Source organism: Caloenas nicobarica, chromosome 3, assembly GCF_036013445.1.
Source record: "Caloenas nicobarica isolate bCalNic1 chromosome 3, bCalNic1.hap1, whole genome shotgun sequence".
NCBI classification, from domain to species: domain Eukaryota; kingdom Metazoa; phylum Chordata; class Aves; order Columbiformes; family Columbidae; genus Caloenas; species Caloenas nicobarica.
The window spans coordinates 42,077,967-42,654,682 of record NC_088247.1 but is presented as its reverse complement, the minus strand read 5'-3'; the positions used below and the strand labels follow the sequence as shown (position 1 = coordinate 42,654,682).

The window sequence follows — 576,716 nt, the reverse complement described above, 5'->3', positions numbered from 1 at the left end:
CCTCATGGAAGAAATATCTCTGCTAAATCTGGTTTTCCTATTTTATTTCGTAAGGAATTAAAACTCATGATGTGTTTGCAGTTCAGATGCGGTGATACAGAAAGCTTCCACCTTTTCTCCCAGCCCTCCTGATTTGAAATATGACTTAACATAACATACTATACTCTTCATTATTATATCAGTTACACCAATTGAAACACAAACCCCCACAAAAATAACATTCCAGTAAGGTAGCATGATTTGGGAACTGTATTTTTAAATTGTTCAGCTTTGGGAACAGATTCATTGTGCAGATTATTTGTAACTAATAAGTGAATACTACAATGCCGAGTGCTTGGAGATCTTTGTCAAGCACCATGTTGTAAATAGAAATTGCAAAACAAGAGTAAATACTAGTGGAAGAACACACAATTAGAGAATTTGGGATCTGATATACAATTTGAAATATTTCTAGAGAAGAGAATACTTATTACTGAGTTAAAAGTGTGTCAAAAGGTCCAGTTTTTGACAGGTCACTGAATCAAAACAATTGACAAAGAGATCCAAATGTCTCCATCTGCATTTGCAATCAATGTCAATTGCCCATGTCAAAGACAAACGTCAGAAAATAACCCGATTACTGACAACAGCAGATTTTAATGCGTTTCATGTGCTCAATAATTTTCAGCTAGCTCAGATAAAAGACACCAACTATGAAACTACATTGCAAAAAATGTGAGTACTGTCCTTGTCTTCTGAGGGGGATATATTAAATCTGAAGATACCTGAAGAAAGTGTAAAGAATTTGCACTTTATCCAACTGTTGTCAATCTGAACTAACCCAGTTCCTGATAAAAACCAGATGGTTATAAAAATCTGGCAATGGAAAATAAGAGATCAGAAAGGATTTTAAATGCTAGTTTTAGGCCAGGAATTACAGCAGACCAAGGACCATTATCCGGCCCTATGGTTGACTTGCATCCATACAGCTTCTCTACCTTATCTCCACAATCAGACTGGCCACATGCAAACTACCTACTGAGAAAATTGCTCCTCACCCTTCTACAAATGAGGCAGAACTCTGGCAGAGACCATGCTCACCATTTAAGCATCGGAATACACAGAGGGTAGATGTCAGGTCTGTGCCCCAAGCCCATGTAGTTTACTAGGATAGATGTAGCAATAGATACGATTAGGAGGCCGGAATTAAGCCAATATCATAAGCAGAATGTGCCAAGCAGCAGGAATTACTCCCTCAAGAATCATGCGTATGGAAATGGACAATATCTTACAGTATAAATAAGATTGAAAATCCAGACTACAGAAAAGATACCTAAGGCATAATAGCACAAAATCAAAGCCACTTTGGAATAGACCACAGACTTGCAGAGGCTACGAAAAATAGTATGATATCTGTCAGATGAAAAAAAGATTAAAGTCATGCAGTGGTTCATATCAGTGCATGAAGTTTGCAGGCACCAGTCAAGTATGCACAGCACAGGCAGAGAGGCTAACTGTGGCATGACTTCCTTGGATGAATTTTTTGTGGCAGTATTGCCCATCCTTGCACCAGAAGATAAACAGACTGTCAACATGAAAGTAAATGGGACACTTATTAACTTTAAGCTGGGCATTAGAGCACAGAGTCAATGGGATGACAAACACAGTGTTAGTGGCATTAAAAGAAAAGAAAGAGGTAGCAAAATGCAATTAAAAATGCATGCAAAATAAAGGTGAAGGTAGACAATTGCCAAAGAAAAAAATTGCAGCAGAAATGTGCAGATACAAAGCCTTCTCTTCATCAAAAGCACGATATTACTGAAGAGTCAAGGAGTCAAAACAAACGGGAAAGTTTGAAGACTTCTTGGGTATTGAGAAAATCTGAAGAAGCATCAACAACTGAAATCACAACACGTCCACAGTTCAGGTTCCTCAAAAATTTCCACCTAGGCAGACGGAATGAGATCAGCTAAAAGAACAGCTTGCAAGTAATTTTCAGAAAACAAAGGAAGGTGCTTTTCCCTTAAATTTAAATATAAGAAATAGCAAAATGTCAACTCTAAGAGTAAAAAGATGCAAGGCATTCTTGTTTCTTTTCTTTTACCCTGTTTTTTTTAAATAGAACACCAGTTTCCTGAACCAAAATCCTAAACTCATTACCATGCAGAGGTGCAGACCTGAGGAAATACAGTATCAATGTGCAAAGATAAGTTGATTACAAATGGTTCAAAGGACCAAACTGGCAAAATTCTCCTAAAGCAATATGGTTGAAATTGTAAAGCAGTGCTTTACTCAGTCTGGCCACTGACAAAAGCTGAGTCCAGTGCAGACAAATTGGTTTTGTGTTTAGTCCATGATACAGAAGATTCATGTCTTTATTTATATAAGATCAGTATCAACTGTAAACAATGCAACACAGACACAAAATCAGCTAAGCAAGTACCACCTTGAAAGTATGGCAATTATTTTTAAATTACAAATCGATGATTTGCAAAGTGATTAGAAGCTGAGGGAAACTTGATGACTGCATGAAAATTCTCTATAGTATTTGATAAAACTTCGTCAGAATAAAATCCAAACCTAGAGTTACTATCAAACTGATTTTTAAACATTGTCCCGTTACAGAAAAAATGTAGGTTGTAGCAGTTCAGGATGAGAATATGACCATTCGTAGCACGGACTAGCTGGAACAGTGCATTTCAAGCTCTAAACTAAAATCAAGGCCTGAATTCATACGAGGGACTTAAAATTATCAGAATGGTGAGTTAACAATGTTACTGAAAAAGTATCTTAAAAAGGATAAATGAAAGATAAATCAAAGGACTGAAAAATCCAAGAGACAGACTAGACATGTTTGATATTGCTCCTGAATAGGGCCATTGGAGAATTTATCCAGGCTTTGTCATAGGTGCAAAAATACAGGCTCTATCAATCCAGAGAGACCTATGTGGTGGGACAGAATAAATTGTCCCCTGGAGTAAAGTCATCCTCAATTTACTTAAACTGACTAGGAAGATGTATATATTAATTCTAGACTATTATTTAAATTTTCCTGAGATAGCATTACTAGCTTGTACTGCAGTTAAACAGGTGATTATGCAAATGTATTTTTGCCAGACATAGAATATCTGACACAGTGTTTAACACTGCGCCATAGTTTACTAGGGAGGACTTGAAACAATTTGCAGTGAAGTATGTGTTTACCAATGTGATGATCTTTAAAAGGCTATTGTAAAACAATCTGGATCCAAAGAACATGGACATATTTAACTTAAGCCTTGTTAAGTCTGCCTATTTCCTTCAGTTTCTGTCATCTCAACAAAAAAATATTCATGGTTTCTTAAAAGAGTCAAGCATCCCTAGCCAGAATTTACCTTCTTGTGGAAAAGGTAAGCAAGCCAGCAGTCAATCCTTTGCTATGTTTCTTCATGAACCAAAGAAATACAGCTGGACCCTGACCACGGCAACTGACTATGCAATTTTTCTGCTGAAGACCACTGGACAAGAGACTGCTATTACTTATCAGTGCCCCTGTGGAAGAAACAGAATGACAGGGATGATATAGTGAATAGGCAGATTAATTAACAAAATTGCCCTATGTTATGGTTATCAGGGCAGCTACCTGCTTGTTCTCTTTCTGGCGTACTGGATTTTACTCCTTTGAGCATCTACCTGTTCTGGGGCTAGGTTCATAATTGTCTCACTTTTTAACTAGGTGTTGGGCTACAGAACCTCTGTAAAACTTGTATTAAAACAGTGGGTTAGGCTGAATTCTGGAAAGCTGTTCCTCTCTTAAGGTTCTGTGACCATTGTCACCAAATTACTTGACTAGCTTCTTTTTAAAACAAGATACAGTCTCATCTTTATGTTTAACCTACGTAAAGGCTTAGTTTCCCTTTAACACAGCAGAGGCAGATGAAATGTATTCGGTCATTTACCAAAGTTGTCTGTGTCAGCTTGGTTTCCCTAAGCAACTTTCTTTTGCAAAAGAGAATTCTTTTTATTTTTTAAAAGCTCCATGTTTCTTCTCACTTCAAACCACTTTACCTAGACACTAAACTAAGGTGTCAGAAGCCAGAAAGACAGGTGGGCTGTTGAAATATTTATCTGAAGTTCGGGCTTCCATAGTTGCTTAAGGAGGAGACCAAATAGGGCAGGCAATAGACAACCTCAGTTCAGAAGCCCCATGGCCATGTTAGTGCATCATTGTGCCCAAGCTTAAAATGCTGCGTGATGGCAGAACATGATATCACCCAACCTGCCAAGCAGCCTGTTAAACAGGACACCCTCCTGTGAGGTAAAATGTTTGAAACCTGTCAGCAGAAGAGGACAAAAACTAGGTCTCCTACTTCATGTGTACAAGTTCAAGGCATGAGGCTGTTATGAAAAAGGTGGGTAGCGACACTGCTACTGTCGTTCTTTCAAGTGGAAGTAGCCAAGCATTGCTCCCCATTTGTGTCTGCGCTTTGAACAGACCTATGAGATCTAACTCAGCAGAGAGGTTTAGTACTGAATTTTCACGATGCTTGGATCAGAAATATCTAAATACCTACCCTGCTGCTTATAGAGCAGCGAGAGTACGTTCACAGGAAAACAGACGTGCCTAAACTTTTTGTATTTGGCAGAAAAACTTAGAAAATGAATGAAGGATGAAAGCAAAGAAACACTTCCATTTGTACACTTGAGAACTATAGGGGCATAGCTATAACATTAAAGGCTTCATTATGCGTAGTCAGAAAAAGGGGCTTTTTTTTTCCTTTTAGAATTGCAGGATAAATAAACAATGGAAAATCTAATTTTGTTTTCACCAATGTAGATTCTTTTTCCAGCAAAACAGAAAATGCAAAATATTCAAACTTTGTCAAGACAAAAAATCAGTATTTTGCTCTGGGGTTACTTAGCCCTTTTGTTTAAGCTTCATTTTAAAAGAAGAATGCCTACTTGAAACAGAAAATGCGAGTGCTTTATTTTTAAATATCAGAAGTAGTTTTATTCTTGACATTCTCGACAACATTTTCACTGGAAAAATTTCAAAAATAAATATCTGATTTTCTAAACTGCTCATTTGTTTTCAGCTGAAGCTACGGGGCCTTTAAAAAAATCATTTAACTTGCCAAAAAAATTAAATTTTTGAGCAAATTACTAATTGTCAGGAGCCTTTTGCTGGGTTCTGCCACAGAAACAGAAACAGAATCAGTACCATTCCACTGCTACCACAGGATTGTCTTTGTGGTACTGTAGCTGCTCACAATAAAATTACTTTTTGTACTAAAAGTCTTAAGGGAGCTATTGCAATGAAGAACCAAAACAGCAGATGTTACTCAATATAAGTACTGGTAAGTATCAACTGAAAAATAACACACAAAAGATAATACAAGCACTTAAGCATTAGGAGATACAAATAAGCACAAAAGTGTATGCTATTTTCAAGAAAATATGGTACCCAGAGGCACTAATTGACTCTATGGACTAAATAATGTATTTAGCAGTGTAAAAACAAAACCTTTATCAACTTAGAGGAGTATCAAAGAGCTTCAAAACCCACTAGCTCTTTTTCCTTACCCTAAACGGCAAACTTGATTCAAAAACTATATTAAAAAAAAAAATTTAGACTTGATGCCACTCATGCTACAATTAAAAAATATAATTAGGGAAGGAAAGCGAGGAGAAATTTTAAATGAGAAAGATTTAATATTCCCTTTATGCTACTGAAAAAGTTTTATCACAATAACAGCCATATAGCAGTCACCTTTCATGGCTCCAAATTCATGCCCTAGTGACATTCTTGAAAAACTGCAAGACAAAACTCAAGATTGGGTTTGCATGTTTTTTAATAGAAAGTACTATTTCAGTGGATGTATTGCAAGAGGAATGCATACTGTAATGACACTTTCTTGTTACAGGAAGCACTTTTTATGAAAAAAAAAAGAAAAAAAAAAAGACGAATCTTAGGTTTATTTCAAATTTTAAGATGTGCTGCTTTCAGCAAAAGTTGATTATGACAAAAACCAGAAACCTAGAAGGTGGATCTTCTGCTGGCATATAACTGATACAGCTCCGTATACATCAGGTTGAATATTCTCCTACTAGCTGACCCTTGGTCAAGGAGAAGAAATATATGTAATGTATTTAGAATACTGCAGGGGCCCAGCAAAGACAAACAGGAGACTCTTTGTGTCAGAGAGGATGCAAACATCTGAAAGGAACTTCTAGGAACTATTTTGTGTCCTTGCCACAAAGTTCACACTGTAACTCAAGCTTTTTCACAGTAATTCTAGGTAGGTCACACTAAAATTAACCCATTTCCACAGTAATTCTAGGTAGCTTACTCACACTAAAATTAACCCATTATGCAAAGACTGTCCGAGGCCCAAGCTGAGAAATAGGTCCTGTTCTTTTCAATAATCCCTTACCAATGAGAATTTCTGCTCTGTGCGTGAGCGCTGGTGGATCGGTGGTTGCATATGAAGGAGCAGAGAGCAATATAACTTCCATAGTAGCAGAAAATAAAGTTTTTTTAAAGAAAACACAGAATACGGGGGAAGCGGAGGCAGGAGTAGAGGATTCACTTGTGTGGCTCTTCCTTTTGTTCCCTTCCTCCCAAAAGACAGCTACTTATGATGGCTTTGGAGTGTAGACTCAGAGCCGTGAACTGGTGGTGGGCAGTAAACAGCAGCTGATAATCAGAGCAGGCTGGTACTTGGATCGAGTACTGACTGAGAAGATCTGAACCTAACGGCTTAAGTGGGTCAAAGGGTTTAATAGAGGTCTTTCTCAGTGGACTGAATTTCACTCTTGTTGAATGTTATGAGCATAAGAATATAATACAAAGTCAAATGGAGAAACTGGAAGCAATTTCTTATGAACCGTGCTCAAACTTGGAGAAATGAACAGGATGCAAAAAAACGAGGGGGCTTGTTCCTTTTCTTCATATCTTTTTATTTCTTACCCCCTCCTCTACCTTAGGCACAATGGTGAGAACTGTGCTACAGGCCTGCATACACTTACCAAATAAGAGCTGTGGTATATGACAAAAAGTGAACAACAAATTAGGAATATGGGAAATCGAATAAATGAAGACTGGCCTTTTCTTCCATTTGCCTATTCAGTAATTCCCTATTTTAAATATACAATATTGAGTAACTCACAGGGGCTTCGGAGTACATATGAGAATGACTTTCCAACAGCGGCAGACAAGATTCAGAATGAAAAATTTCACTGCCAGGCAAGAAAAATTTGCAATAATTTTCTGTAATACAAGCAGACTTTTTTAGCACTTTTATTGCAGAAGCAATTCTAAATAACAGAGCTTGTCTTATAATAGCATTTCTATAATAATGGTGTTTTATAACAGAAGTGCTATTATTACAGAAATGGTATTATAATAGTAGCATTATTATTGTAGAATCTTTTCAATAACAGGACTGCTAAATAAGCCCGTTTGAATTATAGAAAATGATTGCAAACTTCTTCCATGGTGCTGAAAATTCCTAAGCCTTTACGTCTAATGTGATCCCGATTCGAAGAAGGTTCATAAAAGTCTGAAAAAATCTTTCAAAAGGAATCCATGCTGCAGACCAACAGAAAACCCTGGCTTGTCTCAGCGAATGGTGTATGTGTCACCAAATTTTAAAATCTAACTCGAACTCCAAACCAAAAATGCCAAAGTTAGCAGAATGTGTCTTTGGGAAGAGTAAAATATTATCAGTGATGGAATAAAGCACTAAAACGTTGGAATATCATTTGAAATGATAAAAAGATGTAATATTCAATAACAGTTATACAGCAAAAAAATGCTTTGGAAGAAATCTTATATCTGTATCAACTACATTAATATAAATTTCACTCATCATTCAATAAAGTATATATTGTTTTGCCAAATACTTAGGAAGCATTCATCTAAAGAATTTAACTGTATATATACGAAATGAATAAGTAAATTTTAGTTCATAAAAATCAACTTATTTTTATTAGAGTTATCTGATAATACTTCAGTGCTGAGATTCTAGTGCAGTATAGAAGACAGAAAGAATTTAAGTTCCAAAGCTACCGACCTTTTTAACATTAAAATAAAATCCTATATACTTCTAGGTTGATACAATCAGATTATACCATCTGGTTAGGATGGAGTCTATGAAACAGTAAAGTAAGAAAATTCAATAAACTCATATCCTCTGCAGGCATTTTTACATTTTTTAGACTGTCATGAAAGCTTTAGATGTGTGTTTGTATGAAATGACTTATTTTATTACTGATTTCAGGCAGAAAGGAGTTTCACTGGATCTTTTTTTGCAGCCTGCATTGCTAAAAAGAGTAGTTTTCTTTACAGTAATGGTCCTAGCTTATAATCATAAACAAAAATTTACATGAGCGATCTTTTTTTTTGAGATTGAAAAATAATGTACAACACAGAAAGACAGTTTAAAATGGATATTCAAGAAATAATTCTAACAAAATAAAAGTTTTTTTAAAGTTATTAATTAGATTTTTAAATTAAATTTCTGAAATACACATTCCAACATTTTATGTTCTTACAACCCATATATCAACAGAGATTATATATTCCTTCAAAAGATAATGGTAAAAGATTTGTAAAAATTATTTGTTAAAAACCCACAAAACTAACCCTAACTCTGCTTCCTCTGTGTTTATGATTATGATGTTTAATCACAGGAGCAAATATTCTTATGTGCAAATCCCTCGCCCCAACCAGGGTTTAGTTCTGCACACACCGAAGCTGAGGATCACTCAGCCACTCTGAAAGGTACATTGCAAATATTGTTCTTTCTCTAAAGCTCAGCAGAGTGTTTTCTCTCGCTACACTTGGATTTCTTTTTCTCTCTCTCTGATTTTTAATTCTTCCCACTCACTATTTAGTCAGGTTACCAGCAAAGTTTATCACACTCTGCTATTTCTTCTGTTGCTTCTGCCCACATTTTAGTTCACAGTCTGCTTTGTGTTTCAATACCAGTTTCAAAGTTAATACACCAGCCACTTAACTTCTCATTTGAATCACTGCAATTCCTGCCAGTTCTCCTATATCAAAATACCACTCGTGGTGCAGGATTAATGATTATGATGTTTTCAAAGAGAAAAGTTTTAATTGACACCAGGTATAGCTTTCCAGTGCATCTTGTTTCCCTGTTCCTTACATTATGTAGGCTCCTTGGGGCATGAAATGTCTATTTCTGTCTTTTTTGTAGGAAAGAACATACATTTATTTGTTAAGAACTGACAAAGAGAAATCAGGGCGAATACCAGAATGCCGCATTCTTCCTGAATAGCCTGTTGGCAGCACCTTCTGCAGGGAAGTTTCTGAAGTATTCTCTTGTGCCGTGCTCTCTCTTGCCAATTCTATCTTGCTCTCCACAGCACGAAAATCATTGGCATTCTTTTCAAGCATCTGTAGTTATCCTGCAAAATACTCTTCTCAAACATTTCATTTTGGTTTGGTAACTGTACATACATGCTACACTTGGCTGCTGCAAGTCCAGTCCACGAATAGCTTAAGCCTTTCTTTCATTATCTCCTAATTTCTTTTAAACTCTTGACACACAAATTTATAAATTAGGAAATGAAAGCACATGCCAACACTTTTTCACAGTCTGTTGAGGTAATACTAACTAGCGAAAAAATATCCTCTCCCTACCAGGCTTCCTACGCCCCATAAGCAAATCCAATTCAAAATGAGATCACAGTACAGTGACCTCATTCTGAATGTTACCTTATGCTTTTGGCAGCCCAGAAGAAAACACCCCTAGCTCCTGTGCTACGTTTCGATCTCTTTGAATTTCTCCAGGGGTTTGAATATCTGCTGAAAAGCTCTCTGCAGCTCTGAATGCACCAAAAGAGGAGAGGGAAGCAAATGTGGGGAGCGGAGGGAGGGAGAAGGGAGAGGTGTGAAAACTGGGGATTAGGTGATGAAAAAATGTCAAGCTGCCTGCAGTGGAGGCAAGAAGGGGTCGAGGGTAATAAAGCCAATTAGCAGAGCAGAGGATAAGAAGCCATATTTGAAATAAAGGAGTGATAATTTTAAGCAGCAAGGGAGAGATTAGAATACAGAAGTGCTAATGGTATGCAGTTTGGGAAGGAGACAGTAAAGTACTGGACTGAGAAAGACAAGATGAAACCAAATACAAACCCTAACATTTCTTCTAAATGTTTAAATTAATGCTCCTTTATTTCTGTACTAGCCTCCATGCTGAATGATGCATGGATTAGACAGATCTCCTGATTCCCTTGCTTGCAGTAGGATTCTTACACATGTAAATGTTTCTTCCTCATTTCCAAGCAACTTCTTTCCTTTGTCTTTTATAATAAAATGATTTACTAGAATTCCTCTTGACTAATCTCCTTCTATTTTGCATGATCTTACAAATATTCACTGTCAAGTACTACTTTAAAATAACCCTGTTTTCTATTTTGAAGTACATCCTATAGTTACTAAATTTATTTTGTAGGTTATTTGCTGACATATTACTAACTTCTTTCCATATTTTACAGAGCTTCCTACTTGACAATAACTGTGCAGAAAGGGCACAATGCTAAATTTAGGCTTAATTTAGATTCTGCTTTTTTTTTTTTTTAATACTTCAGTCACTGAATCCCCTGGCTTTGTTTTTTCAATTGTGTTAATGGTCTTAAAGAATAAATATATGCAAAACACCCCAGTCCTCACTGCTTTCTAAAGTAACTTTCACTCCCCACACTGCCAGTTTACATCAGGGGTACACCTGTAACATAGATATATGGCATTTAAATACTCAACAGCATTTTTTGTAGTTATTGGGATTTACTAACACATCTTGAAAAATATATTTGAAACTTAAATCAATTTGCATCTCATTTTGTTTTACTTCTATTCAGATATAACTAGCTTGAAAGTAAACAATCAAAGATACAAAGAATACAGTATTTGTTAGTGAATATACACCAACGCTGAATTCTGTATTCCTAAAATTAAAACTTCAGCAGGATCAGCATTCACTCCATCACACGTTCACTAGAGAAGCAAGCATAAAGTTCCTGTATCAGAGTAATTCTTTGCCAGGGAAAAGCCTAAAACATTATCTAAATTGAAATAATGTGAGAGATGTTTTGAGCAAATTGATTAGTTGGGTATTAAGGAATCACCATGAGTCAGAAATAAAAACCTATAGTTTTAAAAGAAATCACACATAAAATTTCTGGTCTATTAACTGTGGTATGTAAATCACCATTTAAATCTGCTTCGGTACAAGGAAAAGGGAGATGGTATATATAATAGCAAGTCACTAAAATGTCTCCAGAGGTGATCCAGGAACTAAAGACTAGAAAGTCTGACTTCTTTATCAAACAAATTGTTAAAAATTAAAATGATGAATACGTTAGTAAACACATGAAGCACCAGAAAGCAGAGCTTTTGTAAAGAAAATCGATGTTTCACAAATCTATTAGAGATTTTTGAGACATATCATACAGGTGATATCTTGGATATATATTCTTCATAAAAGGATTTAAAAAGCAAATGGCAATAATTGGGAGATAAAATAGAAGGTACTTTTAGGAATTCATTATTGATTAAAAGACAGCAAACACTATCCCAAATGAAGAGAGGCTATCTAATCTTAAATTAAATCTAATCTTAAAAATGGGGCAAATATTGAGGTGAAAAAGCAATGGGATGACCCGACATTATTCTACACACCGTATCTTCTGCTGACTATAAACAGTTACAGAAAGACTACAGAATTACAAAATAGTTTAGACTAGAGTCTCATACTTTCCCACTTAAAGCAGCATCATTTTGGAGTCAGATCCAGTCGTCTGGCTGAATTTTGAATATCTCCAAGGATGACAGTTACAAAACTTCTTTGCAATCTGTTCCAGCATTTGATCACCTTTGATGGAACAAAACCAAACCACATAATAAAATGACTTTTCACAGTCTAATTGGATTTTCCCTTTTCACACATCTGATCTTTTCACTATGTACCTCTGAGAAGAGTCTGGCTCTGTCTACTCTGTAAAGTCCTTCTGGTAGTTCAGGCTCTTTCCTACAAAGTTTATTTTTATGCTCTCAGTACCCAGCCAATTCACACCACTGAGTGACCAACTGATTAAATAGCAGATAGATTTCAAAGCAGTAGATACGAAGAACATAGGTGGAAAAGTCAAAATAGCTTTAAATAGACCTCTTGCTTGCCACTCAGGAAGGATTTTGAAGACAATGCAGATACTTCACAGAATGACAGAACTGTTTAGGTTCTTTTCTTGAGGTCAAACAACCCCAACTCTTTTGACCTTTTTGAGTTGTGTGAAAGGTGCCCCAATCCCTTAGTCATCCAGAACTGGGCCCAGCAGTCCAGATGTGTCTCACCAGTGATGAGCAGAGAGCAAGGATCACCTCCCCCAGCCTTCTGCCAATGGTGTACCTAAAGCAGCCCAAGACATTGTTGGCCTTCTTTGCTGTGAGAGTGCATTTCTTGTTCACAGTCAGTTTGCTGCCCACCAAGACCCCTAACGTCCTTTTCTGCTGAGCTGCTTTCCAGCTGGCCAGCCGCCAGTGTGTACTGGTGCCTAGGGTTATTGTTTCCCAGGGACAGGACGTGGCATTTCCCTTTGTCAAACTTCACGAGATTCATCTCAGACCCCTTTCTTCAGCCTGTCCACGTCCCTCTGAATGGCAGCACAGCTCTCAGTTTTGTACCACTGGCAAACTTCCTGAGGGCACACTCTGCCTCATCATTCAGGTCATTAATGAAAGTGTTCCACAGTATTGGCCCCACCCCCAACCTCCGATGAACACCACCAGGTACACCATTAGTGAATTGCTTCCAGCTGGACTTTCTGCCACTGATCACAATCCTCTGCACCCGTACTTTGCCCTTTTGTCTATGTGGAGACAATGTCAAAAGCCTTACTAAAGATAAACACCAATTGTTCTTCCCTCATCCACCAAACTAGTCAGGCAGTTCAGTTTCATGAACTGATTAGCAGTGGTCATAAAGAAGGTAGTAAAATAAGTAGTAAAATAAAAGAGAGAAATTTACAGTAAAGCAGAAAACATCACTGTGCACTATTCAAGAAATACATCTACTCTGTCAATACAGCATGTAACTCCGATTCTGCCTTTTAAAAGAAAAAATATAAGAATAGCAAGTTGAAAAAGGCAACAACAGTCAGAGGCACAGTAGTGCTTTCAAACTAGCAAAAACTTAAGAGACTAGGACCCAACACAGAGGTAATGACTGAGTGGTAACATGACAGAAATCCAAAGTCATAAAGAGAGGCAAAAAGAAGAGGCTGGAATAAGTCATTATGTCTCATAAAACTAAAACTATGAACCCTCAGTGACACCATCAAACAATAGACAAAAAAAAAATGTACTGGTTTTACAATGCACAATATGCTGTGGAACTGCAGTTTTTCTTTCTGAATCTCTAGAGGCCAAGACTGCAAATGGCTTCCAAGAAGGACTAGACTAGTTGATGGAGAACGGGTACATTGGCAGTTATTAAACACAACAGTCCAACTGCCACCTCTCACTCATGCAAGCTCTAAAGCACTGTTTGCTGAAAATTAGTACTAGAGTCAGAGCAATTCTGTATGTTCTTCTTGTCTTCCTTAAGTATCCATTACCCATCATCTTTATAAATGAGATGCTGGTCTACATATGCCTTTGCTATGACGTATTTCAAGCATTCTTATGTTATGATTATTCCATGTTAACTAGAACTATGAACTACACAGAAAAGTTACAATACCGCATATACAATACTGCAAATGTGGTTTAATGACTATAAATATTTGGTAAGGCTGTTTTGAGGGCTACTTGTCAGAATAAGATTGCCTTGCTTTCACACAGTGAGCCTAAAGGCATAGTCTGTGGTCTAGCCAGAACACTTAAACTATTATCATGCATGCCAGGCTCTCTGACAGTACGCCCTTCAGAGACCAGGTATATGCTGTCAGCAGATAACAGTTAGAAAAGGATGAGGAATGGGCACAGGAGTGGACCTTTCACAGTCATGGATCTGTGCCAAATAGAGCAGGAGTCCAGAGCAGAAAAAGAAAAAAAAACAGATTCTGTGGATATTTCTGTCTGTAGCTAAAACACTCTCTAATCTCCTTTCACTCACCCCTTACTTTCAGCTACTTAATGACCTAGCTTTAGAAGAGTTAAAACTTTGTTTTGCTTTGGACTCATGGACTGTGTTCAGACGTTGAAGCACCCCAAGCGTGTTCTCTGTATCTGTATCTTGCCTATCCTGATAATACTGTGTATTTTGTGGCTACAGACTCTGGGGTAGACAAACTAGGGGAAATGCAGTGCATATATAACAGAATGTCTCCCACCCATTCCAGGGGAATGTAGTTCCATACAGTTTAAACTCACACCTGAAATAACATTAAGCAAACATTAAAAATAAAATAAATTTTTAAAACCCCACAAACTACTGGACGAATGAGATGTTAGATAACTGAGATGTTTTTATCAAAATACTTGTTCCAAGATGCTAATATTGAGGAAAAAAAATCTGTATATCTAATAACTAAAAAAAGTAAAATGATAAGAGAGCACAAGGACAAACTTTAGCAGAAATTCTAAGAATTGGATGTTATACAGATTTCTCCTGACATAAAGAATAATGGTGGATTTTTCCTTGCTCCCATAAAATTGATTTATAATCCAAGATCCACATTTCATAGTTTGGCAGCTGGAAGATAGTTCATGGAAAAGATTTTCTTTGGGACTTTTTCCAGGGCACCTTATTCTAGTTGACCAGCAGACCCCAGCTATGTGAGACTGACTCTGCCTGGTTTTCGAGGGGATTTGTAGCACCTCCCTCAACCAGCTTTCCTTCAGGGATTACTCTGCTGTAGAGCTTCTTTACCTCATCTCCTAGGTGCAGTTCATGGTCTTTTCTCTATGGTTCATAGCCCCTTCCTCCCTTATTATGCAAACTAGCATTCTCATTTTCCCTCTCTTTATCACTTTATCTTCTATTTATGGCTAAGAAATTCACCAGGTATTTGACTTTTCTACTAAAAATTCTCTTCTGTTCTTCCATATGAGTTGGAGATGATGTGGTCTAGGAGTCAGCCAGCATGACAATCCCCTAGCTTTACTGAACAGACAACTCTGTACATCCTGCGTTAAGATGCCAAAAATTACTGAATGTATGTCAACAACTATGGATAAAACTGATGCAGTAAACTGGTCAATGGAATTGCTTAATGAATTGGAATGTCTAGTGGGCACCTTCCACTAGAGATATTAAGCATACTCACACACAAAAAAATTTTAAAACACAATTGCCCATTTTCTCTCCACCTGTAAAGTAAGCTGGTTCAGTTACTGCTGGGTGTGATTCCTCTCAAGGAAGTTATACTACTCAAACACTATAAAACTCCTTTGTGTCACATTTACTTATATGGTAATTTTTCCACAAATAATTTCTCACATCCTTCCAAAGTATATTTTTTAACCATGGACCTTCATTTTCATCATTAATTTTTATTTTATAGTAAGCTGCAACTTTGGAGTTGAAAAACAGATCTTTTTTTTTTCAGCCCATGTTTTCATTCAGCTTGGAAACCTAACAAAGAAACCGCTTCTTTCATATTTCTGATATGTTCATAAAGATAGTTTATTTTCATACATAGTTTCTTTTCACTATTGCCCCTTAGAAATTTAAATTTGAGTAAAGACACAAGCAGTTTAGGTATCATAGAAATTTTATGAAGACTTCAACCATAACAACTACATTGATGTTATCAGTTAGCAACTGCCGTTTATACTACATGTAGCATGGGTACATCAATTTGGTTTTTATTCATGTTTCATTTTTAAGATTCTTGTTATATGTGTTACCACAACTCCCTAGAAATTCCAGTAAGCTACTAGTGAAACATTGTCTTAATATTCTGTGATAACAAGGAGAGAAGAGGTGGCAGCTCTTTTTTCACACTTGGGACAACTGGGCTTCTTGTACCTAAATCCTCAGCAAAGTTTACCACATCTTAAGAAATGACACTTCCCTTGTCAAACTAGTGAGAAGGATTTTGTGCAAGAATGAGATCATTATTTCAGCATCTCTTATCCTACAAAGGAATCTTTTTACTGCCTGCATCTACGCATCCAGCCTATAGATTAGTCAGACAAAAGCATTCAGCTCCTTACTTTGCAGTACCTACTGCTCTGTCTTGTTAAAACACAAAAAATAAGGTCTAGAAAAGCAGCTGGGTCAACAAACTGCCCTATACACCTCATTCATAAATGTATCAAGTGTCATACTAGAACTATTTATTTCTGTCATTCATGTAGCCTATAATTCCTGAGCTGGTGTTCCAGAACTGTACCTCTAATAATCACAAAACTAATAGCTTCCATCTTAAGTTTATTCAAAAATAGAAAAAAAAGCATCTTCTAAATTTTTAAACTCAACTTTTATTACTAAGTTTACAAGGCTAACTAGTTATGTGAGCACACACGATACATTTATTGCCATATCTTACAATGCATGAAAATTAAAAGAGAATGAGGCTGTAAATGAAAATGCTGTTATAGATGGATGTCTTCTAAGTGATATATGTGATAGAAATGATTAGCATTAACTGATCTTCTTGAAGAATGTGCAAGTATAATTCATTATAATGGCTTAGAAGTGCAATTAGTGAACTATAGTGTAAATGACACTGCTGTTCATAGACCTACCCATAACAGTAATTATATTTTGAAAATTACTTAGTGAAAAATTGATTGAATGGGTCCTATGGGCATAGATAATTGAGATAAAAATATGTAAACAAATGCCCATTAATAAGTTTTACGGCAATTTTATATATTTACGTGTTTAGCTAGTCGGGAAATATACATAAGGAATTAGAATTTTCTGGCGTATAATTTTGAAGGCACGTTTAAATGAAAAAAATATTTATGCTTTTACAAACAATAGTATATGATTATTCTTACATTGCATAGAAAGACTGTCATTTTCCCTTCACTGTGGCATGACACTTAAAAAATAGTGAAGTTTAGAAAAAAAATAAAGAAATGAAAAAAACTTGACTATCCTCAATCATTTAACTTCAAGAAGCTTCTAGATGTGTAGCTTTAGCGTGGCAAATGCTAGGTCAGAACAAAACCTGCCTAATGGTGGTTGCAGGGATTCCTGGGGCAACAGGAGCTATATTTTTGGTACCATAGTAGTATAAACTATGTAACAAACATATTTTAAAAATTAGTAAGTTTTGACAGTGTCTCATTTAGTATGTATGTTCATTTGAGAACTTACTGCTAGTACCTTACTGGCCTAATTCTGTTTGATTAAAAAATATTAATTTCTTGTTCTTTTTGAGATGTCTAAAAGCCTTTATCTGATGCCGGCTTTTTGCTTAAAGACTGTGTATTTTCTGAAGACCTTAGTGAATTAATGTGCAAATATTTGCTTATTCTATAAATAAACATTTAATTGACTTTGCAAGCATAGCAAATACAGTATGGTGTACTTTTTCCCATAAAATGTATTTTTCTGATTATTAGAATGGCAGTATTTTCAGCTACGACTTCACTTACTTGATTATTTAACACAGGGACTACCATTTAAATGTATAACTTCAAGGGTTAATTCTGAGAACAAACTTGATGTGGAAAGATATGAGACTGATCAAGACAAAAATTAATGCTGGATAGCAGTGGCAAAATATTTCAGTTTTAGGCCCACAGGAGTCCCATGTGCAAAGTGTTCCTGTGAATCTAAACCCTTCATCAATCAGATGTAAATTACAGCATGCATGACTGGCTGCCTTTCCCATTCCAGAGTTCCCCACAGAGAACAAGAGAGCCAACTGCTACAGAGGCTCAACTAAACTGCAGTCTCTATTCTACTCCCTTGAGGATATATACCAACACATCAGAAGAGACAGCATTCACTTGTATTCCACATCAGGAGATCTTACAAAATCGTAGACAATGAGTCAAGCCAGCATCTTCTAGAAAAACTTATAACAAAAGGAACCAGGAAGGGGATCATGGGGGAGACATTTACTGATACAACACTAAAAGCTTTCCTACTAACGATACCTTTCTAACTACATGTCCAAACTTTCTTTGAATAACTGGCTCAGAGAAATCAAACACAAGAGTCTGGATACTCACAGAAGGATAAATTTTTTATAAAGAATAGGAGCATAAGACTTATTCCCACTGTTCACATGAAACTGGCTGTCATAGACTTCCATAAGCAATACGAGGGACAAAAGCAGATTGTAAGCAACAAATTAAAAATAGAGCTGTTGAACCACCTATGAGTGGATAGCTGAGCTACCATGCAGGAGAACACCACCATTAATTGAATTTCAGCCGCAGAGGGGAAAGCTGCAATTCTTGCTGTGCTTGCAATCTTCACTCACCTAATTACGGGCAGAGCTAATGTATGAACAGACCCTATGATCTGTAAAAGCAAACCACAAATGTCAAGCCTTGTGAAGTAAAATCAGAAGATGACTAGAATATTTGAGAAAAGGTGCAGCTTAATGTAGTATTTGTCAGACTTTCTAGAAAATCATGACCTCTTTTTGTCTCACCAGTCTCCATGACACTTTCTGAGTCAGCAGCAGCTCAATTTCTGCAGAGCAGAGGCTGCTAACGACCAGCTGAAAGTATTTACACTAACACACTGTCATAGAGCACTGGAGCTGCTGCTTAATTACAGGTAGTTAGCGGTTAGATAGCTGAGTAAACAGTTGCAACTTGTAATTATCTCACCTATTATCACCTCTCACTCCTAATACAGGAACTGTCATCTACTATTCTTTTAATACAGGGGGCAGTCAACATGGCTTCACCAAGGGGAAGTCATGCTTAACCAACCTCATAACCTTTTATGAGGACATAACCAGGTGGATAGATGATGGCAAAGCAGTAGATGTGGTCTATCTTGATTTCAGGAAAGCATTTGACACAGTTTCCCACACCATTCTCACAGCTAAACTGAGGAAGTGTGGACTGGACGATCGGGTAGTGAGGTGGACTGTGAACTGGCTGAAGGAGAGAAGCCAGAGGGTCGTGGTCAATGGGGCAGAGTCTGGTTGGAGGCCTGTATCTAGTGGAGTGCCTCAAGGGTCAGTACTGGGACCAGCACTATTCAATATATTAATCAACAACTTGGATGAGGGAATAGAGTGCACTGTCAGCAAGTTTGCTGATGACACCAAACTGGGAGGAGTGGCTGACACACCAGAAGGCTGTGCTGCCATCCAGAGACCTGGACAGGCTAGAGAGTTGGGCAGGGGAAAAATAAAATTAAATATAACAAGGGCAAGTGTAGAGTCTTGTATCTGGGCAGGAACAACCCCAGGTTCCACTATAAGTTGGGGAATGACCTGTTAGAGAGCAGTGTAGGGGAAAGGGACCTGGGGGTCCTGGTGGACAGCAGGATGACCATGAGCCAGCACTGTGCCCTTGCGGCCAAGAAGGCCAATGGCATCCTGGGGTGGATTAGAAGGGGGTGGTTAGTAGGTCGAGAGAGGTTCTCCTTCCCCTCTACTCTGCCCTGGTGAGACCTCATCTGGAATATTGTGTCCAGTTCTGGGCCCCTCAGTTCAAGGACAGGGAACTGCTGGAGAGAGTCTAGCGCAGGGCAACAAAGATGATTAAGGGAGCGGAGCATCTCCCTTATGAGGAAAGGCTGAGGGAGCTGGGGCTCTTTAGCTTGGAGAAGAGGAGACTGAGGGGTGACCTCATCAATGTTTATAAATATGTAAAGGGTGAGTGTCACGAGGATGGAGCCAGGCTCTTCTCGGTGACAACCAATGATAGGACAAGGGGCAAGGGGTATGAGCTGGAACACAGGAGGTTCCACTTAAATATGAGAAGAAACTTCTTCACAGTAAGGGTGACAGAATATTGGAACAGACTGCCCAGGGACGTTGTGGAGTCTCCTTCTCTGGAGACATTCAAAACCCGCCTGGATGCTTTCCTGTGTAACCTCATCTAGGTGTTCCTGCTCCAGGGAGGGGATTGGACTAGATGATTTTTTGAGGTCCCTTCCAATGTGGTTCTGTGATTCTGTGTGTCAAACTCATTTTCAGCAGAGGCCACAACAGCCTCGCGGTTGCCTTCAAAGGCCCGACTGTAATTTTAGGACTGTATAAATGTAACTACTCCTATGAAAATGAGTTTGACGCCTCTGCTTTAATAGGTACAGATCCAGACGTGGGAGATGGGCAAATTTACTGCTCCCATCCTACAGCCTATTATATTTGACCTTTCCATGTGTTTATTTCCTTCTCCACTCTTTCTTGGTCTTGCCTAGTTAAACAGTAAACTTTCACAGAAATTCTTATCTATGTTCCTATGATATGACACTAGCATCATTGTTTCTTGAAACACATTATTAGCACTAATAGGTTTTCAATAATGATGAGAATTAGTCTCTTCCTCAATTTCTCCTAAAATACTCTCCCCAAAGATTCTCTACAAAGGCTCAGACAGGATATGTAGAAATAGTTTATTGCGCTCAGAAAATGACTGTTATTCAGCTTTCCAACCACTCAGGACAAATATATTTGTATATATAGAGATATTTTTGTACTTTTTGCCATACTCCAATTAAATTCCTTTAAATTATTTTAAGATCCCAAATAAATCTCTTTTACTTTCTGTATTGCATACATTTTCAGAAACAGATCTATTACTCTCTACTTTCTAAACAACAGTTTTAATGATACTGTTGTCTCTGGGTACTGAGGAAAAGTCATTAATTCCTTCAACAATTTAGACTAAGAGATACTGTCTTTATGTTTGCCTCAACACCAGGGAAACTGTTACCTGTATGCCATGCTCATTTAGCTTATGAAATTGTCATCAAGTCTATGTATGACAGAAGTGGATACTCCCTTCTTTTTGTGAATAATGCAACCTTTAAAAATGGAAAGCACAAAACTCAATTCAGCAAAAATCTAAAGGAAATCTATACGATCTTTGAGCTCTGAGGTTTAAACGTCTCTATCTTTTCTTCTAAGGTTAGAAAAACAATAACTTTCTCCTAATTGTTCAAATGTTGTATATGTATTATGCTGACCCTGTTCAGGAAAACCTCTGTATGAGAATCACTCTTGAGGAAATCATGCTTATGTATTACAAAACCAGCATTTTCCACATGCAATTCCAGAGGTTTTTGCTTTTCAGCAGATTTGAAAATAGCTGGTAAATGACCACTTATTTTGCAAGGGTTGGTAACATTTTTAGTTTTAAATAGACTACGTGAATTAGGCAGGAAATGCAAAGAACATACAGCAAGTGACAATGCACATAAATAAGAGATTGTTAGATGAACTCCTTAATCATTGATGGTCCTACGTCGTTTCTTTTTCCCCCAGGACAAAGTGTATTTATTTCCCCAGAAAACTAGCAGAAGCCCCCAAATCGAGGCACAGTACTGCATCAACACCTCTGATTTTGGAACCATAATTTCTACTCTTGCAGATTTCACTCAGAAAAACTAGTTGTAACCACAAAGCTTTCAGAAATTACCTGAACTCTAGAGTTTTTATCAACAGTTGGAGAAAATTGGCTACTACTCAGTAGTGGCACTGTTACTGTATCTTTTCAATGATGCTCAAATGTTTCAGCAAACCATCTCTTTGCCAGCTCTTGACAAAGTAGCCAACTATATAACATGGTTTCATAAAGATAACTTCTGAACAGATTTGAAAGAAATCCCTTCAGGAGAAACAGCATCCACTAGATATGGGGTGTCAAACTCATTTTCTAACTACACCTACATTTATACAGTCTTAAAATTACATTCGGCCCTTTGAAGGCAACCGTGAGGCTGATGTGTTCCCGATGAAAATGAGTTTGATGCCCCTGCACTAGTTTATAGAGAAGATCAGCCGCAAGATCTGCCTTATGATGCATGCAGTCTAACCATGTTTCCATTATGGGGAGAGGGTTTGTTACCTTTTTTTTTTTTTTTTTTTTTTACTAGTACTTGGTTTGATGTGACTCAGATTTCAAGAATTTTGAAACTGTTTACCATTCATTGTTACAATATTTGCCTCTTAAAATTTCAGAAATCTTGCAATTACCAATTTATTCATACATTTTACCATAGACTCATTATATCTTAGAAAATTCTACTAATGGCTTCTGTTTATGACCCATTCTCAAAATGAACATTGCATTTTTGAAAGCCACTCCATTATGATCAACTTCTGTTTGCTCTTGATTTAACAGACTATTGCTCAGGATACCTACGATACTAAAGATACAAGCAACTATAAAAACATGGAAGAAAAATAGAAATGCATAGTTTTACATGAAAAAAGTTAATACTACATCTTTTTTTCATTTAAAAAGGTTATTAAGGTTATTTCTATTAAGGAGCAATGTAAGAAATCGCAGGTGTATTCATAACTGTGACACAATTTAAATAAAAACTTTGTGCGCAATTATCACGAACTACCAAAAATTGTCACACAAACACATTCCCTCACCTCTCTCCCACTCTACCTCTGCCGTGAGAGAAGCATCGACCCTGAAGCAAGTCCCAACCAAGAGTAGAGACCTGAAACCATGCAAGTACACTTTACTCAAGAAGTTGGACATAAGCCAACTCCTGTCTGGAAGCAATCTGAGCACGTTCATACAGTGTTGCGTGCAGATTTATAAGCCCTGCCTCTCCATGTTGATGTTCCCCATGATGTTCACTAGAGGCTTTGCTACTGTTATTTATTTTATTTGGAAGGCACTCAGGTGCAATGGTGATGAGCTGCAGTACAAAACCCTGTGAGAGAGAGTGAGAGAGTGTGAGACAGAGATGAGAATGAGACTAAAGACATTTTTATTTCGTTCGTCTTAGTTTGAAATTCATAATCCTGAAATTCTCTGAACAATGGACTTAAACTACAGTCAGCAATTCAAGAGGAACAGATTTCTCACATTAGCCTCTTGGTGTGTGATGCCAAAAGGTCAAAAACATTGAATACGATTTAAATGTGTAAGTTGAGATTCTGTACAGAAACCACACATCTTGAAGTGGTGTGAGAAATGACCACAAGCCCTTTTAACACTAGGTTCTGTCACAAAGCAAATCTTCTCTAACACCAATCTTCTGATTATATTTTGCTATTCCACTAGTTAAAAATGTAAGGGAGGAAACTGCATCCTCTTACAGCCTGAATATTCTCTGTTCTGCTCTCAAGGGACCTTTACATATTAGACTTTGGACATCTAATTTTGTTCCCTTATTTTGGGATGCTACAAAATTGAGAAATAAATCATAATATTGTTTATATTGTTGTGGAAAATGCTTTCTTAATCTATTTCTTTCGCACACATATATAAAGAATATACCCCACATTTACACTCTGTTTCTGTATGTGCATAAAATTGCCACAAATAAAATGAGAGTCACAGTTTATTCTTCACATCTGATAAGAAAAAAGTTTTAAGCCTTTTTATGGAGTGATAAAATAGAACACAAATTTTATAATTTATGGTTCACAGGATGCACCGATTGATATTATATAGAAATTTAATCAGTCTTGCAGAGCTCACAGACATATCACAGTAGGAGGTTCTTTTGACATTTCATGGAGAACTAGGCAAGATGAGGTACAATATGTGTGCATATTTCAGTATGTTATGTATTTTCTTAAGCTTTTATCCTTTCGGGAGTTGTCATCTTGAAGGAATCATTCCTTTAAAGGTTCTAAATACATTGAAAGATTGAGGCTTCAACTTTTAATTGAAGCAAAGCAGCTAGAAATACCTGCAGAGGTAGCCAATTTTTTTTCTGATATGGACTTCACAAAACTGAGAAACATCTTTAACACTCTTTCTGTAGCTCTCAAAATCTGTCAGGTATACAGCACCTGGCTGTAGTCACATAATCTGGCTACAACACTAATGTCATGTAGAGTTATGACTGGGAACATTTTGCCGCTAAGTCCATCAAGGGTATAGGATGAAAAAGTCAACTCAAAGCCACGGACCCTTACTTACCCACCCACACCTACTCCATTTCTAAATTCCCAACAATGAAGAACTGAGCCTGAGGAGGGGAATATAAAACTATTATTTCCATTCTATATTTTAATATTCTTATTTGCAGTATGTTGGTTTATGTAATGAACAGACAGTGCCATCATTTTACTTCATCTGGCAGCATTCCATTATTCTTAATTGAAACAATTTTGCCTCTGAAACAAGTTTACATCAGAGTTCTATAATTACATTTATGACTATTCAGTAAACTTACTTATACACTATTACAATATTAGTGCTTGTTGGACTGAACATCGAAGCCTCAGATGCTTTATCATAAACCTGTGATTGTGACTGTTATCTCAGAGCTTCTCATTAGGAATGTAGGCAGCAACTAAACCTTTTGATAAACGTTATCTGATATATTATTAAGCATTTTGTGCTGCTATTATCAAATTGATAACTTTGTTCGTTTTTCTCATTCTCTATAATTTTTTCTTATACCTTGAAGTTGTGGTTTAAATATACAACACACAGTACTCACTTTTTTGGTGGAATCAAATTCAATCTCTAAAGAGCTACCTTAGGAAACATCTTAAGGATAAATATAAAACAGCAGAAATAGTTCAAAATTATATATCTGGCCAGATAGCATGCAACCAGCTTAATACAATGTTCTACTATATTATTAGGTGACAATCTTTCTTGAAATTATGCAGCAGGAACAAGAATTACAGCCATAAATTTCTTTGGAGCTGGACTAAACATTTTTTTAAGATACCTTTTCCTGTAAAAATATGCAGCATTTATTTCTTTGTTTTACTTCAAGAGAAACCATGTTGTCTTAAATTACATGTAGAAAAAGTATCAACCCAGTAAAGAGTCCAACTACAGTAAACTGATGATTAATGAATGAGGATGGGTTACCACTGACTGATGGCTGGCTGGAGAGGTTTCCATTCTTATCTGCTCTGTCCCCATGGCAGGAAGGACAGTGATGTTCATGAAACATCTGGAGAACCTCCATAGTTTAAATAATGCCTTGGATATTAAGATAAACCCACACATCTTTTTTGTAAACAGAAGTAGCTGAGTAGCTATTCAATAAGTGATTTTCCCACATCTGGCGTAGAGACTAGACAGAGACAGGCAAACTGAACAGGTGGGAGCAAGAGATGAAAAGAATCACCCCAACATGAACTACCACCTCTGTGAGGCAGCAGCCTGAGATAATAAACTGGTAGCAAGGTAGCATATACAATTTCCTTATTCCATAACCTTCTGATCACTGAAGCTTGCTTTATAAAACCAAACCAACCAACAGCTATGTGGTAAAATTCTGGGTTAAGTAATAGAGAATAAGGAGTTAGTCTTGAGATTCCAAAAGTAAAGATATTGATGCTTCATTATGTTCATAGATTAGATAACTTGGTCCTTTTATATCCTGCCAAGTACTGTAAGCTTATTTGATTTTAGACAATCAAGAAAATTCCATTCCAAAATAATCCCCAATATGGTCAACAATTTTTCTTTTATGTTAACTTTTATTGTGTTTCAACGTAACCCAAAATTATGGTAGCAAACAACCTATTTAAAAAGCATAGAAACCAGTCATCTTAGGAGTCTGCAAACAAGAAAGGCTAATTCTTTTTGAGCTAACTTGTGCCATGGTAAGATATCAACTAATTTCAAAAGTTTTGTGTGGCCTATAGAATTCTATATATGACTTCCGTGAAAAATTTTTTATTTACCATTGTTAGACCTGGGAAGTTGCAATTTGGGTTTTCATGTCAGTATCCATCAGCAAAGCACAAAACTTTATCTGGAGATATAGAGCATGAAATCACTTTCTCACCCTGCTTCTGTGCATCATACACAACAACACTGAAACTTCAAATAAAAAATCCACACCACTACTAAAGTGGTGTAAAAATAAGTTGTCAGATTATTTTCTCAACTCAAAATCAAACCCAGAAGTAAACATGCTTCCGTTGACAGCTAGAAATTGGAACACTTCATTGCAATTGCTGCATTACCTCTACCTATTATTTTCCATAATTAAAAACAAAAGCTAAAAGAACTTCTAAAAATGATACTTACAATGCATGTTTAAATCCTATACAGTTACAATTACATAGTAATGAATAGAAAGAAATTTCAAATGTTTCAGGATGCATAGCTAATTATTAGTAAGAAACACTGCTTAACGTTGAAGACTTAAGTAAGTAAGAATACTATCTGGATTCTGAGAAAAGAGAGCTAAGCAAAACTAACAGTTTCGGAAGGTTTATGTAGGCTTCCAGAATAAGAATACAGTACTCCTCCTCTTTCTGTAACTTTAAAATCAGCAGAACGTCTTCAAACTAGACATCTTTCACTTCTTTTAGAACCTCACTTGTAATGGGGCACACCATAAGTGAGCAGATTATGAAAATGTGCTGTACATAACGCAGAAGTTTATTTATGAAAAGAGTTATTCATAAGGCTGTTGGTTTAAGATATCAGATATCGAAGAAAAGTTAAAAATGAAAAGTAATTTTTTTTACCAACTTGATTAAGCAGTTCAAAGACTGTTTCAGGTCTGAGGGGTTTTTTTACTTACCAAAACCCTGTTACAACTCATGATTCTTCATTTTCACTTGCATCTCAACCTAGGTCTCATCCTTCTCCATTTTTATTTCAGCCTCAACTCTCATTTCTAGTTTGGTCTCACCCTTGCATGGAAATAGAGACGCAAAAGTACTCTTCCTCTACCTAGGCTGTGAAACTTATCATCAACCTTTAGAGGATGTGAGACTGACATCCCCAAGGCATCCCTGATATTGGTCTGCAAGTAGAGGTGAGAGGTGCAAGTGAAGGGTGAATAGGAGTGACCTTGCTGATCTGGCAAGATGCAGGTGTACCAAGAGAAGGTCTATCTTAGCTTACTCCCATCTGTGAACATCACAATATATGGAAAAGTCACCATTCAATCTTACCTTGCTTCTGCTTCTTACTCAGGGCTTCAGATCAACTCCACGGTGTTGTGTTGAAAAACAAAACAAAAACCAAAACAAAAAACACAGCAACAACAAAACCTAACCAGTGAAGAAATCTCACTACTCAAAGAAATCTAGTGCACTTAAAGGAGATCTAAACTCTTACACAGTATAGAAGCTGCTTAAAGGTTTCCACAAATTTATGAAGTTGTTTTCACGCAAAGAGAAGGGAAAGTCTCAAACCAAGGCTCCAATCACCCTATTAGAAACAGGTATAATTAAAAGTATAAATTTAAATTACTAGGTGTGTGTCAGATAAGTAGAAACAAAAAAATCAGTTAAAGCTTCTTCATTTGTAGCTGCTTACTCAGGTCTTCTTTGGCTGGCGCAGTTGATTAAGATAATGATTTATCAGTCAAATGATAGCTCTGTTCTTGTCTGCTGCTTGCTGTTCAAGCTTCCTCTGTCCTGTCTTTATCCTTTAATCCTCTGCTTCTTTTCTGTTTACCCCCTTCTATCTTTTTTGTTGTTACTGAAGGGAAAAAAAGAGAAAGTAGGTTTTAATCTTTGCTCCATGTTTCCCCCTAGTTAGAGGGAAATGATCGTCAAAAAGGGAAAGCAACTGGATACTGTGGTTAGCTGAAAATTCTTGACATCTGCTCCAGAGATGGAGCCACAATTGTGACTGCCTATTGCCTAGAAGAGTATAAAATTGTGGGTCTTACTTCCCTGATGCCTTTGTCATTCCTGGACAGACTTCCTCAGTCACCAAGGTGCTCAGACCGGTCCTTTCCTGAATATCTAATCCATGTTTAAAGAGGGAAGCTCTCTCACAGTTGTAAACAGAGCTAACATTTTTGTGTGGATTTGAAAGTTAAAGTGTTCACACATTGCTGCAAATCCCTAACGTAACTTGGAAGTTGTACATTTCGAAGGAGATGAAAAGATGAACATAGGAGGAGTTGATAAGACAAAATTCAGGCTCTTTTCCTTGGATCATTAAGCACAATTAGTTGCACCACCCTTGTTACAATGCAATAAGAGTAAGCACTACAGATATAACAAAAGACAGTACATTGTTGATAACCAATCTATATTCAGCTTACTGCCACCTGTAAATGCAAGCAATATGTTTCTTTTTAACAGGCCTGGAAAGTGGCTCCCAGGATACCTTTAGGTAATGTGTACTTTTTGAACTAATTAATCACTGGATGTCACCACTGCTCCACTCCACTGCATATGAAACAGCAGTTCTCTGGCACTTAAACATCTTAGGCAGAAAGAGGTTCAAGTACAACAGTTTAAGAGAAATATAACTTCAGTGCAAGAGAGATTAGCAGGAGTTGATTCCAAACAAAAATGGGCAATTTATCAGTGTAGCTTTTGTATTATGGATGAGTTTCCTTCATTATTTGCATTATTTTCATACATATCAACTGAGAAGTTTTCCCTTTTTTTTCCCTTTTAGTAACACATTTAGTGAATGTTGTTTTGGGGAAAGTGGACCCGATAGACATGTATTGCAGGAATAAAGGCTATTTAAACTCTCTGCTGATGTACCTTGGCCCTGAGATCCTTGCTAATACTGTGGTTTATAGTGAAGAAAGGCAACATTTTTTTCCAAGCATGTGCCTTTTTTGTCATACGTACAAACAGAAGTAGGATACCAAAGTATGAATTTTCACTAGTGACCCTAAGGCAGAATATGAACCGAGGTCTCCAGAGGGGAAAGGCTAATGCACTAACCTACTGCACCACCAAGTCCCCTTCACTTTCCAATTATCACAGAACCTGTCCTACTGCTGTGACATTCTCCCTGCCACACAGGTCAGAAAGTGAGTTACTGTCAAAAGCGATTCATCTATCAGCTGGCTCAGGAATTCTATAGAATAAAATGACTGGGGCTTTTCCTGAGTATGGTTGCAATACTTCAGATTTACCTTCAGGTTTTTTATATCTGAAAACATGACTGCTTTTTCATTCATACAGTATCATGTCATATCAGATTTAGAAACATCTTGTAAGAGGGAAAAACCTCAGTGGTATATCTTTCATAATAAAGTTCAGGCTTATAGTTACCACAAAACAAAGACCTTTGCTCAAATAGCTTTATTTCTAATGCATAAAATGATGTCTGAGAGGTCTATTTTTAAATATGTAGGCACATTACAAATCTGATCCAAAGATACATGTTCTTTAGCATGCATTTTAATTATGAAAAGGTAAGCTGTTTATGAACTCAGAAAAATAACATCTACTTAAAACTCCAAATGCCATAATAGCTTTTTTTTCCTCCCTAACTTTCCTGTATCCTGCGCCTTATACAAATAGCTATTAAGTGACCCTATGCAATCGTTCACAAGAGTGGCTTATTGGTATAAAAGCCGCAACATTCATGCCCTGATTAAAACAATATTTTCAGATTTAGCAGATTTACTCTAATGTAGAAAAGTCCTTTCCCCAAATACTCTTTCAATAGTATGAGATTTCTCTTCCTTGAAGGATTTAATAATTTAGTACTGCAGATTAAACAACACTGAGTGGTTTCAACCTGTGAACCCTTTTTGCTCTCTTTTTAAGGTTATTAGCTTCATTTTGCCTCAAATTGTCACACCAGCTTACTAAAGATGCTATTAATAAATATTTATGAAGTTCTTGCCCTCAATGGTATGAATCAGTGAGTACAAAATTAGATATTTAACAGATTAATCAAAGTCTCCATTATATACCAACAGTTAGCTGCAGTTATTTTGGTGTTTAAAGACCATCCTTTCTCCTAAACTTCCAGACACTTTCCAGTTCCACTCTTGTTGTAAGCCCAGAAAACAAAACCAAAAAAACCCAAAACAAACCAACCAAACGAAAAACAACAACAAAAAAACCCAAGGCAAACAAACCAACCAACAAAACAAAGCAAACAAACACTTGCAGAATTTCAGAGTACTTTAATACAGTTGCTTATTCTGACTGTTTTGTAACTGAGGTCTCTAAGTCAGGATCCTCCACTAAAAATTCTCCTCTACCTTCAAAAAATTCCACCCAGGGCTCCGCCAGCTTCATTGATCCGACTGCAGTTCTATCAGTGCTGTGTCATCACTGCCCTGCCAATCCTTTGCATTTGCTTCATGCAGACATAGTGTGTATAAAACAACTGTCAGAAAAGTATTAAATTGCTTTTTTCCTAAATATGTGTTCAAAACCAAATCCTGCAAATTTGCCAGGTATTGGTCATATAGACCAATTTTACATTGTACAACTTTATAAGAGATTCTTAGAGTAAACCATTTGCTAATATCTGTTCTTCAGACGTCAAGCTAATAACTAATGAAATGTGGCTAAAACACGTAGCAGAATGCTTATGAATTTTTATTTCATTAAAAATCATAGCATATTACTGACTTTTAACAGATTTACTAGAAAAATTCTAATTAAAAAGTTTCAATAATGAAACAGAGAAGGAATTTCCCCTTCTTTATGGAAGCCATCCTTCAAAAATTGTGAATTAAATAAGCCTCTGAACAAAAGAAACAAGATCATAGCTTATTATTACTATCAGAGAATAAAAATAAATGCAGTTTCTCATATTCAATATATAATTTAGTACGAGAGTCTCGAGCAAAACCTGAGAATTTAGTTGCACTTTATAATAATTGCTCTTGAACCAAAATTATTCTTACATTATTATTCAATAGCATTTTCCAACACTCTCTATATAACTTTCAGCCTTTTACTTTTATTTAATGGCCTCATATTATGTAATGTTGGCACATCAATCTTTAAATTACGGTATTTTTAAGGAAACCCTAATTTTATGTATTATATGTATTGTTTACACATGTTAATCAAAACTTCCCTGCAAACACTGATTCACAACAGAAAGAACAGGAATGATTACATGGACTAAAATATCATAGCGAATACTTCAGATGCCATTTCCTTAAAAAGAATCCGCCACCTCTTGCTTTAAAGGAAGTAAAGCTAAGGTTTTGGTCTGTGAAAAAGTAATCTATAATTAGCCAGTAGCACATAGTAAAATTATTTTTTAAAGCAGTAAAATGATTTTTAAAGCAGTTCCAAAAGCTACTTTTTTTTTTAATCAGCTAAAATATGTAGATAATACGTTGTTTTGATTGCCTATAATATTTAGTCTTCATCAGCTGTGAAAAGATTTTCTGTGATTTAAAATATCTAGAATTTCACCTAACAACATGGAGTTTCTTTGGAAGAAGGAAAATATTTTAAAATAGCAATTACCACCATAATTGCAAATAGCTGAATGTTTTTGAATTTTTGATGGTCTGATTCTAGGCTTGATTTGCAACATCATTTTTGATTGCATTCCTCTGTGAATCTTCTTGTTGACATTCGGGTTTTTGCAGTGTTTCTTTTTTTTTTCTTATTATTATTGGCATTGGTAGAAACTCTCATCTAAAAACTGGGGAAACTAGGTTAAAAGAATCAAGAAAGGTGAAGGTAAAGATTAAGAATTAAAGGTGTTTGTGAGTCTTTCACATGGAAAACTCATCTTCTTTCAAATGTAATATGTATTATATTCCAAAGGGTTCTTCTAAGCAGGTGTGATAAAGGAGTTGCTCTATAAAATATTTTTAATTGGAATGAATTTATAAGAAAATATTAATAGTTGCACTAATAGATTCCTTTTAGCTGCTATTCTTTATTTCATTTCACTTCAGAAGCTAAACTACAAACCAACCAGACCACCAGCTCCGTCTCCCTCCTATCACCTTCTAATTCAACTGAACACAGTTCTTCCTCAGGCTGAAGCAAATATTCATAGTCCTAAATACACACTGTGTGCCCATACATAACTCTTCTTCAACCAGATTTTCAGAAAATCTAATTGCTTGGTACCATCAATCATATTGACAAGAACCACAGCGATTACAATTGGCAGAAGTGAGTCTATGAAAGGTTTCATACAATTTTGAAACTGCTTCTGTATCACTAGTGGCACACAGTTTGGAAAACTCCTTCTTACTTGATAGTACTTTGTGCATTTGTATTTTTATTTCTCAGAGAGGGTAACTATTGAGGGAGTGCGGTAGAATACATGACTACACACGGAAAAATCTTTAACTACAGTAGTCTAAATTGCTGCTTAATGCTGATACACACAGTCTAAAAGAAGCCATTTGAGAGAGGGCAGAAAAATGTGGATGACCAGGTGAATCATTTACTTCCATCTATCAGAATCATAAAGAATGGTGGACAACATAATGAGTACAATGAATACAATGAGTACAATTCATTATAAGTAAAACTATATAACAATTTAGCAAGAACAACTGACTATTCTGTGTTCATAATATGGATTATAAAATAATATCAATATACATATATCGTTTACACTATATTTTACAATATTTCAGTACTTAATAAACATGAAGAGACTGAGGAAAATCATAGAATAACTAGGGGCACGTCAAAGACAAAAGTGTTTTGAGATGCACAGTCTGATGAGTCATCTTTTATGACTGGCTAGATTCTAAAAAATTTCCTTTCACTCTCCTTTTTAAATTCTGGGTTTTTTTCAAGCACATTCACATTTGTATATATTTGCTCTTCAGACATTGTAGGATTGTTCGATGGAATAAGCGAGAAATGGCGCCTTCCAGAAAGTGAAGTTTCAGTGTCAATTTATGAATTATTTTCCTTCTTCCTTTTGTAAAATTTCATGTGAATGCAATTCAAAAAGTGAGGAAACTTTTATTTTTAATTGCCTCACCTTCAAATTTGTGGGTTGCCTGTGATGGATTGAAAATCAGTTATTTATTCACCTTCACCTGCAATGACAGGAACTTAGAATTTTTTAAGTCTGCATTCGTAAATTTGAAGAAATTTTTCTGCTTTCGGTTACATTTTGTAACTGTATTTAGTATTTTTCCAAAAGCCATAACCAGGAAAAAAACAAAGAGATGGAGAATATCCCACCTGTTTTGAAAGTAAGACCATTATGAGCTGGATATGGTAATTATTATCTTCAGGGTTATGAAATGTACTGAGCATATGGCAATTTACATTTACTTAATTACACGTAGACTTAATTAATAGGCAGGTTTACCTGTACATTTACTAACACTTGCTCTCCTTTAAAAAAAAAAAAAAAATAAAATAAACATGTTAAGTATTAGCATTAGACAATAGAAATATGTTCTTTGATAGGAAAAAATGCATTAAAAATCCTAGTAATGCATGCTTCGTACTACTACATATATTTCTAAAAATTCAAAGGAGCAGCTTAATAGTTTATCTAACTAAATAGTTTATCAACTGGCAGTGGATGTTTATGGAGGGGCTTTCAAGGATCAGACATTTTCTAAACTGTCACTCCTAAATGTCTGACAATAGGTATTTAAAAATTGGACTGATGTAAAATGCCCAGAACAGAGGCTCTTAGTGGAGTTTCCTGCCACTCACCAATTTATTTTGGCAGAAATAAAAGATCATTCACCAAAAGGTTGGCAGAAAAACAAACAAACAAACCAACCAACCAACCCCACCATTAAATATTCCTAAAGTCACAGGATTTATATATAAGTGGCAATCTTTCCAATAAGGAGCTTATATATTAGTACCAATTTCACCAGTTACAACTTCACAAAACAGGAGTAACAGAGGATGTTTAACGATCACTAAACTGGATAATTCTATACATGCTTATGAACAGATCACTACTTGCCTTTTTTTTTTTTTTTTTTTACGAAGTGAAAATAATAATGAAGTCACCTTTTTCCAGCAACAATTCTAGTAAACCCCAAATAAGATTTTCTTCTGCTTTATTAATTCATAAAAATCTCCTAAACTTTACTTGAAAGCACGCTGTAATCATACATGATTTGGCTTTTCTACCCCCCGTATCTACCTGGTTTTCAATCTTTTCCTCTTTTTTTCCTACATTTCTCTTTTTTTTTGTAAGTTTCTATAGGCCTACTATTGTATATATGAATATACAGTATCTAGTAAAATGGGGTCCAAATGGTAGTGCACAGTTCTTACTAGATAATAAAAAAGCAGTAACACCAGTAACACGTCAGAAGTCTAAACTGCTAATTCCTGCTTTCCTTGAAAAAGGTGCACTGTATCAACTCTAATAACTGAGAGATGCATTCCATCAGTAAATGCTCACCACAGACAACTATATACAATTAATTCACCAACCAATTACAAAACTGGGCAATTTTCCAACTTCTGTACCTGCAGAGCAAACCAGTGACACATTCTGCTTGGTTCTCTTCATGAAGCAGATATTTGCAACAACGTCTCGCAAGTGCTGTTAGGCAACGGAAATCCTTTAATTTTAATAACATCCAATCTGCCTGTCAAATCAAATTATTGTCTCAACGACAAGTAATAAAGACAGCTTGAACACACTGTGAGTCAGGAGTAATAATTGATCTTGAATATTTTTTCCCATGCTATGACCCTTGTGCTTCAAAGGAGCACATCCCAAATACTTCAGAAAGCTCAAGCACAGCCACTTCAAAGCCTGGTGAGGGTATTGTGGTCATGCTACAAGAAAGATCAGTTCATCTCAGTTTCCTCAGAATTCCACACCAATATACTTTATTAATGTGATTAAATCACATACTTTGCGATGCAAACGTGTAAGTGAATTTGCATTTAGGTTAATAACAGTTTCAGGAGGGTAGGCTTTCCTTCAAATAGGCCAAATGGGAAATGTTCACGCCATCTTTTGACCTCCCACAAAAATTTCCTTCTGTTCTTACAATGGGAATAATCATTCCATTTCAAAAATTTCATAGATGTTTGCATGCGTATTTTTACATGTCCATTTCAATAACGGAAATTTCATGTCTAAGCTTCTGAAAAAAATATTAGTCACTATACTCTTCTTTCATGTTTTCTTCCAGAAGTTGTTTCCTTTCCTGAAATTATTAAGCAGATCATGATGTAATTTGTAATTTTCTTCTATAAATTACATCTCTTCCCAGACATGAATGTGAAAGACACGGAAATTAGTATTCTTTATTACTGAGCTGTTTATTTCCATCACAGAAGGAGAAAGATCCATTGTTTGCCAAAAGCCAACATTAAAAATGGTTTAAATGTGAGCCCTATAGCAAGGAAAAAGCTTCCTGGCATGGTTTGCGAAAAAAAACCAAAACCAAACCAAAACCAAAACCAAACAAAACCAAAAACCAAACCAAACCAAAACAAAAACACAACCAAAAAAAAAACCCCAAACCCCAAAAAACCCCAAACAACTTCCTAGATGAACTATGTCTTTGCTGGACTTTAGCACAGAATAGTGCAGGTTCTGAACAGTGTTTCTGCATTGTCACTCCTTTCCTTCCCATATAAAAATGAGTCTGAGATAGATTATTATTATTATTATTATTATTATTATTATTATTATTATTATTATTATTATTATTATTATTATTATTATTATTATTTAATAGCTAGGAATAAGATGAACTTTGATAATGCCATGAAATCAAGGGGAGTTTGTAGTGGAACAGAATACAGTGCATCTTTCTTTAGGCAGGATTACAAATCAAACAAGAAAAGAGATTTTTCTACCTAAACAACAAACCAGACAACTCTCATCTCTATCACCTCTAGTGTGCACAGTAGACCATTCATAAGTAAAGCAGTCAAGATTGTTCTTATGCTAAATAAAAAAGTAATTTAAAGTGATAATTTATATCGGCAGGCATATTAGATAAAATAAAAAGGAAAGAGTAAGATTTACAAACCGAGTGAGGCATCTGAAGTGCGACTTTGATTGAATAGTGGTATGTAAATGGAAGACGTAAAAAGACACACATAAGCACATAAGCTTTTATCACTAATATTCCCAAGTTGCCTAGCATTCTGCTTCTGCACATGTCCAGAATTACTCCAGATAAATCAAGGCTGAAGGGCTCAATATCTAAATCTGACTGAGGTTCTCAGACTAAGCGGTTCCGTGGTTCATCTTCTCCAGAGCACACAAGCTCCCTCACCGCACATCACACAAGGAGCCTCGGCACCGGACCCGCTGTGAGACAGAGTCCCACTCAAGTTCTCCACATATTAAACTTGGCGTATGCAACACAGAGACTCACTCAATCTAAGTCCTTTCACAGCTCCACCTCCCTGAACAAATTCCTATATATACATATTCAAAACCACCTTAAAAGCTTTCAACATGGCCACCTTGGGAGATTTTCTTTAAAGTAGCAAACTGTGAGTTATAGTGTTTGCGTTTAACTCATTAATACCAGCTGTTAATTTCTAGATGTGTTTATTGATGTGCTATTATCAATATATCCTATATTCATAGACAAAATAGCATTCAAGTGTATTGGAAATGGCATATTTACAGGCTATAAATTAACTCTAGAGAAAAAAATACTATTGCTGACACAATATCCCAACACCACCTTGAAAGACACTATCAACTGGCATACATATGCAAACAAGTTCAAACAGATTTCACATTGCTAATATGGAACTCGTTTATCCCACAAATACACAGTGTCCCCTGCTGTGATGAAAGGAGACATGCCCAATATATTAAAGTTATGCTGAACAAAGAAAGAGATTTTAGGAAAAGACCCAATTGTTATAAAAGTACAATAACCAATATCTATTGATGAAAGCAATATAGCCTTATATTTAACTGCATCCTCAAACTTATATTGAAAAAAATGCAGAAGAAGAAGGAATCATTGTTTAAAATCGAAAATTATATTATCTGCTGATGAAGGTAATTATTTTAAGTCAAACAACCAGGATTTTCATCATCAGCTTCAGTCACTTTATAATACACAAATCTGCAATTTGGCTACAAGTATGTATCCCTGCCATACAAACAGAAATAACCTCAGCTCTTTCTGCTGAACTAAAGGCTGATGTAAACACTCATGAACACTGTGGTTAAGGAGATGTGTTGAAAGATCAGCTGACTGCGTAGATCAACCAAACATAACCAGGAAACATTTTATGGGCAGTCATAGGCAAAAAAGTAATTTTAGATTTCAAATTTTATCCTATCAAAATAATCAGAAAAGAAGTCTGACAATTTTAGAACACTCCAAACACTTTCATGTTGATTTTGCAATTTTTAGTACAAATTAACTAACAGCTACTACCAACATTTATTTAAAGCTAGACTTTAAAAAAAACCTTCACTTTTAAAAATTTCAATTATCTAATTGCAAAAATGGAAAGACTTCATTTTTTAAATTAAATTAGGGAACTTCTACTATTTGCCCAAATAAATGTCCCTTCCAGTTTCAAAGCATGAGCTACTTCTATTGAAAAATAATTCTGATGGAGAATTTCAAATCAAGTGCTACCTTCAGCTCTTCTGAGGTTAAGAATAAATTTTAATTGTAGAGCTCAATGTGTTAATATTGTCTTTCTTTTAAAAGTTATTAATTTTCATAGGAAAAGAAAAATACTGAGCCACAAACAGCTATCAATATTTTTCAAATTAAAAAATACCTATCCCGTGGCATTATTTCTCTTTTTTTCTATTTCAATTTAGAAAAAAATGTTGAAAAATCAGTGAATTTACCACCTCTGTAGAAATTCTAGATCTGTTAATTCATGCACACTAAACCTTTTGAAAGCAGCCAGCTCAAATCTTTCAACTTATTTATATCTGACTTTTTGCCCCTGTTTTTCCTATTCTCTGAAGCATTGGTGTTCTTTTGAAGAAGACAGTTGAAACTGGAGAATATGCTCTTTATTAAATACCCTACGCATTACATATCTGGTTACCTATACAGCATAAGAAGTCAAATCTCTAAGAAATTTTACAGAAACTATCCTTGAAAACAAATTAATCTAATGAATTAATTGGAGATAAGTCTCTACACAGATGTTCAAGAAGTTCAAGTAGTTAGAGGAGCATGACACGTAGAAACAATAGCTGTCTTCTTTCTCATCTTGCTTTCTTGGGGTTCGTGCTCTTGTTCTTCTTATTATTACTACTATTATTATACATTTCAGGATTGTGCAGTATTGCCAGTTTTGATAGTCATATCAGTTTTCCCATTTTGCCTCAGCAAAACCACTGCACCCATGAGTAATCCTCTTCCCCTGGTTCCCTACACAGGTCTGTATCTTGCTCCTTGGTGTCAGCGGTGGTAGCCTCGTTGCCTACGTCAGGTGAGGTGTCTGACTGTTCAGGCAGCACCTGCTGCTCAAGCAGCTGCTTCTATCTCCTCAGGGAAATGTCAGGAGGAGTATACTGATTCAGCTAATTCATTTTTAGGCTAGTAAATGATTTTAATGGAAGAAAGATTTGTCATGATATGCATGCTCAGTCTGATAGGGGAACGGATCAAGGCCAGGCTGCTTTCAAGGAAACCTCTTTTTTAAATGGCATGAACCAAACTCAAAGTTCAGAAAGTGTGGTTGACAAGGCTTTCCCTTTGCAAGAGCAAAGATTTCATTAGACTACCACTAACAGCTGTTTTCATGTGATCAAGAAAAGGAGACATTCGCAGCTTCGGAATATAACATAAACTAACTGCAAGAAGACAATGCCAGACTGAACCAATAGCTTTCTTTTAACAAGACGACTGATATGCTTGATGAAATATCTATTTGGATTTCTGCAAGGTATTTCATACAACACATGTGAAAAAGGTTAGTTAAAGTCAAAAATACACAGGCTAGCAGTGAAATTGAAAGGTGGATAAGGAATTGGCTAAAGGAGAAACAGCGATAAATTGTTCTGAAAGGCAAAATGTCATGCTGAAAGGCAGTTAATAACCAAGAGGCAATGAAAAAATTAGAATGGAAAAGTAAATAAGCTTCTAAAAGAAAGTCCAAGAAAATATTTCTATCAGAAAGAGCAAAAATTTCTAAGATGGAGTTTGTTAAGTTTATGATGACAATACAAGAAACTTGGAGACCAAGAAGGTCTCTGTTGGTCCTGGATTTCAAAATTTCTTATTCCTGATATTCTTTTATCAAATTCTGTTATCTTAACCACCAGTGTATCATCACATTCTGTACACAGCCCATCATTTCTTAAGGTACGTTTATCTCCTGGACTACCTGATTTGAATTACCCAAAACAATATTATTAGGACTTATCACTCATGACCTAAGCAATAAGGTCCGGCACACTCACAAAAGCCCATTTAAGCCATTTTCAGTGAAAAAGTAATCAATGCATTTCTTCTCTATCACTAGCTTTACTGTTGTGCCTTTTCTGCTTCTTTCATTCTTATTAGTTGCCTTTCTCAATCCTTCTCCATTTCCTTCTGCTTTTCTGTTTTTTTCTTAATATTCATTAACACTTGTTAACACTGTTTTCCCTAGCAAATATGAGGAACGCCAATAGCAATGATACATTCTTTTGCACACCTTGCCTGCCAGATTCACAGTTCAACTTTGCTTTTAGAATTATCTTATCTAAACCACGGATATCAACACTACAGATTTGGGAGACACTAAACAAATCCAAAATATATTTAAGCCTTTCTCCTTTGTCCTCACCAACTTGAAAAAATAAATGCACTAAAAATGTGGTGTAGGACAAAATTAGGGGGTAAGTATTTGGGGTTTATCTGAAGTTCCTCATGCCTTTTTCCGGACTTTCTGTGTGGATACGACATGCCTAATCTAGCCCTATACCAAATTTCTTTCCTGCTCTCTGTGCAGGCGTTCTGCAGGCAGCTGTTCTGCATGTGAACTAAAAATTAAAAAATATCCTTACCTTTTAGGTGGATCTGTGATAAGCTTCGCTCTGCTGGAAATCGCGCTCATACACATCATGCACAAGCCTCACAGGCTAAGAGACCAGTACCTAATAAAAAATTCCAAGTCACTGCACGTAATAGGTAATGAAGCGCTGGTTCTAGGCAGCAGCACAGGAACTTCAGGTGTTTGCTTAATATTCACTAAGCATATTCCTAAATAGTCCATGCACATTTTGTAAAATTTCTTTCACATAATGCTGCACTTTTTTAGATCCTATAAAAGACACTTGTTCAATAATAACCCTAAGTAGCTGGGCTTGGGAAAAAGGTATCATTTGCACAAAAGAATTAGAAATATATTTAGTAGAAAATGACATTTCTTTGAATACAGCATTCCAGTAAAATACTGTAAGAATTTAGGCAAAGCAACTTAATGTTTGCATTACTTGTATTTCATTAGCAAAAAAAAATTTGAATTAGTAATTGAAATACATTTAAAGCCTAAATAGCACAGACAGGAACACATTAACAGGTTAACATGTAATGATCATATACATACATCAAAAAATGTAGTGTAGTTAGTGAGCTTTTGAATTAGTAAAATAGCATGCATGAAAAAATAACACATACCTCTTGTTTTTAACAACTATTTTTTTTTCCTCTTCCCACATTTCTAGAGTCATTTATTTTTGACAAATGTTTGCCACTCAGCTTTTGTATAGAGTCAATGTCTAATGGATTGGTAAGTACAGAAAATTAAAATACAGGTGGAGAAAGAAGTAAAATTACATAATAGAAGAACTACCGTATGAAACAAATTGAGGTGTATGGAGATTACCAGCTCTCAAGATTAATAAAATCTCAATGTATGGCTCAAAATTTAAAAAGCCTTTAAAATGGTAATTCACTGTTCTAAAAATATACATTGTTTTGGCTTATAAAAAGAGACAGTCAACAGCAATTTTTACATAAACTAGATTGCTGACAAAATTATTTCAAAACACTAAAGATAGTATATAAAAATGTAGGCTGGATGTGTAATTCTAATTCCACAAGGACAGTCTCTTCCTTAGCAAGAAAGCCTCTAACATCAGTTAAGTCTCCTTAGCAGCCTGTAAACAATGTGGCAGAATGTAGCACGCAAATATCTTTAGAACAATGTGCAGTGTACACCTTCTTTCTTCATAATCCATACTAAAACGTACAGTAGAAACAGCCTTAGGCATTATTCTGTTCCCCTCACACAAAACTCTGAGCTCCAGGAACTATTTGCTTCCCCTCAAAACACACTGAACCTTCTTGTTGTTTTCTTGCCTTCTTCTATAAGCAATAAATTTAAGGAAATACGCAAATATGTGTGTGTGTGTGTGTATCTGTGTAAACCTCACCAGGGAGAAAATACTATAGCAAAGGAAGACAAAAGTGGAGTTGAATTGGCTTAAAAATATTCAGGCAACAGATTGACTGCTCTTAAACTCTTGGATTACTTTCCAATGTCCAGTGCTATTTCTCACTTCTTCTCAAGGGAGAGTGAAAGAATTGCCCATTTTTCATGAGAGGTAGGACCTTTAAAGACAGGTAATGGCCATTCTGCTGCAAAATCACATAACCACAGACTCTGCAAACTTGATATTTAAGCTGAGCAATAATTTCAGGGATGTGGATTTTGAAAAATGGTTATGTTTCTCCATCTTACTATGGCATCTTTCTGGGGTAAGATAAACCTGATGTACACACATGTAAGATTCATACAGAAGAAGTTCCATAAGTGAGAAAAATAGGAGAAAAGGCAACATCTCCATTAACAAGCAAACATAGGCCAGGTGCAAGAAATATACCTAAACCAGTTCAGATGCAGGTAGAGCACTATTGTAAGTCTATTTTTGCATGCCCGTTTAAATTCTGTAAGTCTCCATAAATGCAGTTATCATTACCATTGTTGCCTTATCATTCTCAGTGATTGCTCTCTTTCAGTCAAGTACAAAGGCAGACTGAATATAAATGTTTTGTCATAAAACTGCTATTCAAACAATAAAAAGGGTTATAATAGTACTAAAAAAATCACCCCCAGGGCTGCAGCACAGACTGGTAGTATGCATATTCAGGCAGCACAAAGCAGTTCTAGTCACATTCTTCTACCCATAGGACCCTTCCACCGCATCTGTACTTAATATCAGCATGTTGCCAAAAGTGATCCAGGTATTATCAGGTAGTCAAGACATACAGAACATTTTGGAATCTCACTCAATAAGAGGAACACAGCTTAATATTATTGTGTATTTGTTTTGAATTCAGCAAATATCAACAAATCTAGCTTAAGGATTTGTCTTTAATTTTTTAAAAAGAATACTGCTTCAATTATGTTTTCTGCCTTTATCCAAAATTGCTTTTGTTGGTCCCAGTTCTAGCCATGTAGTGCCACCCAGGGGCCAACTGCAACATGGTTCAACACTGCCATCTTGCCAAATAGCCTCAAAAAAGCATTATGCAATACATCCCAGACTGTCTTCTGCACAGGCTTGGGTATTCCTTTTAAAACTACTTAGAGGCTTTGGTATCCTTTTTTGTAGCATAGAGACAAGAGAGGTAGGGTCAGGTCAGGCAGGGAAAGGTGAAAGAACATGTAGCAAGCAAGGGACCACCAAAACAAAACAAACTAATTACTCCCATAGAGTGACAGGATGGTTATCTGATAAAAAAAAAAAATAGAAAAAAAGAAAACAGAAGAAAAAATAGGGAAAAAAATAAAAAGCACAGGTAGAATTTAAAACAAAAGGTTTATCAGCACCAAAAGCCCACTGCCCTGGGTAAATGTGCTTCCTTGCAACAATAAAGACAAATAAAGTACTAAAAAAGGATAAAGCAGGAGATTACAGACCTAGCTGTGGTTTGATAAATGGCACTCTACTCCACTCCGCTTATTGTGTACTTCATACCTCGCTCTTGAATATGGAAGAGAATTTTATTAAAGATTTAGCCACGGTGGTGGTGGTGACTGGCTCACAGTAATTTTCCTACAAAGTAGTTTAATCTATCACAGGGCAGACAGTGCACCTTCTTACCATGTATCATATCTGTCTATTGAGTAAGTGCTATCCAAATCCAATTTCTTTTCATTTTTGGAACCCGTGATGCATATTCAAGATACATTTTCTTTTTGTCTGTGGCCTAAATTAGGTGCTGTATAAAGAAAAAAAAAAAGAAAGAAAAAAAAAAGGTGAAGTAATAAAAAGACTGGACTCTGGAGGCTACATTTCTCAGTGGGCATTTTTTTTCTCCCCTAAAGATTCAGTACAGTACTAATGATGCAAAACAATGGGCATGTATGGTTGTCACTGCACTCACAACACTGCCAGTGCACAGACATACCTCCAAATCATTGCCCCAGCTCTTACAGGTGAAACTTATAAAATCACTGCAATAAAGCCTTAACTTTATTTAATATTTCAATGTTGTTTTCTGTATTTAATTAAAATAATGAGGAAAATCATTGTGCTTTATTTTACTGCATAATCTGAGGCTGGAAAAATTGTTGGTTTAGGCAATCAAAAATAGAGTCTAAGAACTTAGAAATTACAGAATGGTTCTCTTTTTTTGCCTAACTAAGCCTAAGATACAGCTTCTAACAATTCCTTCATTTTAACTGTAAATTACCCTATATGATTCAACAAGAATCTAAGAAATCAAGTACTTCTTGCATCTGATAATTTCTCATTTCTGATAAGTATTTCCTCCTAGTCCATGGCTTCTGGCTTAGGGACTGGGGGATTTTTCCATTTCTTTACTTCTGTATGTCTGCTGAGCATGTTCACCAAACTGAGAGAAAAACTCAAGATGTCTACTCTGAAACAGATTGTTACATCTAAAGGCCCCTTTCTTGGAAGCTACCTTTAATATAGAACATAGTAGTCATTCCAGATCATCAGATCATAAAATATACAGGTAGTTCAACAAACTTTTCAGGGACAACTAAAGGCGATGGACTTGGTCCTCTGTGGTTCGTATCCTCTGTGTATTAGAGTCTGATTCCATTCCCTTTGTTAAACCAGCACCTAAGATCAGTGTATGCATTTCAAGGTGCTAATCAGAACGTTTCATCTAATAGCATGGTTGAATTTATGCTGCTACACTATGGGTGATTATTGGATGTTAAATTTTCTGTGCCAAGAGAAAATAAAATGTATATATATATGAGCATTTTTTAAACTATAGTAGCTTCCAAAGGGCAATCTTGGAAATCTGAGAGTCAGCCTAGAAGAACTAGCTGATGTCATCAAACCTATTCCAGCTTCGGTCCTATGGAAGAATCTTTTTCAGGTTATATCAACAAGAATCTTCCTTTCAACTTGATCTTTTTTTGACATATGCAACGGGCTGAAAGAGTTACCTCTAAAATGTTTTTTTTTCACTTGGTATCCATGATATCATAGTTTTCTCTTGGACTTTCTTTTCCTAATCTCTGTCTTCTTATCACCATATTTTTCCTTAATAATTTAAACATTACCATCCCAGTGACTGCAGACATAATCCCATTCAGGTCTGAGACTTCAACAACAGCAGAGACTATAAAAAATGATGTCCACATGCTCAGTAGTAATGATTTTCATTAGTCTCTTCAAAATGTGTGCACAACTAACAATTTCAGTCCATATTACGGCTTGGACAAAGCTACCGAAAAAGCAAGTCAGGCTAGTGTACTCTGAGTTTGCTGAGGGCTTGTTACTCCCTAAAAGTTTTTCTCAGTCTTTCCTAATCAGTTCCCTGCCTCTACCTGGACAACACTTCGAGACAAGTTGAAAGGATTGCCATATTTTTCATTTTATCACAGGATTTCTTCCCTGATTCCATTACAGATCATATTTTTGTCTAGTGAATGATATAGACTGCTAACATACACTTTGAATGAAAAAGCATATAGATTAACCCTTTCATTTTCTGGTATTTCAGTTTTTCAAACAGTGTTAATATTACAGAAACCCATTATTTCTTTTGTTCAGACATAAATCACTCCATGTCATGTTTCTCCTAAGCTGACAGTTTAGTGATCTTTGACTGCAATGTCCACTACTGCTCCTGCAAAGGGTATTCTCTGAGGCAGCAGGGCCTGAAAATACTTTAAATGGAGTTGAAAATTGGTGGAGTTCAGTTATTGCAATTTTTCGTCAAAAGGCAGGGTTTTTCTGGACTTGTTATGTTTTCTGAGGTTACAGTTGTGGTACTTCTTTTGGTCTTCTAATGCCATCCTGCCTAATGTCTTTTTTGTAGCACTGCAGGTCCTCTGTCCTGTCCACAGCATCAGGGCACTGCCTACTCTCTCTGAGCATCTTTCTAGTCTTACTTTGCTCTTACTTAGCAAAGAAAGTGACATTTTAAACTTGAATAGGTCAGTATCAGCTTTCCAAAGATTTCTGTTCAAGGTCCCAGACTCATTCGAGTTTCAGAGAAAGGACTCAATTAGCTTCCCAATCTGCAATATGTAAATTTGCCTTTAAATAACTCCCAAACACTTTCAGAGCTCCACCTTTGCTGAGAAGATGTTTAGAAAAAGCATCTGGTTTATATTTGTATGGAATGGAATACTCTTCAGATTTCTCTAACACAACTAGTTTTCTTAGCTGATTTAACTGAGAACTACTGAAAACAATCAAGTGATTGTCATCCTACCAAAAGAAACAAGACCACCACTTTATGTCTTTATTCTGAGGTATCTATTTCTTGCAGTTACTTACTGGAAGTGCTGTTTAAACCTTATTCTGTTGTCCTACACATCTTCAGAGAACTTTTAATGGGTAGAGACTTAATAACTCCGTTTTTCCATCAAGGATATCTTCTCAGTTACTTGTGGTATTTTATCTCATGTTACTTGTGGTATTTCATTTTCTTGAGGAAACATTCTGATATATGGAGTTTGACAAAGGCTCGTATCATTATTATCTGAGTTGCAGTCATTCTCTACTACAGGCTACTTGATACTACAGATTGTACTAACCAAGTACAATTTGCCATAGGCTTTCATGGCTACAGTTTCCTGCAGATGGGACCAAAACCCTGTAGATGATATCAGAAACAAGATAATAAAAAAAAGACCTTACACAATCACTGTCAGTAAGGATACTATCCAGATAGGCAACAATATGAGCAAAGGTGAGCAAAACTAGACTTAAAGCTCTGCTTAGGTCAACTGTCACAGCACCAAGGAAGAAGGTTGCTCAGCTTCTATGCTGGAAGGAGAAACCTAAATGAAGTATGCCACCCACCTGGGAAAGAAGATAGTGGCCATTTGAAGAAGATACTTTGAACATGAATAGCAACTAATATTTAAGAACTAAATAAATGAGCATTCTGATTTCTATATTAAATAGCCTGGCCCATGTAATTTCAAGTATGAAAAAAGAAACTGAGGAGAAAATAACTTCAGGAGCACCTCAGGGCAATTGAAAGGTTCTGAAAATCTTTCACTTTGGATATGAGAAAAATGCAGTCATACATGAAAGTGATCTATCAGCTTAGATATATGTAGAAATAACTTGCTGTAGGAACAGAATTACGGGAATGTTTTAAGTCATAAACACTGACAGAAAGCACAGAGAAAAAAAATCACGACATATCTGTTAGAATTAGATATGCCTTTACTTGTCATCACATTCAGAATGTTAGGTTCATAACAACTTGGGACAATAGTTTGCATAGAAAAATTAGAAATCAATAATACAGTGAAGCAAAGTCTTAGTGTTCTTTAGAGTAGCTTGCAAACTGAATGATCAGAAAAACTGATTTAGCTACACTGTTATAGAATGAACCTTCGTATTGATCATGAACACTACATTTAACAGGCATCTGCTTTGTTGTCCAATAGTTTTGTTGATGAATTATGATAATATAATTACAATATATAATTTATAATATATAATAATAGAAACAATGTCACTCCTGAGGCAAATTAAAACTAAATCTTTCTTTTCATTCCATACAGAGGTTGGTCTTCTTCTGCAGACATCTGTATAAACTTAGAATTTTAACTTGCAATGGTAACCAAGCACTAATGCAGCTATTGCATACCCACACACCTCTGGCTGTTTATACCTTCACTTGTTTGATAAAAAAAAAATCTTGCTTGTGGACTAATACCTAAGTTCAGATCATGCTTTGACAAAATCTGGAAGTACTGTCCTAGAACATTACTTCAGGCTAGCTGCCATATTTTAGCAGGTAGATAGTATTTCTCTGAATTTTTGCATCCTTTGAGATGACAAAAAACTTCTCGAGCATTTACCCATTCACTTAGTTTACTAGTTAAAGATTTTGAAACCTAGGTTCCTTTTTGGAGTTTTTCACCATAGAGTTTTCAGAACCTCTCCTCTCCTCTCCTCTCCTCTCTCCTCTCCTCTCTTCTCCTCTCCTCTTTTATAGTGGCTTAAGCCACTATAGGGGTTTTGGTCCTGACTCTCAAATAGAACAGTAAACACTCCTCTCATTTTCAGTAAATGGGTCTAAAGAATAAGTTGCATTGCTTCTTACTTGACAGAGGACAACACGAATTAGAGCAATAAGAAACTATATTGCAGCAAGAAAGTAAGACTTAAGATGAAGGAATCTTAACATTACACATCAGCAATCAAAGATGATAAAAAATTCTTATTTTAAAACAATCTGTAATCAGCTATTAAACATTACTTCAAAATTCAGATTAAACTTTACAAACTCTAGATGCACTGAAATATGGATATACCGATACCATTTCAACATAAAACCAAATTTTCGTCATGGCATACATCCATAATACAATAACGTAAAATATGTATTACAACTTCAAATAAGATTAAACTTATTTGACTATTTCAGAAAGTATTTACAAGCAATAGACCAAACCCTGTAATTCTCCTAAATCAGAGCAGCTCTCTTGAAATTTAGGTAGCAGCATGGGTACTCTACATGGACCCTATCTGAGAAACTGACCAAGGAAAATTTTTTTTCTAAGTAAAAATTTATCTTGTTAATAAATTTGATTAATAGGAAATACTTGAAAATGTCTTTTTAAATTGTATTGCTTTCTCCACCTAAAGCAAAAATAATTTCTGTCAGAGATCTAATTTTGGCACAAGGACCAATGGATATGCCAGATATGTCCAAATAACTGGCATCACACTGTCCTCTCCCTTCTCAGCCACTTCTATCAAGACATACCCTGACATGTCCACAGCAAGCATGTACTTCTTTAGCCCCTCTGCAGGATTCGTTTCTCAGTCTGGACCAGAGACACCAAGTAGGCCAAGCAAGACATGCAACGTGCAACAGCTACACAGAGCATCCTGCTTTCAGGTGGGGAGTGTCCACCCTGCTCTCTAACTTGAATACCTCAAACTTTCAGTGAATGTTCAGAATATTTAGTAACCAGAGGCTCAGTATAGTTAAAGAAATAAAAAACAGTCATTAAACATCACACACAGCCATCACACATACTCAAATAGCATGTGTAATATACGTACTTGGTCCCTCTCTGTTTGGTGTGCAAGTTGGACTCTTGACCATTTGATTGAGATAGGAATTTTAAAACACAAATATGCTCGATGTTGCTTAGGTTCTTCAAAGGGTTGTTTTGTTTTGTTTCGTTTGAGAATTTTTAACATATATCTTTCCTCCTACAACAGAAACATCATTCACTTACACAGCAAGTAGGGTCAGCTGTTACGGTTGTATACGCAGTAAACAGAAACACGCACATACATTTATTCTTGTTAAAAGAGCTAATAAAATCTAGGAAATATTCAGAGATGCAGAAAGGTTCCTCTGTCCTCCTTGAGCTCATTAAGAAAGTGAATAAGGAAATTACCTCTTCTGCCTATGTATTCAATATCAGCTCTATCTAGCAACAGCATGGTTTCATTAGTAACTGTCACAACATTAGCATTATATTAGAAATAGCTTGAAGCCAATATCCCAGGTACAACAGTCCCAAACCCTGGGAAAGGCCAGATACAGGCTGTGCAACACACAGCACCTTTGTATCTTCTGAATGACGGTTTACTGCTGGAAAATTTCACTTTTCTTTCTTGGTCTCATCTATCTAGGACTTTTTCATATAACCCATGGCTAACAATGTGTTTTTCTAGGCTAAATTACTGAAGACATAATGATATTCAGAAAGTGAAAAAAAAAAAATCACTGAATTATATTATTGCTCAATATAAATATTTGCCCAGAAGTGTTTCTCTAATCAATATTTAAAGTGAGTCACGGAAGTTTAATAGCTAAATCTTGTGCTCATTACATGTCATCATCCTTTATCTGATATCTTCTGAAGCTATAGACCCCTCAGAGGTTGAGAGAAAGCAAACAATTAATTTCACAAAATTTTCATAAGAAAAAACTTCTCATTTGAAAAAATATAACAAAATTAGATTAACATTTTCATGCAGTCAGGATGGCACTAACACAATGCAATAATTTCTTTAGTAATGAAATACACTTTGATCCCATTATACGTTTCAGAAATAATTATATCCTGTCAAAGCACAAAAGAAAATGAAAATACAAATGGCTCACAAACAAAAATCATTGTAAATCACAAGCCATATAGGGATATCTATTTAAGACAAACACTGTACTTAGGGAGTGTGTGTATGTATGTGTGCACGCATGCTTATGCACATATTGTTGTGGTGCCTGCCAGAAATGACTCCTGATCTGGTGTCTGCTATTTCTGCCAATATGCCATTGTGACAGACCTGTGCTGAAATCCAAGTTAAATGTCTCTTTGAGCTACCATTTTCAGTGTACCAGCGAATAAAACATATTCCTGGTTTCATTCATTTATGAAGATATCTCCTGTTTCGTAAAAACCGCTACCAAACTCTCCCATACGAACATGATATCAAAACTTTTTGCAGCATGGTCACCGATGAGAATGAGCTTTGAAGAACTAGATGACGGACACTTAAAGTACTAAAACATTTCCTTACGGTGTACTTGTCTCTTATAACGTCAGCTCTGAACTGGGAAGCCAAAGCACCAGGTGCTACCCTAGACACTGACCCAGACAAAGGTCTCTGCCCCAAACTGCTTACTATGAAAGCACAAGACCAACAGAAACTCTTAGTACTGAGGGACAGGTAGGAAAGTCAAGGAAACAACCCTATCTATGGAATAGTCAGAAGTCTCTAAATACCAGCTAGGTTTATTAATTACAAATTATCCTGTGAACATGCTTTTTTGGGGCTCAAATGCTGAAAGTTGCCTAGGGGAATGAATGCTTAATTTCTGCAGGAGCTCTGTAGCCAAATCAAGTTTTCTAGATAATTTTCCATACATCAGCTGAGTTTCTGGGTAAAACAGAAATATTTTTTGAACCTGCGTAAATGCACAGACTGTGATTCACTTCACTCATTAGTAGATTGAGTGATTATATTTTTTTTTAATTTGATGCAAAGAAATTATCTGCATTACCTCCCCAAAGCTTAAATACATCTTTTAAGAAATGTTTAACACTTGAAAGTTCTAGTTAATGCAATATTTTCCATGTAAAGCTTGATTTGCTGTGGCAAATTATCAAAGGTGGCACAGACCGCTCAGATCAGCAAAAATCAAATGAGCATTCCTAGTCTCATGGTCTTTTGTTGCAACACTGGGCAAAATACATCGGCACGCAGGTACAATTACTCCACTGCTTTCTCTGCTGTCACACTTGTGCCTTGGATGCCTACAAGAGTAGTGACAAGCTTAGCACAAAGAATGAGACAATCAAGAGTCAGGGAAACAAAATAATTAGAAAAAAATCACCTGAACCAAAACTAAATGCAACAAAAGCCACAACATATCATCAATAAAGAGAATTTTATTCATGTGCTCTGTTCTTAGCATTGATTAATTATGGCAAGTGTGGTTTAGGAAAACATTTTAAGAAAATCTTTCAGAATCTTGAAGTAAATCATCTTACGGAAATAAGATAATGTAGAAGTGATAGTACTAGACTGGAAACCTGGTAGGACTGCTGCTGACCACTACTCATTTTCACTGTGTTAAAACAAACGTCATCTTGTATTTCTGAGTGAACGTAGTAGTTTTTACCTATGCCGTAGCAAAACAATGCACAAATTCATTCTTACCTATGACATGCTTTTAGACGGTCCCATAAAATGTACTTTGAAAATCTGGATTCAACACACTACTAGATTGCAGTGCCCAATGTTGCTTTACAGCCATCTGCCTTACGGCCAACATTGACCTCAGCATCTAATTTCTCATTGCTTAAATTTTTATCTGGCAATGGAGATAATACTTGCTTTCTCTATACTTATGTACTTCTTCTGTACATTACTGTAGTACTTCTGTACATCATTACATTGGCGGTTTGAAGAACCACAAGACTATGAGAATAGTTGTCACAAAGATACAGGTAAAAAGGCATCATTCATCCAGAGCTTCAGTTGTGTTAAAAGTGGATCCCTGTTGTGTTTTGTACTCCAGATAAAGGTGAGAAAAATCAATACTGAACTTAACTATCATGAAACAAGCATTCTCAACCTCTTCAAGCTAACACCACTTAAAAGTATATAAATTCACACATCAAATATATTAGTCATGTTTAACTGCTATCCAGCTTGCCTTTTGTTGATGTTTTCTGGTCAGACCACAGATGTCAAACACCAGAATAAGTTCAGCTGTCTGAAATTGGGATGCAAGGCACAGGGAAGAAAAGATTTCTCAAGAATACTGTTTTTGCAATATAGGGAAGGATTAATTGCTATATAATAACATAAATGTACTAATAATGCCAAGAACAGAGGTAGGAGAAGAAAGGTAAACTTGGATTTATAGCACCGTTTTTAAATTTGGATAAACTTCCAGAATCTTAACTCAGCACAGAGCAACCCCAAGAGTGAAGGAGGCACATCAGACAAGCCACAAAGAAACTCCAAGTAGCAGAGGGGCATAAAGGTGTCCCTGTGGCCTCAAACTATTAATTAGCAACTAGCAAAGCTGTACCACAGATTCACCGCTCCCGCATTCCTCCTCCAGCGGTTGCTGCTAGTCTGCCTCATTATCATCCGGATGGAAAACAACACTCTTTCCTGGGAGTTCTCTGCAACAGTCTTATTGATTAAGTTCCCACAGTGTTAAATCATTCTGTAGCTTTCGCTCCATTCTGCCCACCTTCCCACCCTTGAATAATAAAAGCTTTGGTGGATTTATGGGGGTGGTGCAGTAGAAGAGGAGCGTTTGATAAACACCACAGCATAACACAGTTTCTATTTATGCAACGCCCTTAGCTTCAGAACATTTCACATGCCAAGACAGTATTTTAAAAAGCAAAATTAAACTAATCTGACTTTGTTCTTGCTTGAATACTGCTTCTGTTACCCTTAGGAATCTCTGCCAAACAGATCCAGATGTGTCCTTTCCTGGCTGTAGTGAATTTGAAATAACAAGGAAAAAAAACCCAACAAAGTAGTAAGGCAATGATGGCTCTCTTTTCGTTGGCCTTCAAGTTGGAGTTACCCAACAACTTCAAAATACATTTCATGTTATTTTTTCACAGGCATATGTCTGACATATGCAAATCTATGTAACACAATTAAAAAAAAAAAAGGCAATAATGAAAATGTAATTTCTGCTAGAAATAAAACTGAATTATCTCTCATTGTGAAAGAACCTATCCAGAATCATGGATCCTTATGTCACTGGAACAACAATAAAGGCCTAGTTTAAGATTACTACAGTCTTGTCTATCTTATTTTGGAACTGGGGATAACTGGGGATTTTTTTTGAATGGGTCATGCATTAAGGAGACACTAAGTGTTAAGTTTCCTTAGAAGACCCAGGCAAGGGAAGATGTAACTTATCCAAATGGACTCTGAGCTATCCTGAGGGGAAACAGGCTGACAAAGAAACCTCAGGAAAGATGTTCTGAAAGTGTAAAACTAATGATTATTAGCCAGAAAAAAAAAAGTTTGAAAGTGACTGAAAGCACCACTTAAGAAAAGACCAAGATAACTGTATGTTAGAAAGGAGGAAAGGGGAAAATGAGGCTGAACCAGCTTTTTGGCAACATGACCAAGTGATAAATTTCAGTCAATATGGATTCTCAGTTGAAAATTGAATATTTCCCATTCAGCAATAACAAAAACCCCAAAATATCATGTCTGTTACAATATCCCATCACTATAGCACTTTAAAAATCCTACAAGAGGAATTCTTGTTATCCATAGAAATGTTTTCTTAAGTAAAACATTAACAAGATTTTATTTTTAACTCAAAATGCACCATTTTGAACTCAAAATCTGCATTTGTGAAATGCAGATTTCACAAATCTGTGTACAGGAAGGGACTAGAGTTCAAGACTTTTACTATCTGCTTCATATTACTGACCATTGGTGTAACCACCTCACTGATCAGCCTTTGTTCTGCCCGTGGTTGCACACCTTATGAGTTCCAGCACCTTACTGCCCGCAGCAAGTAGATTGACTCCCCCCAGACAAACAGCATGGCATCCTTTCTCTTTCCTACACCCATTTTTACACCAGCTAGATGTTGTCACACATGAGCTGTTCGGCACATTCAGCTCAGGGAGGTCTGTGCCCGCTGTTCCCCCAGGGGACTCTGCGCTGCTGTGGCGTCAGCAGGAGCTGAGTCTGCAGTGAGGACAGGCAGCTGCTTCTGTAACCAAAGGGATACTTTTGCTTTTTGCATTTCTTTCTGCCTGGATATACCGTTAATTCATTATTGAGAGGAGACATATTCCCAGAAAAAGAAGAAGAAAAATCACCAATACTCTAATGCTGATACTCTAAGCTCCTGCTGATACCAGGCACTTAAACTTTGATTCAACAGCTGAAGGATAGCACTGGAGGAAAGAAATTAAACAACTACACTGAAATGAGTTCAATACAAAAAATGGAACTCTCGGATCACCCACATGCTCTAAACACAGTAAAACCCATGGCAGGAACAAGTGTGCTATTTCTAATTTCTAATACTTCTTTTCAGTGGTGCTCAACGATAGGATGAGGGGCAATGGGCACAGACTGAAGCACAGGAGGTTCCATCTGAATATGAGAAGAAACTTCTTTACTTTGAGGGTGCCAGAACACTGGAACAGGCTGCCCAGAGAGGTTGTGGAGTCTCCTTCTCTGGAGACGTTCAAAACCCACCTGGACACATTCCTGTGTGATCTGCTCTGGGTGAACCTGCTTTAGCAGGGGGGTTGGACTAGATGATCTCCAGAGGTCCCTTCCAACCCCAACCATGCTGCGATTCTCTAATATCCCAGCTTATTCCCACTACAAATAATTACACCTTGCTACCTAATGATATGAGCAGGTTTATTTGATAATTTGAATTTTACTCCATTTTTACCCCCTTGAAATTCTTGTATCATGCCCACTTCATTAATTGTTAAATTTTAACCAAGATATAGAGATTTACATCTTGTTTGCCTCTTGGTATTGTTTATGAGGAGCATATTTTCTTAACTATGCTTACAGAAAGTACTAACTTATTCCACAGAAGTTCCCAATTATTTCAATCCAAATGCTCACAAAGTAAATAACTAAATAGAATTAGCGAAAGGCAAACTTTTGCATTAGTTTATGTATTTAGCTTTAAAAGGAAACCAAGCCAAACCAAAACAGAGGTATGCTCTTCGCTTCTTAGTCCTAAACATAGATATGCATTCCTCTAGCATTTACAAATACAAGTTGAAATGTATACACTGGAAATATTTCAAATATTTGAAGTCACTTCCTAGCAACCCAAGCATGTTCATATTCAGTCCTTTGCAAATTCTTCTTTATTTCATGAAGTAGTATTACTGGGAAGACAGTTCTCCAAGCTACAGCTGTAAGAGTGATGAAATATTTCTCATGGAGTATCTTTTTCCACTTCAGGATGTGGTCTCAAAGAGGAAGGGTCTCTGGATCAGAAACCATGATTCAGTATGGATTTGTCCCCGGAATCGTAATAAGGTTCAGCAAAAAGTTCTATAGCCCAAGCTGGAAGTTTCAGCTGAACATAATTACAACTTCTAATAAAAGATAGAATTTACCAGGGGACCATACAATAATTAAGATGTGGAAAAACGACCATAAGGGAGATACACTTTCCAGAATTCTATTCTAAGAATAAACATGAAACTGAAATGTTTCTATCACTCCACAGAACTGAAAATAATATTTAACATATTTGACCATTGTATTTTCTTAAACAATATTCTTCGAGTTCTCAAACAAATAAACCGGAAATGTAAAAACCCATTTCCAAATAACAAGCACGGGTTGATATTCATCCCATGTAATTTTATCCATCTAAAAGTTAAATCGTGTAAGATAAGTTTCCAAGACCTACCGAGCAGGCAATGAAGAGAAACGTGCCAGTGTATGAAGAGCCCACTATACAGTTTGTGCACTGCCTGTGGAATGTGACAATGATCTGTTACCAATGAGCTGTTTGCTCCTTCTGTTTTTCTCTTCTGGAGGAGTTACATGTGCAAAGACATTTTTGCTTTGGTTTTGTTTTTTGTTATTTATGTGCTTTATTTAAATTTTTATCTGCTTTTCCATTGGAGTTGGTGAGATGGATTGCCCTCTGAAGACGTCGCTCTCTCCATTGCCTGTTGCACGGCTTAGGTAAAAGGCTTACATTTGTATAAGTCACTTTCAGTTACTTTGAGTAACTAAAATTTAATAAATCTGACTCAATGACAGGTTCCAAAATGCAGCAGTTTCTTTATCAATATTTCAAATCATCAAATATTATCAAATTATCAATATGCGATGCTGGTTTTAGTAGATGCCAAAAAGAATAGTTGTTGGCCAAACATCACCATATTTTTAACAGTTATCATTTTTAGGAAGTTGAGTTATCAGAACACAGAGAGGTCAGTAGGATGATAAACACTGAGTTGAGTGCAACTGCTGCAAAGGATCACCTAGCTGAGTGGCCATAATCAGCAAAATGTAGGTATAAATATAGTTATTGATACAGTCTAATACAAGGAAATAGGGAACAGGGAGCAAAAACCCAAATATTTTTCTTTGAAAAGCAGCATTACAGGAAATTACAAATATCTATGTTAGTATAACTTCTTCATGCAATGTTGTGGTCCTAACAGTTAACAAAATTCTCATCTACCAAAAAAACAGAAGTGAGAAAGAGTTTTTCCCTATGCAAAATTTTGATGAGACCACTCTTATAACACTTATTCACACTGCAAAGAACGTGTGGAGAAAAAACTTAGCTATATAAGTGACGCAAGGTTACAAAAGAAAAAAAAATAGGGGACTGAAACTGCTCTAATCAGCTTATCAAAGGGAAGGTCAAAAGTGTGGGTATTTACAAATGGAAAAAATATATCAGAGAGAGAGCTTAAAATATACTTCATAGAAACTTTGGAGGACACTGTCATGCATAGGGAGTGAAAATGAATTCTTCAAGTGTGAGCAGACAGGCCACAGATGAAAAGTTAAAGAAAGGAAAGTTATCAGTGGTACGATTCATGTGCCCTAATGTGGGAATCTAAAACTGCAATCAAGTTTAGTTTCTCTTTAAAGTTAACAGAAAGGACCAAGCACCTTCAGAGGACAACTCATCTCATCCTAAACAGAAGCCTCAAATTACATAGAATCCATCTGGTCATACCCGTTTCCCTCCTCTCACTAGAACAGGAGCAAAAATGACTGGCTCAGACTGAGGTAACGGTGCTTTATATGTCCGAAGTTAGGTGAGATGTATCTCAGCATGTATCACTTTTTAGAGCCAGACTGTCTTCAGGACTTGCAGTGTTATCACCAGAAAACTGATCATCTGTATTTTTCTTTCTCTGGGGTGGAAAACTTATCCCCTTGCCTGAGTATGAGAGTGTAGAGAGAAAGAAAGAGGGAATCTTTCAGTAGCTTAGGGCACTAGTGCATAATCACTAGATTTTTCATTTCAGCTTTCAACTTTAAGTTACAGATCTAACTTCCATTTGTGCCTGCTATGACTGTACTGAGATTAGCATTTACCATATCACTTTCTACAGCTGGTATCAGTGAAAATATTTATGCACACAGTGAGAGGAGAAAAGTATCTGCCAAAACCTGTGGGTGCCACTAAAAACAACACTTCCTTCAAATCTGTGTTTTTGTAAAGTGCACAGCACAATTGCACTCTGCTTACAGTTGGAAATACCAAGCACTTCCATAATAATAGTTTTTTTTAAAAGTAAAAAAAATTATTTCCCTCTAGTGGTAATTATATCCAGAGCAAATTAGGCACTATAAGTACAACAGAGCATCAGTTATGTCACCTCAGTGGGGTGAGAGATGTTGACTTTCTAAAGAAGCCCCCCTGTAACAGATATAGCTGTAAAGTCTAGTGTAACTTTAAACTCTCCTTAGATTTTCAATAAACAGATATGGTGCACATGAAAATAAAACCAAGTAAAATATGAACATGCAGAGCTCCCTTAGGCTTAGCCTACGGATAGTAAACCAGTTTAGAGTTTCAAACACTATGATGGTAACAATCATTCTTAGGTACTTTATTCACTCAAGAGATGATGGGTTGCTACCAGAGCCAGACAACTAAAAACCAGATGGATTGTGAAGTCTGTGCCCGGTCTTCTCAATATAAATTGCTGAACGAACTGTTCCTTCTTACCAACATTTGGCAGAGAATACTTTGGGGGGTTTTAATTGCCATTGCTACAAACCATAGAAAGGTTTGTGTGACGGTGAAGGAATGCTGACCTCACTGAAGAAAGACCAGTTTTGCCTTAGTTAATGAATAATAGTTGCCATTTTCTGTAATTGTTCCCCTCCTCCCCACTTTACTGTCACAAATGGTCTTATGATAATAATCATACTATATAATCTGACACAAGTGCTCTTAAAGAAATTTCTGGTAAAGGACTGCAGCCTCTGTGGGAGGTAACTGTCAGAATTATCTTAAACCACTACCTGTCTTCCACTACAATAGAAAAGGCCTTTAATCGAAATAATCCTTTTTCAAACGAGCAACTTTTTTTTTTCTCTGCAATTCACTCATCTTAAAAAGAGCACTATAGCTTTTGTGCATAACTTAATTCATTCTTCAAGACAAGTACAAAATTTGTCACTGACATTTAGCGCCAGCCGTAGGCAATGGATAAAATGAACTAGTTAGCAATTTAACCTGTAAAAAAACCAGAGTGGGATGAACAATTTTCTGCCATCAAAGCAAATGGCTAACATTTAGCAAGATTTTATTTTTATTTTTCAGCCCATCCCATCCTCAAGAAGAAAGAAGTCAGGCTAACATTTTTTCTGGGTCCTAAATCTTCCTCTCAGCCTATTTCTTTAATGGTTTAAAGTAAATGACTATCCAGAGGATAATTAGGCACTGTGCTGTCGCATCGTGTCAGGTCACAGCTGGATTTAGTCAGCATTAACCTTTGGGGAGAATTGGAATATCAGTATCATTTAAAATTAAAGACGTGTAAGCAGGCATTTCTGGAGATGTTAGAAAAGTAATTGTCTGTAAATTGTTTGACCTTGAGATTTAATTGCATGCACAACACACATTCTAGCAAGAACCCTGGACTGTGTGTTCATTCTCTTTCACCTCCGTACCTCTCACTTTGCAGAACCCATTAAGCTACCTGTGGATTTTTTTGTAAAATATTAAAGATTGTTTTATATCGAGAACAAAAGCTTTTAAGCAAGACCTCTTGCAAACAAAACTGTTAAACAGCTGTAGTATAGACCTCACCTATTTGAATTTCAGGTTTTTTATACACTTAGAAATGTTTATATATATGTAGAAAATACTCCCAGTTAAAGAGCTATGCTTAATTTTTATTCTTTTTTTTTTTTTTTTTTTTTTTTTAACTAACAAGTTTGCATATTATGCCTCATTCCCTTTTTCCCTAATGAGACAGCTTATGCTTTCAAAGTCCCTCAAGCTAGGCAAATCTCTCCACTGCTTCCACTGTTAATAATGAAACTTCATAATTATACAAATCCAAGGTGGCCAATCAGCTTCTCGGGCTGAGCCTTTGGGTACCTCATGCATTATTTATGTGGCACTCGGGCCTGTGAACTCACTTGCTTATATTAGAAGCCTAATTAATATTTAATCACACGTAGAGAGGGCACACAAAGCTGCACTAGGCCCTGAAAGAAGTGCAAATAAAAGCGTACACAGGTGCTTGTTTGCTTGTGTGTGTGTTTGGACGTGTGTGCTTGCCAGAACATGCACACTCAGATACATGGATTAGAAATACTCCTCTCAGACTGCGAACAAGGCAAGTCTTTGAAGACGCTGACACATGCCAATAAAGATGGATTGTTTTGATCCTGACTGCAAACCGGCTTTCTCAGGTGATGCTGAAAACAGTTGAGACTCTCCAGGAAGATCTCAGCAGATGAAAACCAATTCAAAGGAGAACTGTTTAGGTTTCTTGGTTCAGGAATTACTTCCCACATGCCTACAGTGCCAGACTCTCCATTCACACTGGCACTAAGTCATCAGTTGCAAAGGAGTTCTTGTTTTTATGACAGCCCGTGAGAAAAAGTAATAATGCCTCCAAGTATCATCACCATCTCTTCCCTGGCTTGGGAATGATGAAAAATCCCAGCTGCTAGCTTCTATGGAGAAGAAAGCTGTTGAAACAACCTCGTTTATGATTATGATGATTATTTAAGTTGTAGAAGATGGCAATTAGTTACTCGATTTCTTTCTAGAAAATTTTCATATCAGTTGATGCAGAACGATTTTCATTCTCGCCTATCATTGCACTTCTACCTGGAAGATCCTCAGCTGTCTGTTGCTTCCTTTTTGTCTACACAGACAGATCACACTACAGTATGAAACCTTTTTGATGGGAAGGAAGAGAGATTCATACCTAGAAAGCTCTGTAAGTACACGTCAAAGCAGTAGAGAAAATGATCTGTCTTATTAATGCAAATTCTACTTAGCACCATGTTGTTCAATGTTAAACAAAACATTTCGTCACATTGATAGTACTATTATTTCAACCAACAGTTCCAAAGAAGCCAATGACTTTTCTGAGCTATTATCCCCTCAGATCATTGCAGTCATTCCCCACAATTGTACTATTGCTTTTAAGGTAGATGATTAAGGACTTTATTCAAATCTCCTCTTTAAAACACTGGTTTTATTTGTACGTTCACCACCATTCTCTCCCCATAAACAGTAGCAAATAGGACATGCGGACTTTATTCCTAAATCTACTAAAGCGTTAATGTAGCCTTGAAAATGATGGATCTTATCAATATATAAAATGGTTGTGATGATCAGAGCCTGAAAAAAACAACTCCGGTTTAGTAGTCAGAAGAGATTTAGGGTGAGGACTCTGGATAAGGATACTAGTGAGGCCATACCTGGAGTACTGTGTCCAGTTCCAGGCTCCCCAGTACAAGGGAGATGTGGAGCTACTGGAGAAAGTCCAGTGAGGGGCCACAAAGATGATGAAGGGACTAGACCACCTCTCCTATATGGAAAGGCTGAGAGAGCTGGGACTGTTCAGCCTGGAGAAGAGAAGCCTTAGGGGGAATCTTATCAATTTGTACAATTATCTGAAATGAGGGAACGGCAAAGAGGGAGCCAGGCTCTTTTTAGTGGTGCCCAGTGACAGGACCAGAGGCAATGGGCACAAACTGAAGCACAGGAGGGTCCCCCTGAACATCAGGAAACACTTTTATTACTGTGAGGGTGACCAAGCACTGGTACAGGTTGCACAGAGAGGTTGTGGAGTCTCCATCCTTGGAGACTTTCTAAAGCCATCTGGACATGGTTCTATTTTCTTTTTATTTTATTAATTTTAACTTTAAAATGTAAAGGCAAGAAGTTTGCACATTGAACGAAATATTAATTTTTGTTTTGCTGGGAGGTTTGCTTTTGAAGATAACACTATGTGAAGTTCCTACTCTGCTCCCAGCTTAGTTTTGGTTGAAACTATTATCTGAATGTAAATCAAAGATCTAAACATTTTTAGTTAGTTCAAAAATCCGCGTGAGTAAAATTTGTTGAATGATGTCTCACAGCTCTGGTAATACTGATCCAGGTTCAGAAACTTTGTGAAGCTTTAAACTAGTAAGGAATCTTTGCAGTCTTGAATGAAGTGTGCTACACAAAAAGTATTATAATTGTTAAACTATTAAGTGAAATACTATAAAACATTGCAACAATTGTTCAAGTGAACCAATCCTTCCTTCTCCTTCTAGTCTCACTTCTCTCTTACAATCCAGATTCGAGAACTTAAATCTGTCATTACATCAACTTACAAAGTAAAAAAGCCGATCGATGCACTCTCAAAACCAAGCTGGATTTCAGTGGTGCAAAATACTTCTTGTAAAACAACTTAAAAGATGCAGGAAACTGTTCAACTTCATATGTTTGACACTCAAGTTCTTCAAATCAAACTACTCTTAATAAACCATGAGCTGCCTCTTGAGGCATCACTTCCATTTGTTACAGAGGACCTTTCATAGTAAATTGATAGAAATGAGTTGGCCCACCATGCACTCCATACCATTCCATGTATGTAATACATGCACACACGACATATTGACATCAGTTTGCTAAACACCTCTGGCAATCATTGAAAAAATAGACATGCATATATTAGCTCAGTAATATGTTTTAAATTAAACCAAGTTCCAATTAATCTTTATTTCTTTTCTCCTTTCAGGAACAAAAGTAGTGAGGGATTAAACGTATGCCAGGAACCCTGTACCAAGCATCTGGCAAATTTATGGGGTTTTGCATCCATTTTCCAGTGCTACAGTCCCAGAGGTGTAAGAAATGAGAAGAAACATTTGTTGTAGTTCCAGGGAGAGTTTGCAATTTCATAACTCTTATTTAAGATATTTTCTTTTAAAAAAATAGAATACTTGTAACCACGTTTACACCATTTCCTTACAATGACAGGAATCCAGAATTTGAAATTAATACATTTAATAGGGGACATTCCTTCATTAAGAAGATCTAGATGAATCATGGTGATTCGGGTGAATTTTAAATTCACCTTTCTTTTACACTGTAGTTACTATATTAACACCAGACTAGTTAAGTGTAAGCATAGACAGAGTGGAGAATAATATCAGCAGCTGCAGAGGTAAAAATTTTTTTTTCAAAAGTAATTAAAAAATGAGTTGTTTTTGCAGCATTGTGCAAAAATATTTTCCAATATTTTTCCACATCGTGGTTGTTTGCTAAATGTACCATTATGCCACTAACTTCAAAGTTTAAACTCGATCTACTTAAGACTTGTCTACTCAACAGGACAATAGAGAGAAAAAAAATATTAAAAAACATCATCTAACATTACTAGCTTCCATTTTCCATTCCAGTTTCAATGCAGGATTGTTCTATTAACTGTATTCTCTAATGGTCTGGTCAGCCTACCATTATTCAAAGAAAGATGAGGGACCTGATTCTCAGCTGGCATATATCAGTATAGTTTCATTGATCTGAATAGGGCTGTACCAATTTATCTCTCCTGTGAATCATGCCCATCATTTCAATCAGAACAATTAAATGATTAGTTTCCTAGTATATTAGCATAAATTGGTAATAACTAAAGAGTGCTCATAATTCTCTGCCTTTTTGTAAAGCCCTTTTCAAGCATAGGAACATGCACCTGGTAGGAGGCAGAATATATAAGCTGTTGTCACACATGCACCTGAATAGTGTTACACAGCACTGCCAAAACCATGGGAAAGATGTAAAGTCCTTCTGAATCTACATCTCGCAATGCTCAAGAAAGGCAAGAGAATTTTTAGCTGAGCTTTGAAGAGCAGATGCTGCTATTTTACAGTACAATATAACAATACTGCAATATTCAATAAATGGCCTAAGATGGTAATAATTTTATGCTATAGAAAGACTTATGTGCCTTTCCTGGAAAAAAAACATGACTCCAGAAGCGGAATATTTGAAAATATCAGATTTAACAAAAATAGGATGAAACAGCAATTGCAGTACTGAAGAAAACTTCAGTTAAAATATTACATATGTAAAAAAAGAAAAAAAAAGGAAAACAGTGAAAGCTTTTACTGTAGTATGCCTTGCTAAAAATCTTGACAGTATTTTCAAATCGTCAAGTATTCACCTGCTCTGTTAACAAACTTGGCAGCACCGAAGGCGTGCTTTTCCCCAGCCATTAGTACTTTTAGGCTGTAGTGTGAAGAAGAGATTTTTCCTCTCTTTGCCTCCAGGGGAACACAATTTGGACACTTCAGTACCTTCACAGAATGGCAGAGAGGAGAAGGAAAACTAATAAAAGAAAACAAACAAATAACCACAAAAACAACAACAAAACCAACCAACCAAACAAGAAAAACAAACCAAACAAACAAACAAAACCCACAAACATATTTTCTTGTACATCAGTCCAAGGCACAGCAATAATCAAAATCCATCCACAACGTACACCCTTTTTTTTCCCCACTTAAAATGCTTGGTGTATCACTTAGTCTTCTGTAACAACCACATACTGCACAGGGAGAAAATCAATTTTAAAACAGTAATTTCAATGTAAGATATTTTTTCCAGATAAATAAAAGCAGTAGAATAGAAAACAAAATCACACAGGGACAAATGCTCATCCCAGAGTTTACTCTGCAGCAAATACAACACGCTAAATATGTGCTGTAAAACTTGAGAGGGAAATCATTGATTGAAAACACTTGTCCATAGAGTGAGGTGATGCAAGTTAGCCAACATTCTTGAATAGGATCTATTAAGCCCACGTCCAGCTCAGCAAGAGGCATTTCCATAGTTTCCTTCAATTTTGTGTACATCAGCATTTAAATGTACAATAATATTGAGGAGTTTTATCAAAAACTAAGAGTCGTAATACACTCAGAAACTTCAAGTTATATCTGCTCTGCTTACAGCTTGCAAAATATCTGAAGAAGCTTCATAAAAAAATACAGACTTTGGGAAACAGAAATGATCATGAAATCACTAAAAACTTCTCTGGACTGAAAAATGAATTTAAAAAAAAAGAGGGGAACAAAAGAGAGAATAAAAGAGAAAGGGCAAGAGAAAAAGAAGAGAACGAAAAACTAAGAGAAAAAGAGAGAAAGAATACGAAACGAACCTTACTCCCAGTCAAAATGTCATTCAGCAATCTTGTTTCCATTCCTAGAAAGTACCTGTATGAAACCCATTTTTATTAAAAGTGGGGTTTGCTGCCCAGCTTGACTTTACCTTCTAAATGCATACAGACATACAATCAATTTTTTATTCCTGATCAGAACCATTCATTTCAAATTCTCATTTCATTTTCTTTTAATCCAAGACCTGTCTGGCATTTCTATAAAAATTTAGGAATATCAAGACCTTGAACTTCACTGCAGGTGTTCCCAGTGGGCATTATCAAGAACAAATTCTTAGATATAACTCTCAAACACCATATACCTTTTATATAAAATTTTTCAAAGTTTTGCTGATGAAAAATAAATACCCGATAAAGCTAGGAAACTTTGTTGTAAATTAAATTTGTAAGGTACCTATATTTATACACTTGCATAAGTGCATATCAGGTGTGTGTGTCCAAGTATACACTCATATATGCATTATACTTATATGTATACATATATATATATGTGCAGGTATTTATCAAAATCTCCAAAACTGCTTCAGCAATTGAACAGGTTTTTTTCAGTAACTAATACATCAGTAATATAATTGTTGGTAAACTTGATTTCCTCCACTAACCAGCTTTCCCAGTTTCATTTTTAGATTCAAGTTCACCATTATGCAAAACTTTTATTAATGCAAATAAAAGATAAAAATAAAATCCACACAAAGAAAAACATGATGTGTTTCTTTTGTCTGACTTTTGTAAAACCATTGAAACTTGGTGCTCACTTTAAAATCTCATCTAAGCGAGCTGTCAATTAAAACTATTTGTGCAAGAATCTTCCTTCTTAAATGTATGGAGCATAAATTGATTTTAGGCATAGCTTCTCCAGTGTTTCTTCATGGTTTCATATCTGCTACACAGGAGCAAAATGCACAATAGGATACAAGAATTCACCCTTTGGAAGGCTGGGAGACCGAGATCAAATCTGCAATTTTTCACTCCGTTTTCCTATGAGTGTCTCACACAGTTTAAGTACTAGTACTATTTGCTACTGGGATACATTTACATATAAACATTTCTTCTGCTACACTCCGTTGAAAATCAATGGGAGGTTTTCTGTTGACTTCACTGAGGCAAGGATGAGGCACTATATAGCCAAAAAAAGACACTCTCTTGATGACCCACAGCTGGTGTGCCTACACTCGCTTTTCAAGTTTTACTCTTTTACCACCTCCCTCCATCTTAGACTAGAGTCTAAAGTCTGTATCTTTCCTACAACCTCTGTCTTAAATAGTGGGGAAGGGAACAAGAGAATGAAACTGAAGTGGCTGGCACTATATCCTCTATTCCTGCCACCTAGCAGTACAATAAAAAGTCCTTTTTGCAGTATAGAGCCAAGACTCACGTGCAGTCTACATTACAATAGTGATAAAAATAAAGGAAACGAGCTGACTCAAAATACAACTGTGTGATAGAATCCTAACATACATTTGATCCTAATGTGTACCTCTGATGTATAACTATATTTAATATCTGCTCTCTAATATTTATTGAGTGCAATGCTATCACCTAGAAATGCAAAACTAGAACCAAAGTAAGCATTTCTTTGCAAAATATTTTGGTTAAGTTAGAACTGGCAAAACTCTCATACATGCTGGGCATATCTTCACTGTATTTAATGAGTTTTAATTATAGAAACTTTAAGTCAGTGGTTTTAAGAGAAATCATAACAGTAAGTTTTAAAAGAACTTTCCCCCTACACTGTTTCTGTTGCTAAGTTAGCTGGTACAGAATGTGAAATGGAATAGTGTTGCAATCAATGTCAAGAGTTTAACATTTTGGATTTTAGACACTAAATGTCATTCAAGAGTTGCACTTTGAAGAAGTGCATTCCAGTTTGGTACCTAATTGGTAGCCCTTTCCATAGTTACAATTTTCCTGCTTTGCTGCGAAGCATCTGCATATTAATAAGTAACGACATTTAATGAGCAGAAGCACTCCAAAATAACACACTTAACTCACTGTCTTTATTCATGTATCATATAATAGCAAAAATGTACACTTACGCCAAGGGGAAGTTATGCCTTTAAACTGCAACTCTAAATTGCAACTAACATGCTGAAGCGAGGATGTCACAGTTGCACATAATTATGATTTCTACAGGAGCCTGTTTCCTGTGGTGACAGTAGCATATTTAAAAGACAGCATTTTCAGCCTTTGATGTCACTTTTCTCATACAAAACTGTTTTTTCACTAAAAATGCCATTCAGTTGCCCAGCCTTACCCAGTAAAGCACTTAAGCATATACCTAGATCCTATTTATTTCAAAGGAACTTAAGCACATTACTATGATTTTTTTTTCCTGAAAAAGGATTGAACTTTCAAATGCTTTGTCATATGGGAACCTAAAATAGGAGCACAACTCCTAACTGCAATACTATTATACTCCCAACTACCTGGGAATTTTAGTAACAACAAGTTTTATCACTAAAATGTGGTACATTTTTCCAAATACTGTTTTGGTATCACCTCATCTTATCACATAGCACATGCTCTAAGCTTATTACATGCCAACAAAAAGTTTGAAAAAACATTATGCTTAATCATATTTGAATCTTTAATACTTCACCAGTGCTCCTCGTGGCTTAAGGGCCAAAAGCTTTAAATATCACAGAAGCTGCTTTTTTTTTTTCATATTTGAAATTAGAATGCTAAGAAAGGCACCTGCTGTTTATACAACAGGTTGTAAACCAGAAATTCACAGAGAAGGTAGGGGAAAAACCCTTCCTATATTTCCCACATTTCTCTTTCCATCTTTTACTTTTTCTTATTCATAATCACTGTAATAAAAAAGGCGTTTTCTTGGATAAATATTACAGAACAGACAATACAGTGTGATTGGCTCTCTTATACCACCATTTTTTTTTCCAACAACCTAGCTATAAATAGTGCCAGATTGTACAGCAACAGAAACTGTCATCTGTTCCTCTTGTACAAAATACCTCTGTGCTACTCAAAACCTGAGGAAACCCCTTCTAAGCAACCGTGTCATCTAAGTCACCCTTTACAGAAATACTTAGTCTAATACCTCAGTGTTGGTTGTTGGGTTTTGTTTTTAATTAACACACACATTGCAATAGTTTGTAGTGGTTTTAATATTTATGCTCTAAGGGTATCACATTGGGAAGGCTCTGTCATCATCATTCTTCCAACAGGAACCGGGGAGCAGTTTTCCTCAGGGCCCTTCAGTGATTTTCATGACCAGGGTAAGACCACAGTGGCTGTTGAGGTACAGATAATGCATTGCCTCTTCTTCACAAGCCAACCACACTTTCTTTCTTAGGATTTCTTACAGCTAGAGCACGGAATTGAGAATTTAGAAATGTATTCTCTGTTTCTCACTGGGCCACAGACTTCCCGTGTGGAGCTTGAACAAATTGTTTTACTTACTCTACCTCTGCTTCTCATATCTGAAAAGTAGAGATAAAAGCAACAGGAGCACTTGAAGGCTTAATTCATTTAAATTGACAAAAAACTTTCAGGTCAATGAATGTAGGCTGCTACAGATTAACATATTAAAAGTTTCTAAAATGTATTTGTGATCTACTTTAACTGATGCAAGGTGTTTCTAAAATAGAAGCAACAGGAAAATTTAACACTATGTCACTGCTGTACATGTCCAGTTTACAGACCAGTAACTGTAACTGAAAGATATTAATGTGTGTCTTCTGTTTGGGCTGTGTGCCAGAGTACTAACATACACTTCAGGAATAACCTTCTTCTGATGGAAAGTTGAAATAAACCTAAATGCAATATAAATACATACTTTGTGTTTATACACACATACACAGTACACATGCAGAAAATATGTGCATGGAGATAGTAGTCCAAAGAAAGAAAAAGATTTTCCCTTGATTGTGTTACAAGGCCGTAATTCCTCAAGCTCAATGACAAATGTTGTAGAAATGCTCTGAAATAAAACGCCCGTAATTAACTAATATATTACTTTATATAAGATCCTTTGTTTAATATATGTCTTCATATTAATGCACCATGGTTAAAGGAAAATAAAATAGTTAGCAGAGGAAGAAAAGACATATTTGTATTTTTAAAAATAATAAAATCTGCTTTATTCCAATAGCATTTTTCCTCAGGATTTTTTCCTTTTAAAAATAAAAATTCCATTTTCCTGTCTGAATTCAAAATGATTGACTGGAGCACAATATTAAGTAATAAATAAAACAGTCCCAGTGCCTGAAAGACTCCTGAATAAAGAGAAAATTATTTTTGGATTTTCCTTCTGATCAGATATGAAATATTCTGAAACGCCACCTCTATAATTTGATAAAAAGCTTGATATCCCCAAATGAAAATAGGATTCAGCACTTTCATTTTTCTGTCTCTAAAGGAACCTCTAGGTAAACTGATTTTAAAAAAATGAAAATCTCAAGCATAAAGGTGGGAGTAATGAAGCAAGTTTAAATATGCGCTGACCTTTGAAATGAACTGCATTCCATGTTGTTTGGCCAAGAAGCTGGCTGTGTTGCTGTCTCCATCAATTTCCACAGCATAAAAGATGTGGGTTTTGGAGCTGCCCTGCTCTCTGGTGGATGTTGATAGGCATCGCCGCAAACACACCGGTGCTGATAGTAACAGCCATATGTTCATTGCTCTGAAATATAATATTAAAAAGAAAGCCACAAGGGAGGAAACTGTAAGCACCGTCTTTTGTTGTTGTTGTTGTTCACCGTAAGAATTTACCCAGAAGTGGCTCTATTTTATTTTCCCCTTCTTTGGTTAAAAAGTGAAATCCTACAGTGTTTTATTTAGTAGCAATATTAAGCTAAAAAGAAGAAAGCAAACCAAAACATTATTTTTGGAAACTATGAGTATTCTGCTGTTTGACAGTATCTAAAAGCAAAGTAATATATTATTTTATTCATATGAATTCAAACCCAAAAATATACACTATTTTGCAGCTTTAGTTATGTAATTATTTCTTTTTTTTCCACTACTCTATTATATGTTTATCGAGTTTTATTCAGTGATCTGCTAATCTCAAGCTCTTCACTAGACCTGGAGGTCAAATGACATTCTCTGAAAAATCTCAGTGTTTCATATAAAAATGGAAGATTGCCACTTGAATGTATACTAATTTAAATAATACCAACTAATCTAAATATCTGTATATCTGTTCTAAGTCCTTCTGTAATATATTTTACCAAATATCAGTTAAAAGATAAACTTATGTTCTACCATATGTCATAAAAATGAATGATAGAATGATGATAAAGTCAAGATTATACATATGAGAAGTACCACAGGTATCTTAATTAGGCAATATTCATATCTGGCCAAAAATCTACTCTGTACATGGCTACATCTTAGGCACTAGATCCTGGCTTTAAAAATGTGACAGTTGCAAGTAACAAAATAATCTTCAGTGACATTCTGATGTTTCATCTGTGATGAAACAACAAGAGCATCTTTTAAGTATTAATACATGTGCTATTAGGTACAAACAGTGGTAGAAATCCAACTAACTTTTCCACCTACATTCCCATTCTTTTATGTACCTGTTAAGATCTGCACAGTAACTGAATTTAAGAATTAATTCGAAATGGATGGGACAAGATAGTCTCGCATGTTATAGATGGTTATGTTCATTTGTATGCTTGCAATATTTGCAGCAATTATTATTCAAATAGTCTTTTAAAAGAGCAGTTAGATATAAATTATCAGTGAGACCATATAAATATGTAGAAATAAACCATCGTATCAATCCAATCTTTGAAGATATACATCCATCTTTCCTAAGCCATGTCTTTCAATTGCACCCTTCTTGGAAGTCCAAGAATTAACGCAAAGCAGCCCGTGACTGAATTCCACCCCCACAGCCAGTAGTGTAATAGCTCTTTTTAATACTAGGTGCAAATTAAGGTTCAACTGAAAAAAACAGTTTATCTCGTATCTTGCAGTCCGCAATAATATAAACCTACAATCTTTAATAAACACCGTCGGACTGAAAAAATATACTTAAGGTACCTGCTCAGTTAAAGATAAAAATCAGATCTTGAATGAGTTCCTATCAGCTAGATACTTCTGAAAAGGCCTAGTAAAGCCTATCATATGGAATCCCTGCTAATTACGTGAGGCTGTTTCTGGATTCTGATTGCTATCTGAAGCACAGACAGAGCCTCAGAGAGGTGGGGGATTTTTGTAGCCAGACATACGCAGTCTAAATTACTAAGTTCTTCATCAAATCTTAATTAAATATGTAGTAGGGACACTACTGGTTTTCTACATGGTGTTTTTTGGAACACCAAGGATTGAGGTAGTGGGAGCTGCAATTTATTTCTGTTGTCTGGCTAAGCAACCAGCTTACAGCCCTATGAAATGAAGCCTAGTAATCAATGGAAAGGAAGCCATGAAGATTATGGAAGATTAAGTTTCAGCTCCTACCTGTAAGAAGACGAAAATTTCATCAGGTATTGTCCAGGACAATACATGAGGCTAAAGGTTATTTGGTTTGGTGTTTCTTCTGCTAATGCAGGTCTCCTTTGTATGGACTATTTACTTATATGCTGATTGAGTCAGAAGCAAAAATAACGTTACAGCTCAGTCTGCTCTAACCATGATTCAGAATGAATGTCAACCAAGGTCTCGTCCTATCAATTCTAATGCAGTCTAGACCTATTTTGATTTCCACAGCTAGCTTAGGGCAATGTAGTTGGCCCACATTTAGAGTAAGCCAAAGGTTGAGTAGTGTACGGAGGAACTGGGGCTGCAAAAAAGGAGGGAAGGAGGGAAGGAGGGAAGGAGGGAAGGAAGGAAGGAAGGAAGGAAGGAAGGAAGGAGGGAAGGAGGGAGGGAAGGAAGGAGGGAAGGAAGGAGGGAAGGAAGGAGGGAAGGAAGGAGGGAAGGAAGGAGGGAAGGAGGGAAGGAAGGCAATGTAGACTCACCCTGTATAATTCACGCAGAATAAAACATTTCCAGAAGAAAAGATCAGTCTACTGAGAATGCTTGAGATCGTAAGAGAATTATTTTATGAAAACAAAAATATGGGTTAATCCCCCTGCAGAGAGATGTAACGGTAAAGCACCGTATTTTTCAGTAAGGGACTGACATCACTGCGGTATTGGTAAAAGTGTTTTGGAGATACTTCTCTCCTCTGATACTATATTCCTTGATATTCACTTTGCTGCTTTTCAAATCAAACTAACTTGCTGGTACTAAAGTAGTGATCTGCAGAATGTATTCATTTTTTCAAGCTGATAGGTTTGGCAAATTCGACCTGGCCTGAATGAAGCCACTCTGTGGATTAATTTTTTGGACTACCAATCAATTTTCTGGGGTAAAAAACAAACAAACAAAAACCCACAAACAAACAAATCCCACAAACACCAAAAAAAAACCCAAACCAAAAGCCCAAACAACAACCAAGCAAACAGAAAAACTCTAGAAAAAATTCTACAGACAACACAATGCAAACATGTCTGAGAGGCATTTCTTCCATACTGGTGGCTTATGCTAACTGTTACTAGAACTGGAAAACAAAATTCTGGGAGATTAAATGGGAAACAATATAAAAAGCAATAATCACTGAAAGCCTCTGCATACTCATATAAGTTTCAACCAACAGTATAAAATTAGCCATATGTGACATCAAGATGATACTTAAAAAAACACTTGATTGACAAACTGGAGGGAAAAAAAAACTACAATTAGTAAAATTTTAGATGTCTGCTTCTGAAAACAGATGGTAATCCTGCAAATGTATGTTTTCATAGAAGAGTTATACATTTAATACTTTTCCTTTACACAAAAATACCAATTAACTGGATTCTTGCTCTCCAATAAATTACAAATCCATCTTAAAAAGTGGAGTTGGTAAACCCACTCAAACATGCCTTCAAAAGCAAAGTCAACAATTTAAAGAATATTTCATAGGTACAAGTAATAACTGGACACCTTCACAATCATGACACTGAAGCAAACCAAACCAGATGTAGCTTCACCCCAACTATTAGCTCCTGAAAACAAAGTGGGTGGGGAAAACACATTATTTTACCTTCACAAAAATTCTACCTGCTTCTTCATGGAAACCTTTGGATCTCATCCATAATGTGGAAGAGGGATTTAAATTCAGCCTGAGATAAAGAGCTACCCAAACTTGGACAAGATAATGAACTATTCCACCTGCCCAAAGTAATCCCAATCTCAAGACTGAGCCTATATTTCTCTCATAATGCAGCTTTTCCCTATGTTCCAATCCACGTATTGGAAGAAGAAAGAGACTGTCTCACCTATACTCTCCAAAGGCAGTACTAAGGGAGGGTAAACTGGACAGAGGAGGATCTGTGTGGCAGTAGAATGGGAGGATGGACAGCAAGGGGCTGCTGTTGGGCATGAATGAAAGTGGTGATTTATGTTAGAAGCCTAAGATTGACTGATGAGGATGACTTGGACTGAGAACTGAGTGCCAGGGCAGCAGGTCTATTGCCTGAAAGCAAAAGAGGGTACCAGAGAACCACAGTACCAGGGACTGAGTGAGAGACTGAAATAAAGAAATTATTTGCATACCTGGACTCACTGGGACCTCAGTAGATATGAAAATAGTTTGTTCAAGGACTTGAAGTTAAACAGAAGTAGAAAAGAGTCAGGAATGATCGTGAGTCTGGAAAGGTCCAACATTAGATGAAGATACCTGAGTGATTTAGGGAGGGAGAGATTAGATAAGGGGAGAATTTAAAGAAATACAGAGTGCTGAGGAACAGCTGATTGCAGAGAAAGAAATGCAGCAAGGACCACCAGCCTGCAGCCAAGATTATCTGGGCAAAGAGACCTGGGGCAAGGATATTAGCTCTGAAAGACGAAAGGAGAAGAAACAACAAGTAACAAGGCAAACTTAACCAGGCTGTAGAGAACAAACCAGAAGATTATAACCTTCAGACTAGCTCTTTTCCACAGCCTGGAACCAAATCCTAACTTCTAAATCTTGCTGTTCCACTGAAGCTGGAAAACACAAAGGAACCAAGTGTCTTAATTTCACTTACTGAGCAACAGGGATAGTTAAAGCCTGGCACTTCATGGAGTATGAGTGTCTTCCTTCAAACAGCAATGTTCTCTGCTGTGGATGTAAGGATTCCGACCCCATTTATGCCTCCATGAGGATATTAGCAAGTTGCCAAAGGATGACATTTCTACTCTAATCACCCTGCTAAGAAAACTCCAGCACGAGTTAATCATACACACAACATCTTAAGAAAATTTTACTAAATCCAACATTTAAAAAAATAAAATTAAGACTATTGGTGTAAATCGATATTAAAATCAAGAGTCAATAGAGAGTGAAAGGTATTTTTAGAAGCTATGAAGAAGGGCACTTAAAAGCCTGAAAGTAGTCAGGATTCACAACTTATAACAATAAATTCACACATGGCTGACTGCATACAACACATCTTCTTCAGTATATGCCTTTATTCAACTTTCACAGTAAATATGATATATTCTAAAGTGGGCTCTTGAGGGCTAGTAACTAGTGACATATATGATTAATGTTATATGAGGGGACAGATCCTATATAGGTCAATGCTTCAACCTGTCCTAATCTTCTGTTTCTACAACAATGAATTTTGAAGAAAATGCTTTGTTTTCAACAGTAAAGATTAAACTTGATTTATATACACTGTAAAGCAATTTAATTTCAAAACACAGGATTTCACCTTACCTATCAAGAAAGCAGATTCATAATTTTATTAAATTATACCAGAGGGAGGAAAAGAACAGATTAAAGTTTTTCCTTTTGGTGTGACAAACACAGTAGTATTGTGCAACTGAAATTCCACAAAATTAAAACCTAGAAATTTTCTAAACTACACATACGGAAGAAAAAAATAGGCTTATTTTAAATAACATGATATAATTAAGATCAAATAAAAATATAAATTAAATATATGATATCAATTAAATACACAATTTATTGTAACGACCTCTCTGTCATCAGCTACTACAAAACAGCTGAAGTTATCCTACAGTGTACTGCAAACTGCACACTTGTTCCATTAGCTGGATTTAATTATAAAAGAAACAAACAAACAAAACAAAACAAAAAAACCCCAAAAAACAATGACAAAAAACTGTCTACCATTATTCTGGTTTTAAGTTAGGAGTACAAGACCCTATAATATCATTAAAAAAATATACACAGTTTATGTATTAATCAAAAGAGTAGAAGATTGATACTGGATTTGTAACAGGTCTTCACTCAGTAGATCAACCAGGACCAATGCTACGGCAGTAGCATTTCTGTCATTAAGTGCTTGTCACAACAAAGAGTATTTTGAAATATCACTGATTCTTTCCCATAGGGTCAGTAGCAGATGAGCATCATGTTTTACAATAACTAGTCTTGAGACTGTTCTGGGTTTGTTACATCAGAGATTTCAATTAAAATTCTAAATACCAGTAATAAATCCTACAACAAATTAGCAGCTTCCTGAAGTTATTACACAATGCACACTTATGTTTCTGAGTTGTAATTTTGCTAGGTAGGCTCATACACACCAAAAAAATATTATGGTGGTGTTTACAGTCACACAAATGAAAATACACAGATCCCAATTTAAATTTCTTAAAGTGATCTAAGCTAAATATGGTTCAATCATATTTAATAGCAAAAAACATTATCACCAGAACTATTTGCAAAAATGTTCAAAAAAACAATTACATGTGAAGCAATAGTAAATTTCCACTTTTCATCAGAAGTGTCTGCTGGTTTATAAAATAGGAAAATCTAACTAGAAAAAAAAATACTGAAGGTGTTTTGGTTTGGTTTGGTTTTTTTAAATGATAAGAATCAGCTTTCTTCTTGTATCATCTTCCACTGAGAATAAAATGATTCCTTAATTGTAGTGAGACATTCTTCAGTTTTTGAGGAAGAGCCAAAAAGCAGCTGAACTACACGCACCACTTTCTGAATAGTTTTCTTACAGGCTTTGTATCATATGCTGACCAAGCCCAGTTTTGCTCCAGTTTATGAAATGAGACAAGACCACAGTTAAAGTTGATCTATGCTGCAGGCTATTCATATTGTCTACTCAGATGGCAAGTCATAATGCCTTGAGTCCAGATACTGTACCTTCTTTGTTTTCTTTCATTTATTTTACTGAAGTTTTATAACAACAGAGACAGAGGCAAGAACTGAATTTATGGCATTGTTTCTCCCAGCTAAGAATAAGCACCAAACCATGAGGGTGTATTCAGAAGCCTCTCCTGTGATGTCCTAGACCTGCAGAGACAGTGAGTGCTGTTGATTTTGGTTTTTTCACTGAGTGATCACTGAAGTGACAAGCATGTAATAATGCACACATCCTTTTATTGCATTTTTTTCTGAGCAATATTTTTTTTGGTTTTAAAATGTATTGGTACTGGCAAACACTTTTTAAAGGATTCTCTTAGAAACTGTCAGCATTTCAGCATTTTCCAGCTTTATCAAAGCACTATCAACTGTACTAGAAACTGAACAGAGTTCAGTTACTGATTCAGCCTGGAGTTTACCAGACTTCCAGAGGACATCACTGAGCACCAAGGAACTTCAGAGATCAGCAAATTCTGTAGATACTGTTTAATCTTGAAAAACGGGTCATTTATGATCAAGTGGACTTTGTATCTTTAGTTGCTACAATTTTTGCTGGAAAATAAAACCAGGACAATTACACACCACTCTTCAGCTGGATTGATCTCAAAATGTTTTACAAGTCACATGTACAATAACATGAGAATAATAAATAGAAAATTACAATCTTCCAAGCTAAATAGAAATTGAGAACAATTGTTCTGATTTTAATTTAATCAAACTTGCAAATTCAATTAACTAAAAAATAAGATAGTTCATAAATATGAGGCAGATAAATATTAGAAAGGGAAAGACAATACATTTGTTTGCTCCTATGGGACAGAGAGAGAAAGAGCAAGAGAGACACAAGTAATTTATTGTTTGTGCAGCATGGAAAGGTTATCCTGGGGTGGCAAAAAATATAATGTGCCATAAAACCAATGTCTCTGTTGAGTCCATGGTTTTTAGTGCCCAGTAGAGTTATGAATTTTAGTTCCAGAATTATCTTTTGAAGGTATTTTGTATGTTTCCCTTGAGCAGCAGGGCTGAGAGGTCAGAAATGAACTGGCTGTTCTGGATTAAGGCAAATGTGACACAGCTATGCAAGCTGGAATACAAAATTCAATAAGGGTTGTATAGCTATTCTACTCAAGGTTCTCTTTAATTGCGAAGAGTGTTCACCACCAAAACCAAAACTAATGCAAAGCCCCCACTTAAGCCATTTTTAGCTGTTAGAATAGTGTGAAATAACCTTAAACCAGTATTAAATGATAACTGAAAATTATTTAACTATGATGGTGACAGGACCTTTATAGAAAATGGAAAACCTATACCTGGTATTAAGTACTTACTTCTCTCTGCTCTGACAAAATTGAGAGAAAACCCAGAAAAAGTCTTGAGACAACCTTTTACCCAACATAACTTTAATGAACTCCTGACCTTGTTCTAGAGCACTTCCAGAATCCATATTAACCTCGGAGTCATGAAAGATGAGGAATGGCTCAGAACTGTCGGTTTAGAAGAACATTTTCCCAGTGTATACAGAGGCATAACCACTTCAAACATGTTGAAACAACAGTTTGAGGGCTCCAAGATTTCTTTACTGAAATACCACAAACACCAGTTGTGCTCAGGAAGCACCCCAAGCTGAAGTCCTCCAAGAGATCCTTTGGGGTTTTTTTAGAGAGTAAATTCCAGCTGCCAAACCATATCTCAGATGTTATACTGTAGAGGTTTTACCACTCGCTAGGTGTTTATCTCGCACTTAAAATTGCCCAAATTACACTATCACTCAATGGATGATATAATAGATAAATCAAGTGTTCTAAATTACATAGGCTGACATGCTCACTTCTGTGTGCTTCATAGCTAGTCAGTAATAAGGCTGCAAAACTTCTTATGAAAAGGATACAGATATCTGAGAGTACCAAAGGGGAGAAAGAACAGCTTCTCCTCTGACTGTGCTCCTTCAAGAAATGAGAACAAGAAACAAAATTGAAAAAGGGGGTTCCAGACAAATTAATGTTACATGTTTAATATATGTAAAATATATCTAAAATTTTGTATATGTATGAAAAAAAGAAATAGAATAAAGAGGAGACATAGTGGAACTGTACAAACAAGGATTACATTAACAATGAGAAAACATTTAAATGACTGAGTCATGCGTTAAGTGTTTTTAAGTGGCTAGAATGAAACTTCATGAGAGACTTAACCATCACATCCAAAGGTACATTTTCATGAAGCCCAGTAGTCTTAATATCCCATCTAACATGAACAACTTAAGCACTTAGAACATAATCCTTTTACTATTAGACCAACAAACTCCTATCCAGCCCTCCAAACAGTGTGATCTAATCCAAAGCCTCTTTTAAGGTTTTGGCTTAAAGGTCAACCATGTATTTCTAGAATATCTTTCCCTTAGTGTCAACTGATATCTGGTCTTTCTCTATAGTAAAACTCAATAAACTCAGAGCCAGCTTAACTAGTTGGAGTTGCAAATGACTTTTAACACTTTTTTTTCTTTTTTTAAAAAACTCAGAAATACCTCTTTCATGTTAATGCTCCTGGTAGCATGATGCATAAGAGTAAGAGCAACAAATGATTTCTACATTTTAGTTTTGGGCATTCATTGTCACTGTCAAGCCACTTGTTGGCATTAAGTTTTATTAAAAGATAGTCCATCTATTATACAATTTTCTTCTGTTATGTGAAAACCAATAGACACTTCAATTAAAACCAAACCAGAACTTTCAAGAAGACTAACACAACAATATATTCCCACACAGCTACCCAATTAAAAATTCTGGAGCAGCTCTTAAAACATTTGTTTCTCTTTATTCCACCGCCAAGGTGAAAAGAATCAATCATTCCACACAGTTCTGTGTATAAGCCCCATGCCTGGAAACATTCAAGGCCAAGCTGAATGGGGCTCTGAGCAACCTAATCTAGTTGAAGATGTCCCTGCTCGTTGCAGGGGGTTGGACTAGATGAACTTTGAAGGTCCCTTCCAACCCAAACTATTCTATACCTTCCAGAAAACAGAGGCTGTGTGATATTGTAGAAATTGTGTTAAACTTCATAATTTATTGAGGAGCCTTTGCAGCATGCAAAAAGAATCAGTTATCATTTTGAGAATTTCTGAATTTATGTAAAGCAGAAAGCATTGATTGTTAGTTAAAAAACAAACAAACAAACCAACCAGTAAGAAAAACACCAAATTTACGGTAGCATCATCATCACTATGAGGAATGTCATCTCATTGGACACTCCATGGAAGACACTATTTTACATCTAATGAGCTATCCTAAGGCTAATAAAGAACCTGTTCTAACTAGTTGGTCGAAACCAAAGATATTTAAACATATTGCACTAAAGCATAACTCACATCTGTTCTGATCAATAAACAAGGATTCTATATATGAGATACTTGAAAATGGGATTGTAAAAGATCAGAAAGGTGAGGATCATCCTGAAGCTTCTGCAGGATATTAGGTGATTATTTCGTGCATAAACTTCATCATTTGTATCATAATTTACAATATGGACTACATGATATAATAAAAAAATCAGAATGTGAATAATGAAACATGGATGTAAACTCATTCTTCTTTCCACACAAAATGGAAGGGAAAAAAGTCTGTTAAAAATAAACTGCTCTTTTTTTGGAAAAGATTGTAAAACAGAATTAGTAGCTCAGAATGTTAGGCTGTCTGATACCCACTAGCAAATGGTTTGTCAAGCCCTTCTTCTCCTAATAGGTTTACTATTATTAAGTAGACAAGGGCCTAAGATTATTACAAATGGAAACTATCTGATATACAACTTTTTAGCACCTATTTAATTTATCGGAGCAAAGGAATTTTTTCTACAAAGTTTACTATCATGACAAAGAAAATTCTAGCCGGAGAAGAATTGGGTTTTTGTAACAATTAAAAAAAAGGAAAAACAGCTTTCATTTTCTTTATATAGATTCATTACTACAGATCATTCTCCTGAGAAATATTCTATACAGTCTCAAAGGATACCAAAATCTGAATCTTGCCTAAGAGTCAGGAAGAGCTGGAAGTGCTTCAAAATCACCTTTAGTTCAACAGTTATTTTTACAGTCAATTAAACAGTGGAATTGATGGACTCTGAGAATGCCATATGCTGCCCTCTGTTAAAAAGATGATCATCATGACTTGAGGTCTTAAGGCTGGAAGGACTGACAGAAGGGAAAAATAAGTGGAGGATCCTCTGATTTCAGGGACATGGATAATTCCTTTAGGGAGAACAGAAGATTAAAAGCTCACCTGGGTAAAGAAAAATTTCACAGAACATATGGTGTATATGTATAAATTATCTTGACAGGAACATGAAGTCAGCAAATTGGTTATTAGAAATAAAACTATTGAGAATTACATTGATTATATTCATAAATGACTTTAGAATGGCTACCTGTCAAGCAGTTTAGATCTAACGTGTAAGTTACTTTAAGGACATTGTCATATAATGAGGAAAGTCTTTCAGAGTGAAAAAAAAAAATTATCCTGTCCATACTGTGCTTATTGATTGGTACATATAAATGTAGATGTATATATTTCAAAGTCACTATGAGAAAGTTAGCAATAATGCTGCTGTTAAATAAATAATAAAGTGTTTACACTCACTTTGGAATACTTTTCACTTTCACAGAGTCCTACATCTCAAAAAAGAAAAAAAAAAAAAAAAAAGAAAAAAAATGACACATACTGGGCATTTTTCTAATGCTTACTGTATCATAACCCAAACAACAGATATATGAAAGGCAGCAAGCACTGAAAACACAGGTAGACTGTACGTTACATCAAATAAAATTATCTTTTTATATTTCATGGAGCAACAGTCTGAGAATGGTATAATTGAACTTATCAACTAATAGTCTATGGTTTAACTGAAAGAAAAGAGAAAGATGCTTAAATATAATTGCTTTAGTAATATTTTCTTCTAAGAAATAACACAGTCACCGTTCCTTCTAAGGTAACACAGTATTCCTGCACTACAGTACCATATAGCAACAATAACAAAATTAAATGGTATCTCGGTGACAGTACAATCACATTTCTACTTTTATCTGCAAAACAATATGTACTACTTAGAATAATGTATAAAAAATGAAGACTGAAGTACTGTTATAGACCGTGTTTCACAGGATTTTATAAAAACAGTTGTCCATTTAGCCTAGATTTCCCCTGCTAGACCACTTTGTTATTATGACTGTATACACAAACTTTTTTTCTGAACATTGTCATCTCACTGGCACCATACATACTCCATTGTATGGCACTGGAGGTATAACATAGAGCAGAAATTCACATGTATGTTGTTGTTCCCTGGGATGATTGCCATAGCAGAACGGTGCTGTGCATTTTGAAGTGAAGTAATAGAGTGTACAATGGTGAAATTTCTGTTTAAATGATACACTTGATGCCTATTTCCCACAGATGACAGGTGTTCACTATCAGCATTCTAGTATGTGATATCTCTTCACCCTATCCCTACTTTCATATATCCAACAGTATAGAAAGTGTTAGATTTCTATTAATGCTTTCTGATAAAATGTCATTTTCTGTTATGTTTTGATAATCAGGAATATTGTTTAATTTTCATGCATAATACTGTAATTTAAGAGGATTCTACTACATGACAATCAAGGAAAAAAAATGTTGATGGATTACCATCAGCCACGTTTGGAATACTGTCAGGTTTGATCATCCTCAGTGATATAGACTTGCTCAGACATAATGCTAATATCTATAACTAGGAGTTTTTACTTACATTATCAAGGGATGATACTTTTATATTAACCCAGAAACCAAGCTATTGTTGTTGGACAAGTTAATTGTAAAGAACAGTGCATATAAATGCAAGCTTTAGGGGCAGGAACGTCATCATAAATCATGCAACAGCAGGAACTACATAAGATATTCTGGGTATTGCCATGTTACCTATAACTATAAATATCTCAGTAGAGGGACGGAAATGAAATACGTGAAAGAAGATGGGTTTAAGCCATTTTTGTGCCCCACACCTGATGGCTCAAAAAAAATTTCCAGTATTCATTACAATAGCTGCATGACTGCCTTCATTTATAGACGGCTTCTCAGAAGTCAGGTGAAGCAGAGAATAACTATGGAGCTCCGATCTGCTCCAGCTTTGCAGAGGTTCAGGAAACCAAGGGATGGGCACTCATTTGTTCCAGAAAACTGCACACAAGGTGAGCTTTTGTTAATCAAAGAGCTCAAATGAGATTATCTATGCAAAACTTTATATAGCTAAAATTATCACAGTTTGGGCACTTATTTGGAACTGCATTTGCTCAAAATTTAAATTCTACCACAGTTCAACAAACAGCATCTATTGACAATCATCTGGTTTTTTGTTTACATACATTTTTATAGATAACTTACTCCCCACATTGAAAATGTGCTATCATATAACTAGGGAACTGTTGAAATAAAGGTTGTAAGATAAAAAGCGGGCTTCCTAAACTGAAATCTGAAGGCAGATTTTTTTTTTTTTTTTCTTAGTGGAAGGAATGGCATATTACAGTGAGGTTAAAACCAGCTTGCAGTTTGATAGTAAGTCTGTGACATCCAAAGGTGCCACGGGATGGCCTGGCTCTCAGGTGCAGGAGGACAGTGACCAGTCAGGGCCAATGCCAGCAAGAAGCCAGCGCTGGCAGGTTGAGAGACCCTCAGCGACAGAGAACAGTCCAAAGGGAAAACCTGCCATTCTGGGGGAAACTAAATACCAGAATCTTTCCCTGAGATCTTCTCAGTACCAGCTACTGGCTCAGGTGGAGTGGCAGTCTCCACACAGGCCTGAATAAATGACATCAGGAAGAAGGATGTTAAGAGCTGGTGGCAGACAGAACCTGTACAAGAGAACTTTGTCTAAAGGCAAAGCAGAATCAGACTGCTTGCACTTCAAAAACCTACTAGCTCCAGGAAAGTCAGCAAGGGTTGCATTCCTTGCAAGGGAAGCATCCAGGATAGTAGATCTTTTAAGATCTGTTTCATAAAAAACTCTGCATAATACTCCCTAAGTCTTCACAAAACCTCAAGATCTGAGGTAGAAGAGCAAAATCCAAATAAAACAGCGAAGAACAGTCACAGTACAGTAGAGAAAATATAAGTGAAATAATATCTGTGTTTCTACACAAATGCTGGAAGAGTAAAAATAAGGGATTTAAAACACTTAGATTCAAATAAGAAATTGACTTTATCACTATATCAGAAATTTTATGAGAGAAGATAAATCCATGAACACTACCACCAAAGTACATAGGAAAGACTGGTTGTGTTGGTGGGGTTTTATTAAATGTTACAGAAGTTTTAAACTTAAATCAGATAAACAAGTTATGTGAATCATGAATCCACACATGACCTGAGATTGAAAAGGTAGAAAATAATCATGGGAACACCTAATCTCCAGTAGATAATTGGCTGTTGCATTAGTGCATTAATATAACATTTAATTTTTAGTTCCTGTAAATGATTAGAGCATCTAGTGACAAAACCTCCAAAAGGTGAAGTAATTCTTGTCCTGACCATGACAGCACAAAGCATGGAGTACCCAGCATTATTTTCCAGGAGCTATGCTATGACACCAACCATCATATATTTAGTTTCCATAGTCTTGCAGAAACAAACATATGAGCAAAAAGTTACTCATTTCGAAACAGGAAACTATGTAAAAAATCAGGTTTATGGAAAGGAAAGGAAATGAGACATCAAGAAGGGTAGCATACATGCATTAAGGAAACTAAAGGCCTTGTACTTAAGTGTCAGAGCCAATGAATACCACTATCAAAATGATAAAAAAGACCAAGAAAAAGTTATGACTACTACAGCATAGTGAGGCAGACCAGTTGAATAACATAGGAAGTTATCTTTCAAAAAAAGTTTTTCTTCCTTTTCTCTTCCTTCCCCTGGAGAAGAAAAGGTAAGAGGGAACATCTGTCTACTGTTTAGCCACTGGTCCACGTCTAAATTGTAACACATGCCCAGACCAAAATCTGTACAAATTAGATCCAAAATGTACATCTTGAATACAGAACTATGGCTTGGTGACCCAAACATAGCCAGTGACATTTCAGACACCTAGGCTATCTGAGACCTGGCGCTGACAGATATGAGACTAGAGGAAATCTGAGTCCTCATGGAGTGACAGCTGGAGGCTAGGCTGAATGTGGTAGGGCATTTCAAACAGCACTAGACACCTATATTTTGGTTATTAAATCCTTCTTTTTATGTTGAAAAAGTTGGCTCAGGTCTATAGAGGCCCAAAAGTCAATTATACTCATTTCCATTTATAAGAATTTGGTAGCCAGTAAACACACTTATTTTTTATGTCAAAGAATGTTTGTTGGTGCCATAGTCAGTTGAAGAACATGAGGTAATCAATGATTATTGTCAAAGCCCTGCTTATCACCGAACTATAGCAGCTGATTTTTTATAATGATTACATCCAAATTACATCCACATTGGACCATCCAGTTCTGCTGTGTACCACTTACTATGCTTATTTTTTACATCCTGTTAGCATTTAATACTTTTCCAAAGTTTATGTTTAGAACAGAGAAGCAGTTATTTGCCACAGATGAACATTACAACTTCAGATATCACAGTTTCCTTGATAAATTAATAGAATGCTAGTGGGATTTCATAAAAAAACCATTCAAAACAGATTTATATCCACCGATCCACAAGTAATTCCGCCTCCCTGTACCTCTGAATAACAACACTGTGGTACTTCATGAACATCCACTATTCTTTCCCAGAAATCCAGACTCATTTAATGCTCAGGATGAATCTGCTCTGATAGGAAACCATGATTGTAAGTAGAATTTTTATTTCATTTGCTGCAGCACCTGGAAATTGTGTAATAAACAACTGCACAATTGAAAAGAAGGTATCATGATCAAAACAGGTGATAGCTTCCTTGGGAATCTTGGATTGCGTCCTCCTGCTGCATGCCTTAATAACATTGATAAGGCACTTAAACCAAGCTTTTCTGAGGCATCATTAACTGTGCCCCACATATCCTGTCCCAACTTATTTCTTAAATATCTTTTGCAGAAATGCTGATAACATAGCTGCAAACATAATCCATAGGAGCTCTGTTTTCAACATACAGAAGTTAATATACAGCAATGTTAAATATTCTAAAAAACTGGGTTCTATGCTTTTTCAGTTTGCATATCCTGAATTATTTTATATGGATAACACCATTTTCTTTCCTCCCTCATTTCTCTAGAAGACTGTAAAAGTAAAATAATTAAGATTATGAAGATTCAGATAGTGAGTGGCATGACAATCCAGTAATTCAGTCTTCGGAGCAAAAATGAGCAACACAGAAAGCAGAAGGTTACATGTCAAACAACAGGCCAACAAAGCTGAAATACAGTTGTAACCGAGACCTGTGTTTAATATGTATATATTTAAAATAAATTGCACAGATTGTGGTCTGGGAATAAGTACTGGAAATCACTTAACTGTCAGGGAGTGAAGAGTTCAAGCCTGTCTGGTCAAGGAAAGATGTAGTGGATGGACAGGAAAAGGAGTTTGGAAAGAACATTCTGACAAATAGGCAAAGGATGTGGAGAAACCTAAGACTAGCTGGGTAAACACTGGAAAAAAAATAAACTAAAGGATTGAGATAAACACTCATCCTATTTTAGTATTCATACTAGATCAGAAAGCTTCTGCCACATGGAGGGTAGAGAGGGAAATTTGCTGAGAGGTCAGAAGACAGTGAGACTGGACATAATTATGAATAAGACTGGGAACTGGGAGAGGTCTTCGTAGTAAGAACTGGAGTGGCTACACAGGAAATCTGGAACTGTGTATGTAAAGCAGAAAGGAGACTTGACTAAGACATGCACAAAGAGATCAGGTTTATGGGTCATGATGAGAAACAGGCCATAACGGGAAGCCATAGGAGTGCATGAGGGATACAAAAAGTCTGGATGACACTGGGACAAGCCATCTCAAACAAGATGATATGGGTGGAACAGGAGATGCCAGGAAAACTGAGATAGACTAGGCAGAAAAGTCCATGCCACGCTGATATACTTTCCTCCAAAGCCTGAAACTGAAACCAAGATTCTGGATGTTTTGTCCTCTGCTGTCCATAAGTATCTGTGAAACCCTACTGGAAAGCATGTTCCTCTCTCACTTCCATCTGTTCAGTGCATGCACAGGCAAATGAACCTCATCCCTCTCAGCAATCAGTGTCAGCTTCTCAGCCTAAAACCAACTTCCAAAAAGAGTCTTTTTCACAATTAATTTCAATTTCATCCTCCAATTTCCAGTCAGTTTCTCTCTCTCTCTCTCTTAAATCTCAGTCTCAGCAGACACTTTCAACCTCACGCCTACCCAAGCATTAGCAGCCAGGCTGGGGCTAGCAATGGCCCGACTGAAAGGAATTGCACTGCAACTCACAATTCCGATGCCCCATTGCTATTCTGGCTCAGAACTGCACCAAGAAGGAAATTTATTCTGAGTCTGGAGAATTTATTCTGAGTCTGGAGAATGCTCAGTAGCTTGGTAGGAACGGCACAGGTACTAGAAGTGATGAGACAACTGAACGTCTGCAGCTGATGCCAAAGCTCTTGTTAAATATAGGAGACACAAAGGGAGAAAGTGTATTCAGTCACCATCTGTTACAATAACAAACAATGAGAGGATCAAGCACGCTCAATGATGACAGAGTATTAGCAATTAAGTTCCAGGAAGTCACTGCTGACTATACACACACTGAGCACACAAACCACAGTTTTTCAAAGGCTCATAACTGTTGAAGAAGGGGAATGGGAAAGGAGGAACCAGGTGTGGAAGTTTTGGGCAGAGACCTTTTCACCTGGGCAACCAAGTCATATTCATGATGTAGAAGCTAGTCCCATATCAAAGCACAAGGGCAACGAACTATTTAAAAGGACGACAGCATCAACTTTTTTTTTTCTTTTTTTTTTTAAATTTCTTTCTCTCCATTTTCTGAAATGACCAGGCCTTTTTTAGCTGTAATGACCATAACAAGCTAGCTGAGGCAGACACCAGCATGTAAAATTTTGCTTCAAATTCACAAACTTAGGCAAATCATAACTAACTGAAAATACGCCCTTAATATTACTGACTCTATAAGCATACCTCTGACATTCTTCCTTGGGAAATATTGTTTCTTTGCAAAGACTGAACTATTTGTAATTGGCATATGATTCTGGCTTTTAGAAAGGTTTACTCACTACGTAATAGCTTTATCTTAAACACCATCCATCTTTTAACTTCACTTCAATGCCTGTGTGTACTATTGGCATAAGCTATAAGGAAAGTTCTCAGATATGGCATATTTGTACTTCAAAATAAGTTTAAAAGTCATTAAATCATAGTTTAAAATTATTAAAGGTCTACCTTTTTAAAACATGCTTAAATATTCACTGTTCACCAAGAGAAAGAACATAAATGTGAGAATATTTTTGAAGAAATAGGAAATTCTAGTTTTTTAAATAGTAATCAGGAAAACTGAAAGAAACTTGCATCATAATTATCTCGGTGGTCAAGACACTACAAAGAGAAGTGAGACTTCCTAGGTCAAAGTGATTCTTTGCCCTAGTTAAGATAAGGAGTAAAAGGAGATATTCTGAAGTACACTGCTGAACTCATACATATACTCAGCTTTACAAGAAACATTTAAATATTCATGCTGGCAGACAACAAAATCACTCTCTGTCCATGTGGTTAAACTATTCTCATGGAGAGTAGGAAATATAAGTTTGTCTTTCCAGAGACAAAGGAAGAAGGTCAGCTAAGATCTCCCACATCTGGGCTGAATGCTCTGATCACTGAACACTCGCACACAGAACGGATATGGCAACACAACTATCATTTCCATCATCAGACTAGGCTTTCCTCTTCTTCCTCATTTCTTCTATTTTTCCTGAAGGCTGCTGTTTGGATAAGCCAATCCCAAACAGTGATTTGCTTTAAGTAAACCAAAAGCAGAGACCCAAGACTGCATTTAAGTAAACCAAAAATGCAGTCTTAGTTCTCAGCTTTTTGAAAAGAAAACTTGTCCCAGAATTAGCGGCCTAAAAAGGACTAAGCACCAAGGAAGAACAGAACAATGCCCTCATCAAGACTTACTGTGTGTCTGATCTAGTCTCACCAGAGGTGACAACAGAGCTGCAAACTACAAACACCTAAAAGCTTACAATACAAGCTGGCAAGCAAAGAATGCCTTGCAGTTTTGGACCATCTGGATAGCTCCAAACTTTTCTCAGTCTCTGTCAAAAAAGGAATGTGAACATGGATGTATAAACAGTGGAATCTCAAGTAGGAAAAGAGACACTACTTAGCATTAGCTACTTCAGTATTTAAATAATGCACCCAATATCTGCATCCACAAGTCAAAAATAATGCTGGTAAGTAGCTAAGTACTCACAATATAACCATCAAAGTACTCAAAAGTATGATGTAAAGTGAGAGAATCAAGAAATTTCATCTCCTTGGTATAATGCATAACTAGATTACAGTCTATAAACATATACACAGGAAGATAAATTTCACTTCATTCTCACAGACAGCGGCATAACAAGACCCAGGGGCTAGAAACTGAAGACAGACAAACTTGGAATTAACAGCATAATTAGCAAGGAGGAGTACCTCACTGAAAACTGTGGTAGATACTCCCATCCTTGAAGTATGCTTTTTAAAAAGCAAGGTAGAGCGTTTTATCTTAGGAAAGACATGACCGAGTTCAAATGGGAAGAAACTAAGGCAGCCATGAGGTCTCTGTTGTACAGTATGCCAGGCTAGATGATCACAGTACTCCCTTCTGGCTTTTTAATCCATGAAACTGTGTACATTTCCATTTCAATGAAACTGCATCTTTCAATGAGCATTTTTTAAAGGAACAGCTTTCCAGTGAGGTCTAGTTATGCCTTGAAGGCATAGCACTGTTTTGGGAGAGGCTTGTGAAAAACTTCTGGGTAGCACAATATGGTGTTACTCTGAATGGGGAAAGCATTCAGTCCTTTCTGAGCCAAAGCTGGGACCAAGTACAGTGTGCAGTAGAATCTGTTTCGTTTAACATATTAATTAGAAAATTAACTCTTTGCAGCATCACCCAGAATCCATTTATGCACTCAGCCCCATTACGATTTCACTAATTTGACACTGGCTTGGCATGACCTAATTTTAACTTGTTTTTGTTTACCAGGTACTTTCTCTTAAATGACTAGAGAAAAGGGAGTCTAATGTGTAAAAGTGTTAGCCCTGGAACATGTTCGGATCAGGATTTCTGATTTAGTTTCCCTTAAAAGAAGTTTCGTTTTTGTGCATCCAACTACTTTGAGACCCAAACAAGCATAAAACAGACACCATTGGGCAATTCACATAAAATACTTCTCATTGCACCAAGACAAGTCAGGGTAGATGCAGCCTTCAGAGATCCTCTGGCTACAGCAATCTAACCAGTCCACTATTTTCCATCTGTGTTAAACCATCACTCCATAATATTAGACAAAGAGTAAAATATTTTTTAAAAATCCAACTCACGGTAGGATTTTTAAGTTTTGAAGTCACTGATATTGACAGTTAGCAATAAATTCAACCTAACATGTTTTCAGTATGGAGCACAGAATGTTACTTATTCATATCTGTTTCATTTTCTTACAGTAGTTCCATTTCATTAATATCTTCCTGTGATTTTTATTATCTTATTTCAGATGTGTAAGGAGTCAGTAAAAAAAAAAATTAAGATAATTCTGACTGCTGACACACAGAAGTAAAACTGTAGATCCTTTACATGAAATTAATTTTTCTGCAGGTAATACAATAAAATGGACAGACCTTCAAGTTCAATGACATAATATCAGCTTAAATGCAGGTTCCCAAGAAACATAAAGATTTAAAACACAAGCGTATCTTAAAGGTAGAGAGCATAATCAGAGTAGTATACCACGTTTTGAAAAGATCTCATTATTTTGTGATTTAATCTCTGTCTGCAATATGTATGTGTGTGTGCGCTATAATCACATTTAACCTTGAGAAAACCCTGCATCTGGTATATGCTTTCAGCAGGGAGTCCTTAGACTAGTAAATTTGAAAACCAGATCTGACTTTATACTTGCTGTGATGCCAACAATGGCTCATGCAATTATTTGTCTGCTTTTAGCTTAGTCTTTGTGAATAACTTCTTATACCAGCTATCAGTTGCTACCTTTTTGTTAATATTTTTCATCATCATGTCTGTAGAGGTCACTGTGATAGAAAGGGCAAATCATATAGAAAATATCTGTAGTCATGAATAAAGAGTTTGAAAATAATGCTGTTTCTTTTTCATTGTTTCATCCACAATGTTACCTTCCACAGTCTGACCTCCAATGTGCAACAATACCTGATGAGAGCATAAGAATAGCAACAACCACATGTTTCTCCATAATTGCTGTTTGTCGGTCATTTCTTCAGCATTAACAACATTCCAGACAACTCAAGGTCAACTATATCTTATGCTAAGGGACAAAGCCCTTCTCATCAAAAGAAATGGGCAAGCCAACAAAATCCATTGCCAAATTCCAGAGGAGTGCTTGATTCTAGCTGGGGTTTGTACCCATGACTACGGAAAGCAAAGCCACTGAGAATATCCTGGCAGTATAAACTGGCAATCAAAGCAACTGAAAATATCAATAGTAGTTTTTTCCCCTTTTATACATGCACAATCAACTCTGTGTATTTTAATACAGAGAGTTAACTAGTGCCCTGAGATGACCTTCCCTACAAACCTGACCTTAAAAGTGTTCTAGAGGATGTTTATATATAAACAATTCTCCATCTGTTTCTAGAGTGTATTAAAATGTATAAAATTACATGAAGCATATCACCAATTTTCCACCTTCAATCTTACTAAGTTCACCATTGAAACCAATAAGAATTATTAAGCTAAAAATTGATTAAATAAGGTAGTATTACATCTTTTGTGTAAGACACTTACTAAGCACACAAGAATTGAAGTAGGTATTCTCTTAGTAGATATGCATGCAAAAGAATCAGGAGGAAACCAATTTAGACACAGCTTTACAAAGAAAGTAACCAGATATCACCAACCACAAAGACAGCAATAATATATCTTAGGGATGTAAATGGGAATTAATGTTTGCCATTTCACCAAGTGCAGGAAATAAAGTATTCTATAGTTTGATTTCTCCTATAGGCATACAGGTAGAATATAGCTTTATTCAAAGACAAAAATGCCATTAAAAAAATCTTGATTGTTTTTCATGAGAAAAATTGTTTCATATTTAATACTGAACTATCCATCCTTACTGTATGTATCCCAATCTTTTGATGGAAGATTTTTAGAGAACTATGTAGAAGGGTCTAATGCCATGAAGCAATTGGCAAGAACATCAATTGACCTTATGCACCAATTGTTTCATCTCTTTTGGCACCAAAATTGTTTTTCTTCAGATCCACAATATGACCCCTGTCTCACTGCCAAAGTAGTCCTTGACATTAAGAAAAGAATTTCTGGTGGCAGCAGATTTTAGCGCATCAAAAATGACAGATTCAACATCATCAGCCTCAAGAGCAATGGACTATGCTGATGGAATTTTCCCCAAAAAATTGTTCAACATCAACCTACTGTTATTCATAAAAAATGAGCAATGTTGCTTCTCTGTTGCTAAATGCCATGCAGACTGATTAATTCTAAAACTTGCAAAAAGTCACTGTTTTTTCTTAGCCAAAGAACAATCAGTTGCAAAGATGCATTTCTCTAAAGGAAGACATCAACTAATGAAACCTGACATCATGCTAAACACACTATTATAAATATCCTATGAAGTTTTACAGAGAATGTTTAAGTGATAAGTGCTACAAGCTCTGTTCAGTCCAAGTTCCACATTTAGAATTATGATGTGCATTAACCAATATTGTTTGGACTCCATACAACAGGTTTTAAGTCTTGTCATGATAATAATTCACTCTCTAACTAACAACCAGATTAACTCAGCTCCCAGCCTCTTCCATGTATATTAAAAAAAAAAAAAAAAAAAGACATTCTGACGGGGGAACACCTAGGTGTCAAGGTATCATTATAACTTAATAATGTAGCACAGTAAACGTGTAACATAAAAAATGTTTGCTATACCTACCTACTGTTTAATTTATTGTGAAGTGACAGTCTGCCTAACAGAATCCCATTGTCCAGAGCTATTTGATCACATAATCACTAAAGGTCTTAGTGTTATGTATGAGGGAATACAGATGAACAGAAAATAGGAAGGATCAAAAAGATGACAAGACAAACAGGAGAGAAACAAGATTTACAGAGAACAAAGACTGAAACAACGTTACCTCTAAAATGTCTTGCTTGTATTAAATTGAATGCTTTGAAGTTTTATCTACATAGCACTCAGGGAAATACATGCCTATAACTCTACATATTTTGACTGTTTCTCATCTTTCTGTCACTTTTCTGCTTGGGTCCTCAGTTCACCGCAAACACATGCTTAATTTTAATGTGTATGCAGTTCCAATGAAGTCACAATGAGGTGTTTGGTATATAGGTGTTTTTTATACGTAGTCTGTCTGAATAAATCATTTCACATCTTCACACAAATATCTGCTACAGTAAAGTAGTGATTTAGTGCGGGACATGTGGGCACTTATATGCATATCTTCGATAGTTTAATAAATTAAACAACATGAGTAGTATATTTATGTTGCAGTGATAATTAGGTATAAAATTGAATACTTTCTCTAAAGGACAATTATTATGTTTTTCTATTAGAAAATTCCTTCAGGAACAGTTAACATAATGCCACTACACTAAAGTAAAAGGAGATACTTGCTCAGCAGGGTGTCAATACTGCAAGGAGAATATAGATTTCTCCACATTGTCTTTTTCATCATTTAGAAGTACATTATACAACTACCTGAGAGCATACACAGTCCATTCAATATTTTAAATGGGAGGAATAGACAAGTGGCCCCAAAAGTGTGATTGAGCCATGTGATGCAGGAGTGTGTATTGCACTAGTAAGTGCCAATAAGAAGTTTTAAAGTCCTTTCTAGTCTCCCTAGTAATTTGTTAAACACAGTAAGGATGAACCAGGATTCTTTGCTTAACTGCTCAGTCACAATTACAGCATTAATTTCAACACACCTAAACCTATAGGATTACATCTTTCATCTTCAAATGTTTTGCATTTAGAAATTTATTCTACATCTAGGCTAAGAGGCCACGTGAGAGATGTATAAATCATCACTAAAAACATCCTGATGCTTTTATTGTCTTGTATGTCAGCTGGGCACCAACAAAGAAGCCAACAATGAATTAAGTACTCATGCTTTTATTCATGATAGAATATTAAGTTGTGGTGTGCTTAGAATATGTACAGCTGTATACCTCTTATTATTTAAACAGGTGCCAGTGATTTTTTTGAGACACTGAATGAAAACAATGCAAAATTTTGGGTTCCCAGGTATGTATTCCGTTTATCACATTGAAATACAAGATAGTTCTTAGTCTATGCTTAAAATGGGGGAATGCTACAGAAGTAGCAATGAATTTAACCCCATCATGTGGTGACATCACAAATAAAGCTACACTGACTCATAGCAGTGATTAAATATTCTTGTTTTTACAGAAAATATGCGTTGGAATTAAACTGCACATTTAATTTTTTCTAAAATAAACCTTACCAGAAGTATGAAGCAGATTTACTGCTTCTACAAGATTATTTTCAAAACGGATGTGAAGAACTCAATTCTCTCAGCAATGCTCAGCTAAGACGGTAGGTAGAAAACAGATATATCTTGGAATACATCACATCAAACTTTTGGTATGTATGACATGAGCTAGTTTTCCTCTGCTCATTTGCTCCAAATGAAATATTAAAAGATGTTTCTTCTATAACCTAAACAACATTACATCACTACAAAAAAAAAAGTTACGTAGCCCTTTATTGCCAGTTCTTGTTATCCAAAATTATTCAGAAATATATGATCAGAAATAGTGAGTTAAACGGAACATGTATTAACTTCAGCAGAATTTACAGAATCACAGAATATTTCAGGTTGGAAGAGACCCCTGGAGGTCATCTGGTCCAACGCCCCTGCTCAAGCAAGGCCACCTAGAGCTGGTTGCCCAGGACCATGTCCAGATGAGTTTTGAATATATGGAGACTCCAATAGTCCCTGAGCAGCAGCCCCCTGGCTAACTTTCCCTCTAGTTTATACACCGACCATGCCTTCATATGGTGTGGAATATCTGTTGGTCAGCTGGGGTCAGCTGTCCCAACTGTGTACCCTAACAGCTTCTTGTACACCCCCAGCCTCCTTGCTGGCAGGGCAGCATGAGAAGCTGAGAAGTCCTTGACTTGGTATAAAGATTGCTCAGCAACAACTTAAACATCAGTGTGTTAGCAACATTATTCCCATCCTATTAATAAATACAAAACACAGCACTATACCAGCTTCTAGGAAGAAAGTTAAGTCTTTCTCAGCTGAAACCAGGACATCCTCACTTCAGATAATTATACACATTCATCCCTAGAAGAGCTCCATGCATTCCAGCTGTTTTCTCACACCAAGTGGAACTCCACCTCCTTATCTTCCCAGCCTCTTTCCTAAAGAGCCTGTATCCTTCCACTGCCGTCATGCAAGCCATTTCACCACATCTCAATGATCTCCACTAGATCACAGCCCTGCAACTGCACAGAGATCTCTTAACTTCTCATGTTTATTCTCCACACTAGAGTACAGACACATCAGAGAGGCACCCCAGAAAGGGTCTGGTTTTCGTTTGTGGGGTGTTTGGGTTTGTTTTGTTTTGTTTTGTTTTATTGTTTTGTTTTTTGGGTTTTTTTGGTGGGGTTTTTTTTTGGTTGTGGGTTGGTTTTTTTTTTTGGTGGGGGTTGTTTGGTTTTGGTTTTGGTTTGTTTCATTTTGGTTTTGTTTGTTTGTTTGTTTTTTCTATGATGGTGCCTAGCAGGCACTTCCTTGTTTACACAAAAATGCTTGAGATGACCCTGCTTAAGCCTTGGGTTTTTTTGTGTTCCCTTTCATTCACATCACCATAGGCATTTTGCTTTACAACCCTGACTATCACTCCCTTACAGGGTTGACGGTAACTCTTGCCCTCCTCCAGTGTGGGTAATTGAAAGCCCTCCTTACCAGGTCAGACATCAAACAAGTGTTGACATGTAGTATTCTTACAGCTCTCCCATTCCCCACAAGATTGAGAACAACACCTGGGCCCCCATATCCCTAACTACTGCCTCCAGACCTCTGCAGTCAGTTTTGATACTCTCCAGGTTGCCCTGGCAGTATCGTTGCTGCCCACATGGAAGAACAGCAGGAGGGAACAGTCACAGGTCTGACAAGCTTTGGCAGTCTCTCCATAATGTCCTCGATCTAGATCCCAAGCAAGCAGAAAACTTCCCAGACGACAGGTCAGGTTGGCAGATGGTTGCCTCCAACCCCTTCTCCACAGAGTCGCCCACCACTGTCCCTCATCAATTCCTCCTGATGGTTTTGCATAGCTCAGGGCATGATGGCCCAGATGCTTTGCTTGAAAGCACATCTGGCTCCTCCTCAGCTTTCAAGAATTTCTTTTTTTTTCTCCTGCCAACATCTGAGTGTTTTCTGTTGCTGGGTATTCAGTGTGCAACCAAATTCTTAACTCCAGAATTAATACATCTGACTTTCCAGATGCTCACTAGTTAATCTCCTATAGCAGGTACAAACCCCTGCGTTTTTCTTTCAGAGAAACTACACAGATTATGCACATAGAATATATTTAATTTTTAAACATTATTGATTAGCAAGGAGTTATTAGGACATTTCCTGTATTATGCTGACACTTCGATTTCCATTTATTATTATTTATTATTTTTATGACAAGGTTCAGTTACTAGACAGGCATTCATTATGAGGGTGTGAAAGTAGCTGAAATAAACAAAATACTTTTTGTATATCCGATATCACAAACTTTGTTTTGCACATTGAGTATTCTAAAGAATTAACGCTTGATATATGAGCCAATTAGATAAAAAGAACCATTCCATTCACTTTATAATAAATATATTTTACTCAAAGTGCCCTTGAAAGCAACTACACACATCCTGAGTGTTCCTTTCTATGTACCCTCCAATCTTTGCCAATTAAATTAGCCATTATTGATTTCCTAGCTGACTAACAAAGATGTCAAAATAGAATAGATAAATGAAAATAGTACTGACCTCAGTTTTGTACTTTCTGTTCTTCTTTACATATATGACAATTTTATTCATAAGGTCTTTTTTTTGTAATTTCATTTTCCTTTTAGAAGATCTGATCTGTCTAAGACAGAATTTAAAGCACATCAGGATCTTGCTATAGCTTCTAATATTACCCGCTGATGTTTGTCTTTCCTTAATTTAATGCAAAACGAGGTCATACAAAACTTTATCATACCCCACGGACCAGTGGGGGACCATCCTCCAAATTTTAGGCTTCTTCATCACAGGTACTTTCCACATCTCATCAGGCAATAGCAAGAGTAATCTGTATGGCAGCCATCTCCTCCGAAGCCAGAGAGAAAAACAAATAATGATTTCTAGAAGTAGCATGGCTATAGGAATACTGAACTTCTTCTGGCTTCCCTTGATGTGAGATGTCAAAGAAAGTTTTAAATATAGGAAGTCCTGGCACTGATTGAAATAATAAAGTTATAAGCAATAGAACTGGACTGAATTCATTGGTCTTGTGTGCAAAGAGCTCTGTATTTTGTGATCTCCCAATTCAGGGACTCAAATTCTTTTCTTTGGTGCCAGTTCCATTTTTCAATTGCACAGCAGAAGAAAACAAAACAAACAAACAAACCCTTCTTAATATTCATATTTCCCTTAAGTTCTTCTAAGAAAATCTGTGATTTGGTCCAGAGTTGCACTGTTTTGTTTGTGTACAATTTTGTGAATTTTAGAGATATACTTAAAGACAAAATAGTGAAGGAAATTCAGCAAATCTTTCTAATATAGCCTCTTCAGAATGCTTCCTCTTTTTTGTAACTTTTTAGTAAAAAGTAACAGGTTTTGTTCTAGACTTGCAGGTTGGCTCTCTGATTTTTCTTTAATTAAGAGAATTCTCCATTGATCAAGAAACTCATGAGATTATTTTAGATTTTACTTGTAGGTCATACATAATATTAAATACATGAGAAGAGCAAGTATCTATAAAAAATCTTGAATTACTTAATTTTTATTAGAATTATTATTAATTATTATTCATTTTATTAGAATTATTAATTCATGTCACAATTAGCTTAGAGTGCCTATCTTAAAATTTTTGAGAATTTGAGCATTTGAGAATGGAGAAAGAGGTGCAGATAACAATATGAAAAACACATGCCATTATAATATGAATTACAATCCTATCTTTGAAAATTTCTCTGATTTTTTGTCACCTGAACTCAAAAATGACAAAGTCAAGGTAAAAAAAAGAACAAGTAACAGACTGGACATATGTGAAAAAAATCTTACTTATTCATCTATTATGCAACTAAAAAATCTACCATTACTTAGAATGAAACACCAGACACAAAAATAGGTAAAACAACTAAATAAAATAATTGAATGAAAAACTAAACACTAAAAGGAGCCTTGAAAGGTCTTCTAGTTCCTCTCCTTACTTGTCACAACCAGACATCAATCAGAAGTTAAACACACTGATCACAAAAAAAAGAAAAAAAAATAAAATAAAGCTGTAGTTTTCCTGGCTTAAACCAAGGCAAACTTCTAAAAACTGAACCCAGATTAAACCCCATCAAATGTAATTATTCAGTGTTAACAAGATCCATACTTTTATTACGATACAATTCTATATTTCCATATCATTTAAAGAACAATTATAAATAAACTTTCACAAATGCATTTTCAAATTGTACTTCAGATCACATTCTTTGAGACACTTGTTCCATTATTCCAAAGTAGAGAGGAAGAAATCTACCATTGCACAGGGAGATATTACTCTTCTGTAAATATATTTTCCGCTTACTAAATAACACAATTCGGACTGATTGGTTGCAACAACTGTCATATTAGGAGGGAGTTTCTAGCATAACAAACAAATTAAAAACAAACAAACAAAAACACGATTGTAAGGATAAGTACTGCGGCTATGCCAGCCAGAGTATGAAAAAATAGTTTCACTCTGAATTTAAAATTAACCACTTCACCAAATAAAGTTCTAAGTTTTCATCTTTCAATTCCAGAGTATCTATGGCACAGAGTACTTCGGAAAGAAGAAATATGATGCAACCTCACTGGCATCAAACCTGAAACTCAAATACACGGTTTTAACAGATCTGAAAGAACGTGCGAATGGACGGAGCATTAACATCTATAAAACAGATTCTAAGGGGGAAAAAACCATGCTGTTGTATATGTAAAGCCAGTCAGTGTGTTTAAAATGGAAAGACAAAAAAGATAAAACATCTTTCAAATACTAAAACAAATGACAGTATCAAAACCTCCTAATGATATGCTAAAGAGAGACACCTAATGGATGAGGAAAAACCAGCCAAACTCCTAAGCTTGCCGGGAATTTTGAGAAACCATTTAATATCAGAAAATGGCATATTAGATATGACAGACTTTTCAGCCCCTTAGAACTTCTGATCTGAGAAAGGAAAGCCCCAAAATAGCCACCAATGCAATTAATAAAAAATGTGCAATACTCAGATTTCATATGGTAATTGTCTTGGGTACTACTCATTCTCCCCGCATGGATATGCACATCATTTTTAGTTTTTAGTATTTGCACAGGATACTGTATTTCTCATTCATTATCAGATAACAGACTACTACATCTGTTACATAAACAGCAAACAATATACCTGAGAAATATTTAGTACGTAAGTCATTTCTCCTAAAAGCTGAGGGATTGAGAACGAACAGCAACATATGATCAACAAGTTTTTCCTTGTTCACAAGATCATAACCTGAGAATCTTACGAAGCATTGAAAATAATACAATCAAAAGGAAAAAATATAAACTTATTATAGGTCCACTCAATGATTTTCAGAGAAAACATTTATTAGTCAATCACTTTCGCCACCAGAAGAAATACGAAAAGTGCTTTTCAAATGTACATTGGTCAAGAGCTTCAACTTTAATTATTTTGTTCTCTAACTAGAAAGATTACAGTCTTTTCTTTGTAGAATAAACAGAACTAGAGTAAAAGCTTCAGCCAAACACAACTGACAACAATCAGAAGAAAAGATATTGTAAGAATAATAACAGAAAATGCACAAGTAATTAAGAGTGCTATTTTTTTTCTTGGAAAATGAATTCCAACATATAGCATATAAAATACTTCCCCAAAACAATTTGTAACTGCCTGTGCTACTGTAAAGGGAACATTTGCTTAGGTGGCTTAGGTGAAGAATTCTAGAAAATGTGAAGAATCTGGAATATGAACAGGTCTCGTGTGTAAAGTTTTATTACTCACTATAAAATCTACACATGCACGTATCAGTGAATCCAATTTCAAATAAATTTTTCTGCCTGTTTTTCTAGGGCTACACTGTAGGCAGTGCCTGCATATTTACCCACATATTTACAGTTCTCTTTACCTCTGAACCATTAACTTCTATGTAAAACATAACAATACAAAATAATGCTCAACACTTAAAATACGTTTCTGCATTTGGATCTACTGAGATTTATTTCTGGATGTGTGGAGTCTTGTTCTCTTCGCTGGATCAGGACTGGTGTGTGAATTTCAATTCTAGGCAACTGGCACATTTCTCTACAAGGTTATCAGATTGGGGTATTTAAATTCAGCCAAAGCAGCAGATGTTTTGTGTTAGTTCAGTGGCTATTCATGAGCACACATAACAGGTACCAGAGGAGTTGTTATCAAAGATGATTCTAATAAAATCCTACTACCAACTGTCAACTTCTTACTATTTATTTATCACTTCATGTTCCTAGACTTATTCCAATTTGTTTTCTTTTCCTGGATTAAGAAAATTGATGACACGGAGATAATGTGAAAAGTCATAATTTTAACTGAAAATTCTGAAGATTTCTAAAGCATTAAGAAATAAACCTGATGCTTTTAAAGAGCACACAAAATGTCTACCTAGCAAATTTCTGATTTTTTTTTTTTGCATTGATTATGAAGTATTGTAGGAAAGGAATGGATTATTTTGATCTAGGAAAGTGAATAACCCATTGTAAAACAATCATTTGAGAAAAGGATAAAACAGTGAATACTAGAAACCATAAAATAATAGAGATATGAAGAACAGAGTAAGGACATAAGAACACAGGGTGTGCAGTGCGGTTTTCTGGGGTAAGAGTAGAGAGAAGCAGCAGGAATAGTTTTCCATCAGAAGTTGTGCCTCCTAGAAGCCTGGCACCTGACCTGATTCTACAGAATATGGACCAGATTTCTATGAATAAGAAATAATGAGCATATTTAAATGAGTTTAAATGAAAGAAACACCATATCTTTACTAAGACACCAAGCTTAGCAGCATTTTTGTAGACTCTGAGAGAACAAAAAGCTCCTTGGACCAAAGGCTATTGTACTTCTTTTTACATGGTTTCCTGAAAAATGAGTACTGTTGCCTTGCTCAGCTCCTCTTGATCACTTCCAGTAACCAATTCCATTTAAGTCCAATACATGGGAAAAGGTCTCAAAGATATAACATTCCTACAAACTTTATGAATAGCAGGCAGCTGGATAGGGTGTCTGCCATCGAAAAGAAAATGAAATGAACACAATTTTTACTTACCAGTAATCTAAATGGCAGAAGGCAGTCAAGGCCTCTCTTCCAAATTGATTCTCTCTTGTCTAATAAAGGTGTGTTTACATGGGAGCCTGAGTATTACTCAGTTAAAATATCAATTCCTAAATACAAACCCATAGGAAATAAGTATGCATTTAGTCTTAGAGAACTATTTCTTAAACCAAAACCCTGTAATTCAAAGTATATGAACACACCACTAGGCTGCTCCTTACCTCCCTCTGTCTCTCTAGCCGCTCTCTCGTATTCTGCTTCGCCCTGTGAATCTGGCATCCCTGCCTGCACAGTGGCTCAGGACCAAAAAGCCCAACACCCACTGGCTCCCCTTCTCCAATCATCCCCCTCAGACTATTGATCAGCCTGATAGTTAAAACCAGCTACAGGAAAAGAGAGATGTGACCACACTTAGGGATTCATGCAGTACTTAGTACTGCCCACATGCACTGAGAGTGTGCTGAGTACCTGTCCCAAAACATACCAGACACTTCCAAAGATGAAGGCAAACATTTCCATGCCACCCTTCAGATCTTAACAGATAGTAAAAAGCAAGGATGTGGTGGTCACACCGTGTAACTACATGCAGGAACCTAAATTTAAGTGACCATGGAAATTAGGAACATAGTTACATATATGTGCTGATATATGCACATTTAGGCAGCTGTGAGAGCACTGGTTTTCTGGGTAGTGTTTTTTGTTGTTGTTGTGGTGGTGGTTTTGTTTGTTTGGTTTTTTGTCTAGGATTTAGGCACCAAACTTCCATAAGTCTCATTTTAATCACCACGACAGGCAATCTAGTTCTGACTGCTCTTGATCATCAGGAATCACGCGCATAAACAACATTCGAAAGATGTTACAGAACTGAAGTATTTTATCCATCTTCTGCTCTTGCTAACAACATTCTGCCAAAAAGTGCTGCAAATAGCTAAAGAAATGTACAATGCGTAAGGAAATGTGCATTTTGCTACTATGCCACCCTGTTTTCTTTGTATTATGAAGTTAATTATCCTTTGGATATGTTAGATATAACCGACAGTTGCTTTAAGAACGTTTGAACAGGATCAAATCAGAGGTCCAACTGGTTCAATATCTTGCCAGTGACAGCATCTCTGACAGCAGTCCAAGGGAAAGAAAAGAACAGGGCAAGCATACCATAATTCTTTCCCTGACATATTCTCCCAGCAGCCAGTATTTTGTGTTTGTGCAAGTCTGAGACTGTGTTCATCACCTGAAGTTGAAGTCGTCTTCATAATATTTTTTGTAAGAGGCTTACGCTGCTGGCGACTCATATAGTGTCCAGAAAGGTAGCAGTTCTACACTTCTCCTTAAATAAGTGACCTCTCTGTACTATCCAAAGGAAAGAACAAGACAAGCAGATGCACCAAAACGTGTTCATGAACAAAGCTTTGTTAAGATGTTAACTACCACAGCCTTGAAAGAGGACACACAGAAGTCCAAGCTCAGGTATTAGAAAATAGGCCAGACATTTTTCAGTTTATTTCCCTGTAAGTTACATTTGTAGGTGGAAAAAAAAAATATCCTAAGTTAGACTTATCGGTATCTACATTTTACTGGATCTCTCTGGAAGACATTACACAGCACTGTATATAGGTTGAAAGCAGCAGTTGGAGAACACTGTCATTAAAAAGAGATGGATTGTATCACTTCTGTTATGACTGCAACTTAACAACACAGAATTTAAATGGAAAAAATCCTGTATCAGACTATTATATGATACTAAGTCTTGCATGACAATTTACTTAACTTTACTACCAATCCTTACATTCGAGCTGGAATAAGAGCAAGTTCATAAACAGTGTTAACACTAGTGAAATAGAAGACTACCTTGCCTTCCCAACTAATAACAGTTTGAGAAGCATTAACATTTTGAACCCTGAGTTTCCAAAATTGACTATTCAAAGCTAATATGGTGAGACCTGCAGTTCGTGTTTGCAGCAGAGTACTGGGAAGATATCCCACAAATTCGTTGCGATCAAGGTAGCTTCTGAAGCAGAAGTAGACAGCACAATTGCATCAGCACAAAGCTGTGTTCAACTTAACTGGTGCGCTACGATGCACAATATATCAGCTTGGACAAAACAATATGCTAATTCAGTGATATTATTATTTCAGACCCTAGCCAGTGTCTTTGCACTTCAAATATGACATAATCAGCTTGACTGACCCTCGTTTTAGGGTCAGGAAAATTCTTGTGGGTTAATTATCATACTGTTTACCTATAATGGATAGGTGGCTTTTGTGTAGCTATGATTAACTGGTATATCTAGCCGATTTCAATGCTAATAATAGCTTGCACTAAGAAGCATTAAGATACGGTATTGATTTCAAAAAGGCCATATCACTGTGCTAATGTGCAATAGATTCAATTAGTAAAGATGACTGGCAACATTCATTTAAAAATGCTTCCTGCCTTCCTGTGAATAAAGTATGACTTAGGTAAATACTAAAAATCAAGATCAAAATATTCAAAAGTGATCACAAATGTGAATTTTAAAACTTCTGAAACAAGAAACAATTTTCAAAGAATAAACGTTCAGAAAGCTTGGTCACTTTGAAATATCTCAAACTGCATATTCAAAACTTGAAGATAGAAAACCAAAATAAACAGCTGTTATTTTTTAAAACCTCTACAAGAAACCCATTTTAAAATAATTTGCTGGATTTTCACCATAAGTTCTACACATTCCATTTTACTAACTGGGTCAATTTTTGTGGGACATCTGCTTTCCTGAGCAGTATAAAGGTATTCTCTACTAGTAAATACCTAGAAAGTTGAATGACAGTTGAGTAGTGACATTTATTCTATTTTCCAAATCTCTCAATAAGTTTCCTGATAGCTTTAATTGTTTCTGCATGCTTTATGATATCCTACCTTCCATTTAAAACAAAACCAACCAACACAAAAAAAATCAGCTTAAATAGTCCTCCTTCATCTCCACCAGGTGATGTCTAAACAATTTTCATCATTTCAACCAACAATACTGCCTCTGATGTCCATTATGCTCAAATCAAAACCAGATCTCTTTTCTTTCTGTTACTGTAAGAAGAATCTACTCTCAAATATCAGATTATTAAAATGTCTGCTCCAGTGAGCAGCTTTCCCACTCACTGGAATAAAACTACATATTTTTGTAATGAATTTTACTGATCAGATTTTAGGGTTTCTTTGGGTTTTTTGCTGAGAACCATATTTGTGCATGTGCCAGGACAAGAGAAGAGGTTTTTCTCATTAAAGTGCAAGGGTGAGCCCTATATGCTCAGAGTTGCAAGGGTTACTTATAGTTCACCTCCTAGTGAAATACAAATACCATTCATTCAACGTACCTTTGAAAATGCATTATTCCCAAAAGCAACAATAATAAGAGAGGACCATTGCCTCAGTCCTTTCTCTAAGGGCTGCCACAATCTCCCAGAACACTCAGCTTGTATTTGCACTCAGTGTTGAAGTGGGAGAAGTTATTTTTCTAATTTAGTCCACAAAGGATAGCCGTATACCAAAAACCACGTCAATCTGATCAGGGGATAAATTAAAATATCTCTGGAGTGTTGTTTTACTGGATAAGGTTGACTAAAAGTGGTTAGCTCTAAGCATAATTATAGCACAATTTTACAGCTTTTATTAACCTCTTTAACATTATTGGATGTATTCTGTTATATAATACCATTGTAAAATTTTCATTTTTCAAAAATAACAGTTTCCATATTTTGGTAAGTACTGGTAAATCTATTGAAACATACAATGTGCAGTTAGATGTAACTCATTACTTATGTCCACTAGTTAATTTGAGACACACTTTCCAATACGGTTTTCATGATAATATATTTTCATTTCTGTAGTTTAAGCTTGATGTGAGACAGCTGCCAATTTATTCTCACTGCTCTTGACTTCCATTGTTCCAAGCTTAAACTTCACATGGCAGACTGGCAATAAGGAAAGTTTAATGCACTTCTAAGTCATATAAGCATGCCTGGCAAATTACAGTACAAAACTTTCATCAGGAAGCCTGAGAAATCTTTAAGAAAATTATAATTCCTTGCAGTGTCTGCGTATGTGCATGTTTACTAAAAATACTGTAGATGGAATGAAATATAAGGCATTTTATGAAGTGGAAAATTACTGCAGTGGCAGTCAGACAAACTTCCTCTTGTCTCTTGCCAGGAAGAAATTTGCCTCTGGAGATTTCAGATCCAGCCATCCAGCTCATAAAACCTTTCTCTGCAGAAAGGATAGTACAACTCATATTCAGATCATAGTATGGACATCTAGAGATACGATCATAACAGCAGCATTATTTTCAGTTATCATACAAACCTAGCCCTTTGAAGGCTCGATACCAGATACTGGGAACAAAATTCTTCCTTTTTTTCTCCATGACAGACACTTCAGAATAGTTTCTTTGTACAGGCACGTTAAAGTTTGCTATTACAAATTCTTCAGCCAGAATGTCTCTTTCAGCTATATTTATTTAAGTGGTTGCTGTCAAAACAAAGATTACATCATCTTACATGCATGTTTTACAAGTTAGGTAGCCAGGGCATCTGCCAAATGAAGGTTAAACTCATTTACTTTGGCAAAGGTTTTGAGATCAACTGATGGAAAATTGTATCTATATACAGTTGCCTTAATGTACTGGCTCATCTTCAGACAACCTGTACTGATTTCCACATACTTTTTAAAAAGCATTTGTTTTTACTGGTTCATATTAGGTTTATTATACAGTTGAGGAATGGAGATGCAAGGACAAACTGAGTTCCTGAAATCATACAGATAAGCTACGCAGAGTGAGAAACTGAATTTGAGCCATTCCCTTTATATCCTTTTTGATAATGACATCTCTGTTTTCTAAGTTGCTAAATGAGGACCTGAGATGTGCAGGGCACTTTTTTCTTTCATTATATAAATATTACTATAAAATTCAGAGAGGGGGGGGGGAAATAAAGATATTTTTTAATTCAAAATCTTTCAAGTCATGCTAAGTATCCAATAATTATCCAAAATTTTCTTTTTGTCAGGTTACATTGAGGCGAAGTGCACACAGCACCAAGAAAATGAAAAGGAAATATTACTGAGATGACACAAGAATGGACAACATAGTATACTTTTGGAAACCACGGATGAAGTTTATCGGAGATCCACTTTCCTGAATGATTATTGCAATTCTCAAATTACAGTGGTTGAAGTGTAATTGCTTTTTAGATACCCATTTGAAAATGCCATTTACACTCAGAGTGTCTTTGTGTGATGCCCACATTCATATCCACACAGATCATTTATATGTTTTCTAAATTTATAGCCTCTGGATAAGCCAGGAGAAAAAGAGATTTGCTGACTGGGCAGGAGCCCAGTCTTGTTTCCCAACACTAGAAAGTGTGAATCGGAGGGTGGTAGCTGGCCTCACAGAATTATACTATTTTCTAATTAGTTGCTTTCATTCAAATACTGTCAAGTACAAATCCATACAGTGGTGGTAAAGCAAATATTCTGGTTTTAAAAATTCTGCACCGAAAAGCTTGTGATATACTTTAGCCAGAGGTTCCTGCTAAACTTCATATAGGATCACAGAGTTGTGCCTTCCACTTCCCCAATCATCCCATCACATTTGATACTATACTACCAACACACAGTCCACCAAAATGCTGATAGCCAGAAATCCATCCTCCAACATCTAGAATATGTGTGTATCATAACATCTTAAAAGCACGGGTTCTTTCCAGGACTGTGCCATACCTTTTCCCCCTCACTCTTTGAACAAATTCCTCCTTGACATTGTGTAGTCTCTAGTCTTCTCTCAGCTTCACCTTGACTTTAAAGCCTGTGCACATTTACACTCAAGAGCTCAAAGCTCGTAGAGTCCTGTTTATTTCAGTCACATTTCTATGTCCCTCCTCATCCAGCAACCCTTTACGGATCTCCATGCCAGTCCCTGTGCCAACCCCTTTTTGCACCGTGGTACCCCCACCACAGCTTTATAATGTCTCTTTTTCACAGAAATTTTTTGCTCCACCACAGACACTCAGCCAAAGCTACTCCTTCTGGCAAAAACACCCTCAGTCTACAGCTGGATTGATACATTCTTTAGTCGTACCTAATCTATATTACTACTGTGTACCACACACCAGAAACAATTTACGTACCCAAGAGGCAAAAAGCTTTCAGCACGATTGTTACTGGACCTAGGGTCTTTTTGATGAACTATTACACAGGAGAAGCAAAGATAATAAACAGAGAGCACCGAACATAAATACTGTGAAGATAAGTTCTGCTTTGCTTGTTTTTTGGCCCCTTTCTTCCGCAGATTCCTACTGCCCTAACCTGTTAACTTCCCGGGATACAGATGGAATTCTTTCGCAAAGAAGTTCTTAGGAGTTGAAAAGTCTGTCTGTGTTACTAGGAATTAAAAGGGCAGCAGCTAAAATTATTAACTGTACACATTATTTTTATTACTACTGTTAGGATTATTCACTGTATTAAGACAGAGCCTAAAAATCCTCCGTTGTGCTCTCCCTACAAGCACAGGAAAAAAAAAACCAATAGTGTTTCCACCAGAGACCTTGCAATCTAAACATAAAGAGACAAGAAATGGGATACACGAGAAAACAATGAAAAAAGACAGTGTGACAGGAAGAGATCTCAAGGACATCAGCAGCCTAACTGTTATCAAATCATGGAGCAACAAAGGAGTTTGAAGGAGGGACGCTTTGGGAATAGTAAAAGTCTCCTGAGCTTCAAATCAAGCATGGGGAAAAGTTTAAAAAGAACGGCTGAAAAATTAGCAAGTGAGCAATGAATGCTGGAGTTCAATGAGGGTAAGAAATAGCTCCTCGTGTGAGAGTAGGTACAGGAAGTATGTCTAGATGACGAGACAGAAGAGAAGCCAGTTGGAAGCAGACGGATGCTTTTGTGCAGTATTAAGTATTCTTACTACTATTTTTTCTGGCCTACTATGGATGCAGATAAGAACTGCAAAGTCTTATGGATTTACATTTTAGAGAAGATTGAGTATGTTAACTCATCACACTATTTCTAGCTCGACATTGAAGAGAAGTCCAAACTGAATTTATGGTATGAATATTTATCACTATTCTACTTTAGATAATATATAAAGAGGTTTATATATAGGTTGGAATTCCTAATATCGAGTCAATTATATGCAATTTTACTGACTAGAATGCACATGATCTACTTGTGAAATATTTCCTGGAAAGCATTAGTGAATATGAATGCATTGGAGATTTCTATTAGATATTCTGATTACTGTTATTCCATTGACATATATCTTCCAGTGGAGAAACAGGTAAATCTGGAATTCAAAATATTATCAATGAGTCTCTTTCCACTCTCGATATTTGTTTCTTTTGGTTAACCTTACTCTTTGTCAATCAAGTTAAAATAAAGGGAGACACTGTGGCATTTGTATCCCTTATTCCTACATTGTAGTGTTCCCACTGGTTTTCATGGGAATTGTGCATATGAAAGCACTGAATTACTAGGCTAGATTAAGACATTTGGAAAGATTTAACTCATCATAACACTTAAGAATCTAATAGTTATAATGGTACTTGAGCAAGGAGCAATTTAAATAAAAGCATAAAATACTGCTGGAAATATACTGGAAGGATTTTTCTTAAATTTTTATTAGAGATATCACTAAAAATTGCACTGAGTTAAAACTATGTTCTTAGCTTTTTGGTATAAGAACAAATACAAGAATTTTCCTTGCAATATTCCTGAACACGAGAAGTTACAGCCCAGTAAGAGGACAGTAAAAGGATTACATGCCTAAGATATGAAATACGTGCCTGCATGATCACATAAAGGTCCTTAAAATTTTCTTTGGTAGCCACTATGCCTTCATTACCGGATTATATTAACCCTCATCCCTTGGAAACACCGCAAGTCATCAGATAGAGGACTCCTCCATTTTGGCTTCAGAAATGTTGCTCTCTTCTCATGCCATGACAACTCAAGGATATTATGAACTGTCTTCCTCTGACCTAGGAACAACAGTGGGCCCTTCTTTCCGCAGAGCTAAAAATGAATTGTCCTCCACTTTAACAGACTGGGTAGACAGCAATTTTCTCTTTCTCAGACGCACAGCTCAGATGTAGAATGAATCTGCTAAGCTAGTTAGAAAGGGCTAACTTTCTAACCCGCCTTTTTTTTTAAACTAAAACACACTGTTCGTAAAACATACTTTGCTGCAGTTAACCCTGGACCTTTTTTTCTGATTGTCACTAACACCCTTGCCACTTTCACAAAAAAGTTTTCTCACCTGACTGCTGTAGTGCCTCAAACTCAGATTGTGCCATGTGGCTGCGGTTATGTGGAAAAGTTCAGATTTTAACTTCTTCTGGCCACCCAATCTGCTTTACAACAGCGGCATAGGCTAAAATTCTGACGCTGATAGTCCTGCTACACCTTGAAACAATCCTCTGAGGACTGAACACTTCAGATATTCTTTTCAGTATGATGGCTCACACCTGGACATCACTAACCAGGTCAGCCATGGGTACTTACCATGAGAGTTAAGGCCACTGGATAATACGTCCATGAAGAACTCCTGCCAGAAGCACAAACCTTTGAATTAAACACCTATTCAAACATGTTGCATATTTTCCTGTTTTACTAGATTGTATCCTGGATTAACAGACGTCATTGTACCCACAAAGTGGAGGTCATATTGTTAAGATTTTCTTAAGAAAACAACAGAAGTGACAAACTACCTTTCACAAAGTGAAAATATAGAACTTATACAGCAATTGGAACATCATGGCTAAGTCTGCAGCAGTGCATTTTAAGAAAGAAGAAATAGGGAGAGGTCAAAGGTGAGCAACAAGAATTAATGATTTGAAGTACCAGGAAAAATAACCTCTTTTTTTCTATGAAGAAGAAAACAACACATGGGGATTAAGAGAAGACAGTGAAAACATGACTAAGAACCTCAAATATGTAAAAGTCTGCTACAAAGAGGAAAATTAATTCCCTGTAACCACTGTGCAAAAAGTAACAGGTTCAAGTAATCTGCTTTCGGCAAGTTAAGATCAGAAATCAGGAAAAACTTTCTAAAAGGAAGAGTAGTGAAATACTGGAATAGATTACTTGAGTAAGTAATCATAACAAAATTTTACCAAGGCAGACAAGTGTTCATTTAAAATGACAAATTTTATTGATCCTGGCTTTGAAAGCAGAGCAAGGGGGTGGGCATGATGCCTTCTTGGAGTCTTTTTCAACTATATGATTCTACACTGAAGTAAGCAACGCAGCTATGCAGTGATAGCGATACCATATGACAGTAACCACTTGCTGTGGCATCTTGATTTAGAACGGAAGTCATATTCTTCAAAAGACTCAAATCAATTTCTTCATGTAGACAGTCACTTGGATACTGATACAAAATTCTCCTATGGATCACCTACCTACATTGATCTAATTTGCAGTTTCTTTATTCAACCGTTTAACAATAATTACTTTCAGGACTGGACTATACAAAAACATAGTGTCTATTCCAGTCACAGTATATAGTACTTTGTTTGCTGAGAGAAATGGCTTAGTAACTTGTCCCATGGCCTTAAAGCAGGACAACACTAGCAGCAGCTGCTAATAACACTGAATTCCAGATGTAGTCTTTGGTGATTTTTTAAAAGGAATTAGCTTTAAAATATTTTGTTTCAAAAATCTAGATGTACTCAAAATTCTTAATCCCATATCTGTACCTGACTATTAAATTGGGATCTTCAGTGAGTTTTTCAAAACTTAAGCCTAAAACTTTTACTGGTAGATCATCTTTAATAATTAGAATCACCATCCTGTAAACAGTGCCCAAGAATATGTTTATTTCAGAGTGGTCTTTGTAGAGTTAACATGAAATAAGTAAATAACCTTCTCTAGTCAGATATTTTGTTTCCAGTAAAAATTTATGATTGTTCAAGACAAATGTACAGCTGCCAGTCTTACTAGTGACTAAGCATGGAAAAAGTAACATTTTCCTACTTCAATATTCTTGGCTTTTATTGTATAATAAGCAGCATACAGGTGTAGGAAAGATATACAACCACGCATATTCTCTACATTTAAATTACCTAAAGTAACAAGAAGTAAATGATCCAAGGAAAAAAGAACAAATCTGCATTATGATCCACGTTTTGGATGGTGAGAACTAAATTGCTAGAAAAATAACATGTTTTCTAAAATGTGTGTACAGTAAAGACCATGACAGCTGAAATAGGTACAAGAATAATATAGCAAGCATCAGGTGTTCTCAAAGTTTCTACATATAACAAAGTAGCTCCCATTCAAAACATCGTAATTTGACAAAGTTACAAACATCTGTGCTTCAGACAAAATCCTTTAAAATACATTTCTTTTCTCCTACTGATGATTGCTCTCTGATGGTGTGTACATCATTGCCCATTTCACAGCCTTGAAACAGAGGCACAAAACCTAACTCCACCTCCATCACCTGATCAGTAAAGTCGCCAAAAACACAGCTCCCAAGTGAAATGAGCCCCCGGTTTGCCCTCCTGGGCTGTCCGCAGCTACTCACCATGGTGGGCTGATTTTGGAGACTTTCTTTCCCTCCCCCTGCACCTACGCACAACGAGGGAGAATGGAGAGCAGTTTCAGCATTAAATTTGAACTTCCCTGCTTTTGTTAGCATGAGTCACCACCTTAACATTATCTCAACTGTAGACTTTTATCTGTGAATATCTAAGCCCTGTCTTGTGGAAAACTAATTACTGAGCCACTGAGAGGCTTCATAATGTCCTGCATTTAAGTCCTGAACATCATACATAATGCATAGGAAGCAGTCTCTGCACTCTGATTACAGAACACTGTCATTAAGAGAGCAAATTAAAGATGTGAATAATTCACTGGCTGAGCTTATTGTCAGTGCTGCATTGTGAAATTAGAATTTCTAATAAGTACTGCAATTTTTTTAACCCAATTAACACAGAGAACATCTTGAGTCTGATTAGTACAATAAAAATTATTACCTTATTGTTTTGCTTCACAACAGCCAAATTAAATACTGTACTTAATTATGCAGCATTCATCGCTTCTGTGCTAGAAATAACAATAATAATAAAAAAGCTCACTATTGCTTTAATAAGACTTCTAATATTTAGAGTGTAACCAAAAAACAGAGCATGAATCTCCAGCACAATTTCTTATTGCAAAGTTACTGGCTTTTTTTTTTAGGACTTTGAAAATCGATTTTAATATCAGCAGTCGACCATGATGTCACTGTTGAAGTCTCCTCTGGAAACAAAAACGTATTTGAAAAAAAAAAAGAAAACAAACAAACAAACAAACCCCACAAAAGCACAAAAGGACCCTTCCAAACAAGCTCTGAATATATATTGTGAATTAACTTTCTCTGGGTTGATGTGGAGACAGAAAAAAAAATTACCACTTACTGACTGGAAACAGAATACACAAATATACAAACATAGAAATATATAAATATACACATATAGATATATATAGGTTGTTTCAGAAAAGCTGCTTACAAAAAAAAACTATGAAAAAGCAGGAGCTGGATCAGCTCTCTTACCTCAGTTCCCTCTTGGCATGGGATAGATAACATCCTTTCATCCTAGAAAGGAGGAAAGTCCAATTCAACATCCAGGGTGTTGATTTCCCCCTCACGGTGTCTGCTGCCATGTTAAATAAAGAAAATGATCACTGAGGATGCAGCTTTTGTCTCCAAATATTTTAATACTGCCTTTTAGTGTCAAGGACCCCAGGACCTGCACATCTGGCAGCAGACACCACTGGCTGCAGCTGCTGCAATGGGATTTTTCCTCAACCTTATTTCATTTCCAGCTCCTTTTCCTTCCCCATCCTAGGCAAGTTTAATCACCGAGCATGGGTGAGGAAGAAAAAAAAAAAAACAAGGAAAAAAAAAACAAAGGTGGCATTGCAATCACGAGCTTTCTTGGTTTTGTCCTAGAGACAGGGACTGCAGCAACCACCTTGCATCTTTGTCTAGTTATTTTAGCTTGTGCGTGCAAGAGAGGAGGAAAAAAAAGGCTGAAAATTATTCAGGCATAATGCAATAGACATAAAGAGAGACAAAAAGAGAGAGAGGAAGAGAAAGAGAGGGGAAGAGGGAGAGAGAGGGAGGGAGAGAGGAAACAGACCAAGAGAGAGAGAGGGGGCTGTCAGTGCAGATAAATCTGCATATGGAAATCAGGGTTATCCTGGGTACAGTTTTATTTAACCATGATGTACTGGTTTTTTAATTAGTCAGGAATTTAAAGAAGGAAATGAGGGATTCTTAGAGACACAGGAGCAAACGAGGCATTTTTAATCGCAGGAGAGTTTTCAGACCAAGCTGTAGCAGCAAAAGCAAAACTTTTAATAGCAACTTTCTTGTTAGAAAAAAAAAGTTTCATACACTGCTGCTAATTTACATCCCCCCCCCCCAAAAAAAAAAAACCCAGGCAAAACTGGAAGAGGATTTTGAAACGAAATCCAACCAAGTCAATCCAAAATAACACAATAATTTTTTAAAAGCCGCAGAGGCTGCCAGGTGCACAGTAAGCATTTTAAGCTAAATTATGACAGGCACAGGTTTTAGGACTTTCTCCCTGGCACCTATTCAGTGGTGGCTGTTGCACCTAAAAAAGGCGATTCAGTAAATGAAAGGAGCGATACCCAGCTTGAATTTCAAATGTATTAAACACCACTTCCCATGCTTGATGAGCATTGCTCGTGTCTGGAGATGGGAGCAGACGTGGGAAGGCTGGATCACGGTCTGTGAGGCATCAGAAAAGCTCAGGAACCTCTCGCCCACCGCTGTGACGAGAGAACCAAGGCGGCTGAAGAGGGGAAGGAAAACGAGGTTCAGGCAGAGGCTGGACGAGAAGGAAACCAAGGAAAGGTTGTGGACAGTTGAAGTTCAGGATTAGAAAGCGGCAACCTGACCCGGGGCACTGACAAGCAGTGAGCAGATGCTGGCACTGAGGTGAGGGGTGGCCCTGCCCAACTTGTGTCAGCTGGCCGGGCCGGGGGCACGGGTGAAGCAGAGAGAACAGGGGTTTCGGCAGCTCTGAGGGGAGCTGCGGGAGCGCCAGGGAGGGCGAGCGGCTGCCACGGAGTCCCACCTAAATTCCAAGAAGCGGGCGAGTTAAGAAGCACCTCGGGAACTAAGAGCGACATGCGGCCGCAGCGCGAGTGAGAGGAGGGTGGGGGAGCAAGGGGCAGAACCCGCGGTCAGGCAGGAGCTCACGCCGACGGGAGCGCAGCGGGGCCTGCGCGCAGGCGGCCGCTCGGGACTCTCCGCGCCGGCCGCGGGGCTCCACAAGCGGCCGGCACAGGCCCAGCGGGGCCGGGGACACGCAGCACCATGGTGGGGCTGGCCCAGCGAGCGCCGCGGGGGACGCGCGGAGCTTCGCCCTGAGGCGGGCGGGCGGGCGGGAGCGGGGCGGGGCGACGGGGTCAGAAAGGGAGGGTGAAACCCGACCCAGGCCGCGGCGCGGAAACCAGCGGAGGGGCGGGCGCCTCCCGCCGAGGGTCAGAGGAGGGGCAAGCGGCCGCGGAAGGAGGAGCGGCCGCTGGCCAATGGGCGCCGCGGCGCCTGCGCAGTGCTGAGGTGACGCTGGGGCGCGGGACGTACGGAAAGGTGTCCGGAGGAGGAAGCGGAACGGCGAGCCCGGCAGCGAGCAGGTAAATCCCGCGTTTCCCTTGCCCCGGCCCGGCTCCCCGTTGCCCCCCCGCCCTGACCCCCCCCCCTTTTTTTTTTTTTTAAGTGAGATTATTAGTGTTTTTGTGATTGGGTGAAAAAGTCCAAGTTGGGGAGTGGCAAGGTGATTACTGATTCAGCCGGGGGGAAGCAAGCGGGCAGCCGTGGATTCTTTCTGTGTTGATGGACGTTAGTTCTGGTTGTGTAACATTGTGTTTTGATAGAAGGCTTCTCAGATAACGAATGATTACGGCTCTTAATATAAGCAGAAGCTGCTCCCCCATGGCCCCGCTGCAGGGAAGCGTCTGTGGGCCGCGGGTGGTACGGGAGTTGGTCGCGTCAGATCTCGGCAGGCGTGCCGTGTGGTGACCGTGTCCCTGTTCTCTGTTTGGGTGATGTTCCTGGCAGTTCTTTTTTCGTTTTGCACCTCCCGGCCGTTGGTTTGGAGCTGGGAAGTTTTTCTCAAGTTGGGCTTGTTTGGAAGGTTGTGGTGCTTTAAGTCAGTAACTCATTTTGTTTGCTTACGGGTGCAATAGATAAACACCAAACAGACGTAATGTCCATAAAGAGCCGCTCTTTTTCTACTTTTTTTTTTTTTTCTCCTAATGTTTTCTGTCATGAGGGGGATTTTTTTTAATATTCTAAACTGAACACAGTTTTCTTAGGAAGTCTTCTTATTCTCATTTAGGGCATGACTTTTATCTGCTTATTTCTGCCTTCCCATTTATGCCAACACACCTAAACACAGGGTTCTGCTCTAAAGTTGCGCACTTTCACTTATGAGTTGCCTCTACTGCTGCATAGTGAACTGCACTGCAGGAATTTGAATAGATGGGTTAATGTAGAACAGAACCTGTTTTTATTTTTTTCCTTGAGCTCATTTTTCAGTTCAGTGTATGCATTATCAACTTCTAGCCGTGATGTAAACTTTTTTTCAAGATGGTATCAAAAACTGCCAGTATTGAAATGGAAAACTTCATTTAGAGGTAATAGTTTTGATTACATTGTTTGCACAGTATTGTAGAGCTCTGTGGTACCTGTTGCTTAGTTCTACTCTTTCCATGTGTTGTATCATATATTAATTCACTAGTGTTAAGTATACAGTGAACTTCTTCTGGACATGATCTTCCTTTTCCCTTTACTTTTCTTTTTTTGATATTTCTGGCAAGTCAGACTTTTTAAATAGAAATTTCCAACTTGAGCAATGTCAGAATCATTTTCTGAGCTCTAAAACTGTGGCATTTTAGGGGTCTATAATTATCATGTAGGATGTATTTACTGCTTCTTAGAAGAGACTTGAGCTGTAATATTTAAGTCCTGCACAACTGGGAGCCTGTAATACATGAATTATTTTTATTGTGTAGCTACCCTTTTTGGTAAACAAAGTGTTGCTTGAAAGTAGCTCTCCCATGTCTTGAAATGCATTCCTGCCTCTTATTTTACCTTTGCGCTAGTCTTACCTCATGGTTAGTCAACTTAGAGAGATAAACCAGAAGAAAATGAACCTATTTTGGTTTTTTATAGTGTTAGCTTTTCACTGATGTAATTCCCTGAAGCTGTTGTGATGGAGAAAGATGAAGCTGCAGCAGAATTGTGTGACAGGGCATAAGACCATGAATGCCTTTCTTGGTGATATCATTGTTTGATGTTACAGTTAGTCAGATCTTTGTCCTTACTTGAGCTAAAGGATTATGGGGAGTTGCAGTGATGAAAAAACTATGTGAAGTAACATTATGAGTGTTTTTTAATTTATCTCTTTATTTTCCGGATCAGGTGGAAACAATGGATGATGACTTTGCGGCTTCCTCCACACCTCCATTTCTCACTGAGAGCTTGGAGATGGCAATGGAAGTGGAGAATGGGAACTCAAAGTTGTCTTGTTTTTCCTGTGCTTTTGACAACCAAAATATTGGGAGAAGCTTCTCTGCAGAGTCTTATTTAGCAAGTGGGTCTCTTAAGAGGTATGGGGTATTTTTGAGTTGCAAATATAATATGCTTCTAAGATGTGCTTTCCTCTGGTGTTCAGTGCCTCTGAATGCTGACACGGTTTCCAGATCAGTTTGTTCTTCAGTTCTTGTGATCCTGAGGTCAACCTGGTGGTGTGCCAAAGCGGGAAGGGCAACTGTGTTGATAAGCTGCTTTGAACAGTGTGCTGGGTCAAGTTCTGAGCTTTGTGAATTTACCTTAAGATATTGTAAAGGATCTATTACAGGCCTGGTAGGACACGCCAAAACTGGCCTGTTAGGCAACAGCATCCAAGACCTCTCAAATTTGAGGAGGATGTAGCACTGCTTTTTCCAGTTATATGCTCTATTTGATGCTGGCCCTTTCTCTCTTTTCCATGTGACAGAAATGAACTTACTCTGTCCAGGTTCCCCAGATTGCTGGGGCTGTTCTCTGTAGCTTCTTAAAGCTTCTTTCTCAAAGCTCTATGTTTTCATGCATTCTGGATTTAAGGTTCACGAGTTACATGTGTGACAAGTAAGTATTTTCCATGAGATTCTAAAATGTTACTTTGGTTTAGTTAATATCTCGTTTACTGTCTGTGGTCCATCCAGCTTAGTTTTCTGTGCCATTTGCTGATCCTGCAGGGGTTGTTTTGTTTTTTCTGCAAAAGCTTGATCTTTGTCTGTCCTCCTACCAAGCCTCATATTTTTTGGTTGTTACTTTGAGATTTTTTTTTTTTCACCTTCTGTGCTGGTTTGACTGAAAATGGGTTAATTTCCTTCATGCAGTTAGAAACCTTTCTTTTTCATAGCTAGCATACTCATTATTTGGACTTAGTTTGAGAACAAGCAGGTAACGCCCCAGTGCAGAGCTAATGTTTTTAATTGCTCTGATCTGAGAGCCAGGGACATTCTGAGTGCTCTGCCAATAGGTCTCCAGTAGAGATTAAAGAGAAATACAGTTACATATTTTCCAATTGGACGAGCCAATCTATAGAAAAGCTGATTAACGATACTTTTCCTTTTACGACAGATTACAGATGTTTTTGAGAGTTTTGAATATCCTTGGAGCTTTGTTGTTATTGTCAGGTTAGCTGAATGTGTGTCACTTTGTGCTAGTGATGAGAGAGATGAGGTTAAATAGGAGGATTGCAACTCTTGAGACGTTGCATCTGCTCAAGCCTCAGGAGCAGGCATGGCTGCCCGCCCCAAACAGGAGAAGGCAGCTCCAACTCCTACACGGAGCGAAGCTGCCAAGGTGGCTACCTCCCTGACTGCAGACACTGCTGTTTCTCCAGCCTCAAAGACTGACAAGGCAGCTACTGCACCCCCCACACTGGGCACTGCTGCTGCAACCACAACAGACGCTGTAATTATTCCAATGCCAGTGACAGTCATTTAGACTCTGGAAATAAATCGAGAGATGGAGAGCCCATGTCAACATCAGTTGCCAGTTGTAAGTCACAAGAAAGACTAGTTGTGCTGTAGGTGGTGGCCAAGGGGCATCATCAACACGAGGCATCTTCATCAAGACAAGGAGAAGAGGAAGTGACCACTTGATCCTTTTCTCCAAGTGAGCTTAGAGATATGCGAAAAGACTTGAGTTCGTCGTGAAGGCAAGAATGTTGTAATCTGGCTGCTACGATGCTGGGATAACAAAGCTGATGGTCTGGAACTAGAAGGCAGGGAAGCCAAGCAGCTGGGATCTCTGTCAAGGGATGCCACCCTTGATAAGGCAATTTCAAGAGAGAACGACCCCTCCACCCTCTGGAGTCGACTCCTGACAGCCATGAAGGCAAGATTTCCCTTCAAGGAAGATGTTATATGTAATCCAGAAAAATAATATACGATGGAGAGAGGTATCCAGTTTCTGAGAGAATTAGCTGTGTGGGATATCCTCTATTTTGAGCCAGACAGCCAAGAGAGGACAGATCCAGATAGAATCCTTTGTACATGACCTATGTGGCACAGGTTTGTACAAAGCACACCACCAGCATATGCTAAGTCATTGGCATCAATGACCTGGACAGCTGCAGCTCAACAAAACATTGCTGAAGTGATTAAGTAGCTTTGGGATTTTGAGAACAGCCTTGCTAACTCTCTACGGGCTTGTCTCTCGACAGTGGAGAATCTATGTGAAAAATCTGACAACCAGTTTGAAAAGATGTTGCAAGAAATCAAAGCACTCAGAGAAGACAGGTTCCATTTATGACCTATACGAAGCTATATTTCAGCTATTATGAGAAGGCATTTCCAATCTCAAGAGAGGAAACAGAATAAGTACACAAAGAGAGGCACACTGTGGTTTTTCCTGCGTGACCAGGGAGAAAACATGGGGAGATGGGATGGAAGACCTACCTCAGAACTTCAGGAACGAGTATGTGAGTTAAAAGGAAAAACTCCTAGGAAAATGGCTGCTCCAGTTTCCAGAAGGGATAGAAGAGATTCTGATCCTCTTGAAGGAACCTTTACTTCATACCCAGAGACCGTGCATTACACAAATTAGAGGGGCCCTGCCTCCAGCCAGGCAGAGGAAAGGAACAACACAGTTTACTGGACTGTGCAGATACGATGGCCTGGTACAACAGATCCCCAGGAGTACAAAGCTTTGGTGGACACTGGTACTCAATGCATGATAATCCTCTCAAACTATAAAGGAACACAATCCATCAGTATTTCTGGAGTGACTGGGGGATCCCAGGAACTGACTGTAGTAGAAGCTGAAATAAGCCTAACTGGAGCATCCCTTTGTGACTGCCCCAGATGCTCCTTGCATCCTTGGCTTAGACTACCTCAGGAGAGGGTATTTTAAGGACCCAAAAGGGTATTGGTGGGCATTTGGCATAGCAGCTGTGGACACTGAGAGTATTGAACAGTTATCTACTTTGTCTGGTCTCTCAGAGGACCCTTCTGTTGTAGGACTGCTGATGGTTGACGACCAGCGTGTGCCAGTTGCTACTGTGACGGTGCATCGCTGCCAATATCGCACCAACTGAGACTCTTTGATTCCTATCCAGAAGTTGATTCGTCAACTGGAGAGCCAGGGTGTGATCAGTAAGACTCGCTCACTGTTTAACAGCCCGATTTGGCCAGTGCGTAAGTCTAGCAAAGAGTGGAGACTAACAGTAGACTATCGTGGCCTGAATGAAGTTAAGCTACCATTGAGTGCTGCTGTGCCTAACATGTTAGAACTGCAATTTGAACTGGAGTCAAAGGCAGCCAAGTGGTATGCCACAATTGACATTGCTAGTGCATTTTTCTCTATTCCTTTAGCAGCAGAGTGCAAGCTGCAGTTTGCTTTCACCTGGAGGGGCATCCAGTACATGTGGAATCACTTGCCCCAGGGGTGGAAACACAGCCCTACTATCTGCTATGGACTGATCCAAACCACACTGGAACAAGGTAAAGCTCCAGAACACTTGCAATATATTGATGATATCATCATATGGGGCAACATTGTGAAAGAAGTCTTTGAGAAATGTCAGAGAATAATTCAGATTCTTTTGAATGCTAGTTTTGCCATAAAACAAAGCAGGGTCAAGGGACCTGCACGAGAGATCCAGTTCTTAGGAATAAAATGGCAAGATGGACGTCATCAGATCCCAATGGATGTGATCAACAAAATTGCAGCTATGTTTCCACCTACTAATAAAAAGGAGACACAGACTTTCTTGGGCATTCTAGGTTTTTGGAGAATGCATATTCCCGACTACAGCCAGGTTGTGAGCCCTCTCTATTGAGTGACTCGGAAAAGGAACCATTTTGAGTGGGGCCCTGAACAACCACAAGCCGTTGAACAAATTAAGTGTGAGAGAACTCAGGCGCAGTGGCCCTTGGGCCAGTTCGGACTGGACTAGATGTTAAAAATGTGCTCTACACTGCAGCTGGAGATAATGGCCCTACCTGGAGCCTCTGACAGAAAGCATCAGGAGAAACTTGAGGTCAGCCCTTAGGTTTTTGGAGTCAAGGATACAAAGGATCTGAGGCCAGCTATACTCCACCTGAAAAAGAAATACTAGCAGCATATGAAGGATATGAAGGAGTCCGAGCCGCTTCAGAAGTGATTGGTACTGAAGCACAGCTTCTCCTGGCACCTCAACTGCTGGTGCTGAGCTGGATGTTTAAAGGGAAGGTTCTCTCTACGCATCATGCAACTGATGCTACGTGGAGTAAGTGGATTGCACCGATCACACAATGAGCTCAAATAGGGAGTCCCAATCGCCCAGGGATCTTCGAAATGATTACAGGTTGGCCAGAAAGTAAAGACTTTGGGATGTTGCCAGATGAGGAGGAAGTAAGACGTGCTGAAGAAGCACCGCTGTATAATAAACTATCAGAGACTGAAAAGCAGCATGCACTGTTCACAGATGGATCCTGCTGTCTTGTAGGAAAACATCGAAGGTGGAAAGCTGCTGTGTGGAGTCCCACACAACGAGTCACAGAAGCCACTGAAGGACAAAGTGAATCAAGTCAATTTGCAGAAGTGAAAGCCATCCAGCTGGCCTTGGACATTGCTGAACAAGAGAAGTGGCCAGTACTATATCTCTACACTGACTCATGGATGGTGGCAAATGCCTTGTGGGGTGGTTACAACAATGGAAGAGAAGCAACTGGCAATGCAGAGGTAAACCCATTTGGGCTGCCACGCTGTGGTAAGACATTGCTGCTCGGCTAGAGAGCCTGCCTGTAAAAGTACATCATGTGGATGCTCATATGCCGTAAAGTCGAGCCACTGAGGAACATCAAAACAACCAGCAAGCAGGTCAGGCTGCTAAGATTAAAGTAGCTGAGGTGGACTTGGACTGGCAACATAAAGGTGAACTTCTCGGTTCGGTGGGCCCATGATGCTTCAGGCCATCAAGGAAAGGATGCAACATATAAATGGCCTTGTGATTGAGGGGTGTACTTGACTATGGACACTATTTCACAGGTTATTCATGAATGTGAAACATGCGCTGAAATCAAACAAGCCGAACGGTTAAAGTCTGTGTGGTATGGGGAGGGTGGTTAAAATATAAGTATGGAGAGGCTTGGCAGATTGGTTATATTAGCACTTACCTTGATGCATTTGTGGAAGTATATGTGCTTACAATGGTGGAATCAGCCACCGGATGGCTGGAAACGTATGTCGTAACCCGTGCTACAGCCCAGAATACGATCTTGGGCCTCGAAAAGCAAGTCTTTTAGTGACATGGCACGCCAGAAAGAATTGAATCAGACAATGTCATTCATTTCAGAAACAGTCTCATAGACAATTGGGCCAAAGAGCATGGTATTGAATGGGTATATCATATTCCATATCATGGACCAGCCTCTGGGAAAACTGAAAGGTACAGTGGTCTGTTAAAAACAGCACTAAAGGCAATGGGTGGTGGAACCTTTAAAAACTGGGATTCACACTTAGCAAAAGCCACTTGGTTGGTCAACACTAGAGGATCAGTCAATCAAGCTAGACCTGCCCAATCAGAAATTCTATGTACCACAGAAGGAGATTAAGTTCCTGTGGTACACGTGAAAAATATATTAGGAAAGGCAGTCTGGGTTACCCCTGCCTCAGGAAAGGATAAGCCCATTTGTGGGATTGTTTTTGCCTAAGGACCTGGCAGCACTTGGTGGGTAATGCTGGAGGATGGAGAAGTTTGATGTATACCTCAAGGGGATTTGATTTTAGGTGAGAATATTCAATATTGAACTGCATTATGTTAATTGTTACATGTACACAGGTTTCCCAGATCACTACAGCCATGATAATACTGTTCTCCCGTTGTTTGTTCACCTTGTCTACTTGGATTGTAAATTATTGGAAAAGCCTGCATGCAGGGATTCCTTTGTCTTCATTATCTAGAACTGGATTTAATTGCTAAAGGCTTCAAAAGAGACCAATATTTAGTCAGTTACCAGGTGAACTACAGATGTTGTAGGAGATTGAGCCAATTGTTCAGCAGATGCTCTTTTTGCCTCTGAGAACTGAATTGGTAATAGTGTATATAGTTCAAGAAGAACATGAATTTGGTGTGTAATATAATGAAAACTAATGCTTGCCCAGTATGGTTTTTTTTATTTTTAGAAATACCGATATTTCTAATTCCTTAGTGAATTCAGCTTCATCTATGCTGAAGTATTTTGTTAAAGTCTTTGGGAAAATTCTGAAATAATTTGTTTTGATGTCTTCATTATTATACAGCTTGTCGCGATTTTTTTTTTAAAAGCACATTAATGAAATATTTTTATATTTGCACAACTAGTAATATTTTAAACATCTATACAGATGTCTGATTTTCTCCACTTTGTGTAATATAAAAATTCTGATTTTTTAAAAATTTTTTTTTTTTTAGCCAGAGCAAAGGGTATTCATGAGCTAGTGTTAGTCAATATTATAATAACAAAGTTGCAGTTTTATGACCTTCATCAGTTTGCCTACCTAAAAGTGTGCTTTCATCAATGTGCTCTATATAATTATTATTAAATATATATAAAGGAGCGAATTTAGGTTCTCGCATTAGTTATTAGGTATGTAGTGTACCCTGAGACAGATTCCATACATACACTTGCAGTGGAGCATGTTATTGAATGTAGCAGCCTCTTCTGTTGAGGATAGTCTGTATGTTATGTCTCAGCCTCTTTATAAGGATGAAGATGCTGCAAGGTGGTGGCTTGTTAATTTTTATTTGTTTCTAAAATATAATGTGCCTTGTGACTATATAATGTTTTTATGCTCTTGAAGTTAAGAGTTGTCATATTTTATGTACTATATACTGCTATAAAAGGTAAAACCTTCTGTCTTTGGAGAGCAGTGCTACTCCTTCCTATCTATAGTACAAATGTTGCTGATATGTTGATAAAATATTAGTGATACATAAGGCAGCTGTAAATATTGTATTCTAGAAGTTTATTACTGGGGAATGAATGAATGTTGTTGGCTCTATTTTACAGGGTTTTGCTGAGACTAGATCCTTCTCCGAATGACTATGAAGAAGACGTAGTGGAAATGTTTGGCTTTCAGTGGGTTACTGAAATGGCATTAGTTGAATCCTGTGAATTTCTCTTTGGATTACTAAGGTATGATAGCATTAGTGTATTTTATAATTAACCCACTGCTGAAATTATACCCACATTAAGAATGTAACAAACTTTTCAAGTTTTTGACAGTAAAATCATAAAAGACTGTGGGCTATGCAATGCATCCAAAAAGATGGTTGTCTATCTAAAACTGGAGTAAGTGATGGATAAGACGCAGACAGAATTGTGGAAAAAAGTAAGTTTTGTGCCACAGATTTTTAATATTATACAACTTAAGTTTCTAAGCAGTGTGGTGCATATCTTAGCCATCACTAGATAAAAATTGATAAATATAGTTTTTACAACAGTGTTGTGATAAATTTCAGAGGCTTTAGGTTCAGAATATATGAATAAACTATATAAGATTTCCTTGAGTGACATTGTGCTACCCATATAATTAAGGTTGCCTTTTGAAGATTTTAAGACCTTTTTTTGTGTATAAAGAAAAGTGGAGGTTAAAAATCAAATACTGTAAATGCTGGATGTAGTACTTTGTTCAATTGTTTGGATTAGGGTAGCTTCAGCAATCTCTTCAGATACAGTTACTCAGTGTTTGACTAATTCAGTGTAGATGTTTAATCTGGTCAATGCAAATACACAGATCACCGATAATCCTCTTTGCTACTGATAATCCTCAGGATGTACAACACATACAGAGAGTGAATTGGAGAAGAGCTTTTGTATGATTCCACAAATATATGTGATATATTCCATCATTCCTTTGATTGTAGTGGATTTCTCCATCCCTTTAGGGTATGACCAAGGGCGTGATGTGAAACAGCATTAATAGCATCTGGCTTATTGAAACATGATGACATAGATGACAGGAAGTGTATTAAAACCAGTATTATTTAGCTTTGCTTGTTTGATGCAAGCTTTGACTTCACTATGATGAAAAAAAGAAATTTGATTATGAAGGAGATAGGAGAACTTGGTTAAAAGAAACACTGTATTCCTTTCAGCATTTAGTCTGTTCTGTTTAACTGTTTGTTAACATTAAATCACTGGGCAGTGAGACAATGATGTAGTTAATGTCTTGAATTAAATTTTTTTTTTTTCCTCTAATATAAACTGCACTGTAGTTGTATTAGAGACAAACATAAGGCATAATATATTGTATTGTGGTTTTTAAGTTATTCAAGCTATACATATTTTAAAACCTACTGAACTGTTAGGAATAATGGATCTCAGCTAACTCTTGGCTCTGAGAGTTTGGTTGCTAAGCTGTCTTTTGGTGTGACAAGTCCCTCTGCAAAGATATTCTCTCAGTCATAAAATGGATTGCTTTCATTTATAGAGCAGTTGACAACTGAAAGTAGGAAAGCTCCTTTTTCCATTATAGAAATCGCATGTGTTAAGTACAAGTTATAATGATTCTTGAGGACAAGGTGGCTGTAAATAGTTCAGTTTGTGAAGTACAGATAGTATCCATGTTTAAACGCATGCTTGCAGAAAACTAGAATTTTTAATGTGTCTGTAAAAAAGATTGTTATTTAAATTTTAAAATATTGTAATAAATAATAATATTATACAGCAGAATGGCAAGCTAAAAACATGAATTGAGAGTAAATGAATTCTTACCTGTGTGGGTTTTTTTAAAAGATTGAAGATATGAGAGTCAGTGAGAGCTATGTGACAATTTAAGTGGGTATATGAAAACAATAGACCTTTGATTAATTAATAAATAGAAGTAATAGTTTAACTGTCAAAATATTTATTTGCAAATCAAATGGTTTAATGATTAACAACCATGAGGATCAATCTTTGAGGCTGAAATTCATTTAAAATTGAAATTAAAATGACTTAGTTAACTGATAATATCTTTGCGCTTCTCATGTCCAGTTTGTGCTTTTATTTTATCACCTCACTATATTTTGTCTTTTGTCACTTCAGTGCAGAGTCTTTTTTTTTCTTCTTCTCTATGTGGCTGCTTTCTGACACTCTCTAACCTTCAGCCCTCTTTCATAAAGATCTCCTGCTTTAGACTTCCCTCCTTTCTACATGGTTGAAGTACTTGAAAAAATCATGCAAAAATTCACCTTTGATTTCAAAACAAAACAAACACACACCACAACCCACCTAAATGGCTGAAGGTAATTTTGGGTAGCTGACATGACTTTATCTGAGGAAGGAAGAGATAAGGGAGATAATTTGACTATGTACCTGCTCTTTAGTATTCAGGTTACAACCTGGGTTTTTGGATCCTTATGGGCACTTCCTCATTTTCAAATTTTTTTTTTTTTGTAAGAACATTTGACCTGGGTTGGATCCAAGTATCCTGTTTTTAAGTCCTTCAGTAGTTGCTGCTTTGAGTGTATATGAAATGAGGCAGAGAGCTCCTTCCTCTATTTATGCAGCATTTTCTTTCTGTGTCTGTCTTACACAGTTGTGCTTTTCACGTGTTCAGTTTGGTACCACATTGTCTCTGTGGAGACTATACTTGAAGACCACTTGACAAGAACAGTTGTTGCAGAATATGGCTGAGTACTTACCTGTGTTACAGCTTTTTAAAATTTTCATTTGCAGTGGCAGTTAGCAGCTGCTTTAAAAACGCTCTCTCTCCCCTTCAAGTTTTAACTTTTCTAGAGACACTTTCTCCTTTTATTTTACTGTATTTATAGCTGTTTATCTCTTGTGCTCAAGTTAAGCAGCAGACCACCCTAAGCAGGACATGGGAAAAGCTGCTGACAAAATTTGCCAGTGCTCGTTCACAAGTGAATCAACTTAGTGTATATAGAGTGTATGCCATGAGGACTAACTTATAGGTCTATTTTGTGGTCAAATATGAAGTTGAGTTATGCTTATGGAAAAATCGCTTACAGGAAATGGCTTTCAGGGTTTTTGTGTGTGTGTGTTTTTTTGTTTTGTTTTTGGTTTTTTTTCCCTCTCCTGACATGTAGCTAATTTTGTATTTGTTGTTTAATGTTTTAAAAACAAGCAAAAATTCTGTATTTCATCCCTTCACACTTGGATGTATCTGTTGCCTTCTGCTAATACTCTTTCCTAAGTTATGTTTCTGTAAGCTTTTTTTCAGAAATACAAACTAAGGAATACCCTTTACCTCTCTCTGTTCTATTTAGACCTTACTAAAATGTAGTTAAACAACTTTTACCTGTATAAATACAGATCTTTGTATTTCTTTAATTAGGCAACAGATATACAGGCTGGAAGACCTAGTACAAATGGGTTCATCTGATTTTGGTAAGTTTAACACATGTAATTTCACATTGGGATAGGTATCTTACTGCCTTTTCGTTATAGAAGAATATTATCACAGACCACACTGGTGCTTTGACTTTTGACCAAGAGTTCATGGAGTGTGCTGCAGAACAGTATATAACCAGCATAATCCTGCAGTAAGGGTACAAATGTAGGTAACCAAGTAATGTAAGGTAGTGTGAAAATAGATAACAGAAATGTTGTGAGTCAGTTTGGAACCAGATCTGGTGCACAGGGCAATCCTGACCTCACTGACCTTAGTGGGGAATTTCACATTAATTTGATTTGAGCTGAGATGTCACCCCTGAGGTAGAATTTAGCAAAACTATTAACTTGTTAAATAAAAAATAGGAAGTGGCATAAAAACTCCTAATAACTATTTTAGTTACAAAGGTAGTGGGTTGAGAATTTTTTCAGTGTTCTCTTGGCTTGCCTTTAAACAAGTTGGTTATATTTGCTTAGTTTAGAGTTATTTGCAAACTTAGTTTATCTTTTGCAGCAGGATCGATAAAAAGGGATCACTACAAAATGCTTTGTTTCAATTAAATACTAAGGCATGAGAAGCAGTATGTTTCTGAAGGATTATTGCAGCCTTGGGCTTATTGAAAGTCTGAAGGCTGAATTACTTAGCAGGTTGAGAAGTTCAGTAATTACTCAGAAATCAACTGTCTGTAGTATATTCTCATTACAGATAAATTGTTAGCATTCTAAGAGTATAAGTGAATATTTTTACACATTATTATTTTGGCTTGATATTGTCATGCTCTGCCATTTAAATCATTGGTATGAGTTGATCATCAAGCTTCTTTCATATGCTTTTGTTGATTATACCTTGAAAGTCTAATTTTGCTGGCATTTAATACATGAGTGGAAATAGCCTTATTTTTAATTACATTTGAACTTTTACATCATCGCTAGACACCAAGTAACTGATCTGTACTACTTTTTCCCTTAAAGCACCTGCTTGATTCTCTGTGTCTTGTTCTTTCTCTTGTCAAATAAGCTAGAAAAAAAAAAAACCGTTGAATTTTACGCCTTGTACCCATCTTTCTTTGTGACTTAGAGCAAGTCACTGGTAGATCCATGACTCAGTTCTCCCTTAATACAAGTAGACTAGTAGCAGAGGAGTGTCATGAGGATTAAAATATTTAAAATGATCAGGCAGTATGATGTTAGGTATTATTGATATCACACATAAACACACTATTGCCACTGTTTAAAACCCTAGTTTAGAGTTTTAGTTCAGTAAATATTTGTATATGCTTATATAGATATCAATATTGTACAGTTCATTTAATTTCCTGTCAGTCTCAATGAGCTTTGGAGACTTGGTACTGAGAACTGTAATGTGGAAGCCATAGAAAAATCTTTTTTTTATTCTGTTTTGTTTTGACTTCTTTTTTTAAATGCCTGATCTGTTCTTAGCACTGTACTGTTCCTGTTTTGTTCCACTTATTTAATTTATGAATGATTTATGATAGTGTGCAAAAGATTTTGTAGTGAAATACTGTAATATAAAGTTTTGCTTAAACAGAACTTGGGATAAATTATTTGTAATTGCTACAAAGCAGCAGTAATATCTATCCAATAGCTTTAGAACAGTGTAATATGAGCGTCTAAACCTGTGGTTCATTACCATGGCAGATCCTATGGGTTGTAATGTGTTGGGAGGAGGCTGTACACTAGAATATTATGGTACCAGTTGATTTGCTTCACTCAGTGAGTGTTGTTGCTCAAAAGATGTTGAGAGATGCTGATATGCATAAAACTTCATTTATGTGGCCCATAACAAGTGGTGTATGTGAACTTTAAGGTTACCTGGAAGGGATGGGGGAAACAAAAGGAACAGAGGGAGCAAGAGAAGGAAGGGGAAGACTCTCCAGTGGCCAGCTGGGGAGAGGAGCAGAGGCGACCGCCTTCTCCTGGGCGTGCAGTCCTGTGCAGCAGGTGACAGAGATTTTGCTCCGTGTCTCCTCTGGTGTAATACACTTTGACTGGGGCCGGCTCAACCTCCTCATTTGCTGTTCTCATTTATGATGCTCCTAACAATGGCATATCTTTAATCAGGTACAAATGCTGCAGGCTGATTGGTTGCTAAGCATTCGTGTATTTATATTATTGGTCAGTAGTTACTGGAGATTTAAATGTTTTTGTTTTGTTATGCACTAAGTTTCATCTTTCTTTAATATAAACTGAAAGCTACAAGGCAAGATGTGGGAAAAAATGAGTGATTCTCACACCAATGGCAATAGCTTCCAGTGAATCTCTGCTGTAATGATGGTGTTTGAGCTTGCAGGTGCAAGATAAGGAGGGTAACACCATGAGAACTACATCTTCAGAGAGCAAAGAAAAGGAGACACATAGCTGCAATAAGTGGCTGAAAGAATACAGAACTGCAAGTGAAAGGCAGGCTGCCGGATTGTGAATGGATGGCATTACACATAGTAAGGCACAATGCAACAATGTGATGCTTCCTAAGAAGAGAAGTTACAAAGCATGTTTGCAAATAAGTCCACCTGCTTAAGTCCCCCAAGAGCAAAGGATGCTGACAGATTGTTTCACATGCGTCTTTTCTGAAGGCGTCTTGGAAGCAGATAGGGAGCAGGGCAGTAGGGCTAAATTATTTCTTCTAGCACCGATTGCTTTCCTCTGCCACCTTCCCTGAGGGACTGGATGTCTTTTCCCTCTATATCTGGATATGTAACTGAGATAAGATAAAGAATGGATCCCTCTGGCAAGATGACATTTAGGAGTGGATGTTTGCCACCAGCCACCTCCCCAGTTGTCCTCAGAAAAGAGGGTGGCTTCCCAGTGGTCTGGTTTAATTACTGTGGAGAATGCATATGTCACATGAGTCACAGTGTGAGCACATCTGCTTTAAGCTATTGATCTCTTTTTACCTCAGGTCAAGCTGCAACCTTGCACTCTGAAGCGGAGAGCATCAGGCGTCAATGCATTGAGTTTTTGCATTACGTGAAAGTTTTCATCTTCAGGTGAGAGATACACACAATTTACTAACTTATGTACTGAGCTTTGTGTAGCTGCTTCTTTTCCATTTTCTGATTGTGTGTATGTGTGTTCAGGTATCTGGAACCCCCTAAATTGGAAAATGACGGAGTGCTCCATCCATATGAAGAACTAGAAGCGCAGTTACCATCAATGTTGGTGGAAGAGCTCTATGCTTTGACCATGCACGTTGGTCGCCTTTGTGAACTCCCTAGTAGTATCCTGGCAGCATTTACTATTCAACATCAGGCAAAGGTGGATGTCCTTTATAATTTCTTTTTTTGTGTGTGTGTAACAGTACGTATTCAACTTGATAAATTTTGGCTGAATAAAAATTAATCTTTCTTCAGGCTAAAATTGAAGTTATTATTTATATTTTGGTGGGTTTTTTTCCTGTATTAAGTAAGTGCTATCCCATACTTGGCAAACACAACTAATAAGCTTTGGATTTTCTGTTGTTGTTTTTATTTATCTACTTATGTTTATGTTTTAAAGCTTTTAGAATTCTGCCTGCACTATAAAATTGATAATACCAATTACAGGTAGAGAAATAGGCTTGAATTAACATAGTGCATTTAAAAAATCCCTCTGTGTTTGTCCTTAGTAATGGGTAGAATTCTGAGCTTCTTGATATGAGGGACACTTTTTAAAAAATACATTCTGAAATCTGACTCAGAATAGGAAAAGACCATGCATATAAAGAAGAAAAGTGCAGACATGAAAGTTGGTACTGCAACATTAAACACTAGTGTAGTATACACCATTAAGATTTGTGCATACATATAATAACGAATGCTTTCATATCTTTTGAGACTGAAATTACTGTTTTCTTTCTAAATGTGTAAGCTAGTATCTGGAGAGGAATGATCCACTGAGAAGCAGTATTTTGAATCTTTCTGTTCCTTTAGCTTGTCAGTAGGTCCACTGTTGAGCTGATGAAAGAAGCAGTTGTTTCAAGTAAACTTGAATGAAACTTGAAATTTTGGAAATCTTTAACAGCACACTCTACTTCAGCAGTTTGTGTGCTACCTAATGCTCCTCTGGAAAGGAAAATAAAACTAGAGGTGTTGTAATCTGTCGCGGGGCAGTGATTTAAGATTCTGCGTACTGCAAAAAAATGTTTAGATTTCTTGAAGAAAAGAGTGACTTGGAAAAGTTCGATGACAGGTTCACTTATTATTTACTGCATGGAGGAAATATGCCAAGCCGAATGCTGCTTCCCTTCTCTTCAGGAGCCTGATGCCCATTTGTGGAGCAAGCTTTCAGGCATCTTCTCTCCCTGATAACCATTCATGGTGCAAACTTTCAGTCGTTCCCTCCCTGATAACCGTTCATTCTGCAATCTATTCTAGAACTCCGGAGCCAAACTTTCAGGCAAAGCCTGTACCTGTTCACAGAGCAGACTTTCAGGGAACAAAATTCTCAGGGGGAAAAAAAAAAAAAATTAATGGCGTAGAATAGCAGGAGGGCTGGCTCAAGCTGGGTACCTGTGCAGAGGTCCAACCTGAGTATAGAAAACCATAGACTTTTATATCTTTACAAACCATTCATACAGTGATTTGGTCCAATAGCAGTATATCACTTTGGGGTCTTCTTGCTTCTCGTTGGATCTTTTTCACTGATCTCATATGTGCTTTTGTTTTGTTCAGCTGTAGACACTGTTTATGGTCTATAGCCTTGCAGGTACTGTTTTGTCTGAATAAATCTTTTTCTTCTTAACGAAGTGCAAAACAGGCCCCATTTCACAGATGTCTGTAATGTCTTCATTTTAGCCTCGTAATCGCTATTTTTTCCCCAGTCATTTCCATTCTCCCTAGCAAAGTGCAAACTAGACCTTATCTTGTGAGTGTAGCTTGTAGTTGCTTTTGGTAAATATGAGCAGAACTTTACAGCTTAAGACTTCAGGAAATCCAGCTTACTAAGTAATGTAAAGCAGAGAATATCTTAAAATCATACAACCTTATACTTCTAAATGATTTATTATATTTATTGTGCATTTACTTAAGCTAAATGATTAATATTAAACTCGACTCATCCACTGACCTGTGAGTAATAAAACCATTGCCATACAGCCCACTTATTTAGCAGTGAAAGCTCAAAGTAGGCTCACCCAGGCTGTCGTAGAATAAAGTGGTTGACTCGTAGTCAAATTACATACTGTGGGGAAGGTCTGCACGAGACTCCTTGCACCCACAACTTATTGGTGTTCAGTTGCCGTTCTGCTTCCTTGTGGGTTTTCCAGAAGGAGTTCTTGGCCTGGCTATGGCTCAGGCCTTTACCTCTGGAGCCTGGACCAAACTGCTGCTGGTTTGGCTTGGGAGAGGAGTCGAGTGCATCCGCCACAATCTGTCAAGCTCGAATCAAGGCATTGTGTTTAAATTGTAGTTTAGATCAGATTAAAGACTTCACGAACAGCCTCTACAGACAGAGTTAATTGTCATGAAGGTTTTCTGTTTATTTTCACTTTTTTCTTTAACTGAATGGTGTGTTTGTATGTTACAGTGTATTTGATCATAGATATCCATAATGTTCACTGCAGGCAAGATGTATGCCCATCTTCATGTGTCTTAATATGGTATCCAGAATTTGCTAAAGAAATGTTGTATAAATGTGTGTGTTTCTAATCACAGGTCTTTCCCCCATCATGGCATTTACTACACCTCCACTTGGATATTCATTGGCTAGTATTGGAAATTCTTCATGTAGTAGGTGAAAAAATGATGAGTAAGTATCTAGGTTTTTCTCCTGAACTTATTATTGTGCATATGAATTACCTAGATTTCTCACCTTAATTTGTCCAGAATCATTCACTACTTCTGGTAGAATTTAAGCGTTGCTATACTTAATTGAGTAAATTCAGATAAGGTGAAGACAGGTTCATTGTGAATCTTCGTGTAGCTCAAATTAAATGAAATAGTATTAGGAAATTGTTCTATCAAAACTTGACCAAGATTACAAAGTTTGTTCTCAACTTATGCTTGCAACATACTAAATATTTCATAATAATACACTTTGTGACATCACAAATAAAAATGCATTTGCAGAGATCCAGAATGCATCAAAGTGAACATCAATTTGATGAAAACAATGTAGGAAAAATCATCCAAGGATGGACCAGAACAGAGAATTGTTATTGTTAACTGTATGTGACACTAAGAAAATAGTGGGAAGAAGAAGCCTCAGTCAGAGGAGTTTGTAAGAATAGGGCAAGGCAGTACCTGCTTTTCATTTTGTTTGGGTTTTGTTTGTTTTAAAGGCTTTAAAAGGGCAGAAAGTAGATTGTAAAGAGTAAGTTCTTCACAAAAGCTAGATAAAATGGTCATGGAATGCAATTGAAGAACCCAACTTCAAAGGAGTCCAGTTTGCTGAAGAATTATTAAAATACAGAAGAGAACTTCATTTGCTGTATGAGAATTACGTTTATTGTTAATGTCCATGCTAGCAAAATAAATCACAAAAATGTATCTTCTATAATCATTGTGTTACTACAACCAAACCTTCCCCTTGTTATTATAAGTTATCAAGATAAGTTCCGTATAGGAATTATAACTGTTAGACTAACATTGAGTTCTAAAAAGAATACACTGTACACTTAGCCTAGGTAACTGGTACTGAAGCTGAGCTCTTGGGTTAGACTTTGTCTGCTCCGAGTGCTGTCACAGCGCAGCCTCGCTCGGATTAATGCATCTTCACTGTTTCTGCATGTCTGTGTTACTGGACAATGTGTGGGTTGGCTGTTTGTTCTAGAATTCTAAGTTTCTTTTGTGATCAGTTGTGGGATAACCTGTTTTCCTTTTTTTGGGGCCTTTTGGAGAAAGGATGGGAAAGCTGTTAGAGGTAATTTATTGTCCAGAGTTCTATATTTATTTCTAGATAAAGTTCTGAGTAATAATGCCATAATCCATTTTCATAAGAGAAAGCTCATGCTTTTTAACAACAGAATTTACTAGTCAAGGCAGTAGTATGTCTGCATATATTGTCTTGTATTCTTATGTGTCTTGTAGAATTTCTTAGGTTCTCATCTCGTTCTGTACAGTACACTGAGTGGAAACTTCACACTGCTGAGACCAATGGCAGGATAGTGGGTTCAGGGCTTCACCCTCTATTTCCAAGAATAAAATACAGGCTTGTTCTACATATTGATGTTCCACTGGTGTCAAGGGAGTTGTACTGTTGGAAAGCTTGTGGAATAAGATCTTACAGCCTCTTAACGTCACCATTTTATCTGTGTTAATGTCTACAAATGCTCAAGCTGGAATATGATTATGCCAGCTTTTTACTTCAACACATCCAAAGGAAAGTGTTAGACCTCTCCAGAATTGTTTGTCATCAACTTACATATCTGCAAAACGTGTCATGATTTCAGGACATGCGCACTTGTATGTGACAAAGAGGAACTTGCAGATAAATAAATCTTTATTCCACTGCAAAAACCATGCCAATAAAAGGCTGTAAAGTGCCAAACTATTTTACTGTCAACCAGAATAATACCAGACTTCAATGTATTAATGAAGGGACTACCTTCAACTTAAAATGGATGAATTTTCCCAAATGAGTTTATTTTTTTGTTTGTTTGGTTTTTGTTTTTTTTTAGGACAAGTTGTGTATGCTAACCATTTCATAAATCTAACCGGAGAGAATTTAACCAGTATCAGTTTGTTTGAAACACACTGTGGAAATCTCGTATCTGATTTAATAAGCTTATCCATCAACAAGTATATAAAGGTAACTTTTTTTCTTTATGTAGGTCATGGGCACTTAGATGCTTGTATTGGGTACCACATGAATTAGATCTTGCACTAATGCATAGAAGACTTCTTGCTGCTAAGTTTTAAATGTAATGTATGGCTTTGTAACTCCATGTTTTAAAGAGTGTTATTTGTTAGGAGCTCAAATTGTGTTATATTTATTCATGACCATCTGGCAGTTGAATGAGAGAGTAATATTGAAATGCACCGTGTACAGAGCAGAAGTGAGTGCCACATTTCCTAAGTTCAGTGTTCCAGGTTTAATGCCAAACATGGCACAGTCTAAAAGGTTTAGAGCTATAGATGCAAAAAAAAAAACCCAAACCTTTTCAAACTCTCTCAGCAGGAACAAAAAGAGAATAACTGTAGTCCTGGCAGTAAGCTTACTGGACAGGAACAGAATGTCATATTACAGTTTATTGTTGCACTGCTCCTATTTCTGCAAACTCATCTTTCTGTTACAGTGCTTTTACATTAGTCAGGGGAAAGCTTGTCCATCTCTTTTCTTTTTCTTTCCTTCCATAGCTGCAGTGGCTTTCTTACTTGTTTTGAGCACTCCGAAGCTAGAAAGTCATAATAGCTCCATATAGCAGCTAGTAAAAGAGCTGCGTAATCTTCTGTGTCATTGTCAAAACTGCTTTAGATGGGCATGTGTGATCCATGTGCGCAGGACTGAACTCTGAGAATAAGTGGCAGTGACCACTGTATAATTTATGTTTTCCTAACACAAAGACGTGAAAAATGGAATCCCCCATATTTTATATTACTGGTTTGGAGGTGGGAGGCAGGAAACGTCTGTAGGAGCATTTGATAACTGTTCTTTTAAACTCCCTTTCTATAGACAACCCTGTTACCTTTTAAAATCAGTTTTGATCTATTATCAGATAATACTGTAATCTCCTTCCCCATCAAAAGGCAAGAGATGAGTTATGTTTTTAAAGGAGGATTCAAATAGTATCTGACCATTGTGCTTGATGGTAGGCTTTGAAACATCAGATGTTAAAATGACAGATTCATCCTACTTCCACAGAGCCACATTACAAAGAGAGAAGATTGTTTTGCTACCGCTTTTTCTGCAGCTCTCCCTGGGCTTGGGCTGCACAGGTTGAACTAGTTCTATTTGAGATTAATTTCTTAAGCAGAGCTTGGCCTTGAGCTGGATCTTCAGTTGGCACCTCCTCTAGTATGCATTCATTGCTATAATCCAGTAATGGAAATAACAGCCCTCAAAATTGTTGAAAACATAACTTATACCTGTAATAGATAACACTGTCAGCTCATCCCTAAAACATGTCTGTTGCTTTTGGCTGAGAAATTTCACAAGGGCAGTTCTTAACATGTGTGGGTATCCTTGGAAGAAGGGACCTAATCTCTGATCCTCCACACTCTCATTTTCAGATCTATTTCTTGAGCAGCTCTGGTATCAAGACACTTGACTTGGATCATGTACTGAGCCCATTGTGCTCTGAGATACATTTGGCAGAGAATATATATCCTTGGATATCTTCTTTCTGTTTTCAGCAGCACATTTCTGGCACTAGAGCTCTGTTGCCCCAAAAGTACCACAGTTTGAGGTTATAGCCCTTCTTACCAAGAGATTGAGCTCAGGATATTGCAAGAGGAAATCCAGACCATCTCTGAAGAAAAGTATGTCTCAGTTATCCTTAGTCTAGCCAATATCTGTATGGTGTCTTGCTTTGATACTACTGGCCAAACTCTATCCTGTATAGATACCGCACACCTGCAGAAGAGATCCTGCTATCTTGTAGAAGAGCACAGTAGTAGAAGCAAGTAGTAGATGTAGAAACCTAGTTGCTGCAACAACTGGTACTCCATGTAAAAGGCCTGAAACTCTCACTTTTGAGGTAGTTTGTGTACCTAATACTTCTGTAAAATCCTACAGTGTTACAATGCACCTGTAATACGTAGACTGCCCCTTTCCGGCGGATCTGTTTTGCTCTTTGAGTCATAACCAGAGTATTTTTGAGGCAATTCAATTTTGGGAAATTAGTTAAATAATTATTTTTTCAATAGACTTTAGTAGTCACACTGATGTTTATTCTCAAGATAATATTTACATAAGATTAATTCAGGTTGTTGAGAGATTCCCATAATGGATCTTTAACTAGGAATATGAGGAAGCATAGGCACATGAAAAACTCTGAACAGCCTATGTGGAATGTGAATAACAGAATTATTTTAAATAGTTCAGTCTTGATCTCTTGATGTTCTTAAACTGATTGTCAGAGTCCAACCCGGCAATTTCATAGGGTAAGCAGGGTTCTTTACAGAGAGAGGAAAACAAATTATGTGTCACACTTATAAATACATATAAATTAATAATTAAGTGTTCAATATTTAAACCTGATTTGGACCTGCATGAAACAGCAGTTGTAAATGTATGATTCTAAAGGTGGATGATAAATAAAAAGTCTGTATCCACATAGAATATTATACAGATTTAAAACTATTTGTGATATGCTTGTTCTTCTAATTGTGAGTGGTTTTTACTAATTCACTCCCACTTCTGTAATGTGTCTTTCCCACAGCTACTGCTGTCTCTGGCATTTTGTATTTTGATTTTTGATTTACTCTGTTATGTTTCCAAATTCAGAAATTATTTTAAGTGCCCATGTGATTCGAGAATAGTCATGCATGAATGGATCAGGAAGAGCACGAGGACATAATTCAAGATTAGTCTTGTCGGATCTAGGTGTCTAGGAGCTATTTGGCTAAACTAGTCACCCAGTGTTCTTTTTATTCTCAAGAAATGATAGCAACGGTTCTTTCTTCCGCAGTGAGTTAGATTAATTAGTTTCCTTAGGTGCCCATTCCACTCTATTTGCTTTGGAGGGGTGTAGATTGATTATACAAACTTGGACTACTCATTGCTTAGGGATAAACTGAGTATGAGCTGCTTTTTCTTGCCTCTTTCTACATTTCTGCCATTGTGTCCTCGCTGAAAATAAAATGTGCTGAATTATGCTATTTAAGCAAAGCTTTTATCACTGGTTTTACCACTTCTGAATACAGTTCAGTGGATTCATAGGTCCTAAGATGGAGTAAGTATTGTCTATACTAAGATTACTTCAAACACAGTGCTGGTAGGTCTTTAAAAAAAAAAAAAATCTCGCTACACTTTAATGTTTTAATGTATTTGGCACTTCCTTTTGCTGTTTTGCTTATTTTGTTTCACAATTCAGGGAATGTAAAACTGAAAGATGAATCACAAGAAGACTATTTTACATTTGAAATACATCAGTTTGAGTGAATTTTGTTAAATGTGGAATAGTAATCAAATAACGTACATGACTTGAAATATACTGTTTTCTGCATATTAAAAGAATGCCTTGCAGTAAATTTACCGAAAAGCAGATTTTGAGAAATGTTATAGGAACATTAACATCCTCATGCCAACAAAAACATCTTTTACTAGCATTAAGGCTTGTCATCAAGGATTTTTCGGTTAAAAATAACAACAATAATAGCTTTTAAATCATTGGAAATCTTTTCCTTTTCTTCCTGAGAACATCAAGAAAACCTAATCAATCATTTTCTCTTTGCTCTACTGTCAGACAATGAATCAGTATTGCAATTCCTTTTCATTTAGGCCTCAGAAACACATTTTCACTTGATTAAATAATGTTGGAAAGTGTCTCCGAAGAAACTAAGAAACAGCACAACCTATAACTTATGTACAATTAGGAAACAGTCTGTTGTATGAGACATGTTTTTGATGTTAATGGAGTAATGTACTTTCCAATATGTAACTGTAGCTATATTATTTAACTGAAAAACCCCAAACAACCCAAACCAGAGGAAATATTAGTATGTACAGTGCAATTGCAAAAATAACATTTCTCTGAATAATTGTATTGCATGTTCTTTTTCAGGTGAGACCTTCTGAGGCTCTTACTAGTCACCATTATCCCTGTACCTGCATTAAAGAACTATGGATTCTGCTTATACAGCTGCTGGACCACAGAAGTAAAGGGTCGCACACAGAGGTAATGGAAGAATACTGTTACATATGCAATACAGCCGTCAAATGTTCCCACATTGCCATAGATGCACTAATTTGCATATCTGATGATACAACTGAATTTCATATTTGCTTTAGGAGGACTGCATACTAACTGATGCTTTAGGCCCTTGTCCTGAATGGGCATCAAGCCCATACTTGCAGTATACTGTTTGGTTATGACCTAGAGCACTGATAAGGAGTGTTCCTCGTGCTGAGGAAAGCAAAGCAAAGGAACAGAGGAAAACATCTTTACCTATTTTTAAAAATTTTATTATTATTTGCCCTTTATGTGTTACATCATGCAATGGTTCATCTCCAGGCATTAGAAACATGGGCACAGTCAGACCAGTGATCCGTCTAGCCCATGTGTCTGTCTTTGATACCCATACCTTAACAATGCAGCACTCCAGTTGTGGGAGTCATCCCACCATGTTTCTGTGATGGCAACTACATTGTGGTTTTTCTGCTTCATAATGGTTTCCAGCTATTCCAGCTTCTTCAGCTAGGCTAAGAGTCACTGTATTCAGTCATTCTTTTTACAGATGCCATTCTCTACCTGTGGTCATCTTTGTCAACCTTCTCTGAGCCTTTTTTCCATTCTACGATATCCTTTTTTCGAATGGCAGAGTACCAGGATTGCATGCAGTATTCAAAGTATGGGTTCGGTGGTGGCCATATGACTTTATACATTGCATAATGATGTTTTCTGTTTTGTTCTTCTCCTTCGCTGATATCGTCAAGTGTTTTGATTTTTCTTTCTTGACTGCTGATTAGAATTGAGCTGATGTTTCTCTGAATGAATATTAAGGAGTGTCAAAATCCTTTGAAAGCTTTCTGAAATAATCTTTATAAAAACCAAAGCTGCCATCTGTGCAATGAGTACCGTTCACTTAGTATAGACTGAAGTACTTCACAGTAGAGTGTTTGTACTGATAGCACTTTACTCATTCATGACAACAGATGTAAAGGTGGACCACACAAGTGAAACTGTTAGTGTTAAGTGTTTGCATTAGCAATTTGAAGCATAAATTTGGATCAGGACTCAGCTAAGGTGGGTGAAATACAGGTGCAAAGAAGTCCCAGAGAGCTGCTGGGAAGATAGGCAAAGGCTGTAAGATTGTGGTTTGGACAGGGATCTGGTGCAAAGAGAATTAATCAGTTTGTCAGTGCTGGAACAGACTTGGAACAAAACAAGGAATTTGAACCTCAGTTTGCTGTCTTTCAGAGTGATACTCTCCCATCTACTGCTGTCTTCCCCTTGGTTAGGTTAGTCTGGCACTAAAAGTTTTTCAAAGCAATGTTATAAGAAGTCTTTATTAAAGAACTCTGATCTCTCATTTGAGTGCTGGTGTGCTATCCCTTCTACGCATCATCATTCCATTAGCTTGTAGTTTTGCTGGTGAAGTATCATACCATGTTCTTCTTGTGACCAAAGCTTGTCCTTTTATACTGCTTTCTGCTGGCATTTGAGAGAGTGAGGGAGGACAGGTTTTCTCTGGTAATACTGAACATTGGGTTTTTTAAATTTTCATTAAATGACTGTCATCTTGCTTCTTCTCTGTAAGAACAAATTAATCAAAAGGATAGTATTGCAGAGAAAATTGTTAACATAGGTTTTGTTATTCAACACAGTTCAAATTTACTGCTGCATTTTCTACAGTGTTTCTGGAGCTCGGTGAACAAAACTCTGAAGAATATCTTTGAAAGGCCAAGTGGTTCTGAAAGGACGTCTGGTTTTGAAACAGTTCAGTGTAAAGACCCACTGAGTTTTAGCTGGTGGATTATTACTCATCTGGCATCACTCTACCAGTATGACCGTAATGGAAATCTAAATGAGAAGGTGGGTATGCTTTTTTCTAAATACCTGAAAGTTGTTATCATTTATTTAGGTCTTTAACTTTGCTTGGTTATTGTTGTTGACAGAAAACAATTTGTATTGTAATACACGAACTTTCACACTCCTTAAAAAAAGGTCCTTTAAGGTTGGTCATGTTAAAGTGTGCTTTGTGTAAGTCAGTAAACATTCCAAGAATCCCTGACATATTCATGTTATACACCAGATATTCAGTAGATTTACTGTATTAAGGAAACTTGAAATATCCCATCTAGTTAGTAGCACATATACTTAATGATGCAGCGTGTGTTTTAAGACTGTCTGCCTGTAGCACAAATGCTTCACTGGTTTTGTTGTTTTAGGAACTTAACACATTAGATTATATGGTATGAAGTATAAACCTCAAATATTGACTGTGTAACTGTTATACCTTTTTTTAAGTGGTAGCTCTGCTCTGGATAAATTCCAGTCTGTCTAATTGCATTCTCTTTACACCACAACAATGGCATGACGAGTGCATATATGTTTGCTTATACAGCTTAGTTTTCTGTGTTGGTGTGTTACCAACAGACACCGTCTAATAACAGTTGAATTCAAGCTTCAGTTTAGGAAGTTCTGGCGGCACGTTGCAAGACTTTTGCTTTTAGAAGATTTTCCTGCTGGCTAGAGCAGGCAAGTCCCCAATTAATCAGGTTCTTGTCTGTGAATCTCATTGTGAGGGACTTGACCATGCATTCTGTAAGGGGCCTGCATGTGCCCTTCCTACACCTGTAAGATGTATGTAGGGCCATACTTGGTACTGATGCATCAAATTCTTTCATGGACCTCAAGGCAGTTTTCTGTGGTTCTGGGGACATGTAAATCCTGACTTCTTTCAGTCTCTTCCTTTGAGATTCATCCTGTCTAATTTTAAGTTTCTAATAATTAACTGGGAAGGAAATAGGCACTTGCTGAGGCATTTCATCCTTTTTGAGAGGTATGAAAGCTGCCAGTTTTTCTTAATTGACTATAGAGGGAGCTGACTAGAAGCCAAAGAGATAGCTGAAGATCCAGAAATATTTTGGGTTTTTGTGTTTTGTGTTGGTTTTGTTTATTTGGTGTTTTTGTTTGTGTATTGGGTTTTTTGGTTTGTTTTTTGTTTTTTCTTTGATACTGTTTTTTGGTGTTAGGGAGAATCAGGTCATGCCATTGGCTTGCTTATGTTCTCTAGTTTGCCAAGCAGCAGCTATATATGGCTTCTTACACAAATTGGGCTTAATTGCCCTTTATTGTGAAGTATCTTTTATTTTTTGTAGTTTCATAGTGCGTATTAAAACTGGAAAGATCACACATACCGTTTTTCTGTTGATCTGTACCATAATTTCCTGTCCTGATTTAAGATGAAAGGTTAAAACCTTGAAACATGTTTGTGAACTGCAGATCTGTAAAGAGGGAAGAGTCGTCACATCAGCCGATCTATCGGTTTGATAACTTAAAATCCTGCCCCCACCCTGTCTTTAGATCTTTAAAAGCATTAGTACATAAACGGAGAAGGAATGAAAAATGTTGAACTTCTGTGAATGCTTTTAATCCCAAGTAGACTTTCTAATAAAAGTAAGAATTACTGTCATTGATTTTTTTATCTTGCAAATTCCCTGATTTGTCACCAAAAAAAAGAAAAGAGATAGGGAAGGTGTGGCAACTCAGTGCTTGAATACTTAGTTGAAAAACTTATGACCATTTCTGGTGACTGAAGGACTTGATGAATGTGGGATGCTTATGCTTCTGCTGCTTTGTGGGTTGACAGATCCTTTAGGATCCCGTGGCATGGTGCTCATTAGCATGTGGTTCAGTCTTTTCTAATTATGCCATAGCAAAATGAAGCAACTTCTTCCACATTCATACAGTGTGAAATTGCAGATCGCATCTGATGGTTACACTGAAGTTTGTCTCAGGCTTCTTTTGCTTTTGCCATAGTATATTTCAGGGGGACACTGGAAAGATAGAATTACTGCACTCCCTGCTTACTAGAGGAAAGTAGCTGGAAAGAAAAGGTCATTCCCAGGTCGAATACAGAAACCAATGTGAATCAGACATTTATCCTGGCTTGCTTATATTTCATACCCTAATCAAAATGCAGTGATACTATTTACTTTTATCATTGGATTTTTTTCCTGTCTCTCATGCTGATACGTACTATGTGTTTAGCTTCATGAGAGATTATTTTTTGCCTCAGGTACTATATTATTTAAACAAGCCAAACAGACATAGAATGGGAAAAAGGATTCCTCTTGTTCTTATTTTGGAATAGGAATCTGAGACACAGTGACAGGAAGTGACTTGCCTAAGATTAAATAGTATTTTTTTCCTTAGAGCCCACATGAGAGAGGAGAATCTCTAAGTCTCAATTTGTAAATTGTGAGACCATCCTGTGCACATGCTTTTTGATGTTTCCAGTAGTCTTTATGTTCACACTGTTAACTGTGCTTTGTACTTCTCCGAGTGTGGCTGTTTGTCCAGGAGTCTGTGTTCCCTTCAGTGCTGTGGGTACTTACAAAAAAGTCTATCAGTTACAACAGTATGTTTTCACACACCTCAAGTATATAATCTATCATAGATAGTTGATGGTAACCATTTCTTTAGACTCCCCACACACAAATTAGAGCCTCAAACATTCTTTAAACATTATAAGATAAAATAGTCCATTGTATAAATTTGTGAAGTCAGTGGAATTACATCAGGGCTCAATGTAGTCCTGTTTTGTTGGTTAAACATCTGATGCAATAGCTTCATGACACATGCCTTCTTGTAATTAACTGTGATCAGAGGTGGGAGGGTGATGTGTCATAATGATGGTTATTCATGTGCTCTGTAGCAAAAATTGCCTCTCAGCCTATGTCATCCGTGGAAGATTTTCAATTTTTTAATGTGGTCTGTATGGCCTTGAGGTTATTATAAAAGCTTTTAAAATTCTAAATAGGTTTCAGACTTGCTTCTTTTTATTTTTCCCCTTTAGCTCATAGAGCATAATCTCACATATGCAATGATTCATATATATTGAATATATATTTCACACACATGAAACCATTTTTTTAAACTAGAAAATTTTGGCCACGTTTCCTAGAGACTTATGAGGAACGTGCAGTACCTGTCTCTTTCCATAACGCCACATTCAGGTCCCACTTCACTCTTCTGAAAAGTAGGATTTGTACATTTAAAAACCAAATGGGACCTGATGAGAAAATGTTCTACTTCTGACCATTGCCGGGGTCAGTTTCAATATACTGTGGGCTAGGGAAATATAGGCAGAATTACTTGGGGCTAAGAATTCTTGCCTTTGAATAGAATAATCTGAAATGATTATGTGACAAGACATGCAAAGATAGACTTACAGCTGAGAAGCCTAGTGTGGCTTTTTAAGGTAAACAGCTGTCAGTCTTTGCGGAACCCCAGAGGGTCTCAGCTCAAGTTTTTGGTTTTAGCAGCACTCTTAGGCACTATAAGGTCTCCAGGTTCTGTGTGTTTTTTGTTTGTGGGTTTTTTTTGTTGGTGTTTTTTTTTCCTCCAGACTCTTCAGGAGGGGAGGGGAGGGTGTTGTAAGCCAGCAGGTTTGGAGGAAGAGATGTAGATGCTACATATTCTTTGACAAGGATGGATTGTAAACAGTTGCCATGCCATATTGCCAGTGTAGCAGGGAATACTGTTAGGATGTAAATTTAGTGGGATTTGAATGAAACAAGTCTGTCAAAAGACAGAGACAATGGGGGCTAAAAGAAGAGTGCAGCAGGTGTTTGGTGTCGTTCTTTCCCGAATTTGGGCTGAACCTGGGTACGCTCATGTAATCAATTCCAGTTGATGTCAGGAGTTTGCCGTAGATTGCTCCAGGATCTTCCAAGGTCATCTGCATACTGTAGCTGAGCTGGAACTCTGGCAATAAACACCTTTTGTATAAATCATGTGTCCTTGGACTATGGGAGTGCTGAAAGCATGTTCTGAGTAGGCTGATCCAGACATTCAGAGGTCTCATAACCATTTAGCATAACTCAATAACTATACATCTCTTATAAATCTGGCTTTTGAGCAGTTGATTAGCTTTACTTGGGGTCTGCAGTAGGTCCATGCCAGTCTGTAGATATTCACGTAACATCAAGCTCTAAAATACTGGAGTCACAATAAAAATGACTTAAATAATAGCCAGAACTGTCTTGTAATGTCGACTGTGCACTGTGTGGGTTTTACTTGTCATGGAAGTGCTGCCTTTACTCCTTGGCTCCTTGTTGATCCAGTGGCCTCTCCTTCTGACAGGATGGTACAACCTCGAGTTTCACGATACGAAGGCTTTGGCACCAGTAACACCTTAAGAAGTCTTGTTTACCACCCTGGGCGTGATATGCCCTCTGCTGTTCTGGTACAATTATTTGTGGCCCTATTCTACGACCTAGGTCAGGGCCTTCTGCTTTTTTCATTCTTTCTTTCTCTCCTGAAGCTCTGGGGTGTTTCACTGATCTGGTTCACACTGTGTCCCACAAACAGAAGTACCAGAACAGCAGAGCAGTGGCTACAGCTGTGAGGGCAGGAAGAGCATCTGGCAGGATGGGGAGGAAGCAGTGGGAGCTTCTTCATTGATACTCAGGTTCCTGAATCACGAAATCACAGCTTTAGTGTAACTTTCTTCATACTTTTCCTTTCATTCATATTTGTTCCATAAACAGTGTAGAGACTGTGACTTGCCACCATTGGGGATCTTTCAGAAATATCTTTTTTCCTGTCATGCAAAATGTAAAGCCATCAAGTAGTTAAATTGTGTTACATAAATATTAGCATATCTTTTTAGAGTTCATATTTACATTTCTCGTGATTACTTTCTGGAGTTCTGTGTGGAGTTGTCACCAAGTCACAGCATTAAGTAGTGTAATCGCTAGCAGAAGAGGATGGGGCACAATGGTGTTGCTGCTGAAAAGTAGTTATTTCCATTACCAAAACATAAGATGCTCTTTATTGTAAGCTCTATGCAGGCACTTAAAGGACAAATATCTGCAGAATAATTTACAAGGCTTAAGAGTTGTGATAGTGGATGCAATGAGTAAGGCAGGATGATGATGAAAGTACTATGTTCACACATCTAGTCACCTACATAAGCTATATACATAACTGAGAGTAAGAGATGATTTTTGGACCTCCTAGAATTGTATGTATGTTGGCTTGGTTGCCTTTTATTTTTTTTTCTGGGAAGCAGTCTTAGTTGCAAAACCTTCTACCATTTTCTTTCCACTTTTCCTAAATATTTTTTTTTTTCTTCCTTTTCAATATACTTTGCCATGTAACCCTTTTACTTCACTAGTGTGGTCTAGTTGATTCAAATGGATAGTCATCTATCTTCACAAGCTCAAGAATGTGAATTATGTACCATATTTGAGCTACCCTGTATTCTTTCTATCTATATAGGCCATTACTATCTGGCCAACTCCTTATCAAAATGGGCAAAAAAATCGTTAATGTTTGGCCTGGGAAAAATAAGTTAGAAGTGGGGTGTTTTTTTTCCATTGAAAAGGAAAAAACATGAAAGGTGAGATTGTACTTTTTCCTTCTTCTTACCCCTTATTTTCCTTTTTAGAGAATGTTAAAGAAAGAAATTGTAAGACATGCTGCTTGTAATAATCAAAAATGCCTGGATGTTTTGCCTCTTTACTAAAAGTGAAGGTTGAGATTGCAAGAGTCACTTAAACCAGTTTAAATTGCATACTCTTTATTTGGTTTAGACGCCTGAATTTTAGGACAGATATCAATTACATTCATAAAAAAGCTGTTTTCAGTGATGACTACAATATGCTGTCATGAAATGAAATATTTCTGGCAATCTCTTGCCTGCTTATTTTCCTGTTAATATTACATAATTCCTATGAGGAATACAGATGCTATTTCACGCTGATAATCATTATTTTTCAGAAACAGAAGGAGTCCAATTGGAAATTTGTGGAAGAACTCCTTAAAAAATCCACTGATGCTCAAGTAAGTGTGCAAAGGAAGAAATAAAGAACAAGGAAAGTGTCAGGGATGCTTTCAGGAAAAGACAGGGCATGAAACAAAGTCCAACTAACAAGGGTATTTTTGGAATTCTAGTGTTTTTATCACAGGTAAATGAATATCCTTGACGTAGCTGAACTATGGCAGTATACAGTTCCTTCCTTGTTAGCAGTTACACTTGCTTTAAAGTGCTTGTGCTTGATGCTAAATTGTCAGATAAAGGAAAAAGATAATTATCCTGGAAGGGTAGGTGTATGGCTACTCTGACAAGATGTATTCAGAATAAGAACTGGATGCTTAGAAAATGTAAACCAGATACTGAATGTAAGGATATCAAGTTGAGGAGACATGATGAGGGAGATAGTCAGTTGCATTGAAAATTCAGCTATATCCTCATCACAGCGGGAAGGTGACTTGCCTTGCTGAGCAATTTGTCTTACAGGCTTGAATCAAACTCATACTGATAAGGTTCTAGTTTCTGAGCACTCGTTTCATACCTTATCGTTTTTCTTTCTGCAGAACTGTTAATGCAGTGCTTTATGGCCCAGAGGTCAGAACTGACCTCCTTTAAAAATGCTTTTAAATATGCTGTTCATCACATTTTTAAATATGTTATGTTGCAGCTCTGTAAATTTGTTCTGAAGCTGCATAGTACAAATTGCAAATGCTGTATCAGCAACACCTATGAAAATAATTTCTTTAATTTGTGTATGCCTACAACAAGAATAAACTTGTTTATTTTTGTGTTTGGTCTCAGAGGAAATTTTTAAAAAATCTGCAAAGTTCCATTGTTGAAAGCAGAAGAGGAATTGGTTCTTTTATTATTATTATTACTGCCTTGATCATGCAGTAGCAACAGCTGTAGTGGAAGCTGGAGTAGGGAACAATACTTGTTACAACTACAGTTTTTACAAAAAGATATTTTGTAGTTGTTAGGAAAGTTGAAACAATAGGATATTAAAAGTTTGAAAAATCACGTTATACATTAACTCTAGCATTTGTTTATGTAGTCTTTCAGCTTGAAAGTTTAACTCTTTTTGAATGATTTCACGGTGTATAACTGAATACACATACTGTGCATATACATTAAAACTATAGTGATGTCATCACTTATTGGATGCTTACAGTTCTGTGAGAGAAACAGGAGAGGTTTAGATGAGACCAAAAAAAACCCGAACTTGTGAGTACCTTCTTAGCCACCTTCCTGTGTTGTGTCTTCTTTATGTCAGCAACCTGAGAAACAGTAGGAGGATACTCGTAGTTACATTTTTCTTCAAAATATTCCTCTTGTGAATGTTTATTATTTTGAATAAAGATTACTCTGAAGTTGAATATATGTAAATTGTACAGCTTTCTGATGCTTCTGTTAAACAAGTATTGTAGACAGTTTAGGAAGGCAGTTAAGTGGCCACGTTCAGATTTGGATGAGTCAATCATGACACGGTAATATGAGGCAAATATCTGTTTTAATTTCCAAGGGCAACCACTGCTGGGATTAAAGCAAACCCTAATTTGCCAAGGATATGTTTGCAACTACTACCAACTGTTTAAGGAGCCATCTAGTTAATTTTCTTTTTTTTATTTGTTTGTTATTTTTTCTTATATTATGGAGTCAGCAGCCTGTAGGAAATGCTTTTTGGAGAGCATTAGTCCCTATCTGTGCATGCATGACTGCATGTAGGTACTTCTATTAAAAAATGCATCCTGCTTCCTACCCCTGCACATCAACCATCTTGGCAGTGTCCAGGAAGATTTTCTTTTACCAGTAGACATGTCCATCTCCTCTGTTGCTCTCTCAGTTTCATGTGGCCACTCTTACCTTTTTTTATCCTTTTGGGTCTCTGTACTGTCTGCTGAGTGAGTATTTTTGAGACCAGAAAATGTAGGAATGAGAAGCACAATGAGAGATCAAAAATTCAATAATGAAAAGAACATGGAGAAGCAGGAAAAGACAAAAGGAAGAATAGAGCTCTTTGAACAACAGGACAGTACTGATGATACTGCCCACCAACACTTGGCTTGAGTTTGTTATTAAGTCCTACCTAAACCATCCTTTTCAGCATATACCCTCTGTTACTTGTACTAGAGGTGCACAGCCATGCAAAATAAGTTAGTCTAAATGATAGTGCCACGTCACTCATTTGCAAGAGAGGGAAGGAATTGATGGTTAGAAACGTCATTTTTAAGTATATGGGAGCTTAAATACTACTTATGTTTGGTATATAGTATTTCCATCAACCTCATAATCCACTTGTGCTTGTTGCTCCCTAACTTCAAAAGCTTGTAGACTGGACATCCTTGAATGGAGAATGGGAATATAAAAAGAATGGGGGAGGAATGGAGATGAAATCAAAAATGCATAGTTATGTGTGTTCAAAAGCATCTGAAAAAGGTGCAGATGAGATATTTGTAATGTAAATTGATAATCTCTCTCCTACCAGTAACTGTTAATTTCTCTTCATGTAAGCTTCAAATGCTGTGTTGTGAAAAGATGGTTTAATGGGTACTGCCGTAGACATGGATTTTGAGAGTAGAGGAACATCATGAAAGTTGAGAAAAGAATGGTCACCTTTGACAAATCAGCAGAAGTTGGAGTTAGCTGTCCTAAAGATGTTAAAGCTAAGTACTGGGATGCAAAAATGACTAACCAATGCTAAATCTGCAGCATTTTTTGGTAGTTTCAGTGAAACCATTGAGTTTAGTGATCCCCAGCACAGAGAGGGCAGCGCTCACATGAACAGCAGAGAGCCTGAGCCACCTTCATCCAGCACACGCCTGATGCGGGAGGTGGTAAAGACTTCTGAGGAAGGTGCCCCATGTCCAGGTGGACGTGGCAGAGGGGTGGGTGCTGCAGTGCCTTGTCTCCAGGTAGGAACTCCTCCTTTCTAAGGACATAGTCAGCCTCCTCTGAGCAAGGAGATGTGAAGGTGCTGTTCAGGTTAGGTGACCAATGGACACGGGAAGCAAAGATACTGCGAGCTGTAAATATTTCAGATTCAAATAGCTGAGAGACTGGTGACTTTCGCAGCCAGAAACTGCTCTCTTTTTTTGTATTTTTTTTAATGGATAGAGTTTAAGACAATTGCTTTTGTGAAAGATCTCCCATCTGTATGACCAAAAAAGGACATATATGGGGAAAGTGGTTACATGAGGTATTCCCTACTTCTCTTGTAATTTGGATTTCTGTTACTGGGCTAATAACAAAAGTAGAGTTGATTTACAATTCTGTTTGTACTACAAAATGAAAATTGTTGTGCTAGGAATAGCTGCATTTGTATAGTAGGCAACATCAAAATGACTAAATTTATGAATTGTCAGTGTAAGATGAATTTGTGTTTACAAAGTTTTATTTTAAGTGAGAATCAAAAGCTTTTTTGTTTGTAAGAACTAATAGCAATCTGTCTATTTAGACTTCTCTCATTTGAGAAAAGAAATGCTTTGTGTTTCATTTCTGCCTCAGTTTTGTTATACCTTTGCTATATTTTTTTTAATCTACTCTAAAAGAGGTACAGAAGCATTTCTTGGATTTCTAGGAAACCAATTTTGTTACTTCAGTAGGAGGTCATAAGAGAAAAATGTTTAGACAGTAGTATCATTTTTATAGAATCTGGTGTTCCTCCCTTTGGCAATAAATTAAAAGCCGAGTACCTTAAGAGTTCTGATAGTATTTCCAGCCATGCAAGAAACCATTTTAAGCAAAAGAGCAATGAGAGAATCCATTAATCCCAGGGATATTTGAAGTCTGGAGAACACTTTCATATTAAATTTGAGATAAAGCCTTTAGAACTATCTTGGTTTTGGAAACTGTTCTAAACCTATTGTTGTTGAACAGGTAAATAATGGTTAAAATTGAAGCTGCCCACAATACCACGTTTATTGTTGAATTAATTTAACTGAAGCATTGTTTGTTGAATTAGATCCTAAACATAATCCTATGCACAAATTACAGCTTTAAGACTAAGCATTCTCTTTCTAAAGGGTACATGTTTTGGTGTGGTTTTTTTGGTTTGCCTTTTTTTTTTTTTTGGCTTCTTTATTTTTTTTACGTCTTTTGTAACTGGCTAGATCTCTCTAGAGAAATAGATACGTTCATCTGCAGTTTTTTGTTTTATATCAAGACTCTTGCTTTTATTCATTAAAAAACGCAGCAACTGTTGAAAACATCTGCAGTTCTGTCGCTTTTTTTGTATAAGATTGTTTTTGGGGAAGACTGCTGATTTAATTGTTAATGTCGTTTATAAAAGCAATAATTGAGGATCACCTTTCATTAATAGGCATTTTTATTATATTTGAACTACTACTGTGTACGTTTTTTAATCAGTCTCTTGAAGAGTTTCTTTTCTATTGTTTTTCTGTTTCTAGTGCTTTTCTATTGTTATACATAATGTCTTGAATATATAATTTTCTATGACAACTGAAAATGCCTTTTCAGTTTTCAAGTTGTTTTAGAAATATACCGCTTCAGAAGCCATATGCCCTGCATTAATTGTTCATGAGAAGGCAGACATGATTAGAAGTTATTGTAGATGATTGGTGTAATTGTTTACAGTGTTCTGAGAAAGTGTAGCAAATAATGTTTTTCACATGACTGTATAGCCAGGCAGAGATAAGTTAATGAGTTATAGCTTCTTCGTGTAGCATTGAAAATGGGGAAAAAAAAGCAGCTTCTACAATAAACTTTTTGTTCCTTTATCAAGAGTGGTGTGTTAGAGGAACACTTACGAATGCATCTTCAGTGCTGTTTGACTTTGTGTAGTTTCTGGGACTTGAACCTGTCTATTGTCAGCATACTCTGGGATTATTACAGCAAGAACCTGGTAAGTAGATGAATTTATAAAAATGTGGAATTGCCTGTGGATGGTCCTTGATTTTTAAGCTATTAATTCTGATTCTCTTCTAACCAAGCTTGACTGCCATACTTTTGTAAAACTGATTAGTCAATGGCAGTATCCCTAAATTTGATATATTTAAGAAATCATGTTTAAATATATGTTATGGCCCATTACATTATGCCACAATAGAATGAATTATAATACATTTTTACTCTTACTTTTCATCAGGACTACTGATTATAATGTCATGTAAAACCACTTTGCACATAGTTACAATGCCTTTTTTTTTTTTTGAGTTTGAGGAACATGTCCTTTTGTTTGTGTGAAGGATTGCATCTTATTACCTTTGGAATATTAGCATTTATTGTTACTTATAATGTTTTCTGGCTTGATTTACTCTTTTAGAACAGTTGCTTCACTGTTCCTTGGCTTGGTCTGAAGGGTTTGGCAAGTATTAGTAAAACTTCTTTGGCAATGCTTGATTTGGCAAAAAGTTGCTGTTGTGAACAGCAGGTCCCCGCCCTGTACGAGTCCAGCAACAGTTACTTCATTTTTCTCAGCATTTTGGCACGGCTGATGAAAGAAGAGGCAGAGAACGGTGGTGTGCATCCTTGGAAACAAATTAAAGGACGGTATGGCTGCTATTTAGTTTGTCTCATGGTGTTTAGTCAGACTGCATGGCCTTTCCAGCCACATGCCAAAGCAAGGTGGGAGGTCACTGTGCTCATGAGAAAGTGAAAGGGATGAGGAACCAAGGATGATTCATTATTTGAAGAAGGCAGTTGTTCCCTGAAGCTTCTGCTGCCAGCTGAGGCTGTGACAGGGTCCACAAGCTGGGTCCAAGAGTCACCTTGGCATCCATAGCCTGTGAAGATTTACTTCATCCCGTAGGCCAGAACTTTGGCACATTGGCAGCCTGTGCAGTGGTACAACCCCACTGCCAGACAGGTAATGTAATTAAAATCACAGAAATTCTGTTTGTGCTGCAGGTAAGCCATGTGCTGTTGAAGAACATGCAGACTAGCTCTTGCTAGTCCTCCAATTTCATTTATATTTTCTCTTCCATGGTTTCCAAAATTTCTCACAATATTTTTTTTGAGGATTTGAATTTCTCATTTAATTTTGAAACATATTATTTAAGAGATATGGTCAGTCATGACATAACAACCCATAAAATATATATGCTCTAAATCAAAATTCTGGTGTTTTATATACTTACTGAATCCTTAAAGCTTATAGTAATGAGATTGTACTGATTATTAAAGGTGCTAACTTAAAAATATCATTGGGTATAGGAGACTTAGAATTAGTTTTGGTTTGGGTTTTTGTTTAAAAAATATTAATAAAATTAATTAAAATTTTACTAAGTATTAAAATATTTTTGTATGCAAGTAATATATAAAAATGCACATGTGTATGCATACCTTACAAAGATACATGATATATTTTTTTGCAAGAAAGGAGGGTTATCTTGGCTGTCAGAAAGGGAAAATAAAGTCTATATGCACATCATGAATGAGTTGTAAAGTTCAGGTTTAAAAATTACTGCAAGTACATAGAAACAAGTATGTTGTTGGATGCTGAGTCACTGTCTTGCTTTAGTTGGTAATTTTAATTAGCCTGCTCTGTTTTTGCTGAAAACAAATTATACTTACATTTTGTGCTATTGTAGCTTGTTACTTCCCCTCATTTAAGAGGTGAAATAATAATACACAACATATAGTGTGTCAGTCTGCTCAACCAGTATCCATCATTTCTACCTTGGATAAATCAATTACACAAGTAGCAAAATTTAACAGCCTACAGCTATGATTTTAGGATGAACTCTGTTTTCAGCAGCTAACCAAGCATTAATTGATGCATGACAAACGTAAATGCCTGTCAGTAGTAATTTACTACTAAACAACATTAATTGGATTTGCCGTAATTTTGGGTGGCTAGATTTGATAACCTCAGCACCATTGGGTATAGGAGGGAGTGGAGCATCTCCCTTATGAGGAAAGGCTGAGGGAGCTGGGTCTCTTTAGCTTGGAGAAGAGGAGACTGAGGGGTGACCTCATTAATGTTTATAAATATATAAAGGGTGGGTGTCACGAGGATGGAGCTAGGCTCTTCTCAGTGACAACCAACAGTAAGACAAGGGGTAATGGGTTCAAGCTGGAACACAAGAGGTTCCACTTAAATGTGAGAAGAAACTTCTTCTCAGTGAGGGTGACAGAGCACTGGAACAGGCTGCCCAGGGGGGTTGTGGATTCTCCTTCTCTGGAGACATTCAAAACCCGCCTGGACGCCTTCCTGTGTAACCTCACCTAAGTTTTCCTGCTCTGGCAGGGGGATTGGACTAGATGATCTTTTGAGGTCCCTTCCAATCCCTAACATTCTGTGATTCTGTGATTCTGTGATTTCCAACTGTTTTTCCAGGTGACAGAATAGGAAAACAACATTTGTGGATATTTAACTGCTGGATGTGGAATGTACTTTAAATTAAAGGTGGAGGATACACCCGAAGTTTTAAACACAAAAATCAAAAAGCTGAGCCATTTTCACCTTACTCCCCTCTTGTGGGGAGGAGTAACTTTATTTTAAATCTTATTTTAAAGTCCAGATCTGAGCAAAGGTCACAGAAAAAATATCTATATAAAAAGATTTCTACTTTTTCTCAGACATTTCAAAGCTGCCAAATACCAGTGCTTTTCACCGTCAGCTACATATGACTTTAGCACTGTCATGTAAATAACACAGCTTTAGGTTTCTTAACATCTTCCTGCTGGAGAAAGGTTTCTCTCCCAAATGCCTCAGTTTCCCTGTTTTCTCCCAAACCCACAGTCCATACAGTAGGTGTGCCATACAGGTCGGTACAGGCTTTGGCAAAGGACTGTGGAGAAAAGGAGCTTCCATCAGAAATCTTCCACCCTTTTTACTGCAGTGATGGTTACGCAGTTGAGCCTTCGATCGCAGCAGTTCTGGGTGTATAACATAGGAACAGAAATCGGTAGCTAAAGAAAGGAGAGTCTCTGCTTTTTTTCTTTTTTTTTTTTATTTTTCTTTGTGCCACCTGGAAATAACAGAGTTTTAGGAAAGAAGTTGTACAGGAATTCTTTGCTGTAGCTGAGAGATTCCACTTAACAACAAATCACTTCCTAGCAGCCGTCATGGGCTAAGTTTGATTGATGGGAAGGCATAGAATGGAGGACACCCATCACAGAAAAAGTAGAGAGAGTCTGCTCATAACTTTGTGCTCAACTTTGTACTAGAGGTTGGATAAATGGGAAGGGTTAGGCTTTATCTGGGGTTGAAAAATCTTAGTGTGTATCTTGTATTAGGAGCAGAAAATGCAATAGTATGTTTGTTCCAGTAGCCAAAAGAGTAGAAGAGGGAAGAGAAGGGAAAAGAGGATATTTAAAATTTAAGGGTTATTGGAAGGAAATAACTGTAAACTAAAAGCTTGAAAATACAATTTTAGTCTATCAAGCAGAGAGAAAATTGCATACTCTAAGAAACTTTCCTGGGTTTTTTGTTTCTTTTTTTTCAATGTAGAATTTATTCCAAGTTCCATCGGAGAAGAATGCAGGAGATGACAGAAGTGGGGCTGCAGAACTTTTTTAACCTGTTCCTCATGCTGGCAATTGTTGCAGAGACAGAAGATATAGTGAGTCGAGTGTTGGATCTTTTGGATTTCCTGACTCCGTCCTCCATCACCATGTCTCAGAGAGCTCTCATCTGGAGAGGTCACCTTGCTTTCCTTTTGATTTATGTTGAGAAGAACATGGACATCAGTGTCCTAGCTGAGAGACTCTCAAATGCTTTCCGTGAGAAGGCAAAGGAGTTTTTAGTAACCAAAAATGACTACACACAGAAACAAAATCTCTGGACTCTACTTTCAACCTACATTGATGGTGTTCAAGAAGTGTTTGAGATCAGTTGCTACTTGAGTCTTTCTGAGGAAAAGTTGCTAAATGATGGCTTTACGATGCTGCTGCCTGCTTGTCGAGGAGCTGAACTGAGCATGGTCCTAAATTTTCTTCAGGTTGTTCTAGCCAGACTTCGGTAAGTTATTTAGCTAAATTGTGCATATAGATTGGCATGCTGGTTTTGTGTTTAGTGCTAAACTGTAGTTCATATTAATTCCTTACTGAAAGGAAGGAAAAAGAAAGAGAAATCTCTGGAGGATTATGAATGATATTTAAAAAATCCACCAACACTTCACTGCATTTAGCATGTTAGAAATGTTTCCTTACTATTTCAGGACACTGGGTTTGATGTCCCTGATATTTTGTTATGAATTTGTGGCTGTGTAGAAAGCTAGACCAGTTGTTACTAATATTTCAGGCAATACCATCTTTCTTTTGGCACATGAAATTTCAGAACTATTATCTGTACTAAATTACTTAAGTTAGGGAGGGTTGGTGTGGTGGGTTATTTTTGTTTGTTTGGGGTTTTGTATGTTTGGGGGTTTTTTGGTTTTGTGGTTTTTTTTTTTTTTTTTGCTGTTGTTGGTTGGATTGTGGGTTTTTTTCAGTGAATCTATTTTTCAGACTCTTCTATTTTTTTTTCTCTTTCACCAAGATTGCAATCAAATACATCAGTTATGGAGATTTAAATACTTGTCTGTGGCTCAATAGGCAAGGAAAAAAAATCATATTTTACCACTGCCAGGCAGTTCTGCTTTGATGTACTAGTTCAGTTTTCAACATCCACAATGCCCTTCAATAAGCATATTTTTGTCTCCTGATGCCTTTGAGTAGTAGTCTTCCAGTTTGAAGCCCAAACTGCTTTTTTTTTTTAATAAGATATTAAGAGGCACCAATTGATCTGCCATTACTTCAAATGTACAAGACTGAAATATGTGGGAAGGAGCGGTGGAAGATGGCATAATAGGAACAGTGAGGCCCGTATGTAAGATCTCTCTTTAACTAGGTTCTTTGTTATTGTCTAGTAGTTTGGCTGCAGCTGTCAATAGCTTATACATCCGAAGACAGCTGTTTTTCAGGCAGTCTTTTGAAAAAAAGATGAAGCACAAAACTAAGTTTAGTTGATTTATTATTTATTATTTCAGTTCAACTGAATGTATTTACTGAAGTAAATCGGAGACTTCAAAAATACTTTGACATTTTCTCCATTAGCTAATACACAGCATTTCTTGCGTTGTTTTTAAAGATAAAATAGGGAGAAATTTGAGACCGGTGAAAAACTTGCCAGTTCCATAATCTGGCATTATTTTGAAGCTTTCCAGAACTGGGGGTTATGTAGCCCTCCTGTAACACAGAGATGAGAGTGTAGAAGTTCATTAGAGACTTCTCAGGTCATCACAGACAAGGTACAGCACAGTATTTGTACCTTTTCTTACAAAAAACAGGTCTGCCAAAATATTCGAATTACCAACATGCTCAAATGCTAATTGGTATGAGAGGCACTATCAGAGCCTTGTTTTTAACAGTTCTATATTTCATCTTCTGTATTTATACATTTGGTTAGTGTTGCCTGCCTATTTATCCCATCTACAGAGAAGCTTAATTCCGTAACACTTAAAGACACTTTGATCTTTATGTTGTATGGAACAGGAAAGTGTTACGGGTTCTCTCTCCCACTTTGACAGACTCACTGAAAATAGTCCTCTGTTCCCATACAAGTGAAACAACACTAAAACCACTTTCTTGGTTCAGAAGATTTGGATGACTTTGTTACCAGCCAGATGTTAAACTGTTATTGGCTTAAGCAGACTGAGCAGGCCTGGTCTGTCTGCAAACTTGGACAGGATGAAATGGCTCAACACCGTTCTGTCTCTTGTTTTTAAAATCCAGGCAGATGTAAGATAGTAGGTCTTTCATAAATGTAATTTTTCTTTACACTGCACTCTAATACTTTTATAACTCTGTGACAGGGAATTTACAGGTAGGAAGGAGGTGGGATCACTGATTAAAGAGAGAAGCAGCTCCCTTTAGGCTGTTAGGAAATAACTTCATGTGCCACTTTCTGCTAACCCCAGATGATGGCTCACAGGAGCATTTTTTATTGCTGATTAAGTAGCATTACCAAAATACTGACTTGGTTACATCAACTAAATGCCTTAGTATTTAAAGCTTAAAATGTCAAATAGTTTTAGCAGTACCCTTTTAACGTATCCTGTTGGATCGCTAGCATCTCATTCCAGATTTGCCAGTTGCTTTTATTTGAGGATACTGTAAAAGTGGCAATCTTTCATTTGCAGAGTGAGGTGTAGCCAAAAGCTCTTCTTTAATTATAGCTATTCGTGCTTCTATGGTTAAGGGTCTGTCAGCATTTCCATTATAAACCTTTATTTTCAAGGGTTTGTAACATGGCAGTGAAAACTTGCTCTGGGCTAAAACTTGGCATACAAGGTTTTGAAAGTGCACTTGTTTTCTTTCTTTATTCTTAAAAGGTAACTAAAAAGAGACCCCTACCTTCATCATTTTCACACTGCCGTGTTTTAAAATAACCCTTTACAGGTTTTTCTTGTATTTTTCTTCTCTGCTAGAAAAGTACTGGTACCTTTTCATTGTTGTAGTTACCTATGCTTGGACTGTTTTAAATAAGCTTTTTTTAAACCACTTTTTTGTTATCATTATGATAATTTTAATGTCTATCGATTTAAATAGAACTATGACTTGGCAGGATAACTCATTATATGTGGTGAGTGGATAATTGGAAACAAGATGCTACTTGCTGGCACTGCCAAGTATTTGATCTTCATAGTGAGATTCAGTATGAAGTGTAAGATTGTATTTTAATACAGTCTCCTTTTTAAAAACATATGTAAAATAAACAGTAAACAATCAAGAAACTCCCCAAAAGCACTTTCTTCCTATGTTTACCTGGAGCATTCAGCTTCCGGCTCAGTCATAAGTTTTCCTTTATTTTTTGTTTCTGTTTTTAAGCAGTATTTTAGAATCTTTATTTCTTTTTTCTTCTTCTTTAATGAAAGGTAAACGCAGAATGCTTGCCCGTGTGTGCTTTCATTTGTTCCAAATATCTAGCATTACCTGTCATGTGAGTGCCTCATAACACAAAAAGAAACCCTAGGTTAATAAAAACACAGGCACGTAATGAATTTGACAGAAGGCGCTGTAAAAATGGACACAGATCAATCTGCCAAGTGCCTGGAAATAGTAGGCTCCATCATTGCAATATGTTAGTCTTAAAAGAAGCACTTGAAATATGTTAAAATGTCTTTTATTGTAATCAAGTTTTGCTCTGACATAAGCTTTCTTTCATTATCATCATCCTGGCATTTGGGTTTTGTAGGGTATTAGCACTGACTTACAGGATTATACAAGTACATGCCCAGGTGTGAAGCCACTGCTGTGCTTAAGACATCTTTGCTTCGTTTTGGGGAGACTTGCTACTGATTCCCATAGGAGAAATAAGAAGTACCACAAACCTAATAACATAATAAATGGTAATTTTGTTTTGAAAACAATCCTTGGGTATTTATACCCGTTTGTTCTGCCAGTGTTGAAGAGCACAAAAAGTTGTTGAAAACTTCAGCGTGTAAATTCCATAAGCTCTTCAGGAATACTAATCAGGTGAACTTGTCTCTAATTAAAAGTTACATTAATAATTGGGCCACGGATAACAGCAGAGCCAGTTTTTTTGTCTGTTAGAGTGCATCTAGCTTGAGGTTGTGAGAGAAATCATGATGGGAATGGATTATCCACTGTATCTTTGCTATGGAAATGTATAGTTATTTGTAATTTTTTTTTTTCTGTGTTATACTTGCCATCAAAACAGCCTGTGGGAAGCTTTCTGAGACCAACAGAAGCTTCTCTCCCCCTCTCTGTTACCATGTAAATCAGCAGATAAACTCCGGAGAAGAACAGAAAGGTCCTCCCTACTCCCTCCTTCTTTTCTTCCCCCACAGGGGTTTTAGTGTTAGTCTTTGTAAAATGTATTTTCTGATGTTGAACTTCTGAAGACTGTATCTAGAGGAGTTTGGAAGAGCATGAGTCTTCTCTTACCCATCCCATCTCGTGAGTATGTTTATTGCTACTGGCTGTGATGTCCTGGTAAGCAGAGAGGGCAACTCTGTGACTAAACCACTGAACCGCCAGTCAGAAGATCTTAGTTTAAGCCTGGGAGATCTCAGTGCCAATGAATGACCATTGGAAAGTAATTAAAAGTTGCTATAAACTTCATTTATGTGTGTGGAAAAAGGACAAAAGTCCTTCCTTTTTGACTTCACAGCAGAGATCTTACACTTGTGGAGCAAGCATGCCTTGCTGTACTAACTTGACCTATGGTTTAAAGTCTTTTTCGGGGTTTTTTTTGAAGTTCAGTTATTCCATTAATGAAACTGAGGTTTGAATGAGTGTGAAGAAAATCTAATCTCAAAATGCTTTCAAGCATGGGAAGCAAGCACAGCTTTAAAATATAGCAACATTTTGAGAAGCCTGCTTTGTCTAAATCCTTAAAAGTAGTCTTTTACCATCTTCTGTGGGAATACTGGCTGTGTTCTTACCCACAGTTGTTGCCTTAAGATGTGGTTCTGGTAATTAAAACTGAATTTCTTTCTTTTTTTTTTTTTACTCTTTATGTGGTATTTTAGTTTGGTTGTGTGTGGTTTGGTTTTGTTTTCCCAGGATTTTTTTTTTGGTCTAAAATAATGTTTTATATCTTTGTCCCTTGTATTCTGATCTTTAAAGATGACGAGCTAAAACTGATGGTGTTTTGATTTTATGTCCTCTGAGAGTATCGCTATACAAAGGAGTGGAATGAGATAACAGTGTGCCTTGGAGTTGCGTACCTAATATTTTGCTTACAGAAAGTTCCCGTGTATGTCTAGCATTGGTTCAGGTTTGCAAGAATATGAACTTCCACCTCTCCCTGTCTGTTTTCTTGAATCAGTAGGAGGCCATGTGAGAGCTGAATAATTGATTAAAATCAATTTAATATTGGTGTTTAAGATGTAATGGAGAGCATTTGCCTTAGAAGGAGAGCAACAAAGCTGGTGAAGGGGCTGGAAGGAATATCTTGTGAGGAGCAGCTGAGGACCATGGACTTCTCCACTTTGGAGAAAAGGAGGCTGAGGGGCGACCTCATTGCTTTACAGCTTCCCGAGGAGGGGATGTGGAGAGGGAGGTGCTGAGCTTTTCTCCCAGGGATCCAGTGACAGGACGTGAGGAAATGGCTCAAAACTGCAGCAGAGGAGGTTTAGACTGAACATCAGGAAGTGTTTTGTTACCAAGAGGGTGGTCAAACACTGGAACAGGCTTCCTAGAGAGGTGGTTGGTGCCCCAAGCCTGTCAGTGTTTAGGAGGCATTGGGACAATACCCTTGATAATTTGCTTTAGCTATGGTCAGCTGTGAATTGATCAGGCAGTTGGACTTACATGATCATTGTAGATCCCTTCCATCTGAAAAATTCTGTTCTAGAATCACTTTGAGAACAAACTGAAGCAACAGAAGCTGTCAAAGGACCTTCTGATTGTTGATGCCCAAACAAAGGCGGTCTTGGTAGACACCGAATGTGAAGAAACTCAAGTCTAATACTCAGACATCAAGCATGAAGATAAACAGCTCCGTCCCCTGTGCTACAGATTGAAACTTTTCTGTGTTTCATCCATTGTATCCACTCTCTCTACCAAAAATTAATCCACATACGCTTTCTGTGGCCTACCTGACAGCAGTACAAGACTTACTGTTGTGAAAGAGTAAATCCACGAAAAAAAGAGAGTAAAGTCATATGCAAGTATACTGAAAACCTGCTGCCTGGGACTCTGCAGTTGTTTAGAGAAAGATGTGCTCCCTGAAGGACATGAAGCACAGATTTGTCTTCTGATGGAAGTGTCTCACTTTTGAAACTGTTTTCTCCAGATTAACTTTCCTCTCAGTTTTCCTTCTTTTATTCTTCACACAAGGTGTGAGAATGGCTTTTCATATGGAATTTTTTTTTTTTGTTGTGGATGTTAAACAAAGAAATACTTTCACCAATAAAACCATTATATACAAGTAGTCTTCTAATCTCTTAATTTTGATTGTTTCTTCGTTACCTTACAAGATATATATTTCTTCTCTCTTTAGGATATCTCTTGTCAGATTTAAGGCTTATTTAAAATGAAAAGAAAGCTGAAGCAATTTTCTTTATTCCATTTCAGTCTCCTAAGGCCTATTTCCCCCTGGTGAGCTCATAGCAACAGGGGGGTTTAAGGGAATTCAGCTTTCTGCAAATTAATGTCTCACATCATGAAAATTCAGGACTTTTTTTTTTTCTATATCTTGAAAAAGTAATACAGTGAGTGTGAGTATTATTTCTTGCCAGCGGGTGGAAGATGAATGATTTTGTCACAGTTTTACTGCTTGATGAGCAGTGTCCTGAGGGTCAGGCTTAAGTCTGTGTCACTATGCTGCTCATTACTCTTGAGCTAAATAAGGGCTGATTGGATCTAAATTGCCTAGCACATGGGCTGCAGATGAGCTCAGTGAGTAGGGGATGACCTGCTATTCAGGCTGGGAGTAACCCCGGTGTGCAAGTGCTGCATTAGAACACCGTGGGAGAATGAGAGGCTACCGACCGCTGCCAGCAAAAGAAATCGAAATGTAAAAACTCTTTGATGCTGCAATGTTAGAATTTGAAATGTAGGAAGTGACAGGTTGATGGTACTTATCAGCTTTGGCTGGATTAGAGAACAGTGTCATCTTGCCTATATAATGACAGAAGAATGAAGCAAGCTCCCAACTACTTTGTGGTGCCGAGCTGCTGCTGTCAGAGTCAATGCTGCCTCCTACAGACACTCTGTACTGGAGGATGGAGAAAGCAAGATGGGTTAGCTGGCTCTGGACAATGTTCTTGGGCTCTCTAGCACACCGAAGTATGCACGTACTCTGTGCCTCCGCCCATCTATTCCCATATGTTTGTGGTCTCTTCTCTTAGCAGGGAATTGCAAATCTGGTTGATAAAATAGCAAGTGTACATCTTGGGACAAGAGCAAGCCACTGTTGTCTTCCAGAACAGTCAGATGAGTCTTCTGCCTGCACTGGGCTATGTATATGTGTGTCTGCTTCACACAAAATATTTTCCTTTGTAGTCTTCTCTCCATCGCTAGCCCCTGTGAAAGCAGGTGATCTCTGGAGAGGAGAATTAATTTGTGCCTGCATATTTTAAAGAAAGTTGACCTTTAAAGAGGAGAAAAAAATCTGAACGAATTCAAAGGAGAATCCTTATGCTAACTGAACACACAAATATACTTGTCTTAATGGCAGAAAACTAAAAATGAGGAAAGCACCTGCCAGGTGCTGAACACAACACAGACTGTAGTAGTTTGCACAGATCTGAAAGATTCAGTTCAGTGGTTCAGTAGAACAACCTTTTGGGGTTTGTTCCCTCCACCTCCATCACTGGTGCTGTAATGTTGGTAAATAGCCACTTGCTTCATTTTCTCCAGATTGGTTTCAGATTCTGTTACTGACAGCTGTAACCCACCAGTGTCAGCTTCTCTTACTACTAACTTACAGGACTACCTCATCAGCAAAAGCAATCTGGTGCTCTCATGAAACCAGTGACTAAACAAAAAGAAGCGATGAATCTAAATACATTGTGTTTTCTGTTTACTCTTTTCTACTTTTCTGTTTTCTGAGTATATACCATTTGATTCTTCTTCCCCTGAGATGCTTTTGCTTATGATGAAATTTCTTCTGGGACATAAAACAACTTCCAGTTTACTCGTTTCTGGGCATTGAAACAAAAAAGGAAAAGAAAATAGAAGCCTTACAGGTATGAATAGTTTTTCTGTAAAATGGTGTGAGTCTACAGGAATGAGAGAAAAAAATTCATAAAGAATGTAATTAGTGTGAGGCTTCAGTGTCACTTGTGTTATCAGCGTTTAATGGTATCACTTCAGATCACTGAAAATGAGGAGCTGTTTAGCACAACTACTTGTAGTAGATGAAAATGAATTACAGAGTTTATCTGAGTTGTGGACAAAAGTTACAGGGTATTTCTCTATGTTCAAATGGAAAGCAGAACCAGAATATAAAATTACTTGGGTATTCTGGAAAAAATTGTCGTCAGCGAGAGGAAATACTGAGGGCCAAGTACTGAAATTAGGAAGGAGAAATGCTAATACAGCACATGGAATGCTTGGCATGGCAGCCGTACTGTCAGAGTATGGGGAGGCTGTATGTACCGTGAGGTGAGAGAAACAAAGGGGATCTCCACATCTGGGGTTGGTTAGGGTGAGGTGGCTGCCACAGCTGTTACCCCACCTGTCTGTCCTGCCCTTGCTCACAGCCCTTGCTCAGCACAGGTGGCTGCACGGCCCAGTGTTTTGTCCCTGCACCAGCCTGGTTTCTGCCTGGCATAGGGAGGAAAAACAAAGTTGTTTGTGAATGGCGGTTCAAATGGATTCTCTTGTATCTTAAAAAGGGATTGGAGGTGGGTGTGGTATTTAAGTTTTCACCTCTGTTTACATGTGCGTTGATTTACACGGATTTGTAAGACCATTGTGGCTGGAAGAATATTTGAAATTTGATTGAAATCTGTATATTGGCTAACTTTTAACAGTGACTTTTTGTCATGGATGTAGCCTGTGTGGTATTAGGAAGCAGGACTTAATATGCATCTGCTTAAGAAAAGAAATAAAACTAAATATCATTTGGGGATGTGTTAATAAAACTTCTGCAGGTGAGAGGAACTGCTTATTTTGTCTCTAGCTGTAGTTCTATATGCAGTTCTGGACATGTCATTCGAAAATTGCAGAGAGTCACAGGAGTGAATGATGGGAGTAGGATGTTTGTAGAAGTTTGATGGCACTGATTTTAGCTAGGTAAGGTTGAGGGGAGACATGCTAGAAGTTACCCAGTGTGTAAAAGGATGTTGCAAAGAAGACAAGTTGTCTGCTGTTCTCCATGCCCGAGAAGAAGGAATTGGCTTGATTTGAGGCAGAAGTTTAGTGTGATTATTTAAAGTAGGCTGCAAACATCAACACTCTGACAGGCTGCAAGAGAGAGTTGTGGAATCAGATTTCAGTTTTTTACTTTTTAAACAATGCCTTAGACAAACATTTGCCAGAGGGTTGTCTTTGTAAGCTTACCAGACTGCTGAGATGAACTCCCTAAATGACTCTTGAGATGCTACCCAGCCCTTCACTTATGTTTCTGTGATTTGATAATAAGGAGCACTCAATATAGCTGGTGATTGATTAGCAGTGATGCTTCCTAAACAGTATTCTGTGCTTTTCCTTACAGAACAAAAACTTGGTGAAATCAGAGGTAAAGACACCATACCTGAAACTATAATCTGCCATAAAATTTAACTTTTGAAATCTGTCGTTCATTTTGATTTGGAGTATCTGCACTCTTTTGGTTTCCTCTTTCTATTGGGGGCAGAAAAAGTTGAGCCTGTTTAGTGCTTTGGTATCGTGCTAGTTCTTGGGTGGGAGTGTGGGGGTGGCTCATGCTGTGTGTGCAGTACAGTGGCTCTGCTGAAGAGGGTGCAGGGGTTTTGGTGGTTTTGTGTTCATGTCTTGAAATCTGTCTAGAAGACTATTTTTGAAAGTGCTTTTTTAGACACTTTCTAAAGAAAGCTAATTGATACATGGCATGTTCATGTGTATTGTCACACTTTATTTGGCTTGGAGCAAGTCCAGGTGCCATTAATAGAATGTCTAAATGCTCCAGCTTTCTTTCCAGTGGTACTAAACCAGGGACAGTGAAAATGTGCGCAATGTGAAAAATGAGCCTAAAACACTAGGCCATGCTATCCTCCCTGCAAACAAAATGTACAGAGTAGAGCATACTTTGCAACATGTACATTGTGCATCATCTCATGTTCTTCTGGGGGTCCCTTCCTGACAGTGTTACTGGGAGGAACAAGTAGAGAAAAGGTAAAAGCAGCTTGTGTTTTACTTAGTTCTCTGACACGCTGAAGGTATTGTATGTTCTCTCCCTTTTTTCACAAGGAGAAGGCCCTGTTTATCTCTAATTGGGGTTAATTAAAGCCTTAGGGCAATGCTGAGACCCTGCCAATGGCTGGAAGGTACAGACATAATCAAGGCTGCAGCCCCTCACTGTGGGGAATGGCGAGGTAACCCCAGGCTTGTCACAGGCTCCGGTAACACAGATGTGCTATTCTTTCAGAAAATACGAGTGAACTTTGTATTTCTCAAATAGTTCTGTTCGTTTATTGACTTCTGGCTGTTATGAAAGAGTGGCGTGAAGTCTCTGATTTAATGTGCGTGCTTGCAAATGCACGTTAAGCGGAAACCTTCTGGTTCTCTGTACGGCAGAGCAGGGCCACGCAGCCTCGGCGGCCGTGGTGCGCGCAGCGGGGCGTTCGCTGCAGCAGGGATGTGCCTCAGCTTTTGTTGGGGGCCAGGACAAGGGAGGAATGGGCAAGTACATGCGTGCTTGCCAGGACAACGAGTTTTTGCTTACTGCTTTTTGCAGTCTTGCTTGCCTTGCAAAAAGTCAACCACGAGGACAAAAGCAAATATTTTCATTGGCATTCTTTGTTTTCCTGGGCAGGAAGATATTGATTGGTGATGTGCATTTGAAAATACTTCAGTAAGTGTTCCACCTACCTACCTAAAATATTTTACAGCTGCTGAAGATTTCCTCCCAAGGATTTCCTCTGATTCACTCCACACCTATCTATTCAGGGGTGTTGTACAACAGCTTGATTTGGGGAGGAAATGTTGTGTGTGTACCCTTTCAGTGTGTTAAAGTTACGTGGAGTTTTGGTTTAGGTGCAAAGATATCAGAAAGTAAAGCACTGTGATCACCTGTTAAATAATAATTAACTATAGCACAGCCATGATTATCCAAATGTCGTATGGAAATTGAAGATATTCAGGCAATCAAGGGATTTTACAATGTAATTATTAGACGCTGGGGAGATGTGACCCTGTTTAGGGTAACAGGGAGCTATGGTTAATTGATGTTGGCATAATCAAACTTTTACTGTTTTATTATTCTGGGACCCTAGCCTTTGCAAGAAAATTTGTGCATGTGCTTAGAAAAAAGAAACCCCAAACATATGAAAATATAAGCCTAAAAGTGAATCTTGAGGTTATGCTTGCATTATCTTGCTGTACTGAATTACTGCTATGATTATAAGTGGTGAGAAATCCTTTATATTGTCTGTAAATCATCCCCATTTTACATCATAGTAAAAATTCAATACATCTTGATTCTGAGTATTTTGTAAGGGTATCTGTTTTCCTAAGACATCAAAAATAAATAGTTTTTTCCAAGTCAGACTCAAAAATTAAAGGTGTTTTTTCCTGCAGCCAAGAAATCTTTGTTTTCTTTCTCGAAAGAAAACCTTTGATTATGTGTACAGTCTGAGGATTACGACAGAAAATACAGTTGCTGCAGTCCCCCTTGAGCTTCATTGTCTTCTCCAAGTTTAGAGCATGAGGACATAAAACAGAATTTCATTTCATTAGAGTTCATTATGAAAGGGTTTCCACTGCACGGCTGTGATACTGAACCTCTGGAATTTCTAATAGCTCAACCTGCCCTGTGGAAGATTTGAAGATTAAGTATACCATTGCGGCTGTCTTCTACTGAAAGTTTTTATCTTGCGCTTCCCCCCCACCGCTTTTTCTTCCTGTTCCTTGAAACAGGATTGCTGTAGAGTTTTCAGAAATTACTCTATCTCCATGTAAATTAATACTGTAAATTGTGCTGCTGGTGAGGGTGGAGGGAGTAGTAAGAGTGGGTGGGGGGAGAGAAGAATTAAAATCATTCCAATAAATGGTTTAATTTATGCCTCAGCAGTTAAGCGTGCTCCTGGTTAACAGAAATACCCTTCAGCTACACAGGATTTGGGAGGGTTGGAGGGCACTCATTTGCACATAAATAGCCATTAACTGATAAATTCCCAGAGGTCTCCTGTTGCATGCTAGTGGTTCTGACCTACTTAGCTAGCTTAAATTTGTTTTACAGAATTATTATAATTCCATCCTTGGTACTTAAACTTTGTGATTAATGCATGCCTCACAATACAATTAAAGTATAATTACACAGTTTTACAGTTTGCTATCATGGTGTTATTATTATTACAAAGAGCTGGATTTTGCAAATATTACAAGAATTAGGGTTCTGATACCCATCACTTTGCTGTTATTAAGTGATTATGTTAAATGGGACCCCTTTATGTCTGAAGAATGAAGTGGAGAGAGGGGAATCATTAACTAACACATCAGATGGTTTTTAAGTGATTGAGGAAGAGATGTGTGCTGGGGTTTTCTACACATCTGTAGCCCATAGGTGCAAATACCTTTTGTTCATCTTTGACAGCTGCCTATGACACGCACATCTGTGCTTTAATGTTTAACAAAAGTTTCATACTAAACATCTCATCTCTGTAATCTGGTAAAAATCATTTGCATGTGTTAGACATCTGATTTTTATTATACTTCATTGAAGCTTTTTATTACAGGGACCGTTTTTTTTCCTACCATTATTAAGAATATTAACAGCTAGGTACAGAGGTCCAATAGATATGTGTAGCATAGGTTAAGATGTGTGTGCAAAGATGATGCAGATATTTCTCTTGTGCTCTGTAAACTCAGAGCAGTTCTCTATGAGGGATCCTTCATTTTTTCAGTTCATGTGCATGAATGTATTGTCTGCTTATACTGGCTGCAAATAACAGTAACTCACAAACACTGCTATTTTTACCTTAATTATAAGGGTAGCCTGGCCTCCCCTATTCATCTGGCCAAACTTAGGCTACTGTTTGTTCTTCAGGGAGTGATCCAAGAACCACTAATACTACTTGTCTGTGACCCAAAAATCACTGCTGTACTGCATAATTTTTCTTCCATCTCTTTTTTGTAATGCAACTGCACCAGAAAACTTAAGTCTTTACCATTAATACAATTAGCTAATCAAAGGACTAAAAAAATTTTTAATAGTATTTTCCTATTCCAATGTAAGTTACAAATCTAATTTTACTTTCTTTATCTGTGAATATGTGTTATATTGCAAACTTCACTGATGGGAAATGGGAGTGTTTGACACTTTTTCTGAATTATACTTTCTGTTCTTCTAAACCTCTTCATGTTACACTATAAAATGTTTTAACTGTAATTGCACAGTGGAAACTCCAAATGATGTACAGAAATCAAAAGCTGCACCCTCAAGTCTTATTTGAGCCAGTGTCTTGGATTTCATCTTTGCTTAGTTTAAAATGACCTGTTGCATTTTTGGTTTTCTGGTTTTTAAGTTGTGCTATTCATTTCTTTAACAATGAAAATATTTATTCTTTTTAATTCCGGAGAACACCAAGAATAAAAGGCAAATAGAAAGCTTTTTCTTGGAATGATTCCTTTCACATCTGTAATTCTAGTCTGTATTTATGCTACTAGAATGATAAAATCTCTGCTTTAGCTATTATCATTTGCTGTCATTGAGCTCAGAAAACATTGGTCATTATTACTGATGCATGGAAGCAATGTGCACAGGTAGCCAGTAATTATGTTTGGAAGAATTTACTATATTTCAGTGCTTCCTACTTGAATATTCGTGAATTGGTTTTATTTCCAGTCTTTAAAAAAAATACTGCATTGAAGTGGCTTAAATCATTTTCATGTGGCACAGCAAAAATGCAAAGTCACATTACCGGAAAGAAATGGTCAGCAATAAGAGCTGTTTTGCAAAGTTGGCTTGCAACAACTACCACACCATGTGGAGAAAACAGTTATCCTGTAATAATAAGACTAATGAATTCAGAAATCCATTGATTGAACTGGCTCTGGGTAGATTATGTGCAGGCTTGCTTCAAGGAGAGGAATTTATGAAATGTTTGCCGCATCCAGCAAGCGCTGCTGCTATAATACAGCTGCCTCCTCAGTGGTTTGCTTTGATCCTGCGGAATGAAAGGACAGGAGGATCAGCTCAGGTCTAAATGAGATTACAGCTGGTTCGGCAGCTTATCTGGTCTAATGCCAACTAGTGTGGCTTTGCACGTCCTAAGGGGTTTACAACAGAAACTGTTTATTGAGTATCATCGGTTTACTCAACACAAGCAGGCTAATCCTTCCCAGCCTCAGCATGTTGTAGGATTGTGCATGAGCCAAACCAAAAGCTGGTGTAGCCAGGGCCTCCAGAGCCCTTTGTCTCGCTTCATATTGATTTTTTTACCTGTGTTAAAGGCAGTAAAAAAATAAAACCAATAACCAGCCCCTATTGTGAGCAAAAGGTTAATCTGACCTAAAAATCTTACAAAAGCATCTTTTAACCCTAGAAGGGATGGCAGCCTTTCTCTGACTTTTCACTCTAGGGATTTTCTAGTTTAAGGTTTTGAAGAGCAAAACTGGAAAAACAGCTTAAACGTTTAACTCGGTGTGTCTTGCGAGGTCTCTGAATTTTTTCAGCAGCTGCACAGAGAACTTTACACAGTTATTTCTGACATTATTAACGTCTTGTCACCTGTCTGTGGTAGGTGATGCTGTGTAGCAAGCACGTGTACATGCTGAATGTAGGCAGACTGTAGCAGGAGCTGGTGGGTGTCCCAAGGCTCATGCTGTGGTGGACTTTATGTAAAAATATCAGAAAATGCCTTTATCATTTGCTTCCTGCCCCCCCCCCCCAAAAAAAAAAAAAAAAAGAAAAAAAAAATTGGTGCATGGAATACATTTTAAGGAATTTTTTAAAGTATCAAATAGGCCCATAGAAGCAGAATGTTTTAAAAAAAAATTATGTGCTGCAAGTTTTTAAACATCCCATTCTGTTTTGATATGAAATACAATGGAATATTAGATATAATAATATTTTATTGAGCATGTTTCCTGTCTGAGGTGACTCTATTTTGGAAGACATTGCGGCACGTGTTAGATTATTAGAAATCAGATGTTCTTTATAGTATAGGGAAAGAATAGATTAAACTCTAGGAAGCCTTGCAGAGTAGTAGCCAGTAAGTTATTGAATCTGCAGTATTGGAATTATGTGGGAATTGATTGGATACCTGTATTTTTGTATACTATGCATATCATTGGGAGTAATTAAATCAGTTCGGCTGTGATGCAGGGAAGACAATGCGGTGACATACCCATCTGTCATCAGCTGCATGTGAAAGACTTAAACTAGAAACTGTTTTGAAGACTGTTGAATACTGTCTGAAAAGATGGCAGTAAATTGAGGAATTATGAATGGCTATTTTCTTTTTATTTCGCCTAATTGGAACGAATGTGTATTTTAAGCTATATGTAAGCAAAAAGGTTACCGTGGGTACCATGGAGGCATTATGAGTGTTGTGTGAGGAAATTGCTAAAAATTACAGTTAAGATAAATGCGAGCTTTAGTAATACTTAAGCCTAAGGGACAAGATGTGTACAAGTTTAAAATGTCATATTTACCCTTTCACTTGTATTTTATCAAACCTGGCCTTAAAGCAATAGGTTGCTCTTGTGTAGTATTACACTTTTAGCACATTTGGAGATAAAAGCTATTGTTGGTGATTGCTTAAAGTCTCTTTGTTCAATCATCTGAACAGTGCAAATCAAAGCACTTTGTCAGACTGTGAGAAGTTTTGCTTGGATAATGCTTCCCACACATGCAGGTCACCAAATAAATTATGTGCTCGGTTTTACAGCATAGCTGGTGCTGGAAGTTAAATGGATGCCCGGTGGTAGAACTCGTAAAACATTTTCCTGTTAACACGACCAGGCAGAATTGACATTGTTGATGGCAGCTTTGGTCTAATAAACTATCAGTTCTAACAGTGATTTTTTACTGTGTTTCAGAGGAGATGATGATAAAAGTTTAGCAAGCCTACTGTTTGTCCTGGATGACGGAAAATTAGGTCTACTGTCTGTATTGCCAAATGTTGGGAACAATGTTAGCAGGGGATGTTCTGTACCTAAAGTAATCTCCTCCACTGAAAAGATGTATTACACGAACAGCATCCTTTAACACAGTGGATACTCCATAAAGAACAAAATTGATTTTTCAGGAAGGAAATAAAATACTTTGTTTTGGAATGTGGAAACAAGTTACTTCATTATCTTGTGTGCAAGTTTGCCTGCCTTCTAAAATCTGTTTCTCTCTTGGAGAGAAAGATTTTCCTAAGCCACTTACAGTATATGACTCCCAGCAGGTTGCTAGAGAGTATCCATATGCATTTAGTTTTCTGATTTTCTGCAAAGGCATCTAGAGGAGCTAGAGCAAGAGGCAAGAGAGTTTTGTTTTAAAAACAAAAAAAAATATATTTGAACGACAGTTCCTCTCTCTGATACAGTCTTCTTTTAAATTAAGAGAAATGTAGAAAACTTGGAAGTATTTTCTCGGGCTTCCTACCTGAAAAATAAGAATGGCATGATAATAATAAAGTGCTACACATGTAATGGCAAGACAGGTGTGTTACTGGAAATTATATTCTGAACGTCTGAACTGTGGGTAGTAGTACTTCTAGTTTGGTTTTTTTCAGTGTTTTGGGGGTTGTATTTTGATACTGTTCCTTTACCTGCCCTCAATACTTCGGGTAGTTATCCTCAGTGTCCATTGCACGTTTCCTGTTCAGATCAGGAAATTTCAGCTGAGATGACACCAACTCAACATTTGAATTTCTGCAGCCAGGATGGCTATTCTGCCAGTTTGTCTTCTTGGTACTTGAGTCTGTGTAACAAGAAGTTCAATAACAGAAACTGTTTTTCTAAAGCTGTGCTAGGTAAACAAACACATTTGAGAGATGTGGTGAAGTTGACCTCAGTGAATTTGTTTCAAGCAATTTGCCAAATTTTGAATTTTTTTTTTTTTTTTTCCCCACAGTGTGGCTAAAAAGAATTTTAATGATCTTTACAAGCCCATAAATTTACCATCACATCTCTCAAATTGTAAGCTTTTCCAAAGTGATTAGTATGCTTCTGATCTGTTTGAATGAAACATGGTGAAGTTAAACAGAGATCTACTTTAGTACAGTATGTGGGTGTCTGTTCCCCAGTGTGAGGAGTCCATTAAACTACTGGGCTATGAATTGTAAAAAGTCATCTGTTCAAGGTCAACCCGTTAAGCTTTTTTTTTGTTTTTACTGTGTGAAGAATTACTTTTTTTAAAAAAGTAAACAATAGCTTACAGAAGATATGCGCTTATCCCATCATTATAATTCTCTGTCAACTGGTGTTATACTGATATTGGAGTCCCATGGAAGAGCTAAAGGAAGGATTTTGGAAATTGTTATACTTAAAAACAGGTTTCAGTACTGGCCTTTCAGAACCAGTTGATTGGCATTCCAGTCACACTGCATAGTTATCATTTCTCATGAAATTTTTTTGCAAACAAGAGACAGTAAGGAATTGCTAAAAAAAGGCTTAGCTTGTAAAAATTCAGAAAATTTGTTGCATCAGAGTCTGGGTCATTGTTTAGCTATAGACAGCTGCACTTCATTGCCCTCCTGGTGCTCTAGAAGAATGTGTTTCAAATAAATTATATTGTATAAGTAAGCAGCATATTGGGTTTCCACTACAAGAAAAACATTGAAATAGTGATTTAAGTCCAGCAGAGGACCACTGATATGATTAGGGGTCTGGAGCACATGCCCTGTGAGGGGAGGCAGAGAAACCTGAGTTTGTTCATCCTTAGAAAAAAAAGACTTGGATGGGAGGTGGTGGGGGAAAGGCATTTTATTGTTTTGTGAAATAATCTAACATGGGGTTATAGATAAGATGGAATCAGACCCTTCACAGAGGTGTACTGTGGTAGGAAGCAATGGACTGAAATTATGATGAAAGAGGTTTTTATTAGATATAAGGATAAAATTTTCACAGGACAGCCAAACATTGGAACAAGTTTTTGAGTCATTTTGTAAAATTTCTCTCCTTAGGGTTATTCAAGACTGGCGTTGCTTTGAGCAGGGCTTGGACCAGATGACCTCTAGAGGCCGCTTCCAATTTAGATTTTTCTATGACTCTAGCTCTTAATTAAAACAAAACAAAACAAAAAAACCCACACAAAGCATATTTTTTTAAAAAGTCCCTATAAAGTTACAGAAATGTAATTATGATTTCTCCATTTCCTAAAAAAAAAACCAAACCAAAACAAAACAAAAAACTTGAGCATACAATGTAACCTTTCTTTAAAACAAAAGAAATGAACAAAACCCTAAAAACCAAGGGATGAAGTATCTTGGGGTCAGGACTGATCATAGAGCCTCCAGTGACTCCTGCAAGCCCTTTCTGCCCCCCATCAGTGGTGGAAAAGTGTGGGTTTTGTTTTTCTCTTAAACTCTCATCACGTGAGGCTCACAGCTCACTGGCAGCTCTGAGAGACCCTTGTAAAACAGCGCACAAGAGGTTTGAGACACCTTTACTGTTCTGAAGTTTTGCATGTGGTACAGAAATTTATTTGGGAGTTTCATCTTTGATCAAAAGTAATTGTAATGTCAGAATGTTAGAAAGATTGCTATCCAATATAAGGCTTTAAAGAATTGAAATGAAGCTATTTTAAGTTCTGTGAAATAACAGTGATTTAGAAACATTAAGTTTGGTTTAAGTGGGTTTTTTGCATGTATGTGAACTAAAAAAGGGGAAAAACCAGCTCAAGATAGTATCAATTTCTAATGTACTCTGTCCATCTTTTTCCTCTATTTTTCTCTGTTTGCTCCGACAGAGGATTAAAAAAATTCTGAATATGATCTATGCCGAAAGCCCAATCAGGCAAATTAAATGTCTTTTTAACTGTTTGCTTTTTCTGTGCTCTTTCTGGAAAGAACTGGGCTCCGACTTACCTGTTCAAAGCAACAAGATGATTCCCAGTGACCAGTGCAGAATCCAGCCCAGGGTGCTCGGCTGGGATCCGTGACCGCCTGAGCCCTCCTGCTGAAATGAGGACCTGGGCTGACTGTCCTGGGACAGCAGAGGGTCACTCTGTGTGTTCCAGTTCATATTTTACAGTAAAGAGATGAAGAAAACTGCGATCTTAGCATATGCCTGTGTAATACAGAGGAGAAGCTAACTTGGCTGAATACCAGTGAAGGTAATAAAGGAAAATTGCAGTTGGGCTCAAATTAGTTGTCGTCTTTTTTTTTTTTTCCCATGACTGTTCCACAAGCTGAAATGTGAACTGGTTGCACTGAATTAACGCAGGTTATGTTGTCTTTGCTGCTTTTGCAACCGTATCTTAGTTAAATGTGGTCAGGAGAAGGCAACAGCTCTCTGGCACAAATCCACCTGAGTGGCTGAAGCAGATGTAATATTCCCTCCCAGCAGACCTACCCAAAGCAGGCTGGAGCTTTGTTGCTTGCATTTAAATTATGGTCATAACAACTTGTCTTTTCGTGATGTAGTTAAACCCTTTGAGAAGGGTTAAGGAGAAAGTGCTAATATTCTGCAGCCCTGAATGTTTGGCTTTTCTCTACCTTGGTGTTTTAGCGTTGTATGTCTGTTCCCGTTAATATCTTTACTATGTCTTTGAACATAATAAAGATGTTGGGGATTTCTTGTTCTCTCCGTATATTTTAAGAGTATTACTGAGCACACACACAACATGCTGTCACAGTGAACACAGGGTTCTCTATTACTGTGCTTAGCTATAGAGAGGATTATATTAAACTTGGTAACCTTGCTGAAGCCCCTTTGTACATTGCTGCTGTATTGATAATCTTCACATGATTCAACTGCAGTTGAAAACCTTTTATCACAGCATTAACACTTTCCATCCCAGTGAAAATGAGGTGATATCTTTGAGATCAGGAGATGAGCTCTTTGTGCAGATAATTTTTATTATTAGTGTGGTCCTGCAGAATGTTGCCTTGGACATTTCTTCACCCGAGTATATACTCATCAAGTCTAACCATTCAAAAATGGGCAAAAGAATAATGGTTAACTAAGGGGCTGTTATGCTGTTTGATTGCTTACAAAAGAGTGGATGCTTTAGGAAAATATTAGTGTTTTAAAAGAAACCCACAGTAACATTGTGGAGTAATTAAGAAAAACATTTCCTAGTGTTTCATATCTAAAAATAAAAAACAGTATTACCTACACAGTGGTAGATTGAAGCAGCAATGTGTCAACATTTTGTATCTGTGATGAATGCAAACATATTAATAAACAGCTTTCCTCTAGAATGTAAAGTTAAAGGCATAGAAAATCGTGGAAACATAGCGCCCCTTCTTCAGTATTGAACATTGTAGAATCACAATTTTGGTGACACTTTGTCTCTCTTCAAGGTAAAGCGAATCCAGCCAGCAAAGAAGTTCAAGCTTCATTTCCTTTTTCTTTGTCCATTATTTTATTTTATGCTAGTTCTTTTCCAAATACTTGCTGTTTCTTTTAATTTAATAAGAAGTGTTCCGGGTAGACGGCTGGCCCATTTCTCCTTATATTTAAAGCCTTCACTGAGCAACTGGTGGAAAATTCTTGCAAGTGTTTATATGACAGCTTTCACTTGCATGTCATGATTATGGCATCTCTTTGGCTTGGATCATTGCAAGTCTCACTGCATCCACAGTCACCTGGGAGAGTCAGAAGGACAGGACAGACTGATCATAACAAGTTCCAGGTCTCTCTTCTGCCATGTAGTGCATGGGGGAAAGGTCGCTGCAGGAAGAATGAGATGAAAGAAGTGATATGAGGATGGAGAGCTGGCTGTGCTTGCAGGTCACCCCATTTCTGGTTTTCTTCTTTCTGAGTTAAACTTTTCTTCAGTTGCTGTCTGTCTACTTTCCTATTTGAAGGATTTGCACATTTCTTCCTGCAACTCCTTGAGTTTCAAAATGGACTATTTTTTATCCTCTTGTCTCTGCTGAGTCTGGTGGTGGTGTCCTGGGAACTTTTGCTGCTCTCCAGTAAAGGGTGGGAGCACTCCCTCTACTACTGCCTTGGCCTTTGTGCAACTTTTGCTCTCCAGTAGAAAAAACCTAAAGGAGTGTATGTGAATGACACCTGGATATTGAGTCGTCTTTGTCACTCCTATGTGGTACTTTCTTCTAAAAGTCCAGAAGATAGTATCCAAACAAGTTAATATATTTAATGTTTCAAGGAGTGACCATGTTCAGAGATGCTGCAGCTTGACAAACTAACATCTCTTACTTTGAATGCTTCATTTGAAAACTCTGAAATGGTTAGGTTATGGTTGCGTTTACTAATTTTAATGATTCTTTGATTGTGAAAATGGATCAAGCAATGAGAGGTAGCTTTGCTGCTTATATATTTCAACATGTTATTGATTCCCTATTGCTGTAGAAAAGAAGACTCTTAAAACCCGAGACTTTCAGTTCACTATTTTTCTACACTGTGTTCATTTCTTGAATTGTATTTCTCTACTGAAGTAGCTGCCAAGCTGTCTATTACAGTATCTGTTGTTTAACAAAAAAAAAAAAAAAAAAAAAAAATTTCGTAACATTGACTTAAAACTTGAATAGCTTGTGTTTTCCCTTTTTTCTTATGAGGTCAGTTGCAATGGTTATGTTTTGGGCTTTTTGTTTGGTGTTTATTTTTTTTTAATGTAACTTTAAACCTTTTTAAACCTGGAAAGCTTTATAAAGAGTGCTGGGTTTTATTTACTTTTTATTTTATGTCAAAATGTAATCAAATGCTTTTAATCGTACAGTTGATAGACTTGTAGAAGATGCATTAAACAAACAAACCAACCCAAACAGAAATAGTAAAAAATATAATGCCTTGTGAGAATATTTTAAAAAAATCTTAAGAACTACATTCCTTAGCTGTTGATACTATAATTATTAATTACTGACAACTTGCATCATATGTACCAATGTACAGTCTGATAATGTGAGAAAATATTGCTGCTGCTGCATTTCCATTGTAATATTTAAAAGGATCTCACATTTTCCCCACTCTTTTGTATGTTTTAGTGAATATTCCAAATAATGTCCGAGAAATGAAACTTGACTTTAGTCTTCAAATCACTAAAAGGAAAAAAATAGTTGTTTCAAATCATCAACTGTTCTTACAAATTTTTGTAACTTCAAAGAGCTTTATATAATTTCCTGAATACGTTTAGTAAGGAGTAAGGGTCATTTAGTTTAAGGTATTTTCTGTTGATATTATTTAACTAGGGAAGGTGACCCTGAGCTGAATTGCAATGCGTGATGTGAATGCCCATGGGCTGCCCTTCGTTGGTTTGATTGGGGGAGATTATCTGGGTTTCTAATATACTTTAATTACTCTGCTTGTATAAATTGTCACATTAGAAGCTTCTTAACTGTTGAGTCTGTTCTATCGATGATCCTCTAACAATAGGAATATACTAGGCTCTTCCACTGAGATTTGAAGATTTATACCATCAATGAAAGAATTGGAATGGCTCCGTCTAAACCTACTGTATCTTCAATAGGAAAGTGTATGTGATCTGCTTCTACTCAGGCAGCGATTGATGTGTGGTAAATTGAAAGGATCTGTAGCCTTTTTTATTTTGTTAATAGGCATTTTTCAATTAAGGGAACATAATGCAAAATATGGTTTAGGATGTTTAGGGGCGATGTTTTCTTGCTGTGCATGTGAAAAAAACAGAAAACAGTATGATTAGGATTTTTGGGTGGAGGAAGGTGGAGTATCTTTTAGCAATGATTAGCTAAGGTTTTACAGAGAAGCTGTCGTAATTGGGATGTTGCTCTATTGTCTGTGTGTGTCTCTTACAGCCTAAGCTAGATGCCCTGGTATTTTAATTATCTCTGTATATTTCTACACACATACATATATAAACAAGTCTCCTCTGTCCTAGAGTGTTATGGTGGTTTAGGCCTCTTTTGACCTTTTACTCCTGAGCACTGTGGGCATCTGTGGGCCTGACAGCTCTGTTCAGATGAGCTAGGAGGATGCCAGAACTTGGAAGACTCCTGCACACAGATGGTGTAGGAGTTTTCTAAGACGCAATGGTCTGATGGCCTTACAGTAACAGGTCCTGATGAGCAGCAACTCATTTGGCAGGTACAGCATGTGGATCTTGTAAAACATACCACTCTTGCCTCCTATGTGCAACCTTGTCTATGGCTAGCCCACAGAAAATATGAAGGATTGCACTCCCTGTGTGTCCGGTTGGTCCAAAGATGTCCGATTTCAATTTCATGAAGAACAGAAATCTGTGTGCTTGGAAGCATTATGGAGTCCCACTACTGAAGATGCATACTTAAACATGTTAGTTTGGGGGGTGGTGTTTTTTAAATAACAACAGTCTGAATGATTAAATGTCTGTTACCTGGTGGTTAGGACATAATACTGAGAGGGAAGCGTTTTATGGGTCCCATTCCTTGTTCTGGGATTTTGCATTTTTACCCAGTGATTGACTTAATGTAAAACTCTCAATCCAAGAGCAGAGCCCAATCTCAAAACCAGTCTATCAAAACTAGACCCAGGTGGCCTCCACCGTGAGGCTGTGACTCATTTGTTGTTATATATGAAGAAAGTGTATTCCAGGTTTTAAAATGAAGGTTAACTACTGGCCCACCTTGTGCAGCCTGCTGGTTTTGGTGTGGGTTAGTCATGGTATCTGGGCCCCAGCAGACAGAGTTGTAGGTTAGATGCTCAGCTCAAGGCATTTGTGTAGCTGAACTGCAGGCACCTAGGGGACTTCCTGGTCAAAACAGGGTGATCTACTAAAGTGAGCAGTCTGGCAATTATGATTCAGGAGTCTGAGACCAGTTTGTGCCTTGCTTTTTACCTATTATATCCTTTTATCCCTTTGGATCTCATCCAACATTCAAGATGTCACTTTGCATATGCTTCACATTGTTACAACGTGCCTTCATCAGGCACAACACTGACATATATGATTTTGTGCAAGTCTGTGCTATAAAAAAATTAAACACGAATGAATTAAAGCATTGGATAAAAATCCTGGATGTTGCAGTTCCCTAGTTAGCCTTCCCTACATCAGTAATCCTCGCATACATACATAACCAGGCATATTATTCTGACATCCTTTCTGCAGTAAACATTTAAACACGCAGTCTATTGTGGATTATTGAAGCAGATTGAACTGAAGCAAGAAGACCGAAACATGATTCAGTAAATACTGAGCCGATGGAGACATGTTAATTCTTGATAATATTGTATTGCATTGTCTAAATCTAAAACACAACCCTATACCAGCTACTAGGAAGAAAATTAACTCTATCCCAGCCAAACCAGGACAGATATTTCGTCTGTATATTGCAGATATGGGAAAAAAAAAAGTTGAGAAATTGTGATTTGAGGTAGGATTACTACTTCTGTCTGGTTACTACTGCAGTCATACCTGTCTCAAAATAGTGGGTGCTAAATGAAGGGATATAAAAAATAAATTGTGAGTTTAGAAACAGATTTAAAAGAGGGCTTGGGTATTTGAATCAGACTTGGGTAGAATTTAGTCACCTTCCTTCGTGCGTGTTTCACAGAAACAGCCTGAATGTGGAAGCATCTGAAAGTCTGTAGGTGACTCTCTTTTAACCACTGAAGTTCCTTTGGTACCTAAACTTGTGTGCCCAGAAACACTAAGGCTGTTTTCACAGGCCTCAGCTGTTTAGCATCCAGCTTAGGCACTTTGAGGCCACAAACTAAATGTTCTAGCACTGAAAATTCTGGTGAGCTTGCTGTCAGTGCACCTACTAAAGATGCTGATACCCAAGTGTTCAGCGCAGACCTCTGCAGCCCAGCCAACTTGCACTCCAGACTATGGCCCAGAGAAAAGAGGTTCCCTGCATCAGCCAGTCTCCATATCTCTTCAGTTCTTTATGCTGAAATCTTCGCAGCTGCCCCATAGCTGAAGAAGCCTCAACTTCCCCCAGTCACTTCTGTTGCTGTTATTGCCTCTGTGGCAACATTAAAATAGGACCAAGGCACGATGCATTTATTGCTAAAATATCAAAATGAGAAACTGTGTTGATAATCCTAGCAATGCAAAAAGAGGGAGAATGTTTGGAAGGGAGAACTCCAAATTCAAGTATTAATCGGGTTGCACTGATACACAGCCAGCACAAAGCTCCTATTACCTGCCTTTGAATTCGAGTGTGATGACGCTGTTTTGTTTTGCTTTGCCTGAGTTTTCCTTGAAAGAACTGATGTTAGTAGTTGAAATTCTAAGCATCAAAGCCATGTATCATTTTAGAAATACTTAGAATCATAGACTCATAGAGTCATTTTGGTTGGAAGAGACCCTCAAGATCATTGAGTCCAACCATTAACCCAACCCTGGCACTCACCCGTGTCCCTAAGAACCTCATCTCTGTGTCTGTTAAACCCCTCCAGGGATGGTGACTCCACCACTGCCCTGGGCAGCCTGTTCCAATGCCTGACGATCCTTTCTGGGTATCGTTCCCAATATCCAATCTAAACCACTTATACATCTCTACCCAGTCTCCCTAGATTTATCCAAGGGTGTTGGTCCTGCAAGTGTTGGGTTTTTAATTATTTATTTGTTTCAACATCAAAGTGTAATTTATTTCCTTTACAAAGACTTTCCTGAGCTTAATCTTGGCCATACTGGACAGCTGAGTTCTGTGGATGTTGTGGCTGTCCTGGCATGGTCTGGGAGCAGAAGAACTGGGAGTAGCATCTGTGAAGACAGCAGTCTCTATTTTTTCAGTCTGGGAGCCCCTGAGGGTGGTGGTATATGTCCCTGGCAATGCTGGTAGGAGGAGAGAGGTCTACTCCCGTGTTGGGGAGTTCTGAACCCTTGTAGATCAAATTAAGTGACATTGTATTAAGTCTGGATGCCAACTCCCCAGCTTCGCCTAAATTTTCACTCAGTTTTAGTAATCCAGGTTTGCAAAGGCATGGTTTATATTTGCAAAAGGATGGTTCATGGTTACAGTATCTGCATCCAGATAAATGGTTGCAATTCCTTACCCAGGTGTAGGATACAGAAAATAATCCCACGTGCTACTGCTATACCTATACATCCAGGACAAGCCTCGTTCAGGTAGCACAAATATTTGCTTCATTTACAAACCAAGGGTTTCTTTGCTCTGGTAGTAAAATAGGAAAAAGAACGCCTCTTCTTACAGAAATAGGAAATCCACAATTTAAAACAAGTAAAAACCACACAAAGTAATTACCATTGTCATGAGGTAAGCAGTGGTTCCAGGGTTCTTAGAGTGGTGGAAGACTACGTGTATATAGTTTCAGAAGTGGAGTGATGTTTGATCATATGCTTCTCTAGTGCTACAAAAATGCGGAAGCCTGAATAAAAAATAGAACTGTATTTATCCATATTTTTATGGAATTAAAAAAATTTGCTTGTTGGTGGAAGTAGCTGGCTGCTTCTGCTGCAGCACATATTGATGCCCGATCAGTTCTAAGCATTTACCTTATTGCAAGCATTTGTGTAGGTTACTATGAATAAACATAAATACTGATTCGTACGTGTTGCCCTTCCACTGACACAGAGATATATTACCTTACTTTAGAAGTCTGTGCACCCTTCTACTTTGCATAGATGGCTAAAGGAGATGCAAGGCACCCTTCTTTGGAGAGGTAATTTAGAGGAGAGAAAAAGGTCTTTGTGCAATTATACAGTGTAGTCTGCATGTAAGTAAGGCAGAATTTGTTCCTGTAAGTTTTATTCTATGCACTGTGAGACATGGCGCTTTCCTTTTTCAACACAATAAACCAAAATAGATTTTTATGTTTTACTGTTAAACTTTTTTCTTTTGTTTTTGTAATGGGTGAAATATATTTTTAACTTTGTTCTTTCACCCTGCTTTTTACTTTTTCATTGTTTGTCCTCCAGCCCTCGCTACTTCTGCACACTTGTCTTTGTTGGTTTTTTAATAAGGGATATCCCAAAGAAACATTGCTTGACTTTTTAATGCTAATCTTGCATCTATTTCAATCATATTGACTTGGAGAATATGCCTTGTAAATAAGAATACCAACTGATATACTGAATATAATCCTTGCTTTCTAAGCATTGATTGTTTTCACAGCATCCTGAAAGGGTAAGCAGCCTTACTATCCAAATATCATGGCTGGGAAACAGGCTACCAAAAAGCTTTATGATTTATGTGAAGCCCCAGCGGGAATAAATGTCGGATTTAGAATTCCTGGCTTCTTTTCCTGTGTTTGGACTCACACTGTCTCCCAAAGAAATACTCAATTCTTCCTAATATTACGTACCCTCTCATGTGTGTTAAATGTACCCATTTGAAAAGTAGCTGGTACTCAATTCTCTGTCTGTCCTATTGAAACTAATGGATGCCTGCAGGCAGGCATAAGGTATCGTTACCTTTGACAGCCAGTATGTTTTATGTTTTAAATTATGTGTTAGGCAGAATTTTTGGATACTAATTTGATATAATGAGATGCGCTTCTAATATCCACCCTAGTACGGGAAGGCCTTGCAGCCAGCCTACTCTTTATTTAAAATTATTCCATTTCAGATGTCCTAATGAGTGCTGCGAGTTGTGTAATTCTTTCATAATTTTCCCACATTCCCAGAAGGGAACTAGGGGCCGGAGTTTTTTCTATTTTTGTTTTAGTTTATTTCGAATTAGGGTGAGCACAGAATAAAGATCTAGGGGAAGAGTTTTGTGAAACACTTGCTATTGTGAGAATGGCAATTAAGAAAAAAAATATTATGATCTACAAATGTTAATGATAAGGCAAGTCTTAATGCCTCTGCTGTTTGCTACTATCTTATAAATATCTTGACTCTGACTTTACAGTGCTGTTTATGGAATTTAATAAAGCAAATGTAATAATGCTGCCTGTGCTTTAATGCACAATCTCAATTGAGTTGACCAGAAGATAAATAGGAACAGGAATGATAGTGCGTTCCTACAGATTGTTTTTAATAAGCATGTTATTTAGTTGATCAGCCCAGTGCGGTAATGCCTCCTATCCTGCTCTACCAGACAAATTTATTAATGCTTCCACCTCCCCCATTTCTCTGAGAACATTGATTCCCTGCAGACATATCTCTATTAAACCTCTAGAAAGTCACAACTTCCAAATTAGATTAAGTAGCAGGAATGGTACTAGAGGAATCAAAGAAAATTGAGTGCGTTATTGAATTCATGCCACATTGTCTCAGGAAGAGACGGGAGTTATGTGTAGTGGTAACTTTTGTCCTTACTGTACTAACAAAGCTGTGGGCATTGCTGCCAAACCTCATTGTCTGCAGCGCGTCAGGATAAAATGAATCTTTTATCTAAACTCGTACCTAGTGAGGTTTTACAAATGCGAAATAGGTTTCGGAAGGAAGCTTTACAATTGATCAAAATCATTTGCCATTATTTGCTGTACACAACTGTATCCTAAAAAACCTACTGACAAAAATGTTAAAAAAGCATCTGGCTTTGGATTGTAAGCAGACTTGCTTGTCATGCTGGCAGTTGCAAAATGCAGATATTCATTTTAAAGCTGCCTATTTCTCATTTTGATCTGACATATTAAAAAGCATATAATTAATGGTTGACATTAGTAATTAACATTAACTTTATGGTGCTTAATATGCCATCATTCATCCATCAAATAACTGGTATGCATAACGTCTCTGCATAAAGGTTTTAATTGCACAAAATGATCCTTCAGTTCTCAGGCTCTACAGTTTAAAGTAGTTGCAAATACGTTTTTGAAAGATGAGAATTTTTCATTTATTGAACGTAAACAGTGTTTTTGTTTCTCCATAGGAGCGTGCACAAGCGCGTAGGCCAGGGACTTCGACTGGGGCACACGGCCCAAGACGCACAGCTCCCATTAGTGGCTAAAGAGCACCACCTTGCTGTCGCCAGCGCTCTCTGGAGAAATTTCTTTCCCTACTTGAAGAGCCAGAGAATGTCACAGATGCCACCTTCCCCACAGCTTGCTGACACAGCTGCAGGTGAGCATTGACCCTCCCTGCAACTACTGGTTTGGGTGGTATTTTCTGGGTCACAAACTTACAAGGATTCTGTGTTTTGGGATATTTCTACTTCTGTGTACTAACTTAAGTATGCATAAATGCAAAAAGTAGATTCTATGTTAAATATTTTGACAAGAAGAAATATTGTAGTGTTGAATTACTTGATAGAATACAAACAGATTGAGAACTCCAAAGGGATTTGAAGCTATACAAGCCTGACTTCCTTTTCCCTACTATTCACAGATTATAATCAACATTCCAACGTTAAACAATATAAATGAGAATGCCTTCTTTCACTGTATCGAGAATTTACTTTTTTTGGTAGAAGTTTATTATAATTTTGTGTTGAACTATTCATTATGGTTGTGATGCAAAATAAGTTTTTCTTAAATAATATTTTACGTTTGAAGAGAGTTTTAAAAAGTTGATGACATGACTTATTTTTTGCTGAACCTTTATGGTCATGGTTATAAAGCTATTTCATAAATCATTTTAATTATTTTTCTTGCTTTATACTGAAGGGTTTTAACCTTGAAGTAAAACATTGCATATGTATACGAACTCCACGTGCAATGAGTCAGCATGGCAGTGAATAGAAAGAAATCCCAGTTTGATCTTTAACATCAGTAGCTAGTGTTGTATTCTGTAGTTACAATGAAATCTTGTATCCGGTTAACTAGGATTTAGAGAAGTGAAATATAAAACGATGTGAATTAGATAAAGTTCAAGCTCAGAAGCACCGAGTCAGTAACAGGAGAGTTAAAAGACCTGCCATCTGAAGCAGCTCTGCAGTAATTAGTAGGGAGCATTAATGAAGGCGGCGGCGTGCAGTGGTCATGGTCTCAGGCTGCTGAAGCCTACGTGGCCAAAAGCAACACAAACCAAAGGAAGAGGTTGTTAATGTCAAAACTTTCATTCATTTCCTACAGCCTCACATCTCCTTATTTTACATTAACACAGTCAAATAGCAAGAAGAACAACCTATTATAAACTCTGCTCAGAAGCAGGGGAGCGCGCTTGTGACCTGCCGTACAGCGACGTGTTGCGCAGCGCTGCGGAGGAAGGCAACCCCTTCCCACGCCGGAGTTGCTCCTCGACCCTGAGGTTGCAGCTGTCCCAGCTCTCCTGCTCCCCCTGCCAGGCAAAGAGCCTGGGACTCACATTGTCCTTTCCCTCTCCCATTTCTCCCCGACCCGTGTCATGGCTGATGCTGCAGAAGCAATGTGATAATCTGGAAGAAGGCAGGCACAAGCTGCTTCCTCACCGAAGGCAGAGCGGGACTCTGTGACCGCCTGTTGTATTCTGAGGCACATAAGGAAACGTGAAGTCCTTCATAGCTCAGGGTAGTCTCTCTCTACACGATTAATTAAAATAGCTTCATCGTCTTGTCTAAAAACTAGCCTTTTCCATCTAATTCGAAGTCGGCTTCTCAATGCATGCAGTTCTAGAAATCATTATAGTAATATATTAATATTACATTTATATTTATCTTAGGTTGGAGAATTTGGGAACCAGTGAGCCTCTTTATTTCAATTGCCCTCCAAAGTCAGTTTTCCTGACTCATTTGATGCCTCTTGTTTCCTATAACATAATAACTGCTCAGCATTTCAAATTAAATTTTCTTCCTGGGTTTAAATACATTTTTCATTTGCAGCACAAAGAATGTGCTGTATTTTTTTATGCTGGTAGTGTTAGATATAGATTCCACAGTAGACCTAACAGAAACAGCAAAAGGTTATAAACTTCATTACCAAAATCTGCACAAAGTACTGTCCCAGTTTCAAGATCTGCAACTGTTACATGAAGACCCTTTTTTTCAAGAATAAGCTTGTCCATAGTGCTTTATTTACACAGTAACTCTGGATACATGAAAGTCTATTCTAAAAATCGAAAGTACCAGCTTTTACTAGTGAATTATTTCCAGATACAGTTTTTTACTGAGAGAAATGTGCAAAAACAACTAAGCAAATAAATAAAACTCTTACCCTGTAAAGCACAGTAACACTTAGGTGTACAAGGGAAGGAGTGGTGGATGGAGGCCAGAAGGGGAGGCTCGGAAGACAAAAAAGCAAGTTTTTGAGACATGTTGTTTATTGCATAGGTGGTAATGACTCAGGGCTTATAATCTGTGGTTTCATGAATGTATTTAAAATTGTGCATGTTTAGATCCGTTTTCCCTCCTTTGCGTTCAGTGTGTCATGTTGGCCTACAAACTCCTTGGGACAGAGACTGCACTTCAACATGTACGAATGCTATCTCTTAGAATAGTTCTCCTGTTTTAATTGAGACTTCCAGTACTCTCAGACTGCACGTTATTAATAATAACTAGTTTTCAATGCTTTTTAGTGGAACAGGGGTGTACTGCGAGACCATTAACATAGTGCCATGTTTTTATTTCTTTAAAATCAGGTTTTACTCTCTTAGCTTTGGATATACCCAGCAAAGCCCTGTCAGAACTGCAGCCACAGCCCGTTCTGTCAATGATGCAGCTGTTTGGATGGGATGACATGGTGTGGCCTCAACTGGTGTCAAGATACCTAAGTCACCTAATTCAAAACAGGTGAAAAAATGTGACTGCTTGTTCTTCCAGTACTTTCTCATTTTTTTATTAGACTTATGGAAAATGTAGCTTCAAACAGTAGTTTCATTATGTTGGTCCAGGTTCTTTGCATCAGTTAAAGTTCTACGTCTCTTGAAATCATCTGGAACATTTCACAGGGTATAGTGGATGCTATTTGGGTTGGGTTGTTTGGGGTTTTTTGTGTGTAAATAGCTTAAGATACTCAACATTTGTCAGGCAGATAGGTAAGTATTTTGAAAAAGTTATTTGTCTTTTCATATAGCAAACCACTTATTTTTTCCCAATGGAAACCATGTTGTTACTAACAGATTTCGGAAAATGGGGACCTAGGTAATATCTTCAGAGAAGTACTTCTGTGAAGAGCAGTACTGCATCAAAGTGAAGTGCCTGAACCCATAACCTATTTTTAATTTGCATAGTTATAGTTATCTACCCCCTTCTATTGTTGCTATGCTTGGGCAAAGTTGTTACAGTAGCCCTCCTGCCCTAGCCGCACTTGAAGTTGAATAATGGAGCTTGGTAATTTTTAAAATTTCTAGTTAAAAGTACTGGTCTTATTTTTCCTATACTGGTTACACTTAGCACAAAAAAAGTTAAATCTTCTTATCAAAAGTCAAGATAAACATTATGATAGGAATCTGAAGATGCCGTATAGTAAGTATTCAATGTTAAATGTCTTGACTTCTTCAAAATGAAGAACTCCTGCAGGATGCTGAGGATGATGGGTTGAGCAGTATTGAAAGTATGAGGAAAAATGACTGTAAGGAAATGCGTGCATTAAAACTTTATTTTTGACAAGCTTGGAACAATTTCTGAGCGCATATTAGTGTTCATGTAGCTCAGGTTTCTGAGACCCGCTAAATGGATGCATTAAATTAAATAACAAGTTTAGAAAATTTACCACATTTCTATGTTTTACATGCCAATGTTGAATTTTCATAGTATCACAGCATTGTTTAGGTTGGAAGGGACTCTTGAGATCAGGTAATCTGACTTGTCCAATGCTGCTGCTCCAGCCGGGGCAGCTTGAGCAGATTGCCCAGGACTCTGTCCAGTCAGAAATTTGTATACCTGAGAAATTTTATTTGCTTTAAGTAGGCCCCTATGAACCTAAGATAGATGGATGGTGGTGGTGGTGTGGTTGGTTTTTTTTCCCCTCCTCACCCCACTTCTGAATCAGGCTTTGGAAGCAGGGGAGGTGAGAGATGAGAAAGAAAGACGGAGTGTTTCTATGTCAGACTGTATTTGAAAGTAACAAACGTTGCACATTTTTAGGGTACATATTGTACGAAGGAGCAGAGCTGTAAATCAGGATGTGGTAAAGACTATTTCAGTGTCATTGGCAAAGCTGAGACTATGGCCTTCGTGCAGGGAAATGTTAAATCAGGTTGAATTTATTTCCTCGTGTGTCAGTTTGGAAGTCAGGAAAGGAGCATTCAGTCCTCTGATTTGCCATATTTTGCTTGTATGATCTTTACAGAATTTCATACAGATATCATGCAGATACCTAGCATGTGCTGAATGAAATAGGAGTTAAGCACATAAATACCCCTTTATAATTTGAATTTTGTTGCTCTTCAGGTGAGATCAAGAAAAACATTTTGATACCTAAACTGGAATTCTGGTTTAATTTAGGTGCTTAAGGCTGATTACCGGTTCCCCGTGTAAACACTTAAAGTGACTGAAAGTAGTTACTTAAGTATTCATTAGCAGTATTCATTAAGCACCTGACGTACATATCCACAGATACATTGCAATGCTGGCTGAGGTAACATTTACTGTATTTGGAACCACGGCCAAAGCATTCCTGCTCCAAATGTCTGGAGCCATGGTTGTACTAGCAAGTGGAGAGTCTGCACACGTGGCCAGCGCTGAGCTCCCCAAACAGCCCTGCTGCCGTCACCAGCGCAGTTGGTATTGATGATGGTTACCTGGTGTGCATTAGTTGAGAGGCTAGAGCACTTGCGCAAGAATTTGGAAAACCCTTCTCTGAGAGAATTCAAACCTTTATTTCCAAATAACCACCTTAGAAAGGAATGAGAGGACCTTGCCCTCCTCTTACAGGTTGTGCCGTGGAGTAAGTGAAAATGTCAGGTCCATGGATCCGTATTGAGAGAACTAGCAGCAGAGAGCCTGACTCCGTAGCTGAGTGATGGTGGATATTTATCTTTTGCTTACATGTGTGCATGTTCTCGCTCGTTCTGGTTCTCTCTCATACGTTCTCACTCTCTGTCACATTCTGCTTTTCTGAATCTCGCCCCTGCTGGACGCATGGGACAGAAAGCACTCACACAGAGGGAAATCTTTTTTGCCCCTGAGCTGTTGGGGTTGCAGTTTTCCAGCCTCAGGAGAATGGGCTGTTTACCCGATCAGTTGCCTCAAGGCCAACAAGGGAAAACTGAAAAGGGAAAACCGAAGTATCTGTGCCTGGGCAAAGGTGTGTCCCTGCCTCACCAGCAGAGCTGTAAGGTGCTCAGATTTCCTTGTGAAAGGACAATGAGTAGCCAAGAGAAGACTTTTTTGGTAGAATTATGCAGTGGTATCATACTCTAAACACTGTCATTTTATTATATGCTAATAAGGTGGCAATTTTTTAGTAGCGTGATTCATCTACTTATTTACCTTAGGCAGTTGTAGAGCAAAAGTTATCGAAGTATCTAAGTGCTGGGATCTTAAGACTTCATGGTTACTGCACTCTGATAATTTTCACATCAAACGTTCTCAGTTAAAAAGTAGAAAGATTATTTTGCTGTGGATGCTGTTATATACCCTGCAAGCTCTGCCTGGTCTCTTTAAGATTGAAGCTTGTTCTGCATATCAGCTGTTCCAATATCAATAACAAAGGTTCTGATGGACAAGCTGTGCCCTTGGGAACATGCACACAAGCTTTGGCGTTTCTTTTGCAGTGGCGCCTAAAAGTTTCTCTCCAGATCCACGTTGTGTAGTACGTGGTAGCATTAAAACCTGTTAAACTTCGAGCATGTGTATAAGCTCACTGGTTTAAAAGGGCCGCTTGCCATGCTTCTTGCAGGTAGTTAGTGTTCTTTCCTTTCTTAAGGATAAGGAGCATATTCCTCTCCAGTTTTTGGAAGATGCCTAAGTGGCCTACCTATCGGCAAGCAAGAGAAATAAGAGTAAGACTGCCACAGAAAGTATTTTTGTGAGCCTTTGGGGCCAAGTAGAGTAGCTGTTAACCTCAAGATTATATGAGGCTAGAATTGTTTGTATGATACCGCAAAGAGCATTAAGTCCATAGGCATCCTGTTTTTTTCTCTTTTGATACTAGAATTTAATTTTAATTTTTTATATTTTATTTGCTTGTATTTGGTCTCCTTCTCTATTTTGTCAATGGTACTTCAGCAGGGATGTTCAGACGAAGATATAGTTGTCATTGGTTTTAACTAAATGAAACAGAAAAAAAAATTATTAATACTGTTTAGTGAGAAACAGAATTCAGTTTGGTTTCCGTCTGGATCTGTGTTGCCTTTCTGTTGCAAGCATGAGTAAAAATTCAGTAGAAAATAAGTAGATTTATATGTACATATATCAAGAAAAGAGTACAAGCATTTTTCATTAAAGTCGAAGCACCAAGGACTGACCAGGGAGGAAGACTCTCAAATAAAAAGGTGTAGCTATTTTCAAGAAATTTCACTGACCTGAAGCGCACGTGGAGCTCATCCAATAGGAATTGCAAACAGGGTACAGAACAGACCCGCTGTCTCCTGGCCAGGAGTTTCTGCAGAATTAATGATGCAGAGCTGTTATACTTGGCAAAAACTGATTACAGCAGCTACTCACAGTTGTAAGGCAGGTAAAACTTTGGGAATACTCAACAGTGGAGTGCAGGGATGGTGCACTGAGTGTTTGCTGTGTGGGGGAATACATATACTTGTTTGTGTATACATACATAAATGCATATGTGTCTGTAAGTGTACATCAAGTATTGCAGTTTCCTTTCTCATCTCCAAGCTGCCTTTATGTTTCTCTTTTTGATCTACTTCTAACATGACATGTCTTTATTTGCTAAAGTAAAGTTTCTCCGTCTTTTATGTAATTAGGACTAAGTAGACTTCAGAGTAGCGTGGGACACCTGAGGTGGCTTTATATGAAAGGCTGGGGCAGCTTAAGTAGAGTCAATATGAAGTTCCAGGTTGAGTCACACAACCTATTCCCAACATTGTACATTGTCAGTTTAGATAATACTGTGAAATTATCCATTGGTAGGATAAGACATTTCCCATTGTGTAAATTTCTCTCCCTTTGTTTTATGTAGGGAAAACATACATATGTGTGTATACGTGCTTTTATATTACCACGTGTGGCATTACCAAGTTTATCGAGTTCTCTGTATTTAGGTATCAGGATATCATGAGCAAAGTCTGCAGAGCACACAAAAAGAATGCCAGCTGGCCTTTCTATTACTTTATTTCTAGTTGTTTCTGTGCACTGTTTCTATTTGTCTGCAGCCAAATGAGATGCTCTGCCACCTTTTTGCCTACTTTTGTTAGATCTCTTTACCTTTTTCTTCCTTTTCTACCTACACAGTGCACTGTGTGAAGCTTTTTCTAGTATGGGATATACATCCTATGAAGCTTTGACAGTACGTTCTTGGTTTCGATGCGTTTTGCAAATGTTCATAGATCAACCGACTGGTACGCTGGCCAAGACAGATGCTGAGCGAACAGTTGGTAAGTGTTCACATTTCCCTAATGTTTGCAGTAATGATTCTATATTGCAAAACTGGCAAACATTTTCAGCTAATTACAGAATGTATTTTTGTTTGTATTCCTTTACTTTTACCTAATTACAAAATGTGTTTCTTTACGCTGCTTGTGCTATTTATTGATAGTTTGCTCTGCATATGACAAATTTATCACAAACAAAGATAAAAGAGCTTGTTTCCTTGGAAGCAAAGAACAAAAACTTCCTCCCAAGGAGACAAGCTATTTTTCCCCCATGGAGAAACTGCTCTGAAAAAAATGGAAATCTGAAATAAATAGTCAGAAATCATGCTGTGAATGCCCTAAAAGAAAAAAAAAAAAAGAGGAAAAAAATCCAGTTGCAAGTAATTCTTTCCTTTTCTATATTGGATATTTTGTATTTTTAGAGCAATACCTCATCACTTCTTCTATAAAACACTGCAGTTCTAATTATCTGTAGAACACATCTTCTAGCGACTATCTTTCATACACATTTTTTAGATTTTGAAGAAAATGATCAGTAAAATGAAAGACTTGTTTATCCGTGCTTAATTCTATTCACTCTCTTATAACTGTATTAGAAAAATAACTAGTTTGGACACACATTCTTTGTCTAGAGGGATGCACTCAATTGCAGAATCCTTGTATTTTAGCCATTTTAAAATCATGTTTCATTTTAACATTTTGGGACTAAAGCAAATTGAAAAACATAACTGCATGCTATATTTACTGCTGTGCTCTCTTGTAACAACTAGGGAAAGCCTATATGGAGCAGCTGACTGAGATGACAAGACTGATTTTTAAGCTCTCAGAAGTAGAAAACATTCTTTCAAAGGCTCATGTTGAAGAGTCAGTTTTCAAGCAAGACCCTAAAAATGCTCTTGTCCAGTTCATTAAGGTACGGTACATCTCTGTGTTAGCTTCATAAGACAATTTTAGTGAAAAGAAACTACATATCAGATTTTGTATGTACAAAAAGAAGTTACACAAACCTCATGAGAGACTTACTAAGTTTATTTATGTTTATTTCAATGTTTTTGTTTTCTCAGGCTGTTGGTAGAACTTACAGTGGCCTTCAGACACTCCCTGAGAAATCTGCCATGGTAGCAAAGACTCTGGAGTATTTAGGTGATGTATTAAAGTATGTAAAACCATATCTGAAGGTGAAAGGACCTCCAGAAGGTCTGCAGCTTACGTATTGGATCATAGGTAATTATTTTGCAACCTCTTTCAGTAAAATAGTTTTAAGGAATTGGTTTGGGTTTTTTTTAATTACCCCTGAAAATCAGTATCTTCAAAAGTAAGAAGTTTTGGGGTCTTTTACCACTGAAAAACTCCTGTTTTACCTAAACAAAACCAGGAACAATGACAAAGCAGTGAGGAAGCGTTATGAAAGTCTACATCGTATTTACTGGAGTTATTGTAGAGGACAGGTTGGGTTCCTTTTAGAACTGCTTCTCTTACGTACACACTGTGCTTCATTAAAGCTCAAATTTGTTCATGAAAGTATGGAACCACTGACAGGATGGAAGAACAAGAGTGCTGTTTATTATGAACAAATGTGCAAGTAAACCTTATGTCTCTTAAAGACAGAGCTAATGATGTGCACGTACACACAAAGTACATGATGATTATAAGGAATACAGTGAAATGCATATCCAAGATGCAGGAGGTGCATCAAATGTAGTCGGATTTGAGTTTTGTAAAATACTTTACCTTTCTGGTGCAAGATCTGCGTATTCTGATATACGAGAGATATGTCACATTAAATGTTTTAGATATCCAGGGGTTGGGTTGGAACCTTGCAAAGTAATTTTAGATTTGGTATTTTCCTTTTTGCTATTTGCAGTAGGAAATACTCTTCAGTCACGCTGTTGTGTATGAGAAGTTGTCCTTTCTTTTTAGTTAAGAACACATTAAAAAAAAGCTTAAAGAAAAAAATATTTAAATGTATTTCAGTCACTTCTTCACACTCTGTGGGCTTGTTAAATTATAAGGACAAAGCAAGAAACTTAACAAATCTAAACACCTCCCATCTGTGGTCAGATTGTGTCATCTTCTGTCCCATACATCACAGCAGTGATAACAGAAGGAGTATTTTTAGCTGGAATGAGCATGTTTCTTTCAAAGCAGGAAGCTTAGACAACATTATTTAGAAGTATTGTTAAGTGATCATTCTCTTTCTCTATGATTGACCATTGTGTTTTCTTTCACTCCACAAGATTAATGTTGCTTTGCGTTCTTTTTAGAGATGGGAATGAATGTCTTTTATAGATTAATAACGTCTTGTAACAGCCTACTTTTGATCTTTCATTATTTTTGAAGTCTTAAATATATTTTCTTGGGATATTTCCATCTTTTCAACCCAGCAAACTCTTTCTGGCTTCTAATTAAATATAAAGTTAAGAATGTCCGTGGGAATTACTACATAGAAATTGTGTTTAATTTCATCTGTATTTTGAGTATTAACACCTATTAATAAAGAGCTATTTTCTGCAGAAAAATTACACCTCACCTGCAATAAAGATGTTTCTCAAAGTTAGGGTATTTACACATCAACACCTTTATACTTTTTTTTTTTTTTTTTTGCAACTCAAAGGGAAGATCTTAAGATGAGCTCAAACCTGTGCAAGTGTGCTGAAAACAAGAAAGATGTTCGTTGTGGCTCTCATTTTGTGAACTGAGAGCCTGCAAAGATCTGGAGATACCAGGCTGCTTTAGTGAAGTTGGCTGCCCCTCATTCTTTTTTAATCTGCTGAATTAGATGCATTAAATACAATTTGAAAGATATCTAATGTTTTCCTAACATTGAATCGCTCTGTGAGTAGTTGCGGGTGTGGCCACAGTGGTGTTAGATAAATGTGAAGGGAAGGCAAAGGCAGCATCTCTCTGTAAAATGTGCTGAATGTACACAGTAAGGTAAACGTTTAAGCGCATGTGTGTTGATTGCAGTAGTGTTATGTATCAAGTTTAGTTACTTTTTCTGCAGGGATGTCAGAGACTGTCCCTTCTTTAGCGTTACTGTACTTTTCCTAAAGCAGCTTCACTTGTCTGTACTGAATTGATTTAGTACTTTCATATTGTTGAACTGTAAATGGACTTTGAGTCATCTTGACTGGGCTTTTTCTAAGGCGATACCATGGAATGGGTCTGTGGGAGTGAGACATTTCAGTTCCTGTTGCTACTCTTGGATTATCTAATTTAACATAATTGCCTCTTTAGGATTTGTTGTGGGTTTTTTTTTTTCTGGCTCTAAAGTGCTTTGTGATTTCTTGATTCTGTTTTCAACAGGATGTCTGGTAAAGTTCTGGGCACCAATACTGGCTACTTCCAAAGCGCAGCAACTCTTGTTCCGCATCGTGGATTGCTTACTGCTCCCGCACTCCGTGCTCCAGCAGGACAAGGAGCTGCCTGTGGCTCTGCTCTCCGCCATTCAGGAAAGCCTCCCTCTTTATCTGCAGGTAAATATCGCAACTCTATTATCAGCAGACAAATGCATCTTCAGGAAAAGATTCATATTGCAGAGGTTGTTTTCTTTTTCCCTAATCAAAACAAGTGTTGACTGAATTTAAAGAAGCAGCAAGAGGAGTTTGTTCTTCTCGTAGAAGTGGAAGGTAAAATGCCATGCCATTGCTTTTGCTCTCATTACATGCAGCTGTGCCACACTCCAGAGTTACTGGTCTGATCGCTGTACACAGAGAAGCTTTTAGCCAACCTGCTGTTTACACTGGTCTCTGATGTGAGAGATTTCTGAAACAGTGGATCAAATAATCATGATATGCAGCAAGGCTCTTGTTGAGATTACAGAGCAAACAAATGTTTTAAATCATCCTTGACTTGGCTAACTGCAGATAATTAAAGACAAGCTATTCTTTTTTTGCTGTTGTTGCTCCCAGCAGCAAAAGACAATTCTCTGCATATCATGGTACTCTTTTATCTTAATAGTTTGAGAATATGTTTTGCTGAATCAAGTTCCTGCTGCTCACACTCTCATGACTAAAGCCTTCTTGCCCATTATTCCTCCTGTTCTTCCTTCAGCTTACCTGTCACTCTTGAGACTCTGTAGGGCTTGTTGATGCCGTGGAAAGAGACAAATTCCTGCAGGTGAGGAAGAAAAAAGAATGTGTTTTTAAAATAAACAAGTTGACACGTTTTTCCTTGTAAATCCTTGGGTCTTTTTTGGTTACTTTTCCCTTCCCTCTTAGTTTTCATTTTGATTGCAGTCTTAACTGATTACTTTACAGGACTTTATTGTGAAACAATGCAGTTGTGACGTTGTAAACATCCCTTGGATTTATTCCTTTCAAAAGTTGCATTGTGATCGATGGCATGTCATATGGATGTGAATATCATTATATAATGATGTGCAGAATACAACTTGCTTTGCTGCTCCGTAGGTATTTTCAGAAGCTATGTACACGTAGGACCATCTGGACACTGATGTTACCACAGAACATGACTGTCTGCTTGCTAATTCAGTATTTTAGTCAGAGAGCGCTGTTTCTCTGTAGTCTGTGCACACGGATGTAGTTTCAAGATGAAACCACTCAAGTCCGAGTGTTGTAGACCCTTGTGTCGTGTTTTCTTTGTCCATCTCTGACTTTCTGACCTCATGGTCATATTCTTCACAAGTCCACTGTGTGGTCTATGTGCTTTCTGGCTAAGGTAGGTCATCTTATTGACCAAATAGTTTATTTTAGACAAATGCTGCTTCTAGAAAACCAGTAATTCTTCAATTTGACAAACACTCTGGGGAGAGAAGACAAAGAGGAGAAGGCTTACTTTTCTTATTTCATTATGGAACTTCTGTATTTTATTATTTGTATTTACAACATTCCAGCATTTAAGTGCTTCAAACTGCTTCATTCTTTCTAAAGTACTTCCTTCCCCTTTATTTGGGAAAGTGGAAAAATTCTGATTTAGGATTAACTCAAGATGAAAATATTTCAATATCAGTCAAAAAATATATACCTTCTCTAAGGACTGCTTCTGAGTTCATTTGAGAATTAATGGATTCTGGTCACTTTCTGAATTCTCAGGTTATTGTTATACAGTTGGTTTAAGCCAAGCTGGCTTAAGGCGAAATTAATTCCCTTTCACTCCTGTATGCATTCATATTTAATTTGCTTTAATGATTTTCTGAATATGGGATGACTCCAGTTCATGAGCTGATTCCACTAGTTACTAGCTCCATGAAGCAAACAAAGAAACAAACGCCAAAAACCCAGATGGGCGTATCAGAAAAGTGACAAAATGGTATATGTGGGAGGGAGAGTACGTAATCATGGTGGGAAGAAAAAGGGAGAAACAGCATCCTCTGGAAATAACCCCACCTTGACTGACCCAAGCTGCTGGTGAAACATCTGATCAGACTCTTCCTTGGGTGGCTGCCCCGTGTCTGGTGACCATTCCTGGAAGTAGAGCAGTGGTGGTTTAGTGCTGGAGCCTTAATCCACCCTAATGTTAGACAAACATTGTTCCATAGATCTGTCCCTGTTAATACTCTAGTTGACAACTTAATCCTTTGGCAAGTGCGTGAAAATAAAGAAATGGGAATTTGGAGACCATGCAAAATATTTTCTTATACACGTGAATTCTACTCAGAGATCTTTTCAGTTATTTTTTTGTTGTTTTTTTTTCTTTCCAGTCTTCTGAGAAGTTCCAGGCTCCGTACCAGTCTTTTCTGTTTTTCTTGTCCTGAACTCTGCTCCTTCAGCTCCTTCAGTGTGGGCTGCTCCCTCCTTTGTCCAGAAAACCTCCTTAAATCTCAGAAAACACCATAGTTAGCAGAAGTCCCCTCTTTCCAGAGCTTTTAGCAACTAACCTTAATGTAGTTTATTTCATCTTTTGTGGGTTTTTAAAAGGATTTGAAGTCAGTCTTAGCAGTGGGTCATTAATTTCACCCATTCATTGATGCAGCGATCTTATGAAATCCTACAGAACTCCTGAACTGTATAGACAAAGATTCCCCAGAGGGTCATGTACCTCGTGGTAATGCAGCTGCCCCTACAACTTGGGCAGCAGCCTCAGAACCAAGAGCAATGTCGTTGTCATTGTGCTGTACTAAGAGAAGGCATCACCTTTGTTCATCACCCTATAATAGTGGAAGCCAATTTTTCATCTTTTAGGACAATATACAAAGTTCCTTCTCTCCCCGCAGCAGGGCTGGAATGGTTTATTGCTACCTTCAAAATTCATCAAAACTGATGACTGCATCCCACCCTCCCTCACGCCCTGCCCTCAACCTACAGTTTTATTTCTAATCGATAAAAATTACATGCTTTGTTTAATTTTACACTTGCACAAATAATTGTCAAATGCACTGATTGAGACTAGACATTGTATTTTTCTCTTCTCAATTCAGACTGCCTGTATTTAGTAGTTATGTATGTGTTTACTGTATATCTATACATATAGATATAAATTGGGGCTGTACAGCTGTGCCTTTTGGCAGCTATTGGGCAACTGGTCTATTCTCCACTGTAGTTTGAACTTATCTGGAAGTTTCCCTCAAACATGTTCACTGATGCTGCCCTGTCAAAATAACTTAGCTCTGGCAACTTTTAAACTGGTATTCTTTTTCTTGCCTAGAGGGTTACTGTATGGATATTATTACTTCCACTGTGCATCATCTGTTTTGATAGTATTTGATAACCTAGGAAAGATTTTGCTGGGCTATAATATCACAATTGTTCCCAGAGTTGTCTGAATGACAGACTTCAGAAAGAAAAGCAGGAAGAACATGAACACCTGTTTTATAGTTTTACGGGTCTGTTCTTAATTATGAGATGGTGAGGCATGTGAAATGTAACAGGTATTTTGCCTTTGTAAAAATAAGTTGGGATGCTTTGTGTGGTAGCAGATAGCTGAAGCCTACCACGGGAAACTTCAGAGCAGTTGAGATTACTCTTGGATAGATTTCTTGGGGAATGATTTGGAGGAAGCTGGGTACACATTTACCAGTAATATGGGAAAGAACTGAAGCAGTGTACAGAACTTACAGAAGAAACGGTACTTTAAATAGATCTTGCAGAATACAGTGTAGGTGCATGGAATAAGCATAATATGCATAATAATGGAAAAGGTAAGGTACCCTGCTTGATTTATCAGCGTTAATCCTGTCCAAATACAGAAGATGGTCGATTTCTATCTAAATATAGGAGAGTGGTGAAAGAGCTTAATTCTAAATAGCGCTTGGCACATACATTTTCCAGTGATTTTAATGGGCCTGTGCAGGCTCAGCATTTGTCAGAGATCAGACCTTAAAAGCCCTCCTGTGAGCCACATCTGTGGTCTGATATTTGAGCAAGCTTATTAATACGTTTTGTGAATTATAGTATGTGTTTAATAGGAATTGTACAACATTAATTGGTGAACAGCAGATTTATTCCAACAGCAGGACTGATATTATAAGTCATCATTAGATAGCTTGGCATTTCTGCAGTGAATAGTTCCAGTAATCCATACTAATCGGTTCTTCGCTCTCCACAGGTGATTTACAGATATATGGTAAATCAGAAGAAAGAGGCAGCTCTGGCCACAAAAGGTTCCTGCAGTGAACTGCTCAGGAATCGGTTGCCTTTCTGCTAAAATGAGGAGCAGATGTTGTCATGCCCCTCTGCTCCCCTTAAAATGTCTTTGTCTTTCTTTTTTTTTTTTTAACCTCGGAAGATGGCTAAAGAGCATAGTTAATAAAAAGAGAGCGGCTCTATCAATCTTTTAATATCCATCTGCTTTGTAGGGATTGTCCTAGGGGTCTGGTGCGATTGATTTCAGATCTCCAGTCCAGAATTGCAGTCCAGTAGCATGTGTTTCTTTTCTCTCTCAGACGAACAGTAGCTTCCTTCATCTCTGTTGATTACTGGTGGGATTTTAAAGGAAGAAAGTTCCATGGGGTTTCCTTGTAATCACATCCTTGGCCCCTCTGGCTAGGATGTTTTGCCCATTTGCAGCTACTGTGCAGTGTTAGTAACTTATCCCTCGTGCCACTTGGGAAACTTTTAGGGAGCAGTAGAAGCATCAGGATCAAAGGTGAGACAGTTCTTCCCTGAAGAGCTTAGATGCTGTAGATGTGCTCTTCATGGCGAGGTGTGATTCATAGATTTTTCTACTATGTAGAAGGCTTTTTATTTAGGGGTGGTTTTGTGGTGCCCGACAAAATGTAAGGTGATTTTTCTTACTGTTGTCTCACTGAGAAAAAAAAAACCCTGTCTTAGAGGCCATTAGTGCTAATCTTGAAGCTTTAATTAGGAAAAATTATTAGGATCTTCCTTATTGAAGAGAGAATTTTGGTATTACTATGTGGTTTTAAAAATCACACCTTATTCTGGGACCAATACTGTTCAATATATTCATCAATGACTTGGATGAGGGAATTGAGTGTACTATCAGCAAGTTTGCTGATGACACCAAGCTGGGAGGAGTGGCTGACACGCCAGAGGGCTGTGCTGCCATCCAGCGAGATCTGGACAGGCTGGAGAGTTGGGCGGGGAAAAATTTAATGAAATATAACAAGGGGAAATGTAGAGTCTTGCATCTGGGCAGGAACAACCCCAGGTTCCAGTACAGGTTGGGGAATGACCTATTAGAGAGCAGTGTAGGGGAAAGGGACCTGGGGGTCCTGGTGGACAGCAGGATGACCATGAGCCAGCACTGTGCCCTTGTGGCCAAGAAGGCCAATGGCATCCTGGGGTGTATTAGAAGGGGGGTGGTTAGTAGGTCCAGAGAGGTTCTCCTTCCCCTCTACTCTGCCCTGGTGAGACCGCATCTGGAATATTGTGTCCAGTTCTGGGCCCCTCCGTTCAAGAAGGACAGGGAACTGCTGGAGAGAGTCCAGCGCAGGGCCACAAAGATGATTAAGGGAGTGGAGCATCTCCCTTATGAGGAAAGGCTGAGGGAGCTGGGTCTCTTTAGCTTGGAGAAGAGGAGACTGAGGGGTGACCTCATCAATGTTTATAAATATATAAAGGGTGGGTGTCACGAGGATGGAGCCAGGCTCTTCTCGGTGACAACCAACAGTAAGACGAGGGGTAATGGGTTCAAGCTGGAACACAAGAGGTTCCACTTAAATGTGAGAAGAAACTTCTTCTCAGTGAGGGTGACGGAACACTGGAACAGGCTGCCCAGGGGGATTGTGGATTCTCCTTCTCTGGAGACATTCAAAACCCGCCTGGACGCCTTCCTGTGTAACCTCATCTAGGTGTTCCTGCTCTGGCAGGGGGATTGGACTAGATGATCTTTCGAGGTCCCTTCCAATCCCTAACATTCTGTGATTCTGTGATTCTGTGATTCTGTGAGAGGCGGCATCTCTGCCTCACCCACCAAAAAGGAACCTAGGATCCTTTATAAAGAAAACATTAGGTTACAGAAAAAAAGGCATTTTCTCTGGTTTTAAATGCTTCTTAAATTAACAGCTCTCCTTACAAGGTTTCAAGAGCTCTCTCCATCCTCATAACTAAAGAAAAAAATCACTAGTTAACTTATGTCCTTTTTTTCTGCTCTAGTCAAGAAGTCTTTCATTAATGCTCTTGGTGGGGTAGGGTTTTTTTAATCCTTTCCTTCTTTTTCAGATGACATCTCTCCCCATCCCACACCCCAAAAAGTTAGAATCAATTTACTTCAACTCAAAAAATGAAAATGCTTATATGAAGGATTTGACTAGGTTTGTTGATTCATCTTCAAATGAAACTACTAGAAGACCTGCAAAAAGTGTTCCTTCTGATATATAAACTCTAATTTTTTTTTGCTTTTTATTGCACCTACCAAGAAGCTTTAAGATAATTTCTTAAAAACAGTAACTCTTATTATCTAATAACTGAATTCTTCCCTCTTTTCTTGATATTCTGTAGCATTTATTGATCCTCAATTTGAAGAACTGTCTCATTTTAGTAATTATCAATTTTTTTAAGAGTTCTGATATAGCAGCAGCTGCATTTTCCCACAAAGCAAAAAGAAGAGAGCATCTGACCTGTTTATCAAAGCTCCAGTCCAGAAAGTGTGTGTTTTGTCATTGGGACTTACCAAAGTTACCAAGGAAGTGTGTGAAGTTCAACTCTAACCAAACACGTCTGTTCAGGAGGGCTGCCCACAACAAGTCTTCAGGCAGGTCCTGAAGTGCCTCATTCCTTGAAATCCCACTTTTCTTGTATTTGCTTACTGTGGAACCAAAAGTGGGAACTCCCCATTTCAACAAAGTGCCAAGAAGACCCTCAGCTATATCTCAACTTGCTTTTTTTTTCCCGAAAGAATTGTTCACACAGACAGGTATAGATGCAGATCTTTTGAGGGAGGGACTCCGATGCAAAAAGCAACAGAAATACTCTTTGTCAGAAACTGAGGAAATAAAGCAGCTTTCAGATATTCCTGCATTTTATACCTTCAAGTCTTGAACTATTCATTCGTATATTATATATCAGGGGCATGAGCTTCCCTCAGCAACCATCAGCATTCAGGCAGAGACTCCAACCAAACCTGGAGTCTGGATTGCAAATGTGGAAGTTCGAAGTGCTGTTGAAGTTGCCGTCTAGGGAACTCGGTGCTTGAACTTCTTTTATGTCGTTATTCTTGTTGGACAAAACTATTGTGAAAACTCTGAATTCTCAAGAGGCTTCTGTTTGTGCCGCTGGCTGTGACCCTTGTGATAGGAGATCACTGGACTTTTTCTTTTTTTTTCTTAGTGATTTTTTCTTCTTTCTTTCGGTAATCAAAGGAAGGGGAAGGAAACTCTTAACTTTCTCTCACATAAACTTGTACCAACAAGAGAAATAAGTTGTTTTTTTTTTTTTTCAGACGTACCGTGTACACATTATATAACTATGGGTTGTGTTCGCGTAGGCACTTTCTGGGCTAGTTTATACTTTCATTACAGATTTTTTTCTGGCATCAATATAGCTTATGTTGGATAAATCACAGCAGTTTTAGCCTTATCTTAAACAGATTTTTTTTTAAATCTCTAAATGCTTTATAAATAGTGCCTAATTTACTCTAATTTGTTCACACTATGAGCAAATTTCTTCTTGTCAGACCATGATTCTAGGTGCTCATTTTTCTGCCATGTCATTTGTACAGTAATATCACACAGATGAGGTGTTCTCTCTCCGTCTACCTTCATAAACCCTGCCTGACTAATATACTTTGCTAGACCACACACAGAGTTGAAAAATAGATGGTGAGCTCTTGGGCACAGAAACATTTTCTCAGTCTGAAATGCAAAGTTTTTATTTCGTATTTGAAGGGGAGCTTGTGTGTCCCAAAGCTTATCTTCCAAGTGTATTAGCTAGTCTAGTAAAAGATTTTTCTCTCCTTTGCAAGCCTAGCTTTGTCTTCATTTATAGACCATCATATCTGTAGGAAATTATTGATGCGTATATTTCACGCAGTAGTTACTCTGTGCAGCAGTTCACACAGTGTGTAGCAAGTATTTAGCCTCTGGTTGCTAAAGATTTATCAACATGTATTGTTAAAAATTTACTCCATTTCTCACTTTAAACATTTTTTCTTCTACAGGGCCTGTCCTTTATATGTTGTCAGTCCCAAACACAGGGTGCCTATTTAAATCAACTGCTTGGGAGCATTATTCAACAGTATTTTGGACGATTTCTCGCTGCTTCTCCGACTGTGCTTGGAGCCGGCCAGCATCCCATGGTGGCTGCTTTATGCAGTTCCATTACAGCCCCCCAGATGCTCCGTCTACGGAAAACCACTCTGCATGTCATAAAGTAAGGACCGGTGAGGTGAAAAAACAAATCACTGACTCAGATTTCCTTAATAGCTTATGAGAAGGGCAATGCCACTGTTTTCTTCTCAGTTAACTGATAGTTTGCCCATGGCAAGAGCCTGTAAGTTGCTGGGCAGGGAGCCAAGGAAAGGCAACGTGTATAGAGCAGGAGGGTAAAATTGGGAAGGTCTGGAGACAAGTGAGAGAGTCATTAAGGATGGAGGTCTCAGACTATAAGAAAATACCACATGGGGCCACAGGAAAAGCAAGTATTTTTCTAGAGAAATTGCACTCCAATATACATCATCATCATATGTTTGTGTCTCAGGCTGTGTTTAGGGTCGCGGAGTGTAGTGCTTATAGTTGCCACAGTTACCTGTGTGGGGGAGGCTTGGTTGCTCTATATGCGTCAGGGTATACGTGGGTGTGTATGTGTTTCCCAGGGGAAATGGGGAATTTGGGGTGTGGGGAGAGGAGCACATGGAGACAGGGAGACAGTTGGTGTTTGCTGTGCTGTCACTCCTCGCACGATGCCAACAGCAGCTGTAAATGCCGCATCTCTGCTGCTGAGAGGCCAAAACCTTGTTTTATGTACTGCAGAACAGGGAAAAATCTGTACTACTTTGTACGCTGAGAGAGGAATTAAACCCCCTCAAATATAAGGTAATTGCTTATATTCAAGGTAATTGTAATTTTCTGTGTTAAAGAATGTATGTACATGCTGATTACGAGAATTTTAGTGTTAATCTTGAGTAAATATGATACGCAATCCTGTAAGTAAAGGATGCATTATCACATATTAAGGGAGTGAATTAAGATTTCACAATCTTAATTAAGAATTTCACAATCTTAACTTACGAATACTCAAACTTCATCATCTTAGTAAAGTTATTTCTCAAAGTGCACCTTGCATGTGTCAGTTTTAAGATTGCTAGTGGAAAGAAAGTTCTGAAATTGTAATGGCACTTGGTGATTTTTAAGACATGAAATGTTTTCATAGTAAATTAGCGGGTTAGCAGATTTCAGAGTTGCTAATATTAAAGTAAGACCACGTGCTACAAGAAATAGAGAAGTAAAGTATGGCAATTTTCATTTGGCAAGTTATACCAGTGCTCTGAAGCTGTGCAATAAAATACTCAGATCTCAGAAATACAGGTTTCATTTGAAAGCTGCAGAAGCAAGCCTTGCTAAGTTTTTAACAAGGATGGTGTTTTTTTTAATGGATGCATTTGCTCAGTAAACATGCATGCTGTGTTTGGGTAGCTAATGGTATCTAATATTAATATCTAAAAAGTTATTTTGAAGGTTCTGGGAGTGCTCTTGCCAACCGATAAATAAATGCTGTGTCCTTTTTACCTGCAATCCTCTCTTCTGAATGTTTCAATTTACACTTATTGTCTTCAGATTTGAGTAAAGTCATTTGTAATGTGAAAGCAGCGGTAGTTCAGATTATTGTATCCTTTTGGGGAAAAAAAATCAAGCTGTTAAAATTGGAACGCTCAATTGTATGTGATGTTAAAATTTGCTCGTGTTGGAGGTTTACAGGTCACCTTTTATCTTTGTGACAAATTTTATACTGGAGATGATTGTGTTAATTGCGATGGAGCAAAAGCAGACATTGACTCTCTTGTTACAACACACTGTTGACAAAACTAAAATAAGTTAAGATTGCAAGTTGACAAAAGCATATAAAGCTAAAGAAAATAATTCAAACCACAGCTGTATTTTAGATCTTGTTTTAGGGTTTCGGAATCTTGATCCTCTATTTTTTTGAGTTATTTTATGAAGCTGCCTTTATATTTTTAACTTTCATAGTCACGCTTGACTTTTTAACTATAATTATGATAGCTGCTATTTCTCACTTCCCTCAACAGAAGAGTCAGAAGGCATCACTGTCTTCTGATAAATGGGGAGCCTTTTCTAAGACTAAGACAAATAGAAGCCATTAGTTGAGCTTAGATAAAGATAGAAATCTATGTAATAGGCCTCCTGCTGAAATATCGCAAAGTTATTTTAAGGTATATGGTACTTGCATTGAATGGAAAAAACAAATTATAGACTTTGTTCTGGTTTGCTTTGTTTTCCCAGTGAAAACTACATGCAGTTCAAAGGGAGCGCTCCACCTCCTCGCTTGGCCTCTGTTCTTGCTTTCATTCTTGAAATACTTCAGAGAACCCAGAGTGTTGAACTATGTGACATTGACTTGATTCTCCCGGTCGTGTTGAAGTGCCTGGTGTTGGTTAATGAGCCACAAGGTGAGATGCTTGTTTGCTTTAAATACATCTCTGCACACCTGTAAGATTTTTCTACTGCTGAGCATCTTTCATCCCAATATTTAAGACTCTTAGATGAGGTGAAAGAGAGAAGTCCTGCCTCATTTCACACTCGGATGAACTAATGATCAACTTCTCAGGAATCTGAAGAGCATTTCCTTTCTGCCCATCCTTCCTATCTCATTTCTCCCAGATTTGATAACTGTGGAAATTTTCTTGCACCTAAAGGTTTGAAACTGAGTAAGACTAGCGTATGTTCTCCCCATTAGAGGCATTAGAAATGGATTAAAAGCAGCATTTTGCTCTCTGAAGGCATCTTTGAGTCTTCTTTCTTCTTTTAGAGTGTTTTTTTTGGTAGTGAGAACTTCTTTATTTTTAGCATCCTAAAAAATGAAGCACTCTTCACCCCACAGTTGTGTGATGAATGCGCATGTGTGCACGAGCTCAAAATTTCCACTTCTTGCTGCCAGTACAGGCATTAAGCAAAATGGGGATTCACCTCTGACTTCTCCTGGGAATTTTGTCTAGTAAAGTACTTTTTGATTCTGGTCTATAAAAGTTTCAAGGACAAGATATGCTTAGGAAATTAGCTGAATCATCACACATCTTTCTTCCTCTTTTTGCCATCATAGCCATATCTACCTGAAGCTGAAAGGACCTGCTTTTCTTTAATTCAAATAGGAATGATTAAAGAATACAAACAGAACTTAAATTTAAATAAAATCTCTATTTCCACTAAGTGTGTGTCTCTTTGCTCTGACTTTAAGAGACCATAGTGTACTTAAAAGTCGGTATGTTTAAAGTATAATGGTGGTGAAAATAATACTTTTGCATAAATCTGTGATTCATTCTGTTCTTTATAGCCAGTCTAACTAACTGCTCTCACAGTCATTTCCTTTGCATCAAAGTAAGATAAAACCTTTTTTTTTTTCTCTCATTTAAAAATTGTCATCTTCGTGAAAGACATTCTCCAGATGGTCAGTTCAAGAGCCCTGTCTGAATCTTGTGATTTTTCTTTTACAGTTAAAAAAATATCTACAGACATCGTGCAGTACATGGTAGAAGGCTGCCAAGCAGGGTCAGGAGGAGAACGTGCCACCCAGCTGACTTCTGTATTTAGGTAACCAGAAAATTCGCCAATTGGCAGTGAAGCTACTGCCAGCCAATTGACAGTAAACATGTTTTGTTGTGGGGTTTTTTTTTAAATAACTAATTATCCTTAACATACTGCATTGTCCCTTCTTTATGGTATTTAAATAATGTTACTTTTGGCACTGGTTTGAAACCTAGCTTGGCCAAAAAGCCAGAGCAAAAAGCAGAAGAGAGAAACATACCTGTTTTCTCATGGATTAGGTACTGTTTTGAAAGGTGTTTAACAGAGAGGTGCGTTGCTGCTGCCATGGGAAAAAATGCTTATGAAGGGCGATGGTCAGTGTTAGGTGCTGTGAAAGGTGTGTGCCCCTAATTTGAAGTGCATATAATGGAGATTGAATCCTCATATAACAAGCTTAGCTTTTATTTTCTTATTGATTTGATTTTGTGACAAATAAATAATAGCTTATTATAAAATAAATTAGACTTATTCCATACTTCTGCAAAACGAATCCTGTTTCTCACGTGGATACCGTAGAAGAGCTGCATGACCTGAGACTTGAAGACATTTTGGACACCCCAGCACTGGGGCTGTGTTGGGTGAGGTCTCGATGAAAGCTGCAGAGAGACTCGCTGAGTTAAGAATGGATGTTTGTGGGGATGCCAATCTCCCTGTACTGTGATATATCGCTTTCATGGGACGTTTCATCCTTAGGGCGTTACTTCCGATTCGAATGTTATCTATGATCTTTAAAGGCCTCAGACCCTCAGCAAAACAAATGGACGTGCTTCCATCCAGTGGACTGCCCTGCGTGAGATGTAGTGGAGCTTTATAAGAAATGCCAGCATGATTTCTGCAGACTTGAATCTAGATGTCTTGGTTTGCTGTTCCTTTTATATTTTTTTTTCTTTTTTTCTTAATAATAAATATATGTTTTAGTTTTGCATTCAGAGAGACACATTACAAAGTAAAGTGCTCTGGAACAAGTCAGCCCTGGTGAAACACCGGCAGAATCTGACAATTTGCTCGAAAAATAAAGGTGTGAGATTTTTAGCATTAGCCTTCAAAAGCATGGCTTCGTTTAGCGAAAGTATTCCATGCGGAGTATTCCAGTGTAACAATATGAAAATTGCCATGCAGCCAGATTGCTTGTTCTGATTAGACTCTTCAGTTGTTCCTGGCATGTTCGCTGCATCTAGTTTTGACCTTGCACTAAGTGCCTCTGTATCCCCCTCAGGCAGTTTATCCAGGACTATATGGCCGTGTATGATCAGCGGGTTTTCAGCGTACTGGAAGCAGCAGCCGTCTTGGATCAGACACTGGTTACCAGCCTGATTCCCACAATCACGCAGGCGCTGAAGGATTCGGAGCACAAACAAGGTCTTGGAAGGAATGCTGCACTGAGGTTTGATTTTTATTTAATACTGGTTTTTTGACAATGAGCAGCAGATGTGTATCCTCTTGAAAGAAAGCAGCAGCACAGATACTCAAAAATGAGTGATTTTTAAGTGTGTTCAGCCAGAAATCTCCCATTTGCTCAGATCTTTCGTGACCCAAAAGACAGTTGTGCAAGAATAAAACTCATGAGACACTAAAGGATAGCCAAAGGATATTAGCTTTCCATTTCACGAAAAATATATTTAACTCATTTGTAATTATATTATTCACTTTTTATTATCCTCTACCAACAAATACATTTGCTTTTATTTAAGGGAATGCACCCAAGGTCAGACTGAAGTACCATTATAAGCAGAATTTTCATGCTACTTGCTTTTGATCTTTTCATGATGTATTTCATAGCAAATTTTCATTAAAGCTATTAATAAGGTAAAATTCATGGCTTTACCTACAAAATAGGAGGGGGGGAGCGGAAAGCAGATGTTTGAGCTTCCTGAAATATATGCTTGGAAATTACTGAAAAGCTATATTTATTTTAGCCTCATCACTTAATGTATATATTATCTAATCCATTGTTGATATTTTGTATTAATGATTTGTATTTAGAATATGCTCCATTACTCAGCAGTCTAAGGTGATCCATGAACATGTTATTGTAAGAATAATAACTGATAACTGATTTTCTCTCTTCAGTCCTGGCCACTAAATACCGTTATATTAACATATTCTTTGTAATTATTGTGGACATGAAGGAAACAAAATTCAGAAATTGCATTAGATCCTTACAGTGGTGATGTCCAATGTTACTATTGCAAGGAACTAGTATGAAAACTGCAGTTTTGTTTGCCCAAGTTAATATTTCATGAAAAAGATATATAATTACAATAGACCTAAATGTCAGAGGCAGTACTTCAACAAAAATTATATCGTCTAGGTTGGAGAGTATTAGAATGAACTTAAGGTGAAAAGTCTCATCACCACATACACACTCTCTGGAAAATCCACTTGAGTGACAGTCCCCTTCTGAATTCCGGGTTTATTTTACAACGGTCGTTGCCCTTTGCGGAGGATGATGCTCTCGAGCTGTGGCGGTACCAGTCTGCACCCTCGTGCAGCGGCTCACGTCACTGTGCGCAGCACGAGTCACAGAGAGATTTCTTGTGCAGAAATCAGGCAGCAAACGTGATGAAGCCTGAATGCCAATGCCGTCTAAGCCTTGTAACTCCATGTCTCAAAATAAAATTTTTTAAAAATGTATTTCACAGCATTTTACCTAATAAGTAGGCTTCTAAGCATCTTCACTACACTTGTAGCCATAAATAATGCAATCCTTATTTTTCTTCTGACCAGGCCATGCTAAAAATTCACAGCAAACAAAGCAGTTGAATAGATGGGGAGGGGGGAAATTACTGTGTTTTAATATCCCTATATGTAAACAATATGTTTGGGAATTATGTGCTTTTACTCCTAGGATATGTGAGATTGTTTAAGTAACATGTTACATTCTTTTGTTTTTCTCAACAGACAAACCTATAAAAGACTCTTATCTTACCTCGCAGAGGCTGGACAAAATGAGATACAAAAACTAGAAAATGAGACAGGTTCACAGTGTGCTGGTGATTAATCGATTCCTCTTGAATGTTCTGACACCGTTGATACCTAAAACTGCACCCTACGACACACCAGCCAAGCTTTTTTTCTTCACAATGGCAATACATTTATCAATTTTGTGGAGGTTTTTTTTCTCCCATGCTATGTATTGATTTTAATAATTTCTGCAGTATTTGAATATCGTCATACATCTGAAGAGTGACTCTTGATATACTGTTGAATGGCGATTGAAAGATACGGCAGATTTATTACGTGTTAAAATGTCTATGAGCAGAGCCTGTGTTGCAACATATGAGCTAGGATTTCGATGAATCCAAGAAACTTCAATTCACATTGATTGAGACTTGACCCTCCTAACACTGTACCTTCAAAAAAATCTTATTCAGGATGTTCTTAAGAAAACCATAACTTTCTAATTTCTAATTTATTATATCAGTAGAATGAGAAAACTCTGTGATCTGTAGTACTGAACTTGTTGAATGCATTCATCAGGAGTTGTGCCAGGATGACAGAGCTATTGTTTGTTAGGAAAGGACTTGTATATATGTTGCACAAAATGTATATAGCCATCTTAACCTTCCACGCATATTAAAACGTTCAAGTCTTTCAGATTCTGGTGTAAAATCTCTTCTGTTGTCTTTGGGGATAAAATAAGAAAAGTTAAGTTCAGATTTCCTATCCTCTTCCTTTTCAATGCTATTTTCTTAAAATTGACCCATAACTTACAGCGATCCAAGAATCTTTTTATTAGTCATGACACTGTTAATTATCCATTTAGCTTAGACTAGGTGTAAATGGTCTGAAAAAAAAGAAGAGGGGACAGAATTTTAAAGAAAATATTAATTTGAGGAATTTAATGCATTAATTACTCCTGTTTCCCTGGAAAGTTTAATCTTAGGTCCTTCCAGAACAGGTCTAGCTCTGTAAGTTTTTCTGCTTTTTTTTTTTCCTAAAGTTCTCAGGAAACTTCCATTAATGCCTGTAGTATTCACACTTTTTACTTTCCCTCAATAACTTGTATTTGTGCAACTACTTACTGGACTTTGGGAGTGGTTAAGTTTGCCCCTAATGGCAACACTGCTGAAAGGCTGCTTACTTCTATTCAAATTTTAACTTTACAACATAAATGGGAAGGAAATATTATTTGTGTGTCTAACAGCTGCAGAAAAAATCCCTAAAACCTTGTTCAGAGCAGCTTCTCTTTCATCACAGTAATCTTATCAAGTCAAACTAGATAATCTTTTTGCCTAAATCAGCTATTGTTACTGCAGATAATGCAGTAACTAAAAGCCTCTTTAGGCTACTTAATAGTGCAGAACATGGAGGTTCTTTTTATTATTGAAGTGACTTATTGAACTTCCATTGTAGCTTCTTGTAAGCTCCTGTACCTGGGAGGAGTTTTGATCATCTCAAGAGGATTGTGCTTCTAAAAAGCTTTTTTTTAAAAAAAATAAATAAAATAAAAAAGCCTCTCTAAGAGAGATTAATAGAGATGCCTTCAAAATTCGAGTTCTATCACACAGCAGATTACAGAACAGGTGTCTGACTGGAGTATTACTTCCTGAAAGTAAAACCTTTGATTTTTAAAGGATAGAGCAAATATTATAACAAAACACTTAATGATGTGTTTAGTAGATAGTTAAAGACATATTTCATACTATCTGTAGTGGTTGGAAGTTTCTGAAAAAGCAACAGAGCTTTATGTAAATGTGCAACAGCTCCTGGTGCGTGAGAAACTAATTTAAACAGTTTGAAAATCATCGTTCTTCTCTGTCGAAAAGTTAATGCGAACAGAAATACAGCATTTTGCATCATATTCATCAACCACTGCCAAATGGGCAATCTGGTTGGGTGTAATTATTTGGTATGGACATTTGCAGATGTGACTGATGGTTCTGATAATGAGATGAAGGTTTGCAGAGTGTTAGGCTAGACTGATTTACAAAGTATACACCAAAACAACAGTCCCAAATTATTTAGGAGAAAAGAAGAATATAGACGAAGAGTGAAAACCACCGTGAACTACAAGAAATTGTCTTAAGTCGTGTTACAAATGTCTAGCTTCCTTACACAATGCATGGAGAGCTGCTGAAGCTAAAGAAGCAGGAGAATCCTGGAGAGCTTTACACTGGTTGCCACCACGGCTGTGAGCAGTTCTGTCTGTCTCTTCACTTTGCTTAAACAACAGGATCAAGCCTTGCACTAAATCAGGTAAAGTGGGGATCTGAAAATAAGGAAAAAAGATCCCTGTCTGTATAGGGAGAAATCCAGGGAGCATCAGAACAGAAATTCTCTGCACACCACCAGGTGAAGATGTGTCACGGCCTTGCCTGCCTGGCTGGTTTTGCAGGTGTTGTTTCTCAGCGGTAATGGGCACTGAATTACCAGAATCACCAGTGCCGGGCAGATGTCTTTCTCTGCGGATCCATTTGCAGGATGATCCGCTTTCTGCTAAGGAATATACACCAGATGCCCATTTTCCATTGTGTCCCAAGCGAGTATCCCAGGAAAGCTATTAAGCAAGCCTTCCCCAAGCCTGTGACAAGACTTGATTAGAGGAAAAGGGTCATGCCTCAAATCTGAGGTGATTTCCAGCAGATGAAGAAAAGTATCACCAAGATCACCTTTCCAAGGGATGCATACCAAGCCTTCCTCCATATCTAGTAAAGACTGGTAATTAATACAAGCTCTATCACTGACTGCAGAGAAGACAACAGAAACTGCCCATTAGATGGCCCCACCCCTGACAGCGTAAAGTAATAATAACCTGATTTTGCCTTTCGTAGGATTCTCCTCTGGACTGCATTTTTGTAGCAGTAGGGCAGTTTTGTACTTCTTGGATGGAATGGTCTGTCTTGCAGTATGTTATTTAAAAATAACATTGCTCACAAGGATGGACATTTACTGCACCCCAAAACTGAGAGTGAAAAAAAATCCTGAAAATAAAATAAATAAAGTTCCTAATGAAATTCAGAGTAACTTCAACATACACACCTTGGCTTAGTCCTGCTCCCTTTCTAGATATGAAAAGTTAGTGGTATTAAGCCATTTTGAACATTAATTACTCTAACTACAGGATTGCCATCTGCCCATGGAGTCTTAACAAAAATTTAAATCTCAGGAGGCTTTTTCTTCCGCCAAGCCTGTTGCATGGTCCATGCCCAATATCTCCTTTCATTTAGAAACACAAATAATGGTGACAGGATCCCTGTTTCAAGTACAGCAGGCACGAGCCTGTCAGCTTTTGTGACACTGATCTCATTGGCCAGAGGATGGTTCCAGGATGTAAGTGGGTAGTGGATTACTATGCCCTTTTCCTTTCGCAAATATATAGAACTGAGAGCTGAACAGAAAGTATTTCGTTTTTATATTTTCCCTATTCCAGAATTCAAGATACTGATCACCTCTGACCCATTCTCATCCTTGTGATACGAAGCAGATGTCCAGCACATCATGAACAAAGGCAGGGAGAGGGAAGTCTCCCTTATCTTTCCTTTAGTAACCTTAAAATGATGACTGGAGGAAAAAAAAACAAACAAAACAAACACCTTCTGTACAAAATTCACACGCAGCTTCCATTAGTCCCACAAAGCTCTCCCTCAATTTTATAAGAATTTCCCGTTTGTTATTGTTATTGAAGAGCAAGAATCATAGAATGGTTTGAGTTGGAAGGGACCTTGAAGACCATCTAGTTCCAACCCCCCTGCCATGGGCAGGGACACCTTCCACTAGACCAGGTTGCTCAAAGGAACATGGTAATTTAAACTAGCCCTTGCTTACATTTTCAATGACAAAAAAAAAAAAATAGTGAGGGACAGGCACTTGTTTTGATAAAAGAGCTTCTGAAATAGAAAAATTTACACTTTCTGGGCTGGAATAGAGCAGCAGATCTATAGAAAGAAGGTGGTTCTGCATCTGTTGTAACTGCACAGAAGAGGAGCTGCCAATAGCATAACTACTTACAAAGTCATTTAAGGAACCTTAATAACTGTCCACCTAAATGCAATATATTTCTCTCAGGAAACCAGAAAGGGTTTCATTCCACTCTGTTTTTCCTTCTTTCTGCAGTTTCTGAAAATTATGTATGCATGGGTATTTTCAGTTTAATCATATTTTATAATTTTTATCTATTACTTAAAGCTCGAATTCAGTGTAATCAGCCCATCTGTTAGCAATGGTTATAAAATTATGTTGAAGATTAAAAATCTGATGCAGTGTCAACATGTCCTAGCATAATTAAGCTTGTTTTATGATGAATGACTAGGATATAGCTTTTGTCTACTTGAGCAGCTTTAAAATGGTAAACCTTTTGGAGACATATTGTACAAAATGTGAAGGTATGTATAAAAGAAAGAAAGAAACAATTATAAAACTCACATCCTGTATTCACAGATGTGGTGTCTTTGCAGGCCCTGGGAAATGCCAGCAGAGGAATTCTATGTCACAACCACATTCAGGGCATTTTTCAGTCCGTCAAACAATACGTTGGATCTACTCTCCTCCCTGTAGAATGTCACCCAAACAGGCATTAAAAAAATTGGGTTTGCTAATTTTTTTGTTAATTTTAGAGAGGACCAACATGACTCGTATGGGCACTGGTGAAAAAATTAGCTCAGCATTCACTTACATAAATTGGAAGTTATTGCTAAAAATACTCTTTAGTGCTTTAAGTATTGTAACGTGGCCTAATCTGCTCACAGCAGGAGTTAAAATTTAAGTATTTTACTTCTGGCATTACTATGAAACAATTATATGTAATCATCTGTATTGAAAAACCATTCTTTACGTGGACACTTTTTTTTCCTTTTAAAATGTGTCCTTGAGGGAAAAAAAGGGGGAGGTGGGAGGGGCAAAAAAAAGCAACAGCCCATTTTGCAAAAATAAAACTGTATAAGCCCTTTGTATAGTCTATGTGCTAAACTTCCTGCAAAGTCTTCCTCCCCTACAAACTCTGCCTGCAGATGAAGTGTTTTAACCTTGCCCTCTTAATTTATTCTACATTCTAATTTTCAATAAACAGATGCCGCCTCTTTTCGCGCTGGTTTCCACATTGTTCCACATTCTGCCTGTGTTGTTTCTGCATGTGTGAATATTCAATTATCTATTTCTCCATGATTCTGCAACTGATGTACTAAATGTCTGTATAGGCTTGGGGGAGGGTAACCAGGGAAGGTAAAACTTAGAGGAAAAAGTGTTACAGAAGTTTAAACTGCTCTGAGAGTCAGGTGCTTTCCCCGAGAGCAATTCAGCTAAGGGGAAAAAAAAAAAAAAAGATCATAAGCCACAACGAGAAATGCAACATTTCAAAACCACTAGTGCACAGAAGCAGAATTGCTGCACACGAGCTCATGACGTGTAAGTATTTCTTTGGTCAGCACTTGGGTGTGAAACGCTCCATAGAGACCAAAGGGGCAGAAGAGGCTGTTGGTGCTGCTGCTTCAGGAAATTGTGTCGTCTTTGGATAAAAAGCACAAAGCAGCTGATTACTGTTGTGATTTCTAGCTCAGAAGAGCTGATAACACATCTTAGGACGCAAAGGTGAAGTTTGCTATATAAGGGATGAAATATTACTCTTTATGGGAATGGCCCAAACAAGCAGATTACGGGACAGGCATAGAAGTGCAAAAGCTCTCGAGTACAGCTCTCAAGACTTCATGGCCCAAAAGCACGGTTGCCAATGTGAGTAGCTTTAACCTGTAAATCTAAGGAATTCAGGACACAGAACTGCCCTGGCTTCCACACTCAATCACTGTTGCATTATCCAGTTTTAAGGACGCCCGTTTCCTGAAGCACTAGTGAGCTCCAACTAGTTGCAACCTGCACCATTACCTTGCACGCTCCCACGGGGAACCTGAGTGACTTGTGTCGGCAGCTGCTCTCACACCGCGCTGATCTGATCTAGTGACAGAACCGTCAAGCAGAGACATATTCTTATTATGGAAAGCTTTAAGGCTCTGTGGAAAAACTGAGTTAAACTGCATTTCAGAGGTACACGCCAAAACTGGGAGGCTGGGCAGGGACAAAGGTTGGCTTCAGAGATTTGTTTGGTTTTGTTTTTAGCAAAAACAGTACAAACTTTAGAAAAGCAGAGCTGCTGGCACGTTTGAGCTCTCTGCCCGCTCTCGCATTGACACTGTTCTCTTTTCTTACCTGGCAAAAAATAAGCAGTTTTTGCTCCCCTGGCAAGGGCTCTGTGGCTTTTTCTGTCTTCAAGTGCAGTGAAGCAACCCCATCTGTCCTGTATGTCCTGCAACAAAAGCAAAAAGCCCCGGATAGGAAAGTGTGGCACAAAAACTTACGGCCTACGAGGCTGCCGTGAAAGACTGCTCTGCAATCAGTGGAGCCTGCTGGTTAAGAGCCAGAGCAGAATCCTGACACTAACAGGAGCATATGTGTTGTCCTGGGGCTCTGTGGCTGTGGTACCCTTAACAAATTTAACGCCATTGCACAGCTGTTTAAAACAGCTATTCACCAGTACAGACAATTGGTGATAACAACCGGAACGGTAAAAGTGTCAAAAGGGCAGAACAAACATGATAGATAACTTTCTTGCCATACACTCCTGCCTTTCAGTCCTTGAATCGAGAGGCACAAGCTGCTTTGCACAGGGAATCTGCCCCTTTCCGCTTCTCAAACCTGCGCCGCTACAGCTTGCTGCCGCCGCTCAACAGCCGCCCAGCTCCATCGTCATCCCTCGCTCTCCAGAAGGAGCAGTTCCGAAATTATTTCATAGCTGCAGCTGCGGTAACCTATGATGCCTAGGAATAAAAGCCTCAAAATTAAGCCGAGACATACAAAACATACTTTGCATTATTGTCTGGAAGTGCACTGGGCTTTACAAAGGCCGAGAAATTAATTCCCTCACCACCTGCAAAATGGGAAGCGCATGTCAGTTCTGCAACTGGAGCGAAAGCTGATCCCTCACCTGGTGTGGCACCTCTGGGATGAGGCTCAACGCCCCAAGGAGCTCTACAGACACATTTTGATTATTTCACCCACCCTTCCCTTGAAAATGAGACACGTAATATGTTTATGTCCCTGCAAGTCACGCATAAGTAGAACTTTAAATACTTACCAGGGTTGGCCCCTGCAGCCCATGCAGGGCAACAATCAGATTTTTAAAGTGTAAATGGCCTGTTTGGAGAGCTGGCACTCAGATGCTGATTTACAGGAAATCAAAGGAATCAAACCAAAAATTCCTGAGGCAGAGCCTATACAGATCCTGTGCAGTTAAGAGAAAAGTACTGCCTGGGTTTAGGCATGCTTGGTGTGCAGAGGGACACGTTGGTAGAACTCGAGTTAGTGTGCCAGGCAAAGACTGCAGCTGCAGCTCTGCTCTGTGCAACAAGAGGGAGAAAGCTCAGGGGAAAAAAAACCAAACACGCGCACACAAAAAAATCCCACCACCACCGCCACCAACAACAAAAAAACCCCAGAAAAACACAACCACCGTACCTTTCTGTACTGAAAATTACTGGAAATGGAAAGGTGATGTTCCACAAGTTCGCCGCCCAGCTGGAGACGGAAATGGTGATAAAGTTCAGCCCCCTGTATCACTAACCAGACCCCTTATAAGTTAAATGAAGTTAAATGATGCATTTGATTTGGAATCGCTGCCCACTGGATAAAGGCAAACCGGTTCCTGTCCAGCAAGCGCAGGCAATTGCCGTGGCATAACCTGCACATGGCATTTGCGTGAGTGGCAGCAGGAATTTCATAGGTCTGCTCAGATAGCACGGCGGCAGGGAACAGATCAGTAGGTAAAGCAGAGAAGTGCAGAGTACCCGTAAAATCATAAATAGAGAAAGATTTAATTACATGCTTGGTTACTATTTACAAACATCGAAGTTGTCGTTAGATATGTAAATAAAAGACAGAAATCAGAGACAGGGGCTGCAGTAGCCAAGCAAAGCCAAAATATAACAGGTTAGAGTATTTATTGTGAACTGGCATATGCCTGGAGTATGGAATGGAGAGACACTATATCAACTGCAAGAATAAATAAATAAATATTGACATTGTTCTACACCTGTTTAGCCTCTGGAGACCAGTGATTTGTGGGACCATATGTTGGACAAAATGAGACTGTTCGTTGATAATTGTAAATGTGGTGACCCCTCACAAACTGGATATTAAAAATATTAAGTAAATTGCGCATTTTAATTATACAGCAAAGAGGCTGTTCTCCACCATTAAAAGACTGCAGCTGTCAGGAGGCATTGATCATATGACAGAAGGTAACATTTATTTGATAGTAGACCTTGGTAAATGACACCCCAAATGATCCGTAGATTCTCAGACAAACACATTCAGTTCAGACTTGAGCTTAACCATGAGGCTTTGTTGTCTTTCAGCTAAGACAATTTTTATCTGTTCCTCTTATACTACAGGGCTTGTTTGTTTTTTATTTTTGTTTTAATCTGCTTTGCAGTATTTAAATTTCAAATTAAGTATTATTAAATGAGAAACTGTAAACGATGAGAGTTTGGATGGGAAGTCAACACATTTGTTATTCTTTTTGCTAAAGGTATTGAGAGAGTTGCATAATTATCATAGTATTATATCATCTTTGTCAACACAAACACAGGTTTCTATCTGCTTCAAAAGTGCCGTTGCTGAACAACTGAACGCGCAGACCCCAAAGACGAGCAGCCCAGGAGGAGCTGAGAGCAGTCACGATGCCTGACAAAGTTGCATAAGGAAACGAAGTAGAGACAGGTAGCAAGTAGTCACCAGCAGAAACGTCAAATGTTCTCATATATGTTTCCACATCTGAGGCAGAGGAGAGAAACCACAGACAGTTTTTGTAGCTTCCTTCCTGCCTATTGTGATCTGACTTTAAGACAAATGTGTGAAGATAAAGCAGCAGCCTGTGTGGATTGATTCTTTTCACTGATCCAAATAAACCCTCCTATAACAGGGTTTGATTTTTTTCTTCACCTTCTGCTTCTGATTTTACGAAGTGCATGTTCCTTGTCTCACATTGTGCTGATCCTGTGGTGAGGCACTTGCAGAGTCTGAAGGTTGGGGCACGTGAAATAAGGAGCTGGAAGGAAGCACGCTGCGATGCCATTGGAAGCGAAGGGGAGCGTAGGCCCATAGAACACTTCTTCCTTCCCTTCCTTGCTAACATCCAGCACCTGCAGGTCAAGGCATATAAAATATTTCAGGGATCACAGAAGAAAGCTGAAACAAATTTGCTGGCGCACACCACATATATGTACTATGAACCCCAGCAGAAAGGTAATTTCAGATCACTTTTAGATTGTATTTATGGATCTGGTGATTTATTGCTGTCCTCGTCACCCAAATCTTACCCCAGCACAGGCACCTGGTAGCAGACGGTGACATTGGATGCTGCTTCCTGGCAGCTGAATGTGCAACCACGCAAGCAGGTTACTCTGCACAAAGTATGAATCACTTGTCAGCTTGATATATAGGGAGCAAGGGAGCTCTATCAAAGTTGGAAAGGCCAAATAAATGAATGACTTAAAGAAAATGAAGATATATGGAAAAAGTGGATTTTTTTTTTTTTTATTCCAAAGGAGAGGGCAGCCTCAAATTTACTGAATTTGAAGATAAAAGGGCTAGTTTTACTGGTTAAATCCAGGCACGCTGCCAACAACTGAGAAGGGGCAGCACACGCAGCTCTGCCAAAGCACTCGTACTTCTTGTCTCTTTAATGCAGGGACTGTCTTGGGCAGGCTGCCAGTTCACAATCAGTTTGGGGATGTGGACAAATGTCCATTTAAGAAAGCAAGATCCCAGGATCATTTTCACTTGTCACTAAGCAGTATCTAAACCCAGGCGCAATACTGCAAATACTGCAATACTGCTGATTATAATTATAAATGACCATGTTGGTGGAGTACAGCCACCGCCTTGATGTTGCACCGTTACTCCATCTGCGTGTCAGCTGGTAAAGCCAGTTTGAATGAATTTTTCCAATAACAATTGTTAGGTATAGTATTCAACTATTAGTAAAACAAAATTATATTATGACCAGAACATGGTTTTAACTCCTTATCTTGCATGACCTATTCTTTACAAACTCGTGCTAATAAGTGTTCATTCTAGGACCAGCAGCTCGACATGTAATCCATTCCATTCCTATGTGAAGCCTAACTTGTAGCCTTGTGGGACAGTTTGGAGGTTAAATCCCAAAATCCTTAGTTGGAAGCTAATGAAAATGCTATTTATCAGCAATAGTGCAGAAACTGAGACGTAAACAAGAGTTTCTGTCTCTAAGTGCCCAGCTAGTCACAAAGCGAAGGCTGTGATGCACAAAAAACGCAGAAAGAGAAGAATTCCTAATTTCTGTACAGGAATATCTGAAAGCCATGGATCTGCAGGCAAGCTGCTCTTCAACAAGATGGGAGAGCAGGAGAGTTTGTCAGACAACCTATTGCCTACAGCAGGGATCAAAAAACTCCCATTCAAGCTTTGAAGCAGTAAGCGCTAGGGCAGGCTGCAGGCTGACTGAACTTTGTCAAAGAACAACTCGTTAACTCTGGCTGCTCTTCAGAAAGACAACATGGAGAGAAAAAAAAAAAACATGAGATGGGCTGAAAAATTTTTAGCCCATGCTCCATCATCCATTTCTGCAACCCTTTTACTTTTGAACTTGATTGTGTAACCTGAAAATATATACTCACGATTTTACCCAAACCTTGCCAAAGGAGAGACTCCTTGACTCTGTTTTACTAGCATATCTGAAGAAAAATTACATCTAATGGCTCATCTGGAAATATTTTTAATACCCATTACATTTCCTCTCCATGTTTATGCAGGTTCAGTGGCTGCATAAGAAACATCCTTAATCTCTCCACTTCACATGCCTTTTCCTTTCTGAATAACCTCTGTGCAAAATGTATCCTTGCAAAATTATTGGGAAAAAAAATTAAAAGAAACCTAAATCACTCACCTGGATACATGCCAAAGGCTCATTTGTCCAAATCGAATAGCCGCCAACTAAATATATTCTACCATTGTGGACGGCGACTCCAGACTCATTTTGACCTAAAGCAAAAAAGGAAATAGAAACCACTTTCAGAGTTTAATTAACCCTTTTAACACCTCTGCTGGTTTGACTGAAAACAAGTTGAATTCCTTCATGCAGTTAGAAATCTTTCTTTTTCATAGCTAGCACGGTCATTATTTGGACTTAGTTTGAGAACAAGAAAATAACACTCGGGGACAGAGTTAATGTTTTTAATTGCTCTGGTCTGAGAGCCAAGGACATTCTGAGTGCTCTGCCCACAGGTGTGAGGCATCGAGGAAGGGGGCACAGATGGGGCAGAGCTTGACTGACATCCAGACTGATCAATAAGAGTATTCCATCCCATTAGCGTCATGCTTCATATTTAAGGAGAGACGTGATCTTCTGGTTAGTTCTTTTTTTATTTTTCGGGGCTGGGACAGAGACCTGTTCAGGGGAGTTCTGTTCGGGAGTTTTGTTAGTTCAGCCTTTTGCCATCCTGCCAATTTGCAGAGGCCTCTGGGCCTTTCTGCCTTTTTCTCTCTTCTCTTTCCAGGATCAGCTCTTCAGGACCAGGTGCTGCTGCCTGGGACTGGCTGCTCAGTGCAGAAGGAGTTTGTGAGGAATCGCATTGAGCATCTCTTATTTTGTATTCTATTTCCATTTAAATATATTATTAGTAGTAGCGTATTAGTGCTATTTTGTTACTGTATTAAACTGTGTTTCTCTCAATCCAAGTCTCTTCCCTTCCCTTTTGATTCTCTCCCCTATTTGGGGGTAGTGGGGGCAGTGAGTGAGCGGCTTTTGTGGTTATATTGCTAGTTCAGGTTAAACCACAGCAACGCTGAATGTTGGAGTTCTGTAGTACGATGCAAATGCCCCTGGCCGTAGCTTGACTGTTTCCAAATTCACAATGTGCAACAGTGAACAAGGGCTGTTCTCTGCTCTGTGCGGGAGCCCCATACGCTGCTGTTCAGAGAGATATCCCAGATGAGCAATAAACTGAGGCTGTGCAGGGAACCATCTGCTCTCTCCTCAACGGCACAGGTTTTTTACATGTGTATTTCATAGGTAATAGGCTCCCCACCTGCCCCTCAGCTACTATCACATGTCAACATCCAACAGACACATAGACCAAGAGAGCTGAAGGACCCTCACATTCTGCTCACACCTGTTCACTCCCCTGTTCCTCCAGATACAAGGATGGCAAAAATTGCAGAAGCTGCTGTAGAAGCTCATTCTTATAGCAATGGTCTCCTGAATGAGTTTGGAAGTTTTGAAATATAAATACAGCTTTAAAACAATCCGCACTACACAGTGCAACAGGCACATTTACCATCAGTTGCAGAGACACAAAGAACAGCTTAGGTGGCTTCTCAAGGTGCAGGTTGTGCAAACAACGCACCAGGTGGTATCTGAGGAGAGGCTACTATCTCACAGCATGCAGTGATATAGGGGCAGCTCCAGAACAAGGGTGTCTGCAGTGTCACTGCTCTTGCAGTTGCAAATCAGATCATGGCCTTCTCTAAGGATGTAATATCCTCCAGATAATACAATAATTAAGAGCAAAAGCAATGTGAAAAACTAGTTCGGATTGACAATGTATAACTCCCCCTTTTTAATCCGTGCCTCTCTCCCCAGCATCCATGACATAATCCAATGATCTGACTCTGAAACCAAGCAACGCTTCTCCAGACCCCAGAGCTTAAGAAACCCAGGGAAATCTCTTAAAGAACAAAGATGCTACCAGAGCAGCTTTTAAACCTATCAGGAGGAAGATGACATAAGGTGACTGTCTTATTTGTCAGATGTTCATTTCATGGTGTTTCCAGCTATTCTGGGCTTCTAGTTAAGCTCGTCCATCCTTTCTTTTGTTTGGAGTGGTGGATCTCAGAAATCAATGCAACACCAAATGGAAACAGATGAAAAGTAAGGTAGGCACAGTTCTAGGACTACTATGTCAACCTATGATGAAACTTTTTGGCAGCCAGTACTAACTGAACTCCAAGTCTGCTGCAGAAGAGAATAACCCTGACATTAATGCTGTCCCGTCCTAAAAATCCATCCTTTGCTGCAAAGCTGCTGTTGGTGCTACTCTGAGGATGCGTCATATGCTTGTCTCCCAGGGATTCGAGGGGGTGGTGTATCCGGGAATTGTACCAGGTGGTAGTGGAATCTGGTGGACTGGGTGGCAGGGACAGTGAGTTGCAGGGCTTTACAAGTTGCTACTCTAACAGTTCTTTATAATTATGGTCAAGAAGAACTTTACAGGTCCTACAGCTAACTGAGCTGCTCAACTCGCCCCTACTTGACAGAATTCCAACAAAGACACTTCCTTTTGGGTAATTTATTAAGAAGATATTGTTTAGAAATAAGTGACAGTTAATGGATTTCTATGAAAGCTTTGCCCTAGAACAGCAGCAGAAAACACTACAAAATGATGTTATCGCGTACACTCAAATGGGGAGCTAAATCTACCACTGCAGGCAAGCTTTTGGAGAATCAAAAATAAGTATTGGTAATACTGTGACAAATGATTTTTGATTGCTTAGGTATATTACATTTATGTGCACCTGCTTAAAAATTTAGTCTACAATGTCCTAAAACAAATTTTCCATAGAACACTGAATGCCAGAACAGCAATGAAAAGTGTCTCGTTGGCCAATGATGTTCCCTAAATCGGAAGCAATTGCAGCAAAGCCATGGAGTTCCACGTACTAAAGGCATCTAAAGGGAAATGAACTGATATTTTAACAGTAGCAAGTTTCACCTTTTGGGGTACAATACTCACCTGTCAACATGTTGAAGCTGCACCGCGTCCACTGGTCAGCATCTATGCTGTAGGAGTCTATGTGCCGAACCAGGATCCGATCGTTGTTGTAGTCGAGATCGTTCCCACCCAACACGTAGAGTTTCCTTTGGACAGCAGCCATGGAGTGATACACTCTCCTCTGCAACATCGGGCTGCGGCTTAACCACTTATTCTGGAAAGGGAAAGAAAGAATTTGCCTCAGCACTGCTCAAAGACGTACCTATATTAGTAGTACAATAGTAGTAGCATGTCACTGGTGATCTCCTTACCCTTGGCCAGAAATCATGAGTGTATACCCTTGTGTTGTTCGTATGTTAAACATATGTGTTGATTATAACATTGACTAGACATAGTGGTCTTTCAACATGTGGTTTATAGTTTAAGTTCATTAATTTACTAGTATTTCTTGCTCTGTATTTTTTTGTTTAGCTCATCAGTTTTCAAGGCTTTTTTCTTTTTTAGAATTCAGTAGCAAATCCTCCTTAAGCATGACTTATTAGATGTATCCTTTGTATACAGCACTAAAATTATCTGTACCAACTAGCTCTGTTATGAGAGAAGAGAGATTCTTTCTACCTTTCATTATGCAGAAGATTATTTGATCTTTTCCTTAGGGAGTGAAGCAACAGGGAAAAATAATTTCCTAAAGAATCTTCTCAAATGATTCAGGTATTTAGTTTAATGCTGACCCTTTACTTGTGGGCACTTAAAAAGTAACTCCCTTTTGCATATTTTTCTTCCTGGTTAACAATATTCAAGAATTCTACCTGTTCAGGGAAGGGGCAAGAGGACACGGAAGAAGAGGGGTTAAAAGCACAGTATTTTAAATGTAAGAAAATAATTGCTTGTGATATGCTTACCAAATCAAACAACCTGGCTATGGACGAGATTAATTTATTTAAGTGAAGGAAGTTAAAATCTGTGAGGAGATCCTTTGCATTACACGTGCTGCTGTCTGTGATAACTCAAGAGCCTCTAATACGACTGCCTTTTAACCTCTGGAATATATAGCTATACATTTCGGTGTGTAATAGTTGAATATTAGGCATTAATGTTTGCATTAGTAGTCCAGTCTCTTAACGCCAGACTATAGACACCATCTGCTTTGCAAAGCCTGCCTGCATCCCCTGATTATATCTTTAGCTTCCTCCGCTGCAGTGCCTGCCAGGTGAGCCACAAAGCGCCGCAAAGGCAAAGAAATGGAGGGGCCTGGCGGGGTCATTTCTAATAAGCCGGCGTGTGAATACTAATCAGTGGCGGGGAAGCAGAGGTCACCCCGGCCGGCTTGTTGGCAGGTAGCTGTGTGCTCTCTGGCAGATGGCAGGCATTATCGACTCGCCACAAAGGCCTCGCGCAGAAGCAAGCGCCGGGGCTGAATGATGGAGTTATTGAGATTCTGGGCGAGATGCAAGCAGATGTGATGGTTTCCAGTACCCACCGTAAACAATATGCCAGCAGAATTTTTAAAAAGAGCTTGTGTGTACAAACACGAAGCGGACCTCATTTGAAGAATGCGTGCACACTTCCTCGGTAACTCTTTCCACGCCAGGCCGGGTCTCTCGCCGTCGGCACGGCACCCTGAAGTAGCCCTGCCACTGGTATTTTGGGGTGCAACTTTCACGTCAGCAAGTAAAGAATCAAAGTGAAAGATACGCAGAGACACAATATCTAAATATATGTCCCACTCATAAGCAAAATAAGGTTGCTGCCTGTAACTACTACTTGGATTTAGGATAGAATCAGCATTTGTATAATCAATGCATAAAACTGCACCTCAAAAAGAAAGAGGCAGATGTGTCATTGCCCCCTTTCTGCTTCAGGAACTGTATAAGCTATGCTTTTAAAAAGTCAGTGGGAACCACACAGAAGTATGTCCTGGCACACTTTGGTTCCAAATACAGCAATCAAAGCCCCTATCCTACAATCAGAGAAGCCAATACTCTTCCACGTGGGTGTAAATCAGGCTGTACAACTCTGATTGCAAGCTCAGGACCTCTAATTCCTAATACAAGCAAGAGGGTATAACCATGCCCTAACCCTCTGAAATGGTTCCTGAGACATGCTAACCTAATCAAAACACATACATAATGTATGAAATAATCCCTAAAAGATATTTTAGGTGCTTGGGTAATGAAATGATAGGCACCCTTGCAGTCAGCAGAATAAGTCACGGCCAGGTAGTACAGTTCTGAAAGTATGAGGAAAACAAAAAGCCCATATATGCAATTCAAAGCAGAAATGCCAATGACAAGAGGCAGTTTTGTCACACTGACTTTGAGTACACATTGCCCTGGGCTGCTGGATTACAAAAAATTGAACAAGCAAAATAAATACTGATAAATACAGGGGATTTAAAGCACATTTCTACATTTAATCTAGATGTTTCTAACACCTACAGGCTTAAAAAAAATACACATCGGTAAGAAGTTAATTTAAAAGACAACTAACTAAATGGTCAGCATTTTTAGACTTACAAAATCATTGTATGTATTTGCTAAGAGACCTGTTTGAAGCAAAACACATGAGAAAAACGTAGAACACAGATACCCACCTGCTTAGGATCATAGACCATGAGCCTGTTTTGATACTGTGCGGTATTTGTGACTCCTCCTATGAAAGAGTTTATAGAGGTTACATTTTTTCATATAAGCAAAACCAGGACCAAGATAACGTGCAGCAAAATAAACAGTTCTGTGTTCATTTGCTGGCATAATTATATTGCATACCATGACTTATGCTTACATTCCACTACAGTTTTTAATCTGGTTACAAGATAATAAGTATCACATTAGTCAAACATCTAGAAACACAAAATAGCAACGACACTCCTCCCCCCACACACTTCCTTTGCAAAGCTAATTCTATGGGCTAAAACCAAGATAAAAACTGATCTGTTTATAAATGACTGTGCATTCAGCCATCATCAAGACACAGAGATAAAACCCGTGTCCCTGTTGGAAGGAGCGTGTGGTGTGTGACAGGGTTTGAAGGAGGGGGTGGGCTGGCAGCAGAGAGAAGGAGGAGGTCGAGAGGAGCTATGCCTCACCAGGAGCGTGACCTGGGACACCACCGCCAGCTGGAAAGCACAGCGCAACCCTGTGCAACTGCAGTCACCGAGATAGTTGAAGGAAATTTTGTATTCGGTCTGTATTACAGACAGAACATCTCCTGGTTTAGTTGTAGACTTAAGTTGGGAGGTTCCTCCATAGTGACCAGAAATACCACTACCATTTAGCATTCATACCTTTAGAAAACAAGGTGTAAAGCACCTCAGAAAAGCCCAGAATAGAGTCTGACTCAAGTAGATGCCGCAAGCCAACTACTTACCTCAACAGAGTAGATGTTTAATTCTCAATCATCCTGTACTCTATTGGTTTTAGTGGCAAATTTCACCGAGTAAACTGGTGGAAAAAATCTTGCATCTCAAGTCTGTAATCTTACCAGTGTAACCACGTTCTTGAGTGAGCTCAAGCCTCCTGGGGATGTGATGTCACTGCAGCATTGCCACACATCCCAGTCCTCCCTGTCACCACCCATGGCCCACGGGAAGATGGGACCAGAAATAACACCTGCAAGCTGCCCCTCACCTTTCACCCCACCAGAAGGTCTGGACATCACTAGGGCACACCAGTGAAACTCACAGTGACACACGAACATTTTATATTACAGTTTCGAGAGCATGTGCCAATGACAGACGAACCCCCCAGCAATGAGAGGAAGGAATTTTATCTGTCATTACATTTGTTGGTGCTTAATTTTTTGTGAGGACATCCTCCATTTCAGACAGAGCAGTGGCAGAGCTGCTTCATTCCTGCCAGCTGAGCTATGGCCCAGTCCTACTAAGGCCATTGGGCTTTTCCTTTTATCCTCAACCAGCCTTAACATGGCTCCATACTGGGGAATCTTCATTTTGCCAGCCTGCAGCTGCACCTGGTGCAGCACTTTGGTTCGGAGCCACAATGTGAATTTGAAGTGACTCCCTCACCTCTCACATGTCATTTCAGGCTGCAGGGTGGTACTGGTGTGCACTCAAGTTAAACCAGAAGCTCTGCTCCAGATGTGCACCAGCTGCACTCCAGTTTCTAATGGGGCACAATGGTGTGAAATAATAACTGGTCTTGCAGATGGCTTCGTACCAGCTGAGTACCGAGAACATTTGGTCCAGAGAACCAGAAGGAATCTAATCCAAAGCAAAAAATGTGAACTGTACATGGAGTAGATACAGAAAATTTGGCACCAAAGTTTTCTCTGCTGATCTGCTTCTCCTGGGTTGAACCACTGGCTAACATAGATGTATCACCTCTGGTCACTCCATATAACTTCAGTGAGGCCAAGAATCTGATGAATGGACAGCAGAAACTATGGACAAATCTATTCAAGAGTCTTGTCTTCAGCCACAGTAGCAGGGAGGAGTAACACTGGGTTTTGGGTGCATCTCTGCAAGCACCAGCCAGTTACTGGGGCCCCTACACGTGAACAGTAGCACAAGCACCCAGCTCAGAGACGCTTACAGGTGACAAGACAGCCGAGAAGAGGTGTAGCCTTTCCAAACTGTTTCCACCACTCTGTACCACACGCTGCCCATCACAGTACCTGTGAGGTCCACACGCAAGGACACACACTGGAAAGCAAGGACTGTTCCCTCATCTGTTATTTGTCTCCACGCTGTTGTGCAGCCTTCACAGTGTTAATGGCCATCAGCAACACACACAAAACAATATTTTCTAATATCTGGTTTGTAATTTGATTTTCTTTCACATAGTTATTTTCACTCCTAGCATAATGTTTAAAAATAAGATGTCAGATTAGTGTTTTGAAAAATAAAAATCATAGTTATTTGGATTATTACCTTCAGAATGTTAAACTACAGGAGATGAATTGGAAACACAACGCTGGGTCAGGGATTTCCCTTCAGAAAGGACACCTTAATTTGGGGGGAAAGATATGGAGGAAGAAAAAAAGAAGGGGTTTGCTTCCTCATAAAATAATGAAATAATAAAATAAGCAAAATTATGTGCCTCTCTTCACAAAGAGCCCCTCGTATCAAGTACAGAGCTTAAATCTTTCCCCCTGCGATATTGCTCATCTGTGGTGTTTTATCATTATATTCCCTTCACATACCGCTCTTCACTTTTAGATTAATCTGCCAAAATGAGATGCTAAGGATTTGCATACAGATTTGACTACACAAAAATAGATCTGGAATTAATAACAGTCTCTATATGTTTTAATTTCTTCTAGACTGGAGTACCCTTGCCTCCAGCAGTATTCTTGGCTTTGAAAGTCATCAAGCTGATTTGTCTGCTCTTAGGTTATGATGCCACATGCTGCTACACTGTCCCCTGCAATCAAAGTGCTCACAGAGATAGATTCCATGCCTTCCCCTAACAAGTATATTTTATAGATTGGCAGTTTTGATCTCCCCTCCCCAGGGGGATAATCTGCATCTTAACAGGTTTCTATAGATACATCTGTCATTAAATATGCCATCTTATATCTGCATCAATTTTCAAACTCCAGTTCCTTCTAACTTTGAAGTGCTATTGCAAAAGTTTAAAATTTTCTGCCAAAATTCAAATTTAACAAGTCTGCAATGTCCTCTTGAACTATTTTTTTTTTTAAATTCTCCAGGCAGCTGAGGAAGGGCAAAGAAGAGCAATATGTCTCTTAAAAAAATAGGAAAAGGAAAAAAAAGGTTAAACAGTACTAAAAATACATACTTTCTTTGAAAAAATGGGGTAGTTCTGAGATAATTTCTTAAACTTCTCTGCAGTGCTTTCTGTAAGGAAAGGAGGAGAAAGCAGGGAGATAATGTAACAGCACTTGAAAAGCAGTATTAAAAAATACAAACCATGCTATTAAATTTGATGCCGAGCAATAGCAGCTAATCTGGTAGTAACCCATCAGTTAAGGAAAGAAAAAAAAAAAACAACATCTGGCTGGGTAAATGACAGAAAATGTACAGTTTGGCTGGCACTTGCTGGGTTTTAATAACTGAGAGCAATGATTGCACCGCTTTGACATAAGCAGCTTGCTTGGAGGACTAGAGTTTCTGGAAGGCCAGGAGCACCCTCAGGACAAGCCCATGTGTTTCTTGCTCTTACAGCATCCAGCCCATGGGCTTACAGTGTTTTTACGCTGCCACAGCCACTGCTGCTCACTCCCTTGCAGTCTGTAAATCCCACTTTGTAAGCCCTCCAAGACCCGTAATTTCCCAACTCATGCAACAGTGCCCCTCTACATGGAGATGTTGCTGAAGGAGTCCAAGACCTGCCTCGTCCAGCCCTTCCCCACACATGGGGAATATTTTGGGTTGTTACAGTCCCACAAACAGCCCACAGACTGCACTGAAAAGCACCTTCAATAAAGACACTTCCAAAAAGAGAAGGGTGGGAGGCAGTTGATTCAACACCTTTTTCTCCAATTGAAAATTTTTAATCCATATTTATAGTGTGTCCTGGTGAGACCTCCATACGACGTGAGAAATCTAATGCAATCCAAATCCCCCAGAAAAATCTCACAACTCTCTCCGAAATCCCCAAGCACTAGGCTGAACACACGAATCCAGGTTTGCTCGGAGACGTGTAAAACTACATGTTGGCAAAGAGCTCCCACGTGTATTCCTTCCAGCAAACCGAGGGAATATACAGCAACTCATGACACATGCCCCAAGGTGCTCTGTTATTTTAAACCAGAAATTTCTCCTCTCTTACATGTCTGTGTTTTAAACACAAGAAAATCCTTCCTCGACGTGCAAGCCCATTGCTTTTGACTTGAGCCAGGCCCAGTGCAGTGAGGACAGCTGAGGGGGAGCATATTCTCACACCCTAACGAGAGCCCTGGGCAACACCACTAGCAGTTCTAATTAACACTCTTCCCACCCAGATGCAATCCAGCTGCAAATCAGAGGGACATAAGTCCTGGTTTGTCCATGTCCATTCTTGAAAGGTGTAAGATCCATTTTTTTTCATTCAAATATAATAATAATAAAGAAACACTGTTCCATGTACAGACTAAGACTGGGTCACTGAGGCAATTTTTACATACTTGTTAAGCTCCCAGTCCTGGTAATTTCTCTGCCAGCCACACCACAAAGCTTGATTTGGTTAGGTACTGTGTATTTCTATTTATTCCAGATCTGCTTTTCATAAAAGAATTTTATAGGCATGTACTGAGAAAAATAAAATTCTTCTCACAACAAACAGCATATCAATAGTAAGGTAACAATACCTTTTCTCCAAACCACTTGCTAATTCAGAATAATTCTCAAAGATATGTGATCTCCATCATTTCCTTGGTCAAAATCTCCACCATTAGAGGAAAAATAATAATAACCCCCCCAGAATCTTGAATCTTCAAGAAAAAGCTGTTAAATACAAAGTAACTGTACAGGGTTGGCTTGTTTCCCCTCCACCTCCCAAACTGAGTTTCCACGTGCACGTCAAGATGTGATTTTTAGCTGACACACTTAAGGTCAGGCAAGTTGGACCTCTGCGAAACAACAGCATAATACTTCGCTTTAGAGAAGACTTTTCATGTGCTAATCTCTGGAGCACTTGAGGAGCCTCCTTATTCCCAGCTGCAGGTGCAGGAACGGCTCAGAGCTGAACCGCCTGGCAGAGGTTCCCTGCCCCTCTCCGGCCCCACCAGCACTACACATATAGGGAAGGAGGAAGGTTAACGTATATAGAAAAGCAGGTCTCCAGATTTGCACGTGTGCACCATGGAGGATGCAGGCGAACGGGCATAGTTCAAGTCCTCACTCTCGTGGAAAATATTTCCCTGCTTTTATAGGGAAGGATTGTTAGTAACACAGAACTCCAGAGGGTTTGGTACATTTTGTTTCTCTTTCACTTCACTTTTCAAGCATGTGGCATGCAATTTGTCTGTGAAACAGGTCATGGTGTCAGATGTTAACCGGGGCCTGTAAGATTCATCTTACTATAAAATTTTAAAACCATCTGCCCAATGCTGTACTGTCAATACAGAGAACTTATTTTAATGAATTCTCATCTACTTTTTAAAACAAGAAAACTAAATAAAATGTGAGCTGTGAAAAACAATTTTTAAAATATGAGAAAAAAATAATGACACAAATATAAAAACATGTTCCACAAAACACGGAGCTCAGAAAACTCGAGAGCTGAACCCACTTGTGCTGACCATAGAGTCCAACTGGTTCCAGGGTGCAGAAGGCTCCCTGTGCACCTTCCGGCAGGTTAAAAACCTCAAAGGGGTGGTGGCAGCTTGGGGGTCCCTCTGTCACCTGAAACACCGTCCACTCATCTCCTACTGCCAGCATGTGCTTATGCTTGTACAGCGTTTTCTTTGGCATATTTCCCTCCCTTGCTGCCTTTGCCCTGATTTTATGCTCTATTATTTTTGACTCCTTCTCATATTTGTCTCAAAGAAGCAGCAAAGTAAAGCTGAAAATGAATCCCAATAATAACAGAAACCCCTTAAGTCTAGTCAGCTTTTGATTAGCAAAGCCTGTAGAAAACAAGGGGCCGCAGCAGAGGCACTGATACTTTGGCTATAAAGTAAACGGTCTATGTGCAGGTCATGTTTTGATGACTCGCTCCACAAATACGAGGGCTAGAAACTTATATTATCACTATTTAATTTATTCACTTACTAAAACACTCGGCACATTTTCATGGTTACCTTGCGAGCTGGTAGTAGCAGACTGACTTTGAGAGCTCTTGCTGATGATCTGTATTTCCCAGAAAAATCAGCAGGGATACAGCTCAGAAACATCCCTAACTCAGACTAATTTTTTAATTACCTAATTTTAGGCCACATACTTCAAAATTAGGTTCCCTCCTGCATTACTGATTACTCTTATGCTAACACCTTCCATTTGATGATGAACAGTGGATTTTTTTGAGCAGTGACTACTGATATTTCTGGAACAATAAAACATCTCTCTCTACTGTTCCCCTGCCCCTGAATACACACGTATTCAGCGAGCTACATTCTGGCCCTAAGCAATTAATTAATAATAGAATGCTAGCTACAGTTATTGCGTCTCCATCTACTTTTATTTATATAATAACTCTATTCAATACACAGAACCCAGTTTTCAATCTGTGAGTACATAATTCAGATCAATACCCTACTGAAGTATAGCACAGAATGCTCTCATAATTCATAATAACCTGTCAGAATCTAACAATTCAAAACTGCTAAGCATTTTCTCAAAAACTACACAAAACACAACCAAAAAGTCCTGTCTATCTTGCTCCAATGCCAAAACATTGCTCCTTACTGTGACTTTACAACAAAGATATGTTAGTAACATTTTCAAATATAAATGAAACAATATAAATAAAATATTTTTGTTGTTTTGCCCAGTTTTAAAGAGCTCATCTAACAGGCTTCCACTTACCTCTTCCCCTGATTCAACAGCTGTATTAGAGGCATATCCTTGAACAGAATATCACACTGCTTCATTATACAAATACAGACAGTATTTAAGCACACAGGCAGGCATGCATTTCACTTAGGTAATTAAGCACATTAATTAATCCTGAGTATAGTTTTCCCTTTCTAAGAATATTCACACATTTGACTTAAAAATCTCCATCAAATACTTCCCTGTGGTTTTTTGGTGTGGTGTTTTGTTTTTTTTTTTTTTGGTTGGTTGGTTCCCCCCTTCCACCCAGAAGAAAAAGAATTTAAGAAAAAAATATTACTTTTTGCATGCACTGGAGCAAGGACCACACTCTGATGGATGTTACTAGTGCTCGTTCCATGATTTTGTACAAATACGTTGAACACAATTTCCTAAAAAGCTCTATTTTCCATAAACAGAGACTGTCGAATGTTAAACACAAGATGAGGGGAAAAAAATAAAATAAAAATCAAGACGTAGCAGTAGTAGCATCCACATATTTGAATTCCTCATCACAGACACACATCTCTTTCCACTGATAAAATAGGAAAGGTAGTAAATAAACAGGGAAACGCTCTGAACATGCTCAGCAGGTACCCTGAAGCAGAAATCCTGTTTCTACACTGTACCTGGGTCTCAAAGCACACTTCAGGATTAACACACAGCACAAACTCTTGTCCAAGATTCCCTTGATGCCAGTCGTTGAACAAAGTGACCCAAAGCACCTGCCAGGGATCTAGGTGATTTCCTGTGTTCTATCATGCTTTTAATTCCAAAGCAATTCAAATTCATGATTTTGGTGTATATCTATAAAAATAGATACCTGCTACCTCTCCCGTCAATGCTTGGGAATCCATTCCCAGCAGGCACTTAATCCATATGGGCAAAAAGATATATCTGCAAGGAGCTCTGCTAACCTAAATTATATACTTTGAAAAGCACAGCGAAGGCTTAAGTAGCTAACTTAATCTTTCATTCGTATACCATCTTTTCACCAGAGGGATCCCAGGCAGTATTAAAATCCCCAGAGGGTATCTACAGTGAAGATGGCAATCGCTGAACATTTTCTTCAAGGGCTGGCCCCATTTACTCATTAACTTCCTTGATAGATATTACAACTTTATAACCTTGCGTGACACACTCCTTACTAAAAGGTGGATATTTTTCTGTCAAATCTTCTGTAGACAGCATTGACCTTATTCCAAAGTAACTAACACCAGAAAAGTCACTACAAAGACCGATGACACAGTGCTCTCAACTCCCATAAATGTGCAGATGTAAAATAAAAAGTGCATCAGACTTAATCTAACATATCATTTGCAACTAAGATTACAAGGCCTATACTTTCATTTATCTGTGCCATAAAGCTATGATTACATCCAGGCAGTTCTGTGCACTTGTTATGGACAGTCAGAGACACACATGGTTTCTAACAGAGGTCATCTTGGCCTGTTACAATATTGTGAAGAGCACATGGGAGCAGTGCATACACCTGCCTTCAAGCCCTGGATCTACACAAGCCAAAACCCACTTATTTCTCCATTTCGTTATCAGGAGTAAGGCACAGTGGTACCAGATCATACCACAGAAACTGGGTCTTGCTTTTTGTTTTTGAGAAGCACACAGAATTTGTCATCTGAAATTTGTCCAAAAGCGCGTTATCATTTCGATTCACTGTGGTTTACGAATGGTGAGTAGAGGTAGCATATATGATATATGCAGCTTTGAAATACACAGAGATATTTAGCAGACAGAAAAAAAAAAAAGCATAATGTTATGCTCCTATGCTCCTATACTCCTAATCAGGCTTGATTGTATGCTTCCAGGCTTAAATTCTTTGAAATACCCATCCCCTAAGACAAACGTTATCCTGACGTATAAATCAAAGAAGTTTTACTAGTTTTGTTCGAGACAGTAGTTTGGTATTTTGTTAGTACCTCAAACTGTGTGAAACGTTTTCTACCTGATATCCAAAGAAGACCATCCACCACATATCCCGCATGGCACGAGAGCGATCGATCAAAGGACTGTACAAAGGTCCACTTGTTCTTCTTGGGGCAGTAGCGTTCCACGGTGGGTAACACTTGACGCAATTCATTTCTCCCCCCTGCTGCATAGAGGTACTCGTCCACTGCTCCCAGCACAAAGTGTTCCCGACAGTTCTTCATTGGAGCTATCTCAGCCCACGAGTTGGTGCGGGGGTCGTAGCGACAGGCAGTTCTAACCGCACAGGAACGCCCCGTGGAGTGCTCTGCCTCTCCACCAGCGACAAAAAGAAAGTCTCCCATGACAGCGACGCAGTGGTGGCTTCTCCCGACAGGCATGGGCGCCAGCTCGCTCCAGTTGGCAATCCCTGCGATATGAACGTTCTCTTGATCTACCGGATTGAAGTATCGCAGTTCCTTCACTTTACAGATTTCACGTTTTTTCCCACCAATAATGTAAAGAGTGTCTGACTGGAAGCGAGGTTTTGTCCTTCTGGTTTGCCAAACGGGCTGTGCATAGACGCTCTGGTGGTAAGCCAAGGCCTCGTTAATCAGCGCTGTCGCAGTTTCACTGGCTTGGACAAGAGGATGCGAAAGAGCTACGGTGTGCAGCGTATCCACGTCCATAAGGCCAAAGCGGACATACTGTAGAAGTTCATCCATGTACTGGTAGTGGCAGTTGTGTTCCAGCCACCTCACAGCCAGCTAAAAGTGGGGGGAAGGGAGGGAAAAAGAAGACACCAATTATTTGTGTACAATTCTGTCAAAATTTGGTCTTTTGAAAACTGTGCTTGCACTCCAAGAAGACCTATATACTTGCCTCAGTAGTGAAATCAATCAATAGAAAAACTAGTTACTAATGCATGTCAGTCAACGTAAGAGATACTTACTAAACCTCCATCTATAATATACGTAAAAGCTTTTAATTGCACCAGTCTCCCTAAAGAATTTCCACAGCATTATCAGGTTGCCATACTGCAATGCAATACTCTTGCTGTGCAAACTGTTAGTGATGCTGCAGGAGACCATGATATACAAGAATCAAGCTGCTGGACAAATAATATAAATGTAGAGACTATGTGATCACTGGATACCACAAGTACTCTAGAAAGAAGAGTATGATTATGGTTAGATGATAAGAAAGAAAAGCCCTTTCTACCCTCCATGTTTCATTCTATTTATAACAAAATATTGAAGGAATACAACAAAATACATACTGAAATCTTAAATATTTTTTCCTTCATTTATTTTAGTCATGAAGTGGAGAGAGGTGTGAAGGCACCAGAAATTAAGCCAGAGAAGAAAGAGGCAGAGAAAAGGCTCTGCTGGTTTGGGACTGACAGAAAGTGGCAAGAAAGACTCTAAAACTGTTCAGCAATTGCAGCTGGCATCAATAGCCAAAATTAAACATAGATGTTAAATTACATAAAGCATATTGAATCCAACTAGATCTAAAAAGAGGCTAGGAAGGGCCTAAACCATTTCAAGAATTGTCATGTAAGTTGTTCTTGAAAGTCTCCAGTGATGAAGATACCCAAACATTCCCATGCTCAGCTATCCTCTCAGACAGATTTTCCTTTTACCTACACAGGAGCTCTAAACCTTTCAAGTCACTGCCTCATCTTCCACCTTTGAGTTTAAACTCCAGAGCTCAGGAACCCCCAGATCAACCCTTGAAACTAATCCATCCATACAGGTCAAAAAGCAGTCTGCTACCTTCCTTTCCTTCTTCATCTGCAATGCATTTTGTTATGTGTGTTGCAGTTTCCTCTTCTCTGAATAAAAAGAGTCTCCCAATCCACCTTTGGCCAGCTTTTCTAAACTTCCGTTGCTTGGCTCACAGTTCTCTGTTATTGAAAGGAAATGCCCCTCTTTCTTAATGCTTGCTGCTGAAAACTGGATAAAATCTCCGTCTTAAGGTTGTAGTAGTAGCAAATAGATGGGAAAGATCACTTTGAATGAAGGATCACCAATCTATTCCATTCTTGTTTGTACATCACTACATGAGACTGTCAGAGCACTATGACATCCCTGAATCATGTTTAAGCTTATGACTGAATACTATTCCCATCTCTTTTTTTCTGCAGAACTTCCACAAAGTGCCATGCTTTCTCTGCCATCCCTGAACTCTCTACTATTTACTTCAGGCCACTGCTCCAATCTGTTGAAATCATTCTCAGCCCTTATTGTATTTTCAGAAGTGAAGGCCATTCCACACTCTGATTGTTCAAAAACATGAACCTCATATTATTCCTTCATCCAGGTCATTAACAAAGACATTGACTAGTTCTGGATGAGGACAGACTCCTCTGCTTGACACTTCGTTTCATCCTGACAAAGAACTCGTGGAGCAGGAGTCTCTAATTAGTTGTATGACAACAACAGTTTGATCTAAAACTTACTCCCCTGTATTGCTTATGGGAATGTCCCATCTAGGAGCTGGTCTGAAAAGCTTCTGTCTTACTCATGGCTTTCATACACACATGGCATATCAAGTTTATTGCTGCTTCCATATTATTTCAGAAAGGGAAGATGACAAACTAAAATCACCTTCTTAATTAAGATTAATTTGAAACACCTTTTCTGCACACTGCTATTCAACCTCTGTATTGACTTTCAAAATGTGCATTACCAATACGTGTTTAGACCTGCTAGTAAACAAGGAATTATTTAAATATATTTGAAAGTGTTTATAGACTTGAGATCATTGAGCATTTTATTCACGTGTTCTAAATCCACCAAATCCATGTGTTGGGTGTTTCCCAGTGAGTGGTTTTAGGCAACTCCCTACTCCATGTCTTAGGCCATATGAATCATTCCTCAAAGTCTTCAGAGGCACTTAGCTCTCATCATTGACTAGACACTTGAAATTCAAGTGGAATTTACGCTATCTTCATCATGTTGAAGACAGTAACTGAATTCATACCAAATGAATGATGTGTAGGTTGCTATATTAAAGGAGAATAGTTTACAAAAAATGAACTCTTATCTGTCATCACTTGCATCCAACAGACTGGTTTCTTCTGCTAATAGTACATGCCTTCACTCACATCTAAAATGGTGTTCAGGAGGTATCACCTGTGCTATAACAACATACATTACAGACTCTAACATAAACCAGGTCTTGGTAACCACAAGGCTTTTAAAGGAAGTTTAAGATTAACACCTGCTAATATCTCAGAACTTTACCTTTCATCTTTCCTTTCTTCTCCTCCAACTCACCCCCAGTAAATACTACATAAGCAAGCAAGCAACACTACATATATTCATAACTTTCACAGACACAGTATCTGCATTCATTTGTGGATATACGATGTGTGAGGACCTACAGTAGAGGGGATGGACATCTCCATTACAAGATATTTTCTCTGCTGAATGAAATTGGGCAAAAGCAACTTGGTTCATACAGAGTTTGGTCTGTACTGAGAGTGTTCCTGGAGTTGCACAAATGTTTCACTGAAACCAATAACACTTAAAGTTTCTCTAAAATCACAGAATTTCTAAACCACAGCAATGGTGCAATGTGATACAAAGATTTTTTTGTTGGCACTTACAGGAGGCGTACAATCTATTCCTGGTCTTGAACCCAAACTTTCTCCATCCTTTCCTCCACTATCTCATCCCCACTCATCTGTCCTGCATCTTTATTGATGAAAACTTTTAAATCTTTCCAAACTAAATTTCCAGATTTCCAAACTAACCTCTTTGGGAGCCTCTACATGCTACACCGAAAGGTATCTTTGGTCTACACTACTACTACCTTTTCTTTCTGAAGAGTAACTGCACCAGCAACGGGGAGGGTAAGGTGAATCCCAGGCTGTCTTTTGTGTAGGGAGCTACTGGCTCTTACCAGACTCCATGCCTGAGGTCAGTTTGCGGTGGACTGCTGCATTTTGCTGTATTAATTTAGAAATTTATTAATTTAGAAAGCAGGGCTAAGAACGCTACATCACCTGGATGGCCTGTAAGCATTTGATAATCAGCAGAGAAGCTCTACTGGGTCTTAGGGAGGGAGCTGAGTTCTGGGAATCACAACGTGTTTAGAAGCTCCTGTCCAGATCAACTCGAGCTACTGCTGAACACAATTTGACAACAGTGTCCTGTGTGACCCACACCTAATCTGTGGCACTTCGAGGCAGAGCAAAGGTCATATGAGATAATAGTTATAATCTTTTAATCTCCTTATCTTGCTGTTGATAACAATGACTGTTACTTGATTTTTAAATCCCACAAATTCATTTCGGGACACTGCTTAAAACTAATTGCTAGGAATTTAAGCTACAAATGTAGGTATTTATATGTATATTCATAGAATATATTCATCTCCTAAATCGTGACACAGGACTATAGAACAAGTCATATGGTTTTAGGGGCACTCGCAAACTGAGCCTTAGACTTACACATTTGGTATGCAGGACACATTGTTATAGAGCTCTCTAGCAGAACATGGTGTCTCATACTATGGAAGCATGGAAGAAAATTGAGTTATTTATGTGGGTGAACAGATATTCTAGTAACTGGATTGTTTGGCAGCTATTGGAAGCCTGGAGAGGGAAAAGTTCAAAAGAAATAAAATTAGGCTCCCAAGTGTTTTGCTTGTAGTAGAAATAGTCACTGATGGACTGTAATACAGTTCTAAATTTTCTTCAGTATAAAGGAGGCAAACCTAACACTCATGAACACATGGCATTTATCAGTGCAAGTTTCACCGCCTTTACTCAGGTTTTGTTTAATCCAGACTTAGAAACCCGATGCCTATGTAGAAACTCCAAAATTATGCCATTTATATACTGATTATAGCATCTATTTTTTAGCCTCTCTTGCAGTAGTGATTAGCAACTATAATCAGTATTAGGAAAATCAGCTCAAAGCCGCTATACACTTTATGACACTGCAAGGAAAGACATTCAGACTTCTCTAAGGAAATACCAATAGCACTTGAAATTACAACTATGTTTAAAAAGCAAACAAGTAAGCAAGCAAGAACAAAGAGACCATCCACAATTTCGAAGTTTAAAATATTTGTATCACTGCTAAATAATTTACAAAAATAAGGAAAGACTCCTAGTGCCATATAGGCAAATTCTGTTTAAACTGCTAGAAGCTTCTTTTCTATTAATTTTAATGTATGAGCGTGTGAGAAAAGGAAGCTACAGCCTAGTGCCTATATCAACTTTAATAAATAATATATTTTGCCATATTCATCTTCTAAACTAAGTAAATGACAGAAGAAGACCCTCGGAAGGACAGGATTTTCAAAGTAGATTAATTCTCTCACTCTAAAGTCTTAACCCAAAGGATTTTTCTTCTCCAAGGTTACATTGCTTGATTTAGCAATGGAGTACTTTCTCAAAACAGCAGAAAACAGATGGAAAAATATATTGTGGCACAGTTGGAGAAGACATCTAAACACACCTGCATGTTGGATGGCAATTTCTTTGCATTTCCAACGGCTGCTTCTGCTTCCAGCACGGTGCTTCGACAGTCCAATTCTCATAGCCCCAAAGTCCGGTCCTTCCCTCCCTGCTGTTAATGAGGTATGTACCACATATGTACCACAGCCACAGACGGCACAGAGACCGTGGAGGTTAAAGCTGAATTCAAGAGTTTCACCCCTGTTGAAGACAATCCTGCAATAAGAAGTTACCTGGCCTTTTGGGCTGCCATCTCTCTCTCCCAGGAGGCATGAGAGCCTGGCACACCTGTGCCTTGCCCATTTGGCAGCCCCCTGCAACCCTTTTCATGCCCCTCTGCTGGGGAACACACCAGATCTTCTCCTGGCATCGCAGCCAGTTTTCTCATCAGAAAAGCCAAGCTACTTTATGAGTCCAAAAAGCTTGATACACTCATTAGACCCAGCTTAATTGGAAACTACTTTAAGTCCCAAAGTCAGTGTCAGGAAAAGTTTATGTCCACAGTGTTCTGAGAGAGCAAACACTCCTCTAAGCCTGGGCTCTGTGAGAGGCAGAGGACACGGGAACCCCTTTAAAGTCATCTTGGTCTGATCTTTAGTTGATGTATCTATGTTGTAGCCACACAGACCGCAAAGGAATCATGCTAGTTTATAACATCTGAGGTCTCCAATAAGTGAGATGAAGCTAAAAAGTCTCAGTGGTTGGAAAAAAAAAAAAAAAAAAGAGGTTTTTTGAGGTTTGGGTTTGTTGTTGTTTTTTAGAAACAACGAATAAAAGGAAACATTAAATCTTACAAGGTTTTGAAACAATGAATTCATACTGTCACATTAGAACAAAAGGAAATCTTAAAATACAATAACATAGTGAACATTTTTGTACTAGGAGAAAGGAAAATTTTAAATATGGAAAAGTGGAGGGAAGTATTTTCCTGGACTGATACATGTTCAACACAAATTATCAGATTTCTGCATGACAGTCTGATTATGATAAATATCAAGGAAACAGAAAGAACCACAAATCTCTTAACAGAAATCTCATCTGGACAGTCCTTCTGTTGCTTAAGAAAAATGCTAGGCCAGAAAAAAAAAAATCAAATTAATATCTTTGTCTTGTTAGCATATTGGACAGTGCTATAGATGTGCTCCTATTAATTTGTAATCCAAAAAGAGTCATAAAAGCAACAGTTACTACAGCAATTACTTTAAGACACTGAGGGTATTTCAAAAAGCAAAACTTGGAGCTCAGTGTTTGAAAACACTAGAAATACATCTTTTGGCTATAAACTTGCATATGATTTGGCCTCTCCTTAGAGTTTACCTAACTCAGCAAGTCTCAGGTGTTCCAGACTGAAACCAGACTGTTCATCTCAGTTGGCTCTTGTCAGCACCACCTTGGCTCTTCAAATCCCAAGTCCAGGGGCAAAATCCATGGATAAACCAGGACGTTTACTAAAGCTCTGAAACAAAGTCCGCTGAAGGCTATGAACTTCCACTTTTAAAAAATTAACAGGGATTTCCAAAGGTCCTACATTAGGATCTCTAAAGGGTCTCAGTCCTTCTCTCTCTCCAGACACTACAAAGGACAAAACCCAGAGAGGTTAAGATATCAAGTTAAGCATTTTATTTAAGTAAGATGAACTACATTGCACTATATCACCCATTTAAGAATAAAAACATATGGGTGAAGAATTGTTTTTGAGAAAACAAAACAACAACAAAAAAAACCACAACACAATTTTTTAAAGCCATGAGTTGCATGTGAATATTTTTAGAAGTTAGTACATACAGCACAGCCTCCAGACTCTCTTTGCAATTGTCTCAATCAGGTACTACCTTAAAGTTGTGGGCAGCATAGAAAAGGAGTGGCTCAAACCTCAATGCTGAAGAGCCTTAAAGATAAAATTTTTTTTATTTTAAATTAAAAATGTGCATAAAAATAAGACTGTAACGAGCTGCATGTAGAACAATCAAAATTATAAGGTATTTGCATTTCTTTTGCACCATGAGCCAAACAACTACAAAATTATGCATAGGATTCTCTCAATCTGAACACAGTAAATATTAATAATCTCTGAATCAGCAATGAAATACCTTTTGCCCCTGAACCTTGAAGAGAGACTTTCCAACTCAAAAAGTTGTAGTACAGTAACTGAGGCCATATTTACAAGGCACCAGGCTGAGGCACATGCGTGTAGCCTGTGAAAATAAAGCTGTGCCATCCCCCCATGCTCTTTACACAGAGACATTTTAAAATTACCTGTTTGTCAGTTTTACAAATGCGTGTCTATGTAAGCAGCCTCCTGTGTGGCGCTGCGCTAGCAAGCGGGCACCCTTTCATTTGCACATCTTGATTTTACAATCAGAATTAAAACATTTGCTCTGTTCAGGGTGAGCTGATAAACAGGGATTTTAATATTTCTTTTTTTTTCTTTTTTTTTTTTTCTTTTTTTTTGGTAAGGTGAAAAATGAAAGAAAAATGTTCCTCTAGATGTATTATGCCTTTGGGCTCCATTTGAGGGAAGGGAAAAGAGACAGAGAAAGCTACTGTGAAGGTCACAGAGTGAAAGAACTTCCTCAGGGCACAGAATAAATTAAATCCCAAGGAAAAAATAAAATGTGATTTCCAGAGTGTGAGGCACAAACTCAAAATGACAATGATTGACAGCCAAACTATATCCGTGCAATATCGAAGACTGCACGTTCTCATTTACCTCAGTGTAGCCAGCAAGCGCCCATTAAACATCCGTCTGATGCCCAAATTAACCTTCTTGGCAAACTGAAAGAGGCACAAACTATCATAATCAACCTTTCATTATCACAGCAGCCTCTAGTTAAAGGGTCAGAATAATTGTGCCATCAGAGCCCTGATTGTTTTCAATCAACAGACGACTGGAGTGACAGCTCAGTGATGGAGTAGTTTGATGAAACCGCACCAGGCCTAATCAGAGCAGATGAAAGGAAGGCATGATTGGTGCAAATGAACAGTCGTGCCTCTCTTTTTCATTTACAATCTGAAATTACTCTTAAATTTACAGGGTTTTTTCTCCCTTATGAGTACCTCTGAAAGAATGTTTGACTTATTACGAGTTCTGACAGCGCAGAGTTATAAAACACAGGTAGGGTTTTCAGCCCGGGCTTTAAGTGGGTATTCAGCATAATTTTAACAAATTCACTCTTGAAAAGCACAAAATGACTAAAGACTTCCAATGACCTAACCTTTCAGTGCTGTTTGATTAGCAGAACAATTTATCACAGCTCACATTCTTCATGATAAGAGAAGATTTAAGAAAATGGGCAAGGATCTCTTGCAAATGTTTTCTCTTAGCCAATATATTTATTGCATTATTGCTCTCCTCTCTCACACACACACACAAAAGAAAAAAAAAATTAAAGAACAGTGCATTAATAACCCTTTTCCTCTTACAATGAATAATGGAAGCCAAGCAAGGGATTGTTTGGAGATGAAAGCAGAGACCAATTATCATGCCACTGACAGCATCAATATTTAGTTTTCTGGTGGGTTGCTCATTCCCACATTCTAAGGGATAAAAAAATGAATCAGCCCCACTAGGTTTTTCTTACCTTACCAGCACAGAATCAGAGTGCCTCATAAATTTAAAAAAAAAAAAAAGAAAAAAAAGAAAAAAGAAAAATTGGGGGCTGTTTTGGCAAAATTTGAAGAAAATAGAAAATTCAAGTTTCCTGTACCACCTTAGCTACAGTTCGCTCCCGTCAGCTCCAGCCACATGGCTTCCCATCCTCACAACCGCGCTGTAAGGAAGGTGCGGTAAATCAAAAGAACCTCTTTGTACCTCTGAAGGAAGCAAGTATTTCAAATGACAAGCGGTAAATCTTTTTTTCTGTGATCTTGGTCATCATCAGATGTTCTCTAGTCTGTCAAACATCAAAAAACACACACCAACGTTCAGGTCAGCATATAAAAACAAAAAAGCAGCTTAGAAGCAAAGATTAATATTTGCCCGAAGGGGGAGTGGATAGGGAAGACTGATCCAAATACCAAAGGCTTTTAAGAAGTTTTGTTTCCTGTATCTTTTCCTCACACTACAGATGGAAGTTTTAATCCCTTAAGAGTCTTGGGCTGTAGGCAGAACATTCATCTAAGTGGAAAACACACAAGTGCCCTCAGCTGAAGAAGCTGTGAGCAAGCTTGCACATCCTGGCTGACACAGAGGATGCCATTTTCATTTGTTCCTGTTTAATTTATTGAAGTCTACCGTTGATGTAAGTGGGTTGAAAAGACCAGGCTCTCCGGTGCTTTTCTTTGCATAGTGAGGAAAGTCTTACTATCCTCGGATAGCACGAAGGCTCCAACCCAGCCCAATTAAGGAAGATCTATTAGCTCCAAGTCCTAGATAAAAGAAGCATGACAAAAGCTGCCCAGTCTGCCAGTGACTTGGCAAGTACTTTCCACCTGTGCTTCCACTCCATTGACAGCTGAGTTTTACCTTTCTTCCTGTTTCAAATATTAAACCAGCCAAGTCTAAAGACACTGTCTACAGTACACATACAGATTTAGTGAACTCTTGGGAATGACCCAAAGACACGCCTAACGTGCCAATGAAGAAAAGAACTAACAGTTTGGGAAACTGCGATCACGTGCGTTGTTGGATGGAGCAGAGATGAGGCTCAGAAGCAAACGTGCTTCTCTCTACACAAATAGAAAAGTCTCACATTCACATTTCCTCACCACAAGGACCCCACCACATAGCCAAAGATGCTGTCATTCCGCTATTTGTCTCCAGCTCCTGCCCAGCCACCCCATCCCCACACTACTGCTAAACCCCTGATTCAGGAGTGGCACTGGCTTTGTGTACAAGGGGGCTCCTAAAATGCATTCTCAAACTGGAGTCTGAGAGCACAGCTGGCAGGAAAGAAAAAACATGCACCCTTCCAGAGCCAACCATAACCACTGCCACCCAGTCACCGACCCACAGCCTCACAGATGGACAGAGTTCGGAGGACTGAGGGATCAGAGAGTAGGCTCAGGCAATAGACAGGGAAGCCAAACATAAACGAGTTATGGCTTCAGGAAATATGTGGCCCAAAGGGAAGATTCAATAACCCTAAGGTTCATTAGATCTGGAGAGTGAAAGCACTTGTTAGTTTATGTTCCCCTGACCTCTTATCAGTCTCTATAAAACCTGCAGTGGATTTGTCTGGAGTGCTACTTTAGGAAGCTCTTGGTCTGCTAAATAAGAATTGCTCTACCTCTTGGTTGGAATTTTGCTGGTTTGGGATCTACGTGATGTCAAGGCAACAACATACAACTTCCAGAACACCAGCCCTGCAGTCATAAACCGCTTTCCAAGAAGCAGAAATTTGATTTTGATCTTTCAGCACTGAATAACACGCAGCAAGTGGAGTTGTTGGCTGAAGTCTGTCTAGCAGCACGAATGGTACATTTCATGGTATTATACTGCGATTAAAGTAGAGGTACATAATGCAGGTGTATTAATAGCAAACGTTTATCAAAATTAACAGCATTAAAGTGAATCATAATGTATTAAAAATACTTCTCATTTTTTCTCAAGTGCTGATAAGATCTATCTTCTTTAAAGCATTTAAGCCGTAAAGCATCAATCACCAGTTCCTTGACTTCCTCACAGGGCTGCTAGACTAAAATATTGTCCTGCACAGCCTTCAACAGGTACAAGGGGGATACATAAGCTACATGTCCTGGAAGTTTTCTTAGTCATAATTAAAAAGCTCCATCAGTAACAATTTTAACAGCTATATTTCCATCTCAGAAATTTTGAATAAATGTTTCTGCACAACGTCCTTCTGAGGAAGGGAGAAATTCTTTATCCTAAAGACAAACTCTTCACCAACCAAATACAGTCTCTTGCATTGTCAGTCTAGTGCTTTACTGTGAGCTTCCTTCCTCCCTGGTGCGACATAATGATACTGTCCTGTATGTGTTTCATAGGAAAAACACAGAAAAAAAAAAAACAACACAGTTTTAGAATAACATTTAAGAATATAGTATGCGCTTTTAAAAATTTTGTTCACTTCTTTTACACACTTCATCCAATGCATTTTATTTTACCATTTCCTATATTTACTGGAAATGAGATTAAACTGAAGCCTACCTAGAAGACATTGACTAACCTCAATAGAAACATTTCAGCTTTTTAGACTTGCAATAAAAGAACTATGTTCAAAAATCAGCTTTACAAAAGGCTAGCTGAACTACATTCATATATAGCATTATATATGGTAATGAGTCATATTATATTAAAGCAAAGAGCTGCTATAATAGAAAAACTAAACTTTTAATCTACTGGAGCTCAAAGTGAAGTAAGGTAGGGACAGAAGGTAAACTCTCAGCTGTTGTAAATTATCACAGCTCATGGAAGTTTGCCATTTTACACCTTCTGGGGAATCTGAACTTCAAAATTATATAGCACTTTCCTTCCAAGTATTTCAAAGCAATTTATAAGCAGTAAAACTTGAGCTTCTCTGAGAGAAGTATACATTTCATCCATTTTCCCAACATGGGAACGAAGAGAAAAATTAAGTGATATGACAGAAGAGAGCAATGGTACAGCTGACATAATCAAAATCTTCTGTCCCCTCAAGCTGTTCACAATTGAGTCTCTTTCCTCCACTACCCAAATCCTGCAGAGTTTTTTGTGCTTCGTGACGCAGAATGGAACCTGGTGAGATGCAGATATCTGAAACTGAGGACAAAATGGATCCCTAAATATCATCTGACAAAAGTATTTGAGATACTTTTGCAACTGAAAAGCACATCTCCATACAGGAAATAAAACACTGCATTCTTTCTTAATCTTGTAGCAGCAAAAAGAAAACTATCTTACCCTGTACTGTGCATCAAGAGAAGTGTGTTCTTGTGTGATCAAGTCCTCAAACCATGGAGTACTTTCCTTTACAGACATTTGGAGCTTCTCTACACAGGCAGATCTACAGATGTGCTTCTTCTGCTATGCTGGAAGGAACAAGCAAGGCCCAGTGCAAGCCCAGGAATGACACTCCATGTGTACAATTGTGTGTTTACAACCTGTACAAGCTAGTGTGTAGTCCCTATTGCAACAGACTTTACAGGTACCCCACTAATGACAACCACTCTATTTTCCTGTGCACTGCAATGACTATGGCACCTGGAAGTGTACACAGATAAAATAAATGGGCTGTGATTAATCACACTGTAAAGGCTCTACTTACTCCTGCAATCAAAGTGAATTTTATTTTAACAGGTTCATCAGAAAGGAGTGTGGAGAGTGATGATCTATCCAGAGTAAAGCAAAGCAATAAAACCAAACTCAAAATACAGTATCTAGAGACAGAACCTTGCTTCTTCCTTTCAAACAGGTTTAGCCATGAAGATAATTAGAAATTACAAGCAACCCTCCAATCATAAACATTACTAAAATGTAACTTCATAGGTTCCTAAAACCTGTAGAACTTAATAGATCTGCCTGTCTTTAATAACTTGATCAAATGGCAAGAAGCTCTGAGGTAACAACTTCTTGCCATCCATTTTCTAACGCATCACAAAATGCTCAAGTTTGGCCCCTCCATCATTTGTCATGATGGTAAAACCAACATTGCTAGGTGTTTTCTCTCTGATAAGTTTTTCTGAAGTTGCAACCAACAGAAGCTTATCTCTTCGTAAACACAGCTGTCTAACCAGGGCTCTTAACTGTTATGTGATCTCAGTTTAAAGAGATCAAAGTTTACAATAGCTTTTTTCTCTTCTCAAACAGGGTGAGGACAGAGCGCAGAGGAGGTAGAAGAAGAGGATCTCTCCACTCTGTAGCAGCTACTATTCCAAAATCTAGAATTGCTCATTTTTATTTTCAGAAGAAACATTCGGGCTGACGTCAAACACAGTGAAACTTTACATAGCCACATTTACCATCAAACTAAGTTGCTGGTAGATAATTATAAGTGAAAATGACCATCTTTCACCATCCTGTACACATTGGTTTTATTGCTATTCTTCTCTTGTTATTTTTCCCCCAAAATATATTTTAGAAATACAGTGGCTCTCTATGGAGACAGGAATCTACAAGCTTTAATCAGTAAAAATTGTTAGAGAGTGAAATAGGCACAAAATCAACAGAATTCTATAAAAATGCAATTCAGCTCTGTGAAAATTAGTATAAATGGTTCTTGAATGTAGAAAGATTCCTATTCCTTTCTTCCCTGTTGTTAGGGTATAATTTTCTAAGGATTTAATAGGCAAATCCAACAAATCATATATAAATGTATCATTTTCTATAATAATCTTGACAACAGCTCTACAGGACTTGTACATCATTAATATTTTAGGTCACACATAAAAACGTACATCAAAGTACATATTCTCCTTAGTTGTTTATATATTGTGTGTGCTCTCAACATGCCATGTTATTACAAAGTCACCGTGGTCAATTTTTCCAAGTGAAATCACCAGGTGGTTTTATTTTTTTTTTTATGTTTGGTTGGTTGGTTTGGTTTGGTTTTTTTTAACAAGTGATATCACCAGCACCTTCACAAGAACTTTGTGTTTTCTTGTGCTGTTTTAATGAACCAGCTAGGCCCCCTGACAAGACCAGTGGCAGCTTACCCTTCTGGCTCTCGCAGACAAAAGCTGAGTCTCCCCTTCTGTCTCCCAGCCACTTCAGCCCCGCAGTTAGCAAACGCCAACCACTGAAGTTCACGTTACGCATTAGTAAACCCGATTCTTCAACTCCAAAGCACTGCTGGAACCCCATTTTAACACGGACAGGCCCACAAATACTAACTGTGGGAACACTTCGGCCTTTTCCTGTCAGCAGACAATTCTGCTTTCTCAAATCCCACGAAGAAGGTGCCTCAGAGGACAGCATGGCAACAACAAAGTTACAGATGTATTTTAGGAGTACGCTGTTTTTTCACAAAGGGATTCTTTTTACCCATTGCTTTTTTAAACACAAAAAAACCCCAAGCAAATACACTAGCAGAAGCTCACTCGGCTTTTTTGAAAACAGAACAGTTTCCCTTTTAATCAAATCACATCTTCTTAATGATGTCAATTTTATTGATGGGTTTCAGATTAACGCAGGACTCATTTTTAAGTGATAACTTATTTTTTCAAAATCAACTAATTATCCTAAGAATGTTACTTCTTTTAAAAAGTGACTTAAACATAGCCACGTTTGTAAATGCATTAAAGATCCCAAATGTATCTCATGAATTGGGAATGTCAGAGCTTCCTTATTACAAGATTAAAATAAACAAATTTATTATTTAAATCAACTAAATCATAGCTGAAGCAAACTGAAACGACTGCAACTGCTAGAAGCTGAGCCTCATAAAATTCAGACCTATACGGTTTCACATGAACATTGAAACAGGCGCTACTCTAAAGGAGCAGTTTGAAAGCTTTTTAGCACAGATTCTCACTTCAGAGACTGTGATCTTTCCATCTGTCATTACTATCCCACATAGACCTCTAGCTTGGAAGCCACTTCACAGTGAGGCTTGCTTAAGATCTTTCTGACAAATGTTTTTGTTGTAATTTCTTCCATTTCTCCCTGGCACAAGAGAGTCCAAGGTGATCAAAGGAGTATAAGTGGCCCTTCGTCATGAGACAATGCAACCCCCAGCTCTGCAGCTCACTCACACATCTGGAAGCTGCCAAAGCCTCCCTGTTGGAGTAAGCAAGGATGTGCAGGAGTGCTACTGTTTTTCCATCTCCTTGCCTCCGCACCCTCCTGGAGCCACTAGTGTTCTGGTCCTGGGACAGGAGAGACAGCAAGGGACAAGAGCTGGTCAGACCTCAGTTGTCAAGCTGAACTGCACCCACTTCATAGCAGGTCTAGACATATAGGCATCATAGAATCATAGAATAGTTTGGGTTGGAAGGGACCTTCAAAGGTCATCTAGTCCAACCCCCTGCCGTAAGCAGGGACATCTTCAACTGGATCAGGTTGCTCAGAGCCCCATCTGGCCTGGCCTTGAATGTCTACAGAGACGGGGCATCTACCGCCTCTCTGGGCAACCTGTTTCAGTACCCAGCATCAATTTACTTCATCCAAATTTACATATTTAGGTCAGGTACATGTAAAGCACTTAACCCCAAAACATGGATTCTAACTTATTGAAGACAATTTGAATGGTTTTAGACAACCTGGAATTCAATTTTCTTTCTTCTTCTTTGGCTCTATAGTTACAAATAGAGGTAATGCTTCTACCAGCTGCCAAAGGAAAACTTACTGAAACACAGAGTGGGAATCCTCAAAAGAGTTTCTCATTTGCTATCATTTTTCACAAGTTAAACCCATCAGAAAAAGTGTTAAACAGCTTTACCGGGATTTTGAAAAAGTAGAAATTACTAATCCTTGTATCTCTGAATAGAAGATGTTAACTAAGATAGTAACGATGGACTGCTTCATTTTATTATCTGTGATATCTGTGGGTTTTAGTCTTTATCTATGTCGTTCTTTAACTTTAAAATGAAAGTAAGGTATATTTCCAGCCATGCCTGGCTTTCACAACACTATGGCCTAAGCAGCTTTCTTTTGTATAACCACATACCTGTGCATTAATACAACAATACTTCAGTTAATCTCCAATAGATCAGTGCCACAAAGAGCACAACAGTCAACACAAACCCCCTGATAACAGACTAATTCAAAACCAGAATGCAGTGTCACAGAAGCGCTCTTGCTGCATGCACACCTCGGTGTCCTCTTTTTGGCTTTCTGAATCAAAACACATTCATTGCTTAGGTGAAGGAGTGACCTAAATTCAAGAGCTGTGAGCACAGAAGCCTTCCTAAATACTGATGTGACGCTCTGTGCAGTTCTGAAGTTAAATCTGGGATAAATAAGGTGAGGTGATGTTACTGTAGGACACTGAGGCAAAAGTAATGCCTTCCAGCAATTTCTCTATTGCTCACAGCAACAGTGGCAAAATAATCAAGTTTTCTGATTGGAACTGACATGTATCAAAAAGAAAATTAGAAGAGCACAGGGTTGTTCCTAACATAAGTCTAGTTTTAATATAGAAAATCCCTTTCTATACCGCTATACTTGAGAAGTAACAGTAAGAAGATTAGCTAACATACAAGAAATAACAGGCAGTAACTTTCAAAAGTTCAGAACAAAAGTACATATAACGTTCACAAAACTTTACTGTAAAGGACAAGATTTAAGTTAAAGCAGACAAAGGGGAAAGATGTTTCACAAAGTAAGGGGACAGTGCCAACAGGGGCAGCATTCGTGTTCACTGTAAGCCAAAATGCCATTACTAATCATGCAGAAATATGAGCAAAAATGTACGTGACCAGAGCACATCAGCAGAGCAGAGTGTGAGATTCAGCTGCCTCCACCCACTGCCTCCATCCACCGTGGCCTGCTGAACCCTGTCTAGTCTGCAGCTCCAGAGGACACCGATGTTCTGGCAGATCCCGTGCCACAACTGCCAGCTTGGCCTACATTTCATGCATATCCTACCAAAAATGCTGCATATGCCTATGTTTATAAAAATGAATTCCACACAAATATTCTGGAGAGACAGTAAGGAATATTACCATTGCACAGAGTCAGTTCAGGTGAAATACCAGTGATTGTGACAATTAGCCTGAGGAAAAGGAAACCTACATCCTACCATAGGTTATGTTTTCATGCTCTTTTTGTTTGATGGTAGCTACGTAATCTTGTAGCTCGTCATGATACACAGTGCAAGCACCACAGACCCAGGACAGTGGATACTGGGATTCAAGGGTGGCTCTGGCACTTTACATAGACTACTCATGAATAGGGTACTAAAAAGGTGGTGAAAACACAGGAAGACACACATGGGTAATATGCGAATTTTCCCACATAACTTCACCGATTCACCTTGGCCTTGATATGCATCAAACTCCTTTATTCTCTCCTGTACCTCTCTTGATGAGAGGCTGACAGCCACGTTTTAGTGTGGTGATTTTATGCTTAGGTTAAATACTCACTAGGGACAGGCATTAGACCACCAGACACAATTTCACTTATTGCCCAAGAGAGCACTTAAGCTTATTTCTTGAACAGTGAAAGGCTAATATACTGTTTAAACACAACGTTGATTACCGAGTTGCTTTCCTTCACTTACTATTTTATTTCATTACTTGTTTTGCAGTAAAACTTAAGTTCACATTTAGCAAGGCACTCAGTCCACATTTCATCAAAACATATATATACCCCCGAGAAAGATTAATTTTTCACTCTCCATGTTGAAAATTGCTCTCTAGAATCAAAAGATTGACAGTAAAAAAAAAAAAAAAAAATCAAGCGCTGCACTGAAGGAATGGCAAAGCTTGTACTGGAACACGACAACCCACTTTAGGAACTGCTGTTCTGCACAGGAAAATGTGGGCATTACTGTAGAGGTATGGAAGATGTCTGTGGGCCTGTCTTCAGCAGAGAACTGTTCCACCCTAGCAGCCTGCTGTAATGCGTACACCACAGAATTTCCAACAGCACTGAATTCCATGGGATTTCTGCTGGAGAATACTTTTGGCCCTCCACAAATGCTACCAGAAGACTTAAAATGGAGCTCAAGTGTAAGAAAAGGCAGTTGAAAATAGGGCACTTTCTCTTAGAAAAGCATAAACAGGCCTGTAATAAGAAAATTGGATTTATACATTTATTATTTTATAAAATAAATGCTTAACAACTCCTATTGCCCTGTAACATTGTAGTCTTCCTGTCATTTATTTTTTCTATTTATTCAAGCAAAGACACTTCTCTACTACAGACTAAAGACTGATTTTGCATACCACACCCACAGTAACGAAAGGAATAACTTGTGCTACACTTTCCTATGTAGAACATCTGCTTTATGAACACAAGTTGCACACAGGGAAATAAACAGGGCTGGAATGTTTTGGGAGCCTAGTCCTGGAAAAGACGACACAGCTGCATCCTTTCTAGCTGAATAAACTACTCCTGCAGTTTTATCCAGCAATTTTTCCTAGATTGCTTGCTTATCAGTTGATTACCAAGAAACTGAGTTGCACGGCAAAGTAAAAATCCAAGAAAAAACTCCTAACCTTAGCTTCAGAAGTAGTATTGGCAAATACTAAAATTGATCTATTTTTAGTGGTAGCTGTTTAAAAATATATATATCCTTTAACAACCTACTTAACCGGTAGCAACTGATCTCACATTAAGATCTTTTGCCAAACATGATTCGAGAGTTCACCTTGGATCAGTTGCAGTATTTAACGTACTATAATTTGACCAATATACTGCTGGGAAACAGAATGATTCAGTAGATATTTCTGCCTGCAACTGTTAGTGTGATCCTTGAAATATAAACATTTAAGCCTCATGACACTGAGGTTTCTAATAATGAACAGGATAAGGCATAACTGTATTACAACTAAGGCTAACATCAGTTTTTTACTTAAATCTTGGCTTGCTGTCTACTTGCTAGGGTTCCAATAAGAAGTCCTCTACTGCTAGATTCCTCTTAGAACACATTCTATCATAAATGCTTGGTTACCTTTTCAATTATCAAGGGAAAGAATTAATCTGCTTCCTTTAAGTAGAGCCAATGAGCCTTTCTAGTAATGGCCAATTATGAAAAGATTCACTTTTCACTTCATGATAAACTAGAGATTTTTGTCCTCATCATGACCATTTCCTGTGGAAAAAAGTGTACTGCATAGCCCATGATGAAAAGGAAAAATACCGAAGAATATGCTTTTTTTCTTCCAGCTTTTTCAGAATTCTTCCTTAGTTTTCTTAATATTTTCATTTAAACCTTTCTTCCATGTTACTGCTTTAAGTTTACTCACATTTTAATGCAACTGACAAGTCATAAATTTCATGTCAACAAAATAATATTTCATGATCTCACATGCTAGTGAAATGTAAAAAAATCAATATGAAAACAAATCCTATGTAACCTAATAATCACTGTAACTGGCTTAGGCTAGCTAAAAACCCCCTAACAATAGAGGCTAGTAAACTGCTGCAATCTCACAGCCTATGGAGTTTTTCTCGTTTCTTTGTTTTAAGAAATACATCATTACATTCTTTGTCTATTGTCTCAACCAAAAGCAACACACCTGCACTGGGCCAAATAGTTGCATAAGATTTTATGAGGCAGACAGAAGAATGAACTACTTAGTTTTTCCACTTTATCATGGTTTGGAAGTCACACTTTTCTGAAAGAATCAACATTAATTACTGTAGTACTCTGCATTAATCCACACCCTAGTACACCACCATTAATATTACTGTTTACTTTCTCACACTTTTATTTTTTTCAAGGATATATTTCATGATAGTCACTAAAATTGGGCAATTGTGAATTGGCTGCCTAACAAAAATCCAAAATGTGCCAGATATGAGCTGCAGTCACTTCCATTTAAATCACATTCAAGCATCATTCTGTGTACACATTTTGATGCATTAAAATAACTGCCTTAATCTTTATGTTCATTCGGATCAAATCACCCAGTGGAGGTTGGGAATTTAAACTAGTGAAAATAACTGTGCTCTGCAGACAGTGGCGTCCTTTCCAGAGGTTCTCTAAGGGAAGCTTTAATTTGTGCTTTGGGCTTCATGTGAGCCCTGCTAGGAAAGGTGCCTTGCGGACACGCTGAACTCCTATCGCCAGAACATGCACGCGTGTGTGCGGGAGGCCACACTAGTCACAGGTAAGACAGACAAATCAAACAGTAGCATCCCCCATCCGCTTTTCTATTATCTGCCCCACTTTGTGCCAATTTCCTCCAGCTTCCCCAACACCTCTTGCTTTGCTGTTCTTCCTTAAGACATGGGATGGGGATTTGTCAAAGTCAATGAGCACTTTATTACAGTGAGAGTGCTCAGTAATGAACAATTCAGCAATTTAATGAGATTCTGTAGATCTGTCTCCAGCCTGTCCATCAAGTTTCACTTCTATAAAGCACCCTGACACTAATCCTCTGGCATACCCAATCTTCACCCTGGGCTGAATATTAGATTCTTCCATGGTATATTGCATTACCACTATAACCTTAGCAAAAATGATGAACTTAACTACACTTGAGGCAATATAGCTGGTCTGATTTGATTTTCTTCTATTGGGTTGACTATAAGGGAATTACTTATTTACTAAGATAAAGCAAAAACCCAGCTTCTTATTGCCGTCTGAATACCTAAATTGGTAAATATTTATGTGTGTCTTTTAATTCATTCTGGGGACCTGGGATAATTATAAATATATATTTATTCCTGGTTGTACAGACTGAATTAAAAAGACACATGCACTTTTTGCCTGCAGCAGAAAACTAGTTTAAAAAATTCTTCGGAACAGCATTAGTAACCTTTAGAGAGGCAATTATGATAACACTTAAATGGACAGTGTGGAATTTGTTGTCACTCAAAAAGCAGCATATTACCTATAAGTGTCTCTCCTCAGTTTGACCCTGCAACAGAAATAGAAGCTTTGTCATATTTACCTCATGAAGTGTTCACTGATTGGAGTGCACACAATTAAGAAAAATATTTTTGAGTCCTTCCTGCAGGACAGAACAATGACACAAGATTTAAAAACTCTCACTTCCCAAACTTTGTTGCAGTAACTTGCAGAGGGCGTATTTCTCTGTATACGCTTGCTCATTACTGAGCTGGCATTAAGTTATACTTGTATGGTTTTCTGTAGCAACTTTTCTCGCAAAAGTATACCCAAGCACATAGCTAGGAGATTTCACTGACCCTGCTGAGAAATTGTGCCTACAGCCAATTAGCCACATATATGAACTTGTACATGAAAATCTTTTCTGATAAAGGGAACATGGGCTAGGAGTTCAGAGTATCATGCCTAAAAAAAGCCAAACTGAACCAAACCCACCATCGCGGGTAGTGGGCTGCAGGTTCTGTTGTACAGACATCCTCTAGAGACTAGGACAGGAAAGAGTATAACTTTATATTAGTACTTGTACAAAATATAACCTTTTAAAGTGCTCCATAATCTAAAGCCTTATAATTTTGTAAACAAATGTGCCAGTTACCTAAGAGGTTAAGTTACATCTGTATACTGTCTTTGGGGTTTGAAGAGCTTAACTAGACATTTTTAATTTTTAAGAATATTTTGTTCTTGTATGACATTATTCATCCACAGAACATGAAATACCCCACAGACAAACACACGTTTTACACTTCGAGAAAACAATGTCTTAGAAATGAAATTATTTACTTAGAATAACCCAAAAGATAAGCAGATAAATAGCAGGGATTTAAATATAAATCAGTCTTCTGACTCTGAGTCTCCTCTAATAGACCAATAAAATCCATTTCCTAAAGAGAAAAATACAGGTTTTTTTCAAGCAAGTTACATTTTACCTTGAAATACCCTGAAATACTTTCCTTCTATAAAACATGACAGCAAAAAGGAAACAGAAGTGTTTGGATAACCAACACTATAGAGATTTCCTTCCACTATATTGTGAATTGCAATTTTCACAGACGTATGATGGGAACGTTTTGAAGGATAGGTTTTGGTTTAGTTTTTCTGTTTCTCTTTACAGGATACATGGTCTTTTCATATCAGTTTCCCCATCCCCATCCACACTAAAGATCACAACACAAAGCTTTTATCTCATTAATACTCTATGGCAAGCAACCTGGCCCTTTTCTAGATCCAGTTTCTTTAAAGGAAATTATTTCCCTCTCTGGGTTCTTGCTGCAAACCTTCCACTGAAGCCTCCACTCATCTCTGAGCAGAGCAGCCTCTGTGATAGTTCTCTAATTTGATTCAGCCAAAGTCAGCTATGGTGGCATGAACAATTTAAGTGACTATTGAAGTTACACAGCTAAGTTTTTCTGAAGTGAATGGGAGAGACTGCAGGAGTGGGTTTGTTTCCAGACTTGAGGCATTAAGCCTCACCAGAGGCAATAATAATTGAGTTGCATTCATAGGCTATCTCTTTCCACCAACAAAGTTACATCTGGAAGAAAATCTCTGGCCATACCCAAGTAACATAAGATAAGCAATAAGACAAACTTCTCTTTCAAACAAACTAATTGCATTAACACAACAGTTTTTTAATTTCATTTTAAAATCTCCCTTGGTTGTTATTCACAGTTTTTGCTCAAGTACTTATTCTCCCTCAAGATTGCTCCAGGGTTTCAAAACAACAGATTATTGCTGTGGTTTATAGACTATCACACATTCTGCTTGTTCACCAGTCTCCTTACCTGCCAGATTTGTTCTTCACTGAGTGAAGTGAGTCTATCACTTTTAAAAACCTCTCGAAGGAGACAGTATGGAAGTGCCAGAACTTCTTCAGGACGATGCTTCAATAGCTCAGAGAGATGTTTTACTAAGAAGTCAACCACTGCATTCTCCAACAAAGTGAGGTTGAAGAGGTCCGCAAGCTTATACAGGTCCAAGTAATTAAAACTATTTAATTCCTAAATGGGTGAAGCAAACAAAATACATCTCAGAAAAAAAAAAAAAAAGAAAAAGAAAAAAATCCAGAGAACACAAAATCCCACAGGTCTCAGATAATGAAAAAAGGCTGTTCTTATGGAGCTGTGGAGAAGGAAGGCAATATAACTTGAAATTAATTAACGCAGCCTCATTCAAAATGTATGTGTAAATGTTACCAGTGCATATGCAAATATATATGATAGTACTAATTTATATTGCAGCTGCTAAGATTATATATGCATACAGCATCTGTAAGAAATATGGATTAGTACATAAAATAATAAACCAGCATGATTTACACTGTATGACAAGAGCTTGCAGGAGTTAACAAGTGGATTAAAAATGTATTTGTTAACTACAATGGTTTGTTACAAAGCAATCATTTGTTCATTATTTACTGTTTTGACTGAGCTAGAGCATCTGCATAGTACCATTTTAGTTCCATGAAACCTCACAAAATACGAGATGCTGAGCTACCCTTTATTACATATAAATTTATCTTCAATGAACAAACAGACCCTTTTCTCACAACCACTGACATAAACCTATAGCGGATGCTGGCCTCATATTCTTTCTCCTCCTCCTTCTAGTGGCAGAAAATCTGTGGAGACAAAAGCTACAGTAACTCAGGGCAGGAAGTTTTTTCCATCCTGGTAACAGATAACCTATATTTACAGGCTAATGTTTTCACCTTGGTAGCCTTTGTAAATTAGAGTCTGAACAGCTAAGTACTGCTATTCTAGACCATACACTCTCCAGGGGAGAAGCCAAGAAGTCATCTGTATTAGCAAAAAGCACCCAGGAGGGCTGAGAAATAAGCATGTTTACCCGCTTCTCTGTTCTTGCTGTATGCTCACACCTCTCGTCCTCTACCCTCTCCACAACCCTGGTTTTCATCTTCCAATTTCCCGCATTGCTCCCTATCAGCCGGCTTCTCCTTGACCAGTTCCGTGTGCGCGAATGACAAGAAGTCTTGTCAGTTTCACTTTGCTGGTTAGTTAACACAGGGACTGGAGCAGGAAAGAGAAACCGACTAAATTAAGTCAATTTCACTTTCACTGCTCTGCCGGCTGGAATGGCAGCACCAAATGAAACTGACAAGAAATCTTGTAAATGTCAAATGAGCTGCACGGCTGGCAGATAGAGCAGAGCAACAGGGAAGATGGGAAAGTGCGAAGAGGAGGTTTTTTGGAATGTTTTATGGACTACATCCTGAACGTGTGAACTGGGTGGCTGTCCCAATGACTGTGTTTATGCATATGCAATGGAGAGTGGAGAAAGAATTTTTTTCACCTGCTTAGAGGAGTCGGTAGAGGAGGAAACTGAATCAAATTCCTGTGGAGGCTCCTGCTAGTTACATCATCTCCCAGTCTGAGTGATGCACCTTGCCTGGCAGGTTTGTACATTAAAGATAAATCCTATTCATTATCTACTTAAGCTGATGCATAGGAGTTTCACATTGTTTTCTTGGAAGAACAAAGTTCTTTATGTTATCAGAAAAAGCACAATCGTCCCAAAAGCCACAGATATTCTAGTGTCAGTTCCTTTTCACACTCACATAGAGGAGGTAAGGATAAATCCTCCCCAGTTGCAGAAAGAAAGAGAAAGGAATAAATTTTGCATGAGAAGTATCTGGTCTGTGTGCTTGCTCAGTGATTTAGTATCTCCAGATCACAGATGGTACCTCACACCACCACTTCTGTGATGGCCATGCAATGGTGGCAACAACAGCCAAGTATAATCAAAGTAAACATCACAGAGTTTAACAAGTAACAGCCATGGTTTATTGTCCCTGGCTTGGAAGACTGTCTTTTCAAAGAACTCCCTGATTGAATGAATGCCAAACATCCAGAAAGAAACTCAGAAGAGTTCAGTGTCTATTTATTGAGCTCTTTTATAGTAAACAGCTATATCTGGGGAGGGTAAAAATACACACCAAAAAAAAAAAAAAAAAAACCCACAAGCATTCTGATCTGAGGATCAATAGCCCAGCTAAAACACAGGCCTGATCAAACCCCACGAAGTGTCAGTGGAGGAGAGATGGCTTTCGGTAGACTCCAGAAGACGACAATACTGGGAATAATATAATAAAATCTTTCATCATTAGAGAGAAACAGTAATATGACACACAAATGCAGTTTTCCCCTGAAAAATCTCCACATTTTCAGTGATATCTGAAACATACTGATAAATCTTCATTTTTGGTTTGGGTATTTTTGATGATCCCCCGAACTTCCCTATCCCCTCAAATCAACGCCAATGATTTTTTTCTGAAAGCTGTCATACAGTTCAAAAGGCCAAATATACTTATGGATGGATAAATAAATTCTCAGCAGCTGTTTATTTACAGTATTTTTTTTTATGTGTGTTCACTTATTTCAGATGCTTACTTATTTATGTGTCTATTGATTTATTTATTTATTGTGGGGGCTTACTTGTTTACTTATTTTCATTGGTAAGCGTTACAGGATTTTTGATGCTTTGCCTAACACAATGTGTTAGTGACCTGCTGGACTTATGTTTTATTGCTTGATGAATATTGCAAGCATATTTTGTTAAAACTGGTCTTGGCGTGTAATCAGAAACACTTGTTTCTGACTTCGTAAGGTTAGTGTTGATCTAGAGGTTTGTATTTCACAGCCAAAGAAGCAAGTAGTGCATTAGCTTTTACAGCTGAAAGTTATTAGACTGTCATACCAATATTCAAATCGAAATTATAAAGTACAATACATTACTGTCTCTGTGATGATACTAGAGGGCAAAAATGTCATGCTGAGATTGCAAGATGTGTACCACGGATCAGATAACCTAGCTCATCATATGCAGTAAGACTTTCAGAAACATCAGACTAAAATGCAGTATATAAGTTAGTTGGAAAAAAAAAAAAAATACACCTTACCTTCTAGCTTTCAAAAAACTCCAATGGGAACTATCAAAGCAATCACTGTCAACTCAGTCTAATTTGAACAGATTTCCCAAACTAAACCCTTGATTGAATTAAAACTTTGTTAAAAAAAAAATACAATATGTTACTAAATAGGAAATTTAGTTGTGGTCATGAGTAAGTTCTGGCAGTCTCTGTTTTCCACAAATTTCATTATATTGTGTTAAAAAAGCAGCTACAAAATCTAAAGTCATGTGCAACTTTCTTACGGTACTGTATTGCAGCATACATTCTTTAAAAACATGCAATACAAAACAGGCTTATGTAAATGACTGAAACTTTTAATCTTGTTTTTATAAACTTTTAAATATATGCCACTTATCTTTTTTTGAACTGAAGGATGAAATATGAACACAAGCAGAACTGTCACTAAGAGCTGAAGAGAATTAGGGAACAGTAGTGATCCTATCTTTTCTAATATGATGTATGTTACGCTGCTGAAACACATTCAGACTAAGAAAATATGTATAAGATTACATATACAGATCTTACAACTGACAATTGAAACAGTTCTAAAATCTCACAGTAAATTCACACCAATTTAATAAATTGCCCAAATTATTTATCAGTGTCTGCTTCTAAAATGAGGAACTATCTTTGATCCTTTGCATGTTACTTACTATACACCCCCCGCTTCCTCGCTCTCTGAAGTAGGAGAATCCATTGTTCTACACTACTGGTCTTCTGTTTCAGTAGAATCAACCTTTAGATGCCAAACCAGTTTAACAATGATCTGACATTTAAAACCCTCATAAAAGAAAATCAGTTTTCCAAACGAACATAATCTGAAAGATGACAATATTAAATATTCAAAATAAATTATATGACATTGCCCATATATTAATACAGAGATGTATTTTAATATAGAGATATGATAAAATGTCTAACAGGAAAAAGAGATATAAACATTGTATTTAAATTACTTCAAAATCCATATTTATTCATTTGTACTTTAAAGAATAATTGCCTTGCACAAGCCACAGAAAAGGATGTAACAGATTGATAAATTAGAGTTAATCATAACCAAGTACGCAGCAGACTACAATATAGCTCTATTCCTCTGCTCCATGTTATAAATAGCAGAAAAAGCACAAGGAGAACTAAGGGGAAAGAATGCATTTCTTTATGACCTTATTTGAAAGATAAACTCCTTGGGGAAATACAATTTATTCAGATTATCAAGACCCTGCTGTGCAAATCTACAGTCTGGGAGCACACTACAGAGATCAAACAATATTTACTTTATTCTGTTGGGTATAAAAGCTTTTAATGAATGCATAATTAAGACAGAAAGAGTATATACAGCTTTAGAATTCCACTGCCAAGCCAAGCCATTAATATCCAAAGTATCGTACCCAGTTGTAGCTCCACCTGCTTCCTATTTAGATTACAACACTATTATAAATCAAGGTATTAAATTACTAGCCCTGCTGCTGTAACAGAGGAGTTGCATGGTGACACTATTTCCCTTTTCCTAAAAATGGTTTGGTCTCTTTAAAGCAAAAAAAGGAAGTGTGAGGTCTCTGGGACAGGGACATTCTTATTCAAAATCCTTATGCAGCACCCAGCACAACGGGGTCCTGACCCCAGGTCCTCCAAGTTCTCTACTGCGTTAAATACTACGAACCAGCTGTACCATTCACAAGAGAACCTTGACATAAATCATAGCAAAGACAGGCTCTAAATAGATAAGGGATAGTAACGAAATGAAAAATCGTGGTGACAAAAATATACTTATCTGACAACAAAAGGGACCAACACAATTTTAAGACAAAAGAAATCTGGTTCTGTTGGTTCCAGCTCTCCCTTTCTATAATCAAAGGTTGTAGTTCTGCAAAACCTCACATATTTACCTAGGAACTAACCAATCATGCACGTACTCAACAGCACAGCAACAGACATAACTATTTCCTACAAAGCATAAGCGCAAATTCTTCAAAAACAGTACTTTAGATCTTATTTGAAATTTTCCTTCACTGAACACCAAAGCCACCCAGTTGAACCACAATATTTTGCTGAAGCCTCATCACAGTGGAATAGCTGCATCAGAATTTTGCAACGTATAAAACCGTGTTTACATTTATTACAAGATCAGTGCCAACTGCAAATGCATTTATAGGCACAGTAAAGGATGAATTTTTAAATTACTCATTTCATAAAATTATTTTTTCTAGTAGATCACTGCTTTCTCAACACTTTCTGTAATACTTGCTTTTGTTTTCTCTTTTAAGCATGAGAAGCTATTTTGCATCCTTGCTGTGATTTCAAAGTAGGTCTGCAGCTAAGTACAACAGCAACAATATCAAGACATTTCAGCCCTATTATTTTCCCTCTTCCCTATAAGAATTCATTTCCTTTCTCACTTAGCGTTTCTCTACATCTGCTTAGTTTTGAGTTTGATTCTTGCTGGCTGGTGCTAGTGAGCCCCCTCTTCAAATGCACGGAGGAGGCCTCAGACGTTCACAGACACCATGGAAAGACATGAGATTCTCAGATGGGTCATGTCATGAGACATGTGTGGTCTTTGAAAAAGAAAGTGGAACATGCCAATATGCAGATACTCCAAAGTAAAACCGAAGAAGTAAAGATTTTCTAGAATACCAGACAGATTAATCTAAGTTATTAAATAGTACAAATATTTTCAAATGGCAATCCAATTAAGTATTTTAAGTGGCCCTGTTTATACATGCCTTTTATATATTACATACATGATTATGTGTACCATGGAAAGAAATATAATAATGAAACATTAAGACTACACAGTTAAAGTTTCACGGTATAATTGGAACAACCACTGGTAAGGTTCTGCAGAATTTTCAATAACTGCTTTCCCCTGCTGAACACATGCTGCTGTGGTTTGTTTTGTTGTGGTTTTTTGTTTGGGGATTTTTTTGCTTGTTTAACTGCACCTGGCACAGAAATTCCCCAAATGGAAAGCTTCACATCTCACCTGGCTTCACATCTTCCCTGGCAAGATAACTGTACCAATCAGTGTTGTCTAACAAAGAAAAATACAGGGATGAAATGGAACATGGAGCTCATCTAACCCTTCACCTAGCCCTTTTATACTATTTCAGACAGAAGAAATCCAAAGGGAGGCTTTCATCAGACTTAATCAATGTTTACAATTTTTGCCAATTATGGGACCCTGTCTTTTCTTCAAGTATGTTATGAGGAATGACAATTGTGCATTCTTTACTGCAGCAGGCATCACAGAATATTGGTACACAGTCTTTACAGATGTTTCATTACTTTTTATTTTTGCTAACTCTTCAGACTTACTACGGTGCTTGAGGAAAGCTGAAAACTACTTGGCTAATCCATCAACCACCAGCAATCTTTTATGTCTTCTTGTTGTTGTTGTTGTTAATATTGTCAAATCCAGAAACAGCAAGTTTTATCCTTTAGAAACCTAAAGTTCACAGGAGTAGCAGTTAAAAAATAATCATCAATAAGAAGAATAAAGAAAACCAGGACTGTACAATACTATTGTTTCCAATTCTTTTGCAGTTTAAGGCTATGAGAATATAGGAGTGGAAGCATATTCTCTACTGTACAGGACAAGCTCATCAAATCATCGCAGTCATAAATTAAGAAAGATCCATCTTAAAACTCTCTCTGTTCTTGCTCTGAACTACTGTTCTGAGAAGGCTCAGCTGATTTCGAGACACTGTCTCCTAATTTCCAGCTTAATTTACTCAGACAGTTGTTCCTGTGCCAACATTATCTTTTAGTTTTAACAGCACTCTCTCTCTCTCCTCCTGCTCCCCCCACCCCCAGTATTTATTCCCTTGATATATTTACAGAAAGCAATCATATTCCTCTTCAGCCCTCATTTTGCTAGACTAAATAAGCCAAGCTCTTTTAATCTCCTCACATAAAACAGGCCTTGCTGATCATCTTAGCTGCCCTTTTCTACATCTCTCCCCGTTTGACTTCATTTATTCTTCCGCACGGGCCAACTCTTCGCAGTACTCATGATTTTTCAGCAGTACGTTATACACCAGCATTCGTATTTCCTTAGCTTTATAAATTACCTTGCATGAAATATCCTAGACTCAAAATGCCTTTTTCTTGATATCACATTAGTAGCTCAAAGCCATCCTATGATTGAATACATGAAAACTCTCTGTAGACTTGGTCCTCAAAAGTGAGACACAGTAACAGGCCTCTGTCTGCAAGCCAGGACAGAAATAATATGACACGTTGCAAATGGGAATTGCGTATGATCCACTGAGATGAAGTAGATTCTACTGAGGATGCTCAGAAATTATTTTCCAACTGCTTATTTAATTTCTTTCTATATTTGAGTAACGGATCTTGTAATTGTCCTGGTACCTACCATTAACTTATCGAGGGAAAAATTATTTCAATAATTTTCTTAAGAGCTGTTTCAAAAGTAGGCAAGGAAATCCCCTCAATATTCTGAAAAACAAAGCAAGTTTTACATCAATCTAAAGTATGAAAACTTTCAAGCATACTGAAAATACAAGCAGAAAATATGTTTCTAATACATAGTTATGTTAAAGTGTGATTTTTATTCTTAGTGCTCATCTCCACTACCGGCATTACTGATAGACCTGCTAGTAGAGGTGTTAAGGTACCTGGCAGTTCCCTTTTCCAAAGCCTTACTGTTTTGACACCATTTAATACTTCAAAGCTGAAGTTTTCCAGCCTCAAGATGAATCTCTTTAAAATCTCTTGAAAACATCTCAAAAAGTGTATAACACACTACAAAGAATGAGACAGACAGGAAAAGACCATTGCTCTTTCTCATTAAAAATATTCAGAATGGAAACAGCTTGCAGGAGTTGCCGTCACTGTGAAATCTTCCATTTATCCCCCTCATCAGCCTCTAGAAAAATAGTTTGAGTATGCTCAGTAACGACTTCTTTGAACTTTGCAGCTAAAAATCTAATCCCATTCTAGCTGCACTGTCCATAACCTGTTCCACAGCTAAGCAAGATCCAGTCTGCATCATTGTCCACTGAGGGCCAAAGCACAATGACAAAACTTGAAAGCTGAAATCCCGCTTTTATTGTGCTGCTTAGGATCCTCCTTGGAGCCCTGGCAGGTCACTATCACTTTTGAATGCACAAGCATGAAAAAAAATGCAGACCAAAGAACAGGAGAACAGATCTAGACAAGAAGCCCAGAGATAACAAGAGGCAAACAGTCCTGGAAGCTAGCAGGACAGTTAGAATCGCAATCCAGAGAAGACATGACTTCTCAAGGAGGCTGGGTGACAGTTCCAACTGCTCTGCATAAATGTAAATGAATAGCGATAAAGATGGATAATAGCAAGATAGTCACTAACAACAAAAGGAAGTCAACACACATGATATTGCACTAAAAAATAAACAGGGAGCATATTCCAAAATTATCAATAGACTAACATTAACACTCTAGATATAAATAAGAACAGGGAGGTTTTCATATGCAAAGGATATATAATAGGATTCAAACAATTCTGTTTCAGAATCTTTTTATGGCATTTTATTCCTGAAACATTTCACTGATGTATACATGTGCTTTGTAGTAAACCCAACAAGGGACCACTTTTCTTAAAAACCTGTCTCTGCTTCAGAATCCGAGGCAACACCTTGTCATCAAATGCTTAAGGATTGCAAAGCTAATAAACACATCTAAAAATGGATAACTGTAAAAAGGTAACTGTAGTGAGCTGGACATCTAATATCACCAGAGAATGAAACAAACTGTCTAATATGTGTGGAATGATGGGTTAATTAACACAGACAAATTCAAATCTCAGAAATATTTGCTAAACAACCCAAAGCAAAAAAATATCTTTCTCAGAATTTCAAGGCAGTATGTGATACTCTGTCTCCAGAAAGGCTGAATCCAGTGCAGCACAACTCAATACTGAGTAAAATTTTGATAGACAAAGCAGAATCAGTCACCTGTTTGAAATCAGTACTTCCTAATGCTTTGTAAGAGTTGCATCACTCTAGCTATCTCCTAATATTTTACTTGTATAAAAGGAATAAGGCATCAGTAGAGAAACTTATTTTTTGGAAACCTCAAAAGAGCTAATTTTCCCAAGTTTACAAGAAATACTAGCAGAATAAAACAGGACAAATTTAACACAAGGAGAACTAGAGAAAGTTGATAGCTAGAATATTTCATAAATTTCTTATATTACATACATTTATTAGGATGCATCTTAGATGGATCAAAGATTTGTTCAATGACAATCTCAAATGAAATCATTAATGGTAAGCTATAAAGCAGCATAACTTTTTCCAGCAAAGTCCTCAAGGAATTGATTCTTGGTCCAACATTGGTAACAGTTTAATTGAACTAGAGAATGGTAAGTTTTGCCTGCAGAGTTTGCAGAAGACTCTGCAAAAGCAGTGAGGTAAAAAATTATGAGAATGACAGAATGTGAGTATTGTCTGGCTTTCCCAGCAAAGTGATCACATTAAAAACAAACAAAAAAAACCCCCACACCATATCTGAGAACCAGTAGCACAGCTGATACAGAAAATACACCAGGCTCTATTTAGAAGAACATTTGCAGGCCATCAGGAGGCACTAAGAATTGGTCATAAATAGCAATATCAGTTCTCAGAACAGTACTGAGGCAAAAAAAGCTTTTGCTGTAAAATGAACACTGAGTAGCATCCAATAAAAGAAACACTGTTGCTGCTTCAACATTATATTTTTAAGGCTACTGCTTAAATATTGGTCCCAGTTCTGAAGCCTGTACTTCAAGGATATGAAAATATTATATGATGGAAACCCAACCTTGGAAGATTTAAGGTGCTCAACCTATTTTCTTAAAGAAAGACTCCTGAAGGATTTGATCTTGAGCAAAGATATTTATAAAATAGAGAAAAATACACAAAACCAAAAATATTCTCGCCAAATTTTCAGAAAATAGTTTCTGGCTCATAGAGGTAGGATCAAAACTACACTGGCCAACAGACTAGGAAGTGCAGGACTGTTTGCATTACCTTCGTGTGACTACCAACATTCTGCAACTCCGCATTAAAAAAATGTATGCAATAAACCAAGTTTTTGCCAATTTTATGTACAGGTAAAGAAGGAAATATTTGCATAATTTGACCTCTGAGGGTATATGGCTTCACATTCCTCTGAAGAACATGAGACTTATTGGAGCTGCAGGAAGAGATGAGGGTACTCAGCAGTTAAAAGAACCTGATTTAAAGTATGTGAATGATAAAAAGGAAACATTGAAGGTGTTGCAAAATATATTTTATTTGGAAAACAGTTATTTGTTCAGGCTTCTCTATGCTCCTGCAATATCTGACCTCACCTCAAAAAAATCACTATGAAAATTTCTGCTCACAGCACTAAACCTAGGCAAATTCCGTTTTACAGAGGAAAAAGGAGAAGCAAAAGAATAATTTAAAAGATTGCTCATGATGCAGAAGATACAAAAACCAGAACCTCAAATGCCTGGAATCCACTCCAATGTTCTAGTAGTTAGATAATTCTTTTCTTCCCTACACCACCCCCATCTTTAACGCAATTTAGTTATTTATGCAGCTCAATATATCAGCAAAATGTCTGTAACGTCTTCTGTATAAGCATTATGTCTCAGTAAAATAAAACACTCTACAACACTCTGTCCCTAAATTTATGCAGTGAAAAGAACACCTCTTTCCCATGACTAGGAGCTGTGCTGATTAGTAGGTTTACTACAAAGTAATTAGAACTGATTTCTGGAGGTAAACAGGATAAAAAGGGACAGCAGTAGTCCACATACTGGGAAAAAAGCAAAAGAATGAAAATAATTCTGGAAGCATCACTGAATTTAAAAAAAACCAGCATGTGTTAGGATCAAGGAGTTTTTCTTCATATTTTAAACATTATTGACTAGGAATTCATTTATCACCCTCTTGGTCAGAAATTATTACAAATCTGACTCTCAAAACCAGACGACCTAGAAAGCACAAAACTCAAGTGTAAAAAGTTGACCTTGACTCAATGTCCAGTTTGACAGTTCCTACATCTGACCTTCAGTAGTGGCAAACAACTCACAAGTCCTCTCAAAACAAACACATGTGAATGTTCACACTGTTGAAGGTGCTAAGCATCAGGAAGGCATAAGCCTTCATAGATTATAATAACTTTTGTTCATTTAGTTTCTAGCAGGTCTTACCAAGAATAAAAAAATTAATTCCTCACTCCTCTCACCCAATCTCAAACAGCTAATGGTCAGAACCAAGGAATTTTTTTCCCCACAGAAATATAGAAAACTATTTAGTCAATGCATCACATATGCAAGTCATAAATTGTAAGCCTAATTTCTCATTATTCACAACTACAGACACTTGCCAGTATCTCAAAATCTTCAAGTATATGAAGGTGCCTCTTCTGTACCCACCTTTAAACACAATTGGAATGAAGTTGAGACAGACACCCTTTAAAAGAAAATTGGAAGGGCATGTAAAGGAGGGACATAGATTAGCTGCAGAAATACATTATTTTTGAAGTAACTGAGTTAACAAGAACAGTTACGATTTTTAAAAATGAATTACAGTTTACTGAAAAAGTGTGTAGCCAATGATTATTCCATACAATGTTATAAAAATTATTCCTTTTCAAATACATACTTTAACAGGAAATTTTGCTAAAACATCCAAATTTCAAAGATTCCAACCATACCTAAAAGCAAAATGCTAACAACAGCTTATCAAAAGTTACATATACCTAATGTTGTGTGTTTTCCCCCTCCTTAAAATACTGACCACACACACTGAGCATTTTTGCTATTTATTACTTTTCAAGAAATTCCATTAATCTATTCAACTTTTGGTCCAGGGCTGAATGGTGCTATATGAGTCCAGAACTTGATTAGGGCTTTTTACCAGTAGTGTATAATACATATGCAAGCTAAGACTCACAACAGTATCTAGGTAGTCAAACACTTTTAAGTGTTTAGTTACAGTAAACATTCAGTATCAGTTTCTGGGGGCCCCTGACATCACCATTATACACATATACTCTCTGCACACTTCAATTCCTCATGAAGAGGGTAATGCTGTAAATATGAGTTAAAATATTGTGAGGCAGGTAAAAAACAAAATACAGGCACATATAAACACTGACTTTGGGCCTGGCATACAACATTGGGTCTCTACCTCTAGCTTTCTTCACAGCCACAACATGCTATTTCAAGTCAGTGGGAATTCCAATTCCAATGTGTTCTGGGAACTAAACCTACCCGAGGTTCCTACAATACTTTCCCCGTGATAAACAAGTGTGCTTAGAAGCTATGGAAATTCAAGGCTTTTTGCATATATAATTAGAACAAGGAGAAAATACTGAAATGAAATTTAGAAAAAACTTCCTTTGAGTGGCTTTGGAAACTTTCTCAACAAAGGTCAAAGTGCTTATGAGGGAAGACCAGACAATAACACACTGCCCCTCTAATCCAGAGGACACAACGGCTCCTATAAAAATTACTGGAGAGACAATTCCTTGTGTTACCAGCTCAATTCCCACTGAACCACAAATAAAATTCCTGGTCTAAGTCGTTCATGATCTAATGCCACCTATGTAGCTACACACACTCTGTAGTAGAAATCATGAATCCTGTAAGACTCTGTTGAAACAGATGGGAAATCTAGCAGTAACTTCCTCCAAATTAACAAACAGATGTTTAGAATAGATTACACAGGAAAAAAAGTGAATAAAGTTATAAACATTTTTCAGTTTGGAATAATACACTTGCGGGACATTATAGAGGGTTAATAAAGTTGTTGATACTATTCATCCTTAGGTTTGTATCTTTAATTTTTAGAATTAGTGAGATGAATGAGGACAATTTATAACTTTCAAAGTTCTGATTACGTATTGGCTGAAGATTCAGTAAGACATCATGTACATTTATATTCATTCTGAATTCAAGATCTATTCAATATCCTGAAAAGAAATGGAGATTTTGTTTTAAATAGAATTAGTCTACATGACAATTCTGAAGAAAGATACTGGTTCCCTGGCAAATTCCACTCCTGCAGTTTTGCAAACAAAACACTGAAAATGATGGAATGTGCTAAAATTCTGTAGCATTTACTGCTGCTAAGATATCTACTGGAAAATATCAGCAGCCTTACATGGAACTTGTTTCCTTCTTTGGGCCCCCCTACAAAGTGAAATGGTTAAGCAAAAAATGTTTCCCTATTAAGCACTGAAATAGTATTTAAGAGTGGTCAAAACTAGATGATAATTTGATGTACTTTCATTTCTGAAACTACTTATGTATACTTTGGGTTTAGGTAATTTTCATTACAAATATTTCTTCTTTAACTAGCACAACACACTAGTTAAGTGTGTTGTGAGCAGTTCAGACAGATGGATCAAACAGTAATGATTAGGCCATCAGAAAAACATAATATATAAGGGTGGGGGGGAGAATCAGCTACATAGATTCATATCAAATTCAGATTTTTTGCCTTTACTGAGAGATGGTCTAAAGTCTAAAATGCAAATACATGTATCAACTTGAATCCTTATGACTTCAACCCACCTGCGCCACTAAGTAAACAAGGTTTTGAAATGATGGTCTCTTCTACTAAACTGACTGCAAAATGAAAATAAAATTTACAAGATCTTTTTAATATCTTTCAAAGACAAAGCAGTCATTCACTATTTTCCTCAGTTGAATAGTGAAGTGCCAAGTTGCCTCTAAAATTCCATCAAATAAAACATTTTCTCATTCATTTTCTTAACAAAGATTCAACTTCTGCTTAATACTTCAAACTTGAAATTGATCCCTGTGAAAATACTAACAGTGTGTTTAAAAATACAAAGCATAGAGCAGGCAAAAGATACTTTGTAATTAAGAGGGAAAAAAAAAAAAATCAGTTCTATTTTGGCTTAGCCAGTATAGAGGAAAGAAAAGATGAACAATTAACTCTCTACCACAGTGATACTTCTGGGATAAAAATCAGATTGCAACTCACTTTAGGCCCAATGTTCTCTTCAGGTTCATAGGTTACAAATGATTTACAGTTACCATTTTGTACTTAGCATTCTGGCTTTTCCTGTATTGGTAAATATAGCCAAAGCATTTTCATGATTCATAAATACCTTTTCTAAAATGGCTTAACATAACTCAAATTGCTTTAGATCAAAGCAAATTTAAATAAAATGTCCCTCTGCCTCTTTACAGGAGGTGAAAAAAAAATCTCTGTATATCTGGTGCCTGTATGCCTGTTCTTTCACATTAGAGCTGTAAGTCTCCTCTTTCAGGTCACGTCTTTCACATAAAAGTGCTAAACTAATGCTGCTTAATGACAAATTAATGTCCATGAATAAAAAATACACCTCTAATAGCATAGAGTAATTTGCCATTACAATATCATCATTGGACATGCCCCTGGTTTAATACGATGTATTTAATTCATAACTTAATGAGTGATATATAAAAAGAGAGAGATGAACCCTGCAATTACATTTATGTGAGTCTGTCACCTTATTTGTAAAACCTTAGAGTCATTTACATTCAAATTAGAACAAATGAGTGATTTCACAAAGTGCAGTGATAAATGACCATTGCTGCACAAGACAGAACAGTATTTCCTGCGAAAACATTAACAGTTTCCTATTATTTGTTAAAAATTACAATGCGTATTGGCCAGTGTTGTGTGAATAATGACTTTTTTACTGATTAGGTCAGAAGACTAATATGGAGTAAAAATAAATAATTTTTCTTTTCATTTTTTCTGATTTCCGCTTGAATTTATCTGCTCAAACTGTTACGGACTCACACTGCCACCTGCTGCCCACGCCTGCGGAGAAAGGGCCCCAGCCCCGCGTTTCAGCTCCACTTCAGCCATTTGGCCTTTCAGGTTTCATCTCTTGCAATCAAACTAATTTTCCTGCCAGACTGCCAACCGGGCATGGCATCGAGGACACCAGCAGATAAGGGGAGCTGCGCTACCCGATTACAAATACTGCCATTTTGGGGTTCATGCATCTAAGTTGCCTCAATCAGTAAGGAGAATTAAATGCTAAAGACACTGGGTGGCAGGAAGGACGGGGGGACATAAAACATTAGTATTGATCAGATGGTAATAAAACCAAAGAAGAATTTTGTACACTAAGCATTCTGGGATCCGTCACCATCTGTTTACAGCTTTATAAGAATAATAGAAAGATTCCAGAAGCAGGAATCTCTCAGGGGCTGAGGGACAGGTCTGATAGAGGCCACACTGGCTAGAAAGACAACACGAGAAAGGCAGGGAGGGAAACGGGGAAGGAATACAGCTTCTGTGCTCCTTTTTAAAACAGACACCAAAGCTGCTCTCCCTTCCTGACAGAAGTTGCAAAGAGAAGGAAGATGTAGCAGCATCTGCCTCTTCGCTACTTGTGACCTCTCCTGCAACTGCCGCAGAAGATTGGCAATGGGTGTCCATACAACCAGCCAGACTTTGATTAAAGATTAAGGATGGGAGCTTTAGTCTTGCCAGCAATAGTAAACCTACACATCCCAGCATCATTTTTCACATGTCCATCAGCAGTTCAAATTCACCTTTGCCAACTATTACTTCATTAGGAAAAGCAGAAGACACACACACAAAGCCAGCAGGTTTCTGACCATACTTGTGCCACTTTTTCTAGCAGTTATCACCCCAGGAGCAGGATATCCACTGTCACATCACAGTTAAATAGCAGAAGGAGTATTACAGCAAGAACAGGATTCCAAGTGAGTGGATATACCATTGCTTCTTCACTGACACCAGCTGAAAAATGGAGAAAACCATAATTTTTTTTTCCTGAGTTCAATTCGAAGTTGGAATCCTTGCAGTGCATTCATGTTTCATATATATAAATCTGTATCTCTATAATATATCCGTATGTTAAAGAGAGAGGAGATAAATTCCAAATCTTATTTTTGAGCTTTGTACAGGAACTTTCTTAATGACTGTCAACAGCTGACAAGACACGCTCCTTCAAGAAACAGCAGGCTAGCACAGCGACAACAGGTCGCATAACACTGAGAACCAGCAAAATGCAAGACTATATTATTTCTGTCTACTTTGTATTTTTCGTATGGGAAGGTCACTCTTTCCAACATGTGATAAAGTTGGTGGACTCAAGTTTGATGGTGGTGGCTTTATAAAACACCACTCTAATTCTGGGCCAGTGTGGGGTAGAAAGTGTACGTGAAGGTACTTAAGATTAAAAGCTCAGTATTAGTTTAAAAAAGGCAAGCCTTGGTTTCTAGATGACCTTTTGATTTTCTTTTTCTAGCAGTTTAATTTGCTCTATATGAAAAACGCAGGAGCTAAAATTCCAACTGAGATGGGGGTTCTAGCAATACAAAGGTGATGCTCTCAATCTCTGGTGTAAGAATTAATTTATCTCTGAAAGACTGTATCTCGGTGAAAGTTGGGATTGTGCTGTTGGCACAGTTCCAAATGGAGAAGTTGGGTTTAAGAAAAATAAACAGCTTTGAAGCTCTGGCCCCCACCATATACACAAACCATGCACACTCCTTTTCATTCCACAGGCAGATTCAAATGTAGCTTCTTCCTTTTAAAAACAGTAAAATATATCTGTCAATAAACAGAGTCAAAAAGTTTAAAACTAGTAGAAGAAGAGATCCAGATCATTAGGTGCTCATACACCACAAAAAAAACTTGGTTTATAAGCCTAAATTGAACATTAGGGTCAAAGGTTAAAAATCAAGTGCCTCTACCCAGGACAACTTGCCTGCTTCAATTATTATCAAGAACTATTCTAGGAGGTCTTAATTTAATTATTAATCTAATTTTTGTATTCCAGGTCTGATCCTGCTCACTGTCTGCTTTTATATACACGAATTCAGAGCATACAGTACAGAAGAAGCTCCAAGAAAATTCCAGTTGACTGCTGCTGTACAGTGCTGTGTTTTTTTCAGGCTTATTTTAATCACTCAAAATGTTATTTTCAGCTTAAATTACCCCTCTTTATAGATGCTACAACCAACATCAGTAGCAAGTGGGCAGACATACCTGTGGCAGAGTCCTATCCACTGTAATGAAGTTTCCAAAAGGTAACCTAGTACATTTATTATTTAGCAGGGAGTTTAATGCAGTGAAAACTAAAGGGAAATTCGGCATCCAACTTTTAACTTCCCTTGACATAAAAACATTTATTTTGCCAAGAAAAAATTTTTAATAGTCAGGGGAACCTGAATTGCAATCAGGATCACTGGTCATGTTTACTATACTTGCTGTTCCTAGCTACTGAGAGAATAGGAAATTATTTCCAGCACTGAGTACAAGGGCAGCCAGCTAACACCACTGCTACTGTAGTAAGGCCGCAATGAACATGAAAATATGCAACTGTCCAGACAATAAACATAACATAAACAATATCCCAGACTCGGTCCAGTATGGAAACTTAACTTGTTCTTCACGAAATGTACCTCATCTGGCAGCATAAAGTTAAAGGAGCAAATGCTAACAATCCTGCCACGTCTTGCCTCTGAGCCTCAAACTAGTGGGCTGCTTTGGATAGTTCTGCAGCTTCTAAATGCCTCACTCATACCTATCACCTGGAATGTAACTCAGGAGGTATACGGAACTCCACTGAAAACAATAATACTGGACTTCAGAAAATACAGAAAAATCACTTAGCTTTTTAAGATTTCAAATATGGCCAGGTCTCTGAATGCCTGCAGAAATCAACCTCTGTTTTGAAAACTGATTACTAAAGCTATACCTAGAAAATATTTAGTTAATGTTGATCAGTAGAAGGAAATTCCATTAAAAACTTGTATTCTGAATAGCATTCCCCCCTTATTAAGACTCTTTGATTGTTGAAATAATTTGTAGTTTGAGGCTGTCTTTGTTACTGAATACATAAACAGCTGAAGAAAAAGACAAAACTACTTATATCTACAACCAGTTATGTAACTCAGACATATTTATGAAACAAACCTTTCTATGTTCTTTTAACACATTTATTCCGTTGCATAAGAATAAAGCCATCAGGTACCTTTCAGAAAAATATTTGCAAGCTTTAACGTGCAAAATGGGTCATCACAAACACACTAATACCACATTATCTACAGCTCCATTTAAGAAGTCCCTTCTCAGGCCTCTGTCACATTCAATGCCTTCAACTAGCTTTCTCTTGCCTTATCTATTGTCATAGTAGGACAGTTACGGTCCACTGGAACATGAGCCAGCAGTGTGCCCAGGTGGCCATAAAGGCCAATAGTATCCTGGCTTGTATGAGGAATAGTGTGGCCAGCAGGACTAGAGAAGTGATTGTACCACTGCACTCAGCACTGGTGAGATCCCACCTTGAATCCTGTGTTCAGTTTTGGGCCCCTCACTACAAGAAAGACATTGAGGTGCTGGAGAGAGTTCAGAGGAGGGTGACGAAGCTGGTGAGGGGCCTGGAGCACAAGTCTTATGAGGAGCAAGTGAGGGAACTGGGGCTGTTTAGCCTGGAGAAAAGAAGGCTGAGGGGAGACCCCATCGCTATCTACAACTACCTGAAAGGAGGTTGTAGCATGGAGGGTGTTGGTCTCTTCTCCCAAGTAGCAAGTGATAGGACAAGAGGAAATGGCCTCAAGTTGCACCAGGAGAGGTTCAGACTGGATATTAGGAAAAAATTCTTCTTGGAAAGGGTTGTCAAGCACTAGAACAGGCTGCCCAGGGAAGTGGTTGAGTCACTGTCTCTGGAGGTGTTTAAAAGGTGTTTAGATAAGACTTTTAGGGAGATGGTTTAGTGCTAGATTTAGGTTATAGTTGGGCTCTACGATCTTGAGGGTCTCTTCCAACAAAAATGATTCTATGATTCTAACAAACTAAAGTGTAGTAAGATGGTTAGTCTATAAGAAAGAGGACCTGTCTTATAGTCAAAATAAGATCTTGTTTTTTTCCGAGACAACTGAGGTGAAATGCCTTAAAGATCAGTTAATACAAAAGTCAGCATTGGCTGGAAATGAATCTGCCCCCAGTGCACTTCAAATCTTCTTTGAGAAGATCAATCAGATTAATTAGATCAGTAAAGTCTTCTTTGGTACCTTTGGTACCAAATATGCCTTGGAACAGACCTGTGTATAGGCCAGGCCAATTGCATTTTAAGCAAAAAAATCTTTATTGAAATCCTTGGAATAGTTACAGACCCCAGACAGAAGTATTGAGAAAAGATGAAACTGTCTAGAACTCCAAAAACTAACAAGCTGGAACATTTGGAGAAAAAGAAGAGCTGGAACAAGCTCTAACATTATAAGAGCAGCACTCCTACACGGGCACAGCCTGAACCAACCCAAACGATTAAAGACGATGCTATCAAATTAAAACTGTGTTGTTATTACGCAACAATAATAAACGACAGCTAGATCCCACATATTGTATTTCCTGAATTTATTCTAAACTAAGCTAAGTTTGTGATATCCAAACGACTCAAAACCGCAAGAAAGGAATTCACCAGTGTGGTAAATTAAGAACTCAGCAGCACTCTGGAACTCCAAAACATCTTCAGAAAGAAGGGGCAAGGATTATTCTCTTCCCAGCATCTGTATCATAGCATGTGAGGCCAGGTGTGATAAGACACCTCAATTCCTAGCTGCAGCAAGCCTAAGTGGCTTTAAGGAAGCCTTCTTTAACTACTTTGATTTTATTTTTAGATAGTACTGAAATAAAGCAATAGATATTTTTGAAGTTACCCAATATTATCTAGAACATAAACAGACATTTGATATAATTAATTTGGACCCTGAAAGATATCAGTCTTTATGTACAGCATCTTGTTGATCTCTGCTAAAAAGTCTTACACAACTACTCAAGGTTGATTACTTGCATGTACTGCAACTTGCAGAACAAACAAGACACAAATTCCTACTGTGATCTATTCAGTCTGCAAATCTGTCTCCAGACATGCCTTGTTGGAGTGAACCTGGTAAATAAATACAGTAAAAAGAGTAAAATACAGTCTAGAGCCCGACCTGATGTAAGCTACAGCCATCCCATAGATGTCCCTGCAGATTCAAAACCTCACAATGAGACTCTGATTCAAAAATACTTCATAGAACTACCACCGCTCTCTGTCTCCCAACATATATTCTCCTCCTTATTCCCTACCCTTCATCCACTCTACCTTATTCCCTACCTCCATCGCATTGTACATCTGGACACTGGGCCCCACTCCCTTGTCATTTTTACACGAACATAGCTCCAGTTACTCAGAGTGCAAAGAACTTTTTCACATTATTTGAGTAACTGCCTATTGACCATCACCTCCACAGCATTTCTACTGGTCTGTTAATTACAGAGTAATTTGGCAGCAGTGTTTGCTCACTCAAGGCTTGTTTTTGTTTTGGTTTGGGTGCTCGTTTTGTTTTTTGTTTGTTTGGGGTTTTTTGTTTGGTTTTGGTTTGTGGGTTTGGGTTTTTTGCTTGTTTGGGGGGTTTTTGTTGGTTTGGTTTTTTGGGTTTTTTTGGAGGGGGGGGTCTGGTTGTGTTTGCTCATTTGTTTTTAATCCATTAGCAGTTTTTTGCTAAATAGTTGACTATGCCTTGCACATCAAGGACAAGATCCAAAGCACTGCTAATTCTACAGTTGACTTTCCACTGCAGCGGCCTCAGGATCAGCAAGTATTAAGATAGTGCCAAGGAAAGAGCTACAAATACCTGAGGCTACTCAACAAAAATCATGGAAGATGTTAGTACAAGGACTTACATTGGCCATGTACCTGTTTCCTTCCTACCGTCCTCTCATGTCCCTACCTCACCAGCACTACAGTACTTGGCTCCTTCCCTGCTTTAATATTTCCCCCACCTTCTTTGCTGCAATGGTCTCTTTAGTTCTGTTTCTGACAAAAGCATGTAAGCAGTAGAGACATCTTCACACCAACTGATTTCTTAGGGGGACATTAAATACACTGTATGAATATCAACGTTAGACTTGTATGTTCTTTCATGTTACAGTAACCCCTTCCTATGCTTGCCTGACAACGAGTAGGCCAAATGGTTTTGTGGCTTATTTGGCATCTCACATTTCTTATTTCTCAAACTAACCATCTTTCACGTTACAATCCACGTCTATTTTCTCAGAAAACTTAAATCCTTCCTTACTTTCCTGAAAACAAAATTGTTACAAATTGCAGTACTCTACCAGCTCCCTGGACTTTCTAATCAATTTATAATGCACAAATTAATACCACCTTATTGTCTGAACATAGATTTGGAAGGCTTCCCTAAGGCTAACACTCAAAATACAGACTCTTTCTCCATAAGACACAGAGCCTGCAAGTACATCCTGAGGCTCTTAACATGAGATCCTGCATGCCTACGGTACTCAATAGCTCAGTGTGCTGCCACACACACTCAGACTCTTCAAATGCACTTATGCTGTTGGAAGGGAAGTGCATACGGAGAGGATTGTGCTAACGGGAATTTCCATGCCCAACTGTTGCTCAGATACAGCCAATGCACCCTATTTCAGAAACAATGCTGAAAAACTACAGAGAAAAGGAAACAGTTCTGTGGAATTGCTATTGTGATTTTTTTATTTTATAAGGCTTTTCATAGACACCCATCATAGATACCCCAAAAAAAGCTATGTTCTTGCTACCATTGTGAGCCATCTCCTATACAAGCCAAGCACAAAAATTACTTTTTTGGGATTCAGATTTTTGCCTCATCATGACAGCACTAATGCTGATATTATTATCAGCATTCTGGGCACGAGGCAAGTTGAGAATAAGGTATCATTGTAGTAAGCCCTGCCCCTTCAGTGAGAAGTGATAGTGCCCTGGAAAACACATCAATATTCTGCTATTCTGTTGCAAACACTTACGCATCTTCACAATGCTTCACAATACTCATGATCACAATAGGGAAATATTTAACATTTGGTGAACCCAGAGAATGCAAATTCTCTAGTAAAGAACTCCCATGTGCTGATACTAATCAGTGGACCATCCTTGTTTTCAGAACTGAAATGGACATAATGGATAGGAGGAGAAAGCACCTACCAAACTGATGCCCAAATTACACTCTAAATTCAAGTCTCCTGAGATCCAGTTTCTTGCCATTTAGGTTATTAGGAAATTAGGCTTGGAACAGAAGTTTACCAAACAGAAATGGCTGATAATCAGGCAGAGAAACCTCACCTGAATGAGATAGTGAGAACACAAACTGAGAAGTTCCAGCAGCTGCAAATGACTCCCAGCTGCCAAGACATCCTGTATCACCCCTGGCTCCAAGAGGATCTGTAAAGAAGAAAATGGAAGGTTTGTCATGTAGAACTCAGAGTAATTCTGGAAAATACTACAGGCCTTTGTTATTTCAGATATTTAAGTCAACATGAAGAACAGAAGGAGTAAAATTAAGCATAAAGAGAAGTCTTTGCAGGATAAGGACAGAGCTAATCTGAATTGCCCGAAGGATTTTTAAGCAGATTTTCCTGTGAGAGTCCAGAAGTCACATTACCCTCTAAATCCTTTAAAATGAAATGCGTGTTATTTATTTAAAAAGGAAACTTTTCAAAATAACAGAACTTCCTTTTGGTATCCATATACCTGGATGCTTCCATATGCACTGATGAATCAGGCCAACAGAACCAATTCAGAAGTCTCCAGTATTAATATTATTCAAGGCTAGGAACAGCCTTCCCATTCTGCATGGTAGCACTTCATAATTTTCCTAACCACTGTCTTCATTTTACAGAGCAAGGCTGTGAAGGCACAGAGTGAACATGCTGCTGGGGAAGTGCCAGAAAGGGCTTAGAAACCAAGACTGATTATCCTGTCACTTGCTCACATGAAACTCCTACTCATTTCAATTAAAATCACGCACAGGCAGCAGCCAGGATAATTGGGCCTCAGCTCCTAGCCTGCTGTCTTGGGGTCAGCTTGTTAGAGAATCCCTTTTAGGACACAAGAAAGTCTTTGGGAACACAGACATTGGTCAAATTCTTATCAGCAATCACATTACAAACTATACAAACTCATATTATCTAAATGTAAGTGGTGCAGCATCCAAGAAAAATCATATATTCCTGAGAAAAAATAATTTTTCCAAGATACTCAGTTTATTCAGAGTCTTATCCTTGTATTTCCTCTGGCAACTCTGGTTTCACACCACATGAGGTCAGTCTCTCACTGCTCCACAGGGAAGAAAAGCTTTTTTCAGATTCTTTTTCTTCTGCCCACACAATTTAGTTTTATCTTACAGCATCATTTATACATCTCAAATGTAGTGGAGTAAGGAGGACAGCATACAAAAGGAAAGACACTCATCTGCATCTTTTGCAGTTAAACTGGTTTTGAGGGAAACTAAAAAAAAAGAACAGAAACAAACATGTATGCATTTCTTCAAGCAAAAACACAAATTACCTCCAAATAATGGATATATTAGGAACAGGAAAGAAGGGGATTGTTATTTATATAAAAACTCGGTTACATTGAGTTCTGTCAGTGTCTGACATGCTTAAAGCCTGTGCAAATCACTACATATATTCATACTATGTTTTAAGTGAATGCATATGTAACTTACATACTGTATAAAAGTTCTTTATCTAGCCAGAAAGACATGTAGGGATCTCAATGTAAATGAAAATCAGGCCCAGCACAATCCAGGTTTTTGACTGGTGCTAATGAGGCTACTATGCATGATGAGACATAGTTCAATGGAAAGCTAGAAAGGATTTCAGTTACAAAAATATCTCCAATAGGTATATTTAAAAAAATAAGCAGCACTGTTAAATATTTTCAAGTGAGAACTCAAGGTCAAACTGACAAAAGAAGCTCGTTTAGACCTTTCAGTGTTTGTTATTCAGACATCATTTCCACTGAGGAATTTGTCATCTGAACTGATGTCATATTACTTACTAAATGCCAGCCACCAGCTTAGCATTATTAAAGACACGATATGAAGAGAACAGGAACCCTAAGCAGATTACTGCCTTGTAGACACAGACAAACTATATTTAACTGTGATAATATTAATGTATTTTAAAGCCACAGCAATCCATTTACAAATAATACTAGTAGCATTATGAGATGAGAAGCAGGACAAGAGGCAAGGAGGCTGAGTGGTTGCTACCTAGAGGTGATTTGCACAAAGTCAGCAACAAAAGTTCATTTTGAGATGGCAGACTAATATTTCTTACACATTTTTCCATTTCTTACAGCTTTCCTAAACCATGCAAGATTTATTCTGCTGAGATAACACATTCACCTTTGTGTTTCCCACAATAACTTAGGAAAGTCTATTTTGCCTCTTCCCAAGACTTTTCCTTAAATTGAACTGAATTTTTATTCAATACTCCTTTGGGTATAGGCAAAAACACTAATTCACCTATGCTAAATATTCACCATCAGCAAACTGCATGCTGGGAAATGCACAAGAAAAGGAGAATAATAAGAAAGAAGAAAATATTGCAAGCCTTCCTTCTACTGAAACTGAGGTAGTCGACAATTATTACACACCTCTTAGCTTCTATGCATTCATACAATTACCTGTTTTTTATTAATTACCAGCATAGCTGTTTATATGCTAAATAGGCCATCCAGCTGAATCTTAACAGTAAATGCACATATGCACACCACAAGTACACACAGTGACTTTCCTCTGCCTAACCCTCAAAAAAATAGCTCTGAGGTCTTCAGAGTGATGCTTATTGAAAATTAAAGATAGGGAAACTAAGATCTACTTGGGATTCACGCCTTCAAATTTCATCACAAATTATTAGGGTGAAAACTAAAGCAAGCAGCTTAATCATTTTCCCTATTCCATCCTCAACCCAAGGGTTACAAGGCATAATTATCAGGGCAGAAACTCTGGAGTAATTTGGAACCATCGACTTCAGATAAACTTTGCCATCTTCACCAGTGAAGGATGTGCTTCTGTATGACACATGACATCCTAAGACTTTAAGACTGGTTTCTGTGCTATTTTTATATTAATTATATGCAATTCAGATATTGCACCTGGCTGCATCTTACAATCAATCCTCCATTCAACCCTTATTTCTGAGGGTTAATTCTCATTACGCTCTCAACTTTTCTGTGGCCCATGAAGCTACCGCAAAAAAACAGTTTAACAACCTTCTCCCTGTATACAATGGGCAGATCTTGCAGACAGCCCGAGTAACTTACTTTCCCAAGCCACCAGGTCTGACATACGGCTCGTTTTCAAACCAATCTCCTTTGTCAAGTTCTTTTCCTCCTCCCCTGGGATGACTGTGTTTTCAAACAGAAATCCTGTTCCTCTAAGCAGTCATTCTACTCTCCATCATCCCGCAGAGCCTTCAGAAAGCGCACACTAAATCCAGTTCACTCCCCCTTGTGGCGGATAGAAAGGATGCAAAAATTTGGTGTTTCTTTGCAACAGAATGCTGAGTTCACAAGATCCAGAAAGGCAGATTACACAATTTCTTAGATCCACATTTCTTAAACATACAACTTAAATCTCTATGGAAATGCATCCATTGACGTTTTTTTGAAAGCTGCTCTGCAAATGCAAGAATTAGAAACTTTCATAAATTAAACCAGAGCTTCTGAAACACAATTCTGAGGCAGAAAAGGGAATGCTATAATCGGCCACATGATCACAGATACAGGTCCAGATTAACTATCACCTCTATGGAGCCTCATGAGGTTTATATCCAGAAAGAAAATAACATCGTTCAATCTATCACCTGAATATTGCAGGCCATTATGTTTCATCCAGGCACTTTCAAGCAACTTCAGGCCTAAGGAGGCTAAACTGTGTTCCTAGACAACAATGGAGAGATTGAGGATGCACTTCTATCACCTTCATTTCAGCTTCTCATTTATACCCCTGTATTTCCTTCTCATTTCCACACAGCTGCTTGTGGGGCCATGGAATAAGTGAGGCGGTGACATGATTCACATTAAAAATAAACCAGCATTATTCTATAACAGTAAGGAAATACGTAATGTCATCTCAGACAATTCTAGAAAGTAAACCATATGGAATTTAACAAATAAGAGAAGGAAAAAAAAGAATCTTAAGATTCCTGCCTGTCTGGTGCAAAAGAAAACTCCTTCTTGACTCCATTTGTAGTGATCAGCATTTCAAACAAGGTAGGCATCTAACAAAAGTACCACTTGCTTTTCCTCTCTGGAGACCGTTCTGTGTGCTTCGAAGCAATCAAAAAGTAACTTTTCTTTTAGAGCAATTTAGACTGCATTTCACTCACAACCAGTTAGCACTTCTGCCGGCCTGCCTGTTCGTTCGCACTTCAGTTAAATCCTGAGCTCCTTGCGCGTTGAGAAGTACGGAGTCAAAAAAGTGGGGGGGGGGGGAAGAACGTTCTAGTTCCCTGCAGACAACTGCCCAAGGCCCAGGCATGTAATGTTTGACAGTACTTGTTAGAAAGCCTAGATGTCTCATTAGCCAATGCCAGAAGGAATCATGACCAGAATTTCTTTGATATGCCATAATATTTTTCCAGAAAACTAAATGAAAATCTGTGTTAAATGCACAGCATATAAATCATAGAATATCTCCAGTTGGAAGGCACTTGTAAGGATTATTGAGACCAACTACCTCCTCCTTGCAGGACTACCTACAACTAAGCCATATGACTAAGAGAATTGTCCAGACACTCCTTGAACTCTGACAAGCTTGGTGTCGTGAACACTTCTCTGAGGAGCCTGTTCTGGTGACCGACCACCCTCCCAGTGAAGAGCTTTTTCCTAATGTCCAGTCTGAACTTTCCCTGATACAGCTTCATACACCACTATGAAGTACCACTACTATAAGTAAATATTATTATAAGTAAGACTCCAAGTAAATTCACTATATTTTGGGAAGATGTTTCATTACTTTGATTACTTTCAGTTCTATAAAAGCTGTCTTGTCCATAGCTTGTTACCTATCAAGAGCAAATAACATGAAACAAATCTCTGCAATAAACTGCGTATACTGAGTTAATTAAGCTCTGCATTATTCTAAGCCGTCTGGGCAATCTGTAGCTGGACTGTGAATCTAACAACTGGTGGCTGTAACCTAGTGCTAGGCACAGAAACAAGATTATCCTTCTTATAAAAGTAAAAAAGGAAGTGTCCAAAACTAAGTTTCAAATTGATTTTTTTGGCTTTGAAATTGCATTGAAATACTATGTTAAGTATTTACAGTAAGACTGTAATCAGTTTTGCAGGACCTTGGCATGTTGTCACTGGTAGAAAAGAACGAGGATGGTTGAAGTCGCTTGTCAGGGACACCAGGAAGTTTAACCAAACCATATGACTCATTTTAATCAAAAGACAACCAGTGGAACTGCCACGTGCAGGACACAAGAGGTCACTTACCCAAGAAAATCAACCATCACAATACAATTTTGCAGTATACCTCGTCTGCAAGTGAGCTAGAAAGGCTTAACAGAATAAGAGGTGCTAAGATACTGAGAGCTGTCTGCTCCCTGTCTGAAATGAAAATGGCAGATTAAATACCGGTTGATCACTAGAAAAACTGTCACCAAACAAGGGGGGAGGGTGGGCTGATGAGAGATTAAAACCAAGATTCTGTAAAGAAATCAAAGCAATTATCAGGAGAAAGAGTTGTACTTCAAAATATTTATTTCTATTATTTCTTTACTATCTGAGACGGCCTTTCACTCACGTTTGGTTTTTTTTCTATAAAGAAATAACTAAGCTGAAGTGTTTGATCAAAGAAAAAAAAATTTCACAAAGGAGCTGTAAGATAATACTTTAAATAATAATAGGTTTCTGTGCATGAATTTGAAAAATCACCAGATGGTTCTCCTATCAGTTCATAAAACCTGTTTGGTAAAGTGGTAATAGCTGTTATAGGATGGCAGTTTTTAAACTAACTGAATACAAGATAAAGTTAGTAAATAAAGGCAGTAGTTAAATACAACTCACATTGATAATGCATTAAAGTAATATTGAGAGCAACCCAAGCACATGAAATATAAATAACAAGATATCTAAAAATATCATGAAGTTATAGATTTGCAGCTAGAACAATATACTATCCCCTTTATTAAAGATTGCTGCTACATTAGCATTTTGTGAAAGAAAAATTGTTAAATATGCTAAGAAACAGAAAAAGTTTAAAGCCTATTGTTAAATCATTAAAATGCAACTTCGTGTGTAGCTTTCAAGAAAAGGAAACATTTCCACATTCTTTCTGCATGCAGGGTGTAAGGCTGTGTTAATCTTGGGCTAAGATGATACCACAGGACAACTTCCTCCAAAATTCACTTCTGGAGAAAGAGCTGAACATAAAGCACCTCTCATATTAGGGCTGCCTCTCTGATTCTTTCTTTTCAGCTCTGGTAATTCAGAATCACTTTCCAACTTCAAGAAGACAACTAAATTTCTATTAATACAAAAAGAAAATATTATGGTTTACAAAAAGAAAAGAGACACCAGCCAGTTAGGAAAACAGGACTTGGTCAAGAGAATTTGGTATTAAGGCTTAGTTAAAGCTGCTGGTTTGCTGTATGGTCTTTGGAAAAGTTATTTTCCCCCAAAATAACTTCCTGCTTATGAAGCAACAAAGTAAGGACAGCGATTACTTGCTTTTGTAATGTGTCGTGAGGTCCTCAAACAAAATTCTATCTAAATGCAAAATATTTCTATTACCATAGACAGAAGACATATGATAGAACATAATTACAAAGAAGAAAGATCCAAGTCAGCAAAGCATTTCAATATACACAGCAGTCCAGTTGTGTATTTGTATTTTTGTTGAATTAGGATCACAATCTTCTACTGCAAATTAAACCCAGTGCTCTTGTACAATTCTTTTTTGAAATTATGCCACAGTGCCTGCCAGGCAGTTCCAATTTTATATATGTGTACAAGATCAACATAAATGATGTAGTTTGCTGGACCTAAATTTGATGAGGAATGCAAAAGCCTAATCTAAAATGAGGACCCTCAAAATTTCAGTTCAAACCACTTATTCAGTCCCATGGTACTTATGTATATATATATATATACAAACACTTATAAGGCTCTTGTAAGTACTTTTCAGTACTGAAACTTTTCAAATGCCTGAAGGTTTTCTTCTGATCAAAAGCACTTTTTCATGTAACGATGAGTGACAGAACTCATTCATTATTAGAGGATTACTGAGAGCCTACATGCATAGAACAAAACCAAATTCTGCTGCTATTTTTTTTGTTAGTTTCTATACCAACATTTCTTTCTTCATGATGATAAGAGACCGTATGAATGGATAAATTCAGTTGGAATTATTATATTTGACGTGAGTTTTACTACAATCTTTTATTCTGTCAGACAACCAATTTTCTCTTAAAAGCGAAATATTTTCAGTAGTAATTACAACAAGGCACTGTCTGCCTAAGTAGAAAGGAAAATAAAGTTGGTATTTTAAGTCCACAGCTGTATTTCAAATTAATAAAAAAGAAAAAAAGCAAAGATGACAGTTTCACTCCAGATTGCAATGTCATGCTAAAAATTAAATTTCTTGATTTTGATAACTTTCAAAAACTGCAGGAAAATATTGCCATCATGTAGTATTAAATACTTCCACCAGATGTCTCCAACATATTATTTTACACAGTTACGTTTGAGTTACTACACTTCAAGTTCAAAGTAAGTTTAGCAAAATGTTAAAGAAATAAAGAGAAGAAAGCTGAAACTAAACTCTTTATACATGGATACCTCAGTACTGTCCCTACGTTTTTGTCGATTCCACAGCATTAGCTAAAGAAACTGAAATTTTTTGGCCTAACATTTTGGCTAAACATGCTAAAAAAAAAAAAAAAAAAAAAAGAAAAAAGAGTTCATGGCTTTCACCTTTAAGAGGCACATCAGCTACTATATTGATATCTACATTTTCAGAGCAATATAAGGTTGTAAGTGGCATGACTGAGTTTTGGGTTACTAAGAGATATTTTCATAGAATTATATTGAATCATTGTTTGTTTTTTAAAACCAGAAAGTTCACAGACCCAAACTAAAGACGAGACTGTCTTCAGAACTCTCTCTGATGTAAGCACGCAGTAATCCAGTTATTTATTAACAGTCTTTGTGGATTACTCCCACTCACTACCTTGAAACGCTCAACCAGATTCTGCCAGCCTGAGTCAGTACATGAGCAATGCTCAGAGAAATGCAGTGCCAGAAGAGAATTTCAAGGACAAAAAGGAAAACTCAACACTGCTAATTCTCAGACACACATATCACTGAGTTATGCTTCAAAGGCATCTTAAGAGAATTCCTACAGTATCCTTCTCATTTCTCTGTGCTTCAAAGTAGCGTTTTGTGTATCTGAAAGACATGACAGTGTGCAAATTTTGCCCTATAATCACTGATCTATATGCACAACTGTACATACATGCACATCTGTATCTAACTCAAGACCATTCATTTATTCAAATGCAGGACTCTAAAGTCTCTAAAAGATCAAGGATAGAAGGCACATATTATTTACTAAGGAACTAAGAATACTATCCTGAAAGCAAGGTGAGGTGGATTGTTGGCTTACAAAAAAAACCCACAAATCCACCCTTTCAGGGGCCTGAATATATTTTACACAGGTTTATCAGACTTTGAATTTCACTGAAAGATAGGGAGTGTACCTCTATTCACAGCAGACAGCATGGCTCGCACAGAAGTCAGTTACAAGCTATCTTTTCAAAACTGGATATTTCTATTTAGCAACCAATAGTTCTATTTTCAGAATAATCAACCGATAGTGTCAAACAACTTCAAATTATACAGGTGCTCCACAGCACAGGAAACATTCAATTTCATATATCAAAACTTTCAGCTGAAGAAAAACAAAAAGCATATCAATGACAAGCCATGTACTGAGATCTTCAGTCGATTCAGTAATACAGCATGGCATCTCTGTCTCTTATTTATATCAAAGAAATCTTTAAATAAGCTATATTTTCCATAATAGCACAAAGAAATTCCAAGTGCTAATCCAAGGCCAATGCTAAAGGGTAACTGTTGTGTGGGCTGGTGACAACTTTAGAACAGGTAAAAAAAAAAAAAAAAAAAAAAGTCTTTCCTTATTTTTATTAAATTCCCTTTGAAAATTAAGGCCACATACTCAGTTCACAATATGAAAACAGATACCTTAAATTTGTACAACCCAAAACCAACTCCAGTGTAACATAAAAGGAATTTAAACTTTTCCTTTCTAAATTAACTAATAAACAAATATATATTAATTAATTCAATTGTTGTAGCAATATTTCCAGAAATAGTCCAGTTATCTAGAATTTTTGAATCCAAAGCACAAATAGATGAGTATTTAGAAGTTCTGAGCTCACTATCCATGACCTCTGAACAGAGGTATATAGCAACACTCTCCAACCATGCAGTCCACAGATATGATTTTTTTTTTTTTTTAATTTTTTTTTGCAGGGGGAGGAGATGATGTGGGGGAGGAAAGAGCAGCATCACTGCATCACTGCATTTTCTGAAGTAACATAACGTGATACATAACCTGCTATCATAAAAAGTGTTACAATAAAGATGTACAGTATCTATAAGGATTTACAAAGATGCTTGGACTGCATCCGTCCAGAGAGTAAGAGACTAATTTTCCGCTCAGTTATATAATTTGTCAAATACAGCAAAGTTTATAAATATGTATTATTAGGAAAACACATACGGTATTTTGCCTTTCTTTACATTCAATTTAACACGCAGAATCAACTCACATTAAGATTTCATGAACAGCCAGGCCACCGTAAAAGGGGCATATGACTCCTACATGGTTCACTACCTAGTAACTATGCACATAATGTGGAAATTAGACAGTCCCTCTACAGAAGAAAAAAAGAAAAAAACCAAAAAAACCAAACAATAACAAAAAACCACACAACCACCACACACCACACAACTAGTGTATTCAAAGTATGATCTGTTTAATCAAAAGACCTTGTACTGGGCATTGCACAAGAAAAATAATTTCTAGTACCTCTGTAAAGGTCATCTTCAGTTTTTATTGAAGTTTGCTTTCATTTGTGTCTCTTAACTTGAAGAGCTGTACAGTACCTGTCCAGTATACGCAAAGTCCAGAGCTTGTTTTAAACCAAGGCTTGTGACACCATGCAAATTCACCTCATCAGCTTCACTTTCAACCATGCAGAGACTGAACATTGCCTATGGAAAGAAAATAAAAGTCATTAACCATTAAAAGCAACCCTCAGCGAAGGTCCAGGAAGAACAGGATTGATTTTCCCACCTTCACTAACCTTTGCTTTCCCTTGGATAAAAATTCTAAATAGCAATACACTTGTGAGCTAGAATGAGATCTATACCAAGTTTCCAGTACTAACCCCATAGCAATCAATCTTGCAACTGAGTCCTTTTATCAATAAAGAAACTTATTCTGGAAAAACTGAAACAAACCCCTTTGGAACGTGTATATATACTTCCTAACTAAGTAATTCAATGGGAACAGTCACACAATAAAGCAACATTCAATAAAAAGAGATTAAGAACTGGACTCTGGGGAAAAAAATATCTACATGAGCACTACCAGAAATAATACTTATGTATAGTGTCATTCTATATAGAAAGGAACAATAAGCCATACACAACTACTTGCATGAGAAAAAGGGGCAGTTAGTACAGCAGCTTTTATAACCAGTCCTTTCCAAATAAGCACCCTAGACCAGAATGTGTACAAGGTAATACTCAAGTTATTGAATGAGGAACAAGGATAGAGATGCAGATACCTAAATTTACAACCTGCCCTTGTTATTGCCCTAGTTTCTCAGATCATAAAACCTAAACTGAAGATTGGCAAAGTGCTACAGAACTTCTCTGAAAATAACATTGAGGAGAGCAACTGACCCTTTCATCCAGTCTTACCTTCCAGATCATCCATCTTCACTGCCTTCCTGCACTGAAGCGACCCTACTCAGACTTCAAATCCTTGCAGGAATCTTTTTCTTCCCACCCATTAAACTTCAGCTCCTGTATTTGCCCCTCACTCTTCCCTCTCAGCCTGCACTTCCACTGCAAAACCCCTTCTTTACCACTCCTTCCCTCTTCTTATCAGTGCCATTCTCCACTCCTGTGCTCTTCCAGAAAAATAACCTTTATCTTTGTCACTCTCCCACATATTTTTTAACAAAATATACCACTCACAGCCTTTAGACTGTAAACTGTGAACAAATAAACTGAACACATCTACCATCTGTCATTGCTAGAGAGAGTCTAAACTTAGCCCCAGTAGGTTTTGTGCCAAACTGTTAATGCCTTTATGTAGGCTATGAACTTCAGCTTGGAGAACTCCAGTAAAGGAGCACTTCTTACGAACATACCCTCTGCTACTTCTGTCTCTACTCCAGCTCACACCTGCAGAAGCTGAGGCAGTCAACAAGCACACTGGTTTTCATATTGCAACCTGTTCATCAAGCACTGCTGAGTTCAAAGGAAAAAATAAGCCCTATACCTTCTAACAGTTTAGCACATAGCATTCACCTAGAGCCAGGCGGCTTCCTTCAAGAACCGAATGTTTCCTGCAAATAAGTAATTTCTTCTGAAAGTGTTATCATTTTCATCAGTAAAATGCCATAATTTGACATAAATCTGTTGCCTGGAAATCATCCAATACAACCAAGAGTGACATTTATCACAAGGTCACTCCTTGTATTTTTGCAATTTCTATTTCAATAAAGTGATATCAGGGCTGCTTCTGAACTGGCAACACAAAACAAGCATCAAATAGTTTAAAAGGTTTATCAAACAAATGTAGTAAGACACAGCAATGAAACATACCTAGAGAGAAAAAAAAAATCTAACCAATTCAGACACTTTTCTAATTCCATTAAAAACTGTAATCAGAGTTGAAGATTTCATTGTCATTTAGATGTAGCAAATGCACTCTAATAGCTACTGTGAGGCTTCAGGGCTTGCCAGGAACTTCAAGGTACCCAGCAACCACCTGCTCTCTTGCAAAAGCAGACTTACAGTTTCTGTCTAGAAGAAACAAGCTGCTTTTCTCAGAAATTCACTACTAAATAAACTTGTGGGATAATATTTGCTTCCCTACATCAATTCCTGAATAACGAGAGTAAAATTTCAAAGCAACAGCTGTCTACTTAGCTCTTACAGGGGTAGATTACACACCTCTGTACACTCAGTTCCATCAGAGTGCCTGCAGAAAGGCTGGAAATGCTCAGTGACACAAGATGCTGCATGCCCTGCATCCTCTGACTGTGCTAAAGCAACTGTTTGTACATAGGAACCATCAAAAAAAACAGTGTGGCTACTAACCCGTACTATTCAATCTATTCATCAACAACTTGGATGAGGGAATAGAGTGCACTGTCAGCAAGTTTGCTGATGACACCAAGCTGGGAGGAGTGGCTGACATGCCAGAAGGCTGTGCTGCCATCCAGAGAGATCTGGACAGGCTGGAGAGTTGGGCAGGGGAAAACTTAATGAAATATAACAAGGGCAAGTGTAGAGTCTTGCATCCGGGCAGGAACAATCCCAGGTTTCATTATAAGTTGGGGAATGACCTGTTAGAGAGCAGTGTAGGGGAAAGGGACCTGGGGGTCCTGGTGGACAGCAGGATGACCATGAGCCAGCACTGTGCCCTTGCAGCCAAGGCAAATGGCATCCTGGGGTGGATTAGAAGGGGGGTGGTTAGTAGGTCGAGAGAGGTTCTCCTTCCCCTCTACTCTGCCCTGGTGAGACCACATCTGGAATATTGTGTCCAGTTCTGGGCCCGTCAGTTCAAGAAGGACAGGGAACTGCTGGAGAGAGTCCAGCACAGGGCCACAAAGATGATGAAGGGAGTGGAGCATCTCCCTTATGAGGAAAGGCTGAGGGAGCTGGGTCTCTTTAGCCTGGAGAAGAGGAGACTAAGGGGTGACCTCGTTAATGTTTGTAAATATGTAAAGGGTGAGTGTCACGAGGATGGAGCCAGGCTCTTCTCAGTGACAACCAATGATAGGACATGGGGCAATGGGTATGAACTGTAACACAGGAGGTTCCACTTAAAATATGAGAAGAAACTTCTTCACAGTGAGGGTGCCAGAGCACTGGAACAGGCTGCCCAGGGAGGTTGTGGAGTCTCCTTCTCTGGACACCTTCACAACCTGCCTGGACACCTTCCTGTGTAACCTCATCTAGGTGTTCCTGCTCTGGCAGGGGGATTGGACTAGATGATCTTTCGAGGTCCCTTCCAATGTGGTTCTGTGATTCTGTAATAAAGTTTATAGTCTGATCAAGGGCTGGATGTCACATACAATGGGTTAAGCTTACAGATACAAAGAAACAATCTCCTCTGTAGAGCACAAGTCACTTCTATGAAAAATTGGCAGAGTTTTTCTTTGTAGATTTACCAAAGTTACCTTTAGGAGGCTATTTTATTCTATCACAGAGATTCCAACATGGTTCTTACACAGGGTTTATTACTTCGCCTACTTTAATAAACTCAGCAGGATCAGACCACGGTCTCAGTCACTCTCTGTAATTATCCACAGCATTTAACAAACCCAGCCTCCAGCAAAGCTTTGACCCCCTGCCAATTAGCACTCTCCCAGGCAAGGCCCAGGCTGTGGCTCAAGGGATAATTTGCATCGTGGCTGTTCCAAATAGACAGCATGGATAAAGCCAGCCTCTTTGCAGAGGGGAGAAGGTTTAGCCATATGGACACAAGTCATGCTGTGCCAGTTGCTTTCAGGGCCAGAAAAGAAGCCCTTATCCATCTCATGTACTAGTATAGACACAGTCTAATAGTGCAATGGGCTATCAGAACTGTAGCTGCCAGTAAGCCACAGAACTGCAGCTTCGTGTGCCATCTGCTATATGGAGCTCATTCACTCTCATACCATCCTCTGAGTATTCTGTGGAATTTTTTGATACTGAGTATGAACTACATTTGTTTTTCAGGTGGCAAGGCCAAAGTATTTAACTGAAAGTTAAGGTCTGCAATGGTCCTCAGACAGTTCACATTCAGCTGAAGTGGATTAGCCTCCAGGAAAGCTGTCTCCTACACAGATGAAGCTGGTACTTCTCAGTGATCCGCACTGCCTTCACCAGCAGCCAAATTTCCTTCTCAGCCTGATGGTTTAAAGGTTTAATCCAGCATGAAAAATATCTGTTCAATGGTAAGCAGAAACTGAGCTCAAATTCAGTCTTTAATTTGCACCACTGTACTATAATATTGTAGTTTTAACTGCAGAACCATATGGATCATTACATTCTGGCTTGAGACTTCACCAATAGCTGGAACATGAGTTATGCTTGGGCTGACACAGCCTAATTTCAGATGCATCTGTGAAAACACTGAGGTTTTATGAGATTAAGCAGATCCATCAGTCATGCTTTTAATGCAAGGCTAGTAGCCTATTTCATTTTTCCCTGGGGTACATTAAAAACAAGGCAATAAGATAAACATCTCAGGTGGATGTCCAAGTGACAGACAAGTAAACAATGAAATACAAAATATTTGGACAAGTGCACAGTTCAGAGTCAACCTTACCAAAAAAGTTACCATTTCACGCTTAGCGAAATTTGGTAATTCATTAGTTATTAATTTCATTCAACAATGCTAATATTTCATACTTTATTTTAAAATACTTCTACTTAGACAAAACAAAATCTTCTTTGAAAATGCCTCATTTCTCCTCCAAGACCTTCATGAGAGTAGGCAGTACAAGTTGCCAACGTATTAAACAAAGATCCACTTTGTAATAAAACCCACTGGTGAGGGGACCCATCTTTTCTTCCAGTTCCTTTAAATATCTAGGGTTTGTTCTGCCATGCAATCAGTCAACGAGACAACATTGTGGGAAATAAAGTGATTGTTTAAATTCTGCTGGTTTAGTCAAGATTTTAATGAAATAAACTAATTCCCCAAAAGAAAAGTAAACACAATCCTCTTGCCATTTCGTGACAACTGTTCCAAAATTCAGGGATCAACATCCTGTCACAAACAGATATATTCCATTTGTGGAATTCCACCTGAGCTCACACTTGTTTAAGAAGCTACAAATTAGGATGAGCTCATGTTTGTATGGTAGGCAGACACTTTATTAGCTGTAAAAAGAGAAGGGAGGAATCAGTTCTCCATTCTTCTTCTAATCTTGCTCTGAAACAGAAACAGAGCTAGAGAACTATTCCCAAAGGAAAACAACAAAGCACACAATCCTTGGATAAAAATAATCAACCCATAAACCAGCTCTATAACTCTTGAAAACCTGACTTCAAAGGAACGTGGCAATTTGGTGGGCATTTAATATACAGCATGTAGGTTCACTGCTTTGCCCTCAGCTGCCAAAGGCACCTTTATAAAATGAGGGGTTTTTCTGCAAACGTAGAACACAAAAGATGACAAGAGCTCAGAACTGAATGGCACACAACAACAGGGTGACCAGGCCCAGATATGATCAGATCTGGTGTAACTGGGCAGAATAGCCTGAGTAAAGGATGCTTAGCACAGTCATTGCGCTTAACTTTCCATGCTCAGCTTTTGCTGCTGCTTAGATTTCAAAGCAAAATGCAAGATGGGTGTAAAACACCAACGAATCAGAATAACATATTGCTGTTAAAATAAGACAATAAACATATTTAGATACATTTATTTTATCATTCAGGCAGCACTGAAGCAACATGTACAGACTCCTTCACAACATACAGCTTTAAGAACAGAGGTCACAGAAACACAATATGATATTCAAAATCCCCCAAATACAAATTGCTCACTGTGAAATGGTGAGGTACAAAATTGCAGCCTGCCCTTGAGTCATTTTTTTACTTACTCAGATGATCCATATAGATGAAAGAAATGAGCTTGTCCTCACTTGTACACCTCACTCATTCTTACAGCCATATCAGGCATAGCAAGAATTAAATCATCACAAAACAACCAAGTTGTATGATAGTTTAAAGAAGTAAACCATTTCAGAAGATTCCACGCAACTTAGTGGCCTTTTAAGGGAAGAAACAGAATCATAAAACATACGCAGCCTCAGGAGACAGGTAAATGAATATGAAATGAACAAATTCTTATGCTGTTAAAAAAAAAGAACCAAACTTACAGTGACCAAAATTATAAGTAACTTACTGCTACAGCCTGGGGAAATAAACGGAAATTCTTTTTATTGAGGTTTTTATAAGCTTTCTGCTGGGAGTTAAAATATATAAATATTTGAACACTGAGGTAACCACTGGATTCTAATTTAAATCTGCATAAAACCTGTTTAACATTGAAGAGATGTTTAAAGGAAATGAATTAATCATTAGATGAGCAATAATACAATACATTGGGTAAATACTGGATAGAAGGAAAATTAGTAAAATACCTGGAAACTTGAGAGAAAAGGAGAGGAAATTGTCATCAGGGCCTGTAATAACAGTATCTGAAGTTAGGTAGCTGTATAACAAAAGTAAGAGAAAGTGTTTTCAGGGTAATCAATAGATAGAAATAGGCATGTTGAGACACCAGTTTACAGAATGTAGTGGGATGAAATTTTTTTTCTACTCTTTAACTGTAGAGGAAGCCTGAACACTTAGCTTAGCCTAGATGCCTAAAACAGATGAAAACTTCAATAGCAAGAGTAATGGGTTGAGTGAACTGAAGAACGAAAGCTGAAGAGACAAGATAGACTTGTGTCCTTTTAGAATACTCATTTCAGGAGAACAGAAGAAATTCTGAAGATGAGTATTTCTAGAATGAAAGCTACAAAAATGATGGCAATAATAACCTGAGAAATGTTCACACCTGGAAGTTTGTTTCCAGTGACTATATAGATTGCTACATATAAGAACTATATATAAGAACCAGAGTTTTTTTTTACTTCTCTGAATTCACATAAAGTAATTTCTAGTTTAAAAGCTTTAGGTGAGTGAGTCTTTCAGACGTAGTTACAGACCACCAATTATGAGAGGCTGAATCCACACAAAATGCTTCCAGTTTGACTATCTTGACCTTCTTATGGCTCACACCTCATTTCAGCTACATCAGCCCCTAGCTGATTTTTCTGATATGTTCCCAATGGGAGGTAAGCAAATGACCATTTAAATTACTGCCTTCAAGAAATACCTTGACTCTAAGAATAAAGTACATGGTTCCAGTGCATAGCAATTACCTCTAAAATATCTCAAAGTTCCCTCACAGAGAATGTGACGAAACATTCATCATTATCCATTTTTCTTTGATTCAAATCTAAACGCAACTTTCAAAATAAATATAAGCTTTCAAAAACCAGAAAGTAAGCTGAGCTTACTACAGCAATCTACAGCAACCCAAAAAGCAAACTTTCCAAATTTCCTCCTTTTTCTCAAACATTGTTTTGATAACTACCAGCAGCCCTGGTTTCAAGTCCACTACAGTACAAAACAAACACTTGCACCTCCCCACCAACACACAGCTCTGAACTACACAAATTCTAGTTGAACTACAGACTTAGCAGTAGATCAGCAAGCACGATAATAAAATCCTCAGATACTTCACAATCACCTTCATTAAAAGCTATATTCATATGATGTTCATAAGGTTTCAGCAAAGTCAAGCTTGTTTTGCACAACACAATGCAAATACCTCAACTCAGTTCATCTCTCACTTGGCTTACCCTCCCACCTTTCATCCTTGATTCTAACTGGCAGTTGAAAGCTTTTGCAACTGATGTCGAAGAGCCTGATTTTACTTCCAGCTGCTGCTCTTGTGTGGCTGTTCAGAAACCTGACACATTTTCTACTGTAAAGTGCACAAGCCTTTGCTGCACTTCCTCACAATCACCACCAGATAGGGAGAGTGGAAAGTTGGCACAGTGTGAACCAGCATTCCTGTAGTTTGTTTCATTGCACTGCACTCAAAATATGAACACCTAGGAAGTCAAGATGAACTAAGTGAGTTAAACCTAATGCACTTGAGTTTTCTCATCTCTAAGTCAGTACAGAGTTCCGTGTTAAAAACTTACTCTTCTTTTTTTTTCCTACTAAGTATCAACTATGTTGTAAGCACTACAGTCAAATGTTATAGGAAAAAAATTCTTACCAGTCTTACCGTAAATTAAGCTTTAAGTATGCCATCCCATCCAGCCTCTTATTACTGAGGCTGAGCTGTAGAGGAAAAAAATTAAAATGCACCAAACAATTTGTTTGTTTGTCGCATTAACTATTTAACTAACTTTTTTCCACCCAAATCAGAAACATGTCTGAAGAAAACAAAAAATTTATACTTCTATTCTGTCTATCAAGCAAACTAATTGGTAAAGAACTGATTAATGTAACCACCAAGGTTTTCCTTAGCTATTTATCTTCTTGCACTGACTTTAAGTTAAATAACACTATCTAGGATTGTTTTACTGTTTTAGAACAGCAGAATTGTCATCTCAAATTTCTGCCTCTGCAACTCCACAATTATATTGCTCGGGTTCTTTTAAAAACTATTTTAAAATAGACAGGCATCTTCATTAAGTGCAGTGTTTTATTCAAATTCACATCCCACAGTATATTCACTTCTATATTCACCTGTTTCACATCTTTTTCTTTACAGGAATTGATCCTACTTCTCATCTCATGCATCAGAAAAGCTATGAAGAAAGTAAACTAACACTTCAGAGATCCTGGATCAATTTCCACCACTGTGTAGAGAATTCAGTTATGATGTGATACCTCAAGACTTTTTTTTTTTATCGCATGTATAATGTTAAGCCTGTGAGAAATCTTACTGGCATCAACAGAACAGCTCAGTCATGCATAATTTCTGACTTAGGACCTAAGCCTATCTGTATATAGGTCACTCAAACTTGCAAGTATCCAGTCCTGAGACTACCTTATCTATTTGGGCTATTAACTCTTTCAGGCCTAAACATTCTTCTTTGCAGGTTGTACAAAAAATAGCACCTCACTGACTGTGTAACAGTAATAGTAAATAAATAAATCATAATCTATTTAATCTCCTTTGTTGTACTACTCCTGAATTAACCTTTAGGTGTCCTTCCATGTTCTAATCCTTCATTACATAAGCAATATTATTTCTGCTTTGCTGTTTTCATCTATCACAACAACAAAAATATATTCAGAATGTATTAACAGGAGTCAAAACACTACTTTGACAGATGACAATGTCCGCATCAAATATCAACTATGTTCTAGATTTGTAACACATACTTATCCAAATAAGCAATTTAATATGTTAATGTTTCCTTACTGCATGTAAAAACGTGGCTTGCTCTTCTCATAACTAGCATGTTTATATTTTTCTTTGTTTTCCTCACAGTTTAAGCCTGTCTATCCTAAACCAATCAACAGCCATGTTCTCTAGAGTCTCTCGCACGCTGAAAAACATATCCATCAATACCAACTGCATGAAATATGATTAAGAGGCTCATTACATGATTCTTCTGAAAAAAGTTCTATATAAATTCCGAGAGAAAATGTCACATAACATCAATCACTGATAACTGAGCCTGCATTAATTCATCTGCTCAATGAAATCTACCTAAATATGTTTTTTTAAGCATTTGCCATGCGACTAAAATGAATCCTGTAAAATGAAAAGGTCAGCTATCACTCACAGCTTAAGGGAATATATAGTTAAAGAAATGTGTAGAAATAAAAGGAAAACCAAGCAGACAAAAAAAATATCATTTTATGCACAGTGCTGAAGTCTCACATGGCAAAGCAAATTCCACTGAACCTTTGTGTTTCTTTTAGTATATATCAGACAGTGATATGTGATTACACAGCCCCTAAGAGCTTACCAAATCAATGACATATGCACCACACTTACTGCATTGCACTGTTAATACAAAAAGATATCACTTTCTTAGTATCTTTTGAAATAAGTAATGAAAAGGGAAGAGATGCCCTGCTGTTTACAGCGGCTAAGAATAGGATATTTTTTTCCTGTTTGTATAGTGCAAAGTAATTTTATTGGTTGTTTTAAGGCACAGGGTCTTCACTCCCAGTCAAAATAAACAACAATATAAGCATTTGTTGCTAACGAGTTATAATAGTCTGAGTTTAATAGTTTAATGTGTCTTCCTCAAAGTTCTGCTTAGATGCACAAACATAATTTAAGACACAAGGAAAAAGGACAGATTGTAGCATACTACTCCTAATGAGAAATCTGCAGCAATGTGCAGTCATCCGTCCTAACAACAGACACTCTTAAGCAGGCCTGCCTTTTGGAATAGAAAGGGAGCAGCAAAACTAAAACCAGATTTTTTTTCCAGCATCTCCAGTCAAGCACAGAAAGTATGAGTCACATTTGCAAATTTTGGCTTAAATTGGTTTAATGCTTCCCAGTGAATGCATAAGCCTATTATTCATGTCCTTTGATGATTTTAGCAACTGATATCAAAAGCAAGCCCAAAATAAAAATGGAATAAAAGTCAGTTAGCTCTTGAACTAGGACTTTAACTACCATGATACATATAATTCAGGGAGGCAAAGCTTCTTGTGATTTCTTTTTGCAGGACAAACCATGACCAAAACTTTGACACCCTTAAGGGCCTTCTTTTAAAAAGGATACTTCATATATTACCATCATGACAAGTTCCCCTCCTCGTTGCATACAAGCCATAACTAAATCGTTGCACAGCAAGGCTTAATCTAACAGAGCTGGAGTAACATAATCTTAGTTATTATTACAATTACCTTCTTAAAAAGCCATTTCTAACATAATGTAAATTTCATGAGAAACTGACACCCAAATCTTCCAACCAATAGTAAACTACAGCAATTATCTTCTATTCTGCAGCATAACTGCAAAAGCATGCTTGTTATGCAAGAAGCTTAGTGCTGAAATTCAAAATGGTTCATTTTATGAAAGTTTGTACTAGATATCTTTCATATTTGGTCCACTTTTAAGGGTTTGAACTTCTAAAACAATCCTGTTTTCCATTATGATTATAAATCTTGCTCTCCATTAAGATTACAGCATAATTTTGCCAAAGTAGTACCTTTAATTCCCACTAACATATATACATTAGAGTGTTTTAGAAAAAGACCAAAGAATAAAACCAGGTCAGTGACCATTTTTCTTTGGTTTTCCATATCCTTTTACCGATAAAACCTACAAAAGTAATTAAACGCTAACAATTTGCTAAATAGAAGTAGAATGACTTGACTAACCAAGCTTGTGTTAATATTGCAGTCATTTGTCACAGTAGTTTTCATCATCAGCTGAGCTCTGCCCTCCTTCAGCTTTCTCCTCTGGAACAAATGCCTCTATAAAATCAGCTCTTCACTTTATTTTTAGTAGTCTTCATTTGACTGTGCTCATTTATCCTTTGGCTCTTCCTCCATCTCCAACAAACGACCCCCCTCCAAACTAACAGACCACATTGACGTCAATCTAATTATCTCCATAAATTGTATAGTTTTAAAACCTACCCCTTCTTACCTGAAATCTAACTCTGATAACGTAGTACTTTAAGTGCCAGGTATAAGAGCTTCTGAAAATGCAGATGAACATTTCATAAGGTGCCCTAACATTCAGCAATTTTGATTTCAAGTGGGTTTTATGTACATTTTTTGCCTACTTGTATAGCTGGTATCCTATGACTTTGGAAGGCCAGGTTCTTATTCAGCTCAGGAGCTTTCAGGGACACATCACGTACATGGTTTTACTCTCTTTCTCCAGGTATCACAGCTACTGATAAAGCAAACAGCCAGTGAGCCAACACAATACAGCCATTCTTAAGTTCTCACCCAATGCTGTTAAAGGCATCTCCCATTTTTGAGGCACTACCTATTAAATAGTAGACAGAGAGGCAGTTTAATTCATTCATAATTCACACTTTAGGACATCCAGTAAGAGTGGATTGAGACTTAGAGAGGTTTTAGATGTCTATGTTTGAAAACAGGTTGACTTAGGCAGATTAACTCCTGCCAAAGATAAGCAACCAGCAGCATTTTACAAAGCTCTTCAGGACAGTCAAATGCAGAGATTCCACTGCTTAAATTCTGCTTTTTATGAGATGAAGGCCTAAGGTGATGTGAATTCAACTAGCCAACAACATCACATTTCAGCCTACTAAAATGACTAACTAGCTGTTAGCAGGGTGTAAAAAAATATGGCACTCTTGACAATGAAGTAGTTGAAGAATTTCTTTAAAGAAAGGTATTTCCTCTAAAGTTTCCAACAAGCACTATGACCAACACAAAAGACAGAAGTATTTGCATAGTGATGGGCTTGTTCCTATACAAATCAAGGGGAATGCAAGAAACCTTGATGGAGCATTCAAAAGAAAAACAATTATTTCAATAGTGCTAAAACATCCTAACACCAGCTGTACATACGAGTGCAACATATGGGCTGTGTTTTTAGCTCTTCAGCAGTCTTGCCTCTTTCATGATATTAAAATGGTATGCGGGTCCTACTCACTGAAGCTAAAAGTGACATACTGCCCAAAAAATTCCTTCAGGTGGTTGGAGCAGAAGGTGATTTCAGATTCACTACACTCACAGAATAATAGCTTTAATGTCTCCTGAGGTTGTGTAGGAAGATACTGATGGAGACTGCAAAATATAGAAGAATGTCTACTGCATCCAACAATGTTCTAAAATATAAGCCTTCTTCATCAGACTACAGGGACTGAGAAGAAAACAGGTATGAAACAGTTCTCTGTGACAGGCCTGCCACAATAAATTGGCTTTCCATGGGCAAACACTTAGCAACACAGAAATTGCAGCTGAGCTCAGCCCAGCTTCAGAACACTGGCTAAAGCAGCACTGCAAAATGGAACTGAAGTAGCCTGGAGCAAGAAAAGAAAGTTGGCAATTACAGCAACATGGCTACAATGACTCCTTTCTGTCCTGCTTTTAAACGGAGAAAATGCATCAAATAAAGAGTAACCAAACACCACATGTTGTTATAACACTAATTTAATTAGAGACAATAAGCCACAGTCTCCTATGGGTTATCTCACTAACTGCAGTTGATTCTGTCATACTTAACTCATAGTGCACTTACCGTATAGGAACTTCAAAAAAGAAAAAGAAAAAAAATAATCAGGAGGATAACTCAGAGAATAAGACACCATATTGTCTACCATCCAGCAGTGGGAGAATTGCAATTAATTTATTCACATACTATGAGAATTGCAACAGAAACTTATTTACTCTGACAGCATAACAACTGTTGGGAATTGGAAAACAGAGTTCAGAAAACAGAAGACTCTTGTAAATGTTTTTGACAGCACCCACATTGCTGGGTGCAAAAAAAAACCAAAAAGCATATACAACATTAACGACAGCAATGATTCTATATGCTTGGGAAAAATGAAAGCAAGCATTACTTTAGAAACAATGTTAGATGATATGGTGAATCTACGTGACTGAGATCTATCAAAGCTGTTAGGTAATAATACAGATGAAATACTTTAGTTTCTTAAATATGTAACAATTTCCAACTGAGAAAATAAAACAAAAATAATCCCAGGGAAAGTTTAGATATGTCAGAAGGGGAAGTATTTCTCAGCCTACACAGGAAGCTAGAAGTGAGGGTGAAAGCCTCTTTCGGCACAAAAATCTCAGTAATGACTACGTATTGCTAGAACAACAGAATTAATTTGGCCCAGTGGAAAAAAGCTAACATTTTAAAATATTATCTGGAAAGGGAATTTCTAAGTAGCATCACTTCAAGGGAACAATAACAAGGAAAATACCATTTGTTTGGTACACACACATCAATGGTAAAATACTGAAAACCAAAAATCACATTATACTGCAAAAGCAGCCAGTAATTCTGATTTCTCAGAACTAGGTCCTTGGATCTGTCCCTAAGATGTATTAGGGAGAGCCTTTTCCTCTTTATGATTCACATAACAAGACGACCTCAAAAGCTATTTGCACCATACAGTCTGTCATACCTTGGGGATTTCTTTACAAAATTAATTCTCTAACCTTACAAAGAAACAAGGCAATATATTCCAAAATATAAACAATCAACAACTTTGTGTACACACAAAGAAATTATCTGTTGACACGGAGGAAAGACCACACAGAAAAATCCTGAAAATAAACTGGTTAAGAATCAACTGTCACAATTATAAGTACAAAGTGTGTATGCAAAATTAATATCTACTAGTACATTTCAGAGAAGATTCTTATAAGAATTGAACATGCTCATTGTAGAAAAAATTAGAACATTATTGACATTTTAAAATCTATTCTAGTTAATTGCTATAATTTTGTTCATCCAGATTACACAGAAAATCTGTATCTTTTTGAGAAAGATCGAAGTCCTGTGACTATGAACCCACTCAAACAAAATATAAGGAAGAAAGAAGTTGTTCTGACGGGAAAACTAACGCATTTTGTACAAGAAAATCTTGAGGTTATATAATCACCTGCCAACACTGCAAATGCCTACTAATGAAGTCATGCAGTAGCATTTCATTTTGCTCCCAGAGGGGAAAAAAAGAAAAAGAATCTTTTAATTGGAAATCACTTAGCCTGCTAGAGCTATCACAATGCACACAGACTAACTCAACCGCCTTGTCTCCTTGCAACAGACTGAGACAAAGAGCAAATTACAGCATGTCATACAGAAAAGTTTGCCTAAAATGCTGTTTGTTCCTTTCTAAAAATAAAAATAATAATTAAAAAAATCATAAAGATACATATGTTTACTATTCTTTAGATGAGTCTTTTAGGGTATGGAGCTGACTACAGTATTCCTTCTCTCATTTTGAAAGAAGATGTCCTTCAGAACATACAGAACAGAAAACAATTTGAAAACTCTAATTTTCAAGTGTCTAATCTTGCAAATTATCTCTGTATTTTTAATGCAGTATTTCTATGCCATTTCCTATGGGCTTGTTTTTCTTAAGAAAAAAACCCACAACATTTTGGTGTACAAATGTAACAAACTCCCAAATCAGATGCTATGCTCAGGATTTAAATTCCTTTGTTTCAGCACAGCCGGAACTACAAGACTAACCATCCCAACTGGAAGAAGGGATAGAAGGCTGTTACATCGAAAGGTGAGCCCTTAGTATCTGCTGAAGCTCATGTCTCTGGCTTGTCTTAGAAAAGAGCCACAGAAACCAGAAACTACGGTAGGCAAGTTTTGTCACACTGATATACAGTGTTGTCATACCAGTTTTATTCAAGGCAGCTCCAATATCTGATGTTCCCCAAATCAGGTCCACTGCAATCCTGTGCTTACATGGAAAAAAATATCACAAAAATTAGCGAAAGGTAAGTTTCTCATGGCAATGACTTCTTCAGGGTTAGAAAATCTGCAAGGTTCTTCCAATAATTCCTCCAAGAAAATCCAGGAAAAACAAAAGGTAGAAATTATCTTATGTAATATTAACAGCTAAATTTGAAGCATGTGAGTCTAGTCTTAATGACCAGTGGGGACAGATCTGGCACTTCCAGATAGTGATTCATTTCATTCTAAATAAATCTTCTATCCTCCTTTGTCATCCCCTGGAAACACTTATTTCTCTTCACTGACTCTGAATGAAGCTTGGTGTCATTCTCCTAAATCTCGAAAAATGAATACTTGAGTAGCTCAAATTAGGCCAAATCCCCCTAGATATAAAACCCTTAATAATCTCAGTTTAAATACTAAACATTATTATTTTTTAATCAACTTTTGCTTTTTCTGAACTATTGGAATCAGGAACATAGTATACAGTAACTTTTTTGCCATCTTCCTACAGATCATAAATCTCATTTCACAATTTTCTAAAAAAGCTTTTTGTCCATTAATAATAGAAAGTATTTGACTGATTTCAGGAAGCACGAGTTCCACATTTATTCTTCAGACCTTAGGTATCAGCTATATGTCCTACCAAATTATAACTATTTTGAGGCAGATCAAATTACTAAACAATGCATAGACCATTCTCTCAGTATTTTTTTAATATAAAAGATTTACATAGCACTTAGGAATTTGATCTATTGTAAAATTGTGTTGGTTTTTGGTTGTTTTTTTTTTTTTTCCCATAGGGTATTAAGATTTTAATTTGCAATAACTGTCCAGCAAATACCAAGTAGCTCAATTGGAAATAACAGAGTGAGTCACAGTGCCCAAAATCTCAAGGTCAATCAATAAGCGATCAAGGTAGAAGCTGTTCCTACCACACTGCTTGAACACTGGGTACAGCTGCCCACCCTATGATGTTCCTATGCACTGGGTACAATAAGCACTAGAGGGAATGTATGTCACAGACGCAAAGGAATGATATGGCGCTCTTATTAAAATATTTCAATCTAACCAGGACAGCAGCCCTGTAGTACATCTATCATCAACAAGTATATACAGTTAGAGAGCTCCAAAATCCCTCTCTGTGCTCTAGGGTAAAAGGAAAAAAGTGGTAAGCAGTCTGTGTTACAGCAGGCCAGGGCACCGTGACAAAGCAACATCAGCAGCTATGGCTGTGTAAAGTCTGCAGGAGCAGAACACAAGTATGCAGACAGGCTCAAAGAAATGAGCAATAAATTGGCTCAACATCAGCACAGAGGAAGTAACATCAAGGTTAACAATATTTCTTAAACGCACAGAATAAATTAAGTCTCAGTTCTAACCAAAAGAGAGACACAGTTGACAGGAAGATAAAAATTCTGCTCATGCAATTAAGGATACGGAACAGTTGTCATACACTGTATTACTATTGTAACAAAACGAAAAGGTCACCACAAAGAAGTTCATAGCACTACAATTACAGTGTAGGCAAAATATTAAATAAACTTACTTTGTTAGAGAAAACAGACCTTTTAAATTAATTTCCACTTTAGTCTCTGAATAACAACAGGATGACTCACACTTAGAAAAAAACCAGTCAACTAAAGAGTTATAGACAGTCCAACATTTTGAACAGGTACATTATAATGAAGGTTAGTAGAATTGCTTCATATAAAGAATGCTCTTCCTGTTAAAAAATTCAATTTTTCAGCTACTCCAATTTCAGCACCTGGGTTCAATTTTTCATGCCGAGTACCTGAATCAGACTTCCCAGGGAATATATTAATCTCTACATTTCAGAAACATTTTTTCTGAAAATAAGTTTTATTACACTGAAAAAATTACTATGGCCTCGTCCTTGAGAGTAATCATTTACATCTCTACAAAAATCTACTCTCAAGCTGACTTAAGTTGTGTACATTAATATTTAAATTCCCTCTCCCCATCTTTCCACGTTCTAATCACAACTTCCACTTTCTGACTTTACTGGAGCATAAGATTCATAGAAAGATGTATACTGCCTATCTTTACTGGGAGGGAGAGAAGAAAGACTGATCATAAATAATGATAAAAACTGTAATGATGTTATTAACATTACTTTTGTATGACATGTATGTGGATATATAAAGTTGTACAATCTACTGAATGTGCAATAATCCTGAATTTTCTTCAGGCTCAAACTTAAAGCTAGTTCAGTGTGGTATCTATCACCATCCCTGCCCCTCATCCCCCCATCCCCCAGCGTAATTCTGAATATTATTATAAGAACAGGAAAAAAAAAAAAAAAAAAAGAATCTTTGGACTTACTCGGAAGTAGTCACTGCAGGCTGCCAGGACGGCTTTATGTGCGTGGAACTTCTGCTCTTCAGCAATGAGGGTGATATCACAAAGTATGCCATCACTTCTTTGTTGGTTCAGGGCTGCCAGGACAGCATCATTATGGGAGCTGGACTGACAAAGTCTCTGACCTGTCAGCATTTCCTGAACGCTGAGAGGGAAAAGGGGAAAGATTTTCTCAAAAAAAGTCAGAAACAAGCAGATTCTGTCAGAAATATAGAAGAACATTTTCTAAGGCAAGATTGTTTGATAATTCTTGGAAAGAAAAATGGTCATGAACCCTGTCAGGCAAAAATCTTTCTATGGGACAGACATCACAAGAAAAACTCAGTATAACGAAGTGTTATGAAACCTGATTATATATTCAAATTTTAAAACTTCAACTATTCTGACTTTCATTTGCTGCACTGGAAGTCAGCTGGACTCGTAAGATTAATTCAGAATCATTTTAGAATTAAGAGAGAAGAATAAAGGGCCTAGGTCAATGGAGTGACAAAAAACTTCAAGTGGCTCAAACTGATTTCCACTGTATTAGTGGAAGGAAGCATCTATGTATGTATGTATGCATGTATGTATGCAACTAGTGCTACTAAAAGAATGAAGACTCATGGTCTCAGGTGGCCTGCTTGTCTGATACTGCATTAATGAGTGTTTTCAGACCATTTCAGGTCACTCACAATTAGGAAGTGTTGCGGAGGTTTTTTGTTTAGTTGGTTTGTATTGCGGGGGGGGAAAGATGTTTGCTTGTTTTTAAAATGCTGAGGCCTTCCACCACCTCTGAATATCTCCTTGTATGAATATAAGATTTTCATGCCATCCAGCCTAGGATTGTTCGATTGCAGCTCCCTTTTCTATAGCAGAAGAGACTGCATAACTGTTGATGCAAAGAGAAATAAATCAAACAAATCTGCAAATCCTCTCTGGCACAAAACAATGCTGTTTATTTGAAATCTGTGAGACTACACCAATTTATATTGCCTGAGAATCTAGGTCTTTACAGAAGGTGAGTTTACAGAGAATCATTCCTGAGTAAAACAAAGTAAATGTATAATTCTTTTTTTTTTATTAAGGGGTAAACTTGCTATAATCTTTCCACTACAGTCACATAATTCACTCCATACACATGCTACGCAGCAGCTGCGTTGCTGCTATATTCTCCTTTCCCATCACCACACTCCCTGTACTGCCTATTCCACTCCTGCACCTTGGGCACCTGTAAACTAAGGCAGACCTGCTTTACAGATAGTTTGCTCTAATCTAACCATTTCTTTTAAAAAGACAAGAACTAAGACACACAGTGCTACAGGTTTAACTTGCTGTATTAAAAAAATAAACTAATAGAACTGTATTTTTTTCCTCCAGTGTTCATCAACAATGAAGAATCTGAAATTAAAGGTTAACCATCAGTTCTGTTACCAATTCCTGGAGAACTGCAGGATACAGTTGGCTCACCCTGGTTTCCCCCTTAAGAATCTGGAAGAAGCCTGGAGTTTCAGTTTGTTGGGGTTTTTTTAGGTGGTTGTTAGTTTGTGGTGTGTTGTTTTGTTCTGTTTTTTCCTAAAGGAACTGAGAACATTAAAAAATTGGAAGATAACCTGTGTAAGTATAATAAGCTAATTACACCTAGAGATGGTTTCTTTTTATTTCCACTTTTATTAGCCTCTCTCCCAATGTTGTAAACCAAGACCTTCATTCCTCTTGATTTTTCACCACCATCCAGAGGTGAAAGTTCTTTTCCATAAAAAAAAGGACTATTTCACTCAATAGAAAACATCAGAGAGACAAGTCACAAGGGTAATTTTGCTGGGGAAATTTTATATAGATATGTGTATATGCACATATATACACACACATAAAATCAGTCATCTGTGGTTTTAAATTGAGCTATATCATAATCTTTTTTTTCAATACAATGACCAAAATGAAAAAAAAAAAAATCAATTGCCTATAACCTTTGTGTTAACAACATATGAAGAATCTATACATGTGCAAGGCAATTTAACTGGAATTTATGAATGAAAAAGCACTGATTCCTTAAACATGACATGGCCGCTTTGTAGCAATATTGTCAGTTTATATACTCAGCTATAAAAATGCAAGAAATTCCTGATTCTCTTCTGCTGCAGAAGCATGGCAGGTAAAAGGGGAACAGAACCGGAATGATATGATGTTTCAGTACTATGAGGTAGATCTCTGAGCTCCCAGATCTGCCCATGAGTGTAAACTACTCTGTAAAATCAAACTACTAGTGTATCAGACTAGTGCAAGGTTCTGCAGAAAAGCAACTGGACTAATAAACTCTGCTGAGTGTTCTGCCTGAAAGTGCTCTGGGAAACTAATTAGATTATAAATGTCAAATTATCTGATGAGACAGTGGGCAACACAAATAAATGAGAAAGTCTAGACTGGCAAGTACGTATAGATGATTAAGACTCTGTATGAGGGAAAGAGATAGAATGGGACATTCTGGAAAGCAGGAAGATGAGTTTGAAGAGAATGCTTTGAAGTCATTTCACAGAACCGGAAGAGTAATATATGTCCTGAATAGTGTAACACCACATACACAAAAACGATCACCAGCAACCAGTTCAAGCGCATGGATGTAAAATACAAGTTGCTTCCACAATTAAAAATTCCAAGTATGGACAAAGGCATAAACGAGATAACATGAGAAGAGAATGTGGGTCCCAAATCAATCCTAGGCATGCTTCTCTTCACTAGAGAGCAAGAAGAAAGTAATATTTTGCAGATTATAATGTGAATATGTACTTAGTAATGTAAATTCCTACCTAATATTAGTTTCACTTTTCTGCTCTCTGCTAACTGCAGTTTTGGTAAACATCAGTCTAAATGTGAATGACTTTCTACACACTACCAAGTACTATACCTCAGGCACCTCTCAGATGGCATCTTTCACTTTTGCTCTTCTGAATATCAAAGCTTACAATCCCGTAGGGAAAGCAGCAAGCATTCCAGCTAAAAAGAGAGAAAGGAGAGGAACATTAAAATTGAAAGCATACACAGCCTCAGCCTTAAAGATCAATACTCTCAGGATGTGCAATTCAAAGGCAATTTTCTTCAATTCTTCTATTGCAGAAAGACACACCACATAGATTAGGTGCATGTGAAATTTTGTTGGCTAGATTGAGTAGTCTGAAAGTAGCTTTTCCTCTAGACTTTCCTAGAAATTCACACCCTACCATTTGAAGTTCCTGCATCTGCCGTCCTTGAGGCATGTGTCCCTTCTGCAAACTCAGGAGCGCATATTATTTCCAAAAAGTGGAAGAGTGGTAAGGAGGGAAATATCTTTCCAAAAATCCCTCAGTTTGAACAGTAGGCCAGAATCATCTATTGGTGTTTGCTCCCTGAATGACATACAGCTACATAAATCTCACATCTCTCACAGTGTAATCTCACAGGCCTGTCTAGGGTCTATGAAGTTTGCCATACACCTAAAGACATGCTTTGACTACATTATTTTTTTTGAATGCAGTTTGGTGGGGGACAAGGGACAGGCTTACTGTACACTCCAAAAGGCAGCTCCCACTTCCCCCAGAACAACACTCTTGATTGACTAATCAGTACTATGACCAAGTACCACTGTCAGCCTGGAGATAAACAAACCTTTTGTCAAATACAAACAGTACATACAAGCACCATGATCCAATTTAAAAGCCCTATAGCTTTTTTAAAAGGCAAAATATTTAAGTGACCATATGAATTAACCTATGTTGCTCAATGACTACTGAAAGTTGCTTTTGTAACAAAAAGGATAAAGGATGTTCTAACATATAATTATTCTTTGAAGTTGTCAAACCACTACAGATCTTATGCTGACCTCCCAGCACCTGAATAAGGTGGCAGAACTTTTCCACCTCTGCTGGTTGGCAGTGTGCCCCTGTAAAAGCAGTTATCTTTAATACAAGGGGTTTTTTTTCTGCTTTCCAATTAAAATGATGCCCTATTCCAGGTGCTATTAGAGGCTTACACTGAGATCAATACTGAAACACCACAAATACCCTTTTGTAGTGTTACTAATTAAACAAACAGAAGTACAAATAATGCTGGTTTTGGTTATATTAATTTGTTCTTAAATTGCCCCTTAATCTTAAACTGGTAGTTTTTACTTTTTTAATTCTCAGGGGATCAGAACTTAACCCTTAACTTAGCCAGTCTTCTCCTAGGAACTCAAGTTCCAGGATAAGAAAAACCTCTCAGATGCCTTCAAAGAGCTTGGCAGCATTTTCAAGGTGGTTTTCATCAAGGCTTGCAAAGGTGCATAGGATACACTGCCTTGTTTGTTCCACATCCTTGGACCTGTTTTCATGCTACTCTGCAATCAGATCCAGAGGCACCTCAAAACATGGGCCTCAATGGGCCTTTGAGTGCATACAGGCTACTAAGGACTTTCTCTTAATTTTTGTCCTTCTCAAGATCCAGAGTCAGCACTACCAGAAACACAGCTCAATAAACTGTTAAAAGTTTCTCCATCAAATCACCTTGAATTTCAGCAGGCTGCATCACAGCACTGTAGAAACAAGTATTCTTGTGATGTAAATTCCCATGAAACCAGCAGAGCCCAACTCACGTTTTTATAAATATGAGTAGGAAACTTACATCAATTTTACTTCCTTGTCTTCACAAATCTGCCAATTTTTAAGTCAAGAAATGTCCAACAGTCCTGATATTGTTTGCTGCAGATAGGAAATCCTACACCAGCAAGAGACTGGGAGGGAAGAAATTCAAGCTTTCTCTGACCTTTTCAAGAGGTCCAAACTCTGTGGCCCACAAAAACCAAACAACCAACCCAACCAACCAAAAAAAAAAAACCAAACCCAAAACAAACACCAAACAAAACAACAACAAATCCACACAACAAGCAGCAGTGAAAGCAAACAGGAGAAGGGCCAAGAAAGACTTTGAGGGGAAAGCGTTCCTTCTATAATAAAATAACTATGGCATATGCTTCAAAGAATTAGCGAAGCATCCAAAGAGTCCCATACTTATTTCAATGTTTTGCCCAGACAAATTGATCTTTCCTGAATTTTGTGATGCGCCCTTTCTCCTCCAAGTGCCAGTGCAGCATGCCTCACTTTTTTAAATTTTAAATCTACATCACATATACAAGAATACTATAACAGCATGTAAATCATTTTATCAACACTGCACTGATTTTGCTTAGCAATATAAAATTACTTAATGCAGCTCAAAAATGTTAATAATTGGTAATTCTGATGTATTAATTTATTCTTATAGGGAAAAAAAAAGGCACTTCCACCTCATATATGGATGTGCTGCACCAGGATGGTTCCAAAATCTTTTGTGCCAAGAGCTTTTTTTCTGTTTCAGACAGCTGGATTCACCTTTGTTATGTAAACTAACTTTCATTGGTACATAAGGAAACTCTTTGCATTGGAATGTTTAAGACATACTCTTGTCTATTTAACTACTTAAAGTAATTCTATTGGTTTAAAAGATTAATTTATAAATTTAAGGATAAGACTTTTGGTTTAAATGGAAGACTTTAATTCCACCTAAATCCTTCTGTTATAGTGAAATACTCCATTATGCTGGAGATTAACAGGACAAATGTAGGCCAAACAGAAAACACTCACTACATCTTAGGTCTGAGATACACACTAAATTTGCCATAAAACTTTTTTTGCATATTCTTTCTTTGAGACATTAACTTCTTACAAGTTTACAATGAAGATCACTAGGCACTGATCCTACTATATTTTACAACTATAATTTTCTTATTGTTTCGTTTGTTCACATCCTAGTAAAGTGGAAAAAAATATAAACAATAAAAACTAGTCATGATCCAGTTAGTGCTGAAAGAATATAACAGTAACTTGGTGGGGAATCAGGGGAGACCAGTAGTTTTCCATCAAAACACGCTGTATCTAGGGATTTCAAAAATAAGCAATTGCAAAGAAATTAAACTGTCCGTGCAAATGATTATGTCCAACTAATCTATCAGTGTTTTGTGGAAGTCCCGAAATGTCAGTCTTTCCATACATTTATTGTCTTACCATGCAGTAGCAGAAAAAGTTGGGGGTTTATTCTCTCTGGAATTCTTGGAGCGGATTGCCACTCTGCTGCATCCATCGCATGCTGTTAGGCTATGCCCCTTCTCTAATCTAAATTAGCAGTGTAGTTCAATAATTATTTGTTCCAAGATTATTAAAAATAGTATTTAAGCAGACAGTATTTCTTCCTTTAATTTAATTGATTATAACATTGTTTTGCTTCGGTTCTCACAGCTGCCCCTGCTGCTTCAGACCCGGTCACAGAGTGAGAGACTGGCTTGTCTTTCTGGCAAGATCTATGTTCTTCATCTCCTAATAAAGGACGTGGCGAGCAAGTTTGGGAACTGTGGAGTCCTTTGCACTCCTATCGGTTAAGGCTTTCACCCAGTTAATCACAAACAAAGTTGCTGATCTTCTGTTTACCACTAAACTTCACAGAACGGCACTGCATTAGGTAAGTATTACTCTGGCTATAAACTCCTCTAATGTGTGAAAAGCCCTCTAATTTCTCCTTCCATTTTTTACTTTGATTTGGGAAAGCCACTCATCTGTTTTCACATTATCTAGAACAATACTGCCTATCAGAAATATATTTTAAATAATCAATTTTAACACTTATCCAAGCCAGCTAACCAAACCCTAAGGATTTAAGTAAAGATTTTTATCTCATTTCACATATGCAGCTTTTAGTTATCTTCCCAAACAAAGGTTGTCCCACTTGTCAGTAACCATTAAAAACTGTTGATTTGTAAAACTTCCCACTAAATTTGATTTTTTTTGGTATGATCTTAGATAATATATCCTTACAGTTAGTAATATTTCATTTAGATATATTTATTAATACTCTTAATTCTGACTCTTAAGTTATATCAGAAAAGGGTGAATCAGCTTTACTTCAAATTTGCATTGTGCCAAACTACATTAGATAGAAACTTATGGAAATTCATATACACAAAAATTAGCTAAAAAGATTAGAAATATTCACTAACATCCACTATAAAAAGAATTCAAAAGAGATTTTGAATTTTCAGGTACTTATCTTCAATTAGTTATCTTCCTTCCCTCAAGTTGCTCCTTTTCAAAATGTGTATTTTAGGCATTGAAAAACAATTTCCCTTAAAATCACACTTCTTCACTTTACGTTAGAAGAAATAATAACATACAGCAGGCGTAAAATGAACCAAAGAGGTTATAAGCATCACATTACTCTTTCCTGTAGAAAAGCAAAATTTTGAACTAGGTATGTCATGAAGATGAAGCATTTGGACCCTGTGAAATCCCGTTTTCCCTTTGACAACTTCAATTATCTGGTTTAATTTCGCTCTTTATTTAAAAAGAAAATGAAACATTTAAAAGCAATCAGAAGTACACTACATCCATTTCCTTCCAGAATGACTTCATAGCACGTCCTCAAGGAGACTGTCATGGATGCAGAAAAGACCATTAAGATTTACCCATGGCAATTTTCTGTCCTAGTTTATATCCTTATGCATAGAAGCTTCTGATTTTGTCCTTAAAGTACTCTGGTTTTAGTAGGTCAGAATAATTCATCCTTTCAAGCATCACCTTCTCTCAGAGTAAGAGTCTCTTCAGAAACAAGACTATATGAGCTCACTATTCACAAAAAATAAAGGACAGCATTATCTTTTTTTTTTTTTTTTTAATCAGAGCTCTTCCAGATAATTTGTCAAAAGGGAAACATTTGGAAACATCTAAAAGAGTTTGATTGCAAACTTGCTCTTGTAATTTTATTAACACACTCCTCCCACTTGCCTGGGAGACTCTACTTTTTCTTATTTCTTTAAGATTTCCGAGAATTGAAAGATTTTTATCATTCCATACAAAAACGTTCAAGAACATTACAATGGTGAGGAAAAGTCTGTCAGTGCCTGATCTTGTCAGTGAAACCATAACTCAGCTCAACTGCAAGTTTCTCATGTAATTAGTGCCTAAATATAGTGACTTTCAAGATAAAGCATTCACAGTACCAACAAAAAACCAAACCAAAACAAAACAAAAAAAAGAAACTTACAATACCAAGGGAGTGAAAAATTCAAAACCTGGATTTGTTTGGAAAAAAAGGAGTCAGTCAAAACAATGCAAGAAAACATTCAGCAAAATCAATAATAAAGTAAAAGCATGGTAAGAATAATTAAACTGTTACACTCTTCCAATTAGTTACGAACTAGTTTATTTTAGGACTGGGAAGGTCATTACTATCTTCAGACCACCAGCTACAGTCAACTAGAACCATGAATTTTATTGTCTATCACTACCATATTACCATCCAACTTCACAAATCATCAAGATCCTAAACCACAGAAATATAAAATGAAACCACAGGGGTAAAGGATGTATAAGCAGAAACACATCTTTATGTTTTTCTATCATCTTGATGGCTTTATATATTCTATATATATGAATCAGTATTCAGAACATTTTTTCTGAAGAGGCATCCAGATTAAAAAAAAATGCCAGGTTTAAGGTCACATGTGTAACTTAAGGCATATTTTACCTACACTACCACGTAAGAGGTGGTTGTGTTCTACTGATAAAACCATATGCAATCATATAACCCCACACAGTTGCACACTATCCGTGAAAGGGAAAAGTCTGCAGTTCTACTCAAAACCACACATTTGCAGTCTGATGACTTCCAAGAACACACTTGTTTCCAGGATGTGTATGTACTGTTCAACATCTTTCATTTAAAAAAAAAAAAAAAAAAGATCAGTTTTATACAATTATAATAATATACCACTGTGCACTATCAGCTTAGCTTTTCAGAGCCACTCACTGTTGTTATCGTTTAAGCTATGATACTAATTACTCACCTGGCAAAAGGAGAAGGCAACTCCTTACACAACCTGTAAGGGAGAATATTACAACTTATTTTCTCCTCTTAGGCAACAAATATGCAAAGCACTCTCAGAGTGAAGTATCTAAACCATATATTGAGTCCACAATCATTACAAAGGGACAGGGCAAAAGCTCTCTGGGATTTTAGTTTTATAAGGCATACTGATGCTGACATGCACCCAGCTCTTCAGTTACTTTGCCAAAGTATGACTTCAAGATTTTTTCCTGTAGAGCTCAAGAAAAGCGTTTTCAATGGATAAAAACCAAAAACCCGTTCTTTAAACCCAACCATTTTCCTTCTGGGAAATTCGACCTATTTGTTGCAAAATGTGGAAGGCTTCTCTAAATGAGGTCAGAATGCTTCATAGCAGAAAGCAACAGAAATTTAACTAGAAGCATCATGACTATTTCTCCTGATAACTCTAGAGTGAGGTGTACCCTGAAATGCTGTCAACTTCATCAGGGCCTCACTCAGGCAAGCCTTGGATTTTTACCTCTCACAGCCATCAAGCTGCTTTTATTGAACAGAGGAATCATTCTTTTATAGAGTAGTGAGAGTCAAAAATACACGGGTATGTTTTCGAAACTACTTCAAATCTGCATATGGAGTACTTATGCGAGACCTGAGTATACAGTACTGTAGATAGTCTGCAATCTTGGCAATTAGTCTACACGAACTTAAAGACTGGATACCTGCCTGAAACAAAATAATCACATTTTCTGCTTAAAACCACATAAAAATACTAAGAAAAGCAAAAGTGACTGCTGCATAGACAACAACCTTGCATAACTGAGGTGACCAGTTGCATCTACATACTACACCATCACGGGATCTATTAACTAATGGTGTTTCCAGTGAATGAGTACTTATATTTTTCAATGAAAGCAGAGAGAGTTTATACATCTCTATGGGACCTACAATAGTCTTGCAACTTTTTCCACAAAATAGCATTCATGAAGTTGAAAAGAAAATGGCTGTGACTACCAGTAGCTGAGTGAACACACACCTTCTAAGAATGACCCTCAGTAGCCACAGGGTGGCAGAACTACGCTTCAGAATAACCTGTACCTCCAGGATAGTGACCGGACTATTTCAATGACTCTTTCCCTCTCCCCTCACAGCATAATTACAATAGCACAAAATACTTCCTGTGTGTTCTGCGGGTGCTTTCAACACTAGGAGTCAGAAGAAAAAAAAAAAAAGCCTGTACATAACAATATGACTGGCAGTTCTCCAAAGTATTGCAACAGGTCAGGAACAGGCCACCATGTCTCTATCTTGACAATTTTTTTCAAGTCATACAGTAACTGATCAGAAAATCACTGTCAATTTTACCTCCTATCATTAAATCAGCATGATTTTTTTCATATAAACTACATGCCAAAGGAAACCCGAGACGCTGCTTCTTTGGAAGTGTATCATTTCACCCACATGCAAGCTCAGAAGGGAGGGAAAGTTTTATCAATATTAGCAAATTTAACAGTGCCAGTGCTGGTTCCATTGCCCATACACACACACTAGCCCATATCTGCTCTCTTGTGGCCTCCACAATAACATCGCCACATACAAACACCTAACTGGGAAAAGTCACCAGCTAACTCCCAAGCCCTGTCTGGAAATGTTTTGGGAGAGCACAAGATGGTTCAGGTCAAGACCTAGCCAGAGATTTTTGTAATGATCTACTGATAAGGATGTTTGAGTTTCAAGCTCTGGCCTGGAATGGGCCATGCAATGTTACTAGCACCAACAAGGCTTTTAAATCCCGGCAAACACGGCAAGTGTTGTATATGAACATTTTAAAGTCTGGGAAACTCCTAAAATAGGAACCATCTTAGGCTGTTTTACAAATGTGTTTTTCTCTATTTATTGTGTTTTCTCTGTCATAAAAACATGGAAACAGGGAGGAGGGGTGGAAGAGATGTGGACAAGTTACTAATGAATTTAAGAAAATTAAAATATGAGATTTAGGATCCTTTATTAATGTATACGCTGCTAATTTAGAACATGCTTTGTGCAGAGTTAAAACTTCCACTCAAGTCAAGGAGAAAACAGGGCATTCAGAATCTTCCTTTATTACAGCTTCTGCATTGTCAACTTTTTTTTTTTGTATTGGTATTGTGTTTGGGGTTGGTTTTTTTGTTCGTTTGGGGTTTTTTTTTGTACAGAAAAAAAACAATCTGACATTTAAATCAAACATTAAAGTACAGAATTCTGCTCTGGAGGAACAGGAGTTGCCTTCTAGCCTGTTGGGGTATAACTGGTCTACCAATGGTTCCTCCACTCTTCAACGTAAGAAAACAAAGGTATTTACAAATCCCTTTTTGGCAGAGAGATGAGGGCATCAAAAGATTTCTGGCACCTTTAAGCAAGTTGGGCAGGGTTTGCATGAGGCCAAGAAGAAGAAGAGTGCAAAAGATGATGGAAGAGGAAACAAAAGATAAGGAGCAAGCTAGACCAGGCAAGATGGCTGCAGTTGTTTCTGGGTTTTTCTCTTTTGCAACAGAGGAGGGGAAACAGTGGAATAGCACACAATACTAAAATCAGACAAGTATCTGGGCAAAATAAGGAGGAAGGATGGATTTTTCAACAGCATGATCACAGGAATAGAAGCCACAGGTCAGCTGAGGTTAATTCTAATTGCTGGGCAAGAACGCTGAATGCTCAGTTTGGGAGTGAAGACTGGGAAGGTACAGAAAAGAAAGACAAAGAGCCAAGGGCAGAGAAGATCCTGCAGGTGACACAAAAACAACAGATTTGGAAGAAAGCAACCAAAAGAATGAGTGTCTATTGAAGCCCATTTCATCTAGATATTAGAATAGGAATCAAGATCACCAAGTTTTGCATCTTTTTTCTGGAGAAGTATCTGCAGAATACTTACCTTCACCTTCTGCTGACTGTGCTGGATTATAATGAATAATATCTGACAGTTTATTCAGGCAGCCAAGCTCAGTGCTAATGGTTCCAATTATGCCACTGTTCCATGCAGCCAGTACAGCTCTTCCAGATCTTTTTAAAAGTGTTAAAAAGTTACATGCTCATGAAGCTAAGAATGTTAGAAAATGAAAGAAGCTAAGTGCTCCAATGCCCAAATTGAAGTTGCCTATGATCATCTTTCTACAAGAAAAGGCATAGGTATTTCTAACTCTAACCAACACTTCTTAACATGTGAGTGTCTGAAGTAAAGAAAACAAAAACCAAAAAACACCACACACCAGGCAAAGTGAAATTCTTCTCATATGACTTATGTCTGTGTTAAAGTCAATGAGGGGTAGCAACATTAAGAAGACATATACACAGACCTTTAGTGCCCTTTTTCCACACTCAGAATATAGCAAAACTTCTATAAACCCAGTTAATGCTATTCCAGCATAAACTTTTTTATTACCATGATGCCTATATTACTGTTGAGCTGCAAGCTGCTTTAGGAATAAAAGGAATTTTCACATGTAGCTTTTCATTTTATTCATTTCCAATTAACTTACAAGTTTAAGTAGAGGTGACAGGACCTGAAGTTAACTAGAGCTTTGATCAGTCTAATCTAGACCTTGTCCTTACAACAAACTCAGTGATTAAAACACTTCTATACTGAAAAGTCAGATTTGATTAAAACATTAAAGAATTCTAGTTTGAAAAAGAAAATCAAAACCAATTAGATGACCAGAATAAACAAGGTTTACAGACAAATGTATTTCTAGCCATTGTTCATGGGCAAGAAGTAGAGGGAGAGAATGGAGAGGGCTGCCCATATACAAGTTTGGTTACACACTGCAATCAAGAAAGCCATAAGCAGTAAAGTCTGCACAGTCACCTCTATGTTTTGCGAATATCCTCTTTCAGCCACATAGAGCCTGACAGGCATCTGCTCCCTTGCTCTGCTCAGTGGTCTCTTACAGTCATGCCCCTTGCACTGAAAGTTCACAGCTCCTTGCTGCACTTTTCCTGCCAGACCCATCTTCCAGGTGGAAGTTCTCCTCCCAGGATGATCAGCTGCCTCAGGGAAGTGTTGATCACTTCTGCCACCTTCCATCTGCCCCACACGCTAATCACATACCATCTCTTCTGTGATGGGAAGTTATTTAATTACCCTCCAACAGTAAGTGGCAGAAAGAGTTTCCCTCCACCTTGTAGTTATTACTGCTTAACTCCTACTACATTTTTGAAACACAATAAATTACAGAAAGATATCATTTGACAGGACATACAGGACAGACTGATACTTGCATTTATTTATTTCTTGCAGAAAGAAACAGTTGAGATTTTGTAGAGGATTCTTCCAGTATGAGTTATCTATACTTGAACACACTGACGCTGTCGCAGGTAAACACACAGCGGTAACTGTAAAAATGTAAATATATGTTGTGATTCTATGCTTGTCTTTAAGAAGAAAGCTGTAAGGTCTCAGAGGGAAGACAAGATAAAAAGAGGTATAAGTCATCTTCAATACTGCTTGCTGCATAGCAGTTACTGTCTCACAAAACTGATCTGGGACATGCGAAATCTGAGCTTTAGAACTTGCACAACTCCATCTGCAGTGGTAACTTCTTTTGGTCTCCTTTTGGCTCTCAGCATACCTGAACTATGTTCTTTTTATTCCAGGCTTTCATTAAACCATCCAAAAGTTTAATTCAGAAGGACTGTAAGCACCATGGTTACAGGTTAACAAAGCATTAAGCTTGTGTCATTCTGGAAGGACACTGGTTTCCCTAGCTACAATCCCTCACTTGCTATCCGCAAGAAGGATGGTTTCTTCCAGTCCTTCACCCTGTTTTACATTGCCTTCTGCAGACCAGAAAAGCATTTATTGTTTAGAAAAAATATTGTACATGATGAAAATTCTGTTACTATAGACCACTTTGCTTTTCATTCACTGCCTGTAACATGTTTACACAGTCACTGCTACCTCCATAACCTTAGCTAGCTGAGCTAGAAAAGAACACAGATAAGCCTGATCTGGGCTGAGGAAAGCAGCAGAGAAGGAGGGCCTTTTTGCACTCCATTGCCAAAAATCTGCAGGAGCTTTGCTATATGCACAGGGCTGTACGAAATTGTGACTGGACTAAGGAAGTAAAACTGATTTAACCAAGAGAGAAAATTCTCACCATAGCAACAGAAGGAAGATTGCTCTCTCAACTTAGGACAGGTATCAAGCGACAGATTTCCTATAGGAATTAATGGTGGCCTTCTCCATATTCCCTGTGAGTATAACCTGCTATAGTGTGTGAGCTTCTGAAGCATTAAGATGGTTGGTAATGGTACAGTTCCCACCCCCCTGCCAGGGGAAGCTGTAGCTCACAGATCTGTGGAGAACACAAACGAAAACATCAGGACACCTGACTTCTTATGTAGGAAAACAGCTGAATGCCCCTGCCCAAGTTGATGGTAGAGCTAGTGCATTATTTTCCTCCATGGATTCATTTGCACAAGATATCTAGATTCATAGCAGCATATTTTATTGAAACAGGAGATTTCCTGTTTTCTCTTGTCCTCTGCTTAACATATGTTCCATTTCTAACACAGAATATATTCTGTGTTCTAGACCAGCTACCTAGAAAGTGTTCTGATACTGACCACTGTCGTTAATACACAGTGTCAATCCAGCAAATAAAAATTTTTCTCAGAGCCAAAAGGACATAGCAGGTAGGGAGGGGAGGTGACAGAAAATACAGCCTAAAGAGACTCATTTTAGGGATGCACAAGATGCATTTTATAGTGCAAGTCATGTCTTTGACAAAATGCTTTAAGAAATTTACTTGAAGATAATAGCTTGTACTAAAGTAAAAGATCACTCTAATTAAGCTCTATCAATTAGGTTACTAAAGAGACATTTAAGTTCTTGTTTGCAAACATCAAATTTCAATGAGCTGTAGTGATTTTCAGAGACAATCCCACAATTAGTACTTAAAATCCTCTGGGTACACACAGATTCACCACAGACTGGATGGTTCAATGGATTTTTTGTAAAACTTCTATATATTCACAAGCCAGATCTGACTACCATTAGCTGTTGACACATTTGGCAGTCAAAAACAGACCAGTTACAATGACAGCTCTAGAAACTGCACCATCTGCTGTTACTTCTTAACAATAACCTCATCTCAGTAATGGAAATGCATAGAAGTACACAGAGAGTGCAGAGATAGAACTGGAAAACCTTGAACAGCTATAGTTTGCGTCAGCTGATGATCAAAAAAAGTACAGTCAAATCTCCCATTTCCTTAATATTTGTGCACCAGCCTGTACATGAACCTTGTACTACAGTCCTGTTTTAAAAATAGCTATTCAACATTCTGGTCCCAGCTCCCAGGACAGAAGGAGGTCTCCCTATCCCCAGGACACCACCTTCATCACTGGATTACGGAAACCTATTCTAATTCACTCTCCTTCTGACCCAAAGTGTGCACTCTTAGTGGGAGAATAAACCACAACAGCAGGAGGGAGTCAAGAATAACTCCATGCATAAAGACTTCTGCCTCTAGTCTGATAATTATTTTACTCTTTGTAGGAGGTGAGAGGAACAGTTTTGAGTGCCCATCACAGCAAGGATATCTGAACTCAGATGGATTATGAGGCAAATGACACATCAACAGTTCTTAGATTATTTTAATAAAAAACAAGAGAGGCTACATTTCAAAAGAAAGAAGTAGAAATCACTAAATGCTACAAATAGCTACTCATAATTCAAGTTAAAACATTGCTTCTGTAACTTAGTGGGCACAAATTAACACAGGTAAAATTCCACCTGAACACAAGGAAACACTTTTTACTGTAAGAATGGTTAAACACTACAAGAGATTGCTCAGAGAGGTTCTGGAGTCTCCTTTCTTGGAGGTATTCAAAACACCCTGGGACATACTCCTGGACAATCTGCTCTAGCTGACCCTACCTGAATAAGGAGGTTGGACTAAATGATTTCAAGAGGTCCCTTCCAACCTAGATGATTCTGTGCTTTGTGTGATTTCCTGTGGTACAGCTGAAAAGATTATGAGCATATTGTATGCATGCAAGACCATATTAGCCCCATATATCCTATTTATTCCACATTCCAATCTTCTTGAAGAAATTTTCTCTCTTAAAAGAAAACTGAAGGGGCAAAAAGGGGAAATTTATCAAAATCATAGAAAATGCATGTCTCCACATCTCTCTTCAAATGTCCTGGTGCAGCACATTTATGAGTTGCAGTCTTTCCATTTATTACAACAGCCTAAGAATCCTTCGAACTCCTGCCTAGAATTAATACCAATCAAAAGGAAACGTACTGTAACACTAAAAAAAGAGAAGTATCGTACGTACTTTTTTTTTTTTGTTAATTATAGCAAAACTCAGTAACAATTCTGGTGCAACTGCCATCTATATGAAGTTTGATGATTATTTCACTTCATAAACAAAAATTATACTTTAAGTAATACATGCAAGCATGTATTTCCAACAAGCTCAATTGAGACTTAAATTCAGTTGATAATATACAGACATCTACTGTCATTTTGGACCCCCTACAGTAACTAAGACATCTCCCTGTGGAGATGAGACATATGACATAGGACACAAGGGACATCCAGTCCCTTCTGGATCAGTATCTAAAATAGCACTAGAAACCCATTCTGAGGCAAAGAATTTGAGCCCTGAAGTTCTCCAATAGATGTTCATCACTCAAAACAACTCCAAACCAATAAAAGCACCTTGCATAAATGCCGAACAATCACAAAGATTTTTGCTTTTAAATGCAATGTTGCCAAGAGTCAAAAGTAAAAGGAATAAATCAGAATATTTCAGAATTAAGCCACACTAAGAAGCCTTCTCAAAAGAGAATTCTGGTAAGTATCATGTCTGGAAAAGCCACAGCAAATACTGTGTATTTGGAATTTTTAAAACCTGAGTACCCATTAACTTCCACAAAATATATCATATCCTACTACTTTTCCAAGTCAAACCTTGCTATTTTCAAATTCATCAATAATTTGGTCTATATCTTCAATGAGAATTAGACTAAATTCATGGTTTAACAGCTTACATTTCTGCAAATCTTTTTATTGTAATGTTCCATAGGTTGCTAGTAGAAATGTTGCTGCATATTTGAAAAAAAACAGTGAAATACGAATGCTAGGTCGATCCTACAGATGCACCTAGGAAAATTATGACATATCTAGCTATGGCAAGCAGTTCTCCAAGGCTACCTACCTGCTAGTGAAGAAAAAATAAATCTTGAAATAATCAACCACTCATATTTTAGTTATCATCTTGCAATAAAAAGAGTGGAGCTCCTTAGGCAGTGGGAGGTAACTTACTAAATTTCTCCCTGCTACCTAGACTTTCAGCATGGAACAGACCTTTGGGTTTGGATAGGAAGACATGGAAAAGGCAATCAGGCAACAAGCAAGCCACAGCTGGACAAAGTGGGGTTAAGCACAGTCCCTGGCAAAGATGCACGTCACTCGGCACCAAGTCAATGGTGCTGAACATGAAACCAGCTCAGCCAGTGGTTTCATTTTCCTGTGGGTATGCTCCAAGATGGGATTCCAAAAGGCCATGGCAGACACCTCTATCAAAACCACGCTGCCAGGCAGAAGAGGAATTAAAAACCAACGGAAACCATGAATTACAAAGAGGATCACAGTGGCCTATTGTTGTTATTATAGACTGTTCATATCACAGAAAATAGTGAAGATTTTCCTGGATATGGTAACACCAAAACCCTACAAGACATCCCTGAAGAGATTTCTTCCCCTAAATCTTTCTCCATAGATACATTTAAGAACAAAACAGTTCCTTCTTCCCTAGAAGTGTTACTGAAGTCCTTGGAGAAGTTAAAGGTCTGACTAAATGTGAAAGACTCATAATTCTCTCAGCAGTTCAGAGCATATACAGTCTTTCCTATAGATGTTGGTTGGAGGTTTTTTTGCTGTTAATTGCCTTAACTGTGCACTTTATTTTATCCACAAGATCTCACATTAGCATTTTTAATTATTTAAAACACATTAAATATTGCTGATAACAGCATGATCAGAGATTACCTTCTTAATAATCATTGCTGTTTGAGTGTCGAGCATTTGATTCCAGCTGCTTTGAGCTTCTACACGAGCAAAAACAATGTTTGCTGACATAAAAGGGGCAATCCACTTCATAAAGGAATGATGACCAAATTAAACCGAATATACCCAACAAAACAACACTATTTCATGTAGCTTTTTAAAATATGCCAGATGCTTCATAAGCTTTAATAATGTTAAATAGCTTGGGAGGAATTGTGGTATTTTATTATACTATTCTGAACTCCACACTGTATCACAACACTTTAAGATTTTCTTTGACTTCAATTAATTTTTCAGTAGTTTAGATTCCCAGCCTCTAAGCCACATGTAAGTTACCTATGTCCCCTCCTCATTTTGTCCACAGCAAATAATACAATTTAAATATATCAGTGCTAGTACATCTCTAGAGGAATCAATAGGACAGCAACATCACTTAAAGCAATGAACCTTCTAAATCAAAGGTTGACACAGACTGATTTAGGAAGAAAAATGCTAACTCAGAGTCTCTGCCACTAGATACATTTTTTGGTGCAATCAAAGGTAAGTGGTGATCAGAAAATAAACACATTTTAAGGTAAGGAAAAGTCAAAATAAAGTGGTTGTGCTGGTTTCTTTCTCTGTCACTAAATGTATCTCCTGGAATCATACTGCACCTGAAGCTTTCATTTCAAAGAATAAAGTTTTTAGTTCTCAGGATTACTGAGAGGAGCTTGAAAACATAATCTAACACCAGACTTATGACTTCTAATGGAAAGTATCTGAATTTATTTAATTACTGATGTCTGCGAAATTACTTTCAGTGTTTGAATGCTTGAGGCTGTCAGTGCTAAAATTAAAAGCCATTGAATGATAAAACAAATGGAAGCTATTCAGTGTCTTGAGCTGGGAACAGAGACATACTGGCCCAAAAGCTGCTGACTGGCCTAAAGACAGCCTGAATACCTACTCATCCCCTCCAATGGCTAAGCCCAAGGACACTGCGGATAGATCCAAGGACTGAGGGGATAATTAAATGACGTTTGATTTCTCTCTTTAACAAATGGCACACACGAAACCCTGGAGGTGAATCAGAGGATTTGCAGGGGACAGACTGCTCTTCACCTTGCCAATGAACTGAGCAGTTGTACTGCACATGATCCAGCACTCTAAGCACACTCATTGCTTTTCTTCCATCTTTGGACAGTAACATACTGAATGCAGCCAAGAAGTGCAGGACTGCATCCAGATGACCTGAGTCACTCTAACCAAACGAAGGCCTTATTTCTAGCTTTGGCCAGGTTCATTCAGTTACCTGGCAACACTACAGTCACCCCTACCTAATCAGGAGACACTTGTTCACTAAATAAATAAATAAGCAATGCAAAAATAGGTTTGAAAGATCGATCTCTACCTTGCAGTGCTTTAACTCTTGGATCTGACATCGTTGCCAGTCAGTGAGCAAACCATGTTGCATCACCACTATAAAGTAAAAATGGATTATTGATTTTGAGATTTGGTGTCATTTAATAACTCCTACTTAAAAAAAAAAACCAACCTTGCAAATACACATATCCATCCTTTACCTGTACAACTGGAAATACTCTGCTCAACTGGGTATTGATTACCTATCACTTTGTACAATAATGTTAGGCTGAAAAATGCAAAGAATATAAATTAATAAGGAAAACAGTCTCAATGTAGTAGGTAATAATCTCATTAATTTAAGTACTAAAAGAAGAGCTTTCCTGGTAGGAACAGTTTTGTTAGAGGAAAGGATTCTTTGCTTTAGCTAAGTGCAACATTGTAAGTGACTGCAAGACTGTAACAGTAACAGATTGGAAATTTCCTGGAAATACCTTGGAGAGATTCAGAAGAGTTCTAGAAGTATTTAACATAGTATCTGGAGAAGATTTTCACCCTCCTCTGAGGCCAGAGTTGGTTAAAATCATTGCCTTTGGTTCCCTGAGATCTTCTAAAGACTGAAAACATGAGAACATGAAGTATTACTGAAATTTGTCCCAGGTTTGCAAACAATGGTTTTCTGTATTTGAAAATAACTTGCTTCTTTCTGCACACAACCTTTTCTGCTTTCGTAAACCATGAATAACAGCTCATCTTTTATTTGTTGTTGGTTTCTCACAGAACCAGTTTGTTATGATTGCTCTCTCCTACACAAAAGCTGGTCAGGATTTCCAAACACCCTTCTGTTTATTTATGGCAAGTTGCAGTAAAAACATTTGCTTACTGCAATTCAGTGGAAGAATCTAGTAAACAAAACCAGTAATTTAACACCTTTTACACCCTACTGCATGAATGGAAACTAAGCACTTAGAGTCAATGTGTCTTTCTCTAGTCTGCATATCTTCATTATGGGGCAAAGCAACTGGTTGCTCTTCTTTCAAGATAGAATGGGTTCAAGTTCAGCAGCAACACTGACTTCTGTACTTTCTCTTGCCTGACCTGGCTTAAAAGTGTACAGAGACTTCTATGGAGTTGCTTTTTAATTTTTAGGGGCTTGTTTGTCTGGTTGGGTTGGTTTTTTTCCTTAAACCTTTAAGAGGCATACACTGGTGATTCAGTCCACAGTATACCTCCACAAACAGTGATGCCAGCAAAACACAGGAGCAATGAGCTGCAGCAGGAGGGCAGAGGGATCACAAGTCCCTCAAGCCAGTATTGCTGCAGAACATCTTGTATCAAACCGTGATAGAAAGGCAAGGAGAGACTGACCCACAACTTCTACTCGGTTGTCATTTGCCTATCCAGATAAGGTGCATAAGAGATCATAAATCCGTTAGATTGAATGTTGTGATAAAATCTGTTTCTTCTTACCATTTTCAAACATGTATATCATACAGAAAAACAGATGGAGAATAATCTTAACTGAGAATAGGTAGTAGGCTTTTTTTTTCCTCTTCCTTCAAACAAAGGGTTCTGAATTTACAGCTCAAGATTTTCTTCGGCCTTTCCCCACTCTCCTTAGCCTGAGACACAACTTTTTCTTATTTGACAAAAAGCAAAAACACCTAAAAAACAGATCTCAAGTAATGTTTAATCTTTGGTCTTTAGTTAGGATCAGAAATAGAAGTAGAAAAGAAACAGACAAGTGTTTAGACTTCTGTGCCATCTTCAGCTCTAAGCAAAAGAAACACATCTGTTCAGAAGATTTGTTCTTTTTCCCTCCCTCCCACAGATTGTAACGATTGGCCCAGAAAAAAAAGAAAATAACACATCACACACAAACACACAATGCACAACCAACAAACTTCATCCTCCACCTCTCCAGTACCTTTATATTACCATAGCTACACTACCACTTTTTGGGGTTGGGGATTTTTTTTTTTTTTTTACTGTTGTTTTTTCCCCTCCTTTTAAGTGTTCAGGGCTTTGTCTGGTTTGTTATGGGCTACTCGGTAATCGCATAGTAATCTCCTTCACTAGTTGGGCCAGAGAGTAAATAAGCCAGAAACCAAAGATGCAGCCTATGAAAAATTCATTCCTTGGGTTTCCAACAATTTTCAATGTTCACAGAACACAGACCAGCAACAGCATCAAATGTAGAAACATAATGTGTAATTCACTAAAGCAACCTATGCCATTGAAGACACTTCTACTCCCCTTTCCCTGTATGTCCCATGTTCTGCCACAAATTACTGCCCCCGAGCACAGGTAACACTTGCTTTGCCACCATCCCATTGGCATTACAGTACAAACCCATATTGAAATGCCATTACAATGCTTACAATTAGCTGAGATGCAGGCACATGCTCTACTCCACCAGCTGTGCTACATGACCAAAAGGAGGTGGAAAGCTGGAGGTATTTATGTCTTAAACTGCCACAAATTACAATTGACAAGACTCAGCTATTAGAGCCTTAATTCTCTTCACTTACCCAGCAACACCACTAAAAATCAAGGCAAGTCCACAGTGCAAGAGTTACTGCTAATTAGTAAAGACAGTAAATTCAAATGGCCTGTCTAGCAGCTTTTCTCCCTTTAAGGTAGTTCAGAGTTGCATTATGCCAGATCTGGAATCCTGTGGAAGTGTGAACAGCTGCCAAAAGGATAAACTACACTAGTTTTGTGTATGGCTTGTTCTCATCTTCAGTAAGTCTCTTCTGCCATTTGCATCCAAAGAACTAAAGCATGGAATCTGACTCCATGAAGCATCTAACTTGATGGACCTGATTAAAAGGCCTTAAAGAAACTGAACTATCCTAACAAAATAAAAATAACTTAAAAAAAATATTCAAATGGCATGCTTCAAACTGAGTATATGCTTGAGAGTCCAGTCACATTGGTACAAGAGAACTTCATGTATTAGAAGGCCAGCCCTGGTTACAGAAGTATTTTGGAGTCTGACATGCTCTCTGTAAAGCTGAATTCCTACTTCTGTTCCACTTCCATTCTCCTTAAGTCAGCAAAAAAAGCACACCCAGCCCTCTTATTTACATTTCAGCAATTCCTATGTTTTTCCACTTCTGCAATTCTTTTTGGAGGATGGAGCACACACATTAAAAGTAAACATATAAGATCTCATAGTTGCATTGCATCACTCAATTTCCTATACGCTTTCCCAACAAGCAAATACAGCAGTTGCATCTCTATGCAAAAGTCACCAGAGACCACAAAAGATGCGGGGTGGTTTTTATTGTAACCTCACTGAGAATGAGAAGCTCAGCGCAGCAGGGGTATGGCACATTCCCCAGTGCACTCTGCAGTCCTGATGCATTAAGATCCCGCCAGAAAGGAGTTCTGTTGCCTGTTTGTTTGCTTGAGTCTTCTAGTAAAAGAGAACAAAAAACAAAAACAAAAAAAACACACACACACACAAAAAAAAAAAACAACACAAAAAAAAAACAAAAAAACAAAAAAAAGAAGTTCAGCTAAGGAATATACCAGACCCACAAAGCAGGTACTGTTATCACCACTAAAGAAGTTCCACACTTCAGTTCAGCCTTTAGCTCTTGAGATCTCTGTTTTGATCTCCAAGGCTGACTGAAGTCAAAGTCCCAGTTCTGTTCCGAAAACATCACCTCAGTTCTTTTTTTTTATTTTATTTTATGCAACTAAAAATAAAGGTGACTGGGAGGAGGCTTTCAAAACTAAGTGTAACATAGAAAAGAGAAAAAAACATGTAAAAGATGTATTCCCTCAAAGGGAGAACCTTTTGACAGTTTACTATTGCTTTAAAGACATCATTTAAAAAAAAAAAATCTGTATTAGATCAGGAAAATTATTATTCAAAGCCTATCTCATAAACTAGCTGTTGAAAAAAATGTTAACATCAATTTCGGAGAATTTAAAAAATAAACCTGGAACTAATACATTCTACATATCCTGATGACATTTCTTCAACCACAGGTTGTCTTGATAAGCCAGGTAGAGTCCCAGTTTAGCTTACAAATGGCAGAAGCCCTTTTACTTTATTTAACCTGAAGCAAAACCTGATGGAAAATGTTTCAGACATAATAAGGTCATAAGCTTGCTCATGTGCATTTCAAAATTTGATATTAATCTAAGCAATGTTGTTTTCACATAACTGATAATTTTTAAAAAAAATCCCATACAGGACAAAAATCAAGTCTTATCAACATTGCAGAGATGGACCTCAATCACTCTTAGATACAATACTTTCAAAACAAAAGCCCTCTGTTGCCAAACAAGTGATGCTGAGAATTTTTTTCAAGTGTATTCTTACTGGAGAGTAGAATGAAAGGCTATTCTGGAGGAACAAGAGGTTAGAAAAATTGAATGTTAAAGTTTAGACTACCAGGAGAAAAAAAAATACACATACACATTTTTAAGATACATCCTAAGTAATCACAGCATTTAGGAAAAAAAAAAAAATATAAAAACCCCACTAAATTAGGCTGCAATATCCCATCTTCTAGACTGTCAAAAACCACCACTATACATATCATTCCTGTCAGGAAAAATAAAGACAGATGGTTGCAGAAGAATATACTCTTCAGAACAACCATAACTTTTAAGTACTGATGATTCAAAATATTTACAATATTTATCTCCCTATAAAGCTCATTCTCTACAATTAAAGTTCTTCCAAATTGCTGCAACATATTGCTACAGAAATTTTGGCAGAACACATTCTCAATTTACATAATTGTTCAGAGTAGTCACCTTAGAGAAAAAAAAAAAATCATACATTCTCAAGTATTATGGATGTTCTGAAGCCTCTGATTTATTTTACTCATAACTGTTTACATATTTTGTTGCTTTCTCATCACAAAGAAATCTCTGACTGCTCATGTCAAAGCAAATAGCTTCAAACTGGCACAAGTATGAATGGAATTTGCGCAGCACTCGCTATTGGAATGTCATTTTCTGAAACAACACCTTTTATTTGTTAAGGCAACGGAGAGACATATTTTGAAGAATTAGCAATGTAAGTAGGCGTATAAAGACCCACCAGTACCACCTCAGTTCCCACAGACTACCTGCCTGCGGAGTGACTTAACTATCCATGGACAGCCTAGAACACCAAAGGTATTCTACTTCAGCTACCTTGTGTGTGCAAAATCTCTTCCCAAGAAAGGAAGTCAAACATTGCTAGTCTATAGAACATATAATAACAGACTTCAGTGTCAAAGCTTATCTACATCCAAGTTTTTCCACAGCTAAAAGGGCAACTAAAATACAAATCTGATAAAATCTTGACAAAATATTTTTCCAATTCCACTCTTGGCCAGGCAACTCAGGAGTCAATAGTGCAAAGTTCCTCCACGAGTGCTGGAAATCACAAAGACTGTGGCCTAGGACACAGACTAGCACCCATCTGGAACATGCTACAGCTCCTTTCTGGCCTACATTAGATATTTCCCTTCCTATAAAGGCCAGGCAGACTTAGCATGGCCAGTCCATGTAGGAACACCCAGAAACAGGAGTTTGAAAGTTCTCCTGGTCTCAGATTCGCCTTTTGTCCCTGAAATTTCTTCATGGACTCAGTAGAAAAACCCCTCAATAAATTCTCTCCTAAGAAAGTTTCTTCTCGAATTGAAGACTAACTGTTTAAAGCCCAAAACTGAATTAGATGCAAACCTCAATCATGAGATAGCATACCAAAAAAAAAAACTGTAAACAAAAAACTGTGAAAAGTATCCATTCTTTACTCTTCAGAGATCAGCATTTGACAGTAATTTCAAAATTCCCTCTGAAATCAAGTTAGGAAAAGCCTGTAAAAGAAAAGCATCCCTGCTACAATCACATACCCTTTCACACAATCATAGAATGTCCTGAGTTGGAAGTGACACAAAAGGATCATCGAGTCCAAATCCTGTCCCTGCATATGACAACCCCACAGTTCACACCATGTGTTTGAGGGCGTTGTCCAGTCTCTTCTTGAACACTGTCAGGCTTGGGGCCGTGACACCTCCCTGGGGAGCCTGTTCCAGTGCTCCACCACCCTCTGCATGAGGAACCTTTTCCTAATGTCCAACCTAAACCTCCCCTGGCACATCTTCCTGCCATTCCCTTGGGTTCTGCCACTGGTCACTAAAGAGGAAAGTTCAGCACCTGCCCCTCCTCCTCCCCTTGTGAGGAAGCTGTAGCCATGATGAGGTCTCCCCTCAGTCTCCTCTTCTTCAGGGTGAACAAACCAAGTGACTTTAGCCGCTCCTTATACAGCTTCCTCTCCAAATCCCTCACCAACTTCGTGGTCCTCTCCTGGACACTCTCCAGTAGCTTTATATCCTTTTTAAACTGTGGCACAAATGGGTAAGCATATAGAATGACAGAAGTAACATTGGACCTCCCTTAATCTCATAAACCATCAAAAGGCCAACGTCAGAACACAAAGATCTAGAAATTGCTTTGTCAAGGATCCTACAAGTTATTGGCTATTAAGTATAGTTCTCAGATAATTCAAGAAATTGGGGGAAATATACCACCACAACCAGATAGTAATTTTTGTGATGAATAAAGAAACATATTAAAAAAAAAAAAAAAGTCTCTAAAAATATCTTAGGAAAACCTCTGTAAATTTTCAGCCTTTTGACATTGTTTCTCCAACTATCTCCAAAGAAGGTACCAAAATTCAAACAAGATTTCCACCCCCCGCCCCGCCAATTGGTTCTGGAGTAACTCAAGTTTTCAGAGCACAGAACACACTGACAAGTGCCATGTGGAAGTCTTAGTTGGATGATAAATATGAAGGATAACTTCTTACACTAAAAAGAATAAAAATGAGACAACTATATGATTACTGTAGGTGAGCATAATTACAGTGGATGACACTTATGTTTGGCCAGTTTCTCCTGATAACACTGTAAACTGCTCTCACCTGAGTGTTCAAATTAATTTCATTTTTCACTTAATCCAATTCCCATTTCTAGTCCAATTTATAATCATCACATCCCTATAATAGCGTGGCATTAAATTACTGTCATTTTTGGCCATTAAGTCAATCATATTCTAGTCAGCAGAGTCAATCAAAAACACCATAGGAGTGCCATGATTTTCATATTGAATACATTCCTTTCTGCTATGTTGTAAAAGCTGATCATCAGTGTGAGAAGCTACATTATATCAATTTCCGATTTTTCAGGCAGAAGCAACACATCCTGAATCAAAAATAGAGATGACAAAAACTAGTTTTTTTGGTTTTGTTTTTTTTTAAATGAACACTGCATTTTTTCTGGTCAAATCCCATTAGTTTTACTTTGCAAGTTCACACTGAAGAAAAGGCCCACACAAGCCTAAATTTCCATCTGCTACCAACATTTCAACCATACTACTCCTTACTGTAAACTGCAAGTTTATTGCTCCCCTCAATAAGAAGGGAATGAGCAGAGAGGAGAAAAAAATAAAAATAAAACCCCACACTTTCCCTAATGTTACATGAAATTCTTTTCATGTTCGAATTCAAATCCTGAGCCAAATTCACTTATACGTTTAGCAATACACAGACGTTTTAACAGGAGTTGCCATCTCAAACAAAGCTGTTCATGTCCTTACGGAGAAGATTGACTCAAATAATACTACAGCTCAACTAGAAAGTCTCGAGACATCTCGAGTTTGTTGTCCGAGGCAAGATTCTACACTTCCTGCTCAGGGCCAATTTGTAGTTCAGTCATTTCCAAGCTCATTTTCAAAACAAAAATATCTCCAGAAATTTAATTTCTGCATAGTCATCTTTACTTTTAGAATGTCACATGGTTTTCTAACAGTAAAGACAATGCTTAATCTCACATTCTGTGTGGTTCATATAACATGCTGATCTGTAAAGCATTAAATAAACAACACCTCAATTTCCATATTAAAATTCCCTTCCCCAAAAGCACTTGCTCTCCCTTGGAATTGAAGGCAAGATATACCTGCAAATCAAAACTGAATGATTTTTGAAGAAACACTGATGCAGCTTCTTTGCCCCTTTAAATATCAGAAGTACTATTTTCCCCACATCTGCCAACTCAGTAGCTGCCCAAATGCACGTTTTCTCTATGCATGTTTATACAGAAAGAAACAGGGACTTTTGTTGCTTGTATGCACAATAAGTCTCAACAATATTTTTATAAACACTGTAAGCACCTAAAAATAGATCTTACACCTATTAAATGTAACTGCATTATTTTTGTGTCCTACTAAAGCAAGAGCTTATCATTCCTAACAGTTTCTCAGGGTACCCATATCTAGCTTAGTACTTCATACATAATAACTGCAAAGTGCTTCACAGACACTGTCAAATTATTCACAACCTGAAAAGCAGACAAAAGATATTTCTTTCTGGAACACTTCCAAAATTAAGTAAAAATTTCTCTCTAATCTTTTGTAAACTCGAACGGAACAAAGAAATCTGACTGAGTAGCTATATATTGGTAGATTTTTAATCATCTGTGGTAACTATATTATCTGTTCAGTGTATCTCTGGATTTCCATAGACTCTGGTTAAACAGTAAACTTGTTTTTTGGATAAAAACTACGAACAATTGTCGAATACCCCTTGGCCTTACCCCTGCCAACCGTTTCATGTGGGCAGATCCCAGAAGCAACAGGAATTGGCAAGACTCCAGTAATTCTTTACTTTGTGCACTACCGTTAACAGGACTGTGGCCTCCGGGTCTACTCATCTTTTCGTGACTGATTAAATGCTGCCACTAACATTTACACAAGTAAGCCTAACCCCAACTCGCTTCCAAAACATTTATATGACATCCTTCTACCCCTACAAAACTAGACAAATCTATAACAAGCTTCAAAAAAAAAAAAAAAAGGTATTCCCGTTATTTGCTACGATCAACGCCTGCAGTTTATCTTACCACGCGAAGTTTTATACTGCAGCTCCGTTTCTTTCCCGTATCATTCTAGTGTATGGTGCCAAGCGTACCGTTTCCCACCGTTTGCGTGGTGTGGGTCGGACTCTGCCAGAGACGACACAGACGAGCCAGCTGAATTGCACCCTCCATGGATGCCCAGGCAGGCTGGCAGCAACGAGTCATCTGCAACCTGCAGCACCGCGGCGGGAAGCCCGGATTTGTTTGGGGTTTTTTTGGTAAATTGCTCCAGATTGACTAAACAGAAAATTTAGTGCTGAGAACCAAATCATTCCCCACACTGAGCTAGGTATTAAACCACCTGAGCAGTACCCTTTAAATTCCTAGGGCTGCAGATTTAATCTTCCAGCAACCAAGGTGCCTAGTTCCTTTCCAGCTGGGAGCTCTCACATATTTAAATACTGGAGAGGCATAAAAGCTTGGGTTTTTTTCAGTCAAACGAGTAGCTTCAAGTCTGGATACACGAAGAGAACCCCTCCGCCTAAGTAAGGCGACGCACTTCAGCGTCCGTTTCAAGGCAGCAGAGCCATGTTTTAAGAAGCCGCCGCACACCGAGCACCTGCAGCACGTCCCCGCACAACCGCGGAGGGAACGGGACTCACCCCGTCCCGGAGCCACCCTCCCCGGCTCCGGTTTGTCCTCCCCCCACGCCGCGCCCGCCGCCTCCTCCGGCGGAGTTGCCCTGAGCCGAGGGCCGGCGGGAGCGCTGAGCCGAGCGCCGGCCGCTACCCAGGGACGCTCCACCGGTCGGAGCTGCCGTTTGAACCGTCTCCCTGGCAACGAGGACACTCAATCCCCCCTCAGGCGAGGCCGGAGGGGGCGGCGGGGGGCAGCCGGCGGCCGCCCCCCGCCTCGCCGCCCCGGTCTCGGTTAGGTAACGGCAGCGGCGAAGCATCGCCCCAGGCCCGGCCGCTCGCTCACCTCACGGCAGGTGCCGAGGCTTCGCACGGCGGTGGCGGTGGCGGTGGCGCCGCCCTTCCCCGCCGCTCCGACGGCAGCGGCGGATGAACCGCCAGGAAGAAGCCTCGACTCCGCAGACCCGCCGTCCCGGCTGTGCGGCTCCGGTCTGTGAGCAGGAGGAGCTTCCCCGCCCCGCCCAGTGCGCCGCGGCCCGGCCGCACCTGCCGGAGGAGGGGCCGCGCCTGGGCCGGCGTGGGCCGCGGGTCGGTGGCGCCGGTTCTCGGTCACTTCCGAGGCGTTGCAGAGGCGCCAGCGTCCCCCGTGGGCCTGCGAGGCGGCGGCCGCCGGCAGCGCCACAGGCTTCCCGCCCGCCGGGGCTGCGGGCCCGTGGGAGGGCTGGAGGGAGAAGGCCTGGCCAAGCCCTTGAGGTAGCGACAAGTTTGTGGGCAGAGCACCTGAGAGGCGGGATCAGCACGGGGACAGGCAGGGTCGGGAGGGTCGTCAGCCGGAGCGGCGAGTTGGAGGGGAAGATTTTGGGGCAAAAAATACGGCTGGAAAGGGAGAAGTCTCCAGAAGGGCAGGCCCACGGCAGCGTCAGGGCCTGAGCGCTACATCAAGGATATTAAAGCATCAGTGCTTTGTTATCCTATTAAGGATTTTGATGAGGCTTTTAAAAAACCTCATTGCAAGAGTGACAAGAGACGCCTCTCTGAGATAAAACTGCTGCACACAGGCATGCTGCAGTCGTGTATTTTTCCAGATGCCGTCTTTGCAGGGACACAGCACCAGGCTTTGCAATGAAGCTCAGTAACAAAACAGGCATAAGGACAGGGCCATTGCTTCATATCAGGGCCAGTTAACTCATGTGCAACACAAAACTGTTGTGGCTATATTACCTTTTATTCCACAGCTATTTTTTTGATCAATGTTAGCTTAAACATGTCTACACCTTGCTGCACTGCAGGGTGAGGACATTACAAGGTAAATGATGAGCAGAGTCTCCCTATACTCAGACATTTCTGAGTTGCAGGAGGTGCAGTGCTGGTGGCTGAGGTGAGTAGAATGTGAGCAGCGGGCAGCTGACTGGAGCTTGAAGGGCTGCAAAAGCACTGAGGGACAGTCAGTGCTTTGCCCTTTCCCCTGGCAGATTGGCCCTGAGGCCCATCATGGCTTCCTTGAGCTTCTAGGGAAGTTGCTACACAGAGAACATGAAGGGCAAGAACATTTAGGTGACAGTGGGGTTCAGGCATTTTAATGCCTCAGGATGTAAAGCCTAAGCTTTTGTAGACTCAGAGCAAGCAAGAAAAGAAGGTAGGGTCTGCACTGGAGGAGATACAGACAACTGATACGTTCAGGAGTGTTGTGTGTCACATTTTGGACGAAGTTATGGGTGCTACTGTACAGTGATTATTTATGGCCACACTGGTGTTGGAAAGGCCTTCACAATTTAAGGGAAGCCCCAGTGAAGAAAATAGTTTGGAAGAGGATTTGCTACCAGGTCTAATACTTTGTATCAAATACATTCATAGACGTTGATACAGGTTTGTTGGGTTTTTTTCGGACAAACCTCTTTTCTGGAAATCTACAATGAAGAGCTTCTTGATTTTCTGATTCCTATTCTCACTGCTGGAGAAAGACTGCAGATATTTGATGATCCCATAAAGAAGATAGATGTAAATGTTAAAGGCCTGTTCACAACAAAAATGAAGCCTACCAAATCTTGAAAAGAGGTGCAGCAAAAAGAACTACTGCAGCTACTTGTACAAATGCACATTTCAGTTGATCCTAGTCTGGTTTTGGTTACCATCTATATGAAAGAAACCAGAGCAGATGGACAGGAGCTTGTTAGAACGGGGAAGATAAACTTGGCTGATCTTGCAGGAAATGAAAACACTTTGATTTGGGGCAGTTGATAAAAGAGCTTGTGAAGCTGGAAATAACAAGTAGTCCGTTCTGACTGGAGAAAGACTTATTACTGCTGTTGTGGAAGGAGGCACAGAGAACCTTAACTTAGAAGAATCCTCCGATACTGTCTTGGAGAACAACCAAGAACATCAATAATTATTACAGTTTCTCACATATCTATAAATCTTGAGGAAACACTGAGTACACTGAAATATGCTCACAGAGCAAAGAACAGAATGAAGCCTGAAGTTAACCAGCAGCTGCCAAAATGAGCTATTACTAAGAAAGATACTGAAGGGATTGATCATCTATAAGGAGACCTTGCTGCTGCATGAAGAGTAAAATGGAGTCTATATTTTCACTGAAAACTCATGAAGCCCTTAAAGGAAATCTGACAGTTCAGGAACAACAAGTTGCAGAGTATATTGACATGATCAGCACCATGGAAGAAGAAGTGAAACCAATCACTAAACCATTCACTGTTAATAAAAGTGAACCTTAACAATGAAAACAGATCTGCAAATCAAGGAGAAAGAACTGAAAGAAGCAGAGACAGATCTGCAAGAAACCATGTATCCTCTGGCTGAGGAATAATATGTGGTTTCAGTTTTGGAAAACATCAAAGAAAAACTTCATGGCACAGCTAGCCATTTGGTTAGTCCCGTTAATACAGAAGATGTATCTATGCAAATCTGGATCATAAGAAGGCTATGAATCAACACAAAACTATTGTCCAAATACATTTGCAGGAGAAATGAATGTTCTGTTCAACAAGATTCAGTTAGTGAGAACAGTCTGAAGCAGCAACAGATGTTGACATGTTATGCATATTTTATAGGTGGCCTCCTGTCTACCAGTTGTTCAGCAGCTAATATATTTGCATTAGTTGTTTCAGTGTCTCTTGCCTCTGCTAGAAAGTTACTGTCCACTGAATTTTCTTATATGTCTGAAAAAAACACTACAAAATATGACCCTGCCATTTGCTAGTAAAGCTGAGCTGTTGAGGTTAACTGAGAAGCATATATGTGGATTAGGATATAAACATCTTGACAACAATGGTGGAAATTGCCCTGGAGCTAAACTCCCAGTTTCAGAATAACACAAGGAAATGTTCTGCTGTGGCCTATGAGATGGAGGGCCATAAAAAGAAATTAATATCTTCTTGGGAGATCTCTGTCTCACTCTGAAAAAAAAATACAGGAAGAAACAGACAGTGTTTTTTCTCAGCTGCAAAATACTGTGAGAATTTAAGCAAAGAAGTAAAAATGACAAGGCCTGTATATACAAAGAACCCAAATGAATTAGTGTCCTCACTGCAAAGCCCGCTGGACCTGTTGGCACAGTAGATACAGAAGAACTTAGCTAGTATACTGTAAAAAAATGGAAGTTTGAAGACCACGATCACTGCTGGGCAAGAAAATGTTTACCTGGAAACTATGCACCTACTCAGTAGTAAAACTTCTGCTTCAAAACAAATTTATTACATCTCTGGATAATTTCTTTCAAGAGCTCAAGACCATAAATGGTGAAAACAAGAAGATGCTGGTGGAATCCATTGTCTGTTCTCAGCAACTTCTTAGCAATTTCACAAGTGTGTCTCAGGATGCTGGTAAACGGAATGAATTTAAAACTGCTCAGATAGTCATCTTTATGGATCAGTAGCAGTCCTCCTTCAGCAATGAGAAACGACAGCTTCAGTGTTTACAATTGAAACCAGAAGGTTTATGATTGAGATCAATATTTTGTATTGAAGATTTTGCTCTGAATTAAGTTGCAGTAGATGTGGTTTGGAACTACCACATTGTACTAATAGATCCTATGACGGATTTTATTACATGCATATCAGGAATACAAATAGTCTTTTCTGTTCATAAATTCTTGACATACTACTGGCACTAAAATGAACTAATTGACAATTTTAAAAGCATTGGAAGTCACCCATGAGAGCTATAAACTGACAGCCTATACTGACCTTAAAAAAAAGAAATAATATGTCATGCTGCTGCCAGCCACATTCAGAGTCTCCGCATCCATGCTGTCATTTAGAGGCTTGGCTGAATGACTGCTAAAAAAAGAATCTTCCTATCGATTTCCAGTATGTGCTTACTAAAAGCCAGTCAATAGGTAAGAACTTATTCTAAGAGTGTAATTGTCCTATGGCTATTAGAAGCTGGGAGCTAGACAGCAAGCAATTCTGTGTGACAGGGAAATGCAAGGGATTTATGGATCATATAGAACTTCTCTGAAGAGCAATAGTGAATTGTAGCTTGCAGCATTTACAAAGTGCATGACTGTTAAAGAGACAGAAAAATTATCCTTAAATATAGACTTGTCAGGCTCTCTTATTCTATATATATATGTATATAAAAGCTTTTATTGCTACAAATACACTCCCTTAGATATTTTTTATAAGTCTGATTTTAGAGATTGGCATCAGTGTAATTTCTTTATCACTGCAACATATGGCAGTCTTCCCCTGCTGCCAAAACAAGACCACGTTTCAGCCTCAGGGTACAGCTGGGTTGAACTTAAAACTGAGACTGTTTTCAAACATAGATACAGAATTTTATTATACTCCTTCTGACACCATAAAGGAAAAGTAAATGCAAAATTCCTGTCACTGGAACCTCTGTGAACACTACAGTGCCTAGTGCTTCCAGCCATACTGGGAAGCATTTTTTCCTTCTAGTTTTTGGATAACATCTAAAATTATAACCAATCACTGCTATCGCAGGATCATATATCACTCAGCTATCTGCACTGAAAACATCTTCAGATCCCAGCATGGATTTGCAAGATTCTGAATGTTATGGTGATTTCTGGTGAGTTTCCCACATAACCACAAGTTATAGCAATCTCTGTGTGCAGTCAATGATTCTGTAAACCTGTTCTCAGAGGCTCTTTACGTCTCATCCATACTTAATCTGTCATTTCCTCTTAGTGTTCTTCCTGATTTGCAAAGCTGAATGTAAACCTGCTGTACTGGTGCATGTTATCTCAACATTCTGAAAATTAGCCAGATAAACACAGCCAAATCCTATTTATATTTGAAAGTATACCAGCCACCGCTATTTTGATTAAAACCATAATAATATCAAACACTACACTGAGTTCTCAGCTGAGCATTCTACAGATCATATGGCAGTGCCTATAAAACAAACAAACAGAATCAAGGTTCAACATTAAAAAGGAAGAAAAAATAATATCTGCGATCCTATTCTCTAACCTTGCAACTGGAGCTAGAAGTAGTCCCATAAGTGCCTCCTGTTTTCTGCTTATTGGTGGAGCTGACAAACACCAACTGCATGACAGAAGCCCAGTGGACAAAAGAAAATGAAAACAGGTAAGGGAGTAACTGTTCCCTTCTCAGTAGCAGACATATAAACAGTAGTGTTAGCCATAACATTGGAGTTGTATAAGTTACTGCTTCGACCTTGTTCTGTCACTTGGAGCAGGTTTAGTCAGATGAGGTGACATTCCCTATAGGAAAAAGGAAGCTTCCTGGTGGGTAACAGGGTGCATAAGGTCTTGTTTTGAACCTTGCAATGCTGCCTCTGCTATGCATGTTGTTCTGAATAGAGCTCTGGATGCAGCACTTAACATTACAGAAAGGAAAAAAGGAAGCAGAAGTTAGACAAGAAACTAACAGAACAGTTCTCTAAGCAACCTGGATAGTACTGTTGGCAGGCAAATTGCTGGCCACTGAAGGTTAACATTTTTTTAATTCTTCCATCTCCCTTTTCTAGATCCCCTCTACTCCCAAAGAACAGTTGAGCATGGATCAGCCTGAGGCTGCTTTAAACAAAATCATACTCCACTTCTGAACTGTTGAAATCAAAACAGTCTGGCACATTAGATGTGACAATCCACAGCTTTTATTTCTGTGAAGTAGGAGGTGTATTTCTAACATCAAGCAAGTATATTTTACTGCCAGTACTCTGAAAATGTAGTTGTTACATTTAGCATGTGTCTGCTGCAAGAGGGGCTGGAGGCCCTAGTGTTTCCAGGGAAGTTCCATGACCCGAGGAAAGGGATCACGATGTGGCTGGCAAAGGAAGAGCAGGGGTAGGGTCTTGGGGAAGATGCTCAGGAGGAGGGAGAGAGACCATGTACTCCTGCAGTGCTTTTCCCACTGTGAAAGATGAGCTGATATATATATGATGCTTTATTTAGCCTCACGCAAAACTTGGCACTGGTACTCTGCTAACAAAAGCATAGGCCTCAGTGTAGAGCACTTCGCATGCCTTTGCTTTCAAAACCAGTGTACCTCCAGAACCACAGTCTTTTCAGATTACTCTTCCTCTAGCTTTTTCGTATATTCAGGTTCTTCCTACAATGGAAAGTAGCATCTCCCAGGTAGCAAGTGATAGGACAAGAGGTAATGGCCTTAAGTTGCACCAGGGAAGGTTCAGATTGGATATTAGGACAAAATTCTTCATGGAAAGCATTGTGAAGCATTGGAACAGGCTGCCCAGGGAAGTGGTGGAGTCACCATCCCTGGAGGTGTTTAAAAAGGCATATAGACAAGGTTTCTTAGGGACATGGCTTAGTGCTAGAGTTAAGTTATGGTTGGACTTGATGATCTTAAGGGTCTCTTCCAACCAAAATGATTCTATGATTCTAAAATTAAGAGATGGAGCTGAATTAGGAGTAGCTCTTGTGGTGAATGAGGGCAGGGCTCTCACTCAGAAGGACATTAACAGGGATGATGGAAACCCATGAAACTCAGCAGAGGAGTCCTTCAGCTGGGATGGAATAGTCCCGTGCAAGAGGCTCCATGGCAAAAGAAGGACAGCGAAAAGCTGGAGAAGCCTCCGAGATGGTTGCAGACAGGCTGAGAGAGTTGGGGTTGTTCAGCCTGGAGAAAAGAAAGCTCAAGGGAGACCTTATTGTGGCCTTTCAGTACTTAAAAGTGGCCTATAATGAAGATCGGGACAGAGTTTTTAGCAGGGCCTGTTGCAATGGGACAAGGGGTGATGGTTTTAAACTAAAGGAGGGGAGATTCAGTGTAGATATAAGAAGTAATGTTTTACACTGAGGGTGATGAGACACTGGCCCAGGTTGCCCAGAGAGGTGGTAGATGCCCCATCCCTAGAGACATCCAAGGTCAGGCTGGACGGGGCTCTGAGCAACCTGATCTAGTTGAAGATGTTCCTGCTCATTGCAGGGGGTTGGACTAGATGACCTCTGAAGGTCCCTTCCAACCCAAGCCCTTCTGTGATTCTGTGATTCTGATCTCAGTGTCTGACCTGAGACCCCGGCACCTTGCCAGCTTTTCCCACATCTGTGCACTGGAAACAGAAGATATTCTAATTAACACAGCCACTGAAACCTGAGTATGAGTCCACTCACAGTGGCACTTGTGCAGTTTGGAAACCTTAGTCTCTGAAAGCCTACTATTTTCATGTACATGAATGGTGCTGTTAAATCAGTGGGGGAAGAGCTTTCATAATTATACTGGTGGCAGAAGCGTGGCTGTACTAGGTCAGACCAAAGAGTCACCTAACACAGCGTGACTGAACCCTCACAGGTTGACTTTCCAATGCTTAACTCTTTAGTTAAAGAACAGTAGAAATCTGGAGTAGCTAGTTTCCTAACAGAAATCTGTTCTTCTAACAGGATGTAATCTTTAATCAGGAAACTGGTGATAGAAGGTGAACGCAAATTCCACATGTATGCAAATAAGCTTATTCTGCATGTCATGAAGATGCCTGTAGGAATAAGGAGCATGCTGGTTGTAATATATATATTTTGTCCAAGTTTGCCAGTACATAGGTTTTGCCTATTTCCATTCTTGATATTACCTAGCCATGGAAGTATCTGAGTACTGCAAAAGCCACTCTAGCATATCTCTGCATAGTTGCCCCACAAATGAGGAATTCAGGCACAGTTGTCTGAAGGGTCCATGCTTGCTTCCACAACAATTTGTTGGACTGGTTAGGCTGCATGCATGGTGGTCTATAACACCTCCTGCCATTTGGATCATGATGAAAGACAAGAAACAGTGCTCCATATGCTAAATACTAGATGGGCTGCTTATTCCATGTGGTACAAGTCTTGCCTTATCTTGAGATAAGATTTAGATATGCTAAATGTTACTCCATCCAGTATCTGTGGGAATAGATGTGTATGTATGTATGTGTGTATGTATGGATGGATGGATGGATGGATGCATGTGGAGATGAAATTCTGTAATTCAAGGATTTTTAACAAGTACATTAGTCCAGAACACAATATACCTCTTTCATCACTACAAAAAATCAAAGTGATGCCATAACAAAAAAAACAACCAAACAAACAAAAAACCCCACAACAACAATAAACCAAACCTTGAATGGAATATTTGATGGATTCACAGATTGACAGTTGACATTTACCTGGAGTTCAGATTAAGTCTCTTGAGCTAATTTTGGACAAAGACACCTGTACACATGGCACTTACACCTCAAAATTAGAGCACTCCTAATTAATTCTCTTTAAGTCAACAAATAGTGACATATCTCGTATCAGGTAGTCTAACATACTCAAGAAGAATGGACAGGCTTTTGGAGACACAGTGCTTCCACTACTTGTCTAGGTTGCATAAAATCAGGCTAGAGTTTCCAATAGAAAACACTGACTGCAGAAGGAAATAACTCCCTGTTTTGGAGCTAGCACACTTCCTTTACTCAAGGTCCCCAGTTCAGGACCTTCTCTTCAGGAGAGGGAATAACTAACTCTTTTAGGATTCAGGCTCTAGCTATGTCCTCTAAGACCATATCTGAAAGACCTAAACAGGGCTTATTTTAGAGGGATTAGAGGATATGGAAATCCCAGTAGGCTGGCACATAAAATATGAATGGCAATGGCATGCTGAATAATAGCCATCTAGATAGAAGAAAGAGGAATCTGGCATTTCTGATGCATGGTGCACAGTAGAGGAAGGCAGTCGTAGTCCTCAAAGCTAGGATATAAGAGATTATTCAGTCTGTTTAATATAGACACTTCATATAGTCAGTAAGAGGAAGATCCTTACCACATCAGTTAGAAGTCCTCTCTTCATTGACAAAATAGGAGACAAAACATCCCTACCTTAGATACCAAAGTCTTGAAACCCCTCAGCCACTTTCTGGATTATGATTGTACTTGAGGATGACAGGTGTGCTGTGGTGCTTACTCACCCTCTTAAATGAGGCTTATCTGAAAAATAATAGAATGAAATAGTAAGCAGCAGTTGAGCGGTGGTTTTCAGGGTCACCATTCCGGATGTATCTACATTCCCCCTAAGTCCCATTTAGGCTCTGAAATCCTTTGTTATAGATGGTTCTTGGCCTTTCGCAGCTGTGTCTGTGTTTGTCACAATGTAAAATGTGTATATAAGTACATTCATACTTCTAGGATTCTGTAAAATTGAACACACAGAAATTGCAAGGACTATACTAACAGAGCCACCTAAATGTCTAGGAACTAGAAAAACAGTATGGCTTTTGAGTGATCAAAAGTAGAAAATATAGCTTGTACTCTTGTGATTCTGTTTTTTTAATACTTTTTTATTTTAATACATATGAATGAACAGAAAAAAAAAAGGAAATGGTCGACCTCATTCATTCCTTGTAAAAGAAAAAGTATCTTGTTTTCTTACTTGTATCTACAACAATCTAAACTGTAAAGACTTCATTTTATGAGAATATCCATGCAGAGTGTGCTGCAGTCTGCTGGTGGAGATCACTGGTGGAGAGAGAATAGATTCTGAGATTGATGTTCTTCTGTCTTCTGCATGAACAGGCTGTAGCCCTGCTTCTCTCCTCCCTGCTCAAAGAGGAAGTATGATACATCCACAGTGGGGCAAGAAAAAAAAGAAAATATTGCATCATTGTAGCAATTAACCATTACAAGATCACCCACATTTTCTAAACAGATTCAGGTATTAAAAAACAACAAATAACTTCTCGTGCTCTCTTTGATGTCTGAACAAAGGGTAAAAGAGTGCAGGGGCAGCTTGCAGAAGTGTAAAATCTCATTTCTTGGTGGGGTAAGAGGTGAATTTCCCTGTGCAGCCAAGAGGGAGCTGCCACTAGATGAGCTGCAGGCATCATTCCAACAGGTTTGCAAGAGGTTTTACGCCAGGGCGAAGTTGGGCCCTGTCACAAACTGTTGAAGAGAGTCTGGTGGTACTTCCGCAAGAGGAGTTTGGCTGCTGTAATTCAGATAGGCCATCAACAGACATTTCCTTTGGAGTAACTCAGTGTATGGAGTTATTTAAACTCTGCATCATCCACAGACCGAGTCATGCTTCTTACAGGTACAGCAGAGAATCTCATCTGAGCAGTCAGATGCTGAGGCCTGGTCCCACAAAAAAACTGCTCAAAGGGGTTTTTCTCAGTGACTTCTGGAAACAGGTCTTAGCATTTTTGTGCATGTGAAATCATTTGTAATCGCTCATCATTATAGCCTCTGTGGAGAACTCCTTAATCCATATTAGAAAAACATGAGTCACCCTAATGAACTGTTTATCAAGTAAGGATATCTTGACCATTTTCAGCATTAATTTTCTAGCCAAAATATACATCCATCTCTATAGAGTTCCTGAACTGATGCTCGAGAACACTATTTTTGCATTATATTATGCATATAGGAAAGTGTAGGAGCTTCATCTTGATCCCAAAGACACATAAAGAAAGAACTCTGCCTTCAAGGAGTCTCAGTAAGTCTGTGTTTTAATGCTGGAGCTTTGAAGCTTAATCATGCCCTTATTATTCAACCTAAAAACGAACTTTTAATACATAGAGGTAGTACTTCTTTAAATAACTTGGGACCTCTTTAATGCTCTATTTTAGTAGTGCCCCCAGAGCAACCCGACACACACTTAGACACTGTATCTCTATATATAATTAGTAAATGTGATTGTTCAAAATTCATCTGTGTCCCTCATACTGCCCCCAGATTTTCGATGCTGTGGAAAGAGGAGACACACAAAAGGGCTCTCTAACTTCAGTAACAATTTCCAGTTGAACTCTAATACAGGTAGTTGTGTTGGTATCATTGAAACCTTTTCTTGTTTCTCTCATGCATTCTCTACCAACACAATTTGTATATGTAAGCTCTCATAGAAATGGTCATACATACAAATGAAACTGAAAAGGCTCAGAAGACCTGTGCTAAGAGTGTAATTCATTTTCTGTATTACCATACATAAAGTATACTATTTAGAAATAATGCAAAATTAACGAAAACATTACAGCATTATTTGTCTTAACGATATCCTCCTCTGGGAACTAATCCAACCCCAGACATTCTTTACATACATTAATGGGTACTACTACATTAGGTGTAGACCAATTCCTTTGTGGTGGACATTACTCCTGTTACACCAGGCATTTTTCTGACACGTGTTGCAATAATCCATGCTGGTTTATTGAATCAAATCAAACATCGTCTTTTATGGTAAATCAAGCAAGTAGAGCAATATTATATAGAGAATGATATTGTATGTAGAGTGCTATTTATACATGTAGTCTAAACCGGTGTCTCTAGCAATGGCTTGCACAAGGTGTTTCAGAGTAAGCTGAAGAACAAACAAGCAAACTCAAATATTAGACAACAGTAGATATAGTTATGATAATCTTCCCTCAGGTGAATTTCCTTTCTGATCCTCACTAGATCACACCCCACGCCAGAGAATTTATGATCCATTTAAAATGCAGATTTTTATCTAGAGGCTTGGATTCTTTCCTATTATTTTAATTCCTATTTATCCTGTCCTGTATAAATGTTACTGAAGTCAATGAGAGGTTAGCTTTTATGAGTTTAAGGTCAGCCTCCAAACAGATACTATTTAAAATATGGAGAAAAATGAATGCAATCATGAACATAGGAAGAAAGTTTGGTTTTGAATTAGCAAGACTTGATTATTGTAATTCTGCTGGTGGCTGCATATCTTAGAAAAGTTAGATGACGGGTTTGTCATTTGTTTCTTGGACTAAATGCTAAATTAATATGATGTATTTCTCAAATCATGCTCTGTAGTTTATCTTTTGGTAATACAATGTTACACATTGTTTTACTTCAAGAGTTTTACTTCAAGGTTGTAGGTTGTATCCCTATGGTCACATTTTCTTTGCTCCGCAGTCTGGCAGCTTCCCGTAATAGTAGCCTCTTCTACCATTAGTGTAGATACATTTGCTTCTTGGAATGGAAAGGACTTGGAATTTATCATCATAATACTGACCCTCTAATATAATTCGCACCTTTCAAGTGTGTAAACATTCACTAACATTTTTTTCAGACCCAAAAGGATGGTGTTTGTCTTGGGTGATTCTGATGCGTCAGTAAAGTCACCCAAGATGAGCCACCTCTCCACTCCACCCAGTTTCTTCTGACTGCTGGTTCACCTCCCCCTTATTGGAGTAGGTACAGTCGTTTCTGTGACTGCTGGAATGAAACCATCTGGGTGCAAAGTGCAACCTCTCACAAACAAACAAACCAACAAATCAACCAATCTTTCAGAAATACCAGTTAAAGGTATCCATACTCCTCTTATCATATGCCTTTTGTTTCCCCTGCTGCATTCCCAGTAGCTTTTTGTGAGACCAGTCAAACCATCGGTAACTGATATGGCTTAGAAAAGTTAAGCAACTTCTTTTCTTTATTAAATCAGACCAGCCATCCAATGTTGTTCGCTCTGAAGAGTTCCTACACCTTTGCTCTGACAATAGGGATGAACTGAAAGCAGGGTTATGGGAAAGAAATGAGGGTGTCAGTTCTCACAACAAGTATTGCTATTGAGTAAAAAGCATGAGGAACTGAACCCTGTGAATAAAAATGAAGTAAAAATGCACATGTAATTGCTATAATTAATTACTTCCAATACCAGGCTTCATCATTCTCAAATATGCTGGCTCCTATTGTGCATTTCAAAGTCAAAATAACCTGCTAACTGAGCTTGTAACAATCAGATAGGAAAAATATGGAAGATGATGTTGGGTATACCAAGCCAGAGTCAATCAGAAGGATTTAAATGCAATGTCTCTGAAATGAAAGCTGTCTCACAAGGAGTTAGTGACCTGTCTGGGCTGGTATGTGAGCCTGTAAATATGAGCTTGCTGCATTCTCCATAAACTTCATCCACATAAGGACTTGACAAAAACTCCTTTAAATAAATCACTGCAGCCACCTAGCCTTGAAAAGATGCAAGTGTTCAGTAACACTCTGATCACAGCCTGGAATTAAGCAAAAGCTTTCCATGTATTTGTAGATACTTCAGGAACCAGTAAAAGGCAGAGCAATTGAAGCCAATAACACAGAAACAAAACAAATTAAGTAACAGAACAATCAGAAATCACTGAAAGCCAAGAATTATCTAAATGTCCATCTTTCTTCAGTTTGTCTTTACAATGTTGCAGGACAGTCATTTTTCCTTGGCTCATAATCAATTCTTGCTAATGCTGTGTTCTCTGGTTCTGCCTAACGCTAGTGAGATAAGGAACAAATGGATCAATGCTCTCATTGTATTTACTGGGAAACCAGTCATCAGGACAGAGGACTCAATTCCCTGAATCCTAATAATACAAGAATCTGCTAGAATATCCCTTTAAAGTGCCATAAATTATGAACAAACAGCAACAAAAATATGAGAAGAAGAAAACAGTGTCAGTGGTGGAAAATGTGGACAGAATCATACATAAACCTATGCAGCCAGTGCTGTATAAGGACACTCCTAATTTTCCTCTGCTGTCAACCACTCGGTCATTCCCAGAGCATAAATCATGTAGCAAACCTCACCTGCCTTCTCTCAAAACCTCTGAAGTTGGACATCCATTACTAAAAAAAATCCCTCTTATTTCACTGAGATTACCTGCCCATCTGGACTAAGTAGTACCTCGCAGCAAAACAAGTTAACGCTAGACAATCTTATTCTCCCTTCTCTAAGGGGATTTTTCAATAGATCAATCAGACTTTTGATGCTAGTTAACTACCAAAATTAATTTTTGATTTTTCATTCAGCTACAAAACCAGTTGAGAATGAAAATTAAGAACATGCAACATAAAATCAAAACTGGGGTGAAAAACTGAAACAAACAATTCAAAGAATGGTCACAAATGTACTTTTTATTTTCCAGGTACACAGTAGTTGTAGAAATCTCTCTCTTAGAGGTATGAAAGGATTCAAAGGAGATCTGGTGGGGCAGCCTATGGCACACGTACATTGTGCGAGTTATAGTATTTTTCTCTGATCTGTTTGATGGTGTCTGCTGTTGAGAACAGGCTGCAGGTATGCACGAACTCAGCTGGATAGTCAGTGTTCATCTCATGGGCTGCTTTGTCAAAGAGCTACTTTTAAATTCCCTGGAAAAATTCAGGCTCCTGGTTCAAGAAAAATGCATCCCATTTGTAATACCGCATGAGCTGAATACACATAGTTTTTATGCTTGAGGAACGACACATTCATTTTTTAATAATCACATACTTCATATGGAAAAAAGAAATTCAAGCTCTTGGTTAGTGATATTTAATATCAACATGGTCACATTGGTAAAATACCAAACTATTAAAAAAAAAGGGGGAGTTTAATCTCAGTTCTTCTGCTTTTTACAATCTAAGAAAGATTCTTCAGAATAAAAAACTTTTACGTCTGATGCTTCCTTATACATAAAAAGAACAGCCTTGTGCCATCCTCAGTGATAGGAAGTGACAGGCAGAGCATGACATCACTCTTTATTTTTAACTGGCTGCCTTCTGGTGAATTTATTTTGCTGTCAGTAAATATTACAGCAGTATTAGTCACATTCAGGCTTTACAAAGACAGAAACCCTGTGCTGAGTTTGATCCCAGAAGCTGGCGGTTCTTACCTTTTGAAGGGGAGAATCTTTATTTCCAAATTGGGCACAATGGCTTGCATCCACAGGCAGATTAATAAGAATATGTCTCAGACAAATGCTGAAGTACACATCAAAGGTCCACAACCACCAAAGGCATCCATGTGAATTTTGCCATCATAGCTGCACCAGATAGGCTAACCACTCACAAAAATATGAAATCCTGTACTCAAGAACATTGGTTAATTCAGCAAGTAATCGACTACTGATATTTTTAAACTTGCCACCAGTCTGACTCCAGCAGCTTTAATAGCAGCCATGTTCCTGTTATCACTGCTATCACTTATCTTCTTAGTATCACTACACATGCAGTGCCTAAAATAAAAGGTTAGTAAGTTTACTACCAGAGAACATAAATTGAAGACATATATCCATCCTTCTCCTACAGACAGTGAGAGTGTTTAAAATGAAGAATTGGAGAAACTGCACCTTCAGGATTGCCCACGAGAGCAGAGATCCCACATGGATCATGCTTACACTACCCTGTCTCCATTGCCTTTGTAAAGTTATTTGGCTTTCCTCATCCACCAGTTCATCTTTTGTCTTCCCTCTGAGGAAAACATTGTCATTCATTCTGTAGGATTCAAGCGTGGTGTGTGGGATTAATAACTATCACATCATCACTGATATTACTAAATAATGCGACTAGTAGAAGATCAAGTTCTGAAAACCCAAGTTTTGCAAGCCCACAGCTATAAGCATGACTAGATGGATGCAAGGGTAGAAAATATGTGTTTTCCTCCTAAAAAGGAACACAGCTAAAAGTCAGGTCTTATCTCTGTCCTTCATTAACACTCCCCCTCAAAGTCACTTCCTTCAAGCAACTATTGCTGTGCATTAGAAGAGTCTACAAACAGCACATACACAACTTAAAAACATAAAGCAATTACTTAATGGCTAATTCACAAAGCAGCTGGTATTAAGGAGCCACTAATAACCTCCTTTGGTAAAACATCCTGTGGGTCTTGGTTGACCCCACAATCATGTGGAGAAACATCAGGCTCTACTGATTCTTGCAATGGACTAACAAGTTCTTAGCATTGCTCTTTCGCTTTTCTTTCTATCAGAGGATTTTATATATTTTCATGCTTATGTTTTTCTTCTAAGTGTTTAAACTGGTGATGCCATCCCAACAATTTAACCTCTGTCTATAATTTTATCTTTCTTATTCTAAATGGCTCAGGACTAAGTACTTTCTCACAACTCTCTTGCAGTTTAGCAATTTTTGCAGAAGTCAGAAGGAAGGTCATTCAGCAGGGCTGAGAGAGGGATTGCACCCTGATAACATTGCATAGCCCACAAATTCTGAACAGCACTGGGGAGCTGCTGTCCAGATTTTGACGTGGAATATATGTTCTAGATGATATCTGCTTATAAATTAATTTTCTGTCACTGAATACACCAGTAAGGTGCCTCTAGAGAAATGCTATACATGTTAATAAGAGGCTAAATCCGCCATCCCTAAATATTTCCATGTTACCATTATCCAAGTAAAAACTTATGAAGATTAAAAAAAACCAGGGTAAGACACTTTACATTGGCTTACTAGTTGATGGTTGCTGGAACAGGACTGTGAGAGCCTGGAGAAGGCTCCAGGGAGACGTTATAACAGCCTTCCAGTACCTAAAAACGGTTTATAAGAAAGATAGGGCAGACTTTCAGCAGGGCCTGTTGTGGTAGGACAAGGAGTAACGGTTTCAAACTAAAGAAGGGGAGATTCAGAGTAGATATAAGGAAGAACGTTTTATGATGAGGGTGGCAAAACACTGGCCTAGGTTTCCCAGAGAGGCGGTAGATGCCCCATCCCTGGAAACATTCCAGGCCAGGCTGGACGGGGCTCTGAGCAACCTGATCCAGTTGAAGATGTCCCTGCTCATTGCAGGGGGTTGGACTAGATGAACTTTGGAGGTCCCTTCCAACCCACTATTCACTGATTCTATAACGTCCTGTAGAGGAGCATTCAGCAGGGCATGTGATGTCACATGCGGTACGTGTGGAGGCTACGATGTAGCAAAAAAAAAAAAGGGGGGACGTGGGGAGGCACAAATAACGTTTCCCACATCGAGAGGCGCCTCATTGGTGCTACCGGGCGCTCGGGGCGGCTACAGCCGAACCGCAGCGCTGCCGGGGGGGCAGCGGCCACTGCCCGGACTCCGCTCCCTGGCGCCCCCAAACGCCACCGAGTGTCACCCCGCTGATCAATCGAGCGGCGACAGTTACATGCCGTATCGTGGGGCTCAGCCGGCAGCCCCGGCTGAAGGGAAACCCTGGCCCAGGCCGCCGCCTTGAGGCCATCCTCCGGCGAGCCTCGCCGGGCGCTGGGGGGTCGCTCTCCACGGGCTCTGGTCAGCCACGCGTTTAGAGAAGTCACGGCAAGAGCAAACCGCCGCCCCTCACCGCCGCGGCGGGCGGGCGAGGGGCCCCGGGGCGGGCCGGCCTCCGAGGGGGAGGGGAAAACACGGGCGCGGGGCTGTGAAATAAAAGAGGGAATAGGCTGGTCCGTGGTTTTCGTTTGGGTTTTGTGAGGTTTTCTCGCTGTGTTTGTTTTTCACCCGCCGCAGTGGCCGCCACCCGGCACCGCGCAGTACCCGCCCCCTCTCCCCGCCGCCAGGCCCGTGCGCATGCGCCGCCGGTCCGCGCAGGCGCGGCGCGGGCGGCGGCTGCGGCGGCGATGGGCGGGCGGTTGGCCCGCGTGTTCCGGACTTTCAACGTGGAGAGCCGGGCTCGCCGTGAGATCAGCAAGGAGAAGCCGACGCCCGCGCCGCGACACCCCACCTCTCGGCTGGACGCACTGGCTGGTGGGTGCCGGCCTCGCCAGGCGGCGGGGCGACGCGGACGGGGCTGCTGGCGTGGGGGGAGGGGGGGCGGTGTCCGTGGGCCCAGCGCGGAGCCGCGGCGCGGGCAGAGCCGCGGGAGCGGGAGAGCTGGCGCTGGGCGGGGCGAGCGGGCCGCGGGGGCGAGGTGCTGAGGGGCGCGGGGCCGCGGCGTCCGCCGGGGCAGCGCGGGGCCAGTGACATTGAGAGCTGGGCGCGCGGGGCATGCTGGGAGCCGTAGGCGGCGGCGGCGGTTGCCGGGGCAGTCGGGGCCGTGCCGGCTGAGGGCGAGCGGGGCGGCCGGGCCAGCGGCCGAGGGGACCCGGGCCTGTGGGACCGGGTGTCAGTCGGCCCCCGCCCGGCGGCGGCAGGAGCCGGGCTGCTCCGCGGGCCTTTGCGCCGTTGGCGTGACCGGCATCGCGGCGCCGCCTGCGAAGCGGCGCTGTCAGCGCTGGGGCGGGTGAGAGATGGAACCTGCCCCAGCAGCACCGTGCTGGAGAGCTGGGCAGGACAAAAATTAATGAAATGAAAGTGCAGAGTCTCGTATCTGGGCAGGAACAACCCCAGGTTCCAGTATAAGTTGGGGAAGAACCTGTTGGAGAGCAGTGTAGGGGAAAGGGACCTGGTGGACAGCAGGATGACCATGAGCCAGCACTGGGCCCTTGTGGCCAAGAAGGCCAATGGCATCCTGGGGTGGATTAGAAGGGAGGTGGTTAGTAGGTCGAGAGAGGTTCTCCTTCCCCTCTCCTCTGCCCTGGTGAGACCTCATCTGGAATATTGTGTCCAGTTCTGGGCCCCTCAGTTCAAGAAGGACAGGGAACTGCTGGAGAGAGTCCAGCGCAGGGCAACAAAGATGATTAAGGGAGTGGAGCATCTCCCTTATGAGGAAAGGCTGAGGGAGCTGGGGCTTTTTAGTTTGGAGAAAAGGAGACTGAGGGGTGACCTCATTAATGTTTATAAATATATAAAGGGTGAGTGTCACGAGGATGGAGCCAGGCTCTTCTCGGTGACATTCAATGATAAGACAAGGGGCAATGGGTATGAACTGGAACACAGGAGGTTCCATTTAAATTTGAGAAGAAACTTCTTCACAGTGAGGGTGACAGAACATTGGAACAGGCTGCCCAGGGAGGTTGTGGAGTCTCCTTCTCTGGAGACATTCAAAACCCGCCTGGACGCCTTCCTGTGTAACATCATCTAGGTGTTCCTGCTCTGGCAGGGGGATTGGACTAGATGATCTTTCGAGGTCCCTTCAAATCCCTAACATTCTGTGATTCTGTGTCATTCTGTGACCCGGGGGCTGTGCCCTTCCCCTGCGGCAGCGATTAACCTGGCAGGAGTAACAAAAAGGAAACAATTTGACCCACATATTTATTTTCTCTTTTTTTTTTTTTTTTTTCCTGCCACTTCTTCTCCCATCTGCCTTTAGACCACCCAGAGATACAAAAAGAAATTTACAGAAAGGACGATAGGCTCCTCACCTTGTTAAAAGATGTTTATGTCGAGTCCAGAGATCCACCTGCGCGGGTGAGTATGTCTCTCTGTCGGAGGTGTGCCAGCATCAGCTTTGTGGTTTTCAAACTGAGTACAAATTCTGTAGGAAGAAAAATGCTCTGTTAGTGCCTTAAAGCTACCCTTTTTATAGATCAAAGTGATGTTTTCATTACTTTTTTTATATATGAGTAGCACTGACTGTGTTTGACCCTGGGTCTTGAACATGTGACAGATTGTGATTATACAATCTTTTAAACACTTATGCAGTCTTCCTTTTAACATCACATTGATGTTACTTTATTTTTCACCTAAATTCCCGCTTCTCTTTCCTCAAAGGCAGGACAGCTGGCCAGCCTTCTGCAGGAGTTTGCCAGAGATCTCTCGTAGAGTTGTTAAGAGAAAAGAAATTGGGGCTACTATGGGAATATGAATGTGGTAGAGGACAAAGACATTTAGAGTCTTTAAGTACTGATGTTAATGTCATCCAATGCAGAGGCTTTTCCTTATGCAGCTGAAGAAGTGCCTTGGTTAGAGGTTTTTCTGCGTAACCTTCTGGATTGTTTGGTTTCCTCCTTGCCAATGGTTGTGGTCTTGGATTTCTAAAGCAAGGCATACCCCTTCCAGTAATATGCAGACTAGGGTTCAGACTCCTCTTTTCCACCTGTTACGTTATGGTTTGTGCTTTTTATCTGTTGCATTATTGCACAATTTTATTCTAGCTGTTTTATTAAGTAACAAAAGTTTTATAATCATCTAGCAGTAAAATTCTTAAGTCTCTCTCATTTGTCACTTTCGTAGTATTTCCTAGTCAAGATTAAAAATATCGTAAAATGCAAAGATATTTCTGCAGTCTCTCCCTGAAGTTTCCAAGTAATCGCTATCCTTAATTTTCATAAGAGAAGTTAGGACTCTAATCTTGAAAAGTTGAATGTCTAATTTAAATATCCTTAGATACCTCCATTTGTAATCCTGTCAAGACTGATTGTGGAACACACCTTAACGCGTGATTCTGTGCCTGCTCTGAGGTTGCTGCCACATAAGACTTGCTCTTGTGATGTGTCTACTTGCAGTTGTTAGAAAGAGTGTAATTAATGTGTTAGCATTGAGGGTTGTGGGCAAAACTTCATCCAAAAGCTTCTTTCCTCATGTTATTCTGAATACTTTGTGCATCGTAAGTGCAAGAGCACCAACTCTAATTTCTGAAGTGGCAGATACCCAGAGACAGATCATTTTGTTAAGTCTTGAAAAAATATTAATTATCTGAGCACAGTTTTAGCACAAAGTAAAAGGAAGCAATGGAGAACTGGTAGCATCAGCAGACATTCTCTGTAGTTTAGAAGCAGACACTCAGTTGTAGATGCTGTAGCATCAACATCAGTTTTCTCAGCTTACGAGTTAATATAGAGTGTCTGTGGGCTAATCGGTGGCCGTAGACTCTGATAACCATAAAAGTACTTTTTCTTAAACTTAAGAAAGATTTTCATCATTTTGCTTTTACAGTATAATTTGCTGGTTAAATCTTAATAAAAGTCAATATAGACAAAGCAGAGATGGTTTGAAAGTCATTTGCAAATACGAAGGTACTTGGTAGAAGAGACTTCATGTGTCCAAGCACTGCAATAGTCATGGGAATTAAACTCTATATGATGCTGCAAAATAGTTTATTTTTGTCCAGCAAAGCTTGTTCTCTAGGCAGAGCAAAAGAAGCTGCAAAGATTTTAGTTGCAAAACTAAAATCTGAACATGAAAGGAGAGGGAGACAGACTACATGAAAAGGTGGTATCAGAAGAAGAATACCAATTTGTAGTGTGTGGGTTTTTTTTTTATCCTGTGCTGTGAATCAGTACAAAATATTAGGTTATCTACATTTATATTTGGCTACCAGAATCTGTAGTTTGCCTTGTATGAAGGGTTGCCAATTCTATACAACACTTAGAGTTCAATAGATGGTAGCTTTTCAGAATTTGGGTGGGGAGTTGACATCATATGTAGAATGGCTGTGGAACAACTGACAATTTTTGTGATATTATTAAGCAAGGCTGGCTAAGCTTTTTTTTTTTTTTAAATGCTGTGAAAATGGGTAAAACTAACAGGAAATGCTGTATTTAGGAAAACAGCTTGGCTGCTACAGTATGCATAATAAACAGAACTGCTGTTAAGCTCTTTTTGTTTTCCTTCCCACAATTAGGTAAAAGATGGAGGTGGTGAACATCTTCCATGTAAACAGGAGGAAAAAAGACTTACAAAGCTAGGCCACTTGGGAGATCTAGATGTTAAGAAAGTTCCCAAAGGCAAAATTTCCATTGTGGAGGCTCTGACGCTTCTTAATAATCATAAACTTCATCCTCAAATATGGACTGCAGAGAAAATAGCAGCAGAATACAGTCTGGAACTGAAGGAGGTCAAATCTCTTCTGGAATTCTTCATTCCTTTTGCTGTGCAGGAATTTCCTAAAGACACCAAAAAAGCTATAAAACCAACATAAAAATAATTACCAAAAACTTTGTGTGATCTCACTTGTGTCTTAATTTTGCTTTTGAGTATGTTCAGTGTCTGAAGAGAGTTGGTACCATGTCACTCAACAAGGCGGCTTTCTTATCCCAGCAAGATGTATTCAAGGAATTCCATTCTATATTTGATGGCTTCAGTTAAATGCAGCAAGTATAGCATACAGTTTGTAAACCAGACTATAACTACCAAGTTCAGCATGTCACACGATTGTGATTATTCCATTCATATGTTACGGGTTCAGTTAAAACATACAAGTTCTAGTTGGAACTTTGCCTGTCTTAGCAGAGACTTCCTGGCCTTCAGCTAAATCAGTGCTCTGCATGTGTCAGCTCTGTAGTTTCATGTTACACTGTTCTTCCAAGGACTTGCTTACAAGTTGTGTGTATATACGAATAGCTGGATTTATTTTGTATAAGAATGGCATAGTATTTATACTTTGTAAAGAAAGTTAACCACAAGATCATTTGGGAAATTCAGCTATGTCAGACTTAAAATAAAAAGAAAGTGAATAGCAAGGAGGCCTCTTTCTGATGCTGGAACAGTTATGGCTGATGCTTGGTTCCTCTTTCAGTTTGTTCCAATTTAGCTTAAATATCTGCACCTCCTCAGGTACTGTCTGTCTGTCAGTGAGTTTGTAAAGAGCGATGACCTTCTGCCATCAGTGTTGCAGCAGACTCTGGCACCTACTTTAGGAGAAATAAGTGTTCGTATTGTAATTAACAGGTAGCTATCAAATGTAACTGGATCTGGTAACTGGACCCACTAGTAAGTCTTCTTGCCAGTGTCTGCCTGTCCTGTTACAAAAGCCTTTTTTCTCCACGGAGGCCTTGTCTGCTTTATCCAAACGTGGGCTTAGATTGGGTCATGTTCATTGATAATAAGTTGTCTGTGTGCTACCATATGGAAGATGAACAGCATCTTTTCCGATTGTTAGTAAAGGATATTGCAAACTGTGAGGAGGTAACTGGATCGTAAGCCTCTTGATACTATGACTATTCAGGTCTGTGTAAGGAAGGAAGAAGTTTTGCACTGTTGAGTAATACTGGAGTGAAAATCTGTTCATGTTTTCCAGATAAGCCGGCGTTGGGAGGGGGATTAATCAGAATTGATATTTAAAAATGCATTATGGTTGCCCTTATTAAAAAAAAAAAGTTAATTTTGTGTGGTGCTAACATTCCTAGTGCCCATCACCAAAGAAGTTGAATTTATTAAAAGAATGGAAGTCAGTACCAGGCCTACAATGTAACTTTTGTTTTGAGAACTTTTCTGCCAGGTATTAGATTTCAGATTCCAGTAAGATCATCAGCTTTGCTATTTCACAGCAAGATTATTTCCACTTCTCTCAGATGGAACAAGATATTTACAGTACAGTTTGCTACAGTGTATCCAAGGTTTTGCTTGATTAATTTCTGAAGGACATAATACTGTACCTTAGTGGAAGATTATAACTAAGTGCATTCTATAATCATTCAAAATTGTTAGTCTTTGGATGTGTGGGTTTGGGATAGGCTTGTCATTTTTCTTGTAATGGGAACAGAGCTGCACTCTGAAACTAATGCATCTGTGTTATGTACCACACTAAGATTTGTTTTCCACAAAATACTCTGGTTTATAGAATGTTGTAAAAGAAATACTTTATTGAGTACTCTTCATCCTAATGTAATATTTAAGGTAATATTCAGAAAACAGCTGTGGCATGCATTTGGTACAAATACTGTTATTATTATTATTGGAGACGCTGTCATTTCCTTCTTTAAAAATGAATCTTTAATTAGGTATTGGAGTTGATTAAACATTCTCTTTACCATTGGCACCAAACACCAGCTTATCCATGTCCCTTGACTACTCTGGTATGTATTTTGGCTTATCTTGTCTGCCTTTGTGAACTATTTTGTGATGTGTCTTCACTATGACAGTACCCTGTGTCACGTAGCAAGTCCCTAGAGGCATTATGGTATATACTACTGTTTTGCTTATGCTCTTCAACAGGCACCTGCTTTGGGACGTTTGGTACTCATCAACATGTTCAATGCTCAGACAGTTTCAGGACAATATCCTTGCTGTGAATGACATGATTGCAAAGCTATCCCTGGTTTCTCTGGAGTCAGGATCTCATCCTTAGAATGTATTGCCCACGGTGGGGAAGCAGCAGGCCCCACAGCACAGAGATGGGCCAGGATCCGTCTTCCTGGAAGCAGGTGAACTGGTGGCCCAGAGGGGTCCTCTGGAGCAGTGCATCTCTGACACAGTGCATTCACTTCAGGAGAACAAGACGCAATGCAGTTTGCTGTCAGCACACAGTTTCTTCTGCTGGTCACCTGCCCCATCTGCTGGGCAATGTCAAACCAGTATTATGAAGGTGTTACTGATGGTATGGGATTGTGTAAAATCTGTACCTTTATCCGAATTGCCTCTTCAGACATGGAGAGTTTTGCTTCCCCAAAGTTCACAGAAGAGCCAGGAGCACAGATCTTTGCTCTGGTGGGAAAGCCCATCCCTGATCAAGCACTCTCAACGCTACTGTTTTGTCCTGTGTAGGCTACCGGCCACAGCCAGCCACGAGGTCCTTGGGAGATGAGTACTTCAGCTGTGTTCATGTGAGTACGTGTTTGAAGATGACGCTGTCTTTAGGGTTGATGTCTGGGAGAAGACTTTTTGCTGCTGCATCTTTTCTAGAACTCTGTATTTCCTTTTTCTTCCTATTTCAAGGGACTCTTTAGCCATCAGTTATCTTGCCTGCTTACCAGTTGCTAGTTTTGTCGCAATTTCTAATCAGAAGCAGCTTGGTATTTTCTTTATGCTTTTAACTTGCTTTTGTCTATGTCCCTTTCTGTCTGTATCCATTCCCTGTAGCTGTTTGGCTGTCAGCTTTAGGAAAAGGTACTCTTCAAGCAACTGTTTTGAAGGGGTAATGACGGGAAATTTGTGGGAACCTGCAGTTCAGTTTTCTGGGACTCTTATGTGGAGAATTTTTTAGGCTTCATTGCTATGTATGCAGTGTGTCAAATTTAGCTCAGATGTTTTTGGCCACCATATAGAATCATTATATTTGGTAGGGGATAACCTGTGTCACTCAAATGGCTTTGTTCTTGCCAAATTAGTGTAAAACATCTACCAAGTACAAGCTTTGTGAGCCTGCAAGGGAGTTGTTTCATTTCTAGTATAAATGATATGTGGTTAACAAAGTTCTTAATACTTGGCGTTATGACACCGGTTTTCCAAAGTGTTTGAAAAGGTATGTTACTGACTAAAGCCAGCGCCACCTTCGGCACTGAGACAGAATGAGTTCACAGGACAGGCTGAGCCTCATTTGGACATTTCTGGTGAGACATAGAATTGATTTGCCTCAAGGTAGTCCTGGCAGGTATTCTCATTTCCAGGCTTGAATTTTTTTTAAAAAAAAATCTCTTTATGGGGAGTCTAGTAGCTCAGTTACCCATGTTTTCTGGGACATAGTTCCATTCCTCTTGCCTTGTAATATTAAGTCTATTCCCAGCTTTCTCTGTTATGAAAACTTTATGCAGCCCCACTCTTTGGTCTTTACTGGCTCATGTGCAAATGTTGGTTGTATTCTGCCCTTACAGGATCAACAACATGTTTTATTTCAGCAGAGCTGTCTCTTGCCTTCTAGGAGTAGCACATCTGCTGAGGTAAAGATGAGAGGACTGAACACATTTTGTTCTGCAGAACTTATGAATAGGAGAGATTTTCAAAAGGGACGTAGTTTTTCATACATCTTTAAAAGCTGCTCTTTTGGGATATGTGAAACTAAGTAATCTTGTGCTGCCTCACCATGTATTAATCATAGCTAGATTCTTGCAGTCTGATGCTAAAACAGCAAGATTGGAGCTGTGAGGCAGGCAGGGGGTTTAACTCTGCTTTCTGTGCAGGCTGGGCAGAGGGAGCTTTTGTACAAAAAGCAATCTTTCTGTAGCCTCCCAGCACAGGGAAATTGTCTTTTAAGCTGCCTCTTTTTACTCAAGAAGAAAAGAAAATAATGTTTATATGCGGGGGGTGTGTACTAAATTTACAAAATGGAATATCTTATTTCTGTATAGAAAAATGGGGTCAAACCTCAAGTAGTCATAAAACAGGTTGCAAACACAGAAGTTTAAAAAGGCAGCTGTCTTGCCTTGTTTCACATGAGCATTGTGCTTTCATGTTTGAGATTCCGTGAAGCTTCAGGTTTCACTGCTCTGTTCTAAACAGGGCTTTTCTGGTTCTTAATCAGGTGGCACCAGTGTTGAATTGACAGCAGGGGAGGCCTGACCAGCACAGGTGACCTTCAGGTGCAAACGGATTTTGGCACTTAAGACTTTGGAAGCTGTACACTGATTGGTGTGCTCTTAGCAATCAAAACACTCTGTGCCTGTTGCTGCTAAATCTGTTTCCAGCAATCTATGAGTCTAATGAATTCTGTAACCTTTCACGGCCTAGGTACTGCTGTGTTGTTATCAGAGCTAAGTGTTTTCTGCTAAACACCAAAAAACAAACAAACCAAAACCAACCCCCCAAAAATAAAAACAACGTGGATTGTTAATTTCTCTTAGAAGCTTAACACTAGTTTTCATGGTCTAAAACAGAGGCTGAGATTTACATGAGGTGACAGCAGCGTTAGGTACCAGCAGCACGTCTCCTGTCGTGTCCTGGAGGGAGCACACTGTGGGAACTCCTGCATCTCTGTGGGGTGGAGAGGGGTTTGATGTGTCCACTGCCAGAAGGAGAATTTAAAAATTAAATCCACCGAGGTGGTTCTTCTATGACTGTTGTGCAAGATCCCCTTTGGGTCTGGGTTACTTCCATTGCTGAAGCTCTGTCTTTAAGTGAGATGCTTAGCTTCCTGATAGGAGCAGCGCTGCTGTGTTACCCCAGAGAGAGGCAACTGGGGGAGGATAGACCCCATAATTGTCTCCTGTAAGGATTCCTTGCACAGGTGTCCTGTAGGACTGAGGCTCTCAGGCCCCTACCTTTTAGAAAGCTGACAGAGGTGATGGTGTGGGTGGAGAAATCTCTACCTTTGAAATGATAGCCACACTTGTGAGCTGGGTACACCCAGGGAATGTGGGATCCCCACTGCTGTTGAGTGGCAAATAGTGCTGGTGAAAGCCAGAATCACTCCGGCCAGGGTTTGCTGTAACTGGAAGCCTGAAAGAAAGTCACAGCTGGGAGTCCTTATGTGAGAGAGGTCAGGGCTCTGCAGAAAGGACAACAGCACTGGCAACTTGTGTGCAGCTGGGAGTGCAGAGCTGGTTATAATTGCCTGTGTTGGCAGAGGGAAAAAGAGGTACAGGTGGAGTCTTTGGATGATTTTTCTCTGAACTAAAGTATGCCCTGTTATTAACTGCACAGAGCTTTTTGTCCCAAGAAAATCTACACAGCACAGTTTGACACTTAAGTAGTTCTGACTCTACCCAGGCCACATGTTGGGTATGAAGTAGGGGCTGGGTGCTGTAAGTCTGGATGGCCAGAACCACGTACCAGAGCTGAGCTGCTGTATGGACAGGTCTGTTAGAAGTTGTACATTGTCACAGTCTGTTGCCTTCTGTCTTGGTCTCTTGTGTTTGCAGCACAGCACTGTAACCTAAAGGATGCCACAGGCTTGATGGTTAGGTCTCTCCTCTTAAAATGGGGATGTGAATTTGCATCCCCTTAAGGTGAAGCAGAAATTCAGTGTTAGGTAGGAGTCTAGCTTAGCTGTGTCCATGCCCTGCAAAAGCTGGACACTGGATCTTACTTCAGTTGCATAATTCCTCGGCACTCTGAATTTCCTTTGTGAACACCAAGCGCAGCAGAGCTCGAGTCCCTCTCGGTGTGGCTGAGGTGGGGCAGTGGTAGGGGCCACAGCACAGTGGGTGCAGGAAGGTCTCACCGCTGCTCAGGGAGGGAATCCTTGCTTGTTCCTTAACATGCTTACCCCTGTTCTCAATGCTACAGTCGGCTACAGCCCACGTCCTCTCTTTTTGCTAGCTTGGGCAACTGGCAGACCACTTCAAGAACCACTTTAACTCACTAACATGGCAGAAAACAAATAAATACTGGTATATTTAAAACTGAGAAGGAGAAACAGTCTTTGCCGTTGTCAGCATCAGTGGCTATCCTTTCATTGGAGCCAGTGTATATTCAGCTTACTTCTAATACCAGCCATGTCTGCTGGGGGAAACAAGTTATTAAAATTTGGTATGTTTCTTTTGTGCACTATTTAGGGGTAAAAAGTTGAACGTGCAGAGGTACCAAAATGCCTCTGTGAATTTCTGAAATACATTATCCCCAAGTTATTTCAACTGGGATGGGACAAGCATATTCTAAACCCCATTTTTTATATTGTAATAAAATATTTTGGCATGGTGGTATGAAATGACATTTATTTCTATGAACATTTCAAACGGAATGCAAAATATTTTGTTCAGACACCAAAGATATCCCTTGCTTTGCCAATAATGGGGAAATTATTTATTTGGTTGGTTTTTTTGTTCAGCTTTCGGCAATCTCAAAAAGCTTGTCCTATCCTAGTTACTACCATTCCCATCCTTACCTAAATCCAGCCCTCCCACTCTCCTCACTACCTTGTTGATGAGTATCATCTGTCAAGTTTCTAGTCCTGTTTCATAGATAGGCAATTAACTGTGTACAATGAGTGAGGCTGATTTACTGTCTGCCTAAAGCTACAGTGAAACAGCAATAACTGGAAAGTGAGTGCATTGAATAGCAATGAATCAAAGCAAAGCAGGCTACTGAAGATGTCTTTAGGAAGAAATAATGCCACTCTATTGGCTTTGCTTCTCCACAGAGAAAGAAAGTGGGAATAAATTTCATACTGTGTTTGGCCTTTCTCAGTTAGCTGTCACCAGTTAAAGATTTCCTGTGTGGGAATGAATTCATAGTTGTCGTCACTTAACGAAGATAAATTCTATCAGCTCACTTCTGCACATGCAATATGTCAATAGTAAACTCTTTTTTTTAATATACATTGCAAAGTTTTCATGTAGCAATTTGAGAAATTGCGCCGTTTTTCTTGTGGCTCTCTTAATAGGTTGACATTTAATCATGGTTTCGTAAGCCTTTTGAAAGAAATGTACTATTTTGTACATTTTGAATAAAAATTATTTGAATTTTATCATGGAGACATAGCTGTGATTGAAAGCTGAGAAGATACTAAAAGCAAGTCTGTTCTTTCAACAAACAACATAAGTATCTGTTTGTGATGTGTAGGTTACATGACATACATAATTCTCTAGCCTTCAGAAAGTGGTGAAACTGCAATATTTCTGAGACACCCTAAGGAAAAAAAACCCATAGTTTTACTGACAGAACACTATAGGAAACCCTTGTTGGATTTCTATCCTTAAAATTTTGTGTTTTCTGTAATTCTGCTGCTGTGGAACTTCTTACGGAATTCACCCCTTGCTACAATATCATGCTCTAGCATCTAACTTTTAATTTTCCAAAAGAAGTGTAATTAGTTCTCAGCCAAGAACTAAAGTTTGAACTGAGTGTGAACCATGCTACTCAAATCCCCTTGAGTGTGCTGCAACCTAGAACAATACTTTGATAAATACAAACTATTCCTTCTGTCTTAGCTGTTAGATACTTCTGAAAATGAAACATGAAAATGTGAATCTAAAGTCAAAATGCAAAACATTATTTTAATATAAATTACATAGGGCTTTTGATGTGCTATTACTCCTTTCCGTCTTGAATGTCTTGAAAGGACTTTTTTTAACAATATGAAAGGTCTTTGTTAAAATAATCTTTTGTTCTTGATGAAATGATAGCACCTCCTTCACCTTACCCTACACAGATCATCTCGGCTTCCCAAATGAGGGAGGAAAGCAAGAAATAGAGATACATAGATTCAAATGCCAGGTTGAAGAATGTGTCACAAAGGATTTTCAAATGCTTCATCCTTTCTACACTGGGCAGTAGACACAGATACGTTGCATTTGTGCAGTCTCGATCAAAGGTTTGTTTCAAGTGGAAGACGACTTGAATCTGAACTAACTTCACAAGGTGCTAGTTTCAAGTTATTTCCATGATAAGGAAAAGTGATTACTTAAGAGATAAAAATCCAGTGTGCATTCCAATTGGTCAAACTGTTTCTATGGTTGCAGAGTGGTATCTAAAGATTCAGCTGAAAAAAAACGTGGCTTAAAGATGAGAAAACAGCTTATCTGTTGCATCCCTTCACTAGATACGTTGGACAAAAATGGAGTTCCAGGCTGTGGAGGAGATATAGGCAGATGGTTTTGTTGCTGAATGCTTGCAAATAACCCCTCCTCCCAAATAAAACTTTCTGGAAGCCCTGCCAAGTCCATACAATATGCTGCAGGTGGCCTCTTTTTTATGTTGTCAGCTAGCACAACTTTTAAGTGCCCCTAGAGATTTATCAAAATATCATGAGATTTATCCAGAGAGGGGCTCAGGGGACCTGATTACATCGTCTGGGAAGGTGACTTCTATGAAACTATGAAAACAAGAATAATATTTGTTCTGGCTGTGTTCTACAAGGACAGTTCACCTCATTGCTTTCAGAGAAGTCATCACACAAAGCATTACTTAATTTACTGCTATGTTTTTCTCTGGTTTACCATTAGGACTAATATTGTCTTATTTTTTTCTGAGGTCTGCTAGTGGCAGAGTAGGAATAAAAAATTTATAGGTATAATATAAGAAATTAAACATGACTTTTTCTAGGCATGCTTTTTTCAATATGTATTTCTTGCCATGCTACAATAATATTTCTATTTCACTTTTTAATTTTACTTATAAAGTTGCAGACCATTAGCAGCATCTATAATGTCTGTAATACTTTCAGACCTTGTCCTTAGTCCATTAAGGTTATACAAAGGCAATTGCACTGGAATAATGAGTACTGGTGTCTTATTGACCTGCAGGAGCTGGAAGACAGTTCTAATAGGGGATGGGTAACCTCCATGGAAGTCAAGTGTAGTTAGCCCTCTAGGCATTTGGGATCTAGTGGTTATAGCGATGAGCAATGATCTTAGTGGAAGAAGAACTTAGCATTTCATGTGGGAAAGAGGCAGACCACATTGGGCACCATGTTGTAAACCGTTTTGAACTCATAGAATCACAGAATAATTTGAATTGTAAGGGAATAATTTATCTTCTGCAGTCAAGCTTTGAATACTTCTAAGGCTGGAGATGCCACAACTTGGGCAACCCATTCCATCGGAAAAAGCCATTTCTTTATGGCTGGGCAAAGTTTCCTGTTGCAACTTGTGACTGTTACCTGTTGTTCTGCTGCACGCCTCTGGGAAGAGTGACTCCGTACTGCCTGTGCTTGGCCAAATGCTTGTCAGCATCACCAGAACATTAAAAATAATGGGGAGATAAACTTGTTTCCATCCATCCATGCTTTGCTCCTTTGCTTGGAATGTTGTCCTTCTGATTCCTGTTCCTACTGGGAGCCAACTCTGTCATCTCATCTACAAGACATGAGTAGAGAGAAAAGGTACTAAAATATAGCTTAAAAGACAAAGGAATCATTCAACAGAATACAAATATACAATTTGTGGATTATTCCTGCAATAGTAACACCATCATTCTTCCTGCCAGTTTGCTTGTTTTCTTTGCGTATACTTAGTACCAGGCAATGCATTCATCTCTGGAAAGCATCAGCCAGGGCTCAGGATGGGAGAACGTGGAAACAAGAGCGAAAATCTAAACAAAACTTATCCCTGTTTTTTCTCAGTGGTTTACCAATGAAAATAATATTGCCTTATTTTATTTAATGAACAGTAATGCAGAAAAATTATATGTAAGCTCACAACTGCACCTCTTCCTTTAGCAATTCCTCTGTAGGAACATTTTCTGGTAATAAGGTTACAGGATCCACATTACAGTCAGAGCACTTTATGACAGAAATTGTTTCCATTTATTGCATGCTTAAAAGATCTGTAGCTGTTACTCATTTTCTATGGCCCCAAACTTTATTACATAGTTGGAAACAGGTCTGTTATAGATCATCTCTATAAGGTATGATGCTTTTTTTTTTTTTAATAGTATTGGTACATAGGCATAAGTGAGTTGACATTTTACTTTCAAATCTCCCACATTTTCACAAAGATACCACACAAAAAAATGCACACAGTTTCTTAATGCCTTAGGTCTGCCTCAGGTCGGATATATGAAGAAATCTATGTGCAGTAACTGACACCTCTATATTTTTGATCATTGCCTTAGCAGCATGCACCGAGTTGTCATTATATCACCTAAATCACTCCAGGAAGACTCTCTGATGGTTCTGTGGTGTATACACATTTGTCTTTCTGGTAGGTGTTCCTCTTAAGTCCAATTCGGTGATAAAAGAAAGCTGAAAAATTCCGACCTGTCACAAGAGGACTGTGGACGAACCAGAGAACCTGAGCCCATGCCAGTGCAAGGGGACACTGTTATCCATCAAGAGAATGGAACGAGATAGACCTTCAGGTCCTGATCCTGCAGCTTAGTTATGTGATTATTTATTTACGTAAATGGTCGGGTTTCCACCAACAGGAATGATGCATGTGGTCAAAACTATGCACAATTAGGTCTTAATGTTAGCGCTGAGGCATCTATAAATTGCTTAGAAATAAGGCTAGTTCAGTTAAGATTCTGTTATTCACTTTTTTTTTTTTTTCTGGTTTGAGGGATGAAAAACATTGAAATATACTCTTCTATGAAAGTGTGAAGTGCTACCCTGTGAAGATTTTCGAGTAGTAAAAGCTGTGATAATGCTCTAATCATGTGCTATTGATCTGACCATGTGAGAACACTTAAAAGTATAGGTGATCTTAATAAAGTCAATTAGGCTAACACTCTAGAGACTTCAATGCACAGAGATATATGCTACGTTACGAAATCTCTGACACTGTACATCCTGAGTTAGTAAATGACAGTGAACTTTAAAAAAAGAAGAGATATGTTGCTTCCGAACAAATGTGTTTTATTTCTGCATAACAGAGAAAGACACTTACAGAGAAGCACACAATATTATTGTTCTAGTATTAGTGTAATAGCTTAGATTTTGGGAGCAGACTAAGCTTACACAAGTGTGTTAAGCTACATTTGTAAAGACATAATATTCCTGTTCTTTTTTACAATCTCCCAAGAGAAAAATTGTAAAATATCTGGATCTTCAGCTTGTGCTGTGTCAGATGCTGGCTCTGTTGTGTGGGTCAGTAACATCCCAGGTAAGTATAAAGGCGTTTCACCTTCCTGTATTGAGGAAAGCTTCTCCATGAAAGACGAAAAAGAAGTGTGACCAACAGGTCCAGGGAGGTGATTCTCCCCCTCTGCTCCGCTCTGGTGAGACACTGCCTGGACTACTGCTTATAGCTCTGGGGTGCCCAAAATAAGACGAACATGAACCTGTTGGATTGAGTCCAGAGGAGGACCACGAGGATGATCAGAGGGATGGAGCACTCTCCCATGAGGACAGGCTGAGAGAGTTGGGGTAGTTCAGCCTGAAGAGGAGAAGGCTCTGGGAAGACCTTATTGCAGCCTTTCAGTACTTAAAAGAGGCCTATAAGAAAGAAGGGGACAGACTTTTTAGCAGGGCCTGTTGTGACAGGACAAGGAGTAATGGTTTCAAACTAAAGGAGGGCAGATTTAGACTACATATAAGGAAAAACATTTTACGATGAGTGTGGCAAAACACTGGAACAGGCTTCCCAGAGAAGTGGTAGATGCCCCATCCCTGGAAATATTCAAGGCCAGACTGGATGAGACTTTTGAGCAACCTGATCTAGTTGAAGATGTTCCTGCTCATTGCAGGGAGGTTGGACTAGATGACCTTTGAAGGTCCCTTCCAACCCAAGCTATTCTATGATTCTATGAAGTCAGCCTATTTAACATGCACCATCAACAACTAGAAAGCAGGAATACTTCATCTCTTTTCACTCTTGTAATTATAAGTAAATGGGATCCTCATCCAGATTTGCAGCATAGGGTAGGTATCAAAGATTTGTATAATATTGTTTAGTGTTTAGAAAATATTTAATTATCACTGTATAGTACGATTTGCATTATTCTCATTTTTCATGCCAACATGATTTGTATGGCAGCCAATGTATGCTAATTAGAGAATTTCCCTAATTAATTTTTGTCAGTGTGTTGCCCTAACATGACTTAAAATGTACAGCTTAATGTATTAAATGTACCAAGATTGCTTTTACTTCCCATTGTATACCAGGGAGTAATTTGTTATTAACAGCAAGTGTTTACAACAATCTTTAGATGAACATATTCTCATTAAAGTGAACATCCAACATGTTGGCCAAGGATGAGTCATACTTCACAACAGCTCTGCAGGGAAGGAGATCTGAGTTGTGTATTCCTCTAAAGTAATGGCCAACAAGAATCAATTGCTTTCTTTTGTGTGAAATGTATTTTGTGCTGCTTATTGCATGCCTAAAGGATGGATCAGTGAACATGAAAGTACAAAGACTGGGCATACATACTGCATGGGACAAGGATGGCAGCTGCAATGGAGGACTGGAGGGAGGGCTATTTGGAAACTTGGTTGATTACATGTTGTTGCTAAGCACAAAGCCTACTCCATATGCATTTTTATCACTCAGGAACAAGGTACCAGCATATGCCATCCCAGTTACCATGGTTTCCATTCAGCCACAGTGCCCTCTTAGAAAAGAAGCAACTTTAGTTTTATATTCATAACATATATTTCTCAGGTATCTTAAAAATAGAATTGCAACTTGAATTATCTGTGGATAGATTGTCATGATTTGGTTCTTGAACATGATACATACTTTCCCAGACCTAAAAGCATCTCCTCTCACCCCAGAGAGGTTTGAAAATAAACACCCTCACAGAGATGCCTTTTGTCAAAGAGCGATGAACCTTTTGAACATCGCAGGTTATGACGCACCCCGATGGTGAATGTATTGGGCAACTCCAACTCGGCGCCAGGTGGTACCATCACGTTGCAAGCCGGTGGTGATGGCCTGCGGGCCTGGAAGAGGCTGCTGGGACGCTCCAGGAGCCACCACTGGCATCCTGCCCCACTGCCAGGAGGACACGCTTTGCCCCTGCCATGGTCAGGGTGGGGTAAAGAGATCAGCAGGCTGAGGGCAGTTGCCTCTCAAAAGGAGTCATCGCTTGTATTCTCATACGAGAAAAGGCATTCTGAACACAGTGTTCATTCTGTCAGGCTAGATGAACAGCTGCTGATCTCTGCACCTTTCAACATCTCCAGTGAGCGCAATGCACAGTGACCTACTCTCCAGCAAGGCCCCTTGCGGTCTCTGGCTGTGTTTAACAACACTCAATGTGTTACTTTCCTAGGAGAATTTACAGTTTAGGCAATACAGAATACGTGCAAAGAAACGAAATCTGAAATGCTATCAGAACAATTGCCAATGTTCTCATTTTTTTCTGAATTTTCACCTTTTTCATGAAGTTGCAGTATTCTTGGCATATGATGAATAAAGATAGCAGAAGCTGGTCTGTAGGTAGCAAATTGCATGTGAAATGACATATGAAATATGCTGTGACAGACAGGGTAATCTCATTTTGAGTACAAGAGCTAATTTCAGTAGGCTTCATAGTCAGATCACAATCACTGAACAAGCCTCTTCATGATTTTCTGACCCACCAACATTTCTGACTTTCTACATATCCTAAAATACTTGTGAAATGAAGCTCCAGTTACACTTGTCTCTAGAAAACTGCAAGGAAAGACACTCCCTACCCTAATTGTCCTTTTTTTCTCCCACCTCTATAGCTGATTAGAGCCGTGGTAAATCTGTAGTAAATAACAGTTGGAAAATGTTGACAAGTTAATTGGGATCATAACTGCGAAGGCAATGAGACATTTCTGCAACTGTTTAGATCAGCTTTGTCAGAAGTAAGTCAGTTACAACGGCGACACATTTAATTCTACAAAGAACACACGAAGAATAAATCAACTTTCAGGCTTGAATTACAGTGCAGGAGGGATAATTACTGTAGCAGAACATGTACTTAGAAACAAAAATCTTTTGTAGTGCACAAACATCTGAAACAGAATTGCAAAATTAACGTGCAGTATCCAAAATAATATAAAATAGGAATACTGAATAAAACAGTTATACCATTTTGAACTATGAGAATTTACATTCTCAGTGGGGGTGGAGAAGGGCAGTATTTGAAAAGACTTCCAAAACATATTGAGGTGATGCTGACAGTTCACGAAGCATCCATTTGTTCCCCAAAGCCAATGAACAACTGTAGAGCTGCTCATATCTATTTATTCCACAGTCCCCATATGCCTGGTAGGTGGATTATATGCATGTGCAGTCTGGAAGGCCTGCTTCAGTTAGAAATGTGTATAAATCAGAGCCACTTATAATGATTAGAAGTTATACCAAAAACCTAGATTGAGCTTTGAGATCTGGATTGATAGAACTGAGCTCTTTTACATAACTGCCCTGCACCAAATTTTGCCCATTTTGTGTTCAGCGAAGTACAAATTGGAAATTTGTTCTTCTTGCGATGTATGTTCTCAGATATTATAATTCTGTACCTAGTTCAAAATGTCGCAATAGTGTATAGTGTGCAAATTAAAACGTATGTGACATTTCAAGTCTACCTAAGTAAAATAAACTTGGGCAGGTGATGTGATGAATTGCCAAGTTTTACAAAATTTTACCTTTTATAAAAGCTTGGTTTCCTTGTTCCCCATACCACTGAATGTTCCCATTAATTGAGGACGCTTTGTAACAAAGGACATACATTTGAAAAAAAAATCATCTTTGCTTTGGAGTCACCTAATCTGTATGAGTTCATTGGAGTTTTCTTGGAATGCAGAGTTGAGGCCATAACACAATCTGTTATTTCTCATCTACTCCAAATGACTGTAAAGAGGTAGGAATTACAATATTATCAGTTCAAAGCACAGAAAAGGCTCAGGTCCCAGTTGCCAAGAATCATATTACTATCCTCAAGCATCAGGGAATTTTAAAAGAAATATGGGGTTCATGGGGTTTATTTGATTTACAATTATTGAACCTTTCCTGCAGACTTTTAATCTTTTCTTTACAATCATACAGCGCAGAAACTTCCATTAAAAATGAAGGAAATAAAGCTTTTCATCCAGAAGGAGGACTGAAGGAATTAAAACTTCTTGAGAGAAAGATAATATATTTTTTCTCTATGAAAAAAATAGGCAAGTTAATGTAAAATCCATGATATCTTAATTAGATATTAAGGATCGGTTTGAAGGAATGTTTTCCAGCATACACTTATGCATTTTTTTTCAACATTTGTTTCTTATCATTTTCTTAAAAGAGAAAACCAGTCAGTAGCTCATATATTCTGCCTATAGATGGAATTATACCCCGGATATCCAGAAGCCACACTGCTGCATAAAGTACATTATTGTTGACAGAGAATAATTACAATATTTCTACTCAAGAGGAGATTGCTTTTTAGAGATGCATGAAATAATCATGTAGACCATCTGTATACCACTTTGGATTACCACTAAATAAAAGTATTCTATAAATCTGCAGTGTTGTTGTTTGTTAGGAAAAGCCCTCAGCAGATTACCAAAGGGGTTTGTGTTTAAACTAACTGATCTTTATTTCCTGTTAATTATTCCAGAACAAATTATGTCTTTCAATGGTTTATGGTTATTCTGAGTTCCTTTATCCTTATTTTCATACTTTATATAAACTTAGACATGACCCCTGTGATGATCTAATGTGATCTAAAATATAGTGAAGTAATGCTTCCTTAATTCCCTGTTTCTTAGAAATACAAAACAAGCTTTAGGGATAAAACAAACCCACTACTGATCAAACAGTTTCAAGTGAGAGATAATCCTGCATAATTCTCAGAAAATTACCACAGTGATTTGCTATCTTTATGGTTCAAGACTAAGTTCTACTTCTAGACTGACTGTGGTACGTTTTCAACCATTTATTGCTGCTTCTTTAACCAACGTTTATGGTACTGAAAACCAACTGGATTCCCTATGAAGATACTTACAAACTGTGATTTAGTAACATTTAGTCATTTCTGTGATGCATATACAAACAAATGCACACGGTATTACTCTAGCAACTGTTGAAGAAGGATAGGAAATACCTCTAGAACTACGATTGTCAGGAAAATGACAGGCCTACTCAAAATATCAACTATTCTGAAAGAAATGCTCACAGTAGCTCTAGCAAGAATCCTGCCCTGCTCGTTCTGTTGAAGAAAAACACCCTGGAGACTGTAGAAGTCGTTTTGTTTTTGCACCCCGCAGACTGTTCTGAGACCTGCTATATCTCTTAAGTACACTGATGTTATCATGTCAAGCTGTGACTCAAACATTTTCTATTAAGGCTGGAGCTAACACTATGATATAATGGATCTTTTCCATTTCTAGCTTCTGTGTGTGTCTCTGTAGGCTGGAACTTTGCAATGAGGGCACTAAAATGACAAACAGGCTTTGAGGAACATGTAGCTGCTGTGCAGTCAGTCTTGCAAGCCAGTCCTTTTAAAAATGTATAATTAAATTGTAGAATTCATTGCTGTGAGATGGACAAAAGTATGAGTGGATTAAGAAAGAAGTAAAAATACCTCAACAAGAAGGAAGTGAAAGTCCATGTGTAGCTGTTTAACACAGTAGTCAGGATGTAACATCTAGAAAGAACAAGTGATTTAGTCCATAAGTCACTGACTGCTGGAAACCAGGCGTAATCATTCAGTAGGTGGCCTGTTCCTTATGCTGTTCCCGTAAGCATCTCCTGATCACCCTTAAGAAGAACACGCTGGGCTAAAACATGCCAGCATGAGTGCCAGGCTAAAGCTGCGCGGTAGCTTTGTGGTTGACTCGCTAGAACGAGACATTCATTGGTCAAGGTGTCAAACACCCTTTCACCAACACTTCAGAACTTGGAAGGACCAGCAGTGTGGTACAGAGGCATCCAAACAGGCCAAGAAGAAGCAGGCCTCAGGACAGTGTGAAAGGAAGCACAGCAGTTTTTGAGTTAGACCCACAAGTCCATATTGTCCAATGACTTTTCCTGCCATCTATCACGCATTTCTCAGTGTGACAAAGGAAAACATCCAAGAACACATAAATCTGGAAGCAAAGTGGTTTCACCCTGTCCAGAAATGTTGCAAGCTTAATACTTCAAAGGTCCTTGCTGCACAGAGACTATCATTCAGATTGCAGCAGAAATAACTGGTTGCATAGATACAGCTGCTGAGGTGTGTCAGATAGTTACCACAGACACGGCAGAAGCTGTTCCTGTCCTTTCTTTCAGAGTACACTTGCCTCTGGAGCTCAGTTGTGGAACAGCCTCTGTGGGCACCTCTAATCTACTTCTGCACAAAGTCAGCTGGCGTCACCTAATAACCTATTGCTTAATGTATTTTGAGCTAATCTTGGCTGACCTTTTGCTGAAGCAAATAAGACGACACTTGTATGAGGTTTTCTGCTGTCTCAGCTCTGGTGACAATGCCCTCTGGCAGAAAAGCAGTCGTGTCTAAAACTTCCACAGATGCTTTCACAAAAGTTCTTTAACACAACTCCACAGCTCAGTAAGAGCTCACTCCCTTCCTGCACAGGCAAGGTGTAGCAGAGCAGAACGTGGATTTTTCTCCTTTTAAGCCCCAAGATAGAGCTATAGCTATGTCCCCACATAGACAGTAGGATGCTCAGACTGCAGAATTCAGTGGGTATTTTTGTTGTTCTGCACAAGAAAGAAAGACTCCAGGCTGTGTTACAGCCTTCTGATTAAATTGGCAGAGCTGGAAATCACAGATGTCATCTTTGTACTGAAAAGAGTTCATCCCACCGTGACTTCTGCTGAAAAGCTGTTCCAGAACCTGATTCTTCTGATGATTAGAAATGTCCTAAATTTCAAGCTTAAATTTATTCATAGCTCTTTTCCCTCCTTGGTGATTGCCATCTCACTGCCTGTGTATTTATAAGCATCAATCATAACATTAGAAAGGACTTGATATAAAGCAATCAGGAGAAATATGCTTCAGTAAACATGATCTGAAATTGGAAAAGGGATGGTTTTATTTTTCCAAGTTTGTGAGCTAAAATACATCTTTGCTGCAACCACCTCCTCCCTGCATGAAGAAAAAAAAAAAAAAAATCAGAGCTGGTGTCAGCTGGTCTATTTGAAGACAAAAAGGGAAAGGAGTATGCTGATCATTAGCAAAGGGTTGATACTTTCGAACGTGTTTACTTTTAATAACACAGAGTTGCTTTAAAATGACATAGAACTTTCACATTAACAATCCTTTTCTCCCTGGTAATCAGCATTCATAAGAATAGAATAGTGTCAAGTTATTAATTTTTAAATGGATATTTTACTTATTCTTTTACTATTTTACAACCCTCCTCCCTAAAAACAAACAGGTAGCACCTTATTTTATTTGCTAGAAAATGGCTTTAAAATGTCCACATTTTTAAAATGCAAAACAAAAGCAGCAGAGCCTTATAAAAGAACAGCCTGCTGTTTGCACGATTGCCTTTACAGGTGCTCTACATTATTATTTCATGTGGATACTGAAGAAACAAGAACTGATGCGCCAAGCAAAATGTAATATGCAGAATGTCTAATCACTAGAAAGTCGTTACTTGCCTAAGTAAGATGGATAAGAAAAAAATAATTTCTTCAGCCTGTGTCTGTTTATTTGAACTCTAGTGCAAGGCCTTCAAGTCAAAGGGTGCATCATACAAGGGGTGTATGCACATATATACACACAAACTGCTCAATGGCATGACGTCTCTGATAACGACCTCCTAATTGTTCACTTCTGGCATTTGTGCACCTAAAATTAGAAATTAAAATAAAAGCCTATGAAGATCACAACAATGTTTAAGGAGCGCCCATTCCCCTCCTCCTTATCTACTCAGCACGGAGATCACCAGCCACAAAGGAAGAAGCTGACTTTTCTATCACAGGTCTCAGGTACTGCTCCAAAGGTAACTCTAATTTGTTCTCTCTGCTGTCTTTTTATTTAGGATCTACATCTACAGAGCTTTCACCTTGTCTGCCTCACACCAAAGATATACTTGAGCTTATTTAAATAAGAATTCCACTTCACTCGAAGTAGAGCTCTTCCTTTGGAAGACCTATAACACTGGGACCAATAGACATATTCATACATTATACAGGAAAGTGTAAAAGTAATCACTCCTGTGACAGAATTAAATTCTGAACTTGTATAGGTTAACATGACTTCTAAAATATAACAAGACTATTTAATTGGCTAAATGAGTTGGCTTTTGCTGAAGCACACAGATTGTCACATAGCACTGCCAGATGTAATGATCAGATACAACTCAGAAAAGAAATGTTAGAGCCATTGAGACTGAAGTTCTCTGAAATCACTGGATGAATTTGTAGAAGTATTCAAACAAAAGGTGAAAAAGGTGTTTGGCATCGTCTGAAATGGTAGTGAGAGAGCATCATTTTGCCTCAACTCTAGTGTAACTCTATTGTATCCATGCTCTATACAGTTCTGGTCTTGTATCTGGAAAAGGATGCGGTAGAGTTAAGGAAAATACAGAGAAGACAACAGAAATTATTAAAGAGGTTAAAGGGGATGGCTGGCTTCTGAGATCAGACTAAAAAATTTGAGACTTCAACTGAGAGAGTGCTGTGGTGAGACATGATTTTATGAAATCATGAAAGTAGCTGAGAAGATGAACATGGAACCTTTTTTCATCAAATTGCAGAGTTTGGCTCATTTGGTGAAATTAGGTTAAAACAAATAAAAAGAACACATTATTTTACATAGTGGCTAGTGAACTTCTGGACTTGCTCCCAAAAGAGGTTGTGGAAGCAGATCCCAACAGCAGGTTCAAACAGGAATTGCACAAGTTTCTGGACAATAGGTACAAAAAATTGATAGTAAAAGCACTAGGCAAGGATTTACCTTCCTAACAGCCGTGGAAGCCAGGGGAGTACACAGAAAAAGGCCTGAAGAAGGTGGCCAAGCTTATGTGCGCTCTATAATATAGTTTCTCCTATTGCTCCTGTTTTGGTACATATTAGCAAAACCCTGAAGACCCCTTGTCAGGGAGGGGGCTAAAGGTAATGAAAACAAGGAGAAAAAGTGAACTATGATGAACAACAAATGAAAGGGAAAGGTTACAGGATTGAAAATACAGAGATAGGGTTTCTTAGGACCCACAGTTCAACCCAGTGGGGCATTTCGCATGTTCACCTATGTTCTGTGTTCTATGTTCTTAGATATCTTTCTTCTCTCTGAGGAGTGCAAGTTGTAAAAGCCTTTGCAGGTAAAGTCACTGTTAAATTACAAGTTCTATTCTAAAAATGGTAAAGCATATTTAGGACAAAGGGAACTTTAAAACAATTTGAAAAAATAACTAATCCCAGCTGTAATTAAAATAGGGTTGTATCTTTTTTCTAAAGAGAGAAATGAAAATTACATGCAACACCACAGTAAAATTTTCCCAAAACATTTTTTTCATGGTGATGTTGATGGTGCACAGATGCAATAGAGCTTTGGTTTATCTTGCTTCAAAGGCAAACAGTAGCAACTGAAACAGCCTTTGAGAGGAAGGTGAATTTTTGAGGTTTGTTGACCATCTTTTGATTTTTGCTATGACAAACAGACGAGGAATCGCTTCAAGAGCAGTCAGATGGCCAAAAGAAAGGACAAGAGACAATAAATGTGTGGCAGTACCTGAAATTACGTAATAAGTTATCTCATATTTGCTTGGCAATGACAAAAATTTTGCTCAAATGCTTTCTCTTTCTCCATCTCCCTCTCAGAATAAAAACAAGATAGAAAACACAGTACTGAAGCTGTGAGGAAATGACTAGTTGATATTTGCTCCACTGCAAAAGCAGCTCTAGAGGACCTCATTTTTCTAGAGAAAGGTATGAAAGCATTTTCATGCTACATTTCAAGCTCAGTTCCAGTTCACAAGTCTTCTGCATCAATTCTCAGGTAAATGTAATAAATTTCAATTTCAAAATAGCAGTCTGTTTTTTCACTATAATCCTTACTCACCCAGTCTTTCTTCACTCAATCCAGTTACTGTGGTGAGCTTGCTTGCATTCCACGTATAAGCAGAATAAAATACTTGTATAACTTCAAGCACATGAATAGCCCTCACAAGGTCAGACTTCAGAACTGCCCCTTCTTTGTTACACTATACTGTGTTTTTTCATGTCTTCAAATACATTCTATTACAAATAAAAAGCAGGCAAAAGGGACGATATGGTTTTTATGGTGGATATACCAGAAACCATATTTTGAAGTCTTCCTTTTCTTCAGGGCAGAGACTTCAGATAGCCTGAAACTCAAGACTCTTTTGGGGCTGCCTATAACTAACTGCTTAATAAAATAAGTGCAAATATAAAATCTCTGAACATTTGATTTTTCTTCTGTTTACCTTCATGATTTCTTGCTATGGTTAGAAAAAAAAAAAAATCTAACTGCAACATTTTATCATTCATGTTCAACGTTTCTAAAAAGCACACCTTTTCTTTTGGGTAAGTCTTCCCTGTCACTCCTACCCCAGCATTACTCTTTCACATGTTCTGTAAGAAAAAAAAAATCTGTGGAGCTGAATTTTAGTAAAAACTGAAGAGCAGTCATGTTACGTCCCGATTTCCCTTCAACAATACTAATGGTTTCACAGAAAGGTCTGACCATTTGCTCTGAGTCTTCGCATGCTATATTGAAAATAATCATTGTTAAATATCATAAATATGAATAGTATAATCAGGAAAAGTCTAAATAATGCTGAAACACTCATGTAGGATATTTTCAGTTGACAACTGTTTAAATAATTCTGACTGTTGCACACAAAGTGAATTAGCATAAGCATTATGTTACTTATATTGTAATAATAATCATAACAATATAATGTAATCAGCGCAGTGATGAAGTGATGAGTCATTGCTCTAGGAAAATGACCAAGGAGTCTGGAAAAGGCTAATAAATACTGTAGTCAACAAAGATTCCCTGCCCTAATATTATCTTAGGAATTAACGAGACCTGTTTCCACTGCTATAATAGTAGACAGAAAGAGACATTCCACCTTCAAGATCTTATTTGCACTGAGGCATTGCTTGAAACAGATCAGTTCTACCTTACTGGACTTAGCACAGTTTGGAGCAGTAAAGCACACTGGCAACCGCCAATTTGAGCACTATGTTCACCAAGCCCCCCCCGGCAAATGAAACAAAAAAAGCCAGGGCTTCGTTCAGCATTGCTGTTCCATGCCACATCACAGAGAGAGGCACGAACATTACTGCTACTGCAGGAGAGGGGGGAGTTCAGGGAGAGAAAAAAAAAAACAAAATCACAGTTCATATCTGCTAATTAAATTTAGCTTCTTTGTGGAACCTGCTTCTGGGGTGAAGTAATTCAGAGGATCCTCATTTGTACAACAGAATTTTCTCCTAACTTCTTCCTGCGCAAGACCTGTTTTTCCCTGCTTTTTTGGGTCTGAATGACTAATCTTTTCTGCAGTCTTTTCTCAAGCAAACATTTTTTCTTCCGTCCAAGGAACAGTTGGAATTACTAGCCCCTTGTATTTTAAGTTATTCATTAAAGTTAAATGGCTTTCTCTTCAAGCTTGTCCTAGGGCAACTATTATAAGGTTAACCTTTCTATAGCTGTGAATCCAGGTAAGTTTCTCAATTTTCTCTGCACCCAGTCAGGCACAAATATATATGAATATGCCTTTTCAATGGTTCATAGTTGTCACCTCAATACTTGTTCTGATTTCCCAAAGCAGCACTGAACATCAAGGGGAAAAATGTCACAAGCCATGAAAGGCAGTTTCAGAAGGCCAGAGAGTACCTCGTCATTCAGGGTTTTTTTGGTAAGACAGATAGTGATCCTCAATACAGTGTCCCAGATACAGCTAGATTATTATACTTATTACAGGAGTAACAACAACAGCACAACAACAACAAAACAAACAAAAAACCCACCTAAATGAGTCAGTTCCCTACAGAGCATTCCTGCTTAGCAGAGTCTTTCCCCCAGCCACATATCCCCACAGATCACCGTCCCTGCTCCACCTGGCTGCTTCTTCAGCCTCATGACAACTCCCCCAAAGCTGGGGTGCTCCTTGGCGAGCTCACCTAGAAAGCAGGTTTCTTTCTGCTTCAGCTCCTCTTTTTAAATTAGGCTCTTCAAATGCTTTCCTAATGCTCCTTGCTGAAACAAAGTAGTAGTAGATGTGAAGCTCATACCTAAAACCAAAGCACATGAACACAAATCCATTGGGTACAATTAGGCAGATTAAGAATTAAACAACTTCTTGTATTCACTGCTACATGTAGTTCCTTGCTTTAGCAGTGAGAACCAGACATTGTTGGGTTTAATTACTCAAAAGGAACCACTACAGGATCATTTTAAAATATGTTGTTGCCTCTTCCACAAGATGGAGTGCAGTGATAATATCTGAGGATTTTCAAATTGAATCAATATATCATGTATGCTAGAAAAAGCCTTTAAAGACTTTAGCCAACCACAGCAAAACAAATCAGAAGCCCCAGCGGGGCAGTTTCTCACTGGTTAGTTATGCTTATTTCAGATGGGAGGTGTTCAGAGTGCATCCTAGAAAACAAATAGAGCCCACAGATTTTTTTTTTCTTTCTACTCCTCAATATGAGCAGTAGAACTTAACAGCAATTTTCCCACGATGGGAAACTACAACAAAAAAAGAGTTCAGATGTACTTATTAAAAACCATGTAAGAATAAAGAAATAATTTTACTTGGGCAAGAATTTTTAAAGCAGCCAGAAAAAAATGCTCCCTCTCTGGATTTGCTTTGCATTTCTCAACCATAGCCTTGTGGCTGCAGTGCAGCTGAACACAATTGAGAGTTGTACTTCTCAAAAGTCAAAGCAGTATCAGTGGATGTGGCTGCTCACACTCTGCTGGCATCCCATCAGCTCCATGCTTAAGAGATCCATTTGGGAGAATGAGAAACTCCCTTATTCTCTCATTCTGAGTTCACTGTGAGAAGTTGTGATTTAATGCAGAGAACTGTTAGCTGGCAATCAGGTAAAGGTGTTTTGAATAGGAAAGGAAAGGGATTCTGAAAGACTCTTCCTGGTTCAGACATCAAGTTCTGTAATATAGAGTTTTCATATCGATTTACATGCTTGTAAACTAATTTATATACGATATAATGAGTCTTGCCAAGTAATACATAATAAAATGACTAGCTAAAACCACAATAAGCTACCCTGAACCACATAGACTTCGGCCTGAAATTAGAGTCTGTTGCCTTGCACTTCTCAGCATCAGTAGTCACCCTATCCAAGTTCGGGAGGTGATAAAGCTGCCAGTACCACATATTGTGTGACCTTAGCGTTGCAACTACATCCTATCTGGCAAATCTTCCTCCTTACCGAGTTAGCTATGTAAACAATGACTAGATATAGGGGTTTGTCTTAGTCCTTAAAAATCAGCCGGCACAACTCTATATACAAGTCAGCGACTCTTACAAGATACTTCACGTTAATTTTCCTTTGATGTACGCAAGGACTGCAATACCACCAAGCGCATACCATGTTTCCGTCCCTGCCTGGCAAGAGGCTTGGAGCTCCTCTGCATTTGTTAATCCTGCTCTCAGCATCACTTTTACCCGGATTTTTAAAAGAGGTGCCTCCAACTTCGCAAGAACGGCCCGCTCGACGCTCGGCGGCGAGAAACGAGCGGGTTCCCCCGCAAGAGCAGCTAAGCCCAGCCTGAGCCGCCCTGCTGCCCGGGGGTGCGGCGCACGGCGCTCGGAGCTCACCCACCCGCGGCTGCGGGGGCAGCTCCGCCGCGCAGCGCCCGCCGCCACCGGGAGCCGCTCGGCCGGAGCGTGCGCGCGCCCCCGGGAGGCGGAGCGGCGGCGCGGGCGGGCGGGGGCGGAGTTCGGCGGCGCTGCGGCGAACGGGACGGGCGGCCGCGGGGAGAGAGAGAGAGGGAGAGAGAGGGGAGGAGGGAAGGGGGCGCTGGCTCGCCCGCCCGTTCCTCGGTCAGGCGGTTCCGCGGCGCTGCCTGTGCAGCAGAGCCGCCGCTGAAGCGAATGGGGAGGCGGCGCTGAGCGGGCTGCTCGTCGGAGGGGGGTCGGCAGCCGAAGGCAGCGGCGCGGCGGGCGAGCAATGCCCCTCACTTTTCCGCCCGCGCTGCCCGTCCTCCTCCTCCCGCTCCCGGCTTTGAAGCTTTTGTTCTCCCCGATGGCAGGAAACTTCTCGGAGGGATGGGCTCAGGCCGGGCCTGTGCTGCGCTGGGCTCCGCAGGGCACCGGCCACGCCGTGAGGTGAGGAAAGGCGAGGCGCTGCGCGGCGGCCGGCGCTGGATCCGCGGGGCTGGGCGGCAGCTGCCCCTGCCCGAGGGGGCAGCGGGCTGGGCGGGAGGAGGGCGTAGAGTTACGGTGGGGACCGCCGGGAGCCCCGCACCGTTATGCCGGTTCCCCCATCCGGAGTCCCGCGGCTGTGAGGGCGTTCCAGCCCCGGCGGGACCCCGGGAGTCCGTGCCCGTGGGCTGGGCCGGTCCGGGGATCGGCGCCCCGAGGAGGCTGCGCGGGCCCAGGGCGGCCGGGCGCCGCCGGAGCCGTTAACGGGCAGCGGGCGCGCGGGCTCCGCGACGGCTGAGGGGAGGCGGCGGTCGCTCCCCGGGCGGCAGAGCGGGGCCCGGGGGCAGGAGCGCTGCCAGCCCCGGGTGGTCGCTCTCGGCTGCGTCCTGTGGCCGTGCGGACAGGTACGGCTGCCTGTCGAGCGGCGCGCCGCCGGTGAGGGGTTTCCTCCGGCGGGGGCCGGGAGCCGGGGCGGCGTGTGGAGACCGCGCTTCCGGCGGGGGTTTTATCGCCGTGCGTCGGCCCCGCGCTGCGAAGCTCCCGCCTGATGCCGCTTCGCAGGTCACCGAGGGGCGGAGGCGCTTCCTCCTCCCCGAGGCGGGACACTTGGTTAGGGACACGGGGGAGGCTGGCTGCCAGCTGCCTCCTGCTCTTCAGACTATTGGTCGTGCAAAACTCTTGATCAGGGAGAACCTGCGGGTGTCTGTGCGGTGTATGTGCTCCTAGGAAAAAAAGAAGTGTCTCACTTAAGAAAATAAAAAACAATTGGTATTTCTTAAATGAGTATGTAATTTCTACCTGGGTGTTCCACATGGTTTTCTTCATACTTGATCTTTAGAAGTGAGATGATCCAGTGCAGGCTAATCTATGTAACGAAGCATGTTATAAAGTTGTCCTTGTAAATCAGTACAGTTTTCACAGAATCACAGAATGTTAGGGATTTGAAGGGACCTCAAAAGATCATCTAGTCCAATCCCCCTGCCGTTTTCCTAGAAAACGGTGGATTTGCATGAAGATACAGGTAACGTACGCATTTTAAATGGTCAGAGCTAGGTATAGCTGGCATGTTAGATTCATGCCCAAGAGGATTGTTAAATAAGATTGTTTATCCTTACTGAAAACGTGATTGCTTAAACAGTGGCAAATAGGCTTTGCACAGTGCATATTCTGTGGGACATGTTGTACGTTCTGACATTAGAGCGAGGCAGCAGAGGCATCGGATTATGAAAGAGACAGTTTTAAATAGACCATTTCTAGATAGCTGAAATTGTAAAGAGATTTTAAAGAGTATTGGCAACACAGAATAGCCGTGTGTTTTCAGTTCTCAAATGTATTTTTGCTGGTTTTTTGTGCAGTTATCTATTGTGAAAATGTATTTGCCAACATCGCTGTAGCTATGTTTCCAGGATAACGTAATAGATTCACTAGTAATTACGTTTTTAGTCTACAGAAGCAGATTTGGTAATGACTAATAATTAGAAGAATAATCATTTCTGAATAACTTTTGTTTGAAATACTTACTGCCAAATTATCAGCCCTCAGAAACTTCTCCTTACGCTATTTTGTGTGACTCATTTATTGGAGAATGGCCTAATTGTAAGAGTGCATGTTACATGTATAGAACTTTTAAATTTTTTTTTAACTGAGAAATGAGACTGTGGATGTTAGGCCATGATATGCAAGGTCTGTCTGCTCAGAGGAAACGAGAAGAAGCCAAGATGAGCTCTGCTGATTTCTAATTTTATTCTTGTATACTACAATGTGTAGATGACTTCTGTCAAGTGGTGCTGATCAGGCTATGTTCGTATACTTCATTGCATGTGCCACTTTTAAAATCTTCCTCTAAGGAATAGCAGACAAAGCCTGGAGAGGCTATGACCGTTTCTATACCAGTTAATTAAATGCACCCAAGACCGTTCTCTCTGGTTCTGAAGCCAACTGGCATGGATTAGCCCTTGTCAATGCTGTGAAACCCTCCTGCCTTCCAGAATGGGATAACTGAATACAAGCTCCTGATTAGGACAGCCTAGCGGGCCTGTGTTAAATCTGAAATGTTGCCCAAGAGTTGCATGGGAGAGCCGCAGCTGGCCTGGGTTAGAAGGGTGCTGCACTAGTCAGTAGCAGTTCAGCAGTCTGCATGACTGAGTTCTGTTTCCTGGGAATGGTTCCTGGCATTGCTTGATTTACTAGTATCGACCTAGTCTATCAGTAACACTGTAAGTAGCCTCTCGTAACTCTGTGCTCAATCATAGTGATGTAATTTGCCTGCGTTAAGGATCTCTGGTACTATAAAATGCTGGTTTTCATAGTCAGCTGCTTAGAACTGTCAGGGCTGCTTTTTTGTCCACTTGTGCAGGTGGGTGAAAGGGAGTAGGTGAAGGCTTGGTGGCTTTTGCACTTGCCCATAAGGAAAGGGTAAGCAGGGTCAGGGATGGGCTTACACAACTTGTTCTGCAGTCCTGATGGCTAGATGTGAACATATCCGTGGCCTGTGTTCTCACGCAGTTTTGTTGCTTTCCTAATTATTTTTCTATAAGTAGCAGGCTAGGCAGAGCAAGGTTGTATGTGTGGTTTGTTTATTTCTAGATGCCTGGAGAGATTACTAACCTGTTAAAATTATTAGGCTAAATGTTTAAAATAAATCATTGTGGACTCTTGCCATGCTTGCAGTCTTTTTTGTCACTGAAATTATCAACAAAGCCTATGTACTTTGTAACATTCTGTAAGTGTGTGTTTTGCTTCACATTTTTGCAGTATCTCACTGTTTAGTTCATAGAATCATAGAATGTCCTGAGTTGGAAGGGACACACAAGGATCATCGAGTCCAAATCCTGTCCCTTCATAGGACAACCCCACAGTTCACACCATGTGTCTGAGGATGTTGTCCAGTCTCTTCTTGAACACTGTCAGGCTTGGGGCTGTGACACCTCCCTGAGGAGCCTGTTCCAGTGCTCAATAATGAAATGGTGCATGTGCATTGTGTTTTACACTGTGTGTGCTTTTTGGGTATCAATTTGTGCAGTTAATCTCACATAATAGTCTCATGAATAAATTTCAAAACCATTTTAAAGGGTGTCAGACTTAATTGTTACAAATGAATAAAGTGAGGCAAGAGGAAGTGTAACTATTTCAGGAATCCTAGTCGCAGGATCCAGAAGTAGAATCTCAGATTGAAAATTGTTAGGTTGCACTGTCTCTCATAGACTTATAAAATACTTTAATCAAACATTGTAATTTTTTTTCCTCTGTATTTGCTGACAGCCATTATATTGCTAACCTAGGTAGTAGCATGGTTTGAACTTAAGTAGGAAAATTGTTTAGTTGCCTTCTTCCCAGTTGAGGGTAACACTTAGATACATATGTGATGGGACTTAGTAAATGCTTTAAAGTACTTTCCCGAACAGACACCTTTTTTCAGTGAAGTTCCAGTCAATTTCATTTGAATGGAACCTTGTAAAATACAGATCTTAACATTGAGACATTTAGGAGAAAGATGAGCTATCCTTTTCTTCTGCCTCTGTGCAAAAGCACTGATTTGGTGAGGTATTTACACTTAGGCACATGTTGAAGCATCTGAGGAGTCCTGCTGGTTTGAATGGCACTTAAAGAAATCTCTTGCGTAACTGTAACCTAATTTACCTCAATCTAGATGTATATTACACACAAGCTGTGTTTAAAAGAATATTGTTAAGACCACATAAGCACAGAAGTGTTTGGAAATTTAAAGCTTTGAAGTGGTGATAATGCAGCCTTCGGGAGCTGTGCTTTATGCTGTCTAGGATCTGTTTTTTTTCACAGCATATAGCTTCTCAAATTGGGCAAGCAGAATTAGTGGATGGTTATGATTTTTGCAGCTCATCCTTGATTTTCTCCTTCTTGGAGTTACTAAAGCAAGGTTTGAATCATGTTGATCAAATATGACATGGTGACACACAATAATTGTGGAGAAAGCAAGGTTTTGAACAGTTGTTCATCTGGTGAGTGCTGGGCTTTCTGAAGGAAGCTGGATTCTGTGTGGATACGTAGTACTTAGTCATGTAGTTAAGGCCTATGTCATGGCGTTTAATTAGAGTTCTATGCTGCTTCTCAGGTCTTCAGAGCTTGACTTTCAGACATTAATAGCATTCATTTTTAACATAGTTTTTGGGTGTGTAATTTTCCCAGTGCACTTCCCCCGCCTCCCCCCAAGGATGTCATTGATCACTTCCTGTGTCTTTAGCAGAGTTAGAACCTCTAAATGCCAGTTCACACTGTGACTGTCTAAGCTGTAGCAGTAGGTCATGATCCATACCTGGATTGGCAATGATTTATACACGGGTTATGAAATGACCTGTTACCTCATAATTTTTATGTAAGATAATATAGCTGACTTGAGGATGGTGAAACTTTGGGACTTAGTTTTCTTTCTGTTGTCCATGAGGCAATGCTGTCTGGTGACTTTACTGTTATTTTCCCTGCAATATTTTACTGACCTATTTCTTCTGGGCCATCTTGTTGCCCAGCTGCTTTCTGTGTTTTTCTGCCAAATCCTTCTCATGTTTGATTTCATATATAACTTCTAGTTGCCAGTCACTTTAGTTGGCCAGTTAGAATATTTTATCCTAATCTAGTTTGCAGCCCTCTAGTTGCATGGTTCAGGTTAGCTGGCCAAGCAGATCAGGTCAAGAAAGCAAAGGGGAAACAGGCTTTCAGATCCAGTGCTCAGATTTAACAGGCTATGGTGAAGGGGTAATCGTTGTTGTAGCCTAAGTGGGCTAAGGCTGGAGAATAGAACTACAGAATAATTGAGACTGAAAGAGACCTCAGGAGGTCAGGTGGGCCAACACTCAGTGCTGAGCCAGATTGAAAGTTAGATGAGGTTGCTCAGGGTTGTGCCCGCCTGAGTTCTGAATATCCCCAAGGATGGAGATTCTGCACCCTCTATGAGTAACCTGTTCCAGTGTTTGACCACTTGCACTATGATTATTTTTTTCCTAAGGCCTAATTGAAGTTACCCATACTGTAGCTTGTGTGCATTTTCCTCATCCTTTGCTGCGAATTTCCAGTAAGAATCTGGTTCTCATGCTCATTAAAAAAAAAAACAAAAACAGTTGGTTTTTTTTTTTTGAGATGCCTAATAATACATTGTCTGTCAAGAATATATATGTAACTTTTGCCAGGCGTGTAAAAAACAATCTTCTTCCAGCCAGCCTTGCAGACCTTGTTCTATAGCATGCTGATCTAATTAGTTGAATTACTTTTTTTTTTTTTTATGTGGGCAAAATAAAAATCTTTTGCTAGCCTTGCTTTTCGAAACAGATAAGATGTTTGAAACGTCTCCTTTCTTTCTCCCACATGATTAAGCATTATATTTCCCAGCAGGTGCCTGCCTCGTTATGTGCAGTGAATGGATGCTGGTGGTTTAGGAGGTAAATCTAAGTCTTTAGTCTGAGCTTCTGAAAGCTAGATATTTAGTCCTGTGATTTTTTTTTTTTTTTTTTTTTTTTTTTTTTCTTTCAGCCTCGTTAGGTGTATGGACCCCTGCACAGCAAATTTAAACCCACTGACAATAGGCATCCCCATTCAGGGATGTGTTAAGAAATAATCTGTGGAGGACTATGGTGACACCGAGGTAGTCTCAACTAGCCTTCCAGGCACTTGTGTAGTCAATGGAGAAAAATGAGCTTGTCCAGAATGTGGTTATTCCACCTGTGGCTGAATTACTTGCTCAGTGTTTCTACACTTTATATCCTAAGAGTCTCAATAGGTCTTCTAGCCTTGCTATCCAGCTTTTAGGACAGCTGCCTTTAGGCAAGGTTAATCCTTAGTGAGCACCTTTGCAGTCTTTATTTTCTTGTCATTATTCAGTATACGGTCACATGCCTTGTTTAGAACCCATTCTGAATGCTTAATAATTAACTTGAATGTGTGTTTCTTCTGTGGTGGCGTTCATCCCTATATATCAGTTCTTCTGGAGGCTTAAATTATCTTCATTACCTCACTATTTTCTGCAAGCTATCATTTTAAAAACAGGAAAAAGGAAAAAAAGTTATAGGAAAACGTTCACAAACAAGAAGTGTTCAGTTTGAGTTGCTTTGAGCACAAGTGGAAAACTTTGCAACAAAGGGGGAGAAAAAGCATGTGTTTTTGATGCGAATTGCAAAATAATAATCCTGTATTTCTAAAGCTGTTTTAGCTAGAACTTCAAAACCTAATACTACTTAGAAATGGTTATTCCTACAAGTTTTCTGCATCAATAGTGTAATTCACAAAATTATCCGTTTGAAAGGATTGCACAAGGTTCATTGTGTATGGTAGAAAAGAGAGTACAATATCTTATGAAAAACAGAGATGACTTTTTTTGTCAAAGACTTGAAAAGTAATTTGAAAACACATAATATTATATGTTGATTAAAGTCTTGTTTTCAGTAGATATTACTCCAACAAGCCTTTTATTACTTGATCATTTTGATTTAGACTCTTCTGTCAGCTTTCACTTCTGAATTTTCTCTAGACATTTTTCTGAAGTCTTACATGATATTTGTGGATGTGTTTAGAAATACATGCACATAATGTATTTGTGATATTTTGATTCCTGTATCTAACTGTATGCGTATATGCTTTTGCATATATAAACTCAAAAGTGCGGAAAATGATTTCGAACTGTATTTGTACCAAATCTCCTGTGCTTCCTATTACTACCAAAATAATTTTAAGAAACAAAGTAAAAAAAGTTCCAAACCACAAACTTCCCACATCTAGCCAAGGACATGTCATGAAACATTGAAGGAATATATGTGTTATGTTTGCACTTCCATTCTCTCAAAAATGCACATGTGCACACTGGTACCCCAGACCTTTGTATGCTTCTATTGAGTACTGTGGAAAAATTTGTGTGGCCTGGAGAGGAACTACCTGATTATTTTTGGAGCAAAATGAACTGAAGTAGCAGCAGGGCCTCCCACCTCTTGCCTTATTTCTAATTTGAAGGCTTCTTGAGTTGGTAGAGCTGAGAAGTTAATTCCATCCTTCACACTACTGTATTCATTCAGCATGTCTGCTCAGGCTCCAAGTGTGTCATTTATGATAAGGAGGTGGCATTTGAAAGAAATTCGGCAACATTTGATACTGACTCATAAAGGCATGTTCAGAGTATTTTTAACAGGGAGAGGTTGTACTGTGCCTTACTGGTATCGGGACATCTGCATCTGCCATAAGAAATTTCTGTTGCGTTTATTGTGAGGATAGACTTGGGGCTGAGTGCATTTGCTGACTGAAGTTGAGAGCCTTTTCCCTCCCCATTCCTTTCATTTTGATAAGAAGGCAAGTTCCAACTGCATTCATATTTTCTGGAAATGGCAAATCAAACCATGAAATCTCATGTACTAGCACTTCTGCTGATAAACTGCTAGATCCAAATGACCTGGTTTGTACAGATGGTATTTATAGTTTTAGATGCAAAAACCTGAAGAGTAAGTATTTTTAAGACGCGTGGCTCTACTTCATAATGTGATTAACTTCTGTCAGGTTTTTTTGGCTGCCGTTAATAGCATTGCATCTCAGGTCTTTCAAATCACTTCTCTTTGAAAAGTCTTAAGAGAAAAGATGGACCTTGCGCAGTTCTGAAGACTCCTTCAGCTGGGCATGATGGAACAAAGATGAGAGACACGTTTTCATTTCTGAAACTCTTGGTGGAAGATGATATACAAGATCTCTTCCTCTTAGAGCCAGGACTCGGGTCTTCAGCAACCTCAGCAACTTGACTTAAGACTCCAGTGTCAAGAAAGAGGTACTATGTAACACCTAGGAGTTGAAAAGACTGTGCCATTCTCTGTATGTGAATCACTTATTCAAGCTAGAGCAAGGAGAGTTTGCATGTCTGTCAAGAACATTATTGCCTTTCCAGATTCATTTATACGCTCACTAATCATGATGACTGTATGCTGTTTAAAATATAAATGGTTTTGAGCCTATTTCCGGTGTACAGGAGGATATGGTTTGGGAATTTAGCTTTCTGCAGCCAGATGGATTATAGCGTTGCTAAGGAAACAGACTATAAATGAAGTGGCAGCTGAGTATCCCTAGAACACCAGACTGCTTGAAGCTGGTATTTTAAACTCATTTAGGTGGGTAGATAAATTGATGATGCAATGAGAAGTTAATTTCCTGTATTTTATGGTTTGTTAATTTTCATTGCTTTGTTAGTATTTACGAAAGGTACCTTAAATTCCCACTCAGATCACCTGGTGTGTGGGTCACTGAAAAAAATTGCTGTTAAAATTAGAAAATGGACAAAAGCTGTACAGTAAAACAGATCCTAAAATAATCATTAAAACTACTGCTCAACAGATAGATAACAGTGTAACAAAGACCTGGCAGCAGTATGATCCTAACTGAAAAACTGAGACTAGGAAGTAAGCTCAGAATTCTTCAAAGTACATGGGAAAGAATACAGCTACTATGGACCTGGTGACCTTTCAGATTTTGAATTTCTTGTATAAGCGGTTGAACATCTATATTATACCTATTTGATTTACATATATGAAGTTACTCAGAGCAAGTGAATTGAATTGCATTTTTGATAGTTGCTCTGCCTGAGATCTTTGCTCTTTTTTCCAGTGTTTTTGCTGAAAATGTATCAAGTTTCCAAATCAGGGTTATTGACTGATATATCAGGACTTTTTTTTTTCTTCCCACAGAGAAGGGCAAGCGTAGCTGAGCCATTCTAGCTAAGCATGGGCTGTAGGGATAAAGACTTAAGTAAGCTGAGCCCAGAGGACAGATAGCAGCTACTGCTGTTGGTAAGATGGACTGACTCGACAAGGAGAAGACAGGGAGAGTTCTGAATAGCCTGAAATACCTGCAAGCCTCAGACTTTTAAAAGCAAGTAGATAGGATGTGAATCCTCTCCCTCCTGTTTATCAAGAAAGTAACATGCTTGTTTCATATTGCTTACTTTACTTTTAAGTGCCTTGTTTTCCTGCAGTTAAAGTACCTTTGCAGCTTGATGGACTTGGGAACTGAAATACTAGAGAAGGCAATGATATCCATATTTTCAGTATTGTATGAGTTGTGGCTTAAGATAAAAGGAATGAGTAGGCTATATCCAGATACATTATATTTAGAATTGCACCCACTTCCAAAGAAACCTGGTGATAGGAGGTAGTGAAGGCCAACACAGAAACCTAACACAAGAGTCTGCTCTGCTGGTTTGAAGTTGTGTCCCATGCATACAGGGTGTAAATTCAAGCATATATGAACAAGTGGTTATAACTTTATTCAGACATATTGTTTGTGAGGCATATGTAATCCAAACAAGACTGACATGGACTGAGTATGCATGAGTTTCACATGTTTGCTTAAGAACAAAAGGAATAAAAATGGGCTGGGAGGTGAACAGGCACTGGTTGAGTCTGTAAAGCTTCAGAAACTTACCATAGCTACTTCTGTAACAAAAATAGGAGATCTGGAAAGGTCTTTGTAAGACTGAAAATCTTAAGAATTGCCAAGCAAAGACAGTTTGTGAGCTAAGTATGAAATGGAAGGCCGAGAAAGGATTTAAAGTGTATAGAGGTGGTTGGTAGAATTGCCGTTCTATGTTTTCTGAATGGAAATGAAACTTTTCAATAAAACACATTCTGGAAAATGAATCAGTGCTCCAGCAGTGTTAAACCTCTTCAACATGTAACATTTAAACTGTTGTTTACAGTACATTGGAGAGAACTATTTCTGGTCTTTTCAGCCAGGTAGGCAACAGAGGTCGTTGCGGAGATGGCAGTAGGTGCACTATAACCTTTCCCTCCATGTTTGCCATGTGGCTGCATTTATTGCATTGATGTGAGTACTGTCAGTCTACATGTGGATCTGCTACTGTCTTATCGCTGGAAACAGTAGCCACGAGCAGACCATACCTGTCACAGTATGTGAATCATGACTTTTCCTCTTTAACTGCCCCTTTGCTGAGGCATTTAGGATTGAGCCAGTTAAATTGTGGCTATTTGCTCCTTGAAGGATGTCTGGCATCTTTCCTGAAAGTGTCTCTCTCATCTTCTGACAAACTGTTTGCTCGTTGTGTGATGGAAGGAGCTGTAGGACCCATGAGAAATCTAGCAACAAAGAGTACACTGTGGATCAGACTAATTGTTGCTGCAAAGTGCCCATAGGAAATGGCATAGTAGGAAGAAGACAGCGAGGCAGATAAAATGTTGTGCAGGGTTAATTTTGGCTCTTAGACTGTTGGTTGAATCTGAATGATTAATGTTTTGAGGGAACTAAAGTAAATGTCCTGCACTGTAGCCAGGTGTGCTGGAACAAGTCTGGTTAAAGTGAATCTTTTTGTGTGTAGACAAAATAATGATGTATAAACTAACAGATTTGGCTTTATTGGAGAGATTTTATGAAATATGTTAAATTTAACAAGATTTTCAATGGAAAAAACTATAATGATTTGATAGCAAAAAAATTTATAGAAGTTATTTTCAGTCAGCTTTGTGAGTGTAAAGGAGCTGCTGACAGAAGCTTGACTATTACATGTGGAGTAGGAAGGTGGTTTTGATAGAAATAAAGAGAAAATAATCACAAGATTAGATAAAAATATTTAACTTCAAATCAGTCCCAGAGAAAGACAGAAAAATGATATTTTCATTGACAGTCATGATACCTTCTGTAGTATCTTGATACAGAAACCTTTAATATGACTTGCAAACCTTCCCCAGCAGTTTAAAAAAAAATACTTTTTCTTTTTCCCTTGTGTCTTGGGAAACCAGGAGGAGCATCAATTCTGATTTTGCATGTGGTTTTTGATGTTTTATACAGAATAATGTTAATTTCAATTTTAACAATATTTTAGATCTTATAGAGAGATTTATAGAGGGCAGAGAGACAAGAGTTTCCTTTTTGATCTCATGGATTTCCTGGGCAAGATTTATAGGAAAACAAGTGTAATAAGTTTCATTTGTTGCTAACTCTTGTGTGTTTCAGTGTTTTAAAAAACCGACAGAAGTCTCTTGATCTGAATTTTTCACTAGTCGTTAAGTAGTCACAATCAAATTAGAAGTTGTATTATATTTAGTATTCTATTTGGAGTTACCCTGCATGGAAGATAAATTCCATACAGTATTTTCTCAGGATCAGTTTCATACTGAAATTGAGACCAAAGGAACTTCGCTAATTGAATAAACACTTTAATATTATTTGCAAAAAGCGTTAATTGAGCATACCTAAACAGCTTTCAGCTAAGTAGGGAAATATGATCTGGAGCTGCCAAAGTGAAAGACAACATGAGTTAATGTGCAACTTCTTCCTGGTGAGATAATACTTCTCTTTGTAGGCTGGGGGGGGGCGGTGTGGGTGTGTGTTTTTGGTTTTTTTAACTAAGAATGGTTTTTAAAAAATAGTGTGAAAACCCCTCACTTTTATTACTGAAAGACCTTTTCCATGGAAACAAGCCTTTCTTAAATATGAGGCTTTTGAACTGAGAACTGCTGTAACTATCCATGTGAGACATTTGATTTGACCTACTGTTTGTTTAGCAGTTCCCAAGTAGCACAGAACCACTGAGTATTGCAAAATCACTTCAATTAACTGTCAAGTTATTTGTAACAGGGAATTATAAGATACTTAAAAAGATTGTTGCTACGAAGGATTTGAATCCTTCAGTTGATAAGCACATTTTTTTGCTTTGCATTGTTATTTAAAAAAAAAATTGAAAAAGTGATTTCTCATATTAGAGTAAAACAAAACAGTGTGCTTTAAAGATCTCCAGATTGACTCATTTAAATATTTTTGGCTTGTAAATATTTTTTTTAATCTGTTCTTGATGTGTGTTCCAAGCCCCACCTGTCACATCTGTACAGAAATTCTTAGTGCCTTATTGCATAGGGTCTGAACGTCTGTAAAATGTTATCTAGCCTTGAGAGTTGTCCAAATAGGAACTCTCAATTTAACTGTCTTTTTTAATCTCTAGTTTGAACATATTTCTAACTAGGACTGTTTCTCAGAAACGATTACTATCTTGAAAGTGTTATTCAAGTTGGCTGGCATGAAGCAAAAATAATTCTGAAGCTATTAAAACAATTAGATGACATGGATAACTATTAAGAAGTACTAAGTTTATTTAGTCTCTTTTTCTGTGTTATGAAAAATAAATTACTATTCTAATATGCAGCTGTTTTAATAGACTAATTTAGACTAACAGCAAAATTTAGGGTAAATCTGGGGAAAAATCAAAGGAACACAAACAACTAGTTTGTTGCATTAAGCATTTTATGTTTGTTTTTTGGCTGAATAGAAATACTAATAATTATTGAAAATATACACACATGCATGTGTGTAGGTATATGTATAAGAAGAAAAGTATAATACAAATACATAAATATGCTTATAAACGAATTCTGTGTTTAGTTCTCAGCTGAATCTTACCCTTGCAGCCTTTAAATCCTCTCAGAGCAGGATGCTGCAAGCAGCAGCATTCCTGTTGCTGAAATACAGTCACCTCATTTAACTTGCTACAAGCACCTCTTCTCTGCGAACCAAGTGCCAAGAAGTAAGACCCATCACATCTGTATTACCACAGCAAGACTCTTGGGCAGCAGCGGAATTTGGCTGTAGCATGAGCTGAATCCCTGTGAGAAACGCAGAATCGGGGCCAATTGCTTTGCTCTGGGAACTAAACCAAATCCCAGGAACCTATTGTAGACAGCACACTCTGTGAAAAGAGTACAAATTCAGTCATTCTAATAATTTTTCCATTAGCATCCCTGCATCTTTTTATAAAAAGAGGGATTTTCATTAAAATCAATTTTGTTTCAAAAAACAGGTATGTTTTTGTGGGAGACAGCCTAATAAATTCTATCAATACAGAATACTGCTGATGATGGGATTACCATTTTTATAAGATCAGTTTTGTAAGCCCTTGCATTTTGGTACAAGATAGTGTGCTCACAGCTGTTGTCAAAACTACCAATGAATAAGAAAATTGATCTTCCCCTGTTTTTAGCAGAAAGAGGTGCATGTTGGGTGTACTGGGGCACTACAAAGGAGGTAAGAGTGATGTAGTACAAGGAGCCTTTAGATCTTTACCTTATGGTGTATGAAGGTGAGACATCTTCACAGAACTCATTCTTTGTTCAGAGAATATACTGGAGATACGTGTGTGTGTGTGTGTATATATACACACTGGAGATATATATTTCTAGTTGAAAAGGCAAAATAGCTTTAGGACAACTCTGTTAAAACTTTCTAACTTGAAGCAAGTTTTTTTACTTGCGTGTTATCTTCTGATTGACTTTTTGATGAAGAAAGGGAGCTTTCATTATTTCAGTTTATTTTTGCTCATGGGTTGACCTAATATCCAAATAAAATGTTAAGAAAACTTGCTAAAACTGGCCGTGGGCTAGGTGCAACTAGATGTAGAGACCTGTCAGTAAAGTACTTAACAAAAGTTATGACTTCTTCGAAAACCAATGATATACTGAAAACATTTCATAATATTTTCGAGACCTCTAGCCTATTGCTAAGTCTTTAATGTAACTTGAATGTTCGTATGAACCATTTTTAAGTTTAAAGGTTTTTAAGATCTCTGTGATTTTAGTTCTGATGTTTCATTTCTTTGGAAATGACAGTTCCTGGTTTGGGGAATTGAAACAAACCTAATGAGATGCAAATTCCTTTAAGATCATCAGTAATTACAAGTTTTGTACCATTCTCGCTTATGGCATAGGACTGTCTTGAATGTAAATACCTCTTAGTATACAGAAGCCACATCTAGATCTTATGCTTTGATCTGTGTACCCCAGCATCTCACAGCTTCAGGCCAGAAATGTGAAGCTTTTGCATTTGCTTGCCAGGGTCTGTTTTAGTCCAGTTCTGCTTCAGGGCTGGGGAAGTGCCTTCAGGAATGAGTGAGTGAATGAGGAAGATGTCAGGAATACCCTTTCTGTAGCTCTGCCAGCTCTAAATGCTGATATCATCAAGGTTGTAATTTCTCAAATAGAGCTCCTTGCAGGTAAAGGAATCCTTGCATTCGAATTTCTTTGCAAGATCCTGAAGGATTACGGAGCTTTTCCCCTCTGTTCTTGCAAAAAAGCTTGACCAGTCATTTATAATGGGGGAAAAGGGAATGTGGTTTGGAAACAGAAAACTACTCAAAGCAATCTTACCCAGTTAAGAGCGAGCTTTGCAAGGTACTCAAATTTAGTAAGATTTTCCAGATTTATTTTGAGAAAGTGCTTTTATTTTTCCCTTCATGAATGCTTGGAGTAGAAGAACTTTCTTGTTTTTGATGATGTTTTGGATGCCCTTCTAAGTTAATTTTAAATATACTTTTAACGAGAGTTGGAAATACTTTTATATAAACACGTAAGAAGAGAGAAGAAATGGTTCTTATGTCTGAGAATGTGCTTGTCTGGTGGGAGGATCTGACAGGTCACTGTATTTAATCTGTCCAAGTTCCTGGCAGAGTCTTCTGCCTGCTTGCAAACCTATTAGCTTCTCAGACTCTTCAGAAAGCCTAAGAGGGAACATGAACAGTTTATAATAATCTCATGAAAGAGGGAACAAACCAAGGGTGAAAGTCTATAATAATCTAATGGCTACATTTTATCTCTTTTATACATAACTAAATCTGAGACTTGTATTTTTTCCATCCCACCTTGTTCTGTGGAATAAATGAAATAATTTTTGTGCTAATGAAAAACAATTTGTATTAATAAATTATCAGAAAAATCTTTCAGACACTGACTTCCATTGTGGCTAGATAATGGGTTTGCTCTGCAGAAAGCAGATTTCTCAGCAGGCATGAGCAAGTGACTGGCAAGTCAGGCCTTACATTTTGGGTATTTGAAGTCTGAGTTAAGTTGGTTGCAGATACAGAAACTCAGCACTTGAGTGGTGTGAGGAACCAGAAGATTGAGTGGTCTTACAGTACCGTTTGTTCTTATTGCTTCCCTTGTACAAGGTCATTGTAAACTCACTGGCTGGTTGGTCCTCCAACCCTCATGTACAGCATTTATTTAGAAACTTGTTCCTGAAGGAGCCTGACATCTTTTGCACCAGTGTGGAGGTGACATACAGATGTTCCAAAAGATTCTTCTGGCAGAAATTAGAAGTTATGTAGTCTTTTAAAAATTAGTGTGTCTCCCATGTCTTTTTTCTTTTGATTTTTATATATAAACAGTATTTATAAATAAATCAAGCCATGAGGATCTTTGTGTGGGAAAAAAAAAAGTCAGTTTGCACGACTCACTCAAATTTCCTGGCTCTCTTCTGCAAGTACATAGAAAAGCTACATTAAAACTGCTGCTCTCAGTTAACAACAGGTATGTCATGATAGAATATGCAGCTTTTTAGCTATGTTAGGTCCAGTTCACAGAAATGATTTTAGCTGCTTGAGGCATAATAACATTGTGCTGATGATTGATTGGTATGAGAGCATGTAAAGGAAGTGCTGAGATCCTGCATTGAAACTTTGATGGTTTATTCTTCCTCCCTTGACTTGTTTTCTTGCCCTTTGTTTTTTTCATGCTACTATGCTGATTTCTTTGCCATTTGGGGAAAATCTATTCAGCTTCTTTATGATGTTCAGTAGCACCCTGTGGATTTAAATATTTTTTTCTGAGAAGCATTGGGAGGGTCTCAAGATCAGGATCCTGATGTTTAAGGCTAAGCGTGTATTTTAATAGATCTAATAGGACTTATGGCAGTTAACTGCTGTGTGTTTGTCTACAAATTAAATAAATGCATTTGAATGAGATCTAAAATAATATGTTATTCCAGTCCTGTCAGATGTTAGTAAATGGTGAGATTCTTATGCTCCACAGATAACTGAGGATCCCTTTGGCTTGATGAAACTTAGATGCCTTAGTCCTGCCTAAGAATTATGTCTTCTGCAAGAAAGAGGCATGTGATCTGCCTTTTGTCAGGAGACATAATGTATCCTCACTCTCCCAATAAAAATAAAGTTTTATTACAGAAAAAACTAAAAACTTTTGCGATTCTGATGTTGCCCTGCCTTGAGTGTAAATATGTCACCAATGTGGGTGGTTTTTTTTTTGTTGGTTTTTTTTTTTTTGGACAGAAGATTTGGAATGGGAATACTTTGCTGAACAGAGCAGCACAAGATGACTTATGATTCCTGATCTTCATGGGAGCCTGTCTGCATTGGTATGTTTTTGTAGTTGTGGTTTTTTTTCTTAATTTGTCAAACTGATATGTAGTGATTGCATGTATAAGCCAAAGGCCCACTTAATATTTAGAAACCAAGCAAAGACTGTGAATTAAAAGAGCATGTTCTCAATATTTTCAGTGTTTACTGTTCTTCTAGGTGCTACAGTATTGAGTCAACTCTTCAACGTGAATATAGTTAATGGGACCATTGAACGAGTGGGAAAGTTAGAAGTCAGGGGGAATATTGTGACAGTACTAGAAATAAACCTAAAAGCGCGCAAGTCCTTTCACATGATCTACAAATTGAAAACACGATTTTTCCCAAGAGCTAAGAAAATAGAATTATTCTTTACATTTTGCATATTTGTGGTTCAAAATAGTAATAATGATTCCCATGGCTGACATTTGTTGACAGTTAATGGTCTCTGAATTAGAGGACAGCAAGAAATATCCTCAAGAGGGTAATTAGTTGTACTTAATGATCCAAAGCAGAGGTGGCTGTTTCCCACAATACTTTCCTATGAAAATTGCCACAGTAATGTTTATAGAGTGGAAAATTGGAAAATTTCCTAAATTAAACTAATGCTTCTTGTGAATAGTTTTATGGGTCATCTACTCACGCAGTGTAGTTGATTAGTTTCAATTTAGGGTATGTAAATAGGTATTAAAACTGAAAGCTGCTGATTCCTTTTAGGAGGAACAGTTAGGTGAGTAAGAACATTGTCCCTGCTGATTTGTTCTCTGACTCATTCTGTGCACTGGCTTTAGCAGGAAGGATTCCATTGCAATACATTCCTGCTTCTGCTTAATGGCACAGAAAACAGTGCTCGATTCATATTGGGAGGGGAGTATGTCCTGGGCTGCTTTGTACAATAATGGGGTGTCAGAGAGCACATACTTGAGTATTTTCTGTGAACACATAAATAGTTTTAGAAACAAAATAAATCCATGGCCTTCATGTTTGTTGCTGACTTTATCCTTTCCTTCTTAAGTATATTTTGCTTTTCAAAATTTTTTTTATCTTGCAAAAAATTTTTACCCAAAGTTTACCTTCAAAATATAGTAATTGATAGTAGCTGTAAAGCATACAGAAGCTTCCCATTTGAGACCACTTAAAACATCCCCAAGAAACAGGATTATTGTACCAGGCATTGCTAGCTTCAGGTTTCTGAATAAGAATGATTTCTGTTTGCCAGACCAAATCTTGGTGCTGGGCAATACCGAAAATGTGCTTACTTTTGCAGATACATTTAAGAAATCATTTGAACATTTTGGCAGCTTTTCGTAGTGGGTTCTGATCTGCATTAAAAATAACTATTATTATGGCACTGTTATGTTCCTTGGTTTGTCTATGTTGGAGTTACTGGTTTTGACTGCTGTTGGTTTTGCATATAAGAAATAATCTTTTATTTCTGGTTAAGCATGCTATCCAAATTTTGAACGGAAACCTTTTAGCTTCAAAAGCTATTAAAAACAGATGCCAGAGTTCTAGCAATAATTATATTTGATGAATGAAATTTGTGTGGTATTTAACTTTAAGTGTGTACTTCATTGAAATAGTTGTGTCTATTATGTTACATGAAAAGAAAGTTGCATATAAGCAAGAACCTTGCTTGAGACAAAATGTGCATACCCAGTAATTTTCAGCATTGAAATGGGAAAAAAGTGATCGTGTGAAGCTTTTTTGCATCTGAAAAGCATCAGTGAGAGTACATGTTCCAAAAGTGAGAATGCTGTGACAAAAAGGTATCTGCCTCTTGCTTGAATACTTTGATCATCAATAAGCTTACCTACTTAAACTATCAAGGCATGGTTGTCATTTACAAGCTATGTGATTACCATTCAGCAATGACTCTGGCTTTGAAATTCAAGAGTCTGTCTTGCTCAAAGAGCGAGTGAGGACTGAAATGAAATTGCTGTGAAGTTATCTTATTGGTCCCTTCCTTACAGCTTATATTTCTGTCCTTATATATTTTTTGGGAAGTTGGAAGGGTAGGAAGAAGGATGGAGATGCATGTTTAATAACCATGTGGATGCTCATGGTAGAAGCTCTTTAAGTAGGGGGTGGGCAGGGAGGAAAAATTTATATATGACTGCTACAGAAGGGATCCTCTTGAAATTATTGGCTGAATTGCCAGTTGCTTTTACAAAGGACCATAGCCAAGAAAGAGCATAACTAAGTTGCCTGAAGGTTAGATAAGCATAACTCAAAAACACATTTGAGCATGCAGATTCAGTATGCGGTGCATGGAGAGATTTCATACTTCAGAGTGATAAACAGAAAACGGAGAAGGATGCTGCCTGGAAACCATCAGGAAGCAATGAGCACAGAAGCAACACTTGAGAGTTTCTTTCTACCTGGGATTCAAAGCCTGCAGTCCTCTTATTGTCTTTGAAACAGCTGATCACCACTCACGCTTTCATCCTTCTTGAAAAGAAGATATGGCTGATGATTTATCAACAGCCAAATGGCTAATGCTGGCTTCCTACTTTAAGCACTTGGTGAGGTCCAGGCAGCAGCTTGGATGGGGTCATTCACCTCCTCTTCTCTTAAAAATGTACAGAAAAATGCACAAGCTTCACACTGAGGGGAAAAAGCACAAAATAGGAGGTAGCTATTTGCCTAGAGAGCTGAGATGGTGAGAGAGCAGACGTGATATTATTTTTCTTAGCCACTTTTTCTGTGTTTGTTAGGAACAGTCTATAGACACTTTTGAGTCCTTTGTCCTTTGTGATGTACTGGATGCTACTGGCTTGAGAAATGCAGAGTGGCACAATATTTTTTACTAAATTAAGGGTGCGGAACACTTTTGTTCCTACTGTCTTGTGTGGTTCCTTCTGTTTAGAAAGAAAGCTTGTGATAAAGCAGTATTTTCTAAACTTTGGTTCTTCACCTAGGAATATTTGCAGTTGTGTTTTTTTTTTTTCTCAGAACTTTTATGAAAAGTATTATCATCTAAGTCACTGCTGAATTTCATGCTTGAGAGTGTAAAGTTGAGTGGCATAAATATGTTTAAAGTGCTGTAAACTGAACTTTAGTGGGTAAATTCTGTTATATATATATAAAGTTAGTCAAGTTAACTGTGCATGTATGTGCTTAAAATATCTGTATTCAAATCAGATAGCCATATACCCTTTGCAGTCAGCAGAGGGAGATTGGCGCTTCATGAGGGTGATTCACCTCTTCCTGACATGGACATCTGTATAAAGGTTGTGTGAAATATGTCCTAAATTGCCATCTAAATTCACAGAAGCAATATGGCATCCACAGCATCTTGTGGCAAGTGTTTTCACAATTAACTGTGAAATAATAATTTCCAGATCTGGACTCCTCAGTTCAAGAGAGACATGAACATACTGGAGAGAGTCTAGTGGAGGGCTACAAAGATGATGAAGAGACTGGAGCATCTCTTGTATGAGGAAAGGCTGAGAGAGCTGTGAATGTTTAGCCCAGAGTAGAGAAGGCTCAGAGGGATCTTGCCAATGCATGTAAATACTTGTAGAGTGAGTGCAAAGAAGACAGAGCCAGGCTCTTTTCAGTGGTGCCCAGTGACAGGACCAGAGGCAATGGGCACAAACTGGAACACGAGATGTTCCCCCTGAACAGGAAGCACTCTTTTTCGCTGTGAGGGTCACCAAGCACTGGCACAGGTTGCCCTAAGAGGTTGTGGAATCCGCTTCCTTGGAGATACTCAAAAGCTGTCTGGACATGGTACTGGGGAACTGGCTTTAGGTGGCCCTGCTAGAGTAGGGGAGTTGGACAAGATGACCTCTAGAGGTCCCTTCCAAACTCAGCTTTTCTGGGATTTTGTGATTCCTTTGGCTTTTCCTATTCTTGTATTATGAGTGCCAGCGATCATTCACTCTCCCTATGCCACCAGTAATTCTGTAGACATCTATCATACCTTTTTTCAGTCACTTTTGAATGGAGATCAGGTGGAGCAGAACTGAACATAGTACTGAAGGTAAGAGCTGCCATGGATGTGTATTGTAGCAGGTAGTGTATATAAATATATGGTGTATGTAGGTAGCTCCTGCTTTTCTTCTTGGTTTGTTTGCTAACAATTCTGAACACCTGGCTCATGTTTTCATAGAGCATATTATCAAAACTTGAAGATCTGTTTGTCTTCTGGATGGTAATCACTGGTTTAGCATCTGTTTCTATGCATGCATAACGTTAACTCCAGCAACACTGCATTTTATCTGGCAGTCTGTCAGGTTCTCACTAACTGTTGTGAGATCCCTCTGTACCTCTTTATAGTTGACCTTTGTTTTTATTAAATTACTCTGAAGAACAGTTCATGTTTATCATCAGCAAATGCCATGGTTTCACATTTCCCTCTTCTCCCCTATAGGCTGAAGAGCTTGAACCCCAGTATAGATTTTTTTTGTAGAATCGTTCTGGTGACCTTTTTTCAGTGCAAAGCTAACTGCTGCTTCTTTTGTTTCCTGTTTTAAACTGATCATTGTCTGTGAGAGGACTTTACATTTATCTAATGGCAGGTAAGTGTCTTTTAGAGCCTTGGTGCGGAGACCTTGTCAAAAACAATCAGAAATGCAGAAGTTACTTTTGGTGGCTTATTGCTTACACAGCTCTAAAAGATACTTCCCCGGGGATCTAATCTATAGTCCATGATTTTAAATCCAGAATTATTTGTTGAATTTATGCTCTTTTGCAGTCCCTGAAAAACGCTACAGCTTCCTTCCCTCTTCAGTGTTCTTGGCTTGTGGAGTCGTAAACCTCAGTGAAACTTTGGGTGAGATTTTCATATTCATTGCTAAAATCCTTGCTTATTTATTCTGGAAAGCTGTGTTAATGTTTCTGCCACTGGTTACAGATTTTATTCTAACAAATATGTTAAAGAAGACAAGTAAAGGAAAGGTTTATAAAGACCAAAGAAGGAAGAGTTTTGTCTGCTATATATGATTTAGCCTGTAAATAACAATGAGGCTTTCTTTAGAAGAGTTACTGTATAATAAAAAAGAAAGGGAGAAAATGGAGAGAAAAGGAGACTCTAGAATAAAGTTACCATGTTTTGGCATTTTTGCAAAATGCCAATGTATATAGCTTTGCATACTGTTGCTACTATTTTTGAAATATAATAGGATAAATTAAAAAATTGTCACATTGCCTCCCATTCAAGCAGGAAGACCTCTAGAAAGTGGAGTTTGTATGACTCAATGAAATCAGGATGTTTATAATAATATCGCTTCATGATACCATTGAAAATTAAAGGAGACAGAGAAGGTTAATCACTTAGAAGAAATGCTGAAGGCGGTCTGGCCCTGGAAATCATCGAGCGATATGGAGCCTGCAGATAGGAAGGGAATAGCATTGCTATGGAATGAGAGGAGCAGGTCATGGTGCTGATGATCCTTGATGAATCCTTGGCAGCAGCCAGAGCAGGCTTGCATTTGGATCCCTGGAGGTCCAAACTGGGGACATAGGCTAGACTTTGTTGTCTTACAGTTCATTTCTTTGTTGGTGAAGTATTATCCAGGGAAGAGTAAACTTTTGATCATCCATGAAGCATGTGGTCGTTGTATAAATTTGTAAAAGCATTCCTTCTTCCCTTCGCTTTTGCACAATGTTGGTACTGAACAGAACCTGCATAAATACTGCAGCCAGGAGTTGTGTTACCAAACATAAGCTTCTTGAGTTAGTAGCACAAGCTTGTCACCATGTGCAGAGAGGAGATAGATTGCCCTGTGAAGATGCCTATATCCCTCTTCTGACTAAAAACATGAAAACAGCATCAAGTGACTGTTACAGTTATCCAGAATGAATGAGGTGAATCTCACTATATGTTGGCTATGGTGATGTGTTTTTATTAAAAGGGCATAGAATCCTTCTGGTTTCCAGCTTGATCAGATGGCAGAGTACTCTGGGGACATTTAATTTAATAGTGCACGATAGAGGAGTTCTAGGAAGAGCTAACACAGAAAAGGGGAGACAACTCTCTACTCCTTTGTGTTTTATTTGTCTGGAAGAACAGTACACATAATAGTACAATACATGTAATAACACTGCAACAAGACAGTACACGTACACTATAAAAAGAAATGTTTGGTTCTGTCAGCATAACAATGAGGATGGGAGTTCAGCAGAATGTCTAAGGATTAGATTTACAAGCACAAAGAGGGTGCACACAGTTAAATTATGTGGGATGCCAAGGTGAATTAACAAAGACTTGTCTAGACCAGTGAAAACAGGAAAACTTGCTGCGCGGGGGGAAGGTTGTAGTGACTGAAGAAAAGTTAGCTTCCTGCACCTTGATATGTCAGTCACTAAATGAAACAAATTGAGATATACTTTAATCATGTGGGCAAGTTATTAATGATTAATAATGGGTTAAGATTTTTTACATGTTTTTCCTGAGGCATCTGATGCTGTTGACTGACATGGAACCAAGGATTCTGCATTAGGTAGGATAGCTCACATAGGTAGGCTTTTCAGTGCTTAGCAAAGAGGCAGATAGGTGATACTGATACTATTTAAGCTATTTGGAAATGTTATTAAAGGTTCCAGATCTAGGCATTTTCAAAATGAACCCATGAAGTTTAAAAAGTATGAGATTTAAATAAAGATAACGATTTGACTTATTCACTCTTAATCAGTAAAGTTTGTTTTTAAACACAGAAGTTTTCCAGTCCTTATTATAGCAAAAAAAAAAAGCTTGGTGAGTGAGAGTATTGTACAGTATCAGCAAGACTACAGGAGCAGGATCTATAAGAAAAAGACCAAATGTTACAAGACTCTTGTGACTGGTGCTTAAGTAAATTGTGTTGACCTAAAGAGTAAATATGTGTTATGGATCCTTTTGTCATTAAGAAAAGTGGAGCAATTGTTTGATTCCCATTAGTTTTAGAGAGTCTTACTTTGTTTCTTTAAATTTTGTTCTTTTTCTTTTTTCAGATGGAAGTGCTGACATGAATTTAAGAACTCTGATGCTTTCAGACATTGAATTTTGATTTGTTAAATGACCAGGAATAAGATACTGCCTGAACAAGATGAAATGCCTTGAAGACCTTTGTTACTGTTTTCATTTCTCCTGAGTCAATGGTTTTCTCAGCAATGTTGACACTGGCCCACTCTGGGACCTCAAACGCTACTTTTATTGTTTATGAAAATGCCTATACGAATTTTACCACTCCCCAGTTCTTGCTTCGTAGCGGCACAACACAGCCATTGAGATATAGTTCAGGTGCCGCGCTCACCACTGAGAGAACTCCTTTTCTGGTAAACACTACAGCTATCCTGCCATCGCAAGAAGTTTTCAGGAGCTTGAGTTTGCCACTCCAGATCATTCTTTCTGCTGCTATGCTATTTATCTTATTGGTTTCTTTCCTTGGAAACTTTGTTGTCTGCCTCATGGTCTACCAGAAGGCAGCGATGAGATCTGCAATTAACATCCTCTTAGCAAGCCTGGCTTTTGCAGACATGCTGCTGGCAGTGCTGAACATGCCTTTTGCTCTGATAACAATCATTACCACTCAATGGCTTTTTGGGGATATATTCTGCAGAGTCTCTGCCATGTTCTTTTGGCTTTTTGTCATAGAGGGGGTAGCCATTCTTCTTATTATTAGTATTGACCGATTTCTTATTATAGTTCAGAGGCAAGATAAGCTGAACCCTTACCGTGCAAAGATTCTCATTCTAATTTCCTGGGCGGCATCCTTTGTTGTTGCTTTTCCATTGTCAGTAGGGAATCCTAATCTGCAGATACCCTCGAGAGCACCTCAGTGTGTTTTTGGCTACTCTACAAGCCCAGGTTACCGAGCCTATGTAATAGTTATCTTGCTGATTTCTTTTTTTATTCCATTTCTGGTAATGCTGTATTCTTTTATGGGCATACTCAACACCGTCCGCCACAATGCAGTTCGTATCCATAGCCACCCTGATAGCATATGCCTCAGCCAGGCCAGCAAACTTGGTCTCATGAGCTTACAGAGACCTTTTCAGATGAATATTGATATGAGCTTTAAAACTCGTGCCTTCACAACCATCTTGATTTTGTTCCTTGTCTTCATAGTCTGTTGGGCGCCCTTCACCACTTACAGCCTTATTGCCACATTCAACAGCCACTTCTACTACAAGCACAACTTTTTTGAGATAAGCACTTGGCTCCTTTGGCTCTGCTACCTCAAGTCTGCACTGAACCCACTGATTTACTACTGGAGGATTAAGAAGTTTCATGACGCGTGCTTGGACTTGATGCCCAAATACTTCAAGTTTTTACCACAGCTACCTGGCCATACAAGGCGGCGCATTCGACCCAGTGCCATCTATGTGTGTGGGGAGCATCGGTCGGTAGTGTGAAGCTGCGATTGTTTGACAATGATTGTTATTTTCTGGGAGATATATATATTTTTTTTAGGCTTTAGGTTGAATTTTGTTTTGTTTAATATGGCTTCTGCAGTGTGGCCATATCTTATAACTTGATTAAATTGTCCAGTACTATGTGCAATTCTGGGAGGAAAGATAGAGGGAGGGAAAGTGATTGGTTATAGTTGGGTTTACTACCAGAATACAATGTAAAGAAAATAACAAATTTTACCTCTAGGATTCTATGGAAATCCATTCTTTTAAATGAAAGCTACATTCATAACATTCTGTCAGGTTTATGCTTACTAGGCCTGCAATTGCATCTAATTGTAGGGATTTTTTATGCTGCTAAGATACAGTATATTTAGTTGGTGTAATTTTTCTGAAAAATGTTGCTGCTGTCTGCCAATATATTAGAGCCAAAAAGTCTCATTAGATTACTTCTATTTAATTTTAACAATATTTCAGAAGTTTTCATGGTGACACTAGAAAACATTTTTCTTTTTTTAATATTCCATTAATATTTTTGTGCACTTTACAAACTTCACTATAGAATTTGTTCATTGGTATGTGTTGTTCTGTATTGAAGGGTTATTATTATTATTAGTTACTGGTGAATTTCAATGAAAGACCCATGTAAGCTCTGGGAGGGCAATTTCTGTTGGTATAACTACATGTACAGTCATAGATTTTCTGTTTCTCTAACAATTGATCAAAAGTAACATTAACTGCTCAGTTATCAGGGGAGTCGGAGGGAGAAAACGGAGGAATGAAAGAGAAAGAAAACTATGTCCCAAGGTTTAGGCTAACACAAGATTTAGAGAAACAGAGTTCATGTGAAAATTGTGAAAGGGAAAAGGGCAAGTGTAGTTGTTACTTCAGGCTGTTACAAGCTGTCCAGACCTGGTGGTATGCCTGAGAACTTATCTGAAATTGTGACTTTGGTCCTACAGTTTACACTGTGTTGGTAAAATGCTGTTTCTGCTTAGAGTTCGTATCAGGCTGGCTGTGCTCTTCACTGCTGAAATTGCACTGTCAGATGTTCGTTGGGATGGAATTAGAAGTAGGGTAAACCAGCAAACAAACAGCATATGAATCATAGTTGAGGCTAGGACTGAGTCTACATAGTAATGTCTGGGGGAAAACAATCCTCGACTTGCTTGTTTTCCAGTTTAAGTATTAGACCGAAACCATAAACTGATAATAATGAGTAAACAGTTGGTCAGCAGAATTTGCTGGGGATGTAAGTTAAATTCCCATTTTTTCTCCAATACTACTTTACATTGGTTTTTTGTTGCCCCTTTTCCTCTGCAGTGCCTGCTGCCTCAAGGGTTTACTCTGCTGTTCTCATCTATTAGGCATCACCTTCTCTCCCTGAATGCCAAACTACCTTTCTGATTAATGTCAGGCTGTCTCTGTACCTGCCTGGAAAGCAGAAAAGCAAAGATTTTCTATGATTATAGCGATCCAGACTCAGATTTTTTTTTTTTTAAAATCAGCTATATAGATAGTTAATGTGAGATAAGTCTCAAATTATGACTTAGGTCTGGGCTTTGAAGTGAGATCCCCAGTTGCTCTAAGACCGGGGAAGAATGGCTGCAGAATTTATGCATCCTTGCAGTGAACTTTTTGGGGCTGTCCGTGACCGAGTGATCTGAGGACGATTAACGTGCAACAAACTTAACAACTGGGGCTGGGGTTTGGGCTTCTCTTGCTTCCATCTCTCTTTCAGCATGCCAAAGCATCTTCATTGTTCTTGTACCTGAGGAGCAAATAATAGCAGTTTTATCTATTTCTATTTATCCACAGAGTACAGGGGATTTCCTTTGTATCTACGTGCTTGAAGGAAATCCCCTGTTCTGTGTGGATGTCCAGGGACTACTTGCTTCCTGAGAGCAACTAAATATTTACACCCCAGATTTTATTTAGGTCTTCAGTGAAGAACTAATTTAATAGTTACCTCTGTTCTTCTCATCAACAACTATGAGTAAAAGTGTTGGCAATGTTTACATTTTGAGAGTATAAAAGGAACAATTTTGAATTTAGTAATTTCATTTTTTTAAAAAAAAGCTGCCAGCTGAGGTTGTGGGTTACATGTAAAGGTACCCAGGTGGTGGCAATGTTATGTATGTTTGTGCTTTCCATTCCTTATCAACTTCACTGATGATGGTATGGATTTTTCTGATAAAAATGACAGGCAGTAAAGGAGTTCCGCTGTAAAATAGAGTTGTTTAGTGTGTCTTTGCAGTATAACTTTTATTTCTCAATTACATTTACATTGATAGTGGAAGTTTATGACCGGGTTAGTATGGATTTTCTGTTTCAGAGCTGTCATGCCTGTTTATCTCTGAAAGCAGCAAAATTGTGCTTAAAGCTAATGTAATAGAGTGAGAGCACACACTAAGATGGCAGGAACAGGTACTTTTGCTGTCTTCCAGAGCTGTAATACAAGAGGTTTGAATGAATGTTGTAAAACATAGTAATTCAAGAAGGAAAGAAGATGAGTAATACAGGAAAGTTAGTGAAATTACTTTCTTGAAGGGTGAGGGGAAGACATTTTGTGGGGATTTCATAATCTCTAGTAAAAGTACTCGCTGTGAAGTAGAAATTGCAAACATCAAAAGAAGTTAATTTGTCTTCATAATGTAGTGTTTATTTATGGTGACTGTAGCACGATTTCTGCTCAGGGCTGCATCTGCTGGTACTTGGAGAAAAGAAACCCAAATTGTCTGGCCCAAATTCAGAGGTGACTTACATGGTGATACAGTATTCGGTTAACAGGTTTTAGAGGTGATCAAAGCATACAAAGAGCAAAGGGTGTTCAAAAAAGGAAACAAGGTGGCATAGGAGTATCCCCAGGGTAATTACATGTTTACAGAACCATTTGGGCTATTGTGTCTAATAAACCATCTTTAGAGCAGTGCCTTGATAATTACAGCTGAAGACCTAGGACCAGGTTGAAGACGGCTAAACCGCCTTGCTGTCTGTGACCCTACCGAGATCTGCATAACCTTGTGAACATTTGTAATGTTAAAACACATGTTGGCAGGGTTTGGGCTACTGAAGCATTTTAGTGGGCTTGACCTTGACCCATACAAAGGATTTTAAAAACTGAAATTGATCCTTCTTGATTCTACTGGGGAATTATAGTTTTATTTCTCTCTAGAAATGTTACTTATTACTAAACTGTGTTCCCTCATGTTACATTTTTCAGAAATCTTTGGTGTGGAGAATTGAAATGAATGTATTTTGAGTTACATTGCCATTTAATTCATTCTGTCAAAGCATGCTGCTTACAGAAGTCTCATTTGTACAAATCTATTGCTTTTGTACTCAAGGTTGTGTATTTTTGACATTTGTTACTCATGTAAAAATATTTATGTATATAGAGAAGAAAATTGGTTTGCCTTTTATTGCTTTGTTACTGTTTTTTTCAATTGTATGCTTAATGCTTTCATATTTTCTTTTCTTTGGGCACATGCATAAACAACTAAGAGTTCAGTAGTCTCTCTGCAACCACTTGAGATTTTTAATTCTGAGATCATTCAATAATTCCCTCCTTGAAAGAGATTCTGATTTATTTTTGTGTGAAAAATAAAAATTCAGAGCACAAGTTTGTTGCAGTTGAAATAGTGATGAACTTCTTAAGTTCAGTTTTCCAGGAGCCGCTACTTTGCCATTATGAACTGGTTTGATCTTTTTTTGAAGACTAGTCATTTTCTGATGTGGAGAAACCTCGAGTTACTGTTTTAAAACAAGCTGTTAAGTAGAATGGCATTGTCTTTTCTGTACATATTACACCTATGAAAATACCTGAGAAACAAACAAACAAACAAAAAAAAAAAAAAAAAAGAAAAAATAAACATGAACATTCTCCAAAAATGTAGCAAAAGTCTATAGAATTGCTCGATCTTTGTGCATTGTCAGGTTTCTTGGATTTAACGCCCAACTTCATAGTTTCAAACACATTATTTTATCTGTATATTAAATAACAAAGATTGTTTACTTGATTTAGATTATTTTGTTTAAGCCAAAATATTTCTTCTGCAAAGAATTTCCAGAATGCTGTTTTCTGAGATGTTGAGGTAGAGATACATCAATATATCTAAACCAAATGAAATAATATCCAGCAAAAGAGAGAGAGAGCCTAAAAAGAAAATAACTTTCCTAAAAATACTGCCTTGACTAGGTGTACTACATTTTAGCTAGGACTGAGTAATTAAGATCATTTTACTGTGCAATAAATAAAACAGGCAGTGGTGCTGCATGGCATGATTCATTTCAACACAAGACATTGACCTTTATGATTCAAGTGCTGCATGTTTGGATGTGATGGATTATTCTCTGTATTAGTAAAATGAAAAATGTTCAGCATCTTGGCTGAAATTTTTCAGCTTGCTAATTATTTAGCAGAAGTTCTGCTGGAGTAATTCCTCTGAATGACAGAGAGTCAAGTCAGAATGCCTGAAAGGGAATGAATATTTCCAGTTGCTTGGGAATGGCCTTGGTCAGCTGCCCGCGCACCTGATTTTGAGACTCGGTTCCCGTACCTGCCCAACAACCACTTCCTCCTCCCTTCTTTCCGGTCCCCCCACCTCCCCAAGGCAGCATCTTCTGCACTTCGTGTTGCAGCAGGTATGGTGGTGGCAGGAGATGCTGGTGCTGATGATGGGAGAAGATGGAAGGAGAAGCTGTGGAGACAGCAAACCTCTGCCCTGGTCCCATTCCCTCCCATCTTGAGTACAGTTTAGACCATCTGTGATGGGCTGAGGGTGAGTTTTACCACCTTTGGTTATAAGATTAGAGCTGTCAGAGAAGAGCCGTGACAGGAGTATGTATATTTGCCTCTAGTGCTAGTGCAGAATTTGGGGTTTATCCCCAGTACTACAGGTTTTATTCCACCCTTGTCTTTCAGCAACAGAGCTGCAACAGTCCGTTGGCAATTCAGGGCTGAGTGAGGATCCTTTGGCTGACTTGTGTGTCCCTGTGATGCCCTGGGCACAGCACCTGCCACTGAGCATCCACCAGAGTAGAAGTTCCTACAACTGGCTTTCAAACAGAAACAACATTAATGAAGACAATCACAACTGTACTTGGATATGAAGGGGAAAAGAGCCTTAAGTCTGTGACTGTCCTGTGTGATGGGGGAAAATCTAATTCGTAACAGGCGATGGTTCTAAATTGCAACTTACAGAGCTTTGTTTTTAAAACAGAAGTTACAGATACTTTATGCACAGAATATTGGGTTCTGTTCTACTTATTGTATGACAGCGAATGCAGCATGATATCAAATCACTAACAGTACTGCAGTTAAGTGACACAATATTCATAAATATCAAAGTAGAACCTTTTCCTGGTTTGTTTTATTATCCTGTCTAGATAACCAGTTTTGCTGGTGTGTGGGAGCAGAACATCGCAATAATGAGACACACTTCTTGTTTAATTGGTGCTCTGCCTTAAATAGATTACTACAACTCACACCTCTGTGGCTGACCTGAAATAAAATTAATCCTGCTCACCAACATGAGTAGGAATTCTGTTAACACTGCCCTGTGTGTTGAAAGAAAAGATCTAGTTGAATAAATGACAATAATTCCTCAAAGAGTGAGTTAATCTGATCTCCAAAGGGGATGTAGTCATTGCTGTGATAAATTTAACGGTGTCTCCTTTTGATATACTGGGCCTAGGCTCTGTGTCAAATACAGAGGGGAGATTTTGGTGGCTGGGAGCAGTTCCTAAATGGCTGGGATAGCAAGAGGAAGCCAAATTTCCAGGAAAATCTCAGTGCTATAGTTTAAGCCTTGTTGTTCTTTGGGGTATCAGTGCTGTCTTTTTCTGAAGAAGTCATCCCTTTCAAAAGGAAAGGAGATGAAGTGGCATCTTATACATAATTTCTTGCTCCTCTATTAACAATTGCATTAATAACTGTAAGAGGAATAGTTTTGAATTTGATTCCCTGGACTTGAATTTCCTTCTTCCCTGGAGGAGGTTTGAAGCCCTCATCAGCCTTTATACTGTGATATGTTCTAGAGGAGGTGGGAGATGCTGTCCATCCACCTCCTGTGGACTCTCCTGCACTGAGTAACTTAGGACTCTTTGGGCCAGGGAGAAAGAGTGAGTGTACTCACAAGAATGCGGGAGGCTGTGCTCCAGCCACCGTTTGATACAAGGTGGAGTAAAGTTTCACAGTTAGGTTTTCAGGAGAGCAGCAGTGGAAACCAGTTGCTCCACCACTCCTGCTATGTGCAGTAACTACCCTAGCCTGGGTCTCTCTCTCTTTTCCAGTGAATATTTAATTATTCTGTTAAAAGTGGAATAGCTTTTACAGGAGGCAGTGAAAGTGCCCTTTCTGTTCTTACCTCAGATGAGGTAATAATCCACTGATTAGAGCAGAGGAGAGAGAAGCTGTGGTTTAAAATTCTGTGTGATCCTGAGAGGATCTGAAATCATATCTCCTTCCTTAATATATTGACCATGGAATTAGTAGATTAAGGGAGTGGTCTACCAAGACTTTTGTCTTAGTTAATGGGTTGTTTTGCAGCCTGAGCTGTTGGATGAGCTCTGAAAATGCCTATGAATGGACTTTATCATGTGATGTTGTCGTGGTTTAACCTGAGCACCTGGTCCTGAACAGCTGATCCTGGAGAGCGAAGAGAGAAAAAGGCAGAAATCCCCAGAGGCCTCTGCAGATGGCTGAATGGCAAAAGGCCAAACCAAAGAAAAGTTTCAAACAGAGCTCCCCCAAACAGGTCTCCTTCCCTGCTCTGAGAAATCCTGAACCTAGCTGGAAGATCCCGACTCTCCTTAAATAATGAGCATGACGCTCATGGGATGGAATGCTCTAACTGACAAGTCTGGATGTCAGTCAAGCTCTGCCCCATCCACACCCCCCTGCCTAGCTGCCTCACACCTGTGAGCAGAGCACTCAATGTCCTTGGCTCTCAGACCAGAGCAATTAAAAACATTAACTCTGTTCTAGAGTGTTATCTTCTTGTTCTCGAACTAAATTCAAACAGACAGCATGCTAGTTGTGAAAAAGAATGGTTTCTAACTGCCTGAAGAAAATTAACCTGTTTTCAGTCAAACCAGCACAGATGTAGAATAATGTAAAGCCCATTTTGTAGATTCTAGTTTGAGATGGGCATCACGCTGTTCACCGCCATCAGTGCTGCAGCACTTCTGGAAATATGCAGAACCAGGCGTATATGATGGGGTATATCTGTGATCTTTTAGCTATCTATAGCATAGACAGCTCCACTGATCACTTGAGGCTCCTTCATAGTCAGTGGAGATAAGTGGATTATTTCAGGTATGGTCTATAGGAGCTGTTTTGGAAGTTTACCTTCCAAAAGAAATGAGAGAAACAGCCCAGAGAAGCTGGTGTCTCTCCACTGATCATGAAGGAAACCTGGAGTGTTGCGAGATACAGTTCACAGTCGGTCAGATTAATCTCACCTCAAAGCATTTAAGGAATTTTAATGCACAAAACTTAGGCACCCAGAAATGTTTGAGTCAAATGTGGATGAATAGAGCTCTTTGGCTCTACCTTTTGACTTTCTGAAGTATCTGAATTTACCTGTAATCATTTTTTTTTGTGATTTCTGGCAATCACTGCCGTTACCTTTGTACCTTGAATTACTTGGTCTTTGATTTCTCATGTTTAGGCATACGCAAGTCTTTAAAGTCACTTCTAAAATCACCCAGCCTTCTAGCAGGATTTTTAAAAGTTCTGTTAATTATTAAATTGCTGTTATTTCAAATTCATAAATCCAGAAGGCATCATTGCATAAGCTGAGATGCTCTCCTATCTGTTTTGTTAGACTGGATAGAGGGAGCAATGTGAGGTTTCTAAGACTAAATAGAAAGTAAGAAAGAAGCCTGAGGACTCACTTAAGGGGACCTGACTTTGCAGTTTACTAATTTGAGCAAGTTGGCAACCTCAAAGATGGTCCTAACTGCCTAGCTGGCTTTGCTTTTGGTTCAGTGATTACCTGATGTGAAATGCATCAGCAATCCCATAAACGGCGGTGAGAGCTGAGGCTTCAGGTGTCCTCATCTCCAGGCACCAGCATCTCACGTATTCCCACGCACTCTTCTTCTGGCCCCACAAGGCTTTTGCTGCTTCTTGTGCCGTGCTGTGGCTCCCGGGTAAGTGGTGGGAGAGGCAAACAGACCTCGCTTTGTCTCTTCAGCAGCACCCACTAACCATCAGGCTGAGAGATTAGTCCTTTTCCAAGTGGCCGTGTTTTTAAGGAGATCGGTTCTTTTTAATTAGATACTTGCCTTCCTTCAAGTGAAATGGAGATGTAGGATTTCAGGGGGGTGCAGTGGGGGGCAGAAGCCAGGACTCTAGCAGGAAGGTGTCAGTTCTGCCAGGTGTCTCTGCTGAGTGGCTCTGTGCGGCTGCTTTCTTGTCGTGTGGATGAGCTGAGGGAGCTGCAGAGGTGGCGACTTCTCTGCTCACAGTGCAGAGGGTGCGGGTCCCTATCTCTGACCCCTCTGAATGGGAGTCTGCAGGTCTTCCGATGCCTCTCTGGTCCTTATCCCCTCTTCCTTACCATGCAACAGAAGTTCTTTTAACTAGGGCAGGTCTCTATGGAAAAAGAAAAATTAAAAAAGCATTTTGTATTTGTGATGTTATTTTTTTTAAGTGGTGCTTATGTTAGCACAGTAATTCATGTGACATATTACACAGGAGGCCAGACTGTATGACCACAGTCGTTCTTTCCAGCTTTATTCTATATGAAAGGCTGATTCCACTTAATAAAACTTCACTTTATTAGTGCCATTGTCAAGGTGAGCCTGGGTATTGGTAGAAAGAATCTCGAACATAATTTAAGGACTACAAAGAAATAGTCCTTTTGAGAGCATTACTAACCCTTATAATGCATCTTAGGTCAACATTGGTGGTACTTGATTCTGGAAGGCTGCCTTTTCTAATCAACTTTCTCAGAGGAATTCATTATTTGAAAACCTGTGACTAATGAAAGATGTTTTGTTCTTTTGAAGTTCAAGCTAATTTCCATGAAGGTTACTATTACTAAGCAACAGATTCTGTGGATTGTCTCTTGAGGGGCTGAAACTACAGTATGTACAAAAGCAAAGCAAAGCAAAACACGGTGAAGAAATGATGAAATATTATCCCCAGACAGAGAGGCCATGAATAGTACCATGTACAGGGCCTGTTTTGGAGTCTCCTTCCTTGAAAGCTGTTTTATGGGACACGGAAAAACTCCCCTGGGAGCTAAAGATCATCATAAACCATATCACCGTCTACTGTGAACGTAAAGCAAGATTCAGCCTCTCCTCAAATGTAGAGATACATCACAGCATGACCAAGGCAAAAAAAAAAAAAAAAAAAGAAAAGAAAAAGTAGTCCCAAGTATAATTTACCATATTTAATTCTCCTGAGAAAAGCAATATATGTTAGCTGTATTAAAAGAAGAGCACTTTTTCTGGTTGTGAGGACAGGATGAAATGAAATATAGGAGTGCTTTCTTAAATCACAAAGATGATCTCATCTTTTCTCCTATGCAGCTTTGTGACACTAGAAATATATATTTGCAGCTGGCTTAAGTAAAAAATACACCTGGATGTTCAGCTTTTTGAGGATAGAGATTTCACTGTCATTTTACTCTGGCTTTATCCATGGGCTTTGCTAAATACAAGGTACAAATGATAGAAGATGATAAAAGAAAAAAAATCAAACCCCACATTTCTTTTCAATAATCTTTTGAATGTCTGAGTAAGTTCCTTCGGTCTTATCCTTTTTCTTTTTGTGTTCAGTTTGGGTAACTGTTCAGTGATGTAGTTTTCTACCATAAAATTTGCATGAAATGAATTTCAATATTTGTTCAGTAGAGTTTATAAACTTTACAGTAATAAAAATATCAATATCATACAACTTAACTCATTAATCTTCATGTGTACGATATGTGCAATCTGGAAATAAGTAGAATGTTCTAAATATTTGAGTTAAATAATAGATACATATAGTCATGAATGTCAGGATCCCAAAGGTAAGGATAGAATGTCCAAAATAATTGTTGGCATGGACATCTCCCCAGTTCCCCAAATATTTTTTGTTTGCTCTGATTATTCCAGTCACGGTTTATTTTTAACACAGTGGTTTTGTTGGTGGTGGTGTGGGTTTTGTTTTATTTTGTTTCCAAATATACATGTCTTCTGACACTGCAAAGCAAAGTTGTAGTATTATCCAAATTTTTATAATGTGAGGAATGAGGCACAGAAGATATTGTTTAAAAACAAACAGAACAAGTATGCAGAATCTTTAGTCAGATGCTTCCCTGTCTCTGGAGGTACCGAGGGTCAGCAGATGTCGACACTTCCCGAGATGCCTCAGTCACACTAAAACCCTGTCAGTGTCCAGGCATTTAATGCAACTCTTTTGCCTGCAGAGCTACTACAGTAATCTCATGCCCACCCTTTTCTGCAAGAACCCAGAACTTCAATAAAACATGTGTTAATTAAACAAGACCTTGAATTCAGGTCTGTCCTCTTCTAGAGAAAGCCTCTGTAGCCATCACATCCGGTAGCAATGACTGTTTCTAGACTAATGAGCATCTTAGTGCTATGTAGTGAGTATCTTAGCACTGTCCAGTACTGCACAGGAATACTCTGCAGCTCATGTTCGGAGGCTGTTCTGGGAGATGCCCTATCATATTTGAATCACGGCACCACCATGGAGCACTTGCCCAATACTCAAAGAGGTAAATAATTGCAAAATAGAATTGGGCTGACCTGGAACTGCAGATGAGGGTTGTGTTCCACTTCAGGTCTATACTCAGTTCAGTCCTAAAGTGTCTCAGACCTTTGCCAGCTCACACTATGTCTTGAACATAAATTTTATATGATGGATTTTCTTCCAGGTGACTCATTCTGAATGTTAAACCTTACCCAGTTTAAAGGGATCTAGCTTTTAGAGAGGCCAAAGACCAATATTTTTAGAATCAGTTTCCCCGTGACTTCTCAGCCTGGGTAAATGAAGTAAAAATAGTGGGGAAAAAATGCCTGGGAATCTGAATCCCTCATATCTCTCGCATCCAGAGCTGTGTAGGAACTTTGCAGCTCAGTTTAGAGATCATCACTGTCTCTGTTGAATGCGCTTATGTTACATGTATCAAGTTACTGGATGGCTTTTAAAAATGAACGTGCCATTAGAAATAGTTTCTCTTCTTTAATTATATCCTCATTTTATCTTGCAAGCTCTGAATCATTTTAAGCAGGGTTTTGGAATAAGTAAGTTGCAGAAGTCTAATTAATTCATTACAGAAAGTATTGCTTTCTGTCTTGCAGCAATTAAGATTTTACAATGTTTGCATAGGTCAATCTAGATCAATGCTTTGTTTCAGGTATTTGAGCCATAAAACTGCAGAAAATTACTGGGTTTTAAAATATTAATACTAGCACTACTTTAAAATTTTGTGTTAGATTCACATGAAGCAGTTATTTTTTGTACTGGCTTCAATACATTTTGTTACATCCCAAACTTTAAGGAACAAAGATAAGTTGAACAACAAGAGATATGTCATTATTGTGGGAGAAGGTGTATACATCTGTAAACTGGGAAACCAGGATTTCTCAGTTCTGCTGCTGGTGAAGTAATTTATATTATTCTCAAGAATAATTTGGCATGGAAAATTTCAGGTTATGTTTCTGCAGTAGGTCTGAGCAGGCAGAGGTCCACAATGGGGTGTGACAAAGTGAAGACGCCAGAAAAATCTAGAGAGAAATCTGAGTTGCAAAGTTCAGATCCCACATGTGAAACTCATGTATTGGGTTGAGATGGATTGTAATTGTTAAGAGGTAAAGCTTGTCAAAGCTTAGATTTCCTTTCTGTGGGAAATGCCAGCAGTTTGAGAGTGTTTTAATTATGTTTCAAAAGGCAAGATAGAGATTTCAAAATTATCTCCAGAAACAAAGAAATGATTCTCTTAGAAAAGCAGAAGTCTTCTGTTTTGGTGTTTCTTCAACAAAATGCTGCCACTTATCTCTGTTCCAGACGCTTACAGAGTATCCGGGATCCCAGGCACCCTCCAGAGAGTCAGATCAGGGTGTGAAGTTGTCTCATTGTGAGAAGGAGCGTCAGGAGGCTTAAACTCTTAAACTACCATCTCCATAAATGCTTTTAGGGTCTCTGCTACAAAGCCTTAACCAAAAAGTCAAATCCCAGGTATGCTGAGGTTCAGAAACCTGAGGCCTTTTACGTGAGTATTGGGGGCGTTGGAAACCCAATGTCTGTAGCCTCACCACCATCTTTCATCAGGGCCACCTAAATACCCTGGCCCTGGACATGGTGAGAGAGCTTTAGAGCTGCAGGCTTCAAGATATCTGCGCCGCTAAAAGGGGCAAAGCAGATCTCACAGGGGTGCATCCAGGTGGGTTTTGAATGTTTCCAGAGAAGGAGACTCTACAACCGGACTGGGCAGCATGTTCCAGTGCTCTGGTACCCTCAAAGTAAAGAAGTTTCTCCTCATATTTAGACGGAACCTCCCATGCTTCAGTCTCTGTCTGTTGCCCCTCATCCTATTGCTGGGCGCCACTGGTCTGGTCTCAACTTCTTGACATCCATCTTTGAGATATTCGTAAGCATAAATAAGATCCCCTCTCAGCCTTCTCTTCTCCAGGCTGAACAGACCCAGCTCTCTTAAACTTTCCTTGTAAGGAAGATGCTCCAGACCCATTGCTTGCTTCATTCCTGATGTAAAGCAGGGATCTAGGAACTCCTACTAATTCCCACCAACCAGGCCAAGTTCTCAGCTGTCAGCCCTTCAAATGAAGGGAAGCATTATAATTTTTTGTCTACTTAGCAATCTATTTGCAGGTTATCCATTGACATTTGAAGAAACAAGATGCACAAATTATTTATTTTTGTTATTTATTTATTAAATATGTACATAATTTTTTTCATCCTGAGGAATCATAGAACAATTGAAAAACTACCTTTTCCCTGAGGTCATATATTTTAATACAAAGCTATATATATTTAGGAAGGATGGCTTACAAACATGATTAGAAAAGAGATTCTGCTTGCATATGTCTTTAAATTATTCATTCCAGGTCATTCTATAGAACCTCAGTCAATTTTTGTGCGCTACTGGTGTTACATGAAAAACATCTTGGAAAAGTTTCAGATACTTTATTGGACTCCCTTTGCCATTTCTTTACTTCCAAGGCTGGATCAGCTTCATTACAGGGGGCCAATTTTTGCACTCATTATAGCAATTGTAAATGTGAAATAAATCCATTCATTCCAATATGGTTGCTCACAAGAGACTTTGTAATATAATCTTGCAGTATTTGGCTCTACCAGATCAGTACAGAATAGATCTTTGAAGGAAAAAGAGATTACATTTCAATGCTATTTAAAATTAATATTAACATTGCATGATTTGTGTCCATTGTTCGAAGCGATCTCATTTTGAAGTCTGGGGTAGAAGCAAATTCTGTGTACACAGTTGAAGAGCAGGTATGCATTTGGTTTTTTGTGGGCTTTTGCAGACACCAATATTAAAAGTATGAAAATTTCCTTTGTCCAGAATTAAATATTTTTTTGCACGAGTGCACTTTTGGGAGGGATTTATCATTGGTGTATGTGTACTTACATGTCATTATTATCATAGTCATCATCACTATCATCCATGTATGCTTACAGACCTATCCACACAAAGCTCCATTTAATGAATGGTATAATTTGGAACTGGTCTTCAAAGATAGATACAACCACAGCAGAAAAGGGAAGGCTCTGCTTCTGCACATTTCTTACTGCATTTCAAGTAATGAAAATGAGATGGCTGCAACCCTTTGTACTTGCCTTCCTCCCTGGTGGAGTGGTAAAGGACAAAGCTGTCATTTGTGGTGCTGGAAAATGTATATCTTGTCCTGAACAAGATGGTACCGTTTTCAAATGATCCAGTTTGCAAAACCCGAGTTACTTTGGGGTGGAAGGTGAAGCAGTCTTAATCATTATATTGTATCAATCATTATCATATAATATCATGACACAGACAATGGTCTTTGGGCCCCTAGAGCCAGTCTTCTGATTGAGGGCTGACCTAGACAGAGAGGGTAGAACAAGCACACCTGCAACATAAACCTGGGTAAATATTTCAGACAAGGAAGTATAATGGCTCTTGTAGAGCACCAAGTTCTTGTATTTCTAATGCATTGATGACCTACACGTTATTTTTCTTTTCCAGAATTCATTAAAATTACTTAGCAAGCAAGTCTTGAGAAATCAAATTTCGACATTTTTTTCCAATGAACTCACCTGAGCCAGTGGTATTTTAATTTGTCTCATTTCCAGTCGGGGATATTTAATCATAGTCTTCCATATGAGCCGTGCTTCAAACACTAAGATACCCTGCTGAGTTCATAGTGCAATAGAAAACTTTGGTTTACTTAACTCAAAACCAGTGTGTGTGTGTATAGCAAAATCTGGTTTTATATTGCTTTTCTGACCTTTTCATTCAGTACTACTAATGCAATCAATCACTGCAAATGCAGAGGAAGTGCAGTTATGGCTTAGGCAATAATGTGCTTGAACCTCTGAAAAAAGAAACTATTTTCTAAATATGCCTGTCAGAACATGCTGTTGCCCAGGGTTTCATGCCATTCACTAATATTCCTCTGTGCCTGAGGAATTACTTTAAATGTGTTTGCCAGAAATTGGGAATATTTTCTTTAAAAGGAATATTGAAAATAATAAAAGTGCAAATTTTTTACGTAGCAGAGCTTTCCTTGCGACCAGGACTAGTATAGCACAAGGACTGTGACGGCCTCTCACTGGCTGTTCATTCACTCCCGTCCCACTGAAAGACTTGCATGGCTATGTGGACTGAAACCTCTTCCAGCTGTAGAAATTAAAATTAGAGACATATATTGCTGTGAAATAGCCTAATGTGAAAGTAATACAGAGGATGCTTCATTTTGAGAATAATAGCCTATTACTTCCAGTTTCTACATATTTGAGATATTTTAGAAAGACGAGGCACTCCAGCTCCAGTAGGGATTAGGAGCTGGGAAACAGAATCATAGAATGGTTTGGGTTGGAAGGAACCTTAGAGTTCATCTGGTTCCAACATCCATTGTTGTGCAACCTGCTGGAGTTATATCCAGTTCTATTGTGCTGAAACATCCATTTAACAAGGCAGTGAAGTGAACTGAGCTTGTGTTTTTTGTTTGTTTGTTTGGTTTGGTTTGTTTTTGTTGTTGTTGTCTCCAGTCAATCTAGGCTGGTGGGTTTTAAAGGAAACAGACAGGATGTTTCTTAATATTCTTGGTGTCAGTGTCATGGATCAATGTGATTTTGTGTGGGTTTTTATGTCTTGTAGTGAAATGCACATTGCTTTAACAGATTTGTATTTGAAAGGTAATAATGGGACCCATTATGGTTTCTTGAACATAACTACACTTCAAGATCACTTTGTGTCTCCTTTCAGTAACAGTAATGGCAAAACAAAAGGAACTGCAAAACAGGACTTTGTTACTGCTCTTACCTGCTTGGTACATGTCTTTTAATGGCATTTACTTTGAATTCTGTCAAGAATAAGTTGTAACTATTTGTCAGCTTTTGAAAAGCAATGTAAGTCTAGCAGAGTGAGGGAAATTCATGCATCTTCTTTTGTGTTTTTTTTTCTGGATTCTAAGAAATATCAGATAGTTCCTGTATTAGAGATGCATTTTGCCTAACTTTCCGCATTGATAAATTAGGCACCTAATCTAAGATACTCCCATGTGCTCTCTAGGTACCCTCAGGTGGTGAATCACCCCTTCTATCCAAGAAACGTATTTTAGGAGAATGAGTCATTCTTCAGAAACGCCCACCTGCTTCCAGCATCTCTCAAAGAGGACAAGCTTGGACTTGGGGGGCTAACTTTTGCATTTGTAAAGTGTGGTAACATGAAGCTCAATTTTTCCTTTCCCTTCCAGCTATGACTTCTTTATTACCATGGTCATGTTTGTTTTAAAAAGGGAGAAGCACAGTTATACTATGATTATTTCAGGGCACTTATTCTACAGTTTGACTGAATTGAATCCTATGTGAGCAGGGAAATGAGATATCTCATACGGCATTCCTGCTGTGTTTTGAATATGCGCAACAATCTTCTCAGAGATATAAAGAGGCAGTAGATTGCTTTAGTTTGAATTTTGACTGGCCAGAGTTCTCTCTTCTTGCTTTTTTCTTGCTTCTGGTTAAGTGTGTGAGCAACAGAACAAATGAGCACCTTGTTCCTCTCTGTATGACATTACTTAAAGCTCGCAGATGACCCCCAAGTTTTCAGGTGTCTGTTCTCAGACTCTCCAGTGTGATTCTTATGAAGGGCTCTGCAGACACTCACCCTCACCCTCTTATCAGGACTCATCATGTTTTACTTTCTTTCAGTAACTTGCTCCAATAATTTTGCCTGTAGCTAACTTACTGTGTGTTTGCATCATTACCATAAGATTTTGACTTTCAAATGTTGAAAAAATAAGTCAAAGCTTTTGTTAAGGTAGATATTCTAGTCTGATTATTATTATTAGCGTTGCTACCATCAAATTCTGAATGTATTACTTGTATTGTTAATGTTATTTAGTTACTATTGTACTGTTTTATATCACTCCCTGTTATGGGTATATTATATTATTTTGGCTATTTTTTTACATTAATAAAGCAAAATACAGCACAGAGAAAAGCTTATCTAAAGGTTTTTCTCTTAGCTACAAGCTGCCTCCAGCAGCATTTCTCTCTTTCATCCATCCTCTCTGAGAATATTTTTAATACCTTCAGTAAATCAGCCTTTCAATTCCACCTACAGAGAATTGCCCTCGCAGTCTGGGACCTAAATATAGGTACAACACAGCTTGTAATGTACTGTGGTTCATGATTACTGTAATAGTTACTGTAATGTACTACAGAACTGTGGTACACAGCCCAGGTTACTTTAACCTAGTGCTGTGTTAAATAGGCAGAAGAAATCCTGTCAAATGTCATAGCATATGGTGTTATTCTCAGCCAGCCTGTGGGCTAGGTGAGATGAATTTTTAAGAGCTCTTCCCAAGCTTTAACAAGCTGCCATCCACACTGGCACTAACTGGCATTCATGTTTGCAGCCTCATCAAGAAGGGTTTTCTGCAAGATCTGTCCAGGGCACTGAACTGGTTCTTCATCTGTTGATTACAGGTTGAAATGGGAGTCGCTAACCAGGCAGGAGTAAGGACTTAGGAACTTCTTCCTCGCCAGAGATGCTAAAGGGCTAACCTTCTTTTAAGCCCATGCACCAACTGGTAAATTTGTTTGAAAATTGTTGGAGCTGCAAAAAAAGCAATTTTTCTTCTAAAAACTGCTTGTGCATGAAGAGGCAGTTTCTAATCCTTCAAAGTAGCTTTACTCTTTCAGCGAAGGTAAAGGTGAAAGTGGACAGAAATACAGACAAATGTTACCTTACCCTGTTATATGGGAGAATCACAGTAGAAAGGATTACTGTGTTTCTGTGGACACAATCCTATTAATGAATGTCAGCCATATTGTGTAAATGAGCTAATTTGTGCTCAGATATTGCTGCATAGCTCCCACTAAAGCCACCAAAGTCACAGAGCTAAATTCGTACCCCCACTGCAGGAACGCAGTGAGGAAAGTTTTGCTAAATTCCTAAGCAAGCTGTTACATCTGGGGAAAATCCTCAACAGCACCACGTCCAGGGTCTGCTACACATTCAGGGGGAGAGAAAAAGACAAGGGCATGTGCGGTGAGGTGACAGACAGAGTCAGTGAAATATTCATGGCCGGCCCTGGGAGCCAGGCTGGCTGCTGTGGCAAGCTCGGCTTGTCTCTGGGCAGGTAGCTCACCCCAGAAATAGCAAAACAGTAGGTGAAAGAGAGAGAGTGCTCTCAGCTTCCTTTCCATGTATTCCACTTCTTCCTAAGGCTGTCTTTCTGTTTTTCATAAGGTAGCGCCAATGACTTGTTTGCGAACTTTTTTGACAGCTATTTCTTTATCCTAGCTAACCTAAGTAACCGGCACTGGAAACCTACGGATAGAGGAGAAGTATTTTGCCTAGTATTTTGCTTCCAGATATGAGGAACCCAAAGCACCTCATTAGCCAATCACACTGCCATTTTAACCTCAGTTATTGCACTGAGTCATGGCATACATTGCCATTCGTTATAGTTTCACCCATAAAGGGTGACTGTGCTTCTGTATGCTTGTAATATTCAGGCTTAAGACAATTTAATAATTTCAATTAATTGGAGTGGATTTGTTTCACGGTTTCAAAGTGGATTTCTGAAGTTATCAAATAACAGGTGATTTTTCAAAACTTAATGTCAATCCATTTTTTATATTAATTTCATATATTGCTGCTATTAGGCCACACAGAAAACACAGTGGTTAACTTGAGATGAACTACTTTACTACAAACTCTACTACTGATTAGAGATGTCAAAGTCCAAGGTTAGGAGGGCCTTCAGCAACCACTAATGTTCTCAGAAACTAATAGTAAGATCCAGCCGCCCGTATCAGAAAAATCCTCAAGTGGAGTTTCCCCAGGGTTTTTCTCAGAACTTGATGTGTCGTCGTGCTGTTACCACCCTTTAATATGTTTCTGCTGCAGAACATACTTATCACAGGCCTTGACTGGTGCGTGCAAATGGTCACAGATTGTTTAGCTGTACTGTAAGGTCTCAGCACTGTTGCTCTTGTGGTCTCCATTGAATGTAAGAGGTGCAGAGCTTTCCATACCCTGGCACTTAGGCAGCACATCATCGTTTAACATCTTGCCTTTTGAATTCTTCTGGAAAAGTATAAATGAGGGCAGAGGAGTCTAGGCTATATATTTTTTTAAATCTTTCACTGTGTTGTAATATCATTCCTTGCCTTTAGTTAGCATCATCTATTCGTACTGAGAACAGAGCTGCATGTTACCTTACTGGGAATGTGCTGGGCCATCTTTGAGAGAGGAATAAAGGAGCTTTACAGGATTTTGTAAAAAGAGTGGAGGTGGGCAGGCAAGATTCTGTCTTTAGGCTTTGTGCAGGAAAAGACCTCCATTCTTTCGAAATGTCCAGGAAAATTTAACCTAACATCAATACTTGTTGGCAACTCTGTGAAGCAAAGCAGTAGCTGCCATTATGGAGGAATGTAGCAAGAAAGCTCTGCACATTCTTAGAAGATGGGTGAAAACAAGCCTTCTTAAGCATTTCTTCTTGATAAAATCTGACATGTAATGCAAGCCTGATTTGAGGTTTTGTGTGCTGATGAAGCCAGTTGAGACACAAGCTGGATTGATGTGAAGTGAAGAAGTAGGGCTTTTAGAACTTTTGCCAAGGTTTGCACTTCAGATAAAATATTCAGTCAGCTAGCCATGAGGACACTGGTAATAGGCAGGTTCACAAGACTGATGTAACCTTAACTCTGTGTAGCTTCATGCAGGGTGAAACCGGATGTTTGCAGAAAAAACCCCAACATTCCTATAATATCCAGAACATATATTTTCTAATTAGAGAACCAGATATTAAATACTTATTTTTTTTTCTACATATTCAATAGACTGTGTATGTAGATATTGTATGATGCTTTTCTATATTATGATACCTTAAATCAGTTTGCACAGCAGTCAAACAGTTGACACTTATATGCCAAGCAATGAGTTAAACACCATTGTAGATAAGGAGCACTGTTTTTTTCAGAAGTATTAGGTAGGGCTCTAGGGAGATTTTCTACTCTTTCTGAGAACTGCCAAATATGAAACAAAATTCATTCTATATTAAACCTGGAGTGAATACATTACTGTCAAAGTAGTTATTACTGGTTTACCTCGGTGTACTTCTGGACAGAAATTGGCACTATAGATTCTGTCTGGGTGGGTGCTAAAGATGAACAGATGGATGCTTTTTGCCACATTTTATCTTAGGCATTGAATAAAATGGTAATGACGTATTTGGCTACGACAACTTCTGTAACTGGAAGTCTCAGAAATAAAAAATGTTAAATCAGTGCGTATCTTTTCCTAGTTTATAAGCTATTCTGGTTTGCCTCTTGATGGTGGAACTTTTCTGCTTTACATGCAACTTTAAATTTACTTTTTATTAATATCACCAGCTAGGCTAGACTTGGAAAGGGCTAATTATTCCTCTGCTTGAAACCACAGGCAATGTTTGGCATTATGCTGGAGTGATTTATCTCCCTCAGATTAAACTGCATATTTTGGGTGAACACTGGGTTGTCACTAGCATCTCAATCAAATAAGGAGCAGTCATGCTGTCCTGAAAGTTAGTGTTTGTGGTTTTTTTTCTTTTTTTTCTTTCCTTTTTGTTTTTAATTTTTATGGCAAGTGAGAGTGCAGAACTTTTTAATGAAGGAATGAGAAAAGCAAATGCTGCTTTGATAGGAAAATATTGCGCAAAATTTACAGGAAGGCTGAGAAACTTTCAAAGATGATGAAACTTTTCTCTGTTAAGATTTCTATGTATAAAAGATTGCTATGTATCAAAGATTTTCAAATGCTTCATTTGCTTATTTATAAACTGTTATAATTTTTCCTTAAAATTGAGTTCATTATTAAGTGGGGCTGCCATTGATTTTTGATGGATTTCTACTAATGTAGTCTTTTATGATAATATTAATGAGAGAGCCTTTAATGGTTGGTTTCCTGGCTTGCCAATACAGTCTCTGTATACAGTGTGTGTCAAAGTGTCAGACAGATGATGCAAATTGTGCAAAAACCGTGACACTACAAAATTAGCTAACCTATGGTCTTGATATTTTTATCTTCCATGTGTCACATTTTTTAAAGAGGTTGCTAGTCTTGTTAGAATTGGCACTGACAGAGGATGACACCATCACTGAAATAGAGACGGTGAAAAATATCTGCTTATTTTAGCTATTTGACCATGTGTTTTTTCTCTCGAGGTCCATCTGCTGCCACTGGCTCAGAAATCTGATTTAGATGCACTGCATTGCCCTTCCATCCCTGAAACTGCATAAATGCAGTACTGAATCACAATCTTAAATCTAAGTAGGTGGAAAAAGCATTTCATTACACTACAGCTCGAATTTTTCAATTTCCCTTCCCTTGCTTCTGGGAAGCTTGAGTGCTTTGCTATTCTAGCAGTGGGATTAGATATAAACCTTAAAAAGCCTTCTTTCATTGAAGGGGGCACTACGGGTTGCCTGGCTTTCACTCTGGTCTCAACTTGCTTTAGACACAGTCATTCATCTCCAGTTTGCTTCAGCTGAGTGCAAAACTTGGCAGAAGTAAATTCCATCTCGCTGTTTCACTGGCTTTTGATGTCTCACCAACGCTGGTTTCTCTGCCCACGTTTCTCCCCCAGCTTGTCTGCATCACCTCCCTGACACTTCTTGTATCAACTCTGCCTACTCTTGCTGGCAAGGGCTACAAAGTCCTCTTGTCTTTGACACACTGTTAAGGGGGCTGGTACCAAAGCAACAAGGCAAAAAGGCTGTGGCCAACCTTGGGGCGTCCATTCAAACTTCCAGGAGCCTGGCCTGCTTGTCTTCAGCTCGGCGCCTATCCCCTCAGGGTAAGCAAAAGAGTCCTTGTCAGATAAAGTTCCCCTAGATGAGCAGGGCCCACAGATACCACTATAGACCAGTCACCTTGGGTGGGTGGGTCCCTCATCATGCAAGTAGAAAGAGCTGCTGTGACTGCAGAGCTGGAGAAACATCAGGACTGATGTGTCTTATGAGCACTAACATCCCTCGGCCAAACATGAGAGTCTCATCTTCACATATTCGGTGCCAGAGTAATAACCTCTTCCTACCAGCAAAGAGACACTGGTAATACTCATCTATCAGCTTGTGACGTGGCAAGTGCCACACAGTTCCCTGTCCCCTTTTTCCTAGTTTTCTACTGTAACAACAGGCTCTCTGCCTGGGTGTCAGGTCCTGAGTGTAAAACGCATTTGGATGCTTTCCTGTCTTTTGGTGGATTTTTCCTAATGGTCTGGCTGCCACTTTGCCGTGAACGTTACGCACTCTGCCATGGCCTTTGTGAAGACTTGGGCTGAACAGGACAGAGCAGTCAGAGCTGCTCTGAACATCAGAGCTGCTCTGGTCCCCAGAGCCACCACAGAGACAGCTTGTGGGCACGGGACACCCTGTATGCCATGAGGGTCCTTTATGTCTGTATCCCTAAAGGGCAAGGCTACTCTCTTGTCCGTGCTCCCAGATGTGATACGGACTGGTATCATGGACAGCAGCACCCAAAGGCAGAACCATCCTCTTCACCTTTTTACTTTCTGCCTTCCACATATCGTGCCCACAGAAATGTCCTTTCAGGACCTGCATTCTGGGCCACAGAAGAACTCTGTGCCAGAGAGCTGGTGGAAACAAGCACCTAAATATCTACTTGCTGGGCACCTTTTATGAATTTCAGGTCTGGTTGGGGGAAAGGAGCTTTGCTGGTGTCCAGAGGGGCTGCAGTGGCCAAACCTTGGCTCCCTAGCAGGAGGTCTAAAGGGATCTTGTAACTGAGAGAAGTGGATTTACTGTCAGAAACCTCGTAAAGTTTTCAGTGGGAGGGTAGATATGGTATTAACCTCAGAACGGGAAATGTAATCCTAGCCCTTGAGATAGGAAGTATTGAGCCCTTCAGATAGGAGATATTGATTTTTTTACAACTTAAATCTTTGCCACTCTGTTCTGGTGTGTCCTACCTGGATTTATCCCAGATGTGACCTCATACTGCTTTCCAGACGCTTTCTGAGCAGAAAAAGTGTTCTTGATGGGTTCCTTGTTGGCAAATGATATAGTATGGGGGAATTTATGAGTGTTCTGTGGCTCCCCTCAAATAGCAGGGACTTGGGATCAAGCACATGTGACACCATGAAGCTTTCTTGAGCCAGCTCAAGCCATTTGGGTGCTGAAGCCTCCCCTTTGTTTGAAGTGTTGGGTCGAAATGCCAGCCAGAACATACCCTGGCTAAGCTAGAGCTGTGCATGGGCTGGTTGGGCAGGTGGCTACTGCCAGCCCATAAAACACACTGCATCTGAGCTCTCCTGGGCCTCTTTTCAGTGGAATCTTTTTTCCTGGGTTTCTCTTTAGCCTGTCTCAGTGCTTTGCAATATTTGTAAGTATAATTTGAGTGTTTTTTCCTAAAAAAACCTTCGAATAGTGGATATAATCTGACAGATCATATAACAGATTTTCTGAACTAAAACGCTGATGCTGACTAAAGCCATTGTAATCCTTCTTGGTGCAAGTACTATTAACGAGGTTTACCACAAACAAATGGTGCATGCCCCGTTGCTCTTTCAAGTCAGGCAGCTAACTGGTTTCAGTAGAAACCAAAAGATAGCAGTAGCAAAAGAAGATTGGCAACTTAAAGGCTGTATCCTCCCACAAACATTTAAAAACACTAAGCAAACACCTTTGTGACTGGAAATTAAAATAAACATGGCTTCTTCGTGGAAGAAGTCCAGTAGGGAGATGACCTGTCTGAAGATTAGTCAATTAGAGTTTGAAAACAATTGGGAAAATCTTTCGAAAACATGCCTCGGTTCATCAAGCCCCTCTGAAAGCAGGAGATAGTGACTGTGGCAAAAGGTCACTAAAATAGTTATTTGCGTTTGCCCATGGCTCTTCTGAAAGTCAGAGCCATTTGCCCATGGCCCCCTTCAGCTTATCTCCGATGCAATCTATGGTACTTTTTTCTGCTCCTCACTTTCCTTCAAAATCAGAGCGAGTGAAATTACAGATGCTGTACAGTAAGTCCAAAGATAAAATGTGAATCACTTTCTGTTATAAGTCTAATTCTGACTGCTTCATCCCCATGCAATCAACAAATGATCGTTTTTTTTTTTTTTTCCCCTTAAAGTCTTTTCCATCTGAAATTGGCAGGTAGAGCAGAGCTGTAGCCAGAGGTACATTTTCTGGAAAATTTTCAATGTAATTGGACAATGCCTATTTTACAGAAAAGAGACTCTAAAACCCTCTAGGTGTTTCATTTTTTGAAATACCTTGTGATATTTTCTATAAAAATCTTATCTCAGAACCAGCTTGACCTAGAAATGTCAATATATTGGAGATTCTTGCTAGTGTGGATTTTGGTAGTGCTGAGTGTCTCATCAGGCTTTAACAACATTGCCAAAAGTCCTGTGGAGAAAATTAATCTCTAGCAGAGCCAAATTGTTTCAGAAAATAATCCAGGGGCTTAGATGATTTGCCATTGTCAAACATCTTCACCAATTATAACTTGCCTGGCTCCCTCTCTCAGCCTTTCTGGCTGTGCACTTGACTCAAAATTATTTCCCACGTCAACATCATGTCTGTTGTATGGTTGAGCATGCGGCAGGCAGGAGGCAAAAACATGAAGATTTTTGGCTAAGGTAGGGCAGATTTCACTACAGAAAGGCTACAAAATTGGGCAGACAGCTTTTAGCATTTTAACTTGCTACAGTAAAACTGCAAAGGAGAAACCTGGGTCCCATTTGGCATCACGGGGCTTAGGGAGAAAGGTTGAGTGAGTCAGTAGTAAATAAACGGGGTATGTGGCAAGACAACAGGTGGCTGTATCAGCAAGAATATACATGACCTTCTGTTGTTCCTCTGAGCTTCTGTTTCACAGAAAGCTCTAATCATTTTGGGTAAATAGAGCTGTAAGCTACGGATAGACAAAAAGGCATAAGGAGGAAATTATTCAGCGGGCAGAGAAAGCAAGCCTGCTCTCTTCAGCTTTTTTCCATCTGTTGGTCTCCACTGAGAAACTGAAAAGGCAGCTGCTGAGGAGTCCTGATCTGCTGGCAATCCAAACTGGCTATTTGATTTGCTTTTGCACAGTTGCAGTGCTGAATCTCCGTGTTCCAGCAGGAGCTGAGTTTATTATTTCAAGGCTTTTTTAGCCTTCACAGCCATTGATTTTCTCCTAAGGCTTTAGTTTTCAAAACATGCTGTAATCTAACATAGTGTAAATCTAAAGATTATCCAAATTTAGAGAACTTTAAGCTTCGGTGGGGGAGGAGAATGATACAAGAGTTTTCAGCTTGCACTAGTTTTTTGTAGCTTTAGGTTGCAGAAATAATAATAGTGTTTAAAGGAATTGGCAAGGGGCTGTGTTAAGAACACATTTCATGGCTGTGAATATGCTGTCCATGTAGTTTTGTGTGTGATTCATTCAGATTCATCATGTAAGGCTTTAAAAAAAATTATTATATTCATTACAGTTTGCAACTGTTCTTCGTGTCAGAGAAATCCACATATTTATTTTCCCTGAGGCCCTCGTTTCTGTGAACCTCTAACACTGGGTACAAACACACCAGGCTGATCTGACTGATGTTAATTTGAACTTTCCCTGCTCATTTCTTACACTGTAATACTTACAGCACAAGCTCATCGCACAGACCAAGAAAAGGCACATTGGAGAGAACCACACAGAAGGAAAATGTTGCCTTCTCCTCCAAAGGACATCTTGTCTCCTGGATTCATACTCTTAGAAATCAAAATCAGAACAGAAGCAAATGTTGGCCTCATTTTCAGTTATGAAATGTCCAAGTCCCCAGAAATCATACTAGAGGTCACTGATGTCTTGGGGGACCTCCTCATTCAAACCAATGAAAAAAATCTCAAGCCTCGCTATTTTCTGAAGGCTTTTCGAGGTTCATGTGAGTGCCACAGAACCTACATGACCCTGCCTCTGACTGGCCTCCCAACACCCGCACTTGAAGTCAGTATGCAGATTGTCCAACACGTGGGAAAAGCTGTATCACTTTCAACAGATCATCATGCCATTAAAGCACAATCCAGGGCAACTGGTAATAGCTATAATGCTGGATTGTTGTTCCTATAGATCTTTTGAAGATGAGCAAAGAAGGGAATAGAAACTTAGAGAAATAGGTTAAAAAAAGGGAAAAAAAAGAGAAGGAAATTATTGTTGCAACTACATGCAGTAGAAGATTTCCAGGCCAGTAGATCATTCCTCTTAGAATCCAGAGACTGTTCCAAATCAGCTGTAAAGAGAAAAATGGAGGAGTTGCCCTGACAAGATGTTTAGCAATTGCAGCAGCATATATAGTATAAATACTTGAATAGCACAAAATACAGTAGGGATATCACTTATGGACCAAAGATTCTTCTACTTTCATGTTTTCCTCATGGCTGGGATACTGAAACCAGTATTTTAGCTAACTATAATGTCGTGGTTTTTTGTTATTTTTTTCTTAGACAGATATGAGGAGAAACCAATGTGAAAAATACATGCTTTCCTCCAAAAGTGAAAACTGGTGGGTTTTGGAATGTGAGCTGGTATATTGTGAAAGGAATCAATAGTTAAGAAGCAAGGGGTCAGAAATGTTTTTCTTTTCATGTTTAAAACAGAAAAAGATTAAAAATTCTCCATCCCTATCATAAAATTCCACAATATTTTACAATCATCTAAGAGGTGCAGGATGAAAATCCATGATGAATTTCACAGTTATGAGGAATAAGCTGAGAAAAATGATGGATGGGTCTTCTATTAAGATCTAGGATAAAAGCAGTGAAGAAGAACACAGACTAGCTCCTGACAGTGCTGGCAATAACATCCTCTTGACTCACAATGCCTGAAGGGGAGCCTTGTGTTACGTGGCGGGCTTTGTGCAGGTTCATTCTTCATATATGCAGAGTCTCGTAGGCTGAACTCAAGCTGTGGGTGGAGATGCCGATCTGGGACTCAGAAAATCCCAGGCAGCCTATTTGAGATGTCTACTCAAAGTGACCAAGGTCTTCTCATGAAGGGCAGGCAGTGCTGAATTTTGCTGTCTCCTGGCAAAGAACAAAATAACTTCCTGACTGTGCGGCGTTGGTGAAGATTTTTGGTAAGAAAGGAGCTGCTTTTCTTAAAGATGCCAGATGTGCAGGTGATGTGGCCAGGATTCTAGTGAACAGCCTGTGCCTACGACCAGCCTCGAGATGCCTAAATTAGAAGCTTAGTCACACAGCCTGCCAATTTAATCAGCGTAGAAAGATAGATGCCCCCAGAGAATGGTATAAATCTTAGTATGAGCGTATCCTAAAAATAGTTCTGAGGAATCCACACCTGAGTCTGCTGTATGTATAAGTGGCTTTCCTGAACGGGACAAAGGAAATCTAGTGAGGAATTTAAAAACAAATGATAAGAAATTACTGCATATGCTGGGAACAAGGTAATAGCATATTCGGACAACCCCGCCATGTTTTTCTGCCTTAAGTAAATACACAGATGCATAATAATTAAAACATTTAAATAAAATAGTAAATAACAGTGACATGGAATAATACATTCACATAGAATAAATGCAAACAAATAAATAAATAAATATGAAGACTAGGGCAAAGAAATAATAATTTATTTTATTTTGAATTTAAGAAGTAATGAAGTGTGACAGCTGTTCTAGAAATGGTTGAACACCAGAGAATAACAATGATATATATCTACACCTGTTATAAGTGTGTGTATATGTATGTGTGTGAATTTACAACCAGTAACAAAGCAATGAGATAACTTTGAATGGGAAAACATACCTAGAGGAAGGCAAAATATAATCATACATGTGGCTGGAGAATGCTGTAATCTTAGGCTTTTGTGTTTCAAGATAAGGTTTGATTTTTTTAAAAAATTTTTTTTATTTTTTTTTAATGTAAGGCACTCAGGATTTAGCACATTTTTCTTCTATTAAATCTACATGAATATTTTTATGTGCTGGTAGTGATGGTTGCAAACATGCCAAGTTACATTAAAGAGAATGACAGCAACGTGCAAAGAGCCTCAGGAAATCAATGGTTTCGTGTACACAATTTTTGTGTTCTTGCAGCATTTTCATCTCATTTCCACTGTTTCCAGCCTTGGATTTCTTTTGCATTATGCTAATTAATAAACTCCTCTCAATCTAGTACCTCTGTGCAGCCTTCAAAAGTAATGTTTTAAATTACGATAGGAAAGTGGGGAAGGTACAAACAGCAACTGGTAGCACAACTCTGGTGGTGTGAAAGTCCCGCTAACACAGGGAATTTTTTCAACCAAGAGGAACATAACACTTAATGGTTTATTTTGAGGGAGGCTGTCAAGTCTCTGACTAACAATAATATAGGAAGTTTCTTAATGCTTATGTGGGCTTCATAGTATCCAGGGAGTTAAGAGAGAAAAAGAAAAAATTACCATTACGTTAATGACGCATCTGATATTTGTTTACGCATTCCTATGTCCAGTTGACGTGCAGCTAAGATCAGTACTCATTTAATAGTGCTTCATCTTCTTGTCATTATTTAGTTAAAGAGGTACTTTTAATGACATATACATACATATCTTATACACTTTTATTTTACATAAATAGATCCTATAAATTTCTCTCGCATGTTTTATAAACACTTCAGATTATAACACCTGAAAGAATTGAATAAAGCAGCTGGAGCTGGTCTATTTATGCTGCATGTTTGTGGTTTGCTCCTGAACTGCAGCAGGATTACAAAAGCTCCTTAAATCTCAGGATAATTGAGGAAACCTCAGAGTCAGAAAGAAGAATGCCAGCTTGCTTTTCCCCCAAATTAAGATTTTACAGCCTTTTTCTTATGATATTGGTCTTCAAAATGGAAACTGATACTAACCAGAAGCTAATGAAGTGCAGCTGGGCTTTATTTCTAACATCAGGAATGTGGGGGTGAAGCAGAACTAATACCATTGCTCTGGAAAAGTACTTACACAAGTTATAAAATAAGCACACCCTAAATCCAGGCGGAGTTCCAGTGAGAGCGTAGTGGAGGAAATCAAGCTATACTTGGGGGACATGGTGAGCCTGGTCGACCCCCCATAAAGTCCTGGCCATTGGTGCACAGTCCAGCACCTTCCCGTTGCTCTGTGTCCCTCCTGTGAAGAGTTCAGCCTGTTGTCACAGGCATCGGCTGTTGTTGTGTGGTCTTTATGAGGAGAACCCACTTGGTGGGTTCCTTGCCAGGGCGTATGTCGCCCCCAAGACATGTGAAGCTCTTCCACCTCCTCCAGCACAAGAAGGGCACAAGAAAATGAAGGAGCAAAGGCAGGGCCAAGCTTTGATGTTCCTGAATGACATTTCAATTTTCTGTTGGCAATCTGTCGGACTTGTGCCTGTCTTCAATTCCCAGCCCTAAACGTGATAATGTTGCTCTCAAAAGCCTTGGAGTTTTCTTGCAGTCTCATACAGGAACCAGTTTTTGCAATCCACTTGCCTGCTAGCCACCACGGGAAATACCTCCTTTACCCCAAGATGAGAAGATTGCCAGTGCTTAATGAAGTCCCACTCGCTTCAAGAACAGAAATACTGACCCCAAAGTCTGATCTTCTTTCATCCATTTTTACCTTGAAAAATCCACTCTATGGAGCTCTTTTCTCCCCTTGGACAGGAGAGGGGATGAAGAGAGGATAATCTAGGGGATGAAGGACAGCATAGCTGCCATCCTGCCATCACTATAGAGGCCAAATGTCACACTCAGAAAGCAATCTGAGCTGCTAGAAGGAACATAAGGGTAGTGTGGTGTGAGCATAATGGCTTTTAGGCTGAAGTTGTTCCAGGCTGACTGAAAAAGATGTCAGTAACACAGGACAGGAAAACATCTCTTAAGTTGTTAAGTCCAGCACTCTGCTAGCCTGGGTAACCATGTTATATAGCTTCCTCCAGAAATGGAAGACTGTAGAGCTGATTTATCTTAAGAAGATAAACCAGAAAACCTTAAGGTTCATGTTTTTACAAAGAAATGGCATGGTGAGGCCTGCATTGCTAATCTGAAAATGGAAAACAACAGGACTGCTAAACTCAGAGGAAAGTGAACTGTGCCATGTGAAAAGTGAGAGAGAATGCAGGTTTAGATCAATGTTATGCGACTCCAGCAGTTTCATTCATTGTAATATTTTTACTCATAGCTGCAGTAATACAAGAGTTGCATACACAACCTGCTTAGGGAAGTATTTTAAATGCTTGTGGGCAGAAGAACCATGAGCATTTTTCACAGAACTGTCTCAATTAATCCTCAGGTTACATCTCTGAAACTGCCTGCAGAGAAGCAAATGCCACCCCATAAACTTCCAGAAAAACCCAGCAATTAAAGTTGAAATTGCTTCAGTACATCCTGGTTTTTAAAGCAACACCTTCTGGAGGAATTTCCTTCACTGCAGAGTCCAGGTGACGAACTGTTTGTTAAATTTGACTGAGCCTGTAGTCATGAATACTTTCTGAAGTTTAGTCGGTAGGAAAGAGAGGCTGAGAGCTCTCTAACTCCAAACTGACAGGATATTCATCATCTTTGGATTAGTTCCTCTGTCTGCAAAATGCAGGAAATGATATCAGTGTTGAATTATATCCATACTTTATCTTCCAGGTCTGTTTGCTATTTTTGGTAAAGACTATTTAATGTGCCTGGTGCTGGTGTGCTTGTCATTTGGGTCCTCTGGCAGGAGCGGTATCACAACTGGAGGACACCGTCTCTTGCTGAAATCTCAGAGGACGTAACTTCTGCTCTGTCAAATCAGCTGTTAAGGTTTTCTGTTACTGCACGGATAGACCTGCTTTCCTTCTTTAGGCCTACATTTCCCAGCTGGGGAGCATTTATTCATGAAAAATATAAAGTGGAGAGCATGCATAAGATAATCCTTCCTGTTTATATGCTCCAAGCTGTTGGTACCAGCAACTGAAAGACCACCTATGTTGGAGGCTACGTCAGAAACATGGTCTTCAGTAGCACTAGACGAGCCCAATTTAACTTTAACTTTTACCTCTTAAAAAATAATAGTTTTTTGTTGGTGGTCTATGACCTGCAAACACTGAAGCAGGTGGTTCCAAAGATTTTTTTTCTAGCTTGAAAAAGGTGTTTCTATAGTGTAGTGTCTCACAGCAATGATCCAGATACCTGGATCTGGAAAAAACAGATGAAAAAAATTGCAAACTAACACTTTCAAAGTTAAGGCATTGGAGAAAACTGAGCATTCGGATGCCTGTGGTGGCTTTGCCCTTTTTGTAAGAAGGTTGCAGAAATTTTTACAGCGATCTCATGAAACATGCCTTGGGGATTTCTTCGATGCAAGCTCCTGGGAGGGAGATACTGAACTGTCATCATGTCCATCAGTGTAGCAGACACTAACTCTGCAGTTCTGTCACCCTCCAGATGGGAAGAAGAGCAGGGTATCAGTCCAGCACATCAGGACGAGTTTTATAGGCATTTATGTGGCACTAGATGCAGACAGGCATCTGCCATGGTGCTTAAGAGGAGCCAGGCACTTAACACCTTGACTTAAAAAAAAAACTTTGAGGCATGTCTGGAAAGCTCAGAAGGTGCCTATCTCTACACCTTTAAAGCTTTAAAATCCAGCCTTTGGTCTGTGTGTTTCTTCCCTCCCTAAGAGAGGGGGGTGATAACACCTTCCCGCTTCAGAAGGAGGCCTTTAGACTGGCCTTTTCAGTCTTTAAGCCGGATACACAGTGGAGCATGACATTGCAATACAATATCAGCCGTTAAATGTCTCTGACTTCAGCAGGATTTTCTCAAGGTTTGTTTCCTCTATTGAGATTTGTGAGCAATCGCTGACATTTAAGTGAAATGGAGACTGTGAATTTTGTGAAGTTTTTCACAATATGAAATCACATTTTCCTTTGTATTTTATGTAAATATATCTGCATCTCTTCTGGCAGCTAAGCACAATTCCCCTTATGAAAACATTTTGTGACATGGAAACAAAAACTGTATTGTTGTATGCCTCAGAAACTTGCACTATTCTTCTTCTCACTAGATGGAGGTCCAGTGCCATGAAAACTGTAGCTTTCTTGATTCTTCCTATTAGTGGTGAGGTTGAAATTACTGCCATGGTGATCTAGACAAAGCTTTACAGTGTATCTGTGTTCTCAGTAGAGGACACAGATAAAGGAATGCATATTTGTACGTCTGTCAAAGCCTATAATACCCTCTGGTAATAAAACATTTAGACAAGGGAATGTAAAAAAATGCCATAAAGTTGTAAAGATTTAGCAGCAGATGTTTAGAGGCATGAAGATTTTATAAAATCCAGTTGTACTGAATGAATTTCTTTTGGCAAAAGCAGAGCTATTTAACAGATCACATCTGCCTGGCTGATGCTGTATTAATCCTGACAGTAAATTGCTGTAACTAATCTGTTTTAATTAGGGAGAGTAACGACTGCCATTTATTTTGCTTTTCAGTTTTTTTAGTAATCATCCTGCAACGCCAGTGCAAATAACACTTGTCAGTCTTCATATCAAAACGAAAGCAGGTAAGACGTTTCTTGAGTGATACTTGGCAATTGCACAAATAAGTCTTGTTTGACCTCCTCCAGTCTTCCAGTGGCTTTGTCTTTCACTTCCCAGAAAGTCTGTATCCCCTTTGTCCTCTTTAAACATCTCTCTTAATGCCATATTAGACTTCCCTGAGGATCATTTTTAGGACAGAAAATGTAAAAACAGCATAAAGAATCAAGCAAATAGGGACTAAGTTGGGATTGTTATGTTATCAGTTTGCAAGCTGATGTGCTGTAAGGGTGGATGGGCCAGTACTTCAGGTGATGGGAGAAAGAGGTCCAATTTCTCCCTCTCCTCCAAACTTTGTGACAGATCAGATCATTTCAGCTCAATCATACAAATGATGTTAAGGCCTAAAATATCATTTAGGTCTGGTATTTAAGCTACCAAGTTCAGAATCTAGGTCTTGAAGATCAGATGTTTCTTAGCCTGGCAGTGACTCTAAAGTCTTACAAAATTCTTCATGTCTACATCTCTCAGTGTGGGCAGTATCTTCCTGGCGAATGCTGGGTGGCACAAACCCACTTCATGCCCAAACTCTAAAAGATTTCACAAATTCGGAGTTCTTCAGTATTTTGTCTAATGCTCCTGCCTATTTCTGTACTTGTTCTTTCTTTTTCTTTTTTTTTTTAAGATGTTTCAGTCTTACTTGTGCAGAGGGTGCTGGTTGTTGTGAATTCCCCATCTACAGTGGGACTTAGATACATAAACATAGGTGCCTAGTGCCGCTGAAGATGCCCTTGGTTACCAAGTCATCAATGTGAAGCAGATAGATACCACACAGTATGTTTGGAGATGTGTGTCTTCCTGGAGCGGCATCTGTAGGCAAGATGGGATATCCTAAGGCATCTAAATACGTGCTATCTGCCTGTGTTTGGGCACCTAAATTGCTCTTCTTTCCAATAAAGGAAATCAAGGACCTGATGAAGAATCCTGTATTCTACTTAGGAGCCTGGCATCTGAAAATTTACTGCAAGACCGCTAAATGTTTTTAAGCCATCTCCTTTGGTGAAGGTAACTTAGGTGTAAACTAGGGGCCTCCATACTCTACAGAGGTGAAAATAACTTGCAATTTATGAGGTGTTGAGCTACCAAGGATATTGGGCTGACTAAACATTGTCATTAAAACAACCTAGGTAGGCAGCTTCACATCCCTATCTAGGACATTTCAGCCCCACTGAATCCCATGGGGCTTGCAGCAGATTCAGCACCCACTGCAAGATCAGGGCTGAGTTATGAGCTGTGAAAAATTTGTTCACTTTGGAAATTAATGAACATTTAATTTTGTTGAATTTGGGATGGGCAAAATAAATTTAATAATAAAAAGGAGCATGGATGCTTCAATTTATAATCCGTTTAGACCAGAATTCCTAAAAAATAATAAATAGTTGTATAATTTTCATTTTGATCCCTTTGCCACGTCCCTTCCCTCTGTTATTTTTGATGCCAGCTAATTTTAGCCAGGTGTGAAAAACGGTAAAGTGCTCAAAGATGTTTTCCTTGTCTAGTGGAAATAAATATCAGGATAAATGAGAAATTTATGACTCCTCTGAAGAAGGCACAGCTCAGTCATTGTAATCCTCTTTCATAGCAACCTCCTGGCTAATAAGGCTTGCACACAACAGGTTGGCCTATCCACACGGACCCAGCTCCAGATGAGTCATAGTCACTGATTTCTTTTTTCTCAGTGGGTGTATTATAAGCCCAAGTGGACAAACTGGGGTGAGAGGCAGGACAGGGGTAAGAGGCACAGCATAAATTCATGTTTCCAGGCCTCTTCTGTTTCTCTGCCCATGCAGCATTTTATTTTGGTTTTGCTTCAACCAATTACTCTCATGTTTGCTCATAAATTTTCTCTCTCACTGATTATACCATAGTTACTTAAAGACGATGGATATTTTCCATGATTTAAAATGTAAATCTCCTCTCAAAAGTGCAGACCATGCAGGAGCTGCTTGACTATGAAGGCAAGCTTAGAGTTTTTCTAGGTAATAGCACAGTTATTCTTAGTGCTCTCTGAATTATCTTTGGCCTGACATACACCACATGTATGCCTACAAAAGAGAAAAATTCTGAAATTTTTCAGAGATAGTCAAGGTATATTAGTTTTTATGACCCATTTCCAGTCGCTAATGTTATATTTTTCAAAAATGTGCTGAACCCATTATGTCTTTTTCTGGATTTACACTTTATTCAGTGAATATGAATTATTGCATTGTCTTTATTAAATAAATTAGACACATCTTGCCAATTATTAATTATAAAAGAATCAAAACTTATGAAAATCAATCTTCTTTGTTTCTGACTCTGCTTAGCAAATCGCTTGCTCAAATAGGAGAACTATTAAGTGGGGTAGCACATTATTAGGATTGTTATTAAAAGAATCACCTTAAGCAAAAGCAAAAAAAAAAATTCTGCAGAGTGGAGCAAATGCTGATGACTCTAAACATGAGATTAAAAGATTATTAATTTTAAAGATAAATTTTCAAATTGCCTTTAAAATATAAACCTAGTCTGAGCTGTCAGAAAATTGTTAGAACTATCCCAAAACTCAGACAAAATGTATGATATAAAATTGGAATTATTTCATCAAAGGGCATCTGACATAAGTACACTCACTTCCACAAAACATTCTCTATAAAAAGTGTTACTTCTTTTTTTACAGAAGAAAGAGTTATTGGGCAGGACCAATATGAAGCTTCCCCTGCTGAGATCTGAAGTCTGACACAAAAAGCCAAGCACCTGGCTCATATTGCTGGAAAGCGGTTGGACTTTATTTCTGGTTTTTATGGTGTAGTTCACCAGAGTATTATGAAGCTAGAGGGACTTGCCAGAGCAGTGAGTTGAATCCAGTGCTGAAACCCATACAAGGATAATGGAGAAAACAGAAATGTTTTTCTTCTGCAATTTTTTGTCAGAACTCTCTGTCACATAAAGGGGAAATCTGGTATCTGGTCCCTAGTCCCAGGCAGTTTTGGAGTCCCAGGTATTGTAGTACACTCTTTGACAGACCAAATTATGTTCAGTGAGGATAGTACGCTTAGGTGAATAAAAGAATGGAAGAAGAAAAAATAGCGGGAATTTAGCATATAAAAATTGTTATGCAATCAAGTAGCACTCCATATCCTGTGCTCTGTCAAACACCTACCAGAGAAATGTTAAAGCTGGAAAACCAGAAAAATTCATAGTTCAGGTCTCCCTCATGCCTCTTACAATGCTGTGAGAGTTACAGTAAAAAACCATAAAAATTCATTAAAAAAAAAAGAAGTTATGTGATTTATACATTTCAAAGAGTGTTTTCCTTATACATTCTGTCATGCTGCTTCCTACTCTTCTTCAGTTCACTTTAGGCCAGAAAGGTTTAATTTCCTCTGTTGACACAGAAAGGGAGCTGGCCTGTCAAAGAATGTGCAAGATGAATCTCTAGGGAAGTAAATACAATTGTGCTGAGTAACATTGTTTTACTTTATTTGTAATAAATATAAAGGCTTATGGTGCCAAAGGAATGCAATATAGTTGCGTAAAGATTGAGTATGATGATAAAAGTAATAGAGAATATAGCTGAGATATATATATATACTGAGCCTCTGTTTTTCTCCAGTTGCTATAGTAATGTTTGGCACATTTGTTAGTTATTCCAGCAAGCTCTCTCACGCTACGTCCCTGGGAGATTTGTCAGTTCAGGAAGACTGAGAACAATGAGCCTGCCTCGGATCTGGAGATAGACCTTATTAGTTTTGAGGATTAGACATAATACCTAGCACAGACAGGGGTAATCACCATAAAAACATGGAGAGGAATCTCAGGATGCTTTTAATGAGGCCACCCAGCATGGATGTTGGATTGCTCTTCGGCATTCCAAAGACAGCCATCTTAATAATAGATGTTCATGTTTAAGCCTAGACTAAACCAGCTCAAAGGCTTCTACAGCTTTGAGGGAGTTTCATTGATATTCAGAGGACCATAAAAATATGTAAATACCAAAAGTTTGCTTTTTGCTACCAAATCAAGTCTTCGGACCATATTTGCAACTTCCAGAGGACTTAAACAGGAGCAGCTCTCTGCAGGTCTTGGTTCTTTCCCTTTGTCTCTTCACTGTCAACTGAATCACCAGTATTTCTCTGCTATTCTGGGAGAGATGAGAAATAAAAGGTGTGCAGCACTGCCACTATTCTCCGTTTTCCTGCCTAGCTTGTGATGTAGATTTTTTTCTTAATAACCAAGTCTTTAGCTGATATCAGGATATCAGATATTTTACAAAATAGAAAGCATGTTTCAATTTCTCTGTGCTGTAGAGAAGCATCCCCCCAACTTGAACCAAACCGCTGTAGACTTTGAAAGCTGAATACTAACAAAAGCTACAACAAAACCAAAAAAGATCTTTTCATTGATGCTGTTGTTTTTTACTTCTTTTAATCTCACGACTGAGGTCTTACAATTTTGGACTCTTTGCCATTGGCTATACTCCCTAACTTTATATTTTTTAAAGTTCCTTGGCAAGTTGACAAGAAGATCGGGGAGGAAAAAGGTATTCTGAAACCTCTCCTGTCAGAGTCAGCTGCAGTTCACCTCTTCCCCCAAAAACTTTCACTCCCTTTTAATATTTTTTGTGCGTATACATAAATCTGCCTGGAGTCCTAAGAAATCTCTTGAGAGTGCTATATTTATAATAATTGCACTATAACTCTGAATTAATTAACACTGCACATATGAAAAGGTGAGACAAATGACAATTTGCAAATAGATCATTTTGTTTGTGAGAGGCATGTGCTCTGTGAGTAGGAAAGTTATACATTTGGTAAAACTTTGATTACTGGGTGCAGTTTAACTGAAACCAGAGATTTCAGGTAGGGCTTACACAAGTGTGGTTAATGGTAGCTCTGTGCACAGGGAACTGTTTTCAGAATATAAGTTAGCAGTGAGCAGGTGATTATAAACTTTGTCAGGAACCATGACAACCCCTAAGATTTCAGGAATGCAAAATTGACTTTAACTTGGACTTGTCCACTTGGATCTCTCTATTTTGGAACTTGGTTTTTTTTTTTTTTTTTTGGTGCTGACCTTTTTCTCATGCACGTTTGCTCATGAAGCATAGTCCGTCAGAGCCTAATTTAAATGATTTTTTTTCCTTCTTGCAATGATTTCAGGTGGATATGGTCCAAGATATAGCTGCCTGGTGACCAAAGGGGCGTTAGTTTTGGCAAAAGGAAAAAAAGCAGGAATGTGGGTTTGGGCCTTCTGGTGGGGCAGCATGGACTTTAAAGTCTAATTACATAGGATACCACAAGGAAAATGATCAATTAATAAAGACTATTATGAAGCAAACTAAGAGGTCACATAGAAGAAGCTTTCTGCACATGACGAGGATGATGAAGATATTGCATGGGAAATCAGTTACATAAAGCTTCGTAAAATGACTATTTTACTAGCTCTGTAAGGGAGAAGCAGAAGTGAGAGAAATGTTTGATAAGATAAAGCACAGGGGTGTGGACTATGTCCTGGCTGCTCCAAATCATCATTTCTTAATCTGAGCGTTGCTAGAAATGTTGAGTGAAGTACAAAGCACCTCCTGTCATCCTAGGCAGCACTTACAAATTGAGGTGGGAAAGGATTATTAGCTGACTGAAGGGAAGTACTGTCCTGGAAGATGAAGTTCAAGTCCCAGTGAATGCTTGAAAATAATGAAGAAGCTGAGATATTCTATCTGAACCGTTTTATTTTATATGCTATATACACTAGTTTTGATGAGGGCATACTCCTGCAGAAAGGAATGATAAATCAATTCAGACCAAAGTGTCTTGCTGAGGTGGAATGGGCTTAATGGTGTTCTGGAAACTAGGTGAACTACCACCAATTTAAGGTGCCTTGTCAGTTTTCAAATTTTAGGTTAAAAATCCTTGTCAGAAGACACTTAAGTCTGAAAGCATACCAGACTGGAAGAAGTAGAACTGTGCTTTTGCAAATATTCAATGACCGACAATTTCACAAATATCAAGTCAAATATGCTATGTAGGTATCCAAACTACAGAGTACTACAGTATACTCTAATGTGCTTTCTGCTTTAGATGGACTGAGAGCACTCTTGGAAGATAACACAGGATAAACAAAGGCAGAGACAAACATCCAGTATTTAAAATTTAGGGACATTTTCAGGATTTTCAGATAATTAGAAATATACAAATTTAAAGATATTCCCTTCCTGCATCTCTCCCCTCCCCATGCTTTTCATGATTGCATGGTTTCACCTGAACAAGTGTCTGTGTTTAAAACTGGCACCGTTTAAAGTCTTGGACTTATTTTCATCTTTATCTATATTAGAAAACTTTTCCTTTTGGCATTTGCTTTCTGAAGTTCTATGGGTTGAACAGATGTTGTCTTTTTTCTTTCTTTAAAAATAATTGCCAATTACCTGCACATCTGCAGTCCATGCTGCCTATTACCTGAGTCTGCTCTCATCCCGGCAATCAAACAGATTGCGATGTAGCCTGAGGTAGAGCGCTTGCCCATGAAGGAGCCTAATTTACTCTGCAGAAAACGTGCAATAAATTCTAAAACCGTAACTAAGACGCACTTGGAATGCTGCTCAGGAAATATTTTTGTTAATAGTTTACTGATTTCATGAATAAAGATATCCTGTTTAACCACCTTGCTTGCGCTGGTGTTATGACAGAGGGAATAAGATCATCGTGCTGATCTGGCTGGAAATAAACTTTTTCTTAAAAAAACTATCAGCTGATGTGTCTTACTACAGAACTGCATTGCTTTACTGCCAACGGCAGGGAGACCGTGAGAGCAAAATTTCCAAACTGGAAAGGCAGAAGGCAACATAAACCACTCATAAAACCGCCCTTCACTCTCTTTCAGCACTGTAAATTTTAGATGTGTTCTAATGTATGTTTGTTCCCAAGAACAAAAATAAAGCTGAAGCATGGGGAGGTAGAACTCCATAATCAGACACATCTGATAAGAATCCACTCACAACACTGAACGCTAAAAGCAATGCACCAGCAAACAGGGGGCTTTTACAAACTATTTATTCTGCAATGTGATTTCTGATTGTTGCACAACCTGTTTAAAAAAACAAAGAAACCCAGTTTGGCAAAGAACTGAATGTTTCAGGTGTGTTGAAATCAGCTAGCTCTGAAGTTTGTTAGCATCTGTTTGGAAGCTGGGTTGTACATGGCTTGGAGAGCATTGCAATAAGCTGCAGGAGAAACGAGAGATGGTCAGTTATGAAAAGTTACAGGAAGCCTAATAACAGCTGGGAGCAATTAAGCTGAGGCTGAAGGAAGATGTAGGAGGAGGGATAGACAACTCCTGTGGATAATCAAAGCTGTCAGGGCTTTAGGTTGAACATATTTACTTGAATGTATTTAGTATAATCTGAAGCATTTGGTGTAACTGAACTGGATTATTCTTCAATTTGTCTGAACTTTTTAGGAAGCCCATATAATCTGGAAGCATGTGGATTTGTTCAGTAGAGCTCAACAAGGTACATAAAATATTTGATTTTATGTTCTACTTAGGCCTTTGCCTAGAAAGGTAGTGACAGCAAAAGCCTCATGATGTTGCCTGTATTAATAGTGTTTGGATAAGGTGGAAACAAATGTGAAGGAATGATATTACTCGATTCCAAAATTAGAATCCAGCTAAGAAACTCAGAAAGCACTGTCAGGAACAAATGTTCTCATCTACAAATGGATACAAAAAATAGTTTTTCATTTTAGTTCAGATGTATTTTAAATACATTTTATTATTGCATTTTGTTGCATCTTCAAGGAGATTTATGATAGAACTCCTGTACTTAATAGGAGAAATGTCATTGTAGGTTAAAAGGTACAACTCTCTGAATAAGTGACTTGAAATTGGTTTAATTTTAATGTGAACTGAACATTGGTTGCCTCTGTAAGTCTTGCCTGAATCTTGTTTTTTCTTGTCTTACATATTTTCTCTTTGAGTATATTTAACTTTTTTTTTAATTTTCAGGCAATAGTCACCACTTTTCAATTGTTGCTATTTTCCTATTGTTACCATTACCTTTTTTGTTTTGTGTTGTTTCCCTGCATGACAGAAAAGCATTAATTATATCAAACTTTGAAAGGGAAAAACATAGACCTCATTTTGTGATAAATATACCACCACATTGCCAGCAGGTTTTTTATTCACTTAATCTTTCTTCTTCTTGATGAGAATGACAGATCTCTTAATGTCAAATTTTGAGTTGGGCTCATTGGCTCTAGAAAAGGCCTTTTTCACTATATTAGCAATAAACTAGCAGTTCAGTTAGAGGATGTTCCCTTGCCTGCTTTAAAGCTTTTCTACTTTTCTTCCCAGACATCAGTGCTATTGGCTTAATGAGAGACACTGGACTTACTGTTGTAGTAATCACAGAATTAATCACATGAGACTTTAACAGTTATTTTGGTGATGGTGTAGTCCAGCCTTTCCTTTAGTGAATGTTCATGGCCACTGAGGATTCATTTTTCTCATCCACTTTTCCAATATATTGCTTTATCTTGGCTAAGTTTATATACTTCTCAGTGTTACTACCATCGTACACCAGGCCTCAAGATGTTTATTTCTCTGCAGCTTTACATAGGTTATAGTGATGGCACCAAGCTGTGATTGAAGCTGTATGATCCAACCAGACGATGGGATTTTTCTTTCACTTTAGTAGATACGTGGGTTCATTTGCTCAATACCACATAAACTGCATGCAAGTAAAACACTCAGGTTGCTCTGCCAGGGAAAACCTATGAGAAGAGAGGAATGGAAAACAGCTGGTTCTGTCAGCTATTGCAGTCCTCACACCTACAAAGGTAAGAGAAGTGTGACTGGCTTGTTTCTACCAACAGAGTAAACAGGTGAACAAGCATGGATCTTTCACCCAGGTTAGCTTATCTAATAAAAAAGGAGGGAAGACAAGCTTATTGGTGGTAAGTCTACTTGAAGCTCATGTGTTGGGTCTAAATCCCTTACAATTTCTTTACATCAATAGACTTCTAACCACAGAATTTCTCCTATGTAAAGGACATTGAATTCTTTAAAACAAATTATTAAAAAAATATATTTACTAAATGGCATTTTATTGAGGTTTATTTTTGTTTGTTGTTGTTCATGCAGTCCTAAAATGCATTGTATTCTGGGGTGCCTAAGACATGATCCTTGTACTTTACATATTTTTACTACATTTAGATCTTGGTGACTTTGTTTGAAAGAGCTGTTTATGTTGCAAACCTCCCTCTCCTCCCTCAACACTCAAAATGTCAGCTACCACTTCTGCTTGCTTTTTCCATGAGTACGAATTGTTGTTGCCATCCCCTGCATGGAAAGCTGTCATTTGGTTCTTGGTATGTGGCACTTGATCAGGTTTGTGATGTTGTGGAACTTGGAATGAGCCAGACTGTCACCTGCTGAGAGAGCCAGCTGTGCTTTTTCACAAAGGCAATTTGTCAGCTGTGAAACACTCCAACTTTCGGTCCTATCCCAATTTATCATTATCTTGCACATGAATATTCTTTATTTGTCACCTAAAGGAAGACACTGAGTGCTGAGCTTGCTTCAGCCGGTTGTTCCAGCACAATAGAAAGGAAACAGCTAAACTGCTTTCATTTTTTTTTTTTTTTTTTAAATTCAGAATCAGCAGTTGTTCAGCAACGAGAAAATAAGTGGTTAAAACTACGTAAGCTCTGGTGCAGTAGTGCAAATACAGTATCGACGTGCTGGGCTGGTGTAGAAGATCAGCCTCTGAGGCTGGCACAGTTGCAAAGCAAATACCTCGTATTGACAGGCTGGCTGTCGCTGAGATTACCCTGAGGATCACATCTGAGAACATCCAACGCAAACATGCTGCGATGATCCAAATGGATTTACTTTGTAGCTTGCTCCCTTCTTCAGTCAATCCTATTGTACTTCCATCCCATTTTCATTGTCAGAAGCAGCCTCTTGTCTGAAGTTTAAGCCTTTGGTAATGAATCGTTTTCTCCCACATGTTTGTGCAACTGTCTCGCCCTTCAATGAGGTTTTATGTGATTCTGCAATGTAACAAATATGTTAACGTATACAGATCAATGCTTCAAGTCCTGGCAGACATTTGCTGCATCCGTAACGTCAATAAGGACAAAATTCTTGCATGCTATAAAGTACTCTCATGTTACTATAATGCTACAGCTCACTGAACTTGCTTTAAGTTGATTCTCTGCCTACTGATGAGACTATCAAAACTCAAAGAACTGCTCCCTTTGCCCTTTTGTGGCAGTAATTTAAGAAGGTAAACTACCATTAAGTTCAATGAGGCATGATTAACACTCAAACATACAGAAGAGAGAAGGCTATAAAAATGTGATCTTGCACTTAGTTATTATGTCTCACGGCATTTAGGTGTTTTGTAGAAAATGATTAAGGAAGTGGAAACTGGATTTCTTTTAGCTTGTCTAAAAAAAAATTGCTAGTTGACAACCCATTTAGCGGCCAAATACTGTATTCACATATAGCGGCAGCAGAATAGTTGCTGAGATTTTCTATTTATGGCCATATGTGTTTATAATGCCAAGCATAATTTATATCCCTGAATTTTGCGTATTTAAAATAAAATTAAGTTGCCAAAGCCTATGAAAAAAACCCCCAATCAAATTGTGTTTCTATGTTGGTAGAATAGCTCTTGAGGAGACAGAATGTTCCCAGAAGATGCTAAAACAAACATGCAAACAGAACTCTAAATTAGGACCAAGGCAAGAGTTCAAGTGATTTATTTTCTTTCTGAGACAGGCAGCATAACTGTTTGCTTCAAAGATACAGATCAAACAAATCCAGAAAGTTACATTGCCTTGCTGAATCACTGTCTGAAAGGTTATACTAAATATGTTGGAATATAAGCTTGAGCTCCCATTCAAGGTAAGCTTTTTACTGTGCAGATAAAAGACAAGGATATTCCCTATATGTCAGTAGAAATAAATGAGAAAAGTTTAAACACTGAAGAAAGAAATGGCCGTATTAATGGGCACCAACTGGCATAGCTTCAGCTGTATCAATGGTGTTAAGGAAATTTTTATGATCAAAAGGTGCAAGTATGGTTTCAGATGATGTTGGCTGAGTTAGCTTTGCAGCAGCAGCTCTTGGAACTCTACAATGTGCGTGCGTCTATTTGTATGCAAGCAAGTATTCTGGAGACAAGAGACTGTAGATTAAGTTCAGCACAGAAGCAGTTTTCGTGGTCTGGTTTAGAAGTTAGAGGTATACTAACAATTTTAACCCTGTGAGTTTAAATGTGTGTCTGAACTGAATGGCAGCTGACAAGCTTCACAAACATATATAGGAGCAAAATATTGAAAAAAATATGGGAAAGTAATGCAGCAGTCTGCAAGGTCTAATATAATCTATAAAAGAGGGTTATAAGACAGCTGCTAGCATGTTCACACGTTGCATATAACCAAAAGCATATGTACAATTGTTTATCTGGGTCAGTGTCACGCTGTCTGGCAGAAAACTGAGCACAGCTGGGCTGACCACATAGAAGCCATTTCTCAAATCCTGGGCTTTGTGCACAGCTTGTTGAGGGTCATGTACTCCTGCTTTTCTGAATGGATCCTCACGAATGAATCAGCCCCAAGCTGACTTAATTAAATATCTACAATGGGAGGCCATTGCCTCTGAGATGTATCTGGAATGAGCTACTGGAGGAAATTATTAATCCTGTCTACAAGCAGAGTGTTGTGTGACATTCATTGATTTGTCAAAGCTTTCCCATGGTAGGATTTTGGGGCACAGCAGAAGACATAACAGGAAGGTTCTGGAGAACATTGCTGTCTGAGTGAGAGATGGCTACGATCGGTATTGGTGCTTCTTCCAGCAAAACCACTGGTGCATCACAGCATGGTCTCTTAGAACAAATCTCTGTACCATGTCCAAGATGCTTTCAGTTAGCTAAGGTAACCACAAGCAGAAATATGGACATTTAAATGGAGAGGTAATAATGTCTTAAAACACAATGGCCTCACACAGAACTTGTGCATAAAAGAACCATTTGTTGTAGTCTGTGACAGATGAAAGGAAAACTAAATGTTGTTTTCCCCCTATTTTGAAATGAAAATAAATATTACAAGGATATTATAATTAATTTGATTGATTCTTGTTGGCATTTGGATGTATACAATTTACAGAAAATAATCCTAGCTCTTGTACTTTTTTTTTTAAGAACATATAGCGTATTCCTTGTTTATTTTTAAGTAAAGATTTACTAACAAGTTTTGAAACTTCTATGGGGTTTTTTGCTCTTAGAATTAATTAATTGCATGTTTGTGACTTCTTAAAATTAATTAGTTACATGTTTGTGACTGCTTCAGAACAACCATGAAACAGTGTTAATACTGAATACATCACCATTGTGTTTCACACAGTTTCCCTCAGCCCCCGTGGTATGACGTACATGTTCATTTCCCTCAAAGAAGTGCTGTGAGGATCACAAGATTGCTAACAGAGACAGAGTCTGTGCTGGTTGGAAGGGGTCTCCAGAAGCTGTCCAGTTCAACACTCTGCTCAGAGCGGGGCCAGGTAGATCAGGTTGCTCAGGGCTGTGCCCAGCTGAGCTCTGAGCACCTCCAGGGATGGAGGCTCCACAGCCTCTCAGGGGAAGCCCGTGCCAGGGTTTGACCACCCTCATGGCAAACAACCAAAGAAAACTCCTATATGGACTTTCAGTTTTTCTCACTGCAACATGTCCATTACCTCTGAGCCTGTCACTGTGCACTCTGAGAAGTCTGGCTCAGTCTTCTGTACACTCTCCCTTTTGGTGGTTCTGGACAGCAGTGAGATCTCGTCTGTCTCTTTGCCAGGGTTGACAAGCCAACCTCCCTTACCACCCTGTCCTCACAGGACAAGTGCTCCAGCCCCTGACTTGCTGGCCCTCTGCCTGCTGAACTCGCTCCAGGTTAGCAATGTCTCGTACTGGGAAGCCCAAAACTGGACACAGGACTCTGGATATAGTATCACAAGTGCTGAAGAGAGGGCAAACATCACATCCCTTGACCTGCTAGTAATAGTCTTCCTAATGCAGGCCAAGATGTGCTTGGCATCCTCCCCTGCAAGGGTGTATTGCTGCCTTATGTCAAGCTTGTCATCCACCAGGACTCTTGGGTCTTCTGCAAAGTCACCGTCTAGACCCCAACCTGTACTGGTGCATGAGATTGTTCTGACCTATTCTACATTTCATATTGTTGAATATCATGAGGTTCCTGTTGGCCCATTTCTCCAGCCCATATAGGCTCTCTGAATGGCGACTCAGCCCCCTGGTATATGAACTACTCCCTACGATTTGGTATGGTCTACAGCTTGCTGGAGGCACATTCCTGTTACCTAGGTCATTAGCAAAGTTAAGCAATACCAGTTCTAGTAAGTGTCTCAAAATATGTTCAACATAGTGAAAAGAACTGTATTTTTGTGTTTTGTCTTATTCCCACTGTGCTTCTAAAGGTGTTGGTTTTGTTTATGTTGCTTGCAGAGGTTTTTAAGAATGTGAGACTTCTGTTTCACCACAGAGTAAAGAATTGCAGCTATATGACCATACCTCCCCTCTTCCTAGCTGCCCATGACTCTATAAATATATCAATCATTTTATTTAGCTGCTATTCTGTACCTTTAAAATGTGGTTAATGTTTCCAAAACACTGTGAAGTGCTGCACTGATAAACTGCCCAATATTGTTAAGTAAAGACTTGTGCTTCTGGAGTATAAAAATAAAAGCCTAATGTCTCAGATATGAAAAAAGGAAAATGCCAGTTAAAGAATTATGTTTATTGATATAGCTCCAATTCTGAATGCATTATTGTCAGAAAAGCCTCCATTTTCTCTCTTATGATGGTTCTAATAAACCATTCTTTTTCCCATCCCAGTTGTTAAGCTGATTGATGAACATTTGCTTCTGATCTTGAAAAACAAGCCCAGCCCAGCTAGCCAGTACTGATAGGCCTAATGTAGAAGTTTTCTTGACCTTGAGTAGTCCTCATGACATGGCCACATGTCTGCAGGTTTTGAGGATAGTCTTGAACTGTACTTTTTCCTTTCCAAGCAGAACTCACAAACAGAGCTTAGGTGTGCAGATAGACTGTCAGTGAGACTTCAATCTAAAAGAGATGTGCTCCTAGTCACTATTAGCAGGACCTTACCCCCATGCAAAGCAGGAGCTCCTGGCTCAGGATGGTTTTATATTTGATTTTGGCATTAAAGACAGTGAATGTTACTTACCAAGTAGTATTGGAATCTATGATGAATTACTGGCTTGCGTGACAATTGGTAGGGAAATGAGAAAAATATTTTTGTTTTTTTTCTTTACACCATATCATGTGGCAAACCTTCAGGTAACTGGCAATGTCCTGAGATTACAGGTGGTCTTGGGGTAATGGACTTGCTCTGACAGGCTGTCTGTCAAGTAACATGTAGAGACATTAAACAACTCTGTTTCAAAAGAGAGATGACTTTTCAAGCCCCAAAATGTAGAAAAGGCAAAAGTGTGTCACATTAAGTACTTTTTGTTTCCAAGGAAGTGGCATGTGTGTTGCGATGAAATTATTGATGAATTTAATGACAGATGTAGTTGTCTGGATGTAAATGATGAGCTCTATGAAGAGCCCTTTGTGAGGGGTACCATAGCTGATCTGACTGACAGATTCCTGTGGTAGGAGAGAAGATTAATGCACTGCAGGTGACATTTAACCAACTCTAAGAAACCATTCTCTCAAGAGCTTTCTTTAGTGAGTTTTGAATTTTTAAAGGATAATGGCAAATGACCTGCATTTTTGCTTCTTCATGCTGAAAGGTGAGTTTCTGGTCTTTCCTGAGGGCTGATGTGAAAAGCATAAAAGCCACTTGCGTGGCTTTTCCATTAAACCTGTCAGAGCAGCCACCTCTCTTTCGTGACCTGACAAAACGGGTTTTTGAGTTCACTGGAGAATGCACTCTGGAAGGCTTGTACAGCACCAGCTTGATGTGCAGAACGGTGGGGGGGCCGCTTTGCAAGCTTGGTAAGACCAGGTCAAGACGGGTGCACTCACCTCTGAGCCACCTCATGCGGCTGGCACACACGGTGTGACAGACCACATCTGTAGCTTCAGTGTTAGATGATCTGCTATAGACTCCTTTGAACACAGTAGAGGATAGATTGTGACCTGGTGGATTAGGAGTGACTTTTGGGCTTCCCTGTGTGCTGTATAACTGCAGAGAAGCTGTGCAAGCTGTCTGCATCCTGACTAGCCATACTTGCATACAGTGAGGTAAGACAGGCTTATTGCTCCCTGATTGAGATCTTCTGGACATGAACAAAGAAGCCAGTTCCTCTAAATCGTGTGGGTGCAAAACCAGCTCTCCTGACTTTGTCCATGTCACTGAGGACAGAGTTTGTAACTGTTGAGTATGGCCACAAGGCGGTGTAGCCAAACTCTCTTTAAAATTTTGTCATCTTTCTGCTGGGCACAGGACTAAAAAAAAAGAATTGAAGGACTTGCTTTTCATAGATTCACTGGAACAAAGAAAACTCTCTTCTTTGTTTAAGAAGGCTATGGGACAAGTGAAAAATAAATGCACACACACACTTACCTATCTCTCCAGTTAACAAGATAAGGAAATCTGTGTGGTAACACAAAATTTTTTCATCAAGTGAAAATAATCTTAGCTAGCCTGGGTTATAATGATAAGCATCTACACAGACTCCACTATATGCGGCCTAAGTGATGCAAATACTAAGTATGCTGATAATATGTCAGTGATTTATAAGGAAAAATGCATTAAAAATTGTTAGAGCACTTTATGGCATTAACTTGTCACCCAGGGACTGTTGCGACAATACAATAAACAATAAAATGTAATACAGAATAGTTATATAAGATAAATTACTTCATTTTTTAGATATTTATCTCCTGGGTTTCTTGGGCCAAAGATTACTGCTTTTAATACCTGACTGATTCATGTGGCAAGTCTTCAGATTTAACACCATCTTTCCATGACTAAACTGCTACATCGTTTTAATATAAGGAAGTTTTTGCTTTTAATACTGATTGATGCATTACTGTTATTTTCCTAGGTTTCATTTGCTCCCTTTCACTTTTCTGTTACTATGCTTGTCACTCTTAGAACATGGTGTGCGTGTTTAATATTTGATATTCAGAGGAATTACATATATGCTTTTGGTTTGGTACTTACAAGGATTATTCTGATAAGCTGGAGCTACCTACAACAGACCTATTTATTTTCTGTCTCATTTTTGTTAGTTATTAGTGGGTTTATTTTTCCATTAGTACATGCTTATTTCCTTGCTTACACCATACCCTTGTATTTTGGAAGTTTTCATCCAGCTTTTACTAGTTATATCCACCTTAGTACCCACTAGTGATATTGTTAAGGACAGTTTATTTCTATTTTATCCAATCATACAGTAGAGTAAAAGTAATCCTTCTTAACTCAGCAATTCCTCTTGGAACAGACCAATTGAGAGTTATTCTTGACTGTGTCCATTCTATGAAATTTTAAAATTCCCATCTGGCCACAGAGAACAAGAAGCAGAAAGCAGATAAGTTTGAAAGGTTTGCCAGCTAATAATGCCTTTGCCCTATCATATGAATGTCTACAGAAGCAGCCTTTCCTTTGGAAAAGCTGCATCCCAAAACACAGTGTCTGACTTGGGGCTAGTTGATATATTCACATAGTGACTGTTGTCATCTGCTGCAGCTGGAAATTGTTGCTTCAGATTTCCCAGCTGAGCAGTACTATAGAGCTCTTCTCACATGTTTGAACCAATATTTAGTTATACTATGTAATACAAAAATTACTTCAGCAAGAAATGTGGCACTTTTCTTGATTCCAGAATGCACAAATAATCAGTGCTCAGGACAGGACATTTTATTGCAGAAATTTAAATCTTTAATCCAAATTGGATAAAGAAGAGAACTGAAGGTGAGTTTTTCACGTTCCTGGTGACCGTGCTCACTGCTGAGCTCACATGTCTAGAAGAGCGATAATGTACAAATGTCCTTCTGTCAAGACTGGTTTGCTTGGTAAAGCGCTTAAGTATCTTTGCAGAGCTTTCACACTTTTAAATCCTGGGGTGTGGGAGACATTTGTTGCTTTCCTGCCCTTCATTAATTGCCTGGAAGTGACTGGTGTGACTTAACCTGTAACCTTCCCAGCAATATTGTCTTCTGGATAATCGAGACACTCCTGCAGTCAGACCAATGGCTTCTGTGAATCCTGATTTTTTTTTTTTTTTTAATTGTGTAGCATCTCTGCACCTCCTACAAGGAAGCCTATTGTGATTCCTTAGGACAGCGAGGTTCCTGCAACACAGACCTTGTAAACCTAGATAAAGTGGCTGGAAGCAAACACCAGTCTCAGGGGTATGGTTTTCCATCCCATCCAATGCAGACAGCAGGCTACTTAGCAGTCCTTTACCATTGTGCTACCCATCTGTGGGATATTGTGCTTGAAAAGAAAGCATGTGCTAGATGGTATGTTCTTGTTTCAGGCAGTAAAACAGAGGTGTAAGACAGTAAGATGCCTACCAGCTATCTTCCCTGGGTGTGAGTTCTCTGTTTGGTACAGATTGCAAATCCCAGCTTGCTGAACCCTCCTGCGGTAAGCCAGTAAGTGTGAAGGGTAGACCAGGGGTGTGACCTTGCTTCCCTCCTACGAGGGAAAAACGGCAATAGTTTCTGTACCAGGAAAGCAGCAGACTACCTAAGCCTCTGGGCAAAAGGGAAGTAAGGTGGGAATCCTCTTAAGCCTACATTCCTCTTTAATAGTTCTGGCAGGTCTCAGTTACTCCTGTTTAACTATCGGACTGTAGTTGCAGCTGAATTTCCACACTTGACAGTTGCTTTTTGTCGCACAGAGTGACTTTAATTTCAGTAATGAGAACCAATTAGATGCCCATGAAGAGCAGTATTGCAGCCTTATGTTCTGACTGAGTCTTTGCTCTGGAGTCAACAGCTCTGTGGTTTGCTTTCTGATGGGAAATCTCTGCCTTCTAGAAACAGTTCTGTGGAAATCAGGTAGGAGGAGAGAGACAGCCGTGTCCAGTGCACCTCTCCTGTCTGTGTCTGACAGCAGAACATCAACAGGAGGAGCAGGCGAGTATTCATAATTCCAGAGAATACGTACCGTGGCATTTCCAAGGCAGCGTGCTCTAAACGTACAATGAGCCTTAGTCTGCCGAGCAACTCTCTGCCTCAGAAGAAACTTGTTTGGATTCACGAAACTGTAAGGGTTTATGAAGTTTTGCGGTCAGTATCAGGTTGGCATTGGAGTGGCTGTGGACCACGAGGCCACCATACCGTGCTGTCTACAGGGGGCTTGTCGCAAGAGCTGCTTGGGTGCTGTGGCCAGGACTCTGCTCCCTCCATGGCATGGGCAGAGGGCAGTAATCCCACTAAAGCCCTCTTCTGAAAAGCCTTGTGGACTTTGGCAGGTTGCCAAAAATATTAAACAAAAATAAAAGCGACTAATCCTGGCTAATTTGGGTTAAACTTTTCAGAGCTTCTCTCTGATCCCACTGAGCAAACACTGGGATTAGAGCTGCTTTGGCAGTGCTCTTAGCTCTCCTGCAAAGTACAACCTTTAGGTGAAACAGCCCATAATGATTATTTTCCTAGGGAACCTATTACCCATCATCCACGCAGAGGGATTGTTCTCTTACAGCGAGCACTGTCCTGCATTTGGAACTCAGCACTGCTCGCGATGTGGCTCCATGCTGAAAGCTATTCTGAAGACAGAATTGGGAGCTTTACTGAGAGGCTGGCCTCGTCAGGTTTGTCACCTGCAGTCTGGTACGACAGTGCTTTAGATGGATCAGTTTTCACAGTTGTCTAACTTGATTCCTCCAACATGGAGATTTATCTCCATTTTACAGCTGAGGAACTGAAACATGTACCTGACTTAAAATGCCTACAGATGTTTGTCACCAAGCACATAGTATCTGTGGGAAATGTATCTGCAATTCCTTAATGCAGAAGAGATGTAATTGGGAAAAGCGGATTTTTGTGGGGATGGCAGGAGAGTTTTCCTTTTTGTAGTTGGTTAGGTTCCTGAGCCAAAATCAAGTGAAGTATCTAGAATCCTCAAAGGAAAGGTTCAGGGTTCTTTAGTACAGGCCAAACATTGTATTTTTTCCCGTGTTTTGTTCTGTGAAATGGTAAGACGGTTTTGAGGGAAACCTTCTGGACATGAAAAGGAAAAAGGAGAAGAGGAAAGCAGAAACTGGCCTGAGAAAGTTTGGCACAGAGCTCAGCTCAAAACATCTGACTTTGACAGTGTTCTACCAGTAAGCGAAAACACAGTTTAAATCAAAGATCTTGGTAAAAGATAAGAGATTGCCTCCCCCCCACCCCCCCCAAAAAAAAAACCCACAACCAGTCAGGGTGGGTTTACTTTCCAGCGAGTTAACGTTACAATAAGGATTTTGTGGTAATAAAAAAAAAGATCAAGCTAACAAGGAATAAGATGGCTATTATGAGAAAACCAGGAAGTTCAACAGTTAAAGGTTAAAGAAATCCAAATGTTTAAAAACATTGGAATGTGACATTAGGATCACCCAACTTATCACTTCTCCAATGCCATATGAGAACAGGCTGACCCTCAACAGGAGACTGGTGTCCTGAGGTTGGTCCTCTGTCACAGGCTCACAAAGTACATGCTGGGCTACCATTTCTGTTACAGATTTATTATCAATTTTTCTATTTTTTGAGGTAAGTCCTATTCCTTGTATTAGCAGCCTTTTATGGCCATCTGCTTGCATAGCCAGAAATTTCTACTCGGATTGTTGTCCTTCCAGTGAAAATGTTTGATTGAGGGCTTGATTTGCTTTTTTAATAAATAAAGAGCTTGTTCTCAAGAAACAAGTAGTCCTTTTTTTTTTATTTCCTTTGGGAAACAAGCACAACAACAAAAAAAATTTGGCAGAACTGAATAAACTGTTTACATTATTTTGCACTTTTTTTTTTTTTTGAATCAAGGAAAGCTTTGGTCAGGCGGGAAAGATTTTTTTTGTTTCTTTATTTGATAGCTAGCATAGCAAAATCTAATCTAAAGTCCGAAGTGAAAACAGGGATGGTCAAATGAGAATCTTCATCCAGGAACAAGGTGGATATGCCTACTTGGGGTATGTCTTTGCTGTAAAAATACTCTAAGGTGAACACTGGAGTTCAAATGTGAGCGACTGTCTAAGGCTGTTTGGATGTTGTTACTTCCTGATAGGCCAATCCTCAATTTACATAAATCACCCAGGAGAACTCTGGGGCTGGGCCGTGATGCCAGACTGAGCTCCTTTCCCAGCAAACTGCTCTACTGGTCACACGTGGAAATTATGGGAATGCACCTGGGGACGATCAGGGCATGAAGTGTAGGGAGAGAAGTAATAAGTGACTTAAGAGGGAGCTGAGATACTGGAATGAAACATCTGAACCCTCAAAAACTTGCTCATTTTTTTTCTTGATTTTGCTAGGTAGTTTTCTGCTTGACTCGGCTCCTCAAACATCTGAGGCCGTGCTCCTTCGCTTGCTCCATAAGTGATCCTGTGTATTTTGGTGATCACCTTCATATCTGTGCCCAGGCTACAGGCAGGAGATGAACGTTTCTTTGCTGTTTTAATGTGATTCGTTCTCAAAGCCTCACACAGGCTATGCATGAAAGGGACTCGTGGCTCCCTTTTTTTCAGAGATGTGGTGGTAGTACAGTCTCTTGTAACTTATTAATCCAGTTAGTGTTAAAAAAATCTGCAGTGAGTCAGGTGAGCATCTACGGTCTTGAATATCTTACTGGAGAGGACAGTAAAAGACATACAAGAGAGGCATAAGCTGATGGAAGAAGATACTGGGTTATATCTGGGACAGATATAGGGCTTATTAGCTTGGATGTAATGCTGTAGAGTGGTTGGGTTTTTTTTCTGACATTGAATTAGTTTTCTCTGGGCAAATCCAGGTTCTTACGTGCTGTATTCGCTTGTCATTGTGGATGTCTGTGTGACTGTACTGTTGAAATGCCTAATCTCTGTCTGGCCTCGTCTTCAAGCAGTCCCAGTAAGGACTTGGGCGAAAAATGCAGGATGAAAGTCTACAGAAATGTTTAAATGGACACTGTTGGACAAATATTCTCTCTAACAAGCTAAGAGAACCTTTCTGATTCAGGCCAAATCTGATATCGCTAGACTCTCCACTGCAGCTGTGTATTGTGAATTGGGTGACATCCTGATGTTACAAAAATACAGCCATATCTGTCCTCCAAAGGTCTTATTGCCCTCTTTTCATATCCAAGTACTTGTACCAGGTACTTCTGAATATGATGAACAGAAGCTTCTGTTTGGAAATAGCAGTCTATAACCATTCTAAGTGTTTTGAACTTTGGTTTAAGTTGCCAGGTTTCTTGTGACTCAGTCCATTCAAGTTTTGGCAACTTGAGGGTGAACAAGCATGCGTGCACGCACACACATTTTATTGGAGATGTTATTAACAAGAATGTAGAGGATTTATTGCAGCATTCCTGCTTGATTGGTAAACAAGTTTATTTTGGCTATAAGCTTGAATCCCATCCAACTTTTTTGTTTACAAAAATGATCTCCCAGCTTTTACTTAGGCATTGATTTAACATTACTTTCCTTCAGCTATTGATATTTGTCATTGTATAAAAGTCAGTGTGTTTTTACTTGTCTTCCTGAAATAAGATACACTGCTCTACATCCATGCTATTAGTAAAAACTTCGACCAAGTGCTGAAATTGCTGGTCAACTCAGTGGGGTATAAACAGATACCTTGTTTTTCATGATGGGACTTGTCAAATGCCTGAAACCACAGGTCTAGAAGGCCTTGCAAAACCTTACTGCTCCCTTCCTAATGCTCAAGAACAAGAGTACAAGAGTACAAGAGTACAAGAACCACTTGAACTTGCATGTGCTGAGTTACTGCAGAAAAACTACATTGTGATGTGACACCCGCTTCACTGGTATGGCCAGACTACACCCTAGCTCTTCCCCAGTGTAAACTCACAGATTTTCTTTCCAGAAAACCAGAGGACAAGGAGAGAGAGTGGAGGATGTCTGGCTTTCAGCCTAGATCTAAGTAATGAGTCTGGAGCATGCACCTCCACCTATGAAATGCTGGGAATTGACCCTGGGTTTCTGAGTTACTGCTGCTGTCTGCTACCTGCTACATCTACTGAAAACATGCCTGAATTTTTAAAGTAGCAATACAGGAAAAGGCAAATATCTTGCTCTTACTATATAAACTTGTCTCAGAGTAAAAAATCTGAAATACTGGTAGAGAAGGTTCACTTGGTGCCAATACTGCATGACTTGTCTTTGTATTTTAAGCATGTTACCCCTGTGAGTTTTCTAGTGATTAGGCAGAGGCTGAATAATTTAAACTTTAAGCATTGAGGGAGGTAATAGGGCACCTACTTCACTCCTCGGAAGTTAGTCTCAAATGGCAGTGTCCCTTCCACCCCCTTGTGACAACTATGACTACAGTGGAGATATGATCAGGAAATTAGAGACGTCACTGCACATTAGGATAATAGTGCTTGACCATAACAAAAACAATGTGATTAACTTAGAGCTGGGCAGCTTATGCACAAGGATGAACTGGATATATTTTAAAATAAAACATTACAATGTTAAAGAAAAGCACATGACATTTGAAAAAAATGACTTAAAAATAAACCTTTCAAACTTCCATCCTCTGAAGTTTATTAAAGAAAATCAAATTGCACTATAATGATCATCCTGCAGTAAATCCAATGTTAGCAACAAAGACTGAAGCTGACTATCTGGTTCGTTTTGCCCAGTGCTTTGCTATCCCGGGTAATTGTGTTATAAACACCGTTTAATACACTGATCAAGCATCCTGTTAAAACTGATCACATAGCTGTTCCAGAACCTCTTGGTTCTAGAAAGAGGCTCTCCTGAAGCATCACTGTTCAGCAGCAGCCTTATAGTTTCCATTTTCCAGTCCTGAGGAGTTTACTCACCTTTGCTCTTGAATCAAATGTTGTATCTTGGCTTATAGAAGCTGGGTAATCCCCTCCATGATCTACAGTCCTCCACAGAGACACTGTTCCTCCTTGCAGCCCTTCTCTGCACCTGTTCGTGTTGCCTTTTGTCTACATGAGCATGGCTGACCCAAAAAGTGCATACTATTACTCTATTTATGTTTATACATTGATAGCTGGTGACTTGAGACTAGGAAATATCAATCTGATACCTAGCATAACTTTTATTCGAACTATTTATAGCAGTCTTATTATTACTCAAGTGAAAATGCTCAGTTTCAGACTTGGCTGTAGTGTATTTATTGCAGGAGAAATAAATAATTCAGTTGGCATTTCTAAAAATATATTTAGTTGGTGAGTCAGAGAAGAATTTAATTTTTCCTAAATGTTAAGGCTTGAAGATTGAGATTATCTTGATCAGTGTGTCTGACCTGTTACTCTGTCATGTCTTAGGACTCTGCCTGGTAATTCTTGCGTCAGTTTGTAATTAAACTGGAAGATCATTCAGACAAGACTGAATAAAGGGCCCAAACCACATTCTTGTAATTTGCTGAATGTTATTTCACACAACACAAACATAAGGTTCACCCCATAGACAAGCCTGCATCTGGTGATTCGTCATTTTCATTTAAAAACTTAAGACAATTAACATTTACTAATGGGCTAATTTCTGATAACTCAGTGCACATTTTTAGTACATCATACATAACTGTGAACCACCCTCTGTGTGTGTGTATATATATGTATGTATTTAAGGCAATGAAACATACTTCTATTTATGAGAATCCAAGTCTTACCAAGAACCTGTATCAGCCATGTGAAATGTGAAAATAGAACAGGAGGCAGCTGGGATAAAGTGAAAAGGTATAAACTAATCAAACTCTAGACTGCAATAAAAGCTGCCATGAAAGAAGAAACTGAAAAACCAAAATGAACACCAGACAGAGCAAAAGATCAATGTTTTATTGACTGGAAAACAGACCGCTATGTACTTGTTGGTCAGTCATTATCCATATTGATTTTATGCCACTGCAGTTCAGCTCTGGCTTAGCTATGCATGCTTTTTTTTTTTAAATTTTCTCTTTTTTTTCATTTTTCTGCCTAAAGTAATGGCTGGCTTCAGTATGGATAAAGCCCACTCAAGTCAGTCAAATAGCTCTATGTAGTTCAGGTCGGAGTCTAATGATGACTAAAATAGTGCTGAGCAGTGCAGAATCTACCATCCTTAATATTTTCTGCCATTCACAGCAGCCTGGTACAGACACTGTAACACGAATCAGGCCATTGTAACATACAATAAGGATGAAGTAAGAAGAGAAATGCCTGTAACATAGCTCTGGTTGACCTTTAATAATAGACACTTGAGCACTAAAGCTCAGCAAGCGGACGTAACCTTCTCAAAGCCAGCTACCTAGAAACTTATACCTTGTACTGCAAGCAAGGACTGCATGGCTTGCAATGACATTACCAGTTATTGACATAATATTGGCAAATGCATATTGCACGTGGCAAAGTGAATCTGGTATTGGTTCTGAAGAGCTTATAGCCTGCTATAGACAAGCAGGCATTTACAAGAAAAGGGGTAGGCTGTGAATCAAAGACCTAGCAGGGTGGAAATGGTAAGGCCATTAACAGTGTTTTGATTGCTGACAAATGTGCTCTGAGAGGAGGAAAGTACAAGGTTAAAGGGACAAGTAAGAGTTGGCTTTTGTCTCTAATAATAAAAAAAATATATTTTATGCAGGTATTTGAAGTTCTTGTGAAGACAACAGAGAGACACTCTTAAGGTTTATTAACTGTGGGAAACTGTACATCAGCACTATCCAATCTTGGGCAATCCTTATCTGTTACAGTAGCTCAAAATATGGGTTTATTTATGTTCTAGAGCAGTTATGCCTGAAAAATTAAGTACAGTTAACCAATTGTGGGAAAGGACCTGTCACTCAGTTTTTTTCTGATGACTAAAATCTATGTTTCTGTGGAGCAATCTCAGTAAGGCGAGGAAAATGACCTTTTTTCCCTTTTTCTGGCCCTGCAATGGGCCTCTCTGACTCAGCGGCCCTCTGTATAAAAGTAACCTCTCCTCCCAATTTCTGCCTGCTTTGTCAGAAGTTTTTTTTCCCAAAGTATGAAGGAAGTTGATATTTACAAGTTGTTCTCATCAATATCATCCAACGGAAAAAATGCATCATCTTTCCACACCAAGGTCTGCATCTGTGAAGCAGCGCTAATGCCTCATCATTACTCATACGCCATATAGACTTTTCACAATCCTCCTTGGTTTGTGGGAGATGAAATATGAATTTTTAAGCTTCTAACAGCAGAGTGCAGTGTGTTACAAGGAGAAACATGCTGTAGTTAGATTTAAAATATATATGAATCTTTTCTGCATTATTTTCTTAGCCAGTATGGGGCTGTTCAAATTGCTTTTTTACAAGCAGTTGAGAGCTATGATAGAATCAAACTGCTGTTGGGAAGTTACTTGAATGACTGAATAACTCTTATACCTTTTAGATGATTTTCTTACTGTAGAGTAATGAAGAACATGGTTACAGAACAAGAATGATGCAGCTGTACAGATCTCCACAGAACTATGAAGCAGAGCCACATTTGTGACAAAAGACAGCATCTTGCCAAGTGAGGAATCCTCGGCCCACCAGTGAGATGGAGCATTTTGTGCAGTTAAAGCATTCCCCATGCCACTGGCGCTCTTCAAATGAGACAAATTTGGCACTTCCAAGAGCTGAAAGAAATGATGAGAAAGATGTCAATCCAGTATTGCTGGGGATGGTTCAGAAATGCAGCAGATTGTTTCCTAACGTGTGATCAGGTTGTCATTCATGTATCAAATAAACGAATTAACAAAAATCCATAGTCTTTGTTGGCTGAATTGGAAAAAAACACTTTAAAATTAAACACAGTGAGAAATATTTTAAGCAAAGCTTGCTTGTTTCCATATCCTGTTATGACCTCTGAACAGAATGAGTTTATCAGAATGTCCATTCAGGTTTGCCAATTTTCCCAACAAACTCTCATGAAAATGTGCAATGTGTTACTGTGTTGCTACTCATAGTTTCTATACGACACTGAGTGAAATGTAATGATTTCACCTAAGTTTCTTCAAGATGGAATCTTTTGAAAATTACTGCGTCATGAAGTTCCTAGCATGAGGATCTGGGGTTTTTTTGTTGTTGTTTTTGTTGTTGTTGGTTTTTTTTGTTTTTTTTGGTTTTTTTAAAATCACACCCATTTGATTTTGTATGTGTATTTTTTCCACTTACATATGCAGCATGCACCTGTAACAATCAGGCAGTACTTTTCAACTGTCGAGTCCACACAATATAGAATTACAATGCAGAACACCAGCAAATGCTCTCAGAAAACTTGAGCTATCATAGACTAGTGACATATATGACTAATTATAAATCATCTAGGTGCACAAGGATGCATCCAATAGAACTTTGTTGTATTTGGCAAGATTTCTATTTTGACAGGTGTGCCTTACCAGCAGGCAGTTAATTCATTTCCAATTTGATCACATTTACATTTAAAAACAAAGCTGAAGAAATTACAAACATGAGGGGCTTGTGTGTACTCTTCTGGGAAGGGCCAAGAAGTGCCTTTTCCTATATTCTTAAGGATGAATTTTAGTGTAGAAAGCACTAAATCAAACAATGGAGGAACTCCTTTTGGCACAGCAGTTAGGAAACGTGTGATCAGTATATCCTAGCAAGGTACGTTACATCTGATGGAGAGAGTGTCTCTCTAGTAGTTAAGTCCTTCAGTCTTTCATTATGATGGGACTGTTTTTAATGCCGTTTTCTCAAGTAAAGGTCTGCTTAGAGAGGAGACTGATGACATGATTCATTAGTGTCTAGTCCCTTCTAGAACACGAGACTCACCTGTAATAGGTTTCTTGCAAGCAGCACACTTCTTAGCGTACAAGTTGCTGAAACAGTCTACACAGTATGGATCCTCATCTTTGGAAATAAACCTTTGTCCAGACAGCTGGGTTTTACATCCAGCACATACAAAGCATTCTTTATGCCAAGGCTGGTCATGGTAGGTGACTCCCCCAGAGGTTATTACCTAATGCATTGACAAAAAGGACAGAACAATGAAACAAAGATGCGAATAGAGAAGAATTTTCCAATGCTTTGTAAGTCATTTCACTTGTTTTCTCTCTTTCTGTGTGCACAAGAGAAGAGAGTGTGGTCACATCAACTATTTTTCATCTGGAATTATCAACCTGACTAACTGCAGCTGAGCTGAACATGCCACTGGTTTGTTATTCTCGATTTTCTGTCACAGGATAACCTTGTGGTTTTTAAAAAACAAGTTAGCTTCTTATGAAGCTTGTTTTATACATGTGGATAAAAGTTTAGCATCAGGCATGCTCTCAGAAGAGCAATTCTCAGCAATGGACAGTGGATGAGTGAACTGATGCTGAGATTATGGCTAATCTCTAACTGGAACTGGCATTTTGCTGTCTCACAACTGAAATAGTATTTTAAGTAGGAAGAAAGAAACAGTAAAGAAGCAGAAGTGAGACAGAAATGTGATCTACACTATCAGAAGAAGAAAAAATGGTGCTTATCAATGTTATCAAACTTCTCATTCCCTGCAACTCACTCACAGCTCTCCACTGGTTATTTCTGAAGGGGGAAATTTCCAGTTGCTCTCTGGCTTCTATATATATGGTAAAGAGCTGGTTTCACAGGAGCTGTGAGAGACTGTATAGAGAAATTTCTGTAGAGATAAAGACGAGCTGTAAGATGGTGTTTCTACTGTCAAATCACATACACAACAGTGAATGAAAGAATGAATGAATGAATGTAGCTGGAAGATGAGAAGAAGAAGTTGGAGACAATTAAGTAAAAATAATGGCACCACCGAATTTCCCTGGAGAATGCAGTTTCAGGGAAATAAAGAATAATATTGGGTAATGCCAGGCAATTAAAAAAAAAAATTCCTGATCCTCTTTGCATTCCAGTATTGGGCTAGTTCTAGCTACCATTTGCTTTTTCATTAAAATCTCAAAATTTCTGGCACAAAATTCAAGACTCCAGTTTGGCAATTTAACCTTTTTGGGCTCAGTTCTTATTTATGGGACCCAATGCAAGGTTAAGTAAGAAAATTGTTTTATTCATGATATAGAGGGATTCTTTGCATTCCTAGAATTTTTAAGAAGGAAGTTCTGGTTATTTCACATAAGTGTTACTAACTTTAATTCATCTAATAAATATAGAGCAGAATTAATATATTGGCCATGCAATCATTTAATGCAAATTAAAGGCTAGATGTAGAGACTTGGGAACATATAAAAGTACTTTCCAAAGTTTAACTACTGAAGAAAAAGAACAGGCAGCAGATTTTTTGTAAATTAGAAGTTTTTGTTAGAGGTAGAAGTTTACAGATAAACATTAAATAATTTCAGAAAGTATAAGTTATTTGACAAAGTGAAAAAAAACCCAACATGTTTGCTTCCAGAGTGATAAAGGTATTAAAGAAGAAGTTAAATACTGCCACAAAAAGCAGCTTAAAATATTTCTTTAGAGAACAGTATCACACTAGAATAATGTGATACTTTGAGTGTTTTCATCAACCAGAGACAATTTTAAAACATGAGAAACTGAGAGAGGGATGAATTGAATTATTTGTATTCTGGGGGAAAAAAAAAAATCTATCTGAAATCAAGTTTTCTGGTACCCACAGGGGAAACACCATACATTGAAACAGTGTGACTCTTGACCAGTGTTATCACAACTGAATATTACTTAATCTGATTATTGCCTGATACATTTCAAGAGAAAACCAGGCAAGACTGTGAATGCTTTGCTCAGCTTAGGTGGCTTATTATCTACATGAATATATCTGAAAAACCTTGGAAGGGGAGGCATGTTTATCAAGGCAAAACCAGCTATTACCAGGAAAGAAGGGGTTTACAATTTTCAGTGAAATTTCAGCCTTTGTTAAAAATCACAATCAATAACAAAAGAACCTTAAAGTGTTTGTTTTGGTCAATAAATTTATTTCAAATATAATAAGGCTTAGATTAACATTAACTAGAAGGGGACAGCAGACACTGTCACAGTTAGCTTTCAGCATACAATGCTGACGCCAAAAGGCAGACTGCTCTTACTCCTAGTTCACTAGACGTTTTACACAATCCAACCCCTTCCCTCGTGAGCAATACTGCCTCATTAAGGCCATTTAAGAATTATATATTTGATTACCTTTTTGCAAGAATAGCAATGGTGAGCAAATTGCTTCTCAAAACAGGGCACGCAGTAATTCTCATTGTCTTTGGTGATCAATGGTTGTGTTCCCAATGGTTGCCGGCAATACTGGCAAACAAAACAGGATTCATGCCAGGAACTTCCCTTAAATTCTGTTTTACGGGAACCTGCAAAAACCCAAAGCAAAAAACAACCCCCAGGTATAGCCTTGTCACATAAGTTTTAAATGTTGAGAAGACTCCTTAATCTTATATCTCATTATTGTATTGTATTGTATTATCTAAAAAAGCACTTATTCTCAATGTAATAGAGCTTCTATAATAAGTATGTACTTGAAATTTCGAGAACACATTCAGTGCCATATGATCACCTGGCAAAAGATGTACTAAGTTCCCTAAGCTGTGATTTTGCAGAGTCTGTCCTTATACGAAATGTTTATGATAACTTCTCTGTGATATGCTCAGGCCAGTCAATTCAGTGACGATGTTCAGGTAAAAAGTACTTTTATAAATTAAAGAGGAATTTGTTGGATGTTTAGTACATCTATCCATGTCCTGTCTTTTGTCTTCCTTAAACTAAGGCGCCTCTATTTATAAATGCAGTATTTATCTCATTCATCTTAAGCTGGCATTTTTTTAAAAGTAAGTACCTTTTCTGTGATAAAGCATGCTACTCTGCCTCTTCTTATAACTCATGATTTCCATCCTAGATTGACAGCTGTTTTCATCATGTTCGACCAGATGCTTTTGATCCAGCATAAGGACGGATGCAAATGCAAAAGAAAGTCACTCAGTTAAAAGTCTATCACAGGAGTTTCAGAGCTCTTAAGTCTGTGTCCTGTACACCTTAATGTAGATCTGTAAGTCCAAGATATGCATATATATCTGAGAATTATTTTTCCGGTGACTCTTCACCATAACTTCCTCTCTTGCTGGTAGCATCAGACTGTGAAGAAAGGTGCCAGGTGCTTTACCATCCTTTCCACATGAATAAGAGAATACCTGTTTCCTGGATTGTGGACATAGCAGAGAAAGAAACTACTGGTTGTACTTCAGCATAAAAGATTTGCAGCTTCCTCCCAGTGATCAGAAGGCTGACTTCACTTTCTTTTCCTACTGGGTCTTTTTGACACAGAGCTAGCAAGCTAGTGACAAAGTTAACTATTAGAAGCTGGTTGGCGTCATTGTGCCGCTTCAGTTCTCTGTTTGCACTCTTACTCCCACCCTTGGCACTTGCTGCAAGGATTTAGTCTTCTAGACTCCGGGGCAAAATCCGCAAGGTGGATGTACACCAGAGGAAAAGAATGCAAACGCTACTACATTCTGGTGCTATTCTCATCACATCCACTGAGGCGTGCCTATTAGACAACATCTTTTAACCGACATGAAATTTGAACAGTATATCGTCCTTAAACTGAACACAACTATATTGCTACAAAATTTATTGCCTCTAATACAGCTTTTACCTGCAATGAAAAGGAAAGAAACTGTAAAAGTACATAGTTGCACGAATGCTACAGGTTGAACCACAAATCAGTAAACTTGTATTTATACTAAGACAATAATTCTGCACAGCACAGACCTTATTGTTTGGCATTAAGATCTATTGAAAAATAAAACTCCTATATTACTGCCAAATTTATTGATGTCCTTGGCCAAAGGTTCCAAAACCAGGAATCATGAGGCCATGGCAGATATTTTGCAGCTCGTTTTTGGAGTTACGCACATGAGCTGTGAAAAGGTTCAAGTGTTGAGGGTGATTCACTGTTCCAAAAGCTAGTGACCCACTTGCCTAAGCAAGCTACTTCATTTTGCCACATATGGTGCTGTTGATTCTCTTAGACGTGTCTGAAGAGGCAGCCTTTAGGAAATCTCTCTCCTGTATGAGCTTTACTGGCGTGGTAGCAATGACAGGCCTAGGGCAGGGGTGTCAATCACATTTTCACCGGGGGCCACATCAGCCTTGCAGTTGCCTTCAAAGGGCCAAATGTAATTTTAGGACTGTATAAATGTGAAAATGAGTTTGATGCCCCTGGCCTAGAGGATGTCCTGAACAGACACGATCAAAAGCTGAGAAGCAGTTTAGTGGAAGGTGCAGAATTTTCAAGGTTGCTAATGGCAGGAAGTAAACTTACTGTAAACATAAATGTACTTCTGTTGTTTTTAGTAAACAGGCTGATAAGGATTTGTGCACAGAATGTCATGTTTTGACAATTTAAACAAAAAATATTTCTGCGTGAAAGAAATGGTATAAAGAACGTGAGCTCAAGGTCTGGTCAATGTGGCAGACGAAAATGCAGATGTCTTGTCTAATCTGGCACTCCTGCTAATGATAGCTCTGTTTGTCTACCCACACTCACAGTGGGATATGCTTTCTAAGAACTGCATCAGAATCAAGGACTCAACAGGAACACATTTTATTCTATATCTCAAACTCTAATATTCTTTGTACTACACACGAAGAAGTGGTATTCACCTGAAAGCTGTTCTGAAAGTCAAGGACCTTGTAGCTTGATTTTTTGAGGATGTGGTTACAATTAAAAATGCAGTTCTATTTTTAACCAAAGGGTCTCTGTTGTCTTACCAGGCATGATGGTCTTCTGGCAGTGGAAACACTTAGATGAATACTCATCAGAGTAGCATTCAGTACACAGTAAGAGCTCATCCTTGGCGGCAAAAGGTTTCTCCACCAGCGAGCGACTGCATTTGGCACACTTGAAGCACCTCTCATGCCAGTGGCGGCCTTTGTAGGCCAGATCCTTGGAGAAAGTAAGTATATGTTAATGAAGACATTTCTTTACAGTGTTTTTATCCCTTAGCTCCTCCCAGAAACAGAGTGAAAAATGGAGAGCATCGCAATGGCGTCTTGAAGAGATGACACGTGCATCTGGCAGGAGGTGTGCTCAGGGGTGATATAAGTACTCAGTATCACTGTATCGATGTATTTTGTAGATCTCTTGCAGACGCCATTTGGAGCTGCTTTGGAACAGATGATTGCCCTTCTTTATATAACATCAGAGATATGTTTTTATTGGAAGAATCATTTTATATTTTACAGTTGACCTTCGAGGGGAAACAAGTGATCAACATTTTTAATGTGCGCAGGCCATCTGACAAGAAGGACTTTCTCTATGGACTTCAAAATGAACTTCATGTATTTTTTAACATTACTGCTTTTCCTTCCAGCTGACACTACACAACACTAAAGAAAGATCATATTATTATTGCAGAAAATAGGCAATTAAAATCTCATTGAGAACAAAATGATTCTTAAGAAGATTATTAAAAAATCATTGCTTTTGTTTACACCTAATATAACTCTTCCTAAAATCTTGGCAGAAAAATGTTTGTTTAAGAGTCAGCAGGTTTAGGGCATGAAAAAGCTAACAGCATATGTATGAGACCTTAACTAAGCATTCAAAAAAAAGAGCAAAAAGCAGATATTATTTTTCCAAGGTTAAACAAACAAGGGAAAAATGCACCTCCAATCCCCACATCCCCAGCCCCCTTAAAAATAAAGCAGACCCTTCCAGGTCTCCTTTATAAGTGAGAAGCACAAAAGGGCACAAATCCAAACTAATTTCTTTTCCTTTGTCAGATCCCCACTCTTTAAAGAGTTAAAAATGAAATAAATACCATGCTTCATTTTGAGACGAGCTGAGTGCCTACTGCTTTCATTTGCTTTAGTTAATGCTCTGAACCTTGTATAAAGCAGGCAATCACCCCAGAACAGCCTGAGGAAAGACTGAGTAAGAAGGAGAGGAAGAGAGCCAAACTCTACCATCTTGTCAGAGGTGGAACAACCAGCTGTAGATCTTTGTGGGCCACTGTTCTAGCTGCCTCTGGCCTGTTGCACTCCTTTCTTGTCACTCTTGCTTTTTTCTCCCAGTTTTTCCTCTCACTCAGTCCAAAGACGTGACTTTTTGTTAATGATCTTTGACATCAGCAGTCCTGCCATTTACTTAATTTTCAATTTTAAAAGTTAAATTAGTGAGTTCAGAGCATGTGTTCTCCAGATGACCCAGGCTGGTGCTACATGTACAAGTTTGCTGTTGAAAAATGCTGATGAGAGTTTGAGAAGTGTCTTCATCCAAATCAGCATTTTCCTTGGATGATTCCTTTACAGTACTGAGCTGTGGTCAGACAATGTGCCTTGAAAACCATGAAGTGCTTTGGCTAGGGAGATCTCCTGAGAAGCTTGTTTTAATAACTTTCTGACCTTTTATTTCAAAAGAATTTAGGCAAAGCAATCATGAGGAGAAGGTGAGCACTACATACTGAACTTGGCAAAACAAAGGCATTTTGATTGGTTCCATCTGAACTTAAAGTTCAAAGTCAAGTGTGCAGGCTTTAAATTGTAGTATGGGGCACTGGAAACCCTGTCAAAGTCCACAGAGGAAGAAAGGGAGAGGTGAAAGGAAAGCCAAGTATAAACATGGTTTCTTTTCAGCTTGGCATCTGCCTGTCAATACCTACAGTAATTTATCCAGTACTCAAAATATTTTTTTCAACGGACATCTCTCAGAAATTCCAAAGTTTAGTTCAACCTGATCCACTGAATTACACCAGCACTCTACCATCCCTCAGTCACTGTGCAGTCTCTGCAGCCAGTGATTGACTGGAGGTGAAGGATGGAGTCTACTTGTGGTCCACACATACACCACAGCCTTGCTGTTTGTGCAGATCTCCTAATCTTTGGCCTCAAAGCTTTCCTATTCTGAGAAAATAGCACTGTTTCTCTCTGCTTTGTGTGGATATACAATGGCTATGCTTAGGTCTCTTCGTTAGTACAGGAAAATGCAGAGGGCTGGATATAGAATCTGCCAAAGAAGAAGAAGTGAAAGCTAAATCTTTACCTTGGAATCACACTCAATAGGTTGCTTGCACTCTTCACAGGGGTTGGCAAACAGGCTGTCATAACATCTAACGCAATAAGCGTTTTCTTCTCTTAATGTATACTTCTTTCCACAAAGAGACTGCAGGCAATAATGACAGTCTGTATGACTGCTGGTCATTCTGGTGGGGTTCTCCATGTGATCTGGAAAAATGGACAAACATGTAATTTAGTGGATGACCATTTGCCTGCTCAAATAGTAAGTAATGCTGCTTCACCTGTGAAAGTTAGGACAGGTGTTTCTTGGTCATTTGCAGTGCTTTCAAATTCTAAGATTTCTAATGCTAGGCTGTTCCGTAATAAAATGGTAGTCTTTAACAACATATACAATGTATTGTGTTACCTACAGAAAGGGGAGCAAGAAGATTGCTTCAGCTTAATCTAATAGTACTTACACTGATAGGTCAGATACCTAAAAATGAAGCCGTCTTCACATTCTCTACATACAACTACTGGCACTAGGAACATTTTGTACTGGATCATGAGGTGTGGTTTATCCAGAAGTCAGGGAATGGAGATAGAAGCCATAGTTCAAAAATTAAACCAACTGTGGAGTTAAAAGGACAAAGGAAAGTGGCAAGCACTTTTATAGTGTGTTCCCGACTTTCACTTGCCATTTCTGCCTTTTTGCTCATTCCTTCCTTTTCAAAATACCCCCACCTGTAGCTGACTGAGCAGAAGGAAGACAAGGGACTCCAAGCTATATGGCTGGGTTTTGCATAATCCTAGCTGTGCTCCTAACATTTGGTGATACAAATACACCAGGATAGCAAAAGAGCAAAATATAAAACCAAATAAACTAAATCATAACTCAAACAAAATCATAACTCAAAGAAAGTTTCCCTTGTTGTTATTGGAAAAGATTGTCTTTTCTTACTTATTTCTTTATTGCCAGGTTCCATGATGGCAGTGCCAAAATACTCGGAGACAGATTATATTTCTGCGCCAGACAAGTGCAGGAAATACCACAAATCTATTGAGAGCCAATTGTACGAGTTTCCCATCCTTTTTTTCCAGGCAAAAGAGACTTAGATAAGCATCCAAACCTCAGCTGCTTATAGATCTGCAATACTGAACATTTTAAGGATTGTGGAGATGAAGACGTATTTCAGTCTTCTTTTTGCTGGTTGGATCATCAGAACTTTGCTAAAATTGGGTCTTCATTCCTGGGAGTGAAGGAAGAAGAATCCAGAAAGTTCCCAGTGAAGCAAACCCAGAAACATCTGCTGGACTCATTGCATTGCAGTCTTCATTAAACTTGTTGAGTGTAGCTGCAGCCAGCGCCAGCAATCATAAATTTTAGGAGACTTGAGAACAACTGGGGAAAGTCTCCTCAAATGTTTACAGATCAGTGACTTCGGGCAGCTGAAATCTTTGCGCTGTGAATAACAGTGCAAATTAGTTTATTTTAACCAGATGCGAAGCCCGCAAGTGAGAAAGAGAAGCATATGAAGAACAAGATTCCAGGGAGTAGTTAACCATCACAGAGCTTATATCTAGTCCATTTAGAGTTACTTGTTTTTATATACTCACTCCCTGTATTACACCCATGGTTCAGTTTTAAAAAGGCATTTCATGTTTTTCTGGGTTTCTACTTTGTAAAGTGTAACCCAAAATGATTGTTTGAACTATGAGAAAGAACAATTACTGCAGGTGTCCACTGGCATCAATGCATGAGGTCAGGCACTTATTAATTTATTCCTGAAGGGATAATAGTAAGACAGTGGAAAGACGGCAGGGAGAGAAGCAATAATGCTTATTGCAGATTAAAAGTCATTTGGCACAAGCTATGGAAAACTTGTTGTTCCTGTAAATTGAAAATCTTTTGAGTTGAATAGATTTACCGTATTTTTGACTGCCTTAAATCTTTGTGCTAGCCAAGAAAGGGTGTACTAAGGAAATAAAATAGTCTGTAACTCAGATCAGTGGGAAACATGCTTGCTTAAAAATATTATAGATGTGTTTAATGTGATATCCTTGGAATAGTAGTATAAGAGTGCTTGAACCTGTACTTCCATTTCCTTAAGATCAAACAGAGGAGTGAATGTGAAATGAATGAGCCCAGGTATATGAGAAAATGACACTCATCAACGTGTACATTTACACAACATGACATATAAGAACCAGACATAGAGCCGTGCATTTAGAGCACAATCACTACATAGTCATGCTCATATATAGAAATATCGGGGAAGAAATACAAACTGGTGGCTACAGGGACAATCAAGGAATGTTTGTGGTTAGCTGGGCTCCATATTCAAGGTCATAGGATAGAGTTGAAACTGGGTTTCAGAGGAATTTTCATTCCTTTTTTTTTGTGGGAATTAGAGTTACTAACTGCCTCTGAGGATAAGCCTGAGGGAACCATTTTTCTGATCTCCTTCCTGCAGAATCAGTACCCCAGATTCCTCACAGTTTCATCAGTGGCAACAGCAAAATCCTAACAGAGCATGCATGAAAGAACTTATGTTACTTACAGTGCTTTTTGCTGCACAAAGCTCACCAACAAATAGCTTCAGACATCTGCAGAAGATACATCTCTGGTTTTCCATTCTAATGAATGGTGATAGATTTTTAAGTTATGGAAAACTCTTCATACCCAACAATACTATTTAAAAAGTGGTTCTCTTTATTATTATTTTTGTTTTTCCCCAATCTGCTCTGGGAAGCTCAAGATATGTGCACAAACAAGACCCACTATTGTAATACCTCAGACGTTCTGAATTATCCCCCGAAAAACGCATATGGATATGGGAGCAAAGTGCTATTACTCCTGTTTTACAGATGACAGTGGTTGCTTGAGAACATTAAAAGAGTACCTACAAGACCAGAGTCAAAGCCTGGGGGTACCCCTGAGCAGCTCCTCCGGTAAAATGTTCAAGTTGCCCAAGGCTTTCCTTCAGAGAAAGTCTTCAGAGTTTGACCATGATATAAGACCATACTTGGAAATGAAGCAGTGATTGTATGAAAAGGAGTGATGATTTCTGCAAATTTCTTGGCAAAGGTCTGGGTAACCTTTGTGAACTACTTTTATCGTTAGACAATGCAACAAAAAACGTGAATCTCATTTCCCTCAGCACCACTTATCCTTGCTCCAATAAATAAGTAATGGTAGGAGCACCATGTAGTTAAGTAGAATGTTTTTCTTGTGCTTTGATCCTAATCTCTAGAGAAATATGTTTACTTTAAGTTTGCTGGAAGCTAGACTTTGAGTTTTGAAGGTCAGTTAAGAAATCTCTGGAGGTCTGATGCTATTCACTCTCATGGAAGGAAAGGCTGACTCCAGCATTCCAGCTGCTAACTCGTATTCTAGGCACAGAGAAAGACTGTGATTTCTTCATTCTTTGGGAAAAGGGGATTTTGTTATCTAAATTGGAACAAAACTAAATACCGTTGATTTTTATATATCTAGTAGGCACAGATACATGATACCATTTGTAGTATTAGAATATTCCAAAGGAGAACAGAGAGATATTGCCAAAGATGCGAGGATATTGCAACTGGAGTCCCTGGGGTCACATTCAAGAATGCAGCAGTCTCATGGTATGAATTATAAAGCAGATGAAAATAAAACAACAGAGCTGGCTGGTCTGCCCATGGTTTCAGCAAATTGAGATAGAATTCAGCTACAACAAACTAGGAGAGGGACTTTCTGTAGAGTCAAATGGTTTCCTATAAGATGCAGAGCACTAGAAGACTTCCAGTGAAGAAAGTCATAAGAAAATGCTTGTGAAGTTGTGAAATCTGATAAATGTGGAACCATCAGTAAAGGAATGCTTGTTTTCCCACTGGAGCTAAAAGGCACAGCCACAATGTTAGTATGTCTCTTAAAAATTTGTCTTGATGTTTTCTATAAACATATGTTGATCTTCCTTAGTTTATATAAATATAAAATGCTCAGAAACATTAATCCTCCTTAGATGGGAATGAATATATATAGGCATGTAAGTATATACATATGTGTAAAAAACCCGAACCTTTTGCTTTATGCCAGTTCTAATGGACTATTTCCCAATCTAAATAAGCTTGCCATTGAACCGCATCATCTTTTTCCTTAAGAATATATAATGAATAGAACAAGGCTGTCTAATAGGGAGGCATGAAGACAGAAAAATTATAGCAAAATAAATCATCACAACAACACTGAAGGATAAGAAAAACAAACTGGTCTATTATGAGGGGGACACCTGTGCAACCTGTCCTGGATAACTGTTTATTTTCAGTTAAGTACTTATTTTTTTAATCATGGAACATGATTTTACATTAATTTTCTCATTACATTTCCCTCCTCCCCTTTTTTTTTGTGAGAGCTGCAGAAAAATAAATCACATTTGCAAAATACACTACTGACTCAAGGTTACAACTGCATTGTAAATCTAACAATATCATTGTAAGGAAAAATTTCTAACGGTATCATTATTTTATAAATAAAAGTTTCTGACAAGGTTCTACAAGGAGATTTTGCCTCGTTCCAGAGATCAGAGTTTCTTGATTTCTCTGGATGCCTGCTACCTGCTCTCCCCGCAACTCGCCCTCCAAAATCTATTACTTCGTTATAGTGACTAGACGTACTAAAAGATCTGACTCCTCAGGAAAAATGAACTCACAGACAGTTCAACATATGCTGTATTTTCAAAACAGTGGCAATATCCTTGCTTTGTCTCTTGCCTCCCTTAGGGTAACTGCACTTTTCCCAGTGATAACTTTAAGTTTTGCTTGAATGTTTAAGGATACTAGAATTTTTGCTCTTCTGAAAATGGCTAGAGAAGCAACAGGAACCAATGGCATATGTTACAGATCAAGTCAAAACAAGCACCTACAGGAAAGCAGAAATGCAGGGGTTAACTTTGAACAATCTGTTTTATCTTCATGGCACAGCACAGTAATGCAAAGTCAGGTCCTGGGAGCAGCAGAGTGGGTGCAGAGCTCTTGCTGAAGATGGTGCTGTGACAATATGACTATACTGCTTCAAGGTCCACAAGTGACCTGGTTTTGATGGACTGCCTGGGCAAAGCAGCTCATTTATAGGTTGATCCGGTAATTGCACCACACCGCATTGTAAGGCGTTTATACACCCCACAACCATGAGCAAAAAGGGCAAGAGCTCTGGCTTAACTAGGGGATCAAGCATCCCAGGAATTCTGTTTTGCCTTAATTGGTATTGCTGTCTGCTTTGCTTACACCATGCAAACTAAAACCCTGGTGTAGTCATTCAAATTCTTCCTTTGTTACTTACCTAAACTTCAAACCAGGACAAATTGGAGCAGTGAAAGCACCTCGACTAAATGATCACAGCGGTGCAGACAGACAGAAATGCTGTTGCAGAAGAGACCTGACCAGCCTCTGTCCCTCAAACTCTCTTCACTAGCTACGGAGTGGGTTGGAATAGCCTAGAACCATTGCCTCTATGGCAAGCTACGCTTCTCCTTTAATTCAGTCACAGAACTTTCACCAGCAGCATCCAGCTTGTCCAGTACAACTTATACTTGCTACTGAGGTCAGCCTGAGCGATTTAGCCAGCAAAATTCAAATGAATGGCTCTGTATGCATCTCTCCTAGTGGATATTCTTCCTCTATTTTGAGCCTTGCTAGCAAAGCTCAAGAACTACCATCACAGTAAACCAAATGTACAGAGAAACTGGAGGTCGGAAATAAGCATGTCAAATGTAGTAGCTGAATGCAGGTTTTTCTTTTTTTTTTTGGAAGAGGAAGGGAGAAAAATTGCTAGCTGGCTACAGAACTAAACCTAGAATCTTTTTATCTTTTTTTTTTTTTTTTTTTTTTTTTTTTACCTAATCAACCCGTGAGAGTTACAGTGTGCGATTCATTATTTAATACAAGTAACACATTGGTGCCCAGAGATTCCAGTCCAGGATAACTGACCCTGTTATTCCAAACACAACAAATCTGGCTGATCAGCAGTATTGCTGGTCGGTAATGCAGCTCCATGTCTAAGTAGAGACAAACTGTCTGTGCAGTGCTCAGAATTGATTCAAGTCTCTCTGAAGCTATTACCCAGGAACACAAATCCTTTTCATCTCCTCAGATTCCTGGGTGCTGTCAATACCTTCACCAGTAGCAGTACACGAAAAAGGTAGGGTTAATGCAAAGGCTTAGATAATTTATTTTATTTTTCTGAAAATGTTCTTACTGGTATTTTTTACAGGTTTTCACATAGTCTGGTAGAGCTAGAATTTTCTCCTGTCTTCATTATGGAGCTCATTTCTTTCTGACTACAGTCAAATTTATAGAATAAAACGAAGCCATGAAATATTTCAGCTGTGCATTAGTGTACCTTTTCCTATAAAATCCTGGCAGTATTCTCACTCATACTCCCTATATTCAACCATAAAACAGGTTTGAGGATTGCATCAAGTACAAAAGGGCCATGCGATAAAGTGTACCCAAATTAACTGGTGAGTTATATACTTAGAAGATATTTAGACAGTTTTAAATTGATTAACTTCAGCTGCCCAAGTTCCAAAAGCCAAGCAGACATGAGCCTAAAATGTGAATGAGAAATCATTAGTGAATCCTAGGTACGATGTTAAAGGGGACAATTTAAAGTACTTACATTAGTGGGGTACCCCAGGGGTTGATGCCAGGAGCAATACTGTTCAACATCTTCATTAATGACCTGGACGATGGGACAGAGAGCACCTACTGCAAATTGGCAGACGATACAAAACTGGGAGGAGCAACTAATACACCAGATGGTGTGCTGCCATCCAAAGCAACCTTGCCAGCAGAAGTGGGGTGGCAGGGATCTCATGGATTTCAACAAGGGGAGATGCAAAGTCCTGCCCCTGGGGAGGAATAACTGCAGGTACCAGCACATGCTGGAGGCCAAACAGATGGAAAGCAGCTTTTGAGACAAGAACCTGGGGGTCCTGGTGGACACCAGGTCGACATGAACCACCAATATGCCCTTGTGGGTAAGAAGGCCAACAGCATCCACGCAGGGCATTACAAAGACCACTGCCAGCAGGTCAAGGGAAGCGATCTTTCCTCTCTACTCAGCACTGGTGAGACATACCTGGAGTGCTGGATCCAGTTCTGGGATTCCCAGCACAAGAGAGATATGGAGCTACTAGAAGGAGTCCAGTGAAGGGCCACAGAGGTGATTAAGGGACTGGAGCATCTCTCCTATGAGGAAAGGGTGAAGGAGCTGGGACTGTTCAGCCTGGAGTGAGGAAGATTCAGAGAGGTTCTCATCAATGTATACAAATACCTGAAGGGAAGGAATGAAGAAGAGGGAGCCATGCTCTCTTCAGTGGTGCCCACTGACAGGAGAAAATGCAACAGGCACACGCTAAAATAGAAGGCATTCCATTTAAACAGAAGGAAAAAACCTCTCACTGTGAGAGTGGTTGAACACTGGCACAGGTTGCCAGAGAGAAGCTGTGGAGTCTTCATCCTTGGAGATATTCAAACCCTAACTGGACAGCCTGCTTTAGGTGACCATGCTTAAGCAGAGGGTTAGACTAGGTGACCTCCACGGGTCCCATGTCGCCTCGACCATTCTGTGATGGACCACAGAAAGTTTATCACTGCAGAATGGTAAAAGACGGAGGGTGAAAGAGTCCACAAAACCTCAGCATTTGAGGAGGAGTGGAGTCATTCACGTAACAAGAAAACAGATCTTCTGTAGACGACTTATTGTGATTCCACATCTAAGCTAGACGTGTGTAATCTAAACACATGTGAAATGCTATTGCTTTCAGCTGTAATGTTAACAGGCTTGAAGCTGGATGCATGCTTTAGAGCTTTGCTGCCTATATCCCTGGAGCACAGATATATGTATTTTGAGACATATTTTCAAAGATAATAAAAAAGTGGACTTTTAAAAAGTATATAAGCAGTTAGGTTCTTCATTATAATTAATTTCAATGTTTCCTGATATTTCCAATTTGGTAAACATAGTTTCTAAATCCTTCACAATTAAAATACATCCAGTGGAATTCCACAAATTCAGTTACAGGTGAAAGAGCAAAGGAAACTAGTGATTCTAGATAACTTCAGTTGAAGAAAAAAAACCAGTTTCAGTAAATACAGCATTTCCGCAGGGAAAAAAATAATTTTCAACATTCTCAAGTCCCATCCGTGTGTGAAACTGAGAGACCCACATTATTTTCTGTGTGGTCATTGAGTGCGAAACATGACCAACACGTCCTTTGTCAACCATTCAGATACTTAGATGTGAGTACTGTCCAAAATCCGGGCCCTTGTTCATGGAAAGGAGTTACTGGAGTTATCTGGTTTACCACAGTAAAGAAGATTTTGTTATTTTTGTTGTTGCAGGTTGATGCAAGTCAAAACTCCTTTTCCTCACTGATCATTTTAAATTTTAAGCTGGTGTTAATTGTTGCAGACCAGGCTGCAGAAGAGATATAAAGGTCTGGATGCCTTCAGTAATCTTGGCTATTTTGATGACTTGGCTTAGAAGGAAACGTAAGCAGTGCTCTGCTCTGCCACTCAGCCACTGCCCTGGACAGAACAATGAGGAATAAAGGAGAATTTTGGGGACTGACATCTACACTAAATATACTCCTTACCAGGACTCAGCAGAGAAAGCAGATCTAAAAATTATTTTGCAATGACTTAAAGACTGTGGGAAGGAAAAGGGCTGTAACTGTCCCTATATATACGGGTTTTTTTTAGTTCAGCAGGCAAAACCATCCTAAAAAAGATGCAAGGAACCCTACAAGAGATGGCTAGGCAACAACTATGAACTTTCCTCATGAGGAAAGCTTCCTAATCCCTTTCAGAGGATTAAATTCATGCTCTGAAACTTAAGCATTTACAAACTTCCAAAACAAATATAAATTAGAAGTTATTGCATCAGAGTATTTCTGAAGGAAAAAGGAGTTTTGCACTAAGCTTGATCCAAAATATTCTAACATTTTTATTTTTAAAATTTTGAGGTACTTTAGTAGAAAATGTTTGTTAATACAAAAACACTTCATGGAAAATGTAAGTTTGCTTTAGAAAAGTAGGATTCAGAAAACTGAAATTTGACTAAAAAATATTAATCTAAAAATGCATTTAAATTCTCAACAGAAAAATTTCTAGTAAAAATTTCAGTTTCATTTTTGATATAAAGCTGATGTAAAGTAAAAATTTCATTTGAAGAAGCAATTTTTTAGCTAACTATGTTTTATTCTGGGAAAAAGATGTGAATCTGAGTTAGGGTGATCTCATTTTGAGAGAAGAAATTTGGTAGCAACAGGACATTTATCCTGGGTTACAGTTTTTCCAATTAAAATGCTGGGAATGTAGAGAATAACGTATTGTACTTGCATGGAAATATTAATATCTTTTCCTCCTATCAACCTACAACCCAGCAAGTACTAAATGTCTTTGAAAGAGAAAAAGAAAAATGAAATATTTGGGGCTGAACTGGTCAAGATGAGAACTGATCACTGAGGTCCCAGCTGATCTCTGGCAATGAATACAAAGTCTTTGGCACTACCCTTTCTGCCTGTTTTTTTCCAGTCCCCTTTCCTGCCTCCACCTTCACCTACAATGCCCTAATAATGGAAAATACTTTAAAAAGTGCTCAAATAAAAAGAAATTGAAAGTTACAAACAAAGGCATTTGCTGAAGTCTCGATCTGAGACTTTTACCAGTAAGTTCATCCCCAGTGTGCAAACCAGAGCAGCACTTCTGAGCAATCTCTGCTGCAAGAGCATCTGCACATCCAACATCTGCCTCCTGATTCCCCTCTATACAATGCACTGAAGTCGAAATGCCTGCACAGCTGGGCAGAAGGCCACCAAGGAAACAGCAGCATCTTAGAAATACACCAACACTACCGGGCAGGAACACATCTACCAGGAGCGACACAAGCCTGCCTTTGGGACTGGAAGCTTTCCTGGGGGAAACAGCAGCAATCGGAAATGACACCTGTGATACAGCAGGGAATGAAGTGCTCACATGCCGTGAAATGCAACAGCCTTGCCACTAACAAGAGGTAACAGAGCTTCAATAGGCAATACTGATGCTGACTGCAATTTTTAAGATCTTAATATAAAAATAGGTCATTTATTGTCTTTGCAGATGCATCAACAACAGAGACTGGATTTCCTCCACCCTTACATTTTACTTCAGAGACAGAAAGGTGGATGAAGAGCACTGTGTCGCATAAGAATGGGTGCATAACACGAATTAAAATCCTTTAAAAGAAATAACCACGACTGACTACACAGTACAACTTTTTCTAGCTGGGTTCTTTAAAAGCCTGTGACCCACTTTAGAACTGCTTTAAGAAATAAAATGAGTAACAATAAAAAGATGAGCAGCAGCAGCAATGTTGGCGGCAAGCTAAAAGCGGAAAGGATTTTCATTACCCTATTTAAAAAAAAAAACAACACCTCCTTCCCCCAAAACTAAACATAAAACCCCCAAGTGGCAACAAAGCATCTGCTGCAGTGGGACAGCCTTTTCCTTTTCTCTCCCAACTGCACTGTGCCAGCCTGACCTAGTTTTCTGAGGAAAAAATGAACCAAGCTGCGGCACTTTTGTAATAAAAAGATGACACCTTATCAAAATGAACCAAATCTAGTGATGCCTGATCTCAGCTCTGTTGAAAGATTGTTGTGAGCTAGGTGGCATTACAGCTTAGGAAAAGCAAAGGCTAATGCAAGGAGTATTGGTATGCGAGATCCCTACCTCAGTTATTGTTCCCAGGGATTTAGATTTTTATGCACAATGAACGGCCAATTTTGCTGCTAGCAGAGCTCCACCAGTCTTGGCTGTCATCTTCGTACCAAACTTTACACTGAAAATGGAGATGATGTGGTTCTGGAGACAAGCCCTGGACTGCTTATTACGCCCACAGGAATCATAGTTTGTGGGGCCGCTGCTGTGTACAGTCTAAGAAACGCTGCCAACTGCCAATGTAGCGTATAGGACTCTCTCCTCACATTATACGTGAGCTGTTTAGGTGACCATTGCTGTGGCAGTCTCCTCTCCTCAGAGAGGAACTCCATGATGTACCTCCAAGGACCCTCCCAAGGGAAAGCAGCCTTCGGGATGGGAGTCCCAAGGGGCAGGTTCAAATAGAGAAGGAATGGGGCAGAAACACTGAGCAGAGCCAATAACAGCCTGATCTTAAAGCAAGGACTATCTACGCAGTCCGGATTTTTACTGACAATTAACATAGTAGGCATTGCTACAAGAGCTAGCAGTAACAATCCCCTGCAATTGCAATGTCTTTGAAATACAGGGATCCACACAGCCTTATTAAAATACATACACATATATTGCATCTGCTAGGTGAATAGACCATGAAAGGTCTAATCTGGTGGAGAAAACCTGAAAGATGTGGTACTCTTTGTATTCTACTACTTTTACATTAACGAACTGCTTATACATTATAATTCAGACAGAAGGCAAGAAATGTTTCCAGGGAAGCGCACAACGAATGACCAACATGGAAATACACTGTGGGTGTTCTTAAACAGACTTATTGAACATCCTTCTGCTTCCCTCTGTTACATGAATGCCTTCTTTGTCTTCTCTTCGAACAGGACCCCAGCAACACTTGCATGTGTATGTTAATTAAGGTAGTAGAATAATTTCACTCAATTCATGGATGTCCAATTAGATGATGTAATATTTTCTGGAATAGGTTTTTAACTCTGCATGTTAGGGCTGGTGTCCTCATGTCTACTGGGGAATGCTAGGCATCATTCACTTAAGGAGTCTCTACATCTGCACCAAGGTTGCAGTAATAAACTTGTAAAATTCATCTGTGTGTGTGTTCCACCAAAGATGTGGAATTACAGCAGCGTGATTTTTTCCTTTTATTCTCTGCCCTGTATTTGTTTTAAACATGCTATAAAGCTGGAAAACCTCATTAGTTAAACTACGTGGGTGCATCAAGGCCAGGCTGCTGGTCTTTGGGCTGGGGGGAAAAAGTTAAAATATTCAGATATACACATTCTTTTACAACATGTCCTGTATTAACCATTGATAGTAAACCAGCACATTTAATTCCAACACAACAAAAGGACATATGGCTCACAATGTAAAAACTCAGTTCTAGAAGAGAACTGACAACAGGACTTTTGAAGGGAGTGAACCCTTTTAGGAGAGGGGCCGATGGGAGAAAGGGCAGGAAGGGGAGGTCTTCAGCTTCTTGTTCATCCTCAATCAGGGAGGAACAATAACAGAGTGTTACCAGGAGGAATGTAGAAAAAAAAATGTTTGGTGTGTTTTTTTTTTCGTTTTCTTTAAATTCATGGCTTTGTGCATCATCCATTAACCAGAAAAAATCCCACGTTTATTGAAGACCTCTTGAGTAGTTTGTAGATAATGTCTTGTCAAATGAGACAGAGTATATCATGGCATCAACTGTGTTTTAACTTCAATCTTCATATCCAGTGAGCAGCAACACTGACTAGTCTTTAAAGAGACTCAGCCCTGGGTTCTGTTCATGTCCTGCCAGTGACCTTTGCCATGCACTTGAAATCTTTGTGCCTCTTATTTTATCTGTTCTGCTTCCTTAAGAGATAAGGTCTGCTGAACAATTATGTGACTGGGTATCCTAACATTTCCCTTAAGGCTTAAAATCTCTGTGCCAGACATTAAACATATTTCTTTCTATTTTAACAGAGTCCGTCTTCCTAAAAGTGGCTATGATTTAAAATTAGACCCTGCAATGAGTAGGCCATGGTATTCTGTCTTTATTATGATGTGAGGTTACTGACCCTTCAGTTGCTGCCCTGCTGGGATTTTTGTAATGTCCTGGCATGTGAAAAGGTCCTTTTTTTGGTTTTGGCACTTTGACTTTCAGAGTGGGTTTCTTCTATTATTATAAATGCAGGCTATCTAAAAGGTGGTTCCAGTGTAGGATTGCCCTGTTCTAACTGAAAGAAATTTAAGGCTATAGTTTATCTGAACACTCAAGACAGTAAACATTTATCTCAGACAATTAAAAACCATCAGTAAAATCTTGAAGTTCTGGAAGAAATTTGGTAAGAATAAAGAAATTCCTTTCTAAGATTTTGAACATTTTAAGAACATGTCATTTAACTACATTAAGGGACAAATACAATTTAAGTCCTCGTTGCTAATTTATGTTAAATTTGGTAAATGTTTTCAGTAAAAAGTCTAAGCAAATGATTAAACAAATTAAGAATTCTGCTACTATGTTAAAAAAATATTTTGAGTTTTTAATTTGAAATATTTCTCTGCAGTCTTCAGTTTTCAATCACCAAACTAAACAAAGATTGACAATTAGAAGATCAGCATGAAACAGTTTTTCCTCTAATGTTTTTCTTTTTTTTCCCCCATGCAAATCCCAGACTCACAGAACTCTAATTATGCCACAATTTTGCATGTTATAATACATAAATGAATCACGATGTAGCTGAATCCAAAACTTAAAGAGCTCACTTGAGGAAGACTGGGCTCCTGATAAATAAATTTACAGCCTAATACTGTTCTGGTTTTGATAAACAGAACTATAACCTAATACTCTGAAGTATTTTACAGCCTTCCCTTCAAAGGTTTCAGAATGCTTTTCTAACAACAGTAATAAAGTAAAACACAGTTGTGAGATGCTTGTCCACAGGAAAGGTTAACAATCATCAAAGCAAAGTAATCGACTTGCTCAAGGCCAGAGAGCAAACCTGGAGGAGTGGGAAGAAGCCAGTCATGATGCCTTTGCCATTAGATGGGTCTGTTCATCAGGCTGTGTCCATGGCACATGGCACCGTACGAAGGTGGTTCCAGTACCGGAGGTAGAAAGCACTTCCAAAATTAGCTGAAGCAATAAAACATCCTAGTTGTGAACTTCGCAATTGTCCTTAATGCCTCTGAGGTTATGATTAATATTCTTAAGCAAAATATTCTGGGTGGAATTTTTCCAGTTTCATGTCAAACCTCTTAGGGCCACAGTGGTTGAGAGAGTTCCTAATTATGAAGGATTTTCCAATGAATTTGGGTTGTTTCCAGACAGTTTTGGATAACACGGTTTTGAGCTCATTTTTTTCTCCTCAATGTAACCAACTCCGCTTACAGATGGGGAACTGAGGCACAGAACAACTTGCTGGAGGTCACTCTATACCGAATTCAGGTCTCCTTTGTGTGTGTGTGTGCTCTGCTGAACAACTACACCATGCTCCTCCACTAAGTTATTCTTCCTACCAATTCTGTTGTCTCTGCACAAAGACAAATTATGAATATTTTTCCGAATTTTAAAGTGTGAGGCCAGCAAGGAACCAGGGCAACCTGATCAGATCCATTATCCGTAACATGCTGAGAGGTGCGAGAATTTACCAGTCCTCATCTATGGACTTAGAAAAATTCAAACTTAAAGGCAACCACGTCTGAGAAGAAAAGTAATCTACTGGCATGAATGGAATAGAATCAACTCTTAGTCTAAGAAAGGGGAACAAGAAGGGACGGTAGCTGGTGTATACTGTACAGAATCCGAGAAGAACGGCGGGATTCACAAAATCTAACCTAAGCCTACTGAGGCTAATGAACAAGGCAATATTTATGGTTAAAAGAGAGAGAGAAATTCTTCTCCAGCAGAAACTTAACTACCATTTTAGAGGCAACCAAGGGAGACTAGTTAGCCTTTGTATCAGTCTTGTCCCTCACTGCATCTCTGCTATAGAATCTTATTAACTTATTTTTAATACATCAGTTCAGTGTTTTTGGAGTAATGTTTGCGTGTTTCTACAAAACCATTCTTATTTCATTCCACCTACATCTTAGGGGAAAATACAAACGTATGAAACAAGGAGTTCACAACCTCCTTTCTCACTAGAGCTGTGCGCCCTGATCCCAGAAGAATGAAATTGGCTGCAGGAGCCCAAGCAGAGCACCAGCAGCATTTTGTCACGCCAACTTTCAAACTTGGGGCTCTACAGACTTTAATCGAACAGTAAAACTGGAAATTATTAATTTTACGAGCACCCTAAAATTAGTCATAAGACATCATCTTACCTTTAGCTGGCAGGGAGGTGTGCAGAAAAACTCAGGTCAGTTTTATTCCCCAGGTGATCTAAAAGCCTGAAGAGCATTTAGAGCAGGGGTGTCAAACTCATTTTCACCGGGGGTCGCATCAGCCTCGTAGTTGCATTCAAAGGGCTGAATGTAACTTTAGGACAGTCCTAAAATTACATTCTAGAGCTTGTTTTATCATCGAGATGGCTGCTCATTCAAAGAGGGTCAGAATTTCACCCCCTGATTTTGGGCTTGTCATTTGAAAGCATACTGGTTAAAATGTTCACATTTCTTTCTATCTGCCATAGTTAGGTAACACTGAAAATTTTAGACTTTTTTTTTTGTTTTTTGAGAAATAAACTCAGAAAAAGAAGAACATAAAGAAAGCTGAGCTTATTGGTATAAAGCCCACAGAACATATGTCTTAACAAGTCAACCAAAACCATACACTTTGTGAAATATGATGTCCTGTAAATAACCTGGAGATACCATAGATCACAACTAAGCAGAATCTCTTTCAAGCAGCTTTCGAGTCCATTTTGCTCTGATCTTACAGGAAGGTTAGTTTGCCATCTTAAGTATCTACCAATTACACAACTTCAAATCAAACTGACTTTTCTGAAACTGCGATAAAATTACATGGCGAGACCATCAGCAATCTGTTGAAATGTTAATATGTGAAATCCGTTACAGCCTGTTCTGCTGAAATGCTCTACAAATGTCAACTCACTACACAAATGGAAGAAAAATATGGGTGAAAATATTAACCACAAACCAAAAAAAGGCATCTGAAACTGGTTTTCTAAATGTAAGAGATTTTGTGCCCTGGTCCAGATATGAAAGCAGATCTTTTGAAAACAGGGATAATTAAAAAAAGTTTCAAACATTCATGTTATCGAAATAGAAACTATATTTGATACTTTTGTCCAAATTTAATTGCAACCTCATTATCAAAAAGACTGTCATTATGAAATCAGGTAGCAGTACAATTAATATATATAGACTTTAATTTACGAAATATTTCCATCATTACCCATACTTCTTTTTTTAATTCTGCAATATAGGCAAACATTTCCAGCACTGTTTCAGTAAACAGTAGTATATCCTTTCAATACTACTCTTTCCCTCCAAATTCTAAACTAAAATTATGATCTTAAATATGTGATAGCTAAAAGATAAAATGAAGTATCTTATGGAGAGATAATTTGGGGATGATACTTGATTTTTATAACCAGTCAAAATAGTGCTATAAACACCAGTTTGGAAACCGGTTTTACTTCAAAAAGAAGCAAGAACAATCCACATTATGTGTTAAAATTAGTTATGCTAGAACGAAGTGACTTACCTTATCAGAAAATACACTATTTAGAAAGTTTTCTTGCAATAGCAAATAGCTATGAAAGGTTGCTAAGAGATAAAAACAGTGATTCAAATGTCATAGCAAACAGCATACACTTTTTTTTTTTTGTTGGCTTCTTCTTTGAAGTAAACAAAATTAATTCTCATCTCATTACAAAGGAAACCCCAAACGATCTTCTTGTAAATTAATGAGTGAGCCAATTAATAAAATGAAAACAATTGCATCCAAATAAAGTGTGGCATTTCTTCTCCTACACAAAATTAAAACCGAATTGGTATATGTGTAGAATTCTGCATCTAATTTAATTAGCAGTTTTATGTGTGAAGAAAGAAGTTCCTGCTTACTTGCTCAAAATGTTAAATTAGGTACCTCGTATACTACTACATTTAAACATTATCAGGTAAAGGAATAATGGAAAAAAGCCTCAGTACTCACATTCGGTTTTAAGCTGCTTCTCCTGGTAACTTTTGCAGCAAAATAAAAGAAGAAACAATTACGCGTCTTTGCAGAAACAAGCATTCATCAAGTCCAAAAGAAACAGAACACTTTGCCAGAGCTATTTGAGGGTCCCATCAGAATTTGGCTGGACAGAGGAAGGCTGAGGGTCAGTTTGTTTCCCTTAGACCTCATGACATGCAAATAGCTGGCTGCCTCACCACCAAATCAAATCATTCTTTGACATATTGTGTTTACAAACTGCAAATACATACCATGTAGGAGGTTCTTAAAGGAACATATTTCAGACAGTTGTCAAAAGGGAAAAGGCACTTCTGCTAAAAAACTAAAGAATCAAAGCCCCCCCAAGCCCCAAACTGTTTAGTACAAAAGAAAAATAATAATTAAAAAAAAAGGGAAAAAAAGAAAAAAAAAGATGGATCACCATTTGTTCCCAGATACACTTTGGTCCATGCATAATTAATCCAAAAGATGTCATGTGGGCTTGTAAATCAGAAAAGAAATAGAAAAGTCCTGATTGCTAAAGTCTGACTGTTGTGTACAGGAAACGGGGGCAGCGAGAATCACTTTTCCAATTTCAGAAAAGACTTTTGTGGACCCAGTAGTAGAGCTGCTCTGACGCTACTAAAGCAATTTCTGGGCTGGAACAGTTTGCTGCTCTCCCAGCCTTACCACCAGAGTGGCAGCGACGGCCTCCTCTAGGTTCTCTCTCATCAGTATTGCCCAGTTCTGGCCGCCTTTGAATTGCAGTCATCTCTTCTACAAAAAACCAAAAGGTTTGGATGGAGCAGGGGCCAGCAAACTTTCACAAACAGTCTACTGCATGCAGAGAACATACAGAAGTGCTTATACTTTGCATAAGTCTTTATGTAGACCTTTAATCGGTCACAGCTGAAATGAAGGATACTGTGTCCATTTAAAAATGCAGGATGAAGTTAAGCAGAGTGAAAAAACGGGTGGCTGCTTGTGGGATGAACCAGGACTGACCTCCAGGCAGATTTTTCCACAACCAAGAGCCAGTAGATCTGAATCATTTAGTCTGCAATGTCAAGTGGGTGGGAGCTGTTTTATACCACAGATAGAAGCAAGCAGTAAATGTTTAAATAGTTTGAAGATGTATCATGCTATGTAAGACTTTGCTAAAATTGCCAGATTGGGATGACATGTCCAGAGGTTATCTGTGTCTAGGTAGTGTCTTGCAAGATACTACATCAGACTGATCATTTGATTATTATTGCCAAGAATTCATCATCTCTGTTTGTAGATGACTGCTTTATTAAACCTCTGCAGACACTTATTTTGTCATATACTCAAATTAGATTGAATTAGGTCCTCCTGTTATTAAATGAACGATAAGCTTTATTTATACCAAGCACTTTTATACTGATTTTTCAAGCCTGCGATCTTTTGCGGATTGAGAAGACAGAGAACAAGTTAGGTCTGAATTTGAGTCCAGAATAAGAATCATGAATAGTTTCCTCTTGCCTTTACTTCCAGAAATAAAAAATGAAAGTACGGTTCTTGACTAAGAACCTTTTGAAGCTCACAAGACAGAGCAAGACAAAAGTATTATCCAAATGCATCTGTCAAAGGTGCTACTGACAACTAGAAATAGTTCTTCATGCATTATTTCCAGAAAGGCTGAGAAGACACCTCCTCTAGCAAATCACCTTCTTTAAACTTCAAAGACTATCCTTAAATTTGTCTAACTGTAGACAGAGATCACAACTATGTTAGGAGACATGCCCAAAGAAGCACTTAAAACGGAGACAATAGTTTTTGTCAGCGAGTGCAAATTGAGTACAATGAAGAGGACAAAAAAACTTTGCTGCCTCTTCAGAGTATCAGTTAGATGGTCTGAAGCTCAAACAGCTCCCACATCTCTTCCTGAATTTCCCCAAATAGAAAAGAGCTTATTTCATCTGTCCCCAGACACTACCTGTCTTGACCTGGCTTCCTCTTCATGTTGAGGATTTGGGAAATTCAGCAACCAAATCGTGTTTCTCTTTAAACTTCTCAAATTGCTTTTCCCACTTTGGATTCTTTTTTTGGTTAATCAATTAAAAAAAAAAAAAAAGTCATTCCTTAACAACTCCTAAATATACATCTATAAAAATAAATAACTTGTTTTTCCTGAGAAAACATCCTTGGCATTTACTGAATATGTTATTTGAGTCAGCAGAGACAGGAATTCTGCTCTCACAACTATCCTGTTTATCCAAAAGCTTCAGATAATTACGATTTTCTATGTTTAAAGTACAATCATCATTCCAAAAGTTTGAGTAGCACATATTTGGAGGCTCAAAAAGCACTCAAGGGAAAAAACACTACATGCCTTGTTGTTCTACTCCTCCTCAAGCACCAACTTCTGGCCCCTGCTGGAGACACAATACTGGGTTACATAGACCTTTGATGTGACTCCGTACACTCTTGTGTCTTCTGCAAGAGTACTGAACTTCCTATTAAAAAAAACCCCAAACCAACCACCAACAAAATCTATCCAGTTTTACAGAAACTTTCCTTTTCCTGGCCTATGGAATATGTAACTGTTACTTAAAAAAAAACAATTCAAGGAGCCATCACTGCACAAGTAGCCTACTCATGAGCCTACACAGAGGACCGAAGTCCTGTAGTTTTATGTGAACAAGCTGTAAGATGGATTCACGCAGAAATCCCAGTGCTATTACTTAGAAACTTGTGCCAAGTAGTTGTTTTTTTTTTTTTGTTTTTGTTTTTTTTTTTTTTTAAGAATTCGAAAGAGGGCTCCAAGTTCTAACAAAGAAACAGTTTGCTTATTTCCAGCAGATCTGCAAATAACCAGCTACAAAAGTCACATTTCACCACTTAAAGACAGGGAAAGGCTGTTGCTGAGGAAGGTTTTCTACCGATGGCTGATGCACCCATTCCAGTTTGCTGACAGTAGCAGCAAATGAGACTGTGAGATGCATATTCATAAGTATTTGTGTATATATAGATACATGCACATACACACTTCAGCTTTTTAGGTCTATAAAAATCTAATGGGGGTCTTTAAATACCATAGGTGAAGGGTGTGAGAGGCTGACACTAAATCCTTAAAACCATAGTTAAAGTGTTATTAATAACGTGTATACTTTTGTCTTTCATTTTCCTAGATATTCCAAAGGGAAGTTTTGTTTTGTGCAATGAACCTGTGATTTCTAAGACAAGATTACTCTTCCTCTTGCATATATTCCTCCCAAGGAGAGGAGAAAACCCAAGAATTAGCAAAATATTCAGGAAATTGTGAATATTCTTTTTCTTTCAAAATCCTTCTATTTCATAAACTAAAGACTGATTTTCCACATCTAAGAGACAACAAAAATATCTGTGAAGGTTTTCCAACCACTTTCTCCTTGAATTCTATTAGTAGCCAGCAGATATATCTGCATTTTAGTGTTTCCCTTGTATCTACTTTGAAGAAAGCATTTTTTTAATCCTTAACATTGGCTACAATATAGCAAGTCCAACACATAATATAGTAGGTTTTATAGTAAGTATCAAACACAAATACTGAGAAATCAAACAAAAATCAAATTGCTGTTTGAAAGCAGTGAGTTGCAAGATGATCAACCATTGGTTATCAACAGAATGCATTTTAAATATTTCATCATTTAATGTTATTAAAATAATTTCATATTTGCATACAGAATGTCATATGGAATATTATTTACAAAATAGCTCAGTGTCATATAAAAATGTTTACATTCAGTATAGGAACTTCATTATTCTGGCTAAATAACAAGAAATCAAACTTATTCCCTGTATGCAAACTTTCTTTAACAAAGCTAAACAGTCTGAATATTTTTAAGCTCTTACTCCTCATTGTTCTTTGTTGTCAGCTATAAACACAACTACCTTTGCTTTTGCCTTACAACTGGCAAACTCTTTTGCCTTACAGTGGGTAAACGACCAGCATTAATGTGAACACTGTTAAACATTACTGCCTTTTTATATATGCGTAAAACTCCTTTTTTTATCTTACCAAAATTAACGTAACCTTGGTTAATCTGTTACTGAGCTTCCGTACTTGGCCTCTTCAGCTTTCATTTGTTGCAATTGCAGACTTGGGTGTATTCGTGATTAAGCTTACAGAATATGTGAACTGTTGGAAAGCATAAATATTTGAACAGCGTAGGGCTTGCAGAGAATTTACTTTCTTTCAGCATCAAAGAATTTTGGCAAGAATGGGTGAATGACATTTTTAGTGAAAAGAACTCTATTTCTTGTCTTACTATTCAAACTTGATTTTATGCAAAAACCTGAAATTACACACATGAAATCAACGGGCATTACTGAAGCAATACAATTAAAATATTTCTGTTTTCAAAACTATCTGCAAAAATAGTTTGAAGTATATTTGCATATACTGTATGAAAAATAAGTTAGAAGTTATATTTGACATACAGTAATTATATCATTAACAGTGGCAGAACTCTACTTCACACATTTTTCCACTTTCCTGAAGACATGTAAAAATAAGGCTGGTAAAAAACTTGCGGGAAATACTTTAGCCAATATTTCAGTCTATAAAGTTTATGCAGAAAGATCATAAACTAAATTCTTTTCAAGAAACTCAGGATAAACAGAATACCAGAAGTTCTCTAAAGGAGCTGACGGAATGCAAGCGCTTCTAACTGCTGTGGGAACTCAACTAAGAACTCAACAAGTGCACTGAATGAACATACAGGACATCAAACACAGCAGGTGAAACAGTATTGATCCACTCCCAAAATACCAGTGCAAAAGGGTATCACCTCCTCTGTCCCGATTACAAGTTTTAAATGAACCGCCATTATGGACATTAAGAGAACACGTTAATAGCATGGGTCTGCTGATTTTCATAAGCTTTCAGTATATTCAGAAACTCACATTAGTACTGGGTCACTTCCCCTAAGTTCAGCAGTATACACTTGTACTGAATGTCTTTACTGTTGCGGTCCGGTGAACAGAAGCTGAAAACATCCACTAATGATATTAAAAAGCAAAGATGGCTTCTCATTGGTATACTATTAGGTATCAGTGTTAAGTTTCAAAACTACTCTTTGAAATGAAGATGTACAGGCCTATATACAGTTATATGCCGTCCTTAGATCACTATAAATCCAAATCAGAAAAGTAAAACCATAAGCCTGTGCATGTATGGAACAAAATACTTTGTTATTTGAAGAATAACCATTTTATGAGGCCTCACATGAAGATGGCTATTAAAAACCACTGATTTCATACCTAAAGTGTAAACCACTGATTTCATACCTAAAGTGTCTGCAACTGTGCTCTGTCACATCTACATTTAATGTGTTCTGCACGTACACTGTAGTAGTACATCACAAAACTCCATTTGCCACCAATCACCCAACAACTGTGCTCCCTGGCTGTGATTTGCAATTGTTAAAAGCAAAATTTTATAGTTTGTCAAGCATTTTCTGCCATACTTCCCTTCAGGATAAAAAAAAAAAAAAAAATTCTGACTGTATCATGGATGAGGATACACTGAATAATAATTTTATTCCTCTGTTACAGAAGATTTCCTAGGTCTGAGAACAAGATCCTTGACAGAGGCAGTGATTTCCTGGAGCTCTTTTCGAATGGTATCTGCTCCTTCCTCTTCTTCCAAGTTATCTGCTGTGTTGCTGTCTCCCTGTTCAGTTTTCTTAGTCTGGCTGATCAATTGTTTCACTACTAATCCCTGGTATTTGACTAACAGAGAATGCTGATCCTGAGGGAAAAAAACAAAGGAATGTCAATGTTACAGAGAAGGTATACAGATCTTTAATTAAAGATTAAATTTTTAAAAAAGCATTCTCCCTTTCTTGTCTAAAGAGGGTTAGTGATACATAAATATTTCCATCGAAGTATTTTGTAATCTAAATTCTGAGAGACAATCAAATAAGCAGAAAAATGAAAGTGCATCCATCTTGCAAGGACAGGAAAATTAACCGCTGAAGCAGGAAAGCAATGCAGTTAGTAAACAACACCAGTTTTGGCAGATTAGAATACAGAATTTCAATATTTTTATTTTTGAAGAGGTACATCTTTCTTTAAAACTGAATTAGGAAGTTTAAAAAGCAACCATGCTCTAGCTGGGACGTAAAAGAGTGTAAAAATTTCAGTTACAAGAATTATTGTACAACATACCCCAATACACAGCTGCCTCTACGGATAAAGGCAAAAGCTGTATGACTAATAACAGATTGATTTTTCATTTTATTAAAAACCATTGAAGATGGATCCCTGAAATGATAGGTTTGAAATACAATACACACCAGAGAAATGGTATATTCTGTCCATAAAATTATGATTAGACATGAAACACAAAGGCGGCAGTCTTGTGCAGCACAACTTTCATGTTGTCTTATAAAAAAGGTACTTTCCCCTTAAAAAGCCAGAAAGGAATACCTCTGGGATCTTGCCGCTTAGGAAACTAATGATCTGTGGTACTGATCTTCCTGGTGCATGGAGCATACAGTGGGTTGAAAACTGAAATAACAGTACTGATGTCAGGTGCAGCACAAGAGCTGGATCTTCTGTGACTTTTAGCTGTTCAATCAGAGCTTGTCTATGCTGAAATAGGACTTGCCTAAGGAACAAGAATATGTTATATAAAAATATGTTTCTTGTTGTGTCTTACAGTAGTTGATAATAGACTCTAAAACATGCCTAACTTCAATTAATCTTACTTTTTTCCTCTGACTGACCAGTTCTTTATGTGAAACTCCACATTGAAGAAAAAAAAAAAAGCAGCAGCTAAAATTAGCTAAATATGAACTCTCCTCTCCTCCTTCTCCCATGGAATTAGGACTGCTTGGTTTTGTTTTTTTTTAAGCTAAACAGTTTGGAAAGAAAGACTGCCTCATACTTACACATTCTGTGTGACTGCTACCAAACTAACCATTTGATATTTGTGCAGCAACAGAGCTACAGTTCACATATTGTGCATAGAATAAATGAAATTAAGGTACCTTTCCTTCTTTTTGTCTCCTTTTTTCACCATAATACCACAAATATCCACTGCAGAATCAAGGCATGAAAGAAAATCTTCCACAGTCTATTAAAAATGATATAAATATTTAATCTGTGTTAACAGATTATAAAAAAGGTTAACTACTGTTCACAATTAACCACATAAACAGATGACTGCGAAAAACATTTGGAATAAACTATGGAAGAAAAGAAAAAGTATTCAGCAGAAATTAACTTAATTCATGTTTCAATAGTTCATGTACTTAAATACTAAATCAAACTCATCCATTAGTCTTAAAAATGGAATTAAATAGAGGAATACCTGTTCTACAATTATTTACAGATTTTTTTTCTTAAGAATCATATCAGTGTGGCCTTTTGCATACAAGGATTAATAAATTACTTTCCTTTGTACTCACACTGCCATAATCTGAAGTTTTTGTTTTTTTTTGTTTTTTTTGTTTTTTTTTAATATCCAGGATTTTACCAGGTAAGAAATACATGGAAGAATAATCAGGAACTTCAGGAATTAAATACAAGAAACATCAACCAATTTAAACTGCTGATTCTCTCTCATCTGGAAGCAAAGAGCTAGATGACTATCAGTATCAAAATGTAAGATCATGTTTTCATCTCTTAAAATTCACAGATATGAAAATGTACTTACTTTCACTGACCTACACAAATTCAAAAGATTATTTTGCCTTCATGTTTCACAGTAGCAACAGTTATGTACTATCATGTATGTCAGCTATTTATTAGCATTGTATCAGCAGAACAGAGAATCTAAACTCAAAGATTTTTGGATCACTCTACCTTGCCATTCAGAGAAGTATGTAGTTTAGTAAAAGGACCTTTGGTGTCTTCTGGCAATTTACCTAAAATCTTGGTCCGGACCTGTATGAGACAAAAATGGAAATAATCCATAATATTAAACACCATTTTAGCTGTAGGCATATTTAAACAGAAGTTAATTAAATATTAAATGAACATCACTGCTTTACTTGAGACTGTTAAAAAGGAATTGTTATCTGTGTACCTCACTTGTCATAGTAGAATAATTTTCTGTTGTCATCATTGAATCAGACGCTAGGAAGTTGAAAATAAGATTTGTAATGTCTGTGCAGACAGTCTTCAACAGGTGTTTGGCAAGGTTAGTCTGAGTCTCATCTGTCAAAAGAAATAAGTGATTAAAAGTAACTCACTATAGTTATCTGACTCCTATGACAGTTATCACAGCAGTTCTTAAATTCTGGACTCTATCAACCATGAGTAGTATGCAGTTGCTTATGGAACATTCTACAGTAAAAAATGTGAGCCTTCAAGTGTGCAATTGCATTTAAATGCACTATTAATATTTCAAAGTTGTATCTGTATGAGCAGTAAACTAGTCCCTGTACAATCCTCCCAAACCACTTATGAAAAACCACTGCTATTCATCAAGAAGTAAAAAGTATGTAAAATCTACAGGACAACCAGCTAAAGAGAAGAGCAGGTACATGACTTGAGACTGAAACAGTAGAATTTTAGAAAAAAGAGGCTACAGTGCACATATACAAGAACAGAGGCTAACATGAAATAATTCCATTTGTTCCCAAATATAGGAATATTGGAGTTTTTTGCTAGTGTTTGCTTTTGTTTTTCTGGAGGGAAAGTTCTATAAGAAAGCTGAATACAGCAGAGAATCTTGGAAATATCTACAATATTCTCCTAATGGTACTTTTCTGTCACAACATATAGGTAGCTAAAGAAGACATCTTACAAAGTAACCCACTGCAAAATTCATCCACGCCTTTTTGAAAAGCTACCCTCAAGGTGCAGCTACTTGCAGTATCAAAACTAAAAGAGGTTTTCAAGGGGTTCTTAGAATCAGGTAGTGTTCAATTCTTTCATTAGTGGCACAGGTGACAGAAAGAAGTACGCTTACTAATGTTTTCTCCCCCCCTTTTTTTTCCCCTTCATTTCCCACTCTACTTGTGTTTTTGTTTTCTTTCTTTTTCCCCAGACAATAAAAAATGTGAAGAGACACAAACACTTTGGAAGGAAGGAGAAGAACCCACAGTTATCTTGACAGAAGATACGACAGACTACGGACATGAAATAAAGAGAACGTATTTCATTAAGTGTGCAGACCAATGCACTCCAGCATAAGGTCAGTGTTAGGCAGTGTAAACGCATCTCTAAGTTCTTCCTTTTTAAACTATTGATCTTCTTTGACTTTGAATGCAGACTCTGGAATAAATTCAACATCCTTGAAGAATCATATTCATTTTTTAAAGTATATATTTATTGTACCTGTGAAATGCTTTATTCCCTTTTCAAATAACCGAATGTTGTTGTACAAGTTTGAGAATTCCTCCTGCAAGTCCTTCATAGTTTGTCTTCTGCTAGCTCCAGAGGAAGATGTTGAAGATGTAAAAACAGAACGCACAACTTCCTGATAAGTTTTTGTTAAAGGTCTTAGAACAGGGAAGAAGAAAGGAGAAAAATGGAACATTAAGAAAAGTGTAAAACTGTAGAAGGTTTTTTCAAATATATTGGCAATAGAGAAAGATGCCTCATTACACAGTAAGTGAATGGGACATGAATGCCACAGAATGGTGAGATAAATAAAAAGCAAATAACTGAAATAAAAAAAGCACTAGGAAATTAAAATGTACTTTTGTAATTGCAGAAGTACTATTGGTTACAGCTTGCATGGTATGTAAGTGCTTGCCAAGGTTTTAACTCATAACAACTCCTAAATGGGAACAAGATGAAAGAAAAAAGATTTCCAGAAATAACACGATTCACAAACGTGTCAGGGTTCTGTAGACAAATTTCAGATCAATGCGAGCTGGAAGAGGGGAAAATTTAAGTTGCTTTAAAATAGCACAGGCCCTTCTAAAGATGCAGTGACCACTGCACTCCAAGTTTATTCAAGCTTTAGCTACTACAGTCCTATCATCTCCTTTTTGCCCGGAACACACATATTCACAGCCTCTTTCTTGTATGGGACATCTTTTAAAAGAAGTTATTCCTCTTTGCTTAGATCAGTTTGGTGACCTGGCTTACTAGTCAGTCCACACAGGTACCAACAGAGCCAGAAAAGACAGGGAATATTAACACATAATATCAAGGGCTGTACAGAAGATGGAACTGGTGAAACCCCAACAGGGATCAGTGTAAGGCGCTAGAAATACATCCTTGAACCTGAAAACATGCCTGCTGACAAAGGACGCAGAACCACTTACTGCTAAGCAGAAGCATTATTTCTCATCACCGTGTCAGCATGGCTTTCTAATACATAAGCAAGTATGTAACATGGAGCTGTATAGAAAAAGAATATTGTGGTCCACTTCCAACAACAAAACCTTTTTTTCTAAGCAAGAAAACAGATTGAAGAGAAGATCCATCTAACATGAATCACAGACTTTCTAACTCCAGTTGAATTACTGAAATTACCTTATTAGATGTTCAGCAAGTTCTGTAATAAGCTCTTCAGGGCAATCCTGCATGTGGGTCTTTAAAACATCCTGAATTTCCTCTTGTGACATGAAAAGGAACTCCGGCTGTTTATTCCTACCTGTAGCAGTCATGAGCGACATTCATTGAGCAAACGTTATATTTAGTTTTGCTGCAGTTACTCTGTGGCATGAGACATTGAAATGTCTCAGAGTTCAAACCTCCAATGCAATTGCATTACCAACAATGCAAAAAAAGGGACGACTACACACGACAGTTAAATTTTACACAAATGAAAAACTGACAAAATTTCTCTTTTGATTACTTAGAAGTTACTTTCTGTAATACAAAACTTAAGTAACATATGAAGACACGTATTTTTGGTGAGAGATTTCAAACTGTCTGGCCTGTCCATTAGTTTAGAAACGATGATGTCAGCAAGACCAAATAGTTTTTTGTAAAATGCCAAAACTGAATAGAATGTTCCTATTTGAAGGATTTCACAAGGTGGTTATTTTTCTAACCTCATTTAGTACGGTAAACAATCATATAACAGAGAGTATCCTGATCTTGAGGTTACAGTATAAAATTTGAGATAGGGTAAAGCAAGAAATTAAACCAGACAAGAAGTTCCAGAAATAACATCAACTTACATGCTCCTTCTAAATGCACATGAATTAGTACATCTATATTTTGCTTTTGGATAAAATATGCAGTTTGTCTGCATGCTGCAGAATTTGGTTTTTACTTATAAGAATGAGATCAGGATGATGACAGGGAACTAGAAAAAGACAAGCATCCCATGTTTCAGATGCAGCATCAAACAGGTTTATTCTGCACATAAGGTAACTGAATGAATGGAAATCACTGATGTTCCTAATTGTTCCACAGTGGCAATAAACCACATACAAGGTGATATAAACTGCTGGAAAGGGAGCTTAAATCAGGGTTTGGAAGGGTCTTATTTATATCTGAATGGTTACATCTGAATTTATCTTGGGATTTTGGTTCAATTTATTTATTACAATAAAGCAATACAAGCAGCAATGATTGTAAAAAACAAAAGACTACACCAAAAAAGGTGATTTAACACTGTTTTACTCAGTAACTGAGCAGTCTTGAAAAATAACTTCATTTATATCTGAATTACAGTAATCTATGAGATTGTATCATACAAAATTAAGAAGCTGTAATTCACAACTTTAAATAACATGTTTAGAAGTATTTTTCAGTCAGTTTTGGAAGTCCAGATACTATATATATAAGGGACATACACATTTCTGGCACTCCATCGAATAAAAGAAATAACACACAACTATGATTGTTTTATTTGCAACCACTGTTTGCTAAAAGTCTAACTTCTGAGGAAGCTATCTATGCTCCTTCTCCTAACAGTAACAGTAGAGAAATGGGCACCATTCAAACTCATCCTGTAATACACATTTAATACAAGTGAGACAGACTGGGCCTTCAAAGTACCCACTTTTCTCCATCACAAAGTCAATAGTTATAAAGGTAGAGAGCTCTTAAGTAGAAGACTCAGTTAAGCAAGATGAATCTTATTTAAAATATCAAAACTTTGACTATATATTTTATTCTTATGAGGAAAAACATCTATGTACTGTTTCATTGCTAGGATGTGTTAATTTAAACTAATTACACTTTGGAACTGGATGAGAACTTCTCCATTTATCATACACTATTCAGCAGGTGTTAAGAAACCAAGTATAATATTCACCCTGAAGTCTAAGGCATTTCCTACATAACATCAAATAAGAAACCAAACAAAAACCAAATCACCTGCTCTCATTTCCTTCACTTAAATTTCTTTTTTAAAGACTAAGTTATACTACTCAGTGAATACAGTATGTCCATTCATTTAGATATCGTGTCCATTGGCACAATTCTAACAGAACAATATTCTCAAATTCTTTGATATCCTACTTGCCTTCACCAATACAATGGGGAAAATCAGAGACATGGAAAAACAAGTGACAAAAACATGTCAGTATGAGTAGACAGTGCCCAAAATAAAATGACAAACCTATGCTAGTTGCTTGTGACTCTTCATCGCTGTCAGCATCCTTTCTTCCTTTCTTCTTGGTTTTCTTGATCTTGATCTCTCTAGCATTACCACCTCCTCCTCCTCTCACGCTTCCACTGCCCTCTGGTGGAGAATTATTTGCACAGTAAAGTTCTGGCACTTAAAAAGCGTACAATATTATCATAATTTATTTGCATTACTTGTTAATTCTGAATTTTAAAAAACCACAGCCTGATCCTAAACATAACCTAAAATACATATACCAGAATATTAGGGCCATAGTTTAATTCTTAAGACAAAAAAGCAACTGAGTCAAAGCTTTGTTTAAGCTTATGTCATTAATAAACACAAATACTAGTCATATCGAATGTACGTATCATTAGAAAAGAGAGCTTTTTCTTTTTCCAGGTGAAAAGAGATGAGATATCTGTGTCCATAATGTAACTGGTGAGTTTCTGTCAGCTGAAAATAACATCTTCGTGTTTTTATTCAGTGACACTGAATAACTGAGCTACTCAAAAATATTCCAGATAATATAACTTCGTTAACTTTCAGAGAAAGAATCCTATGTAGTAAGCATTTATTGAAAATATTCTTGGAAGCATGCATTCAATTAACTAGAACACTAATTCTTTTTCAACTCCTCCTAGATGACTATAAAGCAACGAGATGTTCCAGTTCTGACAAAAATAACAAATTACTTAGTTTGCAGGTCTCATTATCCACGTATTCACACTGCAGACAGGATCTCAATTTGCAATAGAGTCCCTCTCCACAAGTTAACCTGTTCTGCTGCTTGTTCTCTTTTTCACAGCTTGTTCCCTTCTTTTTTCATTTGAAAGACATTTAAACTCCAGAATAATTGTTTCTATACATGCACCAAGTCTTGAGAAAGTAGTTATCTTTCCATTTAAATGTAAGGTCCAAGATTTCAAGTAACATCATGTAACAGTACTATCATTTAAGAAAAGGAAACAACGAAGACAAGATGCTGCTTCTCAGAGGTAACTGCATGTTATGTGCTATAGATGGATTTTCAAGCATTAGTTTGCAGGAACAGCGAACTAGCTCACTTGCAAGTAGCAGTAGATGGTGTACTTGTGAGACATTTTGAGTTTGTGACCTCTCAAAAAAAAAAATCCAACAAAAAAACCCCAGCCATACAGGAAAAGCTGCAATCTGCAGTCAAGATCCTATCCAGAGAGAGACAAAACAGGAGAGATGATTGCCAGAAAAGCCATATTTTATGACAATAGAATACATGGACTGTAATGTACAGAAAGGATTACAAGAGTGCATGCCTCTACAGATACTTTTTTGTAACAGACTGTCACAAATGTTATTATAAATAGACAATACAAAACTCATCTTGAAAATTTCCATTAATCCAATACTTGACAGAATCCATATTTGTATGGACTGCATTAACACTACGCCACGTCCAGTTAGACTTACACAGTAGATATCGATATAGTCACACGCAGACCTTAAGATGTGCAGCGTGGCCACATTCTGCCATTATGCAATAACAACATCTAATCCTCAAACTGTGATGTTGACTGTTTTAAGGCAATACACCCAGCAGTCCATAAAAAATACACTTCAGGGTAGCGCCTGTTGATGGTGCAGCACAGGTTACCCATGGATATGAATGTGTCTAGACACATGGTACATGCTCAGTAGAGCCTCACTCCTCAGAAGGCTGCAAAACTGAAGTAATTTTATTTACAGCAGTTCAATTAAAGTCCAAACTTCTCTGCTTGAGCTCTGGCCTAGAAAAATCTGCTGTCTCTTGTGGCATGAATAAGTTTAGATTCCATACTAACTCAGTTGTGGCCTTTTCAAGAGTAGAATATAATGTTTGATTTTTCAGATGAGTATACTTAATTAAGCTAGATGCATCAGTGCTCTAATTCTGTTACTTTCAGTAGCACATAAAACTCTGTACATGAATTCAACATAGGTTGCTCAGCTGTGCTGTAGCAGTACAAGAGCCACATAAAGTTTTTGGGACTGAAAATACAGTCTTCTGTCTGAATAATGTTTAAAAAACCAGAAAGACTTTAAAGGGTTAAACCCACACATTTTTATTTGTCCTTGGATTAAGATCTATTCCAAACAGCGACCACACAAATGGAGAAAGGCTTGGGATTAATTTATCCCAGAACATATGTTAAACTGTGTGAATCTCCAAATAACTGTTATGTGTACAAACAACAGAAAACTGTCTGGCATGGGATTCTCAGAAAAGACGTACAATATTCTCAAAAAACCCCCCATCTTAATACCTCATTTCTCAACTTAGAGTGATTTTGGAAATAACTTCTCAAGACCATTAAGAAATATTTTCATTTTCCTGGATCCCTGAAAAGTGCAGAGTAAGACTGTACACTGTGTAATAAAAAAAGGGTGCAGAGGTCCTCGAGCTAATACTGGTTTGGTCAGTCCTCATTGTGCTACTTAATCTGAAATTAGTTCTCATGGACATATCTCAGATATATCTAGACCTACAGCAGTATAATGATAAGAAGTGGTTGTATTATTTCATAAGTATCTTCAGCAATGGATTGGAGGCAACTAGTGGACCACAAAAATATAGTAACTTTATATTAGAATGTTTCCAAGGCTAAACAAGCCTCATGAGGGTTTTGTTTGGTTTTTTCCTTCAGCTAACTATTGACACCTTACCTGTTGCTTTTTTTCTTCTTTCATCCTTTTTGTCTTTTTTATTAGCAAATAAATTCTCTAAACCAGAAGCCTGTTTTAAATCTTCTTCAGTGATTAAATTAACAGGGTTATTTTTCATTTCCTAAAATGAAGAGCATGCACTTAATAGCAAAAAGATACACACAGCAAGAAAAGATACATATCAAAACATCTAAGCCATTTGGCCATTTTTAAGTATACTAATCTAACAACATGTTTTCCAAGTCCAACACATGAAAATATATTTATTCTTTACTTCAAAATTCACCATCTGATCATACTGTAAGATGGTGTTCCCTGAGTGCAACTGAATAATGTTAAATTACACTAATTATACATATAAACTTTTTCTTCATTTTTGCCCTTCTTCTCAAGATGTATTTCATACGAGATGTAAAGAGATGGTAACAGCAAATAGAAAGTAATGTTAACTATACACCAACACTCAATGTATATCGCATCTTGACAAATAAAAAAATGGTACCTTTTCAGCTTTCTGTTGCATCATATCAGAAAACAGATCAGCACAGCTGCTTAGGAATTTCTCACTGACCACAATGGTGTCACTGAAGACTAAACCTGAAGTATTTTTGTTTAAAGATCTCATCACTTGCTGAAGCAAAATCCCAACATCATCTACTGACAATGAACTGGGCAGAAGAGTCTAGGGGAAAGAAAATAAAAATAATTTACACACAATAATCTGTTCTAGAAAGGACAGACATATTTGTATGTGGATAAAAAGAATCCACAGACACCCCATTTGATATCTTTTGCATTTTTAAATTAAATTGCACTTTAAAAATTAAACTAGTAATTTGAGAGTAAACACTATTTTACATCTTCTAACATCCCAAATCAACATTGCTCTAGAATATGTGTTACCTTTGGGAAAGCACATGGCACTTTCAACAACACTAGGACTCCTGACAAGCGACAAAGTAGAGCTGTAAGGCTTAAACTTAGGATTTAGCCAGGACAAAATGACTAATATACCCCTGCGTACCGAAACAATCATACGAATTCAGTTTAAACTTGTTTTCAAAAAAACCCACAGAAATATATTGCTCTCTAGCAGAATACATTAGCACTAATATTGAAAGTTAGTCTTATGTATTTAGAGAAGACAAGGCTGAGCAGTGATCTTATCAATGCTTATAAATATCTCAAGGGTGGGACCAGACTCCTTTCAGTGGTGCCTAACGATAGCATGAGGGGCAACGGGCACAGAGTGAAGCACAGGAGGTTCCATCTAAACATGAGGAGAAACTTCTTTGCTTTGAGGGTGCCAGAGCACTGAACAGGCTGCCCAGAGAGGTTGTGGAGCCTCCTCTGGAGACGTTCAAAACCCACCTGGACACGTTCCTGTGTAATCTACTCTGGGTGAACCTGCTTTAGCATGGGGGTTGGACTAGATGATCTCCAGAGGTCACTTCCAAGCCCAACCATTCCGTGATTCTGTGATATGTCCTTCATTTGTTTTTGTTCAGACCAACTTAAAGTGAAATAATGCCTTTTTGCTTGTTATTTTACTTAAACTGAATATTCTTCTTTGACAACATGGAATTTCCATTATACATATCTGTAGTTTCGATAAGGTATCATTTGACACAAAAATAAGACAAAATAAATAAATCCAACAACAACAATGGAAAGGATTGCTTACTGCTACATCTATCCAGTTTCCAGAGCTGATGGCTTCTTCTACAGAGGCTTCAACTTGATCCACAATTTCTTGACCAATACAAGCTGCTCTTAGAAATAAGAGTTGTGTAGACTTGTATCTTTTTTTAATGTAGCCTGCTGGGTCAGGGATTCCAAGTCTGTACAATGCATCAAATTCTATAAAAATAGTTAGATGTCTTTTACATTTAAGTACCTTCATATACAAACAGGACCTTATGTGTTAACTTTTTTTTGAAAGGAGATGAAGAATTACATATAGTTTTTCTACAAGTAAATGCAGCCTTAAGCTGATGCTGACCTAAAACTCAGTTCAGTACAAGCTACATCTAAACATAGCTAATAGAAATATTAAGATTAAATCACAGACGACTTTGGTCTGAGTTACGGAAAAAAATGGTTTTTTTCAGATTCTTATACCATTAAGTTTATCTTTGCAAGTATCTTTCTGGAGTATTCTAACAGAGCATGAACAACATTACAATGAACAATATGTACAATGTCAAAATCTTTTGTTTTCAAAAGTTACTCCAAGATACTCGAAGTATCATGCAATACCTCACAAGCAAAGCATTTCCAGTATTTGGCAGTTTACACTTAGACATTCTGAAAACGTTCAAAGACTTCGACAGATACTCTATCAGTCAAGCAAGATTACAGAAACACTTAATACTACTACAGTAACTTATGCTGAACCTTTTCAAACTGCAAGACTAACTGTAGGAACTGGTCCATTAGGACCATAAGGGTACATACATTCCTCTGTTTATTCAGGTCCACATTTTCCCATAGCTCATGTTTTAAAACACCATCGTCAGCATCACTCAGCTTTAAGTAAGACAGACTTGTTTGGATTCAAATCAGGACATCAGTGCTACCCACTCCAGTTCTTACTTTGGAAAAGTTTCTTCCTGTGCACTGTACACTTGGTTATCTGGAGTATTAACAGCCAAACTGTGTTTGTAGTCTGGTCTCTGGGTCTGAAATGCCAACCAGATGGGTCAAACATGATCATCAGAAAAGCCTACAATAAGCAGGCTAAGAAATGTTTTCAGAAGAGTAATAAAACTAGTATTTGTAACTCTGATTGTGAGAAATAAAGTTACTGTTTAGTAGTATGGTTCTCTCTGCTGAAATATGGTTCTTTGTGACAAAGTAACAACTACTGTATTGACTTCCACTTATTCTTGTGAGGCTTCACTCTAGACACCAGCTATATCGGGCTATGACCAACTACCTAAACTTGTTTTAGAAAGATATGTTATCTACGAGATTAAAGATTAATTACCTAAGTAACCATTCTGCTTGAAAAATGAATCCACCCAGTTGCTCTGTGTTCTAGCATAGATGTCCGGAACAAATACAGCCTTATCTTGTCTCCCACCAATCACGGTGCCTTTTAGACGACCAGAGTTAACAAGTTCTTCTAGCACAGCTACAAGAAGAAAATAAATGAAGCAACATTTTCCACTTTGATATATGCATTAATCAAAACATAGAAATTATTTTCCCTGGTTTTTTCCTTCTTTTTTTTTTCTCATCTATTAGTTCTTTTTCTTTTTACTATTAATTAAAAGAAACTGAAGATCAAACTACAAGTGCTTGTTCTAGTGAAACATTTCTGAGTTCTATCAATAATTTTTAACACTTATGAGAATGTCTTGATAAAAGCGCTGGAAATCATACAATGTTTTAAAAGATACAGCCACAATGACAGGGTCAAACCACTTTTTCTGGAACATACACCTGGACAATTTAGAAAATTTTAGTCATAAAAGAATCTTTCTCTAGCCAGACAATAAAATATATGAGCATTTTATTTGAATTCACTGCTTGCATGATAATCAAGATGGAAAAAGAGAGATTTGAACACACTAAAATTACATGAAAAATTTCTACCTAGGCTGTATAAATGTGAGCACCTCCTACTGGTGACCATCTTCATGCTCTACAATGTTCACACTTGCCAATAATAACCTCCTGATAATGCACAAATATTGCTGATGAAGAATGTATTGGTAACTGGTAGTACCAAAGTACTAAGCCTTTTCCAGTGCTAAATAAGTTATTTTCAACACATTAAAGGTGCACAGGAATATCCAATTTGCCTTTTATGTTCTGCTTTTGCCTTTTCATAAGTCACTACATACATTAAAAAAACCAGTGACACCACCTGCCAAGCTCTGCTGACTTCCACAGCTTTGCTAAATGGCTTTTCTACCTTCAGTTGGTGTTGATTTCTATTTAACTAAAAGACAGATTTTACCCTGGAACAAAACACTAAATGATATCACATGGTACGGCTCTTTACTCATGAAATTCGAGGAGTACTCAACATTTCAACATGCTTAATACAGCATATGGAAATTTAGCTCACACAGGAAAACCTGGTTCCAGAAGAAATACTACATTTTAAATCATTACTCTTTTTTTATCAGATATGCCCATGGTGTAGATAAATCTCTATAAGCTAGCAGCTATTGAACACGACTGCCACTAACAAAGCTGAACAGTAGTTACATTGAAAAAAATGAAGAAAAAGAAAGTGATTCAAAGAAGATTTAGTTTTATGTAATCTAAGAGCTAGAAATTAGGTTCTGCCATGGCTCAGTTACCTTGTATAAAATGGAACTTATAAGACAGATTCAGAAAATGAAATTACATTTTTATACTTACTAATAGTTTAGTTACACTAGAAAATAGAGTCAATTCTACTTAAACAATTGTCAGACAACACAGTTTGCAATCTCAACTGGTTTTTATTCAAAGTTTTTGGAAAAAGGAGTAAACCTTTTATAGGTATTTCAAATCATATTGTGGAGCACTAGCAATAAACCAGAGTCTTTCTAGACAAAGGGAGAGAAATGAAGATACCAATTAATTTTTGTATTATTTCAAGTGCCAGTTCTAAAACTTCAGGGAAGAGAGGGTACTTTCAGAGGAGTTTCATAGCCCCTACTGCAATTATGCCTAGATCGGGGGTGTCAAACTCATTTTCACCAGGAGTAGGAGTAGTTACATTTATATAGCCCTAAAATTACTTTCAGCCCTTTGAAGGCAACCGTGAGGCCGATGTGGCCCCAAGTGAAAATGAATTTGACATCTCTTGCCTTGATAGTCTTTTGTTTTAAAACAAAACACAGCCTCTGCAGAACTAGTGTAATCTCACATGTATTTTTAAAGGTGATTGAGTAGTTTGTAGGGTCCTATTAGGTCTCTGTCAAAGTCTGGCAAGACAATAAGCATCCCTCCATGTCTGTCCTACGTCAGCTACACAATATTTAGAAATGAAGAACGTCTGTGCTTTCATTAAGCTTTGTAATTACTGTTTTAACTTAACCAGTTTCTCATTTCTAAAATTATTTCTTTTCTATCATAAATTCATGTCGGCTTAACATGAATAGCAGCCCAGCTATGTGACAGAACCAAAGACTTGTCTAATAGGAAGTGTGGATTAAATAATTAGCTGTTTGTAAATTATACAAACAGTACATTGAACTTTCATTCTTTTCTGGAAGAGACACAAAACTGACAAAGACCACTTTAAAACACATTGCTAATAATGAACGTAAAAAGCAAAGAGTATAACTAACATAATTAAAAACCACATTTTTCAGGTTTTCAGCATTTGTGGAATTGAAATGGTATCTCAGATAACCGACAGAATAAAATCAAACGTGATCTGGCAGTGAGTAAAAAGCTCTTTGAAACTTAGGTAACTGCAGAGCAAATGAAACACAGTAAGGAAAACGAAAGAAAAAGAAAAACTCACAAAACCAACCAACCAAAACCAAACCAACCAACCAAAGAAACCCCAAGAAGAAGAAAGTACTAGAAATACACTTAGCCATCGTGATGATTACTGGTGACTAGAACTTCAATTCACATTAACATTGTACACGAGCAATACATGATCAAGTACCTGCAGGACCTGTTTGAAAAAGCCTGTAACTGCATACTGAAATTTGTTGGGTAGATTTTCATTTTAATCTATGAATACCTGGATGGCAGATTCCAAAAAAAGAGGAAACCTTAAATTGATGATGTCAAAGTAGAGTGCTTATATGATTTTACTTCAATGCTAAGATTTTCATTTTTATCGAATAAGCTTGCTGCAAAGAACAAGAAGGGAAGCAGAAGGATACTATAGTGTGCAATACCCTGAAGGCAAAAAGACCAAATCAAACAAGAGAGAAATATTAACTTGATGGGAAGAGATCGAAAACCATTAAAGGATTCTGAGGACCAGCAGCACTTGTGCAGCCAGCATACAAGACTAATGATGCTTGAAGCAGCATTTCGGACAGGCAGGAGGGGATTCAGAGAAAAGCTGCAATATTAGAAGTGAGAAACAATTAAGTACTGCCAACAAGTTTCAGCAGTTGGATAGGAAATATTTATGAATTTCTATTTTAAAAAGGAACTGCAGAAAATAAAAGCAAACAGTTTAGGGATATGCTTTCTCTCTCAGCATATAAAGACATTTAACCAGGAGCGTAACAAAAGCTCTGCCTCTGCTATCACAGAGTAAAGTCAATAAATAAAATCCAGAGCAGTTAATGCCATTTGGATACATAAAATCTGTCCTCTTTTGTGTGCTTCACTGATAAAACTGCCAGTAGCTAAGGGCAAGTAACGAAACAGATGACAAAACGAGTACTGTACTTCTTGCATCATTCTGCCCCCAGAGGCATTTCATCAACATATGCTTTCATTGCTTTAGATACAGAGACCATCTCTTCAGTTATGTATAGCACAAAAGGTTTAACACTTTATACACTAGAGAGAAACATATTGTTCTTTATTCCAGAATTAAGGCTATATACTAAAATACTTATTTGAAAGCATACTTCTAGTAATGAAGAATCTATGATTTAACTAATAAAAATACAAACCAGTCTGAATGAAACTCACAGTAAAGTAAATGTTCTTGAAATCCATATCGAGTGATCAAGTTACTCACAGGTGTAGGCCTTGGGGAAAAACAAACAAACAAACAAACAAACAACAGGTTACTCCAGACTGAGAAAACTACATAATATATTAGTCCCAGGGTGCTACACTGATGTTTAACACTCCTCACAAAGTTTTAATTTTTAATTACTATGAAGTTATATCTCACAACAAAGCTACAATAATTATTGTAAGGAAACTTTTGCTGTCCCAAGTTTTTCTCTTCATACAAATTGACATGGAATATTATTGATTTAGTAAGAAAAAATTCTCTGCAATCACACGTAGTGGGTAGACATCAATATGTAATTGACTGGGGAGCAGTGGAATGACACTGAGGACAGATACTCTCCAAATAAATACAGGAACTGCTGATTAACATTTTCTTTAGCCAAAAAATGAAAGTATTTTGTATATTGTACTGTTAACAGTTTTGTTGTTCTCGTTTCAAAAAGAAGGTCCCCATTTCAAAAAATGAGTCTAATATAACCAGATATTTCAGCCCAGGAACTGAACAACACTTAAAGAAATCAATCCAGGGGTCTTTATTTCCTTTTTAATTCACAAGTGAATTTAGTCCAGAAAGACCTATGTAAAAATACTTTAATATGTGGTTGCAGGTGTTACAATTTACCGAGTAATCGCAGTGAAGAGACCACGAATGCGTGCTCGATGCCGGGACACAAATGCTTCTGTAAAAATCACCCCACGGTTTTCCTGGTCTAGTTGTCCATGAATAATTCTACCCAAACGCCTGGATAATGCCTGTAAATAAAAGCTGGGATGACTGCTAAAATTATATATTAAAAATGTTAAACAAAAATTAATTAAAAAGATCTCTATTAGCAGATCAGCAAATTAGTTTTGCCAGGACAGACAAAATATTCAGAAATGAGGACTACAAGTGAAAATTATTATTTAGGTATACTGAGAATGTGTCTTACTAATGCAAGTTGGTGCCATCATGGCCCACACTCAAAGTATCAGAGAATTCAGCTTTCCTAACAATTCTCACTTTTATCAGACACGCGTGTCTAATGATGAAAAAAAACTGCAAAAGAAATAAGTATGGTTTGGAAATGCTCAATGAAAACTAAGATTTAACCTTTGTATTAATTTAATTCACTATCCATTTTTTCAAACAGTCAATACAAAATTGGCAACAATAAACACAAAATGAAGAGGTGTAAATGGTTTATAAATGTGCATCCTTGCAAAGTGAACTAAACTCAGGAAATATTGCCCAGGAAACAAAGAGAAACCATGTAATAATATTTGTATGTTAAAAATGTTTTTTGTAGAAGCTGATCATGCAGCAAATATTACAGGAAATCTGTTCATAAACTGAGAGTCAATAAGGTTGTCTGTGGTACCCAATATGATTGTTCACCTAACACATCCCACAGGATTACTCTTTGAAAAAAATATCTTCAGAACAAAATCCAACCTTGACTGAAGGTCAACAATGATAATTCTCCCTAATTCATTTAAACACTACAACAATCGCTAACAAAAGTAAATAGTTTTTTTGTTTCTACTCTCAATGTCTGGCTTCAGTTTCTAGAAATGAATGCTTGTATTACCTTTTCTGAATAAAATGAAAGGTGTCTACCATTGTATTTCTGCTTCCTGGGTAGCTAATGAGACTGATGAAATTACCGCTACATCTTCTCTCTAATATTTCAAAGTCGTTTTCAGATCTTCCACTAATCTAACCTGTTCCTAACATTCCTAATCCTAATCTGTTCCTAACAGTCATAAAGATTCTGAAGAAACGAAAAGGCAAACATCAACCTCAATCTGTGAATAGCCGTTACACTGCAACCTTTATGGATCTAAGATTTGTCTGCTTAAAATGACAAGCAGCTCATCACAATTAAAGCCATGGATATTGCAAAGATGACAAAAGAAGGTGAACACAATCAATTCTACATTTGCTAGGTTGGTGGCTTGCATCACCTGTATCAGGAAGTCTCCCGGAAGGTCGTATGCCTTGCAGAGTTCCGATATTGTCACCTGGCCAGTTTCCTGTAGTTTATCATTTATTTCTTCTGCTAATTGATCCAGGTAAGTCCTTATTTAAAAATAAGAAAAAAAACCCCAACACATTAAGTGTGAAATTCAAGATCAACCTGTTAGCTACATGCTGAATTACTAATTGACCTGGCACTATACCTCTTTCTGTTGCATCTTTGCAAAAATAAGCGTGAAGTTATTTTAAATTCATAAAGGAGAACAATGCCAGTGAAAATATGGGGTTTTTTTAAAAGCCTGCTAACCAGGTAGCTAGTAATAAAATTGGCCATTTATCTGCTTGTATTAAGCTGTCAAAAAGCAGGAACAGGAAAACATTATATGTCAATGAGACTTAGAAAAGGGCTTTGGATAGGTCTTAATTATTTCAAGAGAGCCAGGAACTTCACATTCTTTGCCAAGAATAAATCTTGCAGTACAATCAATAACAGAGACAACCCCATAAGAGTATTACTTCAGTGGCCGTTAGTGTGCTGAATACCATGAAATAACTTGCTCATATATCTCGGGCTTGTGAGGTAAAGCAAGAGGTGGGAAAAAATTAGGTTTGTCAATAGCTGAGGCAGATAGCAAAGCCGCAGAGCAAATGAGATCTGGCAACTGTACACAAAGACAATGAGTAAGAAATGAAGCCTCTTAAGTGCAGGATACTGGGCTGAGACATTCAGTAAGGCCTTTGCCCCACAGATTCACTGGATGCTCTGCTGAGAGGCCTCACTCGCCAGTTTTAGTCTGCATTTTTAAAAACAAGAAAGATGTGAATTATACATATTGGTCCTCAAAGTACTCACTCATTTATAAGCTGTCCCAGTACAAGCTGAATAGTTTTTTCAGATTTAACAATGTCATTAGCTCTGTTTTCAATGTGCAGAAGGTCCACATTTATTACCTGAAAAAAACCCTCAATGAAACCTATTATTGGAACTTTAAATTTAAATTAATCCTCAAACATAGAGATATTATAGTTACACATTCTTATGCCTTGAGAAAAGCTGCTTTTATTTTTTTCTACTATTGCACAGATAGGCAGTTAATCTGTGCTTTGGAATAAAACAGCAATGCTTTAGGAGGAAAAAGATCTCTGCAACTGTGGCAAGGTTAAAAGAAACATATATAATAAAAAATTCCAGAAAGCTAAAAGCAGAAAATACTAAATTGTGTTTCAGAAAGGTTTTCTGATTCCAAGTAACTTTCCTCAAGCCAGAAGGGAAAATTAGTCACAGAGGAAGACTACTGGAGGATAAAGATTAGTGGAGACAAGAGATAAATGAAGGAAGACGGAAGATCCAGAGAGGCATGCAAAGTTAATTATGCATGCTCCTGCAGCTTTTAATTTAAATGGGAAACATATTTATTTTCTGTTTTCCTTAGTTTAGAAAGAAATACTTCATAAAGAAAATCTGTATATTTTAGTGGTGATTGCAGAGGTCCTAGATCATCATTAAGCAGAGAGAAGCTTTCTGTAAAGCAGTAAATGGACAGATTAAGTAATGGGTAGTACTCTGACATGAGCTACCAGCTCTTCATAAACACTGGTCTCTTTTAAATAGATAACTTAGCTGGAGTATAGCTGATGGACTTTGTATTTACAATATACATGATGAAGAAAAGAAAGAAGTATATAGTTTTTTATTACTAAAAAGTTACCTGTTGTAAGTCAACAATGTTTATTCGACCTTCAAAAAAAGTACAAATACACTTTTAGTATATAAAACATCTTTGAACAGATTTAGAATATAGCATAGTGCATCATGTACAAAATATTTCTTCATTACTTTTTTGTACTGTAAACCAACTTCAGCTTTATATATCATTGAACTACAGAAATCACAGGTGGTCAGTGCAAGAAATCCTATATTGTTCTACCCTATGGCCTTGTGGACAATCGAATACAGAAACTACAGAACGAAAAATCATTCTTCAAACTCCCTCCCAATTAGTTTTTGCCTTGATGCTGATCTGGATTCGACCACTCATCCATGAGTATTAAAACAAAGATTGCCCAAACTTTCTACTTTTGCATGATGCTACTAACAAAACCCAGCAACTTTAAATTCAATTCAAGCTATCATATTGATATGATATACAATGGTACAACACAAACTGAAGCATACTTGTAATCATAAGAAAATGACTAGTCTGTATGAACACGGTAAGGAAGTTAATTTTCCAAATATACGATGCTGTGAAACTCACCGTTAAGTATAACTAAAAGTACGATACACTGTCTTCTCATTAAAACCATTTACAAAAAGCAGTTTGAACCATATTTGCTTCCTTATATATCTAAGTCAGATTTTAGAAAGCTAATGGCTCTTCATACTGGTACAACAAAAGACCTGTCAATAACAATTTAAAAATATTATTATTAACGATGTGAAAGGAGAATGATTTCGAAATTCTGAGTTAAGGCCAAACATCTGGGCAAGACACTTAACCATACTAAAATGCCAAACTTCCTTCAAAAGGGTTCTGAGACTACTTCTACCTCAGAAATTCTGCATGGGTAAAAATTAACCACATAACATATCTTGACATGCTTACCTAAAAGGTTAACAGAGATCTAAAAATAAAATGATTGTATATAAATTCATGCGTAGACGAAGCAATAGCAAGCAAGCTCAGTCTTTTTGCAAGATTAAGAGCACTGAAGAAAACTTAAATTCTTTCTGCAGTCTTCAAAATTAACTTCCAAATCCAGAAGAAGAAAGCAAACGCCACACTTACCACCACAAACTTGAAGCTCATCCCGGATCTCCTTACTAATCTGTGCTGGAGTGACATACTCTTTTCCATCAAGCGTGTGCACTACTTCCAATTGCTTTTCTGCAATCAGTTTAGTGACAATTTCTATACAGTTCCGTTCTGACAATCTATCAACGGCATACAGAAGAATCAGTTATTCTAAGCAAGTACTTGCTAAAATGATCTTTAAATTGATGTTTCAAAATAATAAACACAGGAAATACAATGAAAATTACTTGCTGTTCTGTGTAAATATCTTTAACGACAAAAAAATAATTTCAGGATCGTACTTTTCTCATAGGCCCCCGAATCATCCATATGGCTTTGCTTATGTGGGTCATCTCTCTAAAACGACTTTTACTCTTCTCCTGAGCAGCTGTCAGCCCCTATTGCTGTAAGAATGCACCTGCCCGTGAATTCAGGAATGGCTATGCTTACAGAATTTGTATCTTTGACCCTTCTGTACTTCTTTATTTTACGTGGGGTTTTTTGTTGGTTTGGGATTTTTTTTTTTTCCCCATTTCATTTAACAAAAAGAAGTTCTGGGCAACAAGCTCAAGTGCTCAACAACACATATGAAGGAAAAAAAAACCAAAAAACCAAACACCAGCCCCGAGCCGTGATGACGTTTAGCAGCTTGATCTGAACGGTGACTACACACCCAGGCACTCTCTGGGGACCCCAGATGCACGGACACACCGGCCAGCGCCACTCAACGAGGGGCAGTAGGGGTGCAGCAGAGGTGCAGGGCCTGGTTCAGGGCCTAGTGCAGGGCCTGGCTGAACCCCCTGGGTCTGTCACGACCGAGGGCCGCGGCACAGCCCGCGGTGCGGGGGGCAGGGCTGGCCGCCGGCGCACCAACGGGCGGGTCCGCAGCGGCAGGCGCGGTGCTCCGGAGGCCGCGGCGGGTACCGGCGCCGCCCTGCTCACCTGTGAGCCACCTCGGCAAACTGCGCCCGCTGGAAATCGGCCGCCAGGCGCCGGATCTCCTCCCAGGCGGCCGCCATGGCCGCCGCGCCGCCACACGTCAGCCCTGCCGGGCGCGCTACGGGCAGCGCGCGGGGACAAACCGCCTCGCTGCGGCCGCCGCCCGCAAGCGCCGCCTGTCGGGCGGGAGCCGCCCCTGCGCCGCCGGGGCTCGCCGCAGCCGTGGGCATTATGAAAACAAAACAACAAAAAAATAGAGAAAAGAGAAAAAGGGTGTTTCCCCCCGCGGGCCCTCCAGGGCTCACAGGGATGCGGGTGTCCCCAGCTCAGGCCTGGGCAGCGGCCTTCACCCCCCCACCCTTCACCCGTGGTGCTGCGCTGCCAGCGTGAGGGCTAAAACTCGATCTAAAGCGTAAGCTGAGCTTCCAGTGTATTCCTGGAAATATAGCAATGCTGGAAGCTGACGTTACTGAAAACTGAAATGGAATTCAGACTAGAAGCGAGGTGTGAGGTACATACTGTCGTCGTTTAGTGGTACTGCTATTACGTGGTGGTGGCGTGAGCTGAATTTATTTAGCTGTGTTTATCAGAGTTCAGCCACGCGGTTTTAAAGGCCTTTTTCTGCAGTTAGATGAGATTGACGCATAGGAGGTTCCCATCTAAACATGAGGAGAAACTTCTTTACTTTGAGGGTGCCAGAGCACTGGAACAGGCTGCCCAGAGAGGTTGTGGAGTCTCCTTCTCTGGAGACGTTCAAAACTCACCTGGACATGATCCTGTGTGATCTGCTCAGGGTGAACCTGCTTTAGCAGGGGGGTTGGACCAGATGACCTCCACAGGTCCCTTCCAACCCCAACCATTCTGTGGTTCTGTGAGACTGACTTGTCAGTGTTAAGTCCTGTGGGTCCGTGCTGCGGAGGATGTGTCCTGGTCCTGACATGTTTCTCGCTGGTAAAATCCTCTGTGTGGACACGGGTCCTGCATGGCGACTGTTTTCACTGATGCTGTTTTGTCTGCCTACCAAAAGTTACGGGAAAATGTCTATGGTGCAGTTTGTGTAACGCTGGGTGCAGTTTAAATAGTGTGGACAAATACTTTTCAAGATACTGGCATAGTAAATTATAACAGCATGTTTACAGTGGGATAAGTATGTAGCTTCAGTTTTACTGGTCATTTTCTTTGTGATGAGAAACAAGGGGCAGAATTCATTTAGCTCGGGCATCTGAAGTCAGCTGTTGAGGTCTAGTCTGAGAGCCCTTCACAGACAGTGAGACAGGCTCCACAAATTGTTGCTCAGCTCTTCCTAAAACTTATGTCTAGGACAAGATAACTGATTAGGCACTCAGGATGTCTGGTTTTCTCCCTTGCCAAAGAACACAGCAAAGAAGATTCCTTAGCCTTGATTTATACATCATTATTTAGGTGGAATGGATAGTGTATTGGAAGGGGAGGAAAAAAATGTGGCAGCAATTGTGGGGCCTGATTTTATGAAGATTACATGGAAAGAGGCTATCATAGGGAACATCAGGAAAAAGAACTGGGAACTTAGAACTGGATTCCTCCTACCTAACTTAAATGTATCTGAAGTGCTTCCATTATGAACATAGTCTACAGGCTACAGAGAATTCCACCTAAAATCTGAAACTCTCTTAGGGCTGGCCAAATTGGGCATTGTAGTTAAGATCCAAAAGTGATCTGTGTACATGACTTGAATTCAAGCCGCAGTTGCAATATCTGAGGAAGCAGTCATCTGTAAATAGAGCTGGTTTGGGTTTTTTTTTTAATGTTTAGAGTTGTGTTTTACCAGTGTGCAAAGAAGGGGCAGATGGATCATATAAAGACACAACAGATAAGTATATGAGTATTTCTGAGTTGCAGATTCTGTTCTGAGTCCATCATCAAAGAGATTTTGTAAGGACCCATTTCTTTTGAGAGGTAGGTACACATACAGAATGCGTGTTACTATTTTCTATACCTAATTGTTATTCAAGTAACAATTCAGATTTTTTTCTGTAGAAATCAGTGTTTTCTTTAGACAATTTATAAATTAAATCTGCTAAAAATATAGTAACTGATTCATTTTACTATAAATGCACAAACCTCTTGCAGTTGACTGAACTCTAGTGATATTAGCATATATTTTATGCAATAAGTATGTTGCTTAAAAATGAAGTTGATACAATTTATTTTACTACAGTACACCAAAGTTTACTGATTCCAGAGCCATCGAGGTAACAGAAATGTTTTTCTTTTGTTGTTGCAGGTATATAGACTAAGTGTGAAGATTTTTATCGCTCTAATGATAGCAAAGGTTTAAATAAACATTTATATAACAATTATAGTATGGATTGATGGCCCCATTTCATTAACATAAAACAAAGCAAATTATTTCTTATGAAGGCCATGTACAACACTGCATTGATTCACTCTGGGAGTATCAATTACCCTGTCTTAATTGGGGACAATAAAAGAAAATGGTGAGGTTATTAATCCTGTCAAAATGAATCAATGCTGTCTGTATGACATAAAGTACGTTATAAAAGTTCGTATTTTAATACTCATGTATCTTCATATGTACTATTCTGAACTCTCCTTGGGGAACTTGGAATTTCTACCATGCACCACTGAAGGTGCATGAGTTAAAGGAATGGGTTTTCTGTTCTGTGGTTGCTCCTACTTGCTGATGCATTAACCACCAAAAGAGCAAAACTTGAACAAATGGACCGAGTCGCTGCCAAGTATTACAGAAAGTTAGATCTAATGGTTCCCCATTCCAGTCAGCTGAAGATACCATCTCCCAGCTAAAAGACCAGTAAAGGTTCATACAGTCATTGCAATATTCAGAGCAGGAGACAATCATGACATTCAAGTACACAAACTTCTGTTATTGTTTGTGTAGAAACACCTAGTTCTGCTTCAGAATCAAAAGACTCCAGGCATGTGTATTTCCATACTCTGTAGCATTGGCTCCTAAGGTCGAATAGGAGTGTCCTTTAATTTTTTGAGAACTCACCTTTCAACTCTAGAAGCCTTCCTGGAAGAAGACAAGAGCTCTGAAAAATCTGCGGTTTTCTATTTTCCATTGTCTTTTCTGTGTACACACATACTTTGGTTGCATATTTTTTGGTATTTGTCTGTTGTTTTATAGCAATTATCCTGAAAAAGAATTTAATTAATTTAAAGAAAAAAATGAATGCAGACATTAATACAGTGCCTGTTTGAAGTAACTACTGATCCAGCAAAAATGCCCCCGGTACATCTTCCTTTACTGCAAAGCAGACTCTTCAAACTTTGATGATCCTGTCTGAAATTGTTAGTCTTTATTTAGGAAAGAAGAGAATGTAAAGGTGTAGTCGGGCCTCCCATGTTAAACAAGGGGAATAAAGCATAAAGATGTGGTTATTTGGTAGACTGGACTGTGAGAAGACCGTGAGTTTTCAATATGGGGCATTTTGTTAAGATACCTGTCAAGACAAGAGGTAACAGTGTAACCACTGTAATGATGAAAAAGTAGAAATGATGCAAATGGAAATGAGTAAATACTTGTCCACCAGAATGTCTAAAAATAGGTTACAAACTGGATGAAATGGAGTATAAATTAGAATTTTATTAAATGGTTCTTTCATTCCACGAATGTCATCATATTATCTTCGTCACTTGCTGGTCATCTTTTCCTGCCAAACAGCTGAGTTTGTGAACTTAAAAGGTTTTGCTGTCAGATTTTGCTCATTCATGTACTTACTTTGATTTTAGAAATTGAAAAGATCACATCTCATTTGGGTTTCATTGTGCTGGTATACAACATTTAAATAGCAGTTTTGATATAGTGATTCAGAGGGATTACTCTGATGAGGGAACGGGTGCCTCATAAGCTGTTCCTTTATCAGTGCAAGCTGGCAAGATAACGCAAAAACTTTTAAAAAATGATAACTGGATATTAGGCATATATTAGAAGGGCAGGGTTTTCACCTCTTGGCTGTGTGTGCCATGGGGATTTTTGGCTTTTTTTCATTTTCACAGTCTTTTAATGCACAGTTATAAATAACACAGTGTTTCGCTTTTCACCGTCCTCTTCTCATTTCCTGTCCTGTTGCACAGTGGCTGTTTGCTAATGGGAGGGCACTTAGTTCAACCTCAGGCAGCCTTTTCTACATAATTGGTTTAGTTGTGAAACACCATACTTTCAATTAATTAGTGTGATTACCTACCTAACTGTAGATAGGAGAAATTTGGTATTAATTTGATTCTTCTTTTGCGGTGAATGTTCATATCAATAATGAAGCTTTCCCTGAGTAAAATATTTATAGACGTACAGGGCATGAAACAGCACATGTATGTGGAAAACCCCACAAGTAAAACTGAATACTAAATGCATCAGCAGCTGCCTTGTTCATATAATTAGTGCATGTGGTTCAGACATGTTCAGAAAATTGTATTCATATAGGTACAGGGTTTTTTTAAGTAACTTTTCTTTTTGTTATTGTATGTATAGAGCTAATGAAGTTTTCTCAGCCTCAAAATAGTAAGTGGAGTTATATCCTTGTTTGGCAAGATTGTTTTCTCTATTTCGATTAGAAGACTAAATGTACTGAAGTGTTTAAATGAGCAAATTCCTGCATTGTGTTTGATCTTTTTTTGAGGAATGTTTAAACATAATATACAGAATTTAGAGTAACTGTTTGTTTCACTTTGTCTTCAAACATAATACAGAATATTTAGGGGAAGAGAGAAATATTTCTGCAGGTTTTCAGCCATATGTCCAGTTAAAAATCAAATGTACTGTTTGTAGAACAAATTGAAAAGAACAAAAGCCACTGTAAATACCCATATTTTGCTATTCAACTGAATATCTTGATTAATGCTAACTAGAAGACCAATTTGTCTGTAATAGTGTAGCATGTCATAATGAGCTACTGCACTGCAAACATCAAGTATATCTTACTCCGAAATACTGAGCTGTCATGGAACAGACCATTGAAGTAGTATATAAAATTTTTATTCATAGTAAACCAGAAGCACTTGTAAAATATTGCAAGCAATATAAAATATATGCTGCTGCATAAATAAACAAGCATATATACTATCAAAGGCAACAGATAAACTTTTAAGGGATCTGTCAACAGAAATTCTCGAAATCCAAAGACATGAGTAGCAATTAAGACCAGAGAAATAAAATAAAAGCACTTAAAGATAGAAGGGAAGTACAGATTTGATTTTAATATAATTTCAAAATTCAGTATTAACGAACATGCAAATAAAAATAAAACCAGATATTTTAATTCCCAGAATAATTTTTTCACAGTGGTATATTTTCAAATACTTCCTCTGTATTAAGCTTATGTTGCAGCTGCGATGTCATCGATCCCATCCTAAGGCAGCAGTGTACTGGGGTTTTGCATATTCGTGGCAGGCACTGAAGCATCAGCAGAGGTGCCAGCTCAGGGCACAGTGTGGGTTCAAGGACTAGAGGTGCTGGAGGTCCATTGCTGTAAGATAAAAGAGCACTTCATACAAGTAGAGCATTCTGAATTTCATGTTGGGGGGAGAATTTTAATGGGAAGGGAAGAACCAGGTTTCAAGCCTGCCTGCCTCTCTGTCACCTCCTGACCTCTGAAATTGCCTCTTTGAACCATGTGGTTTCCATCACTTTACAAGGGAGCAGGATATTGACTGCAGTTTCTGCTTTTCTCCTGTCCTGCTTGGGTAGCTTTCAGCCCTGAATGAGAATGGGGACTTTGGATCAGTAGTTTGCCTTCTCTCTTGTTTCCTCATAGGTGACCATAGTATGTTTCTCATTTCGAAGTACAAATAGTAACTGGGTCGTTCTCTCATGCTCTCTTCGCTCTGGAAAGCTGTTTTAGAGTCAGTCTATCTAGATGATTAGAAATCATCTAATTTCCACACTGAATTAATTCATAAGCATTAGAGTTTGTGTTACCATAGTGCTTTAGTTGAATTAGTCAATCACAGACTCAGTGTGGCCTAAAGATGTGTAATATTTGTGAAAAGGATCAGTATGATGCAAGGATGCTTGGGGTAAGATATTTCTGCTAGAGATGGGAACACTGGTTATCAGAATCATGTACAGTTCTAAATGTCCAAGTTAAAAAGAAAAAAAATACAGCTTATAAGATCCGTAGATATAATACAGTTTATGAGGACAGGGGCAATGGAGGGTCTGTTTTACAAGAAGGATCTGTCTTGTTTAATTGAAAAAGGTTGAAATATGGTTGGGCCTTTAATCAGAAGGTAAACAACTGATATATAGAGAAAAACTATAATTAAGTTGGAGACAAAATTGGCGCAATGGCATTCTGGAGCTACCTCAAGATGTGAGTTATGAGGCAAACAACTGAACTGGTTTTCAATTGGAATTTTCTAAGGGAGAATTATGAGACTTGGTTATCTAAAATATCCAAATCTGGATCACTGTTGGAGATCCCTCTCTTACATGTGTTCTTATATGTGGTTAACTGGTTTTGTAGGAAAAATGAATCACAAATGCTTCAGAGCTCAGTTGATTCAGAGAGCTGATAATTTTTTAAGTGTGAGTGAAGGAAATTGAAGGTGATCAACACATTTCCAGATCTGACCTCATATGATTATTTGAAATGTATGTGACTCTGAACTCCCTAGTAAATCAGCCTAATGACATTAATAAGTTACATAGCTTCATGCTGTATTTAAATCATGTTCTGTGAGTGGAGACACAGTCAAAAAGCATTATGGTACCTGAGGATGAATGTGCTCCCACTCTCTCCAACTGAAATAAAGTAAACTAGGAGTTGGAACACCTGTATCTTATGTTGCAGTTGGGACAGGACACGAGCTTGCAGTGGTCAATCATCAGCTCTCAGCTAACGTGTGGTAACTTGCCAAGTTGCCGTAGCCCAAATGCTCCCGATTGTGTTCTTTCATACGATTTGTAAATCCATTTCATGACTGGCCTTAGCAAAATTTCATTTACATCTGTAAGTTAAATATACAGTCCTACTCTTTGGCTTATCTTTTATGAGCTGAACAATAAAATTCTTTGAAAAAAGTTAATTTTAACATCTTTCTAGAAAACTGTTTAAACCGACTCAAAGAAGTAAAAATGTTTGTGGAGAAAGCATTCAAAGGGTTAATGTGAATGTCTTTTTTTTTGTTTTGTTTTGAATCAGTACTGCACCAAGCCTCTGAAATTATAGGCATGCTTGAGCAGAACAACTGTGTTCTATTTTAGTTCAACATATTAATCCATTCCATTCTGTATCATTTTGTTAGAGGATGCCTTCATGTTGCACACACTGCAAATAGCACAGATGCGCTAGGATAAAAAAACTTTAGTATCTTTAAGATGGATCTTTATGAAATGGCAATGCATGCTGAGAAGAAAATTCATCCTTCTATTAGAAATAAGCACAGCAAAAAAGAGAAATAAAAATGAGTCCAAACCTTCTTCTGCTAAATTTGCATCTGCAATTACTAGATATGAGAAAAAAAAATTCTTCCTAAGTGCTCAAATGATAACCACTGAAGCTAAAGAGTCAGATATTTAGGTAGGAAAAATATCGCTTAGATTTCGGTCATCTGCACGATATGTTTATTATTTGACTGCTTTTTTTTTAGGACTGATGTAAACTTTAAATCTCAGAAAATTAATTTGTAGAGATTTTCTGCTTCTGTTTTCTCCATATGTCACATCCTCTCAGTATTTTGGATATTACATGATTAACTCTTCCCTTACAAAAGTCACCCTCTTTTACTATAGTGTCAGTCTAATGAAAGAGCACAGAGGAAACTGCTGCTGGAGGGTGATATGAGGATTAAAAGCCAAATACAAAGGGGAAAAAAAATCTTATAATTCATGAGTTCATTTTACCTATCCCTTTATTCCGGAGTAGGAAATCATGTCAAAAGTAGTGGGTTTTCTGGTACAAACTAGATAAAATCTACAATTAAAAAAAACCCCAACCATTCAACTCTGTCTTTGTTTCTGAGCATGTGTTTTGTTTGTTTGGTTTGGTTTTTTGTTTTTTTGTGTTTTTTTTAAAAATTTACTTTAAAATAAGGAAAAAGCTTTTAGATCAGTTTAAGAACTAAGAACTTCTCAGAGAAATCATGTTTTCTCACAGAACTTAATGGTTAGACTGTTGGTATACAGAGAGAACTTGACATTGTAAAGCTGTGTCATGGTCTCACTGTGCTTCTTCTATGTGCCAGCCGGTCACCATCTGCTATCTCCTGTCTTATTAATAGATTGCAAGTTCCTAGGGCAGAGGTTTGTCCTTTTGTTGACTATATATATATCTCTCTCTCACATAATAAAATGGAGGCTCAGTCTGGGAAAATAGTACCTAATAGCTGTGACGGTGCAAAGTAGCAAAGCAGTGTTACTCAGTTTTCAGAAATGGAGGAATGCAAATGCACTCTTGTCTATGGAAGAGTCAACAGTTGCATTTATGTGCGACTGAACCTCCGTGCGTAACATCGGCTCCCACAACACGAGTACAGATTTCTCTCTTCTTACTAGTGACAACACAATGTTCTTGAATAATGCCCTCAACTGAAAGGCCCTGAGCATTTGGTGCTTTTTCTTTTTTCTCTTCTAACAGCCTTTGTGGTAGTTAATTTTAAGTGTTAGATAAGGGGCCTTACATGGGATTCAGTTCGAGATTAGCATACCTAAATTTGTCATGTGTAGGTACCTGTAGGTATACTAGATGGCCAAGCTACTTCTATAGTCAATGGAGAGCTAGATGCTATAAAGTATCCAGACTATCTGCATGAATCTGGTAAGTATGACAAAACGCCTAAGGGAGGCCTAAGCATTTCTGGAAGTCACATGGAAGACCTTTAGACATCTCAAATGGTGCTAGGTTCTTATGCTTAGGCAACTATAATGAGCAGCTAGTCAATATAGCCGGTGGAACCCAGAGCAAGCTTCAGGTGACCAGCCATGAGGGGTGGCTGCACGGGTATTTAGGGATATTTGAGATCCTAAAGAGCTACCCTGCTGGCCTGCAGCCACCACTCCAGAAGGAACCTGGTCTTCCTCAAGTCCTGTATCATGTTTGGCAGCCATGAGTCTTAAATACCTTACGACATCTGAAATAAAACTGGGTGTCTACAGATGGGCACCCAAATCAAGCTGTCAATATCTACTCAGCGAGATGTTTGCTAGGCTCCTTTGATTATGCTGATTAGATCTTTATTGGTTGCAATGAGAGCTTAAGGAAACAGCGGGCTTGTAGGCACTGACCTTTTGGAAGGATTCGGTTGCATGCATGTAGATCCCTAGTGTCATTTAGGCTCTTTGGGATATTTCTTCTCCTCTCTCACTGCCACTGTAGAAGCACGTGTCTTCACGAAGCATTGTGTCATATTTACCAGGGCTATGCATATGTTTAGAGTGGCTGAAAGCATTGTATATGCCCTAGGTGTCTGCACTTGGGCAACTGAATTACCCTCCAGCTTTTTTGACCTCAAGCTGAATCCCAGCTGTTATCTCAATTTTATATGCAGGGACAAGAAGAAAAATGTTTCCTAAGATGGCCCCAAAATGTTGCAATCAGAAGTAAATTTCCAGTTCCTGTTAGTGTTCAGTGAAAAAAATACTGGGAGGGATGGTCCATCTTTTGACAGAAAGGATAACACCTGTTAACATAACAAGTTAATGACTTCAATCTGAGGTGTTCATGAGCCACCTCCCTATTTCTGTAACACCTCTGTGCTCTTTTGTTCTGTTGCGTGCTTATTCCTTCTCTTACGACACAGGTATCAGTACTTTTGGCATTTGCTGTGTAAGAAAACCGGGAAATTACCTTATATTACCTTGTATATGCAGAATTCCAAGCATTTTGATACTAAAATGAATAATGCATTTTGAATAACAAAACCACAAATAAATTGGGTGCTTTAAATTTAGAGTTTGTGCTTTGTTTAGTTTCTCTAACTACTGAAGCCTTGTCAACAGTTCCTCTCCCTGGAAATTTATGTTTGCTGATTTTGTGGTGTCTGAAACAGGATACCTGAAAAGTCCATTAGCAGAATTCTGCAAACTTGTGCTTTTTTACTGAAGGCTCATATGTATTATATAGCATTACTTAATGTCTTCAGATACTTGCAACTACTGGCTGTATAATAACTGTGCTGGATTCTGAAAGATTTGCACCTAGAACCTGCCTGTCATTATGGAACGTGCTTTTCTCAGTGTTTCTGGATTTATATTCCCAATGAAAATGCCTATGTAGATGTCTGATATATCAGAGTTCAGATAATAGACATTTTATGCAACCTTTATCCTACCTGACTTATAATCTTGGAAGTTGTCTAAGTGTAAACTCTGAGTTTTGTAGCCAGTGAAATGAATCAAGTGTCTGCAGGGAGAGATTCATCTTGTCTAAAACACCAGATTTAGGATGAGATGAATTACCCTCAGGAGGTGTCTCATTCATTCCCCTGATACATATAGGGCTTAAGGTTACTCGTTTGGAAGTAGTGAACTAACTTTCCTGTGACTGGAGTTGACGATATTAATCTTCCCGTTTGGAATAGGAACGTGCACCAGCTGAGAATGTGCTAACAAGCTCTTGGGCTTTTCATCAAAACTGCACTGACACTGAACACTCAGGTTTATCTTACAGATGGTAGATGTTTCTATTGGTCTTTTGGTATTGTCTCCAAAGCAGTATCACAGGAAATTATTCACGTTGCTCATTACTTAGCCATGAGAATCCATAACAGAACTGCTTAGAACAGCTTAAATGCATTCTGGAAAAAAGAAAATATATATCGCATTTGATTATTTGACACTCACTGAGACTGTCACACCAGTTAAAATTGAGAAGTGTCCATTTAATTTATAACTGATATCTTTGTTCCTTTGGAATACCTTATTATTATACTTGAGTTTGCTGTGAGATCAGCATGGGCAGAAGGAGCACACGATGGTGGTATTGGTGTCCATGAGCTAAGTGAGCTGTGGCCAACAGGTACGTGGGCAGCACATTTAATTTTAGAAGAAACGACTTGCTGAGGGGAGGCCTTGCACAAGAGTTGGAGATGCCTGTGCCTGGCTGCTGTTTGCTTTTTAACTGGAATTTCAGGAGTGCAATGACCTGCTGGGGTGCTGCAGACAGGAGCCACAAACAGAGCCTGGGCAGTTAACTTCCTTGGCAAATAGGCGAGCAATAGTGGTCCATGATGTTCAGCAGCCTGAGCTTAGCCTCAAAATTATGAGTTTTAACTGTCTGTTTATATTTTTCTCTTTTTTATTAAAAGAATGGGTTTTTTGAGTGCTGCCATCCAGCGAGATCTGGACAGGCTGGAGAGTTGGGCGGGGAAAAATTTAATGAAATATAACAAGGGGAAATGTAGAGTCTTGCATCTGGGCAGGAACAACCCCAGGTTCCAGTACAGGTTGGGGAATGACCTATTAGAGAGCAGTGTAGGGGAAAGGGACCTGGGGGTCCTGGTGGACAGCAGGATGACCATGAGCCAGCACTGTGCCCTTGTGGCCAAGAAGGCCAATGGCATCCTGGGGTGTATTAAAAGGGGAGTGGTTAGTAGGTCCAGAGAGGTTCTCCTTCCCCTCTACTCTGCCCTGGTGAGACCTCATCTGGAATATTGTGTCCAGTTCTGGGCCCCTCAGTTCAAGAAGGACAGGGAACTGCTGGAGAGAGTCCAGCGCAGGGCCACAAAGATGATTAAGGGAGTGGAGCATCTCCCTTATGAGGAAAGGCTGAGGGAGCTGGGTCTCTTTAGCTTGGAGAAGAGGAGACTGAGGGGTGACCTCATCAATGTTTATAAATATATAAAGGGTGGGTGTCACGAGGATGGAGCCAGGCTCTTCTCGGTGACAACCAACAGTAAGACGAGGGGTAATGGGTTCAAGCTGGAACACAAGAGGTTCCACTTAAATTTGAGAAGAAACTTCTTTTCAGTGAGGGTGACGGAACACTGGAACAGGCTGCCCAGGGGGATTGTGGATTCTCCTTCTCTGGAGACATTCAAAACCCGCCTGGATGCCTTCCTGTGTAACCTCACCTAGGTGTTCCTGCTCTGGCAGGGGGATTGGACTAGATGATCTTTCGAGGTCCCTTCCAATCCCTAACATTCTGTGATTCTGTGATTCTGTGATTTATTTGCCTTCTTGATTTACAGTTCTTTTTAGTTCGATCCTTGTGTTTTCCCGGAGGCTATGCAGGTTGGAGCTATGGAGATATTCTTCCAAGAATAAAAATTTAAACTCGCACAATTAAGATCTCAGTAAGATGCCAGATTTCATGGAACTCATCATTCTGGACTCTAAAACCAGAAGCAACAGAGGAACACCCTGACTGCTTTTTAAAGACAGCTTCTTCCATTTCAGTGGCAGGTGTCTTCACAAAATCACAGAATAGTTGAGGCTGGAAGAGACCTCTTGAGATCATCTATAATAGTTTGACCACTCTCAGAGTAAAAAGATTTTTCTTTTGTTTAAACAGAATATCTTGTATTCTGTAATAGTTTATCTTGTCAGTGGGCACCACTGAGAAGAGCCTGGCTGCCTCTTCATTCCCTCCTTTCAGGTATATATACATATATATACACTGATTAGATCCTCTCTGAGCCTTCTCCAGGCTGAAAAACCCCAGCTCTTTCAGCCTCTCTTCATATGTCAGATGTTCCAGTCCCTTCATCATCTTCATGGCCCTTTGCTTCCAGTAGCTCCATATCTTTTGTACTGGGCAACCCAGAACTGGACACAGTATTTCAGGTGTGGCCGCACCAAGGTTGAGTAGAGGGATCTCCATCAGCCTGCTGGCAGCACTCTGATAGGAGTAGGAGGGACGTTTGTGTCGTTGTACAGTTGTCTTACACAAGTCAAATCTGGAATAGGCCATCTTAGGTGAAGAGATGGAGCAAGGTCCTCACTGTTTCTTTTTCATATTCTATTCCTTATCCCCAGCTGCCTCACCATGTAGTAATAGGAAAAGCTGCCAAGACAGCACAAGATTCCCTGTAGTGTTGATAGCTACTTTTCCTATAGGAAAAGGAGCTATATGCGGAGGCAAAAACTATCTTGTGGCAGAACTCTTATGAAATGGAATTAAAAACAAAAAAGAAGAAAAAAAGTGAAGTGGATTTCACAGAAGCCTCATTATAGAGGCAAAATCTGATATTTCACTTCAAGTGCCCTATAACAAACCCAGATCTGTTTGCTGCTACTTTGAAATTTCGGAAATCAGCTGTGGCTTCTTTAAAACATTTTTCCTGTCCTGGTAACAAAGTTTATTTAATGAATTCAGACATTTTTTAAGGCAGGCATTCTAGTGCCATATAGCAAAAAAAGACTCATGGCACAAACTATGAAATACCTAATGAAGGAAAATGAGTGTGCTGATGGATTAAATATGCTTTTATAAAACTGATTATTCTACAGTGGGCTGTGAGATGTGTAGGTTACATGACAAGAATGCAGCTTGCAGGTAGCTGAGGCAATAATATTTTAAGAGACTGGAAAGCGTAGTGCACAGAAATCAAAGGCATGGTTTGTAACTATCCAACCGAAGGCAGGTTGGATGGTTTATAAACAAGTTCCACTATTTTTCTCCTGGATTTTTCACAGAAGAAAGCTGTAATTTAAATGCCAAGGAATCTGAGTTGTTGCAGCTCAACACGGATAGTACAGCTTTTTATCCACAACCTTTCAGGAACTCAAACATCTGTATTGTAGAAAATAAATTCACAGTAGAGAAGACTGCCTAAAAGTAGAAGAAAATTGACACCATTTATAAATTCGTAAGTTACTTCTCAAATCAAGAGTTATCCACTTAAACAAGTTTGCTTTTCTGCATGAAGTAACTTCTGCAAATTGGAGCCAAATTTGAATTCTCACATTCTATGCATCTAAATTGCATTGGTTATTTATATAAAATGAAAGTTCCCTGAGGTACTGAACATATACCCTTTCAGGTTTTTGTTTGCTATTTTTGGTTTTTGTATGTTTTCTGTGGCCAGCCAGTTGCCTTAGTAGAATGACTTTGGAGATGAGTAATATGACTGGCAAATCAAATGGACTAACATTGTATAAGAGGAACAGAAAGGGAAATCTGAGACCACAGATGTTGTACAAAATCATACATTGATATGACAGAAAGATCTACAACCCCAGGGAACAGCTGAAAAGTTTTTAAAGTCTTTTAAAATGCAAGATCTGTCATGGAAGTTTCTTTGGATCAAAAGTCAGAATTCATAATTCCTGCAATGGTATATTTTGTCTGTGCTTTCTAGTGGGAGTGAATTGGTCTGGATCTTGCAGTCTACAGTTACCCAAGATGTATAAGAGATGCTCCACATGTAAGTGCTGTTTGTTTCCTGTTAGTTATAGGAATTAGTAAAGCTGTGAGTGTTGAACAGGCACAGCTGACCTAGAACAGAAAGCTGGTCATACTTTTTAATGTATTTCAGTTCTTTAGAGGGCTTATCAGGAATATTATACTGACCATCTCAGTTCCCTTTATGGCGAGTCCAAAAAGCACTAATACTGTTCTAGTTCTCTCTTGAAAAAAGAATCAAACCAAAGGTGAATATGAAAAAAGAATAAGCGTGCTAAAATCTTGTAACCTTTGGAAGTAGCTGGCATGTGAGGTAAAGAGCAATTCAAATGCTTTAATAAGGACATGTTTAGAAAACAGCCCTTTTTATGGTTAGTTTAAATATGCACAGTCTTACAGGCGCAGACCTACAGGGGAGCTAATGGCTCTATAAACCCAGAGCAGGATTTGCCTCTGCTTTTCTAGCCAGATGGGCAGTGAAACCCTTTCTTTGAGGATAAGGTGCAAAGGGAGTATATGTCCATGAAATGTCCTCTCCCGCATAACGTGTTAATTATCTTTCTGTAGAAAACACAGCGATGTTTTTTTCTTGTATGCTTGCAATCCCACTGAAATTGCCTTCCAATCCCATGAAGAATGCTCTCTGCCTCACCCTATTAACTGAAAGTCAGATGACTTTCAGCTGCATCAAATCAAGGGCAAGTTCCAAAGGCAAACTGCTGAAAAACCCCAGTTGTGCATCCAGATGAACTCACCAAAGTGGCTGTTGGTTTAGATGGTTTGAACTGCTGGTGAAAAATATGAGAACAGCAATGGCTTTTAACCACACAGGGAATTATAGATCAAAACTGTTATCTAGAACAGCACTAAAAAATGATGTGCTGAAATACATATGGGCCATCTGAGTTTCTAAAGAACTTCATTATGTTGTCACATGGAATACAGTGGCACTGGCATTGCTCAGTGGAAGCAGACATGAGTTACTGGGAACACAGACTAAATACTCTCTTCTCTGATCCTGTAAGATGAAGGGAAATTAATATTCCTTCCAGTGTGCAATCTTATAAATACTTTGTATTTTCTTTAAACAAATACCTCCCCCCTGCCAAGTCCCACCCCCCTCAAAAATGCACCTAAAACTACAATGTGCTCTGATGTAAAGCATTAAAGCTTGTCTGCATGTTTTGAGAATTTACCACTGCTCTTGACTGCTGGCATTTAATTCTCCCAGGCAGCTTCCTTTTGGATTTTACCTGTTAATTCTACCACTGTGTGAATCATGTAATATTTATACTTCCCTGTTTCTTAGTTTTAACTCTGGAGAAAAGATTTATATATGGAGCATCCATTATAAACAGTGTGCAAAAGCATCTGTTATAAACAGTATCGCAATATAAATTAAAGTCTACAGAAGATGCTAAATAGAAAATATGAGTTTGGGGGAGTGATGGAGAGGAAGGGGAGTGGAAAAGTGGTCCCTTTCAAAACTGTTTCATTGGCTCCACTGCCGCTCATCTTTCCCTGATGGTGTGTCAGTGCTAAGGCAGACAGCTCAGTTTAAATTGAATGGAAGCACCTCACAGGCCATTTAAGGCGTTCTCTATCAGTCTGCTGGTTGCTTGAGTTGCTCTGAACTTATTTGCCCCACTACATATCAAACACCCGGGCTTGCTTCTGGTCTGTGAGTGTCTTCTGGTCTGTGAGTGTCTGACATCCTTTTCCTGGAGGGTTTCCATACGTGGTCAGCAGGATGCAGAGAGGGCTACAGAAAGGTCAGGAAGTTGGGCAGAATGGAGGACTTGCAGGTCAGGTTTCAGTTTCAGACATGAGGGAAATATCCTCTGAAGGAAATACCTTCAGTGATATCATCTGGCCTAATAACCCTATAATTAACTAAGACTCATTTTGTGTATGGCCTCTGACAATCATGTCTCAAGTACCTTTAACGTCATGTACTTTGTGATCCTGGAAGATGGCATACAGTTGGGTGCTTTTCAGAAACATCTATATCTTTAAAAATTTTATTCCCCTATGGACCAGGTTTCAGGATAAGTTAATCTCATCACTCTCTCTTGTCACTGCAACTCATCAGCCCTTTGTCCTCCCTTCCATCCTCCCATTTGCTGAAGTAATCTGAAATGTCTCTGGGATAAAGTTAGTTCCTTCCTGCCATGGTTAATGATAATTCCTTGTGTGAATCTGCTGTGAGGCTTTGGAAATGTTACCTATGTGTCTCGCTTTCTCTTGTCCTTCTTTTTTTAGTTGGCTTTCCGTTTCTCTACCTATACTCTAAACTCCAACTTTTTTTTTTCCCAGTGTTCTTCTGTACATTTCAAGGAATGAAATGTGTACTCAGACTAGGACTCCATCAAATAAAGGATTAACAAGAAACTAGCTGATCAGTCCTGGCTAAGCGACTGCATATTTTTATGCTGTTCTTGTAGAAAAGGGGTTTGATCTTAGTAGTCTGCTCAATTCTGTAGGTTGGTAATAGCTATCCAGAACACTGCTGTAAACAGGCACCAGATCTTCTCTTACTCTACAGGATATAAATAAAATAGTGTTGAACATAGTATAACTAGTGAACAGAAATATGAGAATGGAATGAATGGGCAGAATTTGTTGTATTTCCTTTTAAATTAATCTGGTCTGGAAGACTGTTTGCTTTTCTTTGCAGAAGAGAAAGCTGCCCTGAATATTATGGCAGATGGAACAATATTGCCAATCCATTGCCCCATTTGGCAAAAATATAACTAGTGCATTATCTGTGGATCATTTCCATACTGTTTGCACCAGTGTATTGGCAGTGTACGCAACTGGCATTTTCCATTACAGTGCAAACTGATGCACACTGGTTCTGTAGGTTGGAATAGAGTTTAAGCATGTGCAATCCATTGACTGATTATGTCATGACCAGGTCAGATGTCTATATAATAATAAACATTACCAACTGTCAGAGCGTTATGGGAGGAAAAAAGATAACTCTACCCAGATATGTGCATTAATCATTGCCCAGTCAAACCTGTTTTTATTCACTGTGTCTGCTCTCCATTCTCTGGGGTGCCTGTTATTTAGGTTGGAGTCTGCTAGAGTAAGACTCTTTGCCATGTCCTTTAAAATTTCTCATGTGTATTTATACACTTTGTAAGGAAGGTAATGACACAGTTAGCTGCTCACCTTCCGGTAGCGAGGAGATGAGTGGTTCAGGTAAGCGACATAACTGAGCAGACACATCTGTTGCGCTTCAGGGTTTATGTACCCTTCAAAGTGGGATGTGACTGTCTGTAACGGCAGTGGCAATATCGCTTTTGTCAGGAGTATAAGTATATATAAACATATGTATATATCATCCTGTATGATTTCTTACATTTAGTAGTCTTAAGGAGCTTAATTTTTCAAGATATTAGGAAGAATGGAGACAGATAAAGGAATAGCTGATAACTCTGACATCCCCTCTCCGCCCAGGTCCCATAAGAATTCATAGAATTCATAGAATAGTTTGGGTTGGAAGGGACCTTCAAAGGTCATCTAGTCCAACCTCCCTGCAATGAGCAGGGACATCTTCATCTAGATCAGGTACAGAGGCTTGAGTCCACACATTAGAAGAGAGCTGACAACAATCTATGCTGTAAAACCGCAGTTTTACACTAAGGGGCCAAACCAGTCCAAGCTCTAGAAGCAGAGGTGTCAAATTCATTTTCACCAGGGGCCACATCGTAGGAGTAGCTACATTTATACAGTCCTAAAATTACATTCGGCCCTTGGAAGGCAACTGCGAGGCCGATGTGGCCCCTGCTGAAAACAAGTTTGACACTCCTGCTTTGGAGCTTCCTGGAGAATCCGAGTGTGGGTGGTTCTGCAAAATGGCTCTTTTAGGTGCAGTTTAAAAAAGGAGGTATGACTGAGGCTTAATCACCTATTGAGCAGGAAGTATTGGGAGTTCTCCACCTACCACCAACTGTGAGGATCACAGTGCTCATTGAACAGACACTCTCTTCTCGAGCCTGTTCTCTACCCCACAGTGTAGACAGAAGCCCAGGTAAGGGAATGGTGGCTAGTTCAGTCAAGCAGTACCCCAACATTGAAACAACCTGGAAACAGCTGGCTCAGCCCTCTTGGCTCAGCAATCAAATATAGTAAAGATCTAGTCGCTGTCATTCACTAGCAGGGAGAAAAGTTGCAGGTCAGCCTGTTAGTGGGAGCGTGTACACGTTCAGAACTCAGAGGAAATAGGAGCCATTGTTTTGACAAGAGACCAGCAAAGGGAAAGCAAAGAAAGTTAAGGTTATGTTGGAAAAAAACAGTCCTTGAGTGTGAAGCAGCAGTACCAATGCTGTGAGGGAAGAAATAGGAGGCTTTTCCATAATATTCCTCTTTCTTGCCCCAATTCAGCTTGTTAAAACATGCATGAAAAAGTATTACCTTGTAATGATTGTTGCTTACTCCTAGTTGAAATCTATAATCCCATTACAAATGCATCCGGACACATTTAATCAAACCATATCCTGTTGTGCAAATTGAGATCCAGGTTCATAGGTCATTTCTAAACAAATTACACACAGTATGGGAGTCCAGGCGCTGAATTAGACATCTTGTAGCAAATGCTGCCAGCTACTTCAGGTTAACTGAGAAACTGGGTTGCTGCTGTTTGCAATTTCTAAAGCATAGCAGGATAACTCATTTTCCAGGCTGCCTTGGATTTCCAGTTAGGCTACCTCATGGGGATATTTTGTCTTCTGCAATATTCTACTGGCGGAGAGAGAGAAGCTTAAATATGCTTTCTTTAAGACTTCCTTGAAAACTGGCAGGCTTTTTCATCAAAACTGAAGGCAAGGCTGCTCAAGTAGAACATCTCTTTGTCTGCTGACTATTATTTTGCAGACCTTGAAATTGAACTGGAAATAAATATGTTTTTAAAATATTCTGATAAATGTACAGAATAGCAGCTCTGACTTGCTTTCCCATGCTAAGTTCCACCATTCCATCTTCCGGTGTAAGATCTGAATTTGTCCATTATAGATTTTGTAAGGAACACACAGAATTCAAGTTTAAGATTACCAGCTGCTTGCTTGTCTGCTCTTTCACCTTTTCCTGCCACATAGTCCGCTGAATATGAACACCTCCACCTTCCTCTATTTCTTAAAATAACCACACAAATACAATAATTTTGCTTGAAAGCTATTAGCCATGTTTTCATAATGTCACAGTGTTGGACCCTAGGTGGCAGCATATATGAGTGAATATTAGATGTTTGCGCTAAACTACTGATTTCAAACATGTCTCAATCGATAGCCATTGTAGACTAGCTTTCCTTAAAAGCACTTATTTTTTACTCCTCTTAGTCTTTCTTTTCATCCTGTAAAACCTAGTAATGTACTTAATGTAGAAGCATTAAAAGAGTTCAGATTGGTGTGTCAGCAGAGCTTTCATAATGGTTCAGAGCAGACTCCTGTTCTTTACTGTGGCTTGAGGCACAGATGAGGGAGAGCAGCACAGGGCACGCAGCCATCCTAGTCATCTGAGGAAAAGAATGGCCAACGCTTGGGTAGAAAATGTCCATTCTTACTGCTGTCATAGAAGGCAAGGTCCATCTCTGTGCTGTGGCTCTTCAGTAGCTGTAACAGATGATGCCTTGTCTGGGGGGCATAGCTATACAACTCTTTTTCCACCACAAAAACTAATACTCAGAGGATTTTGTAGCTGTCCTTGTTCCAGTGTAGTGGAAGTGAAAGAGGGTTAGAGAATGTTTGTAGACTGTTTTTTGCACAATATAAGCTACAGTTATGTCCTGACGTCAGATTGGGCAGGTAGATATTGATCTCCTCTAAGAAAGAGCCTTAGGGAATACGTAAAGGATTAAGCTGATTGGCACCATGGAAACCAGGATCTTATTCTGTGCTCATTCTTTCCCCCCAGTATGCAAAGCTTTTTCTGGGATGAGAAGAAAGTCTCCATTTTATCTTAGCTCTCACCAAGTATCTGTCTTATCTGATGTAGAACCAGGTCTGACTAGTGGAAAGTATACTTGTGTATCAGCAGCTAACAAACAAGGCGAGAAACACTTTTAAAGACACATGGTGAAACTAGACCAGTATTAATGTATTGTGCTTGGGGTACGTGACCTTCCCTTTCTGCCTTGGGTGGGTCAACCCCAGCCAGCAAATGAGCTCTCATCCAGTCACTCACTCCTTTGATCTGGGATACCATCAGAAGGGTGAGCGTAACAGCAGAGAAAAGTGTTAGATACTAGAAATTCATTTTTTCTAAAATAATTTTAGGTCTATTATGAAAAAGGCTGATGTATTACAGCCAGGGAATAGCAAGAGTGGGGCTTCTCCACAAGGGAAAACAGGCCAGGAACAGCAGTGCAAAGAGGAGCAGTATCTGTTCCAACATAGGCACTGACCTGATATGTGTAGGGATGGTGACAATTAGAAGACCCATTTACAGTCTAGTGATGATACGAGGTACACAAAGCAACAAGCAAAACCAAGCCAGGAACAGAACTGACCACAAACATATCTACAGCATAATTCAGGCAAGGAGCTTAACTGCAGCTCCTGGACCAACGGGCATGGGTGGAGGTCAAGGCAATTAAAACCTGTTGATGCACTGAAGGCTCTGACAATTATCTAATTCAGGTTGTTAGACTACTAAAACTTTAACTAGAATAAAAATACCTTTTTAGCTCAATTTGTATGGTATTGTCCCTTTTGCCCATGGCAAGAGTTTGAGTGTAACAGCATCTCTTTCATTTCGGCAGCTACAGCTCTAATTATAGTCCTGTTGCCATAGGACAAATACATGGACAAGCCTGTGCCCTGATATAGTATAAACATGACCACTCTCACTACCTGGATAGATCTCTTTTGGGCTGTTTCCAGTGATACCGTGTAGTGATTAAATCGCTTCTTTAGCGCATTTGTACAGATATTGCCTTAGGCCTGGACAATTGGATCCCTGGGTGCAATAAGCACAGCCCCAAAATAGTTTTTCTGTAGCAATCTGGTGTTATAATACTACACAGCACTATTGGCATTCAGGAGAAAAAAAAAAAAAAGTAGATAGGACGCCAGTCCAAACATACACCCAGATAAATTAAAACAGAGGATTAAATTTAGTTGCTTGATGTTCCAGAATGGGCACTGAGAAGGGAGTGAGCTTGATATGGGAGCAAAATCTGTTAAACTTTGATTACCCTCAGCTGACACTCCTGCTTACCTCCCTCCACATCTATTTAAATAGAAAGTTACTCTATAACCTATAAAATATGAAATGTAGCATCTGCTAAAATTCATATTTGTCCTTAAAAATGTCAGGATATATCTCTACCTCTCATTAATACCAAACAGGCAAGCACCTGAAAATGGTGCAGATACTTTTTTCCAGCTGTTAACAGCTGTCTAGACTTTCGATTATGATACTCTTGCTTTGGTGATTACCACGTGGTTACATGTACATCGATTTACAGACTACAATCTCCAGGATTCCTATGCAGGAAGAACAACGAAATATACCACATACCTACATTTGCCTCAGTCTTATGCTCTAGGCAATAAGCAAACAATCTGAAGAATTTTTCAATATCATAGAATAGAATCATAGAATCATTTTGGTGGGAATACACCCCCAAGATCATCGAGTCCAACCGTTAACCTGACACTGTCACTAAACTATGTCCCTAAGAACCTCATCTATGCATCTTTTAAACACCTCCAGGGATGGTGGCTCAAGCACTTCCCTGGGCAGCCTGTTCCAATGCCTGACAACCCAAGCTGAATGCTGCAGAATCAGATTTTCTCGTTCTGTAATATCTTCATTGTAATCATTAGTGATATGCCTAGTGATACTAAGCAATTTTATAGGACTTATTTTGTACATGGACCACAGCATATATACATTATGCTCTCATTTGAATATGTACAGTCTTGAATATAAGGACATTAAATATTTTCTATACACACATACAGATATTTAAATAATAATGAAAGAGAGGTTAAATGGAGAGGTTAACAACAGTAATTTCTTAGGAAGTAATGAGGTCATGTACTTTACTCAAAATATTGTTTTCAAGCTCTAAAGACTGTCATGCAGAAGACGGAAGAAGATTTCAATTGATTCCTGATGCAGAATGCAAACCAGTGGTCTGAATTCTGATTTAATAAATGGATGCTACGCTCAAGGAAGCAGTGAGCAACAGAGGCATGAACTGGGACAGCTTCCCGGGAAGAAGTTAGTCCAAAGAAGCAAACTAAATATGAGCTGTCAGTGCAATACTGTTAGGGTTATTCCCATAACTGTTACTGCCATAACCATCCTTATTTATATCAGTGCCTTTCAGAGATGTTTCTTATTTTGCTTGCACCAGAAGGTAAGATAGGTCTCAATCAAGTCCTAGTATGAACGCACTAACCTGTTTGGCCATATCTGGGTATGGGTCTCTGTTGCTCTTAATGAACTAAACCAAAACCCGAATCTGAGCTCTCTTAAGTTATGAAAATTAGATTCTCATTCTCACTGAGGAGAGCCTAAGGCGTAAGCTTCTCCCTGAGAAAGGAGGGTTTTATTACAAAAGATCTCCTGAATAGACACGCTTAGGCTAACATTGCTCTGTCATCCTTGATTTGTTTATGGAAGATTATCCATGCAGCCAGAAGGAAAAAAAAAGTTATATTTATGTTCTCTCAAATATAAGCTATGTCGTGTGTGCTAGATTTACAGTCCCACAGCTGTTGCTTTGATGCTTTGCTGTAGCATAGGGCACACACAAACACATAGATACTGTGATGGTGAGCATGAGTGAAATTATACAATTAAATAATTATGTAGAATAATTATAGAGAATGTATTTATTTCCTTGAAAGTCACTGAAAACACATTCAGTTGCTTCTAGCCACTGCTGGTGGTTCTAAGGCTTTTTAGTTGTTACAGATCTCAACAGAAAATTTTGGAGCAGAGTTGTGTGTGTGTGAGCATGCATGTAATCACAGAATCATAGAATGGTTTGGGTTGGAAGGGACTTTAAAGATCATCTAGTTCCAGATTCACTGCCATGGGTAGGGACGCCTTCCACTAGAAGGTGCAACGAAGGGTCAAGAAAACAGTATCATACAAAACACGAACATGAAGGTTTTTCATTGTCAAAATACTATTAACAAGATGAGAGTATTCACTGCTGTATGTTGGAAAATGGGAAAAAAATGTCCATTCCTTTACAAAGGACCTTGTAACTTTCTCCTCCACGCTTTTTGCACTTAGCCTAAGTGAAGATATGCCTACTCTGCAAGTTTGTGGTTAGTTCGAGGAATCCTTACTGACAGTACCATGCAAGCGCATGAATGCATCATTACTCTACAAGTCATTTAAGGCTAGTAAAAATGTATGCATGGAATCATCTTACATGTTCAAACAAATTTTTATGTTTCTTTCAACACAAACCCTAATGCAAGGTGAACCTCAGAAAAAAGCATGCCAGCCCAGTCAGGACAAAAAGTTCCTCGTGGCAGAACTTCAGTTTCTTTTGATGGTCCATTCCCAGTCGCCCTGCAAGTGCAGTTCTGAAGTTTCTTCCTCTCAGCCCCTGTCTCAGGTAGTAACTCTAATTTGATCTATAGGACAGGGCTAACACTCCAGCCAAAAAGAATCAATATTCAATAAGAAAATAAATTTCACATTAGTCTTAACTTTAGAAGATGCCTCCGAAGTGTCATTCTAGGATTTCTCTTTCTCACAACAGTAACAGAAGCCCTAACACCAAATCCTACACCTCAGCTGAGTGTCACAAAAGGCTGAATGGACTTTATCCATACTGAAAACTGGCCAAAATAGTTCTTTTTTGGAACTCCGAGTTTGTTTAAGCAGCCTCTTGTCAGACCTCGTATCCCTGAAGCTCTGGGCTTCTTATTTTCCTCAACAAACCTAAACTTAACTGTGTAGCCTAAGCCTAGCTTGGGTCATAGGAGGGGAAAGCCTCTTCATTCAGAAGTATGCTTAGATAAATACAATGCAATTCTCCAGTTGTAGCAACAGCTCTTACTTAACAGAGGAGGATACATTGCAGCCCCACTCCAGCTTCATCTCTGGATTCCCTTTGTCTCTAAACCTCCTCTAGCTCTAACAGAAATGCTTGGCTGATGCATATGCCAAAGATGGTGCTCCACGCAAAGATTCAGTGTTCTTGCAAGGAGGATATTAGAGTATGCCCATGGATGTCTTTGTCAGCTGCTGTCCAGATGCAAACAAACTTGGCTGTGGACTTTCAGTCAAAAATAACCTTAACCCAGACCCTAAAATGAAACTTAGGAAAAACATGCCAGTTAAGATGAAAAATTCTTGAGGAAACAATTATTTTTGTACTACGTAGTTCCTTTAACAGCTCTCTAATGGTTGAGAGAAGGAGCCTAGAGCTACAGCTTAAGTGGTGCAGAAGAAGGACTGTCTGAAAAAAAATCCTGTAGGCTAGATTTCCCCCTTGAGTAAATCCTTTTCTGGGTAAGATGAAGGAAGTCAGTGTCTAGGCTTATTTTATTCTTGGTATTTAGGAATAAAATTACAGTTAAGAGGAAAAGAGAAACTGTGAGATAACTATGTTTAGGAGTCTGGAAAATCCTCTAAGAAAAGGAACAGCTAATACCTTGACTTTTCCTCTCAGGAATGTGGAGCCTCTGATGGGATCAATAATCCAGGCTAGTACAATCAGCCTATCACTCGGGATTCTTAGGGTTCAAGAAAAAATAATCACAGGAGTCCAGGTGGAGCGGAGCTGCAAAGGGACTGCCACAAGAAAGATGTAGGCAGCAGATAGACTTGTCCCCTGGAATACTTTTTCATCTGGTCCATGGCACTGGTTCTCAGGGTGGGGCTCAGCCAAGGAAAAGGCCAAAGCCAAGGGTTTGGAGGGGTAGAAAGTCCCAGTTGGAGTGCAGCTACAAAGAGGCTGCTCAAGGAGGGTGTAGGCTGCAAACAGAATTGTCCTCTGGGAAGCTGTTCACCTGGGGCCTGGCTTGGGATAGGATCCAGGCAAGACCAATGTCAAGGCTTAACCTTAGGGTTATGGTTAGGAAAGAGAGAAAACCTAGTTCTGTGGTTGGTGTGGTGCAGAGGGGCTGCCAAAGGAAGGTGTGGGCTGGCAAAAGTGTTTTCTCAGAGAACCTTTTCATTTGAAGGATCTTCAGCAAAGACTCAACTGATACTAGGACTAGGGCTAGGAAAGAGACAAACAATAAAGCTATACCATCCAGCTTAAGAAGAACCCTATGCCAAGGCCCAGTGCTATGACCAGATCGAGCAGGTTCTCTAGGGAGAAATTTTTATGTGGCATACACCTTTCCCTGGCAGTGCCTCTGCAGACCCACTGCAAGTGCAGCTTCAGGCTTTGTCTCTTTTCTAGCATGAACCTTAACCCTAGCCCTAGGCCTTGGCCCCATCTGCAACCTACACCTTCCTGGGGCAGCCCCTTTGCAGCCCCACTCCAGCTCCAGCTGTAAGATTTCTCTCTTGCCTGACCCTAATCCTCTTCCTTGGCCTCATCCTTGGCTGAACTCTAGCTCAATGCCCAGTGGCACAGCAGGGATGAGCAAGTTTGGACAATTCTTTTGGCAGTCTTGTTTTGTCAGCCTCTCTGCAGCCTCTCTCTAAGCACAGCTGTAGGCTTTGTCCCTTTCCTAATCGACACGCTGATCCTTGATGCTGGTCCTGGCCTTAGTTGAGCCTTTGTCCAAGACCCAGTGCCCTGGGACAGAGTCCAAGGGGACAATTCTTTTTACAGCTTTGCCCTCACTTTTTCAACCTGTGTGCAGCCCCAGTCCAGCTGGAGCTCTAGGCTTTCTCTTTCCTCTAACCCTAAGGGAATCCTAATCCAAATCCTAACCTAGACACATGCTGTGCTTTATATCCATATTCCCAGACAGGGCCGAGCTGATAAAGTTTTCAGGGGATTTACTAATTCTTTTACCACTCTGTCCTTTCCCTCCCTTTCTTTTGGCTTTGTCTTTGTAGCTCTTTTATAATACAACCAGTGCTCTAGGTTTTCTCTCTCAGTCCTAACCTCTTGCACTTGGTGGTGGTATTAGCTTTCTCACAAGTTACAACCTCACCATGTTCTGACATTTTTGCCACTGCTTGCACTCCCATCCCAGGCTCAACTATTAGAATCAGAATTCTTGCATCAACCTGTCCTTTTTAGTTTGCTGGAACTTTTCCAGAGCCCTCAAAGCTGTGCCTCTGGGGTTTCCGTTTGTCTCTTTCCTTACCCTTATGGACAGATATATCAGTCCCATCACAGGTTCTATATTCATCTGAGGACTGTTCTGTCTGTTCAGCCTCAGCTCTTACTTTCAGTTGCAGGTTCTTTTCTTACCAGTGTAGCTTTGAGTGTTCTCTTTGTCTCAACTCCAACCATAACCCTAAGAATGCAGAGAGTTTAGGCAAGGAAATTCAACCCTTGTCCAGAAAAAATTTTCTCATTACAGACAACTTTTTGCAGATCACGCTTTTCTTTGTCAGCTCCTTTCCAGACTCCTTGAACTAGTATTCCTTATTTTGTATTTTTCTTTTATGTGTACCAGCTAGCCAGTGAGCTTGTTCTGTCCCTGTGTGCAGTGTTTGTAGGTGTGAATTCTATACGTGTTCGTAATTTCTTTCTCCAGCCCTACCACAGACCATCCTACAGTGTTATCTCTAGGTGTTTAGTCTTTCTTTCTCTCAAGATGTTACTTCCATTTTAAATTTTACCTCTGTTGCTCTGTCACAGCATTGTATGTCATTAATAAACCTGACTGATAAAGAGAGAGACGCATAGATTTCTGTTTAGCTTTGGCATCTTTGCCCTTAAGGCGAAACTATCTTGAATTCCACAATGGACTGCACTCCATAAGAGAGATGATGATGCATGTGGGAGTTTTGGTGGACCTCAACAGCTCCAGCCAGGTCCTGAAATCAGTCAGTTGGGAGGTCAGCATGCCACAGTACTCACTTATAAGGACCATCTTTGAGACGTGGAAAGTGATACTACTTTTTGAATAATATTAGCACTACTTGCTGCCTTGATATACACATAGAGAATATGCAAAATATTTTTTCTTACAATAAAAAACCTGTTATTTTCTTTTTGCTTCTTTCGTTGCCTGCCTATGAGTAGTTTTCCACTAAATTATTGGTTAATAGCATTTTTCATTTAACTCTCAGCAAGTTACACGCACATCTGTAGGAAAGTCCAGACCTGTAGGGCTGTCAGTATAGAAAAAAATTAAGTATCCATAAATTTGAATCTATGATATTTTCAATTTGACTTGAGGGGATGAGTTTTTTATGGAGTAAAGAACCACATTTTTTTTTTCCTCTAAATTGCATAGAAGTAATGTAATACAAAGCACTTTTCTCTGGTTAGGCACCTCATTGATAGTATTTGCATTTTCTTTTTATTGTTTTGCTACATAATGAACTAGAACGTCATAATTAGTTTAAATGACTATTTTGAAGCTTATGAGAGAATTCTGGGTTGTACTGTGGCTGTTGGCAGTGCAGGTGGCATATTTGAAGAAACTTTCCTTTTAACCATTGGATAAAGTCAGTGGCAGGAATAAAATTCTGTTCAAAGTTTACTTTTATCTGTGTTTGAGTCTTCTTTTGTTCAAAACCCTTAAGAGAATATAACTAATTAAAACAAGGAATATTTTCCCTTTTCCTGCATCTCTTCTGCATCTCATCCCTATCCCTTCAGATTCCTTCGAAATATAATCCTTCTACCTGGAAGTGCAGTGCTCCACTGCCAGAGTTGTAAGGGAGTCAGCATTTCAGCAGCTGTGAGGTGACTTCTAAATTAGTTGTCATTTCACCATGCCTAAGCTTGCATAACTTGTTCGGCTACGTGCATATTTTCATGCATGTTATTCTTCCCAGCTGCTGTTAGCTTCCTGGCAGAGGTGATTATTTTGAGCGAGCAGGTGGTTTTTTCTGAATCACATAGGTCCTTGCAAGTACAATACACTGTGTAGAATTTCTCAATTATGATGAGACAGAGTTGATTTTTCCTTGTTAGCAGGTACAGGAAAAGATGGAAAAATATTTCAATGTTTATCTGAAGAAAGCTAGTTCAAGGAATACGAAAGAAACCTGGACTTTTGTCATTAGAAACTGGGAATGCTGTGTATCTTTCCTCCATGTTACATTGGCATATCATCTTATTTAAAGATTTTCAATGAAAATGAAATCTAGCTTAAAATTAAACACATATATCTGTGTTCTTAATTGTCTCAAAGATTATTTATAAGCTGGATTGAGAACCTGAGGAACAACAGGGACAATCTCATACTTTCATCAGGAGAACGTTTCCTGTGATACTTTTAATATTAGTTATGATTTCATTGCAGAATAGAAATAACTCAATGAAAACTTGCTGTCTATTGAATTGTTGTTCAGGGAAACAAACTAGAACTTTATATTGTTTCCGATTATAAAATGTTTCAACATTTTAATGAAACTTCCATATCACTGTGGCACATTCATACACTTGATATAAAAGATTTACACTATGAATTTCATGCAGTATCTGGAGACAAAAACTTAATCTGCTTTTGATTAGCAATGGTTGCATTCAGGAAAGCTTGCTTCTTTATTTTAATTTATTTGAGAATATTTGTGAAACGCTTTTTGCACAGATCACTATTATAATTTTAAGTGGCAAAAGGAGATTCGAGCATTCTCTGCATTCCCTTTTGATCCTCAACTTTTCCCAAAGATTGATACAACTTTATACATTTGAATTACCTATATTCTGTCACTTCTGGTAATACAAAAGACTTAGTCATCAAAATGGATGTAAATTCTTAATTTCTATCTGAATATGGGGAATTATTATTGCACTAATCATGTTCATATAGCAACATTTACCGTGCTATTCACTTTTCATGTCCTGAAATACTAATTAGATCATATTTGTAGAATTACAGTTCACACATAAGGTGACTAGAATTCTTAAATTGTTCCAGGTAATAGATTTCCAATGATACCTCTGTACCTATTAAAAATACATATATTCCCATTTGAGGGCTATATTCACAAAGGATGTATATAGAGATTTTTTTGTCACAAGACTTTGGCGTATTATTCATATCTCCTGTTACACAAAAGGTATGTATTGTATGTTTCTATGACGTACACCTATGAACGTACATTCAAGCAACAATAATGTATTTTTGTTAGTTATCAAGCTATAATATTTCACAAGAAGAGTTCATGATTTATTTCTGTTTCTAAAACTTACTGGAGAACTGTCATAAAAAAGGACCTTGCATGAGCGTGTGGGAACATTGTCTCCTAATGGTGTTAAGTTCTGCATGTAATTCTCCTAGGTTGAGTTACCTCTCATTAAATAAGAACGAATGGCTGCTGCTGCCCTTTCAACCCCAATGCCAAAGGTCTTTACAGTTTCCTGTTTCCACAGCAACATACCTTATGCTCTTTAAATTTTTAATTTAATTTCAAATGCTCTTGCTTTTCTATGAACTCCTTCAAGTTTGTCATAATCTCTTTTGGTAGAGTCCTGGGAGAGGAGCATGTGCTATCAAAATCCTGTGCCTTGTTTTTCCATAATGTGCTGCATTTGTGAATACAACCCTATAATGTATGTCAGTTTTGCAGCCATATCACATTTCCAACCTGTGTCTCATTCACTTTCAGCTTTCACCCTCGGGACTTTTATATTATTAATCTCACCCAGACCTCTCCACTGGACTGACTATTTTGGTATCCTTTTTTAATTGGATTTCCCCAGATATGTTAGGTTGCATCTTTTTCAGAAGAGGAAACTCATTTTGCTCCTTTTAGCACAGATTTCTAGTCTCTCTTGGTCTCTTTGTGTCATGTCATCTAACTCATTGCTTTTCACAGCTCCATTCAATAGGACTGTTTTCAAATTACTGTCCTGTTCACTCTACCTACTTGATCATCCCTGAAGAGCTACCTGAAACCAGCACTCACCGATTCCCAAAGCCGATCACTAGGCCATTACCTTTCACCCCATTTAGGATCTGTTAACCCACATGATAACCATTTTTACACTTTCCAATTTGAACGATTCCTCAAAGCAATTTTTTTTCCTTATATTCTTTCTAATTTCCAAGTACGAATGAAGCCATTCCATACCTGTCTGCTGATATCAGCAGCGTGCCTCTGACTCAGTCTTCCAGCATGGGCTGTGGATGGTACAGAGTACATCTCAGTTTCATCCCTGAGAGTTTTACATGTGCTCTGGCTTCCATATCTGGTTTGCAAATACATGTCTGAAAGACAGTGAGTACAATAATGGAAACAAAAAATGGAAGTTAGCAATCATTAATTTATTATCTTCATTATTAGTCTTTATACAAGTGATGATGAAATTCCTGGGTTCTGCAGGAAATGTCTTCTGTGTCCAGAGTATCCATTATGCTATATGTTTGTAGTTATTCTTGGATGATTAAAAGATAAATGTGGAGGAAATAATCTGATTTGCATAATAACGTGAATGACTGGTTGTTATTTTTTGTATATCAGTGAATGGTAATTTTTTAAAATTTATTATAAAAAATCACTTTTCCCCTGACATTTAAGGGAGACAAAGGTTGAATGCAAAATGATTCCTGTGCTCTTCAACTGGAGCACCTATAATATAAGGAACTTCCTAGAAGGAGGACTAAAGTGGAAGATTTATTTGACTGAGTAATTCAAGTCTTGATTAATATGAATTGCTCATATTATTTTAATTGGATACATAGAAAGAGATGAATAGAATCAGGTGAGATTTGAACTAATAAAACGTATCTTTCCTGTAAAGTCAAATTTTAATTAATCTGCTAGTGTACCAACCTTTTTGTGATAGTATTCTGCAGCTTCATTTCATCCAAAAGCCACACAGGCTGGTTTTCATCTGTATGTGCTCCAAATCTGCAACACATTACTTGGTACTAACATTTCCCAGTTTAATTCCGACGCTGGAATGAAAAGCCACAAAATGTCTCATTGTGCTATACAATAATGTGGAAATGATATCAGATGCTATAAGCAATTTTTAAAAAAATCTTCAGAGGCATGGTTTGCATTCTGACCTACTGAAAGGCTGTGTGATGCCTTGTTGCCATGCAGACAGTGAAGAAGGGTCACAATTACATTGAACTAGTCTGCCCATATTCATTTTTGGTTATTATCTGCATGTGGAATATTTTCCTTAACTACGCGCTGGAAGCATCCTGACTGAAACAAGCATCTTCTGCTATTTGATTTGTGCCTATGTATGTGTGTATGTGTAATGATTTCTGCAGTACTTAGAGGAATGCCAGAAGAGCATGTAGTCAAATGTGAAATTCACCTCAGAAAAATATATACTCTCAAAGATATCAGTTTCTACAAAACCTTTAAATTGCCAAGTAGTCAGGAAGAAATCACCAAAACATACGTAGCAATGTAGCATGGTCAGGGTGGCTGACCAAATGAAAAAACTGCTGTGAGCTCTGTTACTATGAATATATATGAAATACATGCAGGAGTTCCTTATAAAGTTTCATTTCTTATAAATTCCAGACCTTTGGCATGTCGCTTATAGCCAAAATGGAGAGCCAGATCTTCGATTGCTGCATCTGTCTCATTCATCAGCTGCACAGAGGCAAGAAAACAGCACTGTGAAGGAGTCATTGACAATTCCTAGGGAGAGGGGATTTCTGCATTAGGACGTGTTTTGGAAAGCTATAGAAGGGAATAGGAAGAAAATCAAAGGCAGAAGCAGAGTGAGACCTCAGATGAAAGTATAAAATAGGTAGCTGCATGGCATTGGTGGAGGGCTGAGACATGCGTCCCCGTTAAGCACAGTATAATTGTACTTTTTACACCTATGTGATACCATGCCTGAGAATACATCTCAGATTCATATATCCATACCATGCATGGAGGAGCAAACTAGTCTGCTTTTGATGCCCAGTGGCTTATGAACACTTTCAGAACTGAATTTACTAAGAAGTCCTCCACCAGCTGCCTGCTGCAAATAACCTTACACAGATCTCTCAGCTCTGTGGGATATGGAGAGTCTCACAATTTTTTACAAGGTACTGAACAGATGCATCAGGATTTGTGTTATGAGGTGGCTGGAATGTACCGAATATATTAATGATTTATATTTTCTCATCTCTGAGTTCAATGTGTGAAACACTAATGCATTAGCAATATTTATGGATGGTAATAGAGAAGATTAATTCACTTGTAATGACCACTGATGAGCTGTTTTTCCTTAATGCTTCCTTTTTTATAAGAAGATTTAAGTACCTTACACTTCGTATTCCATGGAGAAAACACAAGGACTTTATTCCCTTCTTGCATTACTCAGTACAGGCATGAAAGAAGGTGAATGGCATCCTGTACTGTGGTAGGCAGACCATTTTCAGCAGGTCAAAGGAGGTGATCCTTCCCTTTAGCACTGGTGAGGCCTCATCTGCTGTACTATATCCAGTTCTGGTGTTCCCATTAAAAGAGAGACATGGACATACTGGAGAGAGTCCAGTGAAGTGCTATAAAGATGATGAAGGGACTGGAGCTTCTCTTCTATGAGGAAAAGCTGAGAGAGGTGGGACTGTTCAGCCTGCAGCAGAGTAGGCTCAGGGGGATCTTATCAATGGATATAAATACCTGTAGGAAGAGTGCAAAGAGGACAGAGCCAGGCTCTTTTCAGTGGTGCCCAGTGACAGGACACGGGGCAATGAGCACAGATGGAAACAGATGTTTCCCCTGAACATCAGGAAACACATTTTTCCACTGTGAGGGTGACCAAGCTCTGGCACAGACTGCCCTAGGCAGTTGTAGAGTCTCCATCCTTGGAAGTATTCAAAAGCCATCTGGACATTGTCCTGGACAACTGGCTTTAGGAGGCACTGCTTGAGCAGGACAGCTGGACAAGATGACCTACAGAGGTCCCTTCCAACCTCAGCCATTCTGTGATTCTGTGGTTAGGCTAAACTGGTAGTTGTGAGGGATTTTAGAAGAGTTACAACAGACTTCTACCCAGAAATGATAGATGTATTTGGCTTCTGCTACTCTAAAAAGAAAGTCACAGATACTTCAAAGAATAAAATGTTAGGTATTGGTGTGTATGTTAAGTATTTGTGAGAAATGAGGAATTTCCAGTATGTGTGAAGTCTTGTAGATCCCACTAATTTCATTAATTTTACAACAAGTATTCATGTATGCAATGTCCTCTCATTAACTGAAATTCTTCTGTTTACTTTCTTCTCTTGCACCAATCAAGGAATGAAAAGTAAAAATCCCAACAACAGGTACCCTGCTGTCTATCAAAAATAGATTCAACCACCTGCTGTGTCCAGCTGATAGAAGTGGCACTCTTCTATTAATATTTGCTCCCTGTTTCTCTTCCATTGTAAATCCTACCCAAAACATTCATATAGTAGTCAGTAGCCTGACTAAATCAGTTCATACCAGAATAGCTTTATCACTGTTCATGCATTGAAAGCTTTAAGAAGCTGAAAGGATTCCCAAGTATAGAGGTAGCTCACAATAATGATGAACATAATGGCTAAAACAAAGGACCAGCTGTCTGGAGTAATGTTTCTGCTATCCAGTAGTGTATGACTAAAGAAAAAAAAATCAAAGACTGTCCCTTCTTTATGCCTTCTCCCAGTCTGTAGTGCTGCAAAGCTTCCTGAGCTACAAATTCCACCCAATTCAATGACATTAACAGCTGCGGTGAGTCTAATATCCTTTAAAACCAGGATGGTAAAAGAATCTAGTTTGCTGAGAGCCCTTGAGGAAAATGACTTGTTCTACTATTAGGGATGATTTGATAACCAAAAATATGGCTGGATTCCTGATCTTTGCATAAGTTGCAGTAATCCCAGTCAGGAGCACAAGACCAGTAAATAAAATTTCATATCCCTGCCTTACCTGCACCACATTTATATTTTACATTTCTAAATGAATGCGTGCAAAATATCTGCTCGATTGTAAGATTTCAGCATGCTGCACACAGGTCTATGTGGTGGTAATGGAACTGGCCTTTGATGAGTTACTGACATTACAAAAGACAGCCAACAGTCTACTCCTCCTTGCTAACCTGCCCTGATAAACCTGGAAAGGCATAGCATGTAATAAAGGTTACTGTGTTGGCAGTTGCACTTTCCTCCCCCACATGCCCTGAGAACTGGTGTGGCAGTTGCACACCCCCCTCTCAGAACTGGGGCCTTCAAGGGGCAGCCAACGGCTCTTTGTGGAGACCCAGAGTCGCTGGGCAGGGTCGTTAGCAGAGAGGCCAAGAGCGCCCACGGCCCAGAGAAGCCGAGAAGCTTCTTGAAGGCCCACACTCGAGGAGGCGGGGTGTAGAGAAGCCGAGAAGCTTCTGGAATGCCCACAGTCAGGTCTGATCAGACTATAAATGGGGTTCCCGCCAGCGACCGCCCTGTGTGTGGTCTCCTTGGAGCTGCGGGTCTGCCATGCTGCCCGAGTCCCTCCCCTTAGATGGAGAAGCCGTCTGAGGTAACCTCCTGGGATTGGGAGCGCCTCACCTCCGCGTGTGGGTAAGTGAGAAGTTACTGAATATATGCTTTATTAAGTCCTTGCCTGGTAGGCAAGTGTACCTTCCTCGTCTGGGGCAGATGAGTGTAAATTCCTGGCTGCAGTAGGCTAGTGTTTATCCGTTATAGGCAAAATGGGGCAGAGAGGGCTCCGGTTTGTTTTTCTTGTGAGTGCGTATATGCACGCTGTGGATCCTCATTCTTATTTCACTGCACCGCAAATAATTTCCTAACCTAATATCTGAACCTTTATCTTACGTTATCGGAGTGCTAGTCTGCCTAAACTTATATTTGGGATGCCTCCATGACAGTTACTAACCCATGTAAAGATAACTTTAGATCTGAAGGGTGCTAACTATTGTATTTCAGTACAAAGCCCTCTCAATTCAGACATATGGAAGAGTCTTCTTGAGACTTCTGGTTTGTAAGGATAAAGATGCAGGTTCTGACAACCTGAATTCCACTTCAATGAGTACAGTGCTTCCTGGTAGCCTCTCATCTCTGAGGACCTACCAATGGGGAACAGAAAATGCTGGGTGGGAGGATTTGAATGTAATTTATGCCACCAGAATCTTTGCTTGTGCGAGAGTCCTAATGCCTGCCATCAGGTTTCAGAAGTCCTAAAAGACATAAAAACCAACATCAACAAAGTGCAAAATCAGTCATGGGAGATGTGCAATGATAGGATAAGGCTGTCTCAGAATAAATACATACCACACTTGTTAAAAGGTCATTTCTCCTGGAAAGAGAATATCATACAAAAAGTTTACTTCTGAGAGGAAGAAAGGAAGACAGAAACATCATTAGCAATCTATGTTTGTGATTTGTGGGTTGCTGGAGGCAAAAAGCAATATTTTTAAGGAAAGACATATGATGTGACAATTTTGTGATAAAAAATGGAGTCAAGAGAAACAGAACAAAAAATACATCTTGATATTTTTCTAAAACCTATATCTCAGGCTCTGTTTCTGTCACCAGTGCTAATAAGTTTGGCGGTCCTTGTCGAACAAAGGTTATTGTTGTGGTTTCACTTACTGAACAAAAAATATAATTGTTGAGTGAACCTAAAGAGAGTAAAGACAGAAATAAAAGAGACAGGGCAAGTTCTTGCCACTCCCTCTCCTCTGCCAGTCTTCAAACAGGGGAGTGTGTAAAGTTGAGGTATGGAAAAGAAGCCCAGTATTTTTCAACTTCTGGACGTGGAAGAGTTTCAGGCCTTCCAGCCACTAGTTTGAAAACAGGATCTCAGAGAATGACCATCAGTGGCCCATCCCAGCTGAGGAACTGACTTGCTGCATTACTGTTTTAAAAGTTCAGTGAACAATTTAAAGATGTGTATTGCTGTCTCACAGCTGTACACCCAAATGGGCGACACCAGCATGAGGAAGGGTACTGATGTGCTGAAGCAGCAATTTGCACATATGACTGCTTGTTGCATTCAATGAAACATTTTTTTTGCCAATGGGAGCTCCACATTGCTCCTAACTGTGAGTACAAATTTTTGAGCTCGAATGAGATCCTACCTTTGAAAGAAACAGCACTATTCTCGAGCTATTCTTAGTATTTTACCTTCTTCCACTCCCCTCTGGTACTATTGTGGCTTGACACTACTAATCATTTGTTCTTACTGTTTATTTTATTCAGGTATCTGAATGCTTTGTTTTGTCAGTTTGAGACAGGGACTGAGAAAGTACTGAAGATGCCTTGCACTTATTTATAGTGGCTTGGGGTACCTTGTAATTATTAATTAACACTACAAATAGTAAAGGTTCAAAATGTTGGCTGTTTCAAACAGTCGTATGAGTTTCGAACACTCGCACGATAATTAATTACCTTACACATAACAACCTCACAACTGTTTGCTGTAATCATAAATCATCGTATTCTCATGTCTTCTGCTAGCTTTGCGGTTTAGATTTGGTTTATGAATCAGTCCATAATATCTATGTCCCAAGCGCAGAGATACCAAGAGAAATTGTAGATCCACTAACTGATATTGAGAGACTGATTTGTGGTAGATCCTCACATCATAATTTTCATAGATGTCTTATTTTGGAGATTCATAGTTCCAAATGGGTTTGTGGCATTTCCAGGAAGGTTCAATGAATTTTTTCCTATCAGCTGCTATTCAGCTGCTACTACAGAGGGGAAGTCAAGTACAGGTAATGTGCAGGGGTTTACTATATTGGTCCATAAGGAGAACCAGAGCTACTGAACATGGATAACATTGCTTGTTTACTCTCTAGTAAACTTTGCATTAATTAAAAATTCTGGAAAATTCTTAGAGAAAGAGTCCATCCAGCTTGCAGAGTAAGCTGTTGAAAGGAAGACTGAGAAGCCAACGTGTGGCTAGATTTCTGGCTATAATTGAAGAATACCTCTAAGTTTAATAAGCAGACAATGTGCCATCATAAAAAATCTTCTTATCCATTACTTAACATGTGATTAAATTAAAACAGTAACAATACTCAGTAAAATTCAGTAGCAATATTTTGTGATATTCCTACCGAGGAAGAGACTGTGAGTAACAGATGAACATTACAGTCCTGAGGAAAGAAAAAAAAGACAGCTTCAGGCTGAACTACCAAATCTCTATGCATAAAAGCAATGAATGCGAGAGTTGAGTCTGTATACAGAGCTCCCCACGAAAAAGATTTTAAAAATTTGAGATAATACCTTTAAAATATTTTGATGAGAGAAAAAAAAAGCAAATAAATGGGACATGATTTTTAGAAATGGTGTCTGAACACACGAGAAAGCAATTTGAGGAGTTCTGAGACAAAAACCGCAAATCAAAAGATGTTCCAAAAACTTCTCCAGTTAAGAATGTTTCCTTTCCCATATGATTTCAGAGAAAGGAATCCTTAATCAAAGGATGAATCTTGTGGAGTGTGTGAATCCAGCTTACTAGGGAGATTTATGAGAGGAACAGCTTTATCTCTATAAAAATGTCTCCTACTGAATTTCAGGGAGAGCACTGAAGTAAAATAGCCATCAGTTTGGAGAGAGTGTATCGAGCTAAAGGAAGACAAGAAATAAGACAAATACAGAATAATGGAGAAAATTACTCTCATAGTTAGCATGCTGGAAAGAGCAACAAAAAAGTCAGGAAGAAAAAGAACTATCCTGTGGGCTATCACACAGAGGAGGGAGGGAGGGAGGGAGGGAGAGAGGGAAAAAAATCCAAGTCAAATTCTAAACTGCAGGTAGCCCAAGGATAAAAAATTATCCATGTACACTAACTGAAAATTTGGAGCTTTATAATGCACGAAAGTGTGTGTCTGGCAGATGTATATGTTCTCAGCACACAGACTTTGCTGCTAGCAGTTCTACCGATGTATTTAAGACCACTTCAGTGGTCGGTTAGACTCTTGCTGGATAGTTCAGCCAGCTATAACATTGTCTTGGTGATAATGGTAAGTGGTAATGTTAGCTTAGAAGAATGTGATGGAGTGGTGTTGATGCTTGTAAAGCACTGTTCTTTGGGCAAAAAAAGGTACCAATAAGAATCTCATATAATTAAAAAAATGCTAGACTTTGGGAAAAGCTTTTTAGTCAAATTTAGTTACAATAGAAATTTGTTAAAAAAATGCATGTCAGCTACCATAAAATATCGTGTAGCTTTTCTTTTAGAGATAGAAGTAAAAGATAATATTAAAATCAAACATTTTATGTTCAATATGCTTTCTATGGAAAAAAGACTTGGGATCATACAATATATGCATGTTTGTGTGCTAATATGGCCTTTGGGATTCTGCTCTTCTCTGATAAATTTTTATATAGTTGATAATGATTAGCATTCAGAGTGAAGTCTCCTCAACTGAAGACCCATAATATGTTTATTTTTTCACTTCTAGCAAAGAAGTGCCCTTAAAGCAGCTGGCTAAATTCCCTGTAGAGATAAGACACAGGAGTAGGTGCCTTTAGAGCTCTCCATGAGGAGAGGTCTTGATGACCCTAGTTTAAGCATGAAAGTTACTTGGACAAGAAGTGCTTCTAAAAGCCTTCAGAAACACCTACTTCTTTCCATTCAGTGATTATTGTGCTAAAGCACTTAAACAGCATCACTAGGTACCTATAAACTGAGGTGCAAATAGCAGGTTTGAATTTGCTTGACTTGACTGGAGGCTACTTGTCCAGTTTCATGAGAACAGGTGGATAAATGAAGAAAAAGTACTTTGCATATGCAACACCTGAGGCAAAAGCACCTCTGGGAGCTCACCCAGTGGAGCCACTGGAAAACCCATGTGGGAAAGAGATTGAATTTCCAGTAGGTTAAAAGGTCATGGGAAGCCAGGTTTCCTTAGTGCTGGAGCCCGTGGAACTACATGCCTGTTTGGGGTGATTTTTTTACTTTGTAATAAGACTGATCCATAATGTAGTTGACGCTGATGATGGAGTATGGCAGAATTACACGTATCTGTAATGGGAAAGTACCTACCCTGTGGAGCAGCTTGAGGTGGTACATTTGTTCCTTGAACTGACTGCAGAAGCACATGGTATACTTGAAATATCTGGTACACTTCAAAGAACTGAACCTCATCAAACCTTCTGTAGTTTACAAACTAATACATTTCATTTTGCTGGAAATGTTGAAGGCTAATAACTTATTTTTATCTATGTTACTGTTTCCAGGCTACAGGATTGCAATTGAAGATGAGATCATGAACATAGAAGCAAGGTTACCTAATAAAACTTTGGAAATTGTTGGAATGAAACCTTATTTCTCTTGAAGACATCAAGTCTTCACTTGAAGAAAGGGAGAAAGATGAATTCATCATTCTCCTGGTGTTTTGATTGTTACAAATGTAAGTCTTTTTCTGATTTGAATGTGAGTGGCTTTTTCTGTTAGATTTGAGAGGAGTCAGTAGTAATCAGTATCATTCAGAAACACATATATAGCCTGAAATAGTCACCTGCTGTCTAAACAGGATCTGCGTCCACTCTCTGCTGCAGTGGTTGACTTAGACAGTGGGAATCCTAAACCCTGTTCACAGCTGCTGTGTCCACAAAATACTCCTTCCTTCTGTACTGTGTGTATTCTACCTCCTACACATTAGTGTAACATAGCCTGCCTGAATGGTCTCAGTTTACCGAGCAATTTAGCTAGTGTGATGGTGTTTCCTCATCATTATTTATCTTTGCATCATTTGATATGATTTTATCAGCAGCAGTTTTATGTTATTTCCATACCACTGAAGAAGATATTGATTAGTCTCAGCTATATTGTCTGACCCTGCAGAATTTCCATAGAAAATAGGCCTGAACTGTTATTCCTAAAGGTCTTTTTTACTGGATTAGGTCAATATATTGGAATTAATAATCCTTCATAGATTGTGCTGGTTTCAATGAGAATTTTACAGAGAGATTTCTCAGATTTAGGAATGTGTAATCAAAACTAAAGATAACAGAACTCTGTTCCAGAATTATGAGGAATACAGCTCTTAGGAATTTGGAAAGTCCAAGTGCAGATTTCTCTTTTTCTTGAGTCAGTCTAAGGATTGGATTTCAACCCAGATTATCCATCTCCCAAATGAAATCTCTTGACATATCTTAGAGGGTCTCGATACCTCTTCTTTATATATTTAGCTAAATATTCACTGGGTGAGAGGGAGAAAGTCCTCTCTGGTGAGAAGTTCTGTCTAATTTTGTAATGGTTCCTACCACAAAATACTAATGCTTTTTGCATCACGATTGTCAGAGACAGCAAAGCCTTTTCTACTCTGTAAAAGCACTAAGTGCTGATCTCCACTGACTTTTGGGGATTGACAAAAGATGATGGATGACCCTTAATTCATTGCTCATATAGATAGATAATTTCTAAATCAGTATTTAAATGTCAATACTTAACTATTCAGTTAACTCTGCAGTTATCTTTATCAATCAAACCTGTAATCTCAGCCGAAATGAAATCTTACTTGTTTGACAAGACCTATATTCTGTCTAGCCACAGCAAGTGACATTAAATGTGCTCTTATCCTTTAATTCTTTAATACCTGCATCTTGTCCCAATCTTTTTGTAACAGCAAAGGCAAGGGGCATGATTAAGAAAATGACATGACTCTTTTATGTTCTCCTCCTTACAAAACGAAAGCACAAAAAAACCCAGACAAAAACAAATAAACAAACAAACAAAACCAAAACCAAACCCACAACAAACCATGAGCAAAAAAATATCCCATGAAGTATATTTTTTAATAATAAGAACATTGTTGGAAGTTTTTCAGGAATCATCTAATTTTTGAGAAAGAACTCTGGTGTCGAAAAGGCAAATGCATAGGAAATGTATCAAATAGCATAAAAAGACCTCTCATCTCCAGTTTTCCTATTGGACTGATTAGATTATCATTCTATGCCTTTTTTGTTAAGCAGGGATAAATCATAAAGCAACACCTCAGTGACCTTTGATTCTCAACATTACCTCAATTTTATTATGCTTTGATAGTAACAGTTCTTTGCTGATGTGATTCCATATAGCTCAGATAAATTAATTGCTCAGATGAATTAGCTGCTTTATCTCAGTCAGTAATCGAGCCTGAAATAGGCCATTCCAATTCCAGAGTTATCAAGCATCAAAATACACCAGCCATGTTTTGTTACATCGCGCCATCTGACTTTTTGTAGTAGTCAGGCTGTTGACACCCATCCTGCCTTTCTGAGGCAGGGCTTCATGTAGAAACTCTACAGAATTATTTTGTGCCAGAATCAAAGGGAACAAGTAGTTTCTTTCTTTCTTTATAACTATCTCCCGTTCTCCTGCAAAGTCTAAAATAATCAGCTCACGTTGTGCCAAGAGACGGCCATGAAATTTTTGGTTTGCTTCTTTTAGGTGAAGGAGACCAACTGCTACACAACATAAACTTTCCATAAAACCATGTTTTTATGTTGGTGATTTAAAAAGAAAAAAAAGAGTTCCATTAGGAATACTTAGAAACTCCTTTTTGCCAAATTTGAAATGTTAGCTTCAGTTCAGCATTAACCTGGATCTTCTCCTGTCACTGAAATTTCATAACATCTGTAGATTAGGTTCTTAGAGTCCTGCCTCTAGGCTGTCTCTAATCTATGTTCCCCAGATGGATTATAACTCTCATGGTGCCATATAGGAGCCTTTTGATTGAAACATGTGAAGATTCATAAGTGTCAGTACATTGTGAAAAATGAAGTCCTGACACTGAGCACTGCTTATAAAATAGATTATGAGCTGGTGATGATACAGCTCCTGTGAGACCATGTGGGATGGCAGATAATCCAATTTAATGTCAAACTGACTCATGACAAAATATTTAGCTATTTCTGAATCAGAGATTTTCTGAACTTTTTGATGAAAGAAAAACCTCAATATTTTGACATTGATTTGGAATGAGAAGATGCTTTTCAAAAGGATTAGAGATTCAAACTTTTGCTTATATTACTTTTCTCAGTATAATGTGATACTCCAAGGGCTACAAAATCCTACTGAAAGGGCAGCCTGACTCACAGACTCCCTTAGATCATCTTATTCCCTCCTTCTCTATCATCCCACTAAATCTTTATTTTTCCTTTTTTTTTTTTCTTTTCATTATATTCCTCCTACTGCTTAAGTGATGAATTTTGCAGGCAATGGGAGTCATGCCTTTCTTCCTTTCCTTCTTCCCTTTACAAAAAAGATTTGGTCAGTGAAAATAACACAGCTGCATTCGAAACACTGTTAAGGGAAACTACCAGTCTAGATGGAGAACATAAATTTTTTTCCAGACTTAATTTAAAACTACTACTTCCCTTTTGCTTCCTAACCAATAACTCTTGGTGGGAAATTGGGTTTCTGTGGTAATTCCCAATTGAAATGATAAATGAGCTACTGCAAATAGAAAGAATTTAGTACAGCATAATCACAGAGAAAGGGTGCAAAAAGGTCTGAAGAGCTTTGCTGCAGGATAATGACTGTCAAATAGTGATAACTCTTGCTGCCAACAAATAGCATTAACAGCTCCTGTTTAATGAATAGTAACATGAACTAGAGTGCAACATTGCAGAGATTAAAAAGCTCAACACTTGCGCAGTCTACAGTTCTGGTTTTGTAGCTGGACTGCAATTTGCAGTTTTGGCTGCTGGATCAGGCCTTAAGTTAAAAAGATAAAGGTGCCTGACAAGAGTAGCTTTCTATGGCTTGGGTTAAGAAGGGGAAAAACTCTTTAAAACTGACGTGCCATTGTGGCTTCACTCAAAACTTTCAGGCATCAAATAAGAGAAATTGTATTTTCTTATGGAATTTGGAGCAGGATTTTTTCTTAATGCTATTTAAAAAAATAGAAACGTAGTTAATTCCATCACCTAGCATATGTAAAGCTTTAGAGTTCCTGAGAGTATTATGTATTTTTAGGAGTTGCTATCCAGATTCCATGCAGGAAATCCTGAGCTGTCAGCTGTTCTTGGCTGCCCCCACAAAAACAAAATTGTAATCTCAGTGGCAAATTTTAACTAAATTTGACAGACGGGTAAAGGTCTGAAAGGTATTTGTTTCCTGTAATTTTCATGAAATAGATAAGAAGAAAGTGAACCAGATTAGCCTTCCACTGAAGGAAAGGGTGAAGACAAAGATGAATTTTATTAAAGACACCAAAGGATCTGCATGGGAGAAGGAGGTAGGAATTAATTGCAGGAAAAGCTTTTACCAGAATTCACATTTTCAGGACATGTTGGGTCATGCAAGGACAGGGATGAAGCCACGGTGCTCAGATCTACTCATTGTGGCTTCAGGTTGGTCATGACATGGGAAGAGCCGGTAAAGTTCTACTCAGATTTTTGGGACAGCTCTTAGAAATTTTGCTGTATAAAGTTATTGCTGTATGAAGTTATTGCTGTTTAAGTTATCCTAGTTTGTTGCACATTCTCTGAGGCCAAGGAGTGAGGCAGCAAGTGTTTTGTAGCATGTCCTGGTCAGTGGCTGGGTATTACAGGGGGAAGGAGGGATGGATCTGTATGACAAGAACACCATGCTACTGGGGGTCCCCATGCTTACAAACAACTTTCTCATGTCATTTTAAAAAGCTGATTAAACCTGAGACCTTTCACACCAGCTGCTCGAGAGGATGACAGTTGCTCAGCAGCTGCGATCTCAGGTGCTGAGAGCTGAATTTCCAAGGCTTGTTGTAAAAGCATCAACATAAAAATGAAAAGCCTTCAAGGTGTTTTATCCCATCTATATTATCTTATCTAGTCTTTGCACACTACACATCTCTATGGCACAGAGGTGTGGATATATCATTCCTAAATCAAGCACCACAGATGGAAATAGAGTTGAAATTAAAGCTTCTCTCCAAAAACCCCTGCAACTGCCTGCAGATATCTACAAGGACTGGAAGTGCATATCCTCATTTTGAAAAAAACCCAAAACCAAACAGACACTGAAACCACATGAATTCCTGTATATCACATTCTTCCAGTCTCTTGTCTGTGCCTTCCCATAGGGAAAGCAAAATGTGTTATGCTTGCCTCTGTGGTATTTTATGTAAAACAATTAGGACTCCTAGTTTGAAGCTCATTTTAGGGATTGTTGAGAGCACTCAGCATCTCAGCAAATCAGGTGTTTGTTTCTGCTTCTTTTACTCTGGGAAAGTGCAATAGGAAAATTATTTAATTATCTTTTCATTTAGCTCTGTTAAAGAAGCAGCCTTGGAAACTGAAATTATCAATAAACAGAATCTTTTTTTTTTTTTTTAAATTTGTACCTATTATCACTTTTTTCACCTGTGTAACTAAACTGGGAGTTTGGCACACCGCTCACCCTTCCTTCCTTCCTTCCTTCCTTCCTTCCTTCCTTCCTTCCTTCCTTCCTTCCTTCCTTCCTTCCTTCCTTCCTTCCTTCCTTCCTCCCTTGCAATCATGCAGATAGAGCACAGATAGAGCACAGATAGAGGACAAAGGATCTATTGCAGGGGTTTCTTAGGGAAAGACCTCAGTTGTACAATCACTAGCATGGCTATATTAATAACAGGAAGAGAATAAGACACCCTTTAAAAAAAATCTGTGATGGAAAACAATTATTCTTCGAGCGTGGTCAGTGGACATAAACGCTGCTTAGCATAATTGCTTGTCTGCCTAATACTGCCCTTGCATGTTGTATATACTTTTCTTCTGTTGCATTTAGCTGTGTTGGAACATGCTCTCAGGAAGTGCCTTCACCAGAATTTCAAATTGCCATAGTAGCGATGCCAGGGTCCTGTCTTCTGCATGCAGTCATGTAGTTCCCACATTCCCCTCTGCTGCCACCAGTGCTTGAGAAGCTGTGTGTAAAACTGACTATATATCTGGTTTTCCCCCACAATAGATATCTGTATAAACACAGACTGAGCCAGAACAGCTCACTGATCTGTCTCCTTGGTTTCATGAATGCCAGTGTAAGTGTTGGGGGGATGACAAGTTGGAGAATGAGGGGGTGCTGCAACTCCCTGATTTACATGAGCTGGAACTTCACTTGAATACAATGCCCTAACCTTTTAAAGTCATGTTCAATTGTCTGTCAGTCTGAACAATAAGATTTTGACACAAATAAAGACTGAGCAGGCATGGGAAGTTGACATATGATGTAAAGCCAGTCACAGTCCTTCTTACGAACTGTCATTGCATGCTGATACAGGGAATGAACCAAATCTTGTTTTTCTTCAGCTGCCTCTGACCTGTCTCTGCCTTTCTGTCAGGACTTTTCCAGCCCACATTTCTCTGTCAGGACCTGTACACTCCATAGTTAAGCCATTGCTTGCATATATAAAAACATGAATTGTAATGCAACACAAAATACAATTGTTTTCCTATTTTCTAAAATACGTTACTGACAAATATAGGGGTATATAGCCAGGAAATGTTAGCTCTCAAAGGAATAAGCAGTGAACTCATGTCTTCCAGCCACTTCTTTATGTAGTATCTTCTGTATCTTCATAAAACAAAATCCTGACCACTCTAAAGCAGGCTGGACTTCAATTTTACTGTAGGGTCCTTGGTTTTTGCAGAATTCATGCTTAGAGATTTGTGTTGCAGAGGCTGGAAAACATAAACAAAGTTTTATCACCACATTGATAAAGGCTATAATCTCACATATCTCTTTCGTTATGTACTCAGCACTAAATTGTCACAGCCTCTGCCCCACAGTGAAAAAAATCAGTTCTCTTTTGCTGGTGACAGAAGCTACTGTCATGAGAACAGAGTCATGATTTCCTGTGGATTTGTTTCTTTGTTTTGACATTTAATAAAGGGGTGAACTTCATTGCTGTGGAGACACAAAGGGCAGATGTCTTCTCTACTGGGTTTGTCCTCAACCCCACCCCCAAGCACGTCAGAAGTATCTTTGAGCTTTTACTTCTTTGTCAAGTTTGGTAGAAACTGGCCTCTGAGTTCAAATACTTTCAAGGATAGATACATAGATTGACACAAAGGGACAAGATCACATAAGCTTCTTTTCCTCTGAAAATGAAGCTGAAAAATAGATGAATCTTGGTGCAAAGGAAAAATCTGCTCTTAGAGACAGATCATTAGGATGGGAATAATCCTCATAGCAGAGTGATGATTATCGTGAAACCTTTGACAGAAAGGAACTGATAATACCTGCCTAAAGAGGAGAAATCTGAGGATGGGCTAGCCCAGGTTGCAAAGCATGCTGTGAGAAAAAGGCAACTGAGAAGTGGATGAAAGTATAATTTCTTTTGTTCTTTGGTAGACTTCCACAGAAAGACAAAGCACAGTGAGAGAGACTCTTCTGGGCCTGGATCTCTCCCACTCTTTCTTTCCCGGGAAGAAAATGAAAATGCCACTTTCTCTATTTACAGTCTTCTCAAACCACTTCAGATTACCTCTGTGTGTACGTTTGGGGGTAAGAGATACCTGCCCACGCATGCTGATATATGCATGTGCATAGTCAGAACTTCATACAACTGTGTGGTATATTTTTCTATGCCAAATATCGCCAGTGACAGATTGCTATTAAAGATTGCTGAGGCAAAATGATGATTAACAGCCACAAAGAATATGTTGGCTCATTCTCTTTTAAGCTAAATTGTTTGATGTTTTGCAAATTTTCAGTTTGTCTTTTTTTTGAACTTTTCATTGCTAAGAACACTGAATTCAATACAGTTTTCAGGTATATATTTTAAAAGATATCCTAGTGATATTCTCACTGTAGTGTCAAGCATGGTATGAACTAAAGAAACTTATTTTTTAAGGTACGACCAACCATATGAAATTAGCACTGAGGAACCAAATTTGATTTGCCATTCAGGATCATAGGAAGCGGAATAGTGAGATGAATCCTTATCTCTAATATATTCCTCTCAAGTAATATGCCTTCATCTGGATTCTGTTGAAGTTTTCTTGAAAACAGCTTTCCAGATGTTTAAACAGCTGAGTATCTGTAACTCCAGGGACAGAAAAGTCAAATTTTTAAAGCTTCATAATGTGATAATTTAATATGAACTAGGAAGATGCACTTAACATTTTCCATCCAAGGTTAGCACACGTTCTTCATATGGAATCGTTACCACCACTGGGAGACTGTTTCTCTCCTTCTCTGTCTGTTTTCTTTCTTTTTCTCTTGGACAATAAGATCATTCCTCCTTGGCATCTAATTCAGTCTCTCTTCTTTCCAATTCTGACCCAGGAACTATGCTTTATTGCCAGATTATGGGTTTAATATGATGTTGACCTCTTGTATTTGTGGTAAAAGTTGAAAAAAGAGCCAACTGAAGATAACGATCAGATGGATTTTTTTTTTTAATTATATGCTGGTTTGGTGAAATCTACATGTTTCTCAAAAATAGTTATTTCTATTGAAGTTCTAAGGAAACTGTGGGATAGATCTAATGAGCCCTTCTTCATAGATAGTCTTCAGCAGGAAATTTGCCAGTTTTTGCCAGTTTACTTACATGATGGAATACAGATCTCAAACTTCTAGGCTCTGGAGCATGATTCCTTCAAAATAAGAGACTACTGTGAAGCTGAGGATCTATTCCTGCTTGCAGGAATTGTGAATTAGCTTTTCCAAGAGGGGAAAAAGCATCATTTGAAGTATATCTAAATCCTCTTTTGTTCTTTTGTGCTCTGTTAAGTGTATTGAGTCCTTTTCAGACTGCCATCAGCTTGTGTCTTTAAACCTTGCTTTGTTGCCCTACTGACATATCATGAATTAAATAAAAATAAATGTTTATGTAAAAAGAAGGAATGCATACAGAAACTTCTGTTTTGTCTTGTCAGTGTCAGGGTGCATCGATGGATGTTTGCTCCCTAAGGAATGGGAAGCAAAGGGTGACACCAGCCCAGGTAGTGTTCTCACCAATGGAATTCCATCTCACAGGGTCCGAGCATGGTGGGGCAGGGCTGGGTGCTGGTAAAAGGGTCCATTGAGAGCCCCCAACATGGCAAGGCCTGAACCAGGTCCAGGGTCCAGCCAAAAAGTCCAGTCAGGAGCAGAAGAAGACAAGTCCAGAGTTAGGACTCTCAACACAGCTACAACCTATGGCTGAGAGGTTCAACCTAGAAGCAAGTTATCTACAACTTAGGGCCTAGATTCATCCAGAGCACTGGGACAGATGCAGAGCTTGGACACTGGTATCCTTGTGGCATTGCTGGGGCAGGGGCTGACAGCTCCAGGCTAAGCAGGAATGGGGCTCCTGGGCCTGTGGGCAGTGAATACGTCTTCCCTGGATCTGTTAGAAGACTGTGCATCCTATTGGGATCAGATCTGTAGACCTGGTGCCCAGAACCCAATGTCTAAACTGGTTATGTACAAGGGGATTTCACGTCAGAGCAGGTGTAGTCTGATTGTGTGGACTGGCCATGCTTTAGTGGCTGGAGCACGTCCTGCATTTATGAAGCTCATCTCTCGATTTAATGTCATCTGAAAGAATTCCTGTTCCTGTATTTTGAGTCCATTTTGCATTGTGATCCAGAGCATGGTAAGTGGGGACAATTTCGAGATTTGCTTGAAAAATACACTCCTGATCTAAAATAAAATGCTAAAGTAGACCACCCAAAATCCCTCTTCAGCTTTCTGCCACTGGAGTTTTATCTCTGGCAATTTCCTTATGGAGGAGAATGGATAAGGCTTTGAGCAGATTTTTAGCTTCTGTTATCTCCAGATTACCTCTATTATTCGGGCCTCAGAAATGCCATAGAAATGCACCCAGAAGAAATGCACCATCAGAAAACTGATGCTTAAATCATACTAATGCAATCTGAGACACCTTGTGCTGCCCAGACAATGCAGGGCTGAAAAGTAGTTCCCTTCGGTGTAAATACCTCCAACAGGCAAACCAATTAGAAACCACAGAAAGAAGCAGAAATTCTTAACAACAATGCAATCAGGTAATGGCAGGGAGAGACATAAGTGGTGTCTATTCCTTGCTAAAGGTCAGATTTGCTGCCACCTTTGAACCTTTTAGCTTAGACTTCAGACTTAAAAAGCGAAGAGACCTGCACAATGCTCCTCAGAGGGTTTTAAATTCTGTGGGTCTCCTGAAGTTCATGCTGGACTTCACAGGCAGAGGTCGGGTGTCACCCTGCTTACTTGGTGTATCTCTGCCAGACCTGCAATCTGACAGTGATCCATCCGGGTGGGTTGTTTTGCAGGCAGAGTGACTAAGTTATCTTTTCCATTCCTATGTAATTTATCTGAGTCAGGATGAACTTTATGAGTTTGGCCCAGAAACAAGGCAAAGATTTGGGCCAGCTTCTTGTACTGCAGGGGGTGGCTCACCTCTACTCATTTGCAACCTATGAATTTATTAATGGATCCAAATATAGCTGGTGACCTTCTGTGACAGATGGTGAATCATGTCTTACTTCCAGTGCATAAATTAACATTTTAAAAGGCTTTTTAAAACACTGTTGACTTTAGCAAGTGAAACATAATAACAACGATTTACTGAGGTCTGATGCCATACGTTGAAAATTCATTATCTGAGGGAAAATCCAGTATTAGTGTGCTGTTAACAAGGACATTGCAAGCTGCCATTTGTTTTAGAATGATGTATGGTTTATGATGCTGAAACTGTCATCACAGACAAGTCACGATGATTTGCCTTGAAGATGATTTATGAATCATGACTCCAGAGGAAATAATTTCTTTCACATAGCTTGTTGGAAGTCAGCTCCCTTGGCATTTGCTTTCATCAGGAAGGGTAGCTCATGGTCCCCAAAATTTTGATCTAGAACCTCCTAAATCCCACTCCTTTGATTTAATAAAAAAATAATTTTACCATTGATTTGGACATAAAAGGGTTAGTTATACTTTCTTTCAGCCCATGGATTTTTTTCATACTATGTTTAAGCAATATTACCAGAACATGGTAACAGACTATGACCTAGATAAGATACAGATAACTGAGAGAAGCTTAAGTTATGTATCTGAGCATGAGTGTGAAGTAGAGCATCCAGTAAACAAATATAAATGTAAATGCCTTTTAACATTTTCTCTCCCTCTGAAAAAAGTCGCACTTGCACAATAAGAACAATACACACAGACTGAGCCCTAAGCAACTATTCAAACCACAGGGCACAAGTGCTATATACAGCTACTATAGTTGTATTATATCTTTCCTGCATTTATATCATATTTGGGATAATGCCCATCATTGTCATCTCTCATACTGGAACAGCAGCCTACTAATTTTGAATGCCAGCGAGAACAGAGAACAACCAAATGCACATTCTTGCCCTTCCCTCATTCCTCTTCCAGCTGCAGGTGGGAGGAACTTTCTCTTGCATAAAGAGATGTTGCCTGATGAGATCTGGATTCTTCAACTTAACTACTTCTTTGTCTGAGTCATTGAGATACTTTCATGAAGTGGTGATATGTGAAGCTTGGAGGAAGCATAGAGGATGTTAAGTATTGTTCTATTTAAATATAAGCAACTCAGATAAAAAATGTATTTGAATGGATCCAAAACTCTTCAGCCCCTTTGTTCATCCTACATCAAAAATAGAAGATTCAAATTATGACAGTGAGCTTGGAGTCTCATTACGTTGCAGAGCAAGAAATCCCAGTAGAACCAGAGTACATTGTACATTGTATATAAGATGTGGAGCCCCCAAGAAATCCTTGCAAATACCTGCACTCCTTTTCCTCTGTGAAAGAAATGCACCTATTCCAAGGTGTCAGGGTACTGAAGAGAAAGAGAGAAGATCTGACCTAAGGCAATTTGGTGCTGTGATTTGTAAACATGAAGTAATGACAGAATATGTACAGACTTTTGTGGATTATAGCGTAATTACACTAAGCAGACATAAAAGTAATTAACTAGTAAGCTGCAGTGCTGCGTAGAAGGCAGAAAAATCATATATCTGTCTCATAATCACACAGATACCACATGAAAATTAATCACCATGTAATTATATGATCAGTATTTACCATATTCAAATAGTATTTGTGCCCCTTTAATTTGAAGTACCGCTTTAATTTTAAAATATTAAATTACTAAACCTCCAGTGACTGTGATCTTAATCTTGAGTAGTAATCACTGTGTGTGGGAAAGCATGTAAGAAAAAAAGTCACTGAACACTGAATGACCCAGTTCACTTTTTACATGCACAAGGAAAAAACATTGTGGCCGATGGAATTTCACTGAGTGTCCTGCTTTTGGATTATTTTTTCATGTTTTCCTTTAGAAAATTTCTGTTTTGACTAACCTAGAGGTTTAATCCAGCCTAGCTCAAGACAGCCATTAAGTGTGCGATCAAACCCAGCTAATCTGTTTGAAGACAGGAGGTTTAGAACATATAATACTTTAAGGTCAGGGCAGGATTCAGTGCTGTGTTACACAGGAGTAACTCATAGCTCTGCACTTATGCTTTCTCAGAGATAGCACAGCAATGTTCAGCAGTGCTGGCAAAACTTAATAGGCTGCCCTAAAAAGGAGGTTCAAGTTTTGGCTGACCTCAGGTTACTCCTGCCAGAGGAACAAGAAGAGAAGAAAGGTGACAGAGATGGATGAGGAGCTACGGGACAAATCCTGGGGAAACAGACTTGCTGTTCTAGTTGTGACAAGAGGGATGGCAATAGCAGAGCACAGGATTTCAAGCTTTTATGGAGGTCAGAACACCAAGAATTGGCCTTCACCTTTCAGCCTCTCCTGGGTGGCAGCAGCAAAGCAAGATGATTTTTCAGGGCTCTGGAATAGCTATTGTGAGGAGTGAGCCATATCCAGCTAATCCTCCGCAGCAGTGTCCTGCCCAGGGCATCTGCTTACTTTGCCTGTGCCTTGGGTCTGCTCCCTTTTCTTGAAATTAGAGGTATTTTTGTTACATGCTGGTACAGTGCAGTTGCTTTGTACATGAGATCCTGTGTAGTGGCCTGTTACCTTGTCTTGGAACTGGGAAGCAGAGGTTGCTTTTGGAGTTGAGAGGAAGAACTTGTCTCTGTTGTTTTTAGTTGTCGCTGAAATTTAATTGCTGTGGGAATGTGTTTATGATGAGAATATCTGCCCTGTAGTAATTTCCCTGAGACCATCAGCTACCATTGATATTTGCAAGGTGATAATATCCAATCATTCATTGATGCTTTGGGTGACAGAAAAGAAAGACTTTGCCTGTCCTGAAGGAAACCTTGAAAATTAATACAATAGCAGCACAGAGCATATCATTGACTTCAATCAAATAAAAACTAATTAACTAAATTAGAAAAGTCTACAACACAGTGTCTGAAACTTTATAAGACTTCCTCCCGCTCCCTGACTTGTTTTCAATACTTAGTTACAAGCGGTATATTCCATCAGTGCTTTAGAGATTTGGACACTTACATAATTCTCTGCACAGGTGAAATTTGGATGACTGCATACGATGCAAGGCAGCAGAGAATGAGGAGGATGCCTTTCCAGAATACTGAAGGAGAAATGCAAAGGTCTTAATCACTGATTGTTCCTCTAAGGCAACTTATTGTCGCTGACCTCTCTTTGAAATCTACATCCTCCAGAGCTACTGGGGGGTAAGTATGAGATATACAGAAAATCCAAACCTAGATCCGTGTGATATGGATGGCTACTACTTAACTCTCTTGATCTTTTGGAACTGAAATTCCAGGTCTTGATCTGAAATCTTCTACTTTCAATAGCTGCGAAATCAAAGGCTAGAGAAGACTGTCATTTTCCAGAGTCAGCTACAAGTGATATCATTCCTGAAGTTCCACCTTAGTATAGGTCACTTCACATTTTGCTGTCTACAACTTGCATTTTACTTAATTGTCCCTTCTTCTTGGGCACATCTTTTGAGCATTTTTCCCAGTTTAGTTGTAGTATATGGAAATAGCTATGTGAATGGCATTATTCATTATCCTTTGAGTAGCTTATGAAGACATCTATTCAAACAGATGGGTAGGTCATCATTTTTGTGCTGACAGCATGAAAGGAGGTACAGTGCTGGGCAAGAAAGCTAAATTTTGTCTGGATATTCATGGTTTCATATTTTTTAAAAAAGGAAAGAATGAAAGACCTGTCCCCCAAACAATTCTGAATGCATGAATACAGAGTGTCTTTCACCCCTTACTTTACAGCTCAGAGTCTTGCAATCTCCACATTCAATGTTCTTCTGACAAATGAGATTCATTTTTCATACTGGCATCTGACAAGCATGGTGGATCAAATCCTTATATAAAATCAATAACTTTACTCAAGTTAGCCCCAAATTAATTGTTTTTACTTACTGCTTGTGGTTCCAAGCTCTTCTAGATCTCAGTGGGGAATTTGTTTAAATAAGACTTGTTGCGTGCCCTCTCCCTTGCCTATAGTTAATGTTAGTTAATAGTTAATAATGTTAATTATTCTCTGCTCTGAAAATCTGAGTTATTAAGCCACTAATTTCTACTGTCTTTCTGTGTTGGGCTAAAGAATGTTATGTTTAAAAAAACAAAATGCCGCTCATTAATCATCAATAGAGTGAGAAAGTGGCTTCCAGTTACCTCTAACCATGAGCAATGAGTGGGATAGAAAGACTTACTTGAAATTGCATTGTAGCTTTTAAATACAAACACTTGTTTACTCAAAAATTACTCTGGGATTAATCAGAGTGACAGTTTCTTTAGGAGTCCTTGCACTTGAGAAATTATTTGATCGCTTTGTTCTATTTATCACAAGCTATCAAGGGGGAGAAGCTGTCCACAGTTTTGTTTTCTGAGTGAAGTTTTGGAGGACCATGTCAAATATTCAGCTAGAGTGGCCATATTTGTCCTTTATTTGTACTAATACAAATCCAAAGGGATTGCTGACTGATGAGTTATTGTAGATTTACAGCAGTACAAAGAGTAGAACTGAGGGCAGGATGGTGCATGTGTATTTGTACATTTAGGGGAAGGCATTTATCAAGTGGTATATAGTATGAATCCGCATATTCACACTCTGGTAATGAACTAACAGATGCGGAGCTCTTGCTACTTTTAAGTCTTCTGCTGTTTATCACAGTTCAAGTCAGTTGCTCATCTTTGAATACTATAAAAAAGAACAATTTGGAAGCATATATCCCATTTTAGAATAGTCAGTTAAAAAGTGGAATATGATTAAGCATATATGTTGAGCCAAGTTAAAAATGAAGGCAGGCATACTTTTTGGTATTTTTGATTGATAAAATACATACTTGTGAAGGAGAAACAAATGGATATTATCTGTTGTCCATACATTAAAATGACTATAGTATATGGAATTGTCCTGGGATGCTAAAAACACTTCCTGGAACCCAATCTTGTAAAAAGTGAGCAGCAGGAAGCGATGTGCTTTTTCAGGCTCTTATACAGGCTCTTGTTTTGCAGTGACACGCAACACTTTTTCCCTTCAAGTTCTTTTGCTTGAGTTCTCTAATACTTGCTAAGGCATCTACGTAACTGTCAGAATTTCCAGATGGGCTGGACTTTAAGGGCAATTTTGCCCAATCTCTGAAAAACAAGACACTTAGTTCCATAATTCCTCATGTTAAGGCTAATATTAAGATTGAAAAACTTTGGTTACAGGCTTTTGGCATTCTTCAGATTGAGAATTCTATTCCCTAGGCTTCCTGAACATAGGAACAGTGGGTCATAGCAATACCATCTGCTGGGACAAAGAGACAGCCTACATATTTTCTGGGAAGATGGTGCAGCTACTGCCAGTACTGCAACTGTGTTTTACACTGTGTAATGTGTTGCAGTTAAGGATATGTGCTTGAAAATGCTATACAGTGTTCTGGTGGTTTGATACCAATTTTATGTACCCTTTTTGTGGTGCTTCTTAAAAATTTAAACAAAAGCACAACAAAATAATTAAATCACATAAGAAGGAAATATTCATGCTAGGGAAAAATATGTATGCGTTGACGCTCAGGATGATATTGTTGCCAAAGATTGTGTTCTTATTTGTGAGAGCAGCATCACACATTTATTAACCTATTAATAATATTAGGGACTGTATCAGCAGAACACTTTGACACTCAAAGCTTTGTCTGTGTGGGAAATACTGCTCCAGAAGAAAGAAAATGTGAAACACTTTGTGGCATAGCAGAAGGAGTCAGCATGAGACAGCAATTTTCTTCTTCAAAACACTTCATAAACAATAACAGACAATGTAAATATCACTACCCCCACTTCTATAGATGAAGATAATATGATATACTTTCACATTGTCATGAGTCATTCTGAGAAATTTCAGGATGGCTCAGTTTCAATTTCTGTGCTCTTGACCAGAAAAAAAAAAAGCATAGTGATGAGCAACCTCTTGAACATAATTATTTGAAGTTACAGCCTACTTACATTGGACAATGTGAGTTACCTGGATACAAAAAAATGAGAAGGTATGACAGCACATGTAGTATGTGATACTCATGCCCATGGAAAACAGAAGGAGAATGAATTAGATGTGTAAATTATTTGTTCTTTATCAGCAGCTTTGAATTTCATATTCACAATCTTAGTTATTTAATCCAGATGTTTAGTGCTGTGGTTGTACAAACTGTTACATTTAACTTCATATTTAGTCATTATAATTAAAAAAATTAGCCATATGAGGCATACGGCATTTTTAATCTAGTACCAATAACGTTATTACTACCCTAATAAAAATGCACAGAAAGAAAATCTTTTTTCACAGCAGAAAAATTGACTCCTATAAAAGAGGTTAATAGCTTTACTATTTGTTGACACATTTATTCATGATCTTTAAGCGCATTGTCTTTCCAAAAAATGGTTAATGTATCCTGCACTTCAGTATACTTCTTCTGTTAAAAAGCCGGAAAACCAGGAACGTAGGTATGCAATCATTTTGTATGGTAATTATTTCAGGCTTTCTAATAATGAATTGTGCAAGCACTATTAGTTGAATAGTGAATACTAGTAAATCTAATATTAGATGAACACATTGAGCTAGCCAAACACATAACAGCTAGATTAAAAAATTTGACATGATACAATATCTGTTACTATTCTTTTTCAGACTGGTGGAAGTTACAGTAACATAAAGTTCCTCTTGAAAAGTCTATTGACTTTACTTGCTTTATTCCAGGCCACTTCTATGCCATTTTTCATAGGCTAATTTCCAAGAGTTGAGTAAAGGGTGAGTTGGAAGTGGGAATACTCTGCTTTATCTGGGTTTATTAAGATTAAACTACTTTATTTTTAGAATTGTAGTTGATTTCAGAAGAACATTTACTGCAATAATGAGATGAATGTGTATTTTGAGTGCAAAGAAAAAACTGCTGAAAAAGCCTGTTGAGCATTGCTACATATTTTGCTAGGTAATCAGAGTGCTTCATAAGCAGGAAAGGCTGAGGGTGATTTCATTTAGTCACATTCAGAATTCATGACAGTTTCACTTTAAAACACCAGATTTCCTATGGCAGTTCTGGCTTCATTCTGGGTGTCAATTTCCTTTTAACAAAGACACAATGCCTGTCATGGCTCCATGAGAAAAGACAAAGTTTTAACAACATGACCTCTTGACATGGCTACAAAGGATGAGATGTTTTATTCTTTGAAAGTTTTTTTCTTGCATCTAGATCAGAACAAAGTGTGGAAGGAGACTACACTGTAGCATGATGAGGTCGAAAGGTTTTAGCAACATTAGCGTTGGAAGCCCACATGAGTAATCGGACTAAAAGTCAATCATTCAGGTCATGCTGCATTTTGATACACCAGACAAAGAAAAGAAAGCTTCAGAGATTTTTAAGAGTTTTAAGAAGAATTATGAGTGTCATTTTAATAGCTCTCTTCACATTCAGGCTATTTGAACTGAAAAATCAAAAAGAAACTGGGAAAAAAATCAAAGGCAGTACTTATACTCTTAGACGTATAATAACCTTGCATGTTTCATCAATGCAGCTTTTTTTTTTTTTTTAAAGTATTCTTGCATGTAAATGTTAGAGAGCAAACATGAGCAAAAGTGTCAGGAAATGTGATTCACTGTAACCAGTGAAGAATTCTCTGAATATTTAAATTTAAATGTTATTTTAATTTTTTTTTTCTGTCTTCCTGCTAGTCTAGTAAAGTTGCTTTCAATTGAGTAGAAACCTTTAGAGGTAAAGGTATGTTATAAAGTTCCACTAAAATTTTGAACCGTATCACAAATATATACGTCTTATATATGAAATATTCCATTAATACTATAGAAGATTGTTTTGAAGACAGGGTTTTGTATCTCTATAGAAGCTTCATAATAACCATGATTAATGTATAGCAAGTTTTAAGAAAGTCTATAGTAGCTCTTCTGTCTTTCAGTCTGGATGTATGGTAGTGAAATAGAAATATATAAGAATACAGGATTTACACATTAGTTTACAGTAAAACATAGAAGCTGACATAGCTGACCAGATCAGTAATCTGTCTACCCAAACCATTGGTCCATGTCAATGGAGTCCAGACCTGCAAGGTCTGTGCAGAGACTAAATAAATCTGTGCCACATTTTGGAAATACTCCTTCTTCCTGAGATAAACCTGCAAAACTACTTCACGAATGCTCCTGGAGGCAGATGAATGCAAATGTGGCCATCAGCCCACCAATGTAGAGAGAGCCACTGTACTGTAATAGAAAACATACTAAGTAAACATTGATTTTGGTTTTTGTTTTTGTGTGGAAACATGTCTGCAATACAAGTTCTGCATTTGCATGAGTAAGGTTCTGCATGGCAGCTATAGCCCTAAACTTGAGCCCCAGGTGGGATTTTAAAATATCAGTAAAAGCCTGCAGCCTGACATCCTGGCTTACGGTGTTAGACTATCAATATTCCTATATATACTTTTACAGACATATTTTTATACTTTTACAGACACTTGTTCCACTTGTGCTTTAAGCCAACAGGATGCTGGCCAGCTTTAAACTGAAGGGACCATGCTTGGAGTAATATATTAGTAATATATTAGTAATATATTAGTAATGGAATAGTAAGCCTGGCTCAGAACAAAGTGCTGCCTAGTGAAGCTGCATGGTTTCTGGGTGAGACCTTCCTTGCATCCAGCCAGCTCCAAGTACAAGCGGAACAAGCTCAGTGCTGTCTGCAAAAGATCCCTCGGATCCTGAAATGAGGCAGATTGCAAGCTGTTTACTGAAAACTTGAATAATGGCTAACTCCCCAGTTTTGAGAGCAAGCATAAGACCAAACTGTATTTGAGAAACAGTAATCTTAAGCCAGTATTTTCACATAGTTGTGGAGTGCTTGTATGTGGGTCCAGTGCTGCGTCCTACTGTGTGAATACATTCTTTGGAGTTTTTTAGACATCCCAATTGTTTTAATGTGGAAGGTCTTTTTGGGCAGTGATATGGAATCAATATATATCTGTCTTAATGTGCATGTGTAATGCATCCAGGTATTTGTACTACTCTGTGCTTATATTTTTCCTTATTCATAGATGCTCCAGGAGAAAAATAATGCATTAGAATAGCAGAGGGGAAGTCAACATGGATGCTGGAGGCAGAAAGCAGAATGCTTTTAAGAGCGTCAGGTGAAGGTAAAGCTAACTTCTTGATGTAAATTCTGATGAAGAATTTGGTTTTCAGTGTTCATACTTGCATAGTTCATCAGATATTCTCTTACTGCAGGCAGAAATCATGTGGGAAGAAATCCTGAAATTCGTTCAGGCAAAACTGTCAGATAGATCAATTATTCCTGAGTGGATTCAGACTAGCAAAACATGCTTGTTATCTGTTGTATTCCACAAATTCCATGGGATATTAATATGCTGAATGCAGATTTTGGGCACAATTAGGTCTTGCTATGCAGAGAAGTGCAGCAGAGGGGGGTTAGACTCTCTGATGCCCAAGGCTTCATCTCTTCACGCCTCTCTCCTCTCCACACTGCATTAGCGTAGGGCAGCTGATGGAAGGGGAAGGGAGAGTCTCTGTGACTAACATGCTGATTTGGTTGTTTTCTCCCAAAGCAAAACAACCACCAAGGATTGAATTCTCATTCTCTGAGTCTCAAGATTCAGATTGCTGTGCTCCTGGGGCAATACAACCACATGCTGCTGGCTGCTCAGGGCTCATCGTAAATCGACAGTCTCACCCTTAAAAAGTGCTGGATTTTCTTAAAGTGAGAAAAATACTGTTGGAGAGAAGGAGGAAACATTTCAAAGTGCTGTGAATAGCTTAGCGCTGTTAAACTTGGTGGAATTTGACTGCTAACATCAGTTCAGGATTTTTATAATATTTTGGCAGAAATGAGCCTTGAGGTTCAGCCATAGTGAGTTCATTGTTACTGTTATTTTCTCTCTAGGTTTCACAGCAGGGAGAAATGAAATGAGTGTGAAATCTTGTTAGCTATCTGAAGACCATCTGTATTTTCTTAATGAATGCTGCACTCCTCTTGGAACCATGAAATATGCAATATAGTGTGTTGATTCTGAAACAAATTGTGTGGAATTTAAACTTTAGGTATACACTGAACCTTCCTTTATTTAGCAAATTCTCCTGTGAAATCTACCAATGTGATATTAATCATTTAGCAGCTGCTACAAGAAAGAGCTCTTAGAATGCTTGGCTTAATGTCTTGCATTGGAGTAATTACTTAGTGGCTATAGGCACTTGATTCTATCCAGTAAGGAATTCTGAATTTTAGCTCATTACTTTTTATGATGCTATGTCCTTTAGTGTAAACCTTTCATTGGTTGTAAGCAGCCTATCCATACTACAGCTATAAAACACAAGGATGGGGGAGGAAGAATTATATGCGCAGCCTACCAGAAATCCTTTGAAATCCTTTGAGAAAACCTTCAAATAGTACCAAATGTTAATGCAGAATAGCAGTAAAATATTCAGCTGAGTTTCAGAAATGAAGATGGGTATTTCGTAAGGG

The 576,716-nt window shown here is 38.4% G+C and overlaps 6 protein-coding genes, 1 long non-coding RNA gene and 1 pseudogene across 19 annotated transcripts; 4 read left to right on the top strand and 4 right to left on the bottom strand.

The window, feature by feature from the left end:
• Nucleotides 1-109,873: 109,873 nt before the first annotated feature.
• On the bottom strand, nt 109,874-112,438 carry LOC135987363 (uncharacterized). Its single transcript, XR_010605994.1, has 3 exons — nt 112,312-112,438; nt 111,206-111,308; nt 109,874-110,238 (listed from the first exon to the last, which is right to left on the bottom strand). It is a non-coding gene; the product is annotated as an uncharacterized LOC135987363 (long non-coding RNA).
• Nucleotides 112,439-113,257: 819 nt separating this feature from the next.
• MMS22L (MMS22 like, DNA repair protein) lies at nt 113,258-208,204 on the top strand. Its single transcript, XM_065631963.1, has 25 exons — nt 113,258-113,322; nt 115,112-115,299; nt 122,218-122,343; nt 125,492-125,544; nt 128,468-128,555; nt 128,646-128,823; nt 131,199-131,292; nt 133,163-133,293; nt 137,210-137,323; nt 139,001-139,180; nt 145,100-145,162; nt 149,875-149,994; nt 150,415-150,641; nt 153,547-154,056; nt 182,534-182,724; nt 185,155-185,305; nt 189,872-190,014; nt 190,782-190,924; nt 191,076-191,235; nt 193,318-193,487; nt 201,532-201,743; nt 203,831-203,997; nt 205,039-205,135; nt 206,346-206,513; nt 208,031-208,204. Exons 2-25 carry the CDS (start codon nt 115,121-115,123, stop codon nt 208,128-208,130), a joined length of 3,765 nt encoding a protein of 1,254 aa, XP_065488035.1. The 5' UTR covers nt 113,258-113,322; nt 115,112-115,120; the 3' UTR covers nt 208,131-208,204.
• Nucleotides 208,205-215,966: 7,762 nt separating this feature from the next.
• KLHL32 (kelch like family member 32) lies at nt 215,967-334,740 on the bottom strand. 6 transcript variants are annotated; one of them, XM_065631084.1, is made up of 11 exons: nt 334,601-334,740; nt 308,381-308,469; nt 305,464-305,644; nt 288,036-288,143; nt 278,169-278,267; nt 255,880-256,095; nt 233,265-233,991; nt 224,459-224,517; nt 221,887-222,079; nt 219,042-219,136; nt 215,967-217,257 (listed from the first exon to the last, which is right to left on the bottom strand). In XM_065631084.1, exons 2-11 carry the CDS (start codon nt 308,401-308,403, stop codon nt 217,096-217,098), a joined length of 1,863 nt encoding a protein of 620 aa, XP_065487156.1. In that variant the 5' UTR covers nt 308,404-308,469; nt 334,601-334,740; the 3' UTR covers nt 215,967-217,095. The 6 variants fall into 6 exon arrangements, with proteins under 6 accessions (XP_065487156.1, XP_065487157.1, XP_065487159.1 ...); XM_065631085.1 differs by lacking the exon at nt 334,601-334,740 and adding an exon at nt 314,360-314,382; XM_065631087.1 differs by lacking the exon at nt 334,601-334,740 and adding an exon at nt 313,558-313,572.
• Nucleotides 334,684-337,242, top strand: LOC135986922 (kinesin-like protein KIF11; annotated as a pseudogene).
• Nucleotides 337,243-351,990: 14,748 nt separating this feature from the next.
• Nucleotides 351,991-356,146, top strand: NDUFAF4 (NADH:ubiquinone oxidoreductase complex assembly factor 4). The gene is made up of 3 exons (XM_065631992.1): nt 351,991-352,136; nt 353,581-353,678; nt 355,834-356,146. Exons 1-3 carry the CDS (start codon nt 352,010-352,012, stop codon nt 356,128-356,130), a joined length of 522 nt encoding a protein of 173 aa, XP_065488064.1. The 5' UTR covers nt 351,991-352,009; the 3' UTR covers nt 356,131-356,146.
• A 24,951-nt stretch (nt 356,147-381,097) lies between these two features.
• On the top strand, nt 381,098-406,255 carry GPR63 (G protein-coupled receptor 63). 2 transcript variants are annotated; one of them, XM_065632113.1, is made up of 4 exons: nt 381,098-381,417; nt 397,511-397,593; nt 402,276-402,353; nt 404,513-406,255. In XM_065632113.1, exon 4 carries the CDS (start codon nt 404,657-404,659, stop codon nt 405,914-405,916), a length of 1,260 nt encoding a protein of 419 aa, XP_065488185.1. In that variant the 5' UTR covers nt 381,098-381,417; nt 397,511-397,593; nt 402,276-402,353; nt 404,513-404,656; the 3' UTR covers nt 405,917-406,255. The 2 variants fall into 2 exon arrangements, with proteins under 2 accessions (XP_065488185.1, XP_065488183.1); XM_065632111.1 differs by having other exon boundaries at nt 397,508-397,593.
• Nucleotides 406,256-462,092: 55,837 nt separating this feature from the next.
• On the bottom strand, nt 462,093-489,258 carry FHL5 (four and a half LIM domains 5). Of its 6 annotated transcripts, XM_065631250.1 has the most exons (7): nt 489,073-489,088; nt 487,278-487,343; nt 472,279-472,460; nt 470,007-470,181; nt 467,421-467,590; nt 465,087-465,273; nt 462,093-463,927 (listed from the first exon to the last, which is right to left on the bottom strand). In XM_065631250.1, the coding sequence occupies exons 3-7, from the start codon at nt 472,453-472,455 to the stop codon at nt 463,776-463,778; spliced, it is 861 nt and encodes a 286-aa protein (XP_065487322.1). In that variant the 5' UTR covers nt 472,456-472,460; nt 487,278-487,343; nt 489,073-489,088; the 3' UTR covers nt 462,093-463,775. The 6 variants fall into 6 exon arrangements, with proteins under 6 accessions (XP_065487322.1, XP_065487321.1, XP_065487325.1 ...); XM_065631249.1 differs by lacking the exon at nt 487,278-487,343 and having other exon boundaries at nt 489,073-489,155; XM_065631253.1 differs by lacking the exons at nt 487,278-487,343; nt 489,073-489,088 and adding an exon at nt 485,954-485,992.
• Nucleotides 489,259-492,769: 3,511 nt separating this feature from the next.
• Nucleotides 492,770-516,710, bottom strand: UFL1 (UFM1 specific ligase 1). Of its 2 annotated transcripts, none has more exons than XM_065632694.1 (19): nt 516,614-516,710; nt 515,666-515,811; nt 514,586-514,614; nt 513,730-513,827; nt 512,864-512,978; nt 511,539-511,669; nt 510,866-510,924; nt 507,240-507,386; nt 505,935-506,110; nt 504,753-504,932; nt 504,251-504,371; nt 501,563-501,685; nt 499,519-499,639; nt 498,370-498,533; nt 497,114-497,244; nt 496,891-496,971; nt 496,074-496,159; nt 495,511-495,691; nt 492,770-494,830 (listed from the first exon to the last, which is right to left on the bottom strand). In XM_065632694.1, exons 1-19 carry the CDS (start codon nt 516,688-516,690, stop codon nt 494,618-494,620), a joined length of 2,379 nt encoding a protein of 792 aa, XP_065488766.1. In that variant the 5' UTR covers nt 516,691-516,710; the 3' UTR covers nt 492,770-494,617. The 2 variants fall into 2 exon arrangements, with proteins under 2 accessions (XP_065488766.1, XP_065488767.1); XM_065632695.1 differs by lacking the exon at nt 516,614-516,710 and adding an exon at nt 515,135-515,277 and having other exon boundaries at nt 515,666-515,741.
• Between the last annotated feature and the right edge of the window lie 60,006 nt (nt 516,711-576,716).

Excerpts from the sequence above, each read along its gene's own strand:
- FHL5 (XM_065631249.1), bottom strand. The coding sequence starts at position 472,455 with ATGGAGAACCCCACCAGAATGACCAGCAGTCATACAGACTGTCATTAT. Across the intron at positions 470,182-472,278 it reads CTATTGAGTGTGATTCCAAG|GATCTGGCCTACAAAGGCCG; the intron begins GTAAAGATTTAG and ends ACTTTCTCCAAG. Across the intron at positions 465,274-467,420 it reads ATTGCTATTCTTGCAAAAAG|GTAATAACCTCTGGGGGAGT; the intron begins GTAATCAAATAT and ends TCAATGCATTAG.
- MMS22L (XM_065631963.1), top strand. The coding sequence starts at position 115,121 with ATGGATGATGACTTTGCGGCTTCCTCCACACCTCCATTTCTCACTGAG. Across the intron at positions 193,488-201,531 it reads GCCTCCCTCTTTATCTGCAG|GGCCTGTCCTTTATATGTTG; the intron begins GTAAATATCGCA and ends TTTCTTCTACAG. Across the intron at positions 205,136-206,345 it reads CAGCTGACTTCTGTATTTAG|GCAGTTTATCCAGGACTATA; the intron begins GTAACCAGAAAA and ends TATCCCCCTCAG.
- KLHL32 (XM_065631084.1), bottom strand. The coding sequence starts at position 308,403 with ATGCCATCTGAGAGGTGCCTGAG. Across the intron at positions 305,645-308,380 it reads CCATCTGAGAGGTGCCTGAG|CGTTCAGGAAATGCTGACAG; the intron begins GTATAGTACTTG and ends TTTCCCTCTCAG. Across the intron at positions 256,096-278,168 it reads GTTCTCACTATCTCATTCAG|GAATTAAATAGTTTTAATTA; the intron begins GTGAGGTTTCTC and ends TCACCCATTTAG.
- UFL1 (XM_065632694.1), bottom strand. The coding sequence starts at position 516,690 with ATGGCGGCCGCCTGGGAGGAGATCCGGCGCCTGGCGGCCGATTTCCAG. Across the intron at positions 514,615-515,665 it reads TGAGCTTCAAGTTTGTGGTG|GTCGAATAAACATTGTTGAC; the intron begins GTAAGTGTGGCG and ends CTTTTTTTGAAG. Across the intron at positions 510,925-511,538 it reads CTCTTCACTGCGATTACTCG|GCCTACACCTGTGAGTAACT; the intron begins GTAAATTGTAAC and ends TTTTTCCCCAAG.
- GPR63 (XM_065632113.1), top strand. The coding sequence starts at position 404,657 with ATGGTTTTCTCAGCAATGTTGACACTGGCCCACTCTGGGACCTCAAAC.
- NDUFAF4 (XM_065631992.1), top strand. The coding sequence starts at position 352,010 with ATGGGCGGGCGGTTGGCCCGCGTGTTCCGGACTTTCAACGTGGAGAGC. Across the intron at positions 352,137-353,580 it reads TCGGCTGGACGCACTGGCTG|ACCACCCAGAGATACAAAAA; the intron begins GTGGGTGCCGGC and ends ATCTGCCTTTAG. Across the intron at positions 353,679-355,833 it reads CCAGAGATCCACCTGCGCGG|GTAAAAGATGGAGGTGGTGA; the intron begins GTGAGTATGTCT and ends TCCCACAATTAG.